The following is a 576716-nucleotide window of genomic DNA, read 5'->3' as shown; positions in this document are numbered from 1 at the left end:
AGCGTAGGATTTGGCGTTGATGGTTTCACCTTTTTTTTTGTACTCAATGAGTAAGATTCCCTTTGAGTCCCAAAAAACTGTGGCCATGAGCTTCCTGGCAGACGGAGTGACTTTGAACTTCTTCGGGGGGTCTGTTACTTTTTTATGCCACTGCATGGACTCTTGCTTGCTTTCAGGGTCATAGTGGTGAACCCATGTTTCGTCCCCAGTAACAATCCGATGCATAACACCGTCCGCGTTCTCACTACACATCTCCAAAAGCTCTCTACATGGTACCAGTCGAAAGCTTGGTGATCTCTGCCATCATTTTCACCTTTATTCGGGCATCCTCGAGAACAAGTTTTTCGACTTCTTTGATGCTTTCTCCCGTACAAGCACTAGCCGGGGCGCCCAATGCTCTTTCTGCCTCTTTTGAACTACTTGACCACTTTTGCACTTCATAATGAACCCTGGTAAACTGCCACCATTTCTTCATGAATAGTTTTTTGACTTTTTCCTTGCTTAGTGAGAAATTTAATTACAGCGCGATGCTCAATTTTCACCATCATCGTCTCAGTTGCCATTATGATTCTGTTTAAATAGAGATTTAACGGTAAATAATAATCACATTTATATGAAATTTTACATGAATACACTAAAATAATAGCATTACTTGATAAATAAGTCAATTTATATATATAACCACAGCTTCACCACGATACCGAGAATATATTGAACGCCCCTCGTATATGTTCACTGAAATGACTTGTGCGGTATTGAACAAACTATTTTTGCATTTTTATAGTTAAAAATAAATAATCTTTTAGTATCAGCTCTAAAACTACATAGTATAAAAAATACGGTGTATCTTAAATTTTTCAATTATATTTTGGACTTTTTGTTGAAGATTTTAAATTAAGGCGCGTTACCGAAATGATTTTTTGTGCGTGTATATTGATTTGATTTAAAATTCACCTTATTAATAATTATTATGATGTTCAAATGGTAGACATGTGCATTCAAGAGGACACAAGCGTCCACAGGTTTTTCTCAAAACCCACCTCTGTCTATCAACTCCTACTCTCACCTCCCCGCGGTGAACATCGGGTGCCTAGTACCTTAACTGGAGATTGGGTTCCAACCTCAATGGAAAGTTGTTGGGGGCAGCAAACGAGAGAGGGGGGAAGAGGTGTTTCCACTAAGGCACCTCTCCTTATCCAGGCGGCAGCGGACGAATTCTCGAGATAGAATCAACGGTGGCGTCTACAGTTCCAGTAAGGTCGAACTACTTAGTGAACACCCTATAGGGCTTCTTCGACATATTCGGAGCCCAGGCCTATAAGGAGCGGTTCATCCGGCTCCCCTTCCTTGGAGTTATACTAAGGATCTGGCCCTCCAGGTTGGGGGTTGTGCCGTCGGGGTGACTTCCTGGCTACGTAAAACCATCATAGTTTCGAAGCAACAACAAGCCTCGGATACGGACGGATTCACTGTTGACAACCCACGAAAACGAAATAAGGACAACGAACTTCGGATATGTACGTGGAATGTTAGGTCCCTTAACAGACCACGTGCAGCCGAACAATTAGCGGAAGCCCTAAACTGCTGCAAGGCAGATATTACAGCCATCCAAGAAGTGCGATGGGATGGACCGGGCAAACGCAAACTAAAAGACTGCGATATCTACTACGGCGACTGCTACCGAGAACAAAGACAGCGTCTATTTGGGTGTGGATTTGTTGTTGGAACTAGGCTCAGGCAAAAAGTCCTGAGTTTCAACAGTGTGAGCGAGCGCATCACGACAATCCGCATCAAGGCTAAATTCGCCAACATAAGCCTAATATGCGCGCATGCCCCAACAGAGGAGAAAGATGAAGACACCAAAGACATATTCTTCGAGCTCTTGGACAAGACATATGAGCAGTGCCCTGGCTATGACATTAAAATTGTCTTAGGAGATTTTAATGCCAAGCTAGGAAGAGAAGACATCTTTGGTGGGATAATCGGGAGATACAGCCTGCACGACACCACCTCCGACAACGGATTCAGGCTGGTCGATTTCGCTGCGCGGCGAGACGTTCTGGTACCTAGTACGCAGTACACGCATCTCAATATCCACAAGGGGACATGGAAATCTCCTGATTAATCAACCGTCAACCAGATTGACCACATTGCGATCGACGCACGACACTTCTCCAGTATCCAGGATATCCGAACATTCAGGGAGGCTAACATTGACTCGGACCACTACCTCGTTGTTGCCAACGTACGGCTACGGATATCCCGATCCAAGCCAAAGCAAGGAAGTACTGTGAGAAGATTCGACGTTAGACGGCTACAATCGCAAGAGACTGCCATGTCCTTTTCCGATCGAGTCTCTTATAACCTCCTAAGGAGTCCTATGCTTCCTGCATTAAGCATTGAAAACCAGTGGCAACATTGCCTTGCAGCCATCAGAGATGCCGCCTCTGAAGTGCTAGGTTTCACACGGCCACCACAGCGAAACCCCTGGTTTGACGACGAATGCCGGCAAGCGCACGCAGCAAAACAAGGGGCATACAAAACGGCGCTGCAAAAAAGGACTAGAGCTGCTCGCGAGCTCTACGAGCAGAAGAGGAGAGAGGAACACCGGCTTCTTAGATGGAAAAAAAGAGAGCATGAGAAGCGCGTGATCGAGGAGATAGAGGGATGTCACAACAGGAATGAGGTTCGTAAATTTTACCAACAAGTAAAAAAAACCTCCCAAGGGTACCAGCCACGAACCGAAGCCTGTAAAGACGATCAAGGGAACATCGTAGTAGAACCACAGTCGATGCTGAGAATATGGAAAGATCACTTCTCCAAATTATATATCGGCGATGACGAACCGAATTCCGCTGTAAGGAAGATAGAACCACTCAACCTGGGCGACGCAGATCAACAATTCCGCCTACCCGACCTTGACGAAGTGAAGATAGCTATATCTAAACTTAAGTCAAACAAAGCTGCTGGAGCTGACGGCATCACCGCCGAACTATTCAAAGCAGCAGGCGATGACTTGGTAGGGAGCATGCACCAACTCATCTGCAAAATATGGTCGGAAGAAAGCATGCCCGATGAGTGGAATCTCAGCATAGTATGCCCGATACATAAGAAAGGAGATCCTCTAAATTGCGCCAACTACAGAGGCGTTAGTCTCCTTAACATTGCCTATACCGTATTATGTGAATGACTGAAGCCGTTCGTCAACAACCTGATTGGTCCTTATCAGTGTGGCTTCAGACCGAGAAAGTCCACTATCGACCAAATATTCACACTACGGCAGATCTTGGAAAAAACCCAGGAACTTCAAATCGATACCCAGCTCTACAGAGCAATTTCTAGTTCTGGCATCCCTGTCAAACTTATCCGTTTGTGCAGAATGACGATGGAGAATGTTGCTCTATCAAGGTCGGAAAAGATCTTACCGATGCATTTGATGTCAAAAAAGGTTTTAGACAAATCGATGCACTGTCATGCGACTTCTTCAACATCGTTCTGGAAAGAATAGTGCAAAACTCAACCGTCAACACTAGAGGCACAATCTTCCAAAGATCCATCCAATTACTCGGATACGCAGATGATATTAACATAATTGGAAGATCAAAGCGTGATGTCAGTGGACTGTTTTTGAGCATTGCGACGGAAGCGAAGAAGATGGGTTTAGCGGTCAATGAGGGCAAGACCAAGTATATGCTGTCATCAAAAAAGGACACTGAACGACGACGTATTGGACAAAACGTCACCATGGACAGCTATAACTTTGAGGTAGTTAAGGACTTTGTATACCTAGGCACCGCTATTAATGCAGACAACAACACCAGCGCTGAAATCAAACGAAGAATTACTCTTGCAAATCGCTGCTTCTTTGGACTTAGAAGGCAATTGAGAAGTAAAGTCCTCTCTCGAGCATGTAAAATCACCATCTATAAGACACTCATCATCCCGGTTCTCATTTATGGCGCTGAGGTCTGGACCCTGTCAAAGAAAGATGAGAGTGTCTTAGGATGCTTCGAGAGAAAAATTCTTCGGGTGTTTTTGGTCCCGTACGCATAGATGGAGAATGGAGGAGAAGATATAACGACGAACTGTACGGGCTGTACAGCGACACTGACCTAGTTAGCAGAATTAAAGTCCAACGGCTTAGATGGCTAGGTCATGTAGAGCTGATAGACATCAACGCTCCAGCCCGGAAGGTCTTCGAATCCAATCCCGAGGGACGGCGCAGTAGAAGAAGACCGCGACTCAGGTGGCGCACCCAGGTGGGAGAGGACCTCAACCAACTTGGCGTGCCAAACTGGAGACAGCTAGCTAGGGACCGAGCTGGCTGGAGAAGCTTGTTGGTTGAGGCCCAGGTCCGCCCCGGACTGTAGCGCCACCTTAAGTAAAGTAAGTAAGTTAATAATTATATTGTTTGATGACACACAAAACAGGTAAGTTTTATTATTTTATTAACTTTTTTTAAATACCTATAAGTCAAGATTTAAGGCATTAAATTGCTAGCGAAGCCAACTCTGCACCTTGGTGATTTTGAACCACCGGTTTAAAATTTTTCTTTTCAAAAATGTTAATGCCATTTTATTTCTCATAAAAATGCTTGTAGGTTTTCTTGTTTTGTTAAAAAAAGGCCAGAGCTGCAAGACTAGCCTCTCATTGGGACTCCTACAAAGAATCCCTAAGAATCTACAAGAAGGCACTTAGGAAATCCAAGCGATCTTCTTGGCGATCCTTCTGTGGCATGATAGAAGAAACTTCTGAAGCCTCTAGGTTACGGAAAATTCTTTCAACTAATCCAGCTATGCCAAGCTGCTTGAAAAATACAGACGGCTCCTGGACAAATTCAAGTAATGAATCGCTGAACTTACTATTGGACACTCACTTTCCTGGTAGTTCTCTTACCGAAACTTGCAACAGTTTTATACGTTCAAGTTCAAATACAACATATCCACAAGGTCTAATCACAAAGGATAAGCTACAATGGGCTCTAAACAGCTTCAAACCATTTAAAGCTGCAGGACCAGATGGAATAATACCAGCAGAATTACAAAAAGCTTCTGATATAATTGCACCAATCCTTGATGCAATTTTTACCAGCTGTCTTTACCTGGTCCATGTTCCCTCGGCATGGAGAGAAGTTAAAGTTGTTTTTATACCTAAAGCTGCTTAATGCTCCCAAGTCAATCCTTAAGATCTACGACCAATAAGTCTATCATCATTCCTTCTTAAGACCCTGGAAAGATTGATTGATATCCATTTAAGGGCACGTATCGATACAAGACTTCTGTCTTCGTCTCAACATGCCTACTGTAAAGGTAAATCGGTGGAAACAGCGTTACACACTTTAGTACGCACCATCGAATATTCCCTCCATCATAAAGAGTTCACTTTGGTTGCTTTACTTGACATCGAAGGCGCCTTTAACAACGCGGACACATCTGCAATCACATCTGCACTGACATCTCTAAATGTAGAGAGTTCGCTTCGGGAGTTAATTCATTTAATGCTTACTAGCAGAATAATTAACTCAAAACTGGGCAACTCTTCTTGCAGACGATTCGTTAGTAGAGGGACACCGCAAGGTGGTGTTCTATCCCCTCTCCTCTGGAACCTAGTGGTGAATGAAATCCTAACTAGTCTGGATGCGGAGGGTTTCAGAGTGATAGCTTATGCGGACGACGTTGCTATAGCAGTTTCAGGAAAGCATCTTAATATCCTAAAAGAACTCTTACAAAATGCTTTGAACAGACTAATACTTTGGGCTGATCGGTGTGGACTGGGTGTTAACCCACACAAAACCGATCTGGTCTTATTTTCGAGGAGATACAAAATTCCAATTATCAACCCTCCTTATATTAAAGGAATCCAATAAAAATTCTCAGACGAGGCTAAATACCTAGGTCTTGTCTTAGACAAAAAACTAAATTGGAAACGCAACGTACAGGAAAGAGTCAAAAAAGCTACTGTAGCTCTCTTTTCTTGCAAAAAAGCTATTGGTAATAAAAGGGGTTTACAGCCCAGAATCACGCATTGGCTATACACATCGGTAATCAGACCGATTTTAATGTACGGTGTGGCAGTACTGCTTTAGAGAAAGGTATAAACAGGGATAAGTTAAATAAAGTCCAACATTCAGCCTGCCTATGTATAAGCGGATCGCTTCGAACGACCCCGTCTGCAGCACTGGACACCTTGCTCTACCTTACACCTCTTGACATATTTAGCAAACAAATAGCTGCAAGCTCTGCTATTCGCCTCAATGCTTCGTCGCAGTGGACTAACAACAACATTGGCCACTCCGTAATTCTAAGGTACTTAGAACCAATTCCAAAGCACACAGACTACACCATCCCTCAACTACAATTCGACAGAAACTTCCAGATTTCTATACCTACCAGATCTTTTTGGGAGGATAGGACATTCTTGGAGGATGAGTCAATCCACTTTTACACAGATGGCTCAAAAACCAAAGAAGGGGTTGGTGGAGGTGTGTACTCTAAACGACTGAAATTAAGTCTGCCATTCCGCCTTCCCAATCATTGTAGCGTGTTCCAGGCGGAACTTTTGGCGATTAAGGAAGTCTTGTCTTGGCTTAAAGAAAACGTGATATCAACATCTGATATCCGTATTTTCTCTGACAGCCAGGCCGCTATCAAATCTCTGGATTCTGTCTCTACAAACTCTATAACAGTCCATAACTGTCGATCATCTCTAATGGAGATGGGGCAACAGTTTAATATTCACTTTTGCTGGGTGCCGGGCCATAGAGACATTCTAGGTAACTGTAAGGCAGATGAACTCGCCAGGAACGGTACAGTACAGCCCATCCTACCACGTTTGGCAAGTACTGGCATACCAATCGCTACTTGTAAACTGCTGCTAATGCAAGACGCTGCGAGGAGGGCTGGCACCAGGTGGAACAACATCACCACGTGTCAAGTCACAAAAAACATCTGGCCAACACTGGATTTAAAACGTTCAAGGTGCTTGCTCTCTCTAAGCAGATCGCATATAAGCTCGATAATAGGTGTCATAACCGGACACTGTCTAATAGGAAAGCACGCCACGAGACTAGGCGTATTCTCAAATGACTTTTGCAGAAACTGTATGGACGAGGAAGAGGAAGAAACGGTTCTTCATCTTCTCTGCACATGCCCTGCTCTAGCTCGAAAACGCAAGAATTACCTAGGAGAATTCTTCTTTAACGATCTAAACGATCTAAATCATATCAGTATAATCAGCGTCTCACATTTCGTAAGGGACTCTAGCTGGTTCCATTGAGCTTAGTAGGAAGCCTCAAGATTCATGTGGTATCACAATGGGCCATTAAACTGGCCTAAGTGTGTCCGTTTCCATCTTGGATAGCCACTATAACCTAACCTAACCTAACCCTTCTGCATCTTTTGCAGTTATTATCTGTGAAACAAAATTTATTTGAAGTCGATATCTTAACCGGTTCTTGAAATATGGACGAAGAAAAAGGGTATCCCGAACGTACGGACGTACAAACGTACGAAGGTATGAATGTACAAACCTTTGATTTAGACGCTATTCGGGAAATCGGACCGATTACAATAATGTAATATTCGGCTTGGTCCGACAATTAAAACTTATTCACACTTGCAAATAAAACACAATTTTACTTTATTGAAATTGTTCCAAACTTATTTATTGAACACTTTCAATTGATACTTTTCAAACACAGTCTTTACCTTTGTATATGAAAACTATAGTACTCTCATGAGCAAAATTTTTTAGGGCAACAGGATGACGAGCTATTGGCGCTAGTATCGAAATTTATTTGGCATTAAGTTTTTCTGCAATATTTGAAGATAAGATTTGTTTGACCTTTAAAGTTTAAGTTTTATTTTGTAGATAAGTTATCAATTGGTAGGTGATTTATTTTTCAGGATGTGGGTTTGATCTCAAATTCAAATTTAAGATAAAAAGGGTATTGGTAGGTAGGAAGGTATTTCATAAAATTTCCTAGGGAATTCCTACTACTATCCGGACAGTGATAATATCCGTACACTTAGCAATTTGTTTGAGATTAGTAGATATGTAGGTACAGTTTTTATAAATATGTAGTTTAAAATAAAAACAAAAATTAATTCTTTATGTTGGTCCAGATAATGTAGATAATTTGATAGTTGAAATGTATGTCTTTTATTTATGTTCCAATCCTACTTTTGTTGTAGGTATAATTTTTAATTAATAACAATACACCTTAGAGGGCATAAACAACATAAAAATGTAGTGTATAGTTAAGTATTTAGATATGTATATGTTGTTTGCTGTTGTAAGTACCTTTAATACAATTTTGTCAGCTCGTCTATTTTATGATGTGTGACTTTAAGAAAAAATCCAATTAAATTTTTTTTTAACTTATTAACTATTAGTAAGTAGATATAGTTTCCTTAATGTAGTGTAGAAGAAGGCATTTTTAACTTTCCATAGGAAGTTATTGTAATCGTCCGATTTTTCGAATTGAAAATATTGACATTTCTCGCCGTTTCAAGGTCTTCAGAGTCGAAATAAAAGGTTTTTAGAGAGATGTCTGTGCGTGCGTGTATACGTTCGTTCTTACGTCAGTACGTTTGCGAAGTTTTTTCGTCGTCCATAGCTAAAGAATAAGTAGAGATATCGACTTGAAATACATTTTTTTATACAGATAATGAAGCAAAAATATGGTGGTTTTATAACCATAGCAATTTTAAAATGTTGGTTAAAATAAATTTTAGTTAACACAAAATATCTCACGAAGAAATAACGCTAGAGACTTGAATTATAAGAAATGCTACTAAAATGTTTAAACTAAAAATCTCGTTAAACTAGATTTTGAAATCAAACTATTTCATCATATAAAATATTGTTGGTAATTTTAAAATTTTTAAGAATAGTTCAACTAATAACTTTTTTAACAAAACACGAAAACCTACAAGCATTTTTATGAGAAATCGAATGGCATTAACATTTTTGAAAAGAAAATTTTTAAACCGGTGGTTCAAAATCACCAAGGTGCAGAGTTGGCTTCGCTAGCAATTTAATGCCTTAAATCTTGACTTATAGGTATTTAAAAAAAGTTAATAAAATAATAAAACTTACCTGTTTTGTGTGTCATCAAACAATATAATTATTAATAAGGTGAATTTTAAATTAAATCAATATACACGCATAAAAAATCATTACGGGAACGCGCCTTAATTTAAAATCTTCAACAACAAGTCCAAAATATAATTGAAAAATTTAAGATACACCGTATTTTTTATACTATGTAGTTTTAGAGCTGATACTAAAAGATTATTTATTTTTAACTATAAAAATGCAAAAATAGTTTGTTCAATACCGCACAAGTCATTTCAGTGAACATATACGAGGGGCGTTCAATATATTCTCGGTATCGGGGTGAAGCTGTGGTTATATATATAAATTGACTTATTTATCAAGTTTCATATAATTTCAATTTCATATAAATGTGATTATTATTTACCGTTAAATCTCTATTTAAACAGAATCATAATGGCAACTGAGACGATGATGGTGAAAATTGAGCATCGCGCTGTAATTAAATTTCTCACTAAGCAAGGAAAAAGTCAAAAAACTATTCATGAAGAAATGGTGGCAGTTTACCAGGGTTCATTATGAAGTGCAAAAGTGGTCAAGTAGTTCAAAAGAGGCAGAAAGAGCATTGGGCGCCCCGGCTAGTGCTTGTACGGGAGAAAGCATCAAAGAAGTCGAAAAACTTGTTCTCGAGGATGCCCGAATAAAGGTGAAAATGATGGCAGAGATCACCAAGCTTTCGACTGGTACCATGTAGAGAGCTTTTGGAGATGTGTAGTGAGAACGCGGACGGTGTTATGCATCGGATTGTTACTGGGGACGAAACATGGGTTCACCACTATGACCCTGAAAGCAAGCAAGAGTCCATGCAGTGGCATAAAAAAGTAACAGACCCCCCGAAGAAGTTCAAAGTCACTCCGTCTGCCAGGAAGCTCATGGCCACAGTTTTTTGGGACTCAAAGGGAATCTTACTCATTGAGTACAAAAAAAAAGGTGAAACCATCAACGCCAAATCCTACGCTTCCACTTTGCATAATTTGCGGGAGGAAATTAAAAAGAAAAGACGGGGTAAACTCGCAGCGGGTGTGTTGCTTCTTCATGACAACGCTCCTGTTCACACGGCGCGAGTTTCCAAGGCTGCTGTGCGAGATTGTGGTTTTGAAGAAATTCAACATCCACCCTATAGTCCAGACCTTGCCCCTAATGATTACTTCCTGTTTCCAGATTTGAAAAAATGTCTTCGTGGAAAAAGATTTTCGGATGATGAAGAACTCAAGGTATTTTGCAGGGAAAGAGGAAACTTAGTTTTTTGAGGGTTTAAAAAAGCTTATCTCAAGATGTAACAAATGCATTGATGTTAGGGGAGATTATATTGAAAAATAAAAACAATTTAAATTGAATTCGCATTTTCCTTCATATCGATACCGAGAATATATTGAACGCCCCTCGTAGGTAGATAGTCGATCAAAAATAATTTTAAGTGAATCCAGCCATTCGGTGTCAATCGGCATTTGAGGAAGAGAACAATAACAAAGCCGGTTGTCAGAGTATTTTTCGTCAAAAAAATTATATCTAAATGTTAAGTAACTTTTTATTCTTAAGCTAAGGATTTCTTTATTTTAGAATTCTGTTGGATAGATAAAATGGGCTTTAAACTAATGGGCTTTTACTAAAGTTGCTTAAAAGACTTATTGGACGATAGCTACTAGCTTTATTTGGTGGTTTTCCTGGTTTAAGTATAGGGATAATTCTTGCCATCTTCCAAGTTTCTGGGAAGTACTGCAATTTGATACAAGCGTTAACTATGACGCAAATAAAACGAATAGCAATTTTTGGCAGCTCCTTTAAGTAAATATTTTTTATGCTGTCAAAACCTGCAGATTTTTTATTCGCAAATTGCTAATAAAATACTCAATATCTTCTCCTGAAACAAAGACGTCTGCCGGTTAGGGCACTACTGTATTTCTCAAGGTATTTACCGAATCAGTAACTACATTTGTTACCGTGCTTACTTGTGCTTACATAGGATTGTTGAAGTTTTGCGCGAATGTATCAGCAAAAATGTTTGCTTTTTCTTCATGCGTAGCAATGAGACAATCATTATTTTCAAGATGAGTTATGGATCTATTCTTGTTTTTAAAGACCTTGGAGATGTTCCAAAAAGATTTAGAATTTGGCTCAAGGGAACTGAGCCTATTGTTCCAAGAGTTGTTTCTGAATTTTGTGATCTCAAAGGATATTTTCTTCGTAAAATTTTTCATTAAATAAAAGTCATTATCATGTTTGAACCTAGCCCATTTTCTTCTAATATAGTTTCTTTGCTTTATGTAATTAACGATATAACCAGAAATTACATCTAAATGTTAAGTACCTTTTTATTCATTATTCGTAGAGCGTACATTAATAGTCCGTGATTCCGTGAACGTATTTATTATATTTAATTATTGATGCAATTCTTTTTTACTACTCGAAATAACAAAGAAACCTCGAATATGTTCCTATTGGCAAAGTCAGATAGCATTTAAGATGGCCGCCGTATAATCAAAGGGCCTCTTATTTGAAATCGTCATTTCGTGAACGGTCATTTCGGACATTCCCGGACATGATTTGACGTATTTTCCTTGAAAAAGATTTTGTATGTATTGTTTTCATTATCTCTTATTTAATATAGATACACTATACACCCATGTTATAAATTAAAGCTTAAATTATGTGCTTTGTTTTGTTCTTCTTGATTTTATCAAACCTAGAAAAACGTTCCCGAATTGATGGTTTCTATAAGATATTTAATACTAAAAAATATTTCTAATAAAGTATAGAATTCTGTGCGCTGCCCTGACAAAGTTTAATAATATACAAATTTTAAAATAGTATAATATATAAGCCATCATTGTAGCTTTCAATTTTTTTTTTCTTCATAAAACCAATTTTGAAATTTGCAACTTTGGTGATTTTGAGCCAGGTATATTTTTCAATCCTAAAATTTAGTAAATATTTTTAAATAGACTAGGTATAGAATTTTTTTCAATTTAAGTCATTACTTCTAAAATTGCCTATACCTACTGCACGTAAAGAAATAAAAACCCGTTTCGATAGTCAAAAGCGCACGCTTTTGACCAAATCTTGGAGGCGAAGCTATTGTCCTCTCCCATTCTGCTTACAACCTTTGAAACTTAAAGCTTAAAACTGTTTTTTCAAAATAACTTATCTCGGGTTATCTATAGCATCATTAAATGTTTGGTTTCTTTCGTAAATTTGCCTTGGAGTTTAATTTTATTATTAATACCGATATTTTAAAACAGTAGTTAAACTTTATGTTTATTCCAAATGTATAGAAAAATTACCCCAAATTTAAAAACTTTGCTCTGACAGAAAAAAATTGCATTTGCTAAAATTTAGATATTTTACGACTGGAACAAAGTCATCAAATGTATGTATGTAGGTAATTACAATTACAAAGTCTAATATTTCTCTAAAAATAAAGATCTAAACAAAGTTTATGTAAGTTTAAAAATGAGCCAGGGTAGGTTTACTAAAATAAAAGAAAGCATTTCCTTACATCCTTGATAACTTACTATTGTAGATAGATTATAATAAATGCCTACATATAGCATAATATCATAAGAACTTAAGTAAAACTGTCTTCAAATTTGTCCTTGAAACACTTTTTTGATTGGAAGTTATAACTACCTAGGTACTTTATAAACTCAATTATTTGTATTAATTTTTAAAACAAAAGATTTTAAAAGTTCCTCATCCCATTTAAAAAATTCACTACCATTAAAAAACGTCCAAGCTGAAATTTCCTTAAATTATTCGATAATAGGTAGGTATGTGTACTATATTTTTATATTTGTAAACAATTTAACATGCATCAAAATATTTCACTATAAGTTGTCAATAATTGTGTAACCAGCAACAAATTTGTTTATTAAAAAAAACATCGTTCTAAGACTTTGAAGATTTAGACTTCTTTATGCTCGATTTGAAAACAAACTATAAGAAAGGATTAGGCGATCAAATTAAAAAAAAAATATTTATTATCTGTTATTTCATAACAATACAATACCTACACATTATTTGCTTCCCTATAATAGTTCAACTTATAATTCCCTAATACAATTCTCAAATCATCAAAAATATAAAATCTCAACCAAGAATATAAAATTTTCTCCACGAAATCGCAATTCACCTGTTTTTGTCTTATCATCTTTGTATAGAAAGTCTACCGTTTTGCGTATGTAAAAATAAAACCAAACCAAAATACAAACACAAAGATACAAATGTGTATTCCCCTCGCACTCAGACTTTCGTTAGTTCACTATAGTCTTTCTCTATTGCAAATTATAGCATTTATAAGTCTCCCGACTGCAATCGATTTCTCCATTAATGCCTTCGCTAGACGTTCCACAAAAAATATGTAGATGCCGCTCTATTCGATTTCCACCATGAGAGTACTATGGTTTTCATATACAAAGATACGGACGGATTTACTGTTGACAACCAACGCAAACAAATTAAGGATCCAACAGCTCTTATTTGGATGCGGCTTCGTCATTGGAGCCAGACTTAGGCAAAAAGTCTTGAGCTATAGGTGTATCAATTAGCCTGATATGCGCGCACGCCCCCACAGAAGAGAAAGATGACAACACCAAAGATATGGTCTTCGAGCTCCTAGACAAAACATATGAGCAGGGCCCTAGCTAAGATATTAAAATAGTCCTGGGCGATTTTAATGCCAAGCTAGGTAGGGAAGACATCTTTGGTGGAATAATCGGAAAAAACAGCCTGCACGACAACACTTCCGACAACGGATTCAGGCTCATAGATTTTGCTGCGGGCGAAAGGTCATGGTAGCCAGTACGCATTTACCACACCTCAACATCCAGAAAGGAACTTGGACTTCTCCAGATCAATCTACCGTCAACCAGATTGACCATATTGCGATCGACGCCAGACACGCTTCCAGCATTATGGATGTACGAACGTTCCGAAGAGCTAACATCGACTCGGACCACTACCTCATTGTAGCCAAGGTAGCACATCGGATTTCCAGACCCAAAGCAAAACAGGGAGATGCTGGGAGAAAGTACAACGTCGAACGGCTACAATCACCAGAGATCGCCAAATCCTTTTCGGACCGAGTTACAAGTAACCTCTCTCGAGATTCTCTGCCGCCAACATAATGTATCGAAAACCAGTGGCAACATTGCCAAGATGCAATCAGAGGTTTAAAAGCAGGAATGAAGTTCGAAAGTTTTATGAACAGGTGAAACGAAATTCACAGGTACATAAACCTAGAACCGAAGGCTGCAAAGACGAAAGTAGAAACATCGTAGTGGAACCGCAGTCAATGCTGAGGATATGGAAGGACCACTTCTGCACACTATATAACGGCGACGACAAACTGAATTCCACTGTCAGGCAGGATGATCCATTCAACATAGACGACGAAAGCCAACAATCGCGTCCTTCCGACTTAGACGAAGTAAGGATTGCCATATCTAAGCTAAAGTCTAATAAAGCCGCTGGAGCGGATGGCTTGAATGCCGAGCTCTTTAAAGCAGCTGGAGATAAGTTGGTTAGGAGCATGCACCAACTTATCTGTAAGATATGGTCGGAAAAAAGCATGCCCGATAAATGGAACCTCAGTATTGTTTGCCCGATCCTGAAAAAAGGAGACCCTCTAACTACCAACTGTAGAGGAATCAGTCTACTTAACATCGCCCATAAAATCTTCTCTGCCGTAATATGTGAAAGTCTAAACCCCATCGTCAACAACCTGATAGGTCCTTATCAGTGTGGTTTTAGACAAGGATCCTGGAAAAAACGGAAGAACACCAAATCGACACCCAACATCTTTTCATCGATTTTAAAGCCGCATATCACAGCATATACATACAGGGCTGTATAGAGCCATGTCTAGTTTTGGCATCCCTGCAAAACTCGTCCGTTTGTGCAGGATGACCATGGAGAATTCACGCTGCTCCATAAAGGTTGGAAACAACTTAACAGAACCTTCCGATGTCAAAAAAGGTTTTAGACAAAGTGATGCGCTGTCGTGTGATTTTTTTAACATCGTGCTTAAAAGAATAGTGCAGAGCTCACACGTCAACACAAGAGGCACTATCTTTCAAAAGTCTGTCCAATTACTGGCATATGCTGATGACATTGACATAATCGAAAGAACTCAGCGTGATGTCAATGGGGCTTTTGTGAGTATTGAGGCAGAGGCGGCAAAAATGGGTTTAACGGTTAATGGGGGCAAAACAAAGTACATGCTGTCGTCAAGAAAGGACATACAACACCGACATCTTGGTCAAAACGTCACAATCGACAAACGTAACTTTGAGGTAGTCAAGGACTTCGTCTACCTAGACTCCGCTGTAAACGCAGAAAACAATACCAGAGCTGAGATAGAATGCAGAATAACTCTTGCTAACCGATGTTTCTTTGGACTAAGAAACCAATTGAGTGGTAAAATCCTCTCTTGAGGGACCAAACTGTTGCTATATAAGACCCTTATCATCCCCGTCCTGCTATACGGTGCAGAAGCATGGACTATGACAAAAGCGAATGAAAGCACCTTGGGTCGCTTCGAGAGAAAAGTTCTTCATGTGATCTATGGTCCCGTATACATCGAAGGAGAGTGGAGGAGAAGATGGAACGACGCGCTGTACGGGCTGTACAGCGACGTAGACCTAGTCAGAAGGGTAAATGTTAAAACAAAGTGAAAACGATTTGATTTAATATAAAATATCTGTTAACATGTATTACAATTTTAGATTAAGAGGATTTAGTCATAAATTAATATTTTGATATATTGAAATAAGATGAAAGCGTGTTAAACCGAAATGAAATCGAATTCTGAACTGAAAATTTCATCTTTTTTATCGAAATCAATAATTTGTCATGTTGATTTTTTTCTGTGTGTATAGGAATAGGCATCTGGCTCTATAATCGGGGACAAAACTCCATTTCATTTTGAAAAATATGAATTTTATGAAAAGCCTTTGGACTTTTTCGATGCGATTAGAAAAGGTCTTAAAGGTCGGATTCCGTATAACATCTGCGTATTCAAATATTGATCTGACAAGGGATGTATAAATTGATAATAACGCGTAGGGCTCAAAAAATCAACGCAATTTCTTTTAATAAAACCAACAAGTGAATTCGCTCTACCAACTTTATAGTCAACATGACTTTTAAAAGAAAAAGTTGAATCAAGAATTATATCAAGATCTTTGATATTTTCTACACGGTAGAATGTGTTAGACTCGATCAAGTATTTAAAGTCAACATGAGTGTTTGATTTAAAAAAAGAGATAGCATTACATTTGTTTTTATATTTAACTTTAAACTATTTGAGTTACACCATTCAACCACCCGATTTATATCGGATTGAACACGATAGCAGTCATCAACACCTTTTATTTTAAGGAATAATTTCAGATCATGTGCATATAGGAGACACTGGGAGTGATTTATGGCTAACGTAGTCATTGGTAAAAATATTAAAAAGAAGAGTACCCAAATGACTGCCCTGCGGGACACCAGAAGTACATTCTATAGACCTCGATAGGAAGTTATCAATGACAACTTTTTGAGACCTACCTATGAGGTATGACAAAATCCAACAGAGAAACATAGAGTGGAATCCAAATATCTCAAGTTTACGTAGCAGTGTGTGATGGCTAATAGAATCAAAAGCTTTGCTTAAAACTGTGTATACAGCATCTGCCTGACTCAATGCTTCAATAAAATTAATTACGTATGTTGAAAAAAGAGCCATAATTGTAGTGGTGGATTGCCCAGATATAAATCCGTGTTGCAATTCAGATATGGATTCTTTAGTTAAAAATTTAATTTAATTTTTTACTAAACTCTCGAACAACTGGAGAATGGCTGAAAGCTTTGAAATACCTATATAATTTTCTACTAAGTTCTTGTAAACAGATTTTTGGATTGGCATAAGGTAGGATATCGTCGACTTCAGCATTTAATTATGATTTAGGTGATGTAAGTCCTGAAAGAACTTCATAACTACTTAACTGTAATGCAGCAATATCAACCTTACTTGGTATATAGGGAAAATTATTCATACTAGTTGAGTATACTGATTGGAAGAAATTTGCAAAGAATTCGAGTATTGAAGTTATATTTGAAGCTTCGTTATTTCTGAAAGACATATTTTATCAGGAAATGCGGTAGATTTTCTTTTCGCATTTATAAAAGACCAAAAAGAGTTACTATTGCACTTAATGTTTTTTTCAATATTCATGATATAACCCCTATAACCCAATTTACTAATATAAGCATAATCTAACTCGTTACTAGACTGTATATTTATTAAAAGCATTTCGTTTCGCTTTTTTAAGGTAAGATAAGGTAAGATTGGTGGGCCAGAGGTATGAATTTGGAAAAACTTTCAAAAATTATTGACGAGAATCGAGTATACAATTGTTCAAGCGTTAAATTTAAAAATTAACTGTACCAATCAATAGTATTTTTGAAAGTTAAAACAATTTGAAAAAATATATGTACATTTCAATTAATTAATTTCAGTGATAATTCTTGTAGGGAAATTGTTTAATAATTAAATGCGAGTAGTTGAACTTTATAAAAATATAATGCAAGCAACTAATTGACTACTTTTCAGATAGTTAGCATGATTACCAGCGAGTTTTTTTTTATTCAGACGACGATTAAATAGCAAGCGAAAGAATGGACAGGAATAGAATAAAAGTTATGACCTGTTGGCGATTGCCAGAATTAGAGGGCTTTTGAGGGACGCTTCGAACCCTGAAATAACATGAACATATTCACCCTTATTCTAATAGTCGTTTTGCTAAAACGCCAATAAAACGATTGAAACGATTATCGCCATAATGCTTAGAAAAGTGAAGAACATAGAGAACGCTGCTCTTTTCGTATTATTTAAACACCAAAATGTAGTCTCTAGAGCGTTCTCGTTTTAAAGGCGTTTAAAAGGACTATCGGAATAAAGGTGATTGTTTTCATTTGCTAATTTATTATTCTTTGAAGATTTTGGAAACACTTCAGGCTATCAAAGCCAGCTTTTGTCCAATTACTTGCTGACATTGATAACCATCTAAGGCCAGCAAAGCGAATAACTTCGATTCCAAGCATTATAAAATTAGCTACCGCACTACGTTCTGCGCCCATGGTTCATACCAATTTAGTGTAGGCAACGAATATTGCCTGGGACTTGCACAGTCGACCATATCCGTCGTGCTAAAAGAAGTGTTTAACTGCCTCGAAAGAATAATTTGTACAGTGTGGATTAAGTTTCATCATACCGAAGCTGAAAAATTACGCGCTAAACTTTATTTTTATGAGCGCAGCCATATACCAGGAGTAATAGGTTGTGTCGATGGCACGCACATTAAAATTGCTTCTCCAAAAAAGGATCTCCAACATGCGTACTATAAACGTAAAGGATTCTACAGCATAAATGCAATGATAGTAAGAAAACTCTTTTCCAACAATTTTGTCTATTATTTATTTATTTATTTATTAAAATATTAATATACAATTGAAAAAAAATTGCTATTAATATATAGGCTAAGAGCAAACAGCAGCAAAGACTTTCGGCTCCAGTTTTAAAAATAATAAGATAAGAAATATGGACTAAGCAAATGGGTGATGTTTGTAGAGTTGTGACAGCTTGGGCAAGTGGGTGGGGCTTCATATTTGAGCAGATGTTGGTATGTGAAGTCGGTATGACCAAGGCGTAGTCGGATAAATGTTCTAAGGTCAGATTTGGGTGCATCGGTTGGGAATTTAGGCTGAATTTTATTGGGGTTGATTAAACTGTAGTAGTGATTGAAGTGTTCCCAGTCAAGCAATCTTTGATTGTGACATTCTTGATAAATGTATCGTTTTAGGTCAAGGCGACTAAAGGTGTTGAATGTGTAGGTTGGAGCTTTAAGTACAGCATTAGCTGCAGCATCTGCGAGCTCATTACCTACAATTCCTGTATGACCTGGAGTCCAGATGAGCTTCACTTTATTTTTGGCTTTTGAAAGTGTATCCCGGATTTTTGCTATAATGTCAGTTTCTTTTCTAGGATTGACTATTGACTGTAGTACTGACAAACTATCAGAGCAGATAGCCCATTTCTCCTTTCTTAATAGACTGTTCTTAACAGCTTCTATAATAGCTAGAGCTTCGGTTGTGTATATGGAGGCAATGTTAGGTAAAATACCTTGCGTGATAAGGGAGCCATCTTGGGCTACAACTGCAAAACCAGTGCTTGAGTCCGTTTTTGAGCCATCTGTATACATAAAGTTCCAGCCTTTACTTTTAAGACCACTTTGGATTTCCATGAATTGTGCCTTGAAGACGGTGTTACAAGTGCTATTTTTTCGGAGTTCTTGTAGATCGAGAATGACAGATTCCTTTTGGAGAGACCATGGTGGTTGTACTGCTGTGTATTTGGCTGTTTTGGTTAAGGCTAAGTTGAGTTTATTTCTAGACTCATGGGCGTGGTGTATTGCGGATGGTATCCTTTTAGTGCGTTTGTGCGAGATAACTTTGCAGACATATCTGTCTACCACTGAGAAAGTTTGGAATAGGAACTTTACGTTGAGTTTTGCAATAGCTTCAAGGTACCGCTCATCTATTGTTGGAAGTCCAGCTTCAGCGAGAATATTTTTGATTGGAGTGGTTGGATAAGCCCCAAGACTTTTCCTAGCAGCTTGGTGATATGTTGGTGCAATTATATTCTTTGCTGACTTTGGACAGTAGCCGTAAATAGGCAAAGCATAATCAATTTTACTTAAAACTAGCATTTTAGAAAATTTGCAAAGTGAATTTACATGAGCATTACTTTTACTAGATGAAAGGTATTTTATAATATTTAGCCTTGCTGCTAATGCTTTCTTAAGATTGGTACAGTGAGGTTTCCAGTTATATCTATTGTTTATAAGAAGACCTAAGACATTTAGATTAGTAACTACTTCTATTCTAGTGTTGTTAATTATTAATTCTAGGTTTGTGCAGTTTTGTTTTCTGCAGACATGAATGAGTTTACATTTTTCTAAGGAAAGACAAGGACCAGATGTAAAAGACCAATGGCTGATTTCATTAAGCAAAAGAGAAAAAGCTGATTTTATTTTGTCTAGGTCATTGTATTTACATAATATATATACATCATCTGCATAGATAGTGATCTAGATCTTTGTGTTTAGAGATAAGGTTTCTTATTTCGTTGAAAGCGATTGCAAAACAAATTACCGATAAAGTAGATCCTTGTGGAATTCCATTATCTAGTGGCTTAGTTTTAGAAAACATATTTCGGATTTGAACGTAGCACTTTCTGTTCGTTAGAAAGGATTTGATATATTGAAAAATTCTAGGTCCAAGTCCCCAGTCTCTTAATGTGTTAAGAATGAGGTGAATGCCTATATGGTCAAAAACCTTTTCAAAATCAAGGGCCAGAATTGTGATGTGGTTTCGAGCTGAGAGGGCGTTTGTTACTGCAAAATCGATGTGAAGTAGGGCATCTATGCACCCTCTTCTTGGTTTGAAAGCTACTTGGTTGGAACTTAATACTTTTTTAATTCTGTAAACCATAATAACCTGTTTGCAATTATTTTTTCCAGAACTTTTGATAAGCAAGGAAGTAAAGAAATTGGGCGGTAAGAATTAATACAGTCGATTTCTTTTTTGGGCTTAAGGATGGGAATAATTGTAGCTGTTTTCCAGCTTTGAGGTATGATACCTTTGCTGAATATATTGTTATACAATGAAATAAGCCTTTGTTTAGCTGAATCAGGGAGATTATTTAACATAGGATAGGATATCCTTCCCGCCCTGGTGTTTTCCCCTGTAATCTACTCAAGCAACTTTCGAGTTCAATGGTTGTGATATCAGTCTCAATGCGAAGAGCAGCTGCGTTGAATGGAGGTTGTGGAGTTATATTCAGACTTGCCGTTTTTTCCGTGATAAAAGCGTGTGAGAAGTTGGAGTTGAGAGAATTTGTAGACCAAGTATTTGCAAACAAATTGCATATTTCATTGGAGTTAGTTACCGGGCCTGCTGGTGACTTAATGGACAATATATTTTTTGGGGTGGAGTTGCCAGTGAGAGTCCTAATACGTTGCCAGGCTGTGCTTGTGGATGTGTTGGGGTTAATTGTTCCTGTGAAATCATTAAAGCTTTTGAGTTTGCTACATTTTAGAGTTCTTCTAAAATAAGCATTTGCAGGCTATGAGGTTAACTTGAGAAGGATTTTTCATAAAAGTCCGCCAAGTTTTAAACTTTTCAGTTCTTAGCCTCGAGAGGTCACGGTTCCACCAGGGCAGTTCGATTAAAAGTTATTGGGGATGTTTGGGGAATGGAGTTGTTTGCCGCACTGCGGATGCTCTTGAGTCGAATGGCAGCTTCTTTGTTTATGCAATGGGTCGGAGGTAATTTAGAAATATTAAGTTCAAGTTTGTTTTTATATAAGTCCCAATTAGCGAAGTCTGTTTTGTATCTCGGAATGTGCTTTGCGGTATCTTGTTTTGGTGCCAGTCGCAGTGAAATATTTAGTTATTGGAAAATGATCACTATTCTGCAAATCATTGGATATTTGCCAAGATATTTTTGGGAAGATAATAGATGAGCCGCATGACACATCAACATGAGTAAGTGTGCTGTGGGTTGAGAGGTGGGTGGGGGAGCCATCATTAAGTATTGTTAAGTCAGATTTCGTAATGAATTCTTCAATTGTGTTGCCCCTTTTGTTATTATTAGGAGAACCCCATTGCTGTCTCCAGGAATTCAAATCACCTGTAAATATATATGGAGGGTCCACTTGACGAATAATGTTTTCAAGGTCCGATTGGGTAAAAATTTGCCAGGTAGAATGTAAGCACATATAATTGTTATTCTCATACCTATGTCAGCTTGTATAGCTGTACATAGAATGTTTGAATGAATTTGTTTATGTACGTGGGGGATATTGTTTTTGATAAGTAAACCTATTCCCTGCACCGAAGATAGATTATAAGGATGATTGACGAAGTACCCGATGTAAGACCTAGGTTTTATAGGGTCTACATTGTATGCAAGGTGTGTTTCTTGAAGCGAAATAATATCGTATTTATGTTCTTTTATTAATAACTTCAGTTCATCATAATTGTTTATGAAACCATTTCATTCCATTGTAAAATTTCAAGATAATTAAATATTTTAGGATGTCTGTTGCTCTGGTGTTCAATTGAGTGACGATGGTCACACTTGCGGAGGAGGCCTCAATTCGTACCACACACAGATGGTAGAATTGAGGGTGCTGAAGGTGTTTTATTATGTATCATCATTTTTATTAAGAGAGTAGGAGTTGGAGCTAGAAGGATTATAAAGAAAATTGATTTGTGGTGATGTTTGATCATTTGTGTTCGAGAGTGTGGTGAGATAGCTAATTTGTGTTGAGGTGGATTGGTTATAGATATCAATAGTGTTTGGTTTGGTTTGTAAAGAGAATTCTTTTTGGTTAGAAGAAGGAGAGAGCATTTCTTGATCATTTAGTTCTGTTGTTGGTTGTAGTGAGGTTGTTGTGTTTCGAATAGGGAGTGGTGGTGGAGTGGTTTCTGTATAGGTTGGATAGACATTTGTGCGGGTGAGTTTGTTTTCTTTTCGGTGGTTATAGTTGTGGGGGGAGAGGATGTGGGAAGAGATGAATTTTTAGTTTGTGGTGTATTTTTTTCTGTTGATTTTTTAATTCGCTCAGAGAAAGATAGAGAATTTGAAATATTCTCTTTATTTTGTGAGTTGTATGTGCTTCTTGCTTCAGCCATACTGCACTTGTTTTTAGTTTTGATGATCAAAATTTCTTTATTTTGAATAAATTTAGGACAATCTTTTAAAGAAGCCAAGAGTTTGTCGAGACAATTTGCACACATTAAGGGCTCGTTTGGTGGAAGGCTGCAGTTGACGCAGACCTTGGATCTAGTACACCTTTTAGTCGTATGTCCGAGTAATTGACAATTGCGGCATCTCATTGGCGAAGGAATATATTCCTTTACCTATGCCTTGTACCAGCCAATTTCCACTGTTAGGGGAATCTGTAAGAGATCGAAGGTGAATACTACAAGACAGGTGGGTTCGATTTTATCATTAATTTTTTTGGTAAATTTGTATACTTCGGTTAGCCCCTGGGATTTCATTTCTGAAACAATTTCGGATTCTTGTACATTCTTTAAGCATGGTGCATATACAATACCCTTAGAGGAGTTAAGTTGTTTGTGAAGGGTTACTGTTATTGGGATTTGGTTAGCTAAGTTATTTGTTTTTATGAATTTATTAGCTATTTGTTGGTTTCTTGCTAGCAAAAGAACGCTACCGTCTTTTAATAATGATATATTATCATACTCTGTACTAATAGCGTCAATTGATTTTCTTAAGACGAAAATACTTACAGATGAATGTGGCTTATCATCGTTTTTCGCTGATATCACTACGAATTTAGGATTCTTCACATTGCGCACAACGGGTAATTCTGGGTACTCAACCGGCGAGCTGCCACGTTTATTTTTTTTTTGCCCTGGGTTGCTCAGAAGACAAATCTGATAGAATGTCAAACTGATTCCCGGACTTGAGCCTAGGCCCCGGTGGGCCCATGCCGTTAATAGCCAAAAAAAGGAAAAGGAATAGATTGACCACGAGGTTAAAGGAAAAAAAGTAAGGTTGCGAGAGAAGTTGAGAGAATGGGGATAGTAAACTGTCAGAAAAAAGTTTAGCGTCAAGCAAAAACACAGTGGGTAACAACGAGATGTGTACGCTACAAAAGCCAGACGTTGACTGTTTTGTCTATTAATTTACAAGTTTTGTTTAAGGTTGATGTGGAACTTTTTTTTAATAAATACTTATTTTATTAGGTACAAAAAGTCTTTTAGTAAAAAATCCTAATTTTATTAGGAATATAGTAACATTCAACACGGTAGGTTTCAAAACGGAACAAAAATACTTCAATTAATAAAAAACAATGGTAAAAAAACACTTCCATTCTCAAGAAAAATAAATGAATTAAAAAAAAAAATGTTTTGCAAATGCATCTCTACTTGAGTTTTTTTGATTTCCAGCTTTTGTTGTTTTAATTTAAGTCTTGCAGTGCTGTCTCTTTGTCGGCTTCTCAAATTTTCTTTATACAGCTGAAGCTTTTCTCTCTTTATGGCAAGCAATTCTTTGTTTTTATCCTTCTTTTGATAGTAATTTTTGTTTGTATATTCTTCCAAACTTGACATTTTTGTTTTAGTTCCCTCATCGTTGATTTGATTTCATTATAAAAGTCCTCCTGCATATTTGTTTGGTTCTTTAGATTTGAAAGCCTCTCGTCCTCTCCTTTCTGTTTGCTTTTTTTAAAACAAGTTTTAATATGAGCATTACTTTTATCCGCCGAAATTTCATTGGTTGTTATCAGGTCTGGGTCTTCCTCAACATGCGTTAAATTTGTTTCCATGTTTTGGATTTCCTCCTGCCCAAACTCAATCCCTGGCGAATCTATAGAGGCGTCAATTGAAAGTAGTCCTATGACACTTTCCTCCAAATTACTGAACGTATGCAGTCGGTTTGGTCCACCACCTGTTGTCTGAATTTCTGTCTTATTTTCTTTTTTTCTTAAATTTAGATCAGCCCAAACCTATTACGAAAAAGAATTAAAAAATGTTTTCTGATGCTAATGCAAATTTAACTTGATCCATTGATCGCAAGTACGTATAGGAGGCCCGAGACTATTAAGTTCCGTTGTAAATCTATCCCATCTTTTCTTCTCTTGGGCTTTACCGCAAATTCCCTTCGTAATATCTGGGTTTGCTTCCATTATTGAAACTAGCCTTTCCAGCTGTTTCTTATTGCTCACTACTTTTACAGTGTGATAACAAAATATTTATTTAAAAAAAAAAAGAAAATAAATTACAAAGCTTACATTTTTACCCGGGGATTTACACACAACACCAGCAGTGGAAAAGAAAAATGCAGGCGATAACCATCGAAAGTGAAAACGAATAATATCGAACAAAATCATTCACAATAGTAATACATAATACCAAATTCAACTATCGATAAATGTCGTTTATCGAAAGCCAAACGACACACATAATAAGGGCCAATATCGGGAAAATGTGGCAGATTTCCTTCAGGTTTACATTTAATACCTATAAAAAAAACTGACAAATTGTTGTCACGCGCTACCGTTCGCCGTTGCTTCGCGCCCCTCCATGTTACGTCCGTCGTACGTTCAGATTCTTTTATACACTTTTTGGGCTTTAATTTCATATTAATTTTGGAAATTAAGCCAGAAAAGGCTCGGTTTATTCTTTAAAGGCTTAATTTCCAAAACTAATTTGGAAAACACACCAAAAAGTTCTTATTTTTTTGGCGTTTTTTCCATTTTAGTATTTTGGCTCTTTTTCCAAAAGTTTGGGGCAGTTTCCAAACTTTTTGGAACATTTTCCTTTTGGATTTTGGACGCTTTTTCCTTTTTTTTACGCCAAAATTTTATGGGCTTATTTCCAAAACAGTTTTTGGCGTAATTTCCTATGGCGTAGTTTCAGGGAGCCCAAAAAACAAAAAGAGGCTGGGATGCGACCCATACTAATAACTTCCCATCCCGTATGTCGATTTGTCTTGCTTAAAAGTTTGTAGGTTTTCGTGTTGGGTAAAAAAAGTTGTCAGTTGAATTATTCTTTAAATTACCAACAATATTTTTTATAAATAAATAGTTTAGTTTGAAAATCCAGTTATGTTAAATAGATTTTTAGTCGAAATTTTGTTTGCCAATTTTAGTAGTATTGCTTAATTTTTTTACAAATTGGATAAACAAAATTAATTTGAGAGACATCAAAAACCGAACAGGAATTTTAACCAAATTTGCGTAATATCTTTGTAGATTTTATTTTTTATGAAAAAACAGACTGTTGGATTTTTAAAAAACATAAATATTTTCTGTGAAATAAAAAGAGTTTGAAGAAAATATTTTTGAGTCGCTAGTAAATTTTTACCAAGTATTGTTTTTTTGCTAGGTTTTTATTTTTGTAAAAAAATGTCAATTAGATTTTTCTCAAAATTTTACTGAGTGTTGACAATAATGGTTTTTAAAAGATAAAAGTAGTTTAAAGCCAATATCTCAAAGTTTTGAAAAGATATTAAAGTCCAAAATCAATTTTTACCAACTTTTAATTATTTTTTTGTTTAGGTTTTTATTTTTTGTAAGAAAACCGTCAATTCCATTCTCCCAAATTTTTTTCAAAATGTTGAAAACAATATTTCTTATAAGTTTCTTTCTTATCATTTGGAAGCTATACTCTCAATTTTTTTGAAAGATACTTGAGTCGAAAATCAAGAAAGACATATGAGTCAAAAATCAATTTTTAACAACTTTTATTAATTTTTTGGTTTAGGTTTTTATTTTTTGTAAAAAAAAATGTCAATTCGATTTTTCTCAAAATGTTTTGGAATGTTCACAACAATATTTTTTAAAAGATAAAAGTAGTTTAAAGCCAATATCTCAAAGTTTGGAAAGATATTTGAGTCGAAAATCAATTTTTACCAATGAGTAATGCTTTTTTATGTTTTTATTTTTATAAAAAAAACTGTCAATTCGTTTTTTCTCAAATTTATAAAAGATGTTAAGAACGCTATTTTTCGTTGCAAAAAATTGTTTTGGAGATAAAATTATTTTTTATTCGTAAATTTTTCGACGTGACAAACTTTTTTTCAGTTTTTTTCATTGTTAAAAAAACGTTACTAGGATTTTTTTAAATTTTTTTAATTCAAGTCTCTATTGTTTTTGGTTCGTAAGATATTTAAAATTAACCAAAATGTTAACCTTTGTTTAAACTGCTATGGTAAAAAACCACCCACGCAATTTTCTTGAGAGCCTTTCTGCATCTTTCTGCATTATTATCTGTATAACAAAATTTATTTGAAATCGATATCTCTTCTGGTTCTTGAGCTATGGACGACGAAAGAAACGTCGCGAACGTACGTACAGACATCTTTCTAAAAATCTTTTATTTCGACCCTAGGGACCATGAAACGTCGAGAAAAGTCAACATTTTCAATTTGACAAATCGGACCCATTACAATAACTTCCTATGGGAAGTTAAATAGAGAAATTTAATTTTTCATTGAATATAACACCGAGGTCATTAATCTCTGAAACTCTACATAAGACGATGTTTGAAATATTATAATTATAATTAATAATATTATGACATCGAGAAAAAGACATACAACTACATTTATTGATGTTAAGCGAAAGATGATTACTTTTACACCAATTGTTTATAGTATCAATATCGTTCTTTATTAATACACAATCAATTATGCTTTTAACAGTCGCAAATATTTTAAAAACATCCGCACTTTGAGATATTGGCTATAATTTACTTTTATCTTTCAAAAAATATTGCTGTCAACATTCAGTAACATTTTGAAAAAAATCGAATTGACAGTTTTTGTACAAAAAATTAAAAACTTAAAAAAATTTAACAAAAGTTGGTAAAAATTGAGTTTCGACTCAAATAGCTTTTCAAAAATTAAAAATATTGGCTTCAAACTTATTTTATTTCACAGAAAATATTGTTTTCGATATTTAGTAATTTTTATATAAAAATCCAACATTCAGTTTTTTCATAAAAAATAGTACGCAAATTTGGTAAAAAGTGATAGATATAGACAAACTTTTAAGCAAGACAAATCGACAGACGGGATGGGAAGTTATCAGTGTGGGTCGCATCCCAGCCTCTTTTTGTTTTTTGAGAGGCATCTCCGCATAAGGCAGCATTGTATCCTTCACGATATTCACCTTTATATTTTGATCCATTTTACCCTCAATAAAATGTCTTCTACGAACAATTTTGGAAATAATTGGAAGCTGTAGTTTGTTTTTTATTTCCCTTGAAGACTTGTAAGGATCTTTTTTTGAGGAGCAAAGGATCTTTAAGTCTTCTCTTGGAGTTGTTTTGCTTAATTTTCCCAGCTGTTTTTTTGTTCAATTGGTCAAATTGCTTTTGCAATCAACTTGAGAGATTTTCTCATTATTTTTTCTATTTCCCTCAAAGTTTTTTCCTTACTTCGAGAACTAAAATGACAGCTTTCTCTTCTAGATAACAATGCTAACTGCGACTCGTTTTTGAATATTTAAATAAATCTTTCTATACTTAACACTTAAAAAATTTGAATATGTTTTAATTTTTATGTGTAGCTAGGAAGGGAAGACATCTTTGGTGGAATAATCGGGACAAACAGCCTGCACGACAACATTTCCGACAATCGGATTCAGGCTCATGGATTTTGCTGCGGGGCGAAACGTCATGGTAGCCAATACGCGTTTTCCACACCTCAACATCCACAAAGGAATTTGGAGTTCCCCAGATCAATCTACCGTCAACCAGACACGCTTCCAGCATCATAGATGCTCGAACTTTCCGAGGAGCTAACATCGACTCGGACCACTACCTCGTTGTAGCCAAAACAGGGAGAAGCTGGGAGAAGAGGGTATAACGTTGAACGGCTACAATCGCAAGAGATCGCCAAATCTTTTTCCGATCGAGTCACAAGTAACCTCACTCGAAGTTTCAAGAAACCAACAAGGAACCCCTGGTTTGATGAGAAATGTCGGCAGGCAAATGCAGCCAAACAACAGGCCCTCTAAACTGCACCAACTATAGAGGAATCAGTCTACTTAACATCGCCCATATATATAGGAAAATATGAATATATGAATATGTGAACGTCTAAGGCCCAACGTCAACAACCTGATAGCTCCTTATCAGTGTGGTTTTAGACCAGGAAAGTCCACAGTCGATCAAATATTCACATTACGGCAGATCCTGGAAAAAAACCCATGAACACCAAATCGACACCCACCATCTTTTCATCGATTTCAAGGCCGCATATGACAGCATCTACTGGGACGAGCTGTATAGAGCCATGTCTAGTGTTGCCATGGAAAATTCACGCTGCTGAAACAGCGAATGTGTGTCCGAGATCTCCTAAATTGGTTATTTCTTCAGACGTTGTTTAATACTGTCGAGCAAAGAGTGGTTCAAGTGATCAAAGCTGAGAATAAAGTCATGCTTGCCTAGGTGGACACACAATTTTTTAAAGTTTTCCCATAAAATCAAATTCGATTCAAAGGCAAACTACATATCTTAAAAACATCCATTCGCAAGTCTAAACTGATTTACTAAAATTACAAAAACTTTATTTTGTCAAATAGTGTGATACTCAAAGTTTTGCGTGTCAACGCGTTGACAGAGATAACTAATCGTCACGTTGACAGCATTGACCGAAAGGTGTCATTTGTGAGAAAGTCAACGTTTTTTGACTATGACGATGCGTTGAAAAAGAATTTTTTATTTTTTTGGTGATGTCAGAAAGTTAACCCATCAACCCTTTACGTTGATTCCGTTAATTTGTAATGTTAGAACTTTGTTTTATAAACCCGAGATTTAATCGCTTAGAACTAGGCATATGGATCGAGGATAACAAAATACTCAACGAAAATCAAGCTGGATTCAGGAGAAACTATTCGACTTTGGACCAAATATTCAGCCTGTTTAATATTGCGGAGAGCTTCAAAAAAAGAAAACAAAAACTTTATGCCTTTTTCGTCGATTTCCTTGCCGCTTTCGATTCAATTGCTCGGGAAGCACTTTTTTATAAGCTCTATAAATTGGGGATATCAGGTAAAATTGTTACCTTACTGAAAGCGATGTATGAAAAGAATGTAGCCTACGTGTGGGATGGGGAATCTGTTTCTGAAGAGTTTCCAGCTGAAATGGGAGTAAAGCAAGGATGTATCCTGAGTACGTTACTGTTCAATCTCTTTATAAACGATATCGTGGAAGAAGTTGGCGGAGGCATCCAGTTTGCAAATACACAGATACCAGGGCTCATTTTTGCGGATGATATTGTATTTTTATCTGAAAGTGTTGAAGGAATGCAGCGAACGATGAATCGTCTGGAGAGGTACTGCAAAACTTGGAATTTAACTGTTAATTTAGGGAAGTCCAAAATGATGATATTCAGGGATGGTGGTGGTAGATATGCGAGTAATGAAAAGTGGACTTATATGGGAGACAGTGTTGTAATCGTTCGAGAATATAAATACTTAGGCGTATTAATCACGGCAAATCTAAACATGAAAAAACATTTCCAGTTGAAACTAGCGGAAGCAAAGAGAGCTTTATCTTCAGTGTGGGCCCGTTGTATTGAAAATAAATTCATCGAACACAGGGCAAAGATTAAAATTTTTCATGCCACCGCAGCTTCTATAATGCTCTACGGTGCTCAGGTTTGGGGGTACAACCAATTCGAAGAGGTGGAAAGATTCCTCAGGTATTTTTTAAAACGCATTTTTCGGCTACCTAACTGCACACCTAATTATATGTTGCATTTGGAAACTACTGAACCGCCAATGTTTTTAAGCACACCAAAGCTGCATTTTGAATATATTTTGAAGGTGATGGAGATGGATGATACTAGATTGCCAAAAAAAGTTCTCAAGAAGCTGCTATCTTCTAGGGGAGGTCTAGTCAAAGAGTGGGAGGAGTTGGCGAATAGTCTAGGTGAAAACTTTCGCTGTTTACCTGATATTAGTGTAACGGACTTGCGAAGAGTATTTACTGCGATATTAGAAAAAGTCAGCAACACCACATATGCAAAATATCTACAAGAAGCACAAACCTCACAATATAGAATGATCTACAGTCAACTCAGTACAGACCTACGAGATAACACATACTTCCTTAACCATTACCCCCTGCATATGATAAACATTATATTCAAAGTACGAGGAGAATTATTAAATTTAAATTTCATTCCTCATCGACCTGATCTGCCGATTTTATGTGGCCTATGTAATCTGAAGGAAAGGGAAGATACATTTCACTTTATTGCCAGGTGTCCCATCTTAAAAGAGTTTCGAGTGAGATATTTTGGGGTGGCCTCGATGGATTGGAACAATACCATGGAAGTTTTGAATGGAAAAGTAAGCTGGGAGATTTTATATAAATACACATCAAGCGCACTGTGCTATAGAAAACGTATTATCGAAGGAGACTTCTAAAATAAAATAAAAAAAAAAAAAAAAAAAAAAAAAACTACAATGTTCAATATTTATACATATAAAACTTAAAAAAAATGTCAATCTGGTAGACGGCCATTGGCCAAGCCATATTAAACTTAAGGTTAAAATTGTAAATTGTAAATCAAAGCTTTTTTGTTTAAATAAAGTTTTTAAAACTAAACTAAAAAAAACTAACTAGGCATAATTACTATGGACATTGAAGTTTTAAAAAGTAAAGAAATGCTGGACTTCAAAATATTTTAAAAACAAAGTTCCAAAGATAAACTGAGAGTTAATACATCAAAATTAAAAATGGTTTTAGAACTTTGACAAGGAATTGGTCGTTATAGTTTATCAAAAAGCAGAAAGACACTGGTCAACAAAGTTTTCTTACTAAGACTAAAATTGCACTTTTCCAATGGATTTTGGCGGTCTTAATTCAAATACGACTTAAAAATGAATGCATTATGTCAGGTTTTTGAGATATCACTTTTTAAAATTGAAAAAAAAAAAACAAGTATTGAAGCTCTTTGATGCTATCTAAATTTTGTTCAATAAAACCCGTGATATGCGAAAAAACTTCAAAAGTAGTCAAATCTCACCTATCTTACAAAGGTCTAAATGGAAAGCTTCACCATTTATACTAAAATACTTTTTAACAGAAAAATGCTAAACGGTTTAAAAGTATGTACTGTTCTTGTAAAGAATCTGTGGACTTAACAATTCTATTATATCAATTTTTTGAAAAATAATAATGAAAACGGGTTTGTTTTAAAACCTGAAACCTTCAAAATTAGTAGTAAAAATTAAGTCTAAAACGTAATTTTCAGAACAAGAAACTATAGTATAGGTAAATTCAAGTTCAAAATTCAAATAAAGACTCATAACAAATGAGGATTTCCTCAAATTATAAAAGATACTAAAATGCTTTAAATTGTATCTAAAGAAGAGAGTTGTGTACTTTTAAAAATCATCATATAATTTATTGTTAAGAGATATTTTGAGCTTTAACATAGTTTTGAAACTTCCGTGTTTGCTTGTTTTTAGCATTTTGAAAGGCTAATGTGATAGAAAAATTAAAAGGCGATATTCGAATTTTGGACATCTTTACCCATTAATTTATTTTATGTTTTGTTCGTGGGACTGACAAAAAACTTATTTTGTCAACCAGTGAATATTTAAAAGTAGAATTCATAGTTATACCTCAGAACAGTAAAACATATTTTTAACATTCTTTACAATTTACACATAACATTCCCAAGTAAGTTTTGTTAAAACTTCTAAAAGGGTTTTCTTACAATTTTGAAAGTCTTGATCACCGATAAGGATATCGTCAAGATAACAAGACACATTTTGAATATTTTATAATACTTGGTCCATAACAGACTGAAAAATTGATGGCGCACTAGATATACCGAAAGACAATCTGGTATACCGAAACAATCCCTTGTGGGTATTTATTGTGACGTATTCCCTAGACTTTTCGTATAGTTTAAGTTGTTGGTAAGCACTAGACAAATCTATTATACAAAATAATTTACAATTAGTTAAACTTGTGAAAATATCTTCGGTTTTTGGAAGTGGATAATGTTCCGTTTTAATATAAGGATTTATAGTGACTTTTGCATCCATGCAAATTTACTAAACCTTATGGGTTCCAAAATCTTCATATCACACAAACGTTTTATTATTATAAGGCACTGCATAAGCACTATGGAAAATTGGCTGACACTCAGACTTAAGCACAATTTCTGCTTTTTATTGTATTTTCTATGGAATGGTATAGTAAAGGAAATATGCATGGGAATTCTTTTTTTAATTTTCTCAATTATTTCTTCAGTTTTTTCGTTTTTAAACTTTTTAAGAAATTTTCTTGGAATTTACCATTAAAAAAAATAACTTACGCCAATTTGGATACACAACATCAAGCGAATCTCGACCAAGCAAGGGCTTTACCTTTTTTTCACTTTGGATGCCTATTAATTCCAAGTTATTAACTCTTGAGACGTTTGGAAAACAAACTGCGACTTTAATCTTTCCTGCACATTTTATGATTTTCCCTGAGTAAGATCACGTCAAGTGGATCCCCCCTTTTCCACTTGATTATTAAATTCAGGTATGAATATTTGTTCATGAAGTATTTAATATGAACAATTAATCCCCAGAACAGTTTTTTTAAGTTTTTATTTTTTTTAAAATTTCAATGGCTTCTCCCTCAAAAAACAACATTTTTTTTCTCGATATTATGCGTTAATCATTTAAGTAATAGTAATAAATTTGACTGCTCGCGATTAGATTGAACAAAAAACAATTTACTTATGACGGACAGTGAGCGATGTTGGTACAGGCGCGCTGCCGTGCGTCATTCACTTACCTTTTATTCGAATCAGTAATTGTAAGTAAGAAGCAATTCTTTATTTTTTTAATAAAAATAATGTTATTTAATTGATAATTTTACTAAAACACATTAAACAAAATGCATTAATAAATTTTTTTTTTTATTATTAAATAAACGAAGATATCAACATTTTAACAGTATTCTAAGCTGTTGGACGCAACGTTACGGTGATTGGCGATCGCTATCATTTGTTGCCAAAAATGGAAGAACTGAACTTAGTTGACATGTGGTTTCAACAAGATGGCGCTACATGCCACACAGCTCGCGATTCTATGGCCATTTTGAGGGAAAACTTCATCTCAAGGAATGGACCGGTAAGTTGGCCACCAAGATCATGCGATTTGACGCCTTTAGACTATTTTTTGTGGGGCTACGTCAAGTCTAAAGTCTACACAAATAAGCCAGCAACTATTCCAGCTTTGGAAGACAACATTTCCGAAGAAATTCGGGCTATTCCGGCCGAAATGCTCCAAAAAGTTACCCAAAATTGGACTTTCCGAATGGAATACCTAAGACGCAGCCGCGGTCAACATTTAAATGAAATTATCTTCAAAAAGTAAATGTCATGGACCAATCTAACGTTTCAAATAAAGAATAGATGAGATTTTGCAAATTTTATGCGTTTTTTTTTTTTTAAAGTTCTCAAGCTCTTAAAAAATCACCGTTTAATATTTTATTTTTGTTATTGTTCCTTAATAACGGTACTAATTATATTTATTTTTGTTTTAAATAATATTGTCAATTTTCTATGAATAAATGTAAGCTTTACTACATAGTTATCCAGCGTTAGACCATTGTTCGATTAAAAAAAAATTGCGTTCGGTTATTTTCATTTAACTGTAGTGTTTAACGGTTTTTATTTATCTAAATTTAGTTAGTTTCTATCAAATTTGTGTTAAAATGTATAAGTATTCATAATTGTGTTTTGGTTCATCATGGGTCACGTGAATAAATGCTGTAATCCTTTTAATAAAAAAAATCATAAAAAAATAATTAAAAATCTAGTTCTGATAACAAAAAACTGTGCTCATGAATTCAAAGACTTTATTGGGAATTATATGTGTAATTCGTGTGAACGGGCTATTTATTTGGTTCGAAAACCTGAAATTCCTGGTGAATTATCTATTAATAATTGTTTTGATGTCTATGAGCCTAAATCATCGAATTATGATATTGAAGATAATGAAAACAAAGACCCTTCTTTCCGGTGTGACCCTGTCGACAACAAATTAAAAATTGATAAGGTTAATAAAGTGTTGTTAGAGATTGGGGAGCCTCCAATCAAAGTGAAGCAACTTTCAAATGCAACAGAATGTCAAAAAGCTTTAAAGAGTGTCATGAATAAAGTCATAAATAATAATAACAATAATTTAAATAATGACATTAATTCCAAAGATGTCCTCCTTTATAATTTCAAATCGGCCTTCAATAGTAAAAATTGTAGAGCGGATAAAATTCAAGTTTTGACCACACTTCCTCCAGATTGGTCGATAAAAACGATAAGGAGAGAATTTAAAGTTTCTAAACGAATGGTTAAATTGGCAAAAAAAAAATCAGAGAAGAAAGGGGATTTGCTTCACAGCCTACAATTAAAAAAGGAAAAACTCTAAGAAATGAAACAATCGAGCGCGTTAAAGCTTTTTATTTGTCGGATGATGCTAGTCGCATAATGCCTGGAATTAAAGATTGTAAATCGGTGATAGAAAACGGAATTAAAATTCATAAACAAAAACGACTATTATTATTTAATATTCATGAGTTATATAAAAAATTCAAAGAAGCTTTTCCCGGCGAGAAGATTGGACAGACAAAATTTCAAAATCTCCGTCCACGCGAATGTTTATCTGCTGGCAAGAGTTGTACTCATAATGTGTGTGTATGTAAAATTCATCAAAATATTAAACTACAGTTGAAGGGATTAAAAAATGAACTAAAAAACAGGTATCAGTTTTATCAGAAACTTATAACGATTTAATTAAAAGCTCAGTTTGCAAAGAATCAACATCAATATGCTATTTTTCCAACTGTACTAAATGCCCAGGAATTTAAAAAATTGAAATTATTACTTGATAATCATGAAGTTGATGAAATTACATACATCCAATGGAAAAGTACCGACAGGTAAGAATAAACTCACCCAAATCACTCTAATATTTTACTTCATTTACTAGACTTTGTAATATAATAAATAAAAATTAAATTTTCTCTGACTGTGTATAGTGATCAATACTTCTAATATGTTGGTTCGAAATTATTTGTATCGTCATATTAAAAATGAAATAATTTTTTGTCTATTTACATTTTTGTGTTATTCTTTTTTTTTATTATTTTAATTTAATTAAACTGTTGAAATTCACAGGTCTGAAATAGTTGAAGAGAAGAAAAACAAAGAAGATTTCTTTAATGATTTAAAACAAAAATGGCCTAAATTATTGAGCCATGATTTTCTTGCAAAAGCTCAAGTATCATATTTTGCTGAAAAGAAGGAAACTGTTAAGGATGGAGAATTTATTGTCTGTCTTGATTTTTCTGAAAATTATGCTACAAGACGCAATTCATTCTCATCATTGGAATAACACTCAAGCTACAATTCATCCTTACGTAGTGTATTATAGAGAGAATGAAGAAATGAAACATGAAAACTATGTTATAATTTTAGAAAAAGTTAGTCACGACGCCAGTTCAGTTCACCTTTTTAATTTTAAATTGATTGAATTCTTAAAAAATAAGTTTATAGCAGATAAGATTAAAAAAAATTGCTATTTTTCGGACGGAGCTGCTTCTCAGTACAAAAATAAGTATAACTTTGCAAATTTAATTAACCACAAAAAAGATTTTAATGTTGACGCAGAATGGAACTTCTATGCTACATCTCACGGAAAAGGAGCATGTGATGGTTTGGCAGGAAGTGTGAAAAGACAAGCTTATCGTGCAAGTCTTCAGAGGGATAATGATAAGCACATAACAAATGGGATTTCATTGTTTGAATGGGCTGAAAAATCATTTAAAAAAGTCAATTTTGGTTTCTGCTCTCAACAAGACCATGACTCTCATGAACAACAATATAAATCCCGGCATGAGCAATCTGTTACAATTAAAAATACAAGACAGTATCATTATTGTAAAGCTTTAGATAATACATCACTCGAGTGCAAAATTTTTTCCAAAGACATTCAAATTGTTGCAAATAGAGTCTTAAAAAAAAAAATTACGGAATACCGATAGATTTATAATTAAATTATATCTTTATAATATGTTGTCTTTATAAGTTTATAATTCAATTATATCTTGCTTAATTTCTTCGTTTATTTAATAATAATAAAAAAAATTATTAATTAATTTTATATAATGAAACACATTATTTTTATTAAAAAAATAAAGAATTGCTTCTTACTTACAATTACTGATTCGAATAAAAGGTAAGTGAATGACGCACGGCAGCGCGCCTGTACCAACATCGCTCACTGTCCGTCATAAATAAATTGTTTTTTGTTCAATCTAATCGCGAGCAGTCAAATGTTTTTGCGGATTCTATTACTTAAATGATTAATGCATAGTATCGAGAAAAAAAAATGTTGTTTTTTGAGGGAGAAGCCATTGAAATTTTCATTTGTTAACTAGAAAGTTAATTAACAATATGAAAATAAATGAATAATTTAAAATTGTATATATCTTATCAAAGTACAACTATTAAACTATAAATTCTGGAAGTTTCATTAAAATATCTTTAACAGCTTTTTATTTATTAATTTTGAAATTAAAAGTCATACAAATTTTCATTAACAAAAAAAATGTTGTTAAAATAAAAATTTTCAAAAACTGTTCTGGGGATTAATTTTTCATATTAAATACTTCATGAACAAATATTCATACCTGAATTTAATAATCAAGTGGAAAAGGGGGGGTCCACTTGACGTGATCTTACTCACCTGTGACTGACAACAATATTTGATTAGTTTTTATAAGTTCAATGTTACTAAATTTAGACCTATACTCATCTTCTGAAATTACAGAGGAACAAGCTCCAGAATAAACTTCCATAATAATTGGAACACTTTAAATGACGGCTTCCACAGTGGCTGCTTGACTTATTTTACTTATTGTTTTTGTAGAAATGGTGTTTACATAATCGGTAGCTTCTGACAATTCGGCTACTACCTTACGTTGACTCCCATCATGCTGGCTGCTGCTTTGACACTTAAAAGACACGTGACCATGCTTGTTACACTTAAAACATTTCCAATGTCGTGCTGGACAATTTTGTGGATTATGCTTTCTTCCGCATCAATGACACTCTTGATAATACTTTTGTGATGCTGATGATAGCTGATCGTGACTACTGCTGCTACGAAGAGAACTACGACCATTATGACTGGTGACTTCTACTTCGACCTTGATTTTGATTTCTTTTGAAACTGTTTTTATTAGAACTTGTCTGAGTTACTCTTGATGCATGTCTTCCTGGGCGGATTGCAAATGTGTTTAAGACTTCACTTTTTGATTCAATCATGTTATTTTGACTTTCTGCCATCTCCCAATTAATAGCAATCTCACAAGCTTATTTAAACGTAAGTTTTGACTCTTTGAGAAATTTTCCACAAACAAATTTATCACGTAAGGCTCGCTGAAGATAATCTCCAAAATTACACTTTTGTACCAATGCTTTCAATTTGACTATATATTCGACGATGGGCATATTATCTTGATTAACTTTGTAGAATTGGTAAGATCCTGATATTTAGTTAACCGCTGGTTCGAAATAATTGGTTAGAATTGTGACCAATTCTGTATATGATTTTTCTGATGGCTCGTCAGGATCACACATTTTTCTGACTATAGAAAATGCATCAGAGGCGATATAGATTAAGAAAAGTGGTACTTTCTTTGATTCTGGTAAATCATTTGCGGTAAAAAATTGTTTTAATCGCATTTCATATTCGACGAAATCATTACCCATGACATATGGATCGATGTGCCCAATTATAGAACTCATTTTTTTTTTTGAATTTTTAATTAGTTCCTTTTTTGTCTTTTCTTCGTCACTTTCGATATCAGATTTTGACATTTGTTCATACGAAGGCGTAACTTAAGCTTCTATTGTTTGTACTTTTTTTTTTTATTTTTTGTTAAAAATATTTGATTGACTGATTTTAAATTAGCTTTTTATTTTATACACCGTTATCCTCGTCGCCAAATTTGTTATGTTTTAAAAGATGTTCGTGGATTATATAAAAAGACTTGTGATAACTTTGCAATTCAAACAGGAAGTGGTTTATTTAGTCAAGTTATAATAAGAACTTAAGATTAATATTTAGTGATGTTTTGTTATACTTAAACCCAGCTTACATCGAGTATAATAATAATGTACTAGAATTTTAATATATAACATCTTTCAGTAAAAACATTAAACAAACATAGCTTTTAAATTTCTCTGTTTAATAAGAACAATATCTGTGTCCATCTTGTACTTTGTCAGAGCGTGATGCAACCCTTGTTGGATAAGCTTCTAATATCCCGCTATTTTATATTCTCCATTAAGTTGGTCACCTTTTCTATAAAGTGAAGTAGTTCAAAGAAAGAATAAAAAAAAATAGGAAATAACAAAATCAAATAGAAACATTACAAACGGTGTTTTTAGATGTGTGGTTCTCAAGGAATAATAAAACAGGTATAATTAAATGTCATCGTGTTTCCGTTGCCTGCTTCCTGGACACCGAAAAGGCGTTTGACAGCTTTTGGATCGAAGCGCTTATACATAAATTAAACCTACTTGGTTGCTTATCCGGTCTAATCAAAATTTTGTTTTGATTTTTTTCTTCCAGGAACTTCTTTGTCTAGTTGGGAAAATGCAAATCATAAGAGCAGGAGTAGCTCAAGGCTCTAAACATGGACCGTTCCTCTTCAGCTTGCTGACCAGCTACTGTGAGAGTCTTCATTTCGCCGATGACTCGCCCACATACACTTCATCGAAGTCCCTCATTATTGCACCCAGGAAGATAGAGTCTCATCTTAGCAGACTCTTTCACTTCCATAAGAAATGGGGAATAAGAATCAATACCACGAAATCGGAATTAGTCTGTTTCCGAAGGTCTAGCAACGGTAGAGGTCGATAGGCGACAAGGTGCAGAGCAATTGCTATCTCACTCCCAGATAGATCAGTGATACCAGCATAGAGAAATGCCAAATATCTGGGTATTCAATTCAACGAGTGGTTAAAATTCAACCCGAACTCGAGAGCTGTCTTAAGAAAGGATAATTTGGCACTGCATTGCCTTAACCAGCTTTTTAAAATAATAACGGGACTCAGCCAGCCAACGAAATTTCTAATTTACAAGCAATTATTACGTTCATCATCACCTACAGCTTCCCGGCGTGATTCACAATTTCAAAGACAGCCATGAAGGAACTTCTCGTCTTCGAAGAGAAAATCCTACGGAGAAGCACTGGACTCTGCTTCAACTATCCGAAGCAGAGACACTTCAGCAACACAAGAGTCTAAGACGAAGCCAAAATCATTCCCTTGGACAAGTCTCTGTTCCAAACAGCAAGGAAGATCACGGAAGGATTGAACAACCAGTAATATTTTAGTTTGTTCTTTAATTTCTAAGAACACTGAATGTATAGAGTTAGTCCCGCTAAGTGCCAACAAAATACTTCATCATTTAATATTTAATTATAAGTTTAATTTAACACAATTGTAATATATGAAAAGATCAATAAAGATACCAACAAAAAATGTAATGTTATGTTGAAGACCTCAGCTTTATAACAAAGATAAGTTATTGCCATTATTATTAACTTCCCATAGGAAGTTATTGTAATGGGTCCGATTTGTCAAATTGAAAATTTTGACATTTCTCGACGTTTCAAGGTCAATATAGTCGAAATAAAAGATTTTTAGAAAGATGTCTGTGCGTGCGTGTGTACGTACGTTCGTACGTCCGTACGTTCGCGACGTTTTTTTCGTTGTCCATAGCTCAAGAACCAGAAGAGATATCGAATCCAAATAAATTTTGTTATACAGATAATAAGGCAGAAAGATGCAGAAAGAGCTCTCAAGAAAATTGCGTGGGTGGTTTTTTTACCATAGCAGTTTAAAAAAAAGGTGAAAATTTTGGTTAACCCTAAATATCTTATGAACCAAAAACGTTAGAGACTTGAAAAAAATTTCATCTCCAAAACAATTTGAAGCAACGGAGAACAATGTTTTTGAAATCTGATAAAATTTTGAATACAATCGAATTGACAGTTTTTTTACAAAAAAATTAAAAACCGAAAAAAAATTAATAAAAGTTGGTAAAAATTGATTTTCGGCTCAAATATCTTTTCAAAACTTTGAAATATTGGCTTCAAATTAATTTAATTTTATAAGAAATATTGTTTTCAACATTCGGTAAAATTTTGAGAAAAATCGAATTGACAGTTTTTTTACAAAAAATAAAAACCTACAAAAATGTATAAAAGTTGGTAAAAATTGATTTTCGACTCAAATATCTTTTCAAAAATTTTAGATATTGGCTTCAAACTTATTTATTTTACAGAAAATATTGTTTTCAATATTCAATGATTTTTATATAAAAATTTTTATATAGAAATCCAACAGTCCGTTTTTTCATAAAAAATAAAATCTACAAAAAATAGTACGCAAATTTGGTAAAATTGATACTATTACATGTAGACAAACTTTTAAGCAAGACAAATCGACAGATGGGATGGGAAGTTATCAGTGTGGGTCGCATCCCAGCCTCTTTTTTGAGAATGATTTCGGGCAAATGCATACCGATTCTGACATTCGCCGAATGTTCTTTTCCAAGTATTGATGCGTCAAGTACACCGAATCATTATTTTGAAAATAAATGTGTACGACATGCAAACTTTGTTCGTTAGTAGATCTTTTCATTATGAAATGGCAAAAACAAATTGAACATAACGTAATTGACAGCTGTCAAAAAACTCAACTCCGAAAAAAGTATTGCCAGATTTAAAAAACCACTCGTCTAAAAAAATACTTGTTAATATTATTAAGAAATTGCTTTGAAAACAACAAACTACACTCATACCGGATAATACTCTTTACATTCTCTGATTATGACCGTTATATTGTTAGTAAATTTTTATTTTCGAAGAACTAAATGTAAACTTCATTAAAGAGGAAATAGACATATCATAAATTTGATGACAGCAAATATCAAATAAAAACAAAATTAGATCTCTGCCTTAGCCATGATAAGACCTTTAATTGATGAATCAACAAATAAACGCATAAATATTTCTTTAGTTCTGATTGTGTATAAAAGTCATGGCTATGCAGTGCAACCATCATCAATCGTATCGTGTCGATCTTATCATTTCAAGCTTAAAAAGTTCAAGAACCGCAAAAAGTTGTTCAATAAGATTATATTATAATATGTTTAAACATGAATTTTATCCTATCGCAACGCTTATTGCTGTCCTTAGTATTTTCTGTACCAAAGTAATTGGTCATGGAATGCTTTTAGATCCTGTTAGTCGTTCATCTAGATGGCGAGTTGATTCATCAGCCCGGGCCAATTACGATGATAACGGGCTCTTTTGTGGAGGATTCAGTGTAAGTTTTGCAATGGATTTTTATTTTCCCTCATGAGCTTTATTTTTCAGGTAATGTGGGGTAGAAATGGTGGTAAATGTGGATTGTGTGGAGATGATTACAGTAAACCAACACCTCGTCCCAATGAACTGGGTGGAACCTATGGACAGGGAATAATTACCAAACGCTACGTTAATCAATTCCAGGCCGATTTGGGCATACGAATCACGGCAAACCACTTGGGTTTCTTCTACTTCAATATTTGCAACTTGGACGAGTTTGGTGAAGAATCTGAGGCTTGTTTTAACAAAAATCGCGTTCTCTTGGCTGATCGCAGTGATAAGTTGTATATTGGTAGTAAGACCGGATGGGTAAATGCAACAATAATTCTTCCCCCAGGATTAAATTGTAAGCACTGTGTTTTGAGATGGAGCTATCAAGCAGGTAATTTATATGTTGTTTGTAAGGACTTGATGAAAGTTTAAAATATATAACAATAATTTTAATATTAGGTAATAATTGGGGTTATTGCGAAGATGGCAGTGGTGCTACGGGTTGTGGACCGCAGGAGAACTTTAAAGGTTGCTCTGATATAAGTATAATTGCACCACGTTCACGAAACTCAGCTGTGTCAGTGGAACTTTCAGACACAATTTTAAATTCTGTGGAAGATGTTGACGATGCTCCAATAGTTGGAAATATCAATGATGCACTACCAGTTGAGCCTGTTGATGATGCACTAACTGAGCCTGTCGAAGGTTCACCAGTTAAGCCTGCTGGTGAGGCTTAGACTTTAATGTTGGATTCAAATGTGTGTTTTGAAAAAGTACATACTTATGTATATTTGTATTATATGATCACCATTTATGTTTAATAAACGAGTTCAAAAATTGAAATGCTGCTTAATATTGGGATGCCACCCACACTGGTAACTTCCTATTGTGTCCTTAGCCAAACTGTTAACAGAAGGGACATTCAAATGTGACAATTTATGCAGTGGTATTTTTATAGATTAATACTTCTTAAAAAAAAATAAGTTCGATTTCTCTTGAAATTTTATCAAACTTTTATAAGATTTCATTAAAAGAAACAATTTTGAATTCAATGTCAATTCTTTATTCTGAAAGGCGAAAAAAAGTATTGGGACCGTACCTTCATACGTACACATGCCCACACAAGATCGGTTTATTGAAATAACTTCGGGAAGGGTCCAAATTTTAAATTCGAAAATTCGAAGGATTAGGAAGTTGAAAATATATCTATTTCTTTATGCATATTTTATAAAAATGTTAGAGTAATCCTGACTTTGGAACCTTTACAACTTTGGAACAAAGTACTCTTAGGTTTGTATATTCGTTTTCATACTCACATCCTTCTTCTTCGGTTGTGGAACTGCAACGACAAAATATGATAAGCTCATTAAATACCGACCTCAACCGCATTGTTTAAACAATGGCTTTCAAATGCTTTCAAAACCCTTTCAATGATTGATCCCATCTTTGGGCTGGTGCTCCTGCAATTTACTTGAGCCACTTAGACATTATTATTATATAAGTTGCTTTAGCATCGTCGTACAGTTTCTTGTCTCACGGTTTATGCTTTAGAAGAATAGCCAGCTGCGTTTCTTCTCTTAAACAGTTCAACTTTAATACCTGAGCTTCTAGGAATGGTCAACAGTATGCCAAGCCCGGATATCCGTTCTCGGGCATTGCAATATTCAGGAATTCGAACCCAAAGTGCACCAATATCTTCTTCCCAATGTGCGCTTTAGAGGTGAAGTTAGGTTAAGTGGCTGTCCATGATGGAATCGGCCAGTTTAATGACCCATTGTGATACCACATGAAACTTGAGGCTTCCTCCCAAGCTCAATGGAACCAGTTTGAGTTCATACGAAACGTGAGAGGCTGATTATGCTGATGTGATTTAGATCATTTAGATCGTTAAAGAAGAATTCTCTTAGGTAATTCTTGCGTTTTTGAGCTAAAAGAGGGCATGTGCAGAAAAGACGAAGAACTGTGTCCTCCTCTTCCTCGTCCATACAGCTTCTGTAAAAGTCATTTGAGAATACACCTAGCCGCGTGTCGTCCTTTCCCATTAGACAGTGGCCGGTTATGACAACTATTATCGAGCTTATATGCGATCTGCTTAGAGATAGCAAGCACTTTTATCGCTTGAAATCTAGTGTTGGCCAGATGTTTCTTGTGACCTGACACGTGTATGTTTGCCTTCTTTATAGCGTCTTGCATTATCAACAGTCTATTGGTATGCCAGTATGTGCCAAACGTGATAGGATGGGCTGCACTGTGCCGTTCCTGTCGCGTTCATCTGCCAGTTACCCAGAATGTCTCTATGGCCCGGCACCCAGTAAAGGTGTATATCAAACTATTGTGCGCTCTAGCAACTATGTTTTAATGTGGCTTTTAAATTGATTTGATAACCTTATATTTCTTAAACTACTAAGAATTTTCTAAAATCTCATTCCAGTTTTTGAGAAATCGTTTTTTGTGTATTGTGTACAGCTTGGGGAACATTCGTACAGTCAAAAATGGGGCACATTCGTACGCGTACGAATGCTCCCAATTTAATTTTCTTGCGCAGGTTACAATCTAAAATTAGACTTTCGCATTCTATAGTAAATTGAGGTTGATATTTTATATAAATAATAATTTCTCTCAGAATCATGGTGCGAATATATTAGAAGAAAGGTGCACGAAACGAAGGAGTTGAAGAGGCATCCCTTTAATTAGCAGTTGACGAAAGGACAGTAGTGGAAAGGACTTTGTCTTTTAGAAAAGCTGCAAAAATCAACATTGCAAAGCAGAGTGCAGAAATATAGAAAAGCCCTTTCTGATGATAAACCTGCACGAAATGTTCACTCCAAGTTTACAAGCCTTCAAGTATTTTCATTGCAGGAAGAAGAGCAGTTAAATGGGTATATTATTAATTGCTGCAAAATGCATTACGGAGTCACAACGCAACAAATTCGGAAACTCGCATTTGTATTTGCAAAAGCTTTAAATTTGAAATACCCAACGAAATCGTATGACAACCAAATGGCTGGGTAGATTGGTTACGCAAATATAGAGAACGGAATCCTAATCTTAGCTTGTGGAAGCCTGAGAACACATGCAAGTTCATTCGAATTTACCAAAACGGCTATTGCAGAGTTTTATAAGAACTTGGCTGACGTTATTGAACGACATAATTTTCCTTAACAGAATTTTCAACAATGACGAGACAGGGGTGTCAACTGTCCTGGAAACACCCAAAGTTTTGGCACCAAAAACTTAAAGACAAGGGCAGATTATATCCGCTGAGAGGGACGAACTCGTAACCTTTTGGTGCGATTATTTCTGCAAGCGGAAACATAATCCCCCCACTATTCGTATTCCCACGTGTGCATTACAAAGGTCATTTCCTCGATGGCTCACCCGAAGGAAGCATCGGGGTTTCGAACAGGAGTGGATGGATAAATTCAGATATATTTGATAGTGTGCTAAAACTAATTCAAAAGCACACGCTTAGCTCGAAAGAACATCCGATCCTATTGCTATGCGATAATCATGAAAGCCATGTTTGCTCGAGATAATGGTATGACTTTTTTGACTTTTCCTTCACACACAAGCCATCGCCTATAGCCTTTGGATGTTGGGATTTTTGGGCCGTTTAAGTCTAAGTTAAAAATAATGTTTAATAACTGGTACATTATGAAGCCAGGAAAAACCATTACCAAATACACTATGCCCAAACTCGTTAAATTGGCATTTTTAGAATCTTTTACAGCGAAGAATATTAAAAGTGGATTTTCTAATCCTTTGCTCCAACTGACGTTTTGTCTTCGAATACTTTGAACAATATTCCACCGAACCCAGAAACAAATTCTGTTGTATTAGAACCACAAAATTCTTCATCTTCGCCAGTGACTAATATAAATTTACAGTATCCGCTTGTTCGTTCCAATGATGCTTCTGATTTCTTACCCACATCCTTGCTCCAAGGTCTTCATGAACTAGTCGAAGAATCTACCTAAGGCTTAGACAAAAAAAAATAAAAAAAGAAGAGCAGGATAAAAAAGCAAAAGCTAAAATTATTAAACGTAATTTGGCCGAGGTTAGTTCCAGTCAAAAGAAAAAGGAAATACAAAAAAATGAAAATGTTGATGATTCAGATGATTCCGAAACATCGCAAATAACCTTGCGGGGAAGCTCCACATCGCCGTTTAATGTAGAAAGCGACGACGAGAACGACTATGTTTTAAATAATACGAAAACAAATGTTGAAGTGACCCCGGAAAATATAAAAAATAACTTTTTTATTTTGGTAAAATTTGTCTTCAGGATGTGAAATTACGTGCCCAGTATATGCCTCTTTCAATAAAGCCATATTCGCCCGAGTTGTGTGGCACCGTCTTGTTGAAACTACAAGTTCTCAAAGTCGTATTCTTCAATAGCAGGCAAAAAAAGTCTGTTATCATATGACCATAACACTCCGAATTGACAGCCGTTCCATTGTCGTTTTCGATGAGGTTATGGCCAAAGAGTATAACAAACAGTGAATTTTTGTGGATGTAATGGCCTCTCTTTAATAACTTGAGGATTCTCAGAACACAATTTGTAATTAAAGATTAAATTAATAAAAACTTACCAGAACAATTACAAATCTTTTCAACTTTGTCTCAATCTTTATCGGTGACATTTTTAACTTCCCATAGGAAGTTATTGTAATGGGTCCGATTTGTCAAATTGAAAATTTTGACATTTCTCGACGATTCAAGGTCCCTAGAGTCGAAATAAAAGATTTTTAGAAAGATGTCTGTGCGTGCGTGTGTTTGTACGTCCGTACGTTCGCGACGTTTTTTTCGTCGTCCATAGCTCAAGAACCAGAAGAGATATCGACTTCAAATAAATTTTGTTATACAGATAATAAGGCAGAAAGATGCAGAAAGGGCTCTCAAGAAAATTGCGTGGGTGTTTTTTTTGCCATAGTAGTATTTTAAAAAAAAAGGTGAAAATTTTGGTTAACCCTAAATATCTTACGAACCAAAAACGCTAGAGACTTGAATCAAATTTTATATAATATATTGTAACGTGATACAAAACAGGTATATTTTTGAAAAAAAATCAGTATAACGGTTTTTTTTATAAATCAAAAAAACTAAAAACAAAATTTTTAACCTCCAAAATTTTACGACTGAAATATGATTTCATCTCTAAAACAATTTTGTGCAACGACGAATAATGTTTTTGACATCTGATAAAATTTTGAAAAAAATCTAATTGACAGTTTTTTTTTTTAAATTAAAAACCTAAAAAAAAAAGTATAAAAGTTGCTAAAAATTGATTTTTGACTCAAATATCTTTTCAAAACTCTGAGATATTGGCTTTAATATACTTTTATCTTTTAAAAACTATTGTTGTTAACATTCAGTAAAATTTTGAAAAAAATCGAATTGACGGTTTTTGTACAAAAAAATAAAAACCGAAAAAAGAATTTAACAAAAGTTGGTAAAAATGATTTTCGACTCAAATATCTTTTAAACACTTTGAGATAATAGTTTCTTACTAATTTGTTCTTATAACAAATATTGTTTTCAACATTAGGACAAATTTTGAGAAAAATCGAATTGACAATTTTTTTTACAAAAAATAAAAACCTAAAAAAATGTATAAAAGTTGGTAAAAATTGATTTTCGACTCAAATATCTTTTCAAAACTCTGAGATATTGATTTTTATTTACTTTTATCTTTCAAAAAATCTTGTTGTCAACATTCAGTAAAATTTTGAAAAAAATCGAATTGACAGTTTTTTAACAAAAAAATAAAAACCGAAAAAAAATTAACAAAAGTTGGTAAAAAATTATTTTCGACTCAAATATCTTTTTAAAAAATTTAAATATTGGCTTCAAACTAATTTTATCTTATAAGAAATATTGTTTTCAACAGTAAGACAAATTTTAAGAAAAATCGAATTAAAAGTTTTTTTTTACAAAAAAATAAAAACCTAAAAAAAAATTTATAAAAGTTGGTAAAAATTGATTTTCGACTCAAATATCTTTTCAAAACTCTGAGATATTGATTTTTACTTACTTTTATCTTTCAAAAAATCTTGTTGTCAACATTCAGTAAAATTTTGAAAAAAATCGAATTGACAGTTTTTTTACAAAAAAAAAAAAAAAACTGAAAAAAAATTAACAAAAGTTGGTAAAAAATTATTTTCGACTCAAATATCTTTTTAAAAAATTTAAATATTGGCTTCAAACTAATTTTATAAGAAATATTGTTTTCAACAGTAGGACAAATTTTTAGAAAAATCGAATTTAAAGTTTTTTTTACAAAAAAATAAAAACCTAAAAAAAATGTATAAAAGTTGGTAAAAATTGATTTTCGACTAAAATATCTTTTCAAAACTCTGAGATATTGATTTTTATTTACTTTTATCTTTCAAAAAATCTTGTTGTCAACATTCAGTAAAATTTTGAAAAAAATCGAATTGACAGTTTTTTAACAAAAAAATAAAAACCGAAAAAAAAATTAACAAAAGTTGGTAAAAAATTATTTTCGACTCAAATATCTTTTTAAAAAATTTAAATATTGGCTTCAAACTAATTTTATCTTATAAGAAATATTGTTTTCAACAGTAAGACAAATTTTAAGAAAAATCGAATTAAAAGTTTTTTTTACAAAAAAATAAAAACCTAAAAAAAAATTTATAAAAGTTGGTAAAAATTGATTTTCGACTCAAATATCTTTTCAAAACTCTGAGATATTGATTTTTACTTACTTTTATCTTTCAAAAAATCTTGTTGTCAACATTCAGTAAAATTTTGAAAAAAATCGAATTGACAGTTTTTTTACAAAAAAAAAAAAACTGAAAAAAAATTAACAAAAGTTGGTAAAAAATTATTTTCGACTCAAATATCTTTTTAAAAAATTTAAATATTGGCTTCAAACTAATTTTATAAGAAATATTGTTTTCAACAGTAGGACAAATTTTTAGAAAAATCGAATTTAAAGTTTTTTTTACAAACAAAATAAAAACCTAAAAAAAATGTATAAAAGTTGGTAAAAATTGATTTTCGACTAAAATATCTTTTCAAAAATTTTTAATATTGGCTTCAAACTAATTTTATCTTATAAGAAATATTGTTTTTAACATTTGGTTAAATTTTTAAAAAAATCGAATTGACTAAAAAAAACTGTAAAAAAACAATACTAAAACTTGTTTACTTTCGGCTCAAATAGCTTTTCAAAAATTAAAAATATTCAAACTTATTTTATTTCACAGAAAATATTGTTTTCAATATTCAGTAATTTTTATATAAAAATCCAACAGTCAGTGTTTTCATAAAAAAATAAAATCTACAAAAAATAGTGCGCAAATTTGGTAAAAATTGATACGAGTACATATAGACAAACTTTTAAGCAAGACAAATCGACAGACGGGATGGGAAGTTATCAGTGTGGGTCGCATCCCAGCCTCTTTTTATTTTTGTAATCTTTGTGGGTGTCCTGCCATAGCACTGGGCAGCTTTGGGCAGCTGAAAAATTAAAACAGATTCGATTGGATGCGACATCTCTCTGTCGCTTAAAAATAGCTAAGTCGTTAAGGTTTACATACATATGTGGCCAGCTCCATACGATTTCATGTGTTCTAATTTGTTTGCGTCGCTCGGTCGCTCGTCGCTCATTACGTGGCCGGACCCTCAGACTTTCAACTGAAAAAAATTCCAGCCTATTCTTTTGAAACCGCAAATTGGATAGTCCGTTACAATATTTGTGTATGAAAGCAATCTTTGACTTTTAATATTTTCTGAAAGAATTTTTAAACTTGAGTATGAATAAAGCTGGTCAATGATTGTTTTTGCATGTTTTAAAAATACATTTTAATCTGCAAAAGAAACAACAAATCAATTTATTTTTTTATTATAATACATTAATGTGTGATTGTCTTTAAAATGTATGTGGTTAGGAGATAAATACAGAACGATCAAAACCGCAGTTATTTAGGTATTTATGATATTTGTCCCCAAACTTCTTTATTTAAGATGACGCATTAAATCTATAGGGTGCTCCATAGATATTTAGCCCTATTCTGCTCTATATCGGGGGAATTTTTCTTGAATTTTCACTAATCATTATTCCGCTATTCATTCGAAGTGAATCTGTGTATGTCGTTAACGTCGGTAATACTGCGCGGTATTCTTCTATTCACGTGAACGCATTAATTCTATACAATTCAAATCCGCATACGAAATGTAGCGGATTTATTCATTTGATGTCTGGTTTGTTAATTGTTGTTAGCAAAATGTAAATAAAAACTAATTTTTTGGTTTTAGAAATAATAGATTATTAACATTTTTGGGAAAAGAACAACAACCAAGGAACAATTTTTCTAGCATTTCTCCGAAACTCTCTGTTTGATGATTCTTTTATTTCTCTGCTTAAAATTGGAATAAAATTAAAATATTGTCCATTTCCAAAAATTACACAAATTAAACAATTAGTTCTGTTGATTAAATTCAATTTTTGTATGAATCAAATCAATTTATCCAACATTCTCAAGATTGATTGTTACATGAACAGCTGTTTACGTATGTACCTGTCAAATTGGTTTGGGATAATGTAGTTCACCCGATGGATAGCAGAATGCAAAGGCAGTGTGAAAGGGAATCGAATGGGTGAATCGAATATACGATCCACGTGAACTTTGTCAAATTTGTAACGTTTCTTAGTTTATTTTTTGACTTCGTATAGATTCCGTAGTGTTCTTTTTGGGAAACAGAAAATCGTTAGAAACTAAAAGTGCTTAAAAAAAATACCGTTCATTTCTATTCAGTTAGAATAGATATAGTAAAATTAAAAAAAAATACGTCTTTTAATAAGTTTTAAAGGTTAAAAAATATGGAGTTTGTCGAAATTCTGGTTTCATAATTCTGCTTTCCAAATTAACTTTTTCCATTCTACTTAACGAAATGTTTATTTCTCATATTCCAGGTCTACTAAGTTCAAGAGGTTTAAATTAAGGAAGATATGTTTAAGCTAACTTCAGCAGCTTTCAATTCTCTTAGTGATTTTTAAGCTTTGAAAATTGTACATAAAAAGATACATACGTATTTTGAATAAAAAATCAAAACAAGACAATATTGTATACATTTTTTCTATTTATACTTAGCTAAGTTTATTTATACCACTGCATTTTTAAATAAAATAATGAAAGAGAAAATAAAAATTTACCCTATAGAAGAAGTTTTTCACCTACCCTATGAATGATTTGGATAAAACAAAAACAAAATTAAATCCAACCAACAATGGATTTTTAAACATTTGTCCATATCTATTTCGCGAAGTTGAACAAAAAGTTTCCCTTTCTCTCCCAGCGATAAGACCAAGATAACAATTTGACCAAGCGAAAATGAAACCTAAGTAAAGCACGAAGCTTCGATAAATCCATTGCTTGAAGACAGTCTGCATTTAAATTTAAAGCCTTTAACCATTTTGCTCTAAAATGCTTAAGAACTTAGTTTACTTTAAAGCACTCCTTCCATTTGCCATATTCTTGGTATTGATCAATGAAATTCATGGCCATGGAATGATGCTTGATCCTGTGAGTCGTTCATCTAGATGGCGGTACGATAAGACAGCTCCTATCAACTACGATGATAATGGACTCTTTTGTGGTGGTTTCAATGTAAGTTTTTCTTCAAATTTTACGCATCATTATTTTTCATCTTCAGTATATTATATTTTATTAAAAGGCACAATGGTTTAGAAACAATGGAAAATGTGGACTCTGTGGTGATGGTTTCGATGACCCTAGGCCTAGAGCCAACGAAATAGGAGGAAAGTACGGCCAAGGTGTTATAACAAAAGTTTATTCTCCATCCCAAAATGCCAAATTGGGAATAAAGATAACTACCAACCATTTGGGATTCTTTTATTTTCACATTTGCAATTTGGATAAATTCAAACAAGAATCTGAAGACTGTTTTAGTGCCAATATAATCAAATTTGACGATGGAAGTTTAAAGATGTATATTGGGACAAAGTCTGGGATGATTTATCCAACCATTGTCTTGCCAAAAGGCCTTACTTGTAAGCATTGTGTATTGAGATGGAACTATCAAGCTGGTAAGTAAATGCCGAATCTTTTTGAACCCTTCGCCTTGTATTATTAATTATTAACTTCCCATAGGAAGTTATTGTAATGGGTCCGATTTGTCAAATTGAAAATTTTGACATTTCTCGACGTTTCAAGGTCCCTAGAGTCGAAATAAAAGATTTTTAGAAAGATGTCTGTGCGTGCGTGTGTACGTACGTTTGTACGTCCGTACGTCCGTACGTCCGTACGTCCGTACGTCCGTACGTCCGTACGTTCGCGACGTTTTTTTCGTTGTCCATAGCTCAAGAACCAGAAGAGATATCGACTTCAAATAAATTTTGTTATACAGATAATAAGGCAGAAAGATGCAGAAAGGGCTCTCAAGAAAATTGCGTGGGTGGTTTTTTTACTATAGCAGTTTAAAAAAATGGTGAAAATTTTGGTTAACCCTAAATATCTTACGAACCAAAAACGCTATAGACTTGAATTAAATTTTATATAATAGATTGTAACGTGATACCAAACAGGTATATTTTTTGAAAAAAATCAATATAACGGTTTTTTTTTTAAATTAATAAAACTGAAAAAAAAAAATTTGTCACCTCCAAAATTTTACGACTGAAATATGATTTTATCTCTAAAACAATTTTGTGCAACGAAGAATAATGTTTTTGACATCTGATAAAATTTTGAGAAAAATCTAATTGACAGTTTTTTTATAAAAAATAAAAATCTAAAAAAAAACATTACTCAAAGTTCGTAAGAATTGAATATCGATTCAAATATCTTTTCAAAAACTTGAAATTAAAGCATCAATTTTATTTTATCTTATAAGAAATATTGTTTTCAACATTCTGAAAAATTTTGAGAAAAATCGAATTGACAGTTTTTTTTACAAAAAATAAAAACCTAAAAAAAAATTTATAAAAGTTGGTAAAAATTGATTTTCGACTCGAATATCTTTTCAAAACTTTGAGATATTGGCTTTAATTTACTTTTATCTTTCAAAATATTTTGATGTCAACATACAATTAAAGTTTGAAAAAAATCGAATTGACAGTTTTTTTACAAAAAATAAAAACCTAAACAAAAAATTTATAAAAGTTGGTAAAAATTGATTTTCGACTCAAATATCTTTTCAAAACTTTGAGATATTGGCTTTTATTTACTTTTATCTTTCAAAAAATCTTGTTGTCAACATTCAGTTAAAGTTTGAAAAAAATCGAATTGACAGTTTTTTTACATAAAATAAAAACCTAAAAAAAAAATTTATAAAAGTTGGTAAAAATTGATTTTCGACTCAAATATCTTTTCAAAACTTTGAGATATTGGCTTTTATTTACTTTTATCTTTTAAAAAATCTTGTTGTCAACATTCAGTTAAAGTTTGAAAAAAATCGAATTGACAGTTTTTTTACAAAAAATAAAAACCTAAAAAAAAAATTATAAAAGTTGGTAAAAATTGATTTTCGACTCAAATATCTTTTCAAAACTTTGAAATATTGGCTTCAATTATCTTTTATCTTTCAAAAAATCTTGTTGTCAACATACAATTAAAGTTTGAAAAAAATCGAATTGATAGTTTTTTTTACAAAAACTAAAAACCTAAAAAAAATAATTTATAAAAGTTGGTAAAAATTGATTTTTGACTCAAATATCTTTTCAAAACTTTGAGATATTGGCTTTAATTATCTTTTATCTTTCAAAAAATCTTGTTGTCAACATACAATTAAAGTTTGAAAAAAATCGAATTGATAGTTTTTTTACAAAAAATAAAAACCTAAAAAAAATAATTTATAAAAGTTGGTAAAAATTGATTTTCGACTCAAATATCTTTTCAAAACTTTGAGATATTGGCTTTAATTTACTTTTATCTTTCAAAAATCTTGCTGTCAACATTCAATTAAAGTTTGAAAAAATCGAATTGACAGTTTTTTTACAAAAAATAAAAACCTAAAAAAAATGTATAAAAGTTGGTAAAAATTTATTTTCGACTCAAATATCTCTTTAAAAATTTTTAGTATTGGCTTTAAAGTAATTTTATCTCATAAGAAATATTGTTGGTAAAATTTTTAAAAAATCGAATTGACAGTTTTTTTTTACAAAAAATAAAACTCTAAAATAAAAACAATACTAAAACTTTGGTAAAAATTTACTTTCGGCTCAAATAGCTTTTCAAAACTTAAAAATATTGGCTTGAAACTTATTTTATTTCACAAAAAATATTGTTTTCGATATTCAGTAATTTTAAAATAAAAATCCAACAGTCCGTTTTTTCATATAAAAAATAAAATCTACAAAAAGAGTACGCAAATTTGGTAAAAATTGATACGAGTACATAAAGACAAACTTTTAAGCAAGACAAATCGACAGGCGGGATGGGAAGTTATCAGTGTGGGTCGCATCCCAGCCTCTTTTTTATTTTTAATATGCAGGCAATAACTGGGGACCTTGTGGTAATGGGACGTCAGCCTTGGGTTGTGGACCACAAGAAAACTTTAAAGGATGTTCGGATATAAGCATTACAAAACAATCCTCAAAGACCTATACAAAAGCTCAAAAGAACTTTGATTTTTATAAATCTGTTTGGAAGAACTACATCTATAATATTGAATCTGAATTTAAAGAGGAACAACAGAAACTTGATGTTTTTGAACAAAACTTAAATCGACACATTTTTAGAGAATCCGAAGAACACGAAGAGTCAGTCCCCGTTTATATAGATAATCATCAGTTGTACAAGTTTGAAGATGGAGCAGATTATATTGTTTCTGATTCTGACGAAATTCAGGAAAGAATCCCAGAGGTGGTAGAAGCACATCAATCTGACAAAGACATAAAGCTAGATTTCTATGATTTTGAAACTGAACAATTATTTAACAATGCAATTGACGATAGTTATTATGACTTAGAATAATATTTAACTAAGTTCAATGTGCTTTAAGAAAATTAATTTAAGATTAAAACAAAAAAAAAAAAAATATTAAAAAGTGAATATACAAATAAAGATATTGATTCATAACGTATTCATTTTAACAAAAGTTAAGGTAAAGGGTTTTAAAAGTAGAGCTAATTATGTGTGTGTGTACTCCATATATTCTTAAGGTTTTGCTACATATGCGGAAATAATTAAAGAAGTTGTCTTTTGTTGGAAACATATCTGAATATAATTATATGAATACTATCTGGTTTACCCGGCTTCATCCGGGAGATATTCAACTATTTTATTTTAAAAAAATGAGGATGGTAAAACTACTATTTTCTTATATTGTATCTTTTTTATTTATTAATTTATATATTATCTCTGTATATATATCTTCAAACTCGGGTATTGACAAGTTCTCATTCTTTATTGTGTTAACATATTCAGCATCATTAGGTTCTGGAGCTGAAATAAACAATACAAAATTGAACAAGTTAATGAATGACCATAATAAAAAATATACAGCATCTGTAAACAAAATTTATATAATGTAGGTACTAGCACCTGTAGCTCAAAAGTGACACACCTCAAAAAACACAAATTTTGAGTATTTGTATGCACAAAATTCCTAAATCATGCTCTTTTCAGTCTTGTGCTAACGCCAGCGCGATCAATACGTGTATTAGTTATCTGAGACGAATAATATATACAATTAAAAAAAAAAAAAAATCTTCATTAAAACGCGTAAATGATCACTTGGATGATGACGATTTCGTCAATCCAAGCAAAAAATTACTTTCAAGGGATCTCAATCATTTTCATTTAATATGAATGAATGAAAGGTGTCCAAAAAAACAATGTTACTTCCAATGTAAAAAAGCCAGAATCTATTCCACCTATAGTGATTCTAAAAACTAAAAGTGAAGTGATAAGATTATTACTACAATCAATGCAAATCGAAGACTATTTTCTTAAAAATATCTTTTCGGGGCAAAAAGTAATGTGTCTTTCACTTGAATCATATGAAAAAATTTTGATTGAACTCAAAAAGAAAAACTATGAGTTTTATACATTTCAAAAAAAAAACATAATAGACCATTTAAGGTAGTGCTTTCGGGTCTCGATCTTTACCCTAGTGAAACACTTAAGAATGAACTAATTTCTCGAGTTATCCAATGTAACGACGTAAAACCTACCACTGTGCAGACATTTACTAATTATGTAAGTTACAAATATATAATTTATATTGAACGTGGTTCAATTAAACTAAGTGATCTTAAAAAACAACATCCAACCATCTTAAAAATGATAGTCAAATGGGACTACAAAAGACATTATCCAAACAAAGTTACTCAATGCTATAAATGCCAGATGTTCGGCCATGGAGAGAAGTATTGCAATGTAAAAACGTTTTGTCCCAACTTTACTGGGAATCATAAACTTGATGATTGTGATAAACCTAACATCAGTAAATGTGCAAATTGTAATGGAGATCATAAGGCTAACGATCCAATTTGTAAAATGCGCTCAGATTTCTTCGAAATTAGAAAACAAATTGAAAATCGAAACAACTCTAAACCACATAATTTACACAAGAGCGGCTCAGTCTCTCAAACAAATCGTCAAATTTTCTCTTTGAGTGACTTTCCTTCTCTTCCAACGGACCAACATAAAAACAAAGCTAGAAGTAGAACATTTTTAATACAGACTCCTACAGAATCAGAAGCTGTGCCAGTACAACAACAACAACATTATAGTAACAAGAATGACCAGTGTAACTATAAACAAAATGATTTATTTTCTCCAAATGAACTTATGTCGTTACTTAATGAAATGATGCCAAAACTTAATCTATGTAAATCAAAAGCTGACCAATTTAATGTTATAACTATGTTAGCATTAAAATATGTATACAATCAAAATGTTTAATAAGAACCTTAAGATAATAACTTGGAACGCAAGAGGCGTTCGCAAAAAAAAATTTGAATTGTTTGATTTCTTGATTCGCAACAATGTTGACATAGCTTTGCTTACAGAAACATGGCTTAAGCCTGAAATAAATTTAACTCATATAAATTACAACTGCTATAGACGTGATAGGGAAAGTGACATGGGAGGAGGAGTAGCAATTTTGGCAAAAAAAGAAATTTGTCAACAAATAGCAGGAACATTGAACTTAGAAATTATTGAATGTGTTGGGATAAGGGTACAAATAAGCGAAAGTATATCTCTTGATATATTTTCCGTTTATTTTCCTGGTAAAAATACTAATTCGGAAAAAACCATGTTTAAAAAAGATATTTTAAAGCTGATGCCTATCAAAGATAATGTTTTGATAAGTGGCGATCTTTACTCCAGACATCAGTCGTGGAACTGCTTAAGGGCAAATTCTTGGGGTAATATTTTGAACGATATTATGACTACACAGAATAATAGTTATTTAATAAGCCCTGTAAACCCTACATACACTGCCAATCACTAGAATGAGGCCACATATTTCTCAACCGATTTTCGGTCCGATACCTGTTGGAATTTGTTTAACCCGGAAAATTTTACTACTTGAGAGTAGGTACATATTTTCTTAAACGAAGTGATACAATTATAGGGTTAATTAGAAAAGACCGTTGGAATTTCCCTACATTAATGAATGAGCTACCTAAAAAGGATATAAAAAAGTGAGTCACTAGGATGAGGCCATTGCGAATATTTTGTTGTAGAAGTTCAGATCAGCAATTTTTTTCAAAATTTGGGTTACAATATCTAAGAACGTTTTACAAATAACTATTTTTATTAAATTTCAACTACAAATGGGTTCCGGAAAGACGTTGACAGTAGCAGAAAGAGGACAAATCGATGCTTTTAAGGAAATGGGACTCTCAAGCCGAGAAATAGCAAGGAAGCTGAACAGAAGAAAGACAGTTGTAAACAACTATCTTGCTGATCCTCAAAACTATGGAAAAAACCAAAAAGGACGCACAGCCCAAGCAATAACATCCCGAGAAAAGCGGTTAATTTTACGTATTGCTTCAAATTCTACTCAATCAGCTACTAAAATAAGGTCCAAAAGCGGAGTATCAGCCAGTATTTCGACAGTCCGAAGGATAATAAGAAAAGATGGTACTATCCAGAGAAGAAAACTCAAAAAGAAACCTGTTCTAAAGCAAGTACACAAGGAGCTGCGAATGAACTTTGCAACAGTTTATTAAAGCGGTAGACAATTTGAAGACAAGGACTCCTTAATTGAAGCTATCCGTGATGCCTGGGACGAGATTTCACTTGACTATTTAAAAAAAACTTTATGATTCCATTCCAAACCGTCTAATAGAGGTCATATCGAAAAATGGGGGGCATACTCATTATTAATTGAGAAAAACTTAATAAATAAATGTTTGAAAACCAAAAAAATTTTATAAGATTTTTCATGTGGCCTCATCCAAGTGACGCACTCTTTCATACTGTTTTTAAGTAGCTCTTTAATTAATGTAGGGAAATTCCAACTGTTTTTTCTATTTAACCCCTTAATTTTATTACTTTTTTAAAGAAAATATCTACCTACTCAAATGTAGTAAATTTTTATTGGTACGAAATTTCCAGCAGGTATAAAGAACGAAAATCGGTTGAAAAATATGTGGCCTCATCCTAGTGATTGGCAGTGTATATATACCAACTGACGCAAACAAAAATCCATCAGTTTTGGATTTCTTTTTTTACAAACAGAAATGATTCTTTTACTCAACCTATCACACTCACAGCCTTAAGTTCAGATCATTTACCAGTGCAGACATTATCTACAGGCACAACTTCTATGTTTAACTTGCAAAAAAGATATGTATTCTCTGTTGCTAATTGCAATCTGTATAGGGCACATGTTTCAAATAATATCGACACACAAAATTTATCGTTAAATGAAATTAATCATACATATCAAATTGATATGTACTTACAAAACTTTGTCGACATTATTAATGATGCAGTTGATAAATCTGTTCCTCAAAGAACTCTTAAGAACAACTCAGATATTCCTTTACCCAGCAATATTCTAGTTCTCATACGTTTAAGAAACACAGCTAGAAGATGCTGGATAAGATATAGAAAGACCTATTATAGTGATATGGTTTCGAAACAAAATAAGCAAATTAAAAATGAAATCCGTATCCATAGAAATAGAAGGTGAAATGTATTGCTTTCTTCTTTTAAAAAGGGGTCCAAACCATTTTGGAAAGTAAGTAAAGTTATTTCCAAAAAGCATTCAAACATTCCAGCGCTTTATAATGGTGATGTTAAAGTTTACAACCAAGATGAAAAGTTGAATTTACTTGCATCTTGCTTTCATAAAAACATTTTAATTACTGCTCACTTGAGTGATGATAAAACAATTTCCACAGTGAAAGAGTATATTAATGAAATAGATTTAACAGAATCGCCCCTTGAAAGAAGGTACCTTACAACACCTACTAAAGTCCGAGACATAATTAGAACAACTAAAACTAATAAAGCCGTTGGAATTGACAAGATACGAAGCAAATATCTTAAGGAACTTCCAAGGAAGGGGTTCATTTTTTTTAACTTTTATATTAAATGCATGCTTAACTTTAAACTATTTTCCAAATCAATTTAAAAAAGCAAAAGTAGTTGCCATACCAAAACCTGGAAAACCCAAAACAAATCCATTTAGCTATCGGCCAATTAGTTTGATTAGCAATGTATGTAAGATTTTAGAAAAAGTAGTTAAAAACTATTTAGTTAAACACATAGCAGAAAATTAAGTACTGCCAAAACAACAATTTGGCTTTCGATCGGGACATAGTACAAATCATCAAGTTGTTAGATTAAAAAATCATATAAAAAAAGGCAGTTTTGGGTCCTATTCTTTTCAATATTTTTGTGTCATATTTTATGGTCACATGTAACAATACACATTGGGCAATGTTTGCAGATGATACTGCAATATACTCTACCAATGTAAACCCTGTTAATATTATGTCTTCATTGCAAACATCACTTAAAGAGATTGAAATCTATTTTAAGAAATGGAAAAATTAAAGCCAATGCTACTAAGTCTCAAGCCGTTTTCTTTACACGTCGCAGGAAAAGCAGTTATTTACCATCAACTTGAATTAAATTTTATAATACCAATATACAGTGGGAAAGTCAATGTAAATACTTGGGTATAACATTGAATAAAAAGTTAACTTTTCAAAAACATACTATAGATACCATAAACAAAATCAATATGTATATTAGAATACTTTACTCATTTATTAGAAAACAAACTCATTTTATATAAAAAAAAAAATCTTTCAACCTATCTTATTTTACGGTGTTCCTGTCTGGTAATCGTATCGCGCGACCTGTCATAAAAACAAATTACAAATATTACAAAATAAAGTACTTAAAATTATTCTTAAATTACCTAAACGATTTTCAACATTGAAATTACATGAGAAAACTAATGTCAACCTTGTTTCTAACGCTTCTTTAAAATATGTATCAGATTTTATGTATAAATGTCAATTCTCGGACAACAGTCTAATAAATGACCTATGTGCAATTTAGATTATAAGTATTACATAAGGGTTTTGTTTTGTATAAATTTCCCTTAATTTAATATTATAAAAATTAATCTATTTTGTATTGTATACAAATGTATTAAAACTGAAAAGAACAAAATGTTAAGTTCTAAAACTCTTAAGAATGTAAGTTAAATGTAAGACTTTTGTACCTTAATCTACAATAAATAAATGAATGAAATGCCCTTTTTGTTACATTTTTCGATTGTATTTTGAGTTATGACACTTTTGCTGTTTAAATTTTATAAATACAGTAATTAAAGGAGATTTACAATGCATTCAATGAGTCGTGACGGATTAATGGTGCTAATGACAACATACAATTTAAAATTTACTATTTAAATAAAAACAAAGTTAATTTGTAAAAATGGCATTTTTCTTGCGATGATTTCTTATTTTATCTCCTGACTCGTTAAGGCCAACATTGTCAAAAAAACGTAGTTTTCAAGGTTTCCAAAAATAGGTTGACGCGGATAATATTTCAAATGAGTTTCATGGTCTATTTGATTTTGTAAAGTTAAGATTTATCTTATCTCCAAAAATCGTTTTCGCCCCTTGTGAAAAACTAAAGCTTTTTAATTATGTCACTTTTGAACTCTATGTACCTACGATGTGATTATTGAGAAACAAATGTACCTATTTCAAAACTGTCACAACTAAAAATTTTTGGAACTAAAGTCGCTGAATTTTTTTAATGAAAAAATCACGAAAAATGTCATAACTCAAAAACTGGAATTTTCGTGCTTTAAGATGTAAAATTGATGATGGTTATTATGTATGGTTGTACAAAAGTGTATTTCCTTTTATAAATACTGATTATTTCATAAATTTCCTGTTTAGATGCTCGTAAAATGGTTTTTCTGCTCTACTGAAAAACGAAGATTTTTGAGTTGTGAAACTTTTGTTCTACATACATACATACTCGTATGTACATATGCGAGAAATAAAATTAAATGTACATAATACTTACAAAAGTCTATATTTTGCATACATAATATGTTTCTTTCTTTTAGAATGACAACTTCGGGTGTATTGGATCTCTTTTCAATCGCCCTCAAGGTATTTTCTGCGTAGCAGAATTTTGTGTATATTTTTCCCCTTTTTCCAATTCTGTAATATTCCGCCTTTTAAGTTGGAAAGCGGATTAAAATCTCGTTTTCAAGTCTGTAGCTGCATTTTAGTGATAAATGCAATTCGTTTTCCAACAAATAATTGCAAATAGCATTTATCAATGATTGCCGATGCGCTTCAAAAAGTTTTTTTTATTTTCAGCATAATATTGGATCAATGTCGATGTTTTTTTATTGGTGTGCAATATATTTGGCAATGTGGTTGAGATTTCGAACGGCTCGGGGGAACTGCAATAACGAGAACTGCTTTGCGATGATAGTGTTGGCTCTGAAGCCAGCGCTCTGGAACAATCGGGTGTTTCATCAATTTCGATTAATTTTGAAATTAAGTTGTTTGTCTTACGCCACTCCATTAGTTAGGCACCGTATGAATTTTAAAATATATATATTATTTAAAAGAAAGAAATTTTAATATTATGTGTATGTATTTATACTTAACTGAGTAAACGGGTACCAGCCAACAGGAACCAATTATTTTGTACGCTATTTAAAATGTTTTGCACTGCTTGAAATGTCTTAAATTGTTCATAATTGTTTAGAATGTTTAACACTTTTTATAAATTTTCAGTAATATTTTATAATTTCGATTCACAAACGTTAACAAAAAATATCAATCTTAGAAAAATCAAAAATCAAAAATCAAAAATCACTTTACACTTGACTCGACTACGACCATCCACTTCGAATATCAGATTTAAAATGAAATGAAATCGTCAGAGAAATCCTGCATCATAAATTCGGAATAACAGTTATTATTTTTGTTTGAAAGAAGAAATACATACATTCTAAGAAAAAATACTTAAAAATATGAACTTTTATGCATTTCGCACATTAAAAATATGCACGGATTCTTAAAGTTTAAGAATATATTCTTAAACGTTGGAAAAAAATTGAATTTTGTACTTAAAAAGCCAGAACTGATTCCTAGATTTTAAGAATAAATTCTTAATATCAAATGCAGGTGGAGAATAACTTTAAAATATTCGTTATTTTTCGATCAATGAAAAAATTCATACATTTTAAGAAAAAATATTTTAAAATATGAACTAATATGAATTTTGTACATTTAAAAATATGCACGGATTCTTATAGGTTATGAATATTTTCTTAAACTTTGGAAAAATATGAAAAATGCTATAACAGTAAATAAAAAGTTGGATAACGGTAAAATGTTTGTAATTTTTTCGATTAATAAAAAAATGCATTGCATTCGTATATTCTAAGAAAAAAAAAAACTCAAAAAGTACTAAGAAAAACTTTTTCCTAAACTTGAAAATAAAGAAAAAGTTTGTATTTTATGGTTTATAATTTTTAAAATGTATTCTTCAATTTAGAATTTATGAAAGTCTATAGTTCAAAGTGATATTAATAAAACCAGATTGCCGTTCAATTGAACATTTTCCAAAAAACAGTAACAGTACATTTTGAGTAAATGTCGTTCCGAAAATAGATTTTTTCACTTTTTCTGATGAAGTTTTTTTTCGTTCATCAGAAAAGTGGAAACATTTAATTTTCAAAATTATTTTAACTCAAACTGTTTGACTGTTTTTTCATATACATACCTTATACCTACATACATTTATACATAATTTAACTATAAAGTTATAAAGGTATGTGAGTTTTAATACCCAGACTATGCAGAATATGAATTTTACAATACATAGGTAACTCTTAAAAAAAACTACTCAGCCTCTTCAAATCCAAGCGCATTAAAAGTTTTGAAAAATAGTTATTTATTACGTTTTTCAATTGTTGATAATATCGTTATTGATAATTTTTTTTTTAAATTACTGGTATAGCGAAATTTCATATCGAATTCAAAATAGAATTTGAATTAGTTGGAATAATAAGGCATTTTGCTATAATCCTGCCGCAATTAAACAAAAAATATTTACATACTCACTATTTTAAACAAAAATTATTTTGCTATATTTTCAAAGATAAAATGAAAGGAAATGGATTAAACTAACTGTAGGGAGTGAACTATCAGAAAAACAAATTGGAGATACATATTTCTTCCATTTTAAGAATTTAAAGTTCGATTTAGTTTGAAATATGAATATAGGTAGGTATATGTACATAAATAATGTCGCTGGGTTTTCCTAAAGAATAAATGAAAATAATTAAAATGTTCGTATGTTTTTAGAGAAATAAAAATATACATACATTTTGAGTAAAGGTTTTTAAAATATAAAATTTAAGTAATTATTCTCAATTTCTATGCATAGTTACATACATTTGATATATAAATTTTAAACTTGGGAGAAATGAATTTCGTTCATCAAAAGGATGTACAGATTCTAGATTTAATGAAAAATTCCTTAAACCTGTTTAAAAGTTAAAAAACGGTAAAATGTCAGTAAGTTTTTCAATTAATGTACAAATTTAAAAAATTTATGAAAGAATACTTAAAACCTCAAGGAACATTTTTTAAGAAAACTGATTTCTAAATTTTATGAATTATTCTTAAAACCACACTTTTTTTTAAAGAATTCATTCTTAAATTTAATGAATATTCCTTAAAAATTAATAATTTCGGTTTAAGAACGAGATTCACAGTTTTTAAGAATAATAATTTGTTCAGTGTAAGTACCTTAGAATTACGGAGTAGCCAATGTTGTTGTTAGTCCACTGCGACGAAGCTTTGAGCTATTTGTTTACTAAATATGTCAAGAGGTGTAAGGTAGAGCAAGGTGTCCAGTGCTGCAGACGGGGTCGTTCGAAGCGATTCGCTTATACATAGGCAGGCTGAATGTTGGACTTTATTTAACTTATCCCTGTTTATACCTTTCTCTAAAGCAGTACTGCCACACCGTACGTTAAAATCGGTCTGATTACCGATGTGTATAGCCAATGCGTGATTCTGGGTTGTGAACCCCATTTATTACCAATAGCTTTTTTGCAAGAAAAGAGAGCTACAGTAGCTTTTTTGACTCTTTCCTGTACGTTGCGTTTCCAATTTAGTTTTTTGTCTAAGACAAGACCCAGGTATTTAGCCTCGTCTGAGAATTTTAATTGGATTCCTTTAATATAGGGAGGGTTGACAAATGGAATTTTGTATCTCCTCGAAAATAAGTCTACACCGGACAGCCTAAAGTATTAGTCTGTCCAAGGCATTTTTTAAGAGTTCTTTTAGGATGTTAAGATGCTTTCCTGAAACTGCTATAGCAACGTCCGCTTCGTCCGCATAAGCTATCACTCTGAAACCCTTCGCATCCAGACTAGTTAGGATTTCATTCACCACTAGGTTCCAGAGGAGAGGGGCTAAAACACCGCCTTGAGGTGTCCCTCTACTAACGAATTGCTACTAGAAGAGTTGCCCAGTTTTGAGTTAATTATTCTGCTAGTAAGCATTAAATGAATTAACTCCCGAAGCGAACTCTCTACATTTAGAGATGTCAGTGCAGATGTGATTGCAGATGTGTCCGCGTTGTTAAAGGCGCCTTCGATGTCAAGAAAAGCAACCAAAGTGAACTCTTTATGATGGAGGGAATATTCGATGGTGCGTACTAAAGTGTGTAACGCTGTTTCCACCGATTTACCTTTACAGTAGGCATGTTGAGACGAAGACAGAAGTCTTGTATCGATACGTGCCCTTAAATGGATATCAATCAATCTTTCCAGGGTCTTAAGAAGGAACGATGATAGACTTATTAGTCGTAGATCTTAAGGATTGACTTGGTAAAAATATTAAATTTTAACTTTATATAAATTATTTTGTTTTATTTTTGAAAAAAAAAATGATTTTCACAACTTTTAATTTGGTTGATATATCTCGACGCGTTTCGGATATTTGTCACCATCGGGCGTATAATTGACTTATAATTGAGTCAATTATACGCCCGATGATGGATGACAAATTATAATTGAGTCAATTATACGCCCGATGTTAGTGTTAGTGTTTTTCAAAAATAAAACAAAATAATATATATAAAGTTAAAATTTAATATTCGTTTTTGTATATTATTGAACCACAACCGGAGACAACCACATCATTTCAAGCTTCAAAAGTTCAAGAACCGTAAAAAGTTGTTCAATAAGAGTATATTATAATATGTTTAAACATGAATTTTATCCTATCGCAACGCTTATTGCAGTCCTTAATATTTTCTGTACCAAGGTAATTGGTCATGGAATGCTTTTAGATCCTGTTAGTCGTTCATCTAGGTGGCGATATGATGAATCAGCCCCGAAAAATTACGAAGATAACGTGCTCAATTGTGGAGGAGCCGATGTAAGTTTTGCAACTAATTTTTATTTTATCTTTACATTCCTCATGAGCTTTATTTTCCAGGTAATGTGGGGTACTAATGCTGGTGAATGTGGATTGTGTGGAGATGATTACAGTTTACCAACACCTCGTCCCAATGAACTGGGTGGAACCTTTGGAGAGGGAGTAATTACCAAACAGTACGTTAATGAATCCCAGGTCGAATTGGGCATACAAGTCATCGTAAACCAAATGGGTTTCTTCTACTTCGATATTTGCAACTTGGACGAGTTTCATGAAGAATCTGAGGATTGTTTTAAGGAAAATCCCATTCTATTGGCTGATGGCAGTGATAAGTTTTATATTGATGAAACGGTCGGATGGTTAAATGCAACAGTAATTTTTCCTCCAGAATTAAATTGTATGCACTGTGTTTTGAGATGGAACTATGTAGCAGGTAATTTATATGTTGTTTGTAAGGAATTGATGAAAGTTTAAAATAAATAACAATAATTTCAATTTTAGGAGATAATTGTGAAGATGACAGTCTTGGTTTGGGTTGTGGACCGCATCAGGAGAACTATAAAGGTTGTTCTGATATAAGTATATTGACTGAGACTGAGCTTGAGGCTTAGACTTACATGTTAGATTCATATGTGTGTTTTAAAAATGTACATATTATAAGTACATACTTATGTATATTTGTATTATGTGATAACCATTTATGTTTAATAAACGAGTTCAAAAATTGAAATGCTGCTTAATTTTGGGATACCACCCACACTGGTAACTTCCTATTGTGTCCTAAGTCAAACTGTTAACAGAAGAGACATTCAAATGTTCCAAATTTATGCAGTGGTATTTTTGTAGATTAATGGTTAGGTTAGGTTATAGTGGCTGTTCAAGATGGAACGGACACACTTAGGCCAGTTTAATGGCCCATTGTGATACCACATGAATCTTGAGGCTTCCTCCTAAGCTCAATGGAACCAGTTAGAGTCCCTTACGAAACGTGAGAGGCTGATTATACCGATATGATTTAGATCGTTTAGATCGTTAAAGAAGAATTCTCCTAGGTAATTCTTGCGTTTTCGAGCTAGAGCAGGGCATGTGCAGAGAAGATGAAGAACCGTTTCTTCTTCTTCCTCGTCCATACAGCTTCTGCAAAAGTCATTTGAGAATACGCCTAGTCTCGTGGCGTGCTTTCCTATTAGACAGTGTCCGGTTATGACACCTATTATCGAGCTTATATGCGATCTGCTTAGAGAGAGCAAGCACCTTGAACGTTTTAAATCCAGTGTTGGCCAGATGTTTTTTGTGACTTGACACGTGGTGATGTTGGTCCACCTGGTGCCTGCCTTCTCACAGCGTCTTGCATTAGTAGCAGTTTACAAGTAGCGATTGGTATGCCAGTACTTGCCAAACGTGGTAGGATGGACTGTACTGTACCGTTCCTGGCGAGTTCATCTGCCTTACAGTTACCTGGAATGTCTCTATGGCCCGGCACCCAGCAAAGGTGAATATTAAACTGTTGCGCCATCTCCATTAGAGATGATCGACAGTTATGCACTGTTATAGAGTTTGTAGAGGCCGAGTCCAGAGATTTGATAGCGGCCTGGCTGTCGGAGAAAATACGGATATCAGATGATCACGTTTTCTTTGAGCCAAGACAAGACTTCCTTAATCGCCAAAAGTTCCGCCTGGAACACGCTACAATGATTGGGATGGCGGAATGAGAGACTTAATTTCAGTCGTTCAGAGTACACACCACCACCAACCCCTACTTTGGTCTTTTAGCCATCTGTGTAAAAGTGGATTGACTCATCCTCCAAGAATGTCCTATCCTCCCAAAAAGATCTGGTAGGTATAGAAATCTGGAAGTTTCTGTCGAATTGTAGTTGGGGGATGGTGTAGTCTGTGTGCTTTAGAACTGGTTCTAAGTACCTTAGAATTACGGAGTGGCCAATGTTGTTGTTAGTCCACTGCGACGAAGCATTGAGGCGAATAGCAGAGCTTGCAGCTATTTGTTTACTAAATATGTCAAGAGGTGTAAGGTAGAGCAATGTGTCCAGTGCCGCAGACGGGGTCGTGCGAAGCGATCCGCTTATACATACATAGGCAGGCTGAATGTTGGACTTTATTTAGCTTATCCCTGTTTATATCTTTCTCTAAAACAGTCCACCATACTCCCACACCGTACGTTAAAATCGGTCTGATTAGCGATGTGTATAGCCAATGCGTGATTCTGGGTTGTAAACCCCATTTATTACCAATAGCTTTTTTGCAAGAAAAGAGAACTACAGTAGCTTTTTTGACTCTTTCCTGTACGTTGCGTTTCCAATTTAGTTTTTTGTCTAAGACAAGACCCAGGTATTTAGCCTCGTCTGAGAATTTTAATTGGATTCCTTTAATATAGGGAGGGTTGACAAATGGAATTTTGTATCTCCTCGAAAATAAGTCTACACCGGACAGCCTAAAGTATTAGTCTGTCCAAGGCATTTTTTAAGAGTTCTTTTAGGATGTTAAGATGCTTTCCTGAAACTGCTATAGCAACGTCCGCTTCGTCCGCATAAGCTATCACTCTGAAACCCTTCGCATCCAGACTAGTTAGGATTTCATTCACCACTAGGTTCCAGAGGAGAGGGGCTAAAACACCGCCTTGAGGTGTCCCTCTACTAACGAATTGCTACTAGAAGAGTTGCCCAGTTTTGAGTTAATTATTCTGCTAGTAAGCATTAAATGAATTAACTCCCGAAGCGAACTCTCTACATTTAGAGATGTCAGTGCAGATGTGATTGCAGATGTGTCCGCGTTGTTAAAGGCGCCTTCGATGTCAAGAAAAGCAACCAAAGTGAACTCTTTATGATGGAGGGAATATTCGATGGTGCGTACTAAAGTGTGTAACGCTGTTTCCACCGATTTACCTTTACAGTAGGCATGTTGAGACGAAGACAGAAGTCTTGTATCGATACGTGCCCTTAAATGGATATCAATCAATCTTTCCAGGGTCTTAAGAAGGAACGATGATAGACTTATTAGTCGTAGATCTTAAGGATTGACTTGGTAAAAATATTAAATTTTAACTTTATATAAATTATTTTGTTTTATTTTTGAAAAAAAAAATGATTTTCACAACTTTTAATTTGGTTGATATATCTCGACGCGTTTCGGATATTTGTCACCATCGGGCGTATAATTGACTTATAATTGAGTCAATTATACGCCCGATGATGGATGACAAATTAAAAGTTGTGAAAATTAGTGTTTTTCAAAAATAAAACAAAATAATATATATAAAGTTAAAATTTAATATTCGTTTTTGTATATTATTGAACCACAACCGGAGACAACCACATCATTTCAAGCTTCAAAAGTTCAAGAACCGTAAAAAGTTGTTCAATAAGAGTATATTATAATATGTTTAAACATGAATTTTATCCTATCGCAACGCTTATTGCAGTCCTTAATATTTTCTGTACCAAGGTAATTGGTCATGGAATGCTTTTAGATCCTGTTAGTCGTTCATCTAGGTGGCGATATGATGAATCAGCCCCGAAAAATTACGAAGATAACATGCTCAATTGTGGAGGAGCCGATTTAAGTTTTGCAACTAATTTTTATTTTATCTTTACATTCCTCATGAGCTTTATTTTCCAGGTAATGTGGGGTACTAATGCTGGTGAATGTGGATTGTGTGGAGATGATTACAGTTTACCAACACCTCGTCCCAATGAACTGGGTGGAACCTTTGGAGAGGGAGTAATTACCAAACAGTACGTTAATGAATCCCAGGTCGAATTGGGCATACAAGTCATCGTAAACCAAATGGGTTTCTTCTACTTCGATATTTGCAACTTGGACGAGTTTCATGAAGAATCTGAGGATTGTTTTAAGGAAAATCCCATTCTATTGGCTGATGGCAGTGATAAGTTTTATATTGATGAAACGGTCGGATGGTTAAATGCAACAGTAATTTTTCCTCCAGAATTAAATTGTATGCACTGTGTTTTGAGATGGAACTATGTAGCAGGTAATTTATATGTTGTTTGTAAGGACTTGATGAAAGTTTAAAATAAATAACAATAATTTCAATTTTAGGAAATAATTGGGGTAAATGTGAAGATGGCAGTCTTGGTTTGGGTTGTGGACCGTTTCAGAAGAACTATAAAGGTTGTTCTGATATAAGTATAGTGACGCCAAGTTCACGACATATCTTATCACTTATAAATAACCATGGTGTAAAACAGGTTGAGCCTGCTGATGAACTAACTGAGCCTGAGCCTGAGACTGAGCTTGAGGCTTAGACTTACATGTTAGATTCATATGTGTGTTTTAAAAATGTACATATTATAAGTACATACTTATGTATATTTGTATTATGTGATAACCATTTATGTTTAATAAACGAGTTCAAAAATTGAAATGCTGCTTAATTTTGGGATACCACCCACACTGGTAACTTCCTATTGTGTCCTAAGTCAAACTGTTAACAGAAGAGACATTCAAATGTTCCAAATTTATGCAGTGGTATTTTTGTAGATTAATGGTTAGGTTAGGTTATAGTGGCTGTCCAAGATGGAACGGACACACTTAGGCCAGTTCAATGGCCCATTGTGATACCACATGAATCTTGAGGCTTCCTCCTAAGCTCAATGGAACCAGTTAGAGTCCCTTACGAAACGTGAGAGGCTGATTATACCGATATGATTTAGATCGTTTAGATCGTTAAAGAAGAATTCTCCTAGGTAATTCTTGCGTTTTCGAGCTAGAGCAGGGCATGTGCAGAGAAGATGAAGAACCGTTTCTTCTTCTTCCTCGTCCATACAGCTTCTGCAAAAGTCATTTGAGAATACGCCTAGTCTCGTGGCGTGCTTTCCTATTAGACAGTGTCCGGTTATGACACCTATTATCGAGCTTATATGCGATCTGCTTAGAGAGAGCAAGCACCTTGAACGTTTTAAATCCAGTGTTGGCCAGATGTTTTTTGTGACTTGACACGTGGTGATGTTGGTCCACCTGGTGCCTGCCCTCCTCACAGCGTCTTGCATTAGTAGCAGTTTACAAGTAGCGATTGGTATGCCAGTACTTGCCAAACGTGGTAGGATGGACTGTACTGTACCGTTCCTGGCGAGTTCATCTGCCTTACAGTTACCTGGAATGTCTCTATGGCCCGGCACCCAGCAAAGGTGAATATTAAACTGTTGCGCCATCTCCATTAGAGATGATCGACAGTTATGCACTGTTATAGAGTTTGTAGAGGCCGAGTCCAGAGATTTGATAGCGGCCTGGCTGTAGGAGAAAATACGGATATCAGATGATTACGTTTTCTTTGAGCCAAGACAAGACTTCCTTAATCGCCAAAAGTTCCGCCTGGAACACGCTACAATGATTGGGATGGCGGAATGAGAGACTTAATTTCAGTCTTTCAGAGTACACACCACCACCAACCCCTTCTTTGGTCTTTGAGCCATCTGTGTAAAAGTGGATTGACTCATCCTCCAAGAATGTCCTATCCTCCCAAAAAGATCTGGTAGGTATAGAAATCTGGAAGTTTCTGTCGAATTGTAGTTGGGAGATGGTGTAGTCTGTGTGCTTTAGAACTGGTTCTAAGTACCTTAGAATTACGGAGTGGCCAATGTTGTTGTTAGTCCACTGCGACGAAGCATTGAGGCGAATAGCAGAGCTTGCAGCTATTTGTTTACTAAATATGTCAAGAGGTGTAAGGTAGAGCAATGTGTCCAGTGCCGCAGACGGGGTCGTGCGAAACGATCCGCTTATACATAGGCAGGCTGAACGTTGGACTTTATTTAACTTATCCCTGTTTATACCTTTCTCTAAAGCAGTCCACCATTCTGCTACACAGTACGTTAAAATCGGTCTGATTACCGATGTGTATAGCCAATGCGTGATTCTGGGTTGTAAACCCCATTTATTACCAATAGCTTTTTTGCAAGAAAAGAGAGCTACAGTAGCTTTATTGACTCTTTCCTGTACGTTGTGTTTCCAATTTAGTTTTTTGTCTAAGACAAGACCTAGGTATTTGGCCTCGTCTGGGAATTTTAATTGGATTCCTTTAATATAAGGAGGGTTGATAATTGGAATTTTGTATCTCCTCGAAAATAAGACCAGATCGGTTTTGTGTGGGTTAACACCCAGTCCACACCGATCAGCCCAAAGTATTAGTCTGTTCAAAGCATTTTGTAAGAGTTCTTTTAGGATATTAAGATGCTTTCCTGAAACTGCTATAGCAACGTCGTCCGCATAAGCTATCACTCTGAAACCCTCCGCATCCAGACTAGTTAGGATTTCATTCACCACTAGGTTCCAGAGGAGTGGGGATAGAACACCACCTTGCGGTGTCCCTCTACTAACGAATCGTCTGCAAGAAGAGTTGCCCAGTTTTGAGTTAATTATTCTGCTAGTAAGCATTATATGAATTAACTCCCGAAGCGAACTCTCTACATTTAGAGATGTCAGTGCAGATGTGATTGCAGATGTGACCGCGTTGTTAAAGGCGCCTTCGATGTCAAGTAAAGCAACCAAAGTGAACTCTTTATGATGGAGGGAATATTCGATGGTGCGTACTAAAGTGTGTAACGCTGTTTCCACCGATTTACCTTTACAGTAGGCATGTTGAGACGAAGACAGAAGTCTTGTATCGATACGTGCCCTTAAATGGATATCAATCAATCTTTCCAGGGTCTTAAGAAGGAACGATGATAGACTTATTGGTCGTAGATCTTAAGGATTGACTTGGTAGCATTAACCAGCTTTAGGTATAAAAACAACTTTAACTTCTCTCCATGCCGAGGGAACATGGACCAGGTAAAGACAGCTGGTAAAAATTGCATCAAGGATTGGTGCAATTATATCAGAAGCTTTTTGTAATTCTGCTGGTATTATTCCATCTGGTCTTGCAGTTTTAAATGGTTTGAAGCTGTTTAGAGCCCATTGTAGCTTATCCTGTGTGATTAGACCTTGTGGATATGTTGTATTTGAACTTGAACGTATAAAACTGTTGCAAGTTTCGGTAAGAGAACTACCAGGAAAGTGAGTGTCCAATAGTAAATTCAGCGATTCATTACTTGAATTTGTCCAGGAGCCGTCTGTATTTTTCAAGCAGCTTGGCATAGCTGGATTAGTTGAAAGAATTTTCCGTAACCTAGAGGCTTCAGAAGTTTCATCTATCATGCCAGAGAAGGATCGCGAAGAAGATCGCTTGGATTTCCTTAGTGCCTTCTTGTAGATTCTTAGGGATTCTTTGTAGGAGTCCCAATGAGAGGCTAGTCTTGCAGCTTTGGCCCGGTTGAAAAGTTTCCTGCATTCCTTCCTGAGCGAGTCAAGCTCTGAGGCCCACCATTGTGGTTTCCTCTTTCCTCTTATGTGTATAAGTGGACAATGTGTTCATAGCTGAGGTAAGGTCATTGACTTTGTTGTCAAGTTCGTTAGCGTTAGAGGAAGGACTAGATAGTCCAGGTTCTAGTAAACTCTGTAATGAGTTCCTGTATAAAGCCCAGTCAGTTTTCCGATAGTTTCGAAAAGTCAATGGACTCGGGTTATCATCCACATTTATATTGAACTGGATATATCTATGATCAGAGAACGAGTGTTCTTTGGATACTTTCCAGTCCAAGATCATATGGTGTATACTATCTGAGACAAGAGTTATGTCTAAGACTTCTTGTCGAGTTTTAGTTATGAAGGTTGGTTCATTACCAACATTACTTACTAAGAGGTTAGTACCAAGAATATAATCAAAAAGAGACTCACCTCTGTCGTTGATATTCGTACTGCCCCATGCAGTATGATGAGCGTTAGCATCGCTCCCAATAATTAGGCGGATCGTTTGCCTTTCCGCTTCAGCGTCGACTTTCTCCAGGGTTTTTCCAGGGAGAGGGCCAAGGTGGTCATGCCCAAGATACGCCGATACCAGCCAGAAACTTCCTTTGGTTGTTTCTAGCATAGCTACGGTGGTATCTTTGTCACTGAAACGATGGAGTAAAAATACATTAAGGCTACGTTTCACTAGTATGCAAGATCTAGGTTCACCTTTATCTGTCACACAAAGTGTGTAGTATCCAGGAGTCCTGAGTCCTCGAACAACGGATCCTGCAATCCATGGCTCTTGGATCAGGACAATATCTTCCCCCTTAGTCGCCAGACGGAGAAGAAGTGAGGCCGAGGCCTTTATGCAGCATTTTGGCTACAATTAGGCAGATCAACCTCCACCACGGTTTTGTTTTGATCCTCTGAGTCTGAGGATGAACCCAAGAGTTCGTGCTCGCTCAGAAGGATCATGTTATAAGGTCGTCCTCAGTCTCCATTAAGGACGGACTGTCCACGACTTTTGTAGAGGGTGCATTCGCGATTGGAGAGGACAAGGGTGCATCGTCACCCTCTGTTAGGAGAGAAGACGACGTCCCAGGTTCACCAACCGCTAGTTCACCTTCGTTAGTTTTTGTAGGCCCGCTTTCCGCGTTAACCTCATCTTTTTTATATATTCGAATTTTAATGATTTCGAAACCATAGTTTATGGAGCCCTCATTTAGGGCTGTAGATTAATACTTTTAAAAAAATAATGTCCAAGTTCGATTTCGATTTCTATTGAAATTTTATAAAACTTTTAAAAAATTTCATTAAAAGGAACAATTTTGAATGTCAATTTTTATTCTGAAAGGCGAACAAAAGTATTTCTTTATTTATTTATTTATTATGTAACATCTACAAGCAGCTAACAAATTATGGTAAAAATAGATATTAATATATGTACATATATAACATTACTAAAAAGTAAATATAAATAAAAGACTAGCCTTAAAGGAATCTCTCGAAGAATTTAAATCAATTAATTGACAAACTTAATTGAACTGTTTTAAGCCCTAGAAATTTTCTCATTACCACCATAGCAGGTCCGATGGTTTCGTACAAAAAGCAAATGCCTTAAGCGAAGTAATCTTGATTGTGCATAGATTGGTATGAAAGAAAGCAAAGGAGGGCATATAATATGATAGCATTGCACCTCCAGGGTCTCGATTCCAGGGATTTAATTCCTATCACACAGACAAAAAAAAACACAACGTAAAATCAACAAAAGCAATAATAATTCAACATAAAATAAGGGGCAACATATAATGCTTCGTTAAGCATCAAATAATTAAGAGGAGAACTCGCTTCGTTAAGCATCGAGAAACATCTAGTGATTAAGAGGAGAACTAACTTCGAGAACATTCAGCGCATACAAGAACCTCGAAGGGGCAACATCTAGTGTTTAAGGGGAGAACTAGCTTTGTTAAGCATCGAGAACAACCTAGTAGTTTGTCGAACCGATTTGAGGTATATAAATAGGCGCTCATAAGCGAAGCGGGATTATTGGTTGTGCACTGCGATAAAGTAAAGACCTTTGTATATGAAAACTATAGTACTGTCATGGTGGAAATCGAATAGAGCGGCATCTACATATTTTTTGTGGAACGTCTAGCGAAGGCATTAATGGAGAAATCGATTGCAGTCGGGAGACTTATAAATGCTATAATTTGCAATAGAGAAAGACTATAGTGAACTAACGAAAGTCTGAGTGCGAGGGGAATACACATTTGTATCTTTGTGTTTGTATTTTGGTTTGGTTTTATTTTTACATACGCAAAACGGTAGACTTTCTATACAAAGATGATAAGACAAAAACAGGTGAATTGCGATTTCGTGGAGAAAATTTTATATTCTTGGTTGAGATTTTATATTTTTGATGATTTGAGAATTGTATTAGGGAATTATAAGTTGAACTATTATAGGGAAGCAAATAATGTGTAGGTATTGTATTGTTATGAAATAACAGATAATAAATATTTTTTTTTTAATTTGATCGCCTAATCCTTTCTTATAGTTTGTTTTCAAATCGAGCATAAAGGAGTCTAAATCTTCAAAGTCTTAGAACGATGTTTTTTTTAATAAACAAATTTGTTGCTGGTTACACAATTATTGACAACTTATAGTGAAATATTTTGATGCATGTTAAATTGTTTACAAATATAAAAATATAGTACACATACCTACCTATTATCGAATAATTTAAGGAAATTTCAGCTTGGACGTTTTTTAATGGTAGTGAATTTTTTAAATGGGATGAGGAACTTTTAAAATCTTTTGTTTTAAAAATTAATACAAATAATTGAGTTTATAAAGTACCTAGGTAGTTATAACTTCCAATCAAAAAAGTGTTTCAAGGACAAATTTGAAGACAGTTTTACTTAAGTTCTTATGATATTATGCTATATGTAGGCATTTATTATAATCTATCTACAATAGTAAGTTATCAAGGATGTAAGGAAATGCTTTCTTTTATTTTAGTAAACCTACCCTGGCTCATTTTACATAAACTTTGTTTAGATCTTTATTTTTAGAGAAATATTAGACTTTGTAATTGTAATTACCTACATACATACATTTGATGACTTTGTTCCAGTCGTAAAATATCTAAATTTTAGCAAATGCAATTTTTTTCTGTCAGAGCAAAGTTTTTAAATTTGGGGTAATTTTTCTATACATTTGGAATAAACATAAAGTTTAACTACTGTTTTAAAATATCGGTATTAATAATAAAATTAAACTCCAAGGCAAATTTACGAAAGAAACCAAACATTTAATGATGCTATAGATAACCCGAGATAAGTTATTTTGAAAAAACAGTTTTAAGCTTTAAGTTTCAAAGGTTGTAAGCAGAATGGGAGAGGACAATAGCTTCGCCTCCAAGATTTGGTCAAAAGCGTGCGCTTTTACTAAATATTTACTAAATTTTAGGATTGAAAAATATACCTGGCTCAAAATCACCAAAGTTGCAAATTTCAAAATTGGTTTTATGAAGAAAAAAAAAATTGAAAGCTACAATGATGGCTTATATATTATACTATTTTAAAATTTGTATATTATTAAACTTTGTCAGGGCAGCGCACAGAATTCTATACTTTATTAGAAATATTTTTTAGTATTAAATATCTTATAGAAACCATCAATTCGGGAACGTTTTTCTAGGTTTGATAAAATCAAGAAGAACAAAACAAAGCACATAATTTAAGCTTTAATTTATAACATGGGTGTATAGTGTATCTATATTAAATAAGCGATAATGAAAACAATACATACAAAATCTTTTTCAAGGAAAATACGTCAAATCATGTCCGGGAATGTCCGAAATGACCGTTCACGAAATGACGATTTCAAATAAGAGCGCCCTTTGATTATACGGCGGCCATCTTAAATGCTATCTGACTTTGCCCATAGGAACATATTCGAGGTTTCTTTGTTATTTCGAGTAGTAAAAAAGAATTGCATCAATAATTAAATATAATAAATACGTTCACGGAATCACGGACTATTAATGTACGCTCTACGAATAATGAATAAAAAGGTACTTAACATTTAGATGTAATTTCTGGTTATATCGTTAATTACATAAAGCAAAGAAACTATATTAGAAGAAAATGGGCTAGGTTCAAACATGATAATGACTTTTATTTAATGAAAAATTTTACGAAGAAAATATCCTTTGAGATCACAAAATTCAGAAACAACTCTTGGAACAATAGGCTCAGTTCCCTTGAGCCAAATTCTAAATCTTTTTGGAACATCGCCAAGGTCTTTAAAAACAAGAATAGATCCATAACTCATCTTGAAAATAATGATTGTCTCATTGCTACGCATGAAGAAAAAGCAAACATTTTTGCTGATACATTCGCGCAAAACTTCAACAATCCTATGTAAGCACGGTAACAAATGTAGTTACTGATTCGGTAAATACCTTGAGAAATACAGTAGTGCCCTTACCGGCAGACGTCTTTGTTTCAGGAGAAGATATTGAGTATTTTATTAGCAATTTGCGAATAAAAAATCTGCAGGTTTTGACAGCATAAAAAATATTTACTTAAAGGAGCTGCCAAAAATTGCTATTCGTTTTATTTGCGTCATAGTTAACGCTTGTATCAAATTGCAGTACTTCCCAGAAACTTGGAAGATGGCAAGAATTATCCCTATACTTAAACCAGGAAAACCACCAAATAAAGCTAGTAGCTATCGTCCAATAAGTCTTTTAAGCAACTTTAGTAAAAGCCCATTAGTTTAAAGCCCATTTTATCTATCCAACAGAATTCTAAAATAAAGAAATCCTTAGCTTAAGAATAAAAAGTTACTTAACATTTAGATATAATTTTTTTGACGAAAAATACTCTGACAACCGGCTTTGTTATTGTTCTCTTCCTCAAATGCCGATTGACACCGAATGGCTGGATTCACTTAAAATTATTTTTGATCGACTATCTACCTACGAGGGGCGTTCAATATATTCTCGGTATCGATATGAAGGAAAATGCGAATTCAATTTAAATTGTTTTTATTTTTCAATATAATCTCCCCTAACATCAATGCATTTGTTACATCTTGAGATAAGCTTTTTTAAACCCTCAAAAAACTAAGTTTCCTCTTTCCCTGCAAAATACCTTGAGTTCTTCATCATCCGAAAATCTTTTTCCACGAAGACATTTTTTCAAATCTGGAAACAGGAAGTAATCACTAGGGGCAAGGTCTGGACTATAGGGTGGATGTTGAATTTCTTCAAAACCACAATCTCGCACAGCAGCCTTGGAAACTCGCGCCGTGTGAACAGGAGCGTTGTCATGAAGAAGCAACACACCCGCTGCGAGTTTACCCCGTCTTTTCTTTTTAATTTCCTCCCGCAAATTATGCAAAGTGGAAGCGTAGGATTTGGCGTTGATGGTTTCACCTTTTTTTTTGTACTCAATGAGTAAGATTCCCTTTGAGTCCCAAAAAACTGTGGCCATGAGCTTCCTGGCAGACGGAGTGACTTTGAACTTCTTCGGGGGGTCTGTTACTTTTTTATGCCACTGCATGGACTCTTGCTTGCTTTCAGGGTCATAGTGGTGAACCCATGTTTCGTCCCCAGTAACAATCCGATGCATAACACCGTCCGCGTTCTCACTACACATCTCCAAAAGCTCTCTACATGGTACCAGTCGAAAGCTTGGTGATCTCTGCCATCATTTTCACCTTTATTCGGGCATCCTCGAGAACAAGTTTTTCGACTTCTTTGATGCTTTCTCCCGTACAAGCACTAGCCGGGGCGCCCAATGCTCTTTCTGCCTCTTTTGAACTACTTGACCACTTTTGCACTTCATAATGAACCCTGGTAAACTGCCACCATTTCTTCATGAATAGTTTTTTGACTTTTTCCTTGCTTAGTGAGAAATTTAATTACAGCGCGATGCTCAATTTTCACCATCATCGTCTCAGTTGCCATTATGATTCTGTTTAAATAGAGATTTAACGGTAAATAATAATCACATTTATATGAAATTTTACATGAATACACTAAAATAATAGCATTACTTGATAAATAAGTCAATTTATATATATAACCACAGCTTCACCACGATACCGACAATATATTGAACGCCCCTCGTATATGTTCACTGAAATGACTTGTGCGGTATTGAACAAACTATTTTTGCATTTTTATAGTTAAAAATAAATAATCTTTTAGTATCAGCTCTAAAACTACATAGTATAAAAAATACGGTGTATCTTAAATTTTTCAATTATATTTTGGACTTTTTGTTGAAGATTTTAAATTAAGGCGCGTTACCGAAATGATTTTTTGTGCGTGTATATTGATTTGATTTAAAATTCACCTTATTAATAATTATTATGATGTTCAAATGGTAGACATGTGCATTCAAGAGGACACAAGCGTCCACAGGTTTTTCTCAAAACCCACCTCTGTCTATCAACTCCTACTCTCACCTCCCCGCGGTGAACATCGGGTGCCTAGTACCTTAACTGGAGATTGGGTTCCAACCTCAATGGAAAGTTGTTGGGGGCAGCAAACGAGAGAGGGGGGAAGAGGTGTTTCCACTAAGGCACCTCTCCTTATCCAGGCGGCAGCGGACGAATTCTCGAGATAGAATCAACGGTGGCGTCTACAGTTCCAGTAAGGTCGAACTACTTAGTGAACACCCTATAGGGCTTCTTCGACATATTCGGAGCCCAGGCCTATAAGGAGCGGTTCATCCGGCTCCCCTTCCTTGGAGTTATACTAAGGATCTGGCCCTCCAGGTTGGGGGTTGTGCCGATGCCGTCGGGGTGACTTCCTGGCCACGTAAAACCATCATAGTTTCGAAGCAACAACAAGCCTCGGATACGGACGGATTCACTGTTGACAACCCACGAAAACGAAATAAGGACAACGAACTTCGGATATGTACGTGGAATGTTAGGTCCCTTAACAGACCACGTGCAGCCGAACAATTAGCGGAAGCCCTAAACTGCTGCAAGGCAGATATTACAGCCATCCAAGAAGTGCGATGGGATGGACCGGGCAAACGCAAACTAAAAGACTGCGATATCTACTACGGCGACTGCTACCGAGAACAAAGACAGCGTCTATTTGGGTGTGGATTTGTTGTTGGAACTAGGCTCAGGCAAAAAGTCCTGAGTTTCAACAGTGTGAGCGAGCGCATCACGACAATCCGCATCAAGGCTAAATTCGCCAACATAAGCCTAATATGCGCGCATGCCCCAACAGAGGAGAAAGATGAAGACACCAAAGACATATTCTTCGAGCTCTTGGACAAGACATATGAGCAGTGCCCTGGCTATGACATTAAAATTGTCTTAGGAGATTTTAATGCCAAGCTAGGAAGAGAAGACATCTTTGGTGGGATAATCGTGAGATACAGCCTGCACGACACCACCTCCGACAACGGATTCAGGCTGGTCGATTTCGCTGCGCGGCGAGACGTTCTGGTACCTAGTACGCAGTACACGCATCTCAATATCCACAAGGGGACATGGAAATCTCCTGATTAATCAACCGTCAACCAGATTGACCACATTGCGATCGACGCACGACACTTCTCCAGTATCCAGGATATCCGAACATTCCGGGAGGCTAACATTGACTCGGACCACTACCTCGTTGTTGCCAACGTACGGCTACGGATATCCCGATCCAAGCCAAAGCAAGGAAGTACTGTGAGAAGATTCGACGTTAGACGGCTACAATCGCAAGAGACTGCCATGTCCTTTTCCGATCGAGTCTCTTATAACCTCCTAAGGAGTCCTATGCTTCCTGCATTAAGCATTGAAAACCAGTGGCAACATTGCCTTGCAGCCATCAGAGATGCCGCCTCTGAAGTGCTAGGTTTCACACGGCCACCACAGCGAAACCCCTGGTTTGACGACGAATGCCGGCAAGCGCACGCAGCAAAACAAGGGGCATACAAAACGGCGCTGCAAAAAAGGACTAGAGCTGCTCGCGAGCTCTACGAGCAGAAGAGGAGAGAGGAACACCGGCTTCTTAGATGGAAAAAAAGAGAGCATGAGAAGCGCGCGATCGAGGAGATAGAGGGATGTCACAACAGGAATGAGGTTCGTAAATTTTACCAACAAGTAAAAAAAACCTCCCAAGGGTACCAGCCACGAACCGAAGCCTGTAAAGACGATCAAGGGAACATCGTAGTAGAACCACAGTCGATGCTGAGAATATGGAAAGATCACTTCTCCAAATTATATAACGGCGATGACGAACCGAATTCCGCTGTAAGGAAGATAGAACCACTCAACCTGGGCGACGCAGATCAACAATTCCGCCTACCCGACCTTGACGAAGTGAAGATAGCTATATCTAAACTTAAGTCAAACAAAGCTGCTGGAGCTGACGGCATCACCGCCGAACTATTCAAAGCAGCAGGCGATGACTTGGTAGGGAGCATGCACCAACTCATCTGCAAAATATGGTCGGAAGAAAGCATGCCCGATGAGTGGAATCTCAGCATAGTATGCCCGATACATAAGAAAGGAGATCCTCTAAATTGCGCCAACTACAGAGGCGTTAGTCTCCTTAACATTGCCTATACCGTATTATGTGAATGACTGAAGCCGTTCGTCAACAACCTGATTGGTCCTTATCAGTGTGGCTTCAGACCGAGAAAGTCCACTATCGACCAAATATTCACACTACGGCAGATCTTGGAAAAAACCCAGGAACTTCAAATCGATACCCAGCTCTACAGAGCAATTTCTAGTTTTGGCATCCCTGTCAAACTTATCCGTTTGTGCAGAATGACGATGGAGAATGTTGCTCTATCAAGGTCGGAAAAGATCTTACCGATGCATTTGATGTCAAAAAAGGTTTTAGACAAATCGATGCACTGTCATGCGACTTCTTCAACATCGTTCTGGAAAGAATTGTGCAAAACTCAACCGTCAACACTAGAGGCACAATCTTCCAAAGATCCATCCAATTACTCGGATACGCAGATGATATTAACATAATTGGAAGATCAAAGCGTGATGTCAGTGGACTGTTTTTGAGCATTGCGACGGAAGCGAAGAAGATGGGTTTAGCGGTCAATGAGGGCAAGACCAAGTATATGCTGTCATCAAAAAAGGACACTGAACGACGACGTATTGGACAAAACGTCACCATGGACAGCTATAACTTTGAGGTAGTTAAGGACTTTGTATACCTAGGCACCGCTATTAATGCAGACAACAACACCAGCGCTGAAATCAAACGAAGAATTACTCTTGCAAATCGCTGCTTCTTTGGACTTAGAAGGCAATTGAGAAGTAAAGTCCTCTCTCGAGCATGTAAAATCACCATCTATAAGACACTCATCATCCCGGTTCTCATTTATGGCGCTGAGGTCTGGACCCTGTCAAAGAAAGATGAGAGTGTCTTAGGATGCTTCGAGAGAAAAATTCTTCGGGTGTTTTTGGTCCCGTACGCATAGATGGAGAATGGAGGAGAAGATATAACGACGAACTGTACGGGCTGTACAGCGACACTGACCTAGTTAGCAGAATTAAAGTCCAACGGCTTAGATGGCTAGGTCATGTAGAGCTGATGGACATCAACGCTCCAGCCCGGAAGGTCTTCGAATCCAATCCCGAGGGACGGCGCAGTAGAAGAAGACCGCGACTCAGGTGGCGCACCCAGGTGGGAGAGGACCTCAACCAACTTGGCGTGCGAAACTGGAGACAGCTAGCTAGGGACCGAGCTGGCTGGAGACGCTTGTTGGTTGAGGCCCAGGTCCGCCCCGGACTGTAGCGCCACCTTAAGTAAAGTAAGTAAGTTAATAATTATATTGTTTGATGACACACAAAACAGGTAAGTTTTATTATTTTATTAACTTTTTTTAAATACCTATAAGTCAAGATTTAAGGCATTAAATTGCTAGCGAAGCCAACTCTGCACCTTGGTGATTTTGAACCACCGGTTTAAAATTTTTCTTTTCAAAAATGTTAATGCCATTTTATTTCTCATAAAAATGCTTGTAGGTTTTCTTGTTTTGTTAAAAAAAGGCCAGAGCTGCAAGACTAGCCTCTCATTGGGACTCCTACAAAGAATCCCTAAGAATCTACAAGAAGGCACTTAGGAAATCCAAGCGATCTTCTTGGCGATCCTTCTGTGGCATGATAGAAGAAACTTCTGAAGCCTCTAGGTTACGGAAAATTCTTTCAACTAATCCAGCTATGCCAAGCTGCTTGAAAAATACAGACGGCTCCTGGACAAATTCAAGTAATGAATCGCTGAACTTACTATTGGACACTCACTTTCCTGGTAGTTCTCTTACCGAAACTTGCAACAGTTTTATACGTTCAAGTTCAAATACAACATATTCACAAGGTCTAATCACAAAGGATAAGCTACAATGGGCTCTAAACAGCTTCAAACCATTTAAAGCTGCAGGACCAGATGGAATAATACCAGCAGAATTACAAAAAGCTTCTGATATAATTGCACCAATCCTTGATGCAATTTTTACCAGCTGTCTTTACCTGGTCCATGTTCCCTCGGCATGGAGAGAAGTTAAAGTTGTTTTTATACCTAAAGCTGCTTAATGCTCCCAAGTCAATCCTTAAGATCTACGACCAATAAGTCTATCATCATTCCTTCTTAAGACCCTGGAAAGATTGATTGATATCCATTTAAGGGCACGTATCGATACAAGACTTCTGTCTTCGTCTCAACATGCCTACTGTAAAGGTAAATCGGTGGAAACAGCGTTACACACTTTAGTACGCACCATCGAATATTCCCTCCATCATAAAGAGTTCACTTTGGTTGCTTTTCTTGACATCGAAGGCGCCTTTAACAACGCGGACACATCTGCAATCACATCTGCACTGACATCTCTAAATGTAGAGAGTTCGCTTCGGGAGTTAATTCATTTAATGCTTACTAGCAGAATAATTAACTCAAAACTGGGCAACTCTTCTTGCAGACGATTCGTTAGTAGAGGGACACCGCAAGGTGGTGTTCTATCCCCTCTCCTCTGGAACCTAGTGGTGAATGAAATCCTAACTAGTCTGGATGCGGAGGGTTTCAGAGTGATAGCTTATGCGGACGACGTTGCTATAGCAGTTTCAGGAAAGCATCTTAATATCCTAAAAGAACTCTTACCAAATGCCTTGAACAGACTAATACTTTGGGCTGATCGGTGTGGACTGGGTGTTAACCCACACAAAACCGATCTGGTCTTATTTTCGAGGAGATACAAAATTCCAATTATCAACCCTCCTTATATTAAAGGAATCCAATAAAAATTCTCAGACGAGGCTAAATACCTAGGTCTTGTCTTAGACAAAAAACTAAATTGGAAACGCAACGTACAGGAAAGAGTCAAAAAAGCTACTGTAGCTCTCTTTTCTTGCAAAAAAGCTATTGGTAATAAATGGGGTTTACAGCCCAGAATCACGCATTGGCTATACACATCGGTAATCAGACCGATTTTAATGTACGGTGTGGCAGTACTGCTTTAGAGAAAGGTATAAACAGGGATAAGTTAAATAAAGTCCAACATTCAGCCTGCCTATGTATAAGCGGATCGCTTCGAACGACCCCGTCTGCAGCACTGGACACCTTGCTCTACCTTACACCTCTTGACATATTTAGCAAACAAATAGCTGCAAGCTCTGCTATTCGCCTCAATGCTTCGTCGCAGTGGACTAACAACAACATTGGCCACTCCGTAATTCTAAGGTACTTAGAACCAATTCCAAAGCACACAGACTACACCATCCCTCAACTACAATTCGACAGAAACTTCCAGATTTCTATACCTACCAGATCTTTTTGGGAGGATAGGACATTCTTGGAGGATGAGTCAATCCACTTTTACACAGATGGCTCAAAAACCAAAGAAGGGGTTGGTGGAGGTGTGTACTCTAAACGACTGAAATTAAGTCTGCCATTCCGCCTTCCCAATCATTGTAGCGTGTTCCAGGCGGAACTTTTAGCGATTAAGGAAGTCTTGTCTTGGCTTAAAGAAAACGTGATATCAACATCTGATATCCGTATTTTCTCTGACAGCCAGGCCGCTATCAAATCTCTGGATTCTGTCTCTACAAACTCTATAACAGTCCATAACTGTCGATCATCTCTAATGGAGATGGGGCAACAGTTTAATATTCACTTTTGCTGGGTGCCGGGCCATAGAGACATTCTAGGTAACTGTAAGGCAGATGAACTCGCCAGGAACGGTACAGTACAGCCCATCCTACCACGTTTGGCAAGTACTGGCATACCAATCGCTACTTGTAAACTGCTGCTAATGCAAGACGCTGCGAGGAGGGCTGGCACCAGGTGGAACAACATCACCACGTGTCAAGTCACAAAAAACATCTGGCCAACACTGGATTTAAAACGTTCAAGGTGCTTGCTCTCTCTAAGCAGATCGCATATAAGCTCGATAATAGGTGTCATAACCGGACACTGTCTAATAGGAAAGCACGCCACGAGACTAGGCGTATTCTCAAATGACTTTTGCAGAAACTGTATGGACGAGGAAGAGGAAGAAACGGTTCTTCATCTTCTCTGCACATGCCCTGCTCTAGCTCGAAAACGCAAGAATTACCTAGGAGAATTCTTCTTTAACGATCTAAACGATCTAAATCATATCAGTATAATCAGCGTCTCACATTTCGTAAGGGACTCTAGCTGGTTCCATTGAGCTTAGTAGGAAGCCTCAAGATTCATGTGGTATCACAATGGGCCATTAAACTGGCCTAAGTGTGTCCGTTTCCATCTTGGATAGCCACTATAACCTAACCTAACCTAACCCTCCTGCATCTTTTGCAGTTATTATCTGTGAAACAAAATTTATTTGAAGTCGATATCTTAACCGGTTCTTGAAATATGGACGAAGAAAAAGGGTATCCCGAACGTACGGACGTACAAACGTACGAAGGTATGAATGTACAAACCTTTGATTTAGACGCTATTCGGGAAATCGGACCGATTACAATAATGTAATATTCGGCTTGGTCCGACAATTAAAACTTATTCACACTTGCAAATAAAACACAATTTTACTTTATTGAAATTGTTCCAAACTTATTTATTGAACACTTTCAATTGATACTTTTCAAACACAGTCTTTACCTTTGTATATGAAAACTATAGTACTCTCATGAGCAAAATTTTTTAGGGCAACAGGATGCCGAGCTATTGGCGCTAGTATCGAAATTTATTTGGCATTAAGTTTTTCTGCAATATTTGAAGATAAGATTTGTTTGACCTTTAAAGTTTAAGTTTTATTTTGTAGATAAGTTATCAATTGGTAGGTGATTTATTTTTCAGGATGTGGGTTTGATCTCAAATTCAAATTTAAGATAAAAAGGGTATTGGTAGGTAGGAAGGTATTTCATAAAATTTCCTAGGGAATTCCTACTACTATCCGGACAGTGATAATATCCGTACACTTAGCAATTTGTTTGAGATTAGTAGATATGTAGGTACAGTTTTTATAAATATGTAGTTTAAAATAAAAACAAAAATTAATTCTTTATGTTGGTCCAGATAATGTAGATAATTTGATAGTTGAAATGTATGTCTTTTATTTATGTTCCAATCCTACTTTTGTTGTAGGTATAATTTTTAATTAATAACAATACACCTTAGAGGGCATAAACAACATAAAAATGTAGTGTATAGTTAAGTATTTAGATATGTATATGTTGTTTGCTGTTGTAAGTACCTTTAATACAATTTTGTCAGCTCGTCTATTTTATGATGTGTGACTTTAAGAAAAAATCCAATTAAATTTTTTTTTTAACTTATTAACTATTAGTAAGTAGATATAGTTTCCTTAATGTAGTGTAGAAGAAGGCATTTTTAACTTTCCATAGGAAGTTATTGTAATCGTCCGATTTTTCGAATTGAAAATATTGACATTTCTCGCCGTTTCAAGGTCTTCAGAGTCGAAATAAAAGGTTTTTAGAGAGATGTCTGTGCGTGCGTGTATACGTTCGTTCTTACGTCAGTACGTTTGCGAAGTTTTTTCGTCGTCCATAGCTAAAGAATAAGTAGAGATATCGACTTGAAATACATTTTTTTATACAGATAATGAAGCAAAAATATGGTGGTTTTATAACCATAGCAATTTTAAAATGTTGGTTAAAATTTTAGTTAACACAAAATATCTCACGAAGAAATAACGCTAGAGACTTGAATTATAAGAAATGCTACTAAAATGTTTAAACTAAAAATCTCGTTAAACTAGATTTTGAAATCAAACTATTTCATCATATAAAATATTGTTGGTAATTTTAAAATTTTTAAGAATAGTTCAACTAATAACTTTTTTAACAAAACACGAAAACCTACAAGCATTTTTATGAGAAATCGAATGGCATTAACATTTTTGAAAAGAAAATTTTTAAACCGGTGGTTCAAAATCACCAAGGTGCAGAGTTGGCTTCGCTAGCAATTTAATGCCTTAAATCTTGACTTATAGGTATTTAAAAAAAGTTAATAAAATAATAAAACTTACCTGTTTTGTGTGTCATCAAACAATATAATTATTAATAAGGTGAATTTTAAATTAAATCAATATACACGCATAAAAAATCATTACGGGAACGCGCCTTAATTTAAAATCTTCAACAACAAGTCCAAAATATAATTGAAAAATTTAAGATACACCGTATTTTTTATACTATGTAGTTTTAGAGCTGATACTAAAAGATTATTTATTTTTAACTATAAAAATGCAAAAATAGTTTGTTCAATACCGCACAAGTCATTTCAGTGAACATATACGAGGGGCGTTCAATATATTCTCGGTATCGGGGTGAAGCTGTGGTTATATATATAAATTGACTTATTTATCAAGTTTCATATAATTTCAATTTCATATAAATGTGATTATTATTTACCGTTAAATCTCTATTTAAACAGAATCATAATGGCAACTGAGACGATGATGGTGAAAATTGAGCATCGCGCTGTAATTAAATTTCTCACTAAGCAAGGAAAAAGTCAAAAAACTATTCATGAAGAAATGGTGGCAGTTTACCAGGGTTCATTATGAAGTGCAAAAGTGGTCAAGTAGTTCAAAAGAGGCAGAAAGAGCATTGGGCGCCCCGGCTAGTGCTTGTACGGGAGAAAGCATCAAAGAAGTCGAAAAACTTGTTCTCGAGGATGCCCGAATAAAGGTGAAAATGATGGCAGAGATCACCAAGCTTTCGACTGGTACCATGTAGAGAGCTTTTGGAGATGTGTAGTGAGAACGCGGACGGTGTTATGCATCGGATTGTTACTGGGGACGAAACATGGGTTCACCACTATGACCCTGAAAGCAAGCAAGAGTCCATGCAGTGGCATAAAAAAGTAACAGACCCCCCGAAGAAGTTCAAAGTCACTCCGTCTGCCAGGAAGCTCATGGCCACAGTTTTTTGGGACTCAAAGGGAATCTTACTCATTGAGTACAAAAAAAAAGGTGAAACCATCAACGCCAAATCCTACGCTTCCACTTTGCATAATTTGCGGGAGGAAATTAAAAAGAAAAGACGGGGTAAACTCGCAGCGGGTGTGTTGCTTCTTCATGACAACGCTCCTGTTCACACGGCGCGAGTTTCCAAGGCTGCTGTGCGAGATTGTGGTTTTGAAGAAATTCAACATCCACCCTATAGTCCAGACCTTGCCCCTAGTGATTACTTCCTGTTTCCAGATTTGAAAAAATGTCTTCGTGGAAAAAGATTTTCGGATGATGAAGAACTCAAGGTATTTTGCAGGGAAAGAGGAAACTTAGTTTTTTGAGGGTTTAAAAAAGCTTATCTCAAGATGTAACAAATGCATTGATGTTAGGGGAGATTATATTGAAAAATAAAAACAATTTAAATTGAATTCGCATTTTCCTTCATATCGATACCGAGAATATATTGAACGCCCCTCGTAGGTAGATAGTCGATCAAAAATAATTTTAAGTGAATCCAGCCATTCGGTGTCAATCGGCATTTGAGGAAGAGAACAATAACAAAGCCGGTTGTCAGAGTATTTTTCGTCAAAAAAATTATATCTAAATGTTAAGTAACTTTTTATTCTTAAGCTAAGGATTTCTTTATTTTAGAATTCTGTTGGATAGATAAAATGGGCTTTAAACTAATGGGCTTTTACTAAAGTTGCTTAAAAGACTTATTGGACGATAGCTACTAGCTTTATTTGGTGGTTTTCCTGGTTTAAGTATAGGGATAATTCTTGCCATCTTCCAAGTTTCTGGGAAGTACTGCAATTTGATACAAGCGTTAACTATGACGCAAATAAAACGAATAGCAATTTTTGGCAGCTCCTTTAAGTAAATATTTTTTATGCTGTCAAAACCTGCAGATTTTTTATTCGCAAATTGCTAATAAAATACTCAATATCTTCTCCTGAAACAAAGACGTCTGCCGGTTAGGGCACTACTGTATTTCTCAAGGTATTTACCGAATCAGTAACTACATTTGTTACCGTGCTTACTTGTGCTTACATAGGATTGTTGAAGTTTTGCGCGAATGTATCAGCAAAAATGTTTGCTTTTTCTTCATGCGTAGCAATGAGACAATCATTATTTTCAAGATGAGTTATGGATCTATTCTTGTTTTTAAAGACCTTGGCGATGTTCCAAAAAGATTTAGAATTTGGCTCAAGGGAACTGAGCCTATTGTTCCAAGAGTTGTTTCTGAATTTTGTGATCTCAAAGGATATTTTCTTCGTAAAATTTTTCATTAAATAAAAGTCATTATCATGTTTGAACCTAGCCCATTTTCTTCTAATATAGTTTCTTTGCTTTATGTAATTAACGATATAACCAGAAATTACATCTAAATGTTAAGTACCTTTTTATTCATTATTCGTAGAGCGTACATTAATAGTCCGTGATTCCGTGAACGTATTTATTATATTTAATTATTGATGCAATTCTTTTTTACTACTCGAAATAACAAAGAAACCTCGAATATGTTCCTATTGGCAAAGTCAGATAGCATTTAAGATGGCCGCCGTATAATCAAAGGGCCTCTTATTTGAAATCGTCATTTCGTGAACGGTCATTTCGGACATTCCCGGACATGATTTGACGTATTTTCCTTGAAAAAGATTTTGTATGTATTGTTTTCATTATCTCTTATTTAATATAGATACACTATACACCCATGTTATAAATTAAAGCTTAAATTATGTGCTTTGTTTTGTTCTTCTTGATTTTATCAAACCTAGAAAAACGTTCCCGAATTGATGGTTTCTATAAGATATTTAATACTAAAAATATTTCTAATAAAGTATAGAATTCTGTGCGCTGCCCTGACAAAGTTTAATAATATACAAATTTTAAAATAGTATAATATATAAGCCATCATTGTAGCTTTCAATTTTTTTTTTCTTCATAAAACCAATTTTGAAATTTGCAACTTTGGTGATTTTGAGCCAGGTATATTTTTCAATCCTAAAATTTAGTAAATATTTTTAAATAGACTAGGTATAGAATTTTTTTCAATTTAAGTCATTACTTCTAAAATTGCCTATACCTACTGCACGTAAAGAAATAAAAACCCGTTTCGATAGTCAAAAGCGCACGCTTTTGACCAAATCTTGGAGGCGAAGCTATTGTCCTCTCCCATTCTGCTTACAACCTTTGAAACTTAAAGCTTAAAACTGTTTTTTCAAAATAACTTATCTCGGGTTATCTATAGCATCATTAAATGTTTGGTTTCTTTCGTAAATTTGCCTTGGAGTTTAATTTTATTATTAATACCGATATTTTAAAACAGTAGTTAAACTTTATGTTTATTCCAAATGTATAGAAAAATTACCCCAAATTTAAAAACTTTGCTCTGACAGAAAAAAATTGCATTTGCTAAAATTTAGATATTTTACGACTGGAACAAAGTCATCAAATGTATGTATGTAGGTAATTACAATTACAAAGTCTAATATTTCTCTAAAAATAAAGATCTAAACAAAGTTTATGTAAAATGAGCCAGGGTAGGTTTACTAAAATAAAAGAAAGCATTTCCTTACATCCTTGATAACTTACTATTGTAGATAGATTATAATAAATGCCTACATATAGCATAATATCATAAGAACTTAAGTAAAACTGTCTTCAAATTTGTCCTTGAAACACTTTTTTGATTGGAAGTTATAACTACCTAGGTACTTTATAAACTCAATTATTTGTATTAATTTTTAAAACAAAAGATTTTAAAAGTTCCTCATCCCATTTAAAAAATTCACTACCATTAAAAAACGTCCAAGCTGAAATTTCCTTAAATTATTCGATAATAGGTAGGTATGTGTACTATATTTTTATATTTGTAAACAATTTAACATGCATCAAAATATTTCACTATAAGTTGTCAATAATTGTGTAACCAGCAACAAATTTGTTTATTAAAAAAAACATCGTTCTAAGACTTTGAAGATTTAGACTCCTTTATGCTCGATTTGAAAACAAACTATAAGAAAGGATTAGGCGATCAAATTAAAAAAAAAATATTTATTATCTGTTATTTCATAACAATACAATACCTACACATTATTTGCTTCCCTATAATAGTTCAACTTATAATTCCCTAATACAATTCTCAAATCATCAAAAATATAAAATCTCAACCAAGAATATAAAATTTTCTCCACGAAATCGCAATTCACCTGTTTTTGTCTTATCATCTTTGTATAGAAAGTCTACCGTTTTGCGTATGTAAAAATAAAACCAAACCAAAATACAAACACAAAGATACAAATGTGTATTCCCCTCGCACTCAGACTTTCGTTAGTTCACTATAGTCTTTCTCTATTGCAAATTATAGCATTTATAAGTCTCCCGACTGCAATCGATTTCTCCATTAATGCCTTCGCTAGACGTTCCACAAAAAATATGTAGATGCCGCTCTATTCGATTTCCACCATGAGAGTACTATGGTTTTCATATACAAAGATACGGACGGATTTACTGTTGACAACCAACGCAAACAAATTAAGGATCCAACAGCTCTTATTTGGATGCGGCTTCGTCATTGGAGCCAGACTTAGGCAAAAAGTCTTGAGCTATAGGTGTATCAATTAGCCTGATATGCCAAGCTAGGTAGGGAAGACATCTTTGGTGGAATAATCGGAAAAAACAGCCTGCACGACAACACTTCCGACAACGGATTCAGGCTCATAGATTTTGCTGCGGGCGAAAGGTCATGGTAGCCAGTACGCATTTACCACACCTCAACATCCAGAAAGGAACTTGGACTTCTCCAGATCAATCTACCGTCAACCAGATTGACCATATTGCGATCGACGCCAGACACGCTTCCAGCATTATGGATGTACGAACGTTCCGAAGAGCTAACATCGACTCGGACCACTACCTCATTGTAGCCAAGGTAGCACATCGGATTTCCAGACCCAAAGCAAAACAGGGAGATGCTGGGAGAAAGTACAACGTCGAACGGCTACAATCACCAGAGATCGCCAAATCCTTTTCGGACCGAGTTACAAGTAACCTCTCTCGAGATTCTCTGCCGCCAACATAATGTATCGAAAACCAGTGGCAACATTGCCAAGATGCAATCAGAGGTTTAAAAGCAGGAATGAAGTTCGAAAGTTTTATGAACAGGTGAAACGAAATTCACAGGTACATAAACCTAGAACCGAAGGGTGCAAAGACGAAAGTAGAAACATCGTAGTGGAACCGCAGTCAATGCTGAGGATATGGAAGGACCACTTCTGCACACTATATAACGGCGACGACAAACTGAATTCCACTGTCAGGCAGGATGATCCATTCAACATAGACGACGAAAGCCAACAATCGCGTCCTTCCGACTTAGACGAAGTAAGGATTGCCATATCTAAGCTAAAGTCTAATAAAGCCGCTGGAGCGGATGGCTTGAATGCCGAGCTCTTTAAAGCTGCTGGAGATAAGTTGGTTAGGAGCATGCACCAACTTATCTGTAAGATATGGTCGGAAAAAAGCATGCCCGATAAATGGAACCTCAGTATTGTTTGCCCGATCCTGAAAAAAGGAGACCCTCTAACTACCAACTGTAGAGGAATCAGTCTACTTAACATCGCCCATAAAATCTTCTCTGCCGTAATATGTGAAAGTCTAAAGCCCATCGTCAACAACCTGATAGGTCCTTATCAGTGTGGTTTTAGACAAGGATCCTGGAAAAAACGGAAGAACACCAAATCGACACCCAACATCTTTTCATCGATTTTAAAGCCGCATATCACAGCATATACATACAGGGCTGTATAGAGCCATGTCTAGTTTTGGCATCCCTGCAAAACTCGTCCGTTTGTGCAGGATGACCATGGAGAATTCACGCTGCTCCATAAAGGTTGGAAACAACTTAACAGAACCTTCCGATGTCAAAAAAGGTTTTAGACAAAGTGATGCGCTGTCGTGTGATTTTTTTAACATCGTGCTTAAAAGAATAGTGCAGAGCTCACACGTCAACACAAGAGGCACTATCTTTCAAAAGTCTGTCCAATTACTGGCATATGCTGATGACATTGACATAATCGAAAGAACTCAGCGTGATGTCAATGGGGCTTTTGTGAGTATTGAGGCAGAGGCGGCAAAAATGGGTTTAACGGTTAATGAGGGCAAAACAAAGTACATGCTGTCGTCAAGAAAGGACATACAACACCGACATCTTGGTCAAAACGTCACAATCGACAAACGTAACTTTGAGGTAGTCAAGGACTTCGTCTACCTAGACTCCGCTGTAAACGCAGAAAACAATACCTGGAGCTGAGATAGAATGCAGAATAACTCTTGCTAACCGATGTTTCTTTGGACTAAGAAACCAATTGAGTGGTAAAATCCTCTCTTGAGGGACCAAACTGTTGCTATATAAGACCCTTATCATCCCCGTCCTGCTATACGGTGCAGAAGCATGGACTATGACAAAAGCGAATGAAAGCACCTTGGGTCGCTTCGAGAGAAAAGTTCTTCATGTGATCTATGGTCCCGTATACATCGAAGGAGAGTGGAGGAGAAGATGGAACGACGCGCTGTACGGGCTGTACAGCGACGTAGACCTAGTCAGAAGGGTAAATGTTAAAACAAAGTGAAAACGATTTGATTTAATATAAAATATCTGTTAAAATGTATTACAATTTTAGATTAAGAGGATTTAGTCATAAATTAATATTTTGATATATTGAAATAAGATGAAAGCGTGTTAAACCGAAATGAAATCGAATTCTGAACTGAAAATTTCATCTTTTTTATCGAAATCAATAATTTGTCATGTTGATTTTTTTCTGTGTGTATAGGAATAGGCATCTGGCTCTATAATCGGGGACAAAACTCCATTTCATTTTGAAAAATATGAATTTTATGAAAAGCCTTTGGACTTTTTCGATGCGATTAGAAAAGGTCTTAAAGGTCGGATTCCGTATAACATCTGCGTATTCAAGTATTGATCTGACAAGGGATGTATAAATTGATAATAACGCGTAGGGCTCAAAAAATCAACGCAATTTCTTTTAATAAAACCAACAAGTGAATTCGCTCTACCAACTTTATAGTCAACATGACTTTTAAAAGAAAAAGTTGAATCAAGAATTATATCAAGATCTTTGATATTTTCTACACGGTAGAATGTGTTAGACTCGATCAAGTATTTAAAGTCAACATGAGTGTTTGATTTAAAAAAAGAGATAGCATTACATTTGTTTTTATATTTAACTTTAAACTATTTGAGTTACACCATTCAACCACCCGATTTATATCGGATTGAACACGATAGCAGTCATCAACACCTTTTATTTTAAGGAATAATTTCAGATCATGTGCATATAGGAGACACTGGGAGTGATTTATGGCTAACGTAGTCATTGGTAAAAATATTAAAAAGAAGAGTACCCAAATGACTGCCCTGCGGGACACCAGAAGTACATTCTATAGACCTCGATAGGAAGTTATCAATGACAACTTTTTGAGACCTACCTATGAGGTATGACAAAATCCAACAGAGAAACATAGAGTGGAATCCAAATATCTCAAGTTTACGTAGCAGTGTGTGATGGCTAATAGAATCAAAAGCTTTGCTTAAAACTGTGTATACAGCATCTGCCTGACTCAATGCTTCAATAAAATTAATTACGTATGTTGAAAAAAGAGCCATAATTGTAGTGGTGGATTGCCCAGATATAAATCCGTGTTGCAATTCAGATATGGATTCTTTAGTTAAAAATTTAATTTAATTTTTTACTAAACTCTCGAACAACTGGAGAATGGCTGAAAGCTTTGAAATACCTATATAATTTTCTACTAAGTTCTTGTAAACAGATTTTTGGATTGGCATAAGGTAGGATATCGTCGACTTCAGCATTTAATTATGATTTAGGTGATGTAAGTCCTGAAAGAACTTCATAACTACTTAACTGTAATGCAGCAATATCAACCTTACTTGGTATATAGGGAAAATTATTCATACTAGTTGAGTATACTGATTGGAAGAAATTTGCAAAGAATTCGAGTATTGAAGTTATATTTGAAGCTTCGTTATTTCTGAAAGACATATTTTATCAGGAAATGCGGTAGATTTTCTTTTCGCATTTATAAAAGACCAAAAAGAGTTACTATTGCACTTAATGTTTTTTTCAATATTCATGATATAACCCCTATAACCCAATTTACTAATATAAGCATAATCTAACTCGTTACTAGACTGTATATTTATTAAAAGCATTTCGTTTCGCTTTTTTAAGGTAAGATAAGGTAAGATTGGTGGGCCAGAGGTATGAATTTGGAAAAACTTTCAAAAATTATTGACGAGAATCGAGTATACAATTGTTCAAGCGTTAAATTTAAAAATTAACTGTACCAATCAATAGTATTTTTGAAAGTTAAAACAATTTGAAAAAATATATGTACATTTCAATTAATTAATTTCAGTGATAATTCTTGTAGGGAAATTGTTAAATAATTAAATGCGAGTAGTTGAACTTTATAAAAATATAATGCAAGCAACTAATTGACTACTTTTCAGATAGTTAGCATGATTACCAGCGAGTTTTTTTATTCAGACGACGATTAAATAGCAAGCGAAAGAATGGACAGGAATAGAATAAAAGTTATGACCTGTTGGCGATTGCCAGAATTAGAGGGCTTTTGAGGGACGCTTCGAACCCTGAAATAACATGAACATATTCACCCTTATTCTAATAGTCGTTTTGCTAAAACGCCAATAAAACGATTGAAACGATTATCGCCATAATGCTTAGAAAAGTGAAGAACATAGAGAACGCTGCTCTTTTCGTATTATTTAAACACCAAAATGTAGTCTCTAGAGCGTTCTCGTTTTAAAGGCGTTTAAAAGGACTATCGGAATAAAGGTGATTGTTTTCATTTGCTAATTTATTATTCTTTGAAGATTTTGGAAACACTTCAGGCTATCAAAGCCAGCTTTTGTCCAATTACTTGCTGACATTGATAACCATCTAAGGCCAGCAAAGCGAATAACTTCGATTCCAAGCATTATAAAATTAGCTACCGCACTACGTTCTGCGCCCATGGTTCATACCAATTTAGTGTAGGCAACGAATATTGCCTGGGACTTGCACAGTCGACCATATCCGTCGTGCTAAAAGAAGTGTTTAACTGCCTCGAAAGAATAATTTGTACAGTGTGGATTAAGTTTCATCATACCGAAGCTGAAAAATTACGCGCTAAACTTTATTTTTATGAGCGCAGCCATATACCAGGAGTAATAGGTTGTGTCGATGGCACGCACATTAAAATTGCTTCTCCAAAAAAGGATCTCCAACATGCGTACTATAAACGTAAAGGATTCTACAGCATAAATGCAATGATAGTAAGAAAACTCTTTTCCAACAATTTTGTCTATTATTTATTTATTTATTTATTAAAATATTAATATACAATTGAAAAAAAATTGCTATTAATATATAGGCTAAGAGCAAACAGCAGCAAAGGCTTTCGGCTCCAGTTTTAAAAATAATAAGATAAGAAATATGGACTAAGCAAATGGGTGATGTTTGTAGAGTTGTGACAGCTTGGGCAAGTGGGTGGGGCTTCATATTTGAGCAGATGTTGGTATGTGAAGTCGGTATGACCAAGGCGTAGTCGGATAAATGTTCTAAGGTCAGATTTGGGTGCATCGGTTGGGAATTTAGGCTGAATTTTATTGGGGTTGATTAAACTGTAGTAGTGATTGAAGTGTTCCCAGTCAAGCAATCTTTGATTGTGACATTCTTGATAAATGTATCGTTTTAGGTCAAGGCGACTAAAGGTGTTGAATGTGTAGGTTGGAGCTTTAAGTACAGCATTAGCTGCAGCATCTGCGAGCTCATTACCTACAATTCCTGTATGACCTGGAGTCCAGATGAGCTTCACTTTATTTTTGGCTTTTGAAAGTGTATCCCGGATTTTTGCTATAATGTCAGTTTCTTTTCTAGGATTGACTATTGACTGTAGTACTGACAAACTATCAGAGCAGATAGCCCATTTCTCCTTTCTTAATAGACTGTTCTTAACAGCTTCTATAATAGCTAGAGCTTCGGTTGTGTATATGGAGGCAATGTTAGGTAAAATACCTTGCGTGATAAGGGAGCCATCTTGGGCTACAACTGCAAAACCAGTGCTTGAGTCCGTTTTTGAGCCATCTGTATACATAAAGTTCCAGCCTTTTCTTTTAAGACCACTTTGGATTTCCATGAATTGTGCCTTGAAGACGGTGTTACAAGTGCTATTTTTTCGGAGTTCTTGTAGATCGAGAATGACAGATTCCTTTTGGAGAGACCATGATGGTTGTACTGCTGTGTATTTGGCTGTTTTGGTTAAGGCTAAGTTGAGTTTATTTCTAGACTCATGGGCGTGGTGTATTGCGGATGGTATCCTTTTAGTGCGTTTGTGCGAGATAACTTTGCAGACATATCTGTCTACCACTGAGAAAGTTTGGAATAGGAACTTTACGTTGAGTTTTGCAATAGCTTCAAGGTACCGCTCATCTATTGTTGGAAGTCCAGCTTCAGCGAGAATATTTTTGATTGGAGTGGTTGGATAAGCCCCAAGACTTTTCCTAGCAGCTTGGTGATATGTTGGTGCAATTATATTCTTTGCTGACTTTGGACAGTAGCCGTAAATAGGCAAAGCATAATCAATTTTACTTAAAACTAGCATTTTAGAAAATTTGCAAAGTGAATTTACATGAGCATTACTTTTACTAGATGAAAGGTATTTTATAATATTTAGCCTTGCTGCTAATGCTTTCTTAAGATTGGTACAGTGAGGTTTCCAGTTATATCTATTGTTTATAAGAAGACCTAAGACATTTAGATTAGTAACTACTTCTATTCTAGTGTTGTTAATTATTAATTCTAGGTTTGTGCAGTTTTGTTTTCTGCAGACATGAATGAGTTTACATTTTTCTAAGGAAAGACAAGGACCAGATGTAAAAGACCAATGGCTGATTTCATTAAGCAAAAGAGAAAAAGCTGATTTTATTTTGTCTAGGTCATTGTATTTACATAATATATATACATCATCTGCATAGATAGTGATCTAGATCTTTGTGTTTAGAGATAAGGTTTCTTATTTCGTTGAAAGCGATTGCAAAACAAATTACCGATAAAGTAGATCCTTGTGGAATTCCATTATCTAGTGGCTTAGTTTTAGAAAACATATTTCGGATTTGAACGTAGCACTTTCTGTTCGTTAGAAAGGATTTGATATATTGAAAAATTCTAGGTCCAAGTCCCCAGTCTCTTAATGTGTTAAGAATGAGGTGAATGCCTATATGGTCAAAAACCTTTTCAAAATCAAGGGCCAGAATTGTGATGTGGTTTCGAGCTGAGAGGGCGTTTGTTACTGCAAAATCGATGTGAAGTAGGGCATCTATGCACCCTCTTCTTGGTTTGAAAGCTACTTGGTTGGAACTTAATACTTTTTTAATTCTGTAAACCATAATAACCTGTTTGCAATTATTTTTTCCAGAACTTTTGATAAGCAAGGAAGTAAAGAAATTGGGCGGTAAGAATTAATACAGTCGATTTCTTTTTTGGGCTTAAGGATGGGAATAATTGTAGCTGTTTTCCAGCTTTGAGGTATGATACCTTTGCTGAATATATTGTTATACAATGAAATAAGCCTTTGTTTAGCTGAATCAGGGAGATTATTTAACATAGGATAGGATATCCTTCCCGCCCTGGTGTTTTCCCCTGTAATCTACTCAAGCAACTTTCGAGTTCAATGGTTGTGATATCAGTCTCAATGCGAAGAGCAGCTGCGTTGAATGGAGGTTGTGGAGTTATATTCAGACTTGCCGTTTTTTCCGTGATAAAAGCGTGTGAGAAGTTGGAGTTGAGAGAATTTGTAGACCAAGTATTTGCAAACAAATTGCATATTTCATTGGGGTTAGTTACCGGGCCTGCTGGTGACTTAATGGACAATATATTTTTTGGGGTGGAGTTGCCAGTGAGAGTCCTAATACGTTGCCAGGCTGTGCTTGTGGATGTGTTGGGGTTAATTGTTCCTGTGAAATCATTAAAGCTTTTGAGTTTGCTACATTTTAGAGTTCTTCTAAAATAAGCATTTGCAGGCTATGAGGTTAACTTGAGAAGGATTTTTCATAAAAGTCCGCCAAGTTTTAAACTTTTCAGTTCTTAGCCTCGAGAGGTCACGGTTCCACCAGGGCAGTTCGATTAAAAGTTATTGGGGATATTTGGGGAATGGAGTTGTTTGCCGCACTGCGGATGCTCTTGAGTCGAATGGCAGCTTCTTTGTTTATGCAATGGGTCGGAGGTAATTTAGAAATATTAAGTTCAAGTTTGTTTTTATATAAGTCCCAATTAGCGAAGTCTGTTTTGTATCTCGGAATGTGCTTTGCGGTATCTTGTTTTGGTGCCAGTCGCAGTGAAATATTTAGTTATTGGAAAATGATCACTATTCTGCAAATCATTGGATATTTGCCAAGATATTTTTGGGAAGATAATAGATGAGCCGCATGACACATCAACATGAGTAAGTGTGCTGTGGGTTGAGAGGTGGGCGGGGGAGCCATCATTAAGTATTGTTAAGTCAGATTTCGTAATGAATTCTTCAATTGTGTTGCCCCTTTTGTTATTATTAGGAGAACCCCATTGCTGTCTCCAGGAATTCAAATCACCTGTAAATATATATGGAGGGTCCACTTGACGAATAATGTTTTCAAGGTCCGATTGGGTAAAAATTTGCCAGGTAGAATGTAAGCACATATAATTGTTATTCTCATACCTATGTCAGCTTGTATAGCTGTACATAGAATGTTTGAATGAATTTGTTTATGTACGTGGGGGATATTGTTTTTGATAAGTAAACCAATTCCCTGCACCGAAGATAGATTATAAGGATGATTGACGAAGTACCCGATGTAAGACCTAGGTTTTATAGGGTCTACATTGTATGCAAGGTGTGTTTCTTGAAGCGAAATAATATCGTATTTATGTTCTTTTATTAATAACTTCAGTTCATCATAATTGTTTATGAAACCATTTCATTCCATTGTAAAATTTCAAGATAATTAAATATTTTAGGATGTCTGTTGCTCTGGTGTTCAATTGAGTGACGATGGTCACACTTGCGGAGGAGGCCTCAATTCGTACCACACACAGATGGTAGAATTGAGGGTGCTGAAGGTGTTTTATTATGTATCATCATTTTTATTAAGAGAGTAGGAGTTGGAGCTAGAAGGATTATAAAGAAAATTGATTTGTGGTGATGTGTTCGAGAGTGTGGTGAGATAGCTAATTTGTGTTGAGGTGGATTGGTTATAGATATCAATAGTGTTTGGTTTGGTTTGTAAAGAGAATTCTTTTTGGTTAGAAGAAGGAGAGAGCATTTCTTGATCATTTAGTTCTGTTGTTGGTTGTAGTGAGGTTGTTGTGTTTCGAATAGGGAGTGGTGGTGGAGTGGTTTCTGTATAGGTTGGATAGACATTTGTGCGGGTGAGTTTGTTTTCTTTTCGGTGGTTATAGTTGTGGGGGGAGAGGATGTGGGAAGAGATGAATTTTTAGTTTGTGGTGTATTGTTTTCTGTTGATTTTTTAATTCGCTCAGAGAAAGATAGAGAATTTGAAATATTCTCTTTATTTTGTGAGTTGTATGTGCTTCTTGCTTCAGCCATACTGCACTTGTTTTTAGTTTTGATGATCAAAATTTCTTTATTTTGAATAAATTTAGGACAATCTTTTAAAGAAGCCAAGAGTTTGTCGAGACAATTTGCACACATTAAGGGCTCGTTTGGTGGAAGGCTGCAGTTGACGCAGACCTTGGATCTAGTACACCTTTTAGTCGTATGTCCGAGTAATTGACAATTGCGGCATCTCATTGGCGAAGGAATATATTCCTTTACCTATGCCTTGTACCAGCCAATTTCCACTGTTAGGGGAATCTGTAAGAGATCGAAGGTGAATACTACAAGACAGGTGGGTTCGATTTTATCATTAATTTTTTTGGTAAATTTGTATACTTCGGTTAGCCCCTGGGATTTCATTTCTGAAACAATTTCGGATTCTTGTACATTCTTTAAGCATGGTGCATATACAATACCCTTAGAGGAGTTAAGTTGTTTGTGAAGGGTTACTGTTATTGGGATTTGGTTAGCTAAGTTATTTGTTTTTATGAATTTATTAGCTATTTGTTGGTTTCTTGCTAGCAAAAGAACGCTACCGTCTTTTAATAATGATATATTATCATACTCTGTACTAATAGCGTCAATTGATTTTCTTAAGACGAAAATACTTACAGATGAATGTGGCTTATCATCGTTTTTCGCTGATATCACTACGAATTTAGGATTCTTCACATTGCGCACAACGGGTAATTCTGGGTACTCAACCGGCGAGCTGCCACGTTTATTTTTTTTTTGCCCTGGGTTGCTCAGAAGACAAATCTGATAGAATGTCAAACTGATTCCCGGACTTGAGCCTAGGCCCCGGTGGGCCCATGCCGTTAATAGCCAAAAAAAGGAAAAGGAATAGATTGACCACGAGGTTAAAGGAAAAAAAGTAAGGTTGCGAGAGAAGTTGAGAGAATGGGGATAGTAAACTGTCAGAAAAAAGTTTAGCGTCAAGCAAAAACACAGTGGGTAACAACGAGATGTGTACGCTACAAAAGCCAGACGTTGACTGTTTTGTCTATTAATTTACAAGTTTTGTTTAAGGTTGATGTGGAACTTTTTTTTAATAAATACTTATTTTATTAGGTACAAAAAGTCTTTTAGTAAAAAATCCTAATTTTATTAGGAATATAGTAACATTCAACACGGTAGGTTTCAAAACGGAACAAAAATACTTCAATTAATAAAAAACAATGGTAAAAAAACACTTCCATTCTCAAGAAAAATAAATGAATTAAAAAAAAAAATGTTTTGCAAATGCATCTCTACTTGAGTTTTTTTGATTTCCAGCTTTTGTTGTTTTAATTTAAGTCTTGCAGTGCTGTCTCTTTATCGGCTTCTCAAATTTTCTTTATACAGCTGAAGCTTTTCTCTCTTTATGGCAAGCAATTCTTTGTTTTTATCCTTCTTTTGATAGTAATTTTTGTTTGTATATTCTTCCAAACTTGACATTTTTGTTTTAGTTCCCTCATCGTTGATTTGATTTCATTATAAAAGTCCTCCTGCATATTTGTTTGGTTCTTTAGAATTGAAAGCCTCTCGTCCTCTCCTTTCTGTTTGCTTTTTTTAAAACAAGTTTTAATATGAGCATTACTTTTATCCGCCGAAATTTCATTGGTTGTTATCGGGTCTGGGTCTTCCTCAACATGCGTTAAATTTGTTTCCATTTTTTGGATTTCCTCCTGCCCAAACTCAATCCCTGGCGAATCTATAGAGGCGTCAATTGAAAGTAGTCCTATGACACTTTCCTCCAAATTACTGAACGTATGCAGTCGGTTTGGTCCACCACCTGTTGTCTGAATTTCTGTCTTATTTTCTTTTTTTCTTAAATTTAGATCAGCCCAAACCTATTACGAAAAAGAATTAAAAAATGTTTTCTGATGCTAATGCAAATTTAACTTGATCCATTGATCGCAAGTACGTATAGGAGGCCCGAGACTATTAAGTTCCGTTGTAAATCTATCCCATCTTTTCTTCTCTTGGGCTTTACCGCAAATTCCCTTCGTAATATCTGGGTTTGCTTCCATTATTGAAACTAGCCTTTCCAGCTGTTTCTTATTGCTCACTACTTTTACAGTGTGATAACAAAATATTTATTTAAAAAAAAAAAAGAAAATAAATTACAAAGCTTACATTTTTACCCGGGGATTTACACACAACACCAGCAGTGGAAAAGAAAAATGCAGGCGATAACCATCGAAAGTGAAAACGAATAATATCGAACAAAATCATTCACAATAGTAATACATAATACCAAATTCAACTATCGATAAATGTCGTTTATCGAAAGCCAAACGACACACATAATAAGGGCCAATATCGGGAAAATGTGGCAGATTTCCTTCAGGTTTACATTTAATACCTATAAAAAAAACTGACAAATTGTTGTCACGCGCTACCGTTCGCCGTTGCTTCGCGCCCCTCCATGTTACGTCCGTCGTACGTTCAGATTCTTTTATACACTTTTTGGGCTTTAATTTCATATTAATTTTGGAAATTAAGCCAGAAAAGGCTCGGTTTATTCTTTAAAGGCTTAATTTCCAAAACTAATTTGGAAAACACACCAAAAAGTTCTTATTTTTTTGGCGTTTTTTCCATTTTAGTATTTTGGCTCTTTTTCCAAAAGTTTGGGGCAGTTTCCAAACTTTTTGGAACATTTTCCTTTTGGATTTTGGACGCTTTTTCCTTTTTTTTACGCCAAAATTTTATGGGCTTATTTCCAAAACAGTTTTTGGCGTAATTTCCTATGGCGTAGTTTCAGGGAGCCCAAAAAACAAAAAGAGGCTGGGATGCGACCCATACTAATAACTTCCCATCCCGTATGTCGATTTGTCTTGCTTAAAAGTTTGTAGGTTTTCGTGTTGGGTAAAAAAAGTTGTCAGTTGAATTATTCTTTAAATTACCAACAATATTTTTTATAAATAAATAGTTTAGTTTGAAAATCCAGTTATGTTAAATAGATTTTTAGTCGAAATTTTGTTTGCCAATTTTAGTAGTATTGCTTAATTTTTTTACAAATTGGATAAACAAAATTAATTTGAGAGACATCAAAAACCGAACAGGAATTTTAACCAAATTTGCGTAATATCTTTGTAGATTTTATTTTTTATGAAAAAACAGACTGTTGGATTTTTAAAAAACATAAATATTTTCTGTGAAATAAAAAGAGTTTGAAGAAAATATTTTTGAGTCGCTAGTAAATTTTTACCAAGTATTGTTTTTTTGCTAGGTTTTTATTTTTGTAAAAAAATGTCAATTAGATTTTTCTCAAAATTTTACTGAGTGTTGACAATAATGGTTTTTAAAAGATAAAAGTAGTTTAAAGCCAATATCTCAAAGTTTTGAAAAGATATTAAAGTCCAAAATCAATTTTTACCAACTTTTAATTATTTTTTTGTTTAGGTTTTTATTTTTTGTAAGAAAACCGTCAATTCCATTCTCCCAAATTTTTTTCAAAATGTTGAAAACAATATTTCTTATAAGTTTCTTTCTTATCATTTGGAAGCTATACTCTCAATTTTTTTGAAAGATACTTGAGTCGAAAATCAAGAAAGACATATGAGTCAAAAATCAATTTTTAACAACTTTTATTAATTTTTTGGTTTAGGTTTTTATTTTTTGTAAAAAAAAATGTCAATTCGATTTTTCTCAAAATGTTTTGGAATGTTCACAACAATATTTTTTAAAAGATAAAAGTAGTTTAAAGCCAATATCTCAAAGTTTGGAAAGATATTTGAGTCGAAAATCAATTTTTACCAATGAGTAATGCTTTTTTATGTTTTTATTTTTATAAAAAAAACTGTCAATTCGTTTTTTCTCAAATTTATAAAAGATGTTAAGAACGCTATTTTTCGTTGCAAAAAATTGTTTTGGAGATAAAATTATTTTTTATTCGTAAATTTTTCGACGTGACAAACTTTTTTTCAGTTTTTTTCATTGTTAAAAAAACGTTACTAGGATTTTTTTAAATTTTTTTAATTCAAGTCTCTATTGTTTTTGGTTCGTAAGATATTTAAAATTAACCAAAATGTTAACCTTTGTTTAAACTGCTATGGTAAAAAACCACCCACGCAATTTTCTTGAGAGCCTTTCTGCATCTTTCTGCATTATTATCTGTATAACAAAATTTATTTGAAATCGATATCTCTTCTGGTTCTTGAGCTATGGACGACGAAAGAAACGTCGCGAACGTACGTACAGACATCTTTCTAAAAATCTTTTATTTCGACCCTAGGGACCATGAAACGTCGAGAAAAGTCAACATTTTCAATTTGACAAATCGGACCCATTACAATAACTTCCTATGGGAAGTTAAATAGAGAAATTTAATTTTTCATTGAATATAACACCGAGGTCATTAATCTCTGAAACTCTACATAAGACGATGTTTGAAATATTATAATTATAATTAATAATATTATGACATCGAGAAAAAGACATACAACTACATTTATTGATGTTAAGCGAAAGATGATTACTTTTACACCAATTGTTTATAGTATCAATATCGTTCTTTATTAATACACAATCAATTATGCTTTTAACAGTCGCAAATATTTTAAAAACATCCGCACTTTGAGATATTGGCTATAATTTACTTTTATCTTTCAAAAAATATTGCTGTCAACATTCAGTAACATTTTGAAAAAAATCGAATTGACAGTTTTTGTACAAAAAATTAAAAACTTAAAAAAATTTAACAAAAGTTGGTAAAAATTGAGTTTCGACTCAAATAGCTTTTCAAAAATTAAAAATATTGGCTTCAAACTTATTTTATTTCACAGAAAATATTGTTTTCGATATTTAGTAATTTTTATATAAAAATCCAACATTCAGTTTTTTCATAAAAAATAGTACGCAAATTTGGTAAAAAGTGATAGATATAGACAAACTTTTAAGCAAGACAAATCGACAGACGGGATGGGAAGTTATCAGTGTGGGTCGCATCCCAGCCTCTTTTTGTTTTTTGAGAGGCATCTCCGCATAAGGCAGCATTGTATCCTTCACGATATTCACCTTTATATTTTGATCCATTTTACCCTCAATAAAATGTCTTCTACGAACAATTTTGGAAATAATTGGAAGCTGTAGTTTGTTTTTTATTTCCCTTGAAGACTTGTAAGGATCTTTTTTTGAGGAGCAAAGGATCTTTAAGTCTTCTCTTGGAGTTGTTTTGCTTAATTTTCCCAGCTGTTTTTTTGTTCAATTGGTCAAATTGCTTTTGCAATCAACTTGAGAGATTTTCTCATTATTTTTTCTATTTCCCTCAAAGTTTTTTCCTTACTTCGAGAACTAAAATGACAGCTTTCTCTTCTAGATAACAATGCTAACTGCGACTCGTTTTTGAATATTTAAATAAATCTTTCTATACTTAACACTTAAAAAATTTGAATATGTTTTAATTTTTATGTGTAGCTAGGAAGGGAAGACATCTTTGGTGGAATAATCGGGACAAACAGCCTGCACGACAACATTTCCGACAATCGGATTCAGGCTCATGGATTTTGCTGCGGGGCGAAACGTCATGGTAGCCAATACGCGTTTTCCACACCTCAACATCCACAAAGGAATTTGGAGTTCCCCAGATCAATCTACCGTCAACCAGACACGCTTCCAGCATCATAGATGCTCGAACTTTCCGAGGAGCTAACATCGACTCGGACCACTACCTCGTTGTAGCCAAAACAGGGAGAAGCTGGGAGAAGAGGGTATAACGTTGAACGGCTACAATCGCAAGAGATCGCCAAATCTTTTTCCGATCGAGTCACAAGTAACCTCACTCGAAGTTTCAAGAAACCAACAAGGAACCCCTGGTTTGATGAGAAATGTCGGCAGGCAAATGCAGCCAAACAACAGGCCCTCTAAACTGCACCAACTATAGAGGAATCAGTCTACTTAACATCGCCCATATATATAGGAAAATATGAATATATGAATATGTGAACGTCTAAGGCCCAACGTCAACAACCTGATAGCTCCTTATCAGTGTGGTTTTAGACCAGGAAAGTCCACAGTCGATCAAATATTCACATTACGGCAGATCCTGGAAAAAAACCCATGAACACCAAATCGACACCCACCATCTTTTCATCGATTTCAAGGCCGCATATGACAGCATCTACTGGGACGAGCTGTATAGAGCCATGTCTAGTGTTGCCATGGAAAATTCACGCTGCTGAAACAGCGAATGTGTGTCCGAGATCTCCTAAATTGGTTATTTCTTCAGACGTTGTTTAATACTGTCGAGCAAAGAGTGGTTCAAGTGATCAAAGCTGAGAATAAAGTCATGCTTGCCTAGGTGGACACACAATTTTTTAAAGTTTTCCCATAAAATCAAATTCGATTCAAAGGCAAACTACATATCTTAAAAACATCCATTCGCAAGTCTAAACTGATTTACTAAAATTACAAAAACTTTATTTTGTCAAATAGTGTGATACTCAAAGTTTTGCGTGTCAACGCGTTGACAGAGATAACTAATCGTCACGTTGACAGCATTGACCGAAAGGTGTCATTTGTGAGAAAGTCAACGTTTTTTGACTATGACGATGCGTTGAAAAAGAATTTTTTATTTTTTTGGTGATGTCAGAAAGTTAACCCATCAACCCTTTACGTTGATTCCGTTAATTTGTAATGTTAGAACTTTGTTTTATAAACCCGAGATTTAATCGCTTAGAACTAGGCATATGGATCGAGGATAACAAAATACTCAACGAAAATCAAGCTGGATTCAGGAGAAACTATTCGACTTTGGACCAAATATTCAGCCTGTTTAATATTGCGGAGAGCTTCAAAAAAAGAAAACAAAAACTTTATGCCTTTTTCGTCGATTTCCTTGCCGCTTTCGATTCAATTGCTCGGGAAGCACTTTTTTATAAGCTCTATAAATTGGGGATATCAGGTAAAATTGTTACCTTACTGAAAGCGATGTATGAAAAGAATGTAGCCTACGTGTGGGATGGGGAATCTGTTTCTGAAGAGTTTCCAGCTGAAATGGGAGTAAAGCAAGGATGTATCCTGAGTACGTTACTGTTCAATCTCTTTATAAACGATATCGTGGAAGAAGTTGGCGGAGGCATCCAGTTTGCAAATACACAGATACCAGGGCTCATTTTTGCGGATGATATTGTATTTTTATCTGAAAGTGTTGAAGGAATGCAGCGAACGATGAATCGTCTGGAGAGGTACTGCAAAACTTGGAATTTAACTGTTAATTTAGGGAAGTCCAAAATGATGATATTCAGGGATGGTGGTGGTAGATATGCGAGTAATGAAAAGTGGACTTATATGGGAGACAGTGTTGTAATCGTTCGAGAATATAAATACTTAGGCGTATTAATCACGGCAAATCTAAACATGAAAAAACATTTCCAGTTGAAACTAGCGGAAGCAAAGAGAGATTTATCTTCAGTGTGGGCCCGTTGTATTGAAAATAAATTCATCGAACAACCAATTCGAAGAGGTGGAAAGATTCCTCAGGTATTTTTTAAAACGCATTTTTCGGCTACCTAACTGCACACCTAATTATATGTTGCATTTGGAAACTACTGAACCGCCAATGTTTTTAAGCACACCAAAGCTGCATTTTGAATATATTTTGAAGGTGATGGAGATGGATGATACTAGATTGCCAAAAAAAGTTCTCAAGAAGCTGCTATCTTCTAGGGGAGGTCTAGTCAAAGAGTGGGAGGAGTTGGCGAATAGTCTAGGTGAAAACTTTCGCTGTTTACCTGATATTAGTGTAACGGACTTGCGAAGAGTATTTACTACGATATTAGAAAAAGTCAGCAACACCACATATGCAAAATATCTACAAGAAGCACAAACCTCACAATATAGAATGATCTACAGTCAACTCAGTACAGACCTACGAGATAACACATACTTCCTTAACCATTACCCCCTGCATATGATAAACATTATATTCAAAGTACGAGGAGAATTATTAAATTTAAATTTCATTCCTCATCGACCTGATCTGCCGATTTTATGTGGCCTATGTAATCTGAAGGAAAGGGAAGATACATTTCACTTTATTGCCAGGTGTCCCATCTTAAAAGAGTTTCGAGTGAGATATTTTGGGGTGGCCTCGATGGATTGGAACAATACCATGGAAGTTTTGAATGGAAAAGTAAGCTGGGAGATTTTATATAAATACACATCAAGCGCACTGTGCTATAGAAAACGTATTATCGAAGGAGACTTCTAAAATAAAATAAAAAAAAAAAAAAACTACAATGTTCAATATTTATACATATAAAACTTAAAAAAAATGTCAATCTGGTAGACGGCCATTGGCCAAGCCATATTAAACTTAAGGTTAAAATTGTAAATTGTAAATCAAAGCTTTTTTGTTTAAATAAAGTTTTTAAAACTAAACTAAAAAAAACTAACTAGGCATAATTACTATGGACATTGAAGTTTTAAAAAGTAAAGAAATGCTGGACTTCAAAATATTTTAAAAACAAAGTTCCAAAGATAAACTGAGAGTTAATACATCAAAATTAAAAATGGTTTTAGAACTTTGACAAGGAATTGGTCGTTATAGTTTATTCAAAAAGCAGAAAGACACTGGTCAACAAAGTTTTCTTACTAAGACTAAAATTGCACTTTTCCAATGGATTTTGGCGGTCTTAATTCAAATACGACTTAAAAATGAATGCATTATGTCAGGTTTTTGAGATATCACTTTTTAAAATTGAAAAAAAAAAAACAAGTATTGAAGCTCTTTGATGCTATCTAAATTTTGTTCAATAAAACCCGTGATATGCGAAAAAACTTCAAAAGTAGTCAAATCTCACCTATCTTACAAAGGTCTAAATGGAAAGCTTCACCATTTATACTAAAATACTTTTTAACAGAAAAATGCTAAACGGTTTAAAAGTATGTACTGTTCTTGTAAAGAATCTGTGGACTTAACAATTCTATTATATCAATTTTTTGAAAAATAATAATGAAAACGGGTTTGTTTTAAAACCTGAAACCTTCAAAATTAGTAGTAAAAATTAAGTCTAAAACGTAATTTTCAGAACAAGAAACTATAGTATAGGTAAATTCAAGTTCAAAATTCAAATAAAGACTCATAACAAATGAGGATTTCCTCAAATTATAAAAGATACTAAAATGCTTTAAATTGTATCTAAAGAAGAGAGTTGTGTACTTTTAAAAATCATCATATAATTTATTGTTAAGAGATATTTTGAGCTTTAACATAGTTTTGAAACTTCCGTGTTTGCTTGTTTTTAGCATTTTGAAAGGCTAATGTGATAGAAAAATTAAAAGGCGATATTCGAATTTTGGACATCTTTACCCATTAATTTATTTTATGTTTTGTTCGTGGGACTGACAAAAAACTTATTTTGTCAACCAGTGAATATTTAAAAGTAGAATTCATAGTTATACCTCAGAACAGTAAAACATATTTTTAACATTCTTTACAATTTACACATAACATTCCCAAGTAAGTTTTGTTAAAACTTCTAAAAGGGTTTTCTTACAATTTTGAAAGTCTTGATCACCGATAAGGATATCGTCAAGATAACAAGACACATTTTGAATATTTTATAATACTTGGTCCATAACAGACTGAAAAATTGATGGCGCACTAGATATACCGAAAGACAATCTGGTATACCGAAACAATCCCTTGTGGGTATTTATTGTGACGTATTCCCTAGACTTTTCGTATAGTTTAAGTTGTTGGTAAGCACTAGACAAATCTATTATACAAAATAATTTACAATTAGTTAAACTTGTGAAAATATCTTCGGTTTTTGGAAGTGGATAATGTTCCGTTTTAATATAAGGATTTATAGTGACTTTTGCATCCATGCAAATTTACTAAACCTTATGGGTTCCAAAATCTTCATATCACACAAACGTTTTATTATTATAAGGCACTGCATAAGCACTATGGAAAATTGGCTGACACTCAGACTTAAGCACAATTTCTGCTTTTTATTGTATTTTCTATGGAATGGTATAGTGAAGGAAATATGCATGGGAATTCTTTTTTTAATTTTCTCAATTATTTCTTCAGTTTTTTCGTTTTTAAACTTTTTAAGAAATTTTCTTGGAATTTACCATTAAAAAAAATAACTTACGCCAATTTGGATACACAACATCAAGCGAATCTCGACCAAGCAAGGGCTTTACCTTTTTTTCACTTTGGATGCCTATTAATTCCAAGTTATTAACTCTTGAGACGTTTGGAAAACAAACTGCGACTTTAATCTTTCCTGCACATTTTATGATTTTCCCTGAGTAAGATCACGTCAAGTGGATCCCCCCTTTTCCACTTGATTATTAAATTCAGGTATGAATATTTGTTCATGAAGTATTTAATATGAACAATTAATCCCCAGAACAGTTTTTTAAAATTTTTATTTTTTTGAAAATTTCAATGGCTTCTCCCTCAAAAAACAACATTTTTTTTCTCGATATTATGCGTTAATCATTTAAGTAATAGAATCCGCAAAAAAATTTGACTGCTCGCGATTAGATTGAACAAAAAACAATTTACTTATGACGGACAGTGAGCGATGTTGGTACAGGCGCGCTGCCGTGCGTCATTCACTTACCTTTTATTCGAATCAGTAATTGTAAGTAAGAAGCAATTCTTTATTTTTTTAATAAAAATAATGTTATTTAATTGATAATTTTACTAAAACACATTAAACAAAATGCATTAATAAATTTTTTTTTTTATTATTAAATAAACGAAGATATCAACATTTTAACAGTATTCTAAGCTGTTGGACGCAACGTTACGGTGATTGGCGATCGCTATCATTTGTTGCCAAAAATGGAAGAACTGAACTTAGTTGACATGTGGTTTCAACAAGATGGCGCTACATGCCACACAGCTCGCGATTCTATGGCCATTTTGAGGGAAAACTTCATCTCAAGGAATTGACCGGTAAGTTGGCCACCAAGATCATGCGATTTGACGCCTTTAGACTATTTTTTGTGGGGCTACGTCAAGTCTAAAGTCTACACAAATAAGCCAGCAACTATTCCAGCTTTGGAAGACAACATTTCCGAAGAAATTCGGGCTATTCCGGCCGAAATGCTCCAAAAAGTTACCCAAAATTGGACTTTCCGAATGGAATACCTAAGACGCAGCCGCGGTCAACATTTAAATGAAATTATCTTCAAAAAGTAAATGTCATGGACCAATCTAACGTTTCAAATAAAGAATCGATGAGATTTTGCAAATTTTATGCGTTTTTTTTTTTTTAAAGTTCTCAAGCTCTTAAAAAATCACCGTTTAATATTTTATTTTTGTTATTGTTCCTTAATAACGGTACTAATTATATTTATTTTTGTTTTAAATAATATTGTCAATTTTCTATGAATAAATGTAAGCTTTACTACATAGTTATCCAGCGTTAGACCATTGTTCGATTAAAAAAAAATTGCGTTCGGTTATTTTCATTTAACTGTAGTGTTTAACGGTTTTTATTTATCTAAATTTAGTTAGTTTCTATCAAATTTGTGTTAAAATGTATAAGTATTCATAATTGTGTTTTGGTTCATCATGGGTCACGTGAATAAATGCTGTAATCCTTTTAATAAAAAAAATCATAAAAAAATAATTAAAAATCTAGTTCTGATAACAAAAAACTGTGCTCATGAATTCAAAGACTTTATTGGGAATTATATGTGTAATTCGTGTGAACGGGCTATTTATTTGGTTCGAAAACCTGAAATTCCTGGTGAATTATCTATTAATAATTGTTTTGATGTCTATGAGCCTAAACCATCGAATTATGATATTGAAGATAATGAAAACAAAGACCCTTCTTTCCGGTGTGACCCTGTCGACAACAAATTAAAAATTGATAAGGTTAATAAAGTGTTGTTAGAGATTGGGGAGCCTCCAATCAAAGTGAAGCAACTTTCAAATGCAACAGAATGTCAAAAAGCTTTAAAGAGTGTCATGAATAAAGTCATAAATAATAATAACAATAATTTAAATAATGACATTAATTCCAAAGATGTCCTCCTTTATAATTTCAAATCGGCCTTCAATAGTAAAAATTGTAGAGCGGATAAAATTCAAGTTTTGACCACACTTCCTCCAGATTGGTCGATAAAAACGATAAGGAGAGAATTTAAAGTTTCTAAACGAATGGTTAAATTGGCAAAAAAAAAATCAGAGAAGAAAGGGGATTTGCTTCACAGCCTACAATTAAAAAAGGAAAAACTCTAAGAAATGAAACAATCGAGCGCGTTAAAGCTTTTTATTTGTCGGATGATGCTAGTCGCATAATGCCTGGAATTAAAGATTGTAAATCGGTGATAGAAAACGGAATTAAAATTCATAAACAAAAACGACTATTATTATTTAATATTCATGAGTTATATAAAAAATTCAAAGAAGCTTTTCCCGGCGAGAAGATTGGACAGACAAAATTTCAAAATCTCCGTCCACGCGAATGTTTATCTGCTGGCAAGAGTTGTACTCATAATGTGTGTGTATGTAAAATTCATCAAAATATTAAACTACAGTTGAAGGGATTAAAAAATGAACTAAAAAACAGGTATCAGTTTTATCAGAAACTTATAACGATTTAATTAAAAGCTCAGTTTGCAAAGAATCAACATCAATATGCTATTTTTCCAACTGTACTAAATGCCCAGGAATTTAAAAAATTGAAATTATTACTTGATAATCATGAAGTTGATGAAATTACATACATCCAATGGAAAAGTACCGACAGGTAAGAATAAACTCACCCAAATCACTCTAATATTTTACTTCATTTACTAGACTTTGTAATATAATAAATAAAAATTAAATTTTCTCTGACTGTGTATAGTGATCAATACTTCTAATATGTTGGTTCGAAATTATTTGTATCGTCATATTAAAAATGAAATAATTTTTTGTCTATTTACATTTTTGTGTTATTCTTTTTTTTTATTATTTTAATTTAATTAAACTGTTGAAATTCACAGGTCTGAAATAGTTGAAGAGAAGAAAAACAAAGAAGATTTCTTTAATGATTTAAAACAAAAATGGCCTAAATTATTGAGCCATGATTTTCTTGCAAAAGCTCAAGTATCATATTTTGCTGAAAAGAAGGAAACTGTTAAGGATGGAGAATTTATTGTCTGTCTTGATTTTTCTGAAAATTATGCTACAAGACGCAATTCATTCTCATCATTGGAATAACACTCAAGCTACAATTCATCCTTACGTAGTGTATTATAGAGAGAATGAAGAAATGAAACATGAAAACTATGTTATAATTTTAGAAAAAGTTAGTCACGACGCCAGTTCAGTTCACCTTTTTAATTTTAAATTGATTGAATTCTTAAAAAATAAGTTTATAGCAGATAAGATTAAAAAAAATTGCTATTTTTCGGACGGAGCTGCTTCTCAGTACAAAAATAAGTATAACTTTGCAAATTTAATTAACCACAAAAAAGATTTTAATGTTGACGCAGAATGGAACTTCTATGCTACATCTCACGGAAAAGGAGCATGTGATGGTTTGGCAGGAAGTGTGAAAAGACAAGCTTATCGTGCAAGTCTTCAGAGGGATAATGATAAGCACATAACAAATGGGATTTCATTGTTTGAATGGGCTGAAAAATCATTTAAAAAAGTCAATTTTGGTTTCTGCTCTCAACAAGACCATGACTCTCATGAACAACAATATAAATCCCGGCATGACCAATCTGTTACAATTAAAAATACAAGACAGTATCATTATTGTAAAGCTTTAGATAATACATCACTCGAGTGCAAAATTTTTTCCAAAGACATTCAAATTGTTGCAAATAGAGTCTTAAAAAAAAAAATTACGGAATACCGATAGATTTATAATTAAATTATATCTTTATAATATGTTGTCTTTATAAGTTTATAATTCAATTATATCTTGCTTAATTTCTTCGTTTATTTAATAATAATAAAAAAAATTATTAATTAATTTTATATAATGAAACACATTATTTTTATTAAAAAAATAAAGAATTGCTTCTTACTTACAATTACTGATTCGAATAAAAGGTAAGTGAATGACGCACGGCAGCGCGCCTGTACCAACGTCATAAATAAATTGTTTTTTGTTCAATCTAATCGCGAGCAGTCAAATGTTTTTGCGGATTCTATTACTTAAATGATTAATGCATAGTATCGAGAAAAAAAAATGTTGTTTTTTGAGGGAGAAGCCATTGAAATTTTCATTTGTTAACTAGAAAGTTAATTAACAATATGAAAATAAATGAATAATTTAAAATTGTATATATCTTATCAAAGTACAACTATTAAACTATAAATTCTGGAAGTTTCATTAAAATATCTTTAACAGCTTTTTATTTATTAATTTTGAAATTAAAAGTCATACAAATTTTCATTAACAAAAAAAATGTTGTTAAAATAAAAATTTTCAAAAACTGTTCTGGGGATTAATTTTTCATATTAAATACTTCATGAACAAATATTCATACCTGAATTTAATAATCAAGTGGAAAAGGGGGGGTCCACTTGACGTGATCTTACTCACCTGTGACTGACAACAATATTTGATTAGTTTTTATAAGTTCAATGTTACTAAATTTAGACCTATACTCATCTTCTGAAATTACAGAGGAACAAGCTCCAGAATAAACTTCCATAATAATTGGAACACTTTAAATGACGGCTTCCACAGTGGCTGCTTGACTTATTTTACTTATTGTTTTTGTAGAAATGGTGTTTACATAATCGGTAGCTTCTGACAATTCGGCTACTACCTTACGTTGACTCCCATCATGCTGGCTGCTGCTTTGACACTTAAAAGACACGTGACCATGCTTGTTACACTTAAAACATTTCCAATGTCGTGCTGGACAATTTTGTGGATTATGCTTTCTTCCGCATCAATGACACTCTTGATAATACTTTTGTGATGCTGATGATAGCTGATCGTGACTACTGCTGCTACGAAGAGAACTACGACCATTATGACTGGTGACTTCTACTTCGACCTTGATTTTGATTTCTTTTGAAACTGTTTTTATTAGAACTTGTCTGAGTTACTCTTGATGCATGTCTTCCTGGGCGGATTGCAAATGTGTTTAAGACTTCACTTTTTGATTCAATCATGTTATTTTGACTTTCTGCCATCTCCCAATTAATAGCAATCTCACAAGCTTATTTAAACGTAAGTTTTGACTCTTTGAGAAATTTTCCACAAACAAATTTATCACGTAAGGCTCGCTGAAGATAATCTCCAAAATTACACTTTTGTGCCAATGCTTTCAATTTGACTATATATTCGACGATGGGCATATTATCTTGATTAACTTTGTAGAATTGGTAAGATCCTGATATTTAGTTAACCGCTGGTTCGAAATAATTGGTTAGAATTGTGACCAATTCTGTATATGATTTTTCTGATGGCTCGTCAGGATCACACATTTTTCTGACTATAGAAAATGCATCAGAGGCGATATAGATTAAGAAAAGTGGTACTTTCTTTGATTCTGGTAAATCATTTGCGGTAAAAAATTGTTTTAATCGCATTTCATATTCGACGAAATCATTACCCATGACATATGGATCGATGTGCCCAATTATAGAACTTATATTTTTTGCTGAATTTTTAATTAGTTCCTTTTTTGTCTTTTCTTCGTCACTTTCGATATCAGATTTTGACATTTGTTCATACGAAGGCGTAACTTAAGCTTCTATTGTTTGTACTTTTTTTTTTATTTTTTGTTAAAAATATTTGATTGACTGATTTTAAATTAGCTTTTTATTTTATACACCGTTATCCTCGTCGCCAAATTTGTTATGTTTTAAAAGATGTTCGTGGATTATATAAAAAGACTTGTGATAACTTTGCAATTCAAACAGGAAGTGGTTTATTTAGTCAAGTTATAATAAGAACTTAAGATTAATATTTAGTGATGTTTTGTTATACTTAAACCCAGCTTACATCGAGTATAATAATAATGTACTAGAATTTTAATATATAACATCTTTCAGTAAAAACATTAAACAAACATAGCTTTTAAATTTCTCTGTTTAATAAGAACAATATCTGTGTCCATCTTGTACTTTGTCAGAGCGTGATGCAACCCTTGTTGGATAAGCTTCTAATATCCCGCTATTTTATATTCTCCATTAAGTTGGTCACCTTTTCTATAAAGTGAAGTAGTTCAAAGAAAGAATAAAAAAAAATAGGAAATAACAAAATCAAATAGAAACATTACAAACGGTGTTTTTAGATGTGTGGTTCTCAAGGAATAATAAAACAGGTATAATTAAATGTCATCGTGTTTCCGTTGCCTGCTTCCTGGACACCGAAAAGGCGTTTGACAGCTTTTGGATCGAAGCGCTTATACATAAATTAAACCTACTTGGTTGCTTATCCGGCCTAATCAAAATTTTGTTTTGATTTTTTTCTTCCAGGAACTTCTTTGTCTAGTTGGGAAAATGCAAATCATAAGAGCAGGAGTAGCTCAAGGCTCTAAACATGGACCGTTCCTCTTCAGCTTGCTGACCAGCTACTGTGAGAGTCTTCATTTCGCCGATGACTCGCCCACATACACTTCATCGAAGTCCCTCATTATTGCACCCAGGAAGATAGAGTCTCATCTTAGCAGACTCTTTCACTTCCATAAGAAATGGGGAATAAGAATCAATACCACGAAATCGGAATTAGTCTGTTTCCGAAGGTCTAGCAACGGTAGAGGTCGATAGGCGACAAGGTGCAGAGCAATTGCTATCTCACTCCCAGATAGATCAGTGATACCAGCATAGAGAAATGCCAAATATCTGGGTATTCAATTCAACGAGTGGTTAAAATTCAACCCGAACTCGAGAGCTGTCTTAAGAAAGGATAATTTGGCACTGCATTGCCTTAACCAGCTTTTTAAAATAATAACGGGACTCAGCCAGCCAACGAAATTTCTAATTTACAAGCAATTATTACATAAAATCCTACGGAGAAGCACTGGACTCTGCTTCAACTATCCGAAGCAGAGACACTTCAGCAACACAAGAGTCTAAGACGAAGCCAAAATCATTCCCTTGGACAAGTCTCTGTTCCAAACAGCAAGGAAGATCACGGAAGGATTGAACAACCAGTAATATTTTAGTTTGTTCTTTAATTTCTAAGAACACTGAATGTATAGAGTTAGTCCCGCTAAGTGCCAACAAAATACTTCATCATTTAATATTTAATTATAAGTTTAATTTAACACAATTGTAATATATGAAAAGATCAATAAAGATACCAACAAAAAATGTAATGTTATGTTGAAGACCTCAGCTTTATAACAATGATAAGTTATTGCCATTATTATTAACTTCCCATAGGAAGTTATTGTAATGGGTCCGATTTGTCAAATTGAAAATTTTGACATTTCTCGACGTTTCAAGGTCAATATAGTCGAAATAAAAGATTTTTAGAAAGATGTCTGTGCGTGCGTGTGTACGTACGTTCGTACGTCCGTACGTTCGCGACGTTTTTTTCGTTTTCCATAGCTCAAGAACCAGAAGAGATATCGAATCCAAATAAATTTTGTTATACAGATAATAAGGCAGAAAGATGCAGAAAGAGCTCTCAAGAAAATTGCGTGGGTGGTTTTTTTACCATAGCAGTTTAAAAAAAAGGTGAAAATTTTGGTTAACCCTAAATATCTTATGAACCAAAAACGTTAGAGACTTGAAAAAAATTTCATCTCCAAAACAATTTGAAGCAACGGAGAACAATGTTTTTGAAATCTGATAAAATTTTGAATACAATCGAATTGACAGTTTTTTTACAAAAAAATTAAAAACCGAAAAAAAATTAATAAAAGTTGGTAAAAATTGATTTTCGGCTCAAATATCTTTTCAAAACTTTGAAATATTGGCTTCAAATTAATTTAATTTTATAAGAAATATTGTTTTCAACATTCGGTAAAATTTTGAGAAAAATCGAATTGACAGTTTTTTTACAAAAAATAAAAACCTACAAAAATGTATAAAAGTTGGTAAAAATTGATTTTCGACTCAAATATCTTTTCAAAAATTTTAGATATTGGCTTCAAACTTATTTATTTTACAGAAAATATTGTTTTCAATATTCAATGATTTTTATATAAAAATTTTTATATAGAAATCCAACAGTCCGTTTTTTCATAAAAAAATAAAATCTACAAAAAATAGTACGCAAATTTGGTAAAATTGATACTATTACATGTAGACAAACTTTTAAGCAAGACAAATCGACAGATGGGATGGGAAGTTATCAGTGTGGGTCGCATCCCAGCCTCTTTTTTGAGAATGATTTCGGGCAAATGCATACCGAATCTGACATTCGCCGAATGTTCTTTTCCAAGTATTGATGCGTCAAGTACACCGAATCATTATTTTGAAAATAAATGTGTACGACATGCAAACTTTGTTCGTTAGTAGATCTTTTCATTATGAAATGGCAAAAACAAATTGAACATAACGTAATTGACAGCTGTCAAAAAACTCAACTCCGAAAAAAGTATTGCCAGATTTAAAAAACCACTCGTCTAAAAAAATACTTGTTAATATTATTAAGAAATTGCTTTGAAAACAACAAACTACACTCATACCGGATAATACTCTTTACATTCTCTGATTATGACCGTTATATTGTTAGTAAATTTTTATTTTCGAAGAACTAAATGTAAACTTCATTAAAGAGGAAATAGACATATCATAAATTTGATGACAGCAAATATCAAATAAAAACAAAATTAGATCTCTGCCTTAGCCATGATAAGACCTTTAATTGATGAATCAACAAATAAACGCATAAATATTTCTTTAGTTCTGATTGTGTATAAAAGTCATGGCTATGCAGTGCAACCATCATCAATCGTATCGTGTCGATCTTATCATTTCAAGCTTAAAAAGTTCAAGAACCGCAAAAAGTTGTTCAATAAGATTATATTATAATATGTTTAAACATGAATTTTATCCTATCGCAACGCTTATTGCTGTCCTTAGTATTTTCTGTACCAAAGTAATTGGTCATGGAATGCTTTTAGATCCTGTTAGTCGTTCATCTAGATGGCGAGTTGATTCATCAGCCCGGGCCAATTACGATGATAACGGGCTCTTTTGTGGAGGATTCAGTGTAAGTTTTGCAATGGATTTTTATTTTCCCTCATGAGCTTTATTTTTCAGGTAATGTGGGGTAGAAATGGTGGTAAATGTGGATTGTGTGGAGATGATTACAGTAAACCAACACCTCGTCCCAATGAACTGGGTGGAACCTATGGACAGGGAATAATTACCAAACGCTACGTTAATCAATTCCAGGCCGATTTGGGCATACGAATCACGGCAAACCACTTGGGTTTCTTCTACTTCAATATTTGCAACTTGGACGAGTTTGGTGAAGAATCTGAGGCTTGTTTTAACAAAAATCGCGTTCTCTTGGCTGATCGCAGTGATAAGTTGTATATTGGTAGTAAGACCGGATGGGTAAATGCAACAATAATTCTTCCCCCAGGATTAAATTGTAAGCACTGTGTTTTGAGATGGAGCTATCAAGCAGGTAATTTATATGTTGTTTGTAAGGACTTGATGAAAGTTTAAAATATATAACAATAATTTTAATATTAGGTAATAATTGGGGTTATTGCGAAGATGGCAGTGGTGCTACGGGTTGTGGACCGCAGGAGAACTTTAAAGGTTGCTCTGATATAAGTATAATTGCACCACGTTCACGAAACTCAGCTGTGTCAGTGGAACTTTCAGACACAATTTTAAATTCTGTGGAAGATGTTGACGATGCTCCAATAGTTGGAAATATCAATGATGCACTACCAGTTGAGCCTGTTGATGATGCACTAACTGAGCCTGTCGAAGGTTCACCAGTTAAGCCTGCTGGTGAGGCTTAGACTTTTATGTTGGATTCAAATGTGTGTTTTGAAAAAGTACATACTTATGTATATTTGTATTATATGATCACCATTTATGTTTAATAAACGAGTTCAAAAATTGAAATTCTGCTTAATTTTGGGATGCCACCCACACTGGTAACTTCCTATTGTGTCCTTAGCCAAACTGTTAACAGAAGGGACATTCAAATGTGACAATTTATGCAGTGGTATTTTTATAGATTAATACTTCTTAAAAAAAAATCAGTTCGATTTCTCTTGAAATTTTATCAAACTTTTATAAGATTTCATTAAAAGAAACAATTTTGAATTCAATGTCAATTCTTTATTCTGAAAGGCGAAAAAAAGTATTGGGACCGTACCTTCATACGTACACATGCCCACACAAGATCGGTTTATTGAAATAACTTCGGGAAGGGTCCAAATTTTAAATTCGAAAATTCGAAGGATTAGGAAGTTGAAAATATATCTATTTCTTTATGCATATTTTATAAAAATGTTAGAGTAATCCTGACTTTGGAACCTTTACAACTTTGGAACAAAGTACTCTTAGGTTTGTATATTCGTTTTCATACTCACATCCTTCTTCTTCGGTTGTGGAACTGCAACGACAAAATATGATAAGCTCATTAAATACCGACCTCAACCGCATTGTTTAAACAATGGCTTTCAAATGCTTTCAAAACCCTTTCAATGATTGATCCCATCTTTGGGCTGGTGCTCTTGCAATTTACTTGAGCCACTTAGACATTATTGAACGTAGAGCATTTAAATTGATTCGTATATAATAGATCATTGCTTCATATAAGTTGCTTTAGCATCGTCGTACAGTTTCTTGTCTCACGGTTTATGCTTTAGAAGAATAGCCAGCTGCGTTTCTTCTCTTAAACAGTTCAACTTTAATACCTGAGCTTCTAGGAATGCTCAACAGTATGCCAAGCCCGGATATCCGTTCTCGGGCATTGCAATATTCAGGAATTCGAACCCAAAGTGCACCAATATCTTCTTCCCAATGTGCGCTTTAGAGGTGAAGTTAGGTTAAGTGGCTGTCCATGATGGAATCGGCCAGTTTAATGACCCATTGTGATACCACATGAAACTTGAGGCTTCCTCCCAAGCTCAATGGAACCAGTTTGAGTTCATACGAAACGTGAGAGGCTGATTATGCTGATGTGATTTAGATCATTTAGATCGTTAAAGAAGAATTCTCTTAGGTAATTCTTGCGTTTTTGAGCTAAAAGAGGGCATGTGCAGAAAAGACGAAGAACTGTGTCCTCCTCTTCCTCGTCCATACAGCTTCTGTAAAAGTCATTTGAGAATACACCTAGCCGCGTGTCGTCCTTTCCCATTAGACAGTGGCCGGTTATGACAACTATTATCGAGCTTATATGCGATCTGCTTAGAGATAGCAAGCACCTTTATCGCTTGAAATCTAGTGTTGGCCAGATGTTTCTTGTGACCTGACACGTGTATGTTTGCCTTCTTTATAGCGTCTTGCATTATCAACAGTCTATTGGTATGCCAGTATGTGCCAAACGTGATAGGATGGGCTGCACTGTGCCGTTCCTGTCGCGTTCATCTGCCAGTTACCCAGAATGTCTCTATGGCCCGGCACCCAGCAAAGGTGTATATCAAACTATTGTGCGCTCTAGCAACTATGTTTTAATGTGGCTTTTAAATTGATTTGATAACCTTATATTTCTTAAACTACTAAGAATTTTCTAAAATCTCATTCCAGTTTTTGAGAAATCGTTTTTTGTGTATTGTGTACAGCTTGGGGAACATTCGTACAGTCAAAAATGGGGCACATTCGTACGCGTACGAATGCTCCCAATTTAATTTTCTTGCGCAGGTTACAATCTAAAATTAGACTTTCGCATTCTATAGTAAATTGAGGTTGATATTTTATATAAATAATAATTTCTCTCAGAATCATGGTGCGAATATATTAGAAGAAAGGTGCACGAAACGAAGGAGTTGAAGAGGCATCCCTTTAATTAGCAGTTGACGAAAGGACAGTAGTGGAAAGGACTTTGTCTTTTAGAAAAGCTGCAAAAATCAACATTGCAAAGCAGAGTGCAGAAATATAGAAAAGCCCTTTCTGATGATAAACCTGCACGAAATGTTCACTCCAAGTTTACAAGCCTTCAAGTATTTTCATTGCAGGAAGAAGAGCAGTTAAATGGGTATATTATTAATTGCTGCAAAATGCATTACGGAGTCACAACGCAACAAATTCGGAAACTCGCATTTGTATTTGCAAAAGCCTTAAATTTGAAATACCCAACGAAATGGTATGACAACCAAATGGCTGGGTAGATTGGTTACGCAAATATAGAGAACGGAATCCTAATCTTAGCTTGTGGAAGCCTGAGAACACATGCAAGTTCATTCGAATTTACCAAAACGGCTATTGCAGAGTTTTATAAGAACTTGGCTGACGTTATTGAACGACATAATTTTCCTTAACAGAATTTTCAACAATGACGAGACAGGGGTGTCAACTGTCCTGGAAACACCCAAAGTTTTGGCACCAAAAACTTAAAGACAAGGGCAGATTATATCCGCTGAGAGGGACGAACTCGTAACCTTTTGGTGCGATTATTTCTGCAAGCGGAAACATAATCCCCCCACTATTCGTATTCCCACGTGTGCATTACAAAGGTCATTTCCTCGATGGCTCACCCGAAGGAAGCATCGGGGTTTCGAACAGGAGTGGATGGATAAATTCAGATATATTTGATAGTGTGCTAAAACTAATTCAAAAGCACACGCTTAGCTCGAAAGAACATCCGATCCTATTGCTATGCGATAATCATGAAAGCCATGTTTGCTCGAGATAATGGTATGACTTTTTTGACTTTTCCTTCACACACAAGCCATCGCCTATAGCCTTTGGATGTTGGGATTTTTGGGCCGTTTAAGTCTAAGTTAAAAATAATGTTTAATAACTGGCACATTATGAAGCCAGGAAAAACCATTACCAAATACACTATGCCCAAACTCGTTAAATTGGCATTTTTAGAATCTTTTACAGCGAAGAATATTAAAAGTGGATTTTCTAATCCTTTGCTCCAACTGACGTTTTGTCTTCGAATACTTTGAACAATATTCCACCGAACCCAGAAACAAATTCTGTTGTATTAGAACCACAAAATTCTTCATCTTCGCCAGTGACTAATATAAATTTACAGTATCCGCTTGTTCGTTCCAATGATGCTTCTGATTTCTTACCCACATCCTTGCTCCAAGGTCTTCATGAACTAGTCGAAGAATCTACCTAAGGCTTAGACAAAAAAAAATAAAAAAAGAAGAGCAGGATAAAAAAGCAAAAGCTAAAATTATTAAACGTAATTTGGCCGAGGTTAGTTCCAGTCAAAAGAAAAAGGAAATACAAAAAAATGAAAATGTTGATGATTCAGATGATTCCGAAACATCGCAAATAACCTTGCGGGGAAGCTCCACATCGCCGTTTAATGTAGAAAGCGACGACGAGAACGACTATGTTTTAAATAATACGAAAACAAATGTTGAAGTGACCCCGGAAAATATAAAAAATAACTTTTTTATTTTGGTAAAATTTGTCTTCAGGATGTGAAATTACGTGCCCAGTATATGCCTCTTTCAATAAAGCCATATTCGCCCGAGTTGTGTGGCACCGTCTTGTTGAAACTACAAGTTCTCAAAGTCGTATTCTTCAATAGCAGGCAAAAAAAGTCTGTTATCATATGACCATAACACTCCGAATTGACAGCCGTTCCATTGTCGTTTTCGATGAGGTTATGGCCAAAGAGTATAACAAACAGTGAATTTTTGTGGATGTAATGGCCTCTCTTTAATAACTTGAGGATTCTCAGAACACAATTTGTAATTAAAGATTAAATTAATAAAAACTTACCAGAACAATTACAAATCTTTTCAACTTTGTCTCAATCTTTATCGGTGACATTTTTAACTTCCCATAGGAAGTTATTGTAATGGGTCCGATTTGTCAAATTGAAAATTTTGACATTTCTCGACGATTCAAGGTCCCTAGAGTCGAAATAAAAGATTTTTAGAAAGATGTCTGTGCGTGCGTGTGTTTGTACGTCCGTACGTTCGCGACGTTTTTTTCGTCGTCCATAGCTCAAGAACAAGAAGAGATATCGACTTCAAATAAATTTTGTTATACAGATAATAAGGCAGAAAGATGCAGAAAGGGCTCTCAAGAAAATTGCGTGGGTGTTTTTTTTGCCATAGTAGTATTTTTAAAAAAAAGGTGAAAATTTTGGTTAACCCTAAATATCTTACGAACCAAAAACGCTAGAGACTTGAATCAAATTTTATATAATATATTGTAACGTGATACAAAACAGGTATATTTTTGAAAAAAAATCAGTATAACGGTTTTTTTTATAAATCAAAAAAACTAAAAACAAAATTTTTAACCTCCAAAATTTTACGACTGAAATATGATTTCATCTCTAAAACAATTTTGTGCAACGACGAATAATGTTTTTGACATCTGATAAAATTTTGAAAAAAATCTAATTGACAGTTTTTTTTTTTTTTAAATTAAAAACCTAAAAAAAAAAGTATAAAAGTTGCTAAAAATTGATTTTTGACTCAAATATCTTTTCAAAACTCTGAGATATTGGCTTTAATATACTTTTATCTTTTAAAAACTATTGTTGTTAACATTCAGTAAAATTTTGAAAAAAATCGAATTGACGGTTTTTGTACAAAAAAATAAAAACCGAAAAAAGAAATTAACAAAAGTTGGTAAAAATGATTTTCGACTCAAATATCTTTTAAACACTTTGAGATAATAGTTTCTTACTAATTTGTTCTTATAACAAATATTGTTTTCAACATTAGGACAAATTTTGAGAAAAATCGAATTGACAATTTTTTTTACAAAAAATAAAAACCTAAAAAAAATGTATAAAAGTTGGTAAAAATTGATTTTCGACTCAAATATCTTTTCAAAACTCTGAGATATTGATTTTTATTTACTTTTATCTTTCAAAAAATCTTGTTGTCAACATTCAGTAAAATTTTGAAAAAAATCGAATTGACAGTTTTTTTACAAAAAAAAAAACTGAAAAAAAATTAACAAAAGTTGGTAAAAAATTATTTTCGACTCAAATATCTTTTTAAAAAATTTAAATATTGGCTTCAAACTAATTTTATAAGAAATATTGTTTTCAACAGTAGGACAAATTTTTAGAAAAATCGAATTTAAAGTTTTTTTTACAAAAAAATAAAAACCTAAAAAAAATGTATAAAAGTTGGTAAAAATTGATTTTCGACTAAAATATCTTTTCAAAAATTTTTAATATTGGCTTCAAACTAATTTTATCTTATAAGAAATATTGTTTTTAACATTTGGTTAAATTTTTAAAAAAATCGAATTGACTAAAAAAAACTGTAAAAAAACAATACTAAAACTTGTTTACTTTCGGCTCAAATAGCTTTTCAAAAATTAAAAATATTCAAACTTATTTTATTTCACAGAAAATATTGTTTTCAATATTCAGTAATTTTTATATAAAAATCCAACAGTCAGTGTTTTCATAAAAAAATAAAATCTACAAAAAATAGTGCGCAAATTTGGTAAAAATTGATACGAGTACATATAGACAAACTTTTAAGCAAGACAAATCGACAGACGGGATGGGAAGTTATCAGTGTGGGTCGCATCCCAGCCTCTTTTTATTTTTGTAATCTTTGTGGGTGTCCTGCCATAGCACTGGGCAGCTTTGGGCAGCTGAAAAATTAAAACAGATTCGATTGGATGCGACATCTCTCTGTCGCTTAAAAATAGCTAAGTCGTTAAGGTTTACATACATATGTGGCCAGCTCCATACGATTTCATGTGTTCTAATTTGTTTGCGTCGCTCGGTCGCTCGTCGCTCATTACGTGGCCGGACCCTCAGACTTTCAACTGAAAAAAATTCCAGCCTATTCTTTTGAAACCGCAAATTGGATAGTCCGTTACAATATTTGTGTATGAAAGCAATCTTTGACTTTTAATATTTTCTGAAAGAATTTTTAAACTTGAGTATGAATAAAGCTGGTCAATGATTGTTTTTGCATGTTTTAAAAATACATTTTAATCTGCAAAAGAAACAACAAATCAATTTATTTTTTTATTATAATACATTAATGTGTGATTGTCTTTAAAATGTATGTGGTTAGGAGATAAATACAGAACGATCAAAACCGCAGTTATTTAGGTATTTATGATATTTGTCCCCAAACTTCTTTATTTAAGATGACGCATTAAATCTATAGGGTGCTCCATAGATATTTAGCCCTATTCTGCTCTATATCGGGGGAATTTTTCTTGAATTTTCACTAATCATTATTCCGCTATTCATTCGAAGTGAATCTGTGTATGTCGTTAACGTCGGTAATACTGCGCGGTATTCTTCTATTCACGTGAACGCATTAATTCTATACAATTCAAATCCGCATACGAAATGTAGCGGATTTATTCATTTGATGTCTGGTTTGTTAATAATTGTTGTTAGCAAAATGTAAATAAAAACTAATTTTTTGGTTTTAGAAATAATAGATTATTAACATTTTTGGGAAAAGAACAACAACCAAGGAACAATTTTTCTAGCATTTCTCCGAAACTCTCTGTTTGATGATTCTTTTATTTCTCTGCTTAAAATTGGAATAAAATTAAAATATTGTCCATTTCCAAAAATTACACAAATTAAACAATTAGTTCTGTTGATTAAATTCAATTTTTGTATGAATCAAATCAATTTATCCAACATTCTCAAGATTGATTGTTACATGAACAGCTGTTTACGTATGTACCTGTCAAATTGGTTTGGGATAATGTAGTTCACCCGATGGATAGCAGAATGCAAAGGCAGTGTGAAAGGGAATCGAATGGGTGAATCGAATATACGATCCACGTGAACTTTGTCAAATTTGTAACGTTTCTTAGTTTATTTTTTGACTTCGTATAGATTCCGTAGTGTTCTTTTTGGGAAACAGAAAATCGTTAGAAACTAAAAGTGCTTAAAAAAATACCGTTCAGTTCTATTCAGTTAGAATAGATATAGTAAAATTTAAAAAAAATACGTCTTTTAATAAGTTTTAAAGGTTAAAAAATATGGAGTTTGTCGAAATTCTGGTTTCATAATTCTGCTTTCCAAATTAACTTTTTCCATTCTACTTAACGAAATGTTTATTTCTCATATTCCAGGTCTACTAAGTTCAAGAGGTTTAAATTAAGGAAGATATGTTTAAGCTAACTTCAGCAGCTTTCAATTCTCTTAGTGATTTTTAAGCTTTGAAAATTGTACATAAAAAGATACATACGTATTTTGAATAAAAAATCAAAACAAGACAATATTGTATACATTTTTTCTATTTATACTTAGCTAAGTTTATTTATACCACTGCATTTTTAAATAAAATAATGAAAGAGAAAATAAAAATTTACCCTATAGAAGAAGTTTTTCACCTACCCTATGAATGATTTGGATAAAACAAAAACAAAATTAAATCCAACCAACAATGGATTTTTAAACATTTGTCCATATCTATTTCGCGAAGTTGAACAAAAAGTTTCCCTTTCTCTCCCAGCGATAAGACCAAGATAACAATTTGACCAAGCGAAAATGAAACCTAAGTAAAGCACGAAGCTTCGATAAATCCATTGCTTGAAGACAGTCTGCATTTAAATTTAAAGCCTTTAACCATTTTGCTCTAAAATGCTTAAGAACTTAGTTTACTTTAAAGCACTCCTTCCATTTGCCATATTCTTGGTATTGATCAATGAAATTCATGGCCATGGAATGATGCTTGATCCTGTGAGTCGTTCATCTAGATGGCGGTACGATAAGACAGCTCCTATCAACTACGATGATAATGGACTCTTTTGTGGTGGTTTCAATGTAAGTTTTTCTTCAAATTTTACGCATCATTATTTTTCATCTTCAGTATATTATATTTTATTAAAAGGCACAATGGTTTAGAAACAATGGAAAATGTGGACTCTGTGGTGATGGTTTCGATGACCCTAGGCCTAGAGCCAACGAAATAGGAGGAAAGTACGGCCAAGGTGTTATAACAAAAGTTTATTCTCCATCCCAAAATGCCAAATTGGGAATAAAGATAACTACCAACCATTTGGGATTCTTTTATTTTCACATTTGCAATTTGGATAAATTCAAACAAGAATCTGAAGACTGTTTTAGTGCCAATAAAATCAAATTTGACGATGGAAGTTTAAAGATGTATATTGGGACAAAGTCTGGGATGATTTATCCAACCATTGTCTTGCCAAAAGGCCTTACTTGTAAGCATTGTGTATTGAGATGGAACTATCAAGCTGGTAAGTAAATGCCGAATCTTTTTGAACCCTTCGCCTTGTATTATTAATTATTTATTTTTAATATGCAGGCAATAACTGGGGACCTTGTGGTAATGGGACGTCAGCCTTGGGTTGTGGACCACAAGAAAACTTTAAAGGATGTTCGGATATAAGCATTACAAAACAATCCTCAAAGACCTATACAAAAGCTCAAAAGAACTTTGATTTTTATAAATCTGTTTGGAAGAACTACATCTATAATATTGAATCTGAATTTAAAGAGGAACAACAGAAACTTGATGTTTTTGAACAAAACTTAAATCGACACATTTTTAGAGAATCCGAAGAACACGAAGAGTCAGTCCCCGTTTATATAGATAATCATCAGTTGTACAAGTTTGAAGATGGAGCAGATTATATTGTTTCTGATTCTGACGAAATTCAGGAAAGAATCCCAGAGGTGGTAGAAGCACATCAATCTGACAAAGACATAAAGCTAGATTTCTATGATTTTGAAACTGAACAATTATTTAACAATGCAATTGACGATAGTTATTATGACTTAGAATAATATTTAACTAAGTTCAATGTGCTTTAAGAAAATTAATTTAAGATTAAAACAAAAAAAAAAAAAATATTAAAAAGTGAATATACAAATAAAGATATTGATTCATAACGTATTCATTTTAACAACAGTTAAGGTAAAGGGTTTTAAAAGTAGAGCTAATTATGTGTGTGTGTACTCCATATATTCTTAAGGTTTTGCTACATATGCGGAAATAATTAAAGAAGTTGTCTTTTGTTGGAAACATATCTGAATATAATTATATGAATACTATCTGGTTTACCCGGCTTCATCCGGGAGATATTCAACTATTTTATTTTAAAAAAATGAGGATGGTAAAACTACTATTTTCTTATATTGTATCTTTTTTATTTATTAATTTATATATTATCTCTGTATATATATCTTCAAACTCGGGTATTGACAAGTTCTCATTCTTTATTGTGTTAACATATTCAGCATCATTAGGTTCTGGAGCTGAAATAAACAATACAAAATTGAACAAGTTAATGAATGATCATAATAAAAAATATACAGCATCTGTAAACAAAATTTATATAATGTAGGTACTAGCACCTGTAGCTCAAAAGTGACACACCTCAAAAAACACAAATTTTGAGTATTTGTATGCACAAAATTCCTAAATCATGCTCTTTTCAGTCTTGTGCTAACGCCAGCGCGATCAATACGTGTATTAGTTATCTGAGACGAATAATATATACAATTAAAAAAAAAAAAAAATCTTCATTAAAACGCGTAAATGATCACTTGGATGATGACGATTTCGTCAATCCAAGCAAAAAATTACTTTCAAGGGATCTCAATCATTTTCATTTAATATGAATGAATGAAAGGTGTCCAAAAAAACAATGTTACTTCCAATGTAAAAAAGCCAGAATCAATTCCACCTATAGTGATTCTAAAAACTAAAAGTGAAGTGATAAGATTATTACTACAATCAATGCAAATCGAAGACTATTTTCTTAAAAATATCTTTTCGGGGCAAAAAGTAATGTGTCTTTCACTTGAATCATATGAAAAAATTTTGATTGAACTCAAAAAGAAAAACTATGAGTTTTATACATTTCAAAAAAAAAACATAATAGACCATTTAAGGTAGTGCTTTCGGGTCTCGATCTTTACCCTAGTGAAACACTTAAGAATGAACTAATTTCTCGAGTTATCCAATGTAACGACGTAAAACCTACCACTGTGCAGACATTTACTAATTATGTAAGTTACAAATATATAATTTATATTGAACGTGGTTCAATTAAACTAAGTGATCTTAAAAAACAACATCCAACCATCTTAAAAATGATAGTCAAATGGGACTACAAAAGACATTATCCAAACAAAGTTAAATAAATAAAAATAAATTGGGTGGCGCAACAGTCCTTTGAGAACCAGGGCCTAGTGACTTACAACTCTCAACCATTCCTGTGTGCGAGTAATGTTGTCAGGAATGGAGGGGACCTACAGTTTATATGCCGAATCCGAACGGCTAATTTGAGAAAGCACTTTTTCAAGACAGGAGTTACTCTTGGAGAATTTGTCAATTCCTCGCAAGAGGCAGTACCCGTGAAAAGACTTTAGATGGCATAGGCAGGGATCGAACCCAAGACCTCTGGCATGACAGTCCAACGCACTAACCATCATGCCACGGGTACTACTAAAACCAAACAAAGTTACTCAATGCTATAAATGCCAGATGTTCGGCCATGGAGAGAAGTATTGCAATGTAAAAACGTTTTGTCCTAACTTTACTGGGAATCATAAACTTGATGATTGTGATAAACCTAACATCAGTAAATGTGCAAATTGTAATGGAGATCATAAGGCTAACGATCCAATTTGTAAAATGCGCTCAGATTTCTTCGAAATTAGAAAACAAATTGAAAATCGAAACAACTCTAAACCACATAATTTACACAAGAGCGGCTCAGTCTCTCAAACAAATCGTCAAATTTTCTCTTTGAGTGACTTTCCTTCTCTTCCAACGGACCAACATAAAAACAAAGCTAGAAGTAGAACATTTTTAATACAGACTCCTACAGAATCAGAAGCTGTGCCAGTACAACAACAACAACATTATAGTAACAAGAATGACCAGTGTAACTATAAACAAAATGATTTATTTTCTCCAAATGAACTTATGTCGTTACTTAATGAAATGATGCCAAAACTTAATCTATGTAAATCAAAAGCTGACCAATTTAATGTTATAACTATGTTAGCATTAAAATATGTATACAATCAAAATGTTTAATAAGAACCTTAAGATAATAACTTGGAACGCAAGAGGCGTTCGCAAAAAAAAATTTGAATTGTTTGATTTCTTGATTCGCAACAATGTTGACATAGCTTTGCTTACAGAAACATGGCTTAAGCCTGAAATAAATTTAACTCATATAAATTACAACTGCTATAGACGTGATAGGGAAAGTGACATGGGAGGAGGAGTAGCAATTTTGGCAAAAAAAGAAATTTGTCAACAAATAGCAGGAACATTGAACTTAGAAATTATTGAATGTGTTGGGATAAGGGTACAAATAAGCGAAAGTATATCTCTTGATATATTTTCCGTTTATTTTCCTGGTAAAAATACTAATTCGGAAAAAACCATGTTTAAAAAAGATATTTTAAAGCTGATGCCTATCAAAGATAATGTTTTGATAAGTGGCGATCTTTACTCCAGACATCAGTCGTGGAACTGCTTAAGGGCAAATTCTTGGGGTAATATTTTGAACGATATTATGACTACACAGAATAATAGTTATTTAATAAGCCCTGTAAACCCTACATACACTGCCAATCACTAGAATGAGGCCACATATTTTTCAACCGATTTTCGGTCCGATACCTGTTGGAATTTGTTTAACCCGGAAAATTTTACTACTTGAGAGTAGGTACATATTTTCTTAAAACAAAGTGATACAATTATAGGGTTAATTAGAAAAGACCGTTGGAATTTCCCTACATTAATGAATGAGCTACCTAAAAAGGATACAAAAAAGTGAGTCACTAGGATGAGGCCATTGCGAATATTTTGTTGTAGAAGTTCAGATCAGCAATTTTTTTCAAAATTTGGGTTACAATATCTAAGAACGTTTTACAAATAACTATTTTTATTAAATTTCAACTACAAATGGGTTCCGGAAAGACGTTGACAGTAGCAGAAAGAGGACAAATCGATGCTTTCAAGGAAATGGGACTCTCAAGCCGAGAAATAGCAAGGAAGCTGAACAGAAGAAAGACAGTTGTAAACAACTATCTTGCTGATCCTCAAAACTATGGAAAAAACCAAAAAGGACGCACAGCCCAAGCAATAACATCCCGAGAAAAGCGGTTAATTTTACGTATTGCTTCAAATTCTACTCAATCAGCTACTAAAATAAGGTCCAAAAGCGGAGTATCAGCCAGTATTTCGACAGTCCGAAGGATAATAAGAAAAGATGGTACTATCCAGAGAAGAAAACTCAAAAAGAAACCTGTTCTAAAGCAAGTACACAAGGAGCTGCGAATGAACTTTGCAACAGTTTATTAAAGCGGTAGACAATTTGAAGACAAGGACTCCTTAATTGAAGCTATCCGTGATGCCTGGGAAGAGATTTCACTTGACTATTTAAAAAAAACTTTATGATTCCATTCCAAACCGTCTAATAGAGGTCATATCGAAAAATGGGGGGCATACTCATTATTAATTGAGAAAAACTTAATAAATAAATGTTTGAAAACCAAAAAAATTTTATAAGATTTTTCATGTGGCCTCATCCAAGTGACGCACTTTTTCATACTGTTTTTAAGTAGCTCTTTAATTAATGTAGGGAAATTCCAACTGTTTTTTCTATTTAACCCCTTAATTTTATTACTTTTTTAAAGAAAATATCTACCTACTCAAATGTAGTAAATTTTTATTGGTACGAAATTTCCAGCAGGTATAAAGAACGAAAATCGGTTGAAAAATATGTGGCCTCATCCTAGTGATTGGCAGTGTATATATACCAACTGACGCAAACAAAAATCCATCAGTTTTGGATTTCTTTTTTTACAAACAGAAATGATTCTTTTACTCAACCTATCACACTCACAGCCTTAAGTTCAGATCATTTACCAGTGCAGACATTATCTACAGGCACAACTTCTATGTTTAACTTGCAAAAAAGATATGTATTCTCTGCTGCTAATTGCAATCTGTATAGGGCACATGTTTCAAATAATATCGACACACAAAATTTATCGTTAAATGAAATTAATCATACATATCAAATTGATATGTACTTACAAAACTTTGTCGACATTATTAATGATGCAGTTGATAAATCTGTTCCTCAAAGAACTCTTAAGAACAACTCAGATATTCCTTTACCCAGCAATATTCTAGTTCTCATACGTTTAAGAAACACAGCTAGAAGATGCTGGATAAGATATAGAAAGACCTATTATAGTGATATGGTTTCGAAACAAAATAAGCAAATTAAAAATGAAATCCGTATCCATAGAAATAGAAGGTGAAATGTATTGCTTTCTTCTTTTAAAAAGGGGTCCAAACCATTTTGGAAAGTAAGTAAAGTTATTTCCAAAAAGCATTCAAACATTCCAGCGCTTTATAATGGTGATGTTAAAGTTTACAACCAAGATGAAAAGTTGAATTTACTTGCATCTTGCTTTCATAAAAACATTTTAATTACTGCTCACTTGAGTGATGATAAAACAATTTCCACAGTGAAAGAGTATATTAATGAAATAGATTTAACAGAATCGCCCCTTGAAAGAAGGTACCTTACAACACCTACTAAAGTCCGAGACATAATTAGAACAACTAAAACTAATAAAGCCGTTGGAATTGACAAGATACGAAGCAAATATCTTAAGGAACTTCCAAGGAAGGGGTTCATTTTTTTTAACTTTTATATTAAATGCATGCTTAACTTTAAACTATTTTCCAAATCAATTTAAAAAAGCAAAAGTAGTTGCCATACCAAAACCTGGAAAACCCAAAACAAATCCATTTAGCTATCGGCCAATTAGTTTGATTAGCAATGTATGTAAGATTTTAGAAAAAGTAGTTAAAAACTATTTAGTTAAACACATAGCAGAAAATTAAGTACTGCCAAAACAACAATTTGGCTTTCGATCGGGACATAGTACAAATCATCAAGTTGTTAGATTAAAAAATCATATAAAAAAAGGCAGTTTTGGGTCCTATTCTTTTCAATATTTTTGTGTCATATTTTATGGTCACATGTAACAATACACATTGGGCAATGTTTGCAGATGATACTGCAATATACTCTACCAATGTAAACCCTGTTAATATTATGTCTTCATTGCAAACATCACTTAAAGAGATTGAAATCTATTTTAAGAAATGGAAAAATTAAAGCCAATGCTACTAAGTCTCAAGCCGTTTTCTTTACACGTCGCAGGAAAAGCAGTTATTTACCATCAACTTGAATTAAATTTTATAATACCAATATACAGTGGGAAAGTCAATGTAAATACTTGGGTATAACATTGAATAAAAAGTTAACTTTTCAAAAACATACTATAGATACCATAAACAAAATCAATATGTATATTAGAATACTTTACTCATTTATTAGAAAACAAACTCATTTTATATAAAAAAAAAAATCTTTCAACCTATCTTATTTTACGGTGTTCCTGTCTGGTAATCGTATCGCGCGACCTGTCATAAAAACAAATTACAAATATTACAAAATAAAGTACTTAAAATTATTCTTAAATTACCTAAACGATTTTCAACATTGAAATTACATGAGAAAACTAATGTCAACCTTGTTTCTAACGCTTCTTTAAAATATGTATCAGATTTTATGTATAAATGTCAATTCTCGGACAACAGTCTAATAAATGACCTATGTGCAATTTAGATTATAAGTATTACATAAGGGTTTTGTTTTGTATAAATTTCCCTTAATTTAATATTATAAAAATTAATCTATTTTGTATTGTATACAAATGTATTAAAACTGAAAAGAACAAAATGTTAAGTTCTAAAACTCTTAAGAATGTAAGTTAAATGTAAGACTTTTGTACCTTAATCTACAATAAATAAATGAATGAAATGCCCTTTTTGTTACATTTTTCGATTGTATTTTGAGTTATGACACTTTTGCTGTTTAAATTTTATAAATACAGTAATTAAAGGAGATTTACAATGCATTCAATGAGTCGTGACGGATTAATGGTGCTAATGACAACATACAATTTAAAATTTACTATTTAAATAAAAACAAAGTTAATTTGTAAAAATGGCATTTTTCTTGCGATGATTTCTTATTTTATCTCCTGACTCGTTAAGGCCAACATTGTCAAAAAAACGTAGTTTTCAAGGTTTCCAAAAATAGGTTGACGCGGATAATATTTCAAATGAGTTTCATGGTCTATTTGATTTTGTAAAGTTAAGATTTATCTTATCTCCAAAAATCGTTTTCGCCCCTTGTGAAAAACTAAAGCTTTTTAATTATGTCACTTTTGAACTCTATGTACCTACGATGTGATTATTGAGAAACAAATGTACCTATTTCAAAACTGTCACAACTAAAAATTTTTGGAACTAAAGTCGCTGAATTTTTTTAATGAAAAAATCACGAAAAATGTCATAACTCAAAAACTGGAATTTTCGTGCTTTAAGATGTAAAATTGATGATGGTTATTATGTATGGTTGTACAAAAGTGTATTTCCTTTTATAAATACTGATTATTTCATAAATTTCCTGTTTAGATGCTCGTAAAATGGTTTTTCTGCTCTACTGAAAAACGAAGATTTTTGAGTTGTGAAACTTTTGTTCTACATACATACATACTCGTATGTACATATGCGAGAAATAAAATTAAATGTACATAATACTTACAAAAGTCTATATTTTGCATACATAATATGTTTCTTTCTTTTAGAATGACAACTTCGGGTGTATTGGATCTCTTTTCAATCGCCCTCAAGGTATTTTCTGCGTAGCAGAATTTTGTGTATATTTTTCCCCTTTTTCCAATTCTGTAATATTCCGCCTTTTAAGTTGGAAAGCGGATTAAAATCTCGTTTTCAAGTCTGTAGCTGCATTTTAGTGATAAATGCAATTCGTTTTCCAACAAATAATTGCAAATAGCATTTATCAATGATTGCCGATGCGCTTCAAAAAGTTTTTTTTATTTTCAGCATAATATTGGATCAATGTCGATGTTTTTTTATTGGTGTGCAATATATTTGGCAATGTGGTTGAGATTTCGAACGGCTCGGGGGAACTGCAATAACGAGAACTGCTTTGCATTGATAGTGTTGGCTCTGAAGCCAGCGCTCTGGAACAATCGGGTGTTTCATCAATTTCGATTAATTTTGAAATTAAGTTGTTTGTCTTACGCCACTCCATTAGTTAGGCACCGTATGAATTTTAAAATATATATATTATTTAAAAGAAAGAAATTTTAATATTATGTGTATGTATTTATACTTAACTGAGTAAACGGGTACCAGCCAACAGGAACCAATTATTTTGTACGCTATTTAAAATGTCTGCTTGAAATGTCTTAAATTGTTCATAATTGTTTAGAATGTTTAACACTTTTTATAAATTTTCAGTAATATTTTATAATTTCGATTCACAAACGTTAACAAAAAATATCAATCTTAGAAAAATCAAAAATCAAAAATCAAAAATCACTTTACACTTGACTCGACTACGACCATCCACTTCGAATATCAGATTTAAAATGAAATCGTCAGAGAAATCCTGCATCATAAATTCGGAATAACAGTTATTATTTTTGTTTGAAAGAAGAAATACATACATTCTAAGAAAAAATACTTAAAAATATGAACTTTTATGCATTTCGCACATTAAAAATATGCACGGATTCTTAAAGTTTAAGAATATATTCTTAAACGTTGGAAAAAAATTGAATTTTGTACTTAAAAAGCCAGAACTGATTCCTAGATTTTAAGAATAAATTCTTAATATCAAATGCAGGTGGAGAATAACTTTAAAATATTCGTTATTTTTCGATCAATGAAAAAATTCATACATTTTAAGAAAAAATATTTTAAAATATGAACTAATATGAATTTTGTACATTTAAAAATATGCACGGATTCTTATAGGTTATGAATATTTTCTTAAACTTTGGAAAAATATGAAAAATGCTATAACAGTAAATAAAAAGTTGGATAACGGTAAAATGTTTGTAATTTTTTCGATTAATAAAAAAATGCATTGCATTCGTATATTCTAAGAAAAAAAAAAACTCAAAAAGTACTAAGAAAAACTTTTTCCTAAACTTGAAAATAAAGAAAAAGTTTGTATTTTATGGTTTATAATTTTTAAAATGTATTCTTCAATTTAGAATTTATGAAAGTCTATAGTTCAAAGTGATATTAATAAAACCAGATTGCCGTTCAATTGAACATTTTCCAAAAAACAGTAACAGTACATTTTGAGTAAATGTCGTTCCGAAAATAGATTTTTTCACTTTTTCTGATGAAGTTTTTTTTCGTTCATCAGAAAAGTGGAAACATTTAATTTTCAAAATTATTTTAACTCAAACTGTTTGACTGTTTTTTCATATACATACCTTATACCTACATACATTTATACATAATTTAACTATAAAGTTATAAAGGTATGTGAGTTTTAATACCCAGACTATGCAGAATATGAATTTTACAATACATAGGTAACTCTTAAAAAAAACTACTCAGCCTCTTCAAATCCAAGCGCATTAAAAGTTTTGAAAAATAGTTATTTATTACGTTTTTCAATTGTTGATAATATCGTTATTGATAATTTTTTTTTTAAATTACTGGTATAGCGAAATTTCATATCGAATTCAAAATAGAATTTGAATTAGTTGGAATAATAAGGCATTTTGCTATAATCCTGCCGCAATTAAACAAAAAATATTTACATACTCACTATTTTAAACAAAAATTATTTTGCTATATTTTCAAAGATAAAATGAAAGGAAATGGATTAAACTAACTGTAGGGAGTGAACTATCAGAAAAACAAATTGGAGATACATATTTCTTCCATTTTAAGAATTTAAAGTTCGATTTAGTTTGAAATATGAATATAGGTAGGTATATGTACATAAATAATGTCGCTGGGTTTTCCTAAAGAATAAATGAAAATAATTAAAATGTTCGTATGTTTTTAGAGAAATAAAAATATACATACATTTTGAGTAAAGGTTTTTAAAATATAAAATTTAAGTAATTATTCTCAATTTCTATGCATAGTTACATACATTTGATATATAAATTTTAAACTTGGGAGAAATGAATTTCGTTCATCAAAAGGATGTACAGATTCTAGATTTAATGAAAAATTCCTTAAACCTGTTTAAAAGTTAAAAAACGGTAAAATGTCAGTAAGTTTTTCAATTAATGTAAAAATTTAAAAAATTTATGAAAGAATACTTAAAACCTCAAGGAACATTTTTTAAGAAAACTGATTTCTAAATTTTATGAATTATTCTTAAAACCACACTTTTTTTTAAAGAATTCATTCTTAAATTTAATGAATATTCCTTAAAAATTAATAATTTCGGTTTAAGAACGAGATTCACAGTTTTTAAGAATAATAATTTGTTCAGTGTAAGTACCTTAGAATTACGGAGTAGCCAATGTTGTTGTTAGTCCACTGCGACGAAGCTTTGAGCTATTTGTTTACTAAATATGTCAAGAGGTGTAAGGTAGAGCAAGGTGTCCAGTGCTGCAGACGGGGTCGTTCGAAGCGATTCGCTTATACATAGGCAGGCTGAATGTTGGACTTTATTTAACTTATCCCTGTTTATACCTTTCTCTAAAGCAGTACTGCCACACCGTACGTTAAAATCGGTCTGATTACCGATGTGTATAGCCAATGCGTGATTCTGGGGTGTGAACCCCATTTATTACCAATAGCTTTTTTGCAAGAAAAGAGAGCTACAGTAGCTTTTTTGACTCTTTCCTGTACGTTGCGTTTCCAATTTAGTTTTTTGTCTAAGACAAGACCCAGGTATTTAGCCTCGTCTGAGAATTTTAATTGGATTCCTTTAATATAGGGAGGGTTGACAAATGGAATTTTGTATCTCCTCGAAAATAAGTCTACACCGGACAGCCTAAAGTATTAGTCTGTCCAAGGCATTTTTTAAGAGTTCTTTTAGGATGTTAAGATGCTTTCCTGAAACTGCTATAGCAACGTCCGCTTCGTCCGCATAAGCTATCACTCTGAAACCCTTCGCATCCAGACTAGTTAGGATTTCATTCACCACTAGGTTCCAGAGGAGAGGGGCTAAAACACCGCCTTGAGGTGTCCCTCTACTAACGAATTGCTACTAGAAGAGTTGCCCAGTTTTGAGTTAATTATTCTGCTAGTAAGCATTAAATGAATTAACTCCCGAAGCGAACTCTCTACATTTAGAGATGTCAGTGCAGATGTGATTGCAGATGTGTCCGCGTTGTTAAAGGCGCCTTCGATGTCAAGAAAAGCAACCAAAGTGAACTCTTTATGATGGAGGGAATATTCGATGGTGCGTACTAAAGTGTGTAACGCTGTTTCCACCGATTTACCTTTACAGTAGGCATGTTGAGACGAAGACAGAAGTCTTGTATCGATACGTGCCCTTAAATGGATATCAATCAATCTTTCCAGGGTCTTAAGAAGGAACGATGATAGACTTATTAGTCGTAGATCTTAAGGATTGACTTGGTAAAAATATTAAATTTTAACTTTATATAAATTATTTTGTTTTATTTTTGAAAAAAAAAATGATTTTCACAACTTTTAATTTGGTTGATATATCTCGACGCGTTTCGGATATTTGTCACCATCGGGCGTATAATTGACTTATAATTGAGTCAATTATACGCCCGATGATGGATGACAAATTATAATTGAGTCAATTATACGCCCGATGATGGATGACAAATTAAAAGTTGTGAAAATTAGTGTTTTTCAAAAATAAAACAAAATAATATATATAAAGTTAAAATTTAATATTCGTTTTTGTATATTATTGAACCACAACCGGAGACAACCACATCATTTCAAGCTTCAAAAGTTCAAGAACCGTAAAAAGTTGTTCAATAAGAGTATATTATAATATGTTTAAACATGAATTTTATCCTATCGCAACGCTTATTGCAGTCCTTAATATTTTCTGTACCAAGGTAATTGGTCATGGAATGCTTTTAGTTCCTGTTAGTCGTTCATCTAGGTGGCGATATGATGAATCAGCCCCGAAAAATATCGAAGATTCCATGCTCAATTGTGGAGGAGCCGATGTAAGTTTTGCAACTAATTTTTATTTTATCTTTACATTCCTCATGAGCTTTATTTTCCAGGTAATGTGGGGTACTAATGCTGGTGAATGTGGATTGTGTGGAGATGATTACAGTTTACCAACACCTCGTCCCAATGAACTGGGTGGAACCTTTGGAGAGGGAGTAATTACCAAACAGTACGTTAATGAATCCCAGGTCGAATTGGGCATACAAGTCATCGTAAACCAAATGGGTTTCTTCTACTTCGATATTTGCAACTTGGACGAGTTTCATGAAGAATCTGAGGATTGTTTTAAGGAAAATCCCATTCTATTGGCTGATGGCAGTGATAAGTTTTATGTTGAAGAAAAGGTCGGAAGGTTAAATGTACAAATAATGTTTCCTCCAGAATTAGATTGTATGCACTGTGTTTTGAGATGGAACTATCAAGCAGGTAATTTATATGTTGTTTGTAAGGAATTGATGAAAGTTTAAAATAAATAACAATAATTTCAATTTTAGGAAATAATTGGGGTAAATGTGAAGATGGCAGTCTTGGTTTGGGTTGTGGACCGCATCAGGAGAACTATAAAGGTTGTTCTGATATAAGTATATTGACTGAGACTGAGCTTGAGGCTTAGACTTACATGTTAGATTCATATGTGTGTTTTAAAAATGTACATATTATAAGTACATACTTATGTATATTTGTATTATGTGATAACCATTTATGTTTAATAAACGAGTTCAAAAATTGAAATGCTGCTTAATTTTGGGATACCACCCACACTGGTAACTTCCTATTGTGTCCTAAGTCAAACTGTTAACAGAAGAGACATTCAAATGTTCCAAATTTATGCAGTGGTATTTTTGTAGATTAATGGTTAGGTTAGGTTATAGTGGCTGTCCAAGATGGAACGGACACACTTAGGCCAGTTTAATGGCCCATTGTGATACCACATGAATCTTGAGGCTTCCTCCTAAGCTCAATGGAACCAGTTAGAGTCCCTTACGAAACGTGAGAGGCTGATTATACCGATATGATTTAGATCGTTTAGATCGTTAAAGAAGAATTCTCCTAGGTAATTCTTGCGTTTTCGAGCTAGAGCAGGGCATGTGCAGAGAAGATGAAGAACCGTTTCTTCTTCTTCCTCGTCCATACAGCTTCTGCAAAAGTCATTTGAGAATACGCCTAGTCTCGTGGCGTGCTTTCCTATTAGACAGTGTCCGGTTATGACACCTATTATCGAGCTTATATGCGATCTGCTTAGAGAGAGCAAGCACCTTGAACGTTTTAAATCCAGTGTTGGCCAGATGTTTTTTGTGGCTTGACACGTGGAGATGTTGTTCCACCTGGTGCCTGCCCTCCTCGCAGCGTCTTGCATTAGCAACAGTTTACAAGTAGCGATTGGTATGCCAGTACTTGCCAAACGTGGTAGGATGGACTGTACTGTACCGTTCCTGGCGAGTTCATCTGCCTTACAGTTACCTGGAATGTCTCTATGGCCCGGCACCCAGCAAAGGTGAATATTAAACTGTTGCGCCATCTCCATTAGAGATGATCGACAGTTATGCACTGTTATAGAGTTTGTAGAGGCCGAGTCCAGAGATTTGATAGCGGCCTGGCTGTCGGAGAAAATACGGATATCAGATGATCACGTTTTCTTTGAGCCAAGACAAGACTTCCTTAATCGCCAAAAGTTCCGCCTGGAACACGCTACAATGATTGGGATGGCGGAATGAGAGACTTAATTTCAGTCGTTCAGAGTACACACCACCACCAACCCCTACTTTGGTCTTTTAGCCATCTGTGTAAAAGTGGATTGACTCATCCTCCAAGAATGTCCTATCCTCCCAAAAGGATCTGGTAGGTATAGAAATCTGGAAGTTTCTGTCGAATTGTAGTTGGGGGATGGTGTAGTCTGTGTGCTTTAGAACTGGTTCTAAGTACCTTAGAATTACGGAGTGGCCAATGTTGTTGTTAGTCCACTGCGACGAAGCATTGAGGCGAATAGCAGAGCTTGCCGCTATTTGTTTACTAAATATGTCAAGAGGTGTAAGGTAGAGCAATGTGTCCAGTGCCGCAGACGGGGTCGTGCGAAGCGATCCGCTTATACATACATAGGCAGGCTGAATGTTGGACTTTATTTAGCTTATCCCTGTTTATATCTTTCTCTAAAACAGTCCACCATACTCCCACACCGTACGTTAAAATCGGTCTGATTAGCGATGTGTATAGCCAATGCGTGATTCTGAGTTGTAAACCCCATTTATTACCAATAGCTTTTTTGCAAGAAAAGAGAACTACAGTAGCTTTTTTGACTCTTTCCTGTACGTTGCGTTTCCAATTTAGTTTTTTGTCTAAGACAAGACCCAGGTATTTAGCCTCGTCTGAGAATTTTAATTGGATTCCTTTAATATAGGGAGGGTTGACAAATGGAATTTTGTATCTCCTCGAAAATAAGTCTACACCGGACAGCCTAAAGTATTAGTCTGTCCAAGGCATTTTTTAAGAGTTCTTTTAGGATGTTAAGATGCTTTCCTGAAACTGCTATAGCAACGTCCGCTTCGTCCGCATAAGCTATCACTCTGAAACCCTTCGCATCCAGACTAGTTAGGATTTCATTCACCACTAGGTTCCAGAGGAGAGGGGCTAAAACACCGCCTTGAGGTGTCCCTCTACTAACGAATTGCTACTAGAAGAGTTGCCCAGTTTTGAGTTAATTATTCTGCTAGTAAGCATTAAATGAATTAACTCCCGAAGCGAACTCTCTACATTTAGAGATGTTAGTGCAGATGTGTCCACGTTGTTAAAGGCACCTTCGATGTCAAGGAAAGCAACCATAGTGAACTCTTTATGATGGAGGTGCGTACTAAAGTGTGTAACGCTGTTTCCACCGATTTACCTTTACAGTAGGCATGTTGAGACGAAGACGGAAGTCTTGTATCGATACGTGCCCTTATATGGATATTAATCAATCTTTCCAAGGTCTTAAGAAGGAATGATGATAGACTTATAGGTCGTACATCTTTAGGATTGACTTGGGAGCATTTACCTGCTTTAGGTATAAAAACAACTTTAACTTCTCTCCATGCCGAGGGAACATGGACCAGGTAATGACAGCTGGTAAAAATTGCCCCAAGATGGTAATTTCATGAGAGAAATTTTTCGATTGGCTCATTTCATATTTGGTCTACATATTAGGAAATGTATAAACAACAAAACACTGTTTTTTTATAATAATATTTTATTATTAACCATTTTAAGTTCTAAATTGTTTTGCTGTGCCTTTTACATAGATATAATTGCAAAATATTCGCAATATTTAATAATTACAGCTATTTAAAAGTTTTAACTAAATGAAAAATATTTACTTTTTTTTCTTTATATTGTTATAATTTTATTTGTTTAATTTACTTATATTTTATGCTTTATGCTTTTGTTTAAAATATTTCTAAGAACAATTTAATTATACTTTTGTATTTTGTATTTTGTGTGTGTGTTGTACGTAAATAAACTCCAAGAACCATTTCCTATAAACTACAAAATATTAATTATTTATTATTATTGTTTTTATTATTCACAACTAAGAATACTATATGTACGAGTTTATAAATAAATGTACGAATAACTTAGTAAATAATTGTTGAAATGTTAAGTTGATAGAGATAGAGAGAGATATTGTTGCTGATTGGTGATTATGCTGCAAGATGATTCATAATTTATTATGATGATAAAGTCGTTTGTATTGTAATTTGTTTAATAAATTTTCTTTCATGTAATACATGTTTCGTAAAAAAAATGTGTATAATTTTATCTATTGAAAAATATAATTATCATTATGTATTTTAAAGCATTTAATATAAGTTTTGTATTTATTTATTTGAATTTATTTTTTTTATATTTATAGATTACAATATTTCACATATAAATAAATAGTGTACTTTTTTTTGAGATTTTTTAATTTTTATTTTTTACGTCCGATTTGTTTTTTTTTTATGTCTTCCAGCCTCATAAAGGAAAATATATTTTTTGAGGCCATAGTTTTTATTTTTATTTATGTTTTTGTTTTTGTAAATAGAGGGCAATAAATAGGGTGATCAATTTACAACAATAAAAATACTTAGTATAATAAATTCTCTAAAAAACGAACAATTTCATTGAAACTTTTCTTCTCTCGAGTGTTCCTAAGAACGGAGTTTTCTTTTTTGTTTTATATAGTTTTCTCCTCCTATGAATTAACCTTCTTCAAAAGGTGTGTGTGTGTGTTTTACTTTATTTAAATTTAAAATATATGTTTTTTTTATGAAAAAATATTACGTTTTGTTTTTTAAAAATTTGTTTTTTTATTTTTTTTTTCATATAAAAGCACTTAAGATGATACATTTATGTTTTCTTTTTTGTTTAATATGTTTTACTATACACAATATTTTTTGAATTTTCTTTCACCTGAATTTTAGAATTTTGTAGTCCGAAAAGTTTTGTCAAAGTTAAAATTTTTAATTTAATTATAATTTCTATTTTCAAGTTTACATGAAACTTTTACAATTTTGTATTTGCCAAAAAGTTTTTTTTTTTGATTATGCCAAAAATGTTTGTTTTGTTTGTTGTGTTTTTAGTTCATCATATGTTTATTATATCCTTAAGTACATTTGCCCAAGCAAATAAAGTCACAATAAGCTCGTTATAGTCCGTGTATATGTTAATTTTGATAAAAAATATAGACTGAATTTTGAGCAAACAAAATATAAGATTTTATGGTAGGGAACAGAAGATTCTTGATCGTAGGATTAAAAAAAATGTCCCTGGATCAATTACTTTCACTGTAAATACATACAGTGTTTGCCAAAATATTAGCAACCTTAACTACCTCCATCTTTACGAGAATGTCACTCAAAAATAAATAACTTAAACAAATCATGGTAATTTTTTTCCAAAATTTAATACGTACATACTTCTGTAGGTACATACTTCTTAATAGACCAAAAGAAAATATATTTTTTATAACAGTTCATTTTAATATCACATAAGTGGGACAGTTAACCCAATTTTTTGTTGGTCAAAACAAAAGCAACTTTTTGTTGCTATCTCTCTTTTTCGTATTAATAGAGAAAAGTTGGTCCGTCAAGTACAAAATCTATTGCTCACATTAAAGGTGTTGGTGAACAAGTACAGTTGAATCGGGTGTTTTTAAGTTCAGTGGCAAGCTTATTTTTGTTAAATGGAATGTGTGTGAATAAAAGTGGAATAAGTCAAATTAAAATATGGGAAAAATATTCCATTTCAAAATCAGTGTTTTGCCCATTAATAAAATTTTACAAATCCAAAAAGTCGTTCCAAACGATTCATCGAGATGGCAGACCAAGAAAAACAACAAAACGACAGGATTCTGCTACCTATAATTAAATCAATAAAAAAGACACTTTTATGTCAAGAGAAATACGAACCCAAGAGGAGAGGAGCTGTTGATGGTTTACTAAAATCTTTTAAAGCTGTAAAAAAGCATTGTATTTAGACTAAAAATAAGCTGGCAAGTGTGTTATTAAACTTAGACGTTTTTAAAAAGACGCAAATGAGTGCGAAAGAAAAGGTAGGTGAAATAGAAATACTTTAAAAAGTCTCAACCCGCAGAGTTCTGTCCAAAAACACTCTATATAAAGATATAAATCCCCGGTAGACATCTTGGTTTGCCTACAAGCTAAACCGGAAATCAGCCTCATAAACTTTTTCATAGTATGCGTGTAATTTCTCCTCTAATTTATTAAATTTCCCGAAAAACCTCAGTAAGTGTGTCTATGTATGCGTGAGAACACGTCAATTTTTCTCGTTGAATTCGTCCACATTACAAATACAACAATGTAAACAAATGGGTTTTGGAGGGTGATACGTACGAAGGATTTATGTATATCTTTACTAGAGTGTTTTTGGTTCTGGCTCTGGGTTCAGGATTGTCTTGGATGGTTTTTGACGTTTCTCTTTCTTGCCTTTCTTTGTTTCTTGGCGTTGCTTTATTATTGTTTCTAGTGTTTCCTAGTAAACAAGGAATTTGCCACCGGACACAAGTGGAGGAAAGATCTTACAAAGTTACAACCGATTTATTTTAAATGAAGAAATGGTTGAGAGAATCTAGCTTGGTAGTTTAAACTTTGCATTCCCAATCTACCTGTTCACCCGTTGAAATAAAAAGGGACACTGCGATGTTGCGTCACTCAAAATTTTATTTTTGTAATGTAAAGGTTAAAAGTTTCTTCATTCATCCTTAAAATAATAATAATTTTAAAACGATTATTTATCATTCGATTTTATTTCTTTGGCAAGAAAGTGAATGATCCGAAGTAAGATCTATTTTCTCTCCAAATTTTAATCCAATTCCCTTTTTTCTTTTTCTTGGAAATTTTTAAAGCATCATCACAAAGCTCTTACACATCTAACAACATTTCCTCAGCGATGAGATGACAACAACAAATGAAAGAGAAGTGTCAAATAAACGCAACCGAAAAACATCCGAGTGTAATAGTGCGAGATTGATGAGATGGGTGTTCAAAACAAAAACATACAGAAAGTCTGATAGCTGTCAAAAAATAAAAATAGCTATCAGCTGTTTTCAAAAAGCAGAGAAACATTTAAGCTTTGAAGTCAAAATTGTTGTAAGATAAGACATTTAATGGATAATTCAACTGATTCGTCGGACGACGATGAATTGATAGGTGCGTAACAATTTAATAAATAAGAGATAACCCTAATCTTTAATCTAAGTCAAATTTCCTCTTAGGTCAATTGGATTGGATACGATTAATAATTTACTTGGGAAATGTCCGGTTTTAAACGATTAACGTTTAACAGAAAACTATCCTTACAGAAACGAGGACTATTATGATCATAATTACCTTCTAAAATTCGGAGGCAAATATCTTCTTCATCGTCTCAACACCAGAAGGAGTGTGTGCTGAGATCTTCGCTGAGTTAAACCACCTAACTCAGCTGGTCAACGAGCCCACTCGAATATCGGACGTGGTAGGTCGAGCAGAAAACACTCTTGACTTGTTTCTTACCTCTGACCCTGGTAAGTACACTATTAGTGTCCTATCTCCTCTAGGCACATCTGACCATTGTGTCATATCTGCAAATTTCTCGTGTAAAAACTCTCCAGTTAAAGAAAGAGCTCCTAAGAGAACCGTTTGGCAATACGAGAAAGCCAACTGGGACGGTCTCAATAATTACTTCAGGATCTTTAACTGGTCACTATGCTTCCTCGATAGTGACGTTGACGCCAGCGCTGATATGATCACAAGTTTTATTCTCCTGGGAATGAGAACTTTTATCCCGAATAGGGTTAAAAGCATCAGACCTAAGGAAAACGCATGGTTCGATGCGAGCTGTAAAGAGGTTATTAGGGTTAAGAAGGTAAGTTTCCGTTGTTTTAAAGCCAATCCAACTGAGGAAAACCGGAATAAGTTCAAGCAAGCCAGGAAGGCCTGCAACGCCCATATTCGACGGACCAAATTTTTACATGACCAAAAATTACGGCAAAAAATACTGCAATGTCCCAAAGGCAGTAAAAATTTTTGGTCATTTGTAAAAAATATGAGGAATTCTTCCTCTTCCTCGGTTCCTACGCTCGTTGTGAATGACACTCCATTTGTTAGCTCCTTAGAGAAAGCAAATCTCTTTGCTAGGCAGTTCGCCGCCAATTCAACTCTGCCAGTGAGTGTTATGACTCCGCCTGTACTTGAGCGAGTTAATGATTCTATGGGGCAAATCTTTTTTCGCACTCGTACCGTAGCGAGGGTCCTAAAAGATCTTAACATACACAAATCTGCTGGTCCGGATGGTATCCCCGCTATTGTTCTGAAGAGGTGTTCTTCATCGCTGGCAAAACCACTGCGTAAGCTTTTTCATCTGTCCTACTCCTCAGGTCTCGTTCCGAGCGGATGGAAAACCGCATTTGTCCACCATATTCCCAAAAAAGGCGAATCTTCCTCACCCTCTAACTACCGACCGATTGCACTTACGTCCCTTCTTTCCAAGGTCATGGAAACGCTGATTAATTATCAGCTCAAGAAATATCTTGAAGAACGGAAGCTTCTTAATGACCGACAGTATGGCTTTCGTAGCAATAGGTCCACTGGTGATCTCATGGTTCATCTCACCGAACAGTGGAACAAATCTTTACATAGTTTTGGAGAAAGTAAGATTATTGCACTTGATATTTCAAAAGCATTTGATAGGGTTTGGCATCAGGCTCTCTTATCGAAAATGCGTGCTTTCGGTTTGCATGAATCCCTCCTTCATTGGATTAGTAATTACCTTTCGAATCGTTCAATACGAGTTGTATTGGATGGATTCAAGTCTGAAAACCACAAAATAAATGCTGGTGTGCCCCAGGGCTCTGTTCTATCCCCAACACTCTTTCTCATTTTTATTAATGATCTCCTGTCTGCAACATCTAATCCAATACATTGTTTCGCTGACGATAGTACTCTTAGCTTTTCATATTCGTTTTCATATTCACACCCCTCTTCTTCGGATGTGGAACTGCAACGACAAAATATGATAAGCTCATTAAATTCCGACCTAAACAGCATTGTACAATGGGGAATAAGAAACCGCGTGGAATTTAATGCTTCGAAAACGCAATGCTGTCTTGTATCGTTAAAGCGAAATATACCCCCCCTGCCATTATCCATAAATGGCACTTGCATCGAGGAAACTGAACATCTCGATATTCTCGGTATGTGTATCACCAACCACCTTTTGTGGAACGATCACATACGCGATGTCGCCAAAAATGCCGCAAGATGTTTGGGTTTTCTAAGGCGATGCAAGAAGTTTTTCTCCCCCTCTGATCTGGCTGTTATTTACAAGACTTATATACGTCCAAAGCTTGAGTATAACTCCCATATCTGGGCTGGTGCTCCTGCAACTTACTTAAGCCTCTTGGACAGTATTGAACGTAGAGCATTTAGACTGATTGGTGATATTACCATCATAAGATCATTTACGTCACTTGAACATCGTCGAAATGTTTCTTGTCTCACCCTCTTTTACCGTTATTTTAATGGTTTATGCTCTAGAGAAATAGCCAGCTGCATTCCTCCCCTTAAACAGTTCAACCGTAATACTCGCGCTTCTAGGAATGCTCATCAATATACACTCGAGCCCAACTTCGGTCGTACTGTCAAGTACAGAGATTCGTTCTTTAGCCGTACTATGCGAATGTGGAATGCCTTGCCACACTCTGTCTTTCCCAGCTATTGCAATATTCAGGAATTCAAAACCAATGTGCACCGACATCTCCTTTCAAACCCTCTCTCCCTTTCTTAGTGCTCACACTGTGTATTCATAATAAGGGTAATATATCCCTTTGAGTGTGCGCTTATTATAAAAAAAAAAAAAAAAAAAATCGTCTATTATGTACAGAACATCCTCAAATACAACTTTAATTAACATTTTGTATCTTTTTGTTTACCAACAAATACAAAAAGCTGAAATAATTTTTCAAGTTTCTTGAAATTCAACCATGTGTTGCATCATCTGTTCTGTCAGATACCTAAATACCCCAGAAATTCTTGGATATCTTTGGATTCTTTTTTTGACATCTCAGCGTTTTTTTATCATCTGTTATTTTACACGTAAAACACTTACAAAAAGGTATCCGGATACCATATCTCTCTAAGATTGAACGCAGCCAATCTATCGTTTTATGTACCTTGACATTTTGCATAGGGATCAGATGCCTCTGAAATGGATATGTTATTAGGACAATGACCTAAAGCACACGTCCAATACTGTTAAGGCAGAGAGAAAAAAACTAAACGAGAGAACCAACTTCGACGGTTGCTCTCTTTTTGCCTACAAGCTTCGATTTGCACATAAACTTGCATATGTATTAACTCCATATAAAAAAAATGTGGGGAACGAATACTTATGCAAGAAGATGTGCATACTCCCCACATTAAAAAAAAATGGCGTCCACCTTCGAAAAATGGCGGATGCCATGCTGTTCAGAGGTGTTCAAAGAAAATTCAAAATTGTGGATGAACAATTTTTTGGTATTCTCATTGTGTTACTTTGGGAGTAATATCATTCGAATATGAAGTGAAATTAATTACTCTTGTTAGGTGCCAGAACAATGAAGATTTAGCAACAATTGTAAATCACGCATTTAGAGAAATATTAGTTAGTTATTTGAAGCCAGTTTTAATTATTAAGTCAGTAAAATAAATTAGGTGGTGCAACGGTGCAATGAGAATTAGGACCTAGAAACATAAAACTCTGAAAGCACTACAACTATTGTTTGTTTTATTATTAGCTGCGTTTATGCGTTTAATTTTCTCTCAGACCGTTGAAAAATGCAAAAAAAAACTCAGATTTAGTTCAATTTTCAGAGTTCATCGACTTAATTTTGGCTGTGAAAGTTGGTGAAACATTGACAACGAGAGTTAAAGAATGTAAACGTGGATCATTAAAATAAAACAACGTAGACACATTGAAAACGTTTTTATATACTCATCTCTTTTTTACATTCCTATTGTATTTGTGTGTATTAGTTGTTTATTTTCTTTATGTTACCGACATTTCCAAAATGCTGAAAATAAGTGATTTAAGTATAGAGACTAAATAAAACACCGTGAACTTCTGTTGCCAATTTTCATCGCATAAGATTTGTGATGTATTACCCGTGGCATGATGGTTAGTGCGTTGGACTGTCATGCAAGGGGTCTTGGGTTCAATCCCTGCCTGTGCCACCTTAATTTAAAAAAAAAAAAAAATAATTTTCGCGGGTACTGCCTCTTGCGAGGAATTGACAAATCCTTCAAGAGTAATTCTTGTCATGAAAAAGTGCTTTCTCAAACTAGCCGTTCGGATTCGGCATAAAATTGTAGGTCCCCTCCATTCCTGACAACATTACTCGCACACAGGAATGGTTGAGAGTTGTAAGTCACTAGGCCCTGGTTCACAACGGACTGTTGCGCCACCCCATTTTTTTTTTTGAAGATTTGTGAATTGGCGATAAGCTATGCTTTCCACTAAGCTAGTGTGCTGTTTTTAAAGGCTTAACTACATATGTAAGCCGAAACGTATTTTTGTACAAAAGTAAAAGTATTTGTATTCTCGCTAGGTCAGTGGTTTTGTGAAGAGAATATACAAATTTGTTCTTCAACCAAAATTTAAGTCTTATGCATCATTTTTATAAGTTTTCCAGTTCTACTATTTATTTATATCTTATCTTTCAGTTATATAGGGACAAGGAAAAATCTGTGAGGGAAAGTTCTAACTACAGTTTTTCTGCAAGTGCATTGTGGGTTATTCATAGATGTTTGCTAAACTTTTTAGGCTATTCATAAATAAATGCAAATCTAAGTTAAGGGCTAAACAACTATAAACATATAAATAACTATAAACATATAAAATGCTGTGTTCAAGTAATTATTATCGCAGCCAAATTTCATAATTAATTTTGTTGGTGTATAAAACAGCTGAAAGACTAATTCATGACAAATAAATGTTACGTTAACACTAAGTTCCAGAAAATATCGATTGATACCGCAATTACAGAAGATATGGATATTTTATATAAATATTCCCGGTAAACTGTAGACCTTTATTATTTCCACCTATTATAATTAATTCGATGTAAAATAATTCAATGCAGTATATTGTAGATAAAACAGCAGTTAAGTTATTAGTTAAGGTATTACTATTGAAATAAACATAACATACATTTATAAAAAACATGTACTTGTTCATAACAAATAAAGTCAAGTCTAAAAAACCTTAACCTTGTTATACACTCTTTCTGAACACATCTTTTCTGGTTTTGGTTGTTAATGCCATCTATCTGTAACTCAAAGAAAGAGAAAAGAAAAACAAATTCACCACAATCTACCGTTTTAACGTTTACCGTAATTCATTGACAAACGAAAATTGTTTGCTAGAATTAATTTGTGAAAACCAGACAGAGAAAGAAATATGAAATGTCTCGATTCTCTCTGCTCTTCGAGGTAAGAACATGTATACACCGATACGAATTCAACACGTTATAAAAAATGAGAGTAAGCGGTTTCGAAGGGACGGAGACGATAAAATTTGGCTCTCTCGATTAGTTTTTTCTCTCTGGTTAAGGTGGATTGAAGTGTTACATTGGTCAGCACGGTCCCTAGATCTCAGTCCCATAGAAAACCTTTGGGAAATTTTAGATCGATGAATTGTAAGTATTAATTGGCTTGGGAAAGTATCCCAAACAGCATTATAAGCAATTAAATTGACTCCATGCTTCGAAGATGTGCTGACGTAATTAAAAGCAAAGAATTTGCTACCAAATGTTAACGATATTTTAGTATGGCTAAGCAAATATATGTATTTTTAAAAGTTGTTTTGTTTTGACCAGCCTAATATTAAACTAATTGTGCTATATTTAATGAACTATTACAAAAACCATTTCATTTTATTTTCCATTACAAACTATAAATATTTGTTAAAATTTTAAAAACAAAAATATATAATCACTGAATCCATTATTTGCTTTTAATTACTAATAATCGAGGCAATTTGCCTTTGTTTTGGCCAACACTGTAGATGAGATGTTTACAATGGTTCTAATCATTCGTTAATTTAAGAAAGGAGTTTCATTATATTTTTGCCTTAAATATTGGTCTAAGTTTTGAAAAACTAAATGGATTTGTTGATTAAATTAAAGTAACAAAATTAAAAATTCATCAATTAAACATCAATACGTTGATGACCTACGTACATATTTTGAGGTCGAATATAAGAATCTTTCAAAGATGCATATTCAGGTTCAGACAACATAAGGGACTTTCTTTGTAGTTAACTGCATTCTTTGAACGCAAAATTAGCAATTTAATTTTTCATTAATGTAATTATTTTAAAGCTTTAGCTTTACTTGACTATTTTTTGCTTCAAGAAAGTAAGTATTATCTAAAGAAAAAAGCGTTTACACAAAAAAAGTTTGTACTCCTTTTCCAAGGCAAATCAGTGGAAACGGCGGCGGCGTTACACACATTAGTACGCACCATAGAATACATCCTCCATCATAAAGATTTCACTATAGTTGCTTTCCTTGACATCGAAGGCGCTCTTAACGACGTGAACACATCTGCACTAACAACTCTAAAGGCCCAACTATTATAGACTTAACCAAACTTAAGCCAGCTTAAGGGACCGATCCAATACACAGCCTTATACAACCATAATAGACGTTCTGCTCAGTTTCGTTAAATTTCGCTAACTTTCGCGCAATTACGCAAGAACCAATTAAATGGCTTGAGCAAATGCAAGTGTCAAAGTTGCTTAAGTTACTTGAATTTGACGATAACTTCTGATAACTTTTCGTTCGGTTTTGACATTAGCTTACTTTCGGTTAAGTCTATTATAGTTGGGCCTTAAACGTAAAGTTTGGTTGGGGAGTTAATTCATTTAATGCTGACTAGCAGAATAATTAACTCAAAACTGGGTAACTCTTCTGCTAGAAGATTCATTAGTTGAGGGACACTGCACGCTAGCGTTCTACCCACTATTAAACGTTGTAGTAGACCGATTTTACTGTATGCTAGATTACTTTAGAAAAAGCACACGACTTAATATGCGGGACTGACAACCCTACTCTACCTAACACCACTTGATGTGTTTAGCAAACAAATACCAGCAAGCTCTGTTATTCGTCTCAAAGCTTCAACGCAGTGGGTTAAAAACAACATTGGCCACTCCGTATTCCAAAACACACAGACTACACCATCCCCCCACTGCAATTCGACAGAAACTTTTTAGTTTTTATACCTTCCAGACCTTTTTGGAAGGAAAGGCTATTCTTGGAAGTCGAGTCAGTCCACTTTTACTCAGATGGATCTAAAACAAAAGAAGGGGTTGGTGGAGGAGTGTAGTCTGAACGACTGAAATTAAGTCTCTCATTTCGCCTTCCTAATCATTGAAGGGTGTTCCTGCCGAAACTTTTGGCGATAAAAGAAGTCTTGTCGTGGCTTAAAAAATGTGGTATCAACATTTGATATCCATATTTTCTCAGATAGTCAGGCCGCCATCAAAACTTTGTAATCTGTCTCTACAAACTCTATTACAGTCCATGGCTGTCGTTCATTTTTAATGGAGATGGCACAACAGTTTAATATTCACCTTTGTTGGGTGCCGGTTCGTAGAGACATTCAAGGAAACTGTAAGGCAGATGAACTCGTCAGAACGTCTGACCTACAATAGATTAAAAAGTGCTTGCGACAATCCACCACGCTAGGCGTATATGCTTAATGGCTGAAACACAAACATGATTCAGCTTAGGCTTCGTCTGCTTAACGTTGGGCCCGCTTTGAGGTTGCTTTGAATGACTCTTCCAATATGACATTTCTAAAATGGCACTTCTGTCATTAACAGCTGTTATTTTTTCTCAAAATGAGTTTTGAAATCGAAAAAAAATTAAATATATCGCGGAAGTAGCTTACACAGCCTATAATAACCAGTGGGAAATTCTCCAAAAGCGAATGTATTTTGTTTGTTAACTTTTTTACAGTTGTTGTGCTGCCAGACAAAGTAAATGTTCAGCAAATTTGAACGAGAGCACATTACGTAACATTACGTTATTTCCTTACGATTGTCAAATGAAACGTGAGGTCGAAGCTTCATTTGATAGCATGCATTGAATACCTATAGTTGAACTCGTAAACGTCAGGCGAAGCCGAAGGTGAAGCGTGTTTGTGTTTCAGCCATAAATGATTTTTGCAGAAGCTGTATGGATGAGGAAGTTCAGTTCTCCACCTGCTCTGTATATGTTCTAGCTCAAAAACGCAAAAATTACCTAGAAGAATTCTTCTATAACGATCTCAATCATATGAACATAATCAATCTTTCACGTTTCTTAAGGGAAAGGGACTCAAACTGATTTCATTGAGTTTAGCAGAAAGCCTCAAGATTCATGTGTTATCACAATGAACAGCTTCTACAACCTTACCTAATCTAACCACCCGTCAGTTTTCCTTCCAATGATCAACTCTTACCTCAAATGCTTTATTTTAATCAGGAAATTTGTGAACAATGACAGAAATGATCACAGAAATCTATAACCAATGAATCCAAAAAAATACAACTATTGGTTTTAATGATGAAAACCAATGGACAGGTTCAGACAACATTAGGGACCTTATTTGCAGTCAACCGAATTCTTTGAAGATACATTTTGACCAAGAAACCTACATAGCTAGTTTTTCAAGTGTCATGAATTTTAAACTCAGAACGTTACTTCCCTAACCTCTACCTTCAGTTTATCTTTCAAAAACTACCAAGACATTATTGTCTACAAAAAACTGCTCGGGCAAGCTACAAGTCTAACAAGCTAACTTTGCAATAAAGTTGCCATTATTGGAAAGTAGTTTTTTGACAGCTGGGCAATCAGATGCTAGAAACTTGCATTGGGAGCATTCACAAAGCTAGCGACTACAAAGCTAGTCAATTCGAAACTGTCATATTAATGACAAATACAAATATAAAAAATAAGAAACATTTGTGTTTTCAGAATCCCTTGACTACGTAGCCACTAGCTTTGTGAATGCGCCCATTACCTTCAAGTCTCTTATGTCGCCTGAACCTGCCCAATCATAGCTATAACTGGCCTCCTAAAGCTGATACAAATGCAATGTAAAGTTGATCCTTAAATATTTTGGCGTTTTAACAATTCGACATAAAAAAGACAAGGCATAAGAATTGACAAAAAAAAAACAATAAAACGATAAAAAGAAGAGTTAATAATCAAGAAAACAGCGAAAGTTTTATTTAAATTCGTAAATAAGTTAGTAATAAGTTAGGTACTTTCTATAACTAAAGGTAACTTTCATAAAAAAGGGTGCTTGTAGGGTGTTATTCATAAAACTACGTACATTAGGAAACCCCAACGTTCTCAATACCTAACAGATTTCCGATGGTTAAGGCCTTTAAGCAATTATTAGATTCGTCCCTCGTACAGAAATGATATAGTCGATTAAGTTCAATATCCCAGAGTTAACTGTTACTTATTTGACTTTCGTTTTGAAGTTTTCTATCTAAATATGGGTGTGCAAAATTTTAGTGTAGCCGGATTTAAGGGGATTTAGGTGTAATGAATGCTGTGAATTATTTCCACTTCTGTTTTTTTATTATTCCTTAAAGTTTACTGCATATAATATAATAATTATGATAATTTATTTATTTTTCTTTTGTTTCCTTTTTGTAATTATTGCAAGGATACATTTATATTTATATTTCTTACGTATTATTTGGTAGTTATTTTTGTTTTAATTTAGTTTTTAAAAATTAAGTTTTGTAAATAATTTCAAACCCTGCGACAATTGTTTGTTTTGTTGTTGTTGTTATTATTTGAAATTTAATTTTCGTGATTGGCACATTTTTTGTTTGTTTTGTTCATTTGTTTTAACTATGTATTCATAAACTTATTTTTATATATTCACATTTGAAATGTATATAATTTGTATTTACACTTATTGTTTAACCCATCAATACCATAGAATTTTGTATGTTACTCAAGTTTATTTAGTTGATCTCCCTTATTGTTGGTTAACATTGCTTTGATAAGATGATGTACAAGCTGAAAGGCAAAAGGAATTTTCTAAATTGGAAAACAATATTGTTTTTATCTATGCAACATGTATTCTGTGCATAGGTAGGTATATATCATTTTAAACAAAAATTTAAAAGTCATGCTACAATTACAAACTTAAAAATCATTTTAACATCAATTTTATAAAAAAAAAGTAAAGCTATTTCTGTGCATAGATTATTAACAGAAATAAATCAATTTCCGAAAAAAATTAATATTTAAAAAAAAACAATAGACAAATAAAAAAATTTCAAGAGTAAAAAGCGGGAAAAATTACCGAATTTAAACGGGCAACTCTCAAGATGATATCGATACCTTCCCGTAAGAATGTATTAAGCGACACTTTTTTCGAAAATGACTTTTTAATGTGGAACTATACTAGAAGTTAAGCGCCACATTTTGGCCTGGGTTTCGCTGCTCTATCATGTATACAAAAGAAACTAAAGAGGAAATAAAATTGTAACAACCGCCAAGTTTTCTCACTGGAATAATGTTGCTCCCTAAAATTTGTATTATCCGCCATTGAAATTATGCTAAGCGACATTTTTAAAAAGTTTTTTGTCTTAAGCAACCAAACGTCCAAACAAAAATTTTGTTAGATGTCGCATAGTTTAACCGAAATTGTCGCTTAGCACACTCTTCCAAATAGAACTTGGTCCATTTTTGTCGGTTATAACCATCCAGATATGGTTTTCTTTAATTTTGAATATTTTTCTATGAAGTAGGCTTCTGCTTTTTTCCCATTTATTTTGTGTTTTTTTTTTTGTCTGGTCGGTTGTAAGCGTGATTTTGTATGTATGTAAATTCCGTTGCATAGATAGCTGTTGATTTTATTTCAAATATTTGAATGCAGTATGAATTAAACGCCACAATTTATTTCAAACCTTTATTTTTTGTGACCATCACAGTGTCTTAAGCGCCATTTACCATTGTATCAAGCGCCAATGTCTTGACCACGAAAATGTACTAAGCGACAAAAACTTCTTATCTGATTAAAATTTCGGTTTTGCAATGATGTCAAGTTTTGTATTCTGAAAATCCCTCTCCAAATCTGTTCCTTCCATTACAATACACAAAAAAATGACTAAATGAGACGTTTTTTTTGTTTCCTGAACAATTTTAAAAATGTCGCTTAATACATTCTTACGGGAAGGTATCGATATAATAAAGTCTTACAAGTTATTTTTGGAAATAATTCATGTTAACCAAAAGATTTGACGTGAATTGTTGCTATCAAGTGAAAGAGAAAACGATTTATGGCTAAAACACAAACACGCTTCAGCTTCGACTGCGTTGCGATGGGCCTGCTTCGAGGTTGCTTTGAATGACATTGCGAATGTGATAATCTAAAATGGCTTTCTTTCATTAGCATATGTAATTTTTTCTCAGAAGTTCGTTTTGATTTTTCGTGCAGTAAAAAATATGAATTTTGAAATTGAAAAAAATAAATGTATCGCTGAAGTAGCTTTAACACTACACAGCCTATAATGACCAATGGGAATCCCTCTAAAAGCAAATGTATTTTGTTTGTTGACTTTTTTTTACAGCTGTTGAGCTGTCAGACAAAGCAAATGTTCAGCAAAATTTTAAATAGAGCTTCCGTGTAGGCACATTACGTAATATTACATTCACAAAGTTTAAAACTGAATTTTTAGAGCAATCAAATCGATTGGTATTGAAATCATCGGTGAATCATTTACGTCGCTTAAACACCTTCATAAAGTTTATTATCTTACCCTATATCATCGTTATTTTAACGGATTATGCATTCTTCAACCCAAGCAATTTAACATTCAAACTCGCGCCTTCAGGAATGCTCATCAGCATACTCTCGAACCCAACTGTACTGTCAAGTACAGAGATGAGTTCTTCAGCCATACAACGCTAATGTAGAATCCTTTACTACACTTTGTTTTTCCCAGTCATTGCAATATCCAGGAAATAAAAACCAATATGCATTGACAACCCCTGTTAAAACCTCTCTCCATTTCCTAATGCTCACACTGTGTCTTGGCGCATTAAGGAAGACAAAAACACACTTGAATTTTTGCTTATTATTAATAAAAAAACATAAAACAATAAATTTGTGAGTAGTCTACGTAGTCCTGCCTGATTTAGCACCCAACGACCTCTTCTTGTTCTCAATCATAAAAAATAATTGTGGGTAACAATTTTCTACCCCACTTTTAAATATCATGCTTTAAACGTCTCACAAGCTTAATAGGATCAATTTCCAAAATTGTTGTAAGCCAATGAAGACTTCTATTAGTTGTACCTTTCTTTGTTACGATGGACACATTAAGTTTGACTGTAGACATAACTAAATTTTTAAAATAAAAGTTACTTCTAAAGTATTCAAAGAACGGATGTTTTTTAATTGGTGTAGAACTTTAAGTTTGCAATGTTATGCTGTCAATTGTTTTATTTTTAGTTTGGTTTGGCATTTCAGGAATAGAAGCCACAAGGTCTCTTAACTAGGCGTAATCGAATTCTTGTATCGATAAAATGATGATTATTCTGTTAAGACACCGCTACATCCACAAAAACTACCTGGGCCCTTATTATGAAATAGGAAACGAACGGCAGAAAAAAACGAAACTCATGGCGTAGAGCGATTATGAGAAACGAAAATGAAATCAAAAAAATGTTGCCAGCCAAAAATGAAAAATGGTATTTTTTTAACGCAACTAAATTCACACCTATTTTCAAATGTCAAAATGTGAATGTTGGAAAAGTTTTAAGTTTAAATTTGATTTGCATTCGGTTCGGTAAAAAGTTTTTTCATTGCGATTACTTTCTTGAAAGCGAAGATGAATCTAAAACCGAAGGAGAAATGCGTGTAACAAGGGCACTTTTAACACCCAATGAGCCTTTCAAGTTCCACGTAAGTAAATGAAAATCCTTTTGTTCATGCTGTATTTAAGTAAATTCCTAAAATATTTTCAAGGTTCAAGCAACTTTTTCGTCTGAACAAGGAAGCGTTTAAAATATGTATTGGATGAGATTGATCCACACCTTTGAAGTTTCAATTCTACATGTATACCAGATGTATTGAAATTAGCTCAACACTTCGGTTTCTGGCAGAGGGGGGATATCAAAGAGGAACCGGACAGGATTTCCTTGTTAGTATGGCACAACCAACTTTATCGGTCACTCGAGCAAAAATATTGCTAATAATGGAAATTTTCTGTGCCCAAAATGTATATCATTTGAAATGACGGAAGACGAAAAAACTCCAAGTAAACAACATTTTTATGAGAAATATAGTTTTTCTGGCACAATAATAATAATGATTCTTAGCAACTTAACTTTGTTTAATTTCCATGAAAGCTACCATCAAGTCTATTTGTTTAGCATTCGTTGTAGGCCTAAATATTAGAAATATTTTATTTTCACCATTATATTTATTATAACTTACATCTTTTACTCCCTCATCAAAATGAAAACCAAACCAAAACACAATAATGTTTGACACTTGACAGTAACCCGCCAAAACAAAAGCTGAAGGCACTCGTAAATAAAAATACGAGTATCGTTTTTTTACGATTCTCGTTTCTCGTAATCGCAATTTTAAAAAATACGCGCTTCTGCAATCGTTTTTCGTACTCGCAATATCACAAATACTCTGTATTAAAATGATTATCGTTTTCATAATTACCCCCTTGCATGGACGGGGAAGAAGAGGTAACAACCTCTCACCTTATCTGCACTTGCTCTGCTCTTTCACTAAGACGCAGACTTCACTGGGAGACTACCTTTTTGATAATCCCAGTGAACTTGCTAATAAGGATATCAAATATCTTCTTCGCTTAATAAAAGCTCAAAATGGTTCGACTCGTAAGGAGTAATTCTCTAGATTCATGTGGTATCACAATAGCCTTTTCTTTTAGCCTTTGTGTGTGAATTCTGTATCCGCAGCCACTTTAACCTTACCTAACCCAATCCCAACTATTTTCTGTTGTCAAAATATATTTTTTATTGAAAATAAAATTGTATACCTTGAAAATAAGAAAATGAAAATTATTTGGCCAAAGAAAAAACCTGCGCTGAAAACGTAAAAATAAATAAATAAAAAAAAAAAACAATATTTATAAAAATTATGTACTGATACATGTATGTATATTTGCAATTTATTATTAGTCGCAATGTAATATGAATTTGTTCCACATATACATTAATTTGTTTGAATATTTAAATAAATCTTTCTATACTTAACATTTTAAAATTTGATTATGTTTTCATTTTTTTGTGTATGTTAAAAATAAAATTTTTAAAAAATAATATAACCATAAATAATTGAAGTGCAATTATTCATATAATAAAATTAAAGCAATTATTTTTATATTTACAATAAAATTTAAAAGGAAATAATAATAATAAAAAAATACTTAAAAATAAATGTAACAAATAAAATGTTTTAAAATCTACGGATATACATAAATGTATTTTTTTTAGTTCATTTCTATTTTTCTATAATCTAATTAAAATTTGAATTAAAAAATGGATAGCTAGCTTAAGATAAAATATGTTTTTTTTTTTGTTTTTTTTTTTTGTTTAAAAAGACACAACACTAACAGGTTAAAATGATGTTTTTTATAAAAACAAAATTATAAGATAAAATTTTAAAATAGCTACAATGCCATTGAGAGGATTAAAATTATACATTTTTAGGTATTCAAATAAAATTATACAAAATGATTTAATCTTTTTGGAAGCAATTGAAAATAAAAAGATTACAAGCTTTCTGCACTTTTAAATAGGTGATGCTGTTTGTATATATTTTCTACACTTTTAATTTGTGCAAAAAAAACTAAATTAAATTAAAATTTGATTTGTTTGGAAGAAATCGCTTTAAGAAGGAAAAACTAAACAGTCAAAATAGTTTTTTTTCTGTAGACAAAGCTTCGATTAATTATATAACTAGCTGAATATTTTACATGCAAAATGCAGTGTATACAAATATTTAAATCAATATTTACAATTAAAAATCATCAATCTTAAAAAGTTTGTTTGAAAAAAAAAATGTAAGTAAAGAACCTACTTAGATATTTACCTTTTATATTTTTGCTAATACGGCATTTTTTCAAATTGTACGGCCGAATTGGGATAGGTTTGATATATGTATTTGCTGGTATTTATTAGTGTTGCTGTTGTTGTTGTTGTTTTTGCTGGGATGCTTGACTCTGTTGCTGTTGTTGTTGCTGGTGATTTTGTTGATTAAGATGTTGTTGTTGCTGTTGTTGTAATTGTTGTTGTTGTAATTGCTGTTGTTGCTGATTGTGCTGATGTTGTTGTTCATAGTTAGGATGCTGCTGATGATCGTTTGATCCTAAAAGACAGAAGAAACAAATATTTACAAATGGGTGAAACAACAAAAATAAAGCATTTCAACTTGGGTGATTTTTATGTGTAAGTAAGCCTGAACGTAGGCACTATCTTTAACAGATTGCTTCAACTACTTTCATATGCGGGGATACTAGTGAAAAAAGCATCTTTTCATCGGTTACGACAATTCTATATTAATAATATCAGAAACTTTCAGCGAAAAAGTTCATCTCATCTCAAGAAGTAAGCATTAACTCCAAGAATTAAATTTTAGTGAACTGGGTAAAGAAGAAGCATAGAAAACATCAATAATTTCACCAATTGATTCCAACAAATGTTCAAATGGTAGACATGTGCATTCAAGAAGACACAAGCGTTCGCAGATTTTTCTCAAAACCCACCTCTGTCTATCAACTCCTACTCTCACCTCCCCGCGGTGAACATCGGATGCCTAGTACCTCAACTGGAGCCGATCGAGTCTCTAATAACCTCTTAAGAAGTCCTATGCTGCCTGCATTAGCATTGAAAACCAGCAGCAACATTGCCTTGCAGCCATCAGAGATGCCGCCTCTGAAGTGCTAGGTTTTACACGGCCACCACAGCGAAACCCCTGGTTTGACGCGGTAAGCGCACAGCGAAACAGTGGGCATACAAAACCGCGCTGCACAAAAGAACCGAGCTCTACGAGCAGAAGAGGAGAGAAGAACACCGGCTTCTTAGATGGAAAAAAGAGAGAATGAAAAGCGCGATCGAGGAGATAGAGGGATGTCACAACAGGAATGAAGTTCGTAAATTTTACCAAAAGTTAAAAAAAGCCTCCCAAGGGTAACAGCAACGAACTGTAAAGATGATCATTGGAACATCGTAGTAGAACCGCAATCGATGTTGAGAATATGAAAACACCACTTCTTCAAATTATATAACGGCGATGACGAACCGAATTCCGCTGTAAGGGAGATAGAACCACTCAACCTAGGCGACGCAGATCAACAATTTCGCCTACCTGACCTTGACGAAGTGAAGGTAGCTATATCTAAACTTAAGTCAATAAAGGCTGCTGAAGCTGACGGCATCGCTGCCGAACTATTCAAAGCAGCAGGCAATGACTTGGTAGGGAGCATGCACCTACTCATCTGCAAAATATGGTCGGAAGAAAGCATGCCCGATGAGTGGAATCTCAGCATAGTATGCCCGATACATATATTTAATATTCACCTTTGCTGGGTGCCGGGCCATAGAGACATTCCAGGTAACTGTAAGGCAGATGAACTCGCCAGGAACGGTACAGTACAGCCCAATTCCACCACGTTTGGCAAGTACTGGCATACCAATCGCTACTTGTAAACTGCTACTAATGCAAGACGCTGCGAGGAGGGCAGGCACCAGGTGGACCAACATCACCACGTGTCAAGCCACAAAAAACATCTGGCCAACACTGGATTTAAAACGTTCAAGGTGCTTGCTCTCAATAAGCAGATCGCATATAAGCTCGATAATAGGTGTCATAACCGGACACTGTCTAATAGGAAAGCACGCCACGAGACTAGGCGTATTCTCAAATGACTTTTGCAGAAACTGTATGGACGAGGAAGAGGAAGAAACGGTTCTTCATCTTCTCTGCACATGCCCTGCTCTAGCTCGAAAACGCAAGAATTACCTAGGAGAATTCTTCTTTAACGATCTAAATCATATCAGTATAATCAGCCTCTCACGTTTCGTAAGGGACTCTAACTGGTTCCATTGAGCTTAGGAGGAAGCCTCAAGATTCATGTGGTATCACAATGGGCCATTAAACTGGCCTAAGAGTGTCCGTTTCCATCTTGGACAGCCACTATAACCTAACCTATGCCCGATCCATAAGAAAGGAGATCCTCTAAATTGCGCCAACTACAGAGGCGTTAGTCTCCTTAACATTGCCTATACCGTATTATGTGAACGCCTGAGGCCGTTCGTCAACAACCTGATTGGTCCTTATCAGTGTGACTTCAGAGAAAGTCCACTATCGACCAAATATTCACACTACGGCAGATCTTGGAAAAAACCCAGGAACTTCAAATCGATACCCAGCTCTACAGAGCAATTTCTAGTTTTGGCATCCCTGTCAAACTTATCCGTTTGTGCAGAATGACGATGGAAAATGCACGCTTCTCTATCAAGGTCGGAAAAGATCTCACCGATGCATTTGATGTCAAAAAAGGTTTTAGACAAAGCGATGCACTGTCATGTGACTTCTTCAACATCATTCTGGAAAGAATTGTGCAAAACTCAACCGTCAACACAAGAGGTACAATCTTCCAAAGGTCCATCCAATTACTCGGATACGCAGATGATATTGACATAATTTGAAGATCAAAGCGTGATGTCAGTGGAGCGTTTTTGAGCATTGCGACGGAAGCGAACAAGATGGGTTTAGTGAGTAGTCAATAAGGGCAAGACCAAGTATATGCTGTTAGCACAAAAGGACACTGAACGACGACGTCTTGGACAAAACGTCAACATGGACAGCTAAAACTTTGAGGTAGTTAAGGACTTTGTCTACCTAGGCACCGCTATTAATACAGAAGACGATACCAGCGCTGAAATCAAACGAAGAATAACTCTTGCAAATCGCTGCTTCTTTGGACTTAGAAGGCAATTGAGAAGTAAAGTCCTCTCTCGAGCATCTAAAATCACCATCTATAAGACACTCATCATCCCGGTTCTCATTTATGGCGCTGAGGCCTGGACCCTGTCAAAGAAAGATAAGAGCGTCTTAGGATGCTTCGAGTGATTTTTCGTCCCGTACTCATAGATGGAGAATGGAGGAGAAGATATAACGATAATTCTCTTCAGACTACGATGTTTTACCCTTAACAAAAACCCTCGAATCCTCATGCCCTGCTATACGGCGCGCGGCGTTGAATGTCAATTGATAAGCAACAATGGAGATCTGTTACTCGGTAATATTGAAAGAAATATGTATTCTTATCAGTGCATTCAAGGAGTTCTTTTTGCAGGCATAACAATTATTGTTTTGCTATATCTTACTTAGGCCTTCTTTTATTATCTGAATGATCAGAAACTCTGCCATTAAAGATAAACCATCTTGTATACTATTGCAATAAATGGGGTTCGATTATTAATATGTACTGACAAAACAAAAGTTATGGTCTGCTCCCGTTTATCTCGAGGTGAAGAGAGATATACTTGGACTCTGGATGGAGGTCATTTATTAAAAAAAATGTTCTCAAACGACAACAAAGTAGACATTTCACCTCGTAATAAATCGTCCTCAAAAATAAAAACTGTTCGATTTCGAGCTGAAAATTTCCGGTTTTATTCTGTAATTTCTTAAGTTGAAATGCTGCAAAAGTTTTTCAGCTAGATTATTTGGGATTAACTACAAAACAAATGTCTTTTCGTTTTACGGACAAGCGTTAAGGACATCGAACTTCGGATATGCATGTGGAATGTTAGGTCCCTTAACAGACCACATGCGGCCGAAAAATTAGCGGATGCCCTAGACTGCTATAAAACAGACATCACCGCCATCCAGGAAATGCGATGGGATGGGCTGGGCAAAAAGAGGATGAAAAAAGAGGAAAAAAACTTGAACTTCTCCAGATCAATCTACCGTCAACCAGATTGACCATATTGCAATCGACGCCAGACACGCTTTCAGCATCATGGATGTCCGAACTTTCCCAGGAGCTAACATCGACTCGGACCACTACCTCGTTGTAGCCAAGGTAGCACTTCGGGTTTCCAGACCCAAGGCAAAACAGGGAGATGCTGGGAGAGGGTACAACGTCGAACGGCTAAGATCGCCAAATCCTTTTCCGACCGAGTCACAAGTAACCTCTCTCGAAGTTTTAAAAAACCACCAACAAGGAACCCCTGGTTTGATGAGGAATGTCGGCAGGCAAATGCAACCAAACAACAGGCACGCAAACCGGCGCTGCATAAAAGGACGAGAGCTGCTCATGAGGTCTATGAGCAGCAGACGCGAGAGGAACACCGATTTCTCAGAAAGGAAAAGAGATGGCATGAGAAGCGTGCGGTCGAAGATGTTGAGAGGTTTAAAAGCAGGAATGAAGTTCGAAAGTTTTATGAACAGGTGAAACGAAATTCACAGGTACATAAACCTAGAACCGAAGGCTGCAAAGACGAAAGTGGAAACATCATAGTGGAACCGCAGTCAATGAGGATATGGAAGGACGACTTCTGCAGACTGTATAACGGCGAAGACAAACTGAATTCCGCTGTCAGGCAGGATGATCCATTCAACATAGACGACGAAAGCCAACAATCGCGTCTTTCCGACTTAGACGAAGTAAAGATTGCCATATCTAAGCTCAATTCTAATAAAGCCGCTGGAGCGGATGGCCTACATGCCGAACTCTTTGAAGCAGCTGGAGATAAGTTGGTTAGGAGCATGCACCAACTTAACTCTAAGATATGGTCGGAAGAAGGCAACAAAGTACATGCTGTCGTCAAGAAAGGACTTAAACAATGACGTCTTGGTCAAAACGTCACCTTCGACAGACGTAACTTTGAGGTAGTCAAGGAATTCGTCTACCTAGGCTCTGCTGTAAACGCAGAAAACAACACCAGAGCTGAGATCGAACGCAGAATAACTCTTGCTAACCGCTGTTTTTTTGGGCTAAGAAAGCAATTAAGTGGTAAAGTCCTCTCTCGAGGAATCAAAGTGTCGCTATATAAGTCCCCGTCCTGCTATACGGTGCAGAAGCGTGGACTATGACAAAAGCAGATGAAAGCTTCTTGGGTAGGTTCGAGAGAAAAGTTCTTCGTGTGATCTTCGGTCCCGTATGCATCGAAGGGGAGTGGAGGAGAAGATGGAACGACGAGCTATTCGGGCTGTACAGCGACGTAGACTTAGGCAGAAGGGTAAAAATAAGTATACCTTAAACGTATATAAAATATGACAATCAATATGCCCCAATTAATCTTGGAAAACTTAATTTGAATGGTCTGATAGAAACACAATAAAACTACATTTTTGAGCTGAAACGCTTTTTAGATATAAAGTACCGTTTAACACTGGAGTACATGCGCCCTATTTTTGTACACCAATGCACTCTCGGCCTACTATGGTAGATCATTTAATAATGTTAACATTTTTTTTTATTTTAAAAACATACAAATAAAATAAATATTTGTACGTAATATGCAATTAGCCTAAAACATTTAATAACCATATTTTATGAATTTTAGGTTGGAGTGTCAAGTAAAAAAAACTATTTCAATTCTAATACTATTAAAAAACTGTTAAGTTATCAAGAAAACTGTAACTGTGTTCTACTACAGTGTTAAGCACAATATGTGAATAACCAAAAATTTCGTTGTCTTGGTGACAAAGAATTTTTTTTTATACAAATGTGTTCGATTTTCTGAATTTTCTTAGCTCAGTTTGGCAAGCAATGATGATTAGTATGCTTGATTGGGACAAATCCATGGCTATTCCAAAATAATATCGCCATCATTTTCCCAGGCGAAAAAATTGTTTTTGCTTTTTCGGAGACGGTTCCTCCTTTGCATTTCACTGCTTTGAATGTATTTTATTCTTTCTTTTTTTAATTTTTTTTTTATTTTTTCTTTTTATTCGGTGGCATAATTGTGTATCGAAGTGCGTTGAAAGCGTCAACCAAACACGTTTTTGGTCTAACATTTTAATATAAAATGTGACTACACGTTATTCGGACATTTTCATAACCTCTGCTCTCTCTTACTTTAGTTCGATGGTCGTTTAACACCATTTGATGAACTTTCAGGGTGGATTTTAAAGTAATCCACGTTTGTTAATTTTCAGTTAAAGGTGATAAACTTTTCAAGAATACAAAAAAAAAATTCACCTGTACTTATTTCACTAGGCGTGGCTGGCCCAGCTGAATGTGGTGTAAAGCTGCCCATTTGTTTTTGACGTACTTCACGTATTTTCAACTGAAGATCTTGTTTCCTTGGAAATATGTCAATATGTTTAGTCTAGAAGAAGAAGATAAAACAACAAAAAAATAGTTCAAAATTAACCATTATTTAAAAGCCTTTTGAAAAATCAAAATTACATGAAATGCAATTGTAGCTTGTGTTGAAGGGAACATTCCATGTTCGCTAAAGAACTGCAATACCAAGCTACGCCTTTGTTCGAGTACTTTTCGATGGCCTTTTTCACTAGCATCAGACCGTGCACTTTGTAATGGCGTTTGTGGTGTTCTAGGCGATCTTCCAGCGGGATTTGTTTCCATTTCTATACAAACAAAAATTAGGTTGTATTACAAATATCGTACTTTTGTGACAAAAACAAAACAACACGAACCTCTCAGCTGATCGATATTAAAATCAGGTCCAAAGAATCGTTGCATTGGCATTTCCTCTGTGGATTCATCTTCACTATCTGAGAATAAAACAAACAAAAAATATTTATTAGTAATACAATCGAATTAAAAATAAATAAAACTAACGAATTTTCTGCACGGGATTCTTTTTTCGATAGTTTGTTCCATACACACGTGGTGATGATGGCACTGATATAGCACTTGGCGACTGACAATCTTCTGGTTTGAATTGTGGCAAAGCTTGATACTTCTTCTCAAAGTCAACTTGTTTAAGGACGCTGCAAAAATAGTTTTAAATACAAAATGGTTCTATTTTAATTCTAAAACTAACTCACTTATCCATATCGTCGTTTTTCTTTTTTGAAAGGTTATTCTTTTGTGGCGATTTTGGATGTTCATCGCAACTGGAAGTTGATGATGTTGGTGTTGGGAGAGCAGTTGACAACAACGTAGTTGTGGCGGCAGTTTGTGTTATCGAAGTAACGACTGTTGTTGCATCAGTACTGCTGGCAGTGGAATAATTGACAGATGTCGTTACTGTTTCAGCTGCCGAATGCGATGTTGAATCGTTTTTACCTACTAAATTTAATATTCAGTACAAATTAGTGTGATTAAAAACAATTTCAAATTTAAGTGGGTTCAAAATATACATACACATATTTTTTCGACGTTGTAACGGAGCCCGACCTAATTGAGCTGGAGTTGGAGCTAATACAAATTGTTGACCTTCAGAGTCCTCATTTTCGTTTGTTTGTTTTTCAACATCTGAGTCCGATTGTGGAAGGCTTCCTTTTGTATCACCAGAGGATTGAGGTGTTGTAGGTAGTGATTTGTAGCCTGGTGACATCGGTGTTGCTTCGGAAACTATAATTTGCAGAAAAAGAAAGGAAATTCATGCAGAAAATTGAATTAAATTTATTTGGGCAAAACAATGAGTGTATTAAAAAAAAGGGCTCTCGAGTTAATAAAAGTGAAAAGAGTTATCGACTTAATTTTTGAAATATCAAGCTTAAAAGATGTATATTAAATTCAAAATGAGAAATTTGAGTCATGACGATTTTGCTTGCTTGGGCTATATTTGTTTGATGCTGTTTTCTTTACGATAAAGAAAAGAAGTTTGTTTTTCTTCCGGTAAATTAGTTGTCGACTAAATTAATTAAACATTAATCGATGAAGAACCCAAACGATTAGAGAAATAAAGTTGGGAAGTTTAACTTAACTAGAAGTTGCTTCGCGTTTTTAATACATGTTAATTTTAAAGAGTTTAAAGCAATGGCATTGTCGTCGACTCAATATCAAATTTATATAAATGTATCTTTTCTTTATGTAATATTGAAAAATGAAATTATCAATTACGTTCCAAACACCAGTAACCAATTCTACCGTGAAATCGAAAAACATATTTCACTTGTAGAATTCGAATCTTGTCTTAGCAAATCTAAGGGAAAAACACCAGGTAGGGATAGAATTTCCTACCCAATGATCAAAAATTTTCCTTTAAATGTGAAGCTAAGAGTAATCAAACTCTATAATAACATTCTTGATACCTCAACGGTACCTCAAAACTGGAAAACAGCCATATTGCTCCCTATCCCCAAACCAAATAAGGACAAAATTTTGATTGAAAGCTATCGTCCAATATCACTGAATTCATGTCTATCAAAAATTTTGGAAAAAATTGTGGCGAAACGCCTACTTTGGTTCGCTGAATCCAAAAAATGTATATCTCCAAAACAAGTTGCTTTCAAACCTAACAAAGGATGTGTTGACGCCCATCTTCATGTAGATTACTACATCTCAAAAGCCATCTCGTCAAAAAACCATGTATTCGTAGTTTCATTAAACTTCGAGAGAGCTTTTGATCGAATCGGGAAACATGTTATTTTAAATAAACTAAAAAAGTGGGATATTGGTTTAAAAATTTTCAATTACGTCGATTCATTCTTATCCAACAGAAAATTCTCTTCAAGAATTAATAGCTGCTTTTCCAAAACATACCCATTAGAAAACGGTATACCCCAGGGATCACCTCTATCGGTAATGCTGTTCACTATAGCATTCGACGACATAAGCAATATACTCGAAAAGCATAACCTACTAAACCAGTGTCTTTATTCTGACGACGTCTATATTCTAAGTAAAAACTCTGACTTAAATATTTGAAAAAGCATGTTTCTTTATGCCGTTAACGCTATCCTCATATGGTCTTTAGAATCCGGCGCAAAATTAGCATTATCAAAATGTAAAATACTCCACATTTGCCGAAAACTTAACTGCTCTAATCTTAGTTTTAATGTTAATAATATACCGATTCCAAAAGTAAATAACCTAAGTATTCTAGGATTAATTTTCAATAACAAATATTATTCGAAAGAGCACTGTTTAGAATTACGAAAAAACTTAGCTGCGAAAACCAATATCATTAAATATTTAAGTAATAGTAAAATTAATGTTCATATAAATACTCTTTCACACATAACAAAAATATTAATATTAAGCAAAATTGACTTTGGAATATATATTTACGGTAAATGCCCCAAAACAACGATTAACATTATTAAACCACCGTACTATCAAGCAGTAAGAAGATGCCTTAACGCCTTCCCAACAACTCCAATACAAAATTTACTCGCCGAAGCTGGACTTCCAACTATAGAACATCGGATTGATGAGATGATATTGAAATTAACCTCAAAATTCACTTATTGATGTCGACATCTCGCAGGCAATAAATCAAAAATGCGTAAAACGAATTTCATCGACCAATAAACTAGCTCTAATCAAAGCCAATCAACTTCAACTTCCAACAAAACGAGGATATAATTTCAAACCTTCATTCCCTCCTTGGAATATAAAACCCAAATCGATTGACATGACACTATCGCAATATAGGAAAAACAACACCGAAATATACCGAACCCTGTTCTTAGATATTCAATCAACCCTTCTAGATGAAGGATGGAAATTCTTTTTTACAGACGGTTCAAAGACTCAAGAAAACAGCTCGTTTGCAGTAACACAAGAGGACGGCTGTATTCTGAACATTGGAATTCTGCCAGATTTTACATCAGTTTTTACAGCCGAAGCATTTGGTATTCTTCAAGCTATTACAACAGCAATTAAGCTTCGGGGAAAAACCATCATCTGCTCTGATAGTATATCTGTGTTGAAAGCTATCGCCAACCCCACCAACAACGATGAACTTATGTATATGCGGTATACGAAATCATCTCATCAAAATCCCAATCATTAAGTTGATGTGGGTCCCCGGTCATTCTGGTATACGTGGCAACGAAGAAGCAGATCATGCTGCTATGTCTATTAAAGATGCACCCGTTTACAACTTTAACATCTTTACTAAACGAGACCTGAGTAACTCTATAAAAAATACAATGAAAAACAAACAGCTAAACGAGCCAATACCATCACCACTACAAAGCAATCAATGCCGACAGATCTCATCCCAGATACCCCAACATTCTGAAAACAAAAATAAATAATTTTGTTCGACTAAGACTTGGACACACTCTTATCTATTTATCAAATCCTCGAAATTCCAAGCTCAAAAAATATAGATTAGTAAATCAAATAATATGTAATCTTAATTATAAAATTTAATTTCGTTTTAGCAATTCGCAGCTAGGCTCTATAATAATTGTAATTACCAGGTTACTTTTAAATTCCTGTTAATAAATAATAATAATATATATTCATATTCTGCGATACTTAACATTCATCAAGAATAATCCGCGGCTTTTCTAATCAGTTCTGTTCAAAAGCTTTATTGTTTCCAAAAACAAAAATCAATGTGAAGCAAAAATCGGACACATAACTGTAAAATGAAAGCGATTTTCTTGGGATTCAAGGTAACATAAGGTGCAGAATTGGTTAAAACTTCCATTGTATGGTGTTCCGTTAAGTCTCAAGGGTTCACATCTTCCTCTAAAGATTAATCCTTTTTTCATGTAGCTTATGGAGTCTTGGGAGTTACTTAATTGCTTTTAAATAACTTATATAAAGCTGCCAGTTCAGCATTTTACTTAAAGATTTACGGGCGTACTTTGACAGACAGATAATCAAAACTTAAACAACTTCGGGTGATTCTGCAAGCAATACCAGATCATCGACATACAATAAAACAATGATTGACATACCAGAAATCCAAATTTTTTCAGGAAGATAAACTTATATGTCATAAATGCAGAGTAAGAACAAGAGCGCAATGAGCACACACAACTGTTTGACACCATTATCGGTTTTGAGAGCCATTCCAGACAGTTGCTTTTGAGTTGATATACACTTGTTTTGAGATGTGAATGAATTTATTAGATATGGTAACTTATCAGAGCTTTTAAAAAATGTCGGTCCATCCACCATGTCAAAGGCTGATTTAAAATCAACAAATAATGCAAAAACCTTCATACTTCTAGCTTTGACAACTGAGGTGAAGGAAGAAAATGAGGTCAATGGTTGAACAATCTTTTTCTATAACCAGAAATTCAGTGAGCATATTTTTGAAGATTCCAATCGATTGGTAAGGTACGACAAAATAATTTTGCCAGGGCACTCATATGTAAATGTGATTGAATGATTGCATTCAAAAAGACCAAGAAAAAATCATTTTGGAAAGGTAACCAATAGTAAATCGGCCAGCTGCGGATCTTGATCTTTTGGCACAAATTCAAGATCTTTCTGATGTGTACCTGATAGATGCATTAAAAAGGTCAATTATAAGCGTGGATTAATGATAGAAAAATCCCCAAGGAAATAGGCACATAATAAAAGATACTGAAAAGATTTAGGAAGGTGAAAAACCTAAGTGAGTACTTATGGCGATGTTTCCTTGATTTTAGTCTATTTTGATTTTTTCATTTATTCCAATCTTGTTCCGAGCGAATGGAAAACAGCATTTTTCCAAATTATCTTTCGGCCGATCCTCACGATAGTACTCTTAAATCTTTAAATTCATTTTCAGACACAAATCCCCCCTTTCTTCAGATGTAGAACCGCAAAGGCCAAGCTAATTAAATTCTGATTTAAAAAACATTGTACTATGGGAAGTAAGAAAGTGCCATTTAATGCTTCGAAAACACAATGCTGTCAATCTCCATATTCTTGGAGACTTCTTGTGGAACAATCACTTTCAAGACGGGTTTTCTGAGAAAATGAAAGAAATGATTAAAATTTTTGGTGACAATACCATCAACTCAATTACGTCACTCGAACATTGTCCGTAAAGTTTATTGCCTCGCCCATTTTTACCAATATTTTAGTGGACTATGTCCTAGTAAAATAGCAAGTAGCATTCCTCCCCTTAAACAATTGAACCAATTACTCGCTATTCTCGAGCATAATCTATTTTTGAACATAATTGTCATGCAAAAGTCTTCCGTCAAGTGCCACGCATTGTTCAAAACATAGCCTCGTGTTACGCGCCAAACGCTGCAGTAAATCGTGATTTTTCGACGAATTTTTTCTTTTAGGTTCACTACAGTTCGGGGATTGTTGCTGTAAACTTTCTCTTTGATGTAGCCAAACAAAAAGAATCCATTGGAGTTAAATCGTGGCACCTCGGTAGCCACGGGATATCCCCAAAGCGACGGGTAATTTTTCAAGGGTAAGCTTCAGGTTACAAATTCATCATTCATTTTTGTGAAACAAAATCATTTTCTTTGAGTTCTGGAACGATTTGTATTGAATGAAACTTTAAATACTTTTTTTTTAAATTTCTTGAATAATGCTCTTGAAAGTCCAAATGAGGCTACCCTTTTTCGTGTCGAAAGTCGTGGATTTTCACTTAAATTTTCTTCAACCACTTCAATGTTTTTGATTTTCTTCAAAGTTTTTGATGTGGTTGAAGAAAATTTAAGTAACACAGACAACGAAACCAGCGCTGAAATCAAACCAAGAATAACTCTTCCAAATCGCTGCTTCTTTGGACTTAGAAGGCAATTGAGAAGTAAAGTCCTCTCTCAATCATCTTTAAGACACTCAACATCCCGATTCTCATTTATGGCGCTGAGGCCTGGACCCTGTCAAAGGAAGATGAGAGCGTCTTAGGATGCTTCGAAAGAATAAAAATTCTTCGGGTGATTTTTGTTGCTGTACGCATAGATGGAGAATGGAGGAGAAGAAATAACGACGAACTGTAAGGGCTGTACAGCGAAACTGACATGTAGAGCGAATGGACATCAACGCTCTAGCCCGGAAGGTCTTAGAATCTAATCCCGAGGGACGGCGCAGTAGAGGAAGACAGCGACTCAGGTGGCGCACCCAGGTGGGAGATGACCTCAACCAACTTGGCGTGCAAAACTGGAGACAGCTAGCTGGGGACCGAGCTGGCTGGAGACGCTTGTTGGTTTAGGTTAAGTAAGTACTTCAATGTTTTTGGAAGTCCTTGAAGATCGACTTAGTGCTGGCCGTGGAGTGTTCATAGCGGAAGCAGTTACGCGGAAAGAATTAAATTCATGGTCGGCTCATTACTTATTCGTCGTATACCGAAGTGTGAACAAAACTGTTGACTGTCGTTACTCTTAAAAAAATACCCAAAAGCGAACGCGTGATGCTTATTTCACCATCGTGACTGAGAAATCCCCACGATCACTGATTCCAATGACTCCTCCTCCGCACCGTTTATTATTTTTTGAAACAATCGTTTCTAAAAACATAAATCTGCCAGTGTCGGGGAAGGGTACAAAAATCCATTGTAAAGCACGTCACTTAATCATTGTTTAAAACATATTATTCTAAAAATCAAAGACCAAAAAGAATTCTTACCTTGGCTATATCCCTGCACCAAAATCGTATTTAAAACAGTACTTTGCGTTTGCTGTTGATTATTCGGTGTCTGTTGGTTGGTGGTTTTCTTAAATAAATATTGCACTGCTGGTGTTGCCGAGTTATTATTACTTATTGGCACAGCGTTTGGAGAACTTGGATTAATTTTGTTTTGTTGATCATCATTCCCATGCATTGGTATAAATGCCACCTTAAAAAAAAAATAACAACAATTTAAGAAATACAAATTTAATAAACACAAGCATAAACGATAAAAACTAACCTGATGATTTGAATATAACATAATCTGTTTTTGTCCAGACTTTGTTGTTACAATCTGAGCAGTTGGTATAACCGAGGATGAAACAACACTTGTTGGTGGGGCCGATAGTGGTGAAGCTGTTGTCGGTAAAGAACCCGAAGAAGAAGATAAAGAAGAACAAGAGGAAGCCGAAGAGGAAGGAGTTGCTGTCAATGAAGCTGCATTTAATGCAGTCGAATTAATCATTAGAATCGATTGTTTTTCATCGGAATTAGTATTGAATGTTAGTTTTTTCATTGATTGCATATCGCTAATGTTATTTAAATTGTTAGTGGTTAAAATCCTTGCACCATTATTTTTAGTATTGAAAAGAGATACATTAGCTGTTATTCTACAATTATTATTATCGCCATTGCAATTATTAATACTACTACTGCCATTGCCATTATTACCAACACCAACACCACCACCTGAACTAACTACACAAGAATATGATGAAGTGGTATCATGGTTATTTGTTGAATTTGCATTTACTGCCATTGTCGACGTATTTTTTGTTTGAATTAGTAGAACTGCTCCTTTGGGACGATGTTGGTGTAGAGTTTGTTTGTTGATTTTAATTTTGTCCGATTGCTGCTGAACTGGGGATGATTCTTCTTCGAGTGTTGTGCCATCAAGAGCGTCAAGAACTAATGCATCGTAAAGCACAGAAGTGGATGGTAGCACTGTAATCCCATTGTTTGATGATGGTTGTTGGTCGTCATTGTTGTTGTGTTGTGTAATGTTAGTCGTCGTTGTGTCATTTTGGTCAGAAGAATTTGGTAATTTGTTAAGGATCAAAGGACAATTGTTAGTTGAGGTTATGACAGTTGGATTTGTATGATTTTGTGAATGATTATTATGAGATGATTGGAGGTAGCTTGAGATAGAACCTTGACGAGTATGATGAGTATAGCGTTGCTGATGAGAATTATTAGTATCATGCGATGATGAATTACTACTATTTCGTGCAACAATATTGTTATAGTTATTTTGATTGTTATTATTATTGTAAGAAGTTGATAATTTTGTCTGATTTTGGTCGATAACATCGATTTGTTCCAGTTTTACTTTACCTTTAGCTGATTCGGATAGCGAGTTGCCGCCAGCACCACCGCTCGATGATGGTCCTAAAAGTGGACTACTCACATAGTCCGTTGAAGGGCCTTTCATATTGAATGTGAAAACTGTTGGACCTCCACTAACAGTGAAAGGAGAAATTTGTTCTTGTTTGATTTTCTTTTCACAATCTTCTTGTTTGATGACAAAAGTGTTATTGTTGTTATTTGTGTTGCTGCCATCCCCTGGTTGTTCCTCCAGTTTTGTACCTTTTGGACTGATGGGCATTGTTTTAAAGGCACCACCTGCAATGATATTGAATTATTTTAAGAGATGTTTTTCGCACTAAAAAGTCGTCTATTACCTGTAGGTTGGAATGGCGTTACACCAATAGGGTTCTTTGGGCTACTGTATGAGTACATGGGAATTTGCTGATAGCTCAAGATGTTGTTTTCAATTGGCCGTTGAGCTTTTATTGGCTTTGGCTTCAATGTTATATCTCTTTCTGAATTAGCAGTTATTGTTGTTGAATTTGCAGCTCTGGACTGTGCGGTGGTCTCATTTTGTAAATTTAGCTGCTGTTGTTGTTGCTGCTGTTGTTGTTGTTGCTGCTGTTGTTGTTGCTGTTGTTGTTGCTGCTGTTGTTGTTGTTGATGATGTTGCTGCTGCTGTTGCTGATGTTGTTTTTGCTGCTGCTGCTGTTGTTGTTGTTGTTGATGCTGCTGCAGTTCTTGTTGTTGCTTATGCTGCTGCAATTCTTGTTGTTGCTGGTGCAATTGTTGTTGGTTTTGAAGCTTGTGCTGTTGGTGTTGTGCTTGAGATACCTTCTGTTGTTGATTTTGCTGTTGCTGCTGTTGTTCTTTGCAAACATCCTCATGTTTTACATTATTATTTTCCTGCATCGTTTGAATACGATTCTGATCAATGACATTAGAATGTTTCTAAGGAAATGCATTAGTTTTTTTTCAATTTATTAAACAATATAAAAGTTGTATAAAAACTTACATTTTCAGCGCTGGTTCTATAATCAAAAACAGAGTCCTCCATGTCAGAATCAGCAACGCGCTCACGACATTTTAGATCAATAAGTTTTCCCGAATCCGGTGCATTAGACATTTCCTCAGCAATAACCATCTGTGGAAATAATATTATGAACTTAAAATCCTATTTGAAAAGTCTTTAAATTACAAACCTGTTCATCATCCGATGCAGCCTCTTCACTCAAAGTCTCTGTCTTTACATGTACTTCGTCTTGAATGTAACTTCCATTACTTTGTTTTGTCGGTGATATTTCATCTATATTATAGGCAGCAATTGTGAGGGGAATAATATCCGGACCAGGAAGAGGCATATCAGCTGGGGTTTTTGGGCTCTTTTCATCTAAAGATGAATCAGGGCCATCTCCAGAGTCATTCCTAACTCGGGTTGCATCACCTTTGGTAGAACTTGATGATTTTCTTCGATCCTTAGAGCACCATTTCCATTCAGGATGCAATTTAAAATGAGCATCTTTTACAGAACTCGCCAGTTCGTGGTATTTTGCTTTTTCCTCAGGTTTCAGCGCATACCACCATTCACCGAGAATCTTACTCACAGTGCGATTGTCTTGATTGGGATGTTTTTTATGAACTAGCTTGCGATGTTTTTTGGAGAATATCATAAAAGCATTCATTGGTCGGCGAATTTTAGTCTACAAACAAAATGTTTGTTAAATACAATTTTCGGTTGTTTAATAGGAGAATGAAATATTTGAAAAAAAAGTTACCTTTGTCATAGGACTCATGGGTTCTTTAGATGCATTTTGCAGTGAACTTAAAGACTGGGAACGTCTTTTGGCAGCTGCGGTTGCTGCTGCTGTTGCCTCTGCAACATCGTTGCTGTCTGTTGCTGCAGATTGCGGTGGCCGACAGGTATTACTGTTATCTGGTGCTGCGAGTGCTTCTCCTGTGCTAAAGGTAACCTGTCTGTAGCCACTACCATTGTGACCAGTTGAATTATTATGTTCGAATCTTTGTGATGGTGGAGTTGGTTCAAAGACATCATCGTCTAGTTGATCATCACATTCATCGTGGGGCATGGGCTCCGATTTAGCACTAACGGGGGATTCCATTGGGACCGAACAGGTCATCGATGTCGATGATGCTGATGGCGTTGCTTGTGTCGACTGTTGTTGTTGTTTCGCAGGAGAATTAATCAGTGGCAGGAGCGTGTGCCATTGAAACGTCGACCCATGGTTAATCCCTATACAAATATGTTCCGTTTATTTATAAATTACAATTTTTCGGCTAGAAAACATTGCATGTGAGTAGTGAATATGGCAATTATAAGCAACTTATGGAAGATCTTACTGAAGACCACATAAAGAGGGACAAAAATTTAGTATCGACCAGTTTCAGTACATCGCAGTTGACAATGTATGAGTCTGAAGAACCACGCTTCGTTTTAATTGTGTAAGGTCTATTAAACAGATATTTTTTTAAAGGCTTCAGAGCAAAATAAGACAAATTTAAATTATTATTATTATTATTTAAATTAATTTGATCAACGCAAACAAAAGCTTTTGAGAAATCTAAGAGTACCATAGTACCAAGCTCATTTCTATCAAGTCAAGGACGGAAATCGGATGTTACTCTTACTACCACAGATTTACAACAGTTTTTATTGCGAAAACCAGACTGCCATTTAGAAATTTTGTTATGAGAATGAAGAAAATGAAGAACTTGACTAAGCATCCACCGTTAAAAAACTATACCAATGAAAAGCAGCCTCCCATTCTTCAGGAAACTCACTTCTATAAAATCAAGCAGTGTTTCAACGGAAGAACAATTGGTAAATTTTACCGAATAAATTAATTAGTAATTTTGTCACATAGAATATCAGTTTCATATACAAATTAAAATAAATGTAAGCCAGCATCATTTTCAGGCAAGCTAATAGAACGGGCCCACATTGCACAAAGGAGGTGCAAAAGATGACCACATTACTTCTGGATTAAGTGAACATGCTGACGAATTTTTATATTAAGCAATACTAATATCTTTTAAGTTCTTCTAAATATGAAGCCCACTTAAAGTTTTTGGAAAAAGTAAGCACTCTTCCGAAAGCAAATTAAAGTGTTCTGGAAAAATGTTCCCTTTCTTTGATAAGTGTGACAAGTCTTTTAAGGTCCGACCCTACAAGTCTTTTAAGGTCCACCCCTACTATTTATCAAAATATAGACAAAATTATTATATTTTTAGGGACGATAATTCAAAAAAGTATAATAAATAATCTAAAAATACTTTTAAAAAACTACATCCCGTTAATATCTTTAATTAACGTTTACAAGCTTATTAAGTTAAGATTTTAAATAATACATTGTTATAAAATTAATGTATTTATACAAGTATTTACAGAGAAGCACAGTCTTTGTTAATTTTTAAAATATTATGTAGTTTTAATTTGTAAATAAAATAACTAAACATTTATTTATACAGTGAAGAAAAAGGCGAATTCAAGCTTATTATTGCATTAAATTAAAAAAAACTCAGTGATGACGTATTTTCTACTGGAAGTAAAAAAGGCACACATTCGAACAACTGGCGAAAAAGTAAATTTTAGGGGAAAACAAATACCTTCCAAATTTGTTTTATATACCAAACTCGTATTTTAATGATCGACCAACATTTTTAACGTTGTCTCACATACTGTGTGGACCGCACTGGACAAGATGGTAAATCTAAATAAGCTCATCAAAGCCCAGCGGTCAGCAGGTATGTGCATCACAGGAGCACTTCGCTCAACACCAACCGCAGCACTGGAAGTGCTTTTAAACCTAACACCACTTGACATCTTCTCTAAAAAGGTGGCTGCCAACTCATGTGTAAGGCTTAGAGACACCTCTCAATGGACCGGTAACAATACTGGACATACTACTATTCTAGACAATTTCAGATCTACCCCAGATCGCTTAGACTATACCACCCCAAAAAATGGTATTTGATAAAAGATTCCATGTGTCCATCCCTTCAAGTTCCTCCTGGGAAGAAGAGAGACTCCTGGAAGACGATGCGGTACACTTCTATACTGACGGTTCAAAGACCGATCACGGAGTTGGAAGTGGTATCTTTTCAGAACAACTGAATCTCAGTCTATCCTATAGACTTCCCAATCAATGTAGTGTATTCCAGGCAGAAGTAATGGCGATTAAAGAAGCACTATCCTGGCTCAAAGAAAACGTTATATCTTGTAAGGATATACGAATCTTCTCATACAGCCAAGCCGCTCTTAAATCTCTCGCGTCTGTCTCCAATAACTCTCAAACAGTCCACGACTGTCGATCATCTCTGAATGAGATGACGGAACAGTTTAACATTCACCTCATTTGGGTGCCGGGCCACAGAGACATTCCGGGAAATTGCAATGCCGATGAGCTCGCCAAAAACGGAACACTTCTGCCTTATGTTAGACAAAAACATAACATAGGAACACCACTTGCTACATGCAAATATCTTCTCAAGCAATATGCTCTAGAAACAACAAATGCTAGATGGTCACAAAGTACCACCTGCCTAGCAACCAAGCAAATATGGCCAAGTATTGACTTAAAACGTTCAAAAAGCTTGATATCACTGAGCAGACAAAGTATAAGCTCTACAATTGGAGTAATAACGGGACACTGCCTCATAGGAAGACATGCTCTGAGGCTAGGGGTCTACACAAATGACTTCTGTAGAAGCTGAATGGACGAGGAGGAAGAGGAAACGGTCCAACACCTTCTATGTACATGTCCAGCACTCTCCATTAGAAGGAATTACTTTCTCGGTAATCCCTTCTTCGATAACAAAAGTGAACTGGCAACGATTGACACAAAACGTCTCTCTAACTTTATTAAAAGTACAAAATGGTTTGTTTAAATTCATTACTCTCCCATGAGTAACCTCATTAGTGGTATAACAATGGACCCTTGAGGTCTACGTGCGTCAATGACATCTGGACAGCCACTCCAACCTAACCTAACCTAACCATACTGTGGAGAATCGAATTCTAAGTTTTTTGAATTCCAAACCAAAGTTCCTCTCAAGTTTTGAATTTTTAAATAAAATAAGATCAGAACTTTGTGCAAAACGTTGATGGATTCATTGCTAAGCTATTTCTCCACGATTTTGGGTGCATGTTTTGGGTCATTACCATGAAAATCCAGTTAACTTGCATTGACTCAAATGTAAATGGTTCCATGTTGTTATGTTGAAATATAAAAATTTAGCCATCGTACCACTTATTCCTACCAACCCACATCAAATCAACTAAACGTTCCCCAAACCATAAGACTGCCTCATTCGCGTTTGACTGTCTTCAAAATATGCTTTTTGCTTAAAAAAAAGATATATGTTAAAATAATACACAGCTTAGACATCCGAAAAGTCTTCGTGTAATAATGAGCGCATCAACGAATGATAGTTCAAAACAAAATAGCCGATTAATTCGCATTAAAGACATGCGATGTGAATTATCGGACCTTCAGTTTAATCGGCCCATAAAACTCTTTTGCAAAAATGCACATCTTTTCCTAGGAGAGTTTTCTCGAAATCGAATAGCATTGATGTTCTTCTTAGATAGCAACCGGTTTTTCCTGCTTATATACCCAAATATTTGAGCATCATTGGGTCGCCTTCTTACAAGTATCCTCGAAATGTCAAAGTTTAATTATTCGTTGATGTCGGTCATGATGACACGGAATGATTAAAATGGACCGACATTGCTCTTTCTTACGATGTGCCTATTAACATCCAACATGCGTAAAAGTTTTTAGGAAATGGTGCTTTTGATTTTTTTTTTACTTTTAACTGAATATCGACTTTAACCGAATTGATTGCATATATACACAATTTTTCGTGAACATTTCAAAAATTGCGAAATTTGAGTTGGAGTCTACGCTTGTTTACTAAGATCAAAAATTAAACTCCTTTTTTCTGTAGAACATTGATGTATAACATAACAAATAATTGTGCTGTAAGACATTAAAAGGCAACAACAACCCATATGTGACAACATGCTAAATTTAACGATGTGCTATTCTCTATTTCTCTGTCCATGACTATTTATATATTACTTGTTGTCCGAATGGTGGCCAAATTTACAAGTCCTCACACAGTACAGGATATTGAGGGTGTTTCAACAACGTTGACACATCCGCTATCACTTCTGCTAAAAAGACCCTTAACGTCGGATATTACTCTGTGAGTTCATTAATCATCATCAACTCTAAGATGATCGGGGATTTTTGTTCGAAAAGGTCTGTCGGTAGAGGCACTCCGAAAGGTGGTGTTCTGTCCCCCTCCTGTGGAACATAGTGGTTAACGAACTGCTAATATCCCTTTAGGAGGGATGACTACATAGTGGTTGCGTATGCCGATGATGTTGCTATTGGCGTCACAGAAGAACATCCTAGTACGCTGAGAGACCTCCTCTAAAACGCACTCAATATGCTCACTAGATGGGCTGATCACTGTGAACTTAGTATTAATCCTCAAAAAACAGACCTCGTCCTTTTAACACGGAAATACAAGATCCCAGTAATTGTACCTCCTTCAATAAAAGGTGTACCACCAATTTTTACTGATACTGGCCAAAAATTGGAAACAAAAGTTGGAAACCTAATATTCAGGAAAGAGTTAAAAAAGCTACAGTAGCTCTTTTCATTTGCAAGAAAGTCATAGGAAGCAAATGAGGTTTATAACCTCGCATAACCCATTGGCTATACACATCGGTCATCCGACCAATACTTATGTACGGGGTTGCAGTATGATGGACTGCACTGGAGAGAGTCACATACTACGACAAACTCAGCAGAGTCCAACGTACTGCATGGTATTGAGAACCACACCATCAGCAGCGTTAGACACTCTCCTCCATCTGACACCCCTCGACATCGTCAGCAAACAAGTGGCAGCGAGTACAGCTATAAGACCCAACGCCTCATCTCAATGGACCAACAACAATGTGGGTCACTCTATCATTTTGAACCTCTTTGGTCCTAAACCAAAGTACATAGACTACACTATTCCTAAACCCCTATTTGGAAAAAACTTCCAGGTATCCATTCCATCTAGAGATGAATGGGAAGACAAAAAACTCCTGGATGATAAAAGCATTAAATTGTATACAGAGGGATCTAAGACAAATGAGGGAGTTGGTAGTGGTGTGTACTCAGAAAAGAAAAAAAAAATCTAAGCATCTCATTCTTCCTCCCTAATCATTGTAGGTTCTCTCCTGGCTAAGAGAAAACGTGATAACAACTTCTGATATCCGTATCTTCTCTGTCAGTCAGGCAACTATTAAATCTCTTCACGGTGTCTCAACCAAATCTCAAACGGCCCTCGATTGTCGATCGTCTCTTATGGAAATGGCGCAGCAACTTAACATTCACCTATGTTGAGTGCCGGACCACAGAGACATCACAGGAAATTGTAGAGCCGATGAACTTGCTAAAAATGGAACCGTCATACCTATTTCACCTGAAGGGGAGAAGATAGGTATACCGATAGCTAAATGTAAACTTCTGCTAAAAGAAACTGCTTTTGCGATAACAAACTCTAGGTGGCACAATTTACCAACATGCGCAGCCACAAAACTCATATGGTCTTCACTGGACCTATAGCGCTCTAAAGACTTGTTATCTCAAAGCAGACTTCATATCAGCTCCCTAATAGGTGTCCTTACGGGACACTGTCTTATAGGCAGACACGCAATGTGGCTTGGACGAGGAAGAAGAGGAGCCCTGCTCTTTCTCTAAGACGCATACTTCATCTGGGAGACTACTCTTTTGATAATCCCAGTGAACTAGCTAAAAAGGATATGAAATGTCTCCTTCGCTTTATAAAAAGCTCAAAATGGTTCGACTAGTAAGAAGTAATTCTCTAGATTCATGTGGTATCACAATGGACCTTTTCTTTTGGCCTAACTGCGTGGATTCTGAATCCGCAGCCACTTTAACCTAACCTAACCTAATCTAAGTACAAACAAAAATAACCTTTGGGTTAAAGGGACTTTACTTCATTTAAATAATAATAATATCCTTAATATTCACAATATCATCAATGTTATTATTTTAGTCCCAATTTTATACCCTAATGTTACAACAGCAAAACTTGATAGTTATTTTTCTTTTTCAAAAAAATAAAACCTGAGGGATATTTTCGAGCATCAATTACTTCCCGATATTCGAATGACGGAAACATTTTTTTTTTAAATAAATAAGTAAAAATTAATTTCGGCTTACCGTTTTTTGGAATCGTTTTTTCACTTGGTTGTTGAGGTGGTGCTGGTGTGGCAACCACAGGTTGTTGTATTTGTGACTGTTGAGTTGGTGCTACAGGTGCTGCCGGTGGCAACACAGGCACCAATTGAGATGCGTCCACAATTACCGGATGAAATGTCTGGTAGCTGTTGGAAGCTGGTGAGATCCTTATTACACTGGTTGCATGGCCAACAGTCGTTTGCACTGTTGACTGCTGTTGCTGCTGAATTGTCGAAGATTGCTGCTGTTGTTGTTGTTGTGGAGGTGGTTGTTGCATTTGTTGTTGTTGTTTTTGCATTAACTGTTGCTGTTGATGATGTTGTTGATGCTGTTGCTGGGGTGGCAGCGGAGGTTGGGGTTGTTGCTGTTGCTGCTGTGAACAGACCGGTGGTGCAGGTTGTTGTGCTCTTACCGATTCCGGTCGTATCACTTGAGAATAACCAACATTGTAAAGCACTGGACTGGGAGAATTCTTCCATTTTGTCGTCGATTCAGGTGGCGCAGGACCACCGATTGGTGTAAAGAAGTTTTGTCGATTGGACACAGTCACCGGCGAATGATTATTGTTCATGGGAGAGGTGCCATGATTGACAGGTGATGAAAACGATGGAGTAGCCGACCGAGAGCTACTCAGTGACACTAAAAACAAATAGAAAGAATAAAATTTACATTTTGTATAATTTTGGAAGAAAAAGCAAGCTACTGCATACTTAAACATTGCAGATAAAGTTTTGTTCCTATGTCATAACCCGAATAAGAATTCATTGCGTTCATATTTTGAATCAAAATAGTTTTAATTTACAAAATTAACAAATTATTTTTATTGTCTATTGTTCTTCTTTAAAAACTGCTACACTTCTTTGTTTATTCTTTTAACAACAAAACACTAAACTAAACAGAATAAACATGTGTATATGTATATTTATTTGCGTTGCGGAGCGGAGATGCGTGCACGCTTTTATAAATGTCAAATTTTTGCATCCGAAAAATGTGTGGTTTTCTTAGCTGTAAGGTGTGTGTGTTTATAGAAATGGTTTCGTTCAGCGAATAAACTAAGTGACACGATCACCTTTTCATACTTACGCCGCCATCTTGCAATTTTTGTGACGTCACTGTAGCTTTTATTAGAGATCGTAACCCCAAATTGTAATAATTGAAAAAATCACGGTTAAGGAAATTAAAGAAAAAACATTTGTTTATTATTGGCTTCCTATTTCAAAAAAATGGCTAAAAAACTCCAGTTATGACATATCTGGAGGAATATCTCTTATTTTAGATCTTAATCTTGTCTGTTAATGTGTGATTTACTGGATTTTATGTGACTTACACCACTTCTGCTATCTGGATACAGAAATAATTTTTAAAAAGTAAGTTGGTTACACCAATAATTAAAAATACAAGTCCTTAATTTTGTTTGTATTATGACTTTCTAAGTACAAAATAGTAACAAGTTATGAGTTAAGACTGCTATGAAACTATCACTCTTCATTATCATGTACGTATTCAACTTAGCTAACGTCTCTGTTTGTAGAAACAGTTGTCAAGTTCTTATAAAAGTCCTGGTAACTCGGGGAATACAATTTAGCAAGTCGAGTAAATCTTTCATTTTCGCATCACTTAGGGCATTTCCTTTTGGAAACAGTAATACGAGATCTGTGATTATTGTAGATGTACTATTTTTAATATTACAGTTTCAAAAGGCACCTCTTCGTTATTGCTGTACTTCTTAGAAATATTGAAGGGGGTCTCTTTCAAAAAGTGAAGCCATTGAAACTTAAGCCATTCCAATTTTCCCTTTATTAATATTAATCTTTGAATTATTTATATTTGTTTGAAATTGTTTTGTCGAAAACATCACAGATCCTTTCATAATAATAATTTTAAATGGATCCTTATACTAGTCCATAGGGCCACAAATTTCTTTTAAATACTTCTTTTGTTTTACTATAAGACCAAAGTCTTAATTTTAATGGATCATTCTTGCTTGTTGCTGCTATAACCTTATACCAGTCCATAAGCCCAAAAATGTCTTTGAAATACTTCTTGTGTTTTTCGATAAGACCAAAGTCTTGATCACAAGGTAAGTAAGAATGGCTCCTCAATAGAAATTTGTGATCAATTTTATTTACAAGATAGTCACTATGCGAAAAAATATATCGGCACAAAACGGACATCTTAATATTCCTATTTTGCCCACCACACTGGGTCAGTGTACATAATTAAATTTGAGTTAAGCTAGCCACAGACGATGAACATGTTGGTGTGATTTGTTGGTGTTGGGCTGAAAATCATTCGTGTATGGGCGTGTTGGCCAACAAATCGACGGTTTATGAAATATTTTGTAAACCGTGAAGTTGGGGCTAACATGTTGGCTGTGTATGGGCAAGTTTACAACACGTTTTGAAGTTTACCAACATGTTCGTCGTGTATGGCGTTGTGCGACAACAATTCGTCATTTGTGTTGTTATTTTCAATGAGTTAACATGTCGCGCAATGCAAAATATTCATTGAAAACTTCATTGAAGCGATAAAATGTGAACCGGCAATATGGGATTCCAAAAGTGATTTGTTTAATCCACTTTCGTTTTCTTTGCTTTTTTTTTTCTTTTATGCACATATAAGTTATCGAACATGCTATTGCATCATCCGCACTTCTATCGCACATCTTGACTTCACGACAGTCACACAAAAATGAAGTTTATAAACATGTTGGCCCGTGTATGGCGAACCGCTGCCCAACAAATCACACCAACATGTTCATCGTCTGTGGCTAGCTTTACTCACAAGATGTTTAATATAATGCAATAAGCAGCTGCCAATTTCTTGGGGAACTCTTGATCCAACCGACTCATCCCAAATATACATGTAAGCTTTGTTCTTTATCATGTCATGGATACCTAGACAATTTGTCCAAAGCTGCCTCTTATAATAATAGCACACACCCCTTGAAATGACTGGAGTTGGCAAGTTTTTTTATAAGATCAAATGCAATTACGGAAGTGTCATTAATTTCCTTTGCTTTTGCAGCATCATCTATAATGCCATTTCTAGCCGACTCCGCTTTTCTAAGATGCAGTTCATGTTTGATTTCGCTTACTGTACAATTTTGGTGCAGAAATGGCGTATGTGTTTGGAATTGATTAATTTTTAAAAAAATGCATGATACAAAAGTAGCGTAAGCGGTTTACGCCATTTCTGTCCTACTAAAAATTGGGTGCAGAAACAATGTTTCAACAATTTTGTGTAGGTTTATGAACAAATATGAGCTACGCAACTTCTGCATAGAAAGAAAATTTAATTTTGGTCATGTTAGTGTAATAAACTCAAAATTGAAAAAATGAGGGTTACGCCACTACTGCTCTCAATGCTTCAATTTATTGTACTTGTGTATAAATGAAGAACCTTTAAAATCGATGCATAATTTTCAAAAAGATTTGTTAAATTTTTGACTTGGATTTATATATTTTTTATAAATTTAGTGATTTACAATTTGGCTCAACTTTCCTTTTATTTTAAGGGCATTTTATTCAATTTAAGGTAAGTTCTTTTTAAATATAACAAAGGTAACCAACAAAAAATAACTGTATACCTTCCAGTATTCAAACGTAAAAGAAATCCAATCTTGCACCTATGCCAAAACCTACAGTCCCTAGACGCACTGCAGAATTTTTATAATTTTATATATTTTTAACGTTTAAAGTTACAGAAACAAAGTTTTGCATATTAAACTTTTGTTTGTGGTTCTATTTTCTTTATGTTTTATTTTAATATGTTGCATCATAAATGCATAATGTCAAAGTATTGGCAACAGAGCTTAAACAAGTACAGAATTCTTTCAGTCTCATTTTTATATCCTGCCGGTTCGTGTAACTTTAAAATTTGTGTGCTTATTAGCGGTATTCACTTGCATTGTTTGTTTATTGTGCGCTTTTTTACTGTTATTGAAAATATCATACAAATATGATAAATAGTAAAAATTAAACAATGGGTAAGAGAGGAGACCTGTCACCAAGTAAAAGAGCTGAAGTGAAATCTTGGTCAACACAAAAACGTTTTCTAACCGCGTTATATCTCGAAAAGTGGGCGTGTCTGAGGCTAGCGTGAGACGGATAAAGATAAATTTAATGTCATAAAGATTTAAGCACAAAAACAAAACCGATGAGGATGAAAGCCAATTTTCACACCAAGGTCGGAAAGATATGTAAGGAAAATTTGCGTCGAAAACAGATTTGGAACCACAAAGATGATAAAAACTCAATTGGAAGAAGCTTATATTAATACTTCAGAGCGCTCCGTACGCAGAAAACTAAAATATTTGGGTTTTAGGGTCCTAGGGCCCTCCAGGAAGCCAAAGTTAACAATTGCAATAAAAAAAGCGTCTGAATTGGGCTTAAAAGTAGGGAATTGAGGATGTGGACTACTGGAGATCGGTAATTTGATACTAAATTTATATAAAAGGATAAAATAAATAAAATTCATAATTGTTCTAACAATTTTTATTTCTTTTTAGTGTTTTTGATAGATGTGCTTCAGCAATGAAAACAATTTTTAGATTTTGATCAATAAAACTCAGTTTGTTCGTCTACGCCGCCGTGGAGAAAAATGTTATGCCGTTTGCGTCGTCCAAACTGTGAAGTACCCTAACAAAGTGATGTTCTGGTCAGTTATCAGCGGCAAAGGCACGGGACGTCTGGCTTGGTGCCGCAGATCAGAGAATGGTTTCCGAATGGAGAACCATACATTTTTATGTAAGATGGAGCTCCATGCACCACAGCCCGGTCCATAAAAACTTACTTGAGGAAAGAAAATATCCCTCAGTTTGACTGAACGGGAAACAGATGTGATATGAACCCAATTGAAAACGTGTGGTAGCTGATGAAAGGGAAAGTAGTAGATGCTGTCACAACAAGAACTAAGCTTATTGAAAGAGTAATTCACGTGTGGAATCACCACCCACAAATGCAGGAAACAGTCAAATCATGCATTAACAGTATGCCGTGCAGAATTGAGGCTCTTGTTGAAGCAAAAAGAGGTTCAACAAAATATTGACAAAAATTACAAAACAAGCTTGAAGATATTAATAAAAAAAATCTATAAATCTGTTGTTTTATTTCTATTAAAAAGTAAGAAATGTCTATATTCTGCGAACAATATAACTTAAATGCATTACAAAATTCCAAAATCTGATTTAAATAGCTGAACATTGAGATTTTGCATAACATCTAAAATGCGTCTAATAATATGGCCAGGGACTGTATAGTGTGCTTGAGCACTCTCTCTGGTTGTACGCTGTACTGCGTTTTAAAAACAGAACTTGACAGTGAGATTATTACATCAATATCTTTTTAAATGATACATTAGACAGGTTCAGACAACATAAGGGACTTCATTTTGACCAAGGCACCTATGCAGTTAGTTTTTCAAGCGTCATGAATTTTAAATTCAGAACTTTAGTTCGCAAATCTTTACTTAAAGTTTATAGTACAAAAAGTACCAACAAAATTACTGTTTTCAAAACCCTCTTCAGGAAGGCTACAAGTTCACCACGATTTGTATTTTGTATTGTAAAGAAATATTAGTTATTTCTTTTCCAAATTGACAAGCAATTCTTTTACAGAAAACATTAAATAAAGTTATGCAGAAAATAAATAAATCATAGAGTAATAAAGTTCAGCTTTCAGTTGAATGAAAAAACATTATCAACTGTCATTTTGATAGACGTAGACTTGACTTGTAGTTAGGGAGATTTTTGTTGACTAACTTTCCAGTGAACTTTCCATTAAAGTTGCCTTTTTTTTGGCAGATACTAGAAACTTGCTTTACTTTCAAGTCCCTTATGTCGTCTGAACCTGCTCATTCAAATTGAAATCTCATTCGTATTCGTAGATTTCAATCTTTTTATATTATTTTGCAAAAAGTGATAATGTAAAAAATTCTTAATATTTTTTACTACATCTCTTATTTTTGACAGCTTTTTTTTCTTGCAACTGATTCGGGTCAATTGTACTCCATTCTTCGAGTAGTCGCTTTTTAGGCTCTTATCAGTTATCTGGTATGCTCCCACAGATTTTCAATAGGAATTATGTTCGGTGATTGTGGTGGTAGTAAAAAGCTTTCAAGGCGTTGTGTTGAGTTTCATTTTGTTGGTAAAAATACAATTTGTTGTTCAAACCTAACTGAATGGCACATTATTCAAGATTTTTGTTTTAAATGGTTATAATGTACATTCTAGTTCATTATCCCATTTATTATTTCAATGTTGCCGAAAAATAATCTCACACCATTTCGGATCCACCTTTGTGTTATAATGTGGGAATTAATTGTTTCGGATTCAGCTCCGTGATATGTCATTTAGGGGTGTGAACCTGTCTTGATGTCGGTCCTAAAATAATTCTTTTATATTGTGCGTGCAATTGGATATGAATACCCTTATAAAGATTGAACATAATGCGAGTAAAAAGCAAAGAAAGTTAGGCTCAGAAGGGAAATACCGATGCACATTGGTTTTGAATGTCTGCATATTGTAATGACTGGAGTAAAGCATTCGTGTAGTGCGGCTAAAGAAAAAATACCTCTACTAAACAGTACGTGCGAAATTTGGCTCAAGAGTAAATTGTTTGGAAGTTCTGGTTTATAATGTTAGTTAAAGTTCTGCGCAGTTGCAAAATTATAACTATTAAAATCGATTTGCAATGATTGTGTTTACTTTGGATTTTTTTTAAGGTTATTTGACCACTCATTTGGTCTCATTTATTATCGAACTCCTTAATATGGCTTGCTTTAGTGATCAGTGGCTCATAAGATTGTGATGAAATTGTACATTTCTGTGTTTGGAATGGAAAATATACGACATTATGAATAACATTGTCCTTGGAGTTTTTCCTGTCTTCAGAAATGGGAAACGTAAATTATGTAGAAAGTAATTGTTAATAGCAAGAACTAAGTTTTCAGTTAAAAGCGCTTGGTTACAATTTCAATAGATTCGAATTTACAGCAAGCGCTTTGGGTGACCACAGGATGACTTGAGAGCTGAACCAATAATTTAATTACTTCATAAAATTATCAAGCTATGTCTTTAAGTTTGTACGTGTACAATATGTAAAATTTTATATAATTTTAATAAAATAAGCTCATTTTAATAACATAATCTAGTTAAGATAAAAAAAGAGTATAACACCTGAACATATTTAAAAGACAATTAAACAATGAATACAAAACTTACCCAGCATATTCGCAACATCAGTTTCTTCTTGATCGAATCGTCCTGCTACTCGATAGTTCGGCGAAGTTTCCGAATCACGGGAAGTCTCTTCATCAACCTGAGTTTTACTGCTCGATCGACTACTAATATCACTGTGTATACAAATTAAGTTAAACAAAAATTAAAAACATTTTAAAAACAAACAAAAATATAACAATTTTACCTTGGAAACCGACTTGGTCCAGTGGATCGTAATGTGCTACCTTTCTGATTCAAATGCCTCGAACAATAACCTCTTCGTTGAGATTCTTTCAAACACGATTGATTCGAACACAACCGGCGCCATTGTTTTCCATTAAATTTCTTACGTACACCAGATTCCGACTGAACGACATCGCCCTTCTTAAAACGATGGGGTGTTGTCGCTTGAGATCTTAAAATGATTTTTGAAAAGACGATTATTATTTAAGAGACAAAAATTAATATTAATAAATGTTAAAAGGCTACCTTGGAGTTGCTGGATGAGATCGTGGGGTGAGCCTCTGATCGAGAAGACTGGAAGTACTACCTCGACTTTGCATGCTGCTCCTCTTACTTCCACCAGATAGCTTCTCTACATCGCCGTCCATTGCATAGCCACTGATTTCAACACGTTTCAATTCATCGTCTGATTCATAATCATCGTATGATCTTTGCCGCCGGTGAATATCTTCCGTTGATGGACTCTGCACCTTATGTGCCAAACTCTGCGACACTATTATGTCAGGAATATGTCCCCCATTCCCATTTCCATTCCCATTGCCCGCTGTGCCTTCATTGTTATTTAACATAGCTGACGACTGAAAAGGCGATGTTGCTGTAGTTCGATAATATTCCTCGTTATGCTGTAGAGTTGGCAGGACATGATGTATTTGCAGTGGAGCAGTTGAATTACTACTAATACCACCATTGTTACTTACAGATGTTGGGGTATGATGTCCTCCGCCAGTATTTATTTTTCCACATGGTTCGTATCTAGCAGTAACGAAAGCCACTTGATGAGAAGGTGCTTTATGAAGGACATCACCACGGCTCGTGTAAATAATATTTGTTTCGGAATTGTTTATAACAATATGCCCGCTTTTATTGATAATACGTTGGCCCGTTCTTCCTTCTAGAATATCGGTGTTTTGTTGTCCAATAACACTATTGCTGCGTGAATTTGAGTATTTTCCTACTTCATTGAGTTCATCCCACCAAGGCGGTTGTAATAAACGTAATTCAGCTCTTTTTACTGTCTTAATCTTTACAACGAAATGCTTGTCATTTAAAAAATGTATCTAACCTATCTACTTAAGTTTAGTTACTTACTATTTGTGCAGAGTTTGAATCGCCAATTTGTACTGAAAATTGTTTGGTGGTCAGATTCATATCAGTCACGGAACCCTCAATGAAAACATGGCCTGGTCTCCCTTCAATTTGTGTTCGAACACAAACTCGTGTATTAATATTGATCTATATAAATAATATGAAATTAAATAAATTAAAGAGAAATTTAGTTATAAGTATTACCTCTGCTGCTGGAGGACTTGCATCCAAAATTACACTATATCGACCAGCAGCCAAAACATCCGTATACAATTGTGTGCGATTTTCGGGCGCATCAAATTCTACACAAACCGAGTTAGGTGTAGTTGTTTCGGCTGGTCGAATAATTCCCGAAGCATAATAGTTGCCTAGCTTAGCCAAAACCCTTGTATTGGTCCATTCACTTAAATCTAGTACTCCAACTGATGATGGAGCATTATTCTGTTGGGGCTGCTGTTGTTGCTGATAAGAAATATTGTATTGTTGTTGCGTTGTTGAATTCGATCGGCTGTTGCTATTGTTACTGATTGTTGTTATGGTTTGTAGATTTTGGAATTTATAAGAATTTTGCGGGCTGCAAGAAATAGTTTACAAGGTGAAAAATTATGAAAATGGTTTTATATGAGTAACTCACCTCGCTATGATGATTTTCTTATCGGGACTCTCCATATTGGTCAGACGGCCGATGTTCTGAGTGGTGGTATTGCCTGGATGTGGAATCGATCTTATGAAAACAGTTTCATTTGATGCTGTATTTGATGTAGGCTGCCAATTGGGTGCGGACACAATGATGTTAGTGCCCTTTTTTAACGTCATGGAACCAGTCTCATTTCCGTCACAACCACCTCCACCTCCTTCTGATATAAGCAGCTGCTGCACCTTCGGATGATCCATTCTCTCCAGCTCAGCTGGGTCAAATTTTCGCTTTTTTGGATGCAGCCGTGGTGGTGGTTGCTGTTGTTGCAGATGCTGCTGAGACTGTTGCAACAGTTGTTGTTGCTGAGGGTGTGTCTGCTGCTGCTGTTGTTGTTGTTGCAAGTGATGTTGTTGTTGTTGATATTGTTGTTGAAGTTGATGCTGCTGCTGCTGTTGTTGTTGCTGTTGACGCTGCTGTTGCTGATGCTGCTGCTGTTGTTGTTGCTGCTGTTGTTGTTGCTGCAACACTTGCTGATGTTGGCTTGTGGCCGGTATAACCATCTTGATTGGTGATGGAATATTATGTCTAGCGTTTTGGGCGTTCGACTGAACTAATTGTTGATTCGTTATGAGAACTGTTGTCGACGCCGACGTAGATCTAACCATTTTCGCAGCATCGCCGGCTGTCGTCTCGACTTCTGTACAACCGATGGTGGTTGAATTGAGTAGCCCACCGCCACTACCCCCACCATTCGTTATAATAGCTGATTTGTATTTTGATGGGGCCGCAGATTGCGTTGGTGAAACAATATAGATTTCATGGGCAGTTGTTGTTGCGATCGTTCCTACTGAGGCTGTTGAAAATGATAAGGCCTGTTTACGTTGGTAGTTGATTGTGCCAACACTGCTTATCACGGAAGCTGGTATCTAAACAAAAATAAATAAGTTATTTAATTTTAAGTGTACAACTATTGTTTAGGTACGAATTGTAATCAAACTGTCAAACAACTTAAATTTAAAAACATATTATAAGATGTCATTTTCAGCCTTATTTTTTTAGGGACAAAAGAATTTTCTTTTTAATAAGCTTCTTTAAAAATGTGTGCATGTAACCTTTTTTTAATCTAATAAAGGTTTTTTGTTACCTTTGTTATGCCTAGACACAGTTCGAACAATAAGAAGGGGAAGGAGGAGGTGTAAGGTGTGTAAGGAGGTGTCGGAGCACATTAGTTTTAAATATTGCAATGACTCGGGAAAGCAGATTGTGCATTCCACATTCACGAGTTTTAGCCAGACCAAAGGGGGAGAAAACCCAAACACATAGGTGCATTTTTGGCAACATCGCATATGCGATCCTTTCATAAGAGGTGATACATATGCCTAGAATTTTAAGGTGCAAGTGCAAGTGTCGCTCGTGAATAGTTGCAAAAGTGGTATATAATGATTTAAGGGCAGTAGGCGGCATTAAGTTATAGCCGAATTGAGTTCTACTCGGTTTTTGTTCTCGCATTTAAGAAAGCTGTCTAGATAAGAATTTAATGAGCTTATCATACATTGTCGCTGATGATCCACATTTGAACAGCAGGGTTGTGAATCTAAGAACGAATATAAAAAGCTGAGGGTTATAATCGTCAGTAAATAATAAGAACAATTTTAAGATTTGAACCCATGCAATATTACTTGAATTGAAAAGTTCGAAAGGCAATTTCTAACCCAATTAAGGAGGCATTCATATAAACCAAAGACACACATTATCCATAAGAGGGCACTATCCCAAACTCAAATTGTTTCAATGGCAATAATCTTACTTTCTTCTAAACGATGTAGAGATTTGTTCCACTGTTCGTCGAGATGAACCATTAGATCACCAGTGGACGTTTTTCTACCAAAGATCTACTTCTGGTCATTAAGAAGCCTTTGGTCTTGGAGATATTTCTTGATCTGATAAATAATCAGTGTTTCCATGACATTGCAAATAAGCGACGAAGTGGTAAATATTCTAAAGTAAGTTTAGTTATAATTGAACATGATGGAAATAACAAAAGAGCGAGTGTGGAAACTTAGATCACATTTATCTTTGGTTACTTCAGTGACTCACTACACTCTATATCCTAGATCTTACAAACTTTAAAAAATTAAGCTAACTTCATGTTATTCCAAAAATAAAAAAATATTTATATGAAAACCCTAATTATTATTTGTGACTGGAGCTCGAAATAGTTACGTTTATAGGTACAATAAACGTAGCAAAAGCTTCGATAATATTTACATGTCAATAACAATAAATTGAAAACAAAAACCTTGGTCGTACAAACACGTAGATACTCGTCTACGGTAGCTACTCTTAAATATCCATTCAATATATAAAAGATCAACAGTCGTCAGTATGGTGTTTTCGAATGGAGAAAAAAATAGCATACAATGAAATTTAAAAACTTAAATAAAAAAAAAACGAAACGAAGCAAAGATAATCCCAGGCTGCGTCATGGAACGCGTGGGACGATCTCATGGAAAATTATTCAGCATGATATCGAGCTCCAGCCAGCTTAACTAAGCAACCAGTTTTCGAATTGAGTCTGGAGTTGCACAATAATTTCGCGTCAATGCGCTGGTCGTTGACTATAAGTGTGCTGCACTACGCTGCGCTGTGCCATGGCATCGATGGAGTTCACTCTGGCCAGAAAAATCAAATAAAAACTACTTGCGAGTTCAGATAAAATTACAAATTCACTTTTTTTCTACTATGTATTATTTGATTCGATAAGGCGCAGTGGATGTGCTGCAGCAGAAGCAATATCTAAAGTAGAGTCCACACATTGTGAATAATTAAAATAAATTGTTAGCGATAAAATGATTGTTTGTTGGCAACGAAAGTGGAGGTAGAGGAAATTAAAATGTGACCGTAATTTTTTAGTGGACTTCAATGATGAGGTATGATTACAAAAATTATTTTTAAATATGTAACTACCTACTCATTTTTGTATGAGTTTCTACTAAGTCTGATGAAGAATCGTTATGAATACTGCGTAAATTGGCTGAAGATGATTTGACCTGTGCGGTGACTGTGACTTAGTTTTTAATCATAGATTCATAAATATACTTTTTTTTACTTTGAAGAGATTATATTTACAAGTTTTCTTTTGAATAGTAAGGAACGACTAAGATCGACCGAAACGTTTTGAAAGTATTGTTTTTGTAATGTTCACAACCATGTATGCGAGCTTTTCACTCTTCCTCTTGTAAACGTGGTGTAAGATTTTAGGTCTTCATCTCGTGTTTTAACGCGACGGACACTGAATATTTAGATATCTTCATTTTTAGAACCTTCAATTATTAGCTAGTTGAATGTGTTATTTGAACCTATTAGTACATTTAAACAAAACAAAACCATCTTGATCATTCAACTAACTAAAACAAACATCAGTATAGAGATCAGACTTTTTTCAAACTAATTAGCGATAAATTTGGTTGGTATTATGGTCTAAACCTAAAGGCCAAACTCCATAGTCAATTTTTATTTTATTAAAGACTGAAACTTGTTGCGTTTGAATATGGCTTATCAATAATTTGGCAAGACTTACATAAAGGATATGGAACCAAAAACTAGTATTTTAGCTTTATTAAGAAAATATTAAATCGCACGCACGATCTCTTTGGCTCCGGAAAAGGCCTAACAGTAGATAATGCGCTCACCAAGAGTTTCTTTCAATAAAGTCTAAAAAAAGAGATCCAAATAAATCGAGGATTACGTCAAGTATGCGATCTCAGCCCATTGTTATTTTCGTTATTTCTTGATGACTTGGTTGATTGCCTTTCTTGTGGAGTGGAGTTTGAAAGCTTAAAAATAAAAGTAATTATGTGTGCTGATGACATTGTCATTTTAGCAGTCTCCGGCTTCACTGCAGCTTATGATCAATAGGCTATATGATTATTGTAAAAAATGAGGACTGGAAGTAAATTCTACAAAATCTAAGATAATGGTATTCCAAAATGGTGAAGGTCGGAACGCAAGAGGAGAAAACTGGAGATATGATGGAGTAGTATTAGAAGTAGTCAAGGATTATGTTTATCTGGGAATATGGACAAACACTTCAAAGCCACGGCTGATGCTGCTAGAACGGCCATTTGCTCGAACTGGAAGAACATTTTCAATAATAACAACATATCAACAAACTCCAAATAGGAAGTTTTAAACGCAACTGCAAAAGCAGTTCTGTTTTATGGAGCACAGATCTGTGGTGTTCGGGAATACAAAATTGTTGAAAATTTGCTTCGATTCTTCCTTAGAAAAGTATTTCTCCTCCCTCTAAGTACGCCCAAGTACATGCATCATTGGAAAACAGGGTTTTCGACACTCTTTGTATCAACATTGAAGCTGAGCCCAGACTATTTGATACAGGTGATTAATATGGACCGAAACCGATTGCCAAATATTATGTTGAGAAGTGCCATGCGTCGACAAACTGGATTCTACAAGGATTGGATTGATCTTGTTTCAAATTGTGGTAATATTCTAGAACTGAATGGATTTACTGATCTCCAGATGAAAAAAGCACTGTACAAGGGTTATCCAATCGATCGATGAAAATGAAAGGTATACATTCATAGAAAAGGCGAGAACATCTACGGAAAGGGACATTTATTCGAAACTTAACTATAATCTAAATGAACATAATAACTTTAGGCTCGATTTTTCAAGAAAAACTATTGGAACTATTTTTAAAGTTAGAAGTACGCCACACAGAAACGATTTGGTTAATATTTGCTCCTTATGCAATATGGGAGTGAACGAAAACATTATCCACTTAAAGGAGCTAAGGAGACTCTTTTTTTCGAAAAAGCTATCTAAGCGACAATGAAACAGTAAGTTACCTAAATGGAGAAGACTAGTTGCTCATCCAAAAATCATTTTTTTTTTATTTTTGTGTCTACTAAAAGTTATGTTTTTTTGGATTTTGTAAATAAACTTAAAGTAAGTACATTTTCATGTTTCAGTACAAGTAATTTTGTTTCGTCTAAACTAAAAGTCACAACTACTCTCCTTTTTATTGATTGAATTAAAAGTAAATTTTGCTACAAGTCAATAAGTAACAATTACTTGAAAAAATTAAAAATTGTATGATTTTAAATAGAATATAAAATTAAATAACATTGTCACTCGGGCAAACGACATTTTTGTCATGCCTTATTATTTATTCCTTAACCCGCCAATGGTGACCTACTGCTCTGTAAGAGCGGGTATGCGAAAAAATGTGCTGTTCTGGTTGATTTGGAAAAGGCCTTTGACACCGTATGGTTAAAGGGTATTTACGTTAAACTGAGCAAGTTTGGCATAAGCAAGCCGTTGTTGTATATACTTTATGATATGCTTAACGGTAGAAAGTTTGTTGTCAAAAGTGGCAATGTAACTTCTACCACAACATTCTTAATTAAAAATGGTCTTCAACAGGAAGCGGGGAATTCGCCGATTCTCTTCAGCATTTACACCAGCGATCTGACAGGTAGTCTTACAAAGGCAATTGCGTACGCCAACGATCTAATTGCGTACAGAACGGCCCGAAAGGTTGAGGTTATTATAATTCTCTTGCAGCGTGATTTCGACAAGATTCAGCGATATTGCGACGAATGGAAACTGAAAATAAGTGTCCAGAAGTCGGAGACAATTCTGTTCCGTTCTCCGTTGGATAGGGCCATGGGGGATACGTGCAAGAATTGGCGCAAGATAGTCATCGTTGATCTTCACGGGCAGCTATTAGCAAGCAAAAGTGTAGTGAAGTACCTCAGTATCTAGTTAGATCAGTATTTACATATATTTCGACAGACATATAAATGCTGCTCTGAAAGGGGCAAGAGGAGCCTTCGCTGTGACGAAACGGCTATTTTTTAGCAGTCGGCTTGACCCCAGAATGAAGGTAATTTGCTACATGGCCATCATACGGCCGATAATTGTTTATGGTTGTCCTGTGTGGTTCAACGTTGCCTCTTCATAGATGGAGAAGTTTCGGGTGTTCGAGTGGCTACCGATTTATATTTAACAGCCGAATCTTCCTACGTGCATTACTATTCCAACGAGGTCCTATACAACGGGGCTCGAATCAACAGAATTGACAATTTCGTGATAAAACACGTTCGAGGTCACTTTGCAAGAGGTATGTCTTCGCCCAACAATTAATTTTCGGGGCGTTCTATCCGAACGACTAGTGTTTTAAGAGTGCACGCGTGATCGGCTTCATTCCATCAGAGGCGTTCGTCTTTTTAGATAGATGTGTTCTGATACAGGATAGATTGGCAGTTCCGCTAATCTACCATATCAGACGAAGAACCGTGAATAGGCGACTCCTGTACAATCCGGACGTCATGGCATAAGGCGGAGCAGAGCTCCTTTGGTTCAGAAGGGCTGTGTCCGAACGGGACCGAACTGATAGGGTGAAGCAGGAGAACCAATTTTGGTGGCTTTAATCGGCAGTTGGTAGTGGGTAGTCGGACATACTTGTTTTATAGTTTTATGGTTTAGTTTTAAGTAGAATAGGAAAGGTGGCACAAAAAAAATTAAAAGAAACATGAAAAAAAAAAAATAAAAAAAAGACAACAAAATATGAAAAACAAAAATGTTAGATAGTTAGATTTGCTGCTGTGGTTGTTCTAGTTTTAAGTAGTTTATAAGTAGAATAGGTAGTTTAAGTTAGCTTTAAGTGTTATATTAAGGACCTTATTTTAAGTAAAAATTTAAAAGTATCTTGATATTTGTTTTTTTTTTTCAAATTTTCTATTAAACACAAAAATAGATACAATTTAAATTGAAGCAAAATAGATCTAAGGGACGAAAGGCATTAGTATTAAGTGTTATAGTTTAACTTAGTTTCCGTATATGGGACCAGTAAGTTAGTTGTAAGTTATGCTTAATTAGGCTAGTTTTATAAATTTTTGTCAAGCTGTAGGTAGGATAGGATAGCTTTAAGATTGAATAAGTAAAAATGAATTTAAAAATAAAAAAAATCCTTAACGCACCAATGGTGACCTACTGGTCTGTGAGACCGGGTATGCGTAAAAATGACTTTCTTCTCCGTTATTGTTTTTTTGTTGAATTTGAATTTGTGTATTGTAATAAAAGAAGCTTCTGTTGATTTAATATCTTTGTTTCATTGTTAAGGAGCATATATTAAAAAAAAAAAAACACGAAATAATAGTAAAGAGCTTTTATGTGGGCCTTAGGGACCACATGAATTAATGTTGAAAACTGATAACAACACACTTCGAAAATTCTTCAGTTAAAAAACCGTGAGACCGGCGTCACCATTGATTAAAGTCAAATTTGCGTCACCAATGGCGGGTTAAACCCAAAAATGTATGTAACAAGAACCTTAAAATTATTGAATAAAAATATCTATCCATCTATCAATAAAGTCTATTGTGAATTATGAAATATCATTTCAAACTGAGCATAAAAAAGTGACAGTTGCCAAAAAAGCCCAATTTTCAAAAAATAGGTTTGCCAGATTGAAAACAACACTTCTAAAAAAAACCCTTTATTTAATGGTCAAAATCCTTGTTTTGCAATTTCAATTGTTGAAGATCAAAGTTCTTTAAGCCATTTTCACGATTAAGATTATTTTTTGCATTTTGAATATAGTTTGTTCAAGTTGAAATTTGTTGGGAAAGGATTTTTCATGGAAGAGAATATAATAAGGGAGGAAAGGCTCTGCAATTTCAAAAACAACCCTAACAGAGATTTACCATATATGTATGTGTAATCATGTAGGTAAATGCAGATTATTTTCAAATCAATCAATCTGTAATAAAAGACAAAGAAAAGAAGAACGTAATACAAATTAAGTTAAAAGTCATACTTTTTTTTTTAAATACAAACTGAAGAATGACAACGTAGCAGGTATGAGAATTAATATAGCCATAGTCATATAGTGTATAGTCTAGTGTTGGCATGTATTATGTACCTAAGGATTTTCTTCGATAGTGACTCATAGCTCAGTCACAGCATCTCTCTTCATAACATCATAATCGTAGTTATCGTACTTAGTATCAGGACCGGGACCAGGAGTAGTATTTGCGCGGTTGTACTTGCGCTACGGCCGTCTCTAGTGAAAGGTTACTGAACTGACACCGCCACATATCAGCAATATGATGCTGTTCTAGCCTTTTTTTGTATTCAAGTGTGTGCAGCAGCGTTGTGTGGTGTCAGTGGTGTGTGAAAAAATATACCTACTACTGTGGCTGTTTTTTTCCAGTCATCTGTTATATTTAGAAGGAAAAAACATCGTTTTACGATGGAGTGGGGAGTTGTGGGTTTGAAGTTGGGTGCTACGCCGCCGTGATAATTGTGGTTGAATCATGCTCGTAAAGTTAACCGAGTCTGTAGATTGCAACCTTATTAGTTTTCAATAAAAGCATATAAATATATTGAAAATTTCATGCCTGCCTTATAGCGTTCATTTAATTATTAAAGTCAAATATGTAGATATGAGTATAATTCCAAGTCCATCTTTTTGAAATATAGGAATTACTCGCTCTCCTCTGAAATTCAACAACCTTCAAGGAGTCGCTTTCCCTAACGAGAAAACACTAAGAAGAACTAAAAAAAGGAAAGAAACAGAGAATAGAGAACAAAAACCACTGTATGCAAATTTTGAACCGCGCGGGATATGCGATTCAGAAAAAGGACGTATTTATTTTCGTAGTTTTCTTTAATATTTTGTTTTTGTCGTTTATGCTTTGATTTTGCATTCGGCATTGTTTTCGTTACGTTAGCAACAGGGATAACTTAAGCGACTTACAGAAATTTATGTTTGGTAGTATTTAATGTATTAAGAGCAATGTATCAAAAGATGCTCTGTTCTATTGCAAGCTTTTTGGGCAATATATTTAAATTAAAGTATCTGCAGCTAGGCTTGTTAAATGTTTTATTAGCTTGTAAGTTGAATTGCTTGTTAATAAATATTAATAATAATAATAAATAAGTTCAAGAGTTGCGAATATATGACAAAAAAAATTGAAACGTTTTCCAAATACTTTGTTGAAATCGAAGTAAGAAACAGGATTATTTGGAAAACAGTAGCTCAATGCAAATGTAAGACATTGCATGTTTGTTTGGATTGGGTAAAAAAGTAGCACGACCGTGTTTACATAATCAAACTAATTGGCTTCAGTCTGGCATTTATAAAATTTTCAACTAAAAAACTCTTATATTTTAAACACGGTTAAAATTAACAGCGTTTTTTATAAATTGTACAATATAGGTCTATCAAGAAAATATGGCAACTTGATTGAAAATTGTATGAACAAACGACTTCTGCTGTTTGGGATTGTAACCAACTGTCAAATTTTTTTGAAACGGTTACAGGTGTGAAAGAAGGATGCAATTTAAGTCCGCAAGCATTCATAATGTTTACAGACGACATTTCCGATTATTTATGTGACGGTGTAAGAATTGGGGGAATCCTTATTAAAGTTTTGATGTATGCAGATGATTTGGTGCTCCTTGCGGACACACCAGAACGTTTAATCAGCGAATGATTAATCAGCTGAAAAAATACTGTGATGAATGGAGGCTGAATGTTAACATAAATAATAATTAGAAACAGAAAAGTCGTATAAATACTTGGGAATAAATATCTGCTGCAACATGAACATGAAACAACACTTTCAGGATAAGCTATCTTCGTCTAAATCAGCTATAAGTGCCGCATGGAAAAACTGTCTGAAAGACAAACATATATCGATAAAATTCAAATACCAATTATTCCAGGCAGTTTACAAATCAATAATGCTATATGGAGCTCAAGTGTGTGGATACAAATCATACGATACAGTAGAAAAACTGCTCCGATTTTTCTTAAAGCGAATTTTCAAGCTTCCACAATCCTCACCAAACCATATGCTATTTGTTGAAACAGGAATCTCACCACTATTCATAGAAACATTGCGTCTTCATTTCAACTTCATTGCGAAAACTATGGTACTGGACGGAGAAAGATTGACTAAATGAATATCAAGTTACGTGATAGAGAAGAGAATATGGTTTTTTGAACATTGGAAAGCACTCGCAGAGTTCGCTGATCACACTTTAAGGATTACTATGGATAATATCCATCAATGGAAGGAAAAGCTCGATAATTTAATTAAAGCGGTGGATAAAAAAATGCGAGCGGAAAGCATTGAAAACGCACTAACTTCAACCCATCGCATGCCAGCTTAAATAATAATATTTACTATTTTAATAAAAATATTCAACTGAAACAATATCTACTGTTTTTAAGGCCAGAGGAGAAATGATGGACTTTAACTTTATACCCCACAGAGAAGATTTGAAAAAAAAAAAACAAGTTTAATAACATTTTCAAGTTATTGAACAAGCTTATCTTTCGTTGAGTTCATTTTGACATTTTGAATATACTCAACGAACTTATTCTGAAAACGATTGAACGAGACGATAGTGATTACGTGAAGCAAATTATTGACGATATCGTTAATGATAATAGTTTTGACGATTATCGCCTTGAAAATTACGGAATGACTACTAGAACTGGAGGGACCAGAAATGAAAATAATTTTAAATGGCGCTGCCTGGAAAAATTGCACAACTATTGTCAACAAGCATCGAAATATAGAAGAGGTATATATGTATGTACATTTTGTTAGTCATGACTTAAAATTAAAGAATAATACTTTTTTGTAAACTTAAATTTGAAAAAACAATCAATAAATCTATCTTTCTAAAAAAAACGTGTTTGTTTATTTGAAAACTGCGATACTAAATTGAACAGAATCAAATGGAACCAAATGTTTTAGTTCTCAAGAGTCCAGTTTTTGGTTTTTCTTCATTCTTCATGAAACAAAACTTCCAGACCCGCACTTGTGTCTACAAATTGAAATGATTCCGTATCCAATATAAATAGGGTTCAAAAGAAGTTCTCACTAAATATAATGTAATAATTGTACTTCTGGTGCAAGTGTTATTTATGCACTAGTGGGTGTTTTCTTGGACTTGTGTGAAGTCGATTGACTAAGCAGATATGCCCTAAAAGATAAACGCCTTGAAGAGAATATTCAGCGGACGGACCTGATTGATGCAAAAAGTGTTCAAAAATTGGTCTTCTGAGCTGAAATTGATTCGAGGCAGGTCAACAGCCAAGGTCAAGAAATTGTAAGGTTTAAACCAAACTTTAAATTGTTGTATTCCGTGTTATAAGGTACATAATGGAAATATAATATTATAAGCGTTTTGTTGGATTGATTACTTCTTAAAATGAAATATTTTAATATGAATACGGTTGAGTTAAAAAATGCAACAAGCCATTCCGACAAAATTCATGCAATGCATTTATGAACAGAAAAACTTCTGCAAAATGCGGCAGATATACAATATCAAAAACCAGTTCATAAATATCATGAAAGTACGCGCCTGTAAAATAAATATAAAATAATTAAGTTTTTTTCTTTGTGTTACGCGGGTTTTGTGTCTTAACAAAATTCTTTCAAAATGTCCAATAAAAATGTTTTATTATGACTTATTTTTAATGTTTTGATTGCAACAGATTTATTCGTTTCTATTAAGTCAAAATATTATATTTCAACTTATTATCAACAAATCATCTTAATTTTTGACAAAAACTTAATAAATATTCAATTATTTTACCTACACATCTTGATCTAATATTTTCCAGCAGAGCGGCAACATAAATAAAGTGACTGCAGGTTTGATCGCATTTCAGCTGTCAGACTGTTCTTTTGAACAGAGTTACCGACTGCAGTAATGCAGTGTAGTACCGTGGCATGATGGTTAGTGCGTTGGACTGTCATGCCAGAGGTTTTGGGTTCGATCCGTGCCTATGCCATCTAAAGTCTTTTCACGGGTACTGCCTCTTCCGAGGAATTGACAAATTCTCCAAGAGTAACTCTTGTCACGAAAAAGTGCTTTCTCAATTTAGCCGTTCGGATTCGGCATATAAACTGTGGGTCACCTCCATACCTGACAACATTACTCGCACACAGGAATGGTTGAGAGTTGTAAGTCACTAGGCCCTAGTTCTCAAAGGACTGTTGCGCTACCAAATTTTTTTATTTATGAACTTACCCTACGTATTTAGTTTGTGTTTAGTAGTTTTATTGTTGCTTCAGCAACAACTTTAATGATTTGCAACAAATAAGAGTACTTATTTTATAAACGACAAAAATACCGGGCCTATCTTTCAAACAAATATAACTGAAAGTTATTAATTTCACAAGATATTTTGATTAAACAACCTAACTCTAGTTAGGGGATTTGACTTTGGAATAGGCACACTAATTTGTATCAAAAACAAACGTACTCTAAAACTATTTCAATCGTCAAATGAGAAATGAGAAAATGATCCTTTGAAGAAAAAAACCGTTGGAAAAACTTTTCGAAAGACGTTACCAGGGAATTAAAAATTTTCTTCGATAGGTCAGGAAAAATTGATTCTTGAAATTCAATTTTTAGAATCAAATTTTGGTTATTCGATTTTATTTTGTAAGGTACACACCATTTTAGTTAATTTGAACTTAGGTACTTTTGGCAGAATCTTTCACTTTTCATTTATATAAAAAAAATCACAACCCAAACAAAAACACACGCCTAAAATATACATACATATTTGCTTACCTCATCTTCTGTATCGCATTGGTCTGTATCATCGATAGCCGCAAGAGGGGTAAATATTTGAGGAATCGATGGTGACGGTGATTTTCCCTGATAACAGCTTGTTTTCTCGATGTTATTGTTTTTAATGTTGTTGTTGTTTTTGTTTCCTGATGTATTATAGATGTTTGCGTTTCTGGTGGTTGTCCTTCCACCCACAATTTCAGCATTTAGAACGGACGACGCCTTGTAAGTATCCGTTTTCCGTTTGTTATAGTTTTGAAAATGCTCAAATTTTTAAAACCAATCCAAAGATCAAAACCGATAAGTGTTTATCTGTTTTTTTATTTCACAATTTAAAATCTGTGTTTTGAAAAAAAAAAAAGAAATTTTAATTTCAATGATTTGGAAATAAATTGAATAAATTTATTCACACACATACAAATACATTGATTATATTTAAAATAAACAACTGATAGCGATTGAAAATAATTAAACAGTCTGTCTATATGGATGCACTTGCACTACCGTACCGCCCGCCACTCTAGGGTATAAAACAATCCTAATAAAAAAAAACAATTGGGAAATGCACAAGGCGAGGGCCTAAACATTTGTATTCCGAATCCGAAGGTTTTTGCAACTGCTTTTGCTTTACTACTTCTCCTATTGCTGTTTCCTCTCTTTCTCTGTGGATTCTCGTCATTTTTTCTATATCTACATATTTGCCATCCAAATGCTGCGTTTTCAACACTCTTTTTTCCTCATTTCACGGTAAACATTGAAAATTAAAATTAAAAGAAGAAAAAAAAACACACAACAAAAGTCCATAGAGAAAGTGCAGATGATTCTTTTTCTCACTCGTTCGTAACTTGTCGGAAACCATAACCACCCACCTTAACAAGTAACAGGGTTGTAATTATTATTTTTAAATAATCAGGCGAAATCTTAGTCTTTAAATATAAACGGGCATCTTGTAGGTTTAGACGACATAAGGGACTTGAAAGTAAGGCAAGTTTCTAGTATATGATTGGACAGCTGTCAAAATATTGCCTTTCAATTAAGGCATTTTTGTTGGAAAGTTGACTGGAAAGTTAGTCAAGCTAAATCTACATAATTATCAAGTCAAGTCTACTTATGTCAAAATAACAGCTAATCATGTTTTTTCATTGAACTGGAAGCTGAACTATATTACTCTGTGATTTATTCTCTGAAAAATTATACTTGATGTTTTATGTAAAAAGGTTCCTTGTCAAATTGAAGAAGGAATCGCAATATTTTTTTAAATAGAAAAAAAAAACAAGTCGAAATGGAATTGTATTATGAATAAGGAGTGTTTTATAGACAATTGTGTTTTTGGATGTTTTTGCACGATCAACTGCAGGTAGATGTTAGTAAAGTAAGGTTCCGAGTTTGACACTTAAAAAACTAACTATGAAGTTGCCTAGGTCAAAATGTACGTTCGAAGAACGAAGTTGACTGCAAATGAAGTCCCTTATGTTCACACTGTAGTTCATATTCACACTTACACAGTTGCTTACTAACTGCATTACCATTTGAACTGAAATACCTGGGAGCTGTCAGTTATGTTCGCTTTTGGGCTTCTTCAAATTTACCTCATTTTGTAGGAAATATTGTTTTACTATATATACATAGAATGATAGTCCGTTTTAAATAGGTAAATAGGACTCTGCAAGGCTCAGCAAAGTTTTATCGAAGGAACATTGTAATCCTTCATTTATAAAAAAGCATTGTAATCCTTCATTTCTAAAAAAGCCTGATGGAACCTGGACAGCCTCTCCAGCCGAATCTCTTGAGCTACTAATGAAGACGCACTTTCCGGGTTGCGAGAGTGATAACCCCGAACCGCTTGAAACCACAGAGCTAAACGTAGATCATGTGGAGCAAGTCAATTCCGTTATAACCAGAGAAAATATTTTGTGGGCCATCAATACTTTGTCTCCATATAAATCCCCAGGCATGGATGGCATACTGCCAGTAGTTATACTCCATGGCTGGAACAAATTTTCAAAGGATGCCTCCTTCTCAAACATGTGCCCATGTCGTGGAGACAGGTCAAAGTAGTTATTATCCCGAATCCGCGAAGGATTTCAGACCAATAAGCTTAACATCTTTTGTGCTTAAAACCTTGGAGCACATTCTTGATTACCATATTAGAGAAATCCTAGTTGGACGACCTCTCGAAAGCTCTTAGCATGCTTATCTTAAGGGCAAATCTACGGAGACTGCCCTCCATGAGGTAGTGCGTACTGTAGAACAAACAATCCATTATAAAGAATTTAATCTTGCCACCTTAATAGACATAGAAGGTGCTTTTAACAACGTCCTTACCGAATCCATAGAAGAATCGCTCGTTAAGTTCGGTGTAAAGACTTCATTCGAGAATGGATTATTTCCATGCTCAGTGGTAGGAAGATTCGAACCACTCTAGACAATACAATCTCAGCAAAACAAGATTAGGGGAACACCCCAGGGTGGGGTCCTTTCGCCTCTTCTATGGCTTCTGGTCATGGATACAATTCTCGTTAAATTAGAGAGATGTAGACTGAAGGCGGTAGCCTATGCGGATGATTTGGTGCTATTGGTGTCAGGAAAGTACACCTCTGTGATTAGTGAAATCACGGAGTCAGCTTTGAAGAAAGTTAGCAACTGGGCCACTAGTTGTGGACTAGGAGTTAACCAAAGCAAAACTGAACTGTTGCTCTTAACCACCAAAAGTAAAGTACCGCCCTTCACGCTACCTCGACTCAAGGGTCAAATTCTATCATTGTCTTCCAGTGCAAAATATTTGGGAGTTATACTCGACCCTAAACTAAACTGGAAACTAGATATTGAAGTACGGGTTAAGAAGGCCTGTGTTGCCTTCTACGCCTGCAGCAAAACTTTCGGCAAAAAGTGGGGACTTCAGTCGAAGATGATTTTATGGACGTACACAGCCATAGTACGCCCAATCTTTACATATGGTTCGATTTTGTGGTGGCCTGCTCTTAGCAAAGCCTTAATATTAATAAGCTAAAGAAGGTTCAGAGAACAGCTTGCGTGGGCACCACAGGGGCCATGCGTACTTGTCCAACGGACGCCTTAAACGTTATTTTGGATCTTCTAACAATCCACCTTTTTATTAAATACATAGCTTCCTGCAGCGCTATTAGGCTGAAGGAATCAAACAGCTGGTTGTCAAAACCTTATGGTCACAGCAACGCAACGAAATTGATTCCCTCAGATATTATCTCGGTAGACACTGACTACTAGTAGTACCCGTGGCATGATGGTTAGTGCGTTGGACTGTCATGCAAGGGGTCTTGGGTTCAATCCCTGCCTGTGCCACCTTAATTAAAAAAATATAATTTTCGCGGGTACTGCCTCTTGCGAGGAATTGACAAATCCTTCAAGAGTAATTCTTGTCATGAAAAAGTGCTTTCTCAAACTAGCCGTTCGGATTCGGCCTAAAATTGTAGGTCCCTTCCATTCCTGACAACAGTACTCGCACACAGGAATGGTTGAGAGTTGTAAGTCACTAGGCCTTGGTTCACAACGGACTGTTGCGCCACCCCATTTGATTTTTTTTTTTTTTGAGACACTGACTACTGCACTCCTACTTTGAGCCTTAGTAAGGGTTTCAAGGTTATTTTCCCATCCAGAGAAGAAGCACTACAGCGCTAATTGGATCTCAGGCTAAGTTGCCTTGAGATCGCCATTGCTACCTACCTTTAAATAGGTTAAATAGGTCAACTGTCAAAAATTGCTTAATGTCAAATCAAGTTAAGATTTTGACGTGTAGGTGTATTGCAATAAAAAGGGGGAATTTACTCAGCTGTGGCTACGTTTTAGTGGACACATTTTGCATTCACAAAGCTGGTTGAATTTTAACTACGTAGTCCCTAGCTTTACGAATGAGCCCCAACTATCTAAAATTAATGCGTTTAATAAAAAATCAACAAGCTTTTTATATATTCAGTATTTTGACAGATAAATAGTTATGTGTATTTTCTAATGGTTGGTTTACATGTATCTGCGTTTGATTTCTTCGAAAAAAAGCTATACAACATACAAAATTAATGTTTGTAAGATAGACAGAAAAGATCAAAATCACGAAGATATTCATTCTCCGCATTATAGGAAATTCGAGAAAAGCAGATGCCAAGGTTATAGTGAAGACAAACAGAACAATGTCCATCTTTATTATAGCATCTACGTCTGCATCAGTGTTGCCACTTTGTATAAGTTTAACAAAATTTTTACATTTTTTCTTCTCATTTTTGAATTATATTATTAAATTTTGTGTGGTTTTATAATTTTTTTTTCAATTTTATTTTAGTTTTTAATTGTGAAATTCATTCAACTGTTATATTCACTCAATTGAATTCGGTTTTATTATATACAATGTAAGCCTGTGGAAAAATATTGTGTATCTAATTAAAGCCACCTTTCTTCTTTTAAGGCTTTTTTTCTGGACATCGGAAAATGTTGTATATTTTTTTTTTTTACTATTTTAAGCTTTTGTTAGGTTCTTCGATTTATTTTATTGTACCGATTTATACAGGGTGCGCCAGAGAAACTTACTTATTTGAAAGGTCAATAAAAAAAAAGTACTTCAGTTATTGTTTTAAATTTTTTTTTTTATTTGAGAATACAATATCCCAATTTTTTTTTTATGCAGTCTTAAAAATGACATCGGATAAATGGCGACCCCCATTGCGCATACACTGATGAAGTCGATTTTTGAAATTCGTATCCACTCTTCGCAGCATATCAATCGGTATGTTGGCAATGGCGTCGCGAATGTTGTTCTTGAGGTGTGCTATGGTCCGTGGTCGATCGACATAAACCAGGGATTTCAAATAACCCCATAAAAAGAAATCGCATGGAGTCAAATCTGGAGAGCGTGCCGGCCATTGGAGATCGCCTCTGAGAGAGATGAGGCGGTCGGGGAAATGTTGTCGCAACAAATTCATTGAGTCTCGTGCTGTGTGTGCTGTGGCTCCATCTTGCTGAAACCACACGTTCCTAACATTCATTTCTTCGAGTCTTGGAAGAAAAAATTCCTCAATCATGTTCCTGTAACGAGCTCCATTCACGGTAACTGCGCGTTCGTTTTTTTCAAAAAAATAAGGACCAATTATTCCCATTACCGACATCGCACACCAGACAGTAACTCGCTCACAATTAAGTGGCTTCTGGTGAAGCTCACGCGGATTTACACCACACCAATAACGCATGTTTTGCTTGTTGACGCAGCCGGAAATGTGGAAGTGAGCCTCGTCACTGAAAAAAACGATCGCGTCTTCAGGCAGGTTGTCAATCAGCATTTCACATGCATTTTGACGGGCAACAAAATCGCGTTCAGTTAATTCTTGCACAACAGCCAATTTATAGGGATGAAATTGAAGGTCTTTATGGAGAATTCGTCGAACAGTGGTGTCAGAAATTCCCATAGCAGCTGCGTGTTTGCGAGCCGAACGCCGGGGAGAACGCACAACTGACTGCCTCACTATTTCGATATTTTCCGGAGTTCTGATGGTCCGTTGAAGTCCATTTCTGGGTTTAGAGACACTTCCACACTCCCGAAATGAGTTAACCCACGACAGAATTGAATTACGGCCAGGAACGAGTCTGTGAGGAGGAATTTCAAAGCGAGCGTGGAAGGCACGTTGCGTAGCAACAAGTGAGCGACCGTTAGAAAAGTAGCTCTCAACTGCGAAGGCCCGCTGCTCTCTAGACCAGAGCATGATGGCAACTGACTGGAGGGAGAAACAAACTTGGGAACTTCCCCCTCCAGATGCGCCCCCTCTTGCCCATCTACCCGCCCAACTCACCGCGCGGGAATTTTTTCAAATAAGTAAGTTTCTCTGGCGCACCCGTTAGTACTGTACCGTACTGTCAAAAGTTATAGTATTTTGTAAAAAGTTAGTTCGCTTCAAAAGTTGGTTCTCATAACTGCAACCGCATAATACAAAAAAGTAGAGGGAGGCAGATAAATGTCGAAAATAGAAAAAGGGAGAGAATACACCAATGGTAACTCTTTTTTTACGTCTTAAGCACTATTCACATGAGCACGACCAACGTCCAACGAATGAACGAATATTCGTCGATTTTGACATTTCTTTCACATGAGAGTTTTTACTACGTAGCGAATGAACGACATTCACCACCGAAACCAAAACAAGACTGATTTTTTTAGGTTAAGTCGAGCGATGATTTTATTCGTTGCGAGTCTGGATAATTTGAAACGCGAATAAAGTTTGACAGTTCGTATCAACTTCAATTTTTTTTAAATTTATTAATATATGATATTGAAAAGTAAAAGTATGCATCATAAATCAAAAGAAAATATATAGGAAATATGTCTTCAAACGTATATAAACTCACATTTTGTAATTCATTCGTCGTTCGTTGGTCGCGCTCATGTGAATACTGCTTTATGTGTTTGACAGGTAACGTCACAAATAACGAAAGCTAGAAAATAACAGCGTAGTTAATTGTTTTTAAAGCTTTTCTCTTCGTATTTGTAGAGTTGACCATAAAAACAAAAACTTGAGATTTACCTCCGAAGAATCACGAGATAACGAGTTTAATGATTAAGAACTAAAATTTTGTTTTGTTAAGGGTTATAACTATTTTAATAAACATCTTGGACTAGGGTCCTGTCAGTCACGACAAAGCTATTACGACTGTGACTACAATTGCAGCTCCATGTTAATTATTCCGCCTACTTAGAAAAACAGAATTATGACCTGTTCAAGATAAAAAATACTAATTGTGGTCTTTAAAAAGTTGCAATAAACCCAAAGTGAGTATTAATATCAAATACACTTCTAGGTATTTTTGCAAACCAACAATAAGATTTCGAAAACAGAGTTACTTTCGTATTTAAGTGTGTATTTAATTTTCTAGGATATGTTCGACTTAATTTTATAAAAAAAGGATTAAAATTCAAATGCATTTGAAATGCAGCCCTGTCACAATTACGAGTCAAACCATCATCATACCCACCAAACCACCCACCATCTATCTTAACGGTTTCTCTTTTTCATCCTATTCTACAGTAGTCGGTACAACGTATTTGAGTACAGCAACGGTATAGGTCCCTCTATCAACTTAATGACACTTGAAGAAGGTGAAGTATAGAGACAGAACGAACGAAAAAATACACAAAAGTAATCGACACGGCAGCATGGCATGGGGAGAATATAAATAAAAATAAATAAATGCAGAAGGAAGAACAAAACAACCTATACATTCATATTGAGGGAGCGTTTTACATTTTCCCGCCACAATCCATAATGTTGGGGCCATCCATCTCGATTGGGGTGGTGTAAATATGTAGTTGGCGATGGGTGAGTCCTGATGACGATGAGGAGCGATTCTGTGTGTGAGTTTCTGTGTTTACAAGGGAAAAGTCATTTCTCAAAGAGCACTGAGCTTTTTTGCATACCTGCAGTCGCAGTGAGGCTGCTTGCTATTGCTATTGATGGCTGGCGCTGGGGCTTGGTTCGGTTTGATACCGGGATGGATGCTTGGATGACTGGCTGACTGGATGACTGTGCAACTAATCCTTTATTTTTCAACTTTGATAAAGGATGCATGAGAATGATGATGATGATGCCGAAGAAGACTGGTATGCAATGACGTTGTGTCCGCCGAGCCGACCTACCAAACAGGCCTATGCTGGTTGCCAGGGAGATTTTTTTTTCTAAATGGAGACAAACTCATACATAGATATTTTTAACGGTAGAAAAAATAATGAAAGAAAAAAAAATGATATAAACAGCTCGCTCTCTCTTTCCCTCGCTCTCATTCACTTTTTCTCTCATTTCTTATGATGATCATTATAAAATAGAAGGCCCGCTCGAGCTCGACGCCAACGCTAACGCTAACAGTACGCTAGCCCAACTTAAGTGGGTGTAGAAGTATAGAAATGCGCCTTAAAAACGGTCGAATATTCCTACCTACATAGTGAATGAATGTGTAAGTGGGTGGGGATGGGTTGAGTGAAGTTGTAGGTATAGTGTACACGAGATGGCTTATAGTGTACTGTACATTGTACATATACTAGAGACTAGGTCCTGGGAGAAAACGGGAAAGGCTGTACCTAGTAGTTGGTACCTCTACTTTGTGTAGTTCTGTGGTGTGCTGATGTGCTGCAATTCTAATAAAGGATGCGAAAAAGGATAAATATTCAGATTTAAAAGAAATTGCAGTTGATAATCACAAATTCAGAAGATAACTACAGTCTGCGCATCGGATGGAGTGAGATATAGCTTATAGCGTATAGGTGTAGATACCTATAGTATATGGAAGCAGAGGGAGCATGAACGCCTTGCCGTGTCACAGGAGACAAAGACATTTGTACAGAGAAACAGGCCTCTTTTGAATGCATAAGCGTAACTTGTGTGTGGTAATGGTAGTGAGTCATGCATTTTTTGTTGTTGCCAGCCAAGGATATTTATCTATATCTATTTTATATGCTTTTTTTTAAATTTATATATTTTTTAGTTCAACATTTATTTGGGGGAGAAAAATTCAAGAGCAACATGAATTTGAGTTTGTCTTGAAAAAAAAAATAATAAATAGTTCATATCTGTTTGATTGTATCGTTTCAATATAAGATTTGATTGCTGCCAAATAAAGAATACATTTCAATAAAAACTCAGCTAACCAATATTAAAAGTTCATAAAATGCATCACTAATCAGGAATTATTGTGACTTAAAGATATCTGATAGGATATTTTTTTCATACAAAACAAGAAGAATCAATGAAGATAAATTTGGGCGTGGTTTTTAAAGAATTTATACGTTCAGTCGTCCAAGTGAGGTGGTAGACCTTTATCTTAAATACTAGCAGTATTACAAGGAACATAAATATTGTTTCTTAAAATACTTTAATAGTTAGAATTCGTGTATCAAGTGAGTGGTTATTATTTCCTTGGGCACATTCAATGTTGGCCAAAACAAAAGCTCTCGATTATTAAATAAATGAAAAACAAATTTAGGATTCAATTATTGTATATTTTTGTTTCTAAAATTTAAACAAATATTTATAGTTTGTAATGGAAAATAATGAAAGGTCTTACTAAAATATTGCAAAGTCCTTGCTTTTAATTACTTCAGCGCAACTTGGAAACATGAAGTCAATTTAATTGCTTATAAAATGCTGTTGGGACAGTTTCCAAAGCCAAATTAATTTGATCAAACAGACTGTTTTTATTTTTGCAATAAATCCTTACAATTCATCGATCTACAATTTCCCTGTGCTGGCCATTGTAACACGTCAATTTGTTTTTTTTTTTGGAAACTACGTCTACTGGTAATAAATGGGGTTTACAACCCAGAATAACGCATAAGCTATACGCATCGATAATCAGACCGATTTTAATGTACGGTGTGGCAGAATGGTGGACTGTTTTAGAGAAAGGTAGCTTTCCTATGTATAAGCGGATCGCTTCGCACGACCCAGTCAGCGGCACTGGACACCTTGCTCTACCTAACACCTCTTGACATATTTAGCAAACAAATAGTTGCAAAGACTAACAACAACATTGGCCACTCCGTAACTCTAAGGTATTTAGAATCAATTGCAAAGCACACAGACTACTACATCCCCCAACTGCAATTCGACAGAAATTTCCAGATTTCTATACCTCGCAGATCTTTTTGGGAGGATAGGACATTCTTGGAGGATGAGTCAATCCATTTTTACACCAATGGGTCAAAAACAAAAGAAGGGGTTGGTGGAGGTGTGTACTCTGAACGACTGAAATTAAGTCTCATTCCGCCTTCCCAATCATTGTAGCGTGTTCCAGGCGCAACTTGTCCTGGCTTAAAGAAAACGTGATATAAACATCTAATATCCGCATTTTCTCAGATAGCCAGGCCGCTATCAAATCTCTGGACTCTGTCTCTACAAACTCTATAACAGTCCATAACTGTCGATCATCTCTAATGGAGATGGCGCAACAGTTTAATATTCACCTTTGCTGGGTGCCGGAACGGTACAGTACAGCGCATCCTACCACGTTTGGCAAGTACTGGCATACCAATCGCTACTTGTAAACTGCTGCTAATGCAAGACGCTGTGAGGAGGGCAGGCACTAGGTTTAACAACATCACCACGTGTTAAGTCACAAAAAACATCTGGCCAACACTGGATTTTAAACGTTCAAGGTGCTTGCTCTCTCTAAGCAGATTGCATATAAGCTCGATAATAGGTGTCATTACCGGACACTGTCACGCACGCCACGAGACTAGGCGTGTTCTCAAATGACTTTTGCAGAAGCTGTATGGACGAGGAAGAAACGGTTCTTCATCTTCTCTGCACATGCCCTGCTCTGACTCGAAAACGCAAGAATTACCTAGGAAAATTCTTCTTTAACGATCTAAATTATATCGGTATAATCAGCCACTCACGTTTCGTAAGGGACTCAAGCTGGTTCCATTGAGCTTAGGAGGAAGCCTCAAGATTCATGTGGTATCACAATGGACAATTAAACTGGCCTAAGTGTGTCCGTTTCCATCTTGGATAGCCACTACAATCTAACCTAACCAACGTCTTAACCATATTGGTTGTTTGCTTTGGGTCGTTGTCCTGCTGAAATATCCAATTCCGAAGCAACTGATCCTCAGCAGCATTATATTTTGCTAAATATCACTGTACATAAAATAATTCTTTGTACCATTTTTTGTGAATCGGTCCCAGTCCATGCTCTGAAAAACATGCCCATACCATTACGTAACCTTCTGCGTCTTTCACAGTAGCTTTGGTGTAACGTGGATTTAGTGCCTCTTTGGATGGTATGCGAACTCGTCCGAGAAGAGTACGCTCCTCCATTTTCCAACAGTTCAGTTGATGTGGTCATGAGCAAATTTTAATCTCGCCTGCTTGTTTTTGATGGATATCAAAGGGTTTTTTTCAGATTCGAAAGATTTTAGTCCACCATAAACTACATGTTCAGATCGAGTTGGGTTCGTATTTCTCTTGATGATATAAAAAGGTAATTTTTAATTGATTTGATTATAGCAGAATCCTGTCGTTTTGTTGTTTTTTTTTTGGTCTGCCATCTCGATGAATCGTTGTGATTGACTTTTTAGATTTGTAAAATTTTATAAATAGGAAAATCACTGATTTTGCAATAGAATAATTTTCCGATATTTTAATTCCATTTTTATTGTATTTCGTTAGCGTATTTGTTTAAGGCCATTTTACAAAACTTAGCTAAGAACACTGCTTAGCTTTCCCGTGAATATCTTATATATATATTCAATGCAATCGTTTACGAACACCTTTAGATTTTGTAGTTATCGGACTAACTTTTCTCTATTAATACGAAAAAGAGAAATATTAGAAAAGTTTCTCTTGTTTCGAAGAACAAGAAATTGGGTTTAACGTCGTACGTATGTCATATTTAATAAACCGTTATGAAAACGGTTTGTGGTCTACTTATAAGTAAATACATAATGTATTAAATTTTAGAAAAAAATAATTACAATTATTTGTTTAAGTTATTCATTGTTGAATGACATAAAGATGGAGGAAATTTAATTGATGTTTGTCAAACCTAAGTTCATAATATTACAGTTAAACTTGTAAAAATTACTCGATTTGCTTCCGGTTTTCAGTTATTAATTCTTTATTTATTACTCTCATCATTGAATAACATAAAAGCTAATAACGGTTGGTTTTCAAGCCACTCTTTTACTATTTTTGAGGTATGCTTGGGGTCTCCATCTTGATGGAATTTTCTCAATTAGATACACACACTGATCAACAAACTCAGGCAAATAGGAGGTTTTTTCTGCTTTACAGACGCGATTAATTGTATTATTTTCAATGCTCTTCTGGCTGTCCATTCGCTTGTTGGTTTGTGAATGGCCAGTGTAGGTGTTAGCTTGGAGCTTTTACGAAGCAACCGTTCCATTTCACGGGCGTCACTATCCGTCAGAATTCTTGGTCGTCCTCCAAAATCACCCGGAGACTCCAAATTATTTCTTTTTCGTTCTGCTATCACTGTTGACTTTCCAACGCCAGTCTTTTCAGCTATTTTTCGGGTACTTTCCTTTTTTTTTGCAGGAGTACCACAATTCGGTTTTCCAAATCTTTAGTGATTTTCTTTATTTTGCACTAATTGAACAATAATTTCACAATTTTTGGATGTAACAATGTTAGCTCTTCACCGTATTACTTTATAATCATGTAATAATTAGAGAAACGCAAAAAATCTTGACAACTTTCATAAAGATAACGGTAAAATAATGTTTTTTGTATGCTGACTTTTGTATTGACTTTTTTGTTTGTTTTATTACATTATATGTTATTCAATGATGAGAGTAACAATTAAATAATTAATAATTGAAAACCGGAAGCAAATTGAGTAATTTTTACAAGTTTAACAGTAATATGAACTTAGGTTTGACAAACATACGACCAGTTTTGATTGCCATTGTATATTACAGACACGAGATTATCAATTTGTTTACATAATTGAAAAATAGCGCCTTCAATTTCTATAACGAATGCTAACGGCTTATTTGATGATTTACTGTTTATGATAAGAATTATTACTCTTGGAAGATTTTTCAATTTCTCGCAAGTGGCAATAACCGTGAAAAAAGTTTTGGGTGACACATCCAGGGATTGAAGCCAAGACCTCTAGCATGACAGTTATACGCACTTTTTTTAAACATGTTCTACGCACTAACCATCACGCCACAAGTCGTTATACATATTTAGAAAAGTCAATTTTAACGTTCAAATAGATCAACATTAACATTTCAAAAAGCTTAACTTTTGAAACGAAAATGCAATTGGAAGTTGTAGAATAAGTAACTTCAAATATATATGCTTTCGATCGCACGCAAAATCCTGTGATCATTATAAGAACTTTGTCTTAGAAACTTACGCAACGACAACTCATGTTGAATTCAAACACATCTCGATTGCTTTTTGTATGCGTTATGTTGAGTATAAAAAAAAGTGAGTATATCCTTGTAATATTTCCGTTAAACGCACCCAACTGCCTACGTTAACCCTACGAAAAGGTTATGAACTACCTCCTCTTCAACTAAGCATTGGAAAAAGGCAATTTTACACGTTGTTACGTTCAGCCATATACAGATTACATTTTAATCGTAGGAGGAACTGAACATAACAGCATCATTTTTGGGGCTTACTAGCCTAACAATGAGTTCTACGAAAGTGCACGTTTAAGTGGCAACATTACGCCCGAAGCTTTTTTCTATTTAGACAATCAAGGGCTGATACAGGATAAGTTTCGCTTATCTACCACGTCAGCCGTAAAACTGTAGATAGGCGACTCCTTTACAGTCGAGACGTCCTCGCAATGGATGAAGCCGAGAGCCTTGGGTTCAGTAGAACTGTTTTCGATAGGAACCGAAGAGATAGGGTGAGGCAGGAGAACCAGTTTTGGTGACTTCAAATCAGGGCCGGATTGAGGGGAGGGCAACAGGGCGGAAGCCCAGAATTGACACTTCGGAAAATTTTTGTTTTAAATTCCAACTAATAAGCACTAGTAAACATCTTTTCCTTTGATGAGTATTTTGTTTACGTATTAAAAATCGGTGTTCTTCAATTCTTGAAAAATTAATTATTATTAACTAATTGCTAACTTGTCCATAGGCTATTCAATTCTTAGATTTCGTGCAGAATTTGTACACGTTCTTCCAGCCTGTACAGAGCGGCACCGGATTCTTATTGAGAAATTATCGGAGAAGAAAAGCGAACAGTTTTTAGTCTTGAAATAGCTCAGCGACACTTGTTGGTCTTGTCGAGCTGAAGCTACGCAAGCCTTAGTCAACAGCTGTTCGAAAATCAAAGAAGCTCTAACCAGCATATCTTCCAATAAAGAGCAAAAAGACATCGTGAGGAATAAAAAGATGAGTGGTCTCGAAACCGCTTTGCAACAAAAGCGAATCAAAACTACAAACAAGATGTTGCAAGACCCGAAAATGATTCTTGAATCGGCAATACGTGCACTAGAATCATTGAAATCATTCGTGGAATCCAAACGAAATGATTTTGATAAATACGAGGAAGCAGCCAAAAAATCCCATACTGATGAATATGTACAATCAGGCACCCGCACCAGAACGAGAAATGTGAGGTTGAATCCGCTCGATTACGGGAAAGCATAAGACGCAAATCTGTCACCCAAAGAAAAATACAAAGTATCCTCCTTCATCTCAATGATTGATCAGCTATCCGTTTCTCTTACTGAAAGATTGCATGCCTATGAAGCTGTACCTTCGAGATTTGGATTACTGAATCACATCGAGAGGATGGATGCTGAAAATCTAGACGCTGCAACAGAGGCATTGGTGAAAGTGTATCCGGGTGATTTAGAGCCCCGTTTTGGTAGTGAGTTTGTTCATTTTGTGTCTTTGATTGACTCATACAAAAAGGAAATGGACTATGGAACAGATCAATCGCCGGAACTATTTTACTACCAAATTCTCTAAAATCAAAATTTCAGGGCTACATTCCCAAACCTCAAAATTGTATTAAGGGTGTAATTCTTTTTGACGGTAACAAATTGCACCGGAGAGTGCTCATTTTCAAAAATGAAAATTATAAAAAAATTGGGCTTCGAACCACGATGGGACAAAACTGTCTATCGAAGTTTTCTCTCCTAAACGAAATCATCAACGTTTTTTCGGGATAAAAGCTCGAAAGGTTCCGTTCGTTAACCCTAAAATTTAATTTTAGATAATTCTTTTTTCCATTTATATTTATATGTGTTTGTTCAATACTAAAGGAATCAACTTGGTTTCACAATAAATTAGTTATTGAAGAACTCGAGTGAACAAAAATGGTTCACTTTATTTTGAAAATTATTTGGAGCGAGGGGACCTCTGCTTCTTTATTGCCCAGAGGGCTCTGGACCTCTAAATTCGGTCCTGCTTCAAATAAAGAATGTCATTTTAAGTTGTCTAGGGCGTTTGGTTTTGGCCAGCTTACATAGGTTTAAGGATTAGGTTAGGGGCAATCAGGGTGGCACCAAAAACAAATTAAAAAAAAAATACACAAAAAAGCTTACTATCGCTGTTCTAGTTTTTAAGTAGTTTTAAGTAATTTAAAGTAGTATTATTGGTTTTGGTTAGTTTTAAGTAGCTTTAGTATTATAATAGGTTTCGATTTTTTTTATTTAGTTTAAAGTTTTATATGAAATAAAAAATAATGATAAAGATACCAAGTTTTTTTTTAATTTTTTTTTTGGTTTTAGATTAAGAAAGAGCACCTGCATAGGACCTGTAAGATATCTTTTAAGTTTTTGAATTTTACGCTAGTTTTTAAAGAATTTTTGTCTCGCTTTAAAATAGTTTGAAGATTTTGATAAAATAAAAAAAAAAATTTAAATAAAAGGAACCGAATATATGCCGGTGTAGCGACATATGAATAAAAACTTGACTCTTGATGATTTATAAAAGGAGCTTCTATCTGTAAGTAGTTTTTTTAAAGAAAAGTACACGCAACTTTTGGGAATAATTTATCAATCAGAAGATACTAAAAAAAATTAGCTCGGCAGACTTCGATCCTTGCAAGCAAAACAGTTGTCTTACTATTGAGTCTATTTTAATAAAATGATTGTTGACTTTCTCATTCTATTATTTTGATCTTCCATAATCAGTCTAAGAAAGTTATCAACAGAAAAGTTAGTAGGTAACAAGTTTAGTTTAAATATTTAAAAATCGTGTATTTTTTTAAATTTGAGCATGTAGCCGATATAACAGGTAGGGCGTGGTTACTTCATTATCTGAAATTGTCGCAACTGAGCGGCTATTAATAGTAGAGCGTTGGTTTATGGCTTGTTCCAAAGCACGTTATCTAAGGTTTTCGTTATGACTAGTTCAGTGTCAACAATGCAGTGCACAAAGCAAGAGCGCGCGTTCGCCGTGGAGACCTACTTTTTTTTCAGCCATTCGATCATCGCAATTCAGCGTGCTTTCAGAAACCATTTCAATGCAGGTCGTGTGCCTGCTCAGAAATCGATTTGTTTGTGAGTGGACACATTCAAAGATACCGGTAGTGTGCAGAAGAAACATAATGGACCTCCCAGAACCGTCAGGACACCAGAAAACATAGAATGGGTAAGGGCGGCGATTTTGCAATCCCCTAGGCAATCTGCACACAAATATTCGGCTGCTTTAAGGACTTCTAGTCGCACAGTAAGACAAATTCTTCATGAGGAACTTAATTTTCACTCATACAAATTGGAAGTGGTGCAACAACTTAATCTACGCGATTATGTTGCGCAAAAAAATACATGTGAAGCCTTCCTCGAAATCCTGCCTCAAGATGCCCTTGCTTTCTTTAGTGACGAGGCACATTACCATATTTCAGGATGTGTGAACAAACAAAACATGCGCTATTGAAGCCCCAATAACCCGAGAGAACTTCACGAGCAGCCTCTGCATACAGAACGTGTGACTGTTTGGTGTGCATTCTTTAAAGAGAATGAATATTTTGCGTAAACACTCCCCAAACGGCTCATCTCTCTTAGCGGTCTTCAGTCGCCAGCACGATCGCCAGATTTAGCCCCATGTAATTTTTTGCTGTAGGGCTACCTTAAACCGCCAACATAAGCACAGATATGCTGGAAAAAGTGGAAAACAATTTCAAATTCCGACTATCTCAGTGCATTGAAGAGAACGGTGACAACCTTCAAGATGTCGTTTTTATAACCAAATAAAATAAAACTTTAAATGTACTTCTATAATCTACAGAAAAAGTAATTAAATTTTTTAAAATAAGGAAGTAACCACGCCCCACCATAAGTTCGTATTTCAATTCATCAGTTTGTAGCTGACATTGATATTGGAATTCGATATCAGCACCAACAATAATTACTTGTAAAATATATTTTTCAAAATAATAAAAGCATAAGATTCAATTAAACCTTTTAAACGTCGATTTTGCCAGTAATTTTAACAGTTTGCAAAATATGGTGCAGTTTTTAGCTGTAGTATAAATCAATTTATTGTGTATTTAAATCTGTTTAAATCCGATTGGTTTCATTGCATTGGAAAAATAAATTGATTTTTTATTTTAAAATTTGTTTTGGATTTGCTCCTACAAAAATTCAGATAGTTAGGTTCCGTCATCTTCCCGCTTACACAAACATTTTTTTTTAAGTAAATCAAGAAGTAATAAAAGTCGTAGCATGGTACTCAGTGTCCATAATTTTCAAAGGAAATTGCAACACCTCATTCATGCTGTAAAAGAAATGGAAACATGTATTGAGAGTCTGTATTTCTCGAACTGTTCTAAATTCGAAGTGAAATCTCATACGTGTAAAACTCTGTGCTTCGTGCTTTTTAAGATCAGGGGGAATACAAATATTGCGTGTGAACTATTTTTTCGGGGAAAACTTATGATTTGGCATTAAACACCATGAACACTTCATTACAAAAGTGATATGTTCATCAAATTGCATCAATCTATTTTAAATTTTAAACTTTTAAAAAGAAAATAATTAAACAAAGTCAATTTTACTGACATTACCATCAATTATTGTTAGCTTTTCTTTAAGTATATCTCTCTTTCTTTAAGGAAATTGTATTCTTTTGTAGAAAACTATTTTCGCCGTTTGACTTATTATTAATTCATTGAATACAAAAAAAAATCCCATTCGTTTGCCAAAAAAGTGGCAAATGTATACTTATTTTATCTCCTTTTACATTTAATAATAATGATGCTTAAAATGAATCATGTCTAAACAAAATTAAAACAAGTTTACACTATACCTAAAACACATATGGTACGCACAATAGCAGATACCACTGAGGTACCTACCTACTACGGTTCGTCACACTCAATACACAATTTCTTTAGACTTTTTTCTCCACACACCACCTCCACCCACCAACGCATCGTCACATAACAATATTATTATTTCACACATAAACAAACACCAGTAGCTGTAGCATCACAAACATCCAACATCAACTAAAAACCAAACATAAAGAAACCCTACCGAACCGGTTTACAAACATCAAAACGAGTCAAACTCAGGATGAGCATGAGATACATTAATGGGCATTCTGATAGATACAACATATTAAGATATACGTAAATATGTAGGTACGTAGTACATGAACAAGATAAACTAGGTATATAGAATAGTCAATACACTTAGGCTTGTTTAACTAGGAGCATAAATACCTATACTTTTATTGTGTAAGACAAGTAGGAGTTTGAAAAATATACATTTTGTCTTTGTAGTTGTTCTGAAGCAGAGTTCGTTTCTTGACCTTTCCGTCAATGAATTGTTGATAAATCGGTGGCAGTCAAATAAAATAAAAGCGAACTAGAAACTTATTTATGACAATGTTCCCATTCAAATGCCTCATTGGTATATCTTTAAACCCGCACCGCATCCACTCTCCTGATCCTTTATTCTCCGCATTGCATGAGTTCACTGTACTCAACGAGCACATCATAATCTGTAAAGATTTAAACGCTGATTTTCTTAAATCCGATATTGAATATCACCAACATTTGATTTTGTTGATGCTACTGGGTTGTGTATTGTGAATTCCAATGCTACTCATTTATCCCCAACCAATTCTTCTAGTCTTTGAGATGTAATTATGGTTTCCAATCGATCATATGTCCTGCTTGGAATTTCTGACCGCGACCTGTTATTCTGTAATTTTGGAGTTGACATGTCTCGCTCTAAACCAAACGAAATAGTTGTTTTTGTTAAAACTTAAGTTTTGAAACATTTCATTGAGACAGTTTTAATACCAAAAAAAGGAAATGGTTTTGGTTTACTAGTGAGGTTCGTAATTCAATGGTTTGAAACAAATAGTACTCAAAATCGGAACAACTTCACAACTAAGAAGTATTTTGTAATGGTTGTAATACGCCCAAAAGATGTTGGAAAAAATGCTCAAAACATCCCTGATGGAAGAGACTTTAATAATCATTCCGTAAATAGTACTTATAACACCTTAAGTTTTAATTTTCGAAACGGCTACAGAAATTGACATTAACAATGTTATTCGTTCGTTAAAATCGAACTCGGAAGTTGGAGATGGCGTACCTATTCGGTTTATGAAGATAATTAATACCCACATTATGAGCTGTGTCACATATGTATGTACGTCCATTGTTAGCTATGGCGCTACAACATAAATGAAAATTAGCTAAAAATAAATATCGAGTTATTTGGATCAAACAATTTATTTGATAACTATTAGTTTTTGCCTGCTTGACTTCTTTAAGGCTTTTGAAAGGTTGAATTATGCACTAACTATTTTGAGCCAAGTCCGAACGGCTAATTTGAGAAAGCCCTTTTCATAACAAGAATTTCTCTTGGTGAATTTCAAAATTCCTGGCACCACTGAAAAAAACTTTAGGCCGCAAAGACAGGAATTGAACGCAAGACTTTTAGCATGAGAGTCCTACGCATAAAAAAGATAATTAACAAAGAAGAAAAACAATTAAAAAACTCAAATATTCTTTAAATTAAATTAAGTGTACAATGGAAGATCAAAGTAAGAAGAAAGAAAGTAGAATTGGAAGATTAATATTTTGTACGGACACCTTACTCCATGTGAAAACATTTGGATGACCTTCGGTTTTTGTTGATTCCTTCACAATGAAACGATTTTGGCCTATAAACGACATATATTGTTGTGAATAAAATGTTTCTGAAAAATTCAGTTTTTCTACGGATTGACGCAACGTCTTTTAAAAATTTCCAGAAACGTCCATGTGCACATGATTGCATCAGTAAATTCAAAGGTTCTCTTTCGACTTGCAGCCGTAGACCCCTATAACATGACATTACCTGCTCCATGTTTAACAATTTCATGTACATTTTCTTTCTTGAATTGCGTGTTGGACTTTCTCTAAACAATTTCCAAGGTATGGAAACGCTGATTATTTTTAGCTTAAGAAATATCTTGAAGAACAGAAGCTTCTTAATGACCGACAGTATGGCTTCCGTAGCAATAGGTCCACTGGTGATCTCATGGTTCATCTCACCGAAGAGTGGAACAAATCTTTACACGATTTGGAGAAAGTAAGATTATTGCACTTGATATTTCAAAAGCATTTGATAGATTTTGGCACCAAGCTCTCTTATCGAAAATGCGTGATTTTGGTATTGATGAATCTCTTCTTCGTTGGATTAGAAATTACCTTTCTAACCGTTCAATATAAGTTGTATTTGACGGTTTCAAGTCTGAAATTCATAAAATAAATGCTGGTGTCCCCCAGGGCTGCGTTTTGTCTCCGACTCTTTTCCTTCTATTCATAAATGATCTCTTGTCGGTCACTTCTAATCCATTAAACTGTTTCGCCGACGACAGTACCCTCAGTTTTTCATATTCGTTTCTAGATTCGCATCCTTGTCCTTCCGATGTGGAACTTCAACGGCAGCGTATGATAAGCTTATTAAATTCTGATCTTGACAGCAATGTCTAATGGGGAATCAAAAACCGTGTGGAAGTTAATGCTTCGAAAACTCAATGCTGGCTTCTGTCGTTAAAGCGTAACGCACCCCTGATGCCACTATCTATGAGTGGCACTTGCATCCAGGAAACCAATCAACTATCAGTACTCGGTATGTGTGTATTACAGATCACCATTATGTAATAATCACATATTCGAAATCACCAAAAATGCTACCAGGTGCTTAGGATTTCTCTGACGATGCAAGAAATTTGTCACCTCTTCTGACCTGGTTATAATCTACAAAGCTTTCATCCGTCCAAAGCTTGAATATAATTCTCATATCTGGGCAGGTGCCCCTAAAACAAGTTTAAATCTCTTGGATGGAATTTAAAAAAGGGCTTTAAAAATGATAGGCGACAAAACTATAATCGAAACATTTACGAATTAGCCAGTTGCATTCCACCCCTTCAACTATTCAGCCGTAATACTTCTAGGAATGCTCATCAGTTTGCCCTTGAGCTCAATTTCGGGCGTACTGTATCTCCTTTTAAATCCTTCCCTATTTTCCTAACAATCGCACTGTGTTTAAATATAAACATATAAAGGGTACTAATAACCCCTTGAGTGCTTGTGAATTATATAAAAAAAAATTACGAATTTTTCAATTTCGTCTTTGGAAAATGTAAGGGATTATTAAAAAAATAATTGAGCTTAAAATTTTGATTATTACCTAAAGATATGTTTCTAGAGAATTTGTCAAGTAATAATGAATTCTAAGAACTCTATGCAGACCAATACAATAATGCTTTTTTTGATACAAACAATTTTGAAAAACGAAACAAAGTTTAAAATAAAAATCGTGTTTTATTTTTCCAGTGATTGATTCAGATCAGAATATCTATTTATCTGCGTTATAACAACAAAGGGAAATATTACTTTAAGCTTGGTTTTATTTTTGTCTTGTAAAGTTTGGTATTTCCTTCAAATATTTCAATAAAAGCAGTGTTTCCACATTAACATTTTCATGCATCAATTATAATTCTAATTTTCTTTCGGTTTGCAATAGTTCAGAACCAACAAACATCACTGATGGTACTTTTGAGCAAACATTTCAATTTACACGCTTTCCAGGTCCAATTTACCTCAGTGCTGTGGTGGAGTCAATAGTTAGTTAGTTACTCCTTTATCGATAAACTACACGTTCACCTTATAGGATTGGTTAAAAAACAAAATTATTACATTTGGGCAAATGAGAATCCACGAGCAGTTCTTAAAAAGCCTATACATTTATTGCTACTGTTTGGTGCAATTGCTGTAAATTGGACTATTGGTATTTCTTCGAAAATAAGGACGGCCCAGCAGTAACTGTTGCTGTTATCATCCACACATGATAACGTACATTTTATAGACGATAGGTAGTTTCAAAAGAATAGTGCCAATTACCACACAGCCAACGATACTACACTATTGGTTGTTGAAAATATGGAACTTCGGATAGAGGAATGCCACTAAATCCAAGCCTAGCATTTAGTGAAGACCCAAGGTTAACCTCTTCGCGAAAATTCCATTGACTTAAGTGCACTGTCTGTGATCTCATCTCTTCCTAGGTGTAGTTAACTACTGTTGGAACGTCAAACGAATTTTTTTAATTTGTTAGAAATTGTTGATTTGTCAAACTAAAAATAGGTTTTCAAACTTTCAATTACGGAAAAAATAACGAGAGAAAAAGTTATGTAATTTATTATTCTATTTCTTTATATGTATTTCTAAAATAGGAAGCTAAATTAAATCTAATCCAGATAGTTACTGTAAATTCTTAAATTGTAGACAAGAAAACTAGTGTCTATCCAAATTCTTTGTCAGATTCATCGCCAACCAGTATTAAGCCTTAGGTCATCACAAACATGTTTGCAAAGTTCTTCAAAGAAGCTTTCACAGATAAAAACGATAACAATAGTTCTTACTCTTACTAAAAAAAAGTCTTAGACAAGTTGTGAAACAATACATTCATTTTAAAACCAAACAATCAAGGTATAAACATCAACTTTTTAAATTGGATCTCATCGTATTTAAAAAATATAATTTATAGTGTTGTATTTCGTACTGAGTATTCAGATCAGACTAATCAGAACATTTGTTTTTTAATTCTCGCTTCCATCAGGGAAGCCAAGGTCCAATTTTATTTATAGTTGAATTGGTTTCGATCATACAAAATTCGTCCGTCCTTATTTATGCTAATGTAAGTAAGCTTGAGTATAAAATCAACCTCTGACCTCTGAAATGATGATGCAATTCTAAAACCATGCCTTTTACACGCAAAAAAGTTCCCTATGATCTTAACGTACATATGTACGTTTGATACATGTCATTTAAGTAAAATCTCCGTGTTTTTCTGATATAGATGTTATTCTTTATCTCAAGTTAACAATTAATGAGCATTTAAACTACATAGCTAAGAAAGCTAACAGGATCCTACGATTCATAAAGCTATTCGGTTAAGCTTCTCTTTGTTTCTTTTGTAAGACCTATACTTGATTATAGTTGTGTAGTGTGGTCTACTTACAATTCAGTTCAGTTCATATAACAAGACTTGAAGCGACTTCGGTTTCTTCCATGGTCACACAGGGGCGGCTCCAGGATTAATTTTTAGGGTAGGCACAATATATATATATATCCTTTTTCTGAGTAGTTTTTTACTTAGCCAACTAGTTTTATGAGTTAGCTAATTTTCAAGTAATGTAATTTTTGAAAAAAGTATTCGCTAAGAAGTAAAGTTATAACAGCGTATTAGGGTAAATAACTAAATTTACTAACACATCATTTGATTTAAAATGCAGTATATTTAATATTTATGTAAGATATTGAAATAAGTATAAAAAACAAAAGTTGAGAAACAATATTGAAATGAAATAAATTCCATAACTATCCAATGAAATACAATAATCGACTGTAGGTTATGAAGCAGTTAATCTGAATTAGAATATCAACATAATCACTAAGTGCCAAAAAGAGTAGTTAAGAAATAAAATAATAAAACCGTAAATAAAACTTTCATTTTGGACTTACACTAAATAAACTTTTACTTTAGTAATACAACTTCATTTCATGACAAACTAATAAGTAGTTCATTTCATGACAAACTTCAATCTTCTGCCTTTTTGAGAAGCAAAATCATCAATCACAGGCTCAGGGTTCTTAAGAAGTTCATACCTTGCTTAATTTTTTATGGATAGCACTCTTAGTCTCTTCCCAGTCATTGTGGCTCTTAAGTTGCATTTAATTCTTCTCATTGCGAAAAATGTTTTTTCTGCGGTTGCCGTAGAGACAGGCATTGCCATTAAAATCGTCATAATAAGTTTTAATCCTTTAAATGGTGGGAAATCGTCTAGAGTCTTTTAACACATCTAAACCTTCTTTAGCTCTGCCAAACATTGATTTTTCCAAACCACACTGCACTTTTAAGGGGGATAAAGAGTCTGTGTCCTTTCCTTGAAGTTCAGCAAAACTACTGGTTAAATATAATTGAAAATGGACAAAAGTGTAACTCAATATTTTGTAAAACAACAAAACACACAATTTAAGGTGGAAACAATGGGCGGGTGTCTCTGTATTTTTTTTGTACAGACAATGCTACGAGAAACATACTTGTGAAGTTCCATTGCCCACTTTAGCTAGTTCAGATTCCCTAATTACGAGCAGATTAGTATTTTCATAATTTAAGCAGGTCGTTAATTGCAAGACCAAAATGTTGTTGCAGAAATATTCCTGAAACTTTCTTTTAGAGGGACTATGTTAGAGTTAGAATTTTGTTTCTAGTTAGATTTTGGAATACAAATTTGAGGGAACCATGTTTTAAAATTACGACTAAATTGTTGTAAGTTTGTGTAAAGCATCTTAAAGAAATAGAAACAGGCAATATGGTTACACATTAAATAATGTTATCTTTTATGCTTAAGCATAAAATTACGCATAAAATTAAATTTTGTAGCATATGAACATTTCTAGAAAAATTAAATATGCTATGAAATAATTGGCTGCAATTAATGCTATTTTTTTTTAAGTTGAAGAAGTTTAGCTTAAGCGGAAACTTCTTTAATGAACATACTGAAAATTTTATTGGCTTTCTTAAAAATATTTGTCTACACTAACCTCTTCTTTATATCTGAAAACTATTGTTTATGTATATTTTCTTCTTTGTTCTGCATTTATAAAATGTAATCTACGGTAGTATTTATTATATTAAGAAAAGCTAAAACATATGGGTGATTATACAAAAGTTGGGTAACTTTTGAGGATATTTTGTTTACAATAGTTATTAAATCCAACTTCTACAAATTCGGGTGTATATGACAGCTAATCTTATTAATATATTGCTCCCAATCGGGCCAGTTACTTTTTTGAGTACATTGTATGATATTTGAAAATTTCGGAATTTGAGAATTTCAGAATTTGACGAGTATAGGTACACAGTTTTAAAAGTATTATATTGAAATTTTATACAAATTAGTAAAAATCTCTTAAGATTTTTTAATGATAACTTAAAATCACTTAAAATAAGAAAATACTATATGAGTTTTCAAAACAGACTTTTGACATTTAACGTAACATTATTCAACTATCTCTTACAACTTTCACATAGTTTTACCAAATATTTCTAAGTAATCAACAAACACTATGAACAAAATCTAAAAATATTCATCTTAAAAGTACTAATGATCATTAAATGAAGAACAATAACTTTATACCTGACACAGGACTAACGCCATATGACTGACGAAAAAGACGAAATTTGAGATTATAATCAAAACTAATGTTGTTTTTTGTAATTTCGAATATCAACAAACTACATTTTAAAAAATTAAAGTATAATATGAATAAATAAAAATAAACTTTAGATTAACAAACAAATAACAACTCGCCATAGGACTGACATGTTGACTGGCTTAGCACAAACATAACCCAAACTCTGGAACAGTAATGTTGGCCGTCAAATTGTGGGACCCGCAACTAACTTAATTACCAACATTAAAATTTAAAGTGAGATTTGACGTTGAGTCGGCGATATTTCGCACGAATTTTAAATTTAAATAACACAACGGACCGAAGAATAAAACTGAACACAAAATTTCATATTTTTTTTAAATAAAGTGGAGAACACTGCATTATAAAAAATGTAGTATATATTAAACTATATACATCACAGATTGTGGTAAATTGATAAGTTTTCTCAAATTAATGATAATTTTTACTACACAGCTACTTAATTGTTGGTCTTCAGGGTTGTGACATGCCAAAGAACTGACGTTTTAGGAACTATTAGTATTTTTTTAATAACTTGTATTCAAAATGAATAAATGCAATTGAGTGACCAAATAAAGGTCTTTCCATTGTTTTAAAATAAATTTAATCTCAATAAAATATAATAAGACTTTGTATATATTGGTTGTTGACATCGGGATACCCAACTTTTGTATAATCACCCACATACGTAAGACTTATTAATTTGTTTTCATTATACCTAAGCAACATTTTTACTAAACATACCCTTCAATCAATAGGTAATAATTAAACTTGAACTTTGGTAACTAAACATTTTTAAGGATTGTAAGGAAATTGTATTTTGCGTCAAACTGTGAGAATTCAGTTGCTAAATTTATTAGCCATACATATTTTTAAAAATGTAGCGTAGGCCCGGGCCCACCCGCTGGAGCCGCCACTGTGGTCACATAAACACACACTTTCCCCTCCCTCCCAAAGAATCGCTTTAATAAACCTTCAAACACTCATCAGTTTATGTTTTATAGTTGGCATTATTAATGGCACAATATCATCTCCATCAGTTTTAATTCAGTTAAATTTTTGTTTTAAGCCTACAAGTTTGAGACTACAGCAAAAATTGTGCCATAAATTTAGTAGATCAAACTATGGTGCAAATAGTCCCCTTAATCAATTGATATCAATATATAATAACTTTTACTTTTGTATAGATTCTATAAATGATAATCTACATTCAATGTTAAACTACTTCAACAGCTTAAAATAATTAATTTAGATTATTAGTATTATGTATAAGTATTGTGCCCGTTAGTATAAAAAGAATTGAAATAAATTAAAATAAACATTTTATGTTACAAAAGAAAAACACATCTTATTACATACAGGTATACTATTGTATACCTACAAGTAAAATAATCCAAATTGATGCAGAGAAATATGCCCAACATATCTACCTAATCTTTTTGAACGTACAAGTGCATAACAATAACAAAAGAATCTCAATAACAATACTTGGGGTTCACGTTCATTCCTGTTGGATTCATATGAGAAATCTTTCATAACTTTCTGCTCTCCTCACTGCACTGCACTCCCTCAAATACCAAAGGAAAAGGACAAATCGAACAATCAACAAATACAAATTACAACACACCGAAGTTATATCGAATAAGAATCACAATCAACAAACAAACTATTTGAAATTTATTAAATAAAACAATCCAAGAACTTACAAATTTGCTTCTCTAATCCAAAACCAAATTCAAATTGGAATAAAAATGTTTTTTTGTTGTTGTTTCTTCTTCTTCTTCGGATAAATCACTCACTCCTATTCTTTCTCAATCATACACTCACGGTTTATAGATAAGTGTGTTGTTTTTGTAGTGTATACAACTTTTTTATACTTATAGCTCTTTCACTTACACTCGTTCTGTCACCACAGTCTCTGTGCTCCTTGCACTTTAGTGTTAATTCTTTTCCTTCAGATTATATTTTTCTTTGAGAAAAAATCGACAAGAATTTCATTCCAAAATAACTACACACACAACAAAACGGCATAAATGAATAAAAAGAAACGAAGACATCAACGGAGAAGCGAGATGAAAAGTAAAAAGAAATAATTCAAGTAGCGACAGGAACTAATTTGTTTCTTTTTTTTTTTATTAATTTGTATTTTAAGGATTTGCTTTTAAATTTAATTTTTCTTCAATGGGAAAATTATGTTTTATTTTTTCGTTTTTCGTACAAAATTCACAAAAGTTTTCCTTTTCATTTGATTTTGATTGAGTTGAATATTATGGCACAGATACACACACGGTTTTCTTCTTTTTCTTTTTTTGTCGTCGATATTACTCGCGATGAATGAACGTGATAAAAGCAAATTTTATCTCAAGGAAAAATAAAATTCGATTCGATTTTTCCTTGAATTTGATGTTTTTCTTTTTGTTTTAATTTTGTTTTGATAACTTTTCTTCTCAATTGGATTAATGAAAACCCATTTGATAGGAAGTTGTGTGTGCTTTGTCCTAGATCGAGCTTTTTTTCTTTCTTAAAATTGACGAAAATGAAATTAAAATTAACTACCGACAACCACGACAGAGACAAATGGGCTGATTCTGTTTCTGATTTGTGATGGAGCTGGTGCACTGCGCTGCTCTTGAGGTTTTGGTTTTGGGCTGGTTACGCTAAAATTCATTTTGAATGAATTTTTTTGTTCCGATTCGTTGATGTTCTATTGGTCATTGAGAGAAATGTGATTTGAAAAATTGGGAATTAGTTCGAATGGTGACGGATAGATGGAAGACAGTGTGACAGTAGTGGGTTGCGTCATATTCAGTTACAGATGGCTGTAGTGAATTAGAGAGGCCATCTTGTAGATAAGAATTGAAGTAACATTGACCTGTTTGATTTTGGTTTGGCAAAAAGTTCTTGAAAACCCGAAAATATTTCTCACTGAACATTTAGACGTTTTCTTTTGGCATTTTAATTTTTGGAACACCGACTGTCAATTATTATTAGTGAACATAAAATGCGTTCTGACCAATTGAAAATTGATTTCAATACAAACAAAGAAAGTTGAACAAAATTTGAAGATTCTGTAAAACTATTTTTCACTATCTCACACATCTATCATTAAAAACGATTATTATTAGGCTCGCACATGCAACTTTTCGAAATCAAATAGTAAGATCGTTAGTTACCCAAATATCGCGCACATAAGCAACTCCGAAAGTAATCAACGAAATAAACTAATACACAGGAAACATCTATTCCCTTTTTCTATCTCATATGCTTACACGAAACAAAATAGTTTCAAATTTGTCCTTTTATTTTGCTTATGAAAGAAAAGAGTAGATATACTGTTCAAAACAACTTTATGAGAAGGATATATTATTCTGCGGGCCTAGAAATAACCTACTAACCCCGTCAATCCTTAAAGAATATATTTACTTGAATGTGGACGCAGTTATGTGAGTCATAGTAGTGTTATTACACTCAGCCGTTTTTAAAAAGAAGCAAATAAGTGCGAAAGAGAAAGTAGGTGAAATAGAAATACTTTAAAAAGTCTCAACCCGCAGAGTTCTGGGTTCAGGATTGTCTTGGATGGTTTTTGACGTTTCTCTTTCTTGTCTTTCTTTGTTTCTTAGCGTTGCTTTATTATTGTTTCTAGTGTTTCCGAGTAAACAAGAAATATGCCACCGGACAATTTCAAGTGGAGGAAAGATCTTATAACCGAATTAATTTAAAGGAAGAAATGGTTGAGAGAGTCTAGATTGACAGTTTAAGCTTCGCATTCCAAACTACCTGTTCATCCGTTGAAACAAAGTGGCAGCCAACTTATCGCCTGGTGATATTGCGTTTTAATGGCATTTTCAATGAACGACAAAAGCAGATTAAAAGTTTCTTCATTCATCCTTATATAATTTAAAACCGATGGTTCATCAATCGATTTTAGTTCTCTTGTCAAGAAAGTGAAGGGTCCGAACTCAGATCTATTTTCTCTCCAGATTTTAATCCAATCGCCTTTTTTGTTTTACTGGGAAATTTTTAAAGCACCCTCCAGAGGTCTTACAACAAGAACAACAAATGAAAGAGAAGTGTCAAAAACACGCAACCGAAAAACATCCGAGTGTATTAATGCGAGATTGACGTAATGAGTGTTTAAAAGAAAATATGCAAAATATGAACAGAAAGTCCGAGTGTAATAACTTACATATGTAGTAGGATCACGGTTGCCAGTTTGGTCGTTTACGTTCATGCATTTCTTATTCCATTTGGTCCCTTTTTTAAGAAATTGAAAAAACACTAGACTCTATTCTTAAAAATAAAATACAAGCCTAAAGTACTTTTCATTTGTAAACGGTACATAAATGTATTTAATAAATTTTTGATAGCAAGCGAAGAAAAATGACTGACTCAGCACATTTAGTTCAATATAAAACAATAAAAAGAACATTGAACAGAATTAAGGCAAGTTCAATGCCCAAATCGCCGAAATCTTTCCCAGAAATTAAGGAAATTTTCTTAAACGAAACTATCCTTCAAAGATACGGAATGTCACGGTATGAAAGAAGAAACACTTTTTATAAGGGCACGATAGTGGAGAGTGATTTCTCATATACGATTTTTATGGCAACAAAAATTGGCGAAGGAATTCAAAATTTGCCCGAAGAGGAAAGGAATTATTTCATTGATGGTACATTTGGTGTAGTTCCAATCGGCGAGTGGAAACAGCTACTGATTATTTGTGTCGCTCATTCCGAACATGTAAGCACTCACCTTTACTGTATAATATCTATTTAATTAATCAATTCAATTTCTTTCATTACAATTTTATTTTTTTAATGATTGAGATTTCATTATTAAAATTTATTAAAGTTTCTATCAAACTTTGAACAAAATTATAATATAAGAAGGTATAAGCAAACAATTGTAGAATTATTAATTTTGGAAATTAGAATGCTTTTTGCTTACCAAAAATTGTAAGTAAGTACAATTATTTATATTATAACTTTTGCACAGTTTGATTATTTGATTTTACCAATAATTAAAAAGTCGTTATAAAAAAGTGTGATTATTGCTTGCTTCCTTTTGTCACATTCACATGTCCCTAATATTGGTATTCTTTTTTTAATTATAGATATATCCCTTTCTCTTCTTACTAATAAGTAAAAAGTCTGATAAGGCGTATACACATGCTTTCCAATACATCAATTCAAATATATTTAAATTCCTTTCAACTTCATTTACGTGTGATTTTGAACAGGGGTTAAGGAGAGCATTAAATAATGTTTTTCCAACTGCAATTATAAATGGATGCTGGTTTCATTTTTGCCGGGCAATCAGGGGAAAGGCATCGAAATTCCCAACAATGATGCAAACTATAAAAAAAGATACTAAATGTAGGAAAGCATTCAGTATGTTTTTCGTGCTTCCTCTGTTAAAACGAAACAAAAGCATATTTAGGCTTTGAAGGCTTTATAAAATATTTTAAAAGACAATGGATAGCAGAGGTCTTTTTCTTAATACATTTATTGTTTGAGATGTTAATTTTATACGTACTTTGCATTTGCAGGATGTTTTTCAGCAGTTTTCTGTATATAAGAAATGTTTCCGAACTACAAGTATGCTTGAAACATATAATGGGAAACTGGGAAAAATACTGCCCAAAAACGGAAATTTTTTCAATTTTGTTGACCAGCTGCTAGACGAAGAGCACAGTTTAACCGTCGATTTCTTATCATCGTTGGAGGGTGAAACCTTTAAAATGTTTGAAAAACCGAAACTCAAATTTCAGCGCCGAAACGAGCTGATAGAACGTTTAACGCTAAAATTTGAAAGCGACCGTTTGACCCTCACTGATTTTATTCGTCAATTAACATCAATTAATTCCAACAATACAAATATTGACTTAGATGCACTGGAGGAATTGAGCGACGAGGAGAATGAAGATGACGATGACGATGGTTCTCTAAACAGCAATTATGAAAACGCTATGCTTTGTGGAGTCTGCTTCAATAACCAGCGTAATACAATTCTTATGCCGTGCAACCATATTAAGTTATGCGATGAATGTTTCACAAGCATAGTTGAAACAGCAAATCATTTCAAAAACGAGATCCTGTGCCCCTTTTGCAGACATATAGTGACAAAGAGCGCGAAGGTGTTTTTCTGAATTATTAATTAACTATTCAAATTCAATTTTGTATTATAATAGAATCATAAATTATTCTGTTTTCAGTTTTTCCATAAAAAGAATAAATAAATTTATTTAATTCAATCTTAAATTTTTTTATGTTTTAGACCTTATGGCTCTTTTTATTGCGGGCTTTTGGCTCACTTACGTGGGTTATAAGTTCATAATTGATTTATAAAGTTTTGACCCACCTAAGTGGGTCATAAGTTCTTTACGGACTTATGACCTACGGACTTATGACACTGCGCATGTCAAATTTTGTATTGATGATCAAATTTGTGAGGAAAAAGTTTTGTTCTTCTCAAATTATTTGTGAAAATAAAATTAATTCTAACCAATTCAAATTGATTTCAACGTAACACTAGCTCGTCTCGAAAAAGAGTTTCAACTGAAGTTCTGGGGACGGGTGGAATGGGCTCACGACATGAACCAACAAGAACTACAAGCCCGCTTGGCTGCAACTATCCTCTTTGTTTACTTCAACCGGTCCTAACAATTCACTAAGGAGAAGCTAATATAATAGAAAATATATCAAAGAATCAACAACAAACAAAACTGTTACAATAACAATTAATTTTATTTGAAACATTTTCTTCTTCTTTCACAACAAATTCAATCCAAATATTGAGCTTATGACTATTGCTTCTGCTGGTCAAATGTCCCTTCAGAATAGGCGTGGTTGAGAAGATTCTGTAGGTCCTTATGGCCGGAGCAGAAAAGGTCAATTCCTAGATCCAGATTCGTACCAAAATCATACTGGATTTGTCCAAAGCACTGAGGATGTTGGTATCGCTGTTCACTGGAACAACGATTCCCACGCTGTGGAATATTTTGGAGCAAATTTTCCTAGCCCGCTGCGCGACGAGTTCGAAGACGTCCTTCGGGTCGTCACGCCAGTAACCATTGTGAATACCGGTTCCTCGCTAAACAAAGAGCGTTTGAAACTCTGGAGGATCATAAAAGAACCGCCAGTGCCGCAAATAGTCATCGGGCTTTTATTCTCGACGTTTGTAGCCACGCAGCTCCCCCAAAATTTCCTTTTTTTCTCTTCCATGTTCTGTAAATAAAAAAAAACAATACTTCTTATTTTGTAAGGAAATTGTATAAATAATATAACTTACCACGACCAAATTTATTTCAAAATGAAATATTTGCTTTGACAGCAGCCATCAGCTGTTTTGTTTACATTAATTAAAGCGCTGAATGTTTCTAAAAGTTTGTTTGTTTAGTTCAACTTTGAATTGTTATTAGCTTTATATAAAACTTGTGGTTTAGCAACAATGTATGAGAAAACTTGAGTTTTTTGGCCAATACCTATAATTTCTCGAAAACCAGGTTTGGACTTGGTGTGAAAAGCCTATAATTTCGACTTTTTTTTTACGACAATTTTTAGCTAACTTGAGTTTTCGATGGCGGTTTTTGGACAAAACCGACAATTTCGTGAAAACCGAGTTTTGGGTTTAATATCACAAGTCTATTGAATTGAGAAGCAATAGTTTGTATAATCACAATATAAGGCTTTTATGATTGACGTTTCTGTTTTTCTTGCTGTGACAGCTCGATTCCGTTAGTATTTTAATCAAGTTCTTGACTTCTTAAGTGAGCAATTTCTAAAAAAAAGTAAGCTACTACCTTGCACTAAGAAAAGCTACAGTTTTCTTAAAAAGTTTAAAGAAACTCACACAAACTATTACTATCGATGGTGAGCTATCATTTTGATGTACCAAAATAGTTGTATTGTTGTTTTATTTGTATCATACACTCATTGTCAAAATCCAGATCTTTTTTAACTTTAGTTGTTACTTCAGTTGCTAGTTTTTTTTTCAAAGTCTAGTAATAATTGCGCAAGATGAGCGAAAAAACAACGAAATAGGCAAATCCTTGCGGGAACTTTTTAGATGTACGATTCGGAAGGGTAATCCTTAGGTGAAATTGGGAAGCCTATTCGAAGACAACATTCCATAGTGCAAACAATTTTAAGAAAATTATAAAGAAAAGGGAAAACTTGTAAAAAATTCGAGGCTTACCCTATGTGAGATAAGAGCAGAGATGCTGGAGGATACTTGTAAGCCTTGTGATGGAAACACGGTGCGAAGAGTGTTGAGAAGAAAAGACTTTAGTAGTAAAGTGGCCAGAAAAAAACCCACACAAGCGAAGTCAACAGAAAAAAAACGTCTGGATTTCGATAAGACTCACCAAAATTATTCTGAAACTGAGTTCTGGAAAACGCTTATATTCCGCGATGAATGAAAATTTAATATGTATAACAATGATGAAAAGGTACGAGTATGGCGTAAACCTAATAAAGCATTAGACAAATCAAACATGGTAGGTACAGTGAAACACGGAGGTGGTAATGTGCTCGTATGGGTTGTGTGTCAGAGGTGGGGGTTGGAAACCTTGTCTTTATCGACTCCATAATGGACCCGTATGTTTAGTTGGATATCCTAGAAAATATCCTGAAACAGTGTGCTCAAAACCTAGGATTAAGTGGGTCGCTTGTTTTCCAGCAAGACAATGACCCAAAACAAACATCGCGCACAGTTCGGGAATGGCTCGTATACTAATCCCTGCTTTAATCCTATAGAGCTACTGTTATGTATATTCTAAACTTAAACTCATACTTCAAATCTTATTGCATACTCTGCAATATGACGACACTTTATCTCTATACTCAACCCACGCTTATTTCTATTTAATTCTTATTTCGTGCACACAGCACATTCTTTCCTTTGTTCTGTTCTCTGACTATAGTTCCAATAATGATTATATGAAAAATAAATCATTCCTGTTTAACCTACCTATCGAGAAAACGTCTTTCAATAAATTCACAAATTAAATACTTTACACTACTATGGGACGAATTGAAAAGGCATCTAAATTAAAGACACATCACCCACAAGAAACTCTTAAAGGAGGCACCTCAGGAAGAATGGGCTCTAATACAACCTTATGTAATATGGAATCGATTCCACGAAAAATGAAAGCATTTTTATAGGCAAGACTTTATCCCACCTCATATTGAAAATCAGATTATTTCAAAGATTTAAAGTATTATAACATCACTGTACGTAGACTTTTGTCATCTCAGTTCTAAAATTTTTTTCAGAAAAGATCTTGTCTGGTCTTGTCTTGTCTTGTCTTGTCTTTTCTTGTCTTTTCTTGTCTGGTCTTGTCTGGTCTTGTCTGGTCTTGTCTGGTCTTGTCTGGTCTTGTCTGGTCTTGTCTGGTCTTGTCTGGTCTTGTCTGGTCTTGTCTGGTCTTGTCTGGTCTTGTCTGATCATGTCTGATCTTGTCTGATCATGTCTGGTCTTGTCCGGTCTTGTTTGATCTTGTCCGGTCTTGTCTCATCTTGTCTGATCTTGTCTGATCTTGTCTCTTCTTGTCTGGTCTTGTCCGGTCTTGTCTGGTTTTGTATGGTCTTTTCTGGTCTTGTCTGGTCTTGTCTGGTCTTGTCTTGTCTGGTTTTGTCCGGTCTGGTCTTGTCTGGTCTTGTCTGGTTTTGTCCGGTCTTGTCTGGTCTTGTCTGGTTTTGCCTGGTCTGTCTCGACTGGTCTTGTCTGGTCTTGTCTTATATTGTCTTGATTTGTCTGTTCTTGTCTGGTCTTGTCTGCGCTTTTTTTGGTCTTGTCTGGTTTTGCCTGGTCTTGTGTGGCCTTGTGTGGTCTTGTCTGATTTTTCCTGGTGTTTACTGGTCTTGTCTGGTCATGTCTTCATTTTTTTTGATCTGTCGTTAAGTAAATTATGAATTATTTTTTAAGTTTTTAGTACATTTTTGGTCTTGTCAAGTTACACAGTGTAATGAGAACAACTTTATCTTGATGACAACTTCTTTATTAGACTCCAACTTAATGACTGACCTCTTACTTACATACTACATCTAAGCTGAGCTAGGTATGTCTATATACTTTAAGTACAGTGAGTATAACACTACATCTCCTTTTCTAGGTTTGTTTATACATTTTAATTCATTTCTTTTATATAACATCACTTGTCATTTGTAATATTTCATTTATTAAATTATACAGCAAAATAATAGTTTTATAATTACACTGCATCAAAAAATTGCACGTACATCAATCAAATTCAAATAAAATTATTACATTTAATGTACTTATAACCTAATCCACGTACCGATTGACTTTATTTTGAACAAAAAATGATACATAGATGTAAGTACAGTATTAATAGGTAACACAAATTTCGACCTTTCTTCTTATAACTTTTTTTTTTTATAAACATAAGTTTCTATAAGTATAAAAAAATTGCACGTACACCAAACAAATGTACGTACACTGTTGTTTTTTTCTACAGAAATGAAATAACGGTTCTTTTCCAAGCCAAAAACTCGTACGATCATGAGATTGAATCTCCTACTCAGCCTGTTATGTTTAATTGATCTGGCTAAAAGTGTTTTTTTTTGCGTTTTAAATTTTTTTTTAGTTATGGAATCATCACATAAAAAAGTTCCTATTGAAATAAAAAAACAAATTGTGGATCTCCAAAAGGATGGAAAAAGTTATTCTGAAATATCGTCCATTGTTAAGAGATCAAAATCAACTATTCAATGCGTGATAAAAAATTATGAAAAAAACGAAAGCTTCGAAATGGCCCCAGGAAGAGGTCGAAAAAAAATTTGAAATGACAAAATGGATCGCAAAATCGTACGAATGGTGAAGGTTGACCCAAAAATAAGTGCTCCTAAGATAGCTGCAGAAATCACAGTAAGTCATGGAATATCACTAAACCCACAAACAGTCCGGAACGTATTGCATTCAAAGGGTTATCAAGGACGTGCAATAAGAAAAAAGCCTTATATTTCGAAGACAAACGTGCAAAAGCGTTTGGACTATGCAAATGCGTATGTTTCGAAGCCGGATGATTTCTGGAAAAACGTGATATTCCTTGACGAGAGTAAGTTCAACATTTTTGGGTCGGATGGAAGAAGGTTTGTGTGGCGGCAACCAAACACGGCCTTGGAGACAAAAAATATGCAGCCAACAGTGAAACATGGAGGCGGAAATCTCATGGTCTGGGGAGCGATGGGGGCTAGCGGGGTGGGAAATTTAGTATTTGTTGAGTCAACGATGGATAAAATGGTTTATCTGCAAGTACTAAAAGATAACTTAAAAGCCAGCGCTAATAAAATGGGCTTAAGCGAGGAATTTGCATTAGTACAAGACAACGACCCTAAGCATTCCTCAAGGCTTGTGAAAGAATGGCTGTTGTACAATGTGAAATCGCAGTTGCCTCATCCTCCTCAATCCCCAGATCTAAATCCCATCGAACATCTTTGGGATTATTTGGAAAAGAAAATTCGAGAATCGGAAATAAGAAACAAAAATCAACTGAAAGCCGTTTTAATTGAAGAATGGAACAAAATTCCACCGGAAGTGACTTCAAAACTAGTCCTGTCCATGCAAAACCGTTTAAAGAATGTTATTAAAAAGGTTACCATACTAGGTACTAAACGAAGCAATTAACTAATAAACTTTAAGGTGTATGTGCAATTTTTTATGTTAATATTAGTTTCTTCCCTTTTTGTTATTGTTTTTTTTATTCCTATGAAGTCTATGTAACTGAATTTTATTTTGTTTTTACTTCTATCATAATAAAGAAAATAATTAATGAAAAAATAAATATATAATAAGTATTTTTGATAAAGTATGTGCATTTTTTCACTAAACAGTCAGATGTACGTGCAATTTTTTGATGCAGTGTAGGTAATTCAATTTTGTGTAACTTTCTTTCTCTTCTATCCTCTGAATTTTTAAATTCAAGCTTATAATAATTGTTTTATGAATTAAAAGTGAAAAAATAAAAAAAAAAATATTTAGTAACAAAGAATGAATGAATAAGATTTATAATTAATTATGTAATTCATTTATCTAATCTTAATTTAGGAAATTGATACTTCAAATATTATACTGTTTTTGTTATAATTTATAGAAATTAGATTGTTTTTTTAATTTTCTTTCAATTAAATAAAAGTTTTACAGTTAATTTATAGATATTTCAATTTAGTACAATTTTTGGAATAAGTTTCTAAGCAAACTTCCAATCTGATTGAGCTTATTAGTGATTTATGCGCACGATCTTATATACTTTGAGTTTCGGCAAAGGATTCTACCACTTTGCAGCTGTATCAAATATGATCTTGGGAGCGAATGTTTTTCTTTGATTATTCCCGGGAGCCAACATTTTCCTTCCTGCATCCAAACTTTCTGTTTTACTTGGAATGGGGTTCTTTCTTTTGCGCCGCGGTCATGATAGTGCTTGTTTTTAAGATTGTTGCTGTTAAGAACAGGTAGTAGTTCGTTACAAATACCACTATTCTTGTAGAGTTTTTGATCCCCGGGCAGCAGTGTACGAGTTTGTCTGCCCATTAACACTTGAGTTGGTGTCAATTTAGAATTTTTAATTGGTGTATTTCTGTACTCGAGCAGGGCTAACCATAGATTAGTTTTTGATTCTAAGGATTTGCGAAGAAGATTTTTTGCAATATGAACGCACTTTTCACTAAACCCATTGGATTTGGCATATTTAGGACTACTTGTGATTAGTTCAATATCAAACTTTTCAGTAAAGGCTTTAAATTCAAATGAATTAAAAGGCATATTATCTGCCACTATTTGTCTTGGGATACCATGAATCGAAAACACAGTCTCTAGTTTACCTATGATTGCTTTTGCTGTTTTACTATTCAGCGGTAAAACGTCAATATACTTAGACAAAAAGTCACCTATGACGAGGTATGATTTACTGTCATATTCCATTATGTCCATACCAATTCTCTGATATGGCCCCTCTGGTAATTCATGGTTTATAAGCGGTTCTTTGATGTTGCTCGACCTATATTTTTGGCAAATCCTACACGATGCAACTAATTTTTCGATTTCTTGGTTCAAGGTTGGCCAATAGACTAAAGGACGTGCTCTTGCTTTTGTTTTTTCTATTCCAAGATGTGAAAGGTGTAGAGTTTGTAGGACTGAATCTCTTAATTCTTTGGGTATAAATATTCTATCAGTATAGAAAACTAAACCATCATCTAAAAATAGATCGTCCTTCAAACTCCAAAAACATTTCAAATTTTCCGGCATTTTGCTTTTATCTTTTGGCCACCCTTTACATAAATATTCCTTGATTCTTTTCAGTACTATGTCTTCATCTGTTTTTCTTCTATAAAAATCTCTTTTGGCGTTACTAATGTTAACCGTATGTATTAACTCATTTAAACCTTTAATATTGTTTTTATCGAATTTTACTGAACAGCTATTTCTTGATAATAGATCAGCTAACACCATTCGACTACCTGGCATATATTCTAAATCTAAATTGTATTTTTCTAACTTAAGTTTCATGCGTTGTAGTCGAGGAGAGGGTATTTTATTATACTCTTTATTGATGATCCCTAAAAGTGGTTTATGATCAGTGACAATCTGAATTTGCCTTCCATAGATGAGTGAGTGCCATTTGCTGCAAGCAAACACAATTGCTAGCAACTCTCTTTCAATGTTTGCATATTGTTTTTCTGTATCCGTAAGGCTACATGAAGCAAAGGATACTGGCCTATTATTCTGCATTAAACAGGCTCCTAAACCAGAAAGTGAAGCATCCGTTTGAATAGTAATTTTTTCATTTGGATCAAATGATTTAAGAATTGGAGCTCTAAGTATCGAGTTTTTAATTCTTTGGAGGCATATGTCATGTGCCTCGGCCCACTGAAAGCAAATATTCTTTTTTAGTAATTCTCTTAGCGGGTTAGACAACTCAGATAGGTTGGGAACATATTCTCTTATATAGTTTATAAAGCCTAATAATTTTTGTAACTCAGTCTTACTGGTTGGTGGCTTAAGCTCTTGAATTGATTTTATTCTGTCATCGTCTAATGCTATTCCATTTTCGCTTATTAAGTGCCCTAAAAACTTTATCTGCTTTTGTTTGTATTGAACTTTTTCTTTGTTAAATGTTATATTTCTTTCCAACGCTCGATTTAAAACCATTTGCACTGTTCTGTCGTGGTCTTCGACAGTTCTCGTGGCTATTGCTATGTCATCTATATAAATATAAACATTCGGAATATCACTAAAATTTTTTTCATTGATTTGTTGAAATGCTTCTGCAGCTATTTTAATACCTAGTGGCAATTTAATGTACCGATAAAGGCCAAATGGAGTACTGAAAGTACAAATTTTCTTCGAATCCTCATCCAATTCGATTTGATGAAATCCGTCCTTTATATCGAACACAGAGAAGATTTTCTTATTAGCAAAGTTTGATTTTATATTTTCAAAAGACGGAATATCGTGAAAGTGCTGAATAATTGCTTCGTTTAGATGCTTTGGGTCGAGACAGATCCTCAGTTTATTCGGTTTTTCAACAATTACAATGTTAGATATCCATTCACTCGAGGTGAAACATGGTTCTATTATTGCTAGTTTACATAACCTATCCAACTCTCGTTTCAAATTATCTTTTATAGCGAGGGGCACGCGTCTTGATGGTTTCGCTACAGGTGTGGCGTCTTGATGGTTTCGCTACAGGTGTGGCGTCTTTTTTTTATACCTATGTGAAAATTTTTATAACAACACCCTAATAAAGTGAAAACTTTTTTGTACCTATTTAAGAGGTTATTTTTTTCTGTTAGCATGCTTTCTGTATCATATTTAATCTCATTGTTTTTTATTTCATTTATTCTTTTAACTAGTTCTAACTTCATGCAACTTTCTAGACCTAAAAGAGGTATTCTATCCTCATCAACCACATAAAATTCAATAACCACACTTCTGTTAGCAACTAAGCACTCTAAATTGGCTATCCCTAGCGATTTGATCTCCGTTCCATTATAAGCAGACAGTTTGGCTGCATTTTTAATCAAATTTGTGTTTTTTAGTCCATTTAAATATTTTACTGGCAATATATTAACCATGGCTCCCGTATCTAATTTGAATTTTATATTAATGTTTTGAACCTTTATGTTTTCTAGCCAGGTACCCGAAATGTTTTCTTGGTTCATGATACTGTCAATAACAAAATCATCGTTTGATTCATTTACCTCGTTATCTTCTACATGAACTTCCCGAACCGGTTTATTTTTCCAAACAACTGCAAAGTGGTTTAATCCGTTGCACAAAGTACATCTCTTTCTGAATGCTGGGCAAGACCTTTTGCCATGTGTTTTACCGCACTTCGTGCAATCAAATTGGAGGTCCGATACATGTGGTGATCTATAATTATGAGAAGAAGAGTTTTTATGATTAGTTTTGTTGTTAGTATTGTTATATTTTTGTTCGTTCTGATGATACGTCCCCTGCTTTTTAACTGCGTCTATCGATGCATCTGTCCTGGTGTTCATCTGCTCTATCTGTTTGTTTGTTACTTCGGCGCAACGAGCCATCTCTATTGCCTTTTCTAGCGTTAATCCATCCGTCTCCAGATATCGTTTTTGTAATTTTTTGTCATTAATTCCCAGTACGATTCGGTCTCTTACCATTCTATCTACGTCATTGAACTCGCACTTTTTTACTAGCTTTTTTATTTCCATAAGGAAATTATCGAACGGTTCAGTATTGCCTTGGTTTCTTGTATTGAAGATGAAACTTTCATATACAGGGTTTGTTTTTCCAACACAAAACACTTCGAAGGCTTCAACTACCGTTGCTAGTTTTTTCCTATCATCATCGTTTAGTCTTAGCACATTTTGATATATTTCAGTGGCTTCATTACCCGCTGCGTTGAGGAATATGGCAACTTGAACTTCATCCGGTTTTTTAGCTAGTTCGATTGGTGTCGAAAAAACTTGAAAGTTTCTATAAAAAGTCTGCCAATTTTCACTTAGGTTTCCGGAGTTTAAGTTGATCTCACTGATTTTTCTATAGAATTCCATGCTTTTATTAATATAAACGAATCTTATTTGTTTCGGAGGTCTGCCACGCGGCCTTTTATTTTCTATAATGGGTTTTTTTGCTTTAACCATGTGCCACGAATTCGTATGTTCTCTTTTTTTTTTTTTTGTTATTTCGACTGCGCCTTGTAATGAGAACAACTTTATCTTGATGACAACTTCTTTATTAGACTCCAACTTAATGACTGACCTCTTACTTACATACTACATCTAAGCTGAGCTAGGTATGTCTATATACTTTAAGTACAGTGAGTATAACACTACACACAGTAACCAGCAAGTACATGTTTTTTATATTATCAATTTTATAATAAGTCGATGATAGCATCATGAAAGAGCGCACCTACGCAGCACTAACTCAAAAATAAATTGTCTACATTTTCCAACGTTGTTTAATCGTTGAGCGACACACTTTATACTAAAATTCTATCATACAATACTTAAACAACTGTCAGTGTCAAAATAAGCTAGAAGACAAAATTCCAAAACCTACAGTTCATAATAAAAGTCCTCAAAAGCCACAACACTTTAACTACGTCATTTATAATGCAGTATCAACAATGTGGTATACCTATCTGTTCATTAAATATATTTATTTAAAAGATAATCACATACTTTTATTAAGACCATTACATCATAAACCATCACTTAGAAAACAAGCCTGCTATACTTTCCAATATCCGGAACTCAAACATCAAAGAGACATCACCACCCAACTTTTGCCCGCAAATATTTATGTACTATTACGTTTTAAATATCCACAAATTATATACCTTTGCGCATTGCCTCATTATTGTTAATCCTGCCATCAAATTAAGTTTATTTCTAAATTCCAATTTTATCAAACGTCCTTGTACCGGACAAATTTAACGCTCTGTTGCCACACACAATAGTCATACAATCAACATAGCACTGTTATCTAGTTCCTACAGGGAGTAGGTATACCCATAATATTGTTAACGGGGCTGCGCTGCGGAGGTGAAAATCTTCAAAGATCGTAAAATAAAATAAAATCATTTTGATTCTGGCCTTAAAACACCTGCGGTATAAAATGATTGAAAGCCAAAAAGGGGAAATGTATACCTATTCCAAAAATGAGCTTAATGATAAAGAATATAAAGTAAGGTTGGTAGATACATAAACACAAAATAGAAAAAGGCTAGATAAACAAAGGATGGAATAGAATCGTGGATAATCGGGAAAAACGGGGATTCCCCGTCAGCTAAGTCAAATGAAAAACTTTTATAAGGTTTGCAACAAAACTGGTCGGGTTTTTCTTTTCTAGAGCAAAAAGATTATCTCCATAAAAGCTCAGGCAAATACATTTATATACATTTTACTCGTTGATGTGTAAAAGTATAGTAACTTGTTAGGTATATGTAGGTAGGTAGTGAACGTAATCATATTTTCCAAACTCTAGGATCCCAGGTCCCATCAGACTTCAACACACTAAACTACACAATACAACCCCAAACCCGTCGCTTGTTTTTGTATGATACGGCTATTGAGCAAATATCCCACATCATTATTAATATGACTGCCTTGAGACTTCGGGGACTGGACTGGACACATACCTACACACATTCCCTTTGTTAAAATATGTAACGTAGGAATAAAGTTCTCTGAACTGAACTCAACTCTACTGATTCCTGATGGCTACTTCTAAAAATGCCTTCAACTACTATTCTCAATAGAACTAGCTATACCGTTCTTCTATGTGTTACTAGTTAATAACAATGCCACAATTGTAATGGTTATGTATCCACAACGATAACCAAAAGGTCTTGGGGATGATGACTGTTCAGATACCAGGTTGAGGGTTTTTGAGGGAAATCTACATATTCCTTTTTCGTAACCACAATTCGGAGTTAAATTGTAGGTACCTACGTTGTTGAAGCAAAATGGCATAATGAGTATTGACTTATTTGCCTTAATAGTTTTTGTTTATAAAAACAGATGTTACACGTTGTTAAACTTTCTAGAAAATGTTAAAATTTTGTATGTTTCATAAGAAATTCAAACTGACGATTTTATATTTTATTTTCTAAACCCAAAGGAAATTGAGTAACAAAGAAATGGCAAGTTGGAAATAAGTGATTTGAGGTAGAAATAAGATAATCGGTAGTAAATAATATAAAATGTACTAGCAGACCCGTACTCGCGTTGCTGTGGCTAAATGATTTTTAAAGGATTGAAAAGACAACATTTAACAAAAATCTACATAACATTTATTCAATAAAAACTCTAATTATTAACTTCCCAAAGGAAGTTATTGTAATGGGTCCTATTTGTCAAATTGAAAATTTTGATATTTCTCGACAGAAAGGGCTCTCAAGAAAGTTGCGTGGGTGGTTTTTTACCATAGCAGTTTGAAAAAAGGGGAACATTTTGGTTATCTTACGAACCAAAAAAGCTAGAGACTTGAATTAAATTTGATATAATATATTGTAACGTGATACCAAACAAGTATATTTTTTGAAAAAAATCCATTTAACGGGTTTTTTATAAATAAAAAAAAAACTGAAAAAAAAATTTGTCACCTCCAAAATTTTACGACTTATGTATATGATTTCATCTCCAAAACAATTTTGTTCAATGAAGAATAATGTTTTTGACATCTGATTAAATTTTGAGAAAAATCGAATTGATAGTTTTTTTTATAAAAAATAAAAATCTAAAAACAACATTTCTCAAAGTTGGTAAAAATTGAATATCGATTCAAATATCTTTTCAAAAACTTGAAATTTAAACTTCAAACTTATTTTTTCTTATAAGAAATATTGTTTTCAACATAAGGACAAATTTTGAAAAAAATCGAATAGACAGTTTTTTTACAAAAAATAAAACCCTAAAAAAAATGTATAAAAGTTAGTTAGTAAAAATTAAGTTTCGACTCAAATATCTTTTTAAAAATTGTAGATATTTGCTTTAAACTACTTTTTGCTTTAAAAAAATATTGTTGTTAACATTTAGTAAAATTTAAAAAAAAACGAATTGACAGTTTTTGTACAAAAAATTTAAAACCTAAAAAAAATTAACAAAAGTTGGTAAAAATTGAAACTAATTTTATCTTATGAAAAATATTGTTTTCAACTTTCATTAAAATTTTGAAAAAATTGAATTGACAGTTTTTTTTTTACAAAAAATAAAACTAAAAAAAAAACAGCACTAAAACTTGGTAAAAATTTACTTTTGACTCAAATAGCTTTTCAAAAATTAAAAATATTAGCTTCAAACTTATTTTCAAAGAAAATTCAGTAATTTTTATATATTTTTAGTCCTTTTATTCATAAAAAATAAAATCTACAAAAAATAGTACGCAAATTTGGTAAAAATTGATACGAGTACATATAGACAAACTTTTAAGCAAGTCAAATCGACAGACGGGATGGGAAGTTATCAGTGTGGGTCGCTTCCCAGCCTCTTTTTAGTTAATCAAATTCTCAAAACTGTTATTTTAAATGTAATGTTACTACTAAAAAATCGACTCAAACTCTTTAGCTCATAATTCCCATTATAAGTTTGACATTCCATTTTAAAAAACAATCTTGTTGCCGTTATTTGCTTTCATTCCAAAAATAACAACTCAAAATGAAAATATTTAAAAGTATTAGAGCCCTATTTTTTTTAATTTATTTTAATATTTTCAAGAATAATGCAAATACCTTAAGGTACATCTCCAATCTACCCAGGTGAAGATAAAGTTTGAAAGTGACATAAGACCAACCGTTGAAATTTGGCCTTATGACGCTTTCGAAAAGTATCAAAGGCCAAATTCTAAAATGTAGTATCATTTTACTAGCCCTTGTGTCACGGCACCCGTAATTTCTCGTCGTTGCGATATGATCTGGCCACCAAATCATGTGATTTGACACCTATACCTAGGCACGTATTTTTTGGGCGTCGAACTTATTTTCGAGAACCAGGGCTGCCAGAAAAGCGTTTGAAATATTTCAAAAACTTTAGTATCGACTTAAAGTACAATCAAAACATTTAAAAAGGGAACTCAACTTCGTTTATATGACCAACCCAGAGATTTTTGCAGTGGTTGATTCCTTGAGCACAATTTTCAATGACTGCCACATTTTGCCCAAAACGGCCGTTAAATCCTGTTCAATGTTAGATCTGAGCTCTTTTAACATCCACTTTTTTGCAGAAACCAATGTAGTCCCATAGAAATAGAAAAACATTTTTTCAAGTGAAGAACCTCATTTTCGGATCTGCGGTTATAAACTACATAAGCTTAATGAATTGCCGACATGACATTATTGAGTCACATTTTTCGTTGACGTAATAGTGTAAGAATTGACTACAAAAAAGTGAAGTCATTTGCAAACTTTTTTAAGGCAAAAAGGCCTCCAAGTGTTTCACAAAGGAGAGTATGAATTTCAAAAATAGTTTAATTCTTTTTCTGTTCTGGAAAGTATTGTTAATTGTTATTTTCAAAATTTTGAAGACCTCTTTTCTTTATCAAAATCTTAAGACAATCAAAAGCTAGACAAAAATAATTAAAAACAAAACTAGCGTAAATTTAAAAAATTTCAAAAATATCATGTGGCCCTATGCGGGCGATCTAAGCTAAGCCATTTTCTTATAACTACTCCCGTTTGGCCTAAAAACAATTTTAATACTAGTTTACACTAGTTTCAAATTACACGGTTTTGACCGCACGGCAAAAAACCGGACGACATAAACCGGATCAATGGTTAATTACACATTATACGGTTTTAACCTTACTGTAAAACACGATATATGCAGGGTTCCTGTGCTTAGTATACTTTTTCACAGGCTTACTTTTATATCCACTCAAGTAGCGCTTTGTTATAATGACCGATCAAAAAATTATTGCACTATGGTTATCCAATCGTGTCTTGAAGTGGCTGATCGAACTCTGCCGCACGAATAAAATCGTATGATGTGAAAACATGCATTTCGTCACGTACGCCGCCGTCCGGCTGCCGTATATTGTATTGTCAGTAGACAGTTGCTACAGTTGCCCCTTGCTGCGCAGTCATTTTGCCGTGACCGTATTATATGAAAGCGTATATCTTCGCGCCTCTCACAAAATGTTGCCGTACGGTCAAAAACCGTGTAGTGTGAAACGAGCCTAAGGGAGTCGCCTATCTACAGTTTTACGGCTGACGTGGTAGATTAGCGGAACCGCCTCCCTATCCTGTATCAAGCCCAAAAATTAAGCTGTTAATCGACGACGTTAGTCGCAATGTGACCCCTACCAAGTTTCAACAATAAATTATCTATTCTGTTTATGTTGGTTCTGTTGTATAAGACCTGGTTGCAATAGTAATCTTAGAACTCCGACTCTGGTGCAGTTTCGAGGGTGATTACCCACTCTGTCTGTAACTGTCAGTCATATGTCGTACAGCAAAAGATACAGAAATAGTGATGGGTAGGACACGAATTTAAAATGAGTTTGTATGAGGTGCTCATTGTCCCACCTCAAATGTTCCATAGGACAAACCTATTTTAATAAAAAACATTCAATTTTTCGATGACATCAATTCTGATGATCATGTAATTTAAATAAAACAAACTAATAAGTAAATTTTTGTTGGTAGTATATTTATTTTAACAAAAACAAGGCTTCAAATTCATTATTAAAAAAAAAGGTTTAAAAAAATAAGTGTTAAAAATAAAGGTTTAAGAACGATAAAATATAAGAATTAATTGTTTTTATTTGTTGTAGTACCCGTGGCATGATGGTTAGTGCGTTGGGTTGAAAAGAGCAGGGGTATCGAAAGATACCTCTGCCAACATATCAGGCGATGTTGCGGTGGTGCCAGCAGCGGTACCAAAAACAACCGCAACAACATCAGGTCAGGCATCTAACCAGTGGATGAAAGCCACAAACAACAAAAAGAGAAAGATTAAGAAGCATAGCCCAAACAAAGTGGAGAGGGCCAACTCTGCTAAGCGGCGGGACATGCGGAAGGAAATGGAGAGTGGTAAAGGAGGAATTACCACCGAGAGCGAGTTTTCAGACTACGCAGAGTCAGAAAAAACTGAATACGTGGCCGAAGGTGAAGAGGGGCTCTTCAGGTCTCCGAATATGGATTTAATCCTATCGGAGCCAGAGCCAGTCCCGCCGCCAACAAAGGCTTTGGAGGTAGTGGCGGACCTCCAAGATGAAACCGAACTGGTGCAGGCCCTGCAAACCAAACAGGCAGCCATCAGCCAGTTCGAGCAAAGCCTCAACAAGCTCAAGGAGGAAATAGAGCCCCTCCTCACTGCACTTAAGCTGAAACAAGAGGCGCGCCGACAGGAAGAGGCAGCGTAAAAGCAACAGCAACAACAACCACAGCAGCAAAAACAACCACAACCCAAGCCAGCTCCCAAAAACACAGGAGCGGAGCAAAATAAAAAGAAGCCAGCAGCAGTGACAAGCCCAATTGCTGAGGGCCCATCGACCTCGGCTAAGGCCAAACAGCAGCAACAACAACAGCTACAACCAAAGCAGCAGGAGCAGCAGGAGCAGCAGAAACAGCAGCAGCAGCAGAAGCAGAAGCAGCAACAACAACAGCAACACCAGCAACAACCACAGCCCAAAAAAGAGAAGGTGCAACCAATTAGGACCTACCGGGTTGACCTGCAGGACCTGAAACAGGTATGTAAGTCGGCCACTAAGGGCAAATTTGTAATAAAGATTTTAAATGACAACGAAAAGCGTTATTCGGTACAGTGCTTCTCACTGGCCGAATACAATTTACTTAGAGGCGTGCTCAAACAGGCCACCGCTGAGTTCTTCAGCTACACGCCTAAAAGCGAAAAATTCAAGACGGTCCTTCTAAAGGGCATAAGTTCCTGCACGGAACCAGAAGAGCTATTAGCTGAGCTCCGCCAAAAAGCCACAGACGATCTCGATTTTATCGGGGTCAAGCCTTTCACTACGGTGAAGTCCAGGCGGTGCGGTGAAATAAATCCACGGGAACTAACTCCACTGAGGGATTTAGTTCTCACTTAGTGAGAACTAAATCCACTTTAGTAAAGTGGATTTAGTTCCCATGCTAACTGGGAATCTTATTCCGAAAAAAATGTGTGATTTAAGTTCTCCTTGAGTTTGAAATTAATTCCCACTTTTTAAAAGAAGAAGCAAGTAGAATATAGGAAACTGTTAACAATTTTATTAGTCAAAAACGAAATAAGTTTCATAATGTAAGAGATGATACCAAATTTAGTAAGCAAAATTCTTAGAATTTCGAACTATAGGTAGATAGACCTAAAAATATAATTTAATATAATACAACAAAAGTCAAAAAATATAATGCATGTCAGAAAAAATTGAAAATAAACATATGAATACATAGTTAAATGAAATTGTTTAAATACATATAATTTACAAAAAAACTTTCAATATTCCCTGAACTATTGTTCTACAATATGGGCACAATACGGGGGATGCATCGTTTTTTGACATTGTATCGTAGCAACTTCCACAGATTTTGATGTGGTTACACGGAAGAAGAAGAATGTCGCGAACATGTTCAAAACAAATAATACACAATGGGGTGTTGATTTCATTGTTTAAATGTTGCTCAAGTCCGGCGCTTTCTGGCTCAGAATCTTCTTCTTCGGACACTTCCAGTTCTTTGTCATCAAGTTTGTTGAAAATTTTGATAATTTGTGGAAGGTATTCAAAAAGATTTATACGCTTGGCATCGACTTTAGATATAAGGGTATCTATTATTGCATCCCTTCTATGAAAAAACGGCTTTGGTGGTGCAAACATAAGCAGAGTTTCACCGTCTACAGCTGCCATAAAATCGCGTGTGCAGTTGTACTCCTCGTTGATCAAGCAACTGATGAATTTAAAAAAATTTCCGTTTTTACATAGTTTTCTTCCTAGGCGACTATTGTAGCCTTCCAGGGCGCTTGTAGTTCGAATTCGCTTTGTATACACAGAAAATGACTGCGGAGTTTCCTATTGAATAAACAAATATCACGATAAAAATGTACATACCAGATTAATTGTTCTTACCCGCAACTTCCACTGACGTTTATAGTAGGCCATAAACGAAGATAAGCTTACAGAGGAAATTCTTATTGCTTCATTTTCAATTATCGAAAATGCAGTTTCGATATTTTGGATGCTCAATAGAGGCAGTGTTAATAAATTTTGGAAAATGTTTTTAACCTCTCTGTCTCTCCTTATTATTCTTAAAAAATCAGGGATCCTCGCTGCTTTTCTTCTAAGGGCTTTGGTGTAGTGAAACCAACACCCGTTTACAGAAGCATTTGGAAAAACCGTTTTAAGGGCGTTTCGTAAACTCTGTTCGTAATCTGTTGTGAATGAAGCTGCATGAAATTCGTAGAGATTTCGCTCAATAAATTCGAAAAGATGTGTATACATATTTGTAGACTTATTTGTGGCCAAAATATACAACAATGGGTATACCTAAAAATATATGTAGGAACCAGTAAATAAATTAAACGCTCGATTAATCTGAAGTTTAATATTTAATTCAATGAAGTTATTAATAAGTTATCAATTTAAAAAATAAAGAAAATATAAAAAATAGCAACTGTTTAATCAACCGATGACAACCGTACTTGATGATACAACCGTGAATAATAAAAATTATGATGATGATACTCTCTCGCTGAAGTCGATTGTATAAGTCGAGCTTATGTACTTGGTATATAATATGTGTGTAAGAAGGTATGCTCTTATTTGGGATTAGGGTGACCATCACCACATTCGGCCATCCTACGGTTCATCTGCCTCAGATGAATAATCGCAAGTAGTTGCCTTCCATAGCTTCATAAAGTTGCTGCACGTAGTTGTCTGTCGCGGTCCATCACCATTACCAACTTTTCGCACTGTATAGCGATTTGCTCTTCCAACGCGAACAACTTCATATGGTCCAAAGTATTCCGCATCTAGTTTACGCGTTGTAAATTGTGTCCGCTTTATCGCCACAAGATCTCCTACTTTGTATGTTTTACCAACGCAACGATTTTTGTTAAAAGTCTTCACATTCTCAGTTTGAACGTTTGAAATTTGCTTCCGCGCATCTGCACGAATATCTTCACGGGTTGAGTCAAATGATGAAAGTATTTCTTCTTGTATAATTAATTGAATATCTAGGTCATCCTTTAACCTCATCTTCAGGCCAAACATTACCTCAAATGGAGTTCTTCCTATCGCTCTCTGGTAACTGCTGTTGATTGCCATTTGCAGTTTCGTGGTATGCTTAAACCACTTCTCAGGTTGATCCGAAGAAAGTTTTTTCAGTGATTCTATAATCACCCGATTAACCCTTTCAATTTGTCCGTTGCCTTGCGGTACGCCAGTTGTTGTTAGCACGTGTACGATGTTCTCTTCCTCACAAAACTGCTTGAAAGTGTCCGACGTAAAAGCTGAACCTTGATCGCTGACAATTCGGGCTGGAGAACCAAAAATAGCTTGCTGGTCACGCAATTTACGGATGGCTTCATCTGCAGTCAATGACTTCACGGGGTATATCCACACATACTTGGAAAAAGCGTCAACTACCGAAAATATGTATTTGTACTGCTTAGCTGTAGGATCCATTGGTCCAATGTGGTCAATGTGATATGTTTGAAGCGGTTTATCGCTTTTATCGATGGGGTGTAGCAGGCCCTCCCTTTTCGTTTGCTTTCGGCTACCTAGAATACATTTAATACAATTTGTTATGCAATTTTCAACTTTAGGTTTAATAGAAAAAATGTAAAAATCTTGCGATATTAATTCCATTGTTTTTCTTAAACCGAAATGCGCCTCATCGTGTTTGCTTTGAATCAGCTCTCTTTCCATGCTTCTCGGTATGACCAACAGTTCGTTACCGTTAACAACCTTCAATAAAACACCGCCTTTGATTATGAAATCTTCGTATTCACCACGTTTCAAGATTTCCATAATAGCTTTAACGTGGTCATCTTTTTCTTGTGCCTTTCTTATCCTTGCAAGCACCTCGTGATTAATTGCCAACACTGCCGGATATCTGCTTAACGTGTCTACGTGAGTCATCCTCGTACCCTTTCTATGTTCTACCGGAAAACTGCCGAAATCATTCATAAACATTACCCATCTTGCAACTGATGATGGCAGATCTTTTTTGTGAATTGTGCTTTTAAATGCCTTGCAATCGGTCACCACTTTGAAATTCGTCCCCAGTATGTATATACGGAACTTCTTTAGTGCAAGATAAACGCTCATTACCTCCAGTGTATACGCATCATATTTGGATTCTGATCCGGAATTTTGTGGCTCATATAGTAAATTGGATGAAAGTGTTTGTCTTCTGCTTTCTGGAGTAGTATCGCCGAACATCCAACTTTGCTAGCGTCCGTGTGAATTTCCGTATCAGCACCTTGAACGAAAATGTGTAAGATTGGAGAACATATTAGCTTGGATTTTAGAGCTTCATACGCATTCCTCTCATTCGGTCCGAATCTGAAAGTACAATTCTTTTTCAAAAGGTTTGTCAAAGGCGATGAAATTAATGAGTAGTTTTCAATAAATTTTCTAAAATACCCAGTCAACCCAAGGAATGCCTGGATATTCTTTACAGTTTTTGGCTCTGGAAAATTTCGTACGGCTCTTATCTTGTCCTCCGATGGAGAAATCGTCCCATTCTCAATCACATGACCCAAGAATTCTACCTTACGTTTCAGAAATTGACACTTAGACCACTTGATAGACAAACCATTATCTGCTGCCGTATTCAGGACCTCCTTCAATTTTTTAATGTTCTCTATCTCATCAATCGACGGTATGATTAGGTCATCCATATAAATGAACACAATCTTTTTATTTATAAGCGGACGGAAAACAGAGTAAATAAATCTCAAGAACACTGCTGGTGAATTAGTGAGCCCAAATGGAACCTTGCAAAACTCAAATTGCCCTTCTTTTGTGACAAAAGACGTATATGGAATGCTTTCTTCTTCTATTCCGACATGGAAGAAACCATTTTTCAGGTCAAGGGTTGAAAATACCTTAGAGTTCTGCAACTGATCTAAAACTTCTTCGATAAGAGGAACTGGGAAACGATCTTTAATAATTTGCTCGTTGAGCTTTCTGTAATCCACACACACTCTATGTGTGCCGTCCTTCTTTTTAACAACCACAACACGACTAGCAAAGGGAGAACACGACGGACGAACTACTTTCTCTTTTATCCACTCCTCAACCTGCCTCTTCACTACGCCTTGTTCCAACGGTGGAAGCCTTCTATACGTGTTGAATATAGGTGTCTCATCGACTAAATTTATTTTCATTGTAACTGAACATTTTTTAACCATAATCGGTGTATAGTTGTTGTACAAAGCCCTGATTTCTGTTTCGTATCTAGGAGGTGTGTCTAACTCATTTACCTCGTTCACTTGTATATTCATAACAAAATTATTGCATGCATCAACGTAAGGATCGAAAAATGTTATATTGTTGTTATCAAAGACAACCTTGGCCTTACTAATTATGTTGGTACCTATGACGCAGCTCATTTGGATGACGTTATTTTCTACTACATGGCATGTTTCTTCCACCGAGAAGCCATCAATCAAAAATGACCCCTTAAAACTTCCAAGAGACCTGGCTGAAGCTGACGCAACCCCTAAAAATCCTATTGAATCTTTGCTTAACTCAATATTTCCCATTGTTTCGAAATGACTTTGTCTAATAAGGGTAAGATCACTGCCTGTGTCAATTAAAGCATTGACCGAATAATTATTAATTGTGACTGTTTTATACATGCCTGCCGACTGGAATATAACAAGTGTCTTGTTGGCTACTGGAGTTGACGACTTGCAATTAGCTCGAATATGTCCAAACTGATTGCACTTAAAGCATTTCGGACCCGTCGCTTTGCAATCACTTCGCTTGTGGTCTGTTGCACCACAGTTAAAGCAGTGTGTTTCGTTTTTTACAGGATTGCGTGAACGGTTCGACTGGACACTCGATGAACTTTTACCGTATTTATTGCTGTTCGCTTTACTCTTAAACTGTTCATATACCTCGAATTTCTCCTTAAGTTCAGAAAGAGACTTCGCACCGTATAAAATAATTTTATTTTCTTCTCTGTCATGTACCCCATTTATTATGAACTGGATTAAAGAAGTTTCATCTACTATGCCCTGTGCCAACTCTCTCATTATGTAAATGTACTCCCTATAACTTTCACCGGCCTTCTTTCCACGTTTTTGTAACTGCATGTATATATCAGCTGTACTTACATTCTTTTTGAACTCACTTACTAACTGTTTTTTCAACTCAGATAATGAAGTACATGAAACTGTTCTGCTGAACATCTTAGCGGTACCCCTTAGTTGTTTTTTACAGTAAACTAACTTCTCCAAATCATTCCACTGCATTATGTCCGCAAACTCCTCGAATTCTGCAGACCATTTTTCAATAGACAAATTATCTTCACCATTGAAGAACGAAATGAAATTTTCTGCGTCTTTTATCGAAATTTCACTATGGCGGGTTCTGCAACTAGAAGGGGCAGGAACAGACTCCACTTTCTTCTCATCGTTACCATCCTTGCCGCTTACTGATTTGAGAAAAAAAATAAAAATACGATTTTAAACTTTCGTTGAGCCCCCAAATGTAGGAACCAGTAAATAAATTAAACGCTCGATTAATCTGAAGTTTAATATTTAATTCAATGAAGTTATTAATAAGTTATCAATTTAAAAAATAAAGAAAATATAAAAAATAGCAACTGTTTAATCAACCGATGACAACCGTACTTGATGATACAACCGTGAATAATAAAAATGATGATGATGATACTCTCTCGCTGAAGTCGATTGTATAAGTCGAGCTTATGTACTTGGTATATAATATGTGTGTAAGAAGGTATGCTCTTATTTGGGATTAGGGTGACCATCACCACATATATGCAATGAAAAATAGTTTTGAATAAAAAAAGGAAAAATTGATTTCGAAATATCGTTTTCAAAATTCTGAAAATGATCAAATAAAAATCGCGCGAATTTTTTTATTTTCACACCCCAAATTGATTCTCTTTTGGGCAAAATTTTTTCCGCTCGAGCGATTTTTATTTGATCATTTTCAGAATTTTGAAAACGATATTTCGAAATCAATTTTTACTTTTCTAGATTCTGAAAATAAAAATCACCCTATCGAGTTCCAAATAATTTTGGGAATTATCGGAATATAGGAGATACTTACGTGTTCTGCATAAGCAAAATGAATTATAATTAATTGTTTGTAGCCACATGATGTTGGTACAACATTAAATGTTCCATCTACAAGATAATTTTTTGGTAAAGCCTCAGGCATTTCTCTAATCATATTTGTAATTTTCATAGCCATGAAAATTGTGTAGGCAAATTCCTTTTCCAAAATTGTGTGCTGTTAAAAATTGTCTTTAGAGCTTAGTTTGGAAAGTCCGTAGCATTTAAAATTTTCTTTTTTTCAATTTTGACCATAATAGCAAATGTAACGTGAAATATTATTTCGAGTATATTTTTTAACATAAATTTGTTTTTCTTCACGGTCATAAATTAAAACACTATTTTTACGAAACCCGGTAATAAATTCAATTTTATTTTCCATGCTTTTAATTTTTTATTTTAATTTTATTCATTATTATTATTAATTTTTTATTTTAATTTTATTCACACTACGCACCGTTTTCTTAAATTTCTTAAGACTGATGTTCGACTGTACTCATTAAAATCGAACAAGTTTCAAGAATCTGATAGCTAACTGTAATTTGAAGCTGTTGTTGTTAGAAATTAGTTCCCTCTTCATATTTTTGAATGTGTACTAAATTCCCATAAGAAAGTGGAGTTCGTTCCCACTTAGCATGGGAACTAAATCCACTTTACTAAAGTGGATTTAGTTCCCACTGAGAGGTGAATGAGCGGTTTGAGGATTTGACCCTGCTCAAGTGTGTCCTTTGTGGAAACCAAGGGCACCCGGCTTGCTATAGGGGTTGCCCTAAGGTCCAGGAAATGAAACAGAAACAGGCTCCAATACAAAAATTCGTAGATCCCAAATTTTCCTACGCCCAAATGGTGTCAGGGAATGGGAACACGAGACAGGCTCCACCAACGGTTGCCCCAAAGGCCCCTGTGCCTAAGGCACCAGAGGTGCAGCCTAACATTGTAGCCTGGTTGTTGAGCATTCAAGGTCAACAAACAGGACTGCAAAGTCAGATAAAGGAGCAAGGCAAAAGGGTAGATCATCTCTACTCTTTGTTACCTGGCCTGGCGCAATTTAGACAATAATGGGCGCGCTGCCGGAGACGCGCCTAAAAGTCCTAGCAGTGAATGTAAATTCACTGATTAGGATTGAACGAAGAGCCAATATGTTCCAATTGTTGACAGACTACAGTCCCGATGTGTTTATGGCTAGCGAAACTCAGCTAAGCCACAAACACAAATTGACTCATAAAAATTACAATATCGTAAGAAGAGACCGGCCGACTCCACTCAAGGGGCGGTGTCGCTCTCTTTATACGAAAAGGCATTAATTATAAAGTCATATACAACAATGAATTGCGAAAGCTCAAGACGCTAGAAGTTTGCGTTGTATGCATCTCTCTCACTCAAGGGAAGCTCATGTATATGATTGCGGCTTATGCGGCTGGAGCTCCGCAGGTTACTTACTTTGCTTCAGAACTCGAGATTCTTTTTAGGGAACTGAAACTGAGCTTGGAAGAAAACTATTTCATCTTGGCCGGTGATTTGAACGCAAAACATGAAGATTGGGGAAATCAACATAGTACAAATCCCAGAGGTTATCATCTTTTTAATTTGATGAATCTTTACAGCGTTGAATATGGCGTCGACCTGCTGCTGCTACCGAAAAGGCATCGCATCCAAGAAGCGGCTCCTTCCTGGATCTTTTGCTGTACGACACTAGACTTATAGTAACAGACAAAGTGGGTAATCACCCTCGAAACTGCTTACAGACAGTCGAGTACGATAGTGATCACTGCGGACTGGCTGCTGTAATGCAGATTCCGAACGAACGCGTCGAGTTGGAGGAATACGTTGCAACGCACTCTTACAATTACAGTAAGATGCGTTGGCCTCGTTTCACCAACGCCTTAGCGAGAGAACTTCGTTCGAGTGACATAGCCCCACCAAACAACAGAAACCTGACAAATACAGAAATTGACCAACATTTACAACAGATGGACGAAACAATAAAACGAACGATGGAACGGACAATCCCAAAGTACAAAGAACGGGACCAAATGGACGCTTACAGAAACGCGACAATTGACGCACTGCGAAGGCACAAGAGCTTACTGACAAGACTCAAAAACTTGTACAGACGACTTACAGACGCACACGACTTGGAGGTTAGGACACTGAAGTCGTCAATTAAAAATGTCAATCTGTTGATTAAGGAGAACTACAGGTTATCAATTAACAAGTACTGGGACCGCAAGATCCGGTCAGTTAATTCGAGTGACCCTGGTATGTTCCCTAAAATCAATAAGATATTCAGGAAAAAAAAACGACAATGACCTGCCGTGTCTTAAACTCCAAAGAACCGAAGAGAACAGAGACGTACTCAGGACAGCGCAAATAGATCCAGAAGAAGCCATCTTTGACGATGACTTTTATATAATTGAAGATCCGAAGGAAAAAGTGGAGGCGGTGGGAGCTGCTTTCCAGCAAGTGTACAAGGTGAATGTTAGCATTCGCCCCAACCACGACCTGGAAAACAGAGCCCTACTTAATCACTTTTACCTTCGAAATGATATGACACAATGGCGATCTGAGAACCGCGGTTTCATGCGGTTCAATGATGATTCCTTGGCAAATGCCATAATCGCCGAGCAAACGGGACCAAGTCCCTTGTTAGTGACGAAGGTTGAGCTTCAGCTCATCTTCAATTCAATAAAAAACAAAAAGTCAGCAGGTGTCGATGGTATATCCAACGTTGTACTAAGACATTTACCGACGGAAGCAATTGACATTTACACCACACTTTCAACAATGCACCGAATAATGCATATTATCCAGTGCATTTGAAGACCGTGTGGTTCATCCTCTCCCGAAAAAGGGAAAGGACAACTCCAACCTGTCAAATCTTCGGTCGATAAGTCTTCTTCCGAGCATCAGCAAAGTTTTCGAAAAAATCATTAATAGGGCTCTGACTAAGTGGGCTGCGGACAATAAAATAATTCCGGATAAACAGTTCGGGTTCAAGGCGGGTCATGACACAATTCATGCTGCGTCTAAACTCGTTTCTGATATCCAATGGAATAAATCAAAACAACAATGCACAGGTGCTGTTCTAGTTGATTTGGAAAAGGCCTTTGACACCGTATGGTTAGAGGGTCTTTACCTAAAACTGAGCAGGCTTGGCATAAGCAAGCCATTGTTGTATATACTTTATGATATGCTTAACGGTAGAAAGTTTGTTGTCAAAAGTGGCAATGTAACTTCTACCACAACATTCTCAATTAAAAATGGTCTTCAACAGGGAGCGGTGAATTCGCCGATTCTCTTCAGCATTTACACCAGCGATCTGATAGGTAGTCTGACAAAGGCAATTGCGTACGCCGACGATCTAATTGCGTACAGAACGGCCCGAAAGGTTGAGGTTATTAGAAAACTCTTGCAGCGTGATTTCGACAAGATTCAGCGATATTGCGACGACTGGAAACTGAAAATAAATGTCCAGAAGTCAGAGACAATTCTGTTCCGGACTCCGTTGGCTAGGGCCACGAGATATACGTGCAAGAATTGGCGCGAGATGGTCATCGTTGATCTTCACGGTCAGCCATTAGCGAGCAAAAGTGTAGTGAAGTACCTCGTTATCTGGTTAGATCAGTATTTATATTTCGACAGACATATAAATGCTGCTCTGACCAAGGCCAGAGGAGCCTTCGCTCTGACGAAACGGCTGTTTTTTAGCAGTCGGCTTGACCCCAGAGTGAAGGTAATTTGCTACATGGCCCTCATACGGCCAATGATCGTGTATGGTTGTCCTGTGTGGTTCAACGTTGCCCCTTCCCAGATGGAGAAGTTTCTGGTGTTCGAGCGGCAGTGTTTACGACGCTGTACCGGCTTATATCGAACAGCCGAATCTTCTAATGTGCATTACTATTCCAACGAGGTCCTATACAACGGGGCTCGAATCAACAGAATTGACAATTTCGTGATAAAACTCGTTCGAGGTCACATTGCAAGAGCTATGTCTTCGACCAACAATTTAATTTTCGGGGCGTTCTATCCGAACGACGAGTATTTTGAAAGTGCACGCTTGAGCGGCTTCATTCCACCAGAGGCATTCCTCTTTTTAGACAAATGCGGTCTGATACAGGATAGATTGGCAGTCCCGTTAATCTACCACGTCAGACGAAGAACCGTGGATAGGCGACTCCCATACAATCGGGACGTCATGGCACAAGCCGGAGCAGAGCTCCTTCGGTTCAGACGATCACTTGCACTTCCAATTCCAAGTACTCAAGTTTATTGCCTCTAGAATATTAAAGGCGTTATCCGTGGACACTGAAACAACTTTGTTTTCTATAGCCCAATCAAGGCACATTTTTTTCAGAATTTCATGAAAATTTTCAGAGGTGTGCCTTTCTGAAAATTGGTGACACTCTAACAGTCATGTTGTCAACTCTGTTTTTTCAATTAAAAAATGTTCCGTTAAGCTGATGTAGCTTTCCGTGGAGGACGAAGTCCAACAGTCTGTAGTCAAGCTTACGTAGCTTGCTTGCTTTAGCATATCTTCGACTTTAGATTTTGTGATATTATAATAATTAGTTAAGAGTGCGTTGGATAAAGTCTTTCGGGAGGGTAATTCTGCTAGAAATTGTTTCAGCTCTTCGGATTCTACTATTTGAAAGGGTAAATATTGTTTTGTTATTAGTTCTACTAGATATCTATTTAATCGTTCATTTTTTTTGGCAGAAACAGGTTTATTAAGGTATTGAGTTATTTTCGTGTTGTGTGAGTTTTTGTTTTTAACTATGACTATTGATGAGGAAGTTTGGTTAGTCAAAGAAGTTTGGCTTGTCGTTGCCAAAGAAGCAACTGTATTTCTATTTAAGGCTGGAGATGGTGATGGGTTTGGTGTTGTTTCTTCGATTGTCATTGTGGTAATTTCATTCGGGCCGTTTCTATTGTCTTCACTTGATGTATACTCAACAGCTGGAGGTTGGAGTCGTTCTAGAATCGCTGTGTATACGGTTGGGTGCTGGGATTTTGTGTGTCTTATAAGGTTGTATGGGCCGCCACCTTTGAAGGATACAATCTTTCCACAAAAATTACACTTAGCCTTATGGGCTTCATTTTGCAAATTACTAAAATACTGGGATTACTATGTAGATTTCCCCAATCTTCATGTTTTGCATTCAAATCACCGGCCAAGATGAAATAGTTTTCTTCCAAGCTCAGTTTAAGTTCCCTAAAAAGAATCTCGAGTTCTGAAGGAAAGTAAGTAACCAGCGGAGCTGCAGCAGGAGAGAGACGCATACAACGCACACTTCTAGCCTTTTCGTATAAAAAGAGCGACACCGCCCCTTGAGTGGAGTCGCGCCGGTCTTTTCTTACGATATTGTAATTTGTATGAGTCAATTTGTTTCTGTGGCTTAGCTTAATTTAGCTAGCCATAAACACATCGGGACTGTAGTCTTCCAATAATTGGAACTTGTTGGCTCTTCGTTCAATCCTAATCAGTGCATTTACATTCATAGCTAGGACTTTTAGGCGCGTCTACGGCAGTGCGCCCATTATGGTCTAAATTGCGCCCAGCCAGGCAACAGAGAGTAGAGATGATCTACCCTTTTGCCTTTCTGCTTTATCTGACTTTGCAGTCCTGTTAATTGCCCTTGAATGCTCAACAACAAGGCTACAATGTCAGGCTGCACCTCTGGTGCCTTAGGCACAGGGGCCTAGTAGGCAACCGTGGAGCCTGTCTCGTCTTCCCATTCCCTGACACCATTTCGGCGTAAGAGAATATGGGATCCACGAATTTTTGTGTTGAAGCCTGTCGAACTGCTAGACTTCTTTCGGCTTTTTGACTGACCTGTTTTTGCTTTATTTGTTGGACCTTAGGGCATCCCCTATAGTTAGCCGGGTGCCCTTGGTTTCCACAATGGACACACTTGAGCTGGGTCAAATCCGTATTGCAGCTGGCTTTGGCATGGCCAAACCTCTGGCACTTCGTACACTGTAAAATATCGTCGTGACTTCTTAATGTGTCCCAGTGTACAGCTTGATAGTCGAGGGATTCTTTTTTCTTCACACTATCAAAACTGCTTTGAGGCGATAATGTTACGAGGAAAATTGGCAGCCTATAACCCCCTCGTCTGGACTTTACCGTAGTGAAAGGCTTGACTTCGATAAAATCGAGATCGTCAGTGGCTTTTTCACGGAGCTGAACTAAGAGCGGATCGTCTTAAATTTCTCGCCTTTAGGATTGTAGCTGAAGAACTCAGCTGTGGCCTCTTTTAGTAACCCTTTTACAAAGTTTTATTCGGCCAGTGAGAAACTCTGGACCGAATAATTCTTTTCTTTTTCGTTTAAGAGTTTAATGACAAATTCGCTCTTAGTGGCCGACTTACATATCTGTTTTATGTCGTCCAGGTCAACTCTATGGGTCCTTATTGGTGGTAGTTTTTCTTTCTTCGCCTGTGGTTGTTTCGGTGTTGCTACTGCTGTTGCTGCTGCTTCTGTCGCTGTTGTTGCTGTTTTTGCTGCTGCTGCTTTGCCTTCACCGAAGTGGATGGGCCCCTTAGAAATTGGGCCTGTCACAGGTGATGCGGCCTTCACATTTTCCTCCACTCCCGTGATTTTGGTAGCGGGCGTTGACTGTGGTTGTTGTTGTTTTTTTTTGGTTTTTATCTTCCTATTGTCTTTGTTGCTGTTGCCTTTGAGCCGCCTCTTGTTGGCGGCGCGCCTCTTGATTCAGCTTAAGTTGGCTAAGGAGTGGCTCAATTTCCTCCTTGAGTTGTTTAAGGCTTTCCTCGTATTGGTTGATGGCGGCCTGTTTGTTTTGGAGGGCCTTCATCAGCTTCGAATCGTTTTAGAGGTCTAACTCCATCTCCAACGCCTTTTCTTTTGACGGCTCTGGCTCCGATCTATTCTTCGGAGACCTATACTCCCTTCTTCTCCCTCAGAGACGTACTCGGGGGTTCAGAGTTGTTACCCTCAGAGACTTCACTCTCTGATGGCGTCACGTCTATCCTTTGTTTTGGCAGCTTTTTTAATGGATTGGCATTTTTAACCAGGTTTAGTGTTGGTGTATCCTTCTTCCTCTTGGTCATTGATGTTTGCGGGTCCGATGCATGACCCGGTGTTACGGTGACTTTTGGTACTGCTGGTGGCAGTTTTTTCACATCACCCGATACATATCAGCAGAGGTATCTATCGATACAGCTGCTTTCTTCTCCTTCTCCATTTTCCTTTCTTCCCAGTTAATAAAATCGACTATTTCTTTGTTATGAAAAAAAGCGATAATATTTCTTGTCGACTCCACTCGGACCCACGACCCTTGGAGTTATGTATCTTTGGACGCCATTTTTTTTGTAATTCATTTTTATTAATTTATTCTTAAACCTATCTTAAAGCTAGACAAAAGTTCATAAAACTAGCCTTCTTCGGACGCCACTTCCACTAGGCTACCGATTAGTGATTGGAAACCTTCTTAATTTTAAAACCTTCTTAATTTTAAAACCTTCTTAATTTTGAAACCCTACAAATGCACTTTTTAATTTAAAATTAACTAGCAATCACTTGTAACACTTGTTATCTCTTTGAAAGTCAAAGAACGACTGGACAGTCCAACGCACTAAACGTCACGCCACGGGTATTACAAGGAACTGAATAATATAGCAAAACATTATCGAACACATCCTGCGGTACAAATGGACCTCAAGACACGATTGTACCAATTTTTGCAGTGATGTGAAGGATAATTAAGGCCATTTCTACTAATTTCACTTATTTTGAAGTGAAGGTAGAGCACTAAGCGCTAAGGGCCTACGAAGGAATGGAACTTTTTAACGCTATTAGAAAATGAAAATCAAAACAAAACTTTTACGCACTCCCCACCCTTGTAAATTTATGTATGTAGATTAATGCTTGCGTAAATATACTAAACAAAAAATTAAATGAATTTATTTTACCTACAAACATATACATACATAATGTATGTGTATGTATATGAATTGTATATATGTCAATTTTCAATACTGTTATTATTTATGTTGAACTTGTAATTAAAAGCCCAAAAGCAAACCTACACGACACAGCAGGAAAAGTAAAACGAAAATCCTTAATTAATTGCTTAAGCCCAAAATTAATATGAGTATATTCTCTCAACAGGCAAGCATTAGGAAGTAGGGTTTTCACTTTAGCAATAGTTTCTGAGGGAAACTGAGCATCACGAGGGGCAATACGAAGATTCTTCTAGTTTTTGAATAATATTAAACAATAAATATTTGATGTGGCACATCACAACTACATATACCTTCACGTTTAAAATTCTCCACACAAAGATTTAAGTTAATTCTTATGCGAGGATGGTGCGGAAGGGATAAAGCATGAAGGAGTACGGAACGGGAGGGTAGATATGTATATATGTATACATGAAGTGGGTATGAGCATTTATGAAAGCCACAAAAGTATATGTATATCCTTTTGGGGTTTTCGAAGGGAGTTGGATACCGCACTCAACCACTTTTATTGTATATTGTTGGTGGGGGTTGGTTATAAGCAACCCTTAGGGGTGACATTATTTAATTATGATAAGGCTTTGACAAAACTTTGTGACGCATTAAAGACGAATATATATATATGTATATATTTCTTATCCCTTCGTACGCACTCACTCTCAGATATTATTTTAGGAGTTGACGATGATGGTGTCATTGGCATGACCCTTTCCCTTCGTCTTCATATAAGCGAGCGAGAATGGTTGAAGTAATATATCATCATGCATACAAAATTACCACCTCCCGTCATCGGTCTACCCCTTCAACGGAACCTCAAATTAAACCAGATATTCTATTGTATAGGTTGATGTGGCACTGATGTGATATACGTTACACTCTCAACCCTCACCACCCCCTGTCGACGACGATGTCTCTTTATCCGAAGCAACAGAAACTTTTCAAAACAAATACTTACAGTCATGGGTTTTTGGATTGCAAATAATTATGAAAATGGTGCAGATAAATGTATATTTTGAAAATATGATATTTAAATGTGTCGTCACAAGAAATAGGGTTGCCTACAGGTTAATATCAAATGACAGTTTGAACAGTAGTGCTTTGTAAAAAAATTTTCATTAAAGGGTGTTTTTTTTTTAAAGGCAAGGTGATTCCAAGAAGATTTAACACGCATGCAATTTAATGTTATGACCAAGAACCTATGGCTTAATTATGAAGATAAGGGCTTGCGGCGCCGCCAATATAAATGGCTCGAATAAATTCCATCGGAGAGGCTCAATTTTCGATTTCTTCTAAGACATCGTCTCAGGCTTATCTAATCCCACAAACCATATTCAAGGGGGGCTATATCACACAGGCCACCGAACGTAAGATAATAAATATCTCCTCGCGTGAACTGAACTAATATTAACTTGCCAAAGGAATTTATTGGAATGGGTCCGGTTTGTCAAAGTGAACAATTTTACATTTCTCAACGTTTCAAGGTCCCTAGAGTCGAAATAAGAGATATTTAGAAAGATGACTGTGCGTGCGTGTGTACGTACGTTCGTACGTCCGTACATCCGTACGTTCGCGTCGTTTTTCCCGTTGTCCATAGTTCCAGAACCAGAAGTGATATCGAATTCAAACAAATTTTGTTATGTAGATAATAAGGCAGAAAGATGCAAAAACCGCTTTCAAGAAAATTGCGTGGGCGGTTTTTTTACCATAGCAGTTTAAAAAAAGGTGAACATTTTGGTTAACCCTAAATATCTTACGAACCAATAACGCTAGAGACTTGAATTAAATTGTATATAATATATTATAACGTGATACCAAATAAATATATTTTTTGAAAAAAAAACTCCATTAACGTTTTTTTTAATATATCAGAAAAACTGTCACCTCGAAAATTTTACAAGTTTTTAAAAAAATCGAATTGACAGTTTTCTTTAAAAAAAAATAAAAACCTAAACAAAAAAATTAATAAAAGTTGGTAAAAATTTATTTTCGACTCAAATATATTTTCAAATCTTTGAGATATTGGGTTTAAAATACTTTTATCTTTTGAAAAAATATAGTTTTCAACATTCAGTAAAATTTTGAGAAAAATCAAATTGACAGTTTTTTTTTTTCAAAAAAATAATATCTTAAAAAAAATTAACAAAAAAATATTAAAAATCGAATTTCGACTGAAATATCTTTTTAAAAATTTGAGATATTTAAACTTCTTTTATCTTTTTAAATAAATTGCTGTCATCATTTAGTTAAATTTTGTGAAAAATCAATTTGACAGTTTTTTTTACAAAAAATAAAAATTTAACAATAAAACAATATTAAAACTTGGTAAAAATTTACTTCCAACTCAAAAAGCTTTTCAAACATTAAAAATATTGTCTTCAAACTATTTTTATTTCAAAGAAAATATTGTTTTCAATATTCCATAGTTTTTTTTTTTTTATAAAAATCGTCCGTTTTTTCTTTAAAAAATAAAATCTAAAAGAAATAGTACTAAATTTTGGTAAAAACTGATGTTCGGTTCTTGATATCTCTCAAATCAATATCATTCATTAAATTTGTAAAAATTTAAGAAATGCTACTAAAATTGGTAACAACATTTTTCGACTTCTTTATATGAAAAATACTGTTGGTAATTAATAATAATAATTCAACTACTTTTTAAACCTAACACGAAAAACTACAAACTTTTAGGCAAGACAAATCTACAGACGGGATGGGAAGTTAGCAGTGTGGGTCGCATCCCAGCCTCTTTTTTTGGTAATAAATGTGCATGATTTGCAAACGTTGTTCAGGCGTTAGTCTATTTATTGTGATTTAAAAACTATAAGTGTAAGCTTTCAAAAAGACTAACCCTAACGGAAGTAAAAAACACACGTCTTAAAAAAACACACTTTGTATATTATGTAGAAACTTTCTTTTATTAGAATTTAAAATTTGCGCTTTAATTATAATTAGTGGCGATTATTGGTAGTACCCGTAGCATAATGGTTAGTGCGTTGGATTTTCATGCCAGAGGTCTTGGGTTCGATCCCTGCCTATGCCATCTTATGTTTTTTTTCAGGGGTACTGCTTCTTGCGGGGAATTGGCAAATCTTCCAAGAGTAATTCTTGCCATTAAAAATTCTTTCTCAAATTTGCCGTTTGGATTCGAAATATAAACAGTAGATCCCCTCCATCTCTGGCAACATTACTCGCACACAGTAATGGTTGAGAGTTGTAAGTCGCTAGGCCTTGGTTCTCTACGGAGTACGGACTGTTGCCACCTAACTTTATTTTTAATTTAGTGGCGAATATTGACATCTGTAATTAACTAGCTGGTGGGACTCATAGCATTGTTTAACTCAAACCGTTATTTATTGACGTCTGCTGTTTGAGACTGTTATTTAATTGCATTAGCACTCAGCAGCCCCCAAATGTTATTAACATGCATCTGCCATCTCAAACACTGTAACTAAATGACAGCTATACCGTCCTCTTAGTCTGTTATAAAGGTTTTGCCATCTCTCCACTCCATACTTTAAGGTTGTCTGCTATCACATACAGTAGTGGATTGTGTTAAATCATGCAGTACCTCAAATCAGTTAAAACCTTAAACCCGACGAGCTCATCCTTGTAAGCAATGATGGCAACCTTGCTCGAGATGTTTTGTGGTTGTCGTTATATTTTACTTAGTGGTATTTGTTTTTCTTGTGTTTGTTTACTGAATCAAAGACACAAAGAGATTTAAGATAAATATGAACTAATAAAACCCTTACCTAGGCACGAATTATATAGACTTTTTATTAATGAAAGAATTTCGTCGAACTTTTAATTATTATTGAGTGCTTTTTAGTTTTGTTAGCCTTTTTTTAAATCAAAACTTGAAAATTAAATTATGTTTAAGTTTGATACTTTGTTTGAGTAAAATTATTAAAGGCAGCAAGACATTAGTTCTAACCGGATTTTCTATTTTATTTAATGATAACATGATTTCATGCCTTAAAGCTAATGAGTTAAAAATATACAAATTTAAATTTTTTTAATGAGGTTTTGAAATACTGTTTAATCATAATCTCATCAATCAATTTTGTTAAGCGGTATTTTAACTGATGGTTCTGATGGTCACCACTATGTTAGAAGACCTAAAAACAAACATCTTGACCCCAAAAAGTGTGGAGGTAACATTTAAGTATATGGGGATGTTTTTCTTGGCAACAATGACTGACAAGTTTTATGTCACAACATATTGGAAACCATCATGCCTCATTGGTGGATTTTCCAATAGGACAAAGACCCATAGGCCATAGCATACGGAAAACTTTCAAAATCAAAATCGAAGTTAAACAATTTGACCGTCCCAGTTGCTGGATCAAGAATTTGTAAAATTATGTAAAGAATCGTAAAGGGAAAGAAATATTCAGCGATCAGGACAAATTATTTAAAAAATTCAAGGAAACATAGGAATACTTACCGGTCAAGGTTCGTCGGAGACTTGTTGAGTCTATGCTTCATAGGTGTCACGCTAGAAAACTTGATTTTTTTGATGTTCAAATGGTAAACTTGTACATTCAAGATTACACAATCGTCCACAGTTTTTTTCTCAAACCCCACGTCTGTCTATCAACTCCTACTCTCAACTCCCCGCGGTGAACATCACGTGCCTAGTACCTCAACTGGAGATTGGGTTCCAACCCCAGTGGAAAGTTGTTGGGGCAGCAATCGGGAGAGGGGGGAAGATGTGTTTTCACTAAGGCACCTTTCCTGATCCAGACGGCAGCGGACGAATTCTTCAGATGGAATCAACGGTGTCGTCTACAGTTCCAGTAAGGTTGAACTACTTAGTGAACACCTTATAGGGTTCCTTCTACATATTCGGAGCCCAGGCCTGTAAGTAGTGGTCTATCCGGCTTCCCGTCCTTGGAGTTATACTAAGGATCTGGCCTTCCAGGTTGGGGGTTGTGCCGTCGGAGTGACTTTCTGGCCACGTAAAAAATACCTTAGTTGCGAAGCACCAACAAGCCTTGGATACGGACGGATTCACTGTTGATAACCAACGCAAACGAAATAAGGACAACGAACTTCGGATCTGTACGTGGAATGTTAGGTCCCTTAACAGACCACGTCCAGCCAAACAATAAGAAGAAACCCATAACTGCTGCAAGGCAGATATTACCGCCATCCAAGAAGTGCAATGGGATGGACCGGACAAACGCAAACTAAAAGACTGCGATGTATACTACCGCGACTGCTACCGAGAACAAAGACAGCGTCTATTTGGGTGTGGTTTTGTTGTTGGAACTAGACTCAGGCAAAAAGTCTTGAGTTTCAACAGTGTGAGCGAGCGCATCACGACAATCCGCACAATGCTACATTCGCCAACGTAAGCCTAATATGCGCGCACGCCCCAATAAAGGAGAAAGATGGAGACACGGAAGACATATTCTTCGAGCTCTTGGACAAGACTTTTGAGCAGTGCCCTGGCTATGACATACAAAATTGTCTTAGGAGATTTAATTGCCAAGCTAGGAAGAGAAGACATCTTTGGTTGCACAATAGGGAGATACAGCCTGCACGACACTAGCTCCGACAACGGATTCAGGCTGATCTATTTTGCTGCGGGGCGAGACGTTCTGGAAGCTAGTTGTACGCAATTCACGCATCTCAATATCCACAAGGGGACATGGAAATCTCCTGATCAATCAACCATCAACCAGATTGACCACATTGCGATCGACGCAAGACACTTCTCCAGTATACAGAATATCCAAAGATCCCGAAGGGCAAACAATGACTCGGACCACTACCTCGTTGTAGCCAAGGTACGGCTACGGATATCCCGATCCAAGTCAAAACAAGAAAGTACTGTGAGAAGATTCGACGTTAGACGGCTACAATCGCAAGAGACTGCCATGTCCTTTTCCGATCGAGTTCTAATAATCTCTTAAGGAGTCCTATGCTGCATGCATTAAGCATTGAAAACCAGTGGCAACATTGCCTTACAGCCATCAGATATTCCGCCTCAGAAGTGCTAGGTTTCACACGGCCACCACAGCGAAACCACTGGTTTGACGAGGAATGCCGGCAAGAATAATTGTTACAAAAATGGAAACTGTTGGAATTTGCTTTAATTTGCAAGTAAATGAAGAACGGTAGAAGCAAATTGAACGCAGAAGCATAAGAAATAATTCCAACATAGTGGAGCTGAGTGAGAAAAGGTTTGTACATATATGTATACATATGTATGTACATGGTAGAATGTTTGGACTCATTCTTAATGTGAAATATTTACATTATATACTTTTGTTTTGGTTTTGTTAGGAACTATCGTTTTTCTAAGGACTGGTTTATGTTCTTACTTAACATCATATCATCCGACATTACTACACGCAGAAGACACTGTTCCGATAATCATTAAGTTATCAGCAGCATTGAAGTTTTTGGCAACAGGATGTTACCAAAACCACATCGATGGTGACAAGAACGCTGAAATTGCACAGTAAACCATGTCAAAAATACTTGCCGAAGTTTTGACCTCAATCGAAAGAGTCATTGGCCTGCTGATGATGAATTTTGAAATCAATGAGGAAGAGAAACGAAAGTTCAAACGCAATTTTTGGAAAAATCACGAATTCCAGGTATGATTGGGGTGGTATAGGGAACTCATATTTAACATTTTACTTACACCCTGGCAAAAAAAAAACTGCGCTCACAAACAAATTTGTTGTAGAACGATTATTTTCGATTTTGCCTTGTTTTGAATTCTACTTTCGAGTAACGTAGTTCCTCGTTTATTCGCAAGTTCATAAAAATATAGTTGGCACTACTAAAACTATTCGATTCTCGTTCGTTCGAAAGTAGTCAAATAGATACATAGTACCAATTTTTCGAATTCGAGCAATTTCATTGTAGAATCGAGTTACATAGTAAGGCCCCAGGCATACAAAACGGCGCTGCACACGAGGACCAGAGCTGCTCGCGAGCTGTACGAGCAGAAGAGGAGAGAGGAACACCGGCTTCTTAGATGAAAAAAAAAAGATCATGAGAAGCGCGCGATTGAGGAGAAAGAGGTATGTCACAACAGGAATGAAGTTCGTAAATTTTACCAAAAGGCAAAAAAAACCTACCAATGTTACAAGCCATGAACAGAAGCGTGTAAAGACCATCAGGGGAACATCGTAGTAGAACCGCCGTTGATTTTGAGAATATGGAAAGACCACTTCTCCATATTATATAACGGCGATGACGAATCGAATTCCGCTGTGAGAGAGATAGAACCACTCAACCTCGGCGACGCAGATCAACAATTCCGCCTACCCGACCTCGACGAAGTGAAGATAGCTATATCTAAACTGAAGTCAAACAAAGGTGCTGGAAATGACGGCATCGCTGTCGAACTATTAAAAGCAACAGGCGATGACTTGGTAGAGAGCATGCACCAACTCATGTGCAAAATATAGTCGGAGGAAAGCATGCCCGATGAGTGGAATCTCAGCATAGAGACCCTCTAAACTACGCCAACTACAGAGGCATCAGTCTCCTTAACATTGCATATAAGATCCTTTCTGCCGTATTATGTGAACGTCTGAAGCCGTTCGTCAACAACCTGATAGGTCCTTATCAGTGTGGCTCCAGACCAGGAAAGTCCACCATCGACCAAATATTCGCACTACGGCACATACTGTAAAAAACCCATTAGCTTCAAATCGATACCCACCATCTGTTTATCGATTTTAAAGCCGCGTATGACAGCATCCATAGGGAAGAGCTCTACAGAGCAGTGTCTAGTTTTGGCATCCCTGTCAAACTCATCCGTTTGTGCAGAATGACGATGGAGAATGCACGCTGCTCTATCAAGGTCGGAAAATTAATTATTATCATTCCATCCAATTACTCGGATACGCCGATGATATTGACATAATTGGAAGATCAAAGCGTGATGTCAGTGGAGCGTTTTTGGGCATTGCGACGGAAGCGAAGAAGATGGGTTTAGTGGTCAATGAAGGCAAGACCAAGTATGTGCTGTCATCAAAAAAGGACACTGAACAAAGACGTCTTGGACAAAACGTTACCATGGACAGCTATAACATTGAGGTAGTTAAGGACTTTGTCTACCTAGGCACTGCTATTAACACAGACAATGACACCAGCGCTGAAATAAAACGAAGAATAACTCTTGGAAATCGCTGCTTCTTTGGACTTAGAAGGCAATTGAGAAGTAAAGTCCTCCCTCGAGCATCTAAAATCACCATCTAGAATACACTCATTATCCCGGTTCTCATTTATGGCCCTAAAGCCTGGACACTGTCAAAGAAAGATAAGAGCGTCTTAGGATGCTTCGAGAGAAAAATTTTTCGGGTGATTTTTGGTCCCGTACGCATAGATGGAGAATGGAGGAGAAGATATAACGACGAACTATACGGGCTGGTTGAGGCCCAGGTCCGCCCGGACTGCAGCACCACCTTAAGTAAGTAATTTAAACAAAGGTCGCTTATTTTTTCGGCAGCTGTCTTTTTATCTTAAAAATTAGAATTAAGTTTTCAAGCAATAAGCAATAAAATTCTTACTAAAAAGTTTACAAATGTCAGTTTAGTATTTAGAGAACAAATAATTGTGTTACCTACAAAATAATTCAATGCAACAAAGTTTTTGAAAACTAATTACATTTTTAGAAAAATCGAAAATCTTAAAAACGAAGGAGATATGGAAATGAAACTTAAAAGAACCCTTAAGGGATTATGATACAAGGTTCTTAACAGAAAAACGCAAAAGGGTATCAAGGCAATTTTCGATCTTTTTGCTAATTTATAGCTTCATAGCCTTTTCACACCAAACCCAAAATCCGAAAATCGTTCACACCGGACATTTACACGTTTTCATTTGACATTTAAATTTATTTAACACCGGCTGTCAAATATTGTATTGATGAAAAAATGTGTGAGTAAAAAGTTTTGTTCTTCTCAAATAATTTGTAAAAATAAAATAAATTCTAACCAATTTAATTTGATTTTAACGTAACACTAGCTCGTCTCGAAAAAGAGTTTCAACTGAAGTTCTGGGGACGGGTGAAATGGGCTCACGACATGAACCAACAAGAACTGCAAGCTCGCTTGGCTGCAGCAATCTTTTTTTTACTTCAACCGCTTCGTACAATTCACTAAGGAGAAGCTAATTGTCTAGAAAATGATATCATAGAATCACCAACAAACAAAACTGTTACAATAAAAATTAATTTTATTTAAAATATTTTCTTCTTCTTTCACAACAAATTCAATCCAAAATATTGTGAGAAATCTGGCATCCTTACAGTATCTTCTTAAACTCATGAACTTTCGTCGTTGTGTTGGTTTAAAATCGTTTTATGATTTCTGTTTTTCGCTATCGTTGCTAGGTTTTTATAACATCGCTGGCTACTAGATTTTTAGCAATTTTCTATGTGCATATGATATGAGTGAAAATAGTTTGAGAGCTCTGTTAAACTAATGTTAAAAACATAAATAACATACAAAATTAAATAAGCGTTGCATATGCATAGGAGCCAATAATAAACTTAGCTTTTATTTATTTTGGGTAGAATTATTTCAAATCTTAACAAAATCTTAAGGATACTCTACACTTTCTCCAAGACTGTAGATCGTTTTTTTTAGTTACGATTTTGATAAATTTAATTAAAAAAAAATATATAAGATCAAAAATTTCGAAAAAAAATATTTAAAAAAATAAGAAAATACGAAAAAAAGAGATAAGTGATCACAACAGGAATCGAACCATGATGGCCCGGAGATGGGTCCAGTGGTTTTACCCTTTCCACCACGAGACACCTTGAAAACCCGGTAGGGAGAACAAAACCTATTATTAACATGTGTAAGGAAATTTCGTAAGACAAACAAAAAAACAAAAAATAAAATCAAAAATAATTTTCAAGGACAAATATATCTGAGAGAGTGTTCGAAGTTAGAGATTTCGAAAACTTACACTTACATGCAATATAAATATTAAAAATATGTCAAAATAATTGGATTTTGACTAGATCAATTTCTAAATAATACACCTATTTTTCAAAAATTCTGAAATTGAATTTGACATATAATTTGTATTTAAGTGGTCAAAATCCCATGAAATATCGATGATTGGAAACCCAAAATTTTCGTCCATGATGGTTTATTTTTGATTGTATGTGTGAGAAAATCTCCGATCATCGCAAGGGTATAAATACTCGGGTCAAAACCAAAATCTTTCTTTTTGGTGTTTTTTTTTCCAGTTCTCTAAGACGATAGTGACGATCGTAATCTTAAAAATTAAAAGAACGATTTTTCTAGTTTTTTTTCCAAGCTTTTTTTTTGTGAAAAAGTTTAATTAAAAGTTTGACCATACATGTTTTAAAGTAATTAAGGTGAGATTTTCAATGAAATTGTTCAACACTATCTGTCCTTATACTTAATTACCTACTTACCAGGTGCTCAAGGTGGAAAAGAAAAAAAAAAGTCTTAGAAATATATTCCCAGTGTCTGACTTATTAATTTATGAAAATTTCAAGGTGAGTTTTTTTTATGATATGTGCTCCAAAATGTGAAATTAAGTCATTGTGATCTTTTTAAAAAGGTGCTCCAGAGGCCCAAAATCGATTGATTTTACAATAAAATCCATCAAACATATCACGCTTTTTAAATTCCACGGAAGCCGCGGATCTATAGGAACAAGGTGCGATCTTCCACATCACGGTCCTTCCACGGAAGCCTAAGATTTAGAGAACTACAAAAAACACCATCGAAAAACCACACTATCGTCAAAATCTCCATCTTGACATCTTTTTTTTATCATCAAAAACATACAAAAAAAAAAATCATAATTTTCATAATTTTGATGATTTTTATGATCCATCATTTTTTAAACAACCAATGTGATCTACATAAAAGAGTAGATCTACAAAAACACGTCACACATGTAAACAAAAAGAAAACAGCATCAAGAACTATATATACTATCAAAATCATTCATACTAAAATTATCCATATAACATCCAGGAAAATATTTTAAAAAACCTACGATCCAGAACAAATACACGTCATAAATTATCATCATAAATTTATAAAAAAGCTAAGTACATGCATATCTTTCTTTCTTTTCAATAATTTAACTATTATTTTTCATTATTAAACATTATTATAATTTGACCTTGTAAATTCAATTCGTTCAAATTTCTTTTTATTTTTATCAAGTTTTAGTTTAGTGAAAATAATTTACAAAGCAACGAAATTCAATCCTGCGATGCTGTGCACACCATCAGGAGGAATTGAGCAACTACAAATTGAAACAAGCAACAATAAAAATACAACAAGTTAAAAATCAAGAATTTAATAATACTGTTTGTGCGGTAAGTCATTTTTTTCTTATATTGCATAATTTGAACGAACGAATATTTGATTGAATTAATTAAACTACCTAAACTATATTATTAATTAAATTGCCTAAACTATTATTTATTGAATTTTAATGAAAAGAAAACAAGAAAGAAAAAGCTTAAACCTAGAAAAGAAATAAAAAGTAAACCTACTTAAATAAACTTTAGATAATTTTCATTGGTGATAACAATTGCTTTTACAGACATAAAATAGATTTCGTATCTAAACATTTTGTTTCGGTATTCTGTTTTAAAACTTACATTTTTTTTTATATTATTTGATTTTTTTTTGTTTCTAAAGAAAATAATTTTTGATTTAAAGATATACCCACTTGTTAGGTGAATTCATTGCAGTGTTAATTATTTGTTTTTTTTGAATAAAATTTTGTTTTTATGTTATATTTATCTTTTGAGAACAACAATATCTTTTTATTTAATTGGAAATTATGAGCTTAATTTTAATCCTTTTGGTTAAAGATACGTTTACGTTTTCTACTTTTTCGGAAGTTTGAATGTTTGAGTTTAATATAGCTAAAGCTTTAATTTTCGATTTTTAAATTCAAGTTACAAACCATGGTAATGGTTTAGGTTTTTAGTTTCTGGTGGATGTAGCTCTGACGAGAATGAGCTATAGCGATGATGAAGACGATGCAATGAAAACTTAAATATCGTTTACTGGTTTCTCTTGGGGTTACTATAAAAATAGAGGACGTAGTAACCAGGATGTGTCGCATGGTTCTGCTCATAGAACATAGCCGTGTGATACTGGGGTGGGATATCCTCGGAGGGTAATATCATCTTAACTCTCCTCACTCTATCAAGGATAACAAATAGTGTCATTACTACACCAAGACAATTATCAGCTTCACGAATATTTTTCGTACAATTTTTTTAACGGCATGATATAACGTAACGGCCGTCCAATTTCTAAACCAAAAGAACCCCGACAATCCGACGAGCTAACCTTTGGCCATGCAAGCATGCCGCGGTAAGGAAATTGGGCACCCATACACTTTACTGCCAGTACAGTTTTGGAGTCCCTGTAAGCTCCAAGGCTTACTGGTAGTGTACAGAGTGTATGGTTATTGGGGTTTGAAGTTTTTGTTCTCATCCCTAACTCGACAACATCTGCGAGGTACGTTACAATATTGAGCGATTATGACTATCGGTTCTGCTAGCCAAATGTCCCTTCAGAATCGCCATACATTGTGGGGAGAAGAGCCGGAGCAGAAAAGGTTTATATAAAAATCTAACAGTCCGTTTTTTCATAAAAAATAAAATCTACAAAAAATAGTACGCAAATTTGGTAAAAATTGATACGAGTACATATAGACAAACTTTTAAGCAAAACAAATCGACAGACAAGATGGGAAGTTATCAGTGTGGGTCGCATCCCAGCCTCTTTTTTATTATAAGGTTTGAACTTTGACATTATATGTGAACCACTTCATCATTTAAATGATTCCATGCGAATTGTTGCAATCATCGATTCGAGGTATGTAATTTTCGACCACTTTTTCACACATATTGAACGGTATCTCAGCTGGACTTTATATGGATGTAGGTGTAGATCCAGATGAAAAATACACCATAATGTGCCATAAGATAGTTCTAGCTCCTGACAACGACGAGAAATCTGCTCATTCGGGTCTTCTGCAACACTTTCACTTACAGCAGCGATATTTATCAAATGTCTTCACAATTTTACCAATTGCTTGTGTAGTTGGACAATTATGTAAACCATAATCTCCTCTTAAGGCACGAAATGTGGCTGTGGCAGAATCGCCATTTTTGTAGTAGGTTTTAACAATTTGTATGCATTATGTGCAGGGCCGTCGAGAAGAATTCCGGGCCCGGGAAGGAAAAATCTCGGGCCTCCCCCATACTTTCCATTTTTTTTCAAAGTTCATGCCTACTGATATGGTACGTTCTAATTTCAATAAAGAATATCATAAAATTAAAATATCATACAAAATAGAATTAACGAAAATAATAATTTTTTGTTTGCAAATTGAACTGTAAAAAAGTGTTAATCATCAAATCAAAATCAATCTTACGGATATCGTCCAGTATAGTTGAAATGGAGGATTAATAGATAATAATTCTACATGCGAGTAGATCAGATTTCGAATTCGAACAGAATTATACATTCAATTCGATATTGCCAACAACATGTTAGTAACTGATAATACGGTCGATTAAATCTTTAAAAAAACTAGCATGAAGATCTATTAAATACTAGGAAAATAAAATAGAGTGAAGTAAAAGTATTTGAAATTTGTCTTTAAAAAAAAAAATGTTTTTTAAAAGGTTTACATTAAAAACTCTTCATTGGTTTTCTTTATATTAAAATATTATCTAAATATTTTCATTAGAGTTAGTTTGCATTCAATGAAATATTTTCTTTTCGCAAACTAGCTTTCCTAGCTTTCTGAGCAGCAACAAAACTTATAATTGCATCAAAATTCATTTTCCTTGCCAAAGGTGCTTCGATGCATAGTGTACTAAGTCCGGAAAAACGATCTTGTGATGAGCACGGAACGATGAAAATTCTTTGTTCTGGCAAAAACACTAAATGAACGTTCGGCACTAGTTACAGGTATGGTTGAAAACACTCATTGAGCAACACAAATGTTGGGAAAATCGTCTCCAAGATCTGGGAATAAATAGCATTGAGCACGCTCAATGGCGGAAGTTCTGCTTCAAAATTGGTAGCAACTGCTTTGCATTCAGATAAAATTTGATCAAAAACCATTTCGAATAATGTTCAAATCAGAGATCAAGTTGTCAGGATTTTGAATTTCAAGATCAATAGTCAAGTTTCTGGCTTGAAGAATGATCAAATACACCAAGACGCCATTTACATCTTTTTGAGCTTCATCAGTTAAATTAATATCACTTTAGGCTTCTAATGATGTTCTAAGGTTTTTCAAATGATTTGTCAATGGTTTCATTACATCAATTCTAGCTGACCATCTTGTATGGGATGTTTGTGAAGGGATCCTAGCACATTTTTCTTAAGAATTTCTCAACGTTGGCACTGCTGCTAAAAAAGTTGATACACTTTTAAACAAAACCAAAAAATTTGATGATTGCAGCAGTTCATTCCGATGAATCAACTTCAAACAAGTTAAGGCTGTGAGCTGATAGATTGGTAACTTACATGCAAACAGGGGCCTGATCGCGAAAGCATGAATGATTTAAAATTTCTGGGCCTCTAAAAATTAGTGGGAATAGGTATGTATGTACGCTCTCCTCACTGCTTTCAATTTTACGGCCCCTAGGAATGCTTTTGCTATACACATCGGTAACATCCAACGTTCAGCTTGCCTATGTATAAGCGGATCGCTTCGCACGACCCCGTTTACGGCACTTACAGGCTGCTATCAAATCTCTGGACTCTGGCTCTACAAACTCTATAACAGTCCATAACTGTTGATCATCTCTAATGGAGATGGCACAACAGTTTAATATTTGGCAAGTACTGGCATACCAATCGCTACTTGTAAACTGCTGTTAATGCAAGACGCTGTGAGGAGGGCAGGCACCAGGTGGAACAACATCACCACGTGTCAAGTCACAAAAAACATCTGGCCAACACTAGATTTTAAACGTTCTTGCTCTCTCTAAGCAGATTGCATATAAGCTCGATAATAGGTGTCATTACCGGACACTGTCTAACAGGAAAGCACACGACACGAGACTAGGCGTATCTTCATATGACTTTTGCAGAAGCTGTATGGATGAGGAAGAGGAAGAAACGGTTCTTCATCTTCTCTACACATGCCTTGCTATGGCTCCTAGGATAATTCTTCTTTAACAATCTAAACGATCTAAATCAAATCGGTATAATCAGCCTCCACGTTTCGTAAGGGACTCAAGCTGGTTCCATTGAGCTTAGGAGGAAGCCTCAAGATTTATATGGTATCATAATGGGCCAATAAACTGGCCTAAGTGTGTCTGTTTCCATCTTGGACAGCCACTTTAACCTAACCTAACCCTAACCTAGAAAATCCTGGGCCCAGGGGGTTTGCCCTCTTTTCCTCTCCCTCTCGACGGGGCTGATTGTGCGATAGTTAAGCTATCCATTTTTGTAACTGTCAGATTGATTTAACAACTTAGTTTGACAGATGTCAAATTCCAGTCCTATACGGTTTAAATTTGTATCTCTTTTGTTGTGCCAGTTGAAGTAAGCATATACCCACACAAATTTAAAAAGACGATTCAAATTAACGCAAATTCTTTTCGAATTATTTTTCTTTTTTTTATGCGTGCTATTTGTCTGTCCATAACTGTACCAAAGAAAATAAGACGTAACTCCGTTCTTATCGACAAAATAAAATATAAAAAGAGGCTGGGATGCGACCCACACTGATAACTTCCCATCCCGTCTGTCGATTTGTCTTGCTTACAAATTTTGTCTATATGTATTTTTTATGAAAAAAACGGACTGTTGGATTTTTATATAAAAATTACTTAATATTGAAAACAATATTTTCGCTGAAATAAAATAAGTTTGAAGCCAATATTTTTAATTTTTGAAAAGCTATTTGAGCCGAAAGTAAATTTTTACCAAGTTTTAGTAGATATTGTTTTTTTTTTAGAGTTTTATTTTTTGTAAGAAAACTGTCAATTCGACTTTTTTAAAAATTTTACCAAATGTTGAAAACAATATTTCTTATAAGATAAAATTAGTTTGTAGCCAATATTTAAAATTTTAGAAGAGATATTTGAGTCGAAAATCAATTTTTACCAACTTTTATACATTTTTTTCAGGTTTTTATTTTTTGTAAAAAAACTGTCAATTCAATTTTTCTCAAAATTTGTCCTAATGTCCTAATTATGTCCTAAAAACAATAATTCTTATAAGAAAAAATTAGTTAGAACCTATTATCTAAAATTTTTTAAAAGATATTTGAGTCGAAAATCATTTTTTACGAATTTTTGTTAATTTTTTTTTCGGTTTTTAATTTTTTGTACAAAAACTGTCAAATAGATTTTTTTCAAATTTTAACTGAATGTTGACAACAAGATGTTTTGAAAGATAAAAGTAAATTAAAGCCAATATCTCAAAGTTTTGAAAAGATATTTGAGTCGAAAATCAATTTTTACCAACTTTTATACATTTTTTTTTAGGTTTTTATTTTTTGTAAAAAAAACTGTCAATTAGATTTTTCTCAAAATTTTATCAGATGTCAAAAACATTATGCTTCGTTGCACAAAATTGTTTTAGAGATGAAATCATATTTCAGTCGTAAAATTTTGGAGGTGACAAATTTTTTTTTTCAGTTTTATTGATTTATAAAAAAAACCGTTATATTGATTTTTTTCAAAAAATATACCTGTTTGGTATCACGTTACAATATATTATATAAAATTTAATTCAAGTCTCTAGCGTTCTTGGTTCGTAAGATATATAGGGTTAACCAAAATGTTCACCTTTTTTTCAAACTGCTATGGTAAAAAAAACCACCCACGCAATTTTCTTGAGAGCCCTTTCTGCATCTTTCTGCCTTATTATCTGTATAACAAAATTTATTTGAAGTCGATATCTCTTCTGGTTCTTGAGCTATGGACGACGAAAAAAACGTCGCGAACGTACGGACGTACAAACGTACATACACACGCACGCACAGACATCTTTATAAAAATCTTTTATTTCGACTCTAGGGACCTTGAAACGTCGAGAAATGTCAAAATTTTCAATTTGACAAATCGGACCCATTACAATAACTTCCTATGGGAAGTTAAAAAAAGGTAATCTAAAATTCTCTTTACCATAATAGAAGGTACAGTAATATACAAAAGTAATCATCAGCTCTTAAATAAAACACACAAAAATTATATTAATCGTAATATATTTCTACATTCATCGTTTGATGTTAAGAAACTTTTTTGTTTAACATAAATAAATTGTTTTTTTCTCTCCATCTTTCCATTTATTTATTAATTAAATTGTAACAAAAAAGAATAATAAAAAGTTTTTTTTATTTATTTGTGGAAAATCTAACAAAACAAATTAACTATAATTTACTATAATTATAATAATATAAATATAATAATAATATTAATAATATTTTTTGTTTTATTATTTATTTACTATTATTTTTTATTCACTCTCTGAAACGATTCGTTTATTATTTAATTTTTGTCTATAATTTACTTAATTTCATAATTTCTATTAATTTTAAATGTGTTTTTTTTTATTTTTGTTTACTATTTATACGATTTTTGTTTGTTTTTAGGTTGAAGACGTTTTTTTTTGTTTTGTTTTTAATTTAATTTAAATTTGTTGCTATGTTGTAATTAAGTGTAACTTATTAATTATGTATTTATGATTATATACATTTAAAATTGTTCTTACAAATATTTTTGTTCCTTAAGTGTCACGTATGTTATATAATAAATTTAAACGTATTTTTTTATTTTAAAATCCTTTTTCACTTTTAAAGTATTACCACATATTCTTCAATTTTGTTTTTCTCTTATCTTATGTTGTTGTTATTTTTTTAAATTAATTATCTTATTTTCATATATAATTAATACCTATAAGTCAATTGGAATTTCATTTAACATTCATTTTTTGTTTTGTTTTATTAAAATTTATTTTCTCGATCGATATTTTGTTTAAAAAATATTTTGTTTTTGTTTTGTTTTCTTTTATATATGAAACACCGTATTGTTGCTGAATATGTTTTTATTGTATTTTTATTTATGTTTGTTTATTAAGGATTTGATAAGAACGTAAATTAGCTTTAAATGATTGAAAAAATTGTTTTTAATTTTAATTAATTTATTTTATTTTAAATTCATCTCTGATTATGGCGGCAACTTAAAATAAATGTAGTTTTTTATTTTATTTTTCTATTTTTCTTTTTATATAAAAAAAAACGAGACATGTATAACTTTTATTTTTGGTTTGTTTCATAATAATAGGATATTTTTTCTGTTATGTTTTGGGAAAGTTTGTGTTTGTTTTTGAAAATTACTTTTACAAGTCTTAACAATACAATTTATTTACACGCTTAAATGTTTATATTTACAAATGTTTTTATGTTTTATTTTTTGTTTGTTAAACTTTTACATAGGTGCAGTCTAAGGTTTTGTAATCTTCAAATATTTTGTTTTGTATTTAAATTTTAAGTAGTAGGTATTATTTGTTTACAATGTACAAGAAAATTTAAAAATATAATTGAGCTAGGTATTTTTTAATAGCAAAAGAAAAATATTAAACAAAAACAAATTTAAATTTTCAGTGTTCACCAGAATAAGCAAATCTAACATTTTCATAGGATTTCTATAAATGCATTGTGTTCCCTAGGATTAGGATCTGAAATAGTAAGAAAAAACATAACTGGGAAATTTGAAATAGGGATGCAACCATTATTTTCGTGATTCTTATTGGAAATACAGAGTTAAATCGAATTGAATTGAGTTGAATCATATTAAAATGAGGGAATGATCGGTGATTGTGATATTTAAGTATGAAAAATGTAATAGTTATTTACTATGACCTCAGTAGATGTCTATTCTCCTATTCATTGAGCTGTGACCCATAAAAATTGAGCTAAGACGGACAGTTGAGACTTTTGACTGCTAATTTATTTTATTTTCTTAAATGTTCTCGATTCAAAAAGTATTGGAATGCAACTAAACGGTGTTGTTCTTAGACGTGTGGTAAACAAAGAAAACAAGCGCATATAATTTGCCTAATGTGATGACTAAGAATTTAGGTTTATTATTAAGGTAAGGGTTTGCCATTATGTTTTAAAAATTATTTCGGCCAAGGGACTGCCAACGTTGGCTTGAAAAAAATTCCAGCCAAGAAGCTCAACTGCCGACAGGGCCGGACAAAGCATACAGTGGTGGAAAAAATAATAAGTGTGCATGAGCAGTTACCCTATAACGGCTTACAAATGATATTTATCTCTCCATATCATAACGGTTATTTTTTAGTTTGATAATTAGAGCACGCTGAAAATATCTTATCGTTAAAAGCCATCATATTGATCATTGTTGATATTGCGCGAGTTAGAATAATACGTGTCATCAATTTGCAGTGGACAAAAAAATAGGTGTTATATTAATTTTTCACATATTTAAAAGTAATTACTTGTTTTTTATTATTTCTTTGCAAAGTAAATTCTATTTTCTTATATTTTATATGATTTTTAAGTTTTTACGTAAAATTTTAGAAGAATTTTAATGGGCCGTGCTAGACATTGTTCCGATGAAGAGGGACGTCTTATCCGAAAGTTCCGCCTCTAAAGAAAAAATAAAGAAGACCCTTAGATTAACGGTAACAACAAGAACAGTTAGAAACCGCTTTTCTAGGAAGACCCCATTTGTTTCCGAAAAGAAAAAGAAGAAGAGAAAACTATTAGGTAAAGGTCAGATTGAAAATTTTAATGAAACTGGCATAAAGAGCTTCAAGAATATTTTGTGGAGCGATGAAACCAAGGTGAACTTGTTTGGTTCGGATAGCAAGCATTATGTTAGACGACCTCCTTGTCAAGAATACAATCCTAAGTACACAAAAAAGACCATTAAGCACGTTGGTGGAAGCATCATGGTTTGGGGTTGCTTCTCATGGTATGGAGTTGGACCATTGTTCTGGATAAAGAACATTATGGATCAAGAAAAATATGTGGAAATCTTGGAAAATGTTATGCTGCCTTACGCTGATGACGAGATGCCACTGATTTGGAAGTTCCAACAGGACAGAGATCCAAAACATACCTCGAAAAAACAAAGGCCTAATTTCAAGCAAGATAAATTAAAGTTCTCGATTGGCCAGCTCAATCACCTGACTTCAACCCAATCGAAAACTTGTGGTCTGCGGTCAAGAATGATCTAGCTTCAAAAAAATTTTCTAACAAGGCTGCCTTATGGAATGGAATGAGGCAAGCTTGGGAAAAAAATTCCTGCAGAAACTTGTAGGAACCTTGTGGAATCTCTGCTGCGACGTTACGAAGCAGTAATAAAAGCTAATGGAAATCCAACAAAATATTAATATAATTAAAATATACGATAAGTTTTTCTTTCTTTCTTTCTTTTATAAAGGATCTTAATTTTGAGTTATTTATCTATGCCAGAATTTGCACCAATTTTTTTTCAAAGTCTTTCTTGTTTTATTTTATTATTTTTAAAAAATCAGCTATTTTCATGCCTACCAGAAAATTCTTTTTATTGATAACAATTTATTTTTGAAAAAAAGTCGAAATATGAAAAAAAAATTAAAATAATTCGCATTTTTCATTTACACCTATTATTTTTTCCACCACTGTATGTGCAAGATGTGCAAATGCACAGGGCGCACAATTAGGGGGGCGCATTACCAGGACCAAGAAATATAATCTGATCTTGAGCAAACAAATATCTAGTACCTACTATTTGTCATATTTTTAACCACAAACTTTCTTGAAATAATCTCAAAAAACATCCATCACAACTGTCCTAAGTTATCTCTTGCGTACTAACTAACATCACTTTCATTCAATGAAAATAAACTCAAGATATCTCAGAATTAAAAATCCTACCTAACTAATTTCCAAAAATTTCGTCCTATTCGTACAAGAGAAAAAATCTCAACACTGCTTATGACAACGCAAAATACTTACTCATATTGAATCATATGCGCTAGAACGTGCAGGTCTACATAAAAACAACAACAAAATGCCTTCGAAAAAAGAGAGCAGGTAGGTTGCTGTGCTACGTATTTTGTGACAAGACAAGACTGGAATGTGAGTGACTCGGTTGATTTTAGACAAGCTTGAATTACATTGAATTTTAATAAGTAACTGGCGAAGTCAAAGTTATGATAATGCTTCGAATATAAAAGGAATAGAAGCGCGTGCTCAGAATCGAGTTCGAACCCTGGAACCAAGAGCATTTTTCGTTCCATGTGATTTTAAGGCGTTTCGATGAAAAAATTAATCGGTAGGTATGTTTAATTAACCGAGCATATTGTTAGTTCCCTAGAAAACCAAATATATTTCCTGGGGCTTTATCATTGCGATCTCAACAGAAAAAAATACTTTATGGTGCTGAATGTCCTGAAACTATATTAGACCCGAAACAAAGGTTTAAAGTACATTTTGTTTTCAAAATACTTCATTAAGACATTCAATCAATTACAGAAAGATTTGAACAGCTTGATACGTACATATGTAGGTATAGTATCAATTTTTCATTTTTAAGTAACATAAGCAAATGTTTAAAAAAATAAAAATTTACGGGCTTCATGCCTTAATTTACAGAACGATTTAACATTAAGAAGTTTTAAGATTTAGATGGAGAAGAATCGTTTCAACAGTTAACCGTTAACCCACTTGCTACACCACAAAACTGAAGCTTAGAGTGTTAAATTTAATTTTAAGTTTAAAACTTGAAGATTGTGCTGTGAATTTAGTAATTCCTCTGCAAATCATTAATACAATCCTGGTCACGGTAGTTTTGAAGAAGATAGTTTTTTCCTCTGCTCATTTTTTTGCTGCGTTCAGTTTACGGCTAAGGCCTACTGGGGATACCTCAATAAAAAAACGCATTGAAAGTCTACCTCCTGGGGAAGGCTTATGCTTATGTATCAGTTTATGTGTGAAAATATAAAATAGGGGCGCTTTCTACAAATCTTGCACAGGGCGCAAGTTTAGCTGGGACCAGCCCTGATTGCCGATATCAGTAATAATGCGCTGAATGCACTCTTCCAGTTCTTTAAACTATTTAGGAAATTTAACGGCAGTGTATGACAAGCGTATTTATTTGCGAAAAACAATGTCCAATTTAATACTTCAAAAACTCAATTATGTGTCAGGCTGTTTAAGAGTAAACCCACCCCACCCAGGACACTAATCAACTATCAGAACACGGTATTTATACACATACGGATCACATGTTACATGGAATGATCACATATTTGACATTTCTAAAAATGCTGCTAGATGCGTAGGATCTTTTAGAGCGACGTGACGGTGCAGGAAATTGTTTACCCCGTCTGATTGGACTTAAAGCTACAAAAGCATTTAAATGTCCAACATTTGGGCTATTGTCCTAAATTCAAAAAAAAAGATTTTTGAAAATGATAGGCGATAGATGAATAATAGAAACCTAGGCTCACTCTGTGTTGCAACTTTTAACATGTTAAGGGTAGTAATAACCCCTTTATTGTGTGCAAATTATAACAAAAAGCGACCACTTAACGCCACAACATATACACCAGCGTTGCACTATCTTGGAAGCCACGCAACAGGCCCACGCGAGACAAGACAACAACCAAAAGTGTCCTTCAATAAATTGATTGCTTAATTGCGTCGCTCTAACCGAACCATTATTTTGGTACTTAATATGCAAGATATGAAAAAGTTATTCAGAAATTAGTCTATTTTTTATGAAACTGAGCATAAATCAAGTGACAGCTGTCAAAAAGACGAACTCCAAAAATATCATTGCCAGATTGAAAACCACACGCTTAAAAAAAAACCTGTTAGAATGTTCTCATAGCTGTTTCTTATTTTTAGATACTGAATTATATTTTACTTTCCACTTTAAAACAAAAATAAATTAATTTACCTTCGTTGCGTTCTTTTTATTAGAATATTTATTTATGTAGGAAGATTTAAAATGCCATCGAATGAAAAAGGATTGAATTTATGGTACCGAAAAAGCAAAACGTCAACCTACATAAAAATGCGCAAAATATCCTATTTCCCAGAATGGCGGCAAAACTCAATCAAGTCATAAATTGATGTGGCTAAGAGTGATTTGCAAAATGTTACATATTCGCTACAGTTGACACAAACGAAATTAAAATTAAGAAACTGACATTAATCTGAAGTAAAGTATGTAAATATGTGCGTATGTACCTAATTACATCACGGAGGACATAACAAATATCGACAAGGAAATAACACAAAATAGAATAATCAAAACCGCAAGTTTACTTCGATTCCGCCTAATATCATTTCCATATCTCCTTTTGACTTTTTGAAATCTCACAAAAAAATTAATATTCAAATATTATTCATTCAAAATTATCTATCCTTTTATGGGTTTTGCTTGAATATTGATTAAACTTGTGACATTTAATTTCAGCATCCTATTATATAAATGTTATTCCATTCATGAACTTTGACAGGTTTCATACAATTTAAATTTCAAAAGAAATTTAAAACGAACAAAAAAAAAACTAGGACTTGACGGACTTTCATGTTTTTGTACGAGGATAAGTACAATTTTTCATTAACATAATTTGTTGGGAATAAAATAAAAGAGAGCATAAGTAAACGATTTTTTAATGTGCGTTTGATTTTTCGTATTCTATTCCCTTAAGTTTGAGTAGAAGACATAGAATTTAACAAATTACGATTTACATGATTGATTATAATTTTTATGAAGGTCAAAAGTCTGAATGTAACGGGTGTGTTTTTTTTTATTGGTTAAGAACTTTAGGTTGGCAACACTATTTTAGCCAGCAGCCATTTTTCCAGCTGTCAAATGATATATTTTTCCTTTGGTTTGGCTTTTTAAGAATTGAAGTCACAAAATGAGCTGCGAAGTGTAAAGTCGGTGAACACATCCTTTCACTAATCAATAAAGTCAACATTTTTATAATTGAAAAGTATACGAGCAACGTCGAAAAATTATAAAAGCATTATACTGAAATTAAAAGTCTTTAAAGCAGCTGGAGATAAGTTGATTAGGAGCATGCAGCAACTTATCTGTAAGATATGAATGGAAGAAAGTATTGTTTGCCCGATCCTGAAAAAAGGTGACCCTCTAAGCTGCACCAACTATAAAGGAATCAGTCTACTTAACATCGCCTATAAAATCCTCTTTGCCGTAATATGTGAACATCTAAAGCCCATCGTCAACAACCTGGCCAGGCAAGTCCACAGTTGATCAAATATTCACATTACTGCAGATCCTGGAAAAAATAGAGCTATGTCTAGTTTTGGCATCCCTGCCAAACTCGTCCGTTTGTGCAGGATGACCATGGAAAATTTACGCTGCTTCATAAAGGTCGGAAACAACTTAACATAACCTTTCGATGTCAAAAAAGATTTTAGACAAGGTGATGCGCTGTAACGCGATTTATTTTAACATCGTACTTGAAAGAATAGTGCAGAGCTCACTCGTCAACACTAGAGGCACTATCTTTCAAAAGTCTGTCCAATTACTAGCATATGCTGATGACATTGACATAATCGGAAGAACTCAGCATGATGTCAATGGGGCTTTTGTGAGTATTGAGGCAGAAGCGGCAAAAATGGGTTTAACGGTTAATGAGGGCAAGACAAAGTACATGCTGTCGTCAAGAAAGGACCTACAACACCGACGTCTTGGTCAAAACTACACCATCGACAGGCGTAAGTTTGAGGTAGTCAAGGACTTCGTCTACCTAGGCTCCGCTGTAAACGCAGAAACAACACCAGCGCTGAGATCAAACGAAGAATAACTCTTGCTAACCGCTGTTTCTTTGGGCTTAGAAAGCAATTGAGTGCAAAAGTCTCCTATCGAAGGACCAAAGTGTCGCTGTATAAGACCCTTATTATCCCCGTCCTACTATAAGGTGCACAAGCATGGACTATGACAAAAACGGATGAAAGCACCTTGGGTCGTTTCGAGGAAAAAGTTTTTCGTATGATTTACGGTCCAGTATGCATCAAAGGGGAGTGAAGGAGAAGATCGAACGACGAGCTGTAGGGGCCGTACAGAGACGTAGACTTAGCCAAAAGGGTAAAAGTCCAACGACTAAGATGGCTGGGTCACGTAGAGCACATGGAAACAAATGCTCCGGCCCGGGAAGTCTTCGAATCCACACCCACAGGACAGCGCAGTTGAGGAAGACCTCGAATCAGTTGGAGCGCACAAGTGAAATGTGACCTCAGCCAACTTGAAGCGCGAAACTGGAGATATCTAGTTAGGGACCGATCTAGATGGAGAAGTTTATTGGATGAGGCCCTAGTCCACACCGGACTGTAGCGCCACCTTAAGAAATTAAAAGTCGGTGACCGCAAGTTACTAAACTAATTTCAACAAGATGGTGCCACATGCCACACGGTGCACATTATAATCAATTTATGTAACAATGGGTTTGATGTGCATGTTATCTCAAGAAAATTGGGTCCAACGATCTACCGCTGCAAATGTATCCGCGGTGGCCATATAAACGAAGTCGAGTTCCATTTATAAAGATTGTAATCACCACGTTTGTCTTTTCGTAGTAAGCATCTTGAATTCAGCCAATTACTTAAGTTTTTAATTTTTCAACCGATAAGATAACGAGTGTTTGTTTTAGAAATGCACCGTTTGTCTTTTCGTGGTAAGCATCATGAATTCAGCCAATTACCCTTAAGTTTTTAATTTTTCAACCGATAAGATAACGAGTGTTTGTTTTAGAAATGTGGATTTTAATCTGGCAATACTATTTTCAGAGTTAGTCTTTTTGACAGGTGTCACTTGATATGCTCAGAGCAGAGAATTGATCTATCAAAAAAAGATTGTGTTTCTTTTTTTGATCGGATTATATTAGAGCACTTGGTTTGTGTTTCTTTTTTTAATCAGAGCTAGCTCGGAGCACGCTCTATGAATTATGAATAAAATGACTTCACATTTGTTTCGTGTGGTATGTTTGTTATTACACTCAGACGTTTTTAGAAAGACGCAAATAAGTGCGAAAGAGGAAGTATGTAGGTGAAATAGAAATAATAAATAAAAAAAAATAATAATAAAAAGCATATTGTTTCTAATGTTTCCGAGTAAACAAGAAATACTCCACCGGACAAATTCAAGCGGAGCTAAGACCTTATAACCGAATTAAATGAAGGAATGATTGAAATAGTCAAGCTTGATAGTTTAAGCTTTGGAATGTTTCACTCGTTGAAAGCCAACTTTTCTGTCTCTCAAAATTGTATTTTTTTGAATGTCGTTATTAATGAACTACGAAAGCAGGTTAAAAGTTTTATAATTCAAAAACGAGGGTTTATCATTTGATTTTAGTTCATTTGTCAAGAAAATGAAGGATTCTCTCCAGATTTCAATCCGATTCCCTTTTTTTTTTGCTTGGGAATTTTCAAAGCATCCTCACAAATTTCAACACATTTAACAACATTTCGGAATTATTTTCCGTATTCATGATGTCAATATTCATTGATGTAGTAAAAAGTTGTAGTAAAAAGTTTGACGTTGTGGATGAGAACAAAAAATGAAAGAGAAGTGTCAAAAACACGCAACCGAAAAACATACTAGTGTAATAATGCGAAATTGACGGGATGGGTGTTCAAAAGAAAATATGCGAAAGTCTGAGTTTAATAACACTCTATCAAAGGGATAGATTAATAATTCTTGAGCTATTGACAGTCAACCCGAAGAGCTCTGACCATTTCTGCTCAGAGCGTACTCACTTTTCTCAGGCTCCACTGAGTGCTTAAAAAATAGCGTCTATTACCGCCCAGCAGACTCGGTATTTCGAGCAGCTATTGCTGCTGTGAAAAGTATCAAAGAAGAGATGAATGAGTTTACCAACCAACTCGGGCATTATCTGTACGAACAACATCCCCTACAATCAATATTCTAAAATGTTCGTGGGTGTAGTGCAAACCGCCATTTTTAAGTAACCCTCAAATGTCAACTGTCAAAGTATATATAGTTTACACCTTCACACTGTGTGGCTATCCTAACAACTTTATCAAAAGGTTTTTGCAACTAATAAACAAAACGTTTTATAACCTCAAAACATGGCACAGAACAAAAATATTTTCCGATAAATAATTGTGCATTTTTTATTTTTTATTTTTCATTTTGTTTTTTTAAATTTCTATATATAAGGTAATACTAAAATGGTGACATTTTCATCTATTGTGAATTTAAATCTACATAATTGTATATAAATACCTAGGGTTTTGTTCAGTGAGCACTTAGAGTTCTCTTCAGTTCGTGTTCAAAAACATTTTTCTTTTTGCTTTTGTATATAATTAGTTTTTGGTTTTTACAATCATTTTTGAACACATTTTTATAATTTTGTTTTATATTTGTTCTTCTGTTTTTATTGAGCAATTTATCTCATTTTCTCTTTTGGTTTTGTTTGTTTTTGAAGAGGACGTTTATCTACTAATAAATGCATCGTTTTGTTCTTGTTGTCTCTTTCGATTTGACTTTTTTACTTGGTGTTCGTTTCTAGAAGTTGTTTCTTGTTGTTGTTGTATATTTGTTGATGGCGGCTGATGTAGATGATGTAGCTGACGTTGATGATGCCCACTACAACTACTGTTATTATTATTAACGCCACCACCACCGCCAATAACTCCTCTACCTGAAGATGTCTGCGATGATGATTGTGATGGAGTGTCAGTCAAATTATCTTCCATATCATATTCGTCCTGGAATCGTACGTGGTGCTGTTGACGTCTGTGAAGTGTTTTCTCAGTTATTGGAGATGGTTGCTGAAGTAGCTCCTGCTGTTGTTTGGATGATGATGAAGATGACAATGTTTTTTGAAGATTCTCCCTGCTGTCTTGTATTTGCTGTTGGGGGGGATTTTGTTGTTTGCGCTGAAGTTGTTGGGCACAGAACTCATTGCAGGAGCAATCAGAAATTATAGATGGATCTTCAGGTGTTGGTGATCGAAACGTTGTTTCTGGACTGAAATTAAAAGAAAATTGAAAAAATATAATATTTTCTTATAATAAATTATTAATCTGTAAACACATAAATTTAAATTATTTTTGAATATGAAATAGAAGATGTAGATAGATATTAATAATAAGGTAAGGAGTTTGCCAATACTAAAGGATGTTTATTGAGCAACTTTAAATTATTGTAGCTATTCAGATGACATAAGGGACTCGAAGTTTCTATACCTATCTGATTTTATTGGAAAGCTGACTGGAAGGTTAGTAAGTAAGACAGTTCCTAATTAACAAATCCAGTCGACTTTTGTCAAAATGACAGCTGACCATGTTTTTTTTTTCATTAAACTGAAGGCTGAATTTTATTACTCTGTAGTGTATTTGTTTTCTGCATTCCCCTCAGGAACGAAAGAGTTCCAAAATAAAGCAATACTAAGATTTACCTAAACAACTATTTTAATCAATTTTTTTTTAAACTTCTCCCGGAAACGAAGAATATTAATTTGTAGAGGTTAGTGAGATAAAGTTCCAAGTTTGAAATTTATGACACTTAAAAAAGTAACTAGTTTTCTTGGTCAAAATGTATGTTGTTTCTTATGTTGTCTAACCCTGTCCATTGCAACATTGCTTTCTTTGGCACTTTTTAGGGCTTAGTTTGTTCATAGTTGGTCATCTTTATTTCGTGATTATTCTGAAATGTTTTCAAAAGAATCTATAGTTTGAAACGTTAAATATGGATTACATATTAATTTATTATCCAAATGTTGTTGTAAAAGGATTTAATGCTACATTATAGATAATAAATGAACATTAAAATAAGTAAGTAATCTTCGTTAAAGCCCAAAAAGCAATGTAATATCTATACTAAAGAATTTTCAATTGATATTGTTTTTTACTTTCCATAGGAAGTTATCAGAAAAGATCCGATTTGTTGAATTGTTGAAAGTTTTGACATTTCTCGACGTAAGAAGGTCTCTAGAGTATAAATCAAAGGTCTTAGGGGAAATGTCCTTGTGTACATGTGTAGGTACGTTCATATAAGTCCGTACGTTAGGGAATCGACAAAGATAAAAAAGTTAATATATCAGGTTGCCCCAAATATCTCTCGAACCAATAACTCTAACGATTTTAATTTACATGCATTGTAACGTGATATCAAATAAATAAATGAATAAGGTGGCGCTACGGTCCGTATAGAACCAGGGCTTAGCGGCTTACAATTCTCAACCATTCTTGTGTGCGAGTTATTTGAGGGATAAAGGGGAAATTCAGTTTCAGTTTTTCGTGTTTATCTTGAAAACTATTTGTCGTATCAAAAAATAATCTTCTACAAAATTAAAGCTTGTAAGTTTTTAGTCATAAAGAGAAAACATGTAATGATTTTTTCAAACACGTTGATGACGATTGTGTACCTAAAACCCAAAAAAAGTTTCTGGAAAGTCTTATACTAAAAAAATGAACAAGGAAGTGCATCGCAATAGGTCGTAGCGTTATATCAGTTATGCGCCAAGATCATGCGGTGCAGGGAAATAAGTCCACGGGAACTGAGTCCACTTGGGGACTAAGTTCTTCCTTAATGGGAACGAAATCCACTTTACTAAAGTGGTCTTTGTTCCCATTAAGTGAGAACCATGTCCACTTTCTTATGGGAAATTAGTACACATTCGAAAGTATAAAGTGGGAATGAATTTCCAACAACAAAAATTAAAGAGAGATGTAAGCTACTGTTAGTTCTTAGACCTTTTTTTATATTTTCTTAAATTTATCTTGATAAGTACGAGTATGTTACAGTTTATATTCAATACATCATTTGTTATTTGAATATTCGTAATGAAAACAGTGTAAGTTTCAGTGACGATATAATATAGAGCGTGTTAAAATGGAAAAATTGAATCAAAAAGCATAATTTTATTTTGAAATTCAGATTTCGAGTTATTTTTGAAAACTCGAAAACTGAATTTCAAAATAAAATGATGCTTTTTGATTCAATTTCGAAATACAGTTTTCGAGTTTTCGAAAATAATCAAAAAAAAATCGCCCGATTTTTATTTGATTATTTTTGAAAACTCGAAAACTGAATTTCAAAATAAAATGATGCTTTTCGATTCAATTTCGAAATACAGTTTTCGAGTTTTCGAAAATAATCAAATAAAATCGCGCGTAATCACATCAAGATATGTGAAAATTGTTATAATACAATTTCGTAAAATGCAACATCTGAATTATTGTGTCCGTATTGTAGAACTATAGTTACGAGTTTTACGATAGTTTTTTTTGTAGATTGTATTTGATTTGAATTCTTGTATACTTTGTTGAATTTTTTATGTTTTTTTTTTCACTTGAATTTATTATTGAAATTTTAAATTAAAAGTATTTTTGCTTTTTGTTGTATTATCATCTATAAAATGTTTTACCTTTACTTCGAAATTTTAACAATTTTGTTAATTAAATTTGGTATCTCGATAGAAGTAGAATAATTTTTTGTACAGAAATGTATTTTTTTATATTAATAAAACTTAAAAATACTTGAAGAATTATTTTTTCTTCCTGGCTTAACATGGGAATTTATTTCGCATTCAAAGGGAACTAAACCCACTGTTTTTTGTTACGAATTTCCCACCTTGCATGGGAACAAAGACCACTTTATTTAAGTGGATTTCGCTCCCATTAAGTGAGAACTTAGTCCCCCAGTGGACTTAGTTCCCGTGGACTTATTTCCCACCTTAAGTGAGAACTTAGTCCCTCAGTGGACTTAGTTCCCGTGGACTTATTTCCCTGCACCTTCGCGATTTTTATTTGATTATTTTCAAAAACTCGAAAACTGTATTTCGAAATTGAATCAAAAAGCATCATTTTATTTTGAAATTCAGTTTTCAAAAATAATCAAATAAAAATCGGGTGATTTTTTTTTTGATTATTTTCGAAAACTCGAAAACTGTATTTCGAAATTGAATCAAAAAGCATCATTTTATTTTGAAATACAGTTTTCGAGTTTTCAAAAATAACTCGAAATCTGAATTTCAAAATAAAATTATGCTTTTTGATTCAATTTTTCCATTTTAACACGCTCTATATTATATCGTCACTGAAACTTACACTGTTTTCATTACGAATATTCAAATAACAAATGATGTATTGAATATAAACTGTAACATACTCGTACTTATCAAGATAAATTTAAGAAAATATAAAAAAAGGTCTAAGAACTAACAGTAGCTTACATCTCTCTTTAATTTTTGTTGTTGGAAATTCATTCCCACTTTATACTTTCGAGTGTGTACTAATTTCCCATAAGAAAGTGGAGATGGTTCTCACTTAATGGGAACAAAGACCACTTTAGTAAAGTGGATTTCGTTCCCATTAAGGAAGAACTTAGTCCCCAAGTGGACTTAGTTCCCGTGGACTTATTTCCCACCTTAAGTCAGAACTTAGTCCCTCAGTGGACTTAGTTCCCGTGGACTTATTTCCCTGCACCGATCATGCATGTCTCTAATACTAAGCAGTCTTGCCTTATTTATATACAGAAAGCTTGGTTCTAAGAAGTTGGTAAACCTTATATCAAGCTTAGGGTTTTGTTCTTTTTGCTATGAAGCTAAATTTTTGGAGATATTTTGCCACACGCGAATAGATTCCAGCGGTTCATTTAATCAATTTGAGTTTAATAATGCGGACTTTAGTGTCAGAACGTTAGATGGACTAAATACATTACATTATTTCGGCGGAATAAGATGCATCGCTGCATCTACTTCCATAAGAAAAGAAACCGACTCACAAAGGCAAAAGCTGAAAAAACTACCTTCTGCTAAATCATCTATATAACTTGGAGTACTTACTTTGGAAACATTTCAGAAAACAGATGGCGTATTAAAAAGATTCGTTTTTGAGAATGTAAATGCGTGCTCCGAAGAATTGTAACAGCTAAAACCATATGACACTCTTTGGTGTTCATCAAAGTTTATTGACATTTACGATGTTCCAGGATGAAAAGGGTACATGCACTCAGTAACAACAGGCTTGTTTAGTGCAAAAACTTAAATCATTCCTCTTCCGTTCATAAACTCTCCACTGTCCGAATATAATACACTTTACACTGCATTGCACTATGCTGGCAGTCTGTGTTCAAAATTTTACCAAAAATGCCTGGTGGTAACATTTGATTTTTCTGATAAGTGAAAGTGGCCTGCAAGAGTGAATCAGTACTACGACCCGGTTTCTGTTGAAAGGAAAAGCTTTCGCTAAAGCACTTCGTGTTTTAATAATAAAAATGGAACAAGTGGACATAAGATATCCAAATCCAAAATCTCCTGAAATTTTTTTTGATGAGTCTTCTTCGTTATGTGCACTAAAATAACCCTCATTTGATCCAAAAGTGAGAAACTACAAACAAATCTTAACAAACTCAAATCTAATGGACCAAAAGCAGCCTTATGGATTCAGTTGTTAAATATGATTACATTGCTTAAAGATTTTATTTACGCTTAGCGGTCTAGAATATGATTTCCATGCCGCCGGAAAAGTGCTTTCACATAGGAATGGGTAAGAGTTGTAAATTACTATTTAAAAAAAAAATGATTTTGAAATCAAACATTTTTAATCGTACGCAAAATATTGTTGTTAACTTGTAGTTCATGTTTATGTCAAAGTATTTTAAAAACAAAGAAATATATTGGCTTTAATTTTATCTTACACAAAATGTGTTAAGTAATAAATCCTAGATATATCAGCAGACGGGTTCGAATAGGAAGTAATCAGAATGTGTCAGAATGTGTCAGATAACTTACTGTTTTAAGTTCTAAAATCAACTTCTTCGCGGAAAAAAACTAACAGTTAATAAAATGTATTCGAATCAATTGAAACACTTCAAAGAGAGGACATTAAGAACTTATTTTTATTTTTTACGAACAACAATTTAATATGACAACACTAAAATATACATTCATCTTTTGAAGAATTAAAATTAATAATACAAAAATGTGTGAGAGGTTCTCAAAATATTTTATGCATTATTGAAATAATTCGAATCCCAAAAATAATGTCAAGTTAAATAAATAATATTACAAATATAGCAACATAAATTGGTACAAATTGAAAACACTTTTATTTCGAATTAAGTGAAAATATCCTTAAATTTAAAAACTTTTTTAATTTCATTCAATTATTTACACATACACAAATAATGCATAATTCGTTCCACAGAATAACAAAAAAGAAATTCAATTGAAAGAAAGAAATTTAATTTATTTTATAATTATTTATATATTTTTTTTTCTACTACTTCTTTGTTTTGTATGCATTTTTGTTTAATGAAATTGAAATTCTTTTCTGTTAAATAAACTTTAAATTGTACTCATATCAGTGACAAAATGAAATATGTTTATATACATATACACGGGAGATTCGAGTGGGTGTGGGGTTGGATGGATTAAAACAAAAAATATTTCATATTGGTAGATTTTTATTTTATGTTTTTTTTTTATCCTTAGTAAAAGTATGAAAAGTTTATTTGAGTTTTGAAATATCAAATAAAAAGTTTATGTGATAGTTGAAAATGTTAATACTTCAACTACTTATAATGTTTGCATATATACACTACACACACTTGCTTATGCATACTCAGCAGAAAACTGAAGAGGCAAAGGGTAAGTATTATGTTTTCAAAAAAAAAAACAAATTTGTATTTATAGAAAGCTAAAAGCTAAAGCAGAGTTTAAATGTATGAACATAAATATTATTTTATGACCTATGAATTTGAAAATAAGAGATTTTCCTTCATAATTTTTTTTATTGTATCTAATTTGAAGTTTAAATAAATGTTTAAGAAGATTTTGCTCAAAGCTATATTGTAAAAAAATTTTTGGGTTATAGTGGAGGATAAAAAGTGGTCATACAAAAGTGGACAACAGTCAGTAATCATAGCACGCATTTATTTGGTCGTAAATTAAGGGTTCCGATGATTCTACCTCTCACAAACTAAGTTTGTGGAACCAATTTTTGTCAGTTGAAAGTCTTCATTTACGAAAATGTTTCGCTTAACTATCACAAAACGCATACAAATTGTTAAAACTTACTACAAAAATGCTGATTCTGCCACAGCTACATAGCGTGCTCTAAGATGAGATTGTGGTTTACATAATCGTCCAACTACGGCAGCAATTGGCAAAATTGTGAAGAAATTTTAAGAGACTGGATTGGTTACAGATATTGTAAGGCCGTTGCCTTACTAGTTGCACTAAATATATAGCTGTTGTAAATGAAAGCGTTGTCGAAGACCCGAATGCGTCAATTCATTGTCGTTCTCAGGAACTAGGACTCGCCGGCTCACACAAAAACTGAAGCCCGCTGACTATTCAAAACGTCGTCGTAGATACGTCTAATGGGTGCAATTTTTCAAACAAAATTTTGCTTCAGCGACGAAGCACATTTTAACGTGGTGGGTATGTTAACAAACAAAATTGTCATATTTGGGGGTTCTGAGAATCCTGAAGTAATTGAAGAGAGGCCATTACGTAGACAAGAAGTCACTGTTTGGTGTGTTCGTTGGTATGGAGGTGTGGGCCTTACGTCTTCGAAAACGACGATGGAACGACTGTCACCGTCATTTCGGACCGGTTTGGCATGACCGATATTTTGCATGCTTTTAAGGAATATGGAGAATATGTGGTTTCAACAAGATGGTACCACATACTACATAACTCTAGCGAATATGGCTAATTACTCTTCATGGGGACGTAAACTTGTCTTCAAGATCATGCGATTTGACAACTTGACCGTGTAAATAAAAGATAAACAAATACTCTTTCATAAAGTGGTCGAAAATTATCTCAAAAGAATCGATGCTTAGACAATTTGGAGCGGTGGGTATTTAAAAAATGCATGGTTTCACACATAATGTCAACGTTTAAACTTTATAATAAAAAAGAAATGTCATTACTTTTGAAACTGAAAAATGGATAACCCTGTATTAGAAACATATGCCCATGTTCTGCATTTCACTTATTGTGAATACAATTTGCGAAAGTGAATTTGGGTGTTCCACAATTCGTTATTGTGAATTGGATTTTCGAACATGCTGTTGTATATGTACATGATGTTCAGCATTTCAGTTTGCTCCGTTTTTTGGACGCATTCAAAAAAATTTAGTATTTCTGTGAATTGATAAGCGTCTTTGGTTAATCTAAAATTACAGTGAAAGCTTAAAAGAAGAAATCAAGAATTCACTTTAAAAAAAACACAAAATTCTACATATTTTTCACACACTTACATTGTGTCAGGTAAATCCATTCCTTTGGATTGTACTTCCTTTTTTCACTTAAAATTGCCAACAATATTGCATCCATACTTCAGAAACAAAATAAAAATGGAAAATCCTTCAGTTCTGACAGTTCGAAGTAATTTCGAAGTTGCTTCAAACTGTCAGAACTGAAGGATCTTCCATTTTTATTTTGTTTAATAAGCAGTTTCAATTCACGTGAAATTGAAAAGTGATTTCAATTCACTATCGATCAAAACTCGGAACATGGGCGATATACAAGACTTCTTCGTTTGTGGCTGTCCGTGTAGACTTTCTCGTATTGTGAGATCCACAAATTGATAATCTCTGTTACGACAATTGAGTTGAGTTTTCTCCGATAAAGAGCCAATATGGAGTGCATAGGACTCTATTATTATTTTCCGTGCATAAGAATTTTGTGTACGCTTGCTGGTAAATAGTACCAAGGGTATAATTCTACAGCCATTTTTGCAATTTCAAGAGCATATTCGTAAAACTTGCCTACATCAATTAATAATTTCAGCATATAACTTTTAATATAGTAGCGACTCACTTAATCAAGTTTTCATCAATTTTTGTAATTAATAAATTCTAATTCTTGAAGGATTTTCAAAATGAGAGTTTGTTGTGCCACCCCTTGTTTAACAACTTCAACTTCGAACTTTGTTTTGCAGTTTTTTTTTCTTTTTTTACTTCCAAAATCAATGCGGTTGTCCTCTAGCCTTTAAGAGAAAGATTATATGATGGATGCAGGATATAGCTATTCCATAAAACGTATCCCTGCATGCAAACTCGACATTCATTATCTGACTGAATTGAGGTTTAATAATTATTACCCGAGTTTAGAAATGTTATTCATTTCCGATGGCTTAGTACCGCCAACCGTACAATAAACTACTTGAACAGGTATTGGTATAAATTTGTGCGGCTTTGTCATCGATCATTGTGAATTATAACACATCTTAATTTTTATGAGAAACCCATTGTACTGAACTCCTGTTACTCGTAAACTAATAAAATTAACTAAAGCTTTCAAACTGGACGGAGACGGGTTTTTTCCGTAAGGACGATTTAAAACAGCCGGCTCAACGACTGAAATATGCGGCGATCGTGCCGTCACCGTCTTATCAGTGGCGTACGTGACTACGCAAACGCATTCACAAAAGACGATTTTTATTCGTCTGCCGTCCGTTTTTGTGATCACTTGTACTAAAGAAAAATATCTAATATATAATCAAACGTAGACGATTCACGGGAAAAATATGTTATGTGTGAAAACAAAGTCCGTATAGAAAAAAAAATCGTCCGGATTTTAACCGTACGGACGAAACCATCTCTCTCGTATGAAAGAGGCCATAGATTTCTTATTTCACTCTTCACGCGGTCACTTTCTTCACTTAATTCTTCCTGAATTCGTTGTGAAATGAAAAATCTGACAGCGCAACAGAAGCGGGAAAAACAGTTTTGATTTCCTGATTCTTTAAATAATTTACTGTAAGGAACACGAGCAATAGTTTTTAGAGAGCAAGCTACGACCACTTATTTTAGAGCCGATTTAATTAATTACTGACTCTGACTCTAGTTTTGAAATGAACAGCGAAGCTGATATTTTGGACCCAGTCTCCCAATTTCTTTGGTACGCTCCAGTGTTATCTCTAAAAATGTTCATAAAGTGTCAAAAAGGTGTCCGAGAGGAAAAAAGGTGGTCCATAGAAATGTTAATTAAAACACAGGTTAAATAAAATAAAATTTATTAACATATAAAATAAGTTTACATAAGCGATTAACAACAGTTTTAAAAAGTCTTCGTATTTGATATCACATTATTTCTTTGATATTTGTTCTGCATAAAAACATTACTAGGAACCCATTCTTCTAACTCTAACTCCAAATACTTTCCTCTTAAAACATTTTAAGCTGAAAGCATTGAATAGCATGTTTCAATTTTTAATTTATTAGTAAGTTTGTTTTTCAGAGGAAAATATTCTCTCAGCATTACAAGTTCGTATAATTTCGGATAAATAAGTTCATTTAAGTGGTTTTATAAGTTTTCTATTTTGAGCCCAAATTTGTCTATGTTTTTAATTTTAAAAATACTCTCAAAATCAGCATCATAAGCTTTTAAGTCTAAAGCTTTATGCTCTTTTATTAATTTTTCGGGATTAGAAATTAAATTTTCAAATTCTGAAATCAAATAGAAAAAATTCAAATTCATTTCCTAATTTTATAACTTCAGGTTTCAAGAAACATAACATAGATAATTTTTTATCATTAGGTAATATTAATCCAAGTTGTGATCTGATCACATATTACTTGATAATATTTCAAAATGTTAGTTTTGATTAAAAGAACTTCTTGTACTTAAATTTGTCCATTTTTAATGCTCATTTCATCGCCATGTCCGGTATAAATATCAAGTATCAAGTCTTATAGTTAATTTAATGTGATTCAACATTAAAAAGGTCGTTCTTAACAAAGTTTTTACATACGAGTATTAGGGACAAAACATTCCTTACAGACGAAACTAGGTCTTTAATTTGTGATTCTTCACTTTGTAAATTTTTGTTAACCTTATTCATGATGCCTAATATAATACAAGGTACGGCAAAAAAGCGTCCAGTATTTTTAGACGTTTATATTTAAAGCTATTTATATGTAGATAAAATAGTTTTTCGGGTATAGACAAATAGAGATCTACGTGCCATTTTTAGTAATCATAATGACGTTTCACGGTGAGCATCGCGCATTTGGTTCCAACAAAATGGAGCCACAGCACACATTTCACGGCGTTCACTAACCATTTTGAGAGAGATGTTTCCAGGTCATCTTCTTTCTTTACGAGGAAACATTACCTGGCCACCAAGGTTTCCTGATTTATCAAATTGTGATTTTTTTTTTGGGGACATTTAAAGGCCCAAGTCTACACTCATCGCCCAACATCTTTGGAAGCACTAAAGGAGGTAATCACTCAGGAAGTGGCAGCCATTACACCACAAATGACTCGACGAGCAATGGAAAACTTCCGGGAAAGGCTAAATGTATTAATAATAGAGGACCATATTTAATTAATTTAAAATTCAATAAAATTGTTCTGTTAAATTGTTTATTTATTTGTTAGTGCCTTTTAAAATATAGAAGATCTTTTTCCAAGACCCTGCACCACAAAAGTTTAAGGTAAACAAACATAATTGAAAACTTATCTATTGCAACTGACTTTTCTTCGAATTTAGCTCTTAAGTATTAATTTAATTCAAATACAAATATACAGATCGTGTGTCGCAATAGAGATTTTTATATGAAAGATAGAGAAAGATATATATAGTTTTGCCAGGTATTTTTTATTTTGGTTGTTTGCGACGGGTTGCGTTTCATTTTTCCAACCAATTTTTTGTGTTGCTCAAAATAGTGTCAAAAGCGTTGATAGATTTATAAAAAGTGTCAAAATTGGCATTTTTTTTAATGAGGTGTCCTGGTGCCCGAACGCTAGAAAGGTGTCAAAATGGCACTAAAGTGTCCTTAAGGGTAACCCTGGTACGTTTGTTAGCTTATATTGTTGCGTGCGTACGATCAGTGCTGTCACTCAAGTAAGTTTCTACTTTCATCCAAATCGTTCGAATTATAATCCTGTCATATGAACTATATTTAATACAAAAGATGCAAAAATACTACTAATTAGATCACGTCTCGAGTGTCTCGATAGAAAATAGCTTCAATTTGATTTATTGATTGTTTTCTTTTCAAAGTTCCTTAAATATATAAGAGTTTAATTAATTATAAACAAATATCAAGTTCAAGCTTTAAGCGCAATTATGGAAAGTAATCAATAGAGTTTGTCTGCTGTCAACAACTAAACTAACTTTCAATTTTGTAAGAGAAAACGTTTTTTTTTTGTTTTTCAAAATTCAATAACTTGAAAACATGTTAACTCATAATAAATGTATGCTTATTTCATAAGAAAACGTTTTTGTTGTTATGACATTTAATGCTTTTTAATATTATTATTTTGTATGACCTCGATTTCACGAATGTCACTTTAAACATCATGAATCGGTTGTGATTAAAAAAGAAAAATATCCAAAACTGTTAAATCATAACATATCAGTGGTCAATCGTAAAAGCTCGTAAAAGCCCAGTTAATAAAGGTTTTCACGTCAAAAAAAATCCAACAGTTTTGAAACTTGGCACACTTACTAAGGGATGTCTGGTGATGACCCAAAAAAAAGTCCCCAAGAATCCGACGTGAGCTCTAGTGGCAGTTAAGAGAAACACGGAGTTTGTTTCAGTTTTTCACGTTTATCTCGAAAACTATTTGTCGTTGTCGTATCAAAAAATTTTGATACGAGAAATATTTCTTATAGTGATTTCAATGCGTTATTGATGCGTGGCGTACTGTTTAGTAATGACGTAATTTTAACTTGTCAAATGTCAAAAATGACAGTTGTTCCAATACCGGTTATTTTTAATGAAACTTTTTATTTTACAAAAAAGATTATTGTTTTCATAAGAAACCTAATTTTTCTAATGATAAATTTATTTTTTGTTTTATTCAGCAAGTACACACGACTCAATACGATAAATATGTCTTTAAGCAAAATAACGATACATATAGACTTGTTTAAAGTACATCCAGTGTATATTTTTGCACGATTGTCAAGTAGTATTTTCCACAATTTAAGTGGGCCTGATATAATGGTGTGCGAAGAAAAACAACCTTCAAGGGGGGTTTAATATATACCATATACACAGCATCATCACCGCCGTTTGCCACCCGAGCCGAGAAGTATCAAGGCCTCCAGTGTCGGGTTATGTTATGTATCACACACAGAATTCTATAGGTGTGTCAACTTCACGTGATTCCTTTGGGAAAAATCTGCAACATAAAAATCACTACCATGCGTTAAATTTTTATATGAAGGACAAGCCCAGGGACCTTGTTTTTATAAATTCCCATGCACAAACATTCAAGTTAAGGAGCACCTCCATAAAGGTTTTACGAAGGTTGAATATTATTCTTGTTTAAAAAAAAAAGTGAAATGAAAAATCCAAATGGGTTTTTTTTTTCAAAAAAAAAAAAACAAAAAATAAAGGATTTTTAGAGTTGTCATTTGTCAATCGCAGAAAGAACATAATATAAGGGAAGTAAGGTACTTTTGCTTTGAGTAAAAATGTTAAGCCGGATAAAGTCTAAGATAGGTATAAAGATAAGATCTAGATAAACGAAGGAAGATATTACGAATATTATTTTTTCTGTTCTTTTGCAGGAAGAAGGAGAATTTTGTTATTTTTGTTTCTAAATTATACGCTTTAATTGAAGAATCTAAAAAATGTATAGTATTAATTTTCGGCGTTAGTTTACCTTTTCCTTAGTCTTGAAAATCATACTGCATAATATCTCAGATTTTCAATCATAAATGGTGTTTTTTGAGAGTTGTAAAACTTTGAAATTAAATAAAAAAGATGATTTTCTTAAATTAACATGAAATTTCCTTGATTCCAAAGATAATCTTCTGGGATTATAATTTTAATAGGATTCCTGTCATTTGAAAGCTTCGGCTGGCTCACAAGTAGTCTAATCTAGGGTTTAATTTTCGATGACAAAATGTATGGACGTATATCAGTAATAACCCGGTGAATGTTATTCTTCAACTAGCAAATGGTAACGGGTTTATCAGCCTAGACTAACATCTTCACATATCCCCACAGAAAATAGTCAATCGGCGTGCGTAAGATCTTACGTATGGTCTATTGGGCTAACTCACGGGTTCGTAAAGCGAAACTTTGCGGTTAGCAAAGGTGACTTGTAATAAATTAATTGTGGCATAAGGTCTGTGACAAGTAGTGCCATCTTGTTTAAACCAGATCTACTGCACATCATGTCAAACAAAAAAGTCAGTCATATTGACTTTATAGCGGTCACCAATGACTGTGACGTTTTTGACAGCTATGTTTTTAATGAAGTAAGACAAATTATTCCATCAACTCATAAAGCACACTACATACTATTTTTGTGGACGTAGGGGTGTCTCAACACACACTTTAAATACAGAAGTTTTGTTTTTTGAAGTATGCATTCAACTAGAACTCAAAAGTGAGCTTCGTCGTTACAAAAAAATCACGTGATACGCATTTCGAACAGAAAATAGATTTCCAAAATAAATGTTTGCACAATTTAGAAGTTGTTCACGGGTCAGTCGTCTAATTTTTTTCAAATGCCAAACCAAACTAAAAACTAATCACTTGACAGCTGACAAAACTGCCACCATTTAAAGTAGTGTTGCCAACTTAAAGGTAGGGCTTACATGGAAACATTTTATTGGCTAACTAATTAGCTGTCAACTGTCATATTTTGAAGTTTGACAAGTATAAACTAATTCTAATAGTAAAAATGAAATAATACATATTTTAGCAACGCAAGGAAGTTTTTTAAATAACGTTTACACAAATGTGTAACCAGTATGGGTTTTCCTTACCTCAACATCCACAAAGGAACTTGGAGCTCTCCAGATCAATCTACCTTCAACCAGATTGACTATATTGCGATCCACGTCAGACAAGCTTGGATGTCCGAACTTTCCGAGGAGCTAACATCGACTCGGGCGACTACCTCGTTGTAGCCAAGGTAGCACTTCGGGTTTCCAGACCCAAGCCAAAACAAGGAAGTGCTGGGAAAAGGTACAACCTGCGTCGATTGGCTACAATCGCTAGAGATCGCCAAATCCTTTTCCGATCGAGTTACAAGTAACCTCTCTCGAAGTTCTACGCCGCCAACACAATGTATCGAAAACCAGTGGCAACATTGCCAAGATGCAATCAGAGAATCCGCCTGTGATGTGCTGGGTTTCAAACAGCCACCAACAAGGAACCCCTAGTTTGATGAGGAATGTCGGCAGGCAAAGCTGAAGTCTAATAAAGCCGCTGGAGCGGATGACTCGAATCCGAGCTCTTTAAAGCAGCTGGAGATAAGTTGGTTAGGAGCATGCACCAATTTATCTGTAAGATATGGTTGGAAGAAAGCATGCCCGATAAATGGTACCTCAGTACTGTTTGCCTGATACTGAAAAAAGGAGACCCTCTAAACTGCACCAACTATAGAGGAATCAGTCTACTTAACATCGCCTATAAAATCTTCTCTGTCGTAATATGTTAACGTCTAAAACCCAGTGTAAACAACCTGATAGGTCCTTATTAGAGTGCACAGTCGATCAAATATTCACATAACGGCACACCCACCATCTTTTCATTGATTTCAAGGCCGCATATGACAGCATCTACAGGGGCGAGCTGTATAGAGCCATTTCTGGATTTGGCATCCCTGCCAAACTCGTCCATTTGTGCAGGATGACCATAGAGAATTCACTTTGCTCCATAAAGGTCGGAAACAACTTAACTGAATCTTTCTATGCAAAAAAAGGCTTTAGACCAGGTGATTTTTTTTAACATCGTGCTTGAAAGAATAGTGAAGAGTTCACACGTCAACACTAGAGGCACTATCTTTCAAAGGTCTGTCCAATTTCTAGCATATGCTGATGACATTGACATAATGGGTAGAACTCTTGCGTGATGTTAATGGCACTTTTGTGAGTATTGAGGCAGAGGCGGCAAAATGGGTTTAACGGTTAAAGAGGGCTAAACAAAGTACATGCTGTCGTCAAGAAAGGACCTACAACACCGACGTCTTGGTTCTAACGTCACCATCGACAGACGTAATTTTGAGGTAGTCAAGGACTTCGTCTACCTAGGCTCCGCTGTAAACGCAGAAACAACACCAGCATTGAGATCAAACGAAGAATAACTTTTGTTAACCGCTGTTTTTTTTGGGCTAAGAAAGCAATTGTCCTCTATTGAAGGACCAAAGTGTCGCTTTATAAGACCCTCATCATCCCCGTTTTGCTATACGGTGCAGAAGCATGGACTATGACAAAAGCGGATGAAAGCACCTTGGGTCGGTTCAAGAGAAAAGTACTTCGTGAGATCTACGGTCACGTATGCATCGAAAGGGAGTAGAGGAGAAGATGGAACGACGAGCTGTGCGGGCTGTACAGCGACGTAGACTTAGTCAGAAGCGTAAAAGTCCAACGACTAAGATGGATGGGTCAAGTAGAGCGCATGGAAATCAATGCTCGGGCTCAGAAAGTCTTCGAATCCACACCCAGAGTACAGCGCAGTAGAGGAAGACCGCGGATCAGGTGGCGCGCACAAGTGGAAACTGACCTCATACATAGATATTGAGCTTTACATAAGCGGCATTTAACCGTATCTTTCTTAAAGACTTGAATCAACTTTTAAAAATCAGTTAACACAAAATCTCAACCCGGTCATTACTAGAAACTTGCGTAGTGTTTTATCGGGTCCTTGAAATGTATTGAATGGTCCGGACTTCAATAGAACTTTGCTTATTCGAAAGTGAAGCTGGCAAAACTGTTACGGAAATAGATTTTTGCATGGTAGCGCAATCTATTTAATGTTACATTAATGAAATGAATGATGTAGACGACGGACGCTACGTTTATTATTAAACAAAATGGCGCTACGTGCCATAGAAGCAACGAAACAATCAAAAATCTTAAGACATTTTTTCCTTAAGCGTGAATTTTCTCGAAGAGGTGATCACAATTGGTCAACTGGTGACTTAGATTATTTTATTTGGGCCAAGTGAAAAATATTTTATATGCCTATTTAAAACCTTAATGATAAAGTTTGTGAAGTTATCGAGAAAACAGAGACACAATTGTGATTTGGTCATGGGAAATTTCTTCAAAATGATATTGTGCTGCAACCATAGCCGTCGCGGAAGATTGGCGCAGCGCTATTTAGAAGATATCTTTAACCACTGTTAATAGTGAATTATGTATAAATTGATTTCTCTTGAAAAATTCTCATTCAAAATAAAATCTCATTGAAAAACGCAAAGGTTTTGTTCGTTATTTCATAATTTTTCGATAATAGCAAATTTAAAGATTATACAATGATATTTTTTCGATAAATTTATCAGTAACTTTAGGTTAGTATGACAGTGACAAATGTCTGAGCATATGAAAATGACAACATTTTCATGAAAAATTTGTCATTGTATTTTTCTGGAATACTTGTCACCTGTCAATATTTTATGAAACAAGATTTGTCAGACAGGTGGAATTTGGTGGAATTGTCACCTGTCAATTCTAACAAAATAGGGCTCTGGTGTGCTTGAGGAGATCGGTTTAGCTGAAGATGTTGAAGGTTTAATACAGGCGATTATTTTGCAGCCCTGTCCACATATTCACTTTCACCTATTCCAACATGGCCTTAGCTCAATGCTTTTCTATTAAATGAGGTTACTATATACAGGGTTATCTATTTTGTGGTTTCAAAAGCAAACGTAAATTAAACATATATAAGATATTTTCTTCGTGATATTTCTTTTTATTACAACGTTTGAACGTTTAAATTATGTGTAAGACTGTACGTCATTTAAATAACCACCACGTGAAGATAGATTCTTTTGAGGTAATTTTCAGCCACGGTTTGACGCATATTGGGAGGTATTTTAGCCATGACTTATACGAATATGGTTTTCAATAAATCCATATTTGCTAGAGCTATGTTGAATGTGTTACCGTCTTGTTGAAACCACATATTCTCCAGCCATATTCCTTAAAAGCAGGTTAAAAAATTGGGCACGAAAAGGCCATAACGCTTCGAAATGACAGTGACAGTCGTTTCATTGTTATTTTTGAAGAAGTTAAATCCAATCACACCTCCGGACCAAAGAACGCACTAAACAGTGACTTCTTGTGAATGTAATGGCGCTTCTTCAATTCATTCAGGATTGTCAGAACCCCCAAATACGACAATTTTGTTTATAATCATACCCAATGCGTGAGAAATGTGCTTCGTCGCTGAAGAAAATTTTGTTCGAAAGATCGTCTTACAGCGCCTGTTGTTCAACCACCCATTCGACGTACCTACGACATTGTGAATGGTCAGCTGGCTTTAGTTGTTATGTTAGCTGGCCTTTATTTGTGTTTGCAAAATACGACATAATGTGCCGTAAGACAATCCTAGTTATTGAGAACGACAATGAATCGACGCATTCGGGTCTTCGGCAACAATTTCACTTGTCTGTAGCAGAATCACCAGTTTTGCAGTTGGTTTTAACAATTTGTATGCTATGCGTGCGATCCATTTTTGTAAATATCATTCTTTTGACTGAAAAATGAATTGGTTTAACATCTTAGTTTGACAGATGTCAAATGTATAGGGCTGAATTCTGAATCTAAAACCACGAAATGGATAGCCCATTATATTATATGCAATTTTAATGCACCTGTGAAATCATTGAGCCAAATGTCTTCACGAAATCATTAAATTTCAAGAATCTGCAGTTTCAGTTGAAAACCAGGTGATGGAATTATTTATAGTCCAGGCTATGAACGAACAAAATTGCATTCACCTCAAAAAAAAAACCAAGAGTTTTGCAACTTGGCAGACTTACTTAGGGATATCTGGTGATGACCCAAAAGAAAATCCCCAAGAATCCGACGTGAGCTCTGGCGGCGGTTAAGAGAAACATGGAGTTTGTTTCAGTTTTTCACGTTTATCCTTTATTAACTAGACTATTAATTATTAAAAAGGAAAGTTTTAAGGTTCAGGAAATACATTTTTTAATTGGAAATGCATTTCACTTGTCAAGATAAGGGAAAGTCATATGTATAATATTATAATATTAATATATTGGTAAAGAAAAATCAACAACCTACTTTTGAGGAATTGAAGCCGGATCAAAAGAAGATATAAAAATTGATTCTCCAATTTAAACCTTTTGTTTCGTCTTGTTTATAAGGATGAAATCGTTGATTTAAACTTAGGGGCACCTAATTACTCAAATAGAACCAATGTCATTAGTATTAAAAAAATAAAGTTATTCTTTTTACTAACACAACTCATGACTTTTAATTAATACCCCAACTTTTTGGATAACCCTACCCACAGTTCACTTTCAGACCTCTTATTTTATTTCCAAATAGATATCATTGTGGAGCCACGAGGAATTCGTAATTTCAAGATTAATAGAAAATGTCAATGACACAGAATTCTTTGTAATCATGTAGGTAGGTTTTTAAAAAGTCTTTCTCTAAAGTTATATGTTAACAATGAAGTACGAATAATTTATCTCACTTCTTCTCTTCCCTCACATTTTTTCATCCTGATGTGCACAATCAATTACCAAAAGGTGGAATATAAGTTCGTATCCGGCGTATCCTCTTGTTTGTATGATTGACTTCCATTTTTACACCCGACCAATAAAGTTCCGTATTCGCACCCCAATTTAATACACATTTAACGCAAGAGAACAGAGTGAGGGCACACAGTTAAGCATCTACCGAGCATCGCATGACACATGAGGTATTTTTACTTTTTACGGAGCTTAGAGATATCGGAAAAGTTGATGATGACAGAAGGATAAGAGTAAAGGTAGGTAAATACAATCACATACCACCACAAAGTGCTCATCAGGTGTCCTCAATTAAATTAAGAGATTTTCTCGCATTATACACTGATCTCATATATAGACTGATATGTATAAGTATACCTAAGTTTATTCCTTCCGCCATAATTCGTCAAGCTACCCCTAATTCCGGGTTTCCCTTTTTAAAAAAAGCTCATTTGGCATGCATTTAATTGAAAATTCTTCTTCAAACTCCTTTTTCAGTTTCTATCAGACTTGTGGTGAAGGGTAGATACCTATTTGAGTGATTTTTGGAAGACTGGGATTGATAGTCAATCCAGCGATGTTGCAAACTTCGTTAAGGTTTTGCCAGCTTTTTTAATTTAATTTTTTTTCAAGATCTTTCAAGTTGGATATAATTATATATATAAACATAAATTATGACACAGAACTTTTTGACAGGAATTTTAAAGGAGGATTATTAATAGCTGCTTAAAACTCCTTTATTAGTTCATTGGTAAATGACTTTCAACAATTCGACTTTAAAATGTTATGTATTAAAATAAGAATGAACTTGGGTAGACTTTATATATGGCGCCCGTCAAATAACTTTGTGGCTTCAGGTGTGTAGCACGTAGCGTTAAAACCAAATGTTGCCAATATACTTCTCTTCAATTGAACAAAAATTCGTTCAGCATGGCCCAATACCGATCGCCATTGACTGTAACGGCCACTCCTTGCTCATTTTCGAAAAAAATGCGTGCGGGTTTTTTGTGCCCCAAATGCGACAATTTTGCTTGTTTACATACCCGCCAAGATCAAAATGAGCTTCCTCGGAAAAGATGATATCTTTGGCAAAATCGGCATCTTCTCTAAGTGTTGTTCTCAGCGTTGTTGAAGGGTATAAACAACCATATTTGTGCAGCGGAAGGATAAATCTAATTATCTGTCAAATCAGATATAAGCTAAGTATTACCATTCACGAAATGTGGCTGTCACACCCATACTGACGTTGTAATATTCGCAATGTATTTCTTTCGGTGCAGATAGCGAACTTAAGGGGGATATACGAAATTTTTGGGAGTTTGTTGCCTGTAAACGAACATTTTACGGTTGTCCTCCAAACATTACATATTGTGAATTGAAAGTTCTTTCCTAAATTAGCCGTTTGGATTCGGCATATAAACTGTAGGTCCCCTTCATCCCTGCAATTACTCGCACACAGGAATGGTTGAGAGTTGTAAGTCACTAGGCCCTGGTTCTCTGGTTTATCATATATCTAACATTTCTGAAAGACATTTTAGTGTTGTTTTCCAAAATGACAATTCCAATTTGTTAATTAGTAATTCTGGTGTACCTCAAGGAATACTCCTTGGTCCATTGTTATTAGTTCTGTTTATAAATGGCCTTACCTCTGTCTTAAAAACTTGTATGACATTCATTAGTCCTTAATGGACTGCGATTATGGTTGCGCAATCAAAATCGTTTAATGTTGAATATTGATAAGTGCAAAACAATGATTTTAAGATGCAATGTACTTGACTATGAATACATGTTAAACTGTACGAATAAGCATAATTATGGACTTTTGGAGATTCGGTGTTAATTCAAAGATTATTATGTCCTTTAAACTCCATATGTATCATTTTTCAGATCGGTCGGTATAATTTGGGCCCCTTATTACTCCATTCTTTTTCATACACTTGAAGGTGTCCAAAGAAGGTACTTAAAGTTTACTTTACGTTCTTTTCTGTGGTCACTGGAGTAGCTTAGCTTTGACTCTACCATCCCCAAATAATCACAGAAAGTATTTGCAATTTTGCTTTATTGTTGAAATCCTGATTTGGTCCTTTTTATCTTTATCCATCCACTTTAATGTGAGCCAAAATAACTTAAGAAATCGATTGCCAATTAGAACAAATTTAAGTCCATCAAACTGTGGTTCCATTTCAATTAACCATAATAAACGTATGTGAAAATAATTTTCTTTTAAATTCTGTTATTCAAAATATCAAATCCGTTAGTTTTAAAATCGTTTTTTTTTTCAGAAATTACGAAAATTCTTAACTTTCAGTAATCTTCAACGAACTTTTTACTTTTTGTAAGAAAATTGTCACTTTTGAAAATTTCGCCAGGTGTCAAAAACGTTATTCTTTGATGCATTTTATTATTTTATATGAATATCTGTACAGGTTCTTGAGATATGGGCTAAGAAAAAGGTATAACAATTAAGATTCTAGGGACCTGAAATGTCACGAACTGTGAAAAATTTCAATTCTACAAGTCAGATCAATTACAATTGGGCCTTACTAATAATCAAACTTAGTGTTAAGGTAAAAAGAAAATCTCCAGACTTTAGAAAATTCACATACCAATAACGAATTTAATATCCAGTTTAGGCGTTAGCAAAACGTCAAAATTTAATACACGGAAATCCATGTTTAAAGTCGAGCATTAAAAAAAAGTGTTGCCTAAGTTCTGTTTTATGGTACGTAAATTTGTATTTAATACTTAAATCTTATCTCAAGTTATCTGGTTGATTTCCATTGGTAAATGTATATTTGAGGCTGTGAATGCAAAAGTGGTGTATCCCACTTTTTGTAATAAGCACATAAACTTTGAATATAGTAAAGTTATATTTTTTTGCAAAAATTAGATATTCAAGAATATAAAACTATGTTTAAAATAGTGTATTTCCCTAGGACAAAAATATGAGAGACAAAATAAGCCAATTTCAGATTTTTGTTCTAAAGCCTAGTACGCAGATCACGCTAAAATATAGCTTTCATACAAAATTATCTCAAAAATGTAGGTAAAGAATTTTGTATAGGAGCTAAAATTTAGCACGATCTGCGTTCTAGGCTTAAAGTAAAAATGAAGTACCTAATTTAGAAGTACTTTATTTATTAAGGGTATTCACGATTCGATACAATTAATCTAGTATCATTGCAAAAGTGTAACGTTGAAACATTTTCTTCCAAACTGACAACGACACCAGACAAATTTTATACTCCATGTTGCGTATCGAAAAGAAGCTCTCGGGACAGTTAAAAGAAGAAGTTACCCATGTTGTATACTCTTTTTTTCATTCCTACTGAAACTGAACAAAAAGCAACGAAACGCAATTATAAACGCATCATTTGACTTAATTGTATTCGCTTATTTTCATTTTTTATATTTGGGGCTTTACACTGCAGTATGTAATTTATGTATTTCAAATGATCGAATATGATACTAAAAAAGGGCTATGGAGAGATTATGTAATGTTTGCTTAAATATTTTATATATTTAAGAAGTATATTTCCTTGTGAAAAAGATGGTGTTATAAATTAAAATTTAATTTAATTCAAATCAATTCTCGTACTAGAATATAATACAAGTACTAAAATACTTGATGTTAAAAAGAACACGGCAATACTGAACTTAAACAGTTTCTACTTTTTTTGTTTTGTATTTTGTGCCTTTGGTTTTGAAATTTGTGCAGCGAAATAATAATACTATGAATAAACAAATAAATAGAACCGAACTCGCCACCTGGGTTTTTAATTTTAATGTGCGTGCAGTCTACCGCTGCAATGCACTGAGGGAACCTAGCAATACTAAAAAAATCTTTCTTCATTCTTTGAAGGCTTCGAGTGTCTGTTGAAAACCTGATAAATGTTTTTTTTAAGCTAGTGCTGTAACAAGCTTTCTCACGCAATTGCTCACAGATTGTTGAGAAATGTTATGAAGATCACCTTATAAAAATGAAATTAAGTGGGATTGGAAAAAAAACAGACGTGACGTATGAGACAACTACCGGTATCACTTTGGTACGATCCTTTGCCCAGGTATCGTAACGAGACCAAAACAATGAGCTCAGGGGAAAGTGCTCCCCCTCGATTTGATCGGGAGGCTAAATCGTCGCTCACAGCTTCGATGATGAATCTGACATTTTGTTTAGTGAATCTGTAGATATGATAAAGACTTGAAAATAATTTCAAATAATAAGAAGGGAACTAATAAACCAAAACCCACCTGTAGTGACCAAAGAATTCATTTTCATCATATTTCGTAAATGGATCTATCCTTTCTTTATACATTTTCACTTTATGAGATGAAGAAGTTTTTGCGATTATTTCAAAATCTAGAAACAGAAATTCGTCAATTGAACTCATTTTTCAAAACTTATATTTTTGCTTTTGCATAAAAACAAAAAATTGACAGTTCAAGCAATTTTTGTTCTTATTTGTAGTAGATTTTGTAATAGATTCAAGGAAAATCTTGAGAATAGTTAGTGAGAGGGTTAAATTGTTTATTGGTATCATTTTATTAAAACTCAGCACTTTGTTTTAACCTTCCAGTTAACTAATAGTCGACATTAGCGTTTGATTATTAGTAAGGCCGAATAACTCCTATGAAAAGTTAAAAATGACGAATCACGATGTGATATATAAAAAGCAAATATAAGGGCAATATTTCGTGATGAGTTCATAATAATTTCCTGTTTATTTTAGCTACTGCTATGCCGATACACCTCGTTAGAAAAGATGATTTTTTGCCTAGAATCCAATTTAAGCTGCTTTAAGTTCTAAACTGCTAAGCGATACGGAAGAAATAAATCTAATTAGATTTTAGATCTAATAGGTTTTCCAATAAGGACTTGAAAACCATTTGTGATATTTCAAAAACTTAACTATTTGCTTGAAATACAATCAAAACATTTATGAAAGAAAATCAGTTCAACTCATCTGAACATAGCGGTCGAATCTTTCGACCCAATTTTCGATTACTCTTCGCACATTTCGGGCGAAACGGATGCTATTTCACGTTCAATGTTGGCTTACAAAGTCGTTGGCTTGTTACGCGTAGCCACGTAGAAAATAGTCTAGAGGCATTAATGGCTGAAACACAAACAAGCTTCAACTTCGGCTTCGCCTGACGTTTACGAGTTCAGCCATAGGAATTTAATGCATGCTATCACAATGAAGCTTCAACCTCACGTTTTATTTGACAATCGTAAGGAAATAACGTAATGTTACGTAATGTGACTTCAAACGGAAGCTTTTTCTGACAGCTCAACAGCTGTAAAAAAGTCAACAAACAAAATACATTTGCTTTTGGGAGATTCCCATTGGTTATTATAGGCTGTGTTAGCTACTTCCGATAAATTTTTTTTTGATTTCAAAACTTAATTTTTTTTTATTTTGAGAAAAAATAACAGCTGCTAATTACAGAAGTGCCATTTTAGAAATGACATATTGGAAGTACGGTTACCAACCTGAAAAAAAGTTTGTGTCCAAATTTGAAAATAAAAATTGCCACTTGTAAATTTGTAAACACAGATTAATGATTTCTTCACATTTTTCTTAATATATTTTCATATTATGCAGATGACATTTATTTTTTAATTGCGTACAAATAAACTTACAATATGCCTATTAATTTTAACTAAATTAGATCCGTCCATTCTATTACTTCATCTTTGGAATGACCCTGAACCAAGTTAGAAAAAAAATCAATTAAATGATGATATTGAAATTTCGAAATCAGAAAAAAAACTTCTTGGAGTTATTTTGGATACATTTCTGAAATTATTATTACTAAAGTTAAAGTTAAATAACTAGTAGCAGTCGTTTTAAAATGACCAAATTTGGACACAGATGACCAATGTGGAAATCGTGGGTTTGGTACACCAGTCAGCATCGAAAGTAGAAATAAAAGATATCTGTCAAAATAATGCACAGAGTTTAATATCCGAAAAGTCTTCGTGTAATAATGCGTGCATCACCGAATGACTCTTCAAAACAAAATAACCGATTAATGCGCATCAAACACATGCGCTGTGTAATATCGGACTAGTTGTTAATGTAACTTTTTACTTTTTGTAAGAAAATAGTCACTTTTGAAAATTTCGCCAGGTGTCAAAAACGTTATTCTTTGATGTATTATATTATTTAAAACAAAAACTAAGTGCCTCCCATGCGCAATATGTAATTGAATTATAGCTACCTTTGGTCAGACTAGGAAAGACGAAGCTTTAAGTGTCCAACATAACATTCCAATAAATCGTTCGGTTTTAAAACGTCAACAGTTTTTAAAGTTGTTCAATTACTATTCAAAATGATTTCATCAAAACTGCTGCTGACGTTTTAGGCGATCACATTCCTGATAGTATCCAAAGTTTATAGCTTTGTCTGACATTCATTCAAAGTCCGAATTATCTGTTGCTTTTACTTTAATTAAAAAAATCATGAAACATTTGCTGTATCTATCGATTTAAGCTAAGGGCGGACTACAGATAATTTTAATAAAATTCATTATTTTTCTTGAAAACTTATCTTCAACTTCTAGAAGAAATTAGCTTACCCTTAGATCATGAGCAGGAATCGCCACTGATGACGGCCGGTGGCGAAAAAACCCGTAGTCTCGTACTAACACGGCAACTTCATATAAACGAATTTGCAGAATCAAATTTGTGAACATGTTATTTTCTGTCCCCTAGGGCAGGAACTACAACATAAAATTGGGGTTAATGCTCTTAAGGTTTTGGTTACCGAAAATGATGAGTTTACTGAATAAATTGACGGTAAAAGTTCGATGACTAGTGAAAGGGTGCGTTCACAAATTCAATTAAAAGTTGTCAAGTACCAATTAAAAGACTCGATATGAATAAAAGTTTCAAGTAACTTAGTAGTAGCATAACTCAAAGTAACAAACTGTCAATTCTTCTAACTCTTTTTTTATTGATCCGCATCAAACGACCAAGTACGTGCAACCAATTGGGGCATTTTGTTTTTTAAACAGAAAAAATTCCACCCAAAATTAGAGGAAACGCCGAAAAAAAAACTATCTACCCAATCAACATAGACGCAGGACAATGAATATTCAAATAGATGGTACTTTCTTTTCTCCTGTGATATACATTCTTTTTTCCTCCTCGTCTGCATCCACTTTGCTGAATTGTGCATTTGCCTGATGAGATACAAAAGAATGAGCAGAAAAAAAGAAAAGAAAAAAAATATTAAAATTTAGTCTCCTCCATCACGCCCACTTTTAAACACTTCGAGTCACATGAATAGGGACATAACTTTTTCGTTTTTTATTTGACGAAATTTTGAAAATCCTTGTTTTTTTTTTGGCAAAACCCAAGTGTGGAATGATTAAGGTATGTAATAAGTTAATATTACAAGCAAACATTTTTGGATTAAGTTGATAAATAAAAGTTTTTTGATGGTTTTTCCGAAGAAGGTCTAAATTCACCTGTAAGACCCTTAGAAGAAAAGAAAATAGCAACAAATCTTATGGTTTAGGTAAATACTGGTTTTATTGAAACGATTAAAATAGTAGTACCCGTGGCATGATGGTTAGTGCGTTGGACTGTCATTCAAAGGGTCTTGGGTTCAATCCCTGCCTGTGCCACCTTAATTTAAAAAATTAATTTTCGCGGGTACTGCCTCTTGCGAGGAATTGACAATTTCTTCAAGAGTAATTCTTGTCATGAAAAAGTGCTTTCTCAAATTAGCCGTTCGGATTCGGCCTTAAATTGTAGGTCCCCTCCATTCCTGACAACAGTTCTCGCACACAGGAATGGTTGAGAGTTGTAAGTCACTAGGCCCTGGTTCACAACGGACTGTTGCGCCACCCCATTTGATTTGATTTGAAAATAATTTTTAGTAATGTATGATGCCTCCTAATGTTTGATTTACTGCAAGTAAGCTGTAGGGTTTCTATGGCTTCAATAATCTCTTCGGTTTTTTTTTTATATTGCGGTCCACCTTTGTAGACTTTTCTTGGAAGCCATCCCCACACGTCTTCCATGATGTTCAGGTCAGGAGAATATGGGGGACATTATAATAGGTTCACATCTTGCCCTTGAATCCAAGCTTTTGTTGTCCATGCGGTATCTATTATGCATTATTTTGTTGGAAAGCCCATCGTTGTCCATCTAATAATTTATAAAACTGCAGAAAAAGCTCGTTGCATAATCGGTTTGTAAGTGATTGCCGTCATTTTGGAGCTTAGAAAATCCAGATCCACTATCCTGTAATAGGTGATTGCTTCTCATATCATTATACAGTTTTTGCAAAATTAAGACGTTGGCTCTTGCGTGCAGCATTCTATGATGATTTTTTCTTTCGTATATGATCTTTCATCTTTTCTTTCTGTATCATCCGAGCTACAGTCGATCTACTAGTGCTTTCCCCAGCTTCTGTCTTGAATTTTCTAATGGAAAGGCTTAAATTTGAAGCAGATCTCACTATTATTACCCGCTTTTTCTAAAATGATATGGCCTTGACTCTTCCTTTGTGTTTTTTCCCATGAGTCCTTGAGGTAGTTGTATAGAACATTTGAACTTCTTCTAATTTTGCTGGCTATAAAGCGGATGGTGTTGCCGAGATACCGGTAACTTTGAATTTGGCCTATTTTCTCCTGGGTTTGACCCTTACCTATAGTCATACTTCTTGATTCTATCAAATTAATACTCGTACTAAGCTCCCAATCACATAATCCTTTTATAAATAAATAAATTGGGTGGCGCAACAGTCCGTTGTGAACCAGGGCCTAGTGCCTTACAACTCTCAACCATTACTGTGGGGAGTACTGTTGTCAGGAATGGAAGGGATCTACAATTTGAGGCCGAATTCGAACGGCTAATTTGAGAAAGCACTTTTTCATGACAAGAATTACTCTTGAAGGATTTGTCAATTCCTCGGAAGAGGCAGTACCACCGAAAATTAATTTTTTTAATTAAGGTGGCACAGGCAGGGATTGAACCCAAGGCCCCTTGCATGACAGTCCAACGCACTAACCATTATGCGACGGGTACTATATAGTATCTGATTCAAAACACGCTAATAGGTTAATTTAGATGTTGTCCCTATTCATATGATACAAAGAAATAGGTACTTTTTTCACACATAACATATTTTTCCCGTGAACCGTCTACGTTTAATAAAATATAATATTAAAATGCTTTAGTACAAGTGACCACTTTTGTGAATGCGTTGAGACACTTTTTTTAAATCGTCCGTACGGAAAAAACCCGTCTCCGTCCATCTATTAATGGCTAACGGATATTTACCGTATGGACGAAACCGTCTCGTGTGAAAGAGGCCTAAGGTTTTAAGAAATATCGACAAATCAAAAACGGAAAAAGCTTGTCCCTATTCATGTGACACGATGTGTATGCATATAATTTTTTTAATATCTGACCCGATTCGCGGACAAGTGCGAAGGGAAAAAAAGAAGACGACAAACGAGCCGAGTGAGGCGCATTAGTACCTAGCATGAAGCCCGTTTTTTTTTTTTGTGAGTGCTTTATGCATAATTCTACGAGATAAAACTGAATTTCAAATTAAACTTTGTTCATTTAATCACGTAAAAAATAAAAGAAGAGAGAGTGCTATGCCCTTATAGTATATCTATACTCTTTTATCTGTATATGCCAAGTAAAAGAAGTGAAAAAATAAATATTTGTTTAACTAAAAAAAGTCGAGTAAGGACCTACCTGCGATTGTATTAAGCTTGACTCATAGTCCTTATTTCTATTTATAAAGTTAGTCCTAATACCTAATTGGCAACTTCATTAAAAATAAAAGTTGAAAATGATAAATCCATAGGTAACACGCGAGGCAGAGCCAGTGGGGTTGCTACTTTGGGTTCAAAATAAGGCTGAAAGATGTTAACTATGCGAGTTCCGGATTCACAACGACATAATCGTTTACAGATTTGAAAATCAATACTAAACGGCTTTGGAGAAAACCTTCATTTTTACTGAAATAATTGGAAAACGACGAAATAATGCATGGGATCTTAAAAAATGATGCTGGTTGGTGATTTTAACGCAATGCAAAAACCTTTAACATACGTTTTCGTCACAAATATCCTGATTGATAACTTGATTAAAAACTTCAATCATACCAAAATGTAGATTTCCCTATGTAAGAGTAAATTTTAAAGTCATTATACCTCAACAGCACTGCAGTGTAAAAAAAGGAGCAAATTTAGAAAGGGAGCCTTGGTTTGATGAAAAATGTCAAAAAGCTAGTAAGAAATCCGATGCATAATGGAACGTGTCAATATCTCTACTGGTTCTTGAGATATGGACGAAGAAAAAAGCTTCCCGATCGTAAGGACGAAAGAAAATATGTACGTACGTACGCACACATAGACATCGCTTTTAAAATTTTTTGAAACGTCAAGAAATTTCAACATTTTCGTTTCGACATTATGGACCGATTACAATAACTTCCTATGGAAGTCAAAAATATTTGAATATCTCGAAATAATGTAACAAGCGAACGTATTGACTTCAGAATTATTTTATCAAAAAAAATCAAATGCGGTGGCACACTAGTCCGTTGTGAACCAGGGCCTAGTGACTTACAACTCTGAACCATTCCTGTGTGCGAGTGCTGTTCTCAATAATGGAAGGGACCTACAATTTTAGGCCGAATCCGAACGGCTAGTTTGAGAAAGCACTTTTTCTATTATATAAAAATAAGTCGGGTTTTCCTTCCTCCCAGAACGCATGAACCGATTTCCTCAGTTTTGCGTTCTCGTGCTCCATGAGGCTTAAAACAGACAAAATTCAGGAAAAATGTCAACAGCAAAGCGTTGAACTCCGTTCAACTATTTTAAAAGTTCCGATTTGCGGAATTTAAATTTTTTAATTTGTTGACGGTTCAACGGCCTTTTATTCAAAACCAAAGCTTACTTTTGGGAATTTTTTTTAAGTCAACAAAGTGCACGAAATGATACCCGTGACCTTTATTTGCTGAAACAGTCACAGGGAACGATGAAGATCCAGTTTATCGTCGGAGTTCAAAAGAAGATAATGGTCGAACTTTTAAAGTTAGAGTTCAAAATCAAGAGATTGAGATTGAAAATGAATTCATTGCACTATATTGCCCGCTGCTATTACGAATTTTCAAAACACATGCGAAAAATGAGAATTGTCATTCGACGAAATCAGTCAAATAATAATAAGGAACCCCATTTCCAGACCGGCCAGTGGTCACAGGTGTTTTCCACTGATAAGCTAGGTCGCATGTACACTGGTCATTCTAGAAATGATGAATGTTATTATATGAGATTGCTGTTGGTAAATGTACGAGAACCAAAATCATTTGCGCATTTGAAAACTGTGAATGGCCACCAATGCCAAACATATCGAGAAGCATGTCAACTATTGGGTTTGCTGGAGAACGATTCTCATTGGGATTTAATCAAATACGAACGCTGTTCGCAATTATCTTTACCACATGAAGATGTGACATAGCTTTTACGTTATATCATCTGGAATTGCTGCAACTCTTCTAGGTGGCGGTCGTACTGCACATTCTGCTCTTAAGTCGCCACTCAATTTAAACAAAATTGATACTCTAACATGCAATATTTCTAGATCCAGTGCAATGGGAAAATTGTTAATGCAATGCAAGCTCATTGTTTGTAATGATTGCACAATGGCACAATCACTTGAAGCACTTAACTTCACACTCAAGGATCTTCGACGAAGTAACAACATTTTTGTCATTGTTGGCAGGCGATTTAAGATAGACGCGACATTGCGCGTGGAACGCCTGCAGATGAATTGAATGCTTGCCTGAAGGTATCACTTTTGTGGAATAACGTAAAATCATTATCGCTAAACACTAATATGCGAGTTCAACTTAAAAATGATCAAAGTGCTGCACAATTTTCTAAACAATTCTTAGCTGTTGGAAACGGAAAAGTGCCAGTTGATGCGACAACTGGATTAATTACTCATACCAACGACTTTTGGCGATGTAGACTATCAATAAGCTCTTATTAAAATGTTTTCCCAAACATCACTAGAAATTATCAGAATTATGCTTGGTTAAGTCAACGAGCAATTCTAGCCTGTATAAATAATAATGTACACGCACTGAATTTCGCCATTCAATCAAAAATCGTTTACGATTTAGTCGCATAAAAATCCGTTGATTCCATAACAAATCCCGATGATGTAGTAAATTATCCAACGGGGTTTTTCAACTCTCTGGAGTTACCAGGATTTCCACCACATAACTTGCAACTCAAAGTTAATTCAGTTAAAATGATATCGCGTAATTTGAATCCACCGCGACTTTGAAACGGTACTCGACTTACGGTGAAAAGCCTTTGAATTTGATTGAAGCAACCATTATTAACGGAAAGTACGCAGGTAAAAATGTATGTATTCCTCGAATACCAATGATTCCGACTGATCTACAATTTGACTTCAAACGATTGCAATTTCCTGTTTCCTTTTCAAATATCATCATCTTTTAATACCCAAACAAAATGTTTTAAAAAATGAAGCCATCTGGTGGTGAAACGAACTTCGCAGGGTTTGCTAATTCTATGTTAAATATTGTTCTTAACATAAGATAACTTTTTTAGATTAATCTAATCCATTTCATATTTTTCTTATAAGAAATAAAAACTTAACAAAAAAAAATACTAAAATTGGTAAAAATTGGTAAAAATTGGTTTTTGACTAAAAATCTCGGAAACAAGAAATGATTTTGAAATCAAACTAACTTTATCATATGCAAAATATTGTTGTTAAAATTATTTTTTTTTAGAAAAATCCAGTTTTTTTTTTAAACACGAAAACCTACAAAAACAACAGAAAAAACTGATGTGACTCAAGTTTTAAGAGATATTGGCTTTAAACTGTTTTTTCTTAATCAATATGTTTTTAAATTTGTTTAAATTTTGTAAAAATCACCCGGTATACACGAATGGGATGTTATCAATGTAGAATCGCATTACAACCTATTTTTAAAAGAATTCAGAACCATTTTTCCAGAAGAAAAATTAAAAGAGGGTAATAGTCTGAGAGCCGGCAGCCAATTTTTTGAGTGGAGTGATAACCAAAATATATATAAATCCTTAATAACTTTATTCCTATTAACCATAACCAAAACAATCATATACCAAAATATCAGAAAAATTCTCCTGATTGTAAAAATTTGTGTCCAAGACGCATTTCAACAATTTTTACCAAAATTTAAGCACTCGAATTTTATCAATCATGCTTTATTATTTAATTATTCAATAAAATAATGATTATTGATATAAGTATTATACTTTGTAGAGGTTTTAGTGGTTATTATTCAAAAAGACTTCAATTTTATTATATAAGTTTATCTAATAAATTGTAAGGCATGAGTGTTAAGTGTTGTATACACATTGATAGCCCAAATCAATGTGGAAAAATTAATTTGTTTAATGAAACTACTTTATAACATGCCATACTATTCTAAGTTTACGAAAAACTCTTAAATATAAATTTGCCAATGTAAAACTTCCAACTGAAATAGATAAAGTAAGTGGTTATCATAGTAGTTGCTACAGACAATTTACTGCTACATTCTAAAGCACTTGGTATCTTCAAATCGAACCATCTCTGAATCATGTACTAGTAAGTCCTAAAATTATCCAATATGACCAGTTGTACAATATAGCTAAAATATTTGTTTGAGATTCGAACCAGAACACTTTCCAGCAAAGTTTTTTAAAATTCCAAAGTTAAATTTAGTTACCAAAAATGATGGTACATATACAAAATGAAGTCTCGATTGTACAGCCGATCATTTTCTTTTGGTATATTCAAAAGCAACTATATACATAGATCCTTATTGTTTGTAGCAGTTGACAGCCACGTTTTATTAGAATCCTACTTTCAAACCTCTGAAAACAACACTGTAGAAGTAGACACTATAACAGAGGCTTTAACTAATAATCTCTTCAAAAATATCAGGATTTACTGAAGCGCATAACAATAGATGAATTTGTTTGCAAAATTTATAAAACAACCGCCCTCAAAGTGAATGATGCCAGATACAAACTATTTTACAAAACTTGTAAACTGACTTCGAAAAGTTTTTTAAAAACATTAAAAGTAAGTTAAAAACTTAAAATATTTCTTTGAAACCTAAGCAATTATATGCTTTACTATTTTATCTGAAGGTTTCGAAGGTTGTTTATTGCCAACAAACAGAAGCGTCTTACTGCAACAAATTAATCGTTGCAACTATATACGCCATATTTGGAAAAGTGCATATTAAATACAGGGATACAACTTTCCCTACTTTAATGCGGCTGGACCAGGGAGGATGACATGGTCAAATTGAAATGGTTCAACAAACCATTGAAAATTTAATTATCTGTGGTAAAAATGATACTGAAGAAGACAATATTTCGCAAAATTCTTCATCGGACGAATCTGATGATGAAGATTAAAATTTATGTCATGTGATTCAATAATTGTTTTCTAAATAAAATACAATTGTTATGCTTTAAAGCTTGTTTTTGTGCATTCAAGCATAAGTTTGAAAAGAAAATGTATTTTGATATTTTGGTATATGACTGTTTTGGTTATGGTTAATAGGAACAATTTTATTAAAGGATTTAACTTGAAAAATTCTGTTAAAAAGTGTTAAAATGCTACTGACAAAGGGAAAGCCGAAAGCAAAACGTATTGGACACACATTTTTAGAATCAGAAGATCTTTTGATGTATCATTCATTTGGTTATCATTTCGACCCAAAAAGTTGATTTACGCGCATTTTGGCGGTCGTCTGGCAAGGGCAAGGCTGAAAACAAAACGTGTTGGACAGACCTTTTTGAAATCAGGGCACCATCCCCTTTTGTTTGTATATCCATTTAATGGTTATTACTTTGACCCCAAAATCGAAAAAAGAGGCTGGGATGCGACCCACACTGATAACTTGCCATCCCGTCTGTCGATTTGTCTTGCTTAAAAGTTTGTTTATATGTACTCGTATCAATTTTTACCAAATTTGCGCACTATTTTTTGTAGATTTTATTTATTATGAAAAAACGGACTGTTGGATTTTTATATAAAAATTACTGAATATCGAAAACAATATTTTCTGTGAAAAAAAAACAAGTCTTAAGCCAATATTTAAATTTTTGAAAAGCTATTTGAGTCGAAAGTAATTTTTTACCAAGTTTTAGTATTGGTTTTTTTAGAGTTTTATTTTTTGTAAAAAAACTGTCTACTCCATATTTTTCAAATTTTACAAAATGTTGAAAACAATATTTTTATAAGAAAAAATTAGTTTGACGCCAATATTTCAAATTTTTGAAAAGCTATATGAGTCGAAAATCATTTTTTACCAACTTTTATACATTTTTTTATAGGTTTTTATTTTTTGTAAAAAAACTATCAATTCGATTTTTTTTTAAAAATTGGTCCTAATGTTGAAAACAAATTTTTTTATTAGTAAAAATTAGTTAGGAGCTATTATCTCAATTTTTTGAAAAGAGATTTAAGTCGAAAATCATTTTTCACCAACGTTTGTTAATTTTTTTTAAAAAACTGTTAATTCGATTTTTCTCAACATTTTTCAGAATGTTGAAAACAATATTTCTTATAAGATAAAATAAGTTTGAAGCCTAAATTTCAAGTTTTTGAAAAGATATTTGAATCGATATTCAATTTTTACCAACTTTGAGTAATGTTTTTTTTAGATTTTTATTTTTTATAAAAAAAACTGTCAATTCGATTTTTCTCAAAATTTCATCAGATGTCAAAAACATTATTCTTCGTGGCACAAAATTGTTTAAGAGATGAAATCGTATTTTAGTCTCAAAATTTTGGAGGTGACAAATTTTTTTTTTCAGTTTGTTTGATTTATAAAAAATACCTTTAAATTGATTTTTTTCAAAAAAATATACTTCTTTGATATCACGTTGCAATGTATTATATAAAATGTAATTCAAGTCTCTAGCGTTCTTGGTTCGTAAGATATATAGGGTTAACCAAAATGTTCACCTTTTTTTCAAACTGCTATGGTAAAAAAAACCACCCACGCAATTTTCTTGAGAGCCCTTTCTGCATCTTTCTGCCTTAATATCTGTATAACCAAATTTATATGAAGTCGATATCTCTTCTGGTTCTTGAGCTATGGAGGACGAAAAAAACGTCGCGAACGTACGGACGTACAAACGTACGTACACAAGCACGCACAGACATCTTTCTAAAAATCTTTTATTTCAACTCTATTGACCTTGAAACGTCGAGAAATGTCAAAATTTTCATTTTGAGAAATCGGATCTATTACAAAGCTATGGGAATTTAAAAAATCCTCCGCCCCCGGCTGAAAAAAACCTTCCAGACGGTTAAACTCGGCATAATGTTGCGTGTATCTACACATACATGTATATATATTTTGGTTATCACAACACTCACAAAATTTGCTGCCGGCTCTAAAAAACACCCTTTACTTGATATTGCACATGATACTTAAAATCATTTTTATAAAGTTTGGGACCTTGCTTTATTGGTGTCAACAACTTCCTCTTTGGTTTGATCAGGAATTTATGTTCAAACGCGTTCATTAGTAGTTTTATTTTACGGCTTCAAGACAGAAATCCATAATTTTGTAAAAAACATTTAACATCATCTATGCCAAAAAATCCAGGCAAATCTTGAAATAGTTACAAGGAATAAAAAGATTATTCCATTGGTTTTGAAAAAAGAATTGACGCAAATTATTTCATTGCCATTACATTACTTGTATTTTCAGTATTGATTTAAAGTTCTTGATCTCCTTTCTCACTGCTCAAAATTCAAATTCTCAAACCAAAAAGTTCGTAAGTCCGTTTTCTTAGCGTAACTAAAATTTAATTGGCTTATTAAAATCGTTCAGTAATTTAAGCTTTTTAAATCGTTGGCTCAATTAATCGATTATTTATTTGAAGTTATGATTGTGGTCTTATAAACATTTTTCATTTCTGACTACTAATTGATGACAAAAATCAATCTGAATTGTGCTCCTTGTCAATTTGTTTTTTTTTTTTTTGCAAAAATGTCTCCAAATTTCCGTTGTGGATAGTATATGATTGTATTCTTAAGAAAATACGAGCTTGAATCATGTGATCTTTTAAAAATGAATACTTCTAAACATTACAATTTGAATACATTCAATACTAGTTTTTTTTATTTCAATTCCACGTAATTTCAAAATTACTTGATTAAATTTTTCAAATGTTCAAATTTCATTTAAAAAATTATATAAAAACTTGTTTATCACAATACTCATACATATTTGAGAGAAATAAATTTTGACCTTCCAATTTAGAAAATTTAATACTTAAAAGTTTAGTCAAAAATTCCGCTGAATCGAAGTTTACGGTATTGAACATATGTTTTAGAGTATGATGTATTTTCTTTTAATTTAAAATAAATAATTTGATCTCGTTTTTCGTTTAAGACTGACATAATTTGTTCTCCTAGAATATATATTTCCATCTTTTCAACCATTTCGTATTGTTCATCATGTGGATAATAATGATGTAACGTCATAACTTTTTGAAATTAGAAAATAAATATTGGTGGTTTTAGTTCAACAAATTAAAAGCCTTACACAAGGCTTGCCTGAGTCTTATTTGTAAGAAGGATGACCATGCTAACTTGGTATAAAATCGTAATCAATTGATGTTCAATAAGTTGGACGCACGATTTTTTAAAAATTAATTGCATTATTAACTATTTCACACTACTTTTGTGTACATTATCTACACGTTTCATGCTTAAAGTCATACTAATAAAACCCAACAAATGTAAAAGGGTTTCAAATCGTGCTTTGAGATTAAGCACATAAATATTAATCGATAAGGGTAAGTAAAGAATTTTATGATTGATCATTAAAATAACATCAAGCAGGGTTTATGTGTTAATTTCAATACTTTATTTCGAACAAAACCTTTCCTTCATTGTAGGTGTTATTTTAATGTGGGTCACATATAAGTAGTATCGTGCTTGTTATTAAATATTTTATTAAGGTTACCTTGACGATTTTGAAATTAAATTTAAACTTGTTTTTTCTTTTATTGCCTTGTTATTTCTTTTACCGAATTTGTATGGTTTTCACAAAGAACCTTTATAGCTGGGACTTTATTTCGGTCAATCACTAAAAAGGTTAAGGTTTATGTGATTTATATCAATTTTATTAAAAAATTTATAGAACTAATTATTCAAATTAGTAATCCTCAGAAAATTAGTTCCTCAACCAATTTTTTTTAATTCTTTGATAAAAATTTAAAAATCGTTTATTGATGCCGAAAAGAATCTTTCATCACTAATTTGTTTAAAGATACTTGCTAAGTTCAATCATGAATATCTTTGATTTCCTTTCAACTCTCAACCATTTCTGTGTGCGAGCAATGTTGTCAGGGATGGAGACGACCTACAGTTTTATCGGCTAATTATAGAAAGCACTTTTCATTAAAAAAAGAGTCACTCTTGGAGAGTTTACCAATCCATAGCAAGAGGCAATAATTATGAACAAAACATTAGATAGCGCAGGGAACGAATGCAAGGTATTATTCACTTAGCAAGATTTAATCTTAAGAGTGACATTTCGATTTAGCAACGAGTTGTGGAGGACCTAAAGTGAGAAAGTGTGCGTAAAATGAATAAAACAAACCAAACACATTTTCGAATTAAGTCCTCAGACCAATTAGATTGCTCCATTTTAAAAGTTTAATGGGTGCGTTCGAAAACCAAGCAATCCCAACCAACAGAATATCAACTACTGACATGGTCTTAAATTGGATGATTTTATAGGTTTACAACTTAAATCAAAATAACATGTTTATGTGTTAAATGAATTCAATATACAAAAACATAATTAATGATTTTGTAGTGACTCATTTTGTTTTCTTAAAATATTATTTTTAACAAAATATTCGCTGCAGCTGGGTTAGTTTCGGTGATTGAGATTATTTTGAATTGTGATTTTGTAGTCTTTAAAGTAGTCACAAAAGCCATTTTTACATTTTCGTACATTTTAAATAACCTTCAAAACAACCCAATATGTTGTATATGACAATTTTTGGACATTTTCGTCTGAAACTGAAAAACCTATGTAGCGTTAACAAGTTCCGAATGAGGTGTTTCACTAAAGAACAGCATAAAAATAAGCATTATTGAACGAATTCTGCATGGATTCAAGGTGATTAATTTGACGTTTATATTTTATGAGAAATGTCAAAATATGCATTATATTGGATCTGCAAAAAACTTATGAAACAAAAACTCTACTGTTGGTTAACCAACAGACCTTAAAAACTTGCACATATTTATATGTATTTGGGTAATTGACTAAAAAATCGATTTTTTGAACACATCGTTGACAGGCAAGAGTACTTTTACTTACGCGCCAAGAAATTATGACAGTTGTTTGCAGAACATACTTTTTTTTAAAGTCAATACTATATTTTATTAGTTAGTTCTTAATTTTACAGTTTTAAAAATTAAACTCTAAAATCTATTGCTTTTACTCTCTACTTTCTTAGAAAATTTTTCACAGGTTACGCGGCATCGCTTATGTGATCGTTACACAAAAGGTGGTTGGTGATACACATTCCGAGAATATCGAGATGTTCAGTTTCCTCGATGCAAGTGCCATTTATGGATAATGACAAGGGGGGTATATTTCGCTTTAACGATACAAGACAGCATTGCGTTTTCGAAGCATTAAATTCCACGCGATTTCTTATTTCCCATTGTACAATGCTGTTTAGGTCGGAATTTGATGAGCTTATCATATTTTGTCGTTGCAGTTCCACATCCAAATAAGAAGGGTGTGAATCTCAAAACGAATATGAAAAGCTAAGAGTACTAGCGTCAGCGAAACAATGTATTAGATTAGATGTTGCAGACAGAAGATCATTAATAAAAATGAGAAAGAGTGATAGAGATAAAACAGAGCCCTGGGGTACACCAGCGTTTATTTTATGAGTTTCAGACTTATATCCGTCCAGAACAACTTGTATTGAACGGTTCGAAAGAAAATTTTAATCCAACGAAGAAGAGATTCGTCGATACCAAAGGCACACATTTTGGATAAGAGAGCAAGATGCCAGACTTTATCAAATGCCTTTGAAATATTAAGTGCAGTAATCTTACTTTCTCTAAAACGATGTAAATATCTGTTCGGTGATATGAACCATGAGATCACCAGTGGACCTATTGCTACGAAAGCGGTATTGCCGGTCATTAAGAAGCTTCCGTTCCTCAAGATATTTCTTAAGCTTATAATTAATCAGAGTTTCCATGACCTTAGAGAGAAGGGACGTTAGTGCTATCGGTCGGTAATTTGTGGGAGAAGAAGATTCGCCTTTTTTTTTGGGATTGGCTGAACAAATCCAGTTTTTCAACTACTCGGAATGAGACCAGAAGAATAGGATAGATGGGAAAACTTGCGCAGTGGTTTTGCTAGCGTAGAGAATAATAGCCGGGATACCATCTGGGCCAGCGGATTTATGTATGTTAAGATCTTTAAGGACTCTCGCTACAGTACGAGTGCGAAAAAAGGTTGGTCCCATAGAGTCATTAACTCGCTCAAGTACAGGCGGAGTCATATCACTCACTGGCAGCGTAGAATTGGTGGCGAACTGCCTAGCAAAGCGATTAGCTTTCTCTAAAGAGCAAACAAAAGAAGTGTCATTGACACCGAGCGTAGGAACCGAGGAAGAGGAAGAATTCCTCATATTTTTTGCAAATGACCAAATATTTGTACTGCCTTTGGGACATTGCAGTATTTTTTGCCGTAATTTTTGGTCATGTAAAAATTCCTCAGTTTTCCTCAGTTGGATTGGCTTTAAAACAACGGAAATTTACCTACTTGGCCCTATAACCTCTTTACAGCTCTCATCGAACCATGCGTTTTCCTTAGGTCTGATGCTTTTAAACCTATTCGGGATAATAGTTCTCATTCCCAGGAGAATCAAACTTGTGATTATATCAGCGCTGGCGTCAACCTCACTATCAAGGAAGCATAGTGACCAGTTAAAGATCCTAAAATAATTATTGAGACCGTCCCAATTGGCTTTCTCGTATTGCCAAACGGTTCTCTTAGGAGTTCTTTCTTTAACTGGAGAGTTTTTACACGAGAAATTTGCTGATATGACACAATGGTCGGATGTGCCTAGAGGAGATAGAACACTAATAGTGTACTTACCACGGTCAGAGGTAAGAAACAAGACAAGAGTGTTGTCTGCTCGACCTGCCACGTCCGATATTCGAGTGGGCTCGTTGACCAGCTGAGTTACGTGGTTTAACTCAGCGAAGATCTCAGCATCAGCACACACTCCTTCTGGTGTTGACTGGCCCGAATGTTGAAGCCATGAAGAATTGTGTGCATTGAAATCGCCGTAACAACGATTTCAGTGCGAGGATAGGACGAAACAATTTTTTGGATAGAATAAGACAAAGCATCGAATTCACGAAAAGTTGACACTCTGTCTAGATTGGGGCTTCGATAAAGGAAGCAATAGTGAATGATTTGCTTATTCAGGGAAAATTTAAACCACATAAAATAGAAAAAAGAATTGGTGCAGAGACCGTATTGTGGCAAAAACTGATAAGCAACATCATTCCTTATGTATTGAGACCATGGTGGGAAAAGAATAATGGCACCAAGTTATACCCTTGAATAAAGAGTTCAGTGGGATCTTTTTTTTGGATCATCACCAGGCATCCCTTATGTGCCGCGTTTCAAAACTGTTGGATTTTTTTTGAGATGAAAACCTTTATAACTTGCCTATGAAGAAATTTGACATGCATAAAATGTAGTAGAATTTTCTGTTAAGGCCCAACTATAATAGGCATAAGCTAGCATATGCGCGCGTAAGTAAACGTGCGAATACAAAGAATCTCAATACGAGTGAACATAATGGAGTCTAGCTCCGTTTCGTTCAATTTTTCTCAGTTTCGTTAACTTAAGCACACTTAAGCAAGAGCGATCCCAGTCGCAACTTACATATTTAAGCACACTTAATTAAATGGTATCTAGTTTTTTTTTAAACAATCAAAAATAGAGAACGGTGAATTGTTTATATAGGCATATTATTAATAATAGCAAACAATTAATTTTATGAATTTATTGAGACGTATTTATAATTGGATTAAAACAAGGAAAAGTTAAACAAGACATAATTAAAAGTTTATAAATTAATTTTAAAGTTCAAGTGATTTTTGTGTACCTATACATAAGTATATAGAGTAAAACAATTAATTGTTTCACAGTGATTCCAATACACACATTTTCTTTTTATTTTCAATTGAAGTATATCTTCAGCAGAAGATGAATGGAGCACAAACTTTCAAAAACAAGAAAAGAAAAAGTTTCAATTTGTCAATGCGATCCGAGGGATGATGACGAGAATATGTGGGGTGGGAAAGGTCTTAAAGAGAAACAAAATCGATCAAAGGAGCCTTAGTCATAGCTTAAAGAGGTAGTTATAAATAAATCCAAAATTTATCGCTCATTCAGTAAAGTAAATACTATTCAATAATTATATGATTTGCCACACTGCATGCGCTTTGATAGAAAGAAAAAGATATGAAAAGACCAAGTTTGATTTTGAATAACAAATTTTCCAAGATTTATTCTGGGAAATAAAGTGCAAATATAAAATAAGTTAAAAATAAACCAAAACGAGGAGAACTGTAGGGTGTTTGCAGTTATTAGGTTGTTTGCTCATACCTTTTATTTTTCAGGCTACACTTAGTCTCCTTTAAAACAAAGAAACTGTTAAGTTTTTATCGACTTATTGTGAGTCTTGTAGATGAGAAACGACGGGGTCGAAGATTTGAAGAGATTTTGTTTGCCATGACAGGCACTACGATAGGCTTGGTAAGGAATCTCTGGCAATTCTTCTGAACTGTACAGGAAAGATAAAGCGGAACTAAGAATAACTTCAAAAAGTGTCCTTTATCTAGATTTCTCGTGTGGAAATATGAACATGATCCTACTAAGAATTACCACAAATTTATTAATTAATGAATTTTTTTTCTTTAAGATAAGTTGACTAAGAATAATGTAATACTTCTTATTGTATATCAACGGGCATATTACAACCCCCGAATTCAGACCTATTAGTCCTTATTTTGGTCCAATCTCATGTTTTTTTTTTCAACTTACTATTTTATGTGTTTATTTTATAAACATCTCATAGGAAGTTATTGTAATGGGTTCGATTTGTCGAATTGACAATTTTGATATTTCTCGATGACGCTTCAAGGCCCTTAGAGTCTAAATAAAAGATTTTTAGAGAGATGTCTGTGGGTGCGTGTATACGTACGTTCGTACGTCAGTACGTTCACGACGTTTTTTCCGTCGCCCATTGCTCAAAAACCAGGATAGATATCTTCTTCAAGTAAATGTTGTTATACAGATAATAATGCAGAAAGATTTAGAAAGGAAAGGAAAGGGTTGTTTTTTTCCCAAAGCAATTTAAAAAAAAAGGTGAACTATTTTGGCTAACACGAAATATCTCACGAACCAATAACGCTTGGATTAAATTTTATATTTAATATTGTAACGTAATACCAATCAATATTTTTGGAAAAATTCCGATTAACTGATACAAAAAATATTTGTCACCTCAAAAATTTTACGAACAAAAACGATTTTATCTCGAAAATAATTTTGTGCAACGTTTTTAACATCTGGTAAAACATTTGAGAAAAGTCGAGTTGACAGTTTTTTTTATAAAAAATAAAAACCCTAAAAAAACATTATTCAAAGTTGGTATGAATTGATTTTCCACTTAAATATATTTTCAAAAATTTAAGATATTGGCTATAAACTAATTTTATCTTTCAAACAATAATATTCAGTAACATTTTGAAAAAAAATTAATTGACATTTTTTTTTACGAAAATTCAAGACCTAAAATTAACAAAAGTTGGTAAAAATGGATTGTCGATTTAAATAGATATCTTTTAAAAATCAAAATAATTTTTTTTATAAAAAATATTATTTTCAAAATTCGATAAAATTTTGAGAAAAATCAAGTTGACAGATTTTAGTCCCTTCTTTCCTTCTACCTGAGCGTCGAACTTGTCGAGTTGTAGAAACTGAGTAAGGTCAATGATTCTCGGGAATTATTTCTCCAGAAGAGCCTTGAAACCAAAGGTCGCTCGCCCCTCCCCTTCCCAATCCTTACCGCCTCCTACGTCGGCTTTGTGCTATTATGCTGGCTGATGGCTCCTTATTCCTTCCTGGGACGCTTATGGCTTGATTGCTGTTCGTCTCTAATTTTCCAAAACATATCCCTCCCTATAACTTCCCAATTGGCTTGGATCTAAGGTGTTATACGACCCATGCCGATGATCAGCCAGGCTGAGGGCCCAATTTCTAAAAATATTTTAGTCGTTAACGGAGTATCCGGATACCAGCCGACCTCCGCACAGATGGACCCCCCTTTACTTAAACTAAAACAAAAACAAAACGCGGTAATTGATAGGAGCAATATTGATGGCACGATCACCTCTGACCGTTGGCAGATGGTGAAACTGGGGCTCTCGGCTGGTTTTCTCAAAATCATGAGTGAGCATCCACCCCACAACAATGTGGGGCATTCCATCATTTTGAACCTCTTTGGTTCTATACCAAAGTACATAGACTACACTATTCCTAAACTAAACCCCTATTTGGAAAAAAACTTCCAGGTATCCATTCCATCCAGAGATGAATGGGAAGACAAAAAACTTCTGGATAACAAAAGTATTCATTTTTATACAGATGGATCCAAGATAAGCTTAATATAAGCATCTCATTCCGCCTCCCTAACCATTGTAGCGTCTTCCAAGCGGAAATTTTATCAAAGAGTTTCTCTCCTGGCTAAGATAAAACGTGATATCAACTTTTAATATCCGCATCTTCTCTGACAGTCTGGCTGCTATTAAATCCGTTGACGGTGACTCAACCAAATCTTAAACGGCCCTCGATTTTCGATCGTCTTTTATGGAGATGGCGCAGCAATTTAACATTCACCTATGTTGGGTGCCGGGCCACAGAGACATCACGGGAAATTGTAGAGCCGATGAACTCGCTAAAAATGGAACCGTCATGCCTATTTCACCTGAAAGGAAGGAGATAGGTATACCGATAGCTACATGTAAACTTATGCTAAAAGAAACAGCTTTTACGATAGCAAATTCTAGGTGGCACAATTTACCAATATGATCAGCCACAAAACTCATATGGCCTTCACTGGACCAAAAGCGCTCTAAAGACTTGTTAATAGCCTTCATAATAGCCCCCTAATAGGTGTCCTTACGGGACACTGTTTTATAGGCAGACACGCAATACGACTCGGTGTAGCCTCAAATGACTTTTGCAGTAGCTGTATGGATGAAAAAGAAGGGGAAACAATCTCTCACCTTCTCTGCATTTGCCCTGCTCTTCACTAAGACGCAAACTTCATTTGGGAGACTACTCTTTTGATAATCTCAGTGAACTAGCTAAAAAGGATATCAAATATCTTCTTCGCTTTATAAAAAGCTCAAAATGGTTAGACTAGTAAGAAGTAATTCTCTAGATTCATGTGGTATCAGAATGGGCCTTTCTTTTGGCCTAAGTGTGTGGACTCTAATCCGTAACCACGTTAACCTAACCTAACCTAGATCTTCCAACAAAGCACGGGTAAAGTATGCAGACATTTAGAAAATATTGTTGTTTTTTTTTAATTTTTTAGAATAATTTAACTGATAACTTTTTTAACAAAACACGAAAACCTACCAACCTTTTAAGCGAGTACCAACATTCGCGTAGTACGGCTAAAAAGATTCAAAAGTTCGTGATTTGTACAATATTTGTATTAATATTTCCTACGCCATTTTTAGGTCGGCAAGGTTTTGCTCCTGCCCATCAGTTTGCACTTTTCAATTGGATCTGATATTTGTACAGGTGTAGAAGAACACGTGGTATGATAATAGACTAACCCAGAGGTCTTGAATTCAACCCTTGCCTCTGTCATCTAAAAAAAAAATTTAACCCTAAACCCTAAATTTAACTGGAGCCTTATAAAACGTAATGTCTTCTTCCATTCAAATGAAGAAGTTACTGCACTATATACTGTACATGTAAATGAATCTTTTTCTCAAGCGGAAAATAAAGAAAATATTTCCAATTCTGAAAAACTAAAAGAACCGTTACTGACAAAGTATAAGAGGAATCCAAACCAAGTGAAAATAATTCTTTTAAGAAACTCCGAAATAGAGCAACTGCCACTTCTGGAACCATAGCTTCTTCGTATTATAACAATTTGCAGATGTTTTTCTTAAAATGTAAATAACTTGAAATAAGGTTCTGACTTTTGACCTAAGTTTATTATATTTTAGCATGTTTCAACAAAAATTCTATGAATTAAAATACTCTAATTAATTTTATAGAAGAATTACGTTCATTTTGAAATTTCAAATGAATTTTGTAAAACTGAAAACCATTTCTAGAAACTATGAAGTTGAGTCGAAATAAGTAATAGTAATTAATTATTTAGAAGTTTCTGAAAGAATATTGCCACACGAGTTAATTTCCAATGTTTTAAATATATTTTCTAATAACACAGAGAGAAATAATACCAACTTATGTATTTTTGAAAATGGAAAATTTAAGTCAACATTTAAAAACTTTAGTTTCTTGTACTTTTTTTTGATTGCCTTTTAGATTAATAAGTCTGTTTTCGTAACTATACAGGGAATTTTATACATTTTAAATACACTATTTAAAATCACTTCACGGACTTTCTTCTTTAATGTGTCTGTATACCAACTTTATATGATGTACCGTCATTTTCAGTAACAAATTTAATTTTGATATTTAAAACACGAAAATGTCTATCACTGTTAAGACATTACTATGGTCTTAAATCCGTTGCAGAGTATTGAAAAAGCCAAAACTTTTAGATGTTGAAATTGATTCCAAGATTCCAAGAGTTTTCTTTAAATGCCCTTATGCTTCAATTTTGTATTTAAAAATGTGTCATAGGACTGTAACAGTTGAGACGTAGCATTTTTCCAAACACATATATCCTCTTCTTGTTGCCATTGCCATAAATAAGAAAAATCCTTTTAAAATTTAGAGCCAAAAAGCCAGAAAATAAGCAAGTTTGATAGAAAAGTTGTATATTTTTCTTGGGAAAATCAAACAGAATATAATATGAAGAACTTTTCCTAATGAAATTTCCGGCAGACTATTATCATTTTTAGTCTGCTGCTTACTCGGAGATTGGAGATCTCCTGGGCCCAGGCCCAGGCCCCCAAATTGCTGTAATATCATTTAACCTCTATTGGTATATTTTCAAGAAAAATATTTCGATACAATTTTAGATGCATAAAGAATGATCAGAATTCGTACTTTCCTTGCTGATAAACAACCTTTGCTGAACAATTTAAATCACGTTCCCTCCGAAATTATGTATGCATATTCAAATTAAAACAGAAATATGAATAACGAACTTTATTTTATTTAACCCTTGTGACGTTCATCTATGATCTCCAAGTGGATGTAGCGATTGGAAACACATAATCTAATAATTAATTCACATGCAAGCAATTCTGCCTATAGACAATCTATGATGGCCTTGATAGCACGAACAAAAGTGACAGGTAGAGTAGATAGTGAATTAATATCACAACATCAAAATGAATTAAGTTTTGTGGCTGATCATATTGGACGCGGATTGTAGCTGTTGTAAAGTTTTTAGCTTTGAGGGGGCTTCCAAATAACTGGAATTATTTGGGATGCATTGAGTTGCTTAGCGAGTTTGACCAATTTCTCGCAGATCATTTAAGCAAATTTAGAATTCCAGAAAGTGGTCATGCGTGTTATCTTTCAGCAAATATCTGAAAGATAACACGATAACACGGAAGACGGGTTTTGAAAACTATTGTTAAAATAATCAAAATGGCAAAATATTTTTTCATTTAGCATTGATTGTACACCCAATCTGTCTCATGTTGATCAACTAACATTCATTATTCGTTACATGCTGAATGCCTGAATTTAAAAGATTACTTGAAAATTAGTCGAAACGAAATTGAAAAAAACTGAAAATATTCTAGAGCTTTTTTATTTTCTAAAAACTAATAAAAAATGAAGATGAATTTCCAAATGTTGAAATTGCACTAAGAATTTTTTTAAGTATGATGGTGACCAATTGCAGTGGGGGAACGCTCCTTCTCTAATTTAAAAAGAATTTTTGATTTAAAAAGTGTTAATTCAACTTAAAATTTGAAGAAAGAAAAATTTTTGGTTCTTGAATTTAACTAAATAGATGCATTTGGGTAAAGTGTTTTTCAATTGGCGCGGTTAGATTTTGGCGTTTTGGTGACATCTGTCAAATCTTTTTTTTATTATTCAGTTTTTTATGCCAAATCATCATGGCAAGTTACACGATTGAACAGCACGTTCAAATGATAAAACGCTCAAATGAATTTTCAAATTGAGTGTTTGTTCCATTTTACGGTAAATATGGTGGCCCTTTACAGTCCACTCTTCAATGCTTTTTTGTCAAATTTGAGACGACCAGTTCAGCAAACAATCAGTCAACATCCGCACGTTCAAGGAACGCAAGATCGGCCAAGACGAAGAACATCGCCGCAGTCCTTGGAACTGTATAGCAGAACCCGAGGCAGTCTATTCCTCGCAGTTCACAAGAACTCGGCCTTTCGCAGACTTCAACTTGGCGAATTTTCGTCGGGACTTGGGCCTACACCCATAAGATCTAACTCCTGGGTCTGGATATTTAATTTCATGACCATAGATAACACCTATTTTGGCCGAAAAATAATCTTTAGTGTCGAGGCCCATTTTTGGATGAATGGCTGTGTTAACAAGCTAAATTGCCGTATATGAAAAGTAACCAATCTTCTTGGTAATAATGGTTGAATAACAAACACGCTTCAGCTTCGGGTTCGTCTGCATTAGGGTGGGCCTTCTTCGATGTTGGTTTGAATGACATTTCTATTATTTCATCCATCCAAAGAGCAAATATTTTGTTGAATTTTTTTTACAGCTGTTGAGCTGTCAGACAAAACAATTGTTCAGATAATTGAACTAGAGCTTCCGTTTGGAGTCACATTACATTACATTCATTGTGATAGCATGCATTGAATTCCTATGGCTGAATCGTAAACGTCAGGTGATGCCGAAGCTGAAGCGTGTTTGTGATTCAGCCATAATGCATCCTCAAAAAGTAACCGTTTGGTGTAGATTTTTGGCTGACGCAGTGGCGTAATTGCTCCGTCAATGTTAATGAGGAAGTCACCGTCAACAACGAGCGCTACACAGCGGTTATAACTAACGTCTTATGGCCCAAATTGAACCATATGGTATGGATTAAGATGACACGACCAAACGCCAGGATTGACATTTTGCATGAACGATTTGAGGGTAAGGTTATTTCTCGCAGGGTTTAATGTGAATTGGCCACCAAGGTCATGCAATTTGACCCCAATGAGGTTTCTAAGGTAAGAAGCTAAGGCGGTCATTTGAATTTTGTCATATTCCTCACTTAATGGCTTGTTTTATTCTATTTCAACATCTACTCATCTTTGTTGGAAAATCCTTTACATAATTTCACAAACAATTAAGTAAACGCAAACTGAGGTAAGTAAATAAGTTTGAAAGAAACTTTAATGCAAAATCTGTTTTAAATTTAATTATCGAGAGATTCAAAGTTTGATAAATTAAATTAATAGATACGTATGTGCATTAACTATTTCAATTAGCCATTATTTTAACGAAAGTGTCACTTTTGTTGTTCTTGGGACATTAAGATATGTTGTTGTAATTCATGTTAAATTCGCAATTCTAGAACATACAAAGCAAAATCACTTCAAAAAATAGGTATCCTTAAAAGTTTTTCAATTAAGTAGATTATTAATGTTGAAAGATAAATTGCTTAAGAAAAGTCGTACACTCTCTATGCGAGTCAAAGAAATAAAATGGAGTTAAAGACGAGTTTCAGGAAATTAATGGCAACTCTAGTTTATGTTAAGAAAATGAAAACTGCTGTTTTATCAGCATCGTTTATTTAAGGTTTTTATTTCCTCTTTTTCTGAAAAAAATCTCATTAAAATAAATTAAGGCATTACTATAGTTTTTCCAAATTTTAACATTTGTGAACCTTTAAGATTATTAAACAAATGTTTGTTGTTTTTGACAAACAAACAGATCTGTTGGTCAATATTGTTAGATGAAATCATTGATTCTGAAACTCAACTGTATAATCTCTATGGCTCATACGATTTCTTAGACCTTCCATTCGTTAAAACTTAATGAATTTGTGCTCCACAATTAGAGTAGAGCTGGATTTCCGATTTATATTGTATTCATAGCTTTCAGCTAAAAGTAGAATTTTTGGAACAAAGTGGAAAAAATGGAAAGCACTTAAATACATAAGTTTTGTATGTAAAATACAAATAATACAAAAAAAACCAGTAGGGTCAAATTTCTAAACGAAATACGATTATTTAGAATTCAAGGGAATTCCTACGAAAGTTAAAAAAATGCTTTACCACCATGAACTCTGCGACTCATCACCAATGGTATAACGTTGCTGGCAATCGACCGGCTTGAGTTCTTGTGTTAACTCATCCTTGAAGCTCAAGACCTAAGACGATATAATTTCGCTTATGGAATATTTTTTTTTAACAAAGATCGAAGAAGAATTGAAAACCCTAGGTTTCGGTCAACAGTAGCAGTATTTTCACTTGTTCTTGCGTGACGATTTCGAATATAACTTTATATATTATAAATAAGTACAAAAATGTTTGCACCAGTTTGTTATTTTCTCCCGAAAGTACTTTAGTTTTTGAACTGCTACTTCAAAATATTTCACAATTTCAAAATATGTATTGTAATTGCTTAGACAAGGTTTTAGACAAGGCGATGCCAAGTCCTGCGATTTCTTCAACATCGTTCTAGAAAGAATTGTGCAAAACTCAACCGTCAACACTAGAGCCACAATCTTCCAACGGTCCATCCATTTACTCGGATACGCAGATGATATTGACGATGATGATGATCAAAGCGTGATGTCAGTGGAGCGTTTTTGAGTATTGCGACGGAAGTGAAGGAGATGGGTATAGTGATCATTGAGAGCAAGACCAATTATATGCTGTCCTCAAAAAAGGACATTGACAAAACGTCACTATGGAACAGCTATAACTTTGAGGTAGTTAAGGAGTTTGTCTACATAGGCACCGCTATTAACACAGATAACGACACCAGCGCTGAAATCAAACGAAGAATAACTCTTCCAAATCGCTGCTTCTTTTACTTAGAAGGCAATTGAGAAGTAAAGTCCTCTCTCAAGCATCTAAAATCGCCATTTTTAAGACACTCATCATCCCGGTTCACATTTATGGCGCTGAGGCCTGGACCCTGTTAAAGAAATAAAGAAAGAATCAGAGCGTATTAGGATACTTTGCGAGAAAAATTCTTCGGGTGATTTTTGGTCCCGTATGAATAGATGAAAAACGGAGGAGAAGATATAACGACGAACTGTACGGACTGTACAGCGACACTGACCTAGTTAACAGAATTAATTTAATGTAATTAACAACTAAGTTGGCTAAATCATGTAGAGCGAATGGACATCAACGCTCCAGACCGGAAGGTCTTTGAATCCAATCCCGAGGGACGGCCGCCGGTGCAGTAGAGGAAGACCGCGACTTAGTTGGCACACGCAGGTGGGTGAAGACTTCAACCAACTTGGCGTGTGAAACTGTAGACAGCTAGCTAGAGACCGAGCTGGCTGGAGACGCATGTTGGTTGAGACCCAGGTCCGCCCGGACTGTAGCGTCACCTTAAGTAAGTAAGTAAGTAAATGTGTATTGTAATTTTAAGTAGCAGGGCAGTTCTTACTTGTCAAATGCCAAAAGGCGACAGCTTAAAAAGGAATAGCCTGTCAAATAGCCGACTATTTAATGCAAAGTCTATTATTAAAAGATCCTTTGCTTGATGGACTTGTCATAGTTAATACATTAAATACACTAAATTTAAATTTAGATTTTTTTAAATGAAAAGAGAGGTAAAAACTTTCAACAGAAATGCATCCTGCAACTTGATTGAAAGCATCCAAAAATATATATTCAAGACTGAAATACTCCGGCATATAAGTATATACACACAACAATAACAAGTCCCAACATTAAATTATAAAACTTTAAGATAGATAGATAGATAGATTTTTTTATTTTCGTATTTGAATTACATTTGATAGGCTATCGCACAGTTTACATATACAGAGATTTGATATAAGATAGATACATTACATCTTTCTACTGAATCAGTATTTATGTTATTAAAATTAAGAATGATGATATAAATATTTGAAGGAAAGTACAAAAAAAACCTTCAATATGAAAAAAAAAAAAAAGTGTTCAGGTACAGTGTGTCTTAACATAGTTTTTTAAATTATACATATTTGTCTGAAATAAATGGGTTAGTATTTTGGGTTAGTATCAAAATTCATAAATAATATATAAATATATTTATGTTTATATTTTAGTATGAGTTAGTGACTTTATAATTGTAAATGTATTATTAAATAAATAAATAAATAAATAAAAAAAAAAATAAATAAATAAATAAATAAATAAATATAATAATAAATAAATTAGTTATTTAATAAATAATTTAGAAAATACAAAACAAACAATTAAACTAATAGTAATTTAACTATTACTGCACAAAGAAATTGATGAATAAATAAACAAACTTATAAATAAATAAATATACATAATAAATTAATTAATTGATTGCAATACATTAAAAACAAGTAGACAAATAATTGTGTAACTCACATAGAGGTAAATAAATAATAAATAAACATTAAATCAATAAGCTTAAATTAATATCACAATGTGTTTAAGTAAATAAATAAATAACATAATTTAAATATCTAGAAGAAACGAAGCATAACAATAAGTAAAATTACATGTTTTAACAGAAAATTATATTGGTTGGCAGAAAAATGGTAAGGAAATTAGTTGGTTGATCAATGGATTATCCGAAAAATCACATTTTGATAGAAATGAATTATTCAGCTTTTCAATTCTATCACAAATTTTTTCAACATTTGCTCTTGCATGCAAGTCGGCTGTAGAATAATAACAAGGAAGATTAAGCATCATTTTAAGCAATTTATTTTGGGATATCTGCAGTTTTTGTATATGACACTTTGCACATTTCCCCCATATCTGGCAACCATACAAAAGAATTGCCTGAAAAACGACTTTATAAATTATAATTTTATTGTCGTTACTAAGACCGGACTTTCTATTGATAAAGGGATATAGAAGTTTTATCGCAATACCAACTTTCTTTAATGTTTTTTCAATATGTTCTCTGTAAATAAGTTTTTGGTCTAAGCAAACCCCTAGATACCTTACGCTCGTTTCCCAGTTTATGTTAACACCGTTAACATTTATCTGGTTGCTTGGAAGAAAACAAGACTTTCTTTTTCTACTAAAAAAGATAGCTTGTACCTTATCAGCATTTAGTTTTATTTTCCATTTAGAATAATACTGAGTTATAAGATCAACTGCATGGTTTAAATTTGTCTCTATATTGAGACCAAATTCATGCGATGAAAAAATACCAGTATCATCAGCAAAAATAGCTAATTGACATTCAGGAAGCTTGGGAATATCGGACGTATAGATATTGTAAAGGAATGGCCCTAATACAGATCCTTGTGGAACACCATGTTCAACATGGTAACAATTTGACGAACAGTTATTAACATAAACACTAAAACACCTATCAGACAGGAAACTTTGAATAATTTTTATTAGATAAGTTGGAAAGCCTAAGCAAATTAGTTTATGGACCATTCCATCGTGCCACACAGTATCAAAAGCTTTTTCTATGTCTAGTAAAATGAGACCAGTTGATTTCCCAAGCAAACGATTCTTTTTCACATACTGGCACACTCGCAATACTTGGTGAGTAGTACTGTGAAATTTTCTAAACCCAAATTGTTCATTAGGAATAATGTTCAATTGATCAGAAATTTGTAATATTTTTCCTTTTAAAATCTTTTCCAAAATTTTGCTAAGACTACTCAACAAACTTATTGGTCGATAGCTTTGTGGAAGCTTTAAGTTTTTCCCAGGCTTTGAAATAGGTATAACCTTAGCTGTTTTCCAAAGCTTGGGAAAATATTGTGTTTTTAAACATGCATTGACCAAAAAGACTAAAAATACAAGCCCAGCCTTGGGTAGCATTTTAATATATTCGTTTTTGATTTTGTCTAGTCCAACAGACTTCTTCGATTTAAGATTGGAAACAATATGTTTAACATCTTCTATGACGATCAGTTGGTCAACAGGTGTATCAACAATTTGTGTGTTTATAGCACTTATTGATTGGCTTACAAGGTTTTTGGTTTCATCATCACTGAGATGTTGGGACACTAAATGGTTATTCAAAAAAGTTGTTCCGAGGACATTAGCCTTTTTTGAGTCTTCGTAAGCTAGATCATTACCATTTTCTAGATTTGGAATATGTCTGTTTTTGTTTTTAATTATTTTGGCAATATTCCAAAATGGCTTCGCATTTGTATCTAGTTTGCTAAGATTTTCGTTCCACTTTTTATTGCGAAACTTTTGTATTTCCTCAGTTATCTTTTTATTGTAAAGTTTAACTTGAATGCGATATGAAGGAAGTCGATAACGTTGCCATTGTCTCTTAAAAGAATTTCTAATACGAATGTATTCAAGAATGTATTCGGGCATCTTAAAAACAAATGATTTTCTTATTTTCTTGGGAGCGCATGATTCTATTGTTTCTAAAATAGTATTAGAAAAAGCATTGATCTGAGTGTCTATATCATCTTTTGAATATACCCTACTCAGATCAACAGGCATTGTTCTAAGTTTTGACTTTATTTCTTTTTTATATCGTTTCCAATTTGTATTTTTAACATCCAAATAATAACTTTTACTAACTTCCGGTTTTTGAAGCATTTTAAAACAGACGGGAACATGATCAGAATTTAAACTTTAAGAATTTCGCTGAAAGGCAAAATCCTTTTCACTTTTAAATTATTCTTTCCTTTATATGTAAAAAAAGGTAAACCTCTCAGACACCCTAAAGATGAAAGAAAACCAACAAAAACAAAAATACATAAAAATTCCCCACGCATTTTATTCGCAAAAAAATATGGAAAAGTTAGGTTATATCGAGGAGTCAGCCCTAAAATCAATTGACTGCAGGATTATATTTAAGTTGATTCTAAAGGCTGAAGTAGCGGCAGCAACCGATAACTGATAGGGTTGACGGTTTTTTCTTTTTGTATAACAAAATATTATAATATATCAGACAGTGAGTTGGGGGTTGGTGGGTGGTGCGAGCTGCTAGGTGGGTGGTGTGGTGAATGAAAAGGACTCGTGATGTGTAGAGATTCTATGATTTACGCGAATCCGATTTCGTTATCATTTTGTTTATCGTGTGGAATTGATTTTTATTTCGTATAATTTTTCTAAGGACTGGATTGAGGAATGTGTATAAGATTTATTGACTGACAAAAGCAAGCATTGCTATGGTTAAGAAAAAATATATGTACATATAATATTCCATGAGGAGGGGTGGAGTGTATGTTTGATAAATAAATAACACGTGCGTTCGGAGTCGGCGTCGTTGGCGTCATGTTGGAAAATCACTGTGAACATTTTGCTTCACTTGTCAATAGTAGGTGTACTTTATTTTATATATAGAACAGGGGTGAATAAAAATTTGGGCAAACAAAAATTAACCAATTTCGTAGTTTTAAAAAATATTTAATATTGAGATTACCTAAACAAATATAGGTAGGTAGAAATGGCGATCTCAAGGCAACCTAGCCTGAGATCCAATTAAAAACTCGTTTGACCTTTGATTGAAAGTAATAGATTTATAGAGAAGCTTCATAGCGATTATTTTATAGCCATTTTGTAGCATTGAGAAAAAAGATCTAATCTTTGTCTCAGATAGCTCATCAAGTTCGTGAAAGAATGCTTTTCCAAAGTATTTCATTCTAGTGTTTGCCAAAGCAGGACATTTGCGGAGGAAATGGATTATTGTTTCACTTTCTCTTTGGTTTTTACAACTACGGCAAAAGGTGTTGTCCTTTCTTTGCATAAACTTCTATAGGCCAGTGTCCGGTACAAACCGCAACAATCCTGGCTATGTCTTGCCTTGGTCTGCACATCGGGTTTTATTATAGGTGGGCCATATCTACCTAGATATAATGCAGTTGGGTAAATTGCTGTACCCAGGCGACGCAAATACTCGGCATACCCTTTGGGGAAGTTCTGTGATCAACGAACGAGAAGAATCACTTATTGATTTAATAAAATCAAAAAATAATATGACCATTTTTAACAGATACAATACTCCCACTTTCGTCTTTCCGAGCTCGGAAAATTATGATGGATGGGAGGATGTGCTTGGTGGTACTTTAGTAAACAACCGTAAATTATTAGTGGAGAATTGGTAAGTTTCCCCTTTGAATTCGTTATCGTATCACAAGTGGATTCTTTTTCAAATTAATTTCGAGTCGAAAAACCCTCCGCATTACAGAAATCCCAAAATATCTGACTGGACAAAATTCAGTCAAATTGCTAATTCCAAACTAAGCAACTTATCGAATCTCACTGAATCGATAGGAGACCTTGAATCAAAGGTGAAAAACTTTGAAACTTCTATAAGTAAAGCATTTAAAGTCTCTTGCCCAGTTATATATAGCCGAAAACCCCTTCCTTCTTGGTAGAATGAAGAACTGTCCAGCCTTGGGAAAATGAAGTGGACAATTTGCAATATCTGCCACAAAAATAAGTTTTACCAACCGTATAAAGACTCTCTTAAAATTTACAAGCAAGCCCTGTCATCAGCCAAAAGACAAGGCTGGAGAAAATACTGTCGATCAATCGAAGACATAAAGGACTCCGCAAGGCTCAGCAAAGTTTTATCGAAGGAACATTGTTATCCTTTATTTCTAAAAAAGCCTGATGGAACATGGACAGCCTCTCCAGCCGAATCTCTTGAGCTCATAACGCAATGTGTGTTCTGTTTGCAGATGACCTGAAATTTTTTAGACGCATACAAAATGAAATCAACAGACTTCCTGACTGGTGTAAGATAAATCAATTAAATCTGAGCACTCCCAAATACCAATCACTTTCTTTTACTCGCCGCCAATTATAACATTGTAAAGCATACACTTGAAAAGGTTTCTGCAAAAAAAGACCTTGGAGTTATTATTGACCATAAATTGAACTTTCAAAAAAATATCGAATTTTCAAACGTTATACATTGAAGAGTCTTTTGAATAGTTATGTAAGGTCAAATCTAGAATGCTGCCGCATAATTTGGAACCCTTTTTATAACATTTATAACCGTAGAATAGAAACATTTCAAAAAAGATTCACACGAGAATCGAATGAAGATTTATTTATTTTATTCAAGACATCTTATCTTACCACATAGACTTTCCTTTTTTATTAGCTCTCATAGATCTATACGCTGTAGTACTCGTGGCATGATGGTTAGTGCGTTGGACTGTCATACCAGAGGTCTTGGGTTCAATCTAAAACAAAAGAAGTTTTTTCAGGGGAACTGCCTCTTGCGAGGAATTGACATATTATCCAAAGGTTATTCTTGTCATGAAAAGGGCCTTTTTAAATTAGCCGTTCGGATTCGGCTTAAAACTATCCTGTATCAGACCGCATCTATCTAAAAAGAGGAATTCCTCTGGTGGAATGAAGCTGCTCAAGCGTGCACTTTCAAAATAATCGTCGTTCGGATAGAACACCCCGAAAATTAAAGTGTTGGTCGTAGACATAGGTCTTGCAATGTGACCTTGAACGAGTTTTATCACGAAATTGTCAATTTTGTTGTTTCGAGCCCCGTTGTATAGGACCTCGTTGGAATAGTAATGAACGTAAGAAGATTCGGCTGTTCGATATAAGCCGGTACAGCGTCGTAAACACTGCCGCTCGAACACCCGAAACTTCTAAATCTGGGAAGGGGCAACGTTGAACCACAAAAAACAACCATAAACGATCATCGGCCGTATGAGGGCCATGTAGTAAATTACCTTCACTCTGGGGCAAGCCGACTGCTGTAAAACAGCCGTTTTGTCAGAGTGAAGGCTTCTCTGGCCCTGGTCAGAGAAGCATTTATATGTATGTTGAAATATAAATACTGATCAAATCAGATACCGAGGTCCTTCACTACAATTTTGCTCGTTAATTGCTGCTGTAAAGACCTTAGCCAACGGAGTCACCGCTCCCTGTTGAAGACCATTTTTGATTATTAATGTTGTGGTAGAAGTTACATTGCCACTTTTGACAATAAACTTTCTACCGTCAAGCATATCATAAAGTATGTGTCAAGCCTGTTCAGTTTCAGGTAAAGACCCTCTAACCATACGGTGTCAAAGGCCTTTTCCAAATCAACCAGAACAGAACCTGTGCATTGTTGTTTTGATTTATTACATTGGATATCAGCAACTAGTTTAGACGCAGCATGAATTGTGTCATGACCCGCCTAGAACCCGAACTGTTTATCCGGAATTATTTTGTTGTCCACAGCCCACTTAGTCAGAGCCCTATTGATCATCTTTTCGAAAACTTTACTCGGAAGAAGACTTATCGACCGAAGATTTGACGGGTTGGAGTTGTCCTTCTCCTTTTTCGGGAGAGGGTGAACCAACGCACTAACCTTCATGCCACGGGTACTAACATACTTAATATATAATATAATATATTAATACAACTTGTGTTATTCATCAGTCTATTTGAGTATATTGTTAACTTTAGTTGATGTAAATAAATAAATGTTGTTTCTGAGTAGAGCTCCGGGACGCTTCTCAGATACAATGCTAACGACATTTGGAAAAAAGGAGAATAATTAAAATGTTTACTTTTATTTTCATGGTTTATGTGGATTACTTTAAAATTTTTATCATGGAAAGAGTGAATTTTGACAATTCTAATCTAAAATTGTTCAATCGAATTGAATTGAATTGAAACACCTTACACAGACGGAAAGCTCAGTAATAATCAATTTGATTATACAAAATTTGATTGTTGCTCATTACCTTAGCCAATTCCACCCCTGATCTATTTTCCAATTGTTTACATGTGAAATAAAACTTCTAACTTTACTACAATACAAAATAAAAAAAACACATCAAAAGGCTTTTGTTTTCAAATTAAAATTAACATTTTCCTAAAGACCGCAAAAAAGATTCTCATTGATTTTCCTTCTACGTTTTCTCTTTCATTTTTCAACAATATTTCCTTGACATGGGAGCCATGACAATAAACATATAAATGTGTCCTTATTTATGTATGTATAACACATGCTGTAAATTTATACATTTTTGGTAAAGACTAAAGACTGTGATTAAAGATTCTTGTATAGAATTTACACGCGAATAGCTCGGTTTCAAGTATTTTGAAGAAGGAACAATCGAGAAAATAATTGCGGTGTTTCGTCAATTCCTCTTAAAGAGGTTGGTGTAGGTGGCGTTAACTTAATCCACTCTTGTCGCGTCAAAAATTTTGATGATCTGATTCTAAATTTGGCTTTGTGGTTGTTTTTTTTTTCGTTTTTCAAGTCTAATTTTGTCTATTGATTCAAATTCAAGTGTAGGTATATACTTTACCAAACCTGATTTGACACTCAATGTTTAATTCAAATATATGCACCCACGCATACACTCTGCTTCAACTGAATAGTCACAAACATTTTATAAGTTATTAAAAATCTAAACAGCTGCTCCCATAGATGTGTTTTGGTATATTTGGCTGGATTCCACGCCAGTTTTTGTCCAAAGTCCAAAAATATCCGTAAAATTTAGAAAAAAATCTTTCCAACATTCCCTTTTAAACAATTGCTGTCATTTTTGATATTTAGAATACAATCCCAAAGGTGTTAAATTTGAAAGCGGAAGTCAATACGACAACAGCGATAGTCAATAAGCAAACTGTGGTAGTAAATACGACAACTGCGTTCGTCAATATGAAAATTGCAGTAGTCAATACGACAACGGAAGTCAATAAGAAAACTGCGGTAATCAGTATAACAATTTTTGATAGTCAACAGCCCGGCAAAATCCTCATTCAAACCCTCCAAGTGGGTGCCAGGCGGGCAATGATCACCACAGTAGTCCTGTGCGTTTTTGGCAGGATGGTGATTAGCTAAGGTTGAGTTGGATCGCTGAATTGTTGTAACTCCTCAATAGTGCAACGTTCGGAAACCCAATTTAATCATAGTTTAGAGGTTCCTAATTTCAGTGGTGGTGTGAGCGTACTAGTACGAAAACCGTGCCGAAGAATGAAAGGCTGGGGGATAAACCAGCCGTTAACGAGCTCTTTCGGATGCTGTGGCAAGGTCCGTCATATTTCTGCCTTACCCCGGCAAGCGGCTCTGCCGGGGCTGACCGTCTTTCCGCTTTACTCGTGGGAATAAAATGAAAAAATTTAAAAATAAACAAACAAACAAAACAATTATTAAACAAAAAAATCGCACCAAGGCTGCCAATGCGGTCACATCACCTGAAAAGGCTGTCGAGCCAAATCAGGTGTGTGAACGTGTTGTCAACCCTGTGGTTGCAACTAGTGGCGAGAGTCCTTCTCCCTCTACTAGCCGCAACATATACTTAAAGGAATTACCCGTCAGTGGAACAGCTGTGACGCTCGGCAGTCCCAATGGCGGAAATTCCACACCCCACCTCTTCCCCGCTCCTGCTAGGACGTCGCAAGCGACCCCAAAAAGGGACACCCCATCCGGAGAGACAAAATCTGCGACATGTGGAATTGACTCAAAGGGTGAGGGCACACCCGGATTGGCATCGGTAGCGATTAAATCTGGAGGTGGACCCACATCTGTGATACACGGACATAGTTCTGGGCCGGCCAAAAAGAAGTCCAAGAAGTCACAGGCCAATCGAGACCAACGCAACGCCGAAAGGATTCTAGCCGCAGTCGGTGTCATACCGGCGGCGGAAAGAACCCCAGAGCAAACGCGTAAACTCGAGTGGGCTAGTGGCTTTCTTAGCAAAAAAGCTAAACCGACCTGCGGTCTTTCGAGGGTGACAAGCCCGAACCAAAAAGGCAGAAGGTGCTTTCCAACAGCACATCAGCCGTCAACAAAGATCTCTCCTTCAGCGACGCGCTCAAAGGTAAGATCATTGCCGCGGTCATTGACAGGAGTCATGTGGATGGTAACATCTCTCATGATCATTGGGCAGAGGTCAAGGCTCACCTCGGTTTCAGATTTTTATCTGTTATCTAGGAAAATCCGGGCCTCTCCCAGACACAGCCGATGCAGGATGGTACCAAAATCGCATCAAACTCATCGCCTGTGGTGATCAGAGATCTTTCGATCTATACAGGGCTGCTGTCAATGGCTTGCCAGAAGTCTGGCCGGGTGCCAAGCTCGAGGTTGTTGCAAGGGAGAATATTCCTTGCCGGCCAAGAGCACGTATAATGGTCCCGGCTCTTCACAACTGTCCAGACATGATCATGAAACTGATCAAAACAAGTAATCCGGACCTGCCTACTCACGACTGGAAAGTACCAAAGGTTGAGAAGGAGACAGTGGGTCACTATAGATCGGCTCTCGTGCTGATCAATAGGGAATCACTGGCTCCACTGGCCGCGACCAAAGGTGTGATTAGGTATGGTTTCGATGAAATCATGATGCGTATTTATAAAAAAGATGAAGATACGCTAAACACGCCCCCCACAGAAGCCTCTTCAGCGGAGGGAAGCGATTCATTGGCAACGAAAATGGAGGTCGATGCAACACCAAAAGTAGAACCATCGACATCCACTGCCCCAAATAAGCCATCCGACGTGGAGGCTAAAACTAAAGTCGACAGTAACTCCGACATGGAGACTGAAGACGCCACCTTAGGCATCACCCAGAGTGAGGAAGACCTGCTTAGGTCCTCCTCAGACGAGGAAAACGCCGACAAAACAGTGGTGGAGGTTGATCTGACTAATAGTAGCAATGCTGCGATTAGTACAGATTAATCTCCATCACGCCATCATGGCCACAAACAACCTGATACTCCGACTGCATAAGAACAAGGAAGACATCGTCTTAATACAGGAGCCGTGGGTCTCAAACTCCATCATCAGAGGTCTCAGGACTCCTGGCTATAAAATATTATATGCATCGGAGAAAGGTGAACCAAGGTCATGCATGTTAGTAAAAAATGACTTAAACATATTTTTACTCCCCAATTACAGCGACAAGGACACCACCACCGCTGTCCTAACAACAGATAAAGCCACCTACTGGCTCATATCCTCCTACCTTGGCCACGACAGCCCAATTCCAGGAAACACCTTGAGGAAGGCAATTGCGGACGCGCAATCGAAAAAAGTTGGTCTCCTAATTGGTTCAGACGCTAACGCCCATCACACGGTATGGGGTAGCTCTGATATAAATGAGAGAGGTGAGTACTTATTTGATTATTTACTAAGCACTAACCTACTCATAAGTAATATTGGTAATGAACCCACATTTGTAACCAAGAATAGGAAAGAGGTACTTGATATTACACTTACCTCTGACTCGATCCACAATATGATTTCAAACTGGCATGTCTCAAAAGAGAATTCCTTCTCTGACCACAAATACATTCAGTTTGAGCTCAAAGATGTAGCAAATACATCTACGGGATTTCGAAATCACCGGAATACCAACTGGGAGCGTTATAGGGAGGTACTAGCACAACTGCTTAATCATAACCTTCTTAAAAGCTCCTCCAGTAAAGATGAACTAGACCTTTCTGTAAATCATCTCACCGAAGCCTTAAATGAATCAATGAGATCTTCATGCCCTGTAACCATTTTAAAGGGTAAAAAGAAACCTCATTGGTGGCATAAAGAATTAGAACCATTCAGAAAGAGCTGTCGTAAACTCTTCAATAGATCTAAGTACACTAGATCTCCTTCTGACTGGGACTTATACAAACAAGCTCTAAAGCAATATAAAAAAGAATTAAGAAAGAGTAAGAGGTCTTCTTGGAGAAATTTTTGTGGTAAAATAGAAAATACTTCAGAAGCCTCAAGACTCAGGAAAATTCTCTCAAAAAGTCCAACAATACCTAGTGCTTTAAAGACAGAAACAGGCACATGGACTATCACAGATGAAGAATCTCTTAACCTGTTATTAGACACCCACTTTCCAGGTAGTTCTAACATACTCAACGACTTAACATCAGAGTCTCAAGCTTCTACAAGCGATTTAGTTGATCTAATAACGCGGGAAAAACTGCAATGGGCCATAGACAGCTTTGATCCATATAAATCTCCAGGACCAGATGGAATCATTCCGGCCGAACTACAAAAATGCTCAGACATGATTATTCCACCATTGGAAATCATTCTGACAAGCTGTGTAAGGTTGAGATATATTCCCAAAGCCTGGAGAATGGCAAAAGTAGTCTTCATTCCCAAAGCAGGGAAACCCTCACACGTTAACCCTAAAGATCTACGACCAATCAGCCTATCATCCTTCCTTCTTAAAACCTTGGAAAGATTGATTGAAATTTATATCAGACATAATTTAAAACCATGTCTCATTTCCACAGCTCAACATGCTTACTCTAAGGGAAAATCAGTAGAATCAGCACTTCACTCACTGGTACGTACTATTGAACATTCCCTCGAATACAAAGAATATAACCTGGTAGCGTTCCTAGATATTGAAGGAGCTTTCAACAACGTCAGTTACCAGGCGATCACAACAGCAATGGATAAGCTGAAATTAGAGAAGTCACTCATAGATCTTATAAGTCTCATGCTCAAAAGCAGGACAATAATTTCTAACATGAGAAGTTTTACTACCACCAGATCGGTGAATCGGGGCACTCCCCAAGGTGGAGTCCTTTCGCCTCTTTTATGGAACATGGTAGTAAACGACTTACTTACAACATTGGAAACAGAAGGTTTCAAGGTGATTGCCTACGCTGATGACGTTGCGATATCCGTATCTGGGAAGCACCCCCAAGTTCTCTCGGAACTCCTACAAAATGCCCTAAACAGGCTAACTAAATGGGCTAATCAATGTGGATTGGACGTCAACCCACACAAAACAGAATTAATACTCTTCTCGAGAAGATATAAAATTCCTCAGATTAGCCCACCAAAGATTAAAGGAATACCATTAAGCTTTTCCGACCAAGCTAAATATTTGGGCCTCATTTTAGACAAAAAACTAAATTGGAAGGCAAATATTGATGAAAGAGTCAAAAAGGCTACTGTAGCGCTTTTTACTTGTAAAAAGGCCATAGGATCAAAATGGGGCTTCTCCCCAAAAATAACCCACTGGCTATACACTTCGGTAATCAGGCCGATACTCATTTATGGAGCCGTCGTATGGTGGACCGCACTGGATAAGATGGTAAATCTAAATAAACTCATTAAAGTCCAGCGGTCAGCAGGTATGTGCATCACAGGAGCACCTCGCACAACACCAACCGCAGCACTGGAAGTGCTTTTAAACCTAACACCACTTGACATCTTCTCTAAAAAGGTGGCTGCCAACTCATGTGTAAGGCTTAGAGCCACCTCTCAATGGACCAGTAACAATACTGGACATACAACCATTCTAGATAATTTCAGATCTATCCCAGATCGCTTAGACTATACCACCCCAAAAATGGTATTTGGTAAAAGATTCCATGTGTCCATCCCTTCAAGATCCTCCTGGGAAGAAGAGGGACCCCTGGAAGACGATGCGGTACACTTCTACACTGACGGTTCAAAGACCGATCACGGAGTTGGAAGTGGTATCTTTTCAGAACAACTGAATCTCAGTCTATCCTATAGACTTCCCAATCAATGTAGTGTGTTCCAGGCAGAAGTAATGGCGATAAAAGAAGCACTATCCTGGCTCAAAGAAAACGTTATATCTTGTAAGGATATACGTATCTTCTCGGACAGCCAAGCCGCTCTTAAATCTCTCGCGTCTGTCTCCACAAACTCTCGAACAGTCCACGATTGTCAATCATCTCTGAAGGAGATGACGGAACAGTTTAACATTCACCTCATTTGGGTGCCGGGCCGGGAAATTGCAAAGCCGATGAGCTCGCCAAAAACGGAACACTTCTGCCTTATGTTAGACAAAAACATAACATAGGAACACCACTTGCTACATGCAAATATCTTCTCAAGCAATATGCTTTAGAAACAACAAATACTAGATGGTCACGAAGTACCACCTGCCTGGCAACCAAGCAAATATGGCCAAGTATTGACTTAAAACGGTCAAAAGGCTTGATATCACTAAGCAGACAAAGTATAAGCTCTACAATTGGAGTAATAACGGGACACTGCCTCATAGGTAGACATGCTCTGAGGCTAGGGGTCTACACAAATGACTTCTGTAGAAGCTGCATGGACGAGGAGGAAGAGGAAACAGTCCAACACCTTCTATGTACATGTCCAGCACTCTCCATTAGAAGGAATTACTTTCTCGGTAATCCCTTCTTCGATAATACCAGTGAACTGGCAAATATTGACACAAAACGTCTCTCTAACTTTATCAAAAGCACAAAATGGTTTGTTTAAATTCATTACTCCCATGAGTAACCTCATTAGTGGTATCACAATGGACCCTTGAGGTCTACGTGTATCAATGATATCTAGACAGCCACTCTAACCTAACCTAACCTAACCTAGTCAACTAAAACGTCATATTGACTAATGAAGTTGCTCTGTAGTCGCATTTACTATCCGAAATTGACAATTGCAAATTTTTCTATTGGCTATCCAGTAGGTAGTCGCAATTTTTAAATAACGTTGTCATATCGACTATTTTGGTAGTCAATACGACATATTGGCCAGATTTCAAGTTCACTACTGACTATTATAGGACAACTTTGTTTTCTTTCGTTTAAACGACGAAAGCCAACAATCCCGCCGTTCCGACTAAGTAAAGATTGCCATATCTAAGCTGAACTCTATAATAGAGCCACTGAGCGCTGATGCAGTGCCATTCGATTTGTATAACATCGTACATTAAAGAAGTAGTAACCGTGGCATGATGGTTATTGGTTAGTGCGTCTTGGGTTCGGACCCTGCCTGTACCACCTAAAGTTTTATTCACGGGTACTGCCTCTTGCGAGGAATTGACAAATTCACCAAGACTAATTCTTGTCATCAAAAATTCGGATTCGGCTTAAAACTGTAGGTTCCTTCTATCCCTGACAACAGTACTCGCACACAGGAATGGTTGAGAGTTGTAAGTCACTAGGCCCTGGTTCACTACGGACTGTTGCGCCACCAGATTTATTTATTTTTACTTGAAAGAATAGTGCAGAGCTCACACGTCAACACTAGAGGCACTATCTTTCAAAAGTCTGTCCAATTACTAGCGTATGCTGATGACATTGACATAATTGGAAGAACTCAGCGTGATGTCAATGGGGTTTGTGAGTATTGAGGCAGAGGCAGCAAAAATGGGTTTAACGATTAAAGGGGGCAAAACAAAGTACATGCTGTCATCAATAAAGGACCTACAGCAAACACGCCTCGATCAAAACGTTACCATCGACAGACGTAACTATCAGGTAGTTAAGGAATTCGTCTACCTAGGCTCCGATGAAAACGCAAAAAACAACTCCAGCGCTGAGATCAAACGAAGAATAACTCTTGTTAACCGCTGTTTCTTGGGGCTTAATCAATTGAGTGGAAAAGTCCTCTCTCGAACCCCAAAGTCCAAAGTGTCGCAATATAAGACCCTTATCATCCTCGTCCTGCTATACGATGCAGAAGCATGGACTATGAGAAAAGCGGATGAAAGCACCTTGGGTCGTTTCGAAAGAAAAGTTATTCGTGTGATCTACGGTTCCGTATGCATCGAAGGGGGCTGGAGGAGAAGATGGAACGTCGACCTGTACGGGCTGTACAGTGACGTAGACTTAGCCAGAAGGGTAAAAGTCCAACGAATAAAATGGCTGGGTCACGTAGAGCGCATGGAAACCAATGCTCCGGCCCGGAAAGTCTTCGAATCCACACCCACAGGACAGAGCAGTAGAGGAAGACCGCGAATCAGGTGGCTCGCACAAGTGGAAAGGGACCTCACACAACTTAGAGCGCGAAACTGGAGACATCTAGCTTAGGACGGAGCTAGATGGAGAGGTTTGTTGGGTGAGGACCTAGTTCACACAGGACTGTAGTGCCAATTTAAGTAAGTAGGAAATGTTAACAGTCGAATTGTTTTTTCCCGAACACAATTCGACTCTTAACAGTCAAATATTTCTTCTTCAAAAGTCACATAGCAAGGCAATACAAATAGCTACAATTTATTTTCTTTAAAGACTTAAAGCAACTATATAATTCGCAGTTGCTCTATGTAGCCCGGATTATATCAAATCTCGATTTATTCGGGAAAATATGCGTCAAGACAAGGTGTAGTGTAATGGTCACCTTCTGATGAGCCCAACCATTACATCAGGGCGAAACGCAAATATGAACACTTTTATGCTGGTTAGTAACAGCACAAAGTTTTCAAATAATCGACAACGTAATAATGGTTGTGATTGTTCAATTGAAGCGGAGTGTATGTATGAATATAGAATATTATCTCGAAACGAAGTTTTTCTTTTTATTTGTGGTTTTTTTTCAAAAATAGATGCAACTATACTCCACACGTGAACGGGTATCCTTGTATGACTTCTATTCGTATGTGAAATGTAGGTACTTAATATAGTAGAGATATTTCTATATCTAATTTCCAATGACAAATCATCTAGCATCATAAATGCATCGAATCGCACACGTCCCTAAAACTCAATCCTGTCAAATTTGTCTTGTCAACATGCCTGTTAAACAGAACTATACACACACGCACACACAAACCATATACCCGCATACATAATGGCGGCACATATTTCTGTTTTTGCTTTCAGGGAATTCTGAAAACTCGACAAAATTATTTTGGATTGATATATGAAAGCTAGCTATCATATAATGTACTACATACTCGTATATGTAGGTGAGGGTGAATCAAATATCAATTTTTGGGTTTTCAAAAAGGCTCAGCGATAAAAAGGTGTTAAATATTAACTTATACGTAAAGTTTCAATACATTATTTTTATTTTAATTGCCTCCAGATTGTGGTTAATGAATACAAAAAGAAATGGCACAACTTATTATCCCAGATTTCAACTTATGCACTTTTAAGTTATTGCTTATTAATAAGGAGAGAAATCAAAATTTATTTTTGGTTCAGATTTTCATTTTAGTCGTCGACTAAAGGGTAAGATTAAAAGCGACAGCTTTTTTTATGACAAAACGTCAAAAACGAAATAGTTCCACGTATTTCCGAAACTAAATAATATGTGATACCTTATATTATCTTCAAACTGATGTTACAAATGGGAAAGTCAGTTTGTTTGCTTGTTTGTGTGTTTGTCCGTCCTTCACAGGAGCAATGTTATGACATGATTTTTACTTGCTACATATAGGAACTATATGGCAAGTTTTGCATTCGTGCAAAATTTCGAACTCGAGATTTTAATCAAACATGATATTACGATGGTAGAGAAGTCGAAAAAAGTGGGTCCCGCGATTCCGTCCGGTCGGTTTTGTCTGTCTGTCCACGCTCCTACAGCCTAAACCGTTGGGTCGATGGAGTCCAAACTTGGAAGTTAAGGTTTTGGGCAGATTCACGTTAGGCGTTTTTTTCATTTTTTTTTTAAGATCAAAACTAACAGTGGCCCCCATACAATTTTTTTGGTCAAAAACCGAAAATTCAAATTTTCTCAAAAACAAACCGATAGATTTTTTTTAAATTTTCTCTAAAATTTTATTTTTTAACTTGGCTTCTTTTTATAAGAAAACCATATTTTTGTATTGCTCAGGAAAGGTACCGCTCATAGAACCGTTATTTTGTTTTTTAATTTTCTCAGCAACTTATGAACTGATTTTAATAATTTTTTTTCTGAATAAGCTCCTATATTGCCTTAACAATATTTGATTAACAAAAATGCAATTTTTAATTGTTTGGATTTTTTAAAAAATATTGAATTTTTATTTTTCAAAACTCTATATCTCAAAAACGGTTTAACAATTTTTTACGAAATTCAAATTTAAGACGTATATTTACAATCGCTAAACAACTGCATACCAAAAATATTTTTAGAACAAAATTGGAAAATTTTATATATAAAAAATTAATTTAAAAAAAAACCGCTCTAACGATTTTCAAAATAAAAATTTGAAAAATCAACGGTTTTTTTATTTATAAAATGGCATTTAAATTTTTGAAGACAAACTTACTTTTCAGGTAAAATTTTGAATCTTAAAATATTATTTTTTAAATTATTTTTACTGTGCATTAGCCCGAAAGAGCGCATTATTTTGACAAAATTGTAATTACATTCCTATCTTTCATCCAAATTAATGCATTTGGTACACATTTATATGTATTTTAAAGAGTCTATCAAGAAGTATTATCTTGATAACTTTGTATACCTACCTATGTGTTTTTAAAATATTATTCTTTACGAATAAGGTTGTTTCACACATGATTTACTGGCCTTCGCCTATATAAAAAATAAATACCTACTTAGTACCTACAAGTTAAAGAAACTGGCCAGGGAGAGTATTTTCTATTAGAATCACTTTTTCAACGCATACACATTGTACCAACCTATTTATAAAGGTATTACGTACAACTTCTACAACTACTGCTCACGTGTCACTTTTTAACTAAAATCCAAAACGCACAAGAGCCTGACTGTAAACAACACTAGAACAGCAATTTCTTGTACTTGTTCGTATGCTTGTTTTTTAAATTTTAGTGAAAAAAATAGACTGAACGTAATAACTCCATGTTTGCGCTGAAAACTTAAGAAGGAATGTAGTATGTACCTTCTAGGCACCAATAACATTCCTTCATTATCATCATAAACATGTCCTTATCTATCTATCTGCATAAAGCTAAGCACTCCAAGTGAACTATTCTATGGTCGTTTTAGACATCTACCTGCTTCCTAACTACACAACCAATAGGCGATCGCCTTACAATTTAAACATTCATGGTCTGCCTCTTTCTTATCTTATTTATTTTCCATCCTGGTTCTTCTAATATGAAATTACAATAAAGCTATCTAAAGGAAAAAAGCTTTTAAGGAACAAGTTGAATCTATATGAATCGCATTGTAGCTTTATAGGTAATAGAAACCATTTTTCATATACAAAGATCGTACACAAGTAAAACAAGACTTATGAATGTAAATAAAAACAAATATCGGTAAAAGATCCTAAACAGCTGACTTAAGCTGTTTGTTTCATCCCCTTATTATATACAATATTAAGCCATTTTGTTTGTTAAATAAAGTGCATTGATATACATAAAACAAAAACAAATTCATCAACCTTCATATGGAAGCTCTTTATGTGAAAACATACACAAGGATAGACTCAAATAAAATGAAGGAAATTTTGTTGACTTTTTGGGTCGAAAATTAATTATCTCCCTTATTTTGCTGGCTGCTTATGGGAATATGAATAATATTTTTCTCTCGCTCCCGCTGAATTTCTCCACTTTCGATACTAACGCCACGCCAACGACTCGGCATCTGGTCGCCCTAAAAGTTTCTGCTCATGAGAGTACTATGGTTTTCATATACAAAGATCGTGCGATTTTTTGACAATTCAAATGGCATTTATATCTTTGAAGCCAAACTTATTTTACAGGTATATTTTTAAATCTCATATAAATTCTTTTTTAAACAGACTCTTTGCATACAGGAGCAAGTTCGTGCGACCCAGTCGTGCATTTTATTTGTATGGGGGTAGTTACGAGAATGGAGAGTGTTTTAAGCTATTTTTTTACCGCTGTTAAATATTTCATTCACTGCTCATTCGAGCTAAAATATGCACCGGCAACACTTATAATTAGACATTTAATTTTTTTTAACATCAATTAGAAGCATAACTTTAGGTGTTGCCTGCTTTTGGACCTATCATCGTTAGGGTTCTTATAATGACAAAAACGCAGGAAACTATACTCAAACACTATTAAATATGGGAAATGGGCAGTTAAAACTGATACCTTGGGCAATGTGACACAATTTTTTTAATGTAATACAGAGTTATTCAACTTCTGCGACCGAGTCACATGTTACCTTTTTCGTTCTCTGCTGCCAACATCGAGAACCGGTGGCAACATTGCCAAGAAGCGATCAGTAGCCGCCTCAAGAAAACCCTAGTTTGAAATATCGGCAAGCGAGTAGAGAAAAACAACGGGCTACATGCCCGTTGCTTTATACAAAAATGAGAGCTGCTTACGAGCTCTATGAGCACAAGAGGAGTGAGGGACGCCGAATTTTCAGAAGGAAAAAAAGAGAGAGCATGAAAAGTGTGCGGTCGAAGAAGTTGAGATGTAAGTACAAAGTTTTGTAAGCAGGTCAAACGAAGTTTACAAGTGGCTAAATCTTGAACCGAAGTCAGAAAAACATGAAAGTGGAATCATTTATAGAAGAACCACAATCAATGCTGCGAATATGAAAAACCACTTCTTTAGACTGTATACCAGCAACGACAAAATGAATTCCATGGTCAGGCAGGATGATTCATTCAATAAAGTTGACGAAAGCCAACAATCCCATCTTCCCGGATTAGATGAAGTCGAAATTTCAATATCTACCATAAGATGAAGTCTAACAAAGTCCCTGGAACAGATAGCTTGAATACAGGTGCAAATAATTTGTTAAGGAGTTTAGTTGATGAAAAAGAACTTCCAAAATTCAATAAATTTACTTCGTTTTTGGAAAAACGTTTCCGAAGTCTTGAAGTTTTCGATCAAAAGTATCAGAGTACTTCAAAATACACCAAATTTGATCGAGGTCCAATGTTGCTAAGCAAAAATTTAAGCCTGCTAAACCAGCTGTTGTTCGACACTGTTGAAAGTATGTATGCTGCTTCTTTTGTCAGCAGAGACATCATTCTTTGTTGCATGTAAGCCAACAAGTGCAGAATGACAATTTCCAAAAAAATCCGGCACATCTTCTTCGAGATTTCCAACACAGCCGAGAGCAACTACCTCAAATGTAGTTCAAACAACAATGAATGCAAATGCCTTCGAATTCCAACCCAACAATGATGCTCAAAATTCAACCACCTTGAACTATCACACATCATATGGTGATCGAGATTTCTCTCACCAAATGTAATTAGTAACCGTTATAGCTAAGGCCCGTTCTTTAGACGGCCAGTTACATTTTTTTAGATCCATGATTGATACAGGTTCTGAATCTTCCTTCATTACTGAAGAAGCTGCTCAGTTGCTAAATTGAAAAAATTGAGGACATGTGTCGAGGTATCAGGGCTGTGGTTGGTCGCAGAACACTGTACAGGTACAGATAATATCTTGCCACTCACCGTTTCAAACTGCCTTAAAGGCATTCACATTTAAGTCGCTTAATGTCCTTCTACCAACCCAAAGAATGGTGCCTGACACATGGAAACACTTAATTGGACTTCCGTTGGCAGATCTACATCTCCATGAATTTTCACCCATCGATTTACTTTTTGGCAGTGACGCTTGTGCCCAAATATTTCTACCGGAAATTAAACGTCCGGAAGACAGCACCGGACCTATGGCACAAAACACGGAATTGGGCTGGATTGTACTAGGAAGAGTTTCAACACATCCACGTCAACAAATCCGCAATTTCTTTGAAACAACTGATTTGATCCTTCAACTACAGAAGTTTTGGGAAATGGAAGAGTTTCCGTTTCAATTCCATGAGACCGAAGAAAACGTAGCTTGCGAAGCACATTTCGAAAAATATACTCGACGTTTAACTAATGTAGATACCAAGTAAAAATGCCATTCAAAAATGACATGTTGCCAAAGATGGAATCCAGTCGACAGATGGCATATCGACGTTTTCTTCATCTTGAAAAAGAAGCTTGAAGCTAACGCAATTCTTCGAGCTGACTACATAAAATTTATCAAAGAATATGAGACACTCCATCACATGGAGCAGATTAGTAGCGATGATGAGATACTCAACACACCAAACCACTTCATCTTACCGCATCATACAAGGAATCAAGCACAACTACGAAGACTCGAGTTGTTTTTGATGCTGCTTCGAAAGATTCGAATGGAAAATCTCTCAATGATTATCTTCTGGTTGGTCCAAAGTTACAAACATCTATTATAGATCTTGCCATACAATGGTGAATACACTGATATACTTTTACGGCCAACATACAAAAGATGTACCGACAAATTTTGGTGAGTCATCTAGATTCCTTCTACCAAATCATCATGTGGAGAGAAAACTGAACAAGACCTTTGAAGCTTAACAAGCTCAAGACTGTAACTTTTGGAACGGCAAGTGCTCCTCAGCATTGTTAGCCCTATTTTGAAAATTGCACCGCTTTATTCTTCTCAACAACGCGTACAAAAGCTTCTCTGGCGTAATGTTTGAAAGTTTAAATCCCTTCGTCAACAACCTGATAGGCCCTTATCAATGTGGACTTAGATCAGAAAAATCCACAGTCGATACACATCGAGACAGATCCCGGAAAAAAACTCAAGAACATCAAATTGACACCCAACATCTTTTGATCGTTTTCAAGGCCGCATATGACAGCAATAATTAATATTTACGATCTATTTAATCATGTCTAGTTTTGGCATCCCTGCCAGAAAGAATTTAAACAATGAAATCGAACCTTTCGATGTCAAAAAAAGGCTTAAGACAAGTTATATACGTCATGAAATATTGCAGAGCTCCCACGTAAATATTAGAGGCATAATCTTTCAAAAGTCTGTCGAATTACTCTGTTTCCAGATGACATTGACATAATCGGAAGAGCTCAGCTTGAAACAAAGAACATGCTGTCTTCAAGAGAGTACCTACAACACCAACGTCTTTTTTAAAACGTCGCCATTGACAGATTTACCTTTGGGGTAGGTAAGGAGTTAGTCTACCTATGAATGCAGAAAAAAACATCAAGACTATCATACCCATCCTTCTTCATGGTGCAGGAGCATTATCTATGACAAGGTCGGGTCTTTCATCCAATATCCGGTTCTATTCGATAAAAAAGTTCTTCGTTTGATCTACGGTCCCATATACATAGAAAATGAGTGAAGGAAAAGATGGAACGACGAGCTGTACAGCGGAACATAAAAGTATGAAGCTTGAGATGTGTGGTTTATGTATAGTCTTTGAATTCACATGACAGAGCAGTAGAGGAAGGCCGCAGATTACGCAAGAGTGTTGAAATCTGGCTATGGACTAAGGTAGATCGAGAAGTTTGTGGGTTTGGCCTTTGTTTACACAAGACTGTGGTACCACCTTTATTAAGTAAGTACATTTTAGTACCCTCTTATAAGCGACCTTAAGAGATAAAGTCGGATTATCAAACTTGATACTCTTGTTATTATTTCAAATGTTAGTTTTACTGAAATTATTATTATACATTTTTTTATCCACAAGTTTGTGAACCACCCTAAGGTATTAACATACGAACGTATACAAGTGTGTAGGAAAGGTATACAATGTTTCATTTATGAAAAGAGGATAGAAGAACTAATAGAAATTTTATCTAAGGTGAAAATGGGAAAATTTCAATTCTGTCCAATTTGGAAAATTAGGTATCTGCCTTCCATAAGGTATACATATATGAGTATATAAAGATAGATTCCTAGGCACATAGATACATATATAAATCATCTAAAACATCAATACGAGTATCACTCACCAAGATGACTATAATTCTAGTTCGAACACCGTCACCTATCAGACTCTCATTTCGTCGATTGCCGCCTGGGGCACTTGTTGCTGCAGATGAGCTCCCGCATTCGTTGTCATGCCAATGCTGTCCTGCTGATGTTGCTGTTGCTGCTGTTGCTGGTGGTGGTGTTGAATTTTCATTGTTCCCCCACCACCACCTCCTCCACAAAGAGCACTTCCACTACTGCTACTACTGCTGTTTACACTGCTCGTTTGTGTCTGCTCTGACACATTGCTGCTCGTGCCTCCAAGTCCTGATGATGCGGTTCGGATTGGTGGCCGAGGTGCTCGAATATGATGGACACCCATCACACTACCATTGGGCTGGTGTTTGTTTTGTAGATGTTGGCCATCTAAAATTAAAAAAAATATATCAAGGAAGAAAATGATAAAATATCTACAAACATGAGTTATAAGTGAATATGAGCACTGAACACTTATCGTATAGACACGTACAAGTTTTTAGAGGTATTTTATGCTGAGACCTTTAAAATTATGTCTTTTTTTATGATTAAAATTTTCATAAAGAAATTTACACTTTCTAAGGAAAATTAATATTTTGTTTGTCTCAAAATTATTTCGTAAGCCTGAAGTTTGATTAAAGGGAGAAAACTTAGCAAGATCATTACATTATGTTTAAGCTTGATTCAGTGCGCTACCATATCATTACCCGTTTTTTTGGAATCTGTATGTTTAAAAATGAAAGTTTTGGCTGTATGTCATCGATAAACTCAAAAACTACTGGACCGATAATTATAAAAAATGGTATATATATGAATTTTTCTACAAAGGAAGTTTTGTATGATTTGCTTATTAGTAACTTCTGCCCCATTCAAACGATTGTCACGATAATTAGCATAATGATTTATTTTTAATGGGTAAGATAAATATGATGTTCTTATTAATGGAAGTTACCAACAGATGGCGCTTCCATGTATCAAGTACAGATAACCTTTTCGATCGTGATTGCAACACACTATCGATTCAAACGAAGTGGGGGTATGCATTGGGACAGATTTTCCGCCGTTGATTCCAGAATAACGTATTGCGTAGTGGAGGTCATAGATGCACCCGTTGGTACAAGCAAAACTTTTCTTATTTCACTGATGGCAACACTGAGGCACAAACATGCAACATCAGTGAAAAAACTGGAATAGGAAAAATACTCCAAACGTGTCAAATTATCATATAGGGCGAATGCACAATGTCTCACAAGAAAGCATTGGAAGCGCTTGATCGTACGCTGTGAGATTTGAGAGCAAACAGACGGATCAACTAGCATTCGTGTAAAACTATAACAGGATGCATCGGCTAGAAAGTTGTTAAAAAATTAATTGATATTGGAAATGGGCAAATGGAAATTCATGAATTTTTACAATGGGTCATATGCAAAAAAGATCAGTTCAAGCTCTTTACTCACTTCTCTGAGAACTTTCTTAGAGTGGTATGCAAGAAAAATATAGAGACCGAGATCGATCTCAAGCTGTGAGTTCGAACTCAAAGTGTTGAGATTTATCTCTCGACAAAAGCTCTATGTGAGAAAGTTCTAGTTTTGATACAAAAAAAGATGAGCAAACGCTCGATTGTATGACATCGATCTCACAAATGGTTGAGGATGGGTTTTCTCTACTCAGTTAATAAGCAACCATCAAAATGGACGAGTTTCCAAATAATTTCGATACAAATCGTGTTTATAAAAATAGAAGATGTCCAATTAGTGAAGGTTTTCGAAAATTGTATAGATTTAGTGAAACAGGTGTGCAATTATTGACAGACGAGTTTTTGGGCCCAATCCTAGAAACACGCGGTGGTGCTTTGACTCATCAAGAAAAAATGAGGATTTTTCTGCGTCATATAGGAGATCCTGCTTTAATTTTTTCAAATTTATTTTGGCTTTAAAATGTAATTACATGTTACATTAAGTTAAGTTAATTACTTGTTCTAACTATTTAACTGTAAATACTATAAGAGATGAAAAATCCCTACCACTAGTTTCTTAGGAATACTCCATTTTATATGAGTGGATTACAATAGTAATCCGCGCGACGACTGCAGGGTTAAATGCTTCTATGATTTTCTTCTCCAGTAAAACTTTATTAAGTTTCAGTTACAAGAAATTCACTAAGATGGTTAGTCTTATGGTTTATAATTACACTTTCATTTTCGCTTTCAGAAGTCATTTTTCCTTCTTGACTCGACTGACCGCTCAGAAACTACTGAGTCAGAACTCTAGAGAATGAACTCGTTTTTTTGTATATGAAACTGAATCCGAGTCCCAGTCTGCTCGATCGATCTCACATGAGAGTTCAAGCTCGTCAGCTCTGACTTTGAGAACTTTCTCATCTTTAAGCATATGACCCAATATATCAAAACACTGTCAGCAAACTTCAGTAAGATCACAGAAAGCATCAACGAATTTGTGGAAGAGCAGAAGCTTAAAACATCGATATCAATACCATACAATTCAACCATTAAGCGTGTAATACCCAACGAAACCACAGCATATAAGTCCATCGATACTGTGGAGAATCAAGACTGTGCTGTCAACCATCCAACTGAATTCTTGAATTCGCTTGATTTGCAAGGCATGCCAACTCACGTTTTTACATTGAAAATTGGCGTGACCATCATGGCTGAAGCACAAACACGCTTCAGCTTCGGCTTCGTCTGCGTTACAATGGGCTTGCTTCGAGGATGCTTTGAATGACATTTCTATTATTTCATCCCACTAAAGAGCAAAATATTTTGTTGGTTGAAATTTTTTTTGCAGCTGTTGAGCTGTCAGACAAAGCAAATGTTCAGATAATTGAACTAGAGCTTACGTTTGGAGTCACATTACGTTACATTACGTTCTTTTCATTACGATTGTCAAACGAAACGTGAGGTCGAAGTTTCATTGTGATAGCATGCATTGAATTCCTATGGCTGAACTCGTAAACGTCAGGCGAAGCCGCAGCTGAAGTGTGTTTGTGATTCAGCCATCATTCTTCTTCGAAACATGAATCCACTAAGACTTTATAATTAGGTGACAATTGCTCACTTTATATCAAGTGAAAATTTTACGTTTATACGGTTGGTTGATTTTATACAAATATAAGACAAAATTTGCTGAAACTTTTAAATAATTTTGTATTTTTCAATTAATTATTGTTGGTTGGAAGACTTTAGCGAACAAAATAAATTGGTAAGCTCATTGGAAGACAATTTTCTCGACAGATAACAGAGAATATGGAAATTTTTTTCGAAGTGAAAAGAATATATCATGCAAATCATTAAAATATATTAAATATAAAAATAGTGAAACAACAATACCCGTGTTTTGTTGGAAAATCTATCAATAGCATAGTAGGATTTAACACGAATAACAAAAACAATATCCGCAGTATGAATACTTCCGATAAAAGTTAAAATAGAATCTTACTACGGATGGGTTTTTGACATTTATACGAGTCTCGAATGGATCTTATGTGATTTCGTTCTCAAATGTTGGCACGATTGATATTGCATTTGTATCTGGATGGTTGTGTTCGTTGAGTAGTTGTGCGTTTGGAATAATGTGTTTTTCATTGGAGGGAAAAAATAAATCAGTTAGTGTTGATATTATTTATTTTTGTTAATGAAAATGGACTAACTGGGTTTATTTTGCAAGCGAAAACAATAGAAGAGATAATTAAGTTTTGCTATGTTTCCACCAAAGTTTATCTCAGTTTAGATTAAATAAATCTTTTTGGTGTTTCCACCGCACAAGAAGATTTAAAAATGATTAAGTTTGACAGCACTTTCTAAAATGCGAATGGTGTTTCTGTGAAGTACAAGTGAGATAGTTTGATTCGTGTTAAACAATTCAAAACAGAACAGTTCAGCACCATATAAGAATATGCTACCTGCTCCATGTGTTTTTTTTGTTTTTAATTTGATTAAAACAGAACTATATTTTTTATACACAAACATGCAAATAAACAGACCATAACGCATTATCTGTAAAACCAACTTCTCCACACAGGTTTTTCTTCACAAATTTTGACTCGACTCCGATCTACGACCTGAATCGAGGCGAAAGAAGCTCATTTCAACTCGATTTAGGTATATAAAGGATTCAGGCAGCCTTAAGCTCAAATTGAAGTTTTTATTGTATGTCAAATTGTTTGGTTTAAACTTTATGCAGACGTATTTTCTTGATTTCGATAGTCAACTATCAAAAATCAATTAAGACGATTTCACCCCTGGTCTGAATTTCGCTATTTTTTTTTATTTTTTGATAAATTAATCTGGCAAATAATCAATTGTATCAACTTTCAAATATAAAAACCGGACAACTGCGGATCGTTTTTTTGGAAATTTCTCACTGTACTATATATGGAATACCAAAAAAACACGGCTAATGAAGCAGCCAATAACGACAATCTTATACAAAATTTTAATCCCTTTTTCGTCGTTCCTTCAAACATTGACTTCTTATTTCTTTCGTTTTTGTAGTTTTTAAATTTTTTCACAATCTTTTTAAATCCTGGAAGCTTTTGTTGTTATTTCCTGTCCAAAAACTTTTTGCGAATCAAAAAAATTGAATGATGTTGTTTGTTTTGTTTAAGCTTAAGTAGCTTAGGAACGAAAACCTTGAAAGTTTCTCTCGATATTAGTATAAAAGTCAAATCTCTATCCGCAGTAGGATTTCTTTTTACATTTTATCGGCTGTGATTCTGCTACTGATGTTTTATTTGTTTTGCATTATTTGTTTTCTACTGTATTACTAATGACAAAAACACGGATATTAGTATTGGTCTTTTTTTATAGACTGTTTAAATATATAGGGTGATTTTTCAAAAAACAAATAAATTGACAAAACTACATAAAATCTTGATTTGAATCGATAATACGGTCCAAATAAATTAATGTTTGAAGATTACTTCATGCAAATGTTGATCTTGACTGCGCCTCAAATGGTTATCCACTTAGTCCAATTCATACGCTTTCCAACATTTCGGCCGGTATCTCACGAATAAATGCTTCAATGTTGTCTTCCAATGCGTCAATTGAAGTGGGCTTGTCTGTATCGACATGAGCTTTAACATAGTGTAAAGACGTTAAATCACAAGATCTAGGCGGCTAATTGACCGGTCCCGAACGTAAAACAAAAGGTTCACCGAACTTGAATGTCAATAAGTTATTGTTACGCTGGCATATGCCACCGTATTGTTAAAACCACATGTCATACAAGTCAAGCTCTTGCATTTTTGGCAAAAAAAGTTGGTTATCATCTCACGGCAGCGCTCACCATTCACAGTTACGTTACGATTCGCACTAAACACAATTTTGTCGGTAAAAAAGTGGATCTTCGGCCAACTCTCCAAGAGAACAATTCTTGCACCAGCTGTATTTTGAAAAGCAACACATCTAAATCCTTGCGCAAGATTTGACAATTGATGGTCATCATTTACACGGGTCGATACAGCTGCGATATTTTCTTCAGTTCGCACTGTACGTAAGGGTGTTGGTGGTTTAATGTTCAACAAAGTTAATTTGGTGCGAAATTTAGTCATAATAGCCCGAATAGCCGCTTCAGTGGGTCGATTAAACTGACCATAAAATGGAAGAAGCGCGTTATGAACTTTCTTAACAGTTTTCGCATTTTGATAATAAACTTCAATTATTTGCAAGCTTGGTCGTTTTTAAGACCTTAAACTGACCATAAAATGGAAGAAGCGCGTTATGAACTTTCTTAACAGTTCTCGCATTTTGATAATAAAATTCAATTATTTGCAAGCTTGGTCGTTTTTAAGACGATTGATGGTTAAGTTATAAACCAAACTGAAGTAAAACAAAACAAGAAACATTTGTCAGCTGTTTGAACCAGTGTTGCCAAAAAGATAATAGCTAAGAAATCACTCTTATTTTCGTATAATGATTACGGCTTTCGGACCTATGATTTTGTTGCCAGAGGTACAGATAGATTATGATGTATTATCTTTTTCAGTGTATCCACAATAAGTAATGGAAGTTCTTTATAAACAATTCAAAATATTAAAAAAAGGTGCGTAACGTCTTTGCCGTTCAGTTTTGCTAGTTATTCCGTTTCTTCGTACTTCCTTCAACTGACTGACTGTTTTCGGTCCCAAATTATTTGATTTTGCATTTTTGAAAAAGTTCACCTATATTTTCATGAAATTGAGAAACTAAGTCATATATGCAATCAACTACAACCTTTCTGTGGCGTATCTGATGGCTAAGACTCAGTTGAACTTCGCAATAGTCTTCAAGATCTTCGAAATTTTTCATACCAAACAACCTTATTCAGAATCGCATACAAGTCATTATGTTTGGTAGTCTTTCGCATGAAATATTAAGCAATTTCGCTATATAGTCCACATGTATTCAGGCGTTAGAGTTAAAAAAAAACTACACTTTTCTATCAATTGTGTCCAAGGCTGCTTTACAGTCAACAGTCAACTTATTTATTCTTATTTTTGCCTAGAAAAGTTCACGGAATGCTTCTTAAGTCAAAAATATTATCTCTAGTGCAATAGCCGTTTTAACGTAATTCTTCATCTGCTACAGGCACTTCCAGAATAGGGCCAGAAAGAAGAGGTTTTACATAAAGAAAGGACTGGTAAAATAATATTTGGACTCAAAGGCTTCTGAAAGTGCTCTTGTAATAGGAGTACCGAAAGATTACTGCTTGTTTGAAGACTTTTACCGTTGATTTCGTGTTTTTCTATCCAAAATTCTTAAGCGTCAATATAGCACGTCAATTTTTGAAAATTTGTGGCGTGTCTTTCACTAGATCCCTTTTACATAACATTTTTTCTTTAACATTTGGAGATATAAATACAACAGAAATGAGAAAATATTTTAAATAAATTATAGCTCTGAATGGCTAAGATTTTTTTTTTTTTTTTCAAAAAAGATTTAAAAAGTGTTCCAAAAGAATGCGTTCGTAAAGTTTTAAACATTTTTTTGGTGCAAAATTTTACTATAATTGTAATTCAAATTATTTATTATTTTTAATAGGTAAAGAAATATCATTTGGACTTATGGATAATAAAATTCCAAATATTAGTCTAAAACTAGATTTATGTAAATATAAACCTGCATAAGTCTTAATCGTAATTTTTAGTTAATCAGCAAGCTATTAACATTTAATATTGATGACAATCCGCTTTTATGGACACATTTCTATATACCACGCTCCGCATTTACATTTTATGCTTTAAAATGGTGTTTTATTGCTTGTGTCATATAATTTTAGGCCAATTTGAGTGGGTAACAAATAATATGCTATCTCAAAAAAGATGTTATTTCAAAATAAATTCAATAAAGAAAAATTAAAGCAATTTTTCATTTTTCTAACAGATATTCTCTTTATATAACTTTTCCCTTATAAATAAATTTTAAAGAATGTTAAGAAAAAAAAAATAACTTTATGCAAATATCGACAGCTTATTTATCGTCATCATCGTTAACGAGCTGAACTCACTCTAAGAAATTCATTCAACCATAAATTAGCTATATAGGCCATATTTATATCTTATTATACAAATCGTTCAATATAAATTCTATCTTATAAAGAGAGATTATTTCCTAAGCCTTTAAGACGAATATACGCAGGCAGTTGGGAAGCTATAAAATTCAAACCATTAACTCGGCAATTATCAATCTATTAACCTTGAATCCGTTCGCAGTTTATGAAGATAATTTGTTCAAGTGGGACACAGATATGTCTTGTTGTTATATTTACAATTTGTCACAAAATTTATGCTTATTATAATTTTTTTTTATTTTTAAATCTTAACTCAAAGTTAATGACTCGTTTGCGTGCGCTAGTTATTTCAATCACAGAGGAATCTAGGCTTCAGAAATTAAATCAAATTCTTTGTAGAGTTGGTATAGAAAAATGTAGATACCTACGCTTCCTTTTTGTTGGAGAAAAAAAAAAGAATGCATCGGATTATCGTGACTTTGCCTAATTGCCTCGCCTATTTTCTGTCTTGCAAAAGGCATCACTGTAGTGCGGTTTAAGTCCTTAAGGGAACATTAATTTTGTTTTTGTAATTCTTTTTGTGTCTAACCCCTTGAGCTCATTCCCCATTTCGTTGTCATCGTCGTTCTAACATTCTTTGTTTACAGGGTTAAAAAAAACCTTCTATCCTTTTATTGTGAATGAACAGATTTTGTGGATAAAACTCTTTTGTTGTTCGACTATGACGACGAACGGGCGTATGGAAGTCTTGAGATAGCTTAAGAAAAAAAAATTCGGTAAGGGCTTCTTTTTTTTACATTTTTTAACAACTCTAAGGCTTAACGAAAAGAAATCCTAAACGGTTTAATAAGCAATTTAGCACCAAAACTTAGAGCATCAAAAGAAAAGAAAGTAAAAAAAACCAACAAAGCGTTACAAAAGAAAAGATGTATTCTCTCCCACGCAGAACTTATGGCGTTTGAGGTAGAAATTACTTTATATAGAAGTTGTTTTCCAGAGCTCAATATATTTTCCAAAGAAGATGAATAAAAAGATGCATAGGTGCCTATCTATAGATATACACATTTGTGGATTTAGAAAATCGATTTCTGGTATTAGGTCGTAGCTCGCATCTCTGGCATTTATCTGTATGCGTAATAATTTGTTTAAGCAGAGAGGGATCTACTAATGTTTGTCCTTGAACTTTTTTTTTTTTTTATTTTTACCTTTTAGAAAGAATTTATACTTCAAAGATGTATAGGCTTTTTTCGGCATGTCAACGTTCTGCTTGTCCACAATCAACATTTCGAACAACAAACATGACATTTGTTGGATTATGTTAATTGAGCTTGAAGTTCGTTTAGAACCCTTCACATTTAAATTTGGACGAGTCGTGAATGTTGTTCAGTAGTAAGTTTTTCATTTTGAAATACATTAAGTAAGAAACTGTCAAAAACTCCAGACTGAAAACCAAACGTCTAAAAAACACCAGTTAAATTGTCTTATTTCAAACAATTTCTCAATTACTGGACCTAAATCTCAATGCAAACCATTCAATTGAGTTCAAGACCAAAAAGAAGTAGACGCCTTCTTATTAAATTAATCTTTTGAGAATCACTGTCAACCAGATTAAACATATTCCGATTTCCGATAAACGCTAGACACGATTCCGGCATCATTGATGTCTTAACTTTACGAGGTGCTAACATCGACTCGGAACATTACCTAGTTGTATTCAATGTAGCTCTTAGGGTTTTTAGACCTAAATAAAAATAAGCAGTTGCTGGTAGAAGATACAACAGAAGTAAACCCTTTTGATACGATCTACTTTTGGCGCCAATGCGATCTATTGAGAACCAGTTTTAACATTGCCAAGAAGCCGCAGACCAATGTAGCCAAATAACAGACAAACAAAACGGTGCTGTAAAGAAGGACGAGAGCTACTCACGAGCTCTATAATATAACAAGTAGAGAGGAACACCGACTCATCGAAAATGTAGTCAGGTTCTTAAGTTTGAAAGTTTTATGAACAGGTGAAACGAAATTCACAAGTGTATAAACCTCGAAAAATCAATGCTAAGGATATGGCAATACTACTACTGCAAACAGTATCACGGCGATGACGAACCGTATTCCACTATCAGCTAGGATGACGATACAAAACCAACAATCCCGTCTTCTCCAAACGTCAGCATTTAAAAATGGAGACAGTATACACTGCACCAACTATAGAGAAATCGGTTCCCTTAACATCGCATACAAAGTAAAGTGTAGGATGACAAAGGAAAGTTTGAAAACAACTTAACCGATGGTAGACATGTGCATTCAAGAGGACACAAGCGTCCACACGTTTTTCTTAAAACCAACCTCTGTCTATCAACTCCTACTCTCACCTCCACGTGGTGAACATCGGGTGCCTAATACCTCAACTGGAGATTGGGTTCCAACCAAAGTGGAAAGTTGTTGGGGGCAGCAAACGAGAGAGGGGGAGAGGTGTTTCCACTAAGGCACCTCTCCTTATCCAGACGGCAGCGGAGGAATTCCCGAGATGGAATCAACGGTGGCGTCTACAGTTCCAGTAAGGATCAACTACTGTGTGAACACCTTATAGAGCTTCTCCGACTTATTCGGGGCCCAGGCCTATAAGGAGCGATTTTGTCCTTCTCCCCATACTTGGAGTTATACTTAAGATCTGGCCCTCCAGGTTGGGGGTTGTGCCGACGGGGTGACTTTCTGGCCACGTAAAAGCTTTCATAGTTGCGAAGCAACAATATGCCTCGGATACGGACGGATTTAGTGTTGACAACCAAAGCAAATGAATTAAGGACAACGAACTGATAACCGCGCACACCCCCACAGAAGAGAAAGCCGACAACACCAAAGATATGTCGTTCGACCTTCTAGACAAAAAATATGAGCAGTGTCCTAGCTACGATATTAAAACAGTCCTGGGCGATTTTAATGCCAAGCTAGAAAGGGAAGACATCTTTAGTGGAATAATCGGGAAGAACAGTCTGCACGACAACTCTTCCGACAACGGATTCAGGCTCATAGATTTTGCTGCGGAAGACACGTCATGATAGCCAGTACGCGTTTTCCACATCTCAACATCCACAAAGGAACTTGGACTTATCCAGATCAATCTACCGTCAACCAGATTGACCATATTGCTATCGACGCCAGACACGCTTCCAGCATCATGGATATCCAAACTTTCCGAGGAGATAACATCGACTCGGAGACCGAAGGCAAAACAAGGAGGTGCTGGGAGAAGGTACAACGTCGAACGGCTACAATCGCCAGAGATCGCCAAATCTTTTTCGGACCGAGTTACAAGTAACCTCTCTCGAAGTTCTCTACCGCCAACACAAGGTATAGAAAAACAGTGGCAATATTGCCAAGATGCAATCAGAAAAGTCGCCTCTGATGTGCTGGGTTTCAAACAGCCACTAACAAGGAACCCCTGGTTTGATGAGGATTTCTGATTTCTCAGAAGGAAAAAGAGAAGGCATGCGAAGAGTGCCGTCGAAGATGTTGAGAGCTTTAAAAGCAGGAATGAGGAGTTTTATGAACAGGTGAAACGAATTCAAAGGTACATAAACCTAGAACCGAAGGCTGCAAAGACCAAAGTCGAAACATCATAGTGGAACCGCAGTTAATGCTGGGGATATGGAAGGACCACTTCTGCAGACTGTATAACGGCGACGACGAACTGAATTCCGCTGTCAGGTAGGATGATCCATTCAACAAAAACTACGAAAGCCAACAATCCCGACCTCCCGACTTAAGTTGGTTAGGAGCATGCACCAACTTATATGTTATACGTTGTCGGAAGAAAGCATGCCCGATGAATGGAACCTCAGTATTGTTTGTCCGATCCTGAAAAAAGGAGACCCTTAAAACTGCACCAACAATATATTAATCAGTCTACTTAACATCGCCTATAAAACCTTCTTTGCCGTAAAGTGTGAACGTCTGAAGCCCATCGTCATCAACCTGATAGGTCCTTATCAGTGTGGTTTTAGACTAGGAAAGTTCACAGTTGATCAAATATTCATATAACGGCAGATCCTGGAAAAAAGACAAGAACACCAAATCGACACACACCATCTTTTCATCGATTTCAAGGCCGCATATGACAGCATATACAGGGGCGAGCTGTATAGAGTGTCTAGTGTTGGCATCCCTGCCAAACTCGTCCGTTTGTGCAGGATGACCATGGAGAATTCACGCTGCTCCATAAAGGTTGGAAATAAGAGAACTCAGCGTGATGTCAATGGGGCTTTTGTGAGTAGTGAGGCAGAGGCGGCAAAAATGGATTTAATGGTTAATGAGGGCAAAACAAAGTACATGCTGTCGCCAAGAAAGGACATACAACACCAACATCTTGGTCAAAACGTTACCATCGACTGACGTACCTTTAAGGTATTCAAGGAATTCTTCTACCTAGGCTCCGCTGTAAACGCAGACAACTACACCAGCGCTGAGATCAAACGTAGAATAACTCTTGTTAACCGCTGTTTCTTTGGACTAAGAAAGCAATTGAGTGGAGTCCTCTCTTGTGGGACCAAAGTGTTGCTTTAAAAGGCCCTTATCATCCCCGCCTTGCTATACGGTGCAGAAGCTTGGACTATGACAAAAGCGGATGAAAGCACCTTGGGTCGCTTCGAGAGAAAAGTTCTTCGTGTGATCTACGGTCCCGTATGCATCGAAAGAGAGTGGAGGAGAAGATGGAACGACGAGCTGTACGGGCTGTACAGCAACATAGACTTAACCAGAAGGGTAAAAGTCCAACGACTAAGATGGCTGGGTCAAGTAGAGAGCATGGAAACCAATACTCCTGCCCGGAAAAAACACCCACAGAACAGCGCAGTAGAGGAAGACCGCGGCGGATCAGGTGATGTACACAAGTATAGGTGACCTCACCCAACATGGAGCGTGAAACTGGATACATCTAGCTAGGGACCGAGCTAGATGGAGAAGTTTGTTGGGTGAGGCCCTAGTTCACACATGACTGTAGCGCCACCTTAAGTAAGTAAAGTAAGTAAGTTTTGTGAGTATTAACACAGAGGAGGTGAAAATGGGATTATCAGTTAATGAGGTCAAAACAACATGATCAACGCCCACAGGACTGCGAAGTAAATTAAGACCGTTGATGAGGTGGCGCGCGCAAGTGGAAAGTAAACTCACCCAACACATTTATGAGTTCAGCCATAGGAATTCAATGCATGCTATCACAATGAAGCTTAACCCACTTTTTATTTGACAATATAGTAAGATAATAACGTAATGTTACCTAATGTGACTCCAATCGAAAGCTCTAGTTGAAATTTGCTTTGTCTGACAGCTCAACAGCTGTAAAAAAGTCAACAGTTTGAAGGGATTCCCTTTGGTTATTATGGCTGTGTAAGCTTATCCCGATACAAATTTAATTTTTTCGATTTCAAAACTAATTTTTTTTTTATTTTGAGAAAAAATAACAGCTGCTAATGACAAAAGTTCTATTTTATAAATGTCAAGAGTGTTTGTGTTTCAACCATTATGTTTTTATGGAGACCTTACAAAAATGTATCAAAATAATTTTGACTGAATGGAAGTACATTATCTTTGATCTAGAATTTTCAAGTTTTTATTTTAAGTTTTGTTTTTAAAAACTTTTGGTTTCAGAATTTTCTCCTAATCTTTAGTTTTTCAAAACATTGCACTTTTTGTTTCGGAATTATGACGAATTTCTTTCATCAGATTTTCTATTCTTAACTTGAATTCTATTTTCTGTTTCCAAGTTTACTAAAATATAGTTTAAGAAATTTAAGGATAGCAACGTTTCCCTTGGCCTCTTTTATGTGCACTCCTTATATACTTGTTGTGTACATAGATTATGATTTCCTTCTAGTAGACAGATATGCTATGGTGAATTCTTTCACAGTTTGCTACAAAATCAATGCGTTTTTTTATTTTTTATTATTCAGACCATAACCATTTCCATACCGTATTGGAGTCCCCTTTGTCATAGATTTGAGAGAAACAACTTTTGAAAAGGGGTCTTCCTTGTTATACTATAAGTATACATAAGGGGGAAATTGTACCTGGAAAAAGCCTTTGATTTCTTGATATTGAGTCAGTAGATGAATTTATACAAACACACATACACACCCACACCAACGTTATACCTCTGCTTTTCTTCACATTTTCCTCCTGAACAATATTGAATATGATTTGAGTTGATTGAGTATTTTACTTCCTGATAGAATATTTATTAAATGAACACGAACCAAAGCACGGAAGGTAGGGTAGGCCATTAAACGATTTCTACCTATGTACACATACACCTAGCCTGTATGTGTTTTTGACATGCCACAAGGATATTTTGTTCTGAGAATGTTACATACATATATAATACGTTTGTATGTATGTATTGTGTTTCATAACTATAAATGAGAATATTTTGGTATTTTTGGTATACCGTTTATATGTATGTATGTATCGAGTAAAAAAACTCGCATAGCCGACAAGCCATAAACATGTATTTGCATTAATTTGTCCAAAAACTCATTCCGGATGAGATTAAAATTCATTACATTCGGATGTGCCGCAGACCTAGAACCCAATTGCCATGTTGTCGAGCCTGGCAGTTTCCGCTCTTGTATACTTAACCGCCATTATAACCACAACCAATACCTTACCTACCTAACCTACAAGTAGATACATAATATTGCTAGTTTTGAGAGGATGGAAGCTGCAGGATTCGCTTACATTCTCGTTTTTTTAAATTAAGAATGGCTATGGGGGGAAGGGGGTCGACGCGAGGGCAACAAATTGATGCTGATGGGCGTGCATTCATATGTGTCATAGGGTTTATAGCACGGATGCCGTTTCAACATCAAACTGGATATTACCTAACCTACGCCTATGCAATATACAATATATCGTATGCTTAGATGAACCGAAGCGCGATGTTAGAGATGTAATCGGATGTCAATTGTAACGATGTACTTAGTTTTTGGAAATTGCAAAGCAAAATACGAGTAATATCCCATTCCATTATATTTGTAAGTAAGCTATATGTTCCTTCTTGTACATACATATGTATATACATGGGGTTTTCAAAAATGGCGAGTGAGAGGGAGAATGTTTTTAACACGAATATATTTCAAAAATTAATTAAAATCCATGAATTATTATCGGTGAAACATATCGGAAAACAATGGACTGGTGAATAGTAATGAGATTAGGTATTGGTTTTGGGTTTTTGTGCAATTTGGTTTCATGAATTGTTTTTTTTTTTAATTTTTTTTTTAAATAATCCCATAAAGAGAATCATGTTAAAATGCATATATGTTTATACAAAGATGGATTTTTTGAATGAAAATTAGGGCTATGGGTTAAGTGAGATGTATAATGATGCATTTTGAGATCATTTTAGGGTATTTGAGGTAAAACTATGTGTTTAATGAAAAACAATGAAACGACCGACTATGGGTTTAACGTATTTACCCTTGTTTTAAGCCCATTTAGTTATGTATCAATCGATACTTATTTCATACTTTTTGTCGATATTTTAAAATAGTAACAATGGAGCATGTTAAAGACACACTTAAATAGATTTTTTTTGGTAGGTACATATACAAAAAATGTCTAACTTTTAGTTATTTTTGATTTTAAAGGTTGAACTTATAAGTTGTAACCTAAAAACTAATTTCCAAGAGATAATGAGGCAATATTGTATAAAATTGAAATGACAAGAAATTTGCATTGTTTTTTTTTATTGTAAGATCAAACTTTTAAGTAAGTTTCAAATACTCAAAGAAAATTTAATCCATATCGCGGGTTACTTTTTTCGTTATTAAGTTCCTATATGAAGTTATTTTAAGCGGTCTCATTTGTCGATTTGAAAATATTGACAGTGTTTGACGTTTCGTGGCCCTTAAAATCTTATTTTGCGAACAAAAGATTTCTTACCAAAATAGTTGAATTCATTAAAGAATAACGTGTTTGACATCTTAGTACAGTTTTAAGTTAAATCGATTGATAGTTTTCTTACAAAACATAAAAACCTAAAAACAAAACTTCTTAAAATTGGTAAAAATTGATTTTCGTCTCCAAAATCTTGGCAACAGTTAAAAAATTGGACCATAATCACAGTTCTTTGATAAGTTCTGATTTTTTTTTTGCTAAAATAAATTTAGTGAACACCTTATAGGGCTTCTTCGACATAATTTGGGACCCAAGCCTGTAAGAAGCGGTTTATCCGCCTCCCCGTCCTTGGAGTTATACAAAGGATCTGGCCCTCCAGGTTGGAGGTTGTGCTGGCGGGGTGAATTCCTGGCCACGTAAAAAATACCTTAGTTGCGAAGCACCAACAAGCCGGATACGGACGGATTCACTTTTTACAACCCACGCAAACGAAATAAAAACAACGAACTTCGGATCTGTACGTGGAATGTTAAGTCCCTTAAAAGACCACCTGCAGCAGAACAAATAGCGGAAGCCCTAAACTGCTGCAAGGCAGATATTACAGCCATCCAAAAAGTGCGATGGGATGGACCGGACAAACGCAAACTAAAAGACTGCGATATTTACTACGGCGACTGCTACGAGAACAAAGACAGTGTCTATTTGGGTGTGGATTTGTTGTTGGAAATAGACTCAAGCAAAAAGTCTTGAGTTTCAACAGTGTGAGCGAGCGCATCACGACAATCCGCATCAAGGCTAAATTCGCCAACATAAGCCTAATATGCGCGCATGCCCCAACAGAGGAGAAAGATGAAGGCACCAAAGACATATTCTTCGAGCTCTTGGACAAGACATATTAGCAGTGCCCTGGCTTAAAATTGTCTTAGGAGATTTTAATGCCAAGCTAGGAAGAGAAAACATCTTTGGTGGCATAATCGGGAGGTAAAGCCTCCACGACACCACCTCCGACAACGGATTCAGGCTGATCGATTTCGCTTCGGGACGAGACGTTCTGGTACACATCTCAATATCCACAAGGGGACATGGAAATCTCCTGATCAATCAACTGTCAACCAGATTGACCACATTGCGATCGATGCACGACACTTCTCTAGTATACAGGATATCCGAACATTGCGAGGGGCCAACATTGACTCGGACCACTAAATCGTTGTAGCCAAGGTACGGCCGGTGAAAGCCAAACAAGGATGTACTGTGAGAAGCTTCGACGTTAGACGGCTACAATCGCAAGAGACTGCCATGTCCTTCTCTGACTGAGTCTCTTGTAACATATGCTACCAACATTAAGCTTTGAAAACCAGTGGCAACATTGCTTCAACATCAGATATTCCGCCTCTGAAGTGCTAGGTTTCACACGTTCACCACAGCGAAACCCCTGGTTTGACGACGAATGCCGGCAAGCGCACGCATCAGCAAAACAACAGGCATACAAAACGTAGCTGCACATGAGGACCAGAGCTGCTCGTGATCTCTACGAGCAGAAGAGGAGAGAGGAACATCGGATTCTTAGATGGAAAAAAAGAGACATGAGAAGCGCGCGATAGATAGAGGGATGTCACAACAATAATGAGGTTCATAAATTTTACCAAAAGGTAAAAAAAAACCAAGGGTAAAAGCCACGGACCGAAGTCTGTAAGGACGATCAGGGGACATCGTAGTGGAACCGCACTCTATGTTGAGAATATAGAAAGACTACTTCTCCAAATCATATTACAGCGATGACGAACCGAATTCCTCTGTGAGGGAGATAGAACTACTCAACCTCGGCGACGCAGATCAACAATTCCGCATACCCGACCTCTATATCTAAACTGAAGTCAAACAAAGCTGCTGGAGCTGCCGAACTATTCAAAGCAACAGGCGATGACTTGGTAGGGAGCATGCACCAACTCATCTGCAAAATATGGTCGGAAGAAAGCATGCCCGATGAGTGGAATCTCAGCATAGTGTGCCCGATACATAAGAAAGGAGACCTTTTAAACTGCGCCAACTACAGAGGCATCAGTCTCCTTAACATTGCATGTAAAATCCTCTCTGCCATATTATGTGAACGTCAGAAGCCATTCGTCAACAACCTGATTGGTCCTTATTAGTGTGGCTTCAGACCAGGAAACTCCACTATCGACCAAATATTCGCACTACGGCATATCTTGGAAAAAACCCATTATCTCTAAATCGATATCCACCATCTCTTTATCGATTTTAAAACCGCGTATGACAGCATTCATAGGAAAGTGCTCAACAGAGCCATGTCTAGTTTGGGTATCCGTGACAAACTTATCCGTTTGTGCAGAATGATAATGGAGAATGTACGCTGCTCTATCAAGGTCGGAAAAGATCTCACCGATGCATTTGATATCAAAAAAGACAAGGCGATGTACTGTCATGCGACTTCTTCAACATATCTGGAAAGAATTGTGCAAAACTCAACCGTCAGCACTAGAGGCACAATCTTCCAAAGGTCAATCCAATTACTCGGACACGCAGATGATATTGACATAATTGGAAGATCAAAGAGTGATGTCAGTGGAGCGTTTTTGAGCATTGCGACGGAAGAGAAGAAGATGGGTTTAGTGGTCAATGAGGGCAAGACCAAGTATATGCTGTCATCAAAAAAGGACACTGAACAACGACGTCTTGGATAAAAGGTCACCATGGACAGCTATAATTTTGAGGTAGTTAAGGACTTTGTCTACCTAGGCACCGCTATGAACACAGACAACGACACCAGCGCTGAAATGAAGCGAAGAATAATTCTTGCAAATCGGTGCTTCTTTGGACTAAGAAGGCTATTGAGAAGTACAGTCCTCTCTCGAGCATCTAAAATCACCATCTATAAGATACTCATCATCCCGGTTCTCATTTATGGCGCTGAGGCCTGGATCCTGTCAAAGAAAGATGAGAGCATGTTAGGATGCTTCGAGAGAAATATTCTTCGGGTGATTTTTGGTCCCATACGCATAGATGGAGAATGGAGGAGATGATATAACGACGAACTGTAGGGGCTGTTCAGCGACACTGATCTAGTTAGCAGAATTAAAGTCCAATGGCTTAGATGGCTAGGTCATGTAGAGCGCATGGACATCAACGCTTCAGCCCGGAAGGTCTTCGAATCCAATCCCGAGGGACGGCGCAGTAGAGTAAGACTGCGACTCAGGTGGCGCACTCAGGTGGATGAAGACCTCAACAAACTTGATGTGCCAAACTGGAGACAGCTAGCTAGGGACCGAGCTGGCTGGAGACCCAAGGTCCGCCCGGACTTTAGCGCCACCATAAGTAAGTAAGGTAGTAAGTAAAATAAATGTTAGTTTATATTATTCATAGACAATTAAATTCATTTTAATACGAAAGCCTGGAGTTTAAAAATAAACACTACGGAACCTAAGTTTAGGCTGTTTTTAAATCTAAAAACTTCAAAAACAAACAAACTGATTTAAAAAATTACGTATCGATTTGAGGAAAAAAAACTATCAAGTTTATGATCGGCATAGTAAATATTGAAGATCGAAATTTAATGAAAGGTTTGCCAATATCTGTGTGCATCTAAGTCTTAATAGCAGCTGTGCGACTTACATAAAATTTAACAACTCACAACAAACAGAAACATTTTTTAAATTTCAAAGATTTTGGCCCTCCAACTAAGGCATTTTATTTTGTTCCCTGTACAAGCCGTTTTTTATACAGAGCTCCCAAATTCCTTATAAATATATAACATGGTCTAACCTAGATGCTAAATTTAGATTCCAGTTCAAATAGACTTGGCTTAAAATATGATTATAAATAAGACCATTGGACTTAAACTAACTTAGTCTTATAAAAAAAAGATGTTGGGATGCCACCCACACTGATAACTTCCTATATCTTGTCTGTCGATTTGTCTTGCTTAAAAGGTTTGTAGGTTTTCGTGTTTTGTTAAAAAAAAGTTGTTAATTGAATTACTGTGAAAAATTTAAAAATTAATAACAATATTTTTCATATGATATACGATTAGTTTCATTTCAAAATCTATTTTTGATTAAAAGATTTTTATTCGAAAACTACTTTTTACCAATATTAGTACCATTTCTGAAAAGTTTTTATTTCGTATATAAACAAATACAAACTGGATGAATGAAATTAATTTGAAGTCAATAACCTCTATTCTTCACGTGATATGGAGAACCGAACATCATTTTTACCAAATGTTCGTACTGTTTTTTGAATGTCGAAAACAATATTTCATGTGAGATAAAATAAGTTTGAAATCAATATTTCTTTAATTTTTGATAAGATATTTGAGTCGAAAATCAATTTTTACGGATTTTTAGAAATGCTTTTTTTGGGTTTTTATTTTTTGTTAAAAAACTTTCACTTCGATTTTTCTCAAAAATGTTATCGAATCTTCAAAACATTATTTCTTATAAGATAAATAAGCTTAAGACAAAATCTCAAAGCTTTGAAAAGATATTTAAGTCGAAAATCAATTTTTATCTACTTTTGTTAATTATTTTTTAAGATTTTTAATTTTTTGTAAAAAAAACTGTCATTTTGAATTTTCTCAAAATGGTACTCAATTTCGACACCACTACATTTAAAAAATAAAATTAGTTTAAAGCCAATGTGTCGAAGTTTTGAAAAGTTATTTGAGCCGAATTGCAATTTTTACCAACTTCGTTCGTGAGATATTTAGGGTTAACCAAAATTTGCAACTTTTTTTAAACTGCTATGGTTAAAAACCCACAACGCTATTTTCTTCAGAGCTTTTTCTGCATCTTTCTACATTATTATCTATACCACAACATTTATTTGAAATCGAAATCTTTTCTGGTTCTTGAGCTATGGGCGACAAAAAAAACGTCGCGAATGTAGGTGCACATGCAATACACGCACAAACATCTTTCTAAAAATCTTTTAATTCGACTTTAGAGACCTTGAAACGTCACCGTCGAGAAATGTCACAAATTTTAATTCATCAAATCGGACCCATTAAAACAACTTCCCATGGGAAGTTAATAATTTGCTATCCCAAAAATGATGTTTTTTTCGAAATTAATTCAATACAAAAATTCTAAGCAAATTTTCAGCGTTGTTTTCGTATGCTTAATTTGAACATAGTTTTAGTGAGGTAATATGTTATTCTTTTAAGATTCCTCAAAATGTGTTTTTAGGCTAGAATTTCTTCACTGAATAAGTGGGTGTAAGTATACCACTTTTAATATTGAGAGTTTTGGCAGACTGTTATATCAAAATAGAAGTTGATTAACTTGTAGCATGTTTTTTCTTATCTTTTGGTTATGAATAAGTATGAAATCTTTTAAATACTTGTTAAGATTATTTAAGTAGATTGTTAATACTTTTTTCAAAAATCAGATAAAAAAAAAACCAAGATAAATATATTGTAACTCTTTCCATGACAACAATACTTAAAAGAATAACCTTCTTATTTCAATAAAATCATTGTCAAAAAATCCGATCAAAAAAATGAACCTTTCTCCTATCATCATCATCATCATCATCATAAAAATAGTCAAACAAGAACCACTGGTTAATTCGAAGAATTTATGATATCCTAATTGGGTAATCACTTCTGCACACACAAAAGAACCACTTCAAAGGGCTCGAAATTTCTTCCCATTCTCATTCTGCTCCTTTCGCCATTTTAGCTTCTAGCAACAGTTTCCCTTTCCATTTCCATATCTAGTCAAAATAGGAAAAATAAGTATATAACCGTTCCATTTAAGATTCCTGTGCACCATCTGGACGATTCTTCATAATTCTCAGAGGCTCTTAACCAATTTGAGAAAAGCATTAAAAAGGAAACCTCTACCAGTCGCACACAAAAAAGGAATCGAGGGCCTTATCATAAACTCCAAAATAAGAACCGTCCTCATTCCTTCGGGTTATAATCAAGAGAAGTTATTTCGCCTTTCATTCTTTCCTTTTATGGGTTGCATTCACCAGTTTCCCACTAGCTCTGTATATAAGTATGTACATATAACCGGAATCCAGAACCACATTGCTGGGATGTTTATCCCTAGTGCCCATAATTGGCATGACAACTGGGTCAAATCAGGACCAATTTGTAACTTAAAAATGTTCTCGCGCGATAAACCCAATGCGGATGCCATAATCACTTTATTTTCTACGTTTGTCTCCCCCTCGAAGCTGTTCAAATCACTTCTTAGAGCCAGAGAGCGTACATAAAACCCTATTTTGACTTAAATAAAGACGAATCGAGTGCGATGGCATAGGAAAGGAACTGTTTAAAAGACGAAGAAGACGACAAAAATCTTCAAAAAATATTATGCTGACGCATCGAGACAACAGCATCTGATTTCTAGCGAATTCATGCGCTTCCCTCACATAAAAAGCAAGCAAAAGCATCAGGGCAGGATACAAAGGACTTCCACTGTTATTGTTATGCTATTATAGATTTTTCCGACATGAATTCTATGAAAAAAGTCCTTTTCGTTTTTTTTGTGCGCTTCTAAGAAGAAAATAAAATGTTATTCCCAAAAGGTATGTATGATTGTTGGTTGGCTTATAATGTGTGATGCCCTTAGGGATACTGTTTGATATTACTTTCATATTGGGAAATATGCTAGTTGTGTGTTCAAAGAGTATTGAGCGGAAGCCCAGTTTTATTGAAAATATCGAGCACATTTAAATTGTTCACAATGATGGTGGTTGGTGGATAAGGTTACGGCCACTCCCGCCACTGTGGAACATTCACCATGCATTATGTTTCATTACATACTCACAATAGAATACTTGATATGGGATTTTTCCAGGACCACACTGAGAAAATATCACTTTTGCATGCTGTATAACGGAGCCAACGAACCGACTTACGCTCTCAGGTAGGACGATCCACTCAATATAGACGACGAAATCTAACAGTCCCATCATGCCGACTTAGACGACTACGTAAGAACTGCCATAACTATAACGGCGCCAACGAACCGACTTACGCTGCCAGGCAGGACGATCCACTCAATATAGACGACGAAATCTAACAGTCCCATCATGCCGACTTAGACGACTACGTAAGAACTGCCATAACTATAACGGCGCCAACGAACCGACTTACGCTGCCAGGCAGGACGATCCACTCAATATAGACGACGAAATCCAACAGTCCCATCATGCTGACTAAGACGACTACGTAAGAACTGCCATAACTATAACGGCGCCAACGAACCGACTTACGCTGCCAGGCAGGACGATCCACTCAATATAGACGACGAAATCTAACAGTCCCATAGACAGCCGACTTAGACGACTACGTAAGAACTGCCATAACTAAGCTGAATTTTAACAAAATTTCTGGAACAGAAGGCTGAAATGCCGGGCTTTTCAAAGCAACTGAAGGTAATTTGGTTAGAAGCATGCACCAACTCATCCGAAAAATATGGTCGGAAAAAAAGCATGCCATCTACAAGACAGTCATCATCCCAATTGTCATTTATGACGCTGAGGCCCAAGCCCGTCAACAATTCGCTAGGTCCCTATCAATGTAAGTTTAACCAAGAAAGTTCACAGTCGATCGAATATTCACATTTGGACAACACTCGACGTTAATGAGTTTAAAAAATAGAAGATGCTGCTTATAAAAAAAGACCAACAACACCGAGCCGTATCGGTCGAAACACCATGATAGACGTATTTTTGTCCACTAGGGTGCAATAAGATCAAAAGAAGAATTTCGAAGAATTAAGACAGGAATTGAGTAGCAAAGCCCCCCTTTGAGCAACCAAAGTATCGGTATGTAAGTCGCTCTTCATCCCGTCCTGTTATACGGTGCAGAAGCATGGACTATGACAAAAGCGGATGAAAGCACCTTGGGTCGTGTCGAGATAAACATTTTTCGCGTGATATTAAGTCCCGTAAGCATAGAAGGTGAATGAAGGAGAAAATGAAACGACAAGCTGTATGGGCTCGATTAAGCTAAAAAGTAGTGGAAGTGGAAAGTGACCTCCCTCAACTTGGAGTGTGCAACTGGAGGCGTCTAGCTTATGACAGAGCTAGATGGACAAGTTTGTTGGGAGAGGCCCTAGTGTAAACAGGGCTATAAGTTAATCGAAAAAGACAGACTGAAGATAACTAGGCGACTCTAACCATATACGAATAAGATGCTAGGATGTGACCCACACTGATAACTTTCCATCCCGTCCATCGATTTGTCTTGTAGGTTTTTGTGTTGGGTTAAAAAATTTTAAAATAACCAACAATATTTTCCATATAAAGAAATAGTTTAGTTTGAAAATATATTAATTAAATTGAATAGATTTTTAGTTGAAAAGAAATTTTTACCAATTTTAGTAGCATTTCTTAAATGTTTACAAATTGGATGAATAAAACTAATTTGAGAGATGTCAAGAACCGAACATTTTTTTTTATGAAAAAACGGACTGTCGGATTTTTATAAAAAATACTGAATATACTGTGATATAAAAAGAGTTTGAAGACATTAATTTTTGAAAAGCTATTTGAGTCTTGAGTAATTTTTAAAGTTTTAGTATTGTTTTTATGTTAGGTTTCTATTTTTTGTAAAAAATCTGTCAATTGGTTCTTTCTCCAATTTTTACTGAATGTTGACAACAATGTTTTTTTAAAATATGAAAGCAGTTTAAAGCCAATATCTCAAAGCTTTGAAAAGATATTTGAGTCAAAAATTAATTTTTACCAACTTTAAATAATCTTTTTTTTAGGTTTTAATTTAAAAAAAAAAAACTGTCAATTCGATTTTTCTCAAAATTTATTAGACGTTCGAAACGTTATTTTACGTTGCACAAAATTGTTTTGGAGATAAAATCATTTTTTATTCGTAAAATTTTCGAGTTGAACATTTTTTTCAGAAATTATACTTATTTGGTATCACGTTACAATATTTTATATACAATTTTATTTAAGTCATTAGCGTTTTTGCCCTTTCCGCATCTTTCTGCATTATTATCTGCATAACAAAAGTTATTTGAAGTCGATAACTCTCCTGGTTCTTGAGCTATGGACGAAGAAAAAACATCGCTGGTGTACGGACATACATTTAAAGACATCTTTCTAAAAACATTCTATTTCAACTCTAGGGACCTTGCAACTACGAGAAACAAAGAAACTACAAAAGTTTCAATTTAACAAATCGGACCCTTTAGAATAACTTCCTATGGAAAGTTAAAAAAGACTCAAGTTATTATTGATACGGAATACTAAAATGAAGAATACTTTTTGTATATTCAATCAGATCTTAATGAAAAAAAGTTCAATTTAAAAGTTTAAACACCTAAATTTTGTATCTTTATTAAAACTTTTGTATGTACGTCTTCTTTCTTTCCTATTCATCCAAATCCTATCTTTTTCCTTTGAGGAACAAACATTTATATTTCTAAAACGAATTTATAAAAAATGACCGGCAAAAAATGTACCGTTCTTGAATTTTAAGAACTGAGCAGACGTTTCCTTTGGTATTAAAATATATATTAATTTATAAAACATTTAATATTTGAATTTGGATGAGTTTATCTTTTGATAAATGAATTCTTAAATTTTTACGTAAAACAGTTAACGCTTATTTTATAAAATTATTTAAATAATTTTAATTTTTTATGGAAATTATCAATTTTATTTGAATAAACTCATTCAAATGTCATAGTTAATTTAAAAAAAGGCGTGTTCAGAGATGTGATACTCAATGAAATAAAAAAACACTGACCGTGTTTTAAAACTAACGTATAGCGTGTCATTGTTATTTCTTCGTTGCAACAGAATCTTTTTCATTGGTTAAGGAGATCCCTAATATGCTGTAAAAATCAGAATTCAAATTCAACCATGCTTAACATTTTCTCTTATTTCCGTTATTTTCACTAAGGCTCTGAAAATTTTAGATTGACTTCTTTGATGTGTACTGGGGTGCTTATCACACCCAAAAGCAAAAGATTATAGGAAAATCCGAAAACTGTCACTATAGGTTCGCCAAACGATCTGTCAGCCTTCTGCCCTGAGGTTCCGGATATTATAGTTTTTACCTACATGACTTACGCTTTCAACGAGAATATGGTTTCGTTTCTAACATGTTTGTATTGCTTTCAGGCATTTGGCATTTTTGAAAAAATGCACTTCTTAAAAAAACTTCCCAATCTGAACACGCCTAATTCGACGTTTAATTTAAAATATTTTTAAAGACAAATTCTAAAACAATTCCGAAACACATATAACTTTGGCAACTGTAAAGACAATAAATTGAGAAATTCATGATGGTCGTCAAAATAGAGTGCGTTAGAGTATTATTGAAAATCCACAAAAACCAGGCCTCTCTATTTTAATTAAAAATAAATTCAAAATGTCCAACACAAAAAAGGTCAAGGAAACACCCGCATTGTTATGGTTTCTCAATTCATGGAAAATGCTTTTAGATAAAATTCTAACTTTTCATTGTTTTTTCTCAAAAAAAAATATTTATAGTAAAACCCATTTACCTCTATTTCCACTTTTCATATTTCACAGAAACAAATCCAATGCTTTTATAACTTCTTCCATTTTGAGGCATATGAATAATAACTATCCTGTTTTTCAAAACTTATTTTCCAGGAACTGTCTTGAACTGCATTTTTAGAATCTTCGTTTCTTTTTTAAGAAAAGTGACAGTTCAACGGAATACTCGTATTTGTTTAGTTTTTCTTATGAAACGAGAACTATAAAGAGTGACACTATTACTGACACGTTCACTTTTTTTGACTTAAAATTTGTCAGCAGGGCAACTATTTGAATAGCACTTTGTTTAAAGTTTATTTATGGATAATGCATAAATGATTTTAAGTAAGAAAAATCCGTGAATTGACTTTAGAGTACACTTTGCTTAATTTTATTGGTTATGATTTGAATAATTCAAACGAGGGAAAATATATAAGGGCTTGAAATTTTAAAATTTGATTGAAATTTTAAAATTTCATTCTTCGAAGCGAGAGAAAATTTACTAACTAAAAATATGCAATTGATAATATTAAAAGTGTTTTTTTTTTCGGAAAAGCCATCCGTAGTTAAGAACAAATTTTAATGAAAAGCAAATACAACATCGGCAACAGAATCACTGCAGAAATCCTGCTACGTAAAGAGCTTTGAATTCGCTTCGAGTATCGAAACCAAGTTTCGAGTGTTTACTTTTAAGAATATAGAACATTTGATACCGTCATGAGCCTTGATGGATGTGTTCGTAGACTTATCTCGTATAACGTCAATTTAGACTCCAACATGATTCTTGATATTTCTACAGAATTTCTTTGATTTAATTGAAATGAAATGTTCACCGAACTCGCCTCTCAATAAGTCCATTGTTGCGCGTGCTGTGTGGCATGTGGCACTGTTGAAACCATATTTCATACAAGTCAAGTTCTTGTATTTTGGGCACAACAAAGTTGGATATGATCTGATTTGCATCATCTTCGAAGAAGTACGGTAAAATGATGCCACCACCCCATAAACCGCACCAAACTGTGACTTTTTCTGGATCACTCAAAAATCGACAATTCTGCTTAGTTACTTACTTAACAGAGCACGCATTTTTATAATAAAATTCAATAATTTTCAAGCATTGTTCGTTTGTAAGACGATTCATGGTTAAATTTTAGACCAAACTGATGATGAAACGTGCGTCACCTGTTTAATTTAGTTTTGCCAAAAAGATAATAGCTAAAAAATTGCCCTTTATAACCTGACTCGCTTTAGTTGTTTATTTTTACGTGCGACACATAGAAGCTTTATGGCAATTATTCCATTCGTAATCATTTTGAACTTGAGATTTTAATCAAACATGACATCCTCCCATTCTGTCTGTCTTTCCCTGCTTCCTCAGCCGAAACCATTAGGTCGATTAAGTTGGGTCATAATACTTTTTTTTACAAAAACCAAATGTATACTAAATTATAATGATAAGACACAGAGTTAGAAATTAGAAAAGGAGGATAGGATTAGAAAGGATGCACATTGGTGTTTTGAATGTCCACAAGTTTTGGGCAATATTAAGTTTAGTAAAGCATTCCACATTCCTGTAGTGTGGCTACGGAATAAATACCTGTACTTAATTGAATGTCCGAACGAAAACTAATGGATATTGCAAGATTGCGGTTATATTGTTCGATAGAAAAGTGCTATTTCAGTAGGTAGGTAGGTAGAGATGGCGATCTCAAGGCAACCTAGCCTGAGATCCAATTAGCGCTGTAGTGCGCCGTTTTGATACCAAAAACTCGTTTGACCTTTGATTGAAAGGGATAGATTGATAGAGAAGCTTCATAGCGATTATGTTAAAGCCATTTTGTCGCATTGAGAAAAGAGATTAGGTCTCTAATCTTTGTCTCAGATAGCTCATCGAGTTCGTAAAAGAATGCTATTTCAAAGCATTTCATTCTGGTGTTTGCCAAAGCAGGACATTTGCAGAGGAAATGGATTATGGTTTCACTTTCTCTGTGGTCACTACAGCTACGGCAAAAAGTGTTGTAAGAGATACCCAACTTCTCTGCATGAACTTCTATAGGCCAATGTCCGGTACAAAGCGCAACAATCCTGGCTATGTCTTGCCTTGGCCTGCATAGAAGATCGTTTGTACGGGTTTTGTTATAGGTGGGCCACATCTTCCTAGATATAATGCAGTTGGGTAAATTGCTCCGCCTTCGGTTTGATTCAGTTTGGTAGATAGAAAAGATTTTACTCTTCATAGCACCAAGAGGAAAGTTAACCATTTCCACAAGTGAGCTATGAAGGACCGATCCTTGCCTGGCTAGCTCGTCAGCCCGTTCATTTCCCACGATACCACTATGGCCCGGAACCCAGATCAGGGTGACACCGAGGTTAATATTCAGGTTCGCAAGCTCATTGCGACATTGCTGGACCAATTTAGATGAGGATATGGCCAAGCTAATGGCTTTGACAGCTGCCTGACTGTCTGTAAATATAGCCGCATTTCGGTTTTGGTTTGGGTTTTGTTTAAGTATCTTACATGCGTCTCTTATTGCCAGCAGTTCAGCCTGAAAAACGTTAGCAAAGTCAGGAAGCCTAAAGGATTTGGCTACATTTAGGGACTCAGAAAAGATCCCAGAACCAACTCCACACTCCATCTTTGAGCCGTCAGTAAAGATGGTTGTGTCGAAACCTATCGACACGATGTCATCCTCCCAATTTTCTCTCGATGGAAAAAAAACCTTAAAACCCTTACTAAGGCTCAAAGTAGGAGTGCAGTAGTCAGTGTCTACCGAGATAATATCTGAGGGAATTAATTTCGTAGTGTTGCTGTGACCATAAGGTTTTGACAACCAGCTATTTGATTCCTTCAGCCTAATAGCGCTGCAGGAAACTATGTATTTAATAAAAAGGTCGATTGGTAGAAGATCCAAAATAACGTTAAAGGCGTCCGTTGGGCAAGTACGCACGGCCCCTGTGGTGCCCACGCAAACTGTTCTCTGAACCTTTTTTAGCTTATTAATGTTATAGGCTTTGCTAAGAGCAGGCCACCGCTATTTCAGTAGAGTATTGTTTATTAAAAATAAATAAATTAGGTGGCGCGACAGTCAGATGAGCAATAGACCCTAATGACTTACAACTCTCAACCATCCCTGTATGAGGATCTTGTCAGGGATCGAGAGGACCTACAAATTTACGCCGAATCCGAACGGCTGATTTGAGAAAGCAGTTTTCATGACAAGAATTATACTTGGAGGATTTGTCCATTCCCCGGTGGAATAAAATGCACTACTGGGTCGCACGAACTTGGTCCTGTATGCAAAGAGTCCGTTAAAAGTACCTTTGTAAGATTTAGAAATATACCTGTTAAACGAGTGTGTCGTCAAAGATATAAATGCCATTTGATTTGTCAAAACAACCGCACAATTCATTCCAAGGCACAACTTATCCCGGAAAAGAAAAATACTTGTAAGCATACTCAACGAAAACAATTGTTTTTGTATTCAACAAATCCTTTCAAAGCATTTTCCTTTGGAAAGCTTTATTTCACTTTCATATTTGAAGAACCAGGATGGAAAGAAAATTATCTGAAGATAAGAAAGAGGAAGAACATGTACGTTTAAATTGTAAAGTGATCGCCTATTGATTGTGTAGTTTGGAAGGTGTCTAAAACGAGTAAGGAATAGTTTATTGGCGTGTGCTCAGCTTTATGCAGATAGATAGATAAGGACATGTTTATGATGATTATGAAGGAATGTTATTGGTAGGTAGAAGGTACCTACTACAATCCAATCACATTCCTTCTTTTCTACAAGTTTTCAGCGCAAACATGGAGTTATTACGTTCAGTTTTTTTTCTATTTTTCGAAATAGATTGTTGATTAAATATATCATATTCGTTAATCCGATGCAGTATGGCGCTACACGGTCATCGTTGGTATTTACTATAGTTATAGTTATAAAAATACATAAATATGTACCAAATGCATTAATTTCGATTAAAGATAGGAATGTTATTCAAATTCTGTCAAAATAATGCTTTTTTCGGGCTCATGCATAGGGATTGATTTGGTGAGATGAGAGGAGGTTACATTTAATACAGTTAAAATAATTTAAAAAAAAAAAACTATTTTAAGATTCAAAATTTTACCTGATAATATGTTTGTCTTTAAAAATTTAAATGCCATTTTATAAATCGAAAAACCATTGGTTTTTCAATTTTGTTTTTTGAAAATAGTTAGAGCGTTTTTTTTTTTTTAATGAATTTTTTGCACATAAAATTATTAAATTTTGTTCTAAAAATATTTTTGGTATGCAGTTGTTTAAAGATTGTAAATATACACTCTACATTTGAATTTCGGAAAAAAATGTTAACATGTTTTTGAGATAGAATTTTGAAAAAAATCAATATTTTTTTTTTAATCCAAACCATAAAAAACTGAGCTTTTGATAATTAAATATTGTTAAAGCAATATAAACGCTTATTTGAAAAAAACGATTGAAATCAGTCCATAAGTTGCTGAGAAAAAAAAAAAAAAACAAAATAACGGTTCTATGAGCGGTACCTTTCCTGAGCAATATAAAAATATGGTTTTCTTATTAAAATAAGCCAAGTTAAAACATACAATTTTAGAGAAAATTAAAAAAAATCTATCGCTTTGTTTTTGATAAAATTCAAATTTAATTTTGATCTTAAAAAAAAAATGAAAAAAACGACTAACGCAAATCTGCTCAAAACCTTAACTTCCAAGTTTGAACTCAATCGACGGCTGTAGGAGCGTGGGCAGACAGACAAAACAGACCGGACGGAATCGCGGGACCCACTTTTTCTACTTCTTTACCATCATAATACCATGTTTGATTGAAATCTCGAGTTTGAAATATTGCACGAATGCAAAACTTGCCATAATATATATGTAGTTCCTATGTGTCGCAAGTAAAAAACCTAGGGCAGCACAAGCAGGGTAGGAAAACTTCTTACATCGTCGAAGAAAACCTAAAAATGTCTGCGATCACTACACAAGAGATGGTTTGTCGTGTACATACCTAAAACTGAAATCCGTGCAACCTCCTCGATGCAAGCCTAACATATGGAAAGGGGCATTGGATGATAGAGAGAATTACGTTTTCAAAGCATTAAATTCTACAAAGTTTTTGGTTTCCCAAGATTCTCTCAATACTATTGGCAGTAAACATCTGAAGGCCAAGGATATGAAAAGCTAAGAGTAGGTACTGTCATCAATTTATTACACAGAAATATAGGGTCCTCCATCTTTTTTTTTATCAACTTATGCTTATTTCGTGAATGGTAACACTTATCTCTTGTCTGATTTGACAGAGGATTAGTTTTATCCTTTCGATAAACGAATATGGTTGTGTATACTTTTTAACAACGCTGGGAACAACTCATAGAGAAGATGCAGATTTTCCAAAAAAAAAGGCTGGGATGCGACCCACACTGATAACTTCCCATCCGGTCTGTCAATTTGTCTTGCTTAAAAGTTTGTCTATATGTACTCGTATCAATTTTTACCAAATTTGCGTAATATTTTTTTTGGAGGTTTTATTTTTTATGAAAAACGGACTGTTGGATTTTTATATAAAAATTACTGAATATCAAAAACAATATTTTCTATGAAATAAAATAAGTTTGAAGCTAATATTTTTAATTTTTGAAAAGCTATTGACAACAATATTTTTTGAACGATTAAAGTAATTTAAAGCCAATATCTCAAAATTTTTATATTTGAGTCGAGATTCAATTTTTGCCAACTTTTATTAATTTTTGTTTAGGTTTTTATTTTTTGTAAAAAAACTGTCAATTCGATTTTTCTCAACATTTTTCAGAAAGTTGAAAACAATATTTCTTTAAGATAAAATAAGTTTGAAGCCCAAATTTTAAGCTTTTAAAAAGATATTTGAATCGATATTCAATTTTTACCAACTTGGAGTAATGTTTTTTTTTAGATTTAAATTAAAAAAAAAAAACTGTCAATTCGATTTTTCTCAAAATGTTATCAGATGTCAAAAACATTATTTTTCGTTGCACATTTGGAGGTGACAAATTTTGTTTTCAGTTTTTTTGATTTATAAAAAAAACCGTTCAATGGATTTTTTTCAAAAATAAAAATTAATTCAAGTCCCTAGCGTTTTTGGTTCGTAAGATATTTAAGGTGAACCAAAATTTTCACCTTTTTCAAAATGCTATGGTAAAAAACCACCCACGCAATTTGCTTGAAAACCATTTCTGCTTCTTTCTGCCTTATTATCTGTATAAAAAAAATTATTTGAAATCGATATCTCTTCTGGTTCTTGAGCTATGGACGACGAAAAAAATGTCACGAATGTTTGGACGTACGAACGTACGTACGCACGCACGCACAGACATCTTTCTAAAAATCTTTTATTTCGACTCTAGGGACCTTAAAACGTCGAGAAATGTAAAAAATTTTCAATTTGACAAATCGGACCCATTACAATAACTTCCTATGGGAAGTTAAAAATAAATTATTCCTGAAATTTTCTAAACACATTCTCTTTAAAATTGTACATATTACGAAGTAAAAATAAGTTATTAATTCTTATTAAATTAAGTTTTGCTGAATAACAAATATTCAATCGTATCGACTTTCAATTATAAAAACCGAAATACTGCGGATAGATTTGTTAACAAATTTTCACTGTACTTATGGAGTCCCAAAAAAAAAAAATAACACGCCATTTTTGTTGATGATATACCGAAACCGTAGTTGAAAATTATTTCAAACCGACTAAGAAATTCAAATTCCGCCATCATTTTTAGCAAAGTGTTTCCACCACTAAAAGTCTATGCTGAATGTACATAGCGTAAACTCTCACTGGGCTTTATAACCATTCAAATTAAAAATCTATAACAAAGCGTCACATTGTTTTCTACAAATCATTTATATAGCTTAACTTAAACACCTAATTAAAAGAATTAGAACTGCAAATTTAATTGGAATAGTTGACTTATTGATTAAAAATATCCCTAATACCAACACAAAATTGGCTTTTCCACCCCGAGAAAATTTTTTGTATTGATTAATCTTGCAATTGGTAATTGCCATAAAATTTTCATCGTCATATTTGACACAGCTCATTGAAACATTCCAACCATTTAAGCCCTTTAGTTTGTTTGTAGGTAGGTTGTAGGTTTAACTAATTGGCTTCCCAGGAAATGCGGTTCTGAAAAATGATAATAAAAAGCTTTTGTGTTATCCTCTTCCTGGCATGCGACATTTCATTTATTAATATTGGTGGTGCCACAGTTGAGTACATATGCCTTAAGGTCTTGGATTATTATTACTCCTTTTTTTCAATCCTTTGATGTTGAAACGTGCACTTTCCACCGTACCATCGCTATGCAATATTATTTCGTTTCATTTATTTTTCAATCTGTAAAATGTAATTGAACTAATATTGGAAGGATTAAGAGCAATGATTTCGATGTCGCCCAGTTGGAAGAACTATAATTGGATTGTTTCCGGTTCTTTTGTCTTTTGTGATTTTCGGTGTTTTTCTGTTTTTGTGCACCACCACGATTTTCGTTCGTGCAACAAACAACACTATTTGTTCAGAAAGCAGAAGGTAGGTACAACGTTTGTCGTCGAAAGCCCTGTATCGGCTTCTAGTTAAATATTATTCCCACCATGCAGAACAAAAAGTAGTATCATTCATTAAATTGTTAAAATGGATGAGAAATATAATTTTGGGAAATCGAAATGGACGATAACGATTTTAGAAATACATCAAAAATACCTATAATCGTTTTGTATTGTGTATACTTGCATTCGAATAATTAAAACCTTATATAAAATACTCTACCGTTTCTCTATTGATGATTGTTCAAGAACATTTTGAATAAGTGACTACAATTTTGTGCAAATCCACCCACCACCATGGCTTTGGAGGGTACATGTCGATTTAGACTTTTAGGTTTTGTAAAACTTGATGAACTTCCACAACTATACATATATACAGCATATCGATCGATTAATTGTTGATTGATTTATGTACATACATATATATACTATGATGTACATTTGTGTGTATAGAGTGATTGAAAAGTCTAATGGTTTTGTTGTAGAAATCCGATTATCAGAATTTTAGAATTTTATTTAAAATGATGTTATAATGGAAAATTTACATTTTAAAGTAGAGATTAGGATTAAGGGACAATACTTGGGGGAGATTAAGGCTTCAGGAATTAGAATTTATATCTTTCATATTACAATAAATCTTAAATCCATGCCTCGAGATGTATGGATGCTTGTAAGAAAAATACAAAAAAAAACACAATGAAAAAGTAGATTCTCTGATGTAAATAAATAAATACCAGATTTTTTTCGGAAATGAAGTGCTATAGTAATTGAAAGTATTTGCGAAAATCTTCATTATACAAATTAAAAGCACTTGATTTGGAAACTTTGAACCTTTTTAGAATTTAAAAATCTATTTTAGAAGTAAGTTTTGAAACATGTACAGCTTTGGCCATAATAAAAGGAACATTTGTTACGTTTGAATTTAGCTGTTTTTTTTAATTTGAGTCAAGCTAACACATTATCAAAAAATTCTACTATAGTAACGATAATATGTAACAGAGCACTGCAAAAAGCTTATAGAGATTCACAGCAAAACACTGCGCTTTAAAAAACATAAGTCAATTTTGCTATGCATAATAATAAGAGGAGTGATAAGTTCGCAAGAGTAGACCGAAATTCTGCGTAAAAGTATTACTTAATAATTCACAAAGGGGAAGAAAAGAAACCAGAAGGTATCCCTTTTAAATGACTTTAAAAGACTTTTTTTCCACTCTAGGGAACTGGAAACGTCGCCTTCGAGAAATGACAAAAATTCGACAAATCGGAGCCATTACAATAACTTCCTATGGGAAGTTAAAAAGTTGCTCGAATGAGAGACTGTATGGTTTCTGCATGTGCGCGGACTCTCGTACATATAAGTCTATATTGCTCAGTTTAGAAACCAAACAGGTTCGACTAGCCTAAAGGCACTTAAAAGTGTTGAACACGGAATTAATTTATTTGGAATTCATTGAAAAATGAGACTGTCTGTAACAGAGGTAATGCTTCCAAGTTTGTCTTTACGAGTTCGGCAAATTATGACATAAGTTATGTGCCCGAAACTCCGAAACAGTTAAAACCTAAATGTATTTACTTGAAAAAATTTGGTCAAATAAATAGGTCCAAACTAGACAACACTCCAAATCTTAGTATAGAATCTAGAGAAGATCTGAAATCCAGTGTACAAATCTTTGAAGTATCAGTTAGAACTGCTTTAAAGATTTCATGCCCGGTTAAATACAGCCGTACAAAATTTCCTCCCTAGGGGAAAAGAAGGCTTTTTTGTTCTGAGCAAAATGACCAGAACGATCTCCAATATCTGCCACAAACAAAATGTTTACCATAAATAAAAACAAAGTTTGAGAAATATTTTCGAACGATTAAAGACCTATAAGATTCCAGACTAAGAAAAGTCTAATCGAAGGAACATTGCAGTCCATCTTTTCCGAAGACACTTGATGGATTGTGGACAGCCTTTCAAGCTGAGTCTTTGAAAGTAATAATGGCGACACATTTTCCGGGGTGCGAGAATTGCAACCCTGAATAATTCTTTTATTAAAAGAGAATGCAATTCCTGGGCTATTAATACTTGCTATCCCTTTAAATCTCCAGGTTTGGATGGCATACTAACAGTAATGCTGTAAGAATTACAAGAGAAAGCAGTAACATGGCAGGAGGCCATCTCCAACAATGCTCCGGATACATGGAAACAGGTTAAAGTAGTTTTAATTAAAAGATAATGTATTGACTAATGAATATATACTTATATGTATTGGAAAAATTAGGTTTTCCTTCGGCTTTTTTGGTCACTTTGATCGTTGCAATGAAACAAGGTTGTTACATTAGCTTTTCCCGACGTTTCTAAAAAAAAAAAGTAGTTTTATCCCGAAAGTGCGTATAGGCATGGGTATGAATACACGAAGGTTTTTTGACAAATTACCTTGGCCACTTAAGCGCTATTAAAAACTGGAATAAAAGTTACCAATATCAGGGAAATTCTCGAAGAATGTGCGCTAGAAGAATAATAGCACGAATATCTCCAATCCAAGCCTACTAAGACGGACCTGTTTCTCATTGAGATGATTCATTTAAAAGAGAATTTACTATTGCTACCTTCCTAGAAGTAACGTTCTTATTAAAACGATTCACGAATTACTGATTTGTCAAATATGGAGTGTGCTGAATTGGGTCGGGAATCTTCTTTGAGTCCTTAAATGTCTCTTAGTCTCTTTGACTAGTATTTCAAGCTGGATTACTGGCAATCAGAAAAGCATGCAAAATACTGAAATTAAATTTAAACAAAAATAGAAAAAGGCTATAAACACTAATAGCCAGGTGGCTGTTATAGCTATCAATTCGGTCACAACATCCTCTTTACTGCTCCAGCAATGTCAGAATGAAAAATCCAGCCTCTTGTGTCACTCTTATTTGGGGTTGAAGGCACGGAAAGCAGCGGCCATTCATAGCTCACTTGCGGAAAGGGTAAATATTCCTCTTAGAGCTATGAAGTTGAAAATGCTCTCAATTTTTCTAACATAATCCAACCGCATGTAGAATAGTCTAACTGACTGTACTCTTAGGAAAATATAGCCGACATATAACAAAAACCGTTATATGGAACTTTTATACAGACCCAGGTATGGTATAGCCAGGACACTGCAATATTTAACAGACACTGGCCGGTAGGTGAGCATGCAGCAAAGTTGGGTATCCCTTACAATACTCAGTGCCGTGGTTGTGGAGCCCAACATGAAGGGAAACTGTGATTCACTTTCCATGTAAATGTATTACTCTGGCCAGTTTTACAATGTTAAGCTTGGGAAGGACATTGCTTAAAGCTCTTGGTGAACTTTACGAGATGAAAGGCACGGACTTGATTTCTTTTCTGAACGCGACGTCATGGCTTTAGTTTCGGTTATTTTGTCATTACAAATCAAATCAAATGGGGTGGCGCAACAGTCCGTTGTGAACCAGGGCCTAGTGACTTACAACTCTCAACCATTCCTGTGTGCGAGTACTGTTGTCAGGAATGGAAGGGACCTACAATTTAAGGCCGAATCCGAACGGCTAGTTTGAGAAAGCACTTTTTCATAACAAGAATTACTCTTGAAGGATTTGTCAATTCCTCGCAAGAGGTAGTACCCGCGAAAATTAATTTTTTTAAATTAAGGTGGCACAGGCAGGGATTGAACCCAAGACCCCTTGCGTGACAGTCCAGCGCACTAACCATCATGCCACGGGTACTACTATTACAAATAAGTCATAATATTATCTTCCGATGTTTTTTTTTAATTTCTGAGATTCTGACATCAAAAAATCCAAGTTGTTTACAAAATTCTATACAAACAACTAAAATCAATTGACATTTTTTTCAAAAAGGTATTGTTTTTGATGAAGTTTAAATCAAATTTTCCTATTTATGGACATGCAGCAAAAGGGCTCCAAAATTTTCAGAACTTATACTAACTTTCAAATATAAAGAAAGAACTATTTGTCATTATATTGAATTGACAATTGACGTTACAAAAATAAAGTATTTCCTATCAAAAATACTCCATTACCAAGATCGGAATCTCAGACTGATATTTCGGTTTGCCTACAAGCTAACTGCACACTAAATGTGAGAAAGTTTGAGTGAAATGATACAAAAACCAAACACATTCTCACATTTAGTCTTCCGGCCCATCAAAATGCTTGATTTTAGTTCTCAGGCACATCTAAATGCTTCATTTTGGCCTTCGTTCAAAAACGAAACAATACGAACCACCAGAATCTAAAGTGCTGACATGGTCTTAAATTGGAAGATCTGTATAGCTTTTTAATTTCAATCCAAATAAATATTGTAAATGCATATTAAATTATGATTTATTAGTGCTGTATTGTGTTTACTTAAATTATTTGAGTATAATTGGAGATGGACAAAAGTGTAACTCAAAATATTTTGTAAAACTACAAAACAGACAAGTTTGTCAGCTGTAGTTTGCTTAAAGCATTTTGTTGGCGACGTTAGAAGTTCAGGTTGGAAACAATAGGTGGGTCCTCCGTATTTTTTTGTACAGACAATGCTACGAGAAGCATGTGAAGTTCCATTTCCAACTTTACTTAGCTTAGATTCCTCAATTTTATAAGTATTTTCATTATTTAAGCAGTTCGGTAATTGCAACACCAAATTTTAGTTTTGTTTCTTGCAGAAATATTCCTTAAAATTTCTTTTTGGGGGACTATGTTAGAGTTAGAATTTTGTTTGTATTTAGATGGTGGAATACAAATTTGAGGGAACCATGTTTTAAAAATAAGTTGCTTTGTGTAAAACATTTTTAAGGAATAGAAATAATCAATATGGTTAGACACAATACCAATTAATGATCACAATAAATTGATTTCAGTAACTTTTTTTTACTCCAATATTGGGAAACCGAACACCCAATAATTGGCTGCAATTATTGCTTAATTTGTTTCTAAAAAGTTGATGAAGATTTGCCGAAGTGGAAATTTCTTTAATGAACATACCTTAAATATTATTGGCTTTCTTAAAAATATTTTTCTAAGCTAACCTCTGCTTTATATCTGAAAACTATTGTTTCTATGTTCTGCATTTATAAAAAGTAATCTACGGTAGTATTTATTATATTAAGAAAAACAAAAACATATAAGTGAAACTCATTAATTTGTTTTCATTATTAGCAGAATTTTTACTAAACACACCCTTTAAACAAAAATAAGTAAACTTGAGCTTTGGTAACTAAACATTTTTAAGGAATGAATGAAAATTGTATTTTTCGTTAAACTGTGGGAATTCATTAAAAGAAAGTTCTGTACGTCAACAATAAACATTCAATCATGTCGATTACATGATCTATTGAATGAGTTGTGCATGATTCCAGAACGATTTTTTGACGTTTTCATTTTGTGATAAACTATTTATAACTCTTCTTTTCTTTTAAATTTAATATTTATTAATCAAAATGGAATTGAAAAATAGTTGCAAACTTAAATCATTAAAAACAAACTATAAATATACTTGGATTAATTAAATTGATACAGATTTTAATTACTTGCAAAAATAATTTTGAATTCAATAAATTGCGCTCGCACCCTTAACTTGATGGTTCTTCGAACGCATCTTTGATACAACAATCGGAAGTTAATTATGAAATTTAAAGAATTTCGTAGTGATTGCGGTAAATGAGTTTAAAAATTATATTAAACTGATGTTGAACATGCTTTTTTCAAGACAAAAATGTACATTGATTCGCTACCAACAAAATTACTGCAAAACTAAAGCTAAATACATAGTTTCCTGCATCGCATAGGCTGAAGGAATCAAACAGCTGGTTGTCAAAACCTTATGGTCACAGCAACACAACGAAATTGATTCTCTCAGATATTATCTCGGTAGACACTGACTACTGCACTCCTACTTTGAGCCTTAGTAAGGGTTTTAAGGTTATTTTTCCATCCAGAGAAGATTAGGAGGATGACATCGTGACGATAGGTTTCGACACAACCATCTTTACTGACGGCTCAAAGATGGAGTGTGGAGTTGGTTCTGGGATCTTTTCTGAGTCCCTAAATGTAGCCAAATAGTTTAGGTTTCCTGACTTTGCTAACGTTTTTCAGGCTGAACTGCTGGCAATAAGAGACGCATGTAAGATACTTAAACAAAACCCAAACCAAAACCGAAAGGCGGCTATCTTTACAGACAGTCAGGCAGCTGTCAAAGCCATTAGCTCGGCCATATCCTCATCTAAATTGGTCCAGCAATGTCGCGATGAGCTTAAACAGTCCATCGCACTAACCATCATGTCGCGATGAGCTTGCGAGCCAGAATATTAACCTCGGTGTCACCCTGATCTGGGTTCCGGGCCATAGTGGTATCGTGGGAAATGAACGGGCTGACGAGCTAGCCAGGCAAGGATCGGCCCTTCATAGCTCACTTGCGGAGCTATATGTTAATGTTTACCATTAACATTCCTTTTGAAGATATAGCCCAACTATCATAAAACCCGTACAAACGATCTTCTATGCAGGCCAAGGCAAGATATAGCCAGTATTGTTGCGGTTTGTACCGGACATTGGCCTATAGGAGCTCATGCAGAGAAGTTGGGTATCTATTACAACACCTTTTGCCATAGTTGTAGTGACCAAAGAGAAAGTGAAACGATAATCCATTTCCTCTGCATATGTCCTGCTTTGGCAAACACTAGAATGAAATACTTTGGAAAAACATTCTTTCACGAACTTGATGAGCTATCTGAGATAAAGATTAGAGACCTAATCTTTTTTCTCAATGCGACAAAATGGCTTTAACATAATCGCTATTAAGCTTCTCTATAAATCTATCCCTTTCAATCAAAGGTCAAACGAGTTTTTGGTATCAAAACGGCGCACTAAAGCTCTAATTGGATCTCAGGCTAGGTTGCATTGAGATCGCCATTTCTAGCTACCTACCAAAGCTAAAAACTGACTTTTTCATCGAAAAAAGTAAAAAGAAAAATCTAAAAAAAAAACTTATTAACCTCCCCATTTTGTTTTTGCTTTGCAAAGTGCCGCTGGCCCACGGCATCGTTTTTTTTGTTTGTTTTCACATCTATTCATGGACTAATTATCAAAATTACAAATACAACAATGTAAACAATGGAGAGTGAAACGTACGAAAGATTCCGATCTTGGTAAATGGAGTATTTTTGGTTCCTAATATTCTGGCAAAAGCTGTAGGCTTCTGAACAACCTAGAGACCTTGCTATTTCTAAGATAATTTGGATCCAGTATAATTAAAAATTATGTAAGAAATCGCCATTGGAGACTTTAGCTTTGATCCAACACTAAATTCCACGATTTTCACTCAAGGCGCTTTTCACCTACATAAGTTGTTTTAAATTCCGGAATTTTATTTTTGATTTACAAGTGAGGTAAATACCATATACAATTTTTAGCGTTCAAGATAACAACCCACTGTCAATTGCTCTTAATTATACTACTTCTATCCATCTTTAAACACTTTTGTGCTTTTATTTTCACTGACAAGTTTTAAATATTGTCAGCTATCCATATATCGTCTAAATAAGTTCTAAATTAAAGTATTTTACATTCAAAGTACAAATTTTATGGAAAAACGCAATCAACATGCGTTTTTTTACTTCTGTTGTAGAGATTCACGAATACTGCTCTGAGAGCATACAGATTTTTGTAGTGCAAATTCGAATTTATAAAAAATATGTCATAAATACATTGACTTAACTCGTATACTGGCCTCCAGGGTAAGTATATTAATCGATTACTTCACTATCTGCCTATTTGGTTTTTTCATCCTTGTTTATGCATACAAGTCCTCGTATGAAAAATATAATTGATATGTCAACTTCATAGACATAGGTATTTGGGAACGTCCACTGAAGAACTCCATGATATTGACAATCTAATCAAAAAATTGATGGAGGAAAAATGCTGCTACTTTCAAATATGTGTATGAAACAAATTATCTTTGCATACATACTTAGAGAATGTATGTATAAAATAGGTTCGGAACTTTTAGAGAAAAATTTCAGTATAATATTTTTATTAGTATCAATTTTTGAAATAATCATTTATTCAAGCTTAATAAAAGTGTGCTAATGCAATGGCTTATTACGAAATTTTAACTTTGGAGTATCAACGGGTTTCAAACTGTCTTAAAGTTGAATTTAAATGTCGAATTACTGAAGTGAATTATGTGTACGAATGCAAAATTTTACGACTTTTAATTATAAGTCCAGACAAAAAAAATATTAGATTTCGGAATAATTCGCATAACTTTATTGTGCCGTCGGCGTCGGGGTGACTTCCTGGCCACGTAAAAACTTCATAGTTGCGAAGCACCAACAAGCCTCGGATACGAACGGATTTACTGTTGACAACCTACTCAAACCAGTTAAGGACAACGAACTTCCGATATGCACGTGGAGTTTTAGGTCCTTTAACAGACCACGTGCGGCCGAAGAATTAGCGAAAGCCCTAGACTGCTATAAAGCAGATATCACCGCCATCCAGAAAATACGATGGGATGGGCCGGGCAAAAAGAGGATGAAAAACTGCGATATTTACTATGGTGACTACTACCACTAAAACCAACAGCGCTTATTTGGATGCGGCTTCGTCATTGGAGCCAGACTTAAGTAAGAAGTCTTAAGCTATAGGTGCATCAATGAACGCCTCATGACCATTCGCATCAAGACTAAATTCGGCAACATTAGCCTGATATGCGTGCACGCCCCCACAGAAGAGAAAGATGACAGCACCAAAGATATGTTCTTCGTGCTCTTAGACAAAACATAGGAGCAATGTCCTAGCTCCGATATTAAAATTGTCCTGGTCGATTTTAATGCAAAGCTAGGAAGGGATGACATCTTTGGTGGTATAATCGGGAAAAACAGTCTGCACGACAACACTTCCGACAACGGATTCAGGCTCATAGGTTTTGCGGGTGAAACGCCATTGTAGCTAGTACACATTTCCCACACCTTAACATCCACAAAGGAACTTGGAGTTCTCCAGATCAATCTACCGTCAACCAGACACGCTTCCAGCATCATGGATGTCCGAACTTTCCGAGGAGCTAACATCGACCCGGACCACTACCTCGTTGTAGCCAAGGTAGCACTTCGGGTTTCCGGACCCAAGGCAAAACAGGGAGAAGCTGGGAGAAGAAGGTATAACGTCGAACGGCTACAATCGCAAGAGATCGCCAAATCTTTTTCCGACCGAGTTCAAAGTAACCTGTCGAAAAAGTTCTCTGCTGCCAACACAATATAAGATGCAATCAGGGAAGCCGCCTCTGATGTGCAGGGTTTCAAGAAACCACCAACAAGGAACCCCTGGTTTGAAGAGGAATGTCAGCAGGCAAATGCAGCCAAACAACAGACACGCAAAGAGGCGACGCATAGAAGGACGAGAGCTGCTCATGAGCTATATGAGCAGAAGAGGCGAGAGAAAAAACCGACTTCTCAGAAGGAAAAAGAGAGGGCATGAGAAGCGTGCGGTCGAAGATGTTGAGCGTTTTAAAAGCAGAAATGAAGTTCGAAAGTTTTATGAACAGGTGAAACGAAATTCACAGGTACATAAACATAGAACTAAAGGCTGCAAAGACGAGAGTGGAAACACCATAGTGGAACCATAGTCAATGCTGAGGATATTTAAGGACCACTTCTGCAGACTGTATAACGGCGACGAAAAACTGAATTCCGCTGTCAGGCAGGAAGATCCATTCAACATAGACGACGAAAGCCAACTATCCCGTCCTCCCGACTTAGACGAAGTAAAGATTGCCATATCTAAGCTGAAGTCTAATAAAGCCGCTGGAGCGGAAGATGGCTTAAATGCCGATCTCTTTAAAGCAGCTGGAGATAAGTTGGTTAGGAGCATGGACCAATTTATATGTAAGATATGGTCGGAAGAAAGCATGGATGATGAATGAAACCTCAGTATCGTTTGCCCGATCCTGACCCTTTTAGCTGCATCAACTATAGAGGAATCAGTCTACTTAACATCGCCTATAAAATCTTCTCTGCCGTAAAGTGTGAACGTCTAAATCCCATCGTCAACAACCTGATAGGTCCTTATCAGTGTGGTTGTAGACCAGGAAAGTCCACTGTCGATCAAATATTCACATTACGGCAGATCCTGAAAAAAACCCAATAACACCAAATCGACAGCCACCATCTATTTATCGATTTCAACGCCGCATATGACAGCATCTACAGGGATGAGCTGTATAGAGCTCTAGTCTAGTTTTTGCATCCCTGCCAAACTCGTCCGTTTGTGCAGGATGACCATGGAGAATTCACTCTGCTCCATAAAGGTTGGAAACAACTTAACAGAGAAGGTGATGCGCTGTCATGTGATTTTTTCAACATCGTGCTTGAAAGAATAGTGCAGAGCTCACACGTCAACACTAGAGGCACTATTTTTCAAAAGTCTGTGCAATTACTAGCATATGCTGATGACATTGACATAATCGGAAGAACTCAGCGTGATGTCAATGGTGCTTTTGTGAGTATTAAGGCAGAGGCGGCAAAAATTGGTTTAACGGTTAATGAGTGCAAATCAAAGTACATGCTGTCGTCAAGAAAGGAAATACAACACCGACTTCTTGGTCAAAACGTCACCATCGACTGAGGTAACTTTGAGGTATTCAAGGACTTCGTCTACCTAGGCTCCGCTGTAAACACAGAAAACAACACCAGCCGATGTTTCTTTGAGCTAAGAAAACAATTGAGTGGTAAAGACTCCTCTCAAGGGACCAAAGTGTACGGTCCCGTATGCATCGAAGGGGAGTGGAGGAGAAGATGGAACGACGAGCTGTACGGGCTGTACAGGGATAGACTTAGTCAGAAGGTTAAAAGTCCAACAACTAATATGGCTGGGTCACGTAGAGCGCATGGAAACCAATGCTCCGTCCCACAACTTTGTTTTGCAAATTCGAGGACCTAGTTTAACTGCTTTTCCAAAATACTTAAGAGCAGGACTCTAGTTGATGAAAACCAAGTTTGGACTACAGTATTTCAAAGCCACAAAGAAAAGGCTGATTGAAAAAGGGTAGGGAAGGAATAAATAGGTAAGTGAACCTTTTAGTGGTAAATTTTACCGCAACAGATCTATATGCCAAACTCTTTTTGTAGCATTCTCCAAGGTTACAACCTCAAAACTGAAATTTTCGACAAAAATCCTAAATATCTTTCTATGCTTACGTGGAATTTTCGGGATTTTTTTGACTTATTAATATCAATTTTAATCGATGTGCAAATTATTTCTAAGTGTGGTGAACTCAATGACTGTTTTGACTTTTTTTTAAATTTCTAACAAAGTTGTCATTTGCTTTGAACTTTTAGACGTATAAGAATGGACGAATATTATTACATAAAAGACAATCGGTTTTTTCTATTTCCATATCTGAAAAATCACTATGAAAAAAAAAGTTTGTACAATTCTCATTGGTAATTCTGAGACCGAGTTGAATAAAGCAAAATCGCGCTTACCAAATTTAAGTATAAAAAAGTACTAATCACTTATCACCTTAGCCGATTCCACTGCAGTTTTGAACAGGAAAAACAATCAAAACCATTATTTTTAAAAATATCCTTCTTAGTATCGCAAAGAATCCAAAAAAAGACTATAAATACTAAATTCAGTAAAAATTCCATTAAAATCTGACCCCAACCAAGTCAATATGGCCACACTGGCTTGGGAATCAATACCCAAGGGAATAGTTAAGGGAATTACTTTTTAAATCTCAAATTCAGCAAATATTTTTCAGTTAAACAAATAAAAAACATATTACAGTTTACAGCAATCGCCTATTTCCATATTTCGAAAAGCCATCAAAACTAATTTACTCGAGCAAAAATTGCTTTCACTGATTTTGTGGAAATCACTTTCAAACTCATTGTGAAAATGGCCAATTATGAAGGCACATGATATTTAAGAAAAAAAAATAATATTTGGATCAGGAAAATAAAAAATAAAGTTATTTTCTAGTAATGGATTGTTTGCTATATTCTCATCTCATTCGTTTGAAAACAAAAATTCCATATTATTCGATGAAATGCTTGTTTGAAATGTAGATTCAGGAAATCCAGAGATTTTAATTGAAAATACAGTTTTTTTTTTTTATTATTCTCAACAACTTGTATTAGGTAAATAAATAAATGTATTTTAAAAAAAAAATTTATCGAATTTTTTGTTTATATTTTGTATGTTTTGATGTGTTGTCAGCCTGCAAATAAATCCCTGAACTCCCTTCTCCTCACCCTAGATTTTCACCTAGATTTAAAAATAAACCACCGATAAACGCCTAAACCGAGAGAATCTGGAATTTTTCCTGACCCAAAAAATGTTAGCACTAATTCTCCAATAAAACATTTTACGAGCTATATAATATATTATCAGTGCATCCCACCTTCTTCCCTCACTCTCCATAGATGTTATTATCCCTTCTTTTCTTCTTGGATTCCTTTTGACCCCGCAAGTTTAGTTTATAACTTTGCAAACTCCTTAAAATAAAAGAGCAACCAAAAAAAAATAAGCAACATTCCTTCCAGCTATTCGCATTTTTATAATAAGGGTCCTTAAAAAATAAAGTAAAAAACGCAAAACTTACATAAACTTAGAAGCATTTTTATACTTCCAAATGAAACGTAACCTTTATATTAGGAGATAGGATGGATGGATGGCCTTATCCCCAGGTCCTAACTCCTAGAGTGTTAGCAGCTCTAACATCGCTACTTATTTTTTTTCTGGTGTTTTACGACAGCCCCAGAGTTATTGCCTTATTTGTATTTGTTTTCCCTTAGTTCTATGTTTATAGACTGCACGGTCAGGACATTTTGGGTGTTATATTCTTAAAAACCTAATAAAACTAAATTTATATAACAGCGCGCTAGAAAAATCGTTGCAGATAATAAAAATAATATTAAAGATAAGATTTGCATATATTTAACTCATGTGTCTCTTAGAATCCAATTATCCAAGATGGTGTTCTATTTCTATTCTTAAATTTTTGAAATTCCTGTACCAAAAACGAAATGCACTAAATTTAACATTCATATGCTGCAAAAATAAAAAGTTTTGGGATTTGAGGTTTCTTGTGGTACTTACCCACGCTATGACGTGATGCAGATGACAAATTTCTAGGTAGAGTCATGCAGTCTCCAGAATTGTTGACGATTGTGTTTCCAGCACCACCGCCGGCAGCATTACTATTTCCATTGCCACCAACACCACCACCTCCACCACCCATACCAGTGGAGTTACGGCCATAATTCATTGAGTTCGAGTGATGCATCGCACCCACTTTTGGCAAAGTCATCATTCCCGGATTGTAAGCATTGTTTGCATTTCCTCCGCCACCGACCACATTCCCCCCACCACCACCTCCGATACTCATATTCCTGCCGAATGTTTGTGTTCCTTTGAGTTGCATATGCTCACGGGACGAAGGAGCTTGCTGCTGCTGCTGTTGGTGCTGTTGTTGTTGTTGTTGCTGGTGCTGCTGCTGATGCTGCTGCTGCTGGTGCTGCTGCTTACTACTTACAGCGTACGTGACATTACTTCCACTATTACTGACATTGCTGACATCTGCGGCACTCACTGCATTCGATGGAATTTTCGTTGTCTGGATGCCACAACTGCTGTTGATTTGCATTGCATTGGAACAGATGTGGGGCGGGGGCTTGACATCACCCGATAACAGAATAGCACCCTGATCGTGGTTCTCGACGTCGACGATGACATTCGCACTCTGCGAATGTCCCATGTGATAATGGGCGTGTTTAATCGGATCGAAAGCCACTTGTTGGTGCATTCCGCGCTGCTGATACTGCTTCTGCAGTGTCTTCACCTCCAGTCGGGTCTTGTCACGTTGATAGTACACACCGGCGAATATTAACACATTCAGTATGAGGAGGCTGCATCCGATTGCTATTGTTACGCTCAGCGCTGTAGAATAGGCAGCATAGCCGGCTGCTTCGAAGCCAGATAACGTATCTGTGGTAGCATTAACAATGGTTGTTGGTGCGAACACAGCTCCAGTATAGTTCCCAGCTACTGGGATGCAAGTTGTGAATACGTTTGGTTCTACTGTCGTAATACCTGTAAGGTTTTCAATATAGGGAGAAAGAAATACAAAGATTAAAAAGGATTTAATTGCTTTCATGGGAAGAGACATGTGGAAGGGGTAGAAATAAAAATTTGAGGATGCTGGTGAGGTTATAAGGAAACTCATTTTGTCGAATGGATGAAGTCGAACAAAAAAGTGGTTCGTTTCAGTGGAAATAGCTTAATTTCATGCAACTGATAAAAAGAAAGGGACTACAATTTTTTTTTTGTATAGGTGAGACTTGCGATACTATTATCAATCAATATTTTGTTGAAACAAATCTGTCAACACTGCCATTTTGAAAAATGCATGGATGGATCCAGTCTTTTAGTTGTTATATTTAAAGAATTTCAATTAAAAGTTAACACTTCGACAAGCGCTTGTTTTCATTGTTTTTGTTTTGTAGAGAAAGAAATTTATCATAAAAATGCCAGATACTTAGTTTTAATAATACATCAATCTAAATATTGTCGATATATAAAACTGAAGACCATATTTTCTCTGCTTACGTTTCCTCGTGTAATTTTTTGAAACTTATTCAACCAAACAACTTTATTTGAAAATAAAGTTAAACAATCGGGTTTCGGCTCATTATAAAGATAACATGACCTTTAAAATCAGGACAGTCGAGGCGGAATCAGCGTCACTAGGCAAGAGTTTGAGGGAGCTGTAACACATCTCCGGAAACCGTACACGATGGCGCATAGGCGTAGTAGAGGCCCTATGCCCCTTAAGGGGTCCCCAACAGACTTAACAGTTTTTAGGACCTAAGTAAGTAAGTAAGTAAAAGCCTTGCACTTTTAGACGCATAACAATGGACAAATATTATTACGAAAATATAGTCGTTTTTTTTCCATGTCTGAAAAATCATGTCATGAAAGAATGATACAAATTCTGAAGAAGTTCAAAATGTACAACTCGAACATGATTCTTGGAGTAACTATGTTAAAGAGCTATAAGCTCATGTTGACTTTATTAGAATTTTTGAGAAAAAACCGAATTTTATCAATCACTAATGGAGGATCTATTTTATGCTGATTGGGAAAAACCTTCGACTAGTATTGCTAAATTTAGTGAAAAAGATGAGCATTGGCTTATTGATACTGCGGAAACACTTTAATCATCGAATGCTACGAAAAAGCTGTAGGGAAAACTGCTTTTTTATATGTGTTTGCGCATGAAGAAAAGACCGGGTACATGTTTTGCCGCAGAGCTTTACAATAAATTCATTTAAAAAAGAAAGACATTTTTTCTAAATGATGAAACAAATTTAGAGAAACGTCGTAACATTCGGAAAAATCCAAAATTTGTCAGATAGATTGGTGTGTTGTTTAATTTTTGTATTAATATTTTTTTTTTGTATTTAACAAAACTCACGATTGTTAACACATGCAAAGCGGAGCGAATCAGCAAGTTTCAAAACTAATTAATGAGTATAAAAAATAAGTAATAATTTTAAAAGCCATCCCTTTAGTATCAAACTCTAACTTATGTACCATATCCACAAGTTCCGATCGCAAGAGACAAGCAACAATTGGCTTTCAAAAGCTTCGAACCATTTAAATCTGCGGGGCCAGATGGTATAATAATAGCCGAACACCATAAAGGCCCAAGGCATACAGTTCTCAGACGAGGCTAAGTATATAAAACTTAATTTAAAAAGCAATAAAAGAAGGAGCCAAAAAAGCTACTTAACTCTCTTTTCTTACTTACAAGTTACAACCCCGAATTATATACCCATCGGTAATTAGACTGATTCTAATGTATATGGCTGTATGGTGTAGTACCCGTAGCATGTTCGTTAGTGCGTTAGACTGGATGATAGAAATTTTGTTGTCAAAATTGGCAATGTAACTTCTACCACAACATTCTTAATTAAAAAATGGTCTTCAACAGGGAGCGGTGAATTCGCCGATTCTCTTCAGTATTTACACCAGCGATCTGATAGGTAGTTTTAAGAGGCAATTGCGTAAGCCAACGATCTAATTGCGTACAGAACGGCCCGAAAGCCATTAGCGATCAAAAGTGTAGTGAAGTACCTCGGTATCTGGTTAGATCAGTATTTATATTTTGACAGACATATAAATGCTGCTCTAACCAGGGCCAGAGGAGCCTTCACTCTGACGAAACGGCTGTTTTACAGCAGTCGGCTTGGCCCCAGCATGAAGGTAATTTGCTACATGGCCCTCATACGGCCGATGATTTCGGGTGTTCAAGCGGCAGTGGCTACGACGCTGTACCGGCTCATATCGAAGAGTCGAATCTTCTAACGTGCATTACTATTCCAACGAGATCCTATACAACGGGGCCCTAATCAACAGAATTGACAATTTCGTGATAAAACTCGTTCGAGGTCACGTTGCAAGAGCTATGTGTTCGACCAACAATTTAATTTTCGGAGCGTTCTATCTTAACGACGAGTATTTTAAAAGTGCACGCTTGAGCGGCTTCATTCTACCAGAGGCATTCCTCTTTTTAGATAGATGCGGTCTGATACAGGATAGCTTGGCAGTTCCGCTAATCTACTACGATAGACGACGAACCGTGGATTAGCGACTCCTGTAAAATCGGGACGTCATGGCACAAGGCGGAGCAGAGCTCCTTCGTTTCAGTAGGGCTGTGTCCTAACGGGGCGAACTGATAGGGTGAAGTAGGGGAACCAGTTTTGGTGGCTTTAATCGGCACTTGATAGTGGGTAGTCGGGATGGGGTTTTAAGCCTTGACCGGCTTACATAATTTTTTTTTATAGTTTTAGGGTTTAGTTTTAAGAAGAATATGCATAGTGCACAAAAAAAAAACAAATACAAAAAAAATGTATAAAAATACAAAAAAAAAAATATAAAAAATTAAAAAAAACGTGGAATAAAAAAAAGACAACAAAATATGAAAAACAAAAAAAACCTTAGATAGTTGGATGTGCTGCTGTGGTTTTTCTAGTTTTCAGTAGATTATAGGTAGAATAGGTAGTTTAAGTTAGTTTTAAGTTCTATTTAAGGAGTAGTTTTTAAGTAAAAATATAAAAGGATATTGATATTAGTTTTTTTTTTTTAATTTTGTGATGAATAAAAAAATAAACAAAATGGAATTGAAGTTCAATAGATCTTAGGGCCAAAAGGCATGAGCATTAAGTATTATTGTTCAACTTAGAGTGTCCGTATGGGACCAGTTAGTTAGTTGTAAGTTATGGTTAATTAGGCTAGTTTTATAAATGTTTGCCTAGCTTCAAGATAGGTTCAAGATTGAATTAATAAAAATTAATTTACAACAAAAAAAAAAGTGCATTGGACTCTCATGCCAGAGGTCTTGAGTTCGATCACTGCCTATGTCATCTAAAGTTTTTTTCAAGGGTTGAAGTTTACACGAGGATAGGCTAAAGGAATTTCTTTCCTATTCCTTCCTGTTTTGTTTGTCCTTTCTTTCTATTTCTACTTTCTTTCTTCTTTTCAAGGAAATCGACGAAATATCAAAAACAAATATCCCCTTGCGAGGAATTGACAAATTCTCCAAGAGTAATTTTTGTCATGAAAAGTTTTTTCTCAATTTAGCCGTTCGGTTTCGGCTTAAAACTGTAGGTCCCTTCCATCCCTGACAATAGTACTCGCACACAGGAATGGTTGAGAGTTGTAAGTCACAAGGCCCTAGTTCTCAACGGACTGTTGCCCCACCTAATTTATTTTTTGTATGGCCGTATGGTGTATTGCTTTAGAAAATGCTATAAACCAAACTACATAAAGTTCACGTGTAAGCGGATCGCTTTGCACGAACCCATCCGCGACACTGGATATCCTACTCTACCTAACTCCTCTTAATACACCTAGCAAACAAATAGCTGCAAGCTCTGCTATTCCCCTCAAAGCTTCATTGCAGTGAGTTAGCAACAACATTGGCCACTTCGTAATTCTTAAGTATTTAGAATCAATTTCTAAGCAGATCGCATATAAGCTCGATAATAATCGGCGTCATAACCGAGCATTGTCTAATAGGTAGACCCGCTAGGCTAAGCGCATTCTCAAATGTTTTTTGAAGAAGCTATATGAGGAAGAAGAGGAAACAGTTCTTCACCTTCTTTGTACATGTCCTGCTCTAGCTCAAAAACGCAAGACTTAGGTATATCTAATAGAATTCTTCTATAACGATATCAATTATATTAATATAATCAGTTTCGTAAGGTACTCAAGTCAAGATTCACGTGGTATCATAATGAAGCATTAAACTGGGCCATTATGTGAGTCCTATTCCATCATGGGCAGCCACTTTTACCTATACATATTAAGGATGAAAGAGAAGGATTTATTTTGATTTTTTTCCTACAGGGAACTCCTGTAACCATGTCTTAGTCTGGTTTTATTTTAGCAATACATACATTAGGTGCCGCATCAATTTGTTGAGAACAAATGCCGAGTGACTTACAACGCTGAACCATTCCTGTGTGCGAGTCATGTCAAGGATTATGGGGACCTGATGACAAGTACGAAAGCACTTTTCATGACAAGAATTAGTCTTGGAGGATTTGTCAATTCCTCGAAAAATTCAGTACCCGTAAAAAAAATACTTAGGTGATACAGTTAGGGTTGAACTTAAGTCATTCCTACACACTAACCACCACGTCACAAGTACTGTTACACATTGTACCAATAATGCGATTTAATTAACGAAGAACTCTATTCAAAAAACCTATCCTTTGAAAACCAACAACCACAAATAAAGTTTTAAAAAATAGATTCAGCAATTTTCAATTTAATTTTTGTTTTAAATTATAGCTTCCTTCCTTGTTGTTTCTTTTTAAATGCAGAAATATTAAAATTTGTGAGTTAAATAACTATTTTCTAACTCTTTTGGTTACACTCATGAAAAATGTTTTATGGATTCATGCGATGAGTGGAGAACAATTTACCACCTATGTATTTGTTTTTTGATATCTACCATACCTTTTTTTACTCCTTGTCCAGTCCATACACAACACACAATAAAAATGTATATTGATATCATCAATCAATTTCATTTATGTTGGAAATGTTGTATAGCTACGATTAAAAATATAGATCCCTGGTTTTATTTGAAAATTGTGACAATCATTTAGGAATGTGATATTTGCAAGCGTCGCCCGTCGTAACCAATTCAAACAAAAGTGAAACAACTGTGACCATTGAATGATGTATGCCCAGGAGGTTTGGTCATATGAACATGCATGTACCTATGTTTATGGCAAAATTAAGGTCCAGTCCACCATCATCATCACATCATCCCTCTTCTGTCAGAAGTTATTTTTCTTCATTTTCTAGTTAGAGCAATATTGAATTGCTCCTAAAAAGTAAGTCCCAGTCCCAGACCCAGTTCAATAAAAGAAGCGGCAATGACAACTTGTGATGGCGATGAAACTCTTAAATATTTCCCCCAGAGTCAAGAATGAAGGCTTATGTATATATATATAAATTCTGGATGGACCAACACACACAAAAACACTAAAAAAGGATTCACTGGAATACAAATACGTACCGTCCCCACACAAAAACTCACTTTGCATTTTTATTTGTTTTCCTCATTTCCCTATAGAATTTAAGTGACCAAAAGAATACGTGATAGGGTTTCTATCTCGGTGCACCCTTTAAAAAGGAAAACAAACACACATGCGATCATGTACCTATCTAACCCGTTCACATCTGCAACCCCCAATGGAGTCGGAGTGGCATAAAAGGGCTTCATATATCAGCTCTGTGTTATAAAAGTTTTGGTTTTTATTTTCAAATTCAGTTTGTGAATTTGTTAAAAGTTTAAGAAAAAGTTTATATTTGTTTTTCTTGATATACATGTATACCTACTCTTTTTGGGATGATATACTGATGAAACTCTCTTATGCAACCATATTCACAGGATGTGAGTTTATTTTGAACTTGTCAACAATTGTTTTCAAACAAGCGTTTTCTTCAAAACAGTACAAGGCATGAGTTTTGCTAAGGTATATAAAACCTGCCTTTACTAGTAGATGAATTGTTTTTAAAGACGAACCAAGCATGCTTCGTGCGTTTTTAAATAAATATTGCTTTGGTTCGATAACGGTCGATAAACCTCATTGAACAATGAACATATAGGCGTAATGGACAAAAACAGTAATTAAAACCTATTCATGTGATGAATGCTTGAAAGGATACTGAAATAGAAGTATCAAAAGGATACTTCCCCGTGAGATGGGCGAAAAAAGGTTAATTTGTCGAAAAGTTTTCTAGACAAAAATCGTTATATGAAGTGAAGATTAAAGATTTGTTCTCTTCTAAGGGTTTTTAATTTTGCATACGAAGATGTATGACTTCAAGGTGACTGGAAAGGATTTAGAAGAATTTTATCCCAGGGTTTGAAAGAATTCTATCTTTTTAAAAGTATTTTCTTTAATTACTTCAACGCTAAGTTTTCAAATTATGCAACTACTCGTACAATTTACTGTCGCAAATAATATATCACTGATCGACAAGCTTTGCTTCCTTTGATTCAAAACGGTTTCCAACAAAAAACTATTTGATAGTAGGTCTTGTTTTTGTTATGAAGTTGTTGTCTAAACAATTCTATTGGACCAAATTTTGAAATAATATTAAAAAAATATAGGAATAATGGTGAAAACAAGTATTTTTAAAACTTGAGCAAATATTTAAATTTAAAGTTTGGTTTCGATATCATCACTAAAAATTTTCTCCCAAACGTATCTTGTAAAACTTTGAAAGTGTTTGCTAAAAACATCACATAGAATCAAATAAATACACACCATTAGGTAATGACGACTTCCAAAACATTAATAAAAATTTAAAATTTTATTTAAATTGTATCTAGAATGGAAAGATTTATAGTTTGTAAAATTATCATTCACTTCATTATTAAGAGTTACATTGAGTTTTTTTAATTTATCCTTAAGAACACCGTTTTTGTATTGTTCTTAAGCATTTTTAAAGGAGAATATTTTAAAGACGAGATTCGAATTACGGAAATCTTGGTTCTTTAAAAAAGTATTGTTTTGTTTGTGCTCATGAAAAAAGGTAATTTTGTCCATCAGTTTAATTGCATTGATTCTATTTTTGGTAAGATATATACAGTGAATCACAAAATTGGTTACGCTTATCATAAACAAAATACAAATTCTCTTTAATTGCTCTACTTTTTAAATGTTTTCCTATTATATTCCTTACATAATTTTCTCTTCTAACAGTTTATAACGGTTCTTATTCTCCGCTACTGAAAAGTTAGTTTTACTATATGACTGCATTTGCAGTTGCATCGTAATCGTTTCTGTGAGTTTGATCGTAAGGACTCCATTTCTTATTTATTGATCTTAATTTAATAAAAAAGTCAAGTAGAGCTCATTAATATTCAGTGCTCAGATTTGTGAATTGATAAAGTGAACATTTTATATTTTGTTGATTCAGGTGTCTTATAATGGTATCGAACAATAAACCAATAAAAATAACCCAAAAAAAGCAGGTTGAAGAATTTTTAAGAAAAGGAGTACCACACCGGAAAATATCACAAGGCTCAATCAGTTAAATTCGCCAAAATCTTGAAAATTTACCCTGCAAAAACAAAGCCAATCTTGTCTTCGGTTGAAGAACGGAAAATTGTTCGAGATTTAAGAATGAACAAATTTTAAATAGCTGTTCAAATCAAGCGAGCTTTGGACCAAGACGAAAACATTCGCATTTCAGCGGAAACAGTTCGCAGGACACTAAGATCCGCTGGTTTAAGAAGAGCCAAAGTAAAAAAAAAAACACTTCTAACTAAACGACACCAAAAATTGAGGCTGGAATTCGCAATTAACCAAAAATGGTTAACAGACCATGGCTACACAATGTTGACATGGCCACCGCAATCCCCACATCTTAAACCCATCGAACACTTGCTGCAAATTTAACAGAACTCTGGCCAAAAATAAAAACAGCGTGAGAAAATTTAAACCCAGGGAAACACAATATATTAACTATCCAACGCTTTTTAAAAAGAAAACACTTAAAATCGATCAAGCTTTGAACATTCCTTTTTGTTTATATTTGATATTTTAAAACAGAAAATGCAATTATTTAAGTTTGTATTAAGATTTCTCTTATTTGAAATAAAATATTCATAAGAAATTTGAAGTTTTTCATTTACTTTTTAGACTTGAAACAAAATATTTTCATTTTTCATAGAAAAGCGTGATCAATTTTGTGATTCACTGTATGTATTTAGCGTAGTAATAAAAACACCAATAGAACGCTAAGCTCACTCTTGGTTTATATTTTATATTACCAATAACCTTAGTTCTTCAATTTATTTAACAGGGCTGTGTTCACAAGTTTCGATTTTCACTCGAATTAAAATACTCATGAAAAAGTGATCAAAATATTATTTAAATCATACACTAGTGTTTGTAAAAATTGAATTGTGAGTATCACACTTATTTGATAAATTTTATTAACAACATTTATTTATTCTTTAGTAATAAAACTGTAAAATTCAGTAATTACTCGTAAATTCGTATTAAAAGCCTAAATCATGGAAACATTTATAAATTATCGCGTTTGCTAATACGAACTTGCCAAAATATAAATTCGATTTGTCATTGTCAATATTATTTCACACGAATGAGCAACACCTGAAAAATATTAAAAATTTCTACAGAGATTCGGAGTTAGTCACCGTAACTCGTAAGAGCGTTACATACATTTTTGGACCTAATTGTCGAACTAGAAGACAAGCAATAACATGTTAAAGTAACAAATTTGAATCCACATATTCGTTTTTTGAACTTCCGGTATCAGTGAATAGTAAATTTAGTTGCCATTCATGCGACCGTAATAAATGATTCAAATCAGAATTCAACTGCGTTCTCAAGAATTTGGTATCGCTCAGACCACATTATGAAGTGTTGTGCGTAAGCATCGTGGTATAAACTTTTACAAAATTAAGTTGACCGTTTGTCCGTTTGGGCTCTGAAGAAAGAGCAAGGTTCATCAATGACCAAAATATTCGTGATTGCTCTGTTAAAATTAGTATTTGCTTTATGAATCAATACTTCATCCACAGCGTTGTTGGGAAATATTTTTTCAGCGACAATAACGATTGTCAAGTTACTGTAAAAAGCCAGCTTTTTCGCTCAATCATAACATATTATTTTCAAGAAATAGGCCAGTCGATTGGCTTCGTTTGTGCGATTTATAATCTCTAGGCCACTTTCTTTGGCGCTCATTTAAGTGGTTTATGTCGTCAAGCCGTCTCAACAAGATGCTCAAATAGCTCAAAGGCAATATTGAACGTGAAATAGTGGACGTTTCAGCCAAAATGAATTGCTTGGCCATTAAAATTTGGTCTGAATAATCTACCGCTGCAAAAGTACCCGTGGTGTCCATATGAACGAAGTCCAATTCCATTCATAAATGTTTTGATTGCCAATAAAGGCGATAGTAAACTCTTTGAAATATCTCAAATGGTGTATGATTTTGATTTCCAGTTGGAATTTGTGAAACTATGACCGAATTCAAAATACGAATTTCTGTTGGCCATTTTTATTGTAGACCCACACAAGAATGAGAAAAAGAAGGAGCTATACTATTGAATAAATTAAAATGTACTTTCATTGAATCAGAATTATTTTGAACAGAATACGAGTTCTGTTCAAAAAGTACCCAGAATTTTTAAATTTCTTGGTTCTGGAGAGTACGAAAATCAAATTTGTTTTTATTGTGTCGGTATTCATGCCCCTAAAGTATAATGCAATTTACAGCTACATATATTCGTTGTTTACTTTGCCTGTGGGAATGGCTAAGGTTCGACGTGTTTTTATAAGCTCGGCGATTTTTGATGTTCAAATGGTAGACATGTGCATTCAAGAGGACACAAGCGTCCACAGGTTTTTCTCAAAACCTACCTCTGTCTATCAACTCCTACTCTCACCATGCCATGGTGAACATCGGGTGCCTAGTACCTCAACTGAATATTGGGTCCCAACCCCAGTGGAAAGTTGTTGGGGACAGCAAACGAGAGAGGTGGGGAGAGGTGTTTCCACTAAGGCACCTCTCCTTATCCAGACGACAGCGGAGGAAATCCCGAGATGGAATTAACGTGGCGTCTACAGTTCCAGTTAGGTTGAACTACTTAGTGAACACCTTATAGGGCTTCTTCGACTTATTCGAAGCCCAGGTCTATAAGGAGCGGCTCCCCATCCTTGGAGTTATACTTAGGATCTGGCCCTATTGGTTGGGGGTTGTGCGTCGGGGTGACTTCCTGGCCACGTTAAAGCTTTCATAGTTGCGAAGCACCAACAAGCCTCGGATACGGACGGATTTACTGTCAGGCAGGATGATGCATTCAACATAGACAACGAAAGCCAACAATCCCGTCCTCCCGACTTAGACGAAGTAAAGATTGCCATATATAAGCTGAAAGCCGCTGGAGCGGATGGCTTGAATGCCGAGCTCTTTAAAGCAGCTGTAGATAAGTTGATTAGGAGCATGCACCAACTTATCTGTAAGATATGGTCGGAAGAAAGCATGCCCGATGAATGGAACCTCAGTATTGTTTGCCCGATCCTGAAAAACTACACCAACTATAGAGTAATCAGTCTACTTAACATCGCCTATAAAATATTCTTTGCTGTAAAGTGTGAACGTCTAAAGCCCATCGTCAACAACATGATAGGTCCTTATCAGTGTGGTTTTAGACTAGGAAAGTCCACAGTTGATCAAATATTCACATTACGGCAGATCCTGGAAAAAACCCAAGAACACCAAATCGACACCCAATATCTTTTCATCGATTTCAAGGCCGCATATGACAGCATATACAGGAAGGAGCTGTATAGAGCCATGTCTAGTTTTGGCATCCCTGCCAAACTCGTCCGTTTGTGCAGGATGACACTTGAGAACTCACGCCGCTGCTCCATAAAGGTTGGAAACAACTTAACTGAACCTTTCGACGTCAAAAAAGTGTTAGACAAGGTGATGCGCTGTCATGTGATTTTTTTCACATCGTGTTTGAAAGAATAGTGCAGAGCTCACACGTCAACACTAGAGGCACTATCTTTCAAAAGTCTGTCCAATTACTGGTATATGCTGATGACATTGACATAATCGGAAGAACTCAGCGTGATGTCAATGGGGCTTTTGTGAGTATTGAGGCAGAGGCGGCAAAAATGGGTTTAACGGTTAATGAGGGCAAAACAAAGTACATGCTGTCGTCAAGAAAGGACATACAACACCGACGTCGTGGTCAAAACGTCACCATCGACAGACGTAACTTTGAGGTGGTCAACTACTTCGTCTACTTAGGCTCCGCTGTAAACGCAGAAAACAACACCAGCGCTGAGATCAAACGCAGAATAACTCTTTCTAACCGCTGTTTCTTTGGACTAAGAAAGCAATTGAGTGGTAAAGTCCTCTCTCGAGGGAACAAAGTGTTGCTATATAAGACCCTTATCATCCCCGCCCTGCTATACGGTGCAGAAGCATGGACTATGACAAAAGCGGATGAAAATACCTTGGGTCGTTTCGAGAGAAAAGTTCTTGGTGTTATCTACGGTCCCGTATGAATCGAAGAGGAGTGGAGGAGAAGATGGAACGACGAGCTGTACGGGCTGTACAGGGATAGACTTAGCCAGAAGGGTAAAAGTCCAACGACTAAGATGGCTGGGTCACGTAGAGCGCATGGAAACCAATGCTCCGGCCCGGAAAGTCTTCGAATCCACACCCATAGGACAGCGCGGATCAGGTGGCGCGCACAAGTGGAAGGTGACCTCACCCAACTTGGAGCGCGAAACAGGATACATCTAGGTATGGACCGCGCTAGATGGAGAAGTTTGTTGGGTGAGGCTCTAGTTCACACAGGACTGTAGCGCCACCTTAAGTAAATAAGTAAGTAAAAAATGGAAGAATTGAAGGGTCAAAGAATTTGTATTAAATTTTGCGTTTTAAATGAAAAAAATTTTGTAAAATGTTACAAAAAGTATATGGTGAGTCTGCTATGAAAAAAACAAGTGTTTACGAGTGGTATAAGCGATTCAAAAATGGCTGTGAACACGTTGAAGATGACGAACGCTTCGGTCGACCCAGCACGTCAATAATCGACGAAAAAGTGAAAAAGTGGAAAAAATGGTTATGAATGATCACCGAATCACAATAAGGGAAGTTCCTGGTGAAGTTGGCTTATCAGTTGGCTCATCTCATAACATTTTTTCAAATGTTTCCAAAAGTGCTGAATTTTGACCAAAAAAACAATCGAATGAGCATCGCTTAGGAGCTGTTAAATGACGTCAACGACGATCCAAGTTTTCTTGAAAGGGTCATAACTGGTGATGAAACATGGGTGTACGGCTATGATGTGGAAACCAAAGTACAATCGTCCACCTGGAATCATCCAACGTCACCAAGAGCGAAAAAAGCACGCCAAGTTCGATCGAATGTGAAGATTTTGCTTACTGTTTTCTTCAATTATAATGGCATAGTACATCAAGAGTTCTTACCACAAGGTCGTACTAAGAGTATTACCTTCAAGTGATGCGACGTTTCCGTGAAGCAATCCGAAAAAAACTCGGATTTATGGAAATGCGATTCATGGCTTTTGCAAAACGATAACGCACCTGCTCACTTGTCGTTGCTTGTTCGTAATTTTCTAACCAAAAACAATACTGTAGTCATTTCCCAACCTCCATATTCACCAGATATGGCTTCATATGACTTTTTTCTTGTTCCAAAGTTGAAGAGACCCATTAAAGGACGGCGTTTTTCGCGATTGAAGAAATAAAGGCCGAAGCGCTGAGAATGCTCAAGGACATATCGAAAACTGAATATCAAGAGTGCTTCAAAGATTGGAAAAAACGCTGGCATAAGTGTATTATATCTGGGGGGACTGCTTTAAAGTGGACCACATCGATGTAAACGAATAAGTAAATATTTAAAAAAAAAAAAAAAAAAAAATTCCCGGTACTTTTTGAACAGACCTCGTATGTAAACTAATCAATTCAAAAACTGACATATCCAAATTATATATTGTTTGCATGATGGTAAATAAAGATCAGCAAATTTGTTCTTTTTAAAATTTCGGAATTTTGACGGATACAAATCAACAAGTAATTGATTTATTTTACAATGCAAAACCCCATGTAATCATTGATTTTGGAACTGAATAAAATCAAAGTTCCTGCCAATCCCATTGAAAATTTTAATTAATTCTGAAAAACACATGGGTCATTTAAAAGTCACTGTGTTTAAGATTTCGTACATTTAACAATTCTATGTACTCCTATTTTTATGTTATATGCATAGGATATTGGAATGCTGTATGGTGCAAAATTTGATCTATGATTTTATAACGAAATTGAAACATCCGGAATCAGTGGGCCACAGCCACAGGTCTTAGCTAACAATACAGCAAATGAGTTTCCTTACAAATAAATAAGGGGAAACGGATTGGTTATAAATTATAATATACTCACCGCCTAGCACCCCAACCATATATCCATTGGAAGAGGAATTATTGCGTCCGCCCTTTTTATTCATAGCGTCTTCAACAATTTGCATACGCGACGAAAAAGGATCCGGTTTAACTGGGCCCTCGTAAAGATCCAAATCGTCGTGATTTTTAAATAGATTGTGTCGGGCGATAGCATCCTCCATTCCGGTTCGTAATAACTCTGGAATCAGTCGCAACCAAATCGAAAGTTGATGGGCTCGAAAATGGTTCTTTATACGTGGCTTCATTCCTGTGGAAAGAACGACAAGATCTCATCACTCTTTGAATTTATGGTACAAAATATACATATATAGACGACAAATACATGACTATTATTCGATGGTGGTGGTGGTGGTAGATGGTTGACATGTGATTTTTAGAGTGTTTATAGGTTCAATGAGCTGTATGCGTACAAACCATACACATTTGCAAAGTTTTTGGAATATGGGTGTTGGGTGTGTATTGTTTGTATGCGTGTTGCTTACCAATTTCCAAGTACTTCTGGTGGAGTGGATCATAACTCTCCCAGTTGATGCTGCGAAATCTATTTCGCTCCTTTGATGCTGGCAATACAGAGTCCTGTCGATGAAGTTCATTCGGATTTCTGTTTATGGAATTGATAGAATCAAAGGAAATGATTTTCGATGATTACAATTTATATGTTTATATGTTTGTGTAGGAGGAATAACGGGATTTCAAAGGACGACGACGACTGCGACTATACGATGAAAGATGGTTCTATGGGTTTTGTGTTCTTCAATTTAAGCACAAAGGAACTTGTTACATGCGATAATATAACATTCCCTACACCTACCAACAGACCCAACAAACGAACAAGAAGAAGAAGAGAAGCGAGGGGAGGAGAGGCTTGATTCTGAAATTTTCAAAAGACTTTGATGATGCCAATGTATTAATATGTATATATTGATTAATATCCCTATACATCTGCGTTCTATTGAATTTGAAAAGGGTGTTTCTTTGCTTGATTATTCCCAATACCCAATAAGCGAATGTCTTTGATTAAATTTAATTCTTTATCAAAGATGTACACATTATATATTTATTAATGAGTATAAATTAAAATACTATACAAAAAAACTTTGATTTAGCAAGTCTTGTAACTCGCCCCAGAACAAGTTATAAGATAGATAATTTATTTTCATGATCCAATATTTGAAATTAATTCAAATGGGAGTAAAAGTTTTTGTTGTATTTTTTTTCTGTTAGGAGTAATAATAACGATACCAATTTAAAGATAGAATTTTACTCCTTAAATCCCTATGAGTTTCTTTTCAAACTTCAATTTAGCAAATGTTAACTGTGACGAATTTATCAGAGGGATATAAAGGGTGGTTATATTTTAAAGATGGGTGATGAACGTAAGTTTTGTTTGCATTTCATTTGAAGTTTCTCAATTTCAGACTAACTCAATTTAAATAATGTAAAGAAACTCAATAACGTTAAAGTTATTCAGGCTTGTAATAAAAATGGGCGTTCAATTAAAATGAATATACTGCACTTCTTGATTTTTTCGGTGAATTTAATTGTCCGAATGTACGTGCAGTTAAAAAATCATGCACAATTTTGAGCTCGTGTTGCAGAAAATATTGCTGCTGTTCGCGATAGTGTAACTGAAGAGCCGTCTACCTCAACCAGTCTTAGTAGGATAAGACATGCTAACAAGGAACAATTGACCTAATAACAAAAGCCTCTTGACCATTTCAAGTGTCGTAAATGGTCAGAATGGTGGCAGGAAATGGCAACAGTGGATGACCAATTTTTGAAGAAAATAAATCATCTTTAATATATTTGTTAATGAGCAGAATTTGGACAAATGATAATCCAAGAGTGAGTGTCGGAAAACCAATGGTCCCAATCAGATTGACTGTTTGGTGTCGTTTATGGACTGGCGGCATCATCGGCGTGTTTTTTTTTTCAAAATATGGATATGGATAGCAAACTATCGTGAGATGATAACGAGGTTTTAACAGTCCGAAAGCGAATAGATGGATGTAGACGTTATGTGGTTTCAACAGGACCACACAGCTAACGAAACAATAGCTCTTTTGCGTGACAAATTCAATGGCAGTGTTATCTCACGTGACACGTGGTGGCGATGTCATATGGCCACCAAGATGTGATTTTACACCATTGGACTTCTTTCTTTGGGGTTTTTTGCAAGAAAAAGTGTTAGTCCCCAGCAACAATTCAAGAGCTAAAGGATGAGTTAATTTTGCGCATTAACGACATAGAATATTATTTTTTTTCTATAATAAGTGCACACTCAAAGGAATATATTAGTATTACCCTTATTATGTAGACACCAGTATGAGCACTAGAGAAGGGAGAGAGGATTTTCAAAGGAGATGTCGGTGCACATTGGTTTTGAATTCCTGAATATTGCAATAGCTGGGAAAGACAGAGTGTGGCAAGGCATTCCACATACGCATAGTACGGCTAAATAACGAATCTCTGTACTTGACAGTACGACCGAAGTTAGACTCGAGGGTATATTGATGAGCATTCCTAGAAGCGCGAATATTACGGTTGAACTATTTAAGGGGAGGAATGCAGCTGGCTATTTCTCTAGAGCATAACCCATTAAAATAATGGTAAAAGAGGGTGAGACAAGAAACATTTCGACGATTTTCAAGTGACGTAAATGATCTTATGATGGTAATATCACCAATCAATCTAAATGCTCTACGTTCAATACTATCCAAGAGGCTTAAGTAAGTTGCAGGAGCACCAGCCCAGATATTTGAGTTGTACTCAAGCTTTGGACGTATATAAGTCTTGTAAATAACAGCCAGATCAGAGGCGGAGAAAAACTTCTTGCAGCGCCTTAGAAAACCCAAACATCTTGCAGCATTTTTGGCGACATCGCGTTTGTGATCGTTCCACAAAAGGTGGTTGTGATACACATTCCGAGAATATCGAGATGTTCAGTTTCCTTGATGCAAGTGCCATTTATGGATAATGGCAACAGGGGTGTATTTCGCTTCAATGATACAAGACAGCATTACGTTTTCGAAACATTAAATTCCACGCGGTTTCTTATTCCCCATTGTACAATGCTGTTTAGGTCTTAATTTAATGAGCTTATCATAACTTGTCGTTGCAGTTCCACATCCGAAGAAGAGGGTTGTGAATCTGAAAACGAATATGAAAAGCTTAGAGTACTATCGTCATCGAAACAATGTATTGGATTAGATGTTTCAGACAGGAGATCATCATGGAATGTTGGAGATAAAACAGAGTCCTGGGGCACACCAGCATTTATTTTGTGGTTTTCAGACTTGAATCCATCCAATACAACTTGTATTGAACGATTCGAAAGGTAATTACTACTCCAATGAAGGAGGAATTCGTGAAAACCGAAAGCACGCATTTTCGATAAGAGAGCCTGATGCCAAACAAGACTCGAACAAGACGCGCATTGGCAACGGACGCACAACACAGAGGGGACCTTCCCCAACGAAAGTTCATTGACAAGTGTCTCAGCGTATTTGAAAAACTGGACCATCGGATGGAGGTGTGCCGCCATTTATTACATAATAGAAACATTCCAATAATTTTATAAGAAAAAATAATTTCCTTAATAATTTGTATTTATTAAAAATCAACATCGGCCCTTAAAATTTAACCACCATTTAATTTTTGCTGTCAAACAAATTGATCGATACAAAAAAAATATTTTGACAGCTACATGTACATAATTGATAAATTTGATACCTGTTGAATGGCATTTGGAAAAAGTATTTGATTGTCTAGGTAATTTGTATTTCGATTACTAGACAACTAAATTTTTTTTATATACCTGAATTTGCACTTCTCTAGCTACTCACAAAGGCGATGATCAGAGTACTACGATATTTTACAGTCATTCCAACTAGGAGTACGGTAAGAAAGTCATTGCGTTATATTTGATTGGTTAAAGTTGCTGTATCTTAAACGAAGGGATACATGATTGTATCTAAGATAAAAAGTAGAGGTCCTAAGTGACTACCCTGGGGTACTTCTGATTTGGCAATGAAAGGGTTGGAGAAAGAACTGCTGCATTTAATTTGGTAACATAAAAAGCAATTACCTTCAGCTTAAATGTGATGCTGTCATGAGAAAGCTGTTAAACTTTTAGAATAATCAATTTAAATAGAGTTGAGTTGATGACCACAAGGGTATTTCAGCAACTATGAAAATATTTGGTATAATATCATTGTAAAACTTATTAAGTTACTGCGGTAACAATTTCGTTAGTATAGGAAGACAATTTCAGTGTTAATGAAAGATCGTTCAGAGTTGTTTACAAACGAGTTATAAATTTCGGGAGTATAGTATACTTCACGACAATCTTCAAGCGACATGCTTTTTAAAAGATTTTTCCAAGTCTTGATTCTCTTGTTTCGAAGAATTTTAAGGCGTTTTGCATACCATGGATGACAAAGGCTGGATTATTTGGTTATTTTATTAGGAACGATGTCTTGTACACAGGTTTTCAATACATTGTAAGAGTATGAAACTGCACGTCTTTTAGAATTGGTATTTTTCAATACCACACTAAGATCTATGTGTGTATGGTTAGAGAGCTGCTGAAAATTAGCTTTCCAAAAATCAATACAATATCAACAGTTATGTTAATTACAATTATTATTAGATGGCTGTTGAAGCAAAGAAAAACGTTGAGCGATATAGAAGCGTTTGTTTCAACTACTGCTGTACTTTTACCTTCAGGTGAAAAAACTAAATCGAGTCGTCGATTAATGGACATTTTTAATACAGCTTAGTTGCTGTGTATGTTCTAATAATTGAAGTTCCTGTTAAGACAAACTTAATGAAGATTAAGTCACGATAGTGACCCAGTAAAGGCTCCAGCGATGTTCATTATATGATCAAGAGCAAAAAAGTGTTAAAAAATGCTAATGCCGGGCTTTTTGAAGGAATAAAGACGTTTAAAACAAATAAATCTTTGGACTGTAGCGGTATTTTTGTACGCAAATTTTCAGGTCAAAAAGGAATGTTAAGAAAGTTCTACAAAAATTATTTATTATTAATTAAGAATCCACCACCTACCGAATATGGTTTATCCCCAAGACAGTCCATCCTACAAATTAAGATCGCTTGATCAAAAAGTACCATGCCTAAGTAGGGCGTTCAACCATGTTTCAATGAAAGCGGATTCATCATATGGGTAAGCCTGATAATTATTACTAGTTTTGCTGCGACGCGACATTTATTCAGAATGACGATGCAGAATGCAGTCGGAAAAGATCTCACCGATGCTTTCGATGTCACAAAAGTTTATGAAGACAACACAAAGTATGTATATGATATCAACAACAAAGGGCATTCAATGATGACGTCTTGGACTAAAGGTCACCAGGGACAGCTTAAAGGTAGTTAATTATTTTGTCTAACTATAGGCACCGCTATAAATTTAGATAACGGCACCAGCGCTGAAATCAAACGGAGAACAACTCTTGCAAATCGCTGCTTGTTTAAACTTAGAAGGTAAATGAGTAGTAAAGTCCTCTCTCGAGTATCTAAAGACACTATTCGTCATCACCTCGGTTGTCATTTATGGATTTGAGGCTTAGATAGACAAATATTGATCTCATATGCATAGATGGAGAGTGGATGATAGAAAATACAACGACGAACTGTGCCGGATGTACAGCGACAATAACCTGGTAGAAAGAATATAAGCCCAACGACCTAGATGGCTTTGTTATGCAGAGCGAATGGAACTCAACGCTCCAGCCTGAAAGGTCTTCGATTGGACCTCAACCAACTTGGCTTCGGAAACTGGAAACAGCTAGCTAGGGACTGAGCGGGTTGATGTTGACTGGAGTAATATTATTGCATTCGGTTGTATTATCTTTCGAATAAGTTTGAGAAATCATAACTAGATATTCTTCTTGATTTGCATTTTGATCCTACCTTTTTCACGTTTCTTAGGGGCAACTTTAATAAAAGTAAAAAAGTTGTGCTAAAAGAAACAATTCACCTAAAACGCTCAGTTGTAAATCATAATAAATCATCCATTTCTTAAAAAAACAACTAGGTAACAAGCAAATTCAAAGCACTTAAACTAAAGGTTATATTGACTAAAAACTTGAACAATTATTTTACTTCCTTAAAGCATCACAAGTACAATACGTGTATCATCATATTTCTCCATAGTTCCATCATCTATTACACTTCATCTTGACATCACAAAAAGTACTACTTTTTACTTTTATAAGATACAAATTCAGTTCTACAAATTTGTAAATAAACAAAAAAGCTCCTGATGTCCAAGCGAAGCTACTACAAAAACCACTCTTCATATTATAAGAATAAGTCTTTTGGCTAAGCCAAAATGATGTATGAAAATAAAAAATGAATAATAGATCCAAGGATATGGATGCTTGTACATATATTTGCGAGCTTCCCATATATCTATAAAGCAAACAATAATTCCATATTAATGTCAGTCTTGAATTTGTAACAGTAAAAACGATTCAACCTATATCATTACTCTAGTCTAGGATGCGATTACCAAAAAAGGACTGTGTAAAGTTATAACTTTGTCTATCTACATATATAACTGGTCTTGGTCTATAGTATTTTACTTTTATACAAACACATTTTAACCAAGAAAGACAAAATGAAAGGAACAAACAAAATACGATATCTTCTTAATGTAATTCCGAAATATAAATCACTTTTAAATCTCTTTATTAACTGTATGAGACATTTTGCAATCGTGTTTAGAGGATCTTTTGTTCGTCCTGGAATAACTTTTTAAAGGACACAAATAAAACAGAAGCAAAAACAATCTTTTAGAAACATCACGTCACGGACAAGAGCACACTCGCTCACATTACATTTATATAATATAATTCTTAATTTCATTTCATTCTCCCCCCTTACTTTTCTCGACTTCTAGTCCAATGCTCTAATTTCGTCAGAGTGCATATAGTAGTGCACTTATCACAAAACCCATAAATTTCATCTGTCCAATTAACTCACCCAGTACGAGCAAAGTTCGTCCAAAAAATAATAACTGCTTCGGACAATGCTATCTCAGACTTGGTATAGTTGGTCGGGAAGTGGCTAAACCCATCGACTAGTGGTGCTCCGAATATATACGGCAGATCCTCGCCGTGCACGGTGCCCATACGTTGCGGATAGTCGCCATCCTTTGTCTGATAATCGAACACATAGAAATAGCATCTGGTTCCAGAACTACCCGATGACGATGATGATGAGGACGACGACGACGACGGCGACGATCCTGACTTGTCTTGACTAATGCCACCGTTTCCATTGCCACCACCCCCTGGCGGTGTATTGGCCAGCATATCGCCAGTGCGGATAATTGGTGCCACAAATTGAGCATCTGAGAGTGCAGCAACTGCTGTGTCTCTGGTATTGATTGGATGCTGTGATGTCCTGTCCCAGTCAGTGTACTCGTTGACAATCTAACTCCACACGATGTCCATTGAATTCAATAGTACCCGGAAAAGATACAAACAAAAAATGGAAGAGAAAATGTTTATTCAGTTTTTTCAGTTCGAGTTCATAAAGAATTTATGTATTTTTGTTATAGGTAGGTCCAAATAAAAGTCACCAGAGCGGATATTTTTTATTTTGGATTTTTATTCATATTTTTTATTTTTGTGAAGAGCTTTTATTGCTGATTTCGAATTCGATTGCAACAAATCATTTTTTTGGTGAATGCAATATAGCAATACTGAATACAGTGAGATCCTTGGGGGTTGAAAGGACAAAACATTGAGAGCCTTTTCGTCGATGATTTAAAATTGAGGCAGGGATGCTAAAAAATATTGTAGGTACATATGTACAGTGTTGGCCAAAATATTAGCAACTAAAACTAAAAAAATCTCTATCTTTGTGTCATTCAAAAATTAATAACTTAAAAAAATCATGTTAATTTTTTCCAAAATTTAAAACATTACGTATGTTTTTTTTTATAATAAGCGCACACTCAAGGAGATATTACTACCCTTGTTATGTAAAGGCACAGTGTGAGATAGGTGGGAAGACAAGAGATAGGTTGAAAGGAGGTGTCGGTGCAAATTGGTTTTGAATTCCTGAATATTGCAATGGCTGGGAAAACAGAGTGTGGTAAGGCATTCCACATTCGCGCAGTACGGCTAAAGAACGAATCTCTGTACCTGACAGAACGACCGAAGTTGGGTTCGAGGGCGAGCATTTCTAGAATCGCGAGTATTACGGTTGAACTGTTTACGGGGAGGAATACAGCTGGCTATTTCTCTTCATCATAAACAATTAAAATAACGGTAAAGAACGTGAGACAAGAAACCTTACGACGATGTTGAAGCGACGTTAATGATCCTATGATGGAGCAATCAATATCACCATGTGCTTCTAAATAGAAAACAGGAATAAAGGTTTCATATTCATCAATTTAAATATGAAAAAGTAAGAAAGTTAAACCAATTTTGTATTGGTCAAAACCAAAGACACTTTTTATTGCTCTCTCTCTCTCTCGCAAACGGGTGCAGTTGAATCTATTTTTTGGGTGTTATTTGGTTCACGGGTAAGCTTATCAGCGTTCTAAGTTAACTTTTGTAAAATGGCCGGCAGCAAATACTCTAACGAAATAAAAGAAAACAAAATATAAAAGATATTAAAAGTGGAATGAGTCAAATTTAAATATTGAGAAAATATTCCTTTCAAAAATCAGGGATTTGCCTATTAATATAATTTTACACGTTGGCGAGATTAAAATTACATCATGACCAAATCAACTTGACCGTTAGAAAATAAAGAAACGTACTCTTTTCGGATGGGTCCGACTAATGGTTTTTATCTTGTTCGCAGACCAGCCTGCTAGCCTGCAGAATTGATATAATTTCTTAACTTCCATATTGTTAAGCAAGAGTATAACTTGATTTTGCGTCAGAACTTCGCTTCCAAAAGCATTCCTTCTTATTTCTTTAAGAAGAGGTATAAAATTCAGCATAACTTCACCTCTCAAATTAACCATCATTGAAATTTCGGAAATGCTATTATCTTCCCTAAAATAATTTCTCCCTTCCAAGTTGTGATTTAGTTGACAGTAGAGCTGCGTGTATATAGATATGTTGGCGTCATTCAAGTATTTCTCTCGTTGTTTTATGTCCACTGCGGAAATGAGCTGATATAAAGAAGCTTTTAAATCATCCTGGTTTTTACACAAAAGGTTAGGTTAAATTTATCCAATCAGCACACTAACTTGTTTTGGTTCGTATTACTTATAGCGCCACAATCTCGGAAGAATATTATTGCTCATTTTCATTACTCTAAAGATGTAATCGAATTGCATTTTTAGGGTTGATAACACTGATTCCAGCATAATAACATAGTTGGGCGTATTTGATGACAGTCTAAAAATTCGCTTAATATAGTATCGGAGAAGTTTCGTATTGTTTCGTTCACCAAGTAAATCATGATAGACTCAGATACCGCTTCAAATATCTTGAACTTGTTGCTATGTGTTATACTTTTGTAAGAAAAACATCTTTTCCAAGTTGCACTAATTGCACCTTTAGCCTTAATTAGTTTCTTTTTTAGATGAATTTCCAAGCTTAAATTTTTCGTTAAGTGAACTGCAAGGTACTTGAATTCAGTGACAACTTCAACGACCTCTTCATTATAGAACAATTTTTTTTTTCGCTGAATTGAGGCCTTATTAAGATTCACCATCAAACTCCAAAGCTGACAATATTGATACAGGCGGTTAACCATTAACTGCAATGATTCAGGTGATGCTGTCCGCCGAAGTCTATGCCATCTGCTAAGAGGTCTGTGAGATCATTAATAAACAAGGCCAACAGACTCGGACTCAATGTACAGCCTTGTCTGACTCCCGATTGTGTTTTAAATCCTCTCGACAATTTTTTTCTATTCCATTCCGTAGCAATATAGATTCTGAATAACTTTCCCGAACTTTCATGACATTCTGTTACTATACATATAGCTTGTAGATAATCGCATGTCTATCGATCATATCAAATGCTGATTTGAAGTCAACGAAAAACGTATATACTCGAAGCTTCTTGTCTTTATTCTGAAATGTTTCTGCTATAATTTTAAGGATAAAAATGTGGTCAACCGTCGAATAGTCTGTCGTTAAGCCTGCTTGAAACTCCTTGAAGAGCTTGTTGTCTTCTATATATCTATTAAAACGTTTTTTTTTAAAACCAGCGTAAATATTTTTTATGAATCATTTGGACAGGATATTGCTCTATAATTAGACAACTCTGGAAAATAATAGACTCCTTAAATTCTAGTGGTATCATTCCTGTTTCCATGACATCGTTATATATTGTTTTCAGTCGATTGATCAGCTCTGCTGTGCCATACTTATAAAATTCCGCATGCTTTCCCATCTTTAAGTTCCATTACAGCTAAAATCACTTCTTAGTGTTTTATTGCAACATCAAGAGTTTCATTTTAAAAACCCGGAGTAGCGTATTGAAAAATAAGTTTCCCTTCTGTTGGATTAACAAACTCTGAAAATGATCTACCAGCTGATCAAAACCTATACTAAAATGGATTGACAAATTTTTCCCGTTCAGCTGCTTTGCTAGGTTCCAAAACTCCTTTCGAATTTTCAAAGACGCTAAACTCTTGGATTTAGCTGCGAAGAATGCTGCCGTCTTTCGAATATCTATATGCTCTAAGCCAGCTAAACGATAATTCCTTTCTACATCAAACCATGGATCTATGAAGTTCTCCCGGGCTATGCTATTGGCAGCTACATTTGGATACGACTCCTTGATTATTTTATCCAGCTTGGATAGATCACAATTTCTTTGACCCAGCAGTGAGATATCAAAACTTACTTGATATTTCATCTCGTTTGTCGGTTTCCATTTCAGTTTCGGTAGGGAATTTATAATCTTGGACTCTTGAGCTTCTCTGATATTCAGTCCGAACGTTATGATAATTGGAAAGTGGTCTGAATACGGTAAAGTATCTATTTTTATGTCAATCATATGCTCATTCCCTTCGTTGCCTACGAGACTATACTATATCACAGAGCGTTCCTGACCAATGATAAAAGTTAATTGACCTTCCGTATCTGTACCACTTTGTATTCTTAACCTGTACGAGTTACAGAGGTCAATAAGCTTTAAGCCTCTTGCGTTGCAGACTACATCCTTCGATTTTCTCTCAATTTCCAGTACACTGTTCTCATTTCTAGCTTGACTTCCAGTTCTTGCATTCATGTCACCCATAACAAGCAGATTAGAAGTATTACTTTAAGACATTATTCCTTCCAATTTTTCAAAATCATTGTCCCATTGATTGCAATTGATATATGCATGAGGGAAGGATGCGATAAATCTTTCCATTAATTTGTAAGAAAAGGTTTTAAGGAAACCAGATTGAAGTTTACAATGGCCACCACAGTTCCCAGATCTCAACCACATAGAAAATCTATGGGAAGTTGTAAATCGACAAATTGTAAGTATTAATTGCAAATATAAAAACGATCTGTTTGATCAAATTAAATTGGCTTGAAAAAGTATCAACAGTTTTATACTCGTAAGTGATTTAATTGACTGCATGCTTCGAAGAATACAATAAATAAATACAAGGATTTCAAACAGCAATATTTTAGTAAGACTACTAATATGTATGTATGTATTTTTAAAAAGTTGCTTTTGTTTTGACCAACCTGATATTAAACTAATTGTGCTATATTTAATGAACTTTTACAAAAACAATTATAATTTATTCTCCATTCAAAACTGTAGATATTTATTTAAATTTTAAAGACAAACAAATTTACAATGATTGAATCCTAAATTTGTATTTTTATTATTTAATAATAGAGGAAATTAAAGTTGCATTTCTTTTGGCCAACACTGTTTGTATGTACTAAAGAATCTATATTTCGGACCGAGAGACAACATAAGAAAAATAAACATAAAAATATTGTTTATCTACTGTATAAGTATTTATAGATACTATAGGAATGCTTGTAAGTTATCAACAGATGGTACGTAGATTGTTTTTTTTTTAGGAGAGCTGTTTTGCGATATTATAAAAATTGGAGGACGTAATATTTTATAGATAACGAAAGACAGGTATTTCGTCGAGTTTCTTTCCTTTGACAATTACTCACTTAAGCGTGGCCTTACCATGGCCATGGGCAGAGCAGACCATAGCATGACAGGTCCTTTCTGCTGCTGTGCTTTCCTGCAATGATGATTTCCGTTTTCCTAGGATGCTTTGACTATGAAAATGTAATTTTTTGTGTACATGTATATGTTTCAAGCTTTCGAACATTTTAGGTGGGAGTATAGAAAACGGAAAAAAAGAAACGAGGTACAGAAAAACTGTTACATTATTTTTGTAAGATATGCTTCATAAATTCCTGTGGCAGGTACAAAGTATGTACTGTACTGTACTATACATACTTATTTAAACGAGGTTGAATTTTTTTTTGTATATGTATATTGAATAAAATTTCATCGATGACAAAAAAATTCTATCAAGATGCCAACAAAGTGACATCATTACTGGTGAAATTAATAAAAAAAAATCAGACTGAATAAATTCTTGTAAATTTTAATAAAAAAATTCAAATTTCTTTAGAAAATTTTCGTTTGAGTTCTTTACAAATTTGGCATTTCGGTAGTCTTACTTAAAGTTTATTCCTCAAAAAAGAAAAAAAAAGAAATTACAAGGGAATGTTGTTAATTTAAATATGTACAAGAAAATTTGTTATGTTAAGAAAAAGGACATGAAATTTTGTAAAATTTATTTATATACCATGACATTGACATGAAATATGTGAAATAATTTGAATATTCTTTCTTGTTATCCTTCCTTATTTTAGGCCGTAGGAAAAATTTAAAACACTTAGTTGAACAAAAATGTACAAATAGTTAATATGAAGAAGCTTTTTGAAAAAATAAATAAATAAGGTGGCGCAACAGCTTGTGAAGAACCAAGTCCTATAGGTACTCTGTTCAATAAATATGTTTTGCACAGGAAGTATATGATATCTGGCCCTCGCTTATAAATACGAGGTTTCAGTGCTGCATGTTATAAAATTGGAAAAAGTTCTGATACAAATTAAAAAACCTGCTATCCATACTTTATTATTCTAATTTAAAACAGTGAAATTAATTTCACAAAAATCATTGATCGAACTTTTAAGCTGCCAATCGACTAATTGCTGGACAACCAGCCACTCGGGCACGAGCAGATGCTGTCCGAACTTCAAAAAACATGTTAGCACTATCTTGCCTGATAGAAACGAATGGGTGAAAGATGTTCCGCATGTGAGTGAGTCGACAATATCCATTATCCATCTATAATGAATGACGGCTCGAAAACGAATGCTGGAGTAGGTTTAGGTTTCTTTTCTGAAACACTCAATCTGGTGCACTCCTTCAGCCTTCCCGAGAAAAGCAGCGTCTTTCAAGCCGAGGCATTGGCAATAACGTACGCTGAAGGAAATGTCTTAGTGATGTCGCTTTCATGAGTTGATATCACAATTTGTATTGATAGCCAAGTGGCAACTAAAACGTTTCCTGACAGAACAATAAAATCAAAGCTCGTTAATTCCTTCGTCAAGAACTAAGGGTTCTTATCTCACAGTATAACATAAAGCTCTGGTGGGACCAGGTCACTAGGAACGAGAGAGCTGATGATTTGATGAGAAAAGGTACAACACTTTACTCGCATAAACACCCGATCATGTGAACTAAATTAGGTAATTGGTAATGGATGAAAATGAAAGATGAAAAAGTCTCGAAACTTGTCCCACGAAGTAATTATAGCCCCCATTTGATAATGCTGCTGAAAAAAAAGTTTCTACGACTGCTTCTGAGCATAATAACACAACTTTTATGTTACCATAAAAAGAAGATGTTGAAAACAAGTGCGACAGCAGGACCGTTTGCAGAATAACCAAAGAGCTGAACGGTGCACACAGCGCAAAACAACACCTGGTGAAAGAAGTAGACGGTATTTCGCTAAGTTCAGTGGATGAAAACGTCATAAGGAATGAAGAAAGAACACTTTTCCTACGTTTTAAACCGAGTGTTTGAAGTGCCTGAACAAACTAATCTGCACCGCAACTCTCAGTAAAGATGAGAACGTTGTTGCAATAAAAGCACTTAAGACCAACAAATCGGTAGGACTTGAAGGAATTCCCACAGAGCTTTTACAAGAAGCGCCAACGTCATCAAGCGAACTGTTTCATCCACTCAAAAAAGAAGCCTGGACCACCGAAACCTTCCCCGATGAGTGGAAGAAGAAATTCAACTTCAACAAAAAGAAAAATACGAGGTTTCAGTGCTGAATGATATAAAATTGGAAAAAGCTCTGATACAAATTAAAAAACCTGCTATCCATACTTCTTTATTTTAATTTAAAACAATGACATTAATTTCACAAAATTCATTGATCGAATTTTTAAGCTGCCAATCGACTTATTCCTGGAAAACCAGCCACTCGGGCCCGAGCAGTTCCTAGAGACTACATGACATGCTGTCCGAACTACAAAAAACCTTTTACAAGGTCACTGGAAACGTGAGGGCCGATGATTTGAAGAGGAAAGGTACACCACTCGACTCGTATAAACCCGGTCCTGTGAACTAAAATAGGTAATTGTTAATGGAAATCAATTAAAGATGGAAAAGTCTCGAAATTTGCGCCACGAAGAAATAATAGCACCCGTTCGATAATACAGCTAGATAAAAAAGATTCTACGATTGCTTCTGAGTATAATAACACAACTTTTATGTTATGGAAATGATTTTCAAGCTCCAAAAAAAAGACCCTATATAAAGTGCGAATTTGCCGCCTACCTACCGTTGCCAAAATAGAAGCAAAAGTCATGCTGGAACGCATCAAAGAACACTTTTAAGCCACAGTCGATACCGAACAAGCAGGATTCCGCGCTGGGTCCTCCTGTATTGATCACATCAACACCCTGCGGATCATTATTGAGCAGTGCGCTGAATATCGAGCACCACTACACCAGCTGTTCATCGACTTCGAGAAGGCCTTTGATAGCGTCAACGGGAAGTACATCTGGTTAGCCTTATGGAAGAGAGTCATCCAAAAAAACCCAATTGCTATTATAAAAGCAACATATGATATATGTAAGTTTCATGTTATGCACGATGGTAGGTTTTCAGATGATTTTGAAATCCGTAGCGGAGTCAGACAGGGCTGTATTCTGTCGCCAATATTGTTTTTTTTTTTTTGCTGGTAACCAATGTACTGCGCGAAGCTTTGTCAGGTAGTGGAGGGATCCAATGGACTTTGACATCCTACTTAAAGCACTTGGATTACGCGGACGAAGTTTGCTTACTCTCCGATAGGATCATGGATCTCCATCAAATGACAACAAGTGTGGAGAGAGAAGCGGAATCCGGTGGAAAAGTGGTGATCTTTTGATACTTATGAAGTATCGTCATCATTGAAGGCGGAACCAAACAAGACGTCATCTGCCGCATCGGCAAAGCAAAAGCGGTGCGCGTTCGCTATGCTGCCGAAAATTTGGATGAATAACTCTATCAGCTTAAGAAGTAACGAATGAGGTTACTTCAGCCATAACAAAAAAGCTGCAAGCCTTCGTGATTAAATGCCTTCGTAACATCCTAATGATTTTCTGGCCAAACCGTATATCAAATGAGGTGCTTCATAGAAGGACAGATCAGGAACCTATAGACTCTATTATACGAAGGTGTAAGTGGCAAAAGATTGTACATACGCTTCGAAAAGGTAACAACTGCATTGCAGGCCAGGCAATGAAGTGGAATCCGCTCAAACAAGAAAGAAGAAAGTCTGGATGACTAAGTAGGCAAGAGTTGGAAGAAGCTGAAACACATCTCCGGAAACCGTACACGATGGCACATAGACGTAGTAGAGGCCCTATGCCCCAACGGACTTAACAGGTCTGAGAACCTAAGTAAGTAAGTAAGTATAAAAAGAAAATGTAGCTTGCTACCCATGATATATGAAACGGCTGCAGTGATGAGGAAGAGCAAGAAGAACAGTCACACTGACCCAGCGTTAGAAACACACTCTTAGGCAGAAACTCGTTCAATAATCTTGAAATGCTGGCATTTTTAGGAAACAGCCTATTTTGTCCCATCAAAATTGTATTTTCAATTTGAGAAAATCCGGAAATTGGGTATCAATAAGAAAGACATATTCTAAGAGCTCCTAGACAAGACACATTAGCAGATCCCTGGGTATGGCATTAATATTGTCTTAGGAGATTTTAACGCTAAGGTAGGAAGAGAGGACTTTTTAGGTGGCACATTAAGGAGATACAGCCTGAACGAGACCAACTCCGACAACGAATTCATGCTGATCGATTTCGCTGCGGGGCGAAAAGTTCTGTTAGCGGGTACATAGTTCACACATCTCGATATCCACAAGAGGATCAATCAAATATCAACCAGATTGACCTTCATTGTGTCCCAACATTTCGAGGGGTCAACAGAAGAAGCTTTCGGGAGGATATAACAATTCATGGGTACCAGTCGCGAATCATAGCATGTAAACACGATCAGGTTCACCTCGTACTATGCTGGGAAACATACAAAAATCACTTCTCCAAACTATATAACGGGGATGGCCAATCATATCACTGTGGCCTTAGACCAGGAAAATCTACCATGGATCAAGTATTCACATTAATACAGATCTTGCAAACAAACTTATTAACTTCCAATCGATACCCACTATCTATTCATCGATTTCAAGGCTTTGTATGAGAAGGACAGAGAAATGTCTAGTTTTGGCATCCCGGTCAAACTTGTCAGTTCGTATAGAACTACGATGGAGACTGCACACTACTTTATCAAGTTTAGGTTTTAGACAACATCGTTCTGGAAGGAATTGTGCAAAAGTTAATCTTCAATACTAAAGGAACTATCTTTCAAAAGTTTGTCCAATTACTTGGATACGCTGGTGATATTGACATAACTGGAAGATCAAAGTGTGATACAAATGGAAAATTTTTCAGCATTACTGAGAATATTGCACAAAACGTCACTATGGACAGCTAAAGTTTGAAGCAGTTGAAGACTTTTTTTTAACCAGGCATCGCGATAATTTCAGACAACTCCAGCTCTGAAATCCAATGGAGGATAACATTTGCAAATCGCTGCTTCTTTGGACTTATAAGGCAAATTGTCCTCTCTTGAGAATTGAAGATCACCACCTATAAGACACTCATCATCCAGGTTCTCATATATGGTGCTGAGGCTTGCACCTTGTAAAGGCAAAGTGAGAAAATCTTAGGATGCTTCGAGAACAAAATTCTTCGCGAAATTTTTGATCCTTTCTGCATACTGTCCTGTTCTGTGCGAAAATGATCTAGTCAAAAATTAAAGTCCAACGACTTAGATGGCTGGGATATGTAGAGCTAATGCATGTACATCAACGCTCGAGCTCTAGACTGGGAGGTCTTTGAATCCTATGCCAAGGGACGGCACAGTTGATTAAGACTGCAGCTCAGGTGGCGCCCACAGATAGGAGAAGACCTCAACCAAACTTGAGGCAGCTAGCTTGTGACCGAACTGGCTGAAGACGCATGTTGGTTAAGACCCAGGTCCGTCACGGACTGTGGTGCCATCTTGAGTAAGTAAATAAGGTTTATTACTGAAACCTTAGCTAAGTCATTTTAAAAGTTCATGCAGAAGTAAAACTGTGAAAATAATATAAAAGAACTATTAATTAATTCTTTTTTTTGACATTTTTTTAAATGTGTCATATTTCTTTAAAGTGCTTAAATTGATGCAGAAATGGATCTCTAATCCTTCTGGCGGCCAGGTCCAAAATACTTTAATAAAATCTTTAAGCCTTAAGCATATTTAGCATCTCTAACAGTTATCGGTGATGTCAAATATTTACCATAGTTCATCCTTCTAATCCCCATCCAGTGTTATCCTTGTATAAATTTCAACGTTTTCATTAGACTTGAAATAAACTTTGTTCTAAAAATGTTTTCATAGTACTGTGGTGGATTTTTTTTAAGGACATACAAATTCAAAATTTACACACTTCCTTTTCCTACTCTCATCACATATGGACATAACGACAAACATACTTAGGCATACCTATACAAAAACATATCTAAATAATGTGAGTGGGTACATTGTTGTTTAATATGTAACTCATGAAATATGTACACATTCTCATAAAACGAATGGTAATGTGGGGGTGAAAATGGTGAAAATGAATGTAGGGTGGTTGGGTTATTGGTCTTTGCGTAGGTACATTTTCCGTATATATAGTCTTAAACCAAAAATCCACATACATGACCATAATTTTCGTTCATATAAAATAGATTGAATGCATAACCCACAAACCAGTGGCCCGCCCCCATTCAAACGCCCACATCCAATTGCCTGTAACCTTATACAATGAGTGGTAGGTAGGTAAAGGTTAAAGGTATACAGACGACATTATAAACATCAGAGAAACTGAAAAAGCTTTAGCTTAAAGCACAAAGCAAAGGTATAGTCATCAGTCAGCCATAACAGTCGGGATAGCTGATTGTTGAAGTTCGAGGAGGGCGTTTGGAGGAAGTAGGACCCTTTTGTTTCTATTTGTGACGGTAACCTGCAAAATTTGAGTTAAGCTAAATCTCCATTTAAAAGGAATTCTCATTTGTTACTGGTGTTTGTCGGTGCAAAGTGGTGTCAAGAAAATGTAACCTACACGTAAGACATTCGAATATACACAACTCATATCAAAGATCCTGAATCCTGATGCGTTGAAGTTCGTCGGGCAACCTACCTCCTTGGTATACTTCATTATACGCACAATATCCTCCTACCGCATATACATATAAGGACAGAGACAGTGGCAGGGGGGTTAGGGTATGACTGACAATGAGCTTGAGCATACTTCCCAAGAGCATGAGTTTGAGGATATGAGGAGAAACTGAACGAGCCCCATTAATGTGTTTTACAAATATTTTATGTCGACAAATAAACATAAGATTATTACTTAGTATTATTTATTTTGGTTTTGTTTGTTGGGCGGCAGCGGCGGCCAGCATTACAAAGTAAGGTTTTGCTGCTAGCACTACACAGAACACGTTAAGAGAGGGAAATTTAGTTTTGTTTGTGTTTATCCTTTCCTAACCCACCTACTACCACAAAATACATGATGTATAAAATGCAGACAAGAAGGACTTTTGATGTTGCCTACACTACCATAGACATACATGTATGTATAATGTTGATAAGCATTTATGAACGAATTCAATATTAATTGGTGATTTTATTTGAAATTTGAACTTGTTATTGAGGTGACAGAGACAATGACAATGACAATGACAATGACAATGACAATAACGATGATGATGATGAGGATATGTGTACATAATTATTCTCGGTTGATGTGTCATATTTGAGTTAATGGTCACATCAGTGTCACAGGTTGTTCAATAAAATAACCATAATTCGTCCTTATACACAAAAGAAAATATTGTTTCAACATTTATTATTTTACACTTAGAAATACGATATTATAAAGAAGGTGATGTTTTTTTTTGGCCCTTTATATATGTAAAATTCTTGTTTATGGTTGAATAGTTAATAGCTTTCAATCAGCACTAAAGTGAGGAACTCTTGTGTATCATGATAAGGATGATAAAGGACAACTTTATGCAATAAACTCATCCCATCGATGGATTAGATCTTATTTTGGGTGTCCTTTGAATAAATAGGATATATATAGGTAAAAAAAAGGGTTCGAATACATAATAAGTCACTTTGTACTTATGCTTAAAAAAAATGTATTATGGAGAAGTAAAAGCTCGGATTCATTTGACTAAACCTACGTATATGTATATGTGTGCTCGTGCGTGTTCTAAGCAACCCTTTAATAGGGACACACTTTTTATGGACCATCACTTAACTGACGGAATGTCAAAATTTAATATTTATTAATTCAAAATAAACTAAAACTCAGGAAACTTGAAATGTTCAAAAAAATTCAAACTATTGGTTTCAATGGTGAAAACAAATGATACTCGCAGTTATAACTGGACCCTAATGATTATTATTATTATATGAGCATTGATTTCGTCAACTTCAGAATTTAAAAGAGCGAAGCTGAAAGTGTGAAGGTTCCCTTCGGCGGACGATAGAGTTTTAAAATGATCAGCTAGAGTTTCAGCGTCAAGAGTTTTCTTCGTACTTTTTTTCCCATCGGTTACTTCTTTTACAATCTTTCAAAATTCTTCTGAATTATTGCTATGAGACTATTTATTTGGATTGACGTTTAAGAGTTTAAAGTGTCAAGTTGGGTTAAACTTAAGCCCACGCAAAAGATTTAAATAATTTGAAATTTGTTAATTAGTTAAACATTTATTTAGTGTTAAAAGCGTTATGGGGCTAAATAAGGAGGTGAGTCGGCAGTTGGTGTTAGATTAAGTAAACTAAGAAGCATATTTACACCAACAATTCCCCCTAACAATCCCCAACACAAAAGAAATAATGCTGATAATTCAGCAAAGAGGCACCATAGAGACTTAACTCCATTTCCCTCATCATCGATAGGCAATTCATCGTTACGGATTCGTCGAGAATATTGTTCGGGAATTTGGCAGTTGACGATCTAAGGAACGGGACATCCGCATCAGACGAGTTTGGGGAACTAACTTTTGTTGGAGCACATGGAAAATCTGTCATAGATTATTGCATGATAGGAGGGACATGGAGCGAATATTTTCTTGATTTTAAAGTTGATGTAGTGACATTCTCGGATCATCTACCCACAACTATGAAGTTACGAGTCGGTGGATGTGAGAAGGATGGTAGCAGTCGTTTACATTTGTTACCAAAATTAAAGTGGAATCCTAACTACCTATCTTCCTATCAGAGTAGCCTCAATTCTTTATTGATGAATGTGGATTCTGAAATAGCATCGATCATGAATTCCATAAGATCTGCATATCCAGCCTTTATAACCAACCATAGGAAGACATTGCCAATAGAACCTTGGTTTGATAGTCAGTGTATGCGTGCTAGACAGAGATCTTTTACGTGGCTAAAGACCCTTCGAGTTTGCAATAATGAATACAGCAAAGATAAATACTTAGAAGCCAATAAGATATACAAAGACCTTTGTAAACAAAAACGAAACCAATATTTCATAGAAGAGTCTAGGAGGTTGTCACACTGTAAGAATGCTACAGATTTTTGGAGTCTGGTTAAGCTCTGGAATTGAAATAAGTTTAAGATTCACCGAAATCTAACATCGACTACGCTCTGTCAACATTTCAAAGAGCTCTTAAATTCCCCGTCCAGCTCCGTAAATATATCGTATAATGAACCTAAATTCGACAATATTCTCTTAGATGCGCCAATAATACAAGAGGAGATAAGACGCACGATAGAATACCGGCTGAGTTTTATAAATACGGAACATCGGAACTTATTGAAAAACTTTATATTTCATTCAACCAAATTCTGGAACATGGTATTATACTGCAAGAGTTCAAAGAGGCCTTAATTTTTCCGATTCACAAAAAAGGAAGTACACAAAATCCAGAGAACTACCGTGGGATAAGCTTTCTTAATGAATCATATAAAATATTTTCGTCAATTTTGCATCAACGACTCAATGAGTGGATAAACGAAAACGGGTTATTAAAAGAATCTCAAGCTAGTTTTAGGCCTGGTTACTCTACGATCGATCACATCTTTGTAGTAAAAAGTATCGCCGAAACTTTTCTTCAAAAACGGGAAAAAACTGTACAGCTTTTTCGTAGATTATAAAGCAGCTTTTGACGCTGTGGATAGGCGAGCGCTTATCTACAAACTCTATGCACTGGGGATGTCTTCAAAGTTTGGAAAAGTCTTACAAAATCTGTATAACGAAATAAAGGCAGCTGTTTGGAAACGAGAGGAATTGTCGGTATGGTTTCAAACGGAATCAGGTGTTCGACAGGGCTGTACGCTGAGCCCTCTTCTTTTTGCACTTTTCATAGAAGATTTAACAGACTATATTTCTGGAGGAGTTGAGTTTGCGGGGATCACTATAAAGGGCCTATTCTACGCTGATGACATAGTACTTCTATCAGCAGCACCACAAACGCTTTAGTTGATTATCAACCAACTACATAGGTACTGTACCATGTGGAAAAACATCTTAATGAAAAGCCAAGAGTGCGATTGGAGCTACATGGAAAAAATTTTTTGCCACAAAAGTATTGCGCATAGCTGTAAGCTTCATGTATTTGAAGCAGTGTTGGAATCAGTACTATTTTATGCATCGCAAGTATGGGGTAACAAACAATACGATTGCGTATTGTTGTTTATTTGGCCAACACACCAAACTACGTAGTTGCCTTAGAAACTGGTCTCTCACCACTCTTTATTCAGACGCTGAAAAGTCAGGTAAAATATGTTATAAGAGTTCTACATAATGATAGACTTCCAAAGAAAGCAACAAGAATATGGCAGACGGCAATTCTTTTCCAATCTTTTTTCTTAATTAACTTGACGTGTTGACTACTAGATAGCGCCGCAGTCAGTGGAGAGGTGGAAACGAAGTTTTCCATTCCAAGTGAATCTAACTTAACTTCGTCGCTGCTGTCAAAAAAAATTTGATGTGTTATCTCCAAACAGCAATTTTGCAAATTTTAAGTCTTGTTCGGCTTACGCAATTAAAATTTCACTCGAGTAGTTATAAGTATATAAATTGTTATGTATTAAAAGTTTATCGCCTTTCAGTGACATTTTCTTTTTCGGGTTGATTTTTTGTAGTTTAGTTTTTATTTCGTGTAGACCTTGGCTTTTTCCGATATATTAGTGATTGTCTTTGCTGACAATAATTTATTTGTCCTTATGCAGAGTTAAGATCTAAGAGGACGGTTGCCCTTTTAGTGTTAGTTAGATTTCTAGTGTTTTATTAATATGGAAACTTTCACCCTCTTTTAATTCGAGAAGCTCAACGCAAGTTTGTTTTGCAATATCAACTGCACTAGTTTGTCGATCTAGAGGAAGGTGTACTACAACACAGTTTTCATATTACTTCCGTGATAAATTTTCTAAATGTGATTCCACAATGTCACAACAAACTGTCATTGTCTTTAGTTTTACGTTTATTCAGAATTTGTCTTTTTAATGTTTCAATCTCCGCGATTAGAGAAGCGACATCAGCTCTGGTAGCTAGGTTTAAGACTTGATCGGCGATAGTTGGTGTGAGCAGATCTTGACGCATAACAACTGACATCCTTCCTATTTCGGTTTTATCTAATTCGCGTTTTTTGTTGTTGTTTAGTTGTTCGGGAGAAATGTATGTTAAATTTCTTTAATTTGAAGTGTTCATGATGATACCCTATAGCGACGTTTCTTTGCAATTTAAAAAAAAATACTCCTACCTTGCGGTAAAAGTTGTTTTTGATGTGATATTAAACTTTATAAGTTAAACTTCGAATTAGTTATGTAAACAAATTGTAAATTTTAACTATTCTATTATGATTACAATTAAAATTTTTTGGACATTAAGAAAAAAGCCTCACTGTAAACTTGACAGTTAAATGTCATCACATTAATGACAGTCCTACAATATTGAATCTAATTGACGGTATATCGTTGTTCCAAAAAATTAACTTATGCTCTTATGTGCCCGCAAAATAAATATTCATGCTCATATAGATGATAATATGAATCATCATGCATACGTAATATTCAAAGAAAACAATTGAAAGTGTTCAAAAATGTTTCATCTAAGAAACTCTTTAAACGAGTCAAAGCCACAAGAATAGCTCCTCACTGGGATTCTTATTTATAAAGAATTCCTAAGAAGTTAAAAGAAGGCACTAAGGAAAACCATGCGATGTTCCTGACGGTCCATCTGTGGTAAAAAAGATGAAACTTTGGCTTTTTTCAACTAATCCAGCGATGCCAAGCTGTCTGAAAAATGCAGATGGCCCCTGGGCAATTTCAAGGGAAGAATAGCTGATACGCACTTTTTTGTAGCACTCTATCCGGATCTAAATGTAACACATCCACAAAGTGTGATAAAAGTTACAAGGTAAAATGGGCTCTCAACAGCTTTGAAGCATTTAAATCTGCAGGACCATGTGGTATAATAAGGCACGAAAATACTCCCAACTAAATTTTTATTTTAGTAACCGCACGCTCAATGGGATACTACCCTTTTTATGTAAAGACACAGTGTGAGCACTAGGAAAGGGAGAGAGTTGTTGAAAGGAGTAGTCGGTGCATATTGATTTTGAATTCCTGAATATTAGAAAAGACAAAGTGTGGCAAGGCATTCCACATTCGCGTAGTACGGCTAAGGAACGAATTCCTGCACTTCATAGTACGACTGAAGTTGGACTCGAGGGTATACTGTTGAGCATTCCTAGAATCGCGAGTATTATGGTTGAACTGTTTAAGAGGAGGAATGCAGCTGGCTATTTCACTAGAGCATACACCGTTGAAAAAATGGTAAAAGAGAGTGAGACAAGAAACTTTAAGACGATGTTCGAGCGATGTAAAAGATTATATGACGGTATTATCACCAATCAATCTAAATGCTCCACATTCAATAGGCTTAAGTAAGTTGCAGGAGAACCAGCAAAGATATGGGAGTTATACTCAAGCTTTGGACGTATTTAAGTCTTGTAGATAACAGCCAGATCAAAGGGAGAGAAAAACTTCTTGCATTGCCTTAGAAAACTAAAACATCTTGCGGCATTTTTGGCGACATCGTGTATGTGATCGTTCCACAAGAGGTGGTTGGTGGTACACATAACGAGTATATCGTGATGTTCAGTCTTCTTGATGCGTGTGCCATCCATGGAAAATGGAAAGGGGGATGTATTTTGCTTTAGAGATACAAGACAGCATTGGGTTTTAGAAGCATTAAATTCCACGCGGTTTCTTATTCCATATTAAAAAATGCTGTTTAGGTCGGAATTAAATAAGTTCATCATATTTTGTCGTTGCAGTTCCATATCCGAAGAAAAGGGATGCGATTCTGAAAACACATTTTTGTAGAACCCATCAACGCCAAGACGGCAAGTATATGGTCCAACTTCCTTTTAAAGAAGTAGCACCGCCGTTGTTAGGGTGGTCTCAAAAGTCAGCATTTGTTCGATTTGTACAATTGGAAAAAAGATTCAAAGCGAATGCATCTTTCTGTGAGGAGTATAAACGAGTATTTAATGAATATAAGGATCTTAACCATATGACTGAAGTGGGGCCTACTGCATTATCTTCTCCTCATTATTTTCTTCCCCACCACGCAGTGATGTTTTTGATGCGTCCTGTAAGACATCAGACGGAACATCTCTAAATGATCATCTGTTTATCGGCCCGAGATTGCAAGATGACATCTTTGACCATATATCTCGATTTAGGAAACATAAAATTGCATTTACCGCCGACATTAATAAAATGTATAGGCAAATTTGGGTTAGGCCAAATGATTCCTTGTATCAACTTATTTTATGGCGAGACCTAGAAGGGGATGGGGTTAAGATATACCACCTTAACACGGTCACATTCGGCACAGCTTCCGCACCGTATTTAGCAATTCGTACGCTTCAACAACTTGCAGCAGATGAGCGAGATGATTACCCTATTGCATCGAAAATAGCTTTGAAAAACTTTTATGTGGATGATGTTATTCACGGGGCAGACTCAGTAGCCGAAGCCTTGGAAATGCAGTCTCAACTTATAACAATGTTGAAACATGGAGGTTTTCCGTTACGAAAGTGGGCGAGCAACTGTGAAATGCTACTGACATCTGTTCCAGAGGAGGACAGGGAAATACAAGTTCCACTTTCTTTCAGAGAAGAAGATGCAATAAAAGCGCTTGGAATACAGTGGCATCCGGCAAAGGATATTTTTACGTTCAAGATCGCTCTTCAAGATCTTAAGACTACTACAAAACGGAGTATCCTGTCCGATCTTGCACGTCTTTACGATCCAATGGGATGGATAGCACCCTGCGTCATCGTTGGCAAGATATTAATGCAAGATATCTGGAAGGAAAAACACACCTGGGATTCTGAACTCCCAGCAACAATCGTTTCTGCGTGGCATAAACTGAAGATGGAACTAAATACTTTAAAGGCCATCGAGATTCCCCGCTGGATCAACTTCACCAAGGAGTCAAAGATTGAGGTCCATGGATTCTGCGATGCCTCCGAAAAGGCATACGATGCAGCAATCTACCTTCGAATAACCACCGGAATAAAAATTTACACAAACCTTATCGTGGCAAAAACAAGAGTGGCACCTTTAAAAAATAAGTCCATAGCTAGGTTGGAACTTTGTGGAGCCTTGCTATTAGCACAGCTTTTGGTCCATGCTGTAAAGACGATGGAGCTTCAATCGTCAAAAATATTTGCTTGGTGTGATTCTCAAATCACACTTGCATGGATCAAAAGTGCACCCTACATAAGGACCACATTTGTAGCCAACAGAGTGGCAGAAATTCAGGAACTTACTGATTCTCAGCGTTGGAACTACGTTCCATCTAAGAAAAATCCAGCGGACATTGCATCCAGAGGAGTTTCTCCCAATGAACTCGTAGAAAACCATCAATGGTGGTATGGGCCAGCATTTTTACAGGGGTTTGGTGAACAACTTCATCTTTCATCCGAAATAAAATCTACCGACCTTGAGACCAAAGCGTCGGAGATATCAAAAACCAAAAATGATTTGATCGCATCTGGGTATCCCATTATAAATATTTTTCAGCTCTGCGCCCACTTCACGTGTTTCGAAACAAATCAACCGCTATTTGAACGCTTTTCCTCCTTGAATCGTCTCTATAGAGCTGCTGCGTATTGGCGTCGCTATCTTACCAACTTAAAATTTAAGGCAAACAATATAACAACTCGCATATCTGGACCACTTTCAGTGGATGAAATATCTTCTGCTCGAACGCGATTGATTGTTTATGTCCAGAAAGAGTTTTTTGCCGAAGACATTTCAAGGCTTACAAAAAGTGATACAGTTTCTAAAAGGAGCAAACTGGCAAGACTTTCACCAATCGTCGATGAGAAAGGAATTCTTCGAGTTGGAGGTCGATTGGAAAACGCTGATTTACCCTATTCACAGCGACATCCAATAATTTTACCTTCGCAAGGTTTTTTAACGTCGCTTATTGTTCATGACACTCACATGAAGTTACTGCATGGAGGTCAGCAATTAATGATGGCAATACTTCGTACTGAGTACTGGATTTTGCACCTAAAATCGACTGTTAAAAAATGTATTCACAAATGTTTGAAATGCTACAGGTTTACGGCAACTGAGATGCAGCAGAAGATGGGAAATTTGCCAGCGTTACGTGTCAACCAGGCACGACCCTTTCAGACATCTGGAGTCGATTATGCTGGCCCTGTTCTACTTAAAGCATGGAAAGGTCGATGTAGTAAAATCACGAAAGCATACATTGCAATTTTTATATGCTTTTGCACAAAAGCAGTGCACTTAGAGCTTGTAAGCGACTATACGACATCAGCATTCCTCGCAGCTTTTAAACGTTTCACTGCTCGTCGTGGAATCTGTACAAATCTGTACAGCGACTGTGGAACAAATTTTAAAGGAGCCGCAACCGTTCTTGAATCAGAAAGGTCACATATGTCAAAACAATGGACCGAAGATATTGTACAACGTATGCAAGCTAATGGCACCAACTGGCATTTCAATCATCCAGCTGCTCCGCATTTTGGCGGACTTTGGGAGGCTGGGGTAAAATCCATGAAATACCACTTAAAGCGGATAATTGGACATTACACTCTTACTTTTGAAGAGTACGCGACGATATTAGCACAGGTAGAAGCCTGCCTCAACTCGCGTCCCCTTTGCCCAGTCACCGAGGACCCAAGTGACCTATCTATTTTGACACCAGGACATTTTTTAATTATATCTTCGCTTAACACTGTACCTGAGAAGGATCTAACCGAAATAAAAGACAATTACTTAGACATATGGCAGCTCATGCAGAAGATCCAACAAAATATCTGGAAAAAATGGAAATCCGAATACTTGGTTCGGTTACAACAACGTCCGAAATGGCTTAAACCCAATTCAGAACTCAAAGTTGGACATCTAGTGCTCTTACCCGATGAACAAACACCTCCCACTCTCTGGCGGTTAGGCAGAATCACCGAAATGCACCCTGGAGCAGATGGAAAAGTTCGGGTGGTTACAGTTAAGACTGCTACTTCATCATTTAAACGGCCCATAGCTAAACTCTGTGTTCTACCTATGCTAAACGACTCGAAAACACAAACCGACACACACACACTTTAAAACCATTCGCATCTTTATACCACAACTGAACTTAATATTTATACTTCATATTGAATTTAAAACATATTCTATCTAAACTATATTTATAATTAAATCGATTATTGCCACACACCATTCACGCAAACTTCATTTCTATTCTCTTTCATGTACACAACAATCACACTTCAATAAGTCACCGTCTCACAAATCTACACTGCATGTCTCGATCAACTTCAAGAGACGATGACTTCGTTTCCTTGTGCGGAGGCCCGGCAGGATGTTGCAACGCAACATGCAAATATAATGACCAAACAAAGAAAAACCTTACATCCAGTTGCCGACGGCAAAACCATTTTTTAAAAAAGTCAACTCCCGACGGAAAAACATTTAAATATTATCCGCAATCACAAAAGGCGCCAAAATTGGGAGATCATAAAAATGACATCAGACATACATAATTGTTTTTAAAACCAACAATCAAATTGTGGGAGTTAACGAAACGCAAAAATCTACAATGCTGCTCGTAGTTGGGGTCCGCCCACTATGCGATGTTTTTTTTTGTATGTACCTATGCACATCTAATGGTCAAGCATGATGTTGGTGGACGTGGATGAAGGTGAGGTACAGGGGGAAGCATTGAATTTGCATTATGACGAAGTTTATCCGTAATCCCAACGAGGGTCAATGGACACATAGATGACCAACGGAAAGATCAGCTGTCCTGGGCGAAACCGAGGTTTCTTGAAGACGATGACGATGCTGTGTAGCTTATAATCAATTAGAAAGTCATGTACGAAAGATAACATAACAATAAAATCTAAACTGAATTTTAAACCCCTTTGAACGGGAAACCAATTTTTTTTTCTTTTATTTGGTAGTTATAAAGTGCAATCGTTGTTAGTTTTTGTATTGGAGATTTTGTTTTGCCTATATTAAGATTCCTCCATCAACCAAGAGATTTTGTTCTTTTCGCGACAAATTGACCGCGGAGATTAAAATTTTATTTTTTTTTAAACTTTTTTATGCTAGTGTCCTTGCGATACAAAAGCTAAGAGTACTATCGTCAGCGAAACAATATGTTGGATTAAAAGGTGCAGACAGAAGATCATTAATAAAAATGAGAAAGAGTGTTGGAGATAAAAAAGAGCCCTGTGGCACACCAGCATTTATATTTTGGTTTTCAGACTTGATTGGTATCCATTTCAAGCAAGTGTTGATAAAAGACTTATGTCTATGTGTCAACCTACCTATTGTAAAGGCAAATCAGTGGAAACGGTGTTACATACATTAGTACACACCCTCGAATACTCCCTCTATCATAGAGACTTCACAATTGTTGCATTCCTTGACATCAGAGGCGCTTTAACAACGTGGACACATCTGTAATCACATCTTCAACAACATCTCTGAACGAAGAGGGTTCACTTGGAGATTTGTTAGTGGAGTTACACAGCGAGGTGCTTTTATAGCTCCTCTCCATTGGAACCTGGTGATAAGTGAAATCCTAACTAGTCTGAATGCGAAGGGTTTCAGAGGGATTGCTGATGAGGATGACGTTGCTAAAGCGGTCTGACGAAGGAATGTTAACACCCTACAAAAACCGTTACAAAACGCCTCAGACAAACTAATATTTTAGGCTGCTCGGTGTGTATTTTCGACGAAATACAAAACTCCATATGTTAATCCTCCCCATGATAAAAATATCAAATTAAAGTTCTCAGACGAGGCTAGGTACTTGGGTCTTATTTTAGACAAAAACTGAATTTGAAACGTACAAATGTACAAGAAAGAATCAAAAAAGCTGATGAAGCTCTCTTCTCTATCCAAAAAAAAAAAATGGTAATAAATAGGGCCTGCAATCCCGAACTACGCATTGGTTAACTACACATTGGTTAAACGCATTTGTAATCATTCTGATTTAATGTACGGTGTGGCAGTTAAAAAAGCTATAAGTTTTGATAAACTAAATAAAGTCCAACGTTCAGCTTGCCTATGATCGTTTCGCATGATCTAAACCTATTGACAGACTTTGCAAATAAATAGCTGCAAGCTCTGCTATTCATCATAAAGCTTGATAGCAGTGGGTTAACAACCACATTGGCCACTCTGTACTTCTACAGAATACACCATCCCCCAACTGCAATTCAACAGAAACTTTCAGATTTCTATACCTTTCAGATCCTTGTAGAGCTAGTCATTCCACTTTACACAAATGCATTAAAAATAAATAAAGGGAATTATGTACTCTGAAATGCTTAAATTAAGTCCCTTATTCCGCCTTCCCAATTATTGAAGCGTGTCCTAGGCGAAATTATTGGCGATAAAGGCAATATGGTCCTGGCTTAAACAAAACGTGATATCAACATCTGATATCCGTATTTTCTACGATGATGGCCGCTACCAAATTTCTGAACTATGTCCATACAAACTCTATACCAGTCCATAATTTATTGTCGATCATTTTTATGGAGATGGTAAAGCAGTTTAATATTCACCTTTGCTGGGCGTAGACCACAGATACATTCCAGGAAATTGCAAGGCAGACGATCTCTATAAAAATGGAACAGTACAACTCACTTTACTACGTTTGGCTAATGCTGGCACACCATTCGCCTATTGTGAAATGACTTTTGCAGGAGCTGTATGGATTAGGAAGCAGTTCTTCACTTCCTCAGAACATTCCCTGCTCTAGCTCCAAAACTTATCAAGGAGAATTCTTTTAAAACGATCTGAACGATCTCAATCATATTAACCTAATCGGTCATTCACGTTCGTAAGGGACTCAAACTGGTTTTATTGAGCTTAGAAGAAAGCCTTAAGGTTTATAAGGTATCACAATGGACTATTAAACTGGCCTACTTCATCACGGACAATAACTTTAATGGAACCTAACCTAATAACTCCATCTTCTTTTATATAAACGGTCTTATTTTGAGAAATACTCACCTCTTTTATCTAGATTTGATAATTTGCACTAATACATAAGATACCCGTTAAAATTAGAAAAATTTGAATACAGAACAGTACTGTAAATTATCAAGAGGGTATTGAAAATATAAAATTCGTAGAGACCGAAAAGATCAACTTAAAGTCCTCAAAGCTGAAGATTACTTTATGGAATTGAAAAAATGTATATTTTCAATGGTAGGAAAAAAAGATCATGTAGCCGGCTTTATAAATTGGCTGAAGCAAAAGAGTTTATTTCAATACGCGCCGAATATGAGCAGTCACAATTAATAACATTTTCCGGAACAGTAAAAAACTTAGCAGACTTGATAAACTGCTTTGTTTGGCTAACGAACAAATGATTTAGATAAACTTTGCAGAAAATTATGCACTTGATAATTTTGGTAAAGGTGCTAACACCATTGGACGATTTTCCGTGGTCCATAATAAACGAAGGTGACATGCGATTTTTTGAGAATTTTCAAACAAGATTTTGAACAGGAAAAGAAAGGTATAAACAAATTATCATTCTAAAGCTCATTCATATTTTCGGCTTCTTTTACTTTATGACTCTTGGTTTTAGTTTACAATAATTAAAAAAAAAACAAGAACTCTTTTCTGATAGAGACAATTATGAATATTGTTTCTAATGTATCTAGATGATTGATGTTATAGGAATTTCATATTCATAAGCACAGCTCGTGATTTGTTTATTTGAAAAGTCTCTTTAACCAAAGGTATTTATTCTAAAATGGGTATTGGTAGGTACAAATCAGCAATCTAATTTATTATTCATTTGTTAAAGCTTACCCTTGTTAACATGGATACGAAGTTTAATTCAAACTATAATACACTAAAATATCAATAGAGGAAGAGGAAGTTAGGTAATTGTTATTATATACCTTCGTTCAGCGTGAAACAAAAACACAAAAGTCATTATCACTTTCGGATTTATTGTGGGCGCCTGTTCCATAAAGATTTCCCTAAAGACCACGTTTATATTTATATATGTATATAGATATCGTATATCAGCTAGCTTGTAAAGTTAGTTTCTAACAAACGAAATATTTCATGAGCTCTCCAAAACAAAACACGCAAACTACAGGTTTATAAAATTCAATCCAAATAAAAATGTCCATTTACGTGACCATTATTAGGGGTGTCTTTTCTTGACCTCCATATTATGTATCCGCTTCCGCTGCCACTGCCGTCCCGGGCCATGTTGTATACCCTTTTTAGCCAAATACGCCATACTGCATGCTATATGCATAGAAAATAAAATCACTGGTTCAAGTGACTGGAATTAGTCATTACTTCAAAACACGATAGTTAAAGTAGCAGGTACTTATGTTACATTAAATATAAATTTAGGCACTATGTAGGTAGGTTGGTACTTTTGTGCGCTCTCTATATAATTACAATAATAACGATGATCCTTCCAATTTTATTACACACTACACGTACACATCCACACATACATATCTAGATATAAATAGCACTTACCGTGTAGAAAATTTCATTCAAATGATAATTGTAGGCATTCCGGACGTATGTTCGAATAATTTTGTCACGTCTTTCACCCTCGAAGCCATTTTGTATATCATGCGCACTAAACCGCCAAATTGCTTCCCCAGTGACAACACCAAAAAGGACATCATAATGACCCGCACTACTTTCGGGTGGTCGTTTTGGATTTCTTGTCACTAAATCATCGATATCAAGATTTGAGTGTCCTGCTCGAATGACAACACCATCAATCTGCGAAAAAAAATACAACAAAAATGAATGAATGAACGAAAGAGACTATACTCGTACACAAAATGAAAATCCATTTAATGTGGTTAAATTCGAATATATACACACACACATACACACTTTGAACTTACAGAAATACTTTTTTCGTTTAATTCAAACAGGGCCGTAGTCAGAAAAAAAATATTTTAGTGGTTTATTAAACGCTTGTCTATACTAGAATTTGGTCTCCTTTTTTGTAGAAGCAAATTTTGCAAAAATGACATTGTTTTCATACCTTGTGTCGATATTCCTTATGTTTGGTCCTAAATTTTAAACAACTTTTTGATAAGAGCTTACATTTTACAAAGTATCAATTTTTTAAAAATTTAGCAAATTACTAAAAAAAATTATGTGTCGCAACAATCAATTAAGAACTAGTGACTTAAGACTCTCAACCATTCCTAAGTAAAGTTATTAGGAATGGAGGGGACCTACAGTTTTAAGCTGAATCCGAACTGCTTATTTGCGAAAGCAATTTTCATAACAAGAATTACTCTTGGAGAATTTGTCAATTCCTCACAATAGGCAATACCCGAAAATTTTAAACCTTAATTTTCTAATATTAAAAAACATAAACAAACTTGAACGGAACTTTTAATTATTATTCCCAATTGTAGACTGGACCATTTCATCCATTGCTCTTATAAAGTTGAAATAGCCATTAACTGATTTTAACTTCAGCAAAATATGAAGAGATTTTAGGATGTTAAAATTGTTTTAAATAAGGATAATCATCTTTTAAGCTTAGTCCATATCAGAGGCTTGTTAGTGCTTAACAACTTTGATGTTTTTTACGTAGCAAGGCAGTCACCCCGACGGCACAACCCCCAACCTGGAGCGCCAGATCCTTAGTATAACTCCAAGGACGGGAAGTCGGATAAATCGCTGATTATAGGGCTGGGTTCCGAATAAGTCGTAAAAGCCTTATAAGGTTTTCACTAAGTATTTCAACGTTACTGGAACTGTAGACGCCACCGTTGAGTCCATCTCGAGAATTCCTCCGCTGCCGTCTGGATAAGGAGAGGTGCCTTAGTGGAAACACGTTAGCTTAGTAAATAGCTTAAAAAGGCTTTATCATTTTATTTAATCGTTTAAAATGTTGGGCCACAACGTTCCCTGTTTCGTCTTTTTAGTGTTTTTATTACAGTAATTCAGCCTCATTGGTTATGATATTTTCTTATTTACTAATTGACCACCTGAGATATCTAAAGTTAGACTCAAATATGTAAAAGAGATTTCATTTTAAATAAACTTCTATTTGGACAGCTGTCAATTTTGAAGTTATCATCTATTAATATTTGACACGTAAACACAACGACATTACGAATGAGAATACGAAATTTTGAAATTAGCTGTCCGTGTTAATATTGAAAGAGATGATCACAATTGGCCATCAAGATGTTGTGTTTTAACACCTTTGGGTTTTTTTCTTTGAAATCACTTGAAAGATAAGGTCTAGGTCTATGATCTACAATCGCTTCAAGTCCATAACAAAGATTAATTGCTCATAATAATAAAGGTTTTTCCAAAATGGACTTTACAACTTTTTTTTTTAATAAAACGCAAACCATTTGATATATTTTAAAAACTTAATCATGGGCTTAAAAATCAGAACATCGTAGGCACGTTTACAGAGGTTGAATAGTTGTACCAAATTCACGATGATTTCGGCTGAAATTGACGAAATTTTCTTCGTCGGTTTGTTGACATATGCTAATGACTAAAATTGTAAATTACTTAAGCACATTTTGACTGCGTAACTTGTAAAGTACCCAGATACTGGCAGTGGTTTTTGAAAAAAATCAAATAACAATAACTGGTACTTGAAAAACACATGTAACAGAACTTTTTCATGTAATCTTACTGTGATGGGGTCACCCTAATTGCCATCGGAAAGGTAAGTAGTTTTAAAACTGCTATAAGTCTTTTAGAATCCCAGAATGTACTTGGCAGTATCACAATACCCAGTAAATAGTACTTGAAAAAAAAAAGATTAAAAGTATTGCAGTATCCAATAAAATTACTTGAAGCAAGTTCTTGAAAAAGTTCTGGTATTGATGATTTAAAGTACTGAGATCCAGGTACACACAAATTTACAGCTCTGCTTATGACTTAGAGTAGTCGCAAAAAAGTAGTATGTAGACGTTAAATTACATGAGCTAGGAAGCCAATGGAATTTAAACTTTCTTGAAATAAACTTCAGTACTCTTCAATAAATCTATTGAAAGGTGTGCTGTGTGGCTTTAGGCAGCATCCGGTTCAAACCACATGTGGTCCAAGTATGTAGCTTACAAATGGGGACAAAAATAATAGATAATCAAGGCGGGAAAACACTGGCCATTCACAATAACGTAACATCCGTTATCTTCTAAGAAAAAAATATGCCCAAATAATGACACACAGGCATGCCTAATAACGCAAATTTTTTAACCAAAATACAGCTTCGTCTTTTAAAAAAAAGGTCAAGTTTATGTTACTTGAGTAGAAACTTTTTATAATTTGCAGACCTTACTCATTCGTTTACTTTTATGAAACAAATTTAGCGTTTACTAAGGTTGTAATATAACTTTTTTGCTTTTTATTTCTTGAGTCTAAAAAAATAGAGCCTGAGGTGCAACTCACACTGATAACTTCCTCTCCTGTTTGTCGGTTTGTCCTGCTTAAAACTTAAGCAAAATATTCATAACAATATTTTGTGTGGGATAAATTAATTGGAGTCAAAATCATTCTTAGCTCTATCATCACTTGAGTCGGAAATTATTTCTTATCAGTTTTTTGTTGAATAATATGTAGATTTTCGCGTTTTGTTTCAAAAGTTGTCAGTTGAATTTTTCTAAAAGATCAATTATTAAAGGCTACCAACAATACTTTGCATATTATAAAATAAAGGGTGATTTTTCAGCTACTATATTTTTGGCAACACAAGTTTAAACAGCTGACACACGATTCGTGTTTTATTTCACTGTCAAACATCGTCAGTTTGGTCTAAAATTTAACCATGAATCGTCTTACAAACGAACAACGCTTGCAAATTATTATATACTGTTAAGAAAGTTCATCAATTGTTCAATTGTGTTTAGCGATGAAGCTCATTTTTGGCTCAATGCGTACGTAAAAAAGCAGAATGGTCGATTTTGGAGTGAATATCAGCCAGAAGCATTGCAAGAGCTAATAATGCGTCCAGAAAATGTCACAGTTTGGTGTGGTTTATGGACTGGTGGCATCATTGGACCGTACTTCTTCAAAGATGATGCGAATCGTAACGTAACTGTAAATGGCAAGCTCTACCGTGAGATGATATCTATTTTTTTTTAGCCCAAAATGCAAGAGCTTGACTTGCATGACATTAAGTTTCAACAGGACGGTGCCACATGCCACACAGCACGTGCAACAATGGTCTTATTGAGAGGCGAGTTCGGTGAAAATTTTATTTCACGTTCGGGAACGGTCAATTGGCCGCCTAGATCGTCCGATTCAACGCCTTAACACTATTTTTTGTGGGACTGTGTTAAAGCTCATGTCTATACAGACAAGCCCATTTCAATTGACGCATTGGAAGACAACATTGAAGTATTTATTCGTGAGATACCGGCCGAAATGTTAGAAGAGTATGCCAAAATTGGACTAAGCATAAAATAATCTTCAAACATTAAATAGCAAGGTCCATAGTACTATCGATTGAAATAAAGATATCATGCATTTTTCTGAATTGTGCGTGTTTTTTTGAAAAACTTTCCTATAGCTTTTAAAAAAATCACCCTATAGTTTGATTTCAAAATATATGTTTATCAACGAGATTTTAAGTCGAAAACCAATTTATACCAATTTAAGTAGAGTTTCTTAAAAAATTGTATTTATTTAAAACAGATTGGATTTTTCTTAGAACAACAAAATTTAGCACAGAATGAAATCATTGTGAAGTCAATGCCTTCTTTTAGTTGTTTGTACTTTTTTTGTAGACTTTAATTTTTATGAAAAAACTGACCGTTGTATTTTTATACAGAATGTCAAAAACTAGCTTTTCCATAAGATGAAATTATTTTGAAGGCAATTTTTTTTAATTTTTGAAAAGATATTTAATTTGAAAATAAATGTTCTCAAGTTTTAGTAATGTTTTTTTTTAGGTTTTAATTTTTTGTAAAAAAAAAATATATTTTTAAAAAGATGAAATCCTTAGCTTTAAAAAAGATATAAAATTACTTTTAGTAATGTTTTTTGTTTGTAGGTTTTTGTTTTTGTAAGAAAACTGTCAATTCGATTTTTCCAAAATTTAAACAGATTTAAACAATGTCATTCTTCGTTGCATTAAATTATTTTGGATATAAAACTATTTGTTCGTAAAATATTTGAGGTGACAATAATTTTTTTTGAATACTTTTGATTTCTTATTTATACAAAAAAGCGTTAGTTGATTTTTTTTTAAATATATTAGTTTAGTATCAAGTCACAATATATACTTTAAGATTTGATTCAAGTCACTAGCGTAAATTTTTCCATCCGATTTTCTTGAAAGTCCTTTCTGCATCATTGTCTGTATAAAAAAATGTATTTGTAGCCGATATCTGTACTGGTACGGACGTACGGACAAACGGACGCAGGCAGAGACATCTCTCTAAAAAAGCTTTCATTTCGACTGTTCATCTCTCTAAAAAAGCTTTCATTTGACATTTTTTGTCAAAAAAAAACTGTCAATGCGATTTTTCTCAAAATTTTACCGAATGTTAAAAACAATATTTCTTATAAGAAAAAAGAAGTTTGAAGCCATAATCTCATGTATTTGAAAAGCTATTTGAGTCGAAAATTATTTTTTACCAACTTGTATAAATTTTCAATTCGATTTTTCTCAAAATGTGTCCTTATGTTGAAAAAAATAATTCTTATAAGTAAAAATTACGTCGACGCTGTTATCTCAAATTTTTGAAAAGATATTTGAGTAGAAAATTATTTTTTACCAACTTATTTCTCAAAATTTTATCAGATGTCAAAAACATTATTCTTCGCTGCACAAAATTGTTTTGGATATGAAATGATATTTTAGTAGTAAAATTTTGGAGGTGACAAATTTTTTTTCAGTTTTTTTGATTGGTTAAAAAAAACCGTTAAATGGATTTTTTTCAATAAATATATTTTTTCGATATCACATTACTGTTTATAATATAAAATTTAATTCAAGTCTCTAGCGTTTTTGGTTCGTAAGATATTTAGGGTTACCCATCCACCCAATTTTCTTAAAATGCCTTTCTGCATTATTATCGGTATAACAAAATGTATTTGAAGTCGTTATCCTTTCTAATTCTTGAGCTATGGACGACGAAAAAATGTAGCGAGCTTACACACGCACGCACAGACATCTTACTAAAACTCTTTTATTTCGACACTATAGGGAGCTTGAAAAGTCGAGAAATGTCAACATTTTCAATTCGGCAAATCGGACTCATTAAAATAACTTCCTATGGAAAGTTAATATATTAAATTACAATTAATTTGTTGTTTGTGAGTCTTCAGCTTAACTAAAACAAACTGTCTGTAAAAAAGGAGAATATATACCCTTCCTTTTATTTTGTATCAAAAATCCTTTCTAACAAATTCATATGATTTTGCTGACAGTTATTAATTCAGTAATTACGGTTGTAATGATTTGTGAGATTCAGATTTTGATATTTTAATTTTTTTGAACATTAATAAGTAAAAGTATTTTATAAAGACTCGTTTTTAAATTTCGTTTTGTATGTTGAAGGCCTTTGAGTAGCATTTTCGTTTTATTTATTTTAAAAAGTATTTAGATGCAGCCTCATTTAAGACAATTGTTTTAAGTATAAGATGTTAAAGCTGCTTTACATTTCTAACTTAATTTTTTTGTAGAATTCAGTGAGAAGAAAGAAGAAGAATGTATTTCGAACTGCAATTTGTAGAAAGTGTCATGTTTTAAAATTTGTGAATTTTTAATTCAGCAATATTTATATACCTAGTTTATTTTTTTAGTTACGTAATTACTTACGTATTTATTTAATTATCAAACTACTTCTATTTCATTCATTTTATTTTTTGTACACTTAATATCAAATGCAAACAATAAATAGTCGAAAAAAGTGCATGTACGCCCCATCTTACCAATAATTTTGTAATGTAAGTTTTAGGCATTATACGATAGAAAAACGTAAAATTAACCACTTTCGTTTTTGTATATATTTGAGATTTTAATGCCTTTACGTTAAGAGGTAAATTTAATCCATAAAACGACATGGTTTTTGTAGTTCAAAAATGACTTAATCGTTTTACTACTTTAATTGTTAAAATAATAAAAAAAAAACTTACTTTAAATACAACGACCTAGAATATTGCCTTAAAACATGCTAGTGTAAGACGCAAACTTGCATTTACTATGTTAATAGTGTGAGCAATAGAATCAAAAGATAGAAAGATAGAAACGGTATGTAGACATACATTGGTTTTGAATTCTTGAACATTACTGGGACAGAAAAAGATAGAGCGTAAATTAGAAATTCATATCAAATCCATAAAATTATCTTAACGACGCACGCATCGTGGAGAGTTGTGATGATCAGCATAAAAATGCCATATGCCAAGAAGCAATATTTTCGAATTTGTGATCTTGCACGATCTACTATCCACCACCATTCTTCAGTTCTTACGAAGCATATTTAAATTTAAATATTTAAATAATAATGTTTCACATTTAATATCACATAAATTATTTTCACTGACTACGGCCTTGGTAAGCAAGTATCGCTTAGAACTTTAGACGCCAGGTTTATTATAACTTTCAAAAATAAAGTAGTGTTGGGAATACAAAATTTTAGACCGTCCTCGATATCTATGTATGTTTAAAAGCTTTTTTTCTTGAATCAAATCAAATTAATAGTTCAAACACGTACCAATGAATTGAGTGGTAGTTCATGATTGAGTATTCAGTATGCAGATCAACCTTACCAACCCTTTTATTATTCTTTTCCTTTATATTTTTTTTCAATTGAATTTATAATTTCAAGAAATTTACACCATCTGATAAAGTATACTCCTTGTTTTCCATAAGCTGCTTAAGCAAAAAAACTGTAATAGATACATCTCCATTGCCCAAACTTCTCTGATGAAATGGACATTATAAAAATAAAATGCTCACATGACACAGATTAAGACATTCCATTTCTTCTTAAAGAAACTTCTTCTTCTTTTACTCATACAAACATACATAGATCCGTTTACTTCTTCATGCCACATATTTCTTATGGTTTAGTGGGCTTTTGCAAAAAAGTTGGGGCTTTCTAGGTCACATACCATTTTTTGTTTTAGGTTTTTGTTTTTAAGTTTCAGTCATCCAGCAAGGGGATGTAATCTTGTCAAACTGACAAAGACGAATTTTATATGTGTTTCACAAGGCTTGATAGATATCCTTCTCGTTTGTATAGTTTGTGTATGTATGTATATGGAAACAATTTAAAGAAGAAGGGAAGCAAAAACTTTTGTGATGTTTTGTTAAGAATTTAATTTTACAAAATTCTAAGAATTGTGATGAAACATGAAAGTTGGTTTTGGTGGGTTGGTTGTTCTTATTATAAATTGTTTTGTATCGTTTTCTGAAACAAATAATTTAAGTAGGTGCATTCTCAGCTTTTAAAAGTTTTATGAATTTTGAAGAAACTATGCGAATAGTCTCATGAGCTTCAAAGAAGGTACCAGTGCCAGTGATATTGTATGTAAATGGAGCAAATTCCAAGAGCTAGATTTCATTTTTAACTTAATTCTATACTTTTTCACACAGCTGCAGTTGCTTCGTCGTGAAATGTTTTAAACAAAGTTTATTAAAACTGAATGTATACAAACACTTAAAACAAAGCAAGTTTGTTCGATAAGCTTGTGTGACACACAGGAATTCTATTACTTTGATATGCTAAATTTTCTTATTTTAATTTGTTTGTTTAATATAAAGGTCTCCAGAAGTTCATTTGATTTTAAACAAATAAGCAATATCTCCCCCAAGTTATTATTATATAGGGAGTTATTGTAATGGGTCCGATTTGTCAAATTGAAAATTTTGACAATTCTCGACGTTTCAAAGTCCCTAGAGTCGAAATAAATTTTTTTTGAAAGATGTCTGTGCGTGCGTGTGTACGTACGTTCGTACGTTAGCGACGTTTTTTTCGTTGTGCATAGTTCAAGAACCAGAAGAGATATCGACTTCAAATAAGTTGTAATATACAGATAATAAGGCAAAAAGATGCAGACAGGGCTCTCAAGAAAATTGCTTGGGTTTTTTTTTCCATAGGAGTTTAAAAAAAAGCTGAACATTTTGGTAAACCCGAAATATCTTACGAACTTGAAATAAATTTTATGTTGAAACGTAATGCAAAACAAGTATATTTCTTGAAAAAAATTCCAATTATTTTTTATAAATGAAAAAATCTAAAAAAAATGTGTCACCTCGAAAATCTTACGAATACTAAATGATTTTATCTCCAAAACAATTTTGTGCAACGAAAAATAAAGTTTTAAACATCTAGTAAAATTTTGAGAAAAATCTAATCGACAGTTTTTTTATAAAAAATAAAAACCTTAGAAAAAACATTACTCAACCTGGTAAAAATTTAATTTCGACTCAAATATGTTTTCAAAAATTTGATATTATGGTTTCCAACTTATTTTTAATTATAAAAATATTGTTTTCAACATTCGGAAAAGTTTTGAGAAAAATCAAATTGACAGTTTTTTACAAAAAGTAGAAACCTAACAAAACAAAAAAAAAAAACAAATCAAAAACTTGGTAAAAATTTACTTTCGACTCAAATAGCTTTTCAAAAATTAAAAATATTGTCTTCAAACTTTTTTATTTCACAGAAAATATCGTTTTAAATATTCCGTGGTTTTTGTTATTATAAATTCAACAGTCCGTTTTTTCATAAAAAAATAAAATCTACAAAAAATAGTCCAGTTTGTAAAAATTTAAGAAATGCTACTTAAATTGGTAAAAATTTGTTTCGACTTAAAATCTATTTAGTAAAACTAGATTTTCAAACTAAACTATTTCTTTATATGAACAATTATTGGTAATTTTAAAATTTTTAACTAACTTACAACTTTTTTAACCCAACACGAAAACCTACAAAGTTATCCCAGCTTCATTTTTTATATATGTATATATTATGTGTTGATTAAAATCAAAACCCATTTTATCCACTTTTAGTGATTTCGAGTAAATCAAGAGAAACTTATATCTCCTAAACGAACCAATTTTGCATAACTTTTTTGTTTGCAGGATTGTTCGAAATGGGACCCTCCACAGCTAATGTTTAGAAATCGTGATCTGAGATTTTAAGTTTTCGTGTGGTACCAAAAAGAAATATGGATAAAATGGGTTTTGAAAATTACCTCTGGATTTCAATCTAAAATAAAAAAATGTGTGCAAATAAAACTTAATTTTATGAAGGTAAAACTTCATTTTTATTTATTTATTTAAATAACAATACTAAAAATACTGTTAAGAGTCAATGTGGGTTGGAATGTATAGGGCTTTTCTTGATCAAAATAAGAAACAAAACGTATTAACTTGAACAAAACTTCTTTATTACTAATGAAAAATATTATTTTGATTACACGGAAACAGTGAAAAATAAATAAGCTTTAATTTGATTATTCTGAGCAAAGTAATTATTAAGTACAGTGATATTTCATATCGTCATAGATGAAGCCCCTTACAAATGCAAATATTATTAAATTTTTCAAACACCAATTTCGTCGATAACTGGTTGACGCTCACATAAAGGGTAGTTATTGTCCACTATGAGCCCTAAATCATTAACGTCTTCTATATTTTCATAGAACTAAATCTCTTCGATGGACCTCTAGTCTTCTCCATAGTGTTTAGTTAACGAATTGAAGGCATCTTTCAAATTTTCCACTTTAGTATTATGCATACATATACATTATTTTTGTATATATTTTGTATTTCTTGATCCTTTCATAGTTTGAAGTTTTAAAAATGACAGATAAAGTTGTGAGTAATGTTGTCAGGGATGGAGGGGACCAACAGTTTTAAGCCGAATCCGAAAGTAAAAAAAACTTTAGATGTCACAGGTAGGGTTTGAACCCAAGACAGTCCATCGCACAAACGATCACGCCACGGGTACTTTTTATTTAAGGTGTGTTTTTATTTCTCACATGTAATTTTTAATAGCGACATAAAGAAAACTATATGGCAAGTTTCGCATTCGTAAAAAATTTAATTAAACATGATACTGAGATGGTAGAGAAGTCGAAAAAAGTGGGTCCCGCGATTCCTGGTCCGGTCTGTCTGTCCACGCTCCTACAGCTTAAACCATTGGATCGATTAAATTCAAACTTGGAAGTTAAGGTTTTGAGCAGATTTCCATAAGGCGTTTTTTCATTTTTTTTAGCTCAAAAAACGAAAATTGTAATTTTTTCAAAAACAAACCAATAGATTTTTTTGTAATTTTCTTAAAAATAATAATAATAATAATAATAATAATTTTTTTTTTCTTAAAATACCCTAACAGTATTTGATTATCAAAAGTGCAATTTTTTTTTGTTTGGATTTAAAAAAAAAATTGAATTTTTTTTTCAAAATTCTATGTCTCAAAAACACTTAAAATTTTTTACAAAATTCAAATGCAGAGCGTATATTTACAATCACTAAACAACTGCGTACCAACAATATTTTTAGAACAAAATTGAAAAATTGTATGTATGCAAAATTAGTTTAAAAAAAACCGGACAAAAATGGAAAATAAGGGTTTTTTGATTTATAAAATGGCATTTAAATTTTTGATATAAAATTTTCAATCTTTAATTAGTTTTTTAGTATATATTTTAACTTGTATTAAATGTAACCCCCTCCCATCTTACTGTCCATGAGCCCGAAAGAGACCATTATTGTGACAAAATTTTGATAACGTTCCTATCTTTTATCCAAATTAATGCATTTGGTACATATCTATGTATGCGATCTATGGATGGCGATCGCTTTACAATTTAAACATACATGTTCTGCCTCTTTCTTATCTTCAGATAATTTATTTTCCATTCTGGTTCTTCTAATATTAAATTAAAATAAAGCTATCCAAAGGAAAAAGCTTTGAACGTGCCAGGTGAATACACAAACAGGTGTTTTCGTTAAGTATGCTTACAAATATTTTTCATTTCCGGGATGAGTTGTCCTAGGATGAGTTGTGTCTTGGGATAAAACTAGCTTACCGACAAAAGATAGCGTGTATTCGATAAATTTATTCAAATACACAAACCATTTCCCTTAAAATAATAATATCTGAGTATTTCATATTTGTATTATAATAAAAAGTTGAGGTTTTTTTAACTAATCATAAATTAATATTCAATAAAATGCATTTCACATAGTCTACGAAAAATTCTCCTTATTTGTTAAAATTAGTTCCGTATGAGAGCCGAAAAAGGCAGACATGCTTACGAAATAATATATATGATGATGATTCGTCGAAATTTCACAAAAAATTGAAAAATGGAGTTTTTTTTTGACAAATCAAATGGCATTTATATTTTTGAAGACAAAATTATTTTACAGGTATATTTTTAAATCATATATAGGTGCTTTTTTAAACAGACTCTTTGCATAAAGGAGCAAGTTTGTGCGATCCAGTCGTGCATTTTTTTAAAATCTATATATAGCAATAAAAAAAAAAGATTAAAAGAATAGTTTAAAAAACGATATTTTAGAAAAACAAGGTTGGCAAATGAAGAACTCTAAGATACAAACCATTCGCTAGAATTTGGCGGGACCATAGACAAGACATTCATTTTTGTCACAGAAATAGTTTTTATTGTGTATTTCATAAAACGAGGATAAATTATTATGTAAACAGTCCATCGGCTTTTTGACAATCACTCTTGGATTATCATTGGTCTAAATGCAAAATATCTTCTTGTTGACGTATCCACTGAGGTTAAAATGTGCTTCATCACTGGAGATGATTTTTCTTCGAGAATTAATCATCCATTGTTGTCAAGTCTGGCCACCATTTTGACTATTAACGACGCTTGAAATGGTCAAGAGACTCTAGTTCTCGAGTCATGACGAATAGCTGAGGTGGACAGTGTTTCACAGCAACACTATCAAGTATGCCCTAATATTTTCACATCTGCTACAGACCTGAAACTCAAATTGTTGCACATTGAAGGACGATATGCATTTTAATTTGAACGCCCATTTTTATAATAAATCTGAATAACTTTACTGCATTGCTTGATTGTGTTTTGTTTTTAATTTTAAAATTGAATAAGTCTGAATTTGTGAAATCTTAAATAAAGTGCATGCAAAAAGATGACGTATAGATGTTGTTCACATTCAATATCGGTCCTTAAAATTTAATCACTTTTTAGATGTGTAATCTGATGTGTGTGTCTTCTTGTTACTTTTTGAAAAATGTTTGTTATACATAGTATGTGTGTCACACTTTAAAATCTAAAAGAAACGATCAAAATCATACATATATGTATAAAAAAGTCGCTTTCCATATCTAAACAAAAAAAAACTACTAAAGAAAAGAGCTTGAGAACATTAAAATAAAAAAATAAAAATATAATTTCTGTTTGAAAAACTAAATTACGAAAGAAATCTAATTTTTTACAAGTTCTTTTATTAGATCAATTAAGAACTTAAAATATCTACGTCTTTAATTCTGTTCAAACTTTAGGATAAAAATAAAATAAGAACAATTTTACTCGCATATTACACCAAAGTTTGTCTCAACTATAAAGACTATGAATACAAGCGTAAGACCAACACAAAATCCTCAATAGTCCAAATGTTTCCACTCTACTAGCCAAACAAAAACTCTTGAGTGTTTTTCTTTTCAAAGAACCAGCCCCATCTGCATTTGTTATAAAATTGTTAGCACATGAAACAACTTCTTACACATCTTTACACAGGATTATCAAAAAAGGCATAGACCTCGGCTTGTTGTTCTTCTATATATATATGTATAATTTGAGCCTTTACTTGAACAAACCCCACAACCAACCCCAACCTAAACATAAACTCAAACCTAAAGTTGAACCACCACAATCAAAAACAAACACTTTTAATCCCCTGGTGTTGCTGAAGCACTTTCCAAATGAAAGCCTCTTAAGCCTCGGTCATATCTGATTGTTTCGAAGAAACCTTACGTAATAATGTCTATAATTCAATGTTGTTCCCCAGGCTCTTATTTAAACACTTCCCGCCGATGTTAAAGTGGGTAGGTAGGTAAGCAAAGCACTCATACAACCATCAACACAAAAAAGATAACATAGACCCTACAAAAGGGCCAACAAAAAGAACAAGACGACTCTCATAGTCTCACACACAAAACAACACCCCCAACAATGTACTAGGTAGGTACTTACCGATGGGCCAAAGGATGTCAAGAAGTTCGGTGCTTGTATATCGGCCCCGTACAAGTCCTCGAGTGACACTTCTCGCAAACAATCAACAATCTGTTCGTGATGTTTAATTAAATCCTCTGGTATGGAGCAATTAACTTCTTTGGCCAATTTGAGGGCGAAAATCACTGGGTCCTCGACTAGCGCCCAGGACGAATATGCCGAACCTGAGAGTAGAATTGCCCGATGAAAGAGGCCGCGCACCATGGTCGCCGACGTCATAAGGAAATTTATGCACGCAGCTCCAGTCCCATGGCCAGCAAGTGTAACTGAACTTGGATCGCCGCCAAATTTTTGAATGTTCTGCTGGATCCAGTGCAAGGCAGCCATTTGATCCATTAGGCCATAGTTTGCCACTCGAGCGTGAGTATGCGGACTTGGGTTGGCATTCAGGAAACCTGTCGCAGGAAGAGAACGAGAACAGAACAAAAAAATAATCAAAATAGTGTTTGTCAAACGGATAGCACAGAGAATACATGTATCTATGTATGTATGTAAATATATAAAAGGAACGGCTTGTGATGTTTTTTGTAGGTACAGGGAACAGTGAACACTGAACAGGGTTCAGCCTACAGAGTATACAGATGTGATGTGCAGAAATACATGTAGGTCCGGGTCTGGGTCCGGAATGTCCTTGTTTTCTAATTTCCGCCTCACTTGCTATGGCATGCAGAGAGGCAGACCCAATCAGTATTTCGGGGGTAACCCTAAAGTCGGGAACATCGTTTCTCAAATCACTGTCCCACACATGTGACGAGTTTAATGGTGAAATGATGGGATACAAAGATACATATCTATGTACAATGTACATGTATACATGAATATATACCTATCCCATGATTGAAGTAATCATTCGAATGGGACATGACACGTATCACACACATGTGAGGTGAAGGGGGGGCTGGAGATGGGGAGGTGCGGTCATATATACCTACCTCTACTACACCAATGACTAAATGACCCGTTTTATGATTTAGGGTTAGGTCAGGAGTTGGGATGATGATGGGGGAAAAAATAGAATTACTTGTACGTACCGAGAATACCTAATCGGTAATTAAGTGTTACCACAACCACCTCGCCGTAACTGGCAAGGACACTGCCATCATAGGGATTCCCACTGCTCCATTCAAAGGACTCGCCATGCAGAAATACAATTACCGGTAATTTCTTTTCAGTGGAGGCCGCTGTAAGGGGAAAACGATATAGAAACATTATAATTTTTGATTTTTCGACATATTGTGCTTAGGTTAAGCACTTGTATACGCAATATATACATAGTTTAGAAATTAGAAAATTAAAAATGTATATATGCATTAATTAAAATGAAAAATACTGATTATGAAAATAATAAGGAAAAAAGTAATAAATTTGTAAATTTGAAGCATATTTTTATATATTTATATAGAAAATAATTAAATTTTGTTGGAGCTTATTTTCTGAAAGGTCTAAAACAATTAAGAAACATTAGCTAAATTGCTCTCCAGTTTTTGGTGGAAAATTTTGCAATGGTCAATTCATACAAAGAACGTCATATCATGATAAAAAAGACCTAAACAGCACTAAACTCAACTTTTTTGTATTTCTGTCCAAATTGTATAACATGTTGAGTTAGGAACAACATATGATTCCAGCCACGAACACACAAAAGAATTGTTTGCAAAGAGTAAATGATGGTAGGCTTAAGTATCAAACATTTAAAGTTAATTGCACAATATGGTACAATGATTTATTGAAAGACACATTTCTCAAGCCTTCACTCAGATTCGATAAACATACATATTGATATTCGGAATGTTAAATTTTGGATCTGTTTCAGTATTTTAGGTATCACTCCAAGTTAAACCAAGTGACATAGATGATCAAATGGTACAATAAGAACCCTTAGGATGAGGCCACACATTTTTGAATCGATTTTCGCTTTTTATAGCTGTTTATAGCAGTAAATAGGTTTGAATTGCGTTTGAATTCCCCAAGATCAAAAAATAAACTACCTAAAAAGGGTATACAAAAATACGTCACTAGGATGAGGCCACATGTAAAATTTCAGAGAACAGCAAAAGAATTGATGAAATATTTACATTTTATGATCTTACAACATTTATTTATATCGTTTTTTTTTACATTACATGACCATGTCCTCCATTTTTGGATAAAACCTTTTTAAGACGGTTTGGTATGGAAATATTCAGTTTATTTCAAATAATCATAGGCAATTTTGTGCCTAGGAATTGTGAAAAGCTTCGATTAAGGTGTCCTTGTCCTCAAATTGTCTAGCCTCTTCATTAACTTAACGGCATTGCAATGACCTAAAGTTTACAATTATGTTAGAGTCCGATTAATATCGAGGCCATGGCAAAAGTTCCAGTTCTTCTAATTAAATTCAACTTCTAAAAACACTGGATGGAGGCATTGTCTTGTTCGATAATCTTGGAAATGATTGTTCAGCAAAGATTGTTAATTTTCCCCCTTCATTATTGTAGGCAAATACTTCATTAAACAAACGGCACCAACATGATCTCTTCCAAAATTCATTCGATGCTTCTTGTGTACTTCCCTCAAAACAGTTTTAATGTTTGGTTCTTTTCTCTGGTTAGTATCAATATTTTACTATTTTTACTAACAACTGTCTTACTTCTGCTTAGTCTTTTACGTTCTGAGAGTATCAAATCATTGAAAACATCTATTTTTGAAGTTTCTATAACTGTCAAAATCTAGGGCATGTGTATTACAAATTAAACTGTTTTAAACACTTTTTTGTACATTCTTTAAAAATGTTTTTAAAAGATCACACTTGTAAGCTCCTGCCCGCAAATATTCGCAATGGCCTCTTCTTAGTGAAGCACCTTTATATACGCTAACCCTAAATAACCCATTTTAGTTGATAAATTTAGGTAACCTGTGTAAAATTTCAAGGCATCTTTCATTTAATTTGATCATTATTAATTTTTGTTTATTTATATAGCGATCGCTGTTGACGGTGACTGCCTCACTAACGTCGTTTGCAAAAAAGTGCGGCCCAATAACGCCGCCACGCCGCGCCAGCCCAAAATCCACACGGCATTGGTGTCGTCTCATATAAGTTAATTTTGCTTTAACACAACCAGTCATCCAAATTCGGCCAAAATTGGGGTCCTCTTCCAAACGATTCGTAGCCAGCGAACAAACACCGTTGTCTATGGTCATGAACTTTGAGCTCCTAGGTCAGTTGGATCTTGGCGTTGAAGAACACTCGTTTTGATAATAAAGTTTTACCTCTCATTTGAACGTGCTGTTCAATCGTGTAACTTGCCATGATTCTGGCATATTCTGGCATAAGCAACAGAATAATAAACAAAAGATTTGACAGATGTCACCAAAAAATAATGGCGCCAATTTAAAAACAGTATATTACTTTGATTCCTAAAATGGGAAGACGTTTGACATTTATAAAATTGATATGAGACTTATGAAAGAAATCTCATTACGTCTTTCCTAGAGAAAATGCATATCAATAACCTTCGTTCGACTATTTTCTTCGAAACGACATATTGGAACTTCTAAGGAATACTTTTTGCAGAATAGAATAGTAGTGTGAATCTCACAAAACTTTTTATAAATTATTTTCAGTAGCACCAGTTGTTAAATTGAATTCTTTCTCAGAAGAAGTAGTTCCCTTTTTATAATTTTTCTTCACTTGAGTTAACAATTATGAAATCCATCATTATCGATGCCATACAAATTTCTGTCGATAATCCTTAACATTTCTAATGCAATATGGTTATATTAACTTCCCATAGGAAGTTATTGTAATGGGTCCGATTTGTCAAATTGAAAATTTTGACATTTTTCGACGTTTCAAGGTCCCTAGAGTCGAAATAAAAGATTTTTAGAAAGATGTCTGTGCGTGCGTGTGTACGTACGTTTGTACGTCCGTACGTTCGCGACGTTTTTTTCGTCGTCCATAGCTCAAGAACCAGAAGAGATATCGACTTCAAATAAATTTTGTTATACAGATAATAAGGCAGAAAGATGCAGAAAGGGCTCTCAAGAAAATTACGTGGGTGGTTTTTTTACCATAGCAGTTTGAAAAAAAGGTGAAAATTTTGGTTAACTCTAAATATCTGACGAACCAAAAACGCTAGAGACTTGAATTAAATTTTATATTATATATGGTAACGTGATGCCAAACAGGTATATTTTTTGAAAAAAATCAATATAACGGTTTTTTTTAAAATCAATAAAACTGAAAAAAAATTTGTCACCTCCAAAATTTTACGACTGAAATATGATTTCATCTCTAAAACAATTTTGTGCAACGAAGAATAAAGTTTTTGATATCTGATAAAATTTTGAGAAAAATCTAATTGACAGTTTTTTTTACAAAAAATAAAAACCTAAAAAAAATGTATAAAAGTTGGTAAAAATTGATTTTCGACTCAAATATCTTTTCAAAACTTTGAGATATTGGCTTTAATTTACTTTAATCTTTCAAAACATCTTGTTGTCACCATTCAGTTAAAGTTTGAAAAAAATCGATTTGACAGTTTTTGTACAAAAAATTTAAAACCGAAAAAAAAATTAACAAAAGTTCGTAAAAAATGATTTTCGACTCAAATATCTTTTAAAAACTTTGAAATATTAGGTTTTAACTAATTTTTTCTTATAAGAAATATTGTTTTCAACATTAGGACAAATTTTGAGAAAAATTTAATTGACAGTTTTTTTTACAAAAAAAATAAACCTAGAAAAAAATTTATAAAAGTTGGTAAAAATTGATTTTCAACTCAAATATCTTTTCAAAACTTTGAGATATTGGCTTTAATTTACTTTTATCTTTCAAAACATCTTGTTGTCACCATTCAGTTAAAGTTTGAAAAAAATCGATTTGACAGTTTTTGTACAAAAAATTTAAAACCGAAAAAAAAAATTAACAAAAGTTCGTAAAAAATGATTTTCGACTCAAATATCTTTTAAAAACTTTGAAATATTAGGTTTTAACTAATTTTTTCTTATAAGAAATATTGTTTTCAACATTAGGACAAATTTTGAGAAAAATTTAATTGACAGTTTTTTTTACAAAAAAAATAAACCTAGAAAAAAATTTATAAAAGTTGGTAAAAATTGATTTTCAACTCAAATATCTTTTCAAAACTTTGAGATATTGGCTTTAATTTACTTTTATCTTTCAAAACATCTTGTTGTCAACATTCAATTAAAGTTTGAAAAAAATCGATTTGACAGTTTTTGTACAAAAAATTAAAAACCCAAAAAAAAATTAACAAAAGTTCGTAAAACTTGATTTTCGACTCAAATATCTCTTCAAAAATTTTAAATATTGGCTTCAATATCAATATTCAGTAATTTTTATATAAAAATCCAACAGTCCGTTTTTTTTCATAAAAAATAAAATCTACAAAAAATAGTGCGCAAATTTGGTAAAAATACATATAGACAAACTTTTAAGCAAGACAAATCGACAGACGGGATGGGAAGTTATCAGTGTGGGTCGCATCCCAGCCTCTTTTTTTGAAATTCGTTTCAGAAAGTTTATAATTGAAGCTAGGGGCTTAAGAGGATTATGAGTATTTATGCATGTCCGTAAATGTATGTTTACCCAGTGCTCAGAGAAAAACTTATTTCTTTAAATTATCGTTTGTTTTTGGGATATTTGATCTATTGATTGTTTTATTCAAATTATTTAATTTCACTTGATTAATTACATGTAAGGGCACAAGTATTCGCTTTAATTTGTTTATTAAGGGTATTAAAACATCAGTTGAATTCTTAATTTTTATATAAACGACCAATTTACTATGACACTATAATTTGTTTTTTTTTTTTTTTTTAAGAGAACTCAATGCATGTTTATTTTTCATGCTAAAGACGAATGTATCACATGAACAAGGAGAAACGATATCAGCAAAATGACTGGTCTTGAACAAATTGAGAAATATTTGCATAAATAGCGCGTGTTTTTTGTAGCTGATCTTTTTGAAGGTTGTAATTGGTTTGGTTTGCAATTTAATAATGAAAATATTTACTTATCCTGGACAACGCTAAGTTAGCAAATTGTTTAAAGTTTATATTAAAATAATGGTTCGGTTCGTGCGATTTAATAAGGGCATCATCCATCCTCAGGACTACTTTCTTTGGGGTTCTGTCAATTCCCTTGTCTACGCAAATAAGACCGACACAATTAAATAATATGGGTTTTATTCCTTTTTGAAAATCTCACATCTTGAAAAAACACTATTATCTTACACCGTTTACATCTCAAGGCGTTACATCACAAGACCTCAGTGGTCACTTTTCCGACAAATAATAAGATCAGGAAACTTTTTTTTGGAACTTTTTTTATGAAATGAAGACGAAGATATAAAGCTTAGTATTTCATATATTAGCAGTTGAGACCTATCTTTAACGTGCGATTTTTCTAGGCTGTCGATTTTCTAACCCGGGAAAGCAGTAACCCAATTTTATAGCACATTTCAAAGAGATTTCTGATATTTGATCAATTGATTTGCGATTTTTTGGTCAATATCATGAAATCTACCGTTCTATGACCTGTTTTTGATAATGAATCCCATCGTTTTTCCAAAATATAGGTATGCCTTGAACAATGATACTATCATTTTGGTTGGATAAACTATTTTTGATATACCTAATAACAAGAGTGGTATTATCGGTTTTTAGAATTCCAATGTTCTGAAGCCACTGCTGAAGCAAATCGGACATTAAGGTAAATACTTGAAAAACGCTTACGGTTACTAGAACTTCGATATAGAAACCGTCTTTAATGTTTCCACTGGATTGTTTCTTCTTTCTATAGATTCAACAGACAGCTGATGTATCGACCACGTTTAAGAAACCAGGTAAGACAGAAGAGAGTAGTACCAGTGGCACGATGGTTACTTCGTTGGACTATCGAACGCGTGGAGTTGGAGGTATACATTACAACGCACTCTTAAAATTACAGTAAGATGCACTGACCTCGTTTCACCAAGGCCTTAGCGAGAGAACTTCGTTCGAGTGCCATAGCCGCACCAAACAACAGAAACCTGACAAATACAGAAATTGACCAACATTTACAACAGATGGTCGAAACAATAATAAGAACGATGGAACGCACAATAACAAAGTACAAAGAACGGGACCAAATGGACGCTTGCAGCAAGGCGACTATTGACGCACTACGCAGGCACAAGGGTGACCTCAAGACTCAAAAACTTGTACAGACGATTTAACTAACCACATGACTTGTAGGTTAGGACACTGAAGTCTTCAATAAAAAAATGTCAATCTGTTGATTATGGAGAACTTCAGATTATCAATTAACAAGTACTGGGACCGCAATATGCGGTCAGTAAACTCCAGTTACCCTAGTATGATCCCCAAAATTAACAAGATATTCAGGAAAACGAATGATAATGACCTTCCGTGCCTGAAACTCCAAAGAACTGAAGAGAACGGAAACGTACTCAGGACAGCGCAAATAGATCCAGGAGAAGCCATCTTTGACGATGACTTTTACGTAGAAGAAGATCCGAAGGAAAAAGTGGAGGCGGTGGGAGCTGCTTTCCAGCAAGTGAACAAGGTGTATGTTAGCATTCGCCCCAACAACGACCTGGAAAACATAGCCCTACTTAATTACTTTTTTTGAATTTGCCGATTCTTATCAGCATTTTTCAGCTTACGCCGACAATCTAATTGCGTACAGAACGGCCCTAAAGGTTGAGGTTATTAGAATTTTCTTTCAGCGTGATTTCGACACAATTCAGCAATACTGTGACGACTGGAAACTGAAAATAAATGCCCAGAAGTCGGAGACAATTCTGTTCCGGAGTCCGTTGGCTAGGGCCACGAGCCCACGAGAGATACGTGAAAGAATTGGCGCAAGATGGTCATCTTTGATCTTCATGGGCACCGATTAGCGAAGAAAAGTGTTGTGAAGTATATCGGTATCTGGTTAGATCAGTATTTATATTTCGACAGGCATATAAATGCTGCTCTGACCAGGGCCAGAGAAGCCTTCGTTCTGACGAAACGGCTGTTTTACAGCAGTCGGCTTGACCCCAGAGTGAAGGTAATTTGCTACATGGCCCTCATACGGCCGATGATCGTTTATGGTTGTCCTGTTTGGTTCAATGTTGCCCCTTTCCAGATAAAGAAGTTGGGTGCTCGAGCGGCAGTGTTTACGACGCTGTACCGGCTTATATCAAACAGCCGAATCTTCTTACGTGCATTACTATTCCAACGAGGTCCTATGCAACGGTGCTCGAATCAACAGAATTGACAATTTCGTGATAAAACTCGTTCGAGGTCACATTGCAAGAGCTATGTCTTCGACCAACAATTTATTTTTTGGGGCGTTCTATCCGAACGACGAGCATTTTGAAAGTGCACGCTTGAGCGGCTTCATTCCACCAGAGGCATTTCTCTTTTTAGATGGAAGCGGTCTGATACAGGATAGATTGGCATTCCGCTAATCTACCAGGTCTGAGGACGAACCGTTTATAGGCAACTCCTGTACAATCGGAACGTTATGTCACAAGGCGGAGCAGAGTTCCTTCGGTTCAATACGACTGTGTCCGACTGGGACCGAACTAATAGGGTGAAGCAGGAGAACCAGTTTTGGTGGCTTCAATCGGCACTTGATAGTGGGTGGTCGGGATGGGACTTAACCCTTGGCCGGCTCAAGTAGGCCGGTTTTAGGTAGTTTGTAGGTAGTTTAAGCTAGTTCTAAGTTGTATTTTATTTGCCAGAGGTCTTGGGTTCATTCCCTGCCTTTACCATCTAAAGTTTTTTTTTAAGTGTACTGCCTCTTGGGAAGAATCACTCGAAGAGTAATTATTCTCAAATTAGCCGTTCGAATTCGGCTTAAAACTGTAGGTCCTCTCCATCCCTGACAACATTACTCTCACACAGGAATGGTTGAGAGTTGTAAGTCAATAGGCCCTAGCTCTGCACGGACTGCTGAGTGCTGCGCCACCCAATTTATTTATTTAAGACAGAAGAGACAACTCTTTGGTTACTTAGTGTAGGATGCTCAAGTTTCAATGTTTCAACTTTAGGTAGTTAACACTTAAGCCACTTTAATGACCTAACCTATTGTGGTACCACATAAATCTTGAGGCTTTCTTCTAAGATCTATGAAACTGTTGGAGGCCGTCGTTATAGAAGAATTCCCCCAAGAAATTATTGTGTTTTTGAGCTAGAGCAAAGTCTGAACAGAGAAGGGGAAAAACTGTTTCCTCCTCTTCCTCATCCATGCAGCTTCCGCAAAAGTCATTTGAGAATACACTTAGCCACATGTACAGCGTGCTTTCCTTTTAGACAGTAAGAAGTTATGACACCGATTATGGAACTTATATGCGATGCGCTTAGAACTAGCAGGCCAGATGCTTTTTTTAACCACACACTTGGTGACGTTATTCCAACTGGTGTTTGCCTTATTCATAGCGTCTTGTATTATCAATAGCTTACATGAAGGGATTGCTAAGCCAGCATTAGCCAAACGTGGTAGAAGGGGTTGTACTAACTGTACCATGTCTCTATGGCCATCTCGATTAGAGATTATCGACAGTTATAGAATGTTATAGAGTTTGTAGAGACAGAGTCCAGAGACTTGATAGCGGCCTGACTGTTTGAGAAAATACAGATATTAGACGTTTTATTTAAATCAGGACATGACTTTTTTTATCGCCAAAATGATTAGGAAGGCTAAATAAGAGACTTAACTTCGTTAAGATACCCCAAACAAAAATTGACGGGATACCCTAATGCACATACGTGGTTATGATTTTGAATAATCCAATTTTTATTTTGATTCTCCTGCAATCAAAAAAAGTAACAATGTTTTGCGTGAACAATCATAGTTAACTAACTAATGGCCTTTTCAAAACATTTCATTTTAAACACTTTGCATGGATATGTAGTTTTGTTAACATTAATCCAAAATCAATTATATTAAAATTTTTAACTTAAAAATGATTTGTAGCAAACCTCATACAAGAACTTTCAATGTGTGAAGGAGAACATAAACATATGCATGTACGTATTTGGATGTTTATTATATTTTAAATGAGTGTACAACAAAAACATACATCAAAGTAATAAGATCCATTAACCCTGAGACGCAGACGTGTATACTGTATAGGCTAAATTTATACAATGTTGTGGTTTTCATATAACATATTATTATACATAAAGCTTCTGGATATGAAAGTATGTGTATATGTTTGTTATATCTGTAAAAAGGACACATTTTGATTGAGTTTTATGTCTTGGTTGAGGAATTATAAGGGATGAATATATTATCGTACATTACAATTATTCCCTAGAGGGATTACATTTATTTTTTTTGTCATCATGGGTGTTTGATGGCATCTCATTGACCTAAATTAAATAATAAATAACTTTTGGAGTTGTTATTGTTTGCCATATATTTTCTACACCCAAAATGCGTTCAAATTAATAAAAGTATAACGTAAAATGAAAATATTTATATAAGAAAAGTATGTATTTCATTTTTCGTCTTTACTTGCGACATACATAATATTTACTCGTATATAGAAACAATATGGGAAGTTCGCATTCGTTAAAAATTTGAACTAGAACATGACATAACCATGGTAAAGAGATCAAAATAAGTGGTTCCCTCGATTCCGTCCGTCTGTCTGTCTGTCCTCCCCACTACAGCATAATTGTCGATTGTGTTAAAACTTTGAAATAATGGTTTTAAGCAGATTCGCGAAAGGAGGTTCTATTTTCATTTTTATAAAGATCAAAAATAACAGTAGGTAGTCACCATACAAATTTATTGCTCAAACAACGAAAACTCCAATTTTCTTAAAAACGAACCAATAGATTTTTATGAAAAATATGTTTTTTTATTTCTCCATCAGGATACCTTCCATAGAATCGATATTTAGCTTTTTTGTCTCAAGCACTAATAATTTTGTTTGTGCACAAACAATGCTATCGTGATATATTCAATAATCAACAATGTTTTTGTTTTTTGAATTAAAGAAAATATTTAATTATTTTTTCAGAAATCGATATCTCGAAAATGGGTCAATATTCCTAGGCTTTCAAAGTTTTTTTTTTTAAGATAATTGGGTTAAACTGGTTAATCTGGTTAATTTTAGTGCATTGTTAAGTAAGAACGGCTCGAAAGCATTTAACATTGCTTGAAAAAATGGGGTATTTAAGAAGCTGTCAGTAGGTATTATAAATTTCTTAACTTTAAAAATAAATGGTAAGTGGTTAATTCACATTGGTAACAGGTACTTCGGCAACGTTTTTGGCCAAACAATATGGAATAGATCCACCGTAAGTTCCATATATAAAAAGAGGGACAATATAACAGCTACGGCGACTCAGACTTATTGTGGCCCAAGAAAAATAAAAACTTTGAAGATATCCGAACTTCCAAGATGTAAAAAAAACTGTATAAATGGTTCTTGGAGCAACGTAGAAAGAATCTGCCTGTGAGTGGACTGGTATGGAAACAAAAAGCTATTTCCATACTGGACAAAATAAATGGTAACAGATATGGTTTAGTTGCAAGCGATGGTTGGCTACAAAAATTTTAAAAAAAGGTATAGAGTTCGATATCTGAAAATATCCGGAGAAAAGGTATCTTCTCAACCAGAATGATCTCAAGCCAGATCAAATATATAACGCTGATGAGTCAGGTTTATAATGGAAGCTTCTTCCTGGAAAAACATATGTTTGGTGGGCTGATAAGAGCGCTCCAGGGAGAAAAGCTGAAAAACAAAGGATTACTTTCATGGCTTGCACCAATGTGTTCAGGTCGCCATAAAGTAAAACCTCTTGTATTTGGAAAAACCAACAATACTCGCACATTTAGAAATGTGTGCTTGCCTGTACATTACCGACACTCCAAATCCGCTTGGGTAACTGGAGCTATCTTTGAAGACTAGTTTCATAATTTGTTTGTTCCAGAAGTTCAAAACTTTCTTAAAAATAACGATTTACAACTTAAAGCTCTTCTTATTTTAGATAACGCTCCTAGTCACCCTCTGGAAAACGTGCTTTAAACATCAGATGCCTGCATTACAGTCATCTTTATGCCAACGAATGTTACTCCACTCATTCTACCGATGGACCAAAACGTAATCCGAATGACAAAACTTTTTTTATAGAAAAAGCTTGTTATTGTAATTTTTTTTTTTTTTTTTGTATAATAAGCGCACACTCAAGGGGATATATTACCCTTATTATGTAGACACAGTGTGAGCACTAGGAAAGGGAGAGAGGGGTTGAAAGGAGATGTCGGTGCACATTGGTTTTAAATTCCTGAATATTGCAATAGCTGGGAAAGACAGAGTGTGGCAAGGCATTCCACATTCGCATAGTACGGCTAAAGAACGAATCTCTGTACTTGATACTACGACCTAAGATGGGCTCGAGGGTATATTGATGAGCATTCCTAGAAGCGCGAGTATTACGGTTGAACTGTTTAAGGGGAGGAATGCAGCTGGCTATTTCTCTAGAGCATAAACCATTAAAATAACGGTAAAAAAGCGTGAGACAACAAACATTTCGACGATGTTCAAGTGACGTAAATGATCTTATGATGGTAATATCACCAATCAATCTAAATGCTCTACGTTCAATACTATCCAAGAGGCTAAAGTAAGTTGCAGGAGCACCAGCCCAGATATGGGAGTTATACTCAAGCTTTGGACGTATATAAGTCTTGTAAATAACAGCCAGATCAGAGGGGGAGAAAAACTTCTTGCATCGCCTTAGAAAACCCAAACATCTTGCGGCATTTTTGGCGACATCGCGTATGTGATCGTTCCACAAAAGGTGGTTGGTGATGCACATACCAAGAATATCGAGATGTTCAGTTTCCTCGATGCAAGTAAAATTTATGGATAATGCCAGTGGGGGTGTATTTCGCTTTAACGATACAAGACAGCATTGCGTTTTCGAAGCATTAAATTCCACGCGGTTTCTTATGCCCCATTGTACAATGCTGTTTAGGTCGGAATTTAATGAGCTTATCATATTTTGTCGTTGCAGTTCCACATCCGAAGAAGAGGGGTGTGAATCTGAAAACGAATATGAAAAGCTAAGAGTACTATCGTCAGCGAAACAATATATTGGATTAAAAGGTGCAGACAGGAGATCATTAATAAAAATGAGAAAGAGTGTTGGAGATAGAACAGAGCCCTGGGCACACCAGCATTTATTTTGTGGTTTTCAGACTTGAATCCATCCAATACAACTTGTATTGAACGATTCCAAAGGTAATTACTAATCCAATGAAGGAGGGATTCATGCAAACCGAAAGCACGCATTTTCGATAAGAGAGCCTGATGCCAAACCCTATCAAATGCTTTTGAAATATCTAGTGCAATAATCTTACTTTCTCCAAAACTATGTAAAGATTTGTTCCACTGTTCGTTGAAATGAACCATGAGATCACCAGTGGACGAAAGCTATACTGTCGGTCATTAAGAAGCTTCCGTTCTTCAAGATATTTCTTGAGCTGATAATTAATCAGCGTTTCCATGACCTTGGAAAGAAGAGACGTAAGTGCAATCGGTCGATAATTAGACGGTGAGGAAGATTCGCCTTTTTTGGGAATAATGCGGACAAATTTGGACAAATGCGGTTTTCCATCCGCTCGGAACGAGACCTGAGGAGTAAGACAGATGAAAAAGCTTACGCAGTGGTTTTGCCAGCGATGAAGAACATCTCTTTAGAACAATAGCGGGGATACCATCCGGACTCTTTTAGGACTCTCGCTACAGTACGAGTGCAAAAAAAGATTTGCCCCATAGAATCATTAACTCGCTCAAGTACAGGCGGAGTCATAACACTCACTGGCAGAGTTGAATTGGCGGCGAACTGCCTAGCAAAGAGTTTTGCTTTCTCTAAAGAGCTAACAAATGGAGTGTCATTCACAACGAGCGTAGGAACAGAGGAAGAGGAAGAATTCCTCATATTTTTTACAAATGACCAAAAATTTTTACTGCCTTTGGGACATTGCAGTATTTTTTGCCGTAATTTTTGGTCATGTTATAATTTGGTCCGTCGAATATGGGCGTTGCAGACCTCATTCCCAGGAGAATCAAACTTGTGATCATATCAGCGCTGGCGTCAACGTCACTATCGAGGAAGCATAGTGACCAGTTAAAGATCCTTAAGTAATTATTGAGACCATCCCAGTTGGCTTTCTCGTATTGCCAAACGGTTCTCTTAGGAGCTCTTTCTTTAACTGGAGAGTTTTTACACGAGAAATTGCAGAAATTGCAGTTGAAAAAGGTAGGTAGTAAAATGATAACAAAGATGAAAATGGTTGGACAAATATTTTTGAATCCAACAAACATTTTGATAAGGAAGATGATATTCCCCTTAGTGTTCTTTGGCAACAGGACATCAAAACTATTTCTAAAGATGTTACTAATCTACTCAATCATCTAAACGAAGGCATAACGCATACACCTGGTGACATAGGCGATTGGAACGAAGATAGAGTCTTGTCGGATATTGAAGAAGCCAAAAACATAAACGAAGAAAAAGATGTGCAGTTGATAATGGAGCGACCAACATGTTCCGCTTCTACAAAAGATAATTAAGTGGGCGGTACATAATAATACAGACTTTTCTGATATTAAAGTCATGAAACGATTGCAAGAATTTTAAATTTAAGAAATAGTCAGGCAAAAGTGACAAATTACTTTCCAAAAATTTAATTCTTTTTTTCGTTTTTTATGAGTTAAAATGTTTCTGTTTTATGTTATTTTATAGAAGTATATATTATGAATTGTTTTTGTTTTGCTGTTTCTTGATTAAAACGTTTGTTTTTTAATTAAATAAACATAATAACCTTCACACTGAACAAAATGTGCATTTTTGATAAAATTTAACTTTGGAATGCGTTTCTAGCCTCCCGATCGAAATAGTGCACAATCTCGAAGTAGTGAACATGGCTGGTTTTTATTATTTCGAGCGTCTACTGTATTGTCCATTTCTAAAAGAGACTTTAAGCTTATTATATTATGCAATATTATCAAAATCGGGTTTTGGAAACCTTGTATATTAAAGATTAAACTTAATAACTGTATGTTTATTTTTCTTATTTTTATTAACTTCAAAATGAATGCTTATTGTAATAGATTTTCAAATACGCGGGTTTAACTTTTGGTAAAGTGGTCAAATGACAGACATTTGCACTCAAGACGACACAATCGTCCACAGGATTTTTCTCTAAGCCCTACTTTTTCTATCAACTCCTACTCTCACCTCCCAACAGTGAATATCAGATGTCTAGTACCTCAACTGGAGATTGAGTTCCAACCCCAATGAAAAGTTGTTGGGGTTAGAAAACGAGAGAGAAGGATAAAAGGTCTTTCCACTAAAGCACCTCTCCTTTCATCCAGACGGCACCGGAGGAATTAAAAAGCTGGGATCAACGGTGGTGTCTACAATTAGGTCTGAACTAATTAATGAACATCTTATAGGGCCATTACGACATATTAAGAGCTCAGGCCTGTAAGGACCGGTTATGCCGACCCAGTTGCAAACCACCAACAAGGCTGTGATAAGGACGGATTTACTGTTGACTAAAGTAATGAAAATAATTTAAAGAACTATTACCGGACGCCCTAGACTGCTATAAAGCAGATATCACCGACACCCAGGAAATGCGATGTGATGGGCCGGCCAAAAAGAGGATGAAGAGAAGTATGACGAAACAGAGTATATATTCATTTAGCTCTTTGACAAAGCATATGAGAAGTGTCCTAGTTAAGATATGAAAATTGTCCTTTGCGATTTTAAGGCCAAGCTATTAAGGAAAGTCAGTGAAACAATCAAGAAGACCAGCCTTTACGACAACATTTCCGATAGCGCATTCAGGCTCATCGATTTTGCTGCAGTGCGAAACGTTAGTTTTCCACACTTCAACATCCACAAAGGAACTTGGAGCTTTTCAGATCAATCTACCGTCAACCAGATTGACCTATTGCGATGCACCACAAGTTTTAAAGGGAGCCTCAAGATTCATGTGGTATCACAATGGGCCATTAAACTGACTTAAGTGTGTCCGATTCCATCATAGATAGCCCACTTTAACCTAATCTTAACCACAGGTTTCCAGACCCAAGGCAAATCAGGGAGATGCTGGTAGGAGATACAAAGTCGAACGACTAAAATTAAAAGAGATCGCCAAATCCTTCTCTGATTGAGCCACAAGTAACCTATTTCGAAGTTCTTTACCGCCAAACAAATGAATAGAGAAACAGAGGCAAGATTGCCCAGATGCCGCTTTTAACGAACTATGTTTCAAGCAGCTACTAACAAGAAATCACTGATTTGATGAAGAATGTCAGCAGGCAAATGCAGTCATACAACAAGCCCTGCATAAAAGGACGAGAGTTGCCCACAAGAGTAGAAGAGGAGAGAGTAACATCGACGTCTCAGAGAAAAAAAATCAAAAATGTTTTTCGGAAGTTTTATGATTAGGTCTATTCACAAGGCGTATTTACAAGTATATAAACCTCGAACTGAAAGCTGCAAAGACAAAAATGAAAACTTCATTGTGGAACCACAGTCAATGCTGAGGATACGGAAGGGCCACTTCTGCGGACTCTGTAACGGCGACGAAGTACCGAATTCCACTTTCAGGCAGGATGATCAATGTAGACGTTGAAAGCCAACAATGCCGTCTTCCCGACTAAGACGAAGTAAAGATTGCCGTACTAAGCTGAAGTCTAACAAAGACGCTGTAGCAAATGGCTTGAAGAGCGAGCTATTCAAAGCAGCTGGAGATATTTTGGTTAATAGCATACACCAACTTTCCTAACAAATATGGATAGAAGAAAGCATGCCCGATGAATGGAATCTCTAAGCTGAACCAATTCCTTCGCTGCGTTAATATGTGAACATCTTTAGCCTATTTCCAACAACCTGATAGGTCCTTATCAGTGTATTTATAGACCAGGAAATTCCACAGTCGATCAAATATTCACATTTCTGCAGATCCTGTAAAACCCAAGAACATCCACCATCTCTCCATCGATTTCAAGACCGCTTATGACAGCCTCTACAGGGACGAACTGTATAGAACAATGCCTAGTTTTAGATTCCCTGCCAAACTCTTTCGTTTGTGGAGGATGACTATGGAGAAATCGGAATGCTCCATAAAGGTTGGAGTCCGTGTTGGTATCCCAGGCTCTTTTTGAAATTACCTTTCATTGGATACCAAAATTATATCCTTACCCATAGGTTCAAAAGTATCTCGCAAGACAAAAACAGACATTTTGGCATAATACAAAAATGCTCTTTTCACTACTATTTCTTCTATAAATGATTTTGGAAAATTTGCCACAAATATTACAAGGTCAACATCACCTTTTGTTTCCTACCAAACTAAATCGTAAAGACCCTTGGTCAAGGTAAAATGGTCATTTCCTTTTATACCCAACCTCAAGCCACAAATGGGATTATCCTGTTAAGAGAATGGTTTTTATCTATCTTCTTTTGACCACATTAATAAATAATGCTATTAATTTATTGACAGATAATGACATTTCCATTTCTAATGTCAATCAAAAAATTCTCTTTATAGTGATGTATGGTGATATTCATATGTATAATAGATTATAAGACTGTTACTGACGTGTGTTTGTAAGATAGATATAGCAAACAATAAAGTCATGATAAATCAATATCAATAAATTCGGGTTCGTTAAAAGTGAAACAAAAAAGTAAGTAGTGGTAAGATGCATGAACATTTGAGTGTGAAAGATATTATCGATTGATGATTGAGGCCAATTAATGTAGGAAATAACGTAACCAAAACTTGGCATAAATCAATTTTAGATAAGAAAATTTAAACCTAAGCAAATAATAAGACTAAATTGACTGTAATCAGTTAAGCAATGAGTAATTTAATGAATATATTTAATTTTTTCTTTACCAACATGTCAATGGAATGGGTCATTCATTTTTCAGTTTCTAAGCCAAGCTAGGAAAAACAGCGATCCATTTTTGATGAAATTAATATTTCTTTATAAACGTTTGTTTGTCTTTACCATTAGCTGTGAAAAAAAATGCCTTGGCAAGGTTTGCAGCATGCTATACATTTTATGGAACGCTTAGACATTTGTTTGCATATTCTGGGTGGTATGCCGGACATAACTAGATTCATATTGGTTTTTAATGTTGCTACATTTCATAGATAGTTGTACTATCTATACTATCTATACTAATATTATAAATGCGATAGTAACTCTGTTTGTCTGTCTATTACAGATGAATTAAACTACTGAACCAATTTGCATGAAATTTGGTATGGAGATATTTTGATACCAGAGAAAGGACATAGTCTACTTATTACCCCAGTGTGCATTCAGAAAACGGCGAAAATGATTATTTTACGGATAATTTAATAACCTTCTCCACCTACAACGACTATCACCGTTTTTTTTTTAACTCTGTTCAAGATATGAGTTTGCAAGAACGCTTCTTTACGTCGAGGTACCAAGGTATTAGACCTGGAAAAAAATCGAAAAGAATGGAAGCGTCGCGTTCAAGGAGTGCCAGTTTAAAATTGGCCTGGTGTCAAATCCGAAGATGCCTTAGGGCGAGTATACACGGTCCATGTTAGTAACATGGAATGTTTCTGTTTGAGATTGCTGTAACATCAAGTGCATGGGACAACCTCTTTTAATGATCATAATGATCATAAAATCATAATGATCAAGAATTTACAACATTTCGAGAGACGTGTGAGGCCAGGGGGTTATTAGAAAACTACAACCAGTGGGAAATAACTCTAGAAGAGGCCGCACAATGCAAATCTGTCCCCAAAGTCAAATCCTTAACAATTGTGGGATAAGCTTAAAAATGATATGGCAAATGATATTTTAAACAGAGTTCAAGAACAAAATCCGACTGATATAATTTACAATGAGGCGTTAACTTTTGTAAAAGATCACGTTATAAATGTTACTGGGAGAGATTTTTCTGAATTTGGGATTACCAGACCACAGAGAATATCGGAAGTGAGCAGTGATTTAGTTCGAGATTTAAATTAAGAAACTGTCGCTGTAGAGCAGAGAATAACAGAGGATATTTCACTTTTAAATTCAGAACAAAAAAATGTTATTGACACCATTTATACACAAAATTTCAAGCGGATAAGGTGTTTTGCTACTTTTAGATGCTCCAGGAGGGTACATGCAAAACTTTTCTTTTTAATATGGGTATTGTTACCTCAAATTCTGAAAAACAATGTGACTGCTTTAGCAGTAGCTTCCACAAGAACAACAGCTACGCTGCTTAGTGGTGGACGGATAGCGCACTCGGTTTTGAAACTGCCGTTAAACTTAGCTAATGAGGAAACGCCAGTATGTAATATCAGCAAAAGTAGTGAGCGTAAAAGAATGTTGCAGCAGTGTTAATTGTTGGTTTGGGATGAATGTACAATGTCCCATAAAAAAGCAGTTGAAGCACTTGATCGTACACTAAAAGACATCAAGAACAACCGGGCTATCATGAGAGGGATGAAGGTTCTCTAAGTTGGCGACTCTAGAGGTACACCGGCATGAAATAAACGCATGTTTGAAAGCATCTGTGTTATAGGTACATGTAAAAAGTTTTGTCTGACTACGAATATGCGAGTACAGCTTAACAATGATTCTCAAGCAGGACAATATGCCACTGCTCTTCTAAAAATCGAAGAAGATTGTATGCTAACAGACTGCAACGGCTCGATTACGTTATGTCATAATTTCTGTCAAATTGTCTGTAGCACAGATGAATTAAAAAGTAATGTTTATCCAAACCTGCATATAAATATGGGCAATCGGGAGTGGTTGTGTGAGAAGGCAGTTTTAGCTCCAACTAATGAGATAGTTAGCCAGATAAACGAACAAATTACGTCGAACGTGGAGGGAAATATAGTCGAGTACCTCTCAGTAGACGTCATGGACACGGAGCAAGAAACATCGTATCCCATAGAGTTTCTTAATTCTTTTTAATTATCAGGGATGCTTTCTCAAAAGTTATGATTGAAGTTTGGTTATCCAGTCCTCTAGCGCAGTTTCCTCTGAAAGCAGAATTTTACAATAGCAATAAATATAGCTCAGGGGTAAACTCTGAAAGTTGCAGGTGTAAATTTGAAAAAAAAAAACTGTTTTTCCCATGGACAATTATATGTAGCGTGCTGAAGAGCCTCAAACCCACAAAATTTTTACGTTCTGGCCAAGGGAGGAAACCTGACTTAACCTAACCTAAGACAATCACACTTAGTATGGCCTCATCCCATCTTGGCACAATTCAAACATACGTACAAAAAAGTAATTCTCAGGTTTTTTCATACTATTATCCAAAGGAACTATCTAAAGTGGACGAAGTCGCGGGTAAGGGCTAGTATTGTATATATAAGCTATACGCTTAGTTTGAAATATAGTTACAGGAATTAAATTTGTAGAATATTCTCAAAACAACAGTGGAAATCTTGGAAACAGGAATTTATTTTTTTTTCCAAAATTTATTTTCTTAACTTTGCATCTTGCAGAAGGGTAGTCCCATAAAACTGTTATTCTGTTTTTAAATTCTATCAGGAATTGATAAAGCCACTAAATAATTTTTCTAAAAAAGCTTTTACATTTGCTAATTATTATATGTTGAAAAAGAATGTCTAATTTTTTAAAAATTAATATTAAGTTATTTTGTTTTCAAACATCGATATAAATAAATATGTTTAAAAAAAAAATTGACAAAGAAAAATTATTAAAAAAAAACACTAACGATTTTCGAAAATATTAATTAAATGTATATTTTTTTTTATGAATTAGATGGCATTTAAATATTGAATACCACTTATATTTCAGATAAACAAAACATCGTGTTTCGGCACTTAAAATGTGTTAGACACTTCATAAGCGTTAGTAGTCTACATATAAAGAGACCTTTATTTTAAACTTTTCATACGAAGATATTGTAATTGGTTCCATTGTCGAATTTAAAAAGCTGATATTTTTCAAAGTTTCAAATCCCTTAGAATCGAAATAAATTTTTTAGAGAGATGTCTAATAATAATATCGAAGTATGTAGAAAGGACTTTCAAAAAAATAGAGTGGGTGCTTTTTATACTCTTCCAATTTAAAACAAAATATTTTGGTTGAGCCAAATTATCTGAAGAACAAAAACCGCTTGCGACTTCAATTAAATATAATAATATTATAAAAGTTCAATTAAATGTTTTTTAAGGAAATCAAAAAAAAAACAACAAATATACTTCACAAAATTGATAAAAATTGATATAAGATTCTCGATATTACTTGAATAAATAAAGGTATTGGCCTTTAAATTTATTTCATTCTGTACTAAAGTAAGTTGAGGAAACATAATGGTACTACAAAAAGTCAACCTGTATATTTTATAAAAAAAATATTTAAAAAAATTAAATTTACTAAAATTTGTAAAAATTGATTTTCGACTACAAAACTCGTTAACAAAAACAGAATAAAATTTATTTAATCATATGTAAAATATTGTTGCTAGTTTTTAATTAATTTTTTGGACAGTTTCAATTGACAACTGTTTTTTAAAGCACTAAAACATAAAAACAAAAGAGGCTAATATGCGACCCACATTTATATATCTATTTATATAAATTTATATTATAAAAAAAAACCGTTAGTTGATTTTTTTTCCCAAAAGTCTCTAGTGCTATTGTTTCCTGAGATATTTAGGGATAACCCGAATTTTAATTTGCTTTGGTAAAAAAAACACCAACGCAATTTTTTTGAGAGTCCTTTTTGATTCTTTCTGCATTATTATATGTAATGTAATGTAATATTTATAACAAAATTTATTTAAAGTCGATATCTTAACTGGTTCTTGAGCTATGGCCGACGAAAAAAACATCCCGAAAGCACGGACATACGAACGTACGTAGACATGCACTCACAGATATCTCTCTAAAAACTTTTATTTCGACTCTAGGGTCCTTGAAACGTCGAGAAGTGTTACATTTTCAATTTGACAAATAGGACCGATTACAATATCTTCTTATGGGAAGTTAAAAATAACGTAGTTATGGTAAACTTGAATAAAATAGGAACAGTATAATTCATGCAAATGACTTGACTACCTCAGTCATAATATGTATATGATCACGTGTGTCACGTCTTTGGTTTACAATACAAATTTTATACCTCTGTGGCTTTCCCTTAAAGTTGATCAAGATGTTTTAAATGTAAAGTATAATTTTTTTTTCAATTACCTAGAGCCGATTTTGTCAAAACCTTTATATTGAATGTTTACCATGTTCGTCAGCTATACTTTTAAGCAGGCTATAGATAATTCCACGACCCAAGAACTATCTTTTGATATATGCCTTTGAAAAGTTTGCAAATGATTGGACTTTTTCCCTAAAAATCTTCAATAGAGTTTTTGATATTATCAAGACAACACGGATTTGTCAAAGGCAAATCTACTGCTTAAAAATGTGTAACATTTTTAAACTTCGTTCTATATCTTCTTAAGAGGATGGATTTCAATGTGATGTTGTTTACACGAATTTTGCTAAGACTTTCGATAGAATTGATCATCAAGTTCTATTGAAAAAATTAAGACATTATGGATTTGATTTTATTTTTTTAATATGCATTCAAACCTATTTAAGGAAACAATTCCTTCGAACTGACAACAACACCTCAAAAAAGCTATGAAATACCTACGGTTTTCATTCTTCTTGTGAATAAAATGAAAGGTGATTTTATGATTATTCTGTTCTCTGATTATTAAATTCCAAGAGGGTCTGAGAAATCTTACTGATTGGTGTCGTAGGCAGCTTTACACACAACCGTTGAATATGTCCTATATTATTTAATTTTACTTAAGATGACATTGCTCTCTCTAAGATAGATTCAAAATTACAAAAAGAATTAAGGTGTGATATTTGATTTCATAGTTTGATGATGCTTGGTTTCATCTCAAGAAATTCTAGACGATCCTATGATCCGTATGCATTAAGATGTTTGTACTGTTCTTATGTTTACGTTGTTTTAATTTAAACATTGGAACATTCGTTGCTCATCATATGTTATTTTGATGAATTGAGCTAGACTACACTAAATTTTGATAGCATCACATCATCTTAAAGTAGATACGAGTACCCTCAAAAACTGGGAAAATACCTATATTTCTGCAAACGTTCATTGTTGAAACCATAGAGATGATTTTTCGGCTATATTGCTAATGAATCAACCACCTCAAACCTTACATATTAATATTAAATTGAATGACATCAAATCAAATTATTTTACTTTTTTCCTTCATTTTAGTGAATTTTATTTAACCAAAAAGAATCTGAATCATTTCATTATTTTTTCGAATATATGATATTGATTAAATTCTCGAAATTATTTATTGGTTTTATGCAAAATGTAATTCTTGAAATAATTTATCAAGAAATTATTTTTTTAACTTGAATTTTGTCACAGAATTCCTATTATTTGATTTAGTTAAAATATGATACTTGATTCTTATTTTTGATCATCAACATTAAAGCCAATGAAATGTCAATTAAAATTGAGAACTCAACAAAAAAAGAAATCTAATATTCGAGTTTTGGTTTCCAATTAATAAAAATTGGAATTCCAAAAACTTACCACTTATCGGTGAGAATATATTTAGGTATAGGCAGTCTTCTGATTGATTTTGCAAAAATGGCAAAAGTCTCTTCAAGTATTCTAGGCGTCCCTTTGGCATTTTTTCAAGGGCTGCTGTTTCGTTTTGAATATTTGGCAGGCGCTGTGGGCATACAGGACTATATTTGTCTGATATTCGTATTCCGTCCCATGGAGCTGGTGCTCTTGTTGGACTAAATCTGAAATAAAAACAAATCAAATCATCAATCACCATAATATTCTGACACAAGGTTTGATATTGACATTAACAAGAAATGTGTTTGTGGCAAAGACTACTACTACTACAAGAATTCTGATGAAATAAAACTTGCACTTTATTTTGTTAGAAAAAAATTGAATTTGAAATGCGATATCATTGAATCTTTAAAGTTTGAAGCTAAACGAAAATTGTTAAAGTTAATTAAAAAGTATATTGGAACATAAAACAAAAATACTGCTTTTCCTCAAATTACTATAGATTTGACTGTATAACACCAAAAACGGTTTCAAAAACTAAATATCGTTGTTAAGGCCAAATTTCTTCACTGCCTGTTAAGTTCAACATGAAAAGAAGAATAATTTTCAAAGTTTCATTTAAATATTTCTATTTCAAATAACGAAATTCAACAGAGAGTGTATAATTTAAAGCTTAATAAGGTTCTTAAAAAAAAACGTCATTAAACATTTTAAAATTAAAAATTTAATTTTACCTTAACAAATACTTAAGAATATGTAAAGTAGAAAAGTGTAGAGTATTTATAGCTACGTTATCAAATAGTTAAGGGAATTCAAATTATAACATTCATTTTGTATTCCATTTATTTTTATTCGTTTCATAAGTACATAAGTTTTTTAAGGTATATTTATTTGTATTATGCAAATTGTCGGTTGTTTTTTAATTTAATTTTATATTGTTAATTTTAAATAAAACTTTATGAAAACATCATTCAAACTAAGTAGGTTGGTGCAAAATAGTAGGAACACATTGGGATCTAGAATCAACATCGAACAGGACCTCTCTTACTTATTATTGTCTATATCTAAGCAACGTTTAGGCCATCAACGCATACCCTATTATTCAAAATGTTTAAGAGCCTTTGATATTAACAATATTTTTTTGTACATGGCAACGTTTTGTTTGAGTTAATTTAAAAAGAAACCTCTTATTTTAAACTTTTAAGAAATAAATGTCCTGGAAGGATGTCGTTGGTCTTAAAACACTATATTTGTATATTTATTTTAATTACATCTGCAAATGTTCAAACAAAAAATGGGGAAAATAATTGTTGCCATTTATAAACTTTTCAGATTTGTATCTTGTTATTGAAAAATGTAAAATAATTATAATTAAACATTTAAAAAAAATGGTTAAATAAAGAATGACAACATTTTCGGAAAATAACGTGTGCATATGGTTTAGGAACTTGCGAAGATCTTCCCAAGGTTTATTGAAAAATAACTACTTTGAGGCTAACCAAAAGTTAAAAAAGTAAAAAAAAAAAAACAAATTTAAAAAACTTCAAGCCTATAAACTGGCAAATTGCAAAAATTCAACAGAATTTTGGAAACTGTGAATTAAATGGCAAGAGATTTTCTGAATTGTGCTTAACACCTAAGGATTTACCTTACATTATATCAACAAAAATTTAGCACTATCCGTTACTTTAAAGGTATTAGACTCTAAATTCACTTAAGAGAATTAGAACAATCTATGGGGTATCCAAACGAACAGTTTTCCAGTTGAGCTGTATAAATATGGAACTGTAACACTTAAAGAACGATATATAGAATCCGCCAAATAGCTTTTTTTTGAAAATGGCTTCAGCCATGTGGTGCATAGCGCTGTCCTGTTGAAACCAAATGTTGCCAATATCCTCCTCTTAAATTGAACAAAAATGCGTTCAACGTGGCAAGATAACGATCGCCATTGGCTGTAATGGCCACTCTTTGCTCATTTTCGAGCAAAGAGGCCCGATTATGCCTCTGGATACGCACCAAACAGTAACTCGTTTTGGGTGTTTTGGTTTGGTTTTGGTTTTATGTGCCCCAAATGCGACAATTTTGCTTGTTACATACCCGCCAAGATCAAAAGGATCCTTATCTGAAAAGATCGAAATCTTCTCTAAGTCGACCGCAGGCAATATTTCGCACCATATTCGTTCAATGGTTAAACAGATAAAACTAATTTATCTGTCAAATCACTCATGAGCTAAATGTTACCATTCACGAAATAAGCACTAATTGAAAAAAAAAGTTAGATGGAGGACCTTAGCAGATAAGGAAGATTCAGTGATGGAAGCTTCAAATTACCGTAAAATTTCTTTTACAACGGTGCTAAATAATCGGCTCACAACCTGGACAGAAAAAGGGAAAGTTTTAAAAAAATTACAAGCCCACCTTAGATCAGGTAACTCCACCATTGATAATATTTAGTATTTGATAGTATTTTTCGTCGACCTCAAAGCTGCTTTCCACACAATTAATACGTTTTTTTTCAAGTTGTATGATCAAGACGTATCGCTCAAATTCGGTAGTTTTCTCGAAGAGTTGTGTACGAGCAAAGCTTTTTTTACTCGCTCTGCTTAGATTTTAATCGCGAATGTTGATCTGATTAGCAAATTTTTCCAGATAATTATTCTTACTTACTTAAATTTGAAAGTCTTCAAAAAAATGCGACCAAAAAAGAGCGACGACGACGCGACGGTGGAGCAGATTAAAAGCAAAACGCAAAAACAAATTTAAACTTTATGGTACGGTGGTGTGTGCTTGTGCTTAAATGCCAGATCCTTCTCTTATTTTCTTCTTTCTCTTTCTTGTTTTTAATTTTAGTACATTTTTGTTACAATAAAAGATGGGCGATGATTTTTAGGGGCGGCAAATTTAAAAAGTTAAGAATTTTAGTACGAATTTAGGATCTTGACATTTTAAGCTATAATCGTCCTGATTTTTTATTTACATTTTAGAATTGTGATACAAATTTAGGTTTTAATTCAAATTTAAACTTTAAGTTTTACATTTAAATTAAAGTTTAAGTATTCAAAATATCAAATTAAAAATAAATTTTGTTTAAAGTCAAAAGTTAATTTAAATATAGATTTTAAGTGAATTCAAAAAGTGAGTTTCATAAAATTCAGTAAAATTTTGATGAACTGCTTGTGCTTCATCAAGTTGTACAAAAAACTCAGTCAACAGTGTGAAATGGTGCGGAACTTTCTGACTGGTTCGCAACAACACCTTGTTTTTGCTTTTCATCAATGACCTCATTGATTACCATCCTGGTGGAGTCGATTTTGCAGGAGTTTGTATCAGAGCTTTTTTAATTGCGGATGATATAATATGTGCAAATCATGATAAACAGTTTTCACCACTACTGGAGCTGGAACTTAATTGGCAGCACACAAGAGTCCAAAGCTATGGTTTCCTAAAAAAAAGGTTGTTCAAAATGCATCGAATGGAAAATGGAAGTATGACTGTGTCAGTAAATACAAATACATTTACATTGGCATAATTTTTTCAAGAAATTTGAGCATGGAAAAACAATTGACAGAAATAATGCAATAAGCAAAAACTGCCATTAATTGCTCGTGAAAAAGATGCTTTATAAATGAAAACATTGCCCATAGCAGCAAATAAAAAGTTTTTGAAGTAGTTGCTGAAAGTATACTTCTGAATGGCTGTCAAGTGCGGGTTTGCAAAAAGTTTAACAATGTAGAAAAACACCTAACACACTATGTTAAGAAAATATTTCGCCTACCATCGAATACGCCGAATTACGTTATCATGTTAGAAATAATTTTTAATAAACCACTGAAACTGCAAGCTGACTATCATCCGAATGTCATCAAGATGCCTGAGTGCCGTTTGGTTAGGAAGTTGGTTCTTCAAGCTATCCAAGACAATATAAGTAAAGATTGTTCAAGTCCCGCGGAAAGTTGTAATCTCAATTGTACTTTAAACATAGACAACAAATGGAATATGTAACGCCATCCTGTTCGAAATAATATCGAAGACTGGCGAGAAGTTTAGTGCCGAATATGTGCAGGAAGCTTCAAATTTTGTATATGGGTGAATATACTCCAATATAAACCATAATCTGGAAGATGGAAAATATTTCCATGAGAATATAAGCGTTATCACAAAAAAAATTGTCAGACTTCACAGTGGCTTACGCACCCGTAGCTTCAACCCTTACAGATTTACCGCTGGAGTGCAGTATCAGCAACTGAAAGGAAGGAGAGGACATTTTTCATTCTGTGAGGAAAGTGTCCAACTCTAAGAGAATCCAGAATAGGCATTTTTGCAAGAAGAAGAAGTTCTTACAGAATTAATTGTTGAGATAAACGTAGCCAAATTGCATAAATATTGCAAGATCGAAGAAGAATAATTAATGAAGATTGCTGGAAATTTAACAACAGATAAAGATATTTACAAATTGAGACTACCTATGTAAATTTGTTAATGGGAGATCGATAAAAGCGAAACAAAAACAATAAAAAATATTCGTCTAGTGAAAAGTGAATCAATGAAAATTGGGACATTCTCAACGTAGCTTTTCTAGAGTCGAGTCGTTGTTATTGAAATACGACCTAGACATTTTCAAAATAACTTTTGACTGGGAATTATTATAAAGGTTCTTTCATATTTTTCTTTTTTTTATAATCAAATTTTGATAACATAGCTAGTTTAATACTCTAGGATATAATAAAATTAAAATTTCCTCTTATTGCAAAATCCTACGTTTTTATTTCTAAGTTTTTGGGACACACCTTCGACCTTTTTTACTGTAAAATCTAAAAAAAGCCATAAAACATAATGATTTATCACTTTATTTATTTAAAGTCACTTCCTGATGGACTTAAAAAAATTTGCATAGTTTTAAAAAACAATTCTTAATTTTCGTATTCCTTCCTCAAGAACTGGATTTATTCTTGTCCAACGTTCATTTCCTGAATTCTTCACCTTTGAATAAAAACACCCTGTACGCGACCCTCATCATCATTGTTTTGCTATAGATAGAAATATAAAAACTAAAATTAAAATTGTGTGTGTCCTTCTATATTTTATAATTGTGTTGGTGCTACTTATTAATTCAATAAAACCACCTCCAAGCAACTTCCCGACCCAGATCCCGTTTATACTACGATGACGAAGAAGAAGAAGAACGGAAAGTTTGCGCAAGTTGTGTAATTTTGTTTTTTTTTTTCTTCTTTTATTCATATTTTGCCTTTCGGTTATGCCAAGGATACAAAATACAAAAGCCCTTGTCCAATGTTTAATTTCCTCTATAATTGAGAGATAGAGGGAACAAAGGAGATGGACTAGATGGACATTTTTTTTTGTTATGAATTTGTTTTCATTATATTTGAATTTTATATTTAAATTAAATTCACTCAGTTGAATCTTATTGTGTTCCATTTATATACCCATGAGTATACGTATATATGTATATAATAGTTAAGTATTTATAAAAAGGCTTTCAAACAATTCCCATCCTGTGTACCTTTCCTATATAGAAGTGTCCTTTTTGATTACTTAAAAAATAAAAATAAAAATTTAAGAAAAACAACAACTACCTACTACCCACTACAAACTGTTGTTTCTTGTGATTTACTTACCTATTTTGTTTTGTTGGCGGTGTGGCGTACGGAACTCCCAGGAATACCTCTACAGAGCGTAAGAAACGAAAATTATCTAATGGCAGGATAAGGCCGTGCAACCGGCCGTATCGAGTCTGGACTATCCTATGTCCCAAACGGGCATTTTTGTAAATATCTAAAGTGGAGCATGTGACTGATTTTGTAGCGAAGACCATTGCCAGGATGCATAGTGTTGCTGTGTATGTATCTCGGTATGGTGTCATATTTAGAACCATTGGAATCTTCTAGAAGTTTCCAACTTTGGTCCTTTTGATTTGTTTTATTTTGTTGTTTTTATTCTTCTGATTTTATCGTTATTTATATTTCTGTTAAAGTGATGGTTCTGTTAACTATCTACTCCTGTATCTTGACATTTTGCTTACTTGAGTTAAGTTCTTTTTTTTTTAATTAGCTTTAATTAAAATCCCCACATTTCACTATCCACTATTTTTTCTGCATTCAAGTTGTTGTGATAACCTTTTGAAGTGGTGTTAAATGTCGAGTTGACATTCTGTAGATTAATTTATCTGAAAATAAATTAGTTTTATTGATTATTTTTAATTATAAAATGAAATTTAAAATCAATCTTCTTAATTAAAAAATATATAAGAAGTTTTAAGAACTACTTTTATAAAGATTGAAGCTTTTTAATAGTAAATCAATCAAAAATTAGAGAAAGTTTGTTTGGCAAATAAATGTGATCTTTGAATTGGGGATGTTGACTGAAAAAAAACCTATCCATAACAATTATAGAAGTTTCTCGTTATTAAAAGTAATCAAACATAAGAGTTTTTTTGCATTAACCGAAATTTGAATATAGCAGACGGCTTTCTGGGCCTTAAAAGCAGTTTATTTTAATTTTAACAGAAAACAGTTAACAACAAGATGTTCTCTTTAAAACCAAAACATATTTTTTAAACAAAAATAACTTGAATTAAGTTTGTCAAACGCAAGGAATTTTATGTGTTATAGTTTTGAAACACGAGAAAAAATAGATTGACATTTGTTTTATCAAAGAATTCTACAAATTCTACAAACAAATTAGTCATCAAAGAGAGAAGGAGCTTTCAAAGATGAGTAAATAGTTCCATTTAAGAGTGACATTGGTTCAGCTGAATTCTAGAATGAAGAAGTTGAATTGATTCTATGATTAAATTGTACGGTAGAGATACTGATAACGCCATGCACATCTGAACAGAATAGCGCCAGTGGAAGCGAAAAGGAAACGCTAGTATAAAAATGGCTAAAATCCTGTAGCACTGAAGAAGATATTGTTCAAAAACAATTTGGGTGGATCATATAAATTCTGCAGTATATACACTAAATAGAACGGATAAATACTCAGTAGATGGTGTTAGCCCTCACGAATTGTGGATTGGCAAAAAACCTAGAGTCAAACATTTAAGAATAATTGCATAAACCTGCTTAACTCATATTTTAATTAGAACAGAAAGAAAATGGATAGAAAAGCGGCTTATGTATACCTTGTTGGATATGATGATAAGAAAACCCCGTTATTGAATGAATTTTGTAATGGCAGCAGATGATTTTGTGAACTTTTTGTCAAATCCTGAAAAATGGTAAGAAAAAAATTGAGTGAAGAAAATCCATGCAGAGATGAATTTCTTTATTAAATGTGATGGCAGCATCGATAATTATAAAGAAAGATTTGTGGCCAAATGTTTTATTCAACAAGAAGAAATTAACTACTGTCAAACATTTTAAACCTTTACCCTCGCAATTGCAAAGATGAGTCTGATCCAATTTGATAGAGATGATAATTTGTCACTATAGTTCGCTAATATTATTAAAAGAGTCTAACTCTGAACACAGTATGAAATTGGTAATAATTTCTTTCTTCTTAAGAGTTTGCTCTTTATATATAGAAGATCTTCAAAACGTTATTCTTTATGGAAGAAGACTTTCTAAAAAAATAAAAAGGCAGAAAAGAGAAACTCATGCTGTAAAATGAAGACCTTAATATTAAAGATCTGAAAAACGAATTAAGGGTTTTAAAAAAATTATAGTTCTTTTTTAACTTCCCATAGGAAGTTATTGTAATCAGTCCGAATTGAAAATTTTAACATTTCTCGACGTTTCAAGGTCCCTAGAGTTGAAATAAAAGATTGGAAAAAAAGAAAAGATTTGGAGAGATTTCTGTGTCCATAGCTCAAGAAGGTAGTGGTATAGACTTGAAGTAAAATTCGTTATACAGAAAATAAAGCAGAAAGATGCAAAAAGGAAGATGTTCAACTGGTAGACATTTGTATTCAAGAAGACACAAGCGTCCACAGGTTTTTCTCAAAACCCACCTCTATCTATCAACTCCTACTTTCACCTTCCCGCGGTGAACATCGGGTGCCTAGTACCTCAACTGGAGATTGGGTTCTAACCCCAGTGAAAAGTTGTTGGGGTTGGAAAACGAGAGAGAAGGATAAAAGGTGTTTCCACTAAGACACCTCTCCTTATCCAGGTGGCAGTGGACGAATTCTCGAGATGGAATCAACGGTGGTGTCAACAGTTCCAGTAAGGTTGAACTAGTTAGTGAACACCTTATAGGGCTTCTTCGACATATTTGGAGACATATTTACTTTAAATTGATTTAATTCATCTAATTTCTATTTGTTTTCATAAGAACAAACAAATTTTAAGAAATGCTACCAAAATTGGAAAAAAACTGGTTTTCGACTAAAAATACTGTTCAAAAAATAGATGTTAAAATCAAACTATATCTTCATATGCAAAATATTGTTGGTAATTTTCAATTTTTAATTTTAGAATAATTTAACTGACAACTTTTTTAACAAGACACGAAAACTTAAAAACCTTTATAGTAAGATAAATCGACAGACCGATTGTAAAGTTGTCAGTGTAGGTTGCATCCCAGCCTCTTATCGGGACTTAAAATCGAAAAGAAAGAAGTCAGAAAAAAAAGTTAGTCAAAAATCGCATGCAAGGAACATATTTGAACGTTCGCTTCCAATTTCCGGAATATAAGACGATTTAAAAGCCAATTGTAAAGACTCCTGAAATTAAAAGAAATAACTTTCCATGCAGGCAGGTAGCTGGAACAACCATTGTTTTTAATGCTAGAAACAAGACTAGATTTGGATTTCATCATATTATTTGTATCAGGATCTTTAGAAAATCTAACAACCGAAGATGTCAGTAGAGTAACTAAAGTGTTACGATACAAAGAATATGAAATAAGTTATTGAATACATGTAATCAAAGTCTTAAAAGAGGCATACTACTAGATTGTTTTAGTGATGCCGAATTTATTGGATACACTAATACTTGACAATCAACTTCTGGTTCAGTTATTACTCATGCAGGAGGAACTATTTTTAGGCTGAGTCAAAGAAAATCAATAATAACAGCGTCTACTACTAAGGCTGAAATAGTAGCAGCGGATGAAACAGCTTAATAAGTAATTTGGGATTGTTTAATTGAATAATTCAACTTACACAATCTTTTTCTTCAAGCGCACAAATCTGCAGCAGTAAAATTAGCCTTAAATTCAGAACTTAAAAGAAGAACAAAGGATATTTATTTATTAGAGAAAAAAAGACCAAATACTTAAAAAGTTTTTAAAAAAATGGAAGAAATAAGATAACAAATATTAGTAAAAGAATTAAAAAGAAAAGCAGTTTTCGAGGATTTATTGGTTTAAGCTCCACTGTCGATGACAAGATAAAATACTGAAGAACAAGGCGAGTTGTATTACAATAAATACAATAAATTACGGAAGATTTTATGTTCTTAATAGAAATGTATTGATTACATGCAGATTGAACGAGATGCATATTTTCATGAACGAGACAAGTTTTCTATCATTTTATCATTTTTGTATTTCTATAAAAAAAAGTATTAATATTAAGTTCTCTGTTAAATTGAAATGAAAGACTAACAGCTATTTCATTTATATTTTTGTCTGATTTACTTGGTTATCCATTCCTTAAATTTTCCAAGAGTTTTAAGGGTTCTAGAAGACTCATATAAACTTACATTTCTATTAAAATATCTGCATTCAGAACCTTAGGTACCTATTATTGTCATCACAATGACATCGTGAACTGTAAAATAGTAATTTGTCTCAACATAAGCTTCAGTTTCTGGATACCTCTACACATGGCAAAAATCAGTGTTGTTATTGTGCAAGCACTAAATCAACCCCTTCAAATCCGATTTCATTATTGGAAGGAGGCTCATCGGAGAATCGTTTAGAAGCTTACCTACAAAATAATACTTACGCACACAATTTTGTTATGTCCATTGAGAAAAGTAAATGGAAATTTGATACACGTGCAGTTGTAGGGGAACTTTAACCAATAAGCCTATAAAAGGATTAAATGTCTTTCTCAGAAAAAATGTAAAGACTTATGTTGTGTTTGGACACAATCTTCTTTTAAGCAGGTTTGCTGTGTGTATATCTTTGTGTTTTCTTATTAAAACATTTGAAACTGAATCAAAGAAAAGAAAAAAGAATGGAAAATTCAAATTAAAACACAGATATTTAAAATTATCTTTAAAATAGTAAGATTGTAATCTAGTAATAGTAAATCTGTCCAAATCACGTACCGTCTCTCAGATTTCTAGGGTTTCCATAAGAAACATTTTGGAAAATGACCTCACCTTATTTCATTCATTAAAACTAAAGATTGCACTCATTGAAACATGCTAAAAGTATTGGAATATTTTTGTTTTAACATTTGACGGCAAACAATTGATTGCAATCATTTCCGACTTAATTGGAGTCTTTGATTTCTTTGCAATATTTTGCAATGATTGCTTTTGGTAGGCATTATGAGCAATCACTAGGACCTAGAGTGCAAATCATTTCAGGGGTAGGGAGGACCTATACTTTGTGTGCTAAATCAGACCGGCTGATTTGATAAAGCACTTTTTATGAAAAGAATTACTCTTGCAAAAGATTGTTAAGGAGTGCATGCGCTGAAAATGCGTTAGGACCTTTTCTTTGCATGGTCTTAATCATTTTTTGACCATGTTTGCTTCTTAAGTTAAACAAAATAAAGCACAAAAAAGGTTTCGAAAGAAAAAAAAATTAAATTGGAGCTACGAATCATGAATTTTTAAAAATCTAATTTGTTTTTAAATATTTTAAATATCATAAAAGAAGGGAAAAGGGGAATCAGTTCAGGAAACATTGTTTAAAAATATTTCTGAAATGTTTTCTATTTATTTAAACAAAAATTGCTGAAGAGTTTTTGGGATTTTATTTTTTGGTGTGCATGCTTTGAGAAACATTTGTTTAAATGTATCTCTGTTTCTAAACCGTTTTCAAATGTATCTGAAATTAGTTTTTGGTTTGAACATACCCTTAGTTTTACAAATAATAATGCTGAATATGTCTTAAGGTGTGTCCATACGAAAGAAATTTTTTTACGGTGCACCTTGACCAAAGTAAATTTCTTTTAAACATCTTAGAAAGATTTAAGAAACATTTCAGACAAATTATAAAAACGTTTCAGAAACGTTTCTCTGTTTCCCACTCCAAATGGGAAACTTTATTTGTTTAAAAAGCGTTTATATAGGTAGAAAAAGATGTAAGTTGTTTTAATGTAAATATAAAATGTCGCAAAAAGAGTTTAATTTATTTATCTTTAAATACTATCGTTAACAATTCTTAAAATATACCTAAAATCTAAATACTAAAAAAAAGACTGTTGAAAAATTTTAATTTGCAATTTATACTTTTTATATTATCATTTGTAAAGAGTAAAATTTATAATAGCTTTCAATTAATTGATTTAAGGGGCTAAGTACACCATAGTTTGATCTGCAAAATTAGTATTCAATGGTTTTTGGAGTCTTTTACTTGAACGATTAAAATTAAAGTTTAAACTACCAAGAACTGATAATGATGAAATTTGTACGTTTATTATTCTAATAATAAAACAAAACTGCAAGTACATCCTATGATTTGTCAACGAAGGAAGATTTATGAGGGAAAGTCTTTGTGAATAAGTCGGTAATGTATGAATGTTATGAAACCACGAAAGCGATCGTGGACAAATAGGCAAAAATCTGTTCTGAATGGCTTCTAGTCTTGTGAAGTGTACGGCGGCGGCGGCGTAGTAAGGTGAGCAATCTCTATAAGCATATTCCAGGACTGGTCTCACAAATGAAACAAAAAGTAATTTTAAAACATATGGATAACGGAAATCACGGCCAAATCTCTTAATAAAACCTCGAACTCTATTTTATTTTTTAACTATGAAGTTAATATGTTTATTGAATGTTAGTTTAGGATCTAAGACAACACCTAAGTCAGAAAATACATATATGTACTCTACTTAAAGGACAAGAATCAAACATGTAACAAAAACCATTTTAACTTTTTTGCGTGTAAAGCACATGTTTTTACATTTGTCAACATTTAAAACAAGACGATTATTATTGCACCATTCCCTAAATAATATAAAGACAGTCAGATGTAGAGTTAATTTTTTTTTAAATTTTAATTTCATCAGCATATTTTAGGAAAAACTAATTTTGTATGATAGAAACCATAGAAACCATAGATAGAATAGGACCAAGTTGACTACCCTGGGGGACACATAGAATTCACAACAAATTAACTTGAACACTCATTACTAAATTTAACAATATAACGTCTATCTTACAAATATGAGGAGATCCAGTTTATGAAACAGTCGTTAAAACCTTGCTGTGATAGTTTAAAAAGTATTTATGACACATTTTGTCAAAGGCCTTTCTAAAATCAGTACAATAAACTTGTTCACGTTTTTCAAAAACATCTAAACAAAAGGACGTAAAGTTAAACAGATTAATAACAGTTGAACGCATTTTAACAAAACCATGCTGGTTATCACAGATAATTGAACTACAGTGAAAAAAAGGACGCATACATACGATTGACCCAAATAGTTTAGGTATCACAGATAGTTTAGCAAAAGGTCGGTAGTTCATTATTTCGTTTTTAGGACCGTTTTTGTGTACTGGTGTTATGAAGGAGCTCTTCTAGATAAAAGAAAACAGCGAGTTACTTAAAGACGTGTTGAAAAGAACACATAACGGGTGTGCTAAATACGCAGTACATTTATTTAAAATAGATGATGGAACAACGTCGGGATCAGGACTAAAACATTCGTCATTTTGTAGGATACTATTAAGGACAGTATCTTCACTTATAACGAAATTGATAAAATTTAAGTGGGCGAAATTTATAAGAATGGAGCAACACAAATTGTATCCAATTGATAAACATGTACTCGTATAAATGACAAAAGTTTTGTGAGATCAATTTGACTAATATTTTAGAATTCTAAAACTATAAACTATAAAGAAGCTGAGAAAGGACAAAAATGAGTAACAACGAAAAACTTCAGAAATGTTTCTAAAAGCATGACTGAGTTTTGAAGCTCTTTTTATTTAATGGTTGTTGTATCTAGATAGATGCATCAAAAAGAATTTAACAAAATTTAATTTGAATTTCAAAATTTGCAGATAATCTTAAGAGCATTTTTTTACTGGTTATGTTCCCTCACAAGTTAATTTTGGTACGGTAAGTCTACAGTGATAAAATTCGAAAGTCCTTCAAAATTGGAGCTGTTTTCTCCATTGAGCATTTCTGCTTCTGTTAACCAAACTTTCCCAAAGATGGCCACCTTAAATTCCCTTGAACCCGGACATCTGCCCAAGAAGTGCTGTTTCTTTTCTTCCTCCCTTAAGCTGCGCACAGTATATATAATGATAATCCGTTCTGGCCAAATCCGTTTCGTTTTAGCTTGATTAAATCACATCTTGCCTTTAAAATCCAGGTGATCTTGTTCAGTTCGAAACCATCTTTGATGTAAACCTCTAATTTTAAATGATCCAGATGTTTGTAGATTCTCGTACTGCTCTCGGATGCCATTCGTATGTACAGACTTCCCTTATAGTTGTGAGATCATAATGATGTAAACCATGAATTTAGAAAATAAAAAACTACGATACTTGCCCTCATTTCTGCGAAACTTTGCTTAATTATTTTGATTTATTTTTCCAAAAGCGACAGTTTGAAAAGCTTGTATTTTTGTTTTTATTTTTTTTAGTACTAAAACAATCATTCAAAAATGCAGCTTCATAAGAATGATTTCAAAGAATCTGTGTCAGTATGTAAATCATTTGTATATGTAAACTTTAAAGTCTATACAAATCAAACACCAACAAAAACTCCAATCAATTTAGATTTAAAAAAAAAGCAATATGTACGTTCTCTCGAAAGGAATTAATTTAAAGCTGCATTACTTTGATAGATATTTGTATTAATTGGCTGATATGATGGGGTAAAAGGAAGAAAATAATTTAAATAAATTCGCAATCAACCATTAACATGGGATTTAGCCACAAAGATACAAATAATAATTTTTGATTTATTTGTATTTGATTAATTTTGTACGAAAAATCGCAAAATTGTTTTTTTTTTAAGATTTTCATTTCCTTAAATAAATAGAAAAATCAATTAAAAAATTAATTTACGTTAATATTTGCCTATAGAAAATGTATAACAAAAAAATATTGCTTGTATGTATATACGTTTATAGATTCCTATAACATTTCAAATTTTATTGTGTAGACATACTGAACAAACACTTTGCTAAGCGTGGGGAGGACTTCCAGAACGATTCGTATCGGAACGTTAATCCGCGGAGAAAATAAAAATGTATTCTTTATTTTTATTCCAAAATCCATTATGGCCATCATTTCAAGATGAAGGGGACGGCGGCGGCGACGGTAGGCAATATGAACCCAACTGTACTTACACACGTACACATTTATATCTAAGCATATAAAAGGCAATTGTTAATAAGAGAGGTGATTCGTGATCTTCTTGAATAGGTATAACTTCTAAACTTCCATAAATTCTCCCAAAATACGTTCATTTAAATGATTAAATGGCAATCTATAAGAAAAGCAATAAATCGTGTAGAAAACCAACTTCCAAATATGCGAAAACACATACATGCATATGAACGTGTGTATATGTTCTTCCATTAAGGTACATTTAAGCTTGAAGCGTTAATAAATACATTTATTGGAATTCCTTCATTTTTGGTATATAAAATGTGAGGGGTCCACTATGGCGTATACGCACTTTAACTTTTCTTTTTTTGTATTTAATCATACCAAAGTTGTGAAATATCCATACACATATACGTAATGTAAATATATAGGTATAGGTATATATATGTGTCAGCGTGGGAAAACATTATGTATTTGTTTTATTTATAGTGGACATCAGCAAGCTGCAAGATGGTAATGGCTCAAAATTGTTTCAGAAAATGTCTCTTTTATTTTATGTTATTTCTGTATTAATGTCAGAGTGAGATTTGATTCATTGTTAAAACGACAAAAAAGTAAATAAGATTTCCGTAAAAAAAATATGTATGTATGTATGTATATTGTACATACCTAAACCATTTTCAAGATTTTTTATTTAAATTTTGTGCATGATGGGGAGCTTTGAAAACTGTCAAGAGGCTCTACCCGAAGGTGAAGGATGTGTTGAAAATTTATGTTTGAGGCTTAACAATTACATGCATTATTTACTTTTGTTTTGTTTACATAAAAATATATGTACAGAACATTTATACTTTTTTGTGACTTTTACTTGGTAGAATTTCAATAAATTTTGTTGAAATGATATTTATATGACGTAAAGTGTGTGTGAAATATCTTAATATTTTAAGATGAAAGGTTATTTTTCATTTTGAAATTTTCAAAAATGAGTTGACATATTTGAGGGGTTGATTTTTGGTACAAGTGCGAAACTTTTGTTTTCGTTATAAACACAAATCATTATAAGCAAATGGTGCTGGTTGTGGTTGGTATGGGTATGAGCATAAATATGGTTTTCAGAAAAGCCCGGAAAAGTTGTTTTTTGTTATGAAATTTGGAAGGGCTCAGAAAACGGTTGAGCATAATAATTGTAATTCTTTAGATCTAAGTTATATTACATCAAAAGAAAATCTTTTAACTTATTAACTTATAAAATTAAAAATTAAAGGATTTGTATCATATCCTGCATTTGAATAAACAAATTGAAGTCGATATTCGAGGGAGAAAGGGTTTGAAACGAGGTTTCGGTGTATATTGTTTTGAATACCTGAACGACTGCGAAAGAAAGAGTGTGTTAAGGCATTATATATTCACATAGTACGGCTTAAGAACGAATCTCTGTAAATTATAGTATGACCGAAGTATACTGATGAGCATTCCTAGATGCGCTAGTGTTCAGGTTAAACTGCTTAAGGAGGGGGAGTGCAGCTGGCTATTTCCCTAGAGCCTAAACCGTACAAATATCGTTGAAATATGATTAAAAAAGTAAACCTAGAAACCTGATGCCAAATCTTATCAAATGCTTTTGAAATATTGAATGCAATAACAATACTTTCTCCAAAACGATTTTAAGAGATTTTCTCTAGTGTTTGGTGAGGTAAACCATGAAATCACCAATGATCCTTTGCTGCGAAAGCCAAACAGCAAGTCATTAAGGAGCTTTTGATCTTCAAGATAATTTTTGAGCTGATTATTAACCATCGTTTTCATGACGTTTCAATGAAGTGACTTAAATGCTAGCACTACCAGTATCTAATTAGAGAGTAAGGAATATTCACCATTTTTGGGTATGGGCTAGAAAAAAAAAAAATCTTTTCCATCTAATCGGTACGAGATCTGAGGATTAGGACAGATAAAAAAGCTTAAAAAGTGGTTTTAATAGCGTCGAGGAACACATCTTCAGAACAATAGAGGGGATGTTCTTCATCCTGCTTGCTCTTATATAAAAACATACCTACAGCCGCACCTTAATTCAAGTTGAGAGACCATTTGAAAATAATTTGAATTAATCTAACACCCAATCGGGAATAGAAAAAATGCAAACCATCAATATTTTATTTATGTATTTATTACGTTTAATGAAGGCTATTAACAAAACATGCTAAATCTAGTCTTAAATCTATTTTCAAGACAATTCTTTAACTCGAGAATTATTTTGACCATTATTTGCAGCAAATAGAATAGACATAATAAATGGTAACATCGTGAAGACTGTAAAATCGGGAGGGAATATGTGTTACGGGTAAATGTTATGAATTGGCGTTAAGCAACATTGAATTCTATACATACAATTTTTTGTCGCACAGAGTCTGAAATAAGTCAAGATAATTTTGGAGTAAGACAGAATAGGATAGATTAGATATAAGCTTTGTTATTTTCATGTCATCAGCCTAAATGGAGAAAGTTGAATTATCAAATGACATTAATAACGTTATTGATAGTAAGAAAAAATAATAAAGGACCAAGGTGGCTACCTTGAGGAAGTCCTTAGTTTGCATAAATGTGATCGGAGATTAAGATCCTAAAAACAACTTTATACCAACAGTGCTCTGGGTGTCATCTGAGCATTCAAATTAAAAAATATAGAAAATAAAAGGTTTTAAGTTTAAGATAAATAAATTTGGGAATTAATTTTATCAAAGGCTTAGAGGTTTAGGGTCTTAGACATAAATTTGGTAAGATTGCTTGAAGTGAAACCTTTGAAGCCATGTGTTGTGAAGAAAAAAAAGTCATCAATAAAAAAAGAGAGAATCGTAGACAATGAAGAAAGCTTGGCTAATGGGCCTGTAGTTCATAACATAATTTTTTGCTTATTTTTGATGAACAGGAAAATAAAGGAATCTTTCCAAAACATTGAATTGGGTAAGAAAGGCATGAGCTATCCTATCTTTTAATTAAAACAAAAAAATTTAGTCGGTTTTTTTTGAAGATGATTATTGTTCGATTGGCTGATAAATGAGACAAAGAGGTTTGTAATAGTTAAATGTTGAGAGGAATTCCCCGGATTTACGTTTAATTTTTAATAAATTGGTAGAAGCTACTGTGACTACTACACAATGGGCCATTAGTCTGGCCTAAGTGTGTACTATTCCATCACGGATAGCTACTTCAACCATAACCTGTGATTACTTATTAGGCTATCTTGCATTTTGTCAATGTATTCTAGAAATAGGAACTCACAGAGAGATGAAAATCTGTATTCAGCTTACTGATAGTTTGAAAAGTTAACACTGGACCTAATTTCTAAATAAGGTTTCTAAAGTTAATTTCTGACATTTCGAAGGATTTATAAATTTATATCGTCTATAAATAACACGAAAAGTGTGGCACTCAGAAGACATCCTTGTTTCACTCCAGACTTGGTTTCAAACCAGTTGGATACATTTTTGCCGTCCCACACTTTTTGACGTGTATTTGTATATAAACTTTTAAGAACTTTAAGCATTTTTGTTGACATTAATAGCTGTGACAATTTATAGAAAAGCGCATTTTGGTCTATACAGTCAAAAGCAGCTCTAAAGTCTACAAAGAATATGTAAAGTTTCCTATTTTGCCTAAGGAAGAACTGAGCTATGGTTGTTAATATAAATATGTTATCTACTGTAGAATAGCCTTTGCGAAAGCCTGCCTGGTATTCACTTAGTATTTTGTTGTTTTCTACCCAAGAGTTGATTCTATTCAAAAGAATAGAGCAGAATAGTTTTGCGGTCGAGTTCATAAAAGAGATACCTCGATAGTTGCTCGGTGCATTGACATCACCTTTTTTGTATATTGGATATACAATGGCATCTCTGAAATCTTGAGGTATATCTCCCAGTCTAAAAATTTAATTAAATGTAGCTAGCATTTTATTTAAGAAGACCGGTGGAGCATTTTTGTGAAATTCATTTTCAATGCGGTCTGGGCCTGGTGCTTTATTGTTTTTTTAATTAAGAAGTGACAGTTTGAGTTCACTCATAACTATTTCGGCTTCAAGAAGATCATTTGTTATATATGGTTCAGCAATTGAATGCTTTCTCTAATGTCATGGGGATTAAGTAATGATTTGAAATACTCGGCTAGTTTTGATGGGATACATGGATACCCACAGACAAAGTCGGTACCCTTAAATATCTTTATTTTTTCTGCTGCTAGGGACCTCAAATAATTTTCGCGTTTGTTTTTACACAGAAGTTTAAAGTTTCGATTGGCATCTATATATTGTTTGTTTTCATTTTTATTTGGGCTTGTGGAATCTCGAATTCTTCTAAGAAGGGTAAATGAAAGTTTTCTTGCTTCAAAACATTCTTGGTCAAACCATTTTTGTCGAAATTTTTGATTATTTGATCGCGTTTGAAGTGGAGAAACTTTTTTGATGCAATTATTTAGTAATCTTATCTCTTCTGTGGGATTGAGTTGTGTTGTTGTGGTATTATATGTGGACTCTATCTCATTTGTTAGTTTGTTTACATATGCATTTCTTTGTGTTTCTTTCCAAACTAATTTTGGTGGCAAGGTTAAAGTGCAGCATTGTTAAGTTATTAAAGGTAAGGTAGGCTAGACCATTCACATCAACAAAGTTAGCGTTAATATTTTTCTTGAAACCAAACAAAGATCCCCCTATCGCTCTGCCGAATTTGTGATCGTGATAAGCCGCTATCCAATGTAGTGTATAATCGTTGAAATATTTGTTGTAAGTTTCATAATGATCGTTTGTAATAAATGTCTCAAAAAGGAAAAAGATGTAATGTCTTTTTACAAATTAAAAAAAAATCGACATTAAAAAATTTACTTGCTAGACCAGCAATATTTTGTGATAATATACTTATGTTTCTAATTTCGCTTTTGTTAATATTCAAATTTCTACTACTATTTATACTATTATTACTTGCGTGGCAGACGGCAACTCTGTTTCAAGTATGATATTTTGTTTGTTGTTGTGTTGATACTTCAGGTGGTGCTAAACTCGCATCGCAGAAAGTTGATGAAGTTGACGGCTGTACATTGATAGTTGTATTGACATGCTGTTTTTGTTTTGGTTCCGAAGTGTTTTCCCCTAATTCCAATTTCCCGAACATTTCCTCAAGAATTACAATTCCATCGCGGTTTCCACATAAAAGCTTTCCATCTTGTGTTGTGTAAAATGTTTTTCCACCTACCATTAACTTTAGACCTCTGATTTGTGGATTTGATGATGTATGTTTGGAATTAATAGCCGTCTTATACGCAGAATTCTTTGACGCCTCTTCAGCTCTTCTTTCGTGTAATCAGGGCTAACAAAAATGCCTGAGCCTTTAAGCTTCGCAGAATTCTTCAGTATTTGCGATTTGGTTGCTTTGCTATTTGTCTCTACCAATATGATTTGTTGATTGCCTTTGGGCGGCAAAGTTATTATGTCTTCGAATCTGATGTCTTGATTGTCCAGAATTCGTTTTGTTACATCGTGCACAGCTGTGCGAACGTCACTATGTGTTCCGGCTGGGATTGTGAAGATTAAATTTTTTTCCTGAGACCGCTTTTCTAGAAGTTCCATTTTCTTCTCCAGTGTGCTGTTTTTGTTTTTAATTTGTTCCAACTCCTGTGTAAGTGTCTCATTTGTTGCCTTGAGACTTCTTACATCGGCAAAGATTTGTGCAAAATCTTGTTTTGTAGGCAAGTCTTGTATTTTCTCTTCTAGGTTCGCAAACATATCTTTAAGATCTGAAATCGTCATGAGGCGATAATTCCAACAACTTTATAAAGTGTTGGAATTGTCTGATATTAGTCACAGAAATGAAAGCAGAGAAAAAGCCATATCTTCAAATAGCAGGCTGATATAAACCGAGTTAAACTATGACCTTGTGAGCAAAAACTATTTTAATGATCGATACAGCATAAAAGCGATATCTTTGATTTGCAGAGCGAGATGTGAGATGTTAAATTTGAATGGCGCACCGTTCAAAAAATCATCGACAAATCTCTGCACTATATGCAATCTGCGAATGAAAGAAGACACATTCCATTTCCTGGGAATATGTCCTATCTACAAGGATCTGAGACTATCTCACTTCGGAAAGTTATCATTGACTATGGAACAAACGAAGAACATCCTAAATGGTGAAAACTGGTTTGCTCTATACAAATTCATTGAGAATACATACACCTATAGAGATAACATTTTAACTGAATTTTTATAGTATAAAAAAAACGAATGTCATGTTTTTGTAATATTTTTTTTTTATAAGATCGTATTTATTTTACTCTATTTTTTTTCTTTTTTTTCAAGTGAAAAATGTTATTATTATCAAGTAAAGATGTTTGAACGTAATTTAATTTATTATATATTTGTATATTTAAAAAAAATTATTTGATCACGTTAATCAGGCAGACGGCAACGCCATTGCCAACTTAAATTATTATTTTTTATCATTACATATTATATAGAATTCCAAAATATTAAAAATTATTATTACTGTAATATTGAAGATAAATAATAAATAATTTAAATATCCTAAATATCCTATCCTATCGCAATCATATGAAATAGTTAGAGAAAGAGGGGGTGGAATTGATATGCTTGGGTAGACTGTGATTATTACCAGTAACACTTTATTCTTGGGATGGCTTTATGTTTCCGGTATAAGATTTCCATGAAGCTCAAATCTTAAGAAAAAACTCCTCCTACAAAAATAAGTTATACTGGGAAACTAACTTAAATTGTGAATTCATATTATTATTTTATATAATCATAGTCTATGAAAAGTTCTCTTTGTCACCGCATTTGTTAAAAATGGTTCAGTATGAGAGCTGAAAAAGTAAGACTTACCAGTTACGCATTCAGGTTAATGATATTCTAAAAGTGATTGTCAAAAAATTCAATGCACCTGCAAAGAGCGACTGTTTGGTGCGGTTCAAAGGGCCGTATTATTTCCAAAACGAGGCCGGTCAGGCAGTTGCTATGAATATTGTTCGATATTTTAAAATGATAAACAACTTTTTGTGTCCCGAATTGGAAGATATTGATGTGGACGACATGCGGTTTCAACAAGATGGTGCAACTTACCACACAGCTAAAAAACAATGGCTCTTTGACGCGACAGATTCATAGGCGCGTTATCTCAAGTGATGGATGTATCAATTGGCCGCGAAGATCATGAGATTTGACACCGTTGGACTTCATTCTGTGTGGTCAATTAAAAACAAATGTGTACGTCTCTAAGCCAGCAACAATTCAAGACTTAAGTACGAGTATTGAAGTAATTTGGCACATTTACGGCATAAAACCTTAAATATGCCTCAGCGTTATCGAAAATGTGGGCCATCGAATTGAATGAAAATGTGTTTAAAATTAATTTGCAAAGGTGTAACTATATCAAGGATTTTTATTGATAATTTCTCACTGTGCAATTGTTCTATAAATTGAATCGCATGATCAAAAAAATTATGCATATTGGTGATCTGTAGTAAATTATTTTTAAAGTATAAGTATGGCTTTTCAGGTTTAATATCCGCAAGTTTATAAATGAAACAAGTATAATAATTCCAATTAATCTGAAACCTAAAAAGTGCAATTTTTTTAAAATAAGGTTGCGCAACAGTCCATTGAGAACTAGGACTTCTGGCATGACAGTCCTACACACTAACCATCACGCCACGGGTACTACACACATTTACTCAAAAAAAAAATCAAATGGGGTGGCGCAACAGTCCGTTGTGAACCAGGGCCTAGTGACTTACAACTCTCAACCATTCCTGTGTGCGATTACTGTTGTCAGGAATGGAAGGGACCTACAATTTAAGGCCGAATCTGAACGGCTAGTTTGAGAAAGCACTTTTTCATGACAAGAATTACTCTTGAAGGATTTGTCAATTCCTCGCAAGAGGCAGTACCCGCGAAAATAATTTTTTTAAATTAAGGTGGCACAGGCAGGGATTGAACCCAAGACCCCTTGCATGACAGTCCAACGCACTAACCATCAAGCCACGGGTACACACATTTACTAGTTGTCTCAAAAAGGAAACACAAATTAATGCAGTAATTTTATCTTTTATAAGTTTAAAAAAAAAAAAAAAAAAAAACAAATTAGAAAACTTTGCTTGTCATGACCTCAATCATGATCGAAATATCGATGTTTTTTTATCTTTATTAGTGTAGAAACAAAATCAATATTATAATTTAAACTAAATACATATATATATTGGATATTCAACACAACATCTTATTACATAAACATACATACCCTATAACGAGAGAAAATACACATAAATGTATGTGAGGTATACACACATAGATATGCAAGATTTATAAATGTTTTACTAATGCATACTAAATTGATGTATATTAGTACAAAGTATGTTCTTCCTGGTTTTTGCCGAAGCCTTTTTGAATAAACCATCAGCTTTACACACATTGCACCAGGCCCATCGCTATAGCAGGAAACGAACAATATTCCTCTTACTCTGGCGCTGACTGTATAGTTTTCTTCATTCCCTTTTCCCCTTTATCGAAACCGATTATGAAAGAAATATATACTTATCAGTATCCTGGTTTTATACGACTATACCATATACCCACAACTCCCTTTGGCATAATAGTACGCGCACATACTCGTATATCCATACGTCTCACCACAAAAACTTTTTCATCCACTTACATAGGAAGTTGACTTGTGCTCAAGGGGTGTATGTGTTTTATATATGGATGCGCTGCACAAAATTTTAGAGGATTGGGGGTGAGGAGGTAGTGTTAAAGTGTTGTAAGCTCAACTATAGAGATCTTCTTCTAGATTTCTAGTTTTTTCTTTCCCTATACTACTTACATCTCTACGTACAATGTTTGGGTGAAAGTCGCCTAGCTAAAGGGGATATAAAATTGGCATCCTTTCACAACAATCCCCACTAGGTAGAGATAGGAATATGTTGGGTTTTACCGCCCGCTCAGACCCTTTCCTCCTTGAAACCACTTCTTAGCATTTTCCTTTAGTTGAGAACATTTTCTGTGGGAAATTAATTTTCATATTTTGCATGTGAATTCTTTGTGAATCTGCATCAGAATATAGAAATTTTTCGGGTGGAAGGGAACGCAATTATAGAAAACTTCATATCTCATGCTCTGCTCAGTTCCGTTCAGCTCCAGCTATAGCTCCAGCTCTTGGCTAGAAATCTTTCGGCAGCAGAGGTGTTCCGTTTGCATTTTTTATATATGGCTTTTTACTCTGCAAATTCTAATGTGTTTTTGGCTCGGTCTCCTCTCCTCTCCACTCCTGTTTCAAAGAATAAGTATAGTATGGCCAGGGTAAAAAGTTTTCTTGTGTTTCTTAAATGGCATTTAGCCAAGATCCATACCGCCTGTCGTTGTTTATGCAATTGAAAAAGCAATCTTTTTTTCCTTTTGCAATAAGCCTGCAAAACAATAGCAGAGAACTAGTGACTACTATAGTACGACAGAAGACCGAAGACTGACGACCGTGCGTCGTCGACGCCACCGCGCCGGCCGCGCCGCCAACTTCAACGACAACGACGATGATAGCGATGAAATGGCGAGAGGTGGTGAAAATGTTTTCGGAAGAAAAAGAAAATAAAGAAGAAAATGTCTGTGTCTGTGCTTCGAGAGTTAAGCTAGGGTGCATATTCGTTTGCTTAACTTTTTCTTTTCGGACAGAAAGATAAAGTCAGATTTCATATAACTTTATGCAAGCAGAGAGAAGGGAGGTATATAGGTGTATGTACCTACAAATTGTAAAAACCAGGATAAAAGGACGTTTCCTTTCTCTTACCCTATACAGATACCTTGATGCTGCTGCAAGTTTTCTTTCTCGAAAAAACAACAACAAAAAAAGAACTATTCGCTTAGAAAACAATAAAGAAAAGCTATACGGCTTTGGAGTTTTCCGTTATTTTCTGGTTCTTGTTGTTGTTGTTGCTGGCGTTTCTTCCCTTTCGGTGTGTTTATACTAACTTTTCTTTGTTTTTAACTTCTTCTTATATATGATGGTATATTTTTTCCCATGGTTCACACTGAGAAAAGTGAAAAACTATGCACAATGCTTTATTATTCACACAGCAATCATGTGTGTGGGTTGTTGGAAAATGCTTTTAGCTCCCCCAACCATTCTAAACCTAAACCTCTCTGTTATTCTTGCATACATTTTATCTACATACATGTTTATATTTCTATATACCTATATATACACTTTACATTTGGGGGGGTAGGTACATACATACATACATATATTTGTATGATGTGGAAAAACCATTTTCATTGCATGGTGATATTAAAGCCGAGCTAATGTGAGCTCAGGACAATGAAAATGTGGAGCATGCATGGAACAGCAATGATGTTGTATGGAGAAAGAGAGGTGTGCAAATGGTTTTCTGCTAAGGTAGTTTTACGTATATTTTATTTCGTTCAAAAAGTCTAAATGGAATTGCAACACACACAATGTAGCAACATGATGTACGGCCGGCGTATTATGGATGAATTGTCGTTTGGTATTTTTATAGGGATAACGAAGGAATGGAATCAAGGGGGGTGCTAGGTATGGGGAAAGGGTATAAATATATGGAGAAAAACAAAAAATGAAAAACACTTTTTTCCATTTTCAATGTAAAGACTGTTGTATTTCTGTTCCGTATGATGCTCTACTGTCTCTACGTATAGATAGTATGTGAATGTTGCTGAATGTTATGCGCGCTGTTATATTTGCTAAGGAATGTTGTGCCATTTGTTTGGCTTTCATCGGAACCCATTGAGCTTGAAACAAATAGAATGCTTAGGTGTTTGTAAATTGCAAATTGAAAAAGATAAGCAAATTTTTTGTATGTTTTTTTTTTGTTGTTGTTGTGTTTTGTGCCTCTCTGGATTTATTCTAATTTGTATAGATAGATGTAATATAAAAGAATGCTATAAAATTGTTTGGAATGTTTATTTTTTTATATACCTATATCTTACACTAAGACAGGTATTACAATGGTGACGGTGACGGACATTATTTAAAGGATGTGATTAAAAAAGTAAATATGGATGAATATACTTTCATTTCAGATATGTTATACATGTATTTTTTATATGCAATATTCTCTTTCATTAGGGCCATCATCTGCACATGAAACCTCTCTAAATCATATATCTCTCTATGCTTTATTTGTAAGTGACTAAGTGTATATATTGCAGGATTATGTATTCCAAAATTCATGATCTTCTATCTTCAATGTTTGATGCAATTTGTAACTTTCAACGTAATTATAATCATTGGAATCCTTAACCTTTCGAAATCTAGACATTAATTTAAATCAGATATTTCGGTTCCTACTATTGTAACGGGCAACTGAACCCATTTATTAAATCCTGTCGATAGCGCTTGAAGCACCGGACCTGATTGTATTCCAAATTAATTTTACATAAAGTGTCAAACATCTATATGTACGTCCTTATGTGCTTTAGTCTATAAATCTTCGCATGATAAAATATTTCTAAAATGTATAAAATAAACATTCTTAACTCCTAATCTCCTATTCTTAAAAATGACAAACCTTCTGATCTAAAGAATCAATGGGTTATCCATTTTGCGGTTTCAAAAGTATAGGGCTGGAATTAGACATCGGTCAAACAAAGTTGTTAAACTAATTTTTTGTTGTCATTTGAAAGTCTGAAATTTACGAAAATGGATCACTTAACTATCGCAAAAGGCTTACACATTGTTAAACCCTATTACAAAAATTGTGATTCTGCCAAGCCACATATCGCGCTTTAAAACCTACTTGAGCCTCCTAGACAGAATTTAAAAGAGAGCTCTAAAGATGATAGGTGACCGTTGTCTAACTGAAAGTTTAGTATCTGTCGATTACCGTCGAAAGGTTTCATGCCTGTCATTATTTTATCGCTACTTTCATAAACAATGCTCTAGTGAAATAGTCAGTTGCATTTCTCCCCTCAAACAATTCAACCGTAATACCCGTTCGTCTAGGAATGCTCATCAGTTTACCCTTAAGCCCAATTTCGGACGTACAGAGATTCTTTCTTCAGTCGCACCAAACTAATGTGGAATGCTTTACCACACTCAATGTTTCCCACTCATTAAAATGTGCAGACATTCAAAACCAATGTGCACCGGTATCTCCTTCCTAATCCTATCGTCCCTTCTTAATTGCTCACACTGTGATTAATCATGATAAAGGTATTCATATCCCCTTGAGTGCGCGTATAATATAAAAAAAGAGAGGATTATGATTTACATAATCGTCCAACTTCCCAGGCAATTGGCGAAATTGTCAAGAAATTTTAAGAGGCTGGATTGGTTACATATACTCTAAGGTCTATGCATCATCGTTTTGCTCGTACCACTGAAAATTTCGCTGCTGTAAGCGAAATTGTAGCCGAAGACCCGATTGTGCCGATTCGTCGTCGTTTTTAGGAATTAGGACTATCTTACTACACATTATAACATATTTTGCATTTGGATCTACAACTACATCCATACAAAGTTCAGCTCACAAAACAGCTGAACCCGTAGATGCGTCGAATGCGTGCTTAAATTTCCTTCAGCGACGAAGCACAGTTTTCACTCGGTGGGTATGTTAATAAACAAAATTGTAGTATCTGGGGTTTTGAGAATCCTCAAGAATTTGAAGAGACACCATTACATCCACAAAAAGTCAATGTTTGGTTCCTCTTTGGCTCGAAGTAGGTGTTCTTCTTCGAAAACCAAATATGTGGTTCAACAAAACAGTGCCATGCCACACAACTCGAGCGAATATTGCTTTATTGCTAGAGACATTTTCTGTATTCGTAATTTCTCGTCCTGGCGATACCAACTGGCCACCAAGACCATGCGATTTGAAACCGCTAGAGTGCTAGACTTTTTTTGTGGGGCTACGTAAAAGACCGTTTTATTGTTAAGTTATGGCTGAAATACCGCTTAATATCAAAAAGTGGTCGAAAATTACTTCAAAAGAATCGATGCTGGCGAAAATTCCTCTGGTGGTCATTCAAATGATGTCGTGTTTCGCCCATAATGGCAAAGTTTAAAATAAATATAATAAAAAGAAATATCATTAAAAAAAACATTTACATGTTATTAATACGTTTACTTTTGAAACCAAAAAATGGATCACAATTTATTAAAATATTTAATTGTCAAAAATGTCAATGTTTTCATTTTTTGATTTTTCAAAAATATTTAACAGTTTAACATTCAATCTTATAATATCTATCAATAATCTTTATATAAAATGCTAACTAAAAATGTTTTTAAAGTAAAACTTATAAATTTTATGGGTTGGGTACCCTAGCCCGAAAGAAAAAATCCCCAAAACATAATACCCAAATCTAAAATCTCCGAAACCAAAATCCCCAAATCGAGAATTCGCAAAACCAAAACCCTTAAGCACAGATTCACCACATTTTGATTATATCTAAGATTATGTTTGGTGCCAAAGTTTTGCTAGAAGGTGGTCGAACAGCCCATTCAGCACTAAAATTTCCATTAAATATGCAAAGCAATTAAACTCCAACATTTCGAAGAACTCTGCAATGTCAAAGGTTTTGCATCAATGGAAATTGAATGTTTGGAATGAATGTACGATGGCACATACAAAATATTTGGAGGCTTTAGACAGAACCTTAAAAGATCTACGAAGCAACAATATCATATTTGGTGGTGCAATCATTTTACTAGCAGGAGATTTTCGTCAAACATTGCCAGTGATTCCACGATCAACGCCAGCTGATGAAATCTATGCATGTCTGAAGTCCTCCAATTTGTAAAAACATGTCAAAGTGCTTCATTTAAGCAAGAATATTCGTGTCGAGTTGCAAAATGACCAATCTGCAAACATATTCACTAAACAACTCATTGGTAATGGCCAATTTCCTATAGATATGTTGACTGGCTGCATTAACTTTCCTCAAAGGTTTTGTCAGTGAACGCAATCAAAAGACCAACTTATTCAGAAGGTGTTTCCAGATGTTGCTCAAAATTACAGAAACCATGATTGGTTCAGCGAACGAGCTATATTGGCTGCAAAAAACATTGATGTAAATTAATTAAATTTAAAAATTCAAGAACAAATTACAGACGAACCGAGGGTATGTAAATCAGTTGATTCGGCTACTAACCAAGATGATGTATTCAATTATCCCCCGGAATTTTTAAACTTTTATTCACAACGCCCCATCACCAGGGTGACGGTTCTGTTCAGGAGAATGCTTAGCCACGTCTATAAAATACGTATAAAAAAATAGAAAATAACCATTTTTCCAAAAATGTAATGTTTCAATTTTTGTCATTCCCAAGGCAATGGTTTCCAATCATTAATTATCCCAATGCCAAGTTTTTCCAATAATAGTATTTTGAATTGATAGTACGGTGGACTAACAGCTAGGTATGTAAGGGGGCATGCTCCCCCTGCAACTTCCCCGCTTGTAATCACTATAGGATTTGGGGTGGGTGCGACTTTGGGTATATGCAACGTACTTTATGCATTTGCCCACTAAAATCAAAGAAATCTCCAACAAGAAAAAATCAAGTGTGGTGACACCGAACAAAAAACAGTGAATAAATGTCAAAACCAACCGTTTTTGCGTATGTTGTATGTGAAAGTGAACTTTGAAAATTAATTTAAAATGGGAATAAATGTTTCCTCGCTCGAAAATTGCTATAATTATTATTTATTTCAACATACATATCTATAAAAAAAAAACGAGTGTCAAAATTCGTGCTGCACTAATAGAAAATTGCGCCAAACATGAATGAATTTATCTCTTAAACAATTTTTTGCAACGAAAAATAACTTTTTTAACATCTGTTAAAATTTTGAGAAAAATCAAATTGGTTTTTTTATAAAAATAAAAACCTAAAAAAAACATTACTCAAAGTTGGTAAAAATTGATTTTCGACTCAAATAACTTTTCAAAACCTTATGATTTTTTCTTAAATCTAATTTTACCTTATGAGAAATATTGTTTTATACATTCGACAATTTTTTTTGAAAAATAAAATTGGAAGTTTTTCTTACAAAAATAAAAACCTTAAAAGTTCCTAAAAACTGATTTTCGACTTAAATATCTTTTCAAAAACTAGGAATATTGGTTTCAAACTTATTTTATCTCACATAAAATATATATTTTTAAATTCGGTGAATTTTTGATAAAAATCCAACAGTTTTTTAATAAAAAAATAAAATCTGCGATAAACAATACGAACATTTTGTAAAAATGATGTTCCGTTCTCGATATCAAGTGAATAAAAGAAGCTATTGACTTCAAATTAATTTCATTCATCCAATTTTTATTTGTTTATATAAGAAATAAACACTTCTAAGATATGCTACTAAAATTGGTAAAAAATGTTTAACGATTAGAAAATATCGTTTACAAAAATAGATTTTAAAATCAAACTTTTTTATCATATGCAAAATAGTGTTATTAATTTTTAAATTTTTTAGAATAACAAAAATAAACAAAACACGAAATTCTACAAACCTTTAAAGCAAGACAAATCGATAGACAGTATAAAAAGATATCAGTGTGGGCCTCATCCCAGTCTCTTTTTGAGAAATCAAATGGCATTAAAATTTTTGAAAACAAAGTGTTTTTGTAGTTATAATTTTAATTTTTAAAATACAGGAAATATTTTTAAACAGAATGAGCAAGTTTCTGTGACCTAGTCGTGAAAACTTTGGTTGACCCCAATTATATTACGAAAAAATTAAGCTATTAAATTTTGAAATTAATTTGTACACATACCCTAACTGAAATAAGTCTAGAAATCTTTGAGAAACGTAAAAATTTTAATTCGACAAATCGGACTATTTACAATACCTACTTTTGGAAAATTAAAAGTCATGGCTTTTATTTTCAGGATTCACAAGTATTTTTAAAAAAAATGTCAATATAACAATAAGAAGTTATTTTTATTATAACAATATATTAAATATATGTTTAATTAAGGTATATTTCATACTCGCAAGTATATTTATAAGTATGTGCCAACTGAAATAAGCAGATTAGCATTAGAGTCCAAAATAGGAGAATACTTTAATATGAGTCGATTTCAATGCATTGAATTATTGACAGCCAGAAATAATTTTGATACTCTTACGAGCTAAACAGCAACCATTTATCAAGCCTTGACATCATAACATTACCTATTTAAACAAATCATCGACCTTTTTTAATTCATTGTAAACTATATGATTATTCCTAATAGACACAAGCTTAAAAACTCTGCCTACTGTATAGATATACAAACAAACGGAATAAGACTAACAACTTTGTTATTACTTCATACCTCCGCTCGTTTTAATTGTTCCTCCCTAAGCCCATGCAAGCAAGAGTGCCTGAAAAGGAAACCTTTCTTCTTTATACAGAAATAGAAGCATGCAATTAACACTTGACTTCCTGTGCCGACATTTTGTAAAATGTGCTAAAAGAAAAACAAAAATTGAAATAAGAAGGAAACTCTAAAAAAAGGAAAACGCAAAAATAAAATAAAGTGGACTGCCTTGAAGTGTTTCCCTTTCACAGTTGGCCGCCAAATGCTGAAGAATCTTTCCGCCTTAAAGCGGATTTCCTTTTCCTATTTACTTTCACACACACACAAAACCACATTCACACATACATTACAAAAAAAAAAATAATTAAAAAAAGAACCGTGGAAAACGTAATATTTAACACAACAGTAAAAATTCCTTCTACAAAACAAAACAGGAAATGTAAATGTGCACTAAATAAAATAAATATAATAAAAAAGAAAACTAAAGTAACCTCAAGAAAAAGGAACAAGCCAGGACTATACGGCAGCACATTTCCGTTAATTGAGGTTCGCGATAAAACCACATAATTAACTGTAAAGAAAAATAATTAATGTAGGTATAAGTTTTAACGTTGGATTTTTATACGTAAGGAAAATAAGTGTAATATAGCACCTCATGTAATACCTACAAACAAATATACCATACAATTTCCTTGCCGACTCAGACTCCGACTCAAACTCAGACTCAGACTCCGGCACCGAAACCGACTATGATGCTAAAGTGAACTGGATTAGATGGAAGTACTTAGGCGTGCCTGTGTAGTTCGTTTTAATTATCGGCCATATTGCTTTGGGCTCTGGAATAAGTAGTACAACAAATCTAAATGATATATGAAAGTAATTCGAAAGGTGCGAACGCGGGAATGTGTATCAGTGGAAATATTACATCCGGTTTCTGAGAATCTGTTTGTTTTTGTTTTCTTTTTTTCTTATAAGTCAACCGATGGAAGTTCTTCGTTATGGCATGAGTTCAATGAAGGCAACATCATAAATATTGAAAGAAATGGGGCCCTATAGATAATTGCGCTAGAGCTATTGCTTTACCCAGAAAAGTACTTAAAGTTCACTTTCCTGGACTTCATGGTCGTTTTATGAAACATCTTTCCTTTTTATTAGTGGCTAGTTGCCTGAGTCCACCGATAATTTAGGAAATCATAATAATTTTGAATGATTTAATATATTTTACCTTACTTTTCATCAAAACGTGTCCAATACACATTTTTATTAGAGAAAAAATTGCAAACATTGTGCTTTGGAGGAACTTTAACTTGTTGTCTTATTTGGTATAATGGGAATTTGCCCAACCTCAAAAAGATAAATCTGATAAGAATAATATTGAACTACTAAATCTTCAACTTGTACTTACTTATGAAATTCTTGCATCAAAAATACTTGTTGTCTATTGAAAATGACCCCAAATTAAATAGCAAGTGTATTTGGAATTTCATAAATGAAGTAGATTTCCTAGTGGTATAAAGTAGCATGATACTATTACTTGTGATGTATACAATTCGTAGGGAGCGGGTTGAAATGCTGTATTTTAAAATACTGTATGGTCATAATATTTTTTGCTTAATATTGGTTCCGCCAAATAACTTTTTTTTTAAAAGCTATACAAAATGGAGAGTAGTTTCGGCTGTGTGTCACGTAGCGTCGCCGTCCTGTTAAAACCAAATGTTCTTCTTCAATTTTTGAACAAAAATTCGTTCAACATGCCTTATAAAGATCGCTATTGACTGTAACCCCCAATTCTTACTCATTTTCAAAAAAAATGGGACAAAATCCGCACCAAACAGTGACTCGTTTTGGGTGTATCGGCTTTTCAATATATGCATGCGGGTTTTCTGTGCCCCAAATGCGACAATTTTGCTTCTTTACATACCCGCCAAAATCAAAATGAGCTAAATCTGAAAAGATGATTTTTTGGTAAAATCGGCATCTTCTCTAAATGTTGTTCCCAGCGTACGCACTTTCTTCTTTATCAAAGCAATTTTTATTTTTCGGCATTTTGAAATATAGAATTTTGATATACACAATAATGAAATACAAAATTATAGTAGATTGATCATACAGTATTTTGTACATACAATATTTCGAAATAGAGTTCAATGAGATACAGTATTTTAAATACAGTATTTTGACAACAACCCTAGTTAATAACTTATTCCCAAACTGTTTTCAACCCCCCTATCCAGAAACAATCTTACATCAGTTTTTTTAGTCTATTTAACCTCTAAGTTAAATTTTATGTTAATAAGAGTGAAGTGCCTGATTTGATTCTCTGTTACTTTGTTAAGAAAATGCGGTACTATATTAGCCCAACCACTTTCACGAATTTTAAATCTTTCATTAGTCTGAAGACACTTCTTGAAAGGTTTCTTATATATCATCAATTTTAAAGAAGGGTTCAAAACAGGATATAAAAAAGAGGCTGGGATGCGACCCACACTGATAACTTCCCATCCCGTCTGTCGATTTGTCTTGCTTAAAAATTTGTCTATATGCACTCGTATCAATTTTTACCAAATTTGCGTACTATTTTTTGCAGATTTTATTTTTTATGAAAAAACGGACCGTTGGATTTTTATATAAAAATTACTGAATATTGAAAACAATATTTTCTGTGAAATAAAATAAGTTTGAAGCCAATATTTTTAAGTTTTGAAAAGCTATTTGAGCCGAAAGTAAATTTTTACCAATTTTTAGTATTGTTTTTTTTTAGGTTTTTATTTTTTGTAAAATAACTGTCAATTCGATTTTTCTCAAAATTTGTCCTAATGTTGAAAACAATATTTCTTATAAGAAAAAACTAGTTAGAAGCTATTATCTCAAAGTTTTTAAAAGATATTTGAGTCGAAAATCATTTTTTACCAAGTTTTGTTAATTATTTTTCGGTTTTTAATTTTTTGTAAAAAAACTGTCAATTCGATTTTTTTCAAAATGTTACTGAATGTTGACAACAAGATTTTTTGAAAGATAAAAGTAAATTAAAGCCAATATCTCAAAGTTTTGAAAAGATATTTGAGTCGAAAATCAATTTTTACCAACTTTTATAAATTTTGTTTAGGTTTTTATTTTTTTGTAAAAAAACTGTCAATTCGATTTTTCTCAAAACTTTTCAAAATGTTGAAAACAATATTTCTTATAAGATAAAATAAGCTTGAAGCCTAAATTTCAAGTTTTTGAAAAGATATTTGAATCGATATTCAATTTTTACGAACTTTGAGTAATGTTTTTTTAGATTTTTATTTTTTATAAAAAAAAACCGTCAATTCGATTTTTCTCAAAATTTTACCAGATGTCAAAAACATTATTCTTCGTTGCATACAATTGTTTTAGAGATGAAATCATGTTTCAGTCATAAAATTTTTGTTGGTGACAAATTTTTTTTTTCAGTTTTTTTGATTTATAAAAAAACCGTTGTATTGATTTTTGTATACCTGTTTGGTATCACGTTACAATATATTATATTAAATTTAATTCAAGTCTCTAGCATTTTTCGTTCGTAATATATTTAGGGTTAACCAAAATTATCACCTTTTTTTCAAACTGCTAAGGTAAAAAAACCACCCAATCAATTTTCTTGAGAGCCCTTTCTGCATCTTTTTGCCTTATTATCTGTATAACAAAATTTATTTGAAGACGATATCTCTTCTGGTTCTTGAGCTATGGACGACGAAAAAAACGTCGCGAACGTAAAGACGTACGGACGTAACTATAGGGACAAAAGTCTTCTAAAAATCGCTTATAAGATCCATTGAACGTCTAAAGCAGTTCGACAACAACCTGTTAAGTTCATATCACGATGGAAATTACATGCTTCTGCACCGATGCTTTTGATGTCAAAAAAAGTTTGAGACAAGGCGAGGCATTTAATGGGACTTTTTTAACATCCTTCTGGAAAGAATTCGCTTACACCAATTGCTCGGATACTCCAAAATATTGATTTAATTGGAAATTCAAAGCGTGATGTCAGCTGGGTCTAGTAGTCAATGCGGGCGAGACCAATTTTTTGCTGTCATAAAAGAAAATATTGAACGACGAACGTCTTGGACAAAACGTCACCATGAGCAACTATGAATGTGAGGTAGTTGAGGACTTTGTCTACCAAGGCTTCGATATAAATTCAGACAATAACTTCATTTCTGAAATCAGTTAGAGAAGAAGTCTTTGGATTAAAAAAGTTATTGAGTAATAAAACGCTCATCATCCCGGTACTCATATATATTGCTGAGGATTTGACGTGGACCTTGTCAAACTATCTTAGGATGAATGCGAGAGGAAAAATATGCGAGTGATTTTTGATTCCGTCTATATAAATGGAGAAGGGAGGACAAGATACAACAACGAACTGTTCGTTCGGACTTTACAGCGACACTGATCTGGACAAAAAAGAGAAAAGTCCAACTACGCTCTAACTTTAAAAGTCCTTAAATCAAATCCTATGGGACACGGTACAGTGGAGAAAGACCGTGACTCAGGGGACACACGCAGGTGCGAGAGAATCTCAACCAATTTGGAGTGTGAAACTGGATGCAGATAGCAAGCGATCGAGTTGGAAGGGGACGCATGTTATTTAAGGCCCACATCCCTCGCAGACTGTTAATCCATCTACAGAGAGTAATTAAGAAATTTAAAGCTAGAAATTACATTTGTTACTTTAGATTTAGATAATACTTATTTTTCGAAAATCAAAACCATAATTAAAAATAAAAAAAAGTTTCGTATTTATTAAAGTTCTAAAATTTCAGCATTGTATATTTTCTGAATTAAGCCTCATACCTACCTAAATGTAACGAAATCTTAAAAACATGAAACAAGGAAGTTAGCGATTGTTAAATTTGTGTACATTAAATAAATGTATCCTAAAATAATTTGACTCTCGTAATTCAAAACCTAACAAAAGAGACACATACTATTATTCTCAATACATAATGGTAATAGGATGATATAATATTCTTGACAAGTGACAGACTATGTACAGACACCATCATACATTTTAACAAACTCAAAACAACATGGTGTCGCGTCGCGTCAACACCCTCGATGGCTTATGTTCAAATTGAACTCCATTAATTACCGTCAATTGACGATGTTTTATGTGGATCGGTTGTCAAACTTTAGGCTCAAAGCCCATTTTCATTTGAGAAATATTTTTATTTTATTAAACTTTTTTTTATGTTTTCCTTTTTTTGAGGATGGTTGAATTTTCTCTGACGTCCATCGAATGACAAAATGAAAGGAGGCAATCATTAATTTTCGAAACGAAATTCTCCTGGGTGACATTTTATTTTTCCAACACATTAGGTGAATGAAAAAGTTTCAATTTTTTATTTTTTTTATTATTGGATGTCCTTTCAGCCATCGAGGACACTGATTTAAGTTGATAAGACTGAAAAAGAGGGTCATTGCTTTGTGACCTAGGCTTCGTTTCGTTTCGTTTCGTTTTTTTTTGTTTCTATTTTATACTTTTATTTTAGTTTTATTTTATATATATGTGAGGAATAAAAACATTCAGTGACATTTGATCCAATCTAGTGTTGCAAAATGAAAATAAGAACAAAAAAGCTCGAAAATAAATAATTCCTGCGTTCGTTAGGTAGAGGGTAGGGGGATATGTCGCTCCTCGTTCATTGAAAATCGTATTATCTTATCTTGTTTGAGTTTTATTTATTTTGTGAATCAATAAAAGCAATTAAATTAAGTCGCAACTTCAATTAAAAATGTTTTGTGTTTGTTTTTTAATTTTGTCAAAAGATTTTAAGTTATTTGATCAATAAAATGCTCGATTGAATCACAGCAGCTTTCTTTTATAATTCTATACCTTTCCTATGAGTGTGTTGGGAATTTCTAGAAGAATTTGAAATAATTAATTGAAAAAGAGGCTGGGATAAGACCCCATTCAAGTCCGTCTGTCGATATTTCTAAAAGTTTCACAAAATATTAATAACAACATTTTTGTGTAGGCTAAACAAAAGTTTAAAATAAATATCATTTTGTAAAAAAGTTATCAATTGGTTTTTCGTACGAAATAAAGTTAACACATATTTTTGGAATAATATACTCGTAGCATTTATTTTATTTTCCGAGATATTTTATTCGAAACAAATGTTTCATAATTTTTTCTAGATTTTTTTTAAAAGATACTGGCGATTGGATTTTTTATAGAAAAATGTCTTTATCTTAACAACAATATTTTGCTTAGTCTGAAATAATTTTGAAGTCAATACTTTTATTTAATTTGTTTAGTATTTTTTGTAAATTTTTATTATTTATAAAAAAAAACAATTATTTGAATTTATCTGAAAATTTTACCAATATTATATTTTGAAGCCAATATCTGGAATTGTTGCTATAATATTCGAGACGGAGACCACTTCTAACCACCTTTAAGAAGTATTTTTAAGGGTTTAATTTGTTGTAAAGGGCTTGAATTCGATATCTGTCAAACTAAGTTTTTGAACTAATTTTTTGTTCGCACAACGCATAAAATTATTAAATTTTTTTGCAGGAAAATATTTTAAAATTGCCTTTCTATTTATAAACTTCAGGCATAATTTTAAACAGCTGTCTAAAACTGGTCCATATTTCCTCGGAATGTTGAGAAGTGAAAATTTTCTTCATATCCAAGGCAGGAAAATAAGGGGAAAGTCAATCCTAAACATCTATCTATCTATCTATAAGTCTATCGTCATTCCATCTTAAGACCTTAGAAAGATTGATTAATAGCCATTTAAGGGCAAGTATTGATACAAGACATTTTCTTATATATAGGAGAGAAGCTATTATAGCTCTCTTTTCTTGCAAAAAAGCTATTGGTAACTTAAAGGGGCCTACAACTTCTAACTACTCATTGATTCTAAACATCGGTAACCAGACCGATTTTAATGTACGGTTTGCATGATCCTATCTGTAGCACTGGATAGTGGATACCCTACTCTACTTCTTGGTTTACTTAGGTAACAAGCTGTAAAATCTGCTATTCACCTCAAAGTTTCATCTCAGTAGGCTTACAACAACATTGGCAACTCCGTAGTTCTTAATTATTTAGAATCAATTTCAAAGCACACTATTCCATCTGTAATTCGATAAAAACTCCCAAATTTGTAAACCTTCCAGATCTTTTTTGGAGGAAAGGGCAATCCGCAAAGTCGAGTCAGTCCATTTTTATACAAATAGATCAAAAACAATAGAAGGGGTTGGTAAAGTTGTGTACTCAGAACGACCGAAATTAAGGCTCAATTCCGCCTTCCCAATCATTTTAGCGTGTTCCAGGCGGAACTTTTGGCAATAAATGAAGTCTGTCGTGGCTTATCAACATTAATGCTGACATACCAATCGTCAGTCAGTGTCAGGTCACAAAAAACACCTTGTCTACACTAGATCAAGTTGCTTCCTATCTCAAATGACTTTTGCTCTGTTTATGCCCTGCTCTAGCTAAAACCGCAAGACTTACCAAGGAGGTTTCTTCTTTAACGACTTATACGATCCCAATCATATTAAAATCAGTCCTTCACGTTTCGTAAGGGCTTTAAACTGCTTTTATTGAGCTTAGAAGTAAGCCTCAGGATTTATGTGATGCCACAATAGTCGTACTTTATCACGGACAGCCACTTTAATCTTACCTAACTTTACAAAATGTTTATAAAGAAAATCCTTTCTAAAGTTTTCGATTTATTTAAAAAAAGAGCAGCCTTTACAATGAAAATAAAATTTATATTTATACGATGATTCGTCAAAAACATATTTATTTGATTTTAATTTACCAAAAACATGTAAAAAAAAGAAAGAGCATGATATCATTCCTATAGTTCTTTCCAGAAATAGTAAAATCAAAAACTATTAAGAATTGATGTTATGAAAGAAACCAGTCTGCTAGATAAAAATTTAGCAAATCAGTGTTATAATAAATAAAGAGCTTTGAAAATATATACAATATCCTTTTATTTATTATGATTCATTGAATTCTTACTCTCCGCTTTTTTAATTTATTATTTTAAGTTCCTAATTCTTAAAAAAAAAACTTCAAAAGAAGAAGAAATGGAGATATTTTGAAATGTTTCCTTAAAATATGCTTCACATTAAGAATCTTGTTGAAGAGAACCTACAAAAATGAATAATCTCTATGTTTTTGTTTTTGATCCTTCCAAATGAACAAACATAACTCAAATCAAGATGCATTATCATTAACAATGGACCACGCACTTATGTCAAAAGTTAAATTTTTGAGAAAATATATTTTCAGCTATAAACAAGGTACATCACAACATAAATCTGAATTATTTAAAGAAAGCGATTTTTTTCGCTCTTCCTATGCCCAGAACAAGGGCCTACACACTAAGCAAGATTAATGTTTTGATTTGAATTGTTTTTGCAAAGTGAAGGGCAAGCTTTTAAACCAGAAACGAGCAATAATTTAATATTACAGGTCCATCAAAGGAGAAGAAAATACCTTAATTCAGGGCTGGGGAATATCTATAAAACGACGTAAAAACTTTTAGCGACTTAACAGTCCTAACAATGTACATATCTTATGTCTGGAAGGAAACCGTAGGTAAGGCCTTCGTTGTTATAAGTAAGGGTGCAAATAATAAAAAAAGTTATAATTTTCGAAAATCAGATAATTCGTGTATTATTTCCAATGCTTCGAATACGAATTTTAGTCTTATTTTATTCGTTCGTATTTCGTAGATGCCATTTATTTGTTTCAAGAGTTTAACTAAAAATCAAATTTAAAAGGCATTTAATAATCTACACGTTAATCGATTTCAAAAACTTTTAAACCACTCCAATCTAAATAATATTAAATTGAAAACAGTTTCCATCTGCATAAGAAAAGCATTTTAATCGCAAACAGTTTAATCTACAAATCCACATTGGAGATACTTTGTCTTAATTTCAAAAAAAGTGAAAAGACCACCATTATAGACTTTAATAAGATGGATATTGATTTTTAATTCAATTAACAGTGAACTTAAAATAAGAAAGTAAATATAGAATATTCTGAACAATTAAGTGAAATTGTTAGATCATCCGCTTCCAGCACTAGTAGACAAAAGCAGCTGAAACCCAGAAATAATTGTTTTGATTCCGAATGTATGAGCCTCAGAAAAAAAAATCTTTCGCTTTCCTTAAGTTATGTAGAAGATTTAATTTAGACCACTTTAAGTCTTCATATCTGGAAGCTAAAAAAATATACAATAAGGTCTGTGAGGCTAAAAAGTTAAATTACACTCTAAATTTAGCGACCATCTTATGCTTGCCCTGACACAGTTGATGATTTGCTTGATTCTGTTATAGTCCTTGATGAACTGGAACTTACTCAGTTTAAAATGGAAAACAATATTTCCCCAGGAATTGATGGCATTCCCGTTGAAATAAAAAAAAACTCATCTTTAGAATACAAGCAATATCTTCTTTCTTTTTAGAGAATTACAGAGGTATTTCAATATTAAATTCCATTAAAAAAGTATTTGCTAGAATCCTATTCAAAAGACTTATCAGTCGGGTAGAATCAAACAATCGCTAAAGTATATTTCAAGCTGGTCATCGTGAGGGCTCTTCAACGGTTGACCATATTTTTGATTTATCGAGAGTTGATGACAAATTTATCTAAAAGAAAAAGAAACTGTATACTTGCTTTAAAAGCTGCTTGTCAATCGACAAGCTCTCAATTGTCCCCACTTGGTATATCTAGAAAATTTCGAAATATCTACAATATCTTAATTTTGTATGTAAAACTTATGCGACAGTTTGGGCTGGTACCGAGATTTCAAATTGGTTTCAAACGACTGCAGGTGTTTCCCAAGAATGAATCCTCAGCCTAATTTTGTTTGCCCTTTACATTAATGATATTTCAAATAATTAGCTCGGTGGAGTTTGTTTTTCTGATATTCGTATAAAAGTACTTCTTTACGTCGATGACTTGGTTATGCATCTTCTCACCAGCTACAAATCAATAGGGTCCAAACATACTGCAATATCTGGGACCTTAAAATAAACTCAGAGAAAACAAAGATAATGGTATTTGAGGCACGGAGTGGAAAAAGGTTGAGAGAAGAAAGGTGGTTCCTTAACAACCTATTGAAATAGTACAGGAATTCAAATATCTGGGAGTGTTGATGTCTGCTAACAGTAGCTTCAATAAACATGATCAGCATAAGAGTAAAGAAGCTAAAATAGCTCTCAACATAATGTGGCCAACTTCCTTCTTAAACAAAAACATAGGCTTATAATATAAATATCTAGTTTTCCAAGCAACCATTAACACTTGCTTGGTTAATATATTCAAGTTTTTGGTTGCACCCTTTTTTGAGGAATTTGAGTTGATACAACGGCTCTTTTCCAAAAGATTAGGTATTTAGGTTACCTAATTCGTTTCCAACCTATACAATTCATGTTGAGTCTGGAATTCCACAAATTTATGTTAACAAATTGAAATTGCATGCATTTTTTCTAACAAGAGGGATGAGGAAACCAAGTTCGAATCATTAAACATATATCATAAAGGTTCTTTTGCGATAAGAAGCATCGCCATTCAAGGAATGAACTCAACTTGCTCGGTTGCATAATGGTTCTCTTGAACTGACTGAGTTTAACATAGATAACTGGCAAAATATCTTTTCAAATATTATCGCAAAAGTTGATGAAAATAGGTACATATCTTCAACATCTAAATAAAGAATCATCATTGTCAACAAGAGAAATTTAAAGAAATCTAAGCCAATCCTTAAATACTAATGCCACAAATTATTTCAATAATAGGCTTTCTGCCAGAGCTATGGGTACATTTTTCAGACTAAGGTTTGAAATATTGAACTTGAATTATATTCCGGATATAATTTCGCATCGGTCAAATCTACTTCTTCTTTGCAATTGTTGTAAAAGAGCGTGACGATATTTACCATTTCATAGCTATTTGTCCGATACTACAAGAAATTCGAAGGCTCTATTTTCAACATTGTAACCCCTCTAGAAAACAAATGTTTGGTGTTATGAACTTATCCGTTGGGTGGACAAATCTCTTCATGTTCTGTGAACATACCTTCAATTAGCGAAGAAGTTTTCCAACCTTTTATTTTATTTGTTAATAAAACTATTATTTTATATTCCTAAGTGCGTTGGTTTAATTGCATTAACATCGTACACGGTGCAACGATCTTACGATAGTATTCAGTGACGCTATGTTCTGTAAAGCATTCATTACTATCGAGGATCTTTGCATTATCATTGCCATTTTACCACTCAGTCATCTCTGTATGGATTCACCAAATCGAAATGGATCGTTTTTAATAGACACTGAATTAAATCGTGAACTACAATACAATACTGTACAAATGGCAGCGATTGTTGCTCGCAATGTCCTATTAATGAATAAAGAACAAAGAACCGTTTATGACCACATCATTCTCGCTGTTTGGGCAGAACAAGGTGGATTCTTTTTTTGGATGCACCAGGTGAAACTGGAAAAACAATCCTTATTTCGATAATTCTTGCTAAAATACGTTTAAATAATGGTATCACATAGGCTGGTGCATCTTCTGGAATTTCGGCAACTTTATTGGATAGAGGCAGCTCAGCTCATTCAGTATTTAAACTGCCACTAATTATTTAAAATAACCCATGGCAACATGGCTGCAACAGTGTAAAATTATCATCTGGGATGAATGCACTGGCACACAAACAATCGCTTGAGGCATTGAACAGGGAGGTCAAATCTCAAGATACAACATTTTTTCCCAGTAGACTTTATGTCATACAAATCTATTGACAGAGTTTTTGATACTACAGAAGCTGTAAATTATCCAATTCAAACGCCTTTAATTTCCAATTAGATTGACATTTGCAATGACTATCAATAAGTCTCAAGGCCAAAATATACCTGCCTGGGGATAACTAAAGGGTGATTTTTTGAGGTTAGGATTTTCATGCATTAGTATTTGACAGATCACGCGGGATTTCAGACATGGTGTCAAAGAGAAAGATGCTCAGTATGCTTTGACATTTCATCATGAATAGACTTACTAACGAGCAACGCTTGCAAATCATTGAATTTTATTACCAAAATCAGTGTTCGTTTCGTAATGTGTTTCGCGCTTTACGTTCGATTTATGGTCTACATAATCGACCAAGTGAGCAAACAATTAATGCGATTGTGACCAAGTTTCGCACTCAGTTTACTTCATTGGACATTAAACCAACCACACGAATGCGTACAGTGCGTACAGAAGAAAATATTGCGTCTGTTTCTGAGAGTGTTGCTGAAGACCGTGAAATGTCGATTCGTCGCCGTTCGCAGCAATTGGGTTTGTGTTATTCGACCACATGGAAGATTTTACGCAAAGATCTTGGTGTAAAACCGTATAAAATACAGCTCGTGCAAGAACTGAAGCCGAACGATCTGCCACAACGTCGAATTTTCAGTGAATGGGCCCTAGAAAAGTTGGCAGAAAATCCGCTTTTTTATCGACAAATTTTGTTCAGCGATGAGGCTCATTTCTGGTTGAATGGCTACGTAAATAAGCAAAATTGCCGCATTTGGAGTGAAGAGCAACCAGAAGCCGTTCAAGAACTGCCCATGCATCCCGAAAAATGTACTGTTTGGTGTGGTTTGTACGCTGGTGGAATCATTGGACCGTATTTCTTCAAAGATGCTGTTGGACACAATGTTACGGTGAATGGCGATCGCTATCGTTCAATGCTAACAAACTTTTTGTTGCCAAAAATGGAAGAACTGAACTTGGTTGACATGTGGTTTCAACAAGATGGCGCTACATGCCACACAGCTCTCGATTCTATGGCCATTTTGAGGGAAAACTTCGGAGAACAATTCATCTCAAGGAATGGACCGGTAAGTTGGCCACCAAGATCATGCGATTTGACGCCTTTAGACTATTTTTTGTGGGGCTACGTCAAGTCTAAAGTCTACACAAATAAGCCAGCAACTATTCCAGCTTTGGAAGACAACATTTCCGAAGAAATTCGGGCTATTCCGGCCGAAATGCTCGAAAAAGTTACCCAAAATTGGACTTTCCGAATGGACCACCTAAGACCCAGCCGCGGTCAACATTTAAATGAAATTATCTTCAAAAAGTAAATGTCATGGACCAATCTAACGTTTCAAATAAAGAATCGATGAGATTTTGCAAATTTTATGCGTTTTTTTTTTTAAAGTTCTCAAGCTCTTAAAAAATCACCGTTTATAAGTGGTGTGCTCTCAAGTGGGCAAACCATTCAGTTTGTTTGTATTGGGAAAAGAATGGATCACAAAAAATATTGTACACTCTGTTGCATTAAGGGATTGATATTGTTTTTTGGTAGTATTGTCTTAATGAGCGATATGTTTACAGTTTTAAAGAATTAATTTTTATAAATTACAAATATTTGTTTGGTAATTTGTTATTTTCATATTTTGTCACCGTTTACAGTGCTCTATATCTGTCCCACTTACATATATACATCTCTCTAAAAAAATTTAATTTCGACTCTAGGGACCTTGAAATGTCGATAAATGTCAAAATGTTCAATTTGACAAATCGGACCCATTACAATAACTTCCTATGGGAAGTTTAAAAGCCTAAGTTACTGAAATAATTGATTTTAAATAGTATATTGAACTAACACATCTTATTTTATAAGTATGTTTATCTGATTTACATGTCAAAATTTTTAAATTAAATCATATTTTAACCTTCATTGAAAATCGAAGCATGTTTCTACATTATCTTTGTGTCCTATTTTCAAGATCTAATTTATAGTTTGTTAACCTAAAACAATAAAGTCAAATACGTACAGGTAGGGGAAGGTAAGTACATTATGTTTGATATAAAGAACCTTACCATATGTTTTTTTTTTAAGAGATTAACCAAAAAAAAGCTGTATAGCTTGAATATCCACATAAGTTTAAGTTATTCATAACCTAAGAAAATAAATTCTTGCCAAAGGGCATTTTAGAACTTTTTATTTATTTATTTTTGTTTTATGGGTTCAGACGGTTCTCAATTTGCCCAAATGCTTAAAACATATACTCGTAAACACCTACATACATAAATGTTGCCTTATTCCAAAATCAGAATATTCGCTAAGATTTATAATATTATGTATAAATGTACATATTTGCACCTGTATCTCAAACAACCTCCATACATACATATCTACTAGTGTATAAAGAAGATGATGATTTTATTCAACTGAAAGGGATAAAGGATGAACCAAAAGCAAACAAATAGAAGATCCAGAGAAAGGATATGATGAGAATGAGAATGGGTAAATAAACAAGCGCACATAACATACTCCCTGAAGGCATAATTGAAAAGGCTTAAATTATGAATTTTCGTTAGGTTAGATACAAATAAAAACAAAAATAAACCAATGCAGCATCTACTGTTGTGAAACCAATGGATATGTGTATTTTTATCCTGTTTTGCATTTATTTATTTGATAAACTACATTTTTGGTAAATGATTTTATAATTTTGTAATTCTGTCGGCCGAACTATTTGCAGCTTTTTGGAGAAAAGAATTGTATGATTGATTCGGTCGATCAAATTTATTTCATCGGTTTAACCTTTAAGATTTAAAGAGCAACAAAAGTCCAATGAGCCAAATTAAATTGGACGTACGACCAATTCAAAGACGAGCAATAATTAAAAAATGCAATAATTTCATTTTAATAAAAAAGTTTCAGCAAAATATGCTATTTATCCTTTATCCAAAAATACTAGTTTAGGTTTTTGAGATATGTATACTCCAAGATATTTTAATTTCATTTTTCTAGCTAAGCACAAAGTACTGAAATCTAAAATACAACCTTACTTGCTGTCAGGAAAAGCATAATTTGTATGCCGCCCCTACAAGAAAGTTTTAAACTGCTTTGGATAGAACATCCTTAGATTATAAACTTATGAAAAATTCTAAGATGTGATTTATGCTCATAAATTTTATGGGGGCCTCAACAAAATTTCAAATATTATTATTAGTAATGTAATTCTTTTATTGTTAAATTTTCAAAATTACATACACTTTTGTCAGTTTTTTTATTTATAAAAAAAATTAATTGGAAACAATTGGGTAGGACGTCTTTATGTAAAATAAAATCTAATTGAAGCTGATGGTTTTGTCGGCATTTGAATTATAGTCAGAGTATGACTGAATCTCAAACGTACACAGAAAAAAAAAGTTGTTATATTAACAATCGTCGATAGTGAACCTGAAATTTGGCCAAATTGTGGCATTGACTATCAAAATAGTCAATATGACAACCTTGTTTTTAAAAATTGACTCCTGGAACAATTTTCGATTTTCAATTTTGGGTAGTCAATATGACAACTGTAGTAGTCTATAGAAAAACTTCGGTAGTCAATACGACAATTTGGTTGTCATATTGACTACCAAAAATTGACTATCGAGAATTGTCATATTGACTAGCGCATTTGTCATATTGACTACCGCAATTGTCATATTGACTATCACAGTTATCATATTGACTACCGCATTAGTCAATACGACAACCGTAGTTTCAATTTCTTTCAACCAAAGTTGTCATATTGACTACCGCAGTTGTCATATTGACTACCGCAGTTGTCATGTTGACTACCGCAGTTGTCATATTGGCTACCAAATTGTACAAAAATGTTGGATCCCAAAATTGACAACCGAAAATTGTTCTATTGACTATCGCGCTACCAAAATAAACAATAGAATGACTTTTTTCGTTCTGTGTACGCATATTTTTATTAATTTTAGCGTTTGTTTGAAAAAAGGTCTAGAAATAAATGTGGTAATATTGAAAAAAGGTAATTTCCATCTCCACCTTTTTACCAAATTAAAAAAAAATCTAATGTATTGTTATAATAAAATTTTTATCTCAGAATCAACAAAGAGGAAGCTGCTGTACGGACACTTTTTGGGCTAGGGAATTAGAACCACCCATAAATGTCAAGATTTTTAATGTGACAAATCGGAAAATTACATTAACTTCTAATGGCAATTTGAAAAGAGTCCTTTCAAAACCTAACCTGAAAAATGTGAAGGGAAAATTGAGAACGATCTACATATATATATGCGGTTTCGAATACGCTTTCAAAAACTATTCGGTAGCATACTCGTACCTTATTTAAAGTTAATTAAAATAAAACGAAGGCGGATGGTCCTCGTAACTTAAGCAGACATATTTGGAGTCGAATGCTTCTTACGTGTCAAAGGAGAACAATTATTGAAAAAAAGTATTTATTGGCTTTTAATGTTACATAGTAAACAATCACTTCCCTTTAAGTGAGTCGCTCTATTCTCTTGAGAAAAAGAAGTAATTCCAATAAGGTACACTTGGACGTACAAGTAATCTTTTTTCAATTCCCATAGAAAGTTATTCTAATCGGTTCGATTAGTCTACATTTAAAAATTTCGTGACGTTTCAAGGTCAATAAAATCTGAATCAAATATTTTTAGAGAGATGTTTGTGTGTGCGCGTGTGCGAATGTTTGTACATCCGTACGTTCGGGATATCATATTTAGAAGTACTAGAGATATCGACTTCCAATAAATTTTGATTTCTAGATAAACTTGATTGTGTGGGTTTTCTACTAAAAAAAGTGATAACTTTGGTTTACTCCAAATATCTCACGAACCAATGACGGTATTTATTTTATATTTTATAAACAAAATTAATTGTAAAAAAATGTTTACTACCTCAAATATTTTATGAAAAAAATGATTATACCTCAAAAATAATTGTATGTATCGAACAATAACGCTTTTGACATCTCGAGAAATTTTGAAGTAATGATTTTCTTTACAAAAAACCCAACTAAGGTCCAAATCTAGGATGCGACCAACACTGATAACTTCAAATCCCGACTGTCAATTTGTCTTGCTTAAAAGTTTGTAGGTTTTCGTGTAAGGTTAAAAAAGTTGTTTGTTGAGATATTCTTAAAAAATTTGAAACTACCAACAATATTTTCATATAAAGAAATCAAAATCTAGTTTTTTTAAATAGAAATTTAGTCGAAAACTAAGTTTTACCAATTTTAGTACCATTTCTTAAATTTTTACAAATTGGATGAATAAAATTAATATGAAATATATCAAGAACCAAACATCAATTTTTACTAAATTTACGTACTCTTTCTTGTAGATTTTATTTTTTATGAAAAAAAGGACTGATGGATTTTTATAAAAAAAAAAAACTACTTAATATAGAAAACAATATTTTCTGTTAAATAAAAAAAAGTTTGAAGACAATATTTTTAATTTTTGAAAAGCTATTTTTTGCCAAGTTTTAGTATTGGTTTTTTGTTAGGTTTAATTTTTTATATAAAAACTGTTTATTCGATTTTCTCAAAATTTTTTCGAATGTTAAAAAAAATATTTCTTTAGTTAAAATTAGTTTGAAGCCACTATGTTTACCAACTTCTGTTAAGATTTCTTTTAAGTTTTTATTTTTTGTTAAATTTTGTCAATTCGATTTTTCTCAGAATTTTACCTAAGGTTCTCAACAATATTTTTTAGAAAATAAAAGTAGCTTTAAGTATATATCAAATTTTTGATAAAATATTTGAGTCTAAAATCAAATATTACCGACTTTTATTAATTTTTTTGTTTGGGTTCTTGTTTCTTGTAAAAAAAACAAAACAAATATTGAAAACATTAGTTTTTATTAGTTAAAATTAATTGGAAGCCATAATCTCAAATTGTTGATAGGATATTTGAGTCGTTTAATTAGGTGTTTATTTTTTATAAAAAAGAACTGTCAATTCAATTATTCTCAATATTTTACTAGATGTTTAAAACGTTTTTTTTCGTTGCACAAAACTGTTTTGGATATAAGATCATTTTGTATTTCGAGGTAACAAATTTTTGTTTTCAGTTTTTTTTGATTTATAAAAAAACCGTTAATTGGTTAAAAAAATATACTTGTTTAATATCACGTTATAATATACTATATAAAATTTAAATCAAGTCTCTAGATTTTTTGGTTCATAAGATATTTAGGGCCAACCAAAATATTAACCTTTTTTTAAGTGCTATGGTAAAAAAACTACCCGAGCAATTTTCTTGATAGCCCTTCCTACATCTTTCTGCCTTATTATCTGCATAACAAAATTTATTTGAAGTTGATATCATTTCTGTTTCTTGAGCTATCTACAACAAAAAAACGTAGCTAACGTACGGACAATACGAACATACGAAAACGCACGCACAGAAATCTTTCTAAAAATCTTTTATTTCGACTCTAGGGACCCTGAAACGTCGAGAAATGTCAAAATTTTCAATTTGACAAATCGGACCCATTACAATAACTTCCTATGGGAAGTTAAAAATCATTTTTTCAGATGAAGCTCATCTTGCTATTGGCGAGTATGTAAACAACCAAAATTGTCGCATTTGGGGCACGAAAAATCGGAACGCATACATTGAAAAGACGCTACACCCAAAACGATTCACTGTATGGTACTGATTTTGGTCCAGGTTCATAACTGGGCATTTTGTCTTTGAAAATGAACAAGGAGCTATAGGGCCATGTTGAACGAATATTTGTTCACAGAAATTGAAAAGGAGCATATTGGCAACATTTAGTTTGAAAAGGACGGCACTACGTGCCGCACAGCTACACTCGATGTTTTTAGAGCATTTTCAAAATAAAAGAAGTTATATGGAGGACCCTTTACATACAAAGTTATTTTGCTAAGAAAAGACTTAGTATGAAAGGCTGTAAAGGAGCTAAATATACCTTGTATAATTTGTATAACACCAAATTAGTTTGCAAAAGGCCTTAAAGTGTTTCTATATACAAGTCAGAAATATGATTATATTATACAATTCAAATTGTTAGTTGGGCATACAAATCTAAAATAACATTATCTAAATTATTAAAGTTGTTAAAAATTAACTTTGCAAAAATTCAGAATTAAAGATGTTGGCTTAAAACCAATTTCATCTTACATTTTCATTCATTAAAACTTTATAACAAATTTTGAAAGTCAGTTTTTTCATAAAAAAAATATAGCCTACAAAAAGTACTACACAAAACTGGTAAAAATGTTTGTTCGATACTTGCGAATAAATGGAGGTATTGGGTACAAAATGATTTTATTCTGTACTGAATCTTAATATATAAAAATCCAGTGTCATATGTATGTCCCCAATGAACTCTTCACCAAGTCAACCGATTTCGATGAAAGTTGACATTTTATGTGTAATTTGTTCTAACTTAAGACATAGGATAGTTTATATTTCGAGTAATGGTCTAAATTGTTTACATATATGTTGCAAATGAAAAATACTTTATATAAAATCTACTGTTCTAATTATTTATGATCATTATGTTTTCTGAAATATATTTTGACTTTGAAATAAAATTCAGCTGATCCCAAAGTTACCATCGATCGGTGAGATGGACAAAATATGTAAGTGTTGCCAAGCGTTAAAATTTCGCAATTTGAAATCACTACTTTCTGGCATTTCATATGATTCAAAATTATTTTTGCGTAAGACACGAAAGTTTTATTCTTGCTTTCAAATGACATCATTTGGAGCATCTAAAATTTGCGATCTCTCATCTGATTGTCGTAATTTTGAAACAACATTTAAAATTCTAGGCCAAGTGTACCATAAAATTGGATCATTGATGCCAATGGCAAATGAAGATCCAAAATTTCTCCAAATCTACTTCATGGGCAGTTGTGAAGAACGTGTGACAACTCGATGCCAATATAATTTTATTGAACACGCAGAAGAGAGAGCAATTGTAGTATTGTTGGAAATATTTTTAGAGAACCGTAATCATCTGGTTCAACTGTTCAAAAGAGTACCACCACAATTGAAAAATGACAATTATCAAATTGTCATCAAAGCTGACAAAAAAACATCAGAAGAGCACGCTGGCAGATTCAATGCGCCAACCGTAGATGAAGTTGCTATTGTTATGGTCGGTGATCCAGTTGACAACAGATCTATTAAAATTACACACCGAGATAATACAGTGAGTAGAATTTCAGGTATACACCGTTTGTACTACGCACTCCAATACCCATTGATATTCTGACAAGGACAAGATGAATATCACATCAATATCAAACAGGGTGATTCAATCAATGGTATTGAATTAAGTAAAAAAGTTAGTTCAATGAATTACTACGCGCATCGATTAATGATTAGACATAATCAGGACAATAATTATATTCTTCGATATCGTCAGTTATATTTTCAATACGTTGTAGATATGTCCGTCATTACGGGCGTCCACATTTTGTTTATAACATTTACGTGCAATCCAAATTGGGAGGAAATACAAACTTTATTATTACCAAGTCAACAGTCGATACATCGTCACGACATTACTGCACGAGTGTTTAAACAAAAATTAAAATCCTAAATTGATTTTATTGTAAAATATTCAGTATTTGGCAAATCGTTTGTTGGTTGTATTCAATTGAGTGGCAAAAGCGAGGCTTACCTTATGCTTACATTTTAATTTGGCTTGATGTTAAAATTCGTCCAGAAGAAATTGATCAAATTATTTCAGCCGAAATTCCAGATTCATCAATTGATCAAGAGTTATTTGACATTATTACAAGTCACATGATTCACGGGCCGTGTAGTGCTTTTAATATGACATCGCCATGCATGGAAAATGGAAAATGTAAAAAAAAATTTCTAAGAAATTCATGAATGATACTATTACTGATGTCGATGGTTATCCGTTGTATCGCCGTAGAAACGACGATGACTGTGGTGGTGGTAACACATTTAAAATAAGAACGTCAAATTCTAACCAATTAGAAATTGACAATCAATGGGAGGTACCGTACTCACCACTGCTCTCAAAAACATACAAGCCTCATATTTATGTTGAGCTTTGAAGTTCAATTAATAAGGGCAGTGATTTAGCCATGTTTGGAATACAAAACATAAATGAAAATGACGAAATAGCACGATACCAAATGGGCAAATACATTAGCAGCAACGAAGCTATCTGGCGTATACTTAGTTTTCCCATACACCACAGAGAACCATCTATCCAACATCTTGCAGTGCATCTTGAAAATAGTCAACGTGTATATTTCACTGAAGAGAATGTTTTTCAAAGAGCATTTGAACCACCAAAAACGACGTTAACTGGATTTTTCTCACTTTGTCAAAAAACTGATGCCTTTGGCCAATTCGCAAGAACATTATTGTATACAGATATTCCATGCTATTTTACATGGAACATGTCAACTAAAAAATGGGAGCCACGTAAAAAAAGAGAACCACATCCTTCTATAGCAGGTATAATTAAAGCTAAGACACTAGGACGACTTTATACAGTACATCCAAAACAACGTGAATGCTTTTTTTTTGCGTTTGTTGTTGGTTAATGTTCCTGGACCAATCTCTTTCCAATTTTTACGAAAAGTTAATGGTCGAGTGTTCAGTACGTATCAAGATGCATGTCGTGAGTTGCAACTTTTAGAAGATGAAAATCATTGGGATCTGACACTTGCTGATGCAGCTTTAACGTCTCGCCAAGTTGTATTCGTCAATTATTTGCCATCAATGAAGCATTGATATTAATTGAAAGCTTATGTATTATGATCTCAAATTCATCACTTAGTCATTACGGTATGATATCACCTAATCGTCCAGCTATAGACTTAGTGAATAGCAATTTGCAAGAAGAAGAACAATTAAATAATCTTGATTTAGCTACAATTGTTGCTAATAATGAACCATTATTAACTGACGAACAAAAAAATGCATACAGTCGGATTATGTTGGCTGTTGATGCTAAACAAAGTGGTTTCTTTTTCTTTGATGCACCTGGTGGAACCGGTAAAAATTGCCAGTGATTCCTCGCTCTACTTTTGCTGATGAAATCAATGCATGTTTAAAACAATCATTTTTATGGAGAAACGTCGAAACACTAAGGTTAACAAAAAACATGCGAGTACAACTCAAAAATGATCCGACAGCACGAGTATTTTCTCAGCAACTATTAGAAATTGGAAACGGTGAAGTGGAATTTATTCAAGATATCTATGCATAAGATTGCCAGACAATTTCTGTACTGCTGTTGAAACTAAAAATATCTGATCGAGAGCGTCTTCCCAGATAAAATAAATAACTATCTAAATCACAATTGGTTCAGTAATCGTGCTATTTTGGCAGCAAAAAATGTTGATGTAAATCTAATTAACTACCAGATACAACAAATATTACCAGGCGATATAATGTCGTTTAAGTCAATCGACGCTACTGTCGATGAAGACGAGGCAATGAATTTTCCAATTGAATTTTTGAGTTCTTTAGACATATCAGGAATGCCACCACACAATCTTCGGTTACAAATTGGATCACCGATTATTCTTCTGCGTAATTTGAAGCCCCCTAAACTATGCAACGGTACACGTTTGGTAATCAAAAAAATCACCGGAAATGTTCTCGAAGCAACTATTTTGGCAGGAAAGTTTAAAGGAGAAATCGTTCTGTTACCACGCATTCCAATGATACCGTCAGATTCTCCAATACCTTTCAAAACACTGCAATTTCCTATCCGTTTAGCTTTCGCGATGACTATTAACAAATCACAAACACAAACAATGTCTATTTTCGGCTTAGACTTAGAGAATCCATGTTTCTCGCATGGGCAATTATACGTGGCCATCGAGTTTATTTGTATTGACAAAAGGCAGGCTGACCAAAAATATTGTTCAACGATTGGCACTTTAGTAAACATTAACTGTGATTTTATTTAATTTATGTTTATCATAGTATTTATTAATAAAATAAAATTAAAGATGTTATGTAAATTAGTGTTCAATTAAGTCCTTCTGCTAATAATATAATAATAATAAGATAATGGCCCAATTCATATTTCAAAAAATGCAGCCTTAATTGAAAAAAATTGGTTTTCGACTAAAAATGTCAGGCACAAAAACAGTTTTGAAATAGAACTTATGAAATCATATTTAAATATGGAAGCACCTTTTATGCTAATTTTTGAGAAAAATTCAATTGACGACTTTTTTTGCAAAACACGCAACCTAAAAACAACTGACAAGAAATGTTTTAAGACGATTGACTTCAAATTTGTTGTCTAACACAAAATATTGTTATTAACATTTTATCGGGGACATTCCACAAGCGCGATCGGAAGTTATCAGTGTGGGTCGCATCCCAGCATCTTTTTTGAAATTTAGTTTCGAAATTTCGAATATGTTTTCTCCGTTTCTGTTATTGAATGTTAAGTTTCATATCACGGGAGAATTGTAAGAAAAATAAAAGTGAGCTACCCTTAAATTGAATCTGCTCTAATCAATTTCATGAAGTATTTTTTATCACGGGAGAATTGTAAGAAAAATAAAAGTGAGCTACCCTTAAATTGGATCTGCTCTAATCAATTTCATGAAGTATTTTTTATTTTAATATCTAAACATTTTTATTTAGCTCACTTATGCGAAAATCCAAATGAAAACAAAATTAAAATAACTTTCAAATTATTTGTCTCTATTGTCTAAACATTATCAAGTATATGTAAATACATACATAATTCATTATTTTTAATTTCGCCACAATCACAAAAACCTTTTCTACCTGAAAACGACAGAGAGAGAACAAGGGAAGTATAAGGACATGGACTGACTGAGAGAGTGAGAGAGAGAGAGTGGGGTGGGGGTGGGATCGATTCGTATACTAAATTTTTCAATATTCTGGACACGGTTCTAATTATCGACACATAATTACTTTTGTGCCGACTAAATTGGATGTCGGTGAATAATGAATGTGCCATCAATTATAAGAGATTCAAGATTGGGAGTTTATTTTTGTTTTTGCGTTTTTCTTGTCTGCCATATTGATGAAGAAAGGAAAAAAGCTTTTACTAAGCCCTCACGGTTGAAGAAAATATAAAAATATATATCGATACATATATATAAACATTCTTCTATGAACAGAAACAACTTATTCACATTTAAAATTATATCGTATAAAAACAAAATAAATTCTCATTGACAAGGTCAGGGATACAAAGCATTAAAGAGAAAAGGAACTTAAGATATTTTTCGTTTTGTTTTCAAATAGGATTTAAGATTCGATTATATACTGAGATAGGTACCCACATAAACATACATATTTACTTATGTGACATTTTTGTATCGTATAAAATACTATTACGAGTCTATATGGCTCGCATTATTTTGTTGGTCCATCATGTTTTTGAATAATTAAATAGCTCCATATTTTTGCTTTTGACCTTTTACTCGAACCTTAAGAGAATTTAATTTGGATTCTTAGGGAAAAAAGGAATTTAGAAAATACTAAATCCCCTTACAAAAGGTTAAGGCTCTTACTATAGAAATATACCTCGGTATAAGTGCCTCGTTATTCTGTATATGTGTACATTAAGGTGGTTCTTTTTCGTCTGACCTTTATTGTCTCTTCTAGAGGGTCATAGGACAAATTAATCTCTGAATTTCTAGTCTCAAGTTAAAGTTTTGGTAAACCTTAAAAAATAAGCTGATAGTGAAGAGATATTAAACATTAAATATTTCACTCTAACGTTTTTAATGAATGGGATGAAGCCATCATACCTTTTGATTAACGAACAAAAATAGAACTCCATACATAGTAAAATGGCAACTGTGTTGAACTAATTCCTTAGTTTTGCTGCACAGACATGTGACTTCTTTCTCATATCTTACGTAAACAATCAAACAGCGTTTCTATTACAACTTATAAAGCGAACTTTTGTCTTTGGCATTCCAATATATCGACTACCTATTTTGGGACACAATTTAGTTTCCTACTTTGGAGACAAAATTCGTTTTATTGTTTAAAACTTAGTATGCTACTACAGCCGTAGATGAAAATACAACGTGTTTTTTTACTTCTGACAAAATTTTAATTCTTGTACAATTTCGGTATAAAGAATTTCTGAAGTTTTCAAGTGAAAAGATCTAAAGTAAAGTTGAAGCTTAAACTATTTATATCCCGTTTAAATGAAAGTGATCTCAAAAATAATCATATCCTTAAAAGTATAAGAAAATTCTTTTTTTTTTTAATCTTTTCAATCGTGAAAGATGAAACATAGCTATTTTCAAAAAACTTTAGATTTTCGAGGAAGGAGTAAAGGTTTTTCAAGTATACCAACAGGCGGTGGACAGCTTTTTTTTTTATTGCGCTCTTTGGTCCGGAGGTGTGATTGGACCTAACTTCTTTGAAAACGACGGTGGAACGACTGCCACCATCAATTCGGAGCGTTATGGTCATACGATAACCAACTTATTTTTTTTCCTGCTGTTGAAGAGTACGACTTGGAGAATATGTGGTTTCAACAAGACGGTGCCACATGCCACAAAACTCCAGCGAATATTACAAGAGACATTTCCTGACCGCGTAATTTCTCGTCGTGGCGATATCAACTGGCCACCAAGATCATACAATTTGACACAGCTTTACTCTTTGTTTTGCGATAACTCAAAAGACCGTGTTTATGTAGATAGAAACCAACATTCATCATGGCTGAGAGACCACCCAATATTTCACAAAAACACAATTAGTTTTCTGATAAAACAAATCAGCTCAAATGTACAATACAAATCAGCATAAATGTGCATCTTAACAAAATATACATTTTTCAGTGTTTATTTAAAAATTGATTTTAATATAAGATCGGTGTTGAATTACAGCCTATATACAGCATTTAGAAATACAAAATTTTGATGAACAGAATTTTAAGATACAGAATTTTGAGAGTTTTTATCATACAGTATTTTTTACATACAATATTTTGAAATACAGTATTTTGAGATACAGTATTTTAAAAACAGTATTATGATCCATACAGGAATTCTAACCCAACTTTCTTATAATTTTTCAATTAAATTTGATGATCAATACTAGTATTTAAAATTCGATATCTTAAAAAAAGTATTTTAATAAGCTCTAAATAATTGCACACCAAAAATATTTTTAAACTAAAATTTAAAAAAAGGTATATACACAAAATTATTTAAAAAATGCTCTAACGATTTTTAAATACAAGTTTCTAAAAATTAAGTTTTCTTTTGAGAAATCAAGTGGCGTTTAAATTTTTGAAAACATCCATTTCTTGGATGTACATTTTTAAATCTTTAAATACATAATATATTTTAAACAGACTGTTTGCATGAATGAGTAGGTTTGTACAACACAGTTGTGTATTTGCTTATCTTCCCATAGGAAGTAACTGAAATCGTTCCAATTTGTTGAATTGGAAATATTGACATTATACTCGAAGTTTTAAGGTCCCTGGAATTTAAATCAGAGATTTTTAGAGAGATGTTTTTGGGATATCATTTTTTAACGTCCATAGCTCAAAAACCAGTAGAGATATCAGCTTCAAATAAATTTAGATATACAGAAAAATGCAGAAAATTTAAATAGGTGTTTTTTTACTATGGCAATTAAGAAAAAAGTGAACATTTTGGCCGACCCAGAAGATCTCAGGAGCAAATACCGCAAACGACTTCAATTTAATTTTTTATTATATAATGTGACGTGATACCAAATAAGTATAATTTTAAAAAATCAAACAAAATTGAAAAGAAATATTTGTCACATCGAATTTTTTACTCGGAGTTTTACAAATAATTAAGACCTTCAAAAAACATTATTAAAAGTTGATTAAATTGATTTTGGACTACCCTAGCAAAAAATTAATTTTATCTCACAAAACATTTCGTTTTCAATATTTGATATTTTAATAAAAATCCAACATTCAGTTTTTTTCTTATACGCCAAAAACTACAAAAAATCGAGACACAATTAGTAAAAAATTGCTGTTCGATTGTCGATATATCGTCAATAAATGAAGGTGTTGACTTCAAAATGATTTCATTCTATGCTAAATTTTGTCTCTAATGTAAAAGAATGTTTGAAAAAAATGCAATTTTTATTTTATTTTGTAAGAAATAAAAACTTTCTAAAAAATGTTTCTAAGGTTGGTAAAAATTAAATTTCGATTGAAAATCTCGGGGACAAAAACATAAACCTCAACTAATTTTGTACCATATGTAAACTATATTGTTGCTAAATTTTAGTTAAATTTTAAGAAAAATAAAATACAAAACCAACACCAGTAATGCTAGCGACTTGAATTAAATTTTATATTATATGTAAGCTGTGACGTCATATCAAACTAACGGAATTTTGAAAAAAATATCAACTAACAGTTTATTTTGTAAATTAAAAAAAATAAAAAAAAAAAACAAAATAATATATAATAGTTTTCGCCTCGAATATTTTTCGAACAAGAAACGATATTATCTCCAAACTATTTTTTTTAAATTTTAATTAAAATGGAATTGACAATTTTCTTACAAAAAATAAAAATCTAAAAATAAATAAATTATTAAAAATTGGGAAACAATGATTTTCAACTTAGATACCTTCTTTTAAAAGTAAAGATATTGTCTGCAAAGTAATTTCACGCTATTCAAAATATTGGGCAGTTTTTTTACAAGATGAAAAATCCTAACTAGTAACATTTGATTTTTAACTAAAATATCTTTTAAAACATTTATGATATTAACTTCAAAAAATATTGTTGGTAATTTTTAATTTTTTATGAATAATTCAACTCAAGACGTAAACAAAAAAACACGAAACCCTATAAACCTTTTAAGCAAGACAAATCGACAGACGGGATGGGAAGCTATCAGTGTAGGGCGCATCCCATTTTCTTTTATTAACTTCCCATAAGAAGTTATTGTAATGGGTTCGATCTGTCGAATTGAAAATTTTGACATTTTTCGACGTTTCAAGGTCAATAGAGTCGAAATAAATGAGTTTTGGAAATACGTCTGTGCGTGCGTGTGTACGTACGTTTGTAAGTCCGTACGTTCGCGAAGTTCTTTTTCGTCGTCCATACTTCAAAAACCAGTAGAGATATCGACCTACAATTAAATTTGTAGGTTGATGATAATAGTGCGGAAAGTGCAAAAAACTTGCATAGGTGTTTTTTTTTACCATAGCAGCTTAAAAAACAGGTAAATTATTTTCAAAAATTTGAGATATTAGCTTGAAATTGATTTTTTTTATAAAAAATATTATTGGCAACGTTCATTCAATTTTCAAAAAATCGATTTGATAGTTTTTTTTACAAAAAAATAAAAACCTTAAAAAAAATTACCATAAGTTGGTAAAAATTGATTTTCGACTTAATATCTTTTCAAAACTTTGAGGTATTGGCCTTAAACTAATTCTATCTTTTTAAAAATATTGTTGGCAACATTCAGTAACATTTTGAGAAAAATTCAACTGAGAGTTTGTTTACAAAAAATTTAAACCGAACAAAATTTGTTGATAAAAATTGATTTTAGATTCAAATATCTTTTCAAAAATAAAATCTATTGGCTTCAAACTTATTTTATCTCACAGAAAATATTGTTTTCGACATTAAAAATTTTTTTTTATAAAAATCCAACAGTTAAAAAAAAATCTACAAAAAGTCGTACATAAATTTCATAAAAATTGTACGTAAATTTGGTTTAAATTGATGTTTGGTTCTCGATATCTAGTGAACAATAGAAGATATTGACTTGAAATTTCAATTTGTATTTATTTATATTAGAAATAAAAACTTTAAAGAAATGCTACTAAAATTGGTATAAATGGATTTTCGACTAAAAATTGTGTTAAGAAAACTAGATTTTGAAATAAAACTATTTTATTATATTCAAAAATTGTTGTTGGTAAAAAAAACTGACAACTTTTTTAACGCAATACAAAAAACTTTTAATCAGGATAAATCGACAGACGGGATGAAAAGTTATCAGTGTGGGTCGCGGTCGCATTTTTTGAATGACAATTTTCAATTGGGGTGTTAAAACTAAAATAAATTAGAGAACATATTGGCATTTTTAAAATAATATTAAATAGATATATTTTTTAACTTAAAACGTTAACAATCGCGAACAATTTTTTTTTTATTGAAGACTGGGAATCACAGAAAAATCACAGGAATTACTGTGTCAAAATATGAAACCTGAAATGAGTGCAATTTCAAAACTTCATAATTGAAATCTTCGATTAATATTTTAAATCATTCGAAACTATAAATCGAAAATAACGTGTTGAAATTTTGTGAATCTTTAATTTTATATTCTTGGATGTTTTCATTTTGAGATTGAAGAATTGACTGTATGTAAAACTAAAAATAGTATTAAAGCCAGTAAAACAAAAAGACCTACAGGCTAGTTTCGGTGAAAGCTTATTAATTTTAACTTTTACACATCACGTTGCTTTTCAATAAAATTCAATACTTTTTTGATCGTGTCCTCTTAAATAAGCTTCTTTTAAAAACAAGAACGTTAACTAGAATGGATTGCCCTGACAGTTATATAATTCTCAAATTATTTTAATCATATCATATCATATCAGACTAAACGTAAATCAATTATAACAACAGTGATTAAGTTGAATTCTGTTTTTCTTGATAAGACAGCTCTATAATATATAGGATTCCACGAAGAATGCAGAATCTTTTTTATTTTTTGTTTTAATAATTTTCCAAGAAAAATTTAAATGTAAACCCATAAAAAAAAACAAACAAACACGAGAACAAACATGAGAAATAATAGACATTTTGAAAAGTTTTAAGCAAGACAAATCCACAGACGGGATGGGATGTTATAAGTGTGAGTCGCATCCCAGGCCCTTTTTTGAAAATCTTCAAATAATACTAATAAAAATTCTTAACAACTGATTTTAAACTTCAATATTTTGATAAAAAATAATAAACTGATTTCTAAAGTTTAACTGAGAAAAATCCTATTCATGTTTTTTCTTTCAAAAATAAAATCTTGCCAAAAATACTAAATTGGTTCAACGCCTCGAATATTTCCACAGAAAATATACGGCTTAAGATTTTAAAACAGAATTTATTGATAATTCAAAAAAATATAATTATAAGGACACACAAATGTAAAGTTATCAGTGTTCTGACCTGGTCTTATAGTATATGCCTATTTTCCTTTTTTTGTATTTGTTTGGTTAAGTTATAATACAAAATTTTGTATTAAATAAGAAAAAACAATTTCATTTGTAAAGGTTGTAAATTCCGCTTTCTTCGAAACAGCAGTACAAAAATACAAGAATATGGATTTTCTCTTTCAGATAAATATACTCCATTTTTTTGCTTCAAAAAGCTGAACAGTGCTTAAAAAAACCTAACTTATGATACATATATACATAGCAAAGTACACATACATAGTAGGTTACCAATCCTAAGCTATAAATCTTTAGCTTCACCTTAATGTTAACCAAAAATGGAACTCTCTTTAAGGGTAAGCAAGAGAAAAAAAGAATCCCAATGGAAAAAGAATAAAAATCAATCTGCACTTCTTTCATAAAGAAAAAAAAAAGAAAAAACACGAAGCGAAAAAAAATAACAAAATCGGCTTCCAACGAACATAATTGCTTTCGACCGATATAAATCGTTTATTTCAATACCTGAATCAACAGCATGATGTGAAGGAAACCTTCGCAACACACACAAAATACCAGTTTTTCCATCCATCTTTACCTCGCCCCTCTTATAACAAATCTCTCTGCAAATGTCCTTCACATCTTCTACTCAAACCACAGGTTTTTCCTTGTAGGTAACTCACAGCAGAATCAATTTATCTTTATCGATCATTACCACCTTTACCTTTCATTCCGCATCTCAAACACCCATATATTTTCTTAGAATTCCTCAGCCTCACCACTACCACCATCAGCAGCAAAAACCCCACAAAAACACCCTTCCAAACAAGCACTCATACTTATATACGGATACAGCAGCCAACAACAACCCTCAAAAAGTTCTTATAAATTAATTCCAACTTAAATCAGGTTAATGGAGATAATTAATCACAATTGTAGTTATGAAGCAAGAATTTTATAAATTTTAAAGCCCTGCACCTTTATATCACATGCGAAAAAATAGTACTCAATTATTTAGGTAGATATTCTGGATTAAGAAACCTACCTTGTTTTATTGATTGTGAAGAAATCCTTTGTTTGCATGCGGAGTTTAGTTCGACTTCAATTCGGTGCATTCCCGTGTTCCAATGAGGTTATTGCGTTGGTCGGGTTTCTTTTTATTGAAAGAAAAATTAAACCTATGCCACATGTAGTTATACATACACAATTAAACAGTAGGAAATTGTTGTAAAATATAACGTCGTGTCGTCGGAGTTTTATTTTTCCTACACTTGTATCCCTTTTTTTCAAAATGCACTGTTTTATCTATATATTGGCCTATTTAAGACACATTTTTCACTCTTTAAACTTTTCTTGAATGTATCCTTGCCAGATGGAAAGAGGCTAAATCCAGGATGCAAGAAAAAAACACACACAAAAAAAAATTAAAGAAGCATTCCCAAACGTTATGCACACGTACCCTAGAACTTATTTTCTAAAAGTGGTAATGGTAACAGCAGCTCTTCATTTCACATTCACAAAGCAAAGTAGGTAACACAACCAGTAGGTAACCCAAATGTGCAGGCAAAACAAAAAAGGCTGCTTCGAAAGGATATAGGTATATGAATACGTTATAACTCCTTGTATCTGTATGCACTTGGCTTCTGATTCTTTTAGCCTCTTTTCGTATTTTTTCTTACTTTTATATTAAACGGAAAAAACGGAAGATGCACCAAACACGCAAAAGACACACGTCCTTATTTTCTCATTTTTATTTTATTTTTTCATTTTTTATTTTTTTCAACTGATTTCTCATTTATTTATCCTTAGTTGGCAGTGAAACACAGATTGTGTATCCTTTTCGGCCCCTAGGATATGTAGATGTAGAGTAGCAAGCAAAATGGAGTGGTAGGGTTGTATGGGGATTGGGGATGTCAAGTTGAATTGTACGAACGAATGATATATCCTTTTTATCGTGTATTATATTTATTTTATTCCTTTTTCAAGTGTACACATAATCGTATCCTTTTGACATTTATTTGACACAAATTTATAAATGGCATACATCACACATAAGAAGAAAAACCGAAAAAAACCACAACACGACAATAAGGACAATAAAACGAATAACACTCACGAACGGACAATGAGATAATTTATTGGCAAAAAGATTATATTCCACAAAAGGAATTCATGCACTTAAAAAGTGAAAAGTGAGACGTACACAAACTTAAATTTTCTTTTTGAAAACTCGTCACTTTTTGGGCTTATTTTGTGTTTGTGTTTTTGCTGCTTGACACGAGAAAAGAAAAACAATGCAAATTATATTACCTCGAATATCAACTCCGAAAACCAAAAATAATATATTTTAGCACTCCGAAAACGATCCGCGTATTTAAAAATTTGCCCCACACAGATACACCAATATGAATTTGAGCTCCTTGGGCAATAATTTTTCTGTTGATACACAAAGCAATATACTATGAAAAAGGGATGAATACGAGATGAAGTTATTCCAATCACTCACTCTCAGTTTAATTACAACATACTATCCAGGACACATTTCGTATATCCTTGGGATTTTCTTTCGCAAAACACAAATTTTGGTATCATTCTCTTTTAATGGCGAATGAAATAAAAATAAATAGATCCCAATTTTGATCGGTAGAAGGTATGTATTTGTTTTTCTGTGCGTTAAAGGATTTAATTAAATATTTTTGTTAGATCCTTGGGGAGACCCATTCAAATTTGTCTTTCTTGTTTTTGTTGTTGTGAAAAGCAAGACAATATAATAAAATGAAAGAAAAACGCGACGGCGAATTTCAATATGGAACACGACAGGACATTTATGCCTTTCAAAACGATACCGAAGACTAAAGAGGAAAACCTATAGTAGGTGAGTAGAAAAAAATCGTTACATATGAAAATGGATTAAGTTCTTCCAGTTCCAGTTGAGAGTCGTCGGGAGTCCGAGTCAAGTGCGCCACAACTCACCGTCACCAGAGAGCGCATGATTCTTCCAATGGATTCTTCTACTTCCCTCAGTCCAGGAGCGACAAACTTCAAAATCTTTGCAGAAATGAGAGGAAAAGCTCGATTTTTCAACTCGTTGATTATTATTATTTTTCTTAATCATGCTTTTTCTTTCTTCTTGTTTACAGTCCGCTGGGGAGTGGAACCTGAACTACATACTTTTTTTGTTTTGTTTTATAAAAGGATTCGCAGTGGGTGACGAGTATACGATGATTATGGAATTGGGGTCACAAAACATTGCTCGCCTTTTTTGACAGGATTCTTATTGTATATTCTTTTACCATTCGTTCCGTCCTGTTTTGTTGTTGTTGTTTTTGGGGTTAAAGTATCTCCTTTTTAAATGATTTTCGGGTTTTTGTCCTGTTGTTTGTTTTTCTTCTATTTCCGGTATGTGTCCAAAATTCGAATGTTCAGACAAAAAAGAGAGAGAGAGAGTGCGGGAGCGAAAGTCTAAAGCCTTGGACTGTCTCTAATTAATCTATTTTTTTATTGTACACTTACCTATACATTCATAAAATGTATTTAGATATGTATGTATAATTTGTATTATATTGAATTTAAGTCTGTTGACAACAGATAGCAGGAGTACACAGAGTGGCGGTATGGTGGTTTTGTTTTGGGGAATGGACTGGTTATTTTATGTTTGATTGAGTTAAGTTGTGACGCGCTCTGAGGCTTAGGGGAGGCTGATATAATTCAAGAAATGGGATTTTAGATGGATTTTTAAGGTCATGGAAAATAGAATTTAGATAAAGTTAATGTATTTGATTGAATTCACAGGAATTTCAATTATTTTTATTGTTATGATGTTGGAAAAGTATTTTTAATGATACTATTTTAGGAATAGTTTGGACAGGAAGAGAATAAAAAAAAAGAATTTATATATAAATTATCAATACCAAAAACAATGAAAGATAAAGTTTTCTCTAAGAAAAATTAAAAATAAAGGGCAGTCTGGGAAGCGTATGTACCTATATATAAGCATTTAAGGTTTGTACATAAAATTTTGCTCATTGCTTTGTGTAAAATTGCTTGTATTTAAAGATAGTAACCTTAATGTAAAAGAGAGGATGATTATGACATGTTTTTACTAAGGTATAAGCATACAACGTTTCAGCATTGATCTTTGTTCATAACTTTTGGTAGGACTAGTCGTATTCAGAGATGATTAAAAGGGGAAGGAGAAGATTCCTAGATCACAATAATGGAATTTCAGCGAATTCAAGAGGGCAAGAACGTTCCTACACTTTTATGGCTCTTTTAAGTTTGATCGTGGGTTTATAGTAGTAGTATAGTAGTACCCGTGGCATGATGGTTATTGCGTTGGACTTTTTTTTTTTTTTTTCAAATTCATTTTTATTTATTCAATCTTAAACCTATCTTAAAGCTAGACAAAAATTCATAAAACTAGCCTAATTATCCATAACTTACAACTAACTTAATGGTCCCATACGGACACTCTAAGCTAAACTATAACACTAATTACTAATGCCTTTCGGCCTTAAGATCTATTTTACTTCAATTTAAATTTTATTTGTTTTGTTTTTATTAGAAAATTTTGAAAAAAACTAATATCAATAACCTTTTTTTTTATGTATTTTTACTTACAAACTACTTAAAATAAGGTCCTTAAATAAAACTTAAAAACTAACTTAAACTACCTATTCTACCTATAAACTACTTAAAACTAGAACAACCACAGCAGCAAATCTAACTATCTAACATTTTTGTTTTTCATATTTCGTTGTCTTTTTTTTTTTATTTTTATTTTATTTTTTTTTTATGTTTTGTTTTTTAATGTTTTTTTTTTTTTTTTTATTATTTTTTTTTTTTTTTTTATTTTTTTTTTCGTGCCACCATGCCTATTCTACCTAAAACTAAACCCTAAACATAAAACAAGTATGTAAGCCGGCCAAGGCTTAAAACCCCATCCCGACTACCCAATATCAAGTGCCGATTGAAGCCACCAAAACTGGTTCTCCTGCTTCACCCTATCAGTTCGGTCCCGTTCGGACACAGCCCTACTGAACCGAAGGAGCTCTGCTCCGCCTTGTGCCATGACGTCCCGATTGTACAGGAGTCGCCTATCCACGGTTCTTCGTCTGACGTGGTAGTTTAACGGAACTGCCAATCTATCCTGTATCAGACCGCATCTATCTAAAAAGAGGAATGCCTCTGGGGGAATGAAGCCGCTCAAGCGTGCACTCTCAAAATACTCGTCGTTCGGATAGAACGCCCCGAAAATTAAATTGTTGGTTGAAGACATAGCTCTTGCAATGTGACCTCGAACGAGTTTTATCACGAAATTGTCAATTCTGTTGATTCGAGCCCCGTTGTATAGGACCTCGTTGGAAAAATAATGCACATAAGAAGACTCGGCTGTTCGATATAAGCCGGTACAGCGTCTTAAACACTGCCGCTCGAACACCCGAAACTTCTCCATCTGGGAAGGGGCAACGCTGAACCACACAGGACAACCATAAACGATCATTGGCCGTATGAGGGCCATGTAGCAAATAACCTTCACTCTGGGGTCAAGCCGACTGCTAAAAAACAGTCGTTTCGTCAGAGCGAAGGCTCCTCTGGCCCTGGTCAGAGCAGCATTTATATGTCTGTCGAAATATAAATACTGATCTAACCAGATACCGAGGTACTTCACTACACTTTTGCTCGCCAATGGCTGCCCGTGAAGATCAACGATGACCATCTTGCGCCAATTCTTACACGTATCCCTCGTGGCCCTAGCCAACGGAGTCCGGAACAGAATTGTCTCTGACTTCTGGACATTTATTTTCAGTTTCCAGTCGTCGCAATATCGCTGAATCTTGTCGAAATCACGCTGCAAGAGAATTCTAATAACCTCAACCTTTCGGGCCGTTCTGTACGCAATTAGATCGTCGGCGTACGCAATTGCCTTTGTAAGACTACCTATCAAATCGCTGGTGTAAATGCTGAAGAGAATCGGCGAATTCACCGCTCCCTGTTGAAGACCATTTTTAATTGAGAATGTTGTGGTAGAAGTTACATTGCCACTTTTGACAACAAACTTTCTACCGTTAAGCATATCATAAAGTATATACAACAATGGCTTGCTTATGCCAAGCCTGCTCAGTTTTAGGTAAAGACCCTCTAACTATACGGTGTCAAAGGCCTTTTCCAAATCAACCAGAACAGCACCTGTGCATTGTTGTTTTGATTTATTCCATTGGATATCAGAAACGAGTTTAGACGCAGCATGAATTGTGTCATGACCCGCCTTGAACCCGAACTGTTTATCCGGAATTATTTTGTTGTCCGCAGCCCACTTAGTCAGAGCCCTATTAATGATTTTTTCGAAAACTTTGCTGATGCTCGGAAGAAGACTTATCGACCGAAGATTTGACGGGTTGGAGTTGTCCTTTCCCTTTTTCGGGAGAGGATGAACCACAGCAGTCTTCCAATGCACTGGGTAATATACATTATTCAGTGCATTGTTGAAGAGTGTGGTGTAAATGTCAATTTCTTCTATCGGTAAATGTCTTAGTACAACGTTGGATATACCATCGACACCTGCTGACTTTTTGTTTTTTATTGAATTAAAGATGAGCTGAAGCTCAACCTTCGTCACTAACAAAGGACTTGGTCCCGTTTGCTCGGCGATTATGGCATTTGCCAAGGAATCGTCATTGAACCGCATGAAACCGCGGTTCTCAGATCGCCATTGTGTCATATCATTTCGAAGGTAAAAGTGATTAAGTAGGGCTCTGTTTTCCAGGTCGTGGTTGGGGCGAATGCTAACATTCACCTTGTACACTTGCTGGAAAGCAGCTTCCACCGCCTCCACTTTTTCCTTCGGATCTTCATTTATATAAAAGTCATCGTCAAAGATGGCTTCTTCTGGATCTATTTGCGCTGTCATGAGTACGTCTCTGTTTTCTTCGGTTCTTTGGAGTTTCAGACTCGGAAGGTCATTGTCGTTCTTTTTTCTGAATATCTTGTTGATTTTAGGGAACATACTAGGGTCGCTCGAATGAACTGACCGGATCTTGCGGTCCCAGTACTTGTTAATTGATAGCCTGTAGTTCTCCTTAATCAACAGATTGACATTTTTTATTGACGACTTCAGTGTCCTAACCTCCAAGTCGTGTGGGTCTGTAAGTCGTCTGTACAAATTTTTGAGTCTTGTCAGTAAGCCACTCTTGTGCTTTCGCAGTGCGTCAATTGTCGCGTTTCTGCGTTGCGTTGGACTGTCATGCAAGGGGTCTTGGGTTCAATCCCTGCCTGTGCCACCTTAATTTAAAAAAAAAAAAATAATTTTCGCGGGTACTGCCTCTTGCGAGGAATTGACAAATCCTTCAAGAGTAATTCTTGTCATGAAAAAGTGCTTTCTCAAACTAGCCGTTCGGATTCGGCCTAAAATTGTAGATCCCTTCCATTCCTGACAACAGGACTCGCACACAGGAATGGTTGAGAGTTGTAAGTCACTAGGCCCTGGTTCACAACGGACTGTTGCGCCACCCCATTTGATTTTTTTTTGATTCGTGGGTTTATTTTATTTACATACAATTTTTTTTTAAACACAGACAGTGGACAATGGAAAGGAGAGGATTATTAGATCTCAATACTAAATTTCAGCCAGCCAGGTTTTCTTATTCACAAGATAGGCAAGTTCAAAGCATGGAAAGTTTGGGAGGTCTTCGAGAAGGCAGTACGGTTTTCAGAAGGTTAAAAACACAGGAAAGTTGCTTGGTGAGTTTGCGAATTGTGTCAACGAAAGTTTAGATAAGAGCCATAACGTATTATTAAACTTCATGGACTCTTGTAAGGCGTTTGACACATTAAACCACTCAAATCTTATTGAAGCCCTTAGAAGAATTGGAATTCGTGGCTCTAGACTAGATTTTTTTAATTAATAAAATAATATAATATTTTAATATAAAAAAAAAATCATTACACGGTTATCTGCCGAATTGACTATTTATATACTCTTACAAATTATTTATTTTTTAAGTTTGACTTTAAATTTTATAATTAGAAATTTTAATTTATTTATATTAACAATTATAACATAATTATAAGAATAAAAAAAGTGTTTCATCAAAAAAGTCCTTGTAAGATTCTATTTTAATATCTTAAAGCAATTGTACAGAACTGATACAGTTTAGAAACATTCATTTGATTTAGTTCGAATATGACTTCCTCAATGGTTAGAAAATCTTTTCCAAAGATACATCTTCTCGTTTCTCTTAGAGTAGGACACTTTCCCAAGAAATGCACAACATCTTCCCTCTCCATCCTGTTGCATATATTACAGATGTATGGAAAATCTACTCAGTCAGGTATATAGTTCAGGTTTAGAATTTCTGCTCGTAGTCTGACCATCATAGAAATTTCCCTGACACTAAGCTCATTACGGAAGTAGTTTAACTGCTGCAAATTGATAACTAAGCTGGCAGTAGACCGTTCTATGTAAGGAGTTTGAAGCTTCATCCATGTACTTGGTTCTAGCTGCTTCATCTTCCTTGGAAATAATTTGGTACATGTCCTTTTTTAATTTGGAAAGGTCCTCGACATTACAAACCAAATTAATTACACAATTGCCAATTCAAACCATTCGCGATACCATCTACTCCTTGAATTGATAGCCTCAAGAGCTGATGTTTTGGGTAAACGATAGTCTGACAAATTTAAGCCTCTAATTATGTAATCCACTTGCAGTTTTAATGTTTTCACAAAAAGTGGAGAAGTTCCCCTTTCCAGCATTATGACATAGTTCGGTGTCCTGGCAGCCAAATAGAATGCTCGTTTAATGTCGAACGCAATAGCTTTTCCACCATCTCATAATACTTACTTCCCCAAATTTGTGCAGCGTAAAGCATAATAGATTCTGCTAACGTTTCAAAAAATTTGTATTTGCTACTATGAGCCACACATTCGGTCGTGAAACATCTTTTCCATGTGAGGTTTATCGCCATTTTCACTTTATTAAGCTTTTCACTAAAGCGTTTCTCCATACTTAAGTTCTTCGTGAAGTTAACTTCTAGGTACTTAAACTCCTTAACAACTTCAATCAATTCTAGATTGAATTTCCACTTTTTGTTTGCGCAATTTCTCCCTCCATGTTTTTTGAAGATCATTACTTTCGACTTCTCTAAATTGACAATTAATACCCAACGTTTAGAATATTCATGTATCCGATTAATCATTAGTTGAAGTGATTCTGGAGTATATGCGAGCAGTAAAATGTCGTCTGCAAATAGCAGAGCTTAAATCAGCGTCACCGCATAAACAATACCTCCGGGCAACCAGTCGATTAGATCCTCTATAAATATTGCAAATAAAAGGGGGCTTAGTGTGCAACTTTGCCTAACCCCTGATGCAAATTGGAACCAATCAAACTTTTCTTCACCATTCCACACAGCATCTTGAGTGTCTTCAAATATGTTTTCAATTAGTCTGCCAAACTTCAGAGACATTCCTTTTTCGAACTGCTTATAGATTAGCGATTTACGATCCACAGTATTGAACGCAGCGTTGAAGTCAATGAAGAACACGTAGAGTTTTTTATCTTGGTCTAAGAATTAACCTGCAATACTCCTCGGCACAAATATATGATCAATACCCTTGTCTAAAGCCAGCTTGAAATTCTTTTTAATGTTTATTTTCTTTTATCTTTGTTGACAGTCTTCGTTGCATTATTGTGGTAAATATTTTATAGGATGTATTAAAAAACGAAATTCCCCGATAGTTTGCTGGATCCAATGCACATCCTTTCTTGTATATAGGAAAAATCAGTGCTTCCTTGAACTGAAGCGGTATCACTCCTGTTTCAAAAATATTATTGAACAAGAGAGCTAAACTTTTGAAAAGGCCGCTATTTGCATATTTATAGAATTCTGCTGGTATTCTATCAGACTCTGGTGCTTTTTTATTTTTAAGGCCTTCAGCTGCCAGTTTTACCTCATCCGGAGTTATTCGTTAATCAAGGATTTGATTCTCGACTCCTGTAGCAGCATAAAGAATGACAACCCGGTTCATAACTGGATTAAGAAGCATATTAAAGTGCCGCGATAAAACATCCGAATTGAAGTCGACCAATTGTGTATTGTACACCGTTAAGTTTCCATGCCAATTGATAAAATTCAGCCTAATTTCTGCAGCTCGCCAGTTTTTGGACTTCCATTTGAAAATATTTTTTCTTTTTGTGTTTGCATAGCTCTTTAAACAATTTGTTAACTTCCCATAGGAAGTTATTGTAATGGGTCCGATTTGTCAAATTGAAAATTTTGACATTTCTCGACGTTTCAAGGTCCCTAGAGTCGAAATAAAAGATTTTTAGAAAGATGTCTGTGCGTGCGTGTGTACGTACGTTTGTACGTCCGTAAGTCCGTACGTCCGTACGTCCGTACGTCCGTACGTCCGTACGTTCGCGACGTTTTTTTCGTCGTCCATAGCTCAAGAACCAGAAGAGATATCGACTTCAAATAAATTTTGTTATACAGATAATAAGGCAGAAAGATGCAGAAAGGGCTCTCAAGAAAATTGCGTGGGTGGTTTTTTTACTATAGCAGTTTGAAAAAAAGGTGAAAATTTTGGTTAACCCTAAATATCTTACGAACCAAAAACGCTAGAGACTTGAATTAAATTTTATATAATAGATTGTAACGTGATACCAAACAGGTATATTTCTTGAAAAAAATCAATATAACGGTTTTTTTTTTAAATCAATAAAACTGAAAAAAAAAATTTGTCACCTCCAAAATTTTACGACTGAAATATGATTTTATCTCTAAAACAATTTTGTGCAACGAAGAATAATGTTTTTGACATCTGATAAAATTTTGAGAAAAATCTAATTGACAGTTTTTTTTATAAAAAATAAAAATCTAAAAAAAAAACATTACTCGAAGTTCGTAAAAATTGAATATCGATTCAAATATCTTTTCAAAAACTTGAAATTAAGGCTTCAATTTTATTTTATCTTATAAGAAATATTGTTTTCAACATTCTGAAAAATTTTGAGAAAAATCGAATTGACAGTTTTTTTTTACAAAAAATAAAAACCTAAAAAAAAATTTATAAAAGTTGGTAAAAATTGATTTTCGACTCGAATATCTTTTCAAAACTTTGAGATATTGGCTTTAATTTACTTTTATCTTTCAAAAAATCTTGTTGTCAACATACAATTTAAGTTTGAAAAAAATCGATATGACAGTTTTTTTTACAAAAAATAAAAACATAAAAAAAATTTATAAAAGTTGGTAAAAATTGATTTTCGACTCAAATATCTTTTCAAAACTTTGAGATATTAGCTTTAATTTACATTTATCTTTTGAAACATCTTGTTGTCAACATTCCGTTTAAGTTTTAAAAAAATCGTTTTGACAGTTTTTGTACAAAAAATTAAAAACCGAAAAAAAAATTAACAAAAGTTCGTAAAAAATGATTATCAACTCAAATATCTTTTAAAAACTTTGAGATAATAGGTTCTAGCAAATTTTTTCTTATAAGAAATATTGTTTTCAACATTAGGACAAATTTTGAGAAAAATCGAATTAACAGTTTTTTTAACAAAAAATAAAAACCTCAAAAAAAATTTATAAAAGTTGGTAAAAATTGATTTTCGACTCAAATATCTTTTTAAAACTTTGAGATATTGGCTTTAATTTACTTTTATCTTTCAAAACATCTTGTTGTCAACATTCAGTTAAAGTTTGAAAAAAATCGAATTGACAGTTTTTGTACAAAAAATTAAAAACCGAAAAAAAAAATTAACAAATGTTCGTAAAAAATGATTATCGACTCAAATATCTTTTAAAAACTTTGAGATAATAGGTTCTAACTAATTTTTTCTTATAAGAAATATTGTTTTCAACATTAGGACAAATTTTGAGAAAAATCGAATTGACAGTTTTTTTACAAAAAATAAAAACCTAAAAAAAAGTATAAAAGTTTTTAAAAATTGATTTTCGACTCAAATATCTCTTCAAAAATTTTAAATATTGGCTTCAAACTAATTTTATCTTATAAAAAATATTGTTTTCAACGTTTGGTAAAATTTTTAAAAAATTCGAATTGACTGTTTTTTTACAAAAAAATAAAACTCTAAAAAAAAACAATACCTACTAAAACTTGGTAAAAATTTACTTTCGGCTCAAATAGCTTTTCAAAAATTAAAAATATTGGCTTCAAACTTATTTTATTTCAGAGAAAATGTTGTTTTCAATATTCAGTAATTTTTATATAGAAATCCAACAGTCCATTTTTTTCATAAAAAATAAAATCTACAAAAAATAGTGCGCAAATTTGGTAAAAATACATATAGACAAACTTTTAAGCAAAACAAATCGACAGACGGGATGGGAAGTTATCAGTGTGGGTCGCATCCCAGCCTCTTTTTTTTTGTTGAAATTACTGATGTTGCGCAGGAAAATTCGCAGCCACGAAAATGATTTCTGCCTCGTATTTAAGCACTCACTATCAAACCATGGTTCGACAAATAACTTAGTACCTTTTCTCTGCTGGTTCGAAAAAGGATATGCTGTTTTAATCACATTTTCTAGTTGATCAAAGTTGGCTATTTCTTGATTTCTTAGCAAGTTTTCTAAGTTTTCTCGATAATTGTTTCCTTTTGCCTCTGACCACGCTTGTTTAGGAAGTAACGTCATGTTCCGTTTATCCTCGCTCATAAAACTATCAAGTTGAAATTAAAAAAATTATTGGAAGGTGATCTAAATAAAGTAACTGTCCAATTTCAATGTCTGTGACGTAAGGCCTGATACATTATAAGATAATATTTAAAATTTTTCTACAATACAATACATTTCTTACAAGAGTTTTTTTTTACTATAACTAATGGTGCAGACGGCATTTTCATTAAAAAGATTGTTGATTATTATTGGGCCTAGGACCCCGCTCAGCATCCACAGCTGGCAGTCCGCTTGTGTTAGCGACTTCAAGATTTAATCTAGTACATTCGTTTTCTACCTCAGCTGTCAATATCATAAAAAGACTGTCACCCAGAAGTTTTGTAAGTTTCGTGGCTCTATGGCTGATTGGCTGACAGAATATCTGCAAAACAGAACATTTTGTGTTGAAATCAAACATGC

At 34.4% G+C, this 576716-nt stretch overlaps 10 protein-coding genes and 3 long non-coding RNA genes across 16 annotated transcripts; 9 read left to right on the top strand and 4 right to left on the bottom strand.

The window, feature by feature from the left end:
* Positions 1 to 41841: 41841 nt before the first annotated feature.
* Positions 41842 to 42904, top strand: LOC129941269 (uncharacterized). Its single transcript, XM_056049855.1, has 3 exons — positions 41842 to 42120; positions 42171 to 42543; positions 42612 to 42904. The coding sequence occupies exons 1-3, from the start codon at positions 41941 to 41943 to the stop codon at positions 42887 to 42889; spliced, it is 831 nt and encodes a 276-aa protein (XP_055905830.1). The 5' UTR covers positions 41842 to 41940; the 3' UTR covers positions 42890 to 42904.
* Positions 42905 to 49358: 6454 nt separating this feature from the next.
* Positions 49359 to 64597, bottom strand: LOC129940357 (uncharacterized). The gene is made up of 3 exons (XR_008780669.1): positions 64413 to 64597; positions 49717 to 49908; positions 49359 to 49636 (listed from the first exon to the last, which is right to left on the bottom strand). It is a non-coding gene; the product is annotated as an uncharacterized LOC129940357 (long non-coding RNA).
* Positions 51565 to 55213, top strand: LOC129940356 (uncharacterized). Its single transcript, XM_056048666.1, has 3 exons — positions 51565 to 51786; positions 51854 to 52226; positions 54632 to 55213. Exons 1-3 carry the CDS (start codon positions 51604 to 51606, stop codon positions 55111 to 55113), a joined length of 1038 nt encoding a protein of 345 aa, XP_055904641.1. The 5' UTR covers positions 51565 to 51603; the 3' UTR covers positions 55114 to 55213.
* A 1166-nt stretch (positions 64598 to 65763) lies between the features above and the next one.
* Positions 65764 to 66783, top strand: LOC129942098 (uncharacterized). The gene is made up of 3 exons (XM_056050897.1): positions 65764 to 66053; positions 66114 to 66486; positions 66555 to 66783. The coding sequence occupies exons 1-3, from the start codon at positions 65874 to 65876 to the stop codon at positions 66662 to 66664; spliced, it is 663 nt and encodes a 220-aa protein (XP_055906872.1). The 5' UTR covers positions 65764 to 65873; the 3' UTR covers positions 66665 to 66783.
* A 2556-nt stretch (positions 66784 to 69339) lies between these two features.
* LOC129941272 (uncharacterized) lies at positions 69340 to 70452 on the top strand. Of its 3 annotated transcripts, none has more exons than XM_056049861.1 (3): positions 69340 to 69626; positions 69687 to 70059; positions 70128 to 70452. In XM_056049861.1, exons 1-3 carry the CDS (start codon positions 69447 to 69449, stop codon positions 70331 to 70333), a joined length of 759 nt encoding a protein of 252 aa, XP_055905836.1. In that variant the 5' UTR covers positions 69340 to 69446; the 3' UTR covers positions 70334 to 70452. The 3 variants fall into 3 exon arrangements, with proteins under 3 accessions (XP_055905836.1, XP_055905837.1, XP_055905835.1); XM_056049862.1 differs by having other exon boundaries at positions 69340 to 69630; XM_056049860.1 differs by having other exon boundaries at positions 69340 to 70059.
* Positions 70453 to 120303: 49851 nt separating this feature from the next.
* On the top strand, positions 120304 to 121457 carry LOC129941079 (uncharacterized). Its single transcript, XM_056049621.1, has 3 exons — positions 120304 to 120582; positions 120633 to 121005; positions 121074 to 121457. The coding sequence occupies exons 1-3, from the start codon at positions 120403 to 120405 to the stop codon at positions 121349 to 121351; spliced, it is 831 nt and encodes a 276-aa protein (XP_055905596.1). The 5' UTR covers positions 120304 to 120402; the 3' UTR covers positions 121352 to 121457.
* Positions 121458 to 126822: 5365 nt separating this feature from the next.
* Positions 126823 to 140978, bottom strand: LOC129943318 (uncharacterized). Its single transcript, XR_008781209.1, has 3 exons — positions 139860 to 140978; positions 127181 to 127372; positions 126823 to 127100 (listed from the first exon to the last, which is right to left on the bottom strand). It is a non-coding gene; the product is annotated as an uncharacterized LOC129943318 (long non-coding RNA).
* Positions 129031 to 130480, top strand: LOC129943316 (uncharacterized). The gene is made up of 3 exons (XM_056052659.1): positions 129031 to 129252; positions 129320 to 129692; positions 129761 to 130480. Exons 1-3 carry the CDS (start codon positions 129070 to 129072, stop codon positions 130240 to 130242), a joined length of 1038 nt encoding a protein of 345 aa, XP_055908634.1. The 5' UTR covers positions 129031 to 129069; the 3' UTR covers positions 130243 to 130480.
* A 264-nt stretch (positions 140979 to 141242) lies between the features above and the next one.
* LOC129941900 (uncharacterized) lies at positions 141243 to 142261 on the top strand. Its single transcript, XM_056050670.1, has 3 exons — positions 141243 to 141522; positions 141583 to 141955; positions 142024 to 142261. The coding sequence occupies exons 1-3, from the start codon at positions 141343 to 141345 to the stop codon at positions 142140 to 142142; spliced, it is 672 nt and encodes a 223-aa protein (XP_055906645.1). The 5' UTR covers positions 141243 to 141342; the 3' UTR covers positions 142143 to 142261.
* A 20284-nt stretch (positions 142262 to 162545) lies between these two features.
* On the bottom strand, positions 162546 to 235874 carry LOC129941596 (putative transcription factor capicua). Its single transcript, XM_056050268.1, has 23 exons — positions 234928 to 235874; positions 208011 to 208349; positions 195372 to 196300; positions 194942 to 195311; positions 194741 to 194884; positions 193898 to 194673; positions 193614 to 193823; positions 193412 to 193542; positions 186172 to 186828; positions 179677 to 180152; positions 179104 to 179601; positions 178917 to 179045; positions 178276 to 178852; positions 177929 to 178216; positions 176835 to 177031; positions 176552 to 176762; positions 170429 to 170638; positions 170110 to 170353; positions 169901 to 170052; positions 169756 to 169833; positions 169505 to 169686; positions 169295 to 169424; positions 162546 to 163446 (listed from the first exon to the last, which is right to left on the bottom strand). The coding sequence occupies exons 3-23, from the start codon at positions 196037 to 196039 to the stop codon at positions 163256 to 163258; spliced, it is 6519 nt and encodes a 2172-aa protein (XP_055906243.1). The 5' UTR covers positions 196040 to 196300; positions 208011 to 208349; positions 234928 to 235874; the 3' UTR covers positions 162546 to 163255.
* A 2045-nt stretch (positions 235875 to 237919) lies between these two features.
* On the top strand, positions 237920 to 239474 carry LOC129942016 (uncharacterized). Of its 2 annotated transcripts, none has more exons than XR_008780961.1 (3): positions 237920 to 238176; positions 238335 to 238707; positions 238770 to 239474. It is a non-coding gene; the product is annotated as an uncharacterized LOC129942016 (long non-coding RNA). The 2 variants fall into 2 exon arrangements; XR_008780962.1 differs by having other exon boundaries at positions 238048 to 238180.
* A 50637-nt stretch (positions 239475 to 290111) lies between these two features.
* On the bottom strand, positions 290112 to 566451 carry LOC129953762 (neuroligin-3). The gene is made up of 12 exons (XM_056067200.1): positions 564662 to 566451; positions 508518 to 509065; positions 502885 to 503102; positions 480274 to 480423; positions 479204 to 479637; positions 465524 to 465778; positions 439812 to 440263; positions 433286 to 433404; positions 432784 to 433050; positions 418340 to 419332; positions 371725 to 372109; positions 290112 to 298470 (listed from the first exon to the last, which is right to left on the bottom strand). Exons 2-11 carry the CDS (start codon positions 508772 to 508774, stop codon positions 371763 to 371765), a joined length of 3492 nt encoding a protein of 1163 aa, XP_055923175.1. The 5' UTR covers positions 508775 to 509065; positions 564662 to 566451; the 3' UTR covers positions 290112 to 298470; positions 371725 to 371762.
* On the top strand, positions 553190 to 555219 carry LOC129944943 (uncharacterized). The gene is made up of 4 exons (XM_056054607.1): positions 553190 to 553651; positions 554331 to 554471; positions 554547 to 554940; positions 555068 to 555219. The coding sequence occupies exons 1-4, from the start codon at positions 553190 to 553192 to the stop codon at positions 555217 to 555219; spliced, it is 1149 nt and encodes a 382-aa protein (XP_055910582.1).
* Positions 566452 to 576716: the final 10265 nt, after the last annotated feature.

Source organism: Eupeodes corollae, chromosome 1, assembly GCF_945859685.1.
Source record: "Eupeodes corollae chromosome 1, idEupCoro1.1, whole genome shotgun sequence".
Taxonomy (NCBI): domain Eukaryota; kingdom Metazoa; phylum Arthropoda; class Insecta; order Diptera; family Syrphidae; genus Eupeodes; species Eupeodes corollae.
This window is presented reverse-complemented; position numbering and strand designations above follow the sequence as displayed.

What these genes read in the sequence shown, in the direction of transcription:
- LOC129941269 (XM_056049855.1), top strand. Translation starts at nt 41,941, where the DNA reads ATGTTTAAACATGAATTTTATCCTATCGCAACGCTTATTGCTGTCCTT. An exon ending in TCTTTTGTGGAGGATTCAGT is followed by an intron (nt 42,121 to 42,170) that starts GTAAGTTTTGCA and finishes TTTATTTTTCAG; the next exon opens with GTAATGTGGGGTAGAAATGG. An exon ending in GAGATGGAGCTATCAAGCAG is followed by an intron (nt 42,544 to 42,611) that starts GTAATTTATATG and finishes TTTTAATATTAG; the next exon opens with GTAATAATTGGGGTTATTGC.
- LOC129953762 (XM_056067200.1), bottom strand. Translation starts at nt 508,774, where the DNA reads ATGGTTCTAAATATGACACCATACCGAGATACATACACAGCAACACTA. An exon ending in TGACATCCTTTGGCCCATCG is followed by an intron (nt 465,779 to 479,203) that starts GTAAGTACCTAC and finishes TTTTTTTCGCAG; the next exon opens with ATTGATGGTGTTGTCATTCG. An exon ending in TGAATGAAATTTTCTACACG is followed by an intron (nt 440,264 to 465,523) that starts GTAAGTGCTATT and finishes GTGTGGAGTTAG; the next exon opens with ATTGTCAACGAGTACACTGA.
- LOC129941596 (XM_056050268.1), bottom strand. Translation starts at nt 196,039, where the DNA reads ATGGTTAGATCTACGTCGGCGTCGACAACAGTTCTCATAACGAATCAA. An exon ending in CCATGAGTCCTATGACAAAG is followed by an intron (nt 179,602 to 179,676) that starts GTAACTTTTTTT and finishes TTTTGTTTGTAG; the next exon opens with ACTAAAATTCGCCGACCAAT. An exon ending in ACAACGTCGAAAAAATATGT is followed by an intron (nt 170,354 to 170,428) that starts GTATGTATATTT and finishes TATTAAATTTAG; the next exon opens with TAGGTAAAAACGATTCAACA.
- LOC129944943 (XM_056054607.1), top strand. Translation starts at nt 553,190, where the DNA reads ATGACATCATTTGGAGCATCTAAAATTTGCGATCTCTCATCTGATTGT. An exon ending in TTACACACCGAGATAATACA is followed by an intron (nt 553,652 to 554,330) that starts GTGAGTAGAATT and finishes AAAATTTCTAAG; the next exon opens with AAATTCATGAATGATACTAT. An exon ending in ACCACATCCTTCTATAGCAG is followed by an intron (nt 554,941 to 555,067) that starts GTATAATTAAAG and finishes TTTTACGAAAAG; the next exon opens with TTAATGGTCGAGTGTTCAGT.
- LOC129941900 (XM_056050670.1), top strand. Translation starts at nt 141,343, where the DNA reads ATGTTTAAACATGAATTTTATCCTATCGCAACGCTTATTGCAGTCCTT. An exon ending in TCAATTGTGGAGGAGCCGAT is followed by an intron (nt 141,523 to 141,582) that starts GTAAGTTTTGCA and finishes TTTATTTTCCAG; the next exon opens with GTAATGTGGGGTACTAATGC. An exon ending in GAGATGGAACTATCAAGCAG is followed by an intron (nt 141,956 to 142,023) that starts GTAATTTATATG and finishes TTTCAATTTTAG; the next exon opens with GAAATAATTGGGGTAAATGT.
- LOC129942098 (XM_056050897.1), top strand. Translation starts at nt 65,874, where the DNA reads ATGTTTAAACATGAATTTTATCCTATCGCAACGCTTATTGCAGTCCTT. An exon ending in TCAATTGTGGAGGAGCCGAT is followed by an intron (nt 66,054 to 66,113) that starts GTAAGTTTTGCA and finishes TTTATTTTCCAG; the next exon opens with GTAATGTGGGGTACTAATGC. An exon ending in GAGATGGAACTATGTAGCAG is followed by an intron (nt 66,487 to 66,554) that starts GTAATTTATATG and finishes TTTCAATTTTAG; the next exon opens with GAGATAATTGTGAAGATGAC.
- LOC129940356 (XM_056048666.1), top strand. Translation starts at nt 51,604, where the DNA reads ATGCTTAAGAACTTAGTTTACTTTAAAGCACTCCTTCCATTTGCCATA. An exon ending in TCTTTTGTGGTGGTTTCAAT is followed by an intron (nt 51,787 to 51,853) that starts GTAAGTTTTTCT and finishes TTTTATTAAAAG; the next exon opens with GCACAATGGTTTAGAAACAA. An exon ending in GAGATGGAACTATCAAGCTG is followed by an intron (nt 52,227 to 54,631) that starts GTAAGTAAATGC and finishes TTTAATATGCAG; the next exon opens with GCAATAACTGGGGACCTTGT.
- LOC129943316 (XM_056052659.1), top strand. Translation starts at nt 129,070, where the DNA reads ATGCTTAAGAACTTAGTTTACTTTAAAGCACTCCTTCCATTTGCCATA. An exon ending in TCTTTTGTGGTGGTTTCAAT is followed by an intron (nt 129,253 to 129,319) that starts GTAAGTTTTTCT and finishes TTTTATTAAAAG; the next exon opens with GCACAATGGTTTAGAAACAA. An exon ending in GAGATGGAACTATCAAGCTG is followed by an intron (nt 129,693 to 129,760) that starts GTAAGTAAATGC and finishes TTTAATATGCAG; the next exon opens with GCAATAACTGGGGACCTTGT.
- LOC129941079 (XM_056049621.1), top strand. Translation starts at nt 120,403, where the DNA reads ATGTTTAAACATGAATTTTATCCTATCGCAACGCTTATTGCTGTCCTT. An exon ending in TCTTTTGTGGAGGATTCAGT is followed by an intron (nt 120,583 to 120,632) that starts GTAAGTTTTGCA and finishes TTTATTTTTCAG; the next exon opens with GTAATGTGGGGTAGAAATGG. An exon ending in GAGATGGAGCTATCAAGCAG is followed by an intron (nt 121,006 to 121,073) that starts GTAATTTATATG and finishes TTTTAATATTAG; the next exon opens with GTAATAATTGGGGTTATTGC.
- LOC129941272 (XM_056049860.1), top strand. Translation starts at nt 69,447, where the DNA reads ATGTTTAAACATGAATTTTATCCTATCGCAACGCTTATTGCAGTCCTT. An exon ending in GAGATGGAACTATGTAGCAG is followed by an intron (nt 70,060 to 70,127) that starts GTAATTTATATG and finishes TTTCAATTTTAG; the next exon opens with GAAATAATTGGGGTAAATGT.